The 576,716-nt window shown below is 46.8% G+C and overlaps 3 protein-coding genes, 2 long non-coding RNA genes, 1 pseudogene and 1 gene segment (V, D, J or C); 3 read left to right on the top strand and 4 right to left on the bottom strand.

The window, feature by feature from the left end:
- Nucleotides 1-8,307: 8,307 nt before the first annotated feature.
- Nucleotides 8,308-16,695, top strand: LOC119968961. The segment is given in 4 exon segments: nucleotides 8,308-8,362; nucleotides 9,541-9,840; nucleotides 12,732-12,832; nucleotides 16,094-16,695. Coding segments are annotated over 3 exon segments (429 nt in total).
- Nucleotides 15,625-81,441, bottom strand: ttf2 (transcription termination factor, RNA polymerase II). Of its 2 annotated transcripts, XM_038802015.1 has the most exons (23): nucleotides 81,347-81,441; nucleotides 77,845-77,956; nucleotides 76,320-76,406; nucleotides 74,669-74,735; nucleotides 69,452-70,537; nucleotides 66,842-66,968; nucleotides 62,619-62,783; nucleotides 61,365-61,522; nucleotides 53,902-53,983; nucleotides 53,348-53,461; nucleotides 48,963-49,113; nucleotides 47,853-47,958; nucleotides 47,232-47,431; nucleotides 46,814-46,967; nucleotides 39,294-39,385; nucleotides 34,604-34,692; nucleotides 30,810-30,952; nucleotides 30,101-30,271; nucleotides 25,760-25,818; nucleotides 22,614-22,767; nucleotides 22,085-22,167; nucleotides 20,074-20,148; nucleotides 15,625-16,256 (listed from the first exon to the last, which is right to left on the bottom strand). In XM_038802015.1, the coding sequence occupies exons 1-23, from the start codon at nucleotides 81,438-81,440 to the stop codon at nucleotides 16,112-16,114; spliced, it is 3,714 nt and encodes a 1,237-aa protein (XP_038657943.1). In that variant the 5' UTR covers nucleotide 81,441; the 3' UTR covers nucleotides 15,625-16,111. The 2 variants fall into 2 exon arrangements, with proteins under 2 accessions (XP_038657943.1, XP_038657944.1); XM_038802016.1 differs by lacking the exons at nucleotides 15,625-16,256; nucleotides 20,074-20,148; nucleotides 22,085-22,167; nucleotides 22,614-22,767 and adding an exon at nucleotides 24,940-25,588.
- A 49,696-nt stretch (nucleotides 81,442-131,137) lies between these two features.
- On the bottom strand, nucleotides 131,138-369,073 carry LOC119968962 (immunoglobulin superfamily member 3-like). The gene is made up of 10 exons (XM_038802017.1): nucleotides 368,351-369,073; nucleotides 279,900-280,277; nucleotides 196,889-197,296; nucleotides 194,992-195,381; nucleotides 189,536-189,937; nucleotides 187,650-188,051; nucleotides 151,138-151,545; nucleotides 145,309-145,719; nucleotides 137,811-138,227; nucleotides 131,138-134,395 (listed from the first exon to the last, which is right to left on the bottom strand). The coding sequence occupies exons 1-10, from the start codon at nucleotides 368,388-368,390 to the stop codon at nucleotides 134,145-134,147; spliced, it is 3,507 nt and encodes a 1,168-aa protein (XP_038657945.1). The 5' UTR covers nucleotides 368,391-369,073; the 3' UTR covers nucleotides 131,138-134,144.
- On the top strand, nucleotides 270,960-280,337 carry LOC119968963. Its single transcript, XR_005461270.1, has 3 exons — nucleotides 270,960-271,088; nucleotides 277,002-277,089; nucleotides 280,128-280,337. It is a non-coding gene; the product is annotated as an uncharacterized LOC119968963 (long non-coding RNA).
- A 130,201-nt stretch (nucleotides 369,074-499,274) lies between the features above and the next one.
- LOC119968964 (immunoglobulin superfamily member 3-like) lies at nucleotides 499,275-557,340 on the bottom strand. Its single transcript, XM_038802019.1, has 9 exons — nucleotides 556,984-557,340; nucleotides 542,567-542,944; nucleotides 540,391-540,798; nucleotides 522,988-523,368; nucleotides 521,699-522,103; nucleotides 520,106-520,507; nucleotides 518,690-519,106; nucleotides 513,687-514,103; nucleotides 499,275-500,315 (listed from the first exon to the last, which is right to left on the bottom strand). The coding sequence occupies exons 1-9, from the start codon at nucleotides 557,048-557,050 to the stop codon at nucleotides 500,116-500,118; spliced, it is 3,075 nt and encodes a 1,024-aa protein (XP_038657947.1). The 5' UTR covers nucleotides 557,051-557,340; the 3' UTR covers nucleotides 499,275-500,115.
- A 27-nt stretch (nucleotides 557,341-557,367) lies between these two features.
- LOC119968965 lies at nucleotides 557,368-564,815 on the top strand. Its single transcript, XR_005461271.1, has 2 exons — nucleotides 557,368-557,524; nucleotides 564,346-564,815. It is a non-coding gene; the product is annotated as an uncharacterized LOC119968965 (long non-coding RNA).
- A 5,483-nt stretch (nucleotides 564,816-570,298) lies between these two features.
- Nucleotides 570,299-570,689, bottom strand: LOC119969082 (annotated as a pseudogene).
- Nucleotides 570,690-576,716: the final 6,027 nt, after the last annotated feature.

The following is a 576,716-nucleotide window of genomic DNA, read 5'->3' on the forward strand; positions in this document are numbered from 1 at the left end:
TTAGGAAAGTTAGTAGAATATTATCAGTTATTGTAAGGGAGATTGAATACAAAAGTAGGGAGGTCGTGCTTCAGTTATACAGGACATTTGGTGAGACCACATCCGGAGTATATCGTACAGTATTGGTCTCCTTATTCAAGGAAGGATGTAATTGTATCGGAAGCAGTTCAGAGAAGGTTCACTAAACTAATACCTGGATTGGGTGGGTTGTCTCATGAGGAAAGGTTTGACAGGATAGGCTTGTATCTGCTGGAGTTTAGAAGAGGAAGAGGTGACCTGATTGAAACATTTAAGATCCTGAGGGGTCTTTATAGGGTGGATGTGGAAAGGATGTTTCCTCTTGTGGGAGCAATAATATAGATTCCAATAATTTTATCTATTTAGTTTCCATCTAGGAGAAATTTATGCTAATGTTTTGTCATTTTTACATTGCTCAATAAGTTTCTGCACTTTTTAAAAACATATAGACGAAAGAACATTGTCACCACACTGTGAAGGTGTTGTGCAGTTTCTAATGCTCCTAAGAATAGCATACCCTAAAGAAAGTTCACCATGTTGACCAACTGGTGATTAACGCTTTTGGTTACCACCTTAAATTGGACGTTAATTTGTGATAACACTGTGGTCACTGAAACAGTGATGTTGTTGAGAAAGCTGTGTGGTTCACCCCCTCCAGCTTTCCTGTTAAGACTTCAGCTAATGACAATTCTACTTTAAAAAAAGACTAGAACTCATTAGGACACCAGAATAATGCTGTTTATGTGAACATATTTTTTGAAGTGTTGTGTCATCCCTTTGATCAGTTTGTTGCATGTACCAGATAGATGCCAACTTGAAAACCACAGTGTGGACCTTGCATACCTGTAGATTCTCAGTTTGGTCAAAGGACGTAATCACCAGCCTACACTGAAAGATCACAAGTTTCAAATCGCTGCTACACTTTTGTCAGATAGCCTCTTAGATTTGCTATGCTCAATATCTACAGGCTTTTAAGTGCTTTGGCCTAGAAGTTAACCACAAATCTGATCAAATTTTATTCAAATTGAGCTTTTAAACCAGTATAAGAAAGAAAAACAACTGCAGTCCACAATGTAATCAACTTTATTTATTTTTCACTTCCTGTCCTTTCGACGATTTTTTGGCATGGACTTTGCATGTTGGCGATGAGCACTGTCTTTAACCAAAGTGCACAGTTCCACCAGAGAAACATCAGTGAATAGATTTACAATAGATAAAGAGTGCATTCATTGTCGGAGCAAGATATAACCTAATCAAAGTGTTGTTCTAATAAACGTAATAATGCATTGTAATGTCCCCTCACACCCCACCCCCATTGCCCACTGGCAGAAGACATTGCTGCAAAGTTACTGAAGAAAGCAACACAAAGTAAAACTCTGCATCAAGGTTTCATCTTCTATAGCTGTGGATGTGTGGAAGAAAGTGAAGGTAATTGATATCCAACTATTTTGTTGAAAAAGTAACTGGGTGATTGGTTGAGAAAAGAGTGGAGATTATGTTATTGGTATGTACTGAAATCAAACTACCCTTGGGACAGGGAACATGCTTTAGTCATGTAAAGGCTGGCAGCTGGTGTGGATGCTATTCTTTGCTTAGCTAAACAAAATAAATGCCTTTAAATTGAATATTTAATTTTCTGATTATTGAGATTATTTCACCCTTTTGGTTTCAATACAACGAGAACTCAGACCAAGAATCTGAAACCCAAGTTACACAGGTGCCTTTGAATTCATAAAAATTCAGAAGATTTTTATCAAAACTCAATCTCCCCAAACAGTTAATGATGAAAGTCTGGAAGTTGCTTTCCACAATAAGCTGTCCTGTGAAATCCGTTAAACAGCGTCTGGATTCACACCCAAATGTATTGAATGAGGTGAAGTTCCTGTATAGAAACATAGAATCCCTACAGCACAGAAGGAGGCCATTCTGCCCATCGGTTCAACACCAACCCTCTGAAAGAGCACCTGAGCTAGACCCACTCCCCATCTTATTCCTGGAGTTCCATAACTGCACCTGACCTTTTGGACATTAAGCGACAATTTAAAATGGCCAATCCACATAATCGGCACATCTTTGGACTGTGGGGAAAACCGCAGCATCTAAAGGAAACCCATGCAGACACGAGGAGAAAGTGTAAACTTCACACAGACAGTCACTGAAGGTCAGAATCAAAACTGGGTCCCTGGCACTGTGAGGCAGCAGTGCTAACCACTGTGCTATCGTGCCATTCTTGGTATTTGGTACCTGTATTGTATATATGGACTAAGCTATGCACAAAAGAATAGAGCTTGTCCAGTCTAGTCTAAGAACCCTTCCAATGGCACATTAAGTTTTAGTTACATTCAAAAACCTCCTTGGCACTGAAAATTTACTGTTGCAAGTTTGGAGACTCCATTTTTTTATCTTTTAATTATTAGTGGAGATGTAAAAGACATTTAAATACTTTAACTTTTTTTCTAAATCTTTTACATCTATCTCCTAATCTAAGCTTTATTTTCCCACTTTATTTTATTTTCTGTACATCAATTTGAAAGTAAATTAAATGTTCTACCTTATTTTTCCAGATGTGGGCTACTAATTTCAGTGTGATTTTTCAGTTTGAATCTCCTTTTGCTTGTGAAAGGTAGTTGCCATTCATTACTTTATTGTAATGATTGCACAAGAGAAGCAAAAAGATCAACACTCGTGATGGATTCCAACCCTTCCTATCCCTCCTCCATCCAGTTTGATGACGTGTCCCTACCCAAAATGTTAATCTGCTTTCACTTCCATCACACATGGATAGGCCCGTTCCACACCACCAGTGTACCCTCTTACAAAAATATATAGGAGGTATAAATTTAGTGAAGTCAATGTTCACTTCAAAATTTGTAAAGGAGAAAGAGATGTTTCATTGACATTCACTGTGGGAGTGTTACGACCAAACAGAAAGTCATAGGGAATTTGTTACATATGCAAATAAACATAAGCCTTTTGCAAAGTAGCCACCTATCCTGTGTCAGACTCCCCAGTATGGAAGAGACTTTTGAACTCTGAACTAATCTAGGCAAGAGAGTTTTGGTCGCAGGTTAAACACATAAGCAAGTATATACTAATTGTCTCTCACCATATTCAGTAATGCTTTTAAGATTCACTTGTTGTGTAGTAAAACTTTTTAAAAATAGAATGAATATCATCTCACCAAGTGTTAATTTGATCCACCAATAAAAGAAGACATTGGGCATGTTTTTCAACCTATTGGCATGGGAGATTGGCACCTTAAATTAGACCATTTAACATCTATTTTGTGCCTGGGAAACAGGTGCAATATTGATGATTTCATCTGTACTAAGGGTAAAAATTCAAAATGTATGTCACACAATTTAAAGAAATTTCAAGAAAATTATTAAATATCTCTTCCTGTCCTTCTGGAATGGAATTTTTTTTTTAAAATTAGAGTACCCAATTATTTTTCCAATTAAGGGGCAATTTAGCTTGGCCAATCCACCTACACTGCACATCTTTGGGTTGTGGGGGTGAAACCCATGCAGACACAGGGAGAATGTGCAAACTCCACACGGACAGTGACCCAGGGCCGGGATTCGAACCTGGGTCCTCAGCGCCGTGAGGCGGGAGTGCTAACCACTGCGCCACCATGCTGCCCCTGGAATGGAATTTGAACTTTGACTTTCCATCCACTTGTATCTCAATCTGTGTTTACAGTTTACAACAACAACGTACATTAATATAATGTTTTTAACATCGCAAAAACAAGATTTTGACAACTAATTCAATATTCTAACAGATACTTCCTGATCCCAGACTCTGCAATGCTCAATACTTATTTATCAACCCAGGCACGGCCATCACCATAATTAAAGCAAAATGCCGCAGATGTTGGAAATCTGAAATTAAACCAGAAAATTCTGGAAAAACATAGCAGTTTACATTTCCATTTGGGACGTATGCTATTTACTGCAGTTCTGTGCTTTTCATATCCAGATTTCTGGATTGGATTTGGATTTTGTTTATTGTCATGTGTGCGGAGGTACAGTGAAAAGTATTTTTTTTGCGAGCAGCTCAACAGATCATCAAGTACATGAAAAGAAAAGGAAATAAAAGAAAATACATAATAGGGAATGTTAGTCTTAGAATTAAATTTTAAAAGTTTAGAATGAGTGTAAGATAAGTAAAAAGAGGATCTGTTAGGGAGAGATCGCAGAGTCGCCAGGCACCGGCGCCATCTTGTGCATTTGAAGCTTTCGGCTTCCCTCGGTCTTTATCACCTGTGATTTTAATTTTACCCTGCCTGTTATACCTCTGAGAATTGAGAGTAGAGCTGCAGGATACTGGAGACAGAGTTGAATGTCCCAAGCACATAAGAAATAGGAACAGAAGTTGTACATTCCAACATTCATTAAGTTTGTGATTCAACTTCAACTCTACCTTTCTGCACTATCCCCCTTATCATTTAATTCCCTTAGCACACAGAAAACCATCAATGTCTGCCCTGGATATCCACAGCCCCAGTGGGAGGGTAGATAATTACTAATCCTAAAATCCAGAACTGCTTGAATAAAGGTATGTCTCCTCATCTCAGTCCTAACTGGTTGAGCTCTTACTCCGAGGCTGTGATCCTGAATTCTAGATTCCCCAGCTAGAACATAGAACATAGAACGATACAGCGCAGTACAGGCCCTTCGGCCCACGATGTTGCACCGACATGGGAAGTCAAAAACTAAAGGCCATCTAACCTACACTATGCCATTATCATCCATATGCTTATCCAATAAACTTTTAAATGCCCTCAATGTTGGCGAGTTCACTACTGTTGCAGGTAGGGCATTCCACGGCCTCACCACTCTTTGCGTAAAAAACCTACCTCTGACCTCTGTCCTATATCTATTACCCCTCAATTTAAGGCTATGTCCCCTCGTGCTAACCACCTCCATCCGCGGGAGAAGGCTCTCACTGTCCACCCTATCTAACCCTCTGATCATTTTGTATCCCTTTATTAAGTCACCTCTTAACCTTCTTCTCTCTAACGAAAACAACCTCAAGTCCATCAGCCTTTCCTCATAAGATTTTCCCTCCATACCAGGCAACATCCTGGTAAATCTCCTCTGCACCCGTTCCAAAGCTTCCACGTCCTTCCTATAATGAGGCAACCAGAACTGTACGCAATACTCCAAATGCGGCCGTACCAGAGTTTTGTACAGCTGCAACATGAGCTCATGGCTCCGGAACTCAATCCCTCTACCAATAAAGGCCAACACACCATAGGCCTTCGTAACAACCCTATCAACCTGGATGGCAACTTTCAGGGATCTATGTACTTGGACACCGAGATCCCTCTGCTCATCCACACTACCAAGAATTTTACCATTAGCCAAATATTCCGCATTCCTGTTATTCTTTCCAAAGTGAATCACCTCACACTTCTCTACATTAAACTCCATTTGCCACCTCTCAGCCCAGCTCTGCAGCTTATCTATGTCCCTCTGCAACCTGCAACATCCTTCCACACTGCCTACAACTCCACCGACTTTAGTGTCATCTGCAAATTTACTCACCCAACCTTCTGTGCCCTCCTCTAGGTCATTTATAAAAATGACAAACAGCAATGGCCCCAGAACAGATCCTTGTGGTACGCCACTCGTAACTGAACTCCATTCTGAACATTTGCCATCAACCACCACCCTCTGTCTTCTTTCAACTAGCCAATTTCTGATCCACATCTCTAAATCACCCTCAATCCCCAGCCTCCATATTTTCTGCAATAGCCGACCATGGGGAACCTTATCAAATGCTTTACTGAAATCCATATACACCACATCAACTGCTTTACCCTCGTCTACCTGTTCAGTCACCTTCTCAAAGAACTCGATAAGGTTTGTGAGGCATGACCTACCCTTCACAAAACCATGCTGACTATCCCTAATCATATTATTCCTATCTAGATGATTATAAATCGTATCTCTTATAATCCTCTCCCAGACTTAACCCACAACAGACGTGAGGCTCACCGGCCTATAGTTACCTGGGTTATCTCTACTCCCCTTCTTGAACAAAGGGACCACATTTGCTATCCTCCAATCCTCTGGCACTATTCCTGTAGCCAATGATGACATAAAAATCAAAACCAAAGGCTCAGCAATATCTTCCCTGGCTTCCCAGAGAATCCTAGGATAAATCCCATCAGGCCCGGGGACTTATCTATTTTCACCTTGTCCAGAATAGCCAACACTTCTTCCCTATGCTCCTCAATGCCATCTATTCTAATAGCCTGGGTCTCAGCTAGTGGAAACAACTTTCCAGTGCCTACCCTGTCAAACTCGCTAAAAATTGTATTTCATTTCAATAAGACCATGACCACTCTCATTTGTCTAAACTCAGTCTTTTTCCTTATGTTGCTTCCTTCGAAGGCAGGGATATCCTTCCTTAGGTAAGGAAACCACTACTTGAAATGTCCAAGGCCGTCTATACTTGCAGAGGCCTTATTTACCTGTATGCACTGACTCCTTTATCATGAAGACTACTAACATACCATGTTCTGACCTAATTGCTTTCTGTACCTGTGTGTTAACTTTCTAGGATTTGTGAGCAAGGTCAACAGAAATCTCTCTAAAAAAATTTTTTTTAAATATTTTTATTGCCATTTTCAATTATACCTAATAAAGCTTTGCATCCAATATTTACAGTTTGTGCAGGTCTTATGTACATGCAATCATTCCTGATACTCAACCCTGCCCCTCTCCCTGCCCCCCACCCTGACCCCTCCCTGGTATCCCCCTCTTTTGTTCTGGGGCTCTCTAAAAATTAACATTTTCCAGTCTCTCGTCACTTAAAAATTGCTGTTTTCTAATTTTCCTACAAAAGTGAATTGCTCCACACATCCTGATATTATATTCCGCCTGCCATGTTCTTGTCCACATAACTTGCCTATGTTCCTTTTTTAGCCACTTTGTGTCCTCCTCAGTTCATTTTCCCATCCCAGCTGCAGCTCACACGGCTGTGTTCAAGTTCCACTCCAGAGGCTTGATCACAAATTCTAAAGTGATACTCCAGTGCAGCACTATCGGTGGTGTCTTCTCTTTTATGCAATTTTAAACTGAGCCCTGTCTGTTTTCTAAGGTACATTCCAAGCCATTATTTTGAAGAAAGCAGGTGAGTTGGCCCTGGTGTCCTAGTCAATATTTATCCTTCAATAAATATCACAAAGACAGACTATCTGTTGCTGTTTGTGGGAGCTGCTTGTGCATAAATTGACTGTTTTTTTTTACATTACACCATTGACTACATTTCAAAAAGTGCTTTGGAGATTGTGAAAGGTGCTGTTCAATGCAGTTTTCTTTCCTATTTTTCCAACATTGTATCATTACAATTTTTCATTTCATTAGCAAACTTGGATACCTACACTCACCCCTTTATCAAAGTCCTGCCTTTTCCCCACACAATATCCAGCATCGGTATCAGCATTGTCCAGTGTTGTCTTTGGCTATTTTTCTTCAAACTCAAGTTGTTCAGAAAGTGCATGAGGATTCCTGCTGTGATAGTTATTGTGAAAAGGAAGTTAGATGCGTTCAGTATAGTTCTCAGTGCATAGAGCATGTCAGTATCTGCGTGGAGCTAATACTGATTCCTTGCCCCATACATTGAACGATTAGTTTAATTATCTTGGATGTTGAATTCCCTCCTGTAAATGTTTTCTAGCAGACTCCTCTCCAAGAGTCAGGCTGTGGTAATTGGTGGAATTGCCCACAATCGACCCCCGAATGACAAGTCACGTGACGCACAGACTGCTACCACCACAATGATCTTCGTGATCTTAAATTTGCACAGAATAACCAACAGCTCTGAACTACCGGTGACCAGGTTTTCAGTAATATGGGTGCAGTTGTTCTCAAATTCTGCCTCTTTGTCCTAGGTAAGGATTCACTTGAACTCCGGTTATCAGTAATTCCAGTTGTGCTCAGATTATTTGGGTTTTCCGTTCCTATTTGTTATATTGTTTTTATTCCAGGGCCTGTTGTGGGTCTGAAAGTGATTCAGTCTCCTCCAGTTCTGTCCCTCCTGACAGGACAGACAGCTCGAATTAACTGCAGCCTGACACCCGGAGAGGAGAGGGTGGGTTTGGTGAGATATTATTGGTGGAGGACAAGAGACAATCCTGACAGCAGAGGCAATGGATACAAGCATTACCTCCAGAAAAGCTCTCGCCTGTCCCTATCTGGGACTGAACATTCACTCGTCATTCGGGAGGTGATTGTGAACGATTCGGACATTTACCACTGCCTGGTTCTTAGAGAGGAAATTCGGCCCTATAAAACCATCATGGGGGAAGGAACAAAGCTGAACGTTCAAGGTAATTAGAAAATAACACAAAGTACTCAGCAGGTCTGACAGTCTCTGTGGAGGGAGAAACAGAGTTAAAGTCGACTTTTGGTCAGAACTGGAAGAAGGTAGAGATTTAATCGTTTCACAGGTTAACAAGGTCATCTATCTGACATGTTAACTCCGTATCTCGCTCCACAGATGCTGCCAGACTTTCTGAGTTTTTCCTGCCTTTTCTGTTTTAATTTCAGATTTCCAACATCCGCCCTATTTTTTCTTTTGACTCTGGGTCTGGACAGAGGGGGATAGGGTGAAATCCGGAGGAAGGGTCCAGAACTCCAGGATTTTAAGATGAAAGAAGAGGCCACAGCGGGTCTTGTTGTTTTACCTCCCATGTGGTTAGGATCTGGAGTGTACTGCCAGAGAACGTGCTGAAGAAAGATTCAATGGTGATTTTCCAAAGAGAATTGGACAATTTTTTGAAAAGAAACCTTTTCAGGGCCACTGAAAAAGGGCTGGAGTGGGATTGGCGGAATTGTTCTTTCAGACAGCAGGGGCAGGATGGGCCAAATGGCCTCCCCCTGTGCTGTGACCATTCTATGATTCTCTGATGAGATGAAGGGACATTGAAATAGCTCAATGTGTGGGAAATAAACAGAAATAACTCCAGACACTAATCTGACCTGATGTGACATCCTCTGTACACTGGGCCGGGAGTGAGTGTGCCCGGGTTTAGCTTTAATGTCCCAATAACAATTAAACAACAGGGACTTTCATATCCTTCTCAAAACCTCGTTTGAAGAAGAACAGACACAAGTCTAAGCTGGTGTAATACTGACAGCAATCCTAACAGCGGAATATGATTATATTAAAAAAGCGAATTGCAAAGAGTGAAACTGGTCTTTGGAAAATAATTATATTTACTTGTTTACCAGCTCTAACAAACACAGACCCAATTTGTGCCGCAATGACACTTATTGTAAGGTCACTGGATATTATTTATATTATTCTGGATCTTATTTCATGCGCGTTTCATTTTCTCTTTTTAAAATTTGAATATTGATTTTTTTTTTAAAACACTAATCAAATTGATTCTACAGTTTCCCATTTAGTTCAGATTTGTACAAGTTTAAATCTTTGCTACAGTTGTCCGCTATTTATTTGCTACAATGAATATTGATAGAAGGTGTGTTTTTATTGTTTATTTAGCTAAACCTGAAGTCTCTCTCTCTGCGGATCCCGACAGTGAAGTTATTGGGATTCGGGCTCTGACTTGTTTGGCAGCGGGATTTTTCCCCAGTGACCTGAACATTTCCTGGATTGTAGAGGGAAATGTCTCCTATCAAACTGAACCAGGCTCGCTGACAGTGAACAGGGACAACACCTACAACCTGAGCTCCCGGCTGCAGATTACAGACACTCACTGGGACCAGGGAACCGCCGTCATTTGTGAGGTTCAGCACATCACACACAGTGAGCAAGTGAGGATAAGTTTCAGACAAAGCAGAGGTACGTTATTCACAGAAATGAAGAAGAGATAGCAACTAAGATAAGGAAGAATAAGTGTGCTTATGACAGATGTCAGGTTGAAATCACAGCTGTGAACCAAGAGGAATGTAGAAGGCTTAGAGAGGAGGCGAACAGGCACATTAGAGAAGCGAAGAGGGATTATGTGGAAAGGCTGGCAGCCAACATAAGGGGGAATCCCTAAATCTTCCATCGGCATATAAATAGTTAATAGGTGGTAAAAGCAGGAGGGCCGTTTAGGAATCAAGAAGAATTTACACATGGCTAAGGTATGAAATAAATACTTTGCATTTGCCAAGGAGGTGGATGCTATCTAGGTCATGATGACAGAGGACAAAACTGCCACCAAAAGGGTTCAAAACTGATAAAGAGGAAGTGTTGAACAGGCTTTGGGCACAGGTATAATTGGTATTGTTCCATCACTCTATATTACTACTTTAGTGCAGATAAATTATGTTAATGCCCAACAGGTTTATTTGGAATCACTAACTTTTGGAGCTTTGCTCCTTCATCAGGTGAGCTCCGAAAGCTTATGATTCCAAATAAACCCGTTGGACTTTAACCTGGTGTTGTCAGACGTCTTACTGTGCTCACCCCAATCCAATGCCGGCATCTCCAGATTAATTATAGGCTAGAAGCAGAACATTTTGAGCAATCACTGAGGAAATGAACAATGTTTTATGGAAATTTTCTGTTGCTCTCCTCTTATCATAACAACACGGCTAAACATTATGGCCTGGTTTATTCACTCAGCCAGTAAAGAATAACCAATTCCGTTCCAGCTGCACCATTTACCATGAAATCGAATTGCTTCCGACATTACTACATTGTCGCGCTTTACATACTTAGACTGTTATAGGGCTTCTAGCACAATCAGTTCCAGTCATACGTTATGATTTAAAAAATCCTCCCAGATAATAACCAACATTTAACTCGGTCACCACAACCCACCAAATTACTATCGGTTAGTTAATTGAAGAGTACAATTTAATTTTTAACTAATTAAAATGTGACCACTTAAGTTTCAAAATGTGCAATTAAATTATGCTGCAGCCCTTCATCTCAGAAAATGGGACAAGCGACAATTAAAAGCAATTTATTTTACATATCGTTATGAAAAACGTTTTTATCAATAAAATACAAATGGCATAACTGATAATATAGGTATTAAATGCGTTATTGTATATTTATGGTTAACAAGAGAAGGACAAAAGTGTAGAAGTAGAAGCGGTTGACCTCCTTCCAGCAATGTTCCCTTTCCAATGTGAGCGAGAATGGTCCCACGTTAATCAAGCTCTCATTGAAATATACAGGCCGCTCACAACTTCGTCAATTGTCAGGACAAATTCCCAGCATGATTTAAACATTTTCTAATATAAGGTGTCCCGTGAATTGGAACGTAGTGTTCAGGAGTCTGTTACATGTGCCACACAAAGAAAAGTGAAAGTGAACATTATTTTTGTATTTGCTAACCGGTGATATTGACAGGCGTGCATTGGGAGGAGAGGGCAGAAACATGCTCCCAAGGGACAGCAAGTAGGTAACTGAAGCTAAGCAGAGAGATGGTCAGCAGCCTGGACAATAAAAACACACTGGGCGGATGGAAAGTTGGATCGATAGCCAAACCGTAAAAAAAAAAGATGGTTCTGGAGTAACATATTGAGAAACATTTTCCACATAGTGCTGTCAGTCAGTCGATTTGAACCAGCTGGACATTCAAGGGTAACCATACAGAAGATTTAAACTTTTACCTGTGCGACCCAGAAGACAACTGCTTCTCCATTTAAAGTCACATTCAGTCTTGTGTTCTATTTGTACCTACAAACTCAACCAACATTTTGACAGATGCTGTTGTCTATGTTCAAGTCAAGTTAAAATTCAAACGCTTATAAATATTTCACATGGTGTGAAGCACAGGATTTTGGCTGTACTAAACAGCCAGATTAATGTCATTTGTGGTATTATTTCATAAATCACCCCCCAAAGTCACAGTTTTTTAATCTTCCTGTACCCGTTTCTTCTCAGTAAATCATTTGGTCAGATTGACAGTTTAGCGATTCAGACGCTGAAGGCCCACAAAGACCATACTGTCTCTGTTGGAGTGTGTCACATTGAAACTTTTAAATCTATTTTGTGTGTCGGTGCACAGAGGGGGATTAAAACAGAGACACACTGAAAGCCAGTTAGGTGTCTAACCATAAATGAAATGAAATGAAAATCGCTTATTGTCTCGAGTAGGCTTCAATGAAGTTACTGTGAAAAGCCCCTAGTCGCCACATTCCGGCGCCTATCCGGGGAGGCTGGTACGGGAATCAAACCGTGCTGCTAGCCTGCTTTTAAAGCCAGCGATTTAGCCAAGTGAGCTAAACCAGCCCCTAAAGTTGCATGAGTTTTAATTAAGACTGAAAGTTTACAAATACTGGAGGGTAGTGAGAATGTACCTTGTTCAAATTAGTGAGAAAACTGTTGTGGGGAAAATGTGATGCGTTATTTTACATTAACATGGGGTTAAATTGATCAGATTAAAATAGGCAAATCAAAGCGCCGCTGTATCCCTTCCATCTGGCACAGTAAAGCAGCTTTTCTTGTCTTAACAAGTTGATGCTCGATCAACCTCACCTAAGATTAAAGATGGGCCCGCAAAATAAGTATCAAGTTCGGACCACTAAAGATATTCCGAGTTATGCTAGTTGATCTATTGTAGCATTGAGTAGTCGTCAGTAAAAGATGCTCATTTAGCTAAGAATCTGAAACTTTGGAAATATCTATGACAACCCTCTATGTTTGATAAAAAAGGATCAGAAGAATTTCTTATGGGTATGTTGGCAAGTTGCTACATCCAGGTGATCTAACCCTATGTTCTCCGGTTATAGGCGACTTGTCCATCCCAGTAATCATGCGCTGCCTCATCATCTTTGTGGGAATGAGTTTGTTACTAACGGCAATGATCTGCGTTCAGATTTACAAGTAAATTGTAAGTAGTTAAATTTAGCATATTTTTGTGTGACTCTAATGTATCATTTTATTATTCAACAGTCTCTCGTGGCACTGGCAGCTCTGACATCAGGAGAACTGTATGAATAACAATCTGAAGCGATTTATTACTAGTTCCAGTTTTGATTATTTGTAATGATCATTTCATACTTAAGAAAAAAAAGCATTTTAGTCTTCGCTTTGCAAACCATTAAATAATCGTTATTCCAATGAGTTTAGGTGTAATATGTATACTGCAAATAGGTTAAATAGTTATTATCCATAAACATTAATAGCTGAAAACTTGTAGGAAATCTAAGTATTGTAGAATCAATTAAAAAGCAAATCTTAATAGATGACCCAATACCAACAGCTAAAACAATCTTTTCAGGGGGAAAAAATCTGTACTTCAATTAATTCAACTTATCTTATGATGATCAAGCCATGTTTTTTTTTTACAGTTGGGATCGTACAAGCTCATAGCTTGCTTGTTTATTGGTTTATTTTACTTAATATTAATGGTTTTCTTACATCATCCTTTTTAAAAAATAAATTTAGAGTACCCAATTTATTTTTTCCAATTAAGGGGCAATTTAGTGTGTTCAATCCACCTACTCTGCACATCTTTGTGTTGTGGGGGCGAAACCCACGCAAACACAGGGAGAATGTGCAAACTCCACACGGGCAGTGACCCAGAGAGGGGATTGAACCTAGGACCTCAGTGCTGTGAGGCCGCAGTGCTAACCCACTGCGCCACTGTGCTGCCCTTACATCATCCTTTACCCGAACTCAAGTGTGACGGTGCTGGGGCGTGTTTGCTAGATTTGGAATGGCTCCTCCACACAAACAACTGAGAGATTTTGGAATCTCCCTGGATTATATTTAAAGATATTATCATAGCTATAAACTAGAGTAATTGGTAGATTCAATTCTCGGAGCTAAAGGCAATGAACCACAGTGACACATTTCATTTTTAATTAGAATATACATCAAGCCCCCATTTCCTGAGTTCCACACAAGGAAGATTGCATCAAGTCAGAACCATATTGATTTATACTATTTTGGTGATTTTTCTGTGATCCATAGGGTGAATTGCCCATGTGTCAAGCCTGCCTAAACTAATTTCACAAAGAGCCCTTGCACCAGTACCAGAGACATTATATTAATTCTGGCTGGGCCAGCATTTATTGTCCATCCCCGAGGACATTTAAAAGTAAACCACATTGCTTTGGTCTGGAGTCACATGTAGAATGGAGTCCCGTGTAGTCCGGTGCAAGTAATCAAGGCAGATTGAGTCATTAAATGGTTTCAATAAGGAGATAGATATATTTCTGATTCAAAAAAACGGCTTAAAGGGGTATGGGGAACAGGTGGGGAGGTGGATTTGAGACCAGGAAGAGATATGCACTGATCTGATTGAATGGCAGAGCAGGCGGGAAGGGCTGCATTGCCTACTTCCCCTCCTAATTCCCATGTTCCTATTTCCTTCCCTAAAGGGCATTTGTGAACCAGATGTTTTTTTTAAAACGACAATCGTTTCATGGTCATCATTAGATCTTTTTTCTTTTAATTCCAGTTTTTTTTAGTTGAATTCAAATTCCACCATGTGCCCTGATGGAATTTAAACCCAGATCATAGAATTTGCAGTGCAGGAGGCCATTCGGCCCATCCTCAAGTCTGCACCAGCCCTTGGAAAGAGCACCCTACCTAACCCCACACCTCCACCCTAACCCGGAACTCCACCTCAGGTTTTTGGACACTAAGGGCAATTTGGCATAGCCAATCCACCTAACCTGCACATCTTTGGTCTGTGGGAGGAAACCAGAGCACCCAGAGGAAACCCACGCAGACACGGGGAGAATGTCTGTGACCCAAGCTGGGAATCGAACCTGGGACCCTAGAGCTGTGAAGCAACTGTGGTAACTACTGTGCTAGTGCCCAGAGCATTACCCTGGGTCTCTGAATTATTAGCCCAGTGACCACTACGCTACTGCCTCCCCTGTCTCAGCAGGCATCAAACTTACGTGTCTCAGAGACAGTTACTATAATTCATTGTATGATTCATCAATTCATTCCCAATGTTGAAGCACGGTGAGTCTCTCATCTCAAATGTGTGCCATCTCAAAAAACACTTTTTAACCACCTTTGTTAACATCACCTGATTTCACCCAATCTCAGTTCATCTATTGCGGAAACCTTAACCCCATGCCTTCTTTACCTCTAGACTTTACTCATCACTGGTTTCCCATCTTGTACCCTCCTGAAACCTGAGGTCATCCAAAACTCTGCCGCCTGTGTCTTAACTTGCAGAGTGTCCAGCTCCCCTATCACTGCTCTGTTTGATTTAAAAATCCTCATCCTGGTTTTCAAATCCCTCCATGGTCATGCTCCTTTGTATCTGTCATCTCCCCAGCAAAATACCCCAGAGAAATATGCATTCCTCTGAATCTAGCCTCATGTGCATTCCCAATCATCAGTTTTCTTGGCCTCAAGCTCTGGAATTCTGCCTGTACATCGTTAAACCTCACTTTCCTCCTTTAAGACACTTCTTAAAACCTACCTCTTTGAGAGGAAGCTTTTGGTCATCAAACTCAATACATCCTTTTGTGGCTTGGCATTTATTTTATAACGCTTCTGTGAAGTGCCTTGGGATGTTTCCCTATGTGAAAGTGCTATTTCATATAAGTTGTTGTTGTTAAATATACAATTGGTTAAAAGAATTGTTCTGCATCTTGAATGATATTGCAAGTGTAAATTGAATCAGTTACTGAATAAAATTCAGGTCACAAAATCTTTTCCAAAGTATTTTGCAGAATACTCAAATAATTTACTTTATTGATGTATTTGTTGTCTTACATTCAGTCTTGAAAAGAACAAGTGCCAAGTTAAGAAAGCAATATTCTGACCAAACTGAAATCATATACTTTGATAAAAGTAAATCCTCATTCATTGGAAATTGTTTTCCCACCTTTGATAAAAATGAAGTAGCCTTTTGCTTTAAAACAGAAATCATGGAACAAATATTTGGCTTCAGAGTGGGGATGATGCAGATTTGTATTTTGTTCCTGTAACAGAGAAACTCACACCAAAAATATAAATATTCCATCAATTTAAAGATTTTGTAACTTGCATCATAATTACATGAAAACATCCATATTATGTTTGGCATGTTTCTGACATCCATTAATTCAAGTTTCTCAAATGTACAGATGAATTGAGCTATGACTATGATTTACTAAAATGTTTGACAATTAAATTGCAGGACTGTTTCCTTTGAAACTCAGACACCAAACAGATTTCGAAGATCAGCCAGTGTAAGCTTGGTAAAGGATCCACCAGTTCCTGATAGCACCTTCTTTGCAAGTTCCTTTTTCTTCTCCTGAAGCTCAAAGATTTTGTCCTCAATAGTGCCCTCACACACAAACCTGGAGGGAAACATAATTTTCTTTAGTAAAGCAATATTTTTTTTAAAATACCACCTTTTCTGAAATATCCTTGTATAGTGAAACTGAATTTGCTACAAAATCATACTGCTTTCGGTACTTTACAGCAATGTATCACTCACAATTTGTTGAGATGGAGCAAGTCAACAAGTTCTAACATTAGCTGCAATGATTGGTCAGATCCACCTGACATTAACATTGATACAAGAACAATGACCCAGAATACAACGCCATACTTTCAGGGGCAGCAGATTACCAGTCCGGACACAGGACAGTCTATTCTTTCAACAAGGCATGAGAAGCTGATGTTGACAGTTTTCTGTATATGAACTCAAATCAACTTTTAAAAAATATACAAAGAACTCGGGTACTAATGTAATTTCTGACTGTGCACAAACTGATTAAAGAGAGGTCATTAGTATTCTAATTTTCAAAGGGAATGATTTCCAAAGAAACAGGAGCAAGTTATTCGGCTCTTTGAGCATATTACATCATGCAATGAAATAATAATAATCTTTTATTGTCACAAGTAGGCTTATATTAACACTGTGACAAGTACCCTGTTCGGGTAATGAGCCGGTACGGGAATTGAACCCGTGCTGCTGGCCTTGTTCTGCATTACAAAACAGCTGTCTAGCCCACTGAACTAAACCAACTCTTTTGAAATCAGAGCTGGTCAGTGTCCTACCCTTTTAGTTGCCTGTGCCTGCAAAAAATTGACTGATCTCAGATGTAAAATTAAATAACTGTGCTAACATTTACTGTTTTGAGAGAGAGAGTGCCACAATTCTACCACCCTTAGTGTAATGATGTGTTTTCCAAATTGCTTTTGAAAGCTCTGGGGCTGATTTTAAAGTTCCGTCCCTTGTCCCAGACACCCCAACCAGCAGAATACATTTCTGCTGCATCACAGCACCAGGGACCCGGGTTCAATTCCGGCCTTGGGTGACTGTGTGAAATTTGCACTTTCTCCCCGTGTCTGAGTGGGTTGCCTCCGGTTTTCTCCCAGTCCATAGATGTGCAGGTTAGGTGGATTGTCCATGCTAAATTGCCCCTTAAGTGTCCAAAGGCTAGGTGGGGTTACGGGGATAGGATGGAGGTGTGGGCTTAAGTAAGGTGCTCTTTCAAGGGTCTGTATAGACTCGTTGGCCGAATGGCCTCCTTCTGCACTGTAAATTCTATGAAATCACCCCATAATTTCATTTTCCAGGAATACAAGTCTAGCGTACGCAATCACTTCTCATAATTTTACACTTTGATCCCTAGTAACATTCTGGTACTGCATTCCTTCCAAGGCCTTTCCAAGATGTGCTGCCCTGAACTGAACACCAAGGGCGCGATTCTCCGCTGCCCACGCTGGTTGGGAGAATAGCGGGTGGGCCTCCCGACATTTTTCACGCCCTCCCGCTATTCTCCCCGTCCCCGAACCACGTCACGAATCGTCGCTTGCCGTTTTTTACGGCGAGCGGTGATTCTCCGCGGCCGATGGGCCGAACCTTTACGCCCATTTTTTCACGGCAGCAAACACACCTGCTCGCTGCCGTCGTAAAAACGGCCGCTGGATGCCCGTTTGGGGCATCCAGAGGCCCGTTTGGGGTGGGAGCACCACCGTTGTACTCGGGAGGGGACAGGCCCGTGATTGGTGCCCACCGATTGTCGGGCCTGCGTCCAAAAGGGACGCACTATTTCCCCTCCACCGCCCGACAAGATCAAGCCGCCACATCTTGTCGGGCGGCGGTGGAGAAATGCGGAACCGCGCATGCTCGGGTTCCGTCAATGGCGTGATGACGTCACACGCATATGCGCGGGTTGGAGCCGGTCGTTAAGGCCGCAATGCCGTGATTCCCGGGGTCCCGCTCCTAGCCCCGATTGGGGGGGGGGGAGAGAGAATCGGGTCCCAGGACCGGGCGTGGAGGCTGCCGTGAAACACGGCCGGTTGCACGGCAGCCTTTACGACTCTCCGCATTTGCGGAGAATCTCGACCCAGATTCTTGATGTGGTCTAACCAGGGCTTTGCACTTGTGGCAAAACCTACCACCCCTATATTCTAGCCCACCAGATACAACGGCTAACATTCCTTATCTTTATTTTTGATTGTTTTGTAGTTTATCATAATATTTTCACTATCCGAATACCTGGACCCCTTAATCTCTTGGGACCTCCAATATTGCTAGCTTTTCACTATTTAAAAATAATACTCATCTATCCATTTCTGGTCTAAAATAGATGACCATGCAACTTGTCGGATTTGAAATCCATCTGCCACAATCTTGCACTCTCAATGTTGCTTTGTAATTCTATGTTTTTGTCTACACTACTTGCAATACTGGCAAACTTGGATAACGCAATAGAAAATTATATATCCAAGTTATTAACAAATATAGTGAATAGTTGAGGCCCCAGAACAGATACATGTAGCAGTAGTTATTTCCTCTAGTTTGAGAACATACCCATTTTACACTGCTTAACCAATCTCCAAGCCAAGGCAATAATTTGCCTTCAATTTCACATGTTTCTCTTCTGTGGAACTTAATAGAATATATTCTAGCAGTCCATTTCAGCTACATGTTTAGAAATTCCCCTGGTTACTGCGATAGTTGCATACCTTTCTTAAATATTGGAGTTACATTTGAAGTTTTCTAATCTAAATTCCAGAACCTTTCAAAGATTATGGCTGAAGCAGCAGCAATTTTCTCGAATACTACTTCTTAAAAATATGGGGTGGAAATCATCAGGTCCTGGGGATATGTGCAGCACGGTGGCACAGTGGTTATTCCCTCTCGGTGCCAGGGACCTGGGTTAAATTCCAGCCTTGGGTCACTGTCTATGTGGAGTTTGCACATTCTCCCAGTGTCCGCGTGGGTTTCCTCCGGGTGCTCCAGTTTCCTCCCACAGTTCAAAGATGTGCAAGTTAGGTGGATTCGCAATGCCAAATTGCCCCTTGTGTCCAAAAAAATGTGTAGGTTAGATTAAGGGGTTAATGGGATAGGAAAGGTAAGTAAGTTTAGGTGCAGACTCGATGGGTCTCCTTCTGCACTGTAGTGATTTGTCAGTCTTTAGCTGCACCATTCTTTCCGATAGTATTTTCTTGCTTTTGGCAACTATGTTCCATTCCCTGATTCATTCAGAGTTTCTCTTGAATATCAGGCACATTAATTGCTTCGTTGATTGCCATTTCCTTACTTTAATTTGCAATATCAGCACATCAGTTTTTAACTACTGAAGCCAGTCCTTCAGGAAAAATGCATCAACTTAAAAGTATCCAACATTTAAAAGCAAAACAAAGCAAGGAAAGACTGTGTTGGATAACTTTCAGAAATTTACCAATTACCTCCGAACATTCCACAGGACATCGAAAGCTTGATGTACACACTGAGTGACTTTTACAACAGACAAGTCAAGACACAGCTAACAAAGCCATCTGACCACATGAGTATGCTGTCTCCAAGCTGTATAACCAGTTAAAATCCCTACAGATTTGGAGTCATTGTGACAGAATGTGCCTGCATATTCTTGAAATGCTAATCTCCGAGAACTTTATCATTAGAGCGTAACCCACGGAATATCATAATCAGGATCTTTCCTGTCAAAAACCATCTTCAAATTATAATTGACTACCCGAGAACGTTTAAAGTGAAATTAACCTGATATAACCAGGACCTTCCCTTTTGAAACCAGCTTCATATGTTACTGGCCTATCATGAAGTTGTGCTGACATGTAAGACAACAGAGATTTGGGGAAGGATTGTGCGACAATCTGTCAAGGGTGTGATTCTTGGTTTAATGCCTCCTCAGTTACCTGTGCACAGTTACATTCTTCCGTTGCCCCACACGATAAATTCGATCAGATGCCTGCTCCTCCAGTGCTGGGTTCCTGACAAAACAAATTAAGTATTTATAAAAATTTGACCTCCAGGAGGGGGCCTCACGGTAGCATGGTGGTTAGCATGGTGGTTAGCATCAATGCTTCACAGCTCCAGGGTCCCAGGTTCGATTCCCGGCTGGGTCACTGTCTGTGTGGAGTCTGCACGTCCTCCCCGTGTGTGCGTGGGTTTCCTCCGGGTGCTCCGGTTTCCTCCCACAGTCCAAAGATGTGCGGGTTAGGTGGATTGGCCATGCTAAATTGCCCGTAGTGTAAGGTTAATGGGGGGATTGTTGGGTTACGGGTATACGGGTTACGTGGGTTTAAGTAGGGTGATCATTGCTCGGCACAACATCGAGGGCCGAAGGGCCTGTTCTGTGCTGTACTGTTCTATAAGGAGTACAGAAGGACATTTGGTTAACAAATTCAATAATCATAATATTCTGTTGACTCCATTAATTTCAATACAATATCAATTTTGGATTTATCAAGATTTTTTAATAAAGTGGCAGATCTGCGAAAACTTCCTGCCAAAGACATCATGCAGGTGCTATCGCCGGACAAATAAAACAAAAAGACGATTGAATAAAAAAAATGTACAAAACACATTAGAAAACTCAATTAGTGTTTTCATAAATGATCCACAAAATTTTTAATACATTAAAAATTGAAATTGGTGTTGCAATTATGCCAAGATGATTATCTGAATTTGGTTATTAAAGCTTTCCTGGTATGAGGTACTAGACACAGGTTACTGACTAAGAACTCCCCAATCTCAGCTGAGCTATGGGAGGAGGAGCAAGAGGGGAAGGGTGGGGGGGAGATAGTGTTGCTACCAAGTGAGGAGAAAACATTTAAATAAACCCAAGAGAGTCAATGAAGAATTATTCTGTGATGAGAGCAGCATTGACTGAGACTTGGAACAAGTGGAATACGAATAAAGAAAAGGTGAAAATTAATTTCACAAATGAAGTTAAGAAAAAACACAAACAAAATGTTTTTTATGAACGAGAAAAAAGTTCACTCCTTAAATGTGGACAGCATGGTAGCACAGTGGTTAGCACAGTTGTTTCACGGCTCCAGGGTCCCAGGTTCGATTCCCAGCTTGGGTCACTGTCTGTGCGGAGTCTACATGTTCTCCCCGCCTCCCACAGTCCAAAGACATGCAGGTTAGGTGGATTGGCAATAATAAATTGCCCTTAGTGTCCAAAAAGGTTATGTTGAGTTACTGGGATAAGGTGGAGGCGTGGCCTTAAGTAAGGTGCTCTTTCCAAGTGCCGGTGCAGACTCGATGGACCGAATGGCCTCCTTCTGCACTGTAAATTTTATGATTCTAAATGGTAAGGGAAAGCATTGATGGATGATGCGAATGGGATTGAAACAAGGCACTCAAATGTCTGATCATTTAGATCTAATGATTATTTAGATTTAGTGCCATTATTGCCAGCGATACATTTGATGTGTTCTGATGTTAATGAAAAGTGATAAATTGAAAACTAAGAAAATCGGTTGGCATTTTAACAGTCACAGTGTAAAACAATCCTTATACACAAAGCAGCAAGGAATAATAATAATAATCTTTATTATTGTCACAAGCAGGCTTACAGCACTGCAATGAAGTTACTGTGAAAATCCCCTAGTCGCCACATTCCGATGCCTGTTCGGGTATACCGAGGGAGAATTCAGAATGTCCAAATTACCTAACAGCGCGTCTTTCTGGACTTGCGGGAGGAAACCGGAGCATCCGGAGGAAACCCACGCAGACACGGGAAGAACGTTAGGGCCACAGACAGTGACCCAAGCCAGGAATCAAACCTGGGACCCTAGCACTGTGAAGCAACATTGCTAACCACTGTGCTACCGTGCCGCCCATGGATACATGTTCTTTCATTATCACGTTTTAATATAGTCTGTAATTATCTTCAGTACAGCTGATGCGTAATCTTACCAGTGCATATCTAACAGGAAGAGGTGGTTGCCTCCAATGAGGTTCAAACCCACACCCCCAGCACACAGCGACACCAACATGGCCTGTGGTAAGAGAGAGATAAAGTTCAGTAAGGAAACATTCCCAAGATAATCAAGTCTTAAAAATGGCACATTGTTGACAACACGAGTTTGAATGAAGAATAATCATATTTAAACAGTGATCGAACCAAGTATATTTGACTATATGAGTAGAATTCCCAATGCCATCAGACTGAAATTTTATTATACTTTTCATAATAATATGCCACATTGTTGAACTTCCTGATAAATAAACCACTGCATGCAATCCACTGTGTAAAATATAAAGATTTTATTTTGTCCAGCTTTCTTTTCAGCTCAGCCAAGAATTAGAGGGATGTTAACAAACAAGTTATCACCTATTAGTATCTTCAGGGAAGAAAACTGAAAATAAAATAAACCTCCCCGAGTATTCTGGATCTGTGATTCTGTCATCACAAGTGAATTTAAAACAGCAGCCAACTATGTACCTGAGGGCCTTTAGGGTTAGTGTTAAATTCCTCCACCAAGTCCATACGACGCTTAGGGGTTACAGAGCCATCCAGAGTAACGTAGCTCAGGCTCATTTGATCCAAGTGGCCTGCCACCACATTCAGCATGCTGGTCCACTGAGAAATGATTACACTGAGAGAAAAGACCAATAAATGAACAAAATGATTAATAGTCTTATCATTTAGTTTGGAAGCTTACAAATTGGGAATGTAAGAAAAAAGTGCAAGGCAATAAATAGTTACATACACAGAGGTCTAATTCAGATACTGATCCCACTATAATCATAGAAACCCTACAGTGTAGAAGGAGGCCATATGGCCCATCGAGTCTGCATCGACCCTCCGAAAGAACATTCTACCTAGGACAACTCCCCAGCCCACCCCACCCTATCCCAGTAACCTAACCTTCATGTCCCTGGACACTCAGGGGCAATTCTATAATGGTCAATCCGCCTAACCTGCACATCTTTGGACTGTGGGAGGAATCCGTGCATCCGGAGGAAACCCACACAGACACAGGGAGAATGTGCAAGCTCCACACAGACATTCACTCAAGGCCTGGATTGAACCAGGGTCTCTGGCAGCTGTGAGGCAGCAATGCTGACCACTGTGCCACTGGGTTTCCCACAATAATCAAATCGGCAGACATAGAAAACACTACTGAGTTAATTTGAATGAGGAAAAAGCATTTTATTTGACAACATTCAAAGTACTTTACAGCCAGTTCGTTAACTTTGAATTATAGTTACTCGGAATGTAAAAAAACATAATAGTAATTGCTATGATGTACAATGTACCTTCAACTCACCATTTACAAAGTTCAAGTCAGAATTTGATAAAATACTCCCCACTTCCCTGTATGAACGTGGCAACAACTGCAAGGTGCTTGAGATCATCCAAAGTAAAGTAGTTAATTTTATTATCGCTCCAGCTGCTGTATGTAATATCTAACCCTTTCACTACCAACACAATACAAAAAATATAGGATGTGCTGCACTAACTCAAAAGGTTACTTCAACAATACTTCCTGCTACTGAGAAGGACAAGAGCGAAACTTGTGGACACACCATCACCCCCAGATTCTCTTCCAACAGATACCCTAACCATGCTAACTTAGATTCACAGTAAACTCCAGTCATTCATGAAGCCCTCAATCATGATTTATTTTGCCCATGTGAACATAGTTGCAGACGTAATCACGGTTCACAGCCCAAAAAACGCCACTTATTCATGATGAACTCTCAACTTTCCCACGTTCATGAAGAAAGCGCACGCTGCACATGTACAAGTTCACCTTCATCTTCACTCTTGACAACATCCTGGAATTTGCTCTTCAACACTTTGAGGGAACTGCACTGCCACAATGATTGCACATAAGCTGTTCCAGGAGAATGCCCACTACCATCTTCTCATGGAAAATAGTTACAAGCAATAAAGTGGCACTGCTCGCACCACAGAAATCCCAAAAACGTTAAAACGGTACGGCTGCTGCTAGGACCAGTTTTCCTGCCTGAGGGCAGCTAATATTAATGAGTAACAATTATTGCAGTTTAAAAAGAAATCTGATTTGTGAGTGATTTATTTTCCTGCTTTGAACCTTGCTCCAGACTGTAGGAATACAAGACCACTGCTTCCCCCCACAGATAGGGCTTCTGAGGAACAGATATGCCATTCCCCAAGAACATATCTATGTATGTCATTATGAATAGGAACAAGAGAAAATGGAAGGACAGAGAGTCAAACAGCACCCTATAGCCTTCGACACCCCACAAAGAACAAACATGTAACACAAATCCTATTAATGACCTTAATGAGGGGATGTGTACAGTATTGAAGGAGGAAAGTCACCAAAGAGGCAATTGGAAAGTGGCATAAAGGAACCTGCATGCCCGGTCACCTACAAGACAGCTTGCTTGTGTCTATGAAGGTCACATCCAACCTCACTCTCAGCCAGTCATTTCCGGAAGACACGAGGTAATCTGGAGCATTGGCCATGCATATCATAGATCATAGAATTTACAGTGCAGAAGGAGGCCATTTGGCCCATCGAGTCTGCACCGGCTCCTGGAAAGAGCACCCTACCCAAGGTTAACACCTCCACCCTATCCCCATAACCCAGTAACCCCACCCAACACTAAGGGACACTAAGGGCAATTTATCATGGCCAATCCACCTAACCTGCACATCTTTGGACTGTGGGAGGAAACCGGAGAAACGGGGAGGATGTGCAGACTCCACACAGACAGCGACCCAAGCCGGAATCGAACCTGGGATCCTGGAGCTGTGAAGCGATTGTGCTATCCACAATGCTACCGTGCTGCCCTGGCATGTCAGGTGACTGATGTAATTTTCTGCAGAACTTGGATCTCCACGTATTCTCCATCATTATTATGCTCCTCAGTACAGCCATCCTCATAGTCTACAAGGTGAATTCCCTTTCTGTTCTCCATCATCAACCCCTATTGCTGCATCAGGTCGACAGGAAACTAGAGTATGAGCTAAGAACAGGTTAGCATAATACCCATAGGTTAAAAGAGGCAGAATGTGTAGAAGGTTGCGCCTCAAGACTGTTGATACCCAAGCAAGAAAGAAAAAAAGAGCAGCCAATATGATATCATGCCTGTCTTTATCAGGCTATTAAATTTCTTGAAATACAGTGCTGCATTTCTGGCCGTGGGGAGTGAAAAAGAGAATTGGCCTCATTCCATAATAGAAGACAAACAGTCTCTCATTGATACTCAGCAGTTTTTCTATCCTTTACTGAAGAGGATGGCCTCAAGATCCATCCCAATAATATTATGTGTCTTTTTTTGTTCCTTTCTGGCTGTCTTGCCATATTCTCTAGTAAAGACAGTACTGACGTGGGAAAGCAGTCAGTGACTTTCACATGATTCACCAGGAGTTGTTTAAATGGGACGATCCTGCGTTTCACAGCAGTTGAACTCTCCTGGGCACTGGCAAGAAAATTAATGCAAATTAGTGTGCGCTCTCATGTCCAGTAATATTTCCAGTCTTGGTACTTTGTAGAAAACTACAGAGCTGCACAGTCTTTATTTACCACAGAGATAGCACTTTCCCATCATCCAAATGATTTCTTGAATCATGAATCCCAATAAGAAACGTACCTTTTTTGTCGTTCTGGTCCACTTCTTATTGCTTTTAATTCCTCCAAGAGCGCAGAGATCTGGCAACAAAATGAACAGAATGTAAAAAGAGAACCGATGCAAAACATTATTATTCGATCAATACATCTGTGGTCCATAGTTGGCAACTTCACATTTCATATGTATGCTTTACCACAGCCATCAGATCATGATGTTTCCCGACCTCTGCTTGTCCAGCATCCACTTTTGGATGAGTCAAAATTTCCTCCATACCATTGCCACCGACCTCTTCCCCTCGCCACAAGGTCAGGCTGAAGCAGATAACAATCTCCACAATGTGTGTTTGACTCCTGGCTGAGTTTCACCTTCTTTCTTTACCTCATCACAAAGGTAATGTACACCCACCTTCAACAGCATCCATTCCAGCCTAACCTCAGCGCATCCTTTGCTTGATCCGTCATGCAAGTCTTTGCCATCTCTATACTCAATTAGCCCGAAGCTTTCTTGGCCACATTCCAGAACATTCTACTTATTCTAAAAGTTGATAACCATGTCTTGTCCCATATAATATCCTATTAGTGGCCTATTAGTATCCTCACTGATCTAGACTGGTGCCTGGTCAATCAATACCTCACATTTCAAAGTATTATCCACTTCGGAATTTAAATCCCAATTTATCTTTCTCTTCAGCCGTATAATTCCACTTCCCTTGGACTCCAAACTCTTGGTTCAAACTCGGGGTCCATTTTTTGGCTTAACTTTAGAATACTTTTCTCCATTAAAGGTTATACTGGTTGTTAGGAATTTGGGAAATAAATGGAGGTTAACAGTAAATTCGAGGTGAAAACAAAATAACGGACAAGTAATAAGACTAGCAGGTATCCAGGGGAGTACTGAGATGCAATTTTCTCATTGCCAAGATTAGCAGGCATCTAGAGACATAGAGGTGTGAATGGCCATATTGGAAACATTGTTTACCAGAGATGAGTGGGGCTAGACAAATTATAATATCTAAAGGCAAGGGGCGTGATTCTCCACAAATGCGGAGAGTCGTGAAGGCTGCCGTGAAACCAGCCGTGTTTCACGGCAGCCTCTGCGCCCTCTCCCAGGACCCGATTCTGCTCCCCGGTCGGGGCTAGCAGCGGGGCCCCGTGAACTTCGGCATCGCGGGCTTAGCGAAATTCGCTAAGCCCGCACGCCAAAGTTAGCGACGGCTGACGCATATGATGACGTCAGCCGCGCATGCGCGGATTGGACGACTCCAACCTGCGCATGCGCGGATGATGTCATCACGCATATGCGTGAAACCCGCGCATGCGCGGGCCGGAATGCCCCTCAGCCGCCCCACGGACTGATCCAGCGGGGCGGCGGAGGAACAAAGAGTACGCGGGGTTCGTACCCGCTGCCTGCGATCCGTGCCCACCGATCGCGGGCCCATGGCACCCTTGGCACGGCCGTGGTGCGGCCGTGCCAATCGGTGCCGTGGTTCCCCAGAACGGCACTTTGCGGCCGTTTTTACGAACTGTGATAGCAGGTGTGTTGGAGTTCGTAAAAACGGCCGCAAAGGCCTGGGAACTCGGCCAGGGGAGAATCGCTGTTCGCCGTAAAAAAACGGTGAGCAGCGATTCGTGTCGGGGGGCGGCCGTTTTGGGGGGGGGGGGGGGGGGGGGGGGGGGGGGGGGGAATAGCGGGAGGTCGGGAAAAATGTCGGGAAGGCCCTCCCGCTATTCTCCGACCCGTCGTGGGGGGCGGAGAATCGCGCCCAAGGAATTTGAGAGTTGTACACAGCCGAATCAACAGGATGGATCATCAAAAATACTGAACCATATAACTGCCAGCATCCTCATTGGAGAAAGGTGCTAATGCTCCATCGAAAAGTCAGACAGGCCAGTTCCATCTCTGATCCGAGCCACAGTGGCACGTTACATCTAACATTTAGAGCCATGGCCGATTGCAATATATTACCCTCTAAGAAATGCAGTATTTGTGCCTTCACTGGACCAGAAAGGGTCTTCCCAGACTTGGTCACCTAAGGATATTGTGTGGTAACGATTAGAGTTACCAATAGAGTTACTAAAATTGGATGTTGCGTGAGTAAATGGGTGTCTCAGTGAGTTCAGAGAACACAGATATATTTGGGGTACAAGAGGTAACTTCAGATAACAGATGTGTTTCATTATTGATACACGCAAGTGTCATCGTGTATATTAGTCCTTTTCTATAATAAGTATTCGGTATTAACCTTTTGCACAATGACTGGACTGGTTGTGTGGAATCCATGATACACTGTTTCCTAGCAAGGGACACGAGTTAGTATGAAATCCATAATATCCTGGAGAAACGAAGGACATAAGTTAGAATGTTATCCATAATGACCAGTTCTTAGTGAATGACGCAAGTCTGTGGAGACAGAATGATGGAAGTAGCCGTAATAATGTTGCGCTTTTCTGTAAACTGCCATTTCCTTCAGGTCAAAGGGAAGATTAAGTATGCAAAAGAAGGATAGAAAGTGCTAATGTTTCTTTTATCCATTTGCCCTGATTTCTATCGCTTTCTATTAGCTAGAGTTACTGTCCTTCCATTGGTCTAAAATGAAAGCTTAATTGTGATATTATTGGTGTATGTGACATGCAAATGAAGGATTAGAATGCAATTACAAATTCTATTGGTTAATCGAACTATAAATGTTTCTGCTTACTAGATGAATTTAGTGTAATACCAGTGCATCCCACTGGCTTTGCCCTCCATGTGCACATGTCAATAAAACTTGATCAAAGAGTTCCTGTGTCAGCCTTGCAATACTTTGACAGTTCCTCACTGAATTGTACGTTGTTCCTCACTTTATTCCAAACAAAAATACATCATTAAGAACCAGTTTTTCAGGTTATCCTTCGGGGTTTTGAGACACCCTCACAGGTAACATCAGCAGGGTTCTTCACAACATTTGGAAATACAAGTTGTTGCATAATTATGCTTTTGCAAAGTTACTCAAATGTCAACAGTATTTTTCCCAACATTTAAATCTTAGGATTTAACATTCATAATAAAGGTACAGGTTGAGCCTCCCTTACTCGAAGTGCTTGGGGCCGAAAGTGTCTCGGATTCTGGAATACCTGTAGAATTATATAATGCGGTAGCTCATCCAGAGGGGATGGGACACAAACCCAAGCACAAAATTAATTTAGATTTAATTTACAACTCATAGATACAAATATTCTGCAGGTAGTTTTATGAAATATTTTGAATAATTCGCTGCATGAAATAATAATATGTACATTAAACCTGAACCATCAGAAAGATAAGCCATCACTACCTCGACCGCTCAGGCGGGTGAGTGCCGAAGGCAATAGTTGTGAAACGTCGCATAGTTAGCATAATGCACTAACGTCTGGCTATGATGAATGCTGAAAATAAACTGACGTTTTGGCGCCAAAAGAGCCCCACTTAGGGCTTGTAACCGTCTATGACTTGGTGGGACCTGTGCATCGCCTGGGAACCTTTCCAGAGCCTTATGGAATTTTCCACTCATAGAATTTACAGTGCAGAAGTAGGCCATTCGGCCCATCGAGTCTACACCGCCCCTGAAAGAGCATGCTACCTGAGCCCACACCACCACCCTATCCTGGTAACCCAGGAACCTGACCTAACTTTTGGACACCACGGGGCAATTTAGCATGACCAATCCACCTAACCCGCACATCTTTGGACTGTGGAAGGAAACTGGAGCACCCGGAGGAAACCCACGCAGACACAGGGAGAATGTGCAGACTCCAGACAGACAGCGACCCAAGCCGGGAATCAAACCCGGGTCTCTGGTGCTGTGAAGGCACTGTGCTACCATACTGCCCCCTCCTGGCGTCACGGCGGCACTCAAAAAAAAGTGCGGATTTCAGAGCTTTTCGAATAAGGGGTGCTCAAGCTGTAATTGGTAGTTCAAACTAAAATGGTCCACGTGAGTTCTTATGCAATGTTGGATGGATTCAAAGATTCACATTATTCAAAGAGCAGTGACTACTCCCAGTTATCTGATCCAATATCTCCTTCTCTCCCAGCATGATCAAAAATAAATTCCCCGGTCAGACATTTCATTCTGAAGGATATTGCAGTGGATAAATAGGCTGCTATGATCCTCCGTGTAACAGAAGGCTATGGCACTTTTGGGACATTGAAAATTTTGAAGGCATGAGAATAATGTGAAAAACATCCCAAAGTGTTTTGTAGCAGTATAAAGTTTTTAACTTTTTTTGTGAAAAGATTTGAGGTTTTTTTGTTTCACAGGCACTGCAAAAGGTTTCTAAAAATTGTACATTCCACTTGGAATAAAATAATGTCACAACTTTATGCCCCACCATCTGAACATACCTTTGTGCTTTCTCTGGTGCTCTCAAACAGGCGTGCTTTGAAGCTGGTGCCATTCAGGGTAACAGTTGGCTTGGTATCAGGGGTTGTGACCTCTGATAATGATAATGCGTTCAGCTGCTCTTCCAGCGAGAGGGTTATGCCCTCAGATTCCATCTCAGTTTGACTCAGAGCCTGTAATTCATGACAAAAAGTCACTTAAAAAAATAGAAACATAACCAAAATAAATTGGTCAATGAGGCTGCAGGATTTATTCTGTGGCAGAGACAAGCTAGATGACTCAAATTACCTTCAGCTTTGGCTTTTGTGTGTTTTCTCTCACATGGTAGGTAAACTTGAGTGTTGGCCGAAGACAGATGAATTTTAATGCCCTGCTCTCAACAACCCTAATGTCACCATAAAAAGGATGTTCATTGCATCAATGTGGTGTGGAGATTGATCTTCAGCAGTATGTTACATAAAGGGCAATCCAATTACACTGTGGGACAATATGCACATCTTCCACTAGAGTTCTCCAACTACCAGAAAGTAAAGACAACATTTTTCTGTGGATTTTGCAGCTTGCACCCCAGTCACAAAGTATGCAGTCTAATCTCAAATGCTTGCATTGTGTATATTTGTAATTTTAAAGAAAAAGTGGCATTTGTTCATTTGAACATATTTTTGTGTTCTATGTGGTTCTTACTGCACATGAAGTACATTTATGTCTTACCGTCTTCAACAGAGAGAGGTGACAGCAGCACTGTCGAAGCCTGAGCAGCATGGATAAGATGTGGACAGCGCTTGAAGTGTGAGAAATCTTCTGGGCAGAGGAAGGTCCACCATTTACAGACTCAATATCAAACTCTCGAGCAACTGAATGGAAACAGAAAACAAAATGCAAATTGATAGTGATTTTTTTTGAATAGATAGTATTTACAGTAAGATTTTTACAATGACACATATCATTTTTATACCATCAATTAAATCTGGAGTTTAAATACCTAAAGAGACATGGTTTGTTGCGCACATTAGAACATGAATGAATGTTAGACAAAAGGATTAAAGATAACAACAAAGATATTTGGGTCTTTTGCCTCAGGCAGCTGTGCACCTCTTCCAATGCCCGTGCACCTCTTCCAATGCCCTTCCAAAGTGTCAGTGTCCTGAGGTCACAGCCATCAGCAACGGTCTCTCAGCTGTCAGTAAAAAGGTCTGCTATCTTCATTTCTCACTTACAGGTGCCCTTGTGGCAGAGGTATGGACACCTCAGTAGCCAGTTCAGCTTACAAAGGATAGGAGTGTATGGCCGTCATCCATCCAATGAACATTATTAAGTCAGTGCAGATGTCGTACAATGAGTGTATGCTGATGGAATTAGCATACTCCTGGATTGAGTTGATAACCTTGTCCTACCAAAAGGTGTTGGAGATATTTTTGAGACAGTAAAGGTTGAAACTGTGCGCTGATGATGCAGGCTTGGTAGAATCACTGTTTTGTCTTCTTAGTCACGTTACAATAAAACAGCAATTTATACTGCATGAGAAGTAGTGCCATGGTGACTGTACAGAGAGCTATTGTCCCCGATGCTATTACTTATTCAGAATATGTGCAATGGAAAGAGGAGACCACATATGAGAAGATTTGGTGAGCAACCAATTTTCTCCAGCAGCTGAAATAGGCCACCATTGGCTATGCTCACGGTCAAAATCGATGAAAGCGATATCGAGTGCTGTCTTTTGTTAATGGCATTTCTCTTGCAGAGGCTGGACTGAGAAGATCATGTCAATTGTAGATCTTCCAATTCTGAAACAACACAGATTTGAGCTAGATGCATTCAGCCAGGTTCTGCAGTCTGAAAGGACAACAGAGGTAAAAACCTTCTCCACAACATTCAGCAGGGAGATGGTATAATTGTTACAGTTGCCCCTGTTCTTACACAGGGTAAGAATTCTTGCGTCATGCATATCTTGGACATTGCTGACTCCCTCCAGCAGCGGGACAAGTTTGTGCAGATGCTGCAGGAGTCCTGGTTTCCCATTCGAGATTAAGTCAGGCAGTTTGGTAGCAATATCTGAGCAAGTAAGTCAATAGTTCTGTTAAGCTTCTCAATAATATGTTTGATATCTACCTCTGGCAGGCTTTCTATGGTGTCCAGAAATCCACACACTCCAGTAACTCACCAAGGTTCCTCAGACAGCATCTTCCAAACCCATGACCACTACCATCTGGAAGGACAAGATCAGCAGATACCTGGGAACTGTAGCCATCCAAGATGGCCATCTGCAAAGGACCATGGGAATTATGGCCAACCCGGGACTCAGACAAACACACAGCCTATGTGTATCTAAAACACAGGTAACCAGACCTGACCGAAACCCCTGCTCATTTCCATTTTAATGGCCCATTTTCCCTGTACAATAGAACTCCATTCAAGCAACCGGTACAGCCACAGACTGATCAGCGCCACTCCCCTTGCTCAGAAAGCACAACTGCCACGATCTATGACCGCTAAGGACCCGCCCAGCTACCCAGGCACCCGCCCCTTTATTGCCAAAATCAAAGAGAGTGATTAGAGTCCTGTCAAACTATTGGGTCCAAGGTTAAGGACCGCCCCAAAGAGCGCGAAATCCCAGCGGGATAAAAGAGGGCGCAGCCATGTGTTCTGTCTCTTTTGGATCTGGCCTATGCTAACCCAAATGCAGCAGGAACAGCCAGCTAAGTTTAAGACCAATGATCGCTGTCGGACAGATGAGCCCAGCAGAGACAGAGTCACTTTCTACGAACCAGCCAAGTGAAATCCAGATAACGGCCTTATCCATTTGCATAGTGCCAGTCGCCCTGAAGCTAAGTATAGGTTATTGTAGCTGATAGGTGTAGTTTAACCCGTAATAGATATTGTGTTTGCATGTTGAGATAACTCTTGTGTATGTAAATAAACCATCTTTTGAACTAACTAACTGGTTGTGTGGTCATTTGATCGATATAAGAGAAGGCTTGTGGTTCACCGAGATAAACAAATAGAGCAAAGAACTCCACCGCCTGGAAGTTCCCTTCCAAGTCACTCACCACCCTGACTTGGGAAACATATTGCCGTTCCTTCACTGTAATTGGGGTAACATCCTGGAACTCCACCCCCCTCCGTCCCCCCCCCCCCCCCCCCCCCCCCACCCAACAGCACAGTGGATGCACCTGGAGGACTGCAGTGGTTCAAGAAAGCAACTCACCACCACCTTCTGAAGGGCAACCAGGGACAGGCAATAAATGCTGACCTAACCAGCGACGCCCACAATTTAAAAAAAAATTTCAGTGATAGTGTGCTCCCTAGAATTCAGCTTAAGATGGTATAGTTCTACATACTCGTATATACCATTTTGTTCTATAAAAGATCATATAAGGCAGGATCAAAATTGTTTCTAAATAGATTTTTGCTATTTCTCATCAAAAAATACATCCAAAGCTAAACTTGGACACAGTTCCATAAAACCAAAATCTTGCTGTAGTAAGATCCTAATGAAAATGCGAACTGAGTATTTCTGCAAAATTTGCAGTTGGAATGAAATTCAAACGTTGTGAAGAGTGAGGACACAAACAGACCAATGAAACGAACAGGCACAGCAGATATAAGTGAATGCAAGAAATTCTGGATTTTGGTCGGTAAAATGAGGATGGCAGATAAACTAAAAATGTACAATTTTAACGATGGTGCGTTAATAAAATTAACTTAGGGTACACATGCTTTTACGAGAGCAGTTCAAGTTGAGAAGGATGTTGATTTAAAAAACGCCAATGATCCTTGGCTTTATAAACAAAGGCATAGGAGTACTAAAGCAAGAAATGTATGCAAACCCTTTATAAATCACGAGCCATGCCCCAGCTGGAAAATTGAGGCTCACTTCTCCTTGCAACAGGTCAAAACTTTGTGTCCTTTGACAACTGTTTCACTCAGCTGGGGTGCTTCCAGATATGATTACCACCAGCAAGTCACACCGACTCTCCATTCCTTCAATCTTCAAAAATCCCATCGATTCCCATTCTTCTGAACAGAAACTGAACTCTCACCAGCATCCTGTCAGGTTGGAAGCAGAAAACACTTCACCTGTTTCTCCATAGCTTCTTTGCCTCCCTGCGTCACAAGAGCAGCTGTCATTTTCTGTGAAGTACTATAAAAGGATGTTAAAACTGGTACCCAGAACTTTCCTCTTCTGCCTGGGGTCCTAGCTCTATAACAACCAGATGACATGAGCATGTCTTGGATGTTGAGCTATCAACCAGATCGAATGAGCATGCCTTGGGGTTTGAAGTGTTTATCCGGAATTTTGTCTCACTTTTAGCGCAAGTTACATTTCAAAATATAACCATCTTGTAAAGTTGAACATTCAAAGGTAAAGTTAAGCTGATGTTCAAGTACAGATCCTTTGACTCCAACCTATCTGCAGTATATCTCTAACATTTTCTATTTTTACTGCAAATCTATAGTATATGCATAGTTTATCTATACCAAGAGGGGACTATATAATTTCTTACCTCTGCTGAAGGGATTATCAGTACCCGGTGATGAATCGGCTTTGGAATCCTTGCCTTCGTGTCTCTTCAGATATGACTGCAAGGTTGATCTATGAAAAGGTCATGAAACAGTTCTGCAAACGTGGATGAACAAATATTGCATATTCAGGAAATAACACAAGGGCTGTTAGCTCATTTATTCCACTGGCGGTTACTGTCTGTTTGCACATTCTCTCCGTGTCTGCATGGGTTTCACCCCCAGAACCCAAAGATTTGCAGGTTAGGTGGATTGGCCAGGCTAAATTGCCCCTTAATTTGAAAAATAAATAATCAGGGATTCTAACTGGCGCAGACACGATGCAACAAGTGATCTCTTTCTGTGTCATAAACTATGATTCTATTCTATGTCTCTCTAAGAGGAAGTCAGTAGAGAATGTTAACTATCACTTGGATAGACAAAACATTCCATCAGTTGATTCTAGTTCAGTGAAGCAAAGCAGACAGCAGAATGTTCAATGATGGAGAATAATTGAGGCTAAAAGGAAAATCTCTCTCACCAGATTATTACAAGATTTACAGCTTGGGAATTAATAAAATGTGACAACTGAAAATGTATCATAGCTAATGGTTTGAACCCAGTACGTTTGAAAAATGTGCTCACATTTTTTGTATGAAGTAATTTTAAATGATAAATAATTAACAGCAATTATGTAAATTTATGCACATTTGTTTTTTCCCCCAATTGGACGCAAGTTATGTCGGAATACAAGGCAGAGGTAATAGCCCCAGCTTTATCCAAAGGGGAGTCTAGCAATTATCATTTGTTAATGGTTTCATTTGAGGGATATTTTTGGGATATTTTAATACCTACCATGATCTACATTTATAGAAAAATTCAATCATATTTGACATCAGTTTATAGTTCAAATAGTGAATTCCCGGTTGAAACAGACCATCTCTGAGGGATCAGTTGGAATGAACAATTAAGCAACTTCACTGATCACTTTGGTGTCATTACGTTTGCTATCACAATGTCATGGTAAAACAGTTTCCCACAGTAGAGGGATGATTTGTATGTTTACATACCAAAGTACTGACTTTCCACACACATGCCTGCACATGTACGAGAACCAAATCAGTCCCACAGGAAGATGTGGTGGAGTCGACAATAATACTTTGGATCCCACTTGAAAGAGTTGGTTACTGTCAACTGCTAGGGGGTGGGGACTATTCTTTGAATTATTGAACATAGAACATAAAGTGCAGAAGGAGGCCATTCAGCCCATCGAGTCTGCACCGACCCACTTAAGCTCTCACTTCCACCCTATCCCCGTGACCCAATAACCCCTCCTCCCATTTTGCACATGAAAGGTAATTTATCATGGCCAATCCACCTAACCTGCACATCTTTGGACTGTAGGAGGAAACCGGAGCACCCGGAGGAAACTCACGCAGACACGGGGAGAACGTGCAGACTCCGCACAGACAGTGACCCAGTGGGGAATCGAACCTGGGACCCTGGCGCTGGTAGAGTGTGGGTTGGTAGAGTGGAGGGGGTTCTGTTGTCTTATGTATGAAATGGTAAAATGTTAACAACTGAATAAAAATATTAAAAAAAAATACTTTGCATCCCATCTGTCCAAGCTCTGAGCTACCTTAACCCCCAAGTAGCTCCAAAGAAGCAGCCAATACATAATGCATTCCTGGAGGAAATAAGTGCAAGGATCCAGCTATCAACATTATGGGGATTAGCATTGACTAGAAACTGACTGGACCAGCTGTATAAATACAGTAGCTACTAGAGCAGGTCAGAGGCCTGTCCTCTAACTGCAAGGCACCAGACAGGAGTGTGATGGAATACTCCCCACTTGCCTGGTTGATTGCAGCTCGAACAACATTCAAGAAGCTCAACACCATCCAGGGCAAAGCGGACAGCTTGATTGGCACCCCTTTCACAAACATTCATCCCTCCACCACCAAAGCACGGTAGCAGCAGTGTGCACCATTTACAAGATGCACTGCAGGACCTTGTCAAGGCCTCTTAGGTAGCATCTTCCAAACCCATGGCCACCATCATCTAGAAGGACAAGATAAATGGGAACATCCCCACCTGGAAGTTCCAATCACTCACCATCCTGATTTGGAAATATATCGTTGTTCCTTCACTGTCACTGAGTCAAAGTCTTGGAGCTCCCTCCCTAATACCACAGTGGGTGTAACTACACCACATGGAATGCAGCGGTTCAAGAAGGCTGCTCATCACCAACTTCTCAAGGGCAATTAAGGATGAGCAACAAATGCTGGCCGAGCCAGCAAAGCCCACATACCGGAAAAATTGATTTAAAAAAGAGTTACAGTCAGTAAGAGGAAGCAGTGGTAGACCAAACAGTGGGCACTCGCACCATAGGATTATGCAAAACACTGTCTGCACTTGAACAGAGGTGTTCCGGAGCTTTTGCATTGTGTACCATGATGGGAACTGATGGGAACTTTGGCAGGCATGAATTATAGGTGAAAGCATATTGGTGGAAGATATCGCAAAGATATACAGAAAACCCCTAATGGAATTGGCTTGCTTCCACATTAAGTGATCTCTTTAGCTCACAAAGGAAAATGGCAAGGTTGCTCTTGGTTATTAAAGCAATGTGGACCTGTCATAGCTCCACTGCTACTAGCTCCGGGGAAGTATATGGGAAGCCGGGTGGTACAGTCGATGGTTAGGGTGTGCAATCAGCTGCGGAGACACTTTAAGTTGATGGGGATGTTGGTGTTGTCACCACTGTGCGGGACTGATGAAGGTGAGGGACTTGTAGCTGGAAGGGTATGGATGAGATGTGGGAAAGGTTTGAGTTGCCGAGGGGGAGCGAATTTAGATACATGTAGCTGAGGGACTTTGCACAAAAGGAGTGGAGCATATTTCCAAGGATATACACTATTGGAGCAATTGCTGCTAGGGTGCAAGTGCAAGAGCAAATGGGAGGAGTTGGGGGGGGGGGGGGGGGGAGGAAATAGACTGGGGACTGTAGCGCGAGGCAATATATAGGGGGAATTTAACCTCCTCCTGCGCGAGGGTGAGCTTGATTCAGTTCAAGGTGGTGCACAGGGTACAAATGACCTGGGCGAGGATGAGTGACCGACAAGTGCGAGAAGTGTGGGCGAGGGCTGGCGAATCATGCACACATGTTCTGGGGTTGCGAGATGCTGGAGAATTACTGGGAAGCGGTGTTTGGGACATTATCTGAAATTGTGGGCGTGGAGGTGAGGCCGGACCCAATGGTGGCGACCTTTGGAAATGCCGGAGCTGCTGGAGGGGAATAGAGCCGTTGTTGTGGCCTTTGCCTCCAATTCCCCAGCGATGGATCTTGCTAAATTGGAGGTCGGATATGCCGCCGGAGGTGGAGGCCTGGCTGGGGGACCTGTATGATTTTCTTCGGTTGGAAAAGATAAAATTTAAGTTGAGGCATCGGCGGAGTTCTTTGAGAGGTGGTAATTGTTCATGACAATGTTTGAGGAACTGTTCGTTGCAGGGGAGGTAGGGGGTAAAAGGGGAAAAAACTGTACAAACTGTGGACTGAGAGGTTGTTGAGTGTGTTGTTGGATATGTTAATGTTCTTTTACACATGTTTGGAATAAAATACATTTAATAAAAAAAACTCTTGTGGACCTAACAACATCTCAATGTGAACCAGGGGTCAAGACAATCAGTTTTCTCAATGTTTTGTTCATTCACTTACAAATGATGTGCTAGGGCAGCATGGTGGCACAGTGGTTAGCATTGCTGCCTACGGCGCTGAGGACCCGGGTTCGAATCCCGGCTCTGGGTCACTGCCCGTGAGGAGTTTGCACATTCTCCCAGTGTCTGCGTGTGTTTCACCCCCACAACCCAAAAGATGTGCAGGATAGGTGGATTGGCCACACTAAATTGCCCCTTAATTGGAAAAAATTATTGGGTACTCTAAATTTATATTAAAAAAAACAAAAAAACAAATGATGTGCTACTCGGTAAAAATCACTCGAAACTAGGATCTGAACGAAGATAACACTTGACTGGAGCTAATAAACTCTGGGTGTAAGTGAAAGGCTCGAGCAGCATAGTGGTTAGCACTCGCCCAGCCCCAGGTCACTGTCCGTTCTCCCAGTGTCTGCGCGGGTCTCATACTCACAACCCAAAATGATGTGCAGGGTGAGTGGATTGGCCACATTAAATTGCCCTTTGATTGAAATTTTTTTTTTTTTTTTTTTAAACGTGAGTGAAAGGTTCAATCAGCCTAATATTTAAATAAGGGGTCACAATCTCGGTGAAAATATATGTTTGGCTAACCTTAAGTTATCTTGAAAATATCACACAATGGAACATTGACATTGTGTTGAAATATATTGGATCACTTGTACTTCATTCAGGACAAAGATGAAAATCTTCTTTCTGGTGACCACTCCCACCCACAAGAAAACATTGAACACAATGTGGGAGAAATATGTTCATCTATGGTTGTTTCATCAATGAAGGATACCCATTGCACTGTCTATTCTCAGGGAATTGTACAAGTCAGTGCAGCATTGCCATGTGAACAAATTTCTTCCAAATAATTTTTTTAAAGAGGAGAATTAAACAAAATTTGCACTGGGAACGGACAGAATTATCCAAAGTATATTCTACAGTTGGGAGCAGTGATGATATTTTGTATTTCAGCTCACAATTCCTCAAACAGACCTGGAACGAGCAAACAAGACATTGTAAACAGCTTCCTCCTCCTCTGACAACTTTAGTCGATGAGAGCGGTTACGTTTCTGTGGCAGGGAAACCTGGAAAAAGAAAACACATGCATAAGAAATTCCAGCACCAAAACCAACCGCGAAGCTTACAATCACATGATGTTGTCATTAATATTTGTTCCACTTCATAACATTTTGAAACCTAATCAGAATTCAGTTTTGGTGAAACAATCAGATGTTCCCTTCATTTAAAAAATATATATTTTTAATTCTCCTCATTTTTCTCCCAAATTTACACCCAACAATAAACAATAATCAGTAATGAATGTAATGTAAATCCCCATATGAATAACAACAATTGCATCCTCCCACCAAACCCCAAACATTAGTCCGCATGTTAATATAAACAAATGACAAAAAGGAATCAGGAATCACCCATAATCACCATTAAGGCATACAGTCCCCCTCCCCCCAACCCTCCCAGCCTCCATAATGTTGGATGTGATCCAATTCTCGAAAGTGCATAATGAATAACGTCCATGAATTGTGGAACCCATCCTTCCCTTCAGTTCAAATTTGACCTTTTCAAGCGTTAAGAATTCCAGCAGGTCCCACCGCCACGCCAGGGCACAGGGTGGAGAGGCTGATCTCCACCCTAACAGGTCCGCCTTCGGGCAATCAACGAGGCGAAGGCTACAACATCTGCCTCCCCTCCAGTTTCCAACCCCGGCTGGTCCAACACCCCGAATATTGTCTCCCTAGGGCCCGGGTCCAGTTTCACGTGCACCACTTTAGAGATTCCCCTAAACACCTCCTTCCAGTAATCCTCCAGCTTTGGACAGGACCAAAACATATGAACGTGGCTTACGCCCCCCCCCCCCCCACCCTGCAACGTTCAGACACATCGTCTACCCCATCAAGGAGCCAGCTCATCCTTGCCCTTGTAAGGCACACTCTATACACCACCTTCAGCTGTATCAGCCCCAATCTCGCATGAGAGGTGGAGGTGTTCACGCCTCCAGAGCACCTCACACCAGAACCCCTCCTCCATATCCTCTCTCAACTCTTCCACTATGCCTTAATCCCTTCTAGCGTCGCCTTCTAGGTGTTCCCTTTATAATGACAGAGCGAACATTATATTTAGAGGCAAATAATGACAAGATATCATTTTCACTGTAAAATAAAGCAGAGCCATTTGTATTTTTCTACATGATGAATCTCAAAATTACTCTTGAAATACAAAGCCATACACATAAACCCTGGGATATACACAACCCTGAGATATACCTGAACACTCAAAAGAAAGTACCAAATAAATTAGATCAAAATGTTAAACGATTATAAATGATCTGCTGCATAAATCATTGCAGTGGTCTTAGACCGGTCTATAAATATATTAAATCAGCTTTCGCAGTAAGCAACAAATGGACAGAACTTGACTTTCTGCAGGGTTTTGCATGGCAACCTGTTGTCAGTGGGACATCCAAAACAACATAGCACCCTCCACAGGACAATAAGTTTTGCCTCTCCTTACTGAAATAAGATTTAAGAAATGCCAATAAGCAGCTCAGGGACTGAACCAAGAAGTGTCAATTAGAGGAACAAATTCAATGCCAAATTGGGTACAGAAAGTGAAATGAGGAGGGGGGGAGAAATAAAAGAAAACAAGTTTTTAAAAAAAAATTCCAACAATTACTAAAATCTGAAGAAATAAATCACCACCCCTTGTGAAAGCTTCAGTGAACAGGTTGCTTTTGGCAGTAATTAATCATGCTGTTAAAAGTTTGGAAAAGACAAGCCTAACTTTCTGTCATGAGTTTGGTCTGTATCTATGATGTCAATAGTGTCGAGGAACTTCACATCATTCAATATGTTTGAAGGGGCGGGGGAGGGGAGAGAAGAGGAGCGGGTGGCAACATCAAGTGCATGTTGAACTTGCCATATGTTCCTGTCCATTTGTGCATAAGGAATGGTCAGCATTGTTAGCCTCACCATTATTTTCATAGAAAAATTTGGGCTCTTAGGAATTACGGAGGTGAAGTTCTTGACACGGAAACTCCAATATTTTATTGCTGACCCTGATTTCAAATGCACTGTGATTGCTTGAATCAAAAGGTCACAGAGCCTTTACCAAATTACACAATTTGGATGGTCAAAGGAATACATTTATATAGACCACAGAACAGTACAGCACAGAACAGGCCCTTCGGCCCTCGATGTTGTGCCGAGCTTTGTCTGAAACAAAGATCAAGCTATCCCACTCCCTGTCATTCTGGTGTGCTCCATGTGCCTATCCAATAACCGCTTGAAAGTTCCTAAAGTGTCCGACTCCACTATCACAGTAGGCAGTCCATTCCACACTCTAACCACTCTCTGAGTAAAGAACCTACCTTCGATATCCGTCCTATATCTCCCACCCTGAACCTTATAGTTATGCCCCCTTGTAACAGCTACATCCACCCGAGGAAATAGTCTCTGAACGTCCACTCTATTCACCCACCTCATCATCTTATAAACCTCTATTAAGTCGTCTCTCATCCTCCTCCACTCCAAAGAGAAAAGCCCTAGCTCCCTCAACCTTTCCTCATAAGACCTACCCTCCAAAACAGGCAGCATCCCGGTAAATCTCCTTTGCACCCTTTCCAATGCTTCCACATCCTTCCTATAGTGAGGTGACCAGAATTGCAAACAATATTCCAAATGTGGTCTCACGAGGGTCATGTCCAATTGCAGCATAAGCCCACGGCTCTTAAACTCAAGCCCCCTGTTAATAAACGCTAACACACTATAGGCCTTCTTCACGGCTCTATCCACTTGAGTGGAACCTTCAGAGATCTGTGGACATGAACCCCAAAATCTCTCTGTTCCTCCACATTCCTCAGAACCCTGCCGTTGACCCTGTAATCCGCATTCAAATTTTTCCTACCAAAATGAATCACCTCGCACTTGTCAGGGTTAAACTCCATCTGCCATTTTTTGGCCCAGCTCTGCACCCCATCAATGTCTCTTTGCAGCCTACAACAGCCCTCCACCTCATCCACTACTCCACCAATCTTGGTCATCAACAAATTTACTGATCCACCCTTCAGCCCCCTCCCCCAAGTCATTGATAAAGATCACAAATAACAGAGGACTCAGCACTGATCCCTGTGGTACACCGCTGGTAACTGGTCACCAGTCTGAAAATGTTCCATCCACCACCACCCTCTGTCTTCTATGTGATAGCCAGTTACTTATCCAATTTGCCAAATTTCTCTCTATCCCACACCTCCTTACTTTCTTCATGAGCCGACCATGGGGAACCTTAGCAAACCCCTTACTAAAATCCCTGTACACAACATCAACTGCTCTACCTTCATCTACACATTTAGTTACCTCCTCAAAGAATTCAATCAAATTTGTGAGGCAAGACTTACCCTTCATGAATCCGTGTTGACTATCCCGGATTAAACTGCATCTTTCCAAATGGTCATAAATCCTATCCTTCAGGACCTTTTCCATTAACTTACCAACCACCGAAATAAGACTAACCAGCCTATAATTACCAGGGTCATTTCTATTCCCTTTCTTGAACAGAGGAACAACATTTGCCACTCTCCAGTCCTCTGGCACTATCCCCTGGACAGTGACGACCCAAAGATCAAAGCCAAAGGCTCGGCAATCTCATCCCTTACCTCCCAAGGAATCCTTGGATATATCCCATCTGGCCCAGGGGACTTGTCGACCCGAAGGTTTTTCAAAATTGCTAATACATCCTCCCTCAGAACATCTACCTCCTCCAGCCTACCCGCCTGTATCACACTCTCATCCTCAAAAACATGGCCCCACTCCTTGGTGAACACTGAAGAAAAATATTCATTCAATCTCTCCTATCTTTTCTGACTCCATGCACAAGTTCCCACTACTGTCCTTGACCGGCCCTAGCCTCACCCTGGTCCTTCTTTTCATTCTCACATAAGAGCAAAAAGCCTTGGGGTTTTCCTTGATCCGACCCGCCAAGGACTTCTCATGCCCCCTTCTAGCTCTCCCAAACCCTTTTTTTAGTTCATTCCTTGCTACCTCGTAACCCTCAAGCGACCCAACTGAACCTTGTTTTCTCATCCTTACATACGCTGCCTTTTTCCTCTTGACAAGACATTCAACCTCTTTTATGAACCATGGTTCCCTCACACGGCCATTTCCTCCCTGCCTGACAGGGACATACCCATCAAGGACACGCAGTATTTGTTCCTTGAACAAGCTCCACTTTTCATTTGTTCCTTTCCCTGACAGTTTCTGTTCCCATCGTATGCTCCCTAATTCTTTCCTAATCGCATCGTAATTACCCCATCCCAATTATAAACCTAGCCCTGCTGTATGGCCCTATCCCTCTCCATTGCAATAGTGAAAGACACCGAATTGTGGTCACTATCTCCAAAGTGCTCTCCCACAAACAAATCTAACACTTGGCCCGGTTCATTACCCAGTATTAAATCCAATGTGGCCCCACCTCTTGTCGGCCTATCCACATATTGTGTCAGGAAACCCTCCTGCACACACTGTACAAACACTGCCCCATCCGAACTGTTTGACCTATAGAGGTTCCAATCAATATTTGGAAAGTTAAAGTCACCCATGACAACTACCTTGAGACCTCCACACCTATCCATAATCTGTTTTGCAATTTCTTCCTCCACATCTCTATTACCATTTGGGGGTCTATAGAAAACTCCTAACAACGTGACCGCTCCTTTCCTATTTTTAACTTCAGCCCATATTACCTCAGTAGGCAGATCCCCCTTGAACTGCCTTTCTGCAGCCGTTAAACTATCCTTGATTAACAATGCTACTCCTCCACCTCTTTTACCATCTTCCCTACTCTTATTGAAACATCTATACCACGGAACTTCCAACAACCATTCCTGTCCCTGTTCTAACCCCGTCTCCATAATGGCCACAACATCATAGTCCCAAGTACCAATCCACGCTCCAAGTTCAGCTACCTTATTCCGGATGCTCCTTGCATTGAAGTAGACACATTTCAACCTACCTTCCTGTCTGCCGGTACACTCCTACGACCTTGATACCCTCCTCAGTACCTCACTATTCAACACTGCCATCCTCCTGACAAATTAGTTTAAACCCCCCTGAAGAGCCGTACCAAATTTCCCTCCCAGGATATTGGTGCCCCTCTAGTTCAGGTGCAAACCATCCTGTCTGTACAGGTCCCACCTTCCCCAGAATGTGCTCCTCCAATTATCCACGTAACTGAAACCCTCCCTCCTACACCATCCCTGCAGCCACGTGTTTATCTGCACTCTCTCCCTTTTCCTCAACTCGCTAGCACGTGGCACTGGCAACAAACCAGAGATGACGGGCGGAATTCTCCGCTCCCCACGTGACGTGGGAGAATCGTGGGAGGGCCTCCCGACATTTTACACGCCCCCCTGGCGCCCCCAGCGATTCTCCCACCCCCCCCCCCCCCCCCCCCCCCACCCCCACGCTCGGAAGAATCGCTGCTCGCCGTTTTTCACGGCGAACGGCGATTCTCCGAGCCCGATGGGCCAAGCGGCTGGCCCTTCACGCCCGTTTCAACACGCCAGCAACCACACCTGGTCGCTGCATTCGTGAAACGGGCGCCAGATGCCCGTTTGGGGTATCTAGGGGCCAGATTGGCACGCGCATGCGCGGGTTGGAACGGGCAACCCGCTGACCTCACAAATGCGCCGGGAAAGACGGAGGCCCGCTCCTAGCCCCCCGGGTGGGGGTGAATTAGGTGCGGGGAGCGGGCCCCGAGGCCGCCGTGAACCTCGGCCGATTTCACGACGGCCATCCTGATTTTTATCGGAGGCGGAGAATACCGCCCGACACATGGTTTGTCCTGGCTCTCAGCTTCCACCTTAGCTCCCTAAATTCCTACTTTAAATCCCCGTCCCTTCTCTTACCTATGTCGTTGGTACCGATGTATACCACGACTTTTGACTGTTCCCCCTCCCCCTTAAGGATTCTGAAAACACAGTCCAAGACGTCACGAACCCTGGCACCCGGGGGCAACATACCATCTGTGAGTCTCTTTCATTGCCACAGAACCGTCTATCTGTCCCTCTAACTATCGAGTCCACAGTAACTATTGCTCTCCTGCTCTCCCCCCTTCCCTTCTGAGCCACAGGGACAGACTCAGTGCTGGAGATCCGGTCACCGCGGCTTACCACTGGTAGGCCGTCCCCCTCAACAGTATCCAAAGTGGTATACATGTTACTGAGAAGAACGACCACAGGGGATCCCTATACTGACTGCTTCCCCCCAGCCCCTCTCACCGTCACCCATCTATCTTCATTCTTCGGAGTAACTACATCCCTGAAGCCTGAATATAGTATTCTAACCCTAAACCTAATAAGATGTAAAAGGATTATCTATGTTTATGAGCAATTACAATTTCTGATAAAAGACTTGAAAGTAAATTTTCCAGAGATACAGTATGATACTCAACGTCTCCTGTTTTTTCTGATCTTACTCTATTTCCTGTAACTGAGAACAACAGGTGACAACCTATTACCAATCCTTTACAAATGCTGCTCTCAGAGAGGCACCAGAAATCAGATGAAGTTGACAACCTCCTTTCGTCTGGTCTCCACATTGTCCAGGCTCAGGAAGTGGGCAAATTAGAAAAGGCAAGAAACCACACAGAAGGAAAGAACAGGAACAACATTTAGTGTTATCACATTCTGATACTTCAACACATTTAAAACCTGTGCTGTAACCCTTATATGACTTTGTCTGCAAAAATCATATGATTCAAAGGAAAGGACATTTGTCACAAGAACAGCTGGCAGTATATAGCTTCACTTGGTACTCAGAGCCTCGCTTCCAGGCAAATACACTTAATTGTTACTGTTCTGAAAACCAATCCCACTGTTCCCATTGGCTCGTCTTATTCAAGTTCAGCAAGAGTTACAGTATTGGACCTTTAGGATCAACAATATCGCAGAGATAATGACCCAAGCTGTTAATCCCCAAACACCTTTGATAACACGTTTCTCCTGTATAGAGGCTCTGATTCCAACCAAGCAAACATTTGTTGGCTCTCATTCACTTTCTCAGGATTGAAATGCAGGCATATCTGGATGCAGGCAATAACAAAGCCCACTTGCAATGGTTAAAAATCTTGAGGGAAGAATTTATACATTACAAATATTTAAATTGGGATTAGGTGAGTTTACAGGCAGAGTATGTCATAACGGTTTGACACAAAACCCATGTCTTGGGCAAAATGTCAGTTTTACATTGCAGTTTAGCATTGGTATTCTGGCATCAGACTAGTGGCCTGCTCCGGGAATAACTAGCTATGGAAACAGATGAAATTCTGCCTTGGTGCGGGAAGAGAATTGGAATTAGTGTTGGCATAAAGCCCAAATCACTTTTGATGTAAATGTTTGGATCAGATAATGTACCACAAAATAATTTGTAATGAATTGTATTTTGTACTGCAGAATCGGGCGATTATTTATTTTGTCAAAATGGAAATATGGATTCATATACCAGAGGTTTGCCACTAGTGTCATGCTGGTCCTTCATTCTTCGCAACAGAAGGCTTTTGGTGATAATGTTAAGGCGTTCTCCACCCTTCTTTGTGCCAGTATCCACTTGATTCTTCCAAAGCTTGAACTCATCGAATGGGGAACAGCGAAGGAACCTAAACAAATAGGAAGTTGGAAAGCAGAGCTCCACAGTTAACAACAGAAATTAATTAGTCTCAACTAGGCAACTATGGAAACAATATCTCAAACAATTTCGGTTTTCTTTTATCTAAAAGCAAAGACAGCACTCGGAATACAGAAATAATATTAGGATAAATTTTTGAATGCTCTAGTCATTATTTAGGAATAATAACGCAAAACAAAAGTCTGAAGAATGCAATTTAAGAATTTAACCCACGTGCTCTGGTTTGTCTTCTTACTTGAGCAAAGAGTACATATCCAACAGGTTGTTCTGAATGGGTGTTCCTGTAACTGCCCAGCGTGTTCTAGCTTGGAGTTCACACACTGCCATTGATGTTTGTACTTGGGGGTTTTTAATGTTGTGAGCTTCATCCAGGATGATCCGAGTCCATGCTATCTTCAGCAGAGGAGAATGTGAAGACTTTGTCTCAGTCAAGGCCTGAAAACAGTATGTGAACAAAACGTATGTGTGAAATTCTGGTTGGATCAAAAAGATGAAGTACCCCAATTAATCATACTTTAATCATATTAACAGATTTTTGATTGGGAAACAATTTCACTCACTCTTTCGGTAATATAGGGAGTGCAACTACCATATCAGAAAGCACACTGGAATTGGGGCTGGGGCTGATGCACAGAGCCATAAAAACGGCAAGAGCATTATCCCACTGTAAAAATGCCACAGTCCCTCAGAATTATTCTGAAATGGTGATCTGGTGTGTGTTAATTTGGTGACCATTCCAACAAGCAGCAATTATTAAATTGTTAGCAGCAGTGTATTCAAGACAGTGCAATGGCCTTGCATACTATTTACATCTCCAAGTGAGATCATTAATATGACTTCAAATTGCTCAACTTACATTTGCCTCCTCATCTTTGGTTGCACGCTGTCCTTTTTCCTTTTTCACTGGGATCTCTTTTGCAACAAGGCTATACGTCGTCACAACAACATCAAATTCTGATAGTCTACAAGAAAATATTTTAAAGTTTTAGAGTCAAAAAAATGGTGCTTCATAGTATTTTTAGTTTAAGGTTAAATTCCTCTTCTAGAGTGCAGCTGCTCACTTGTGTCAATTTTGACTCAGGATGACATTCCTTCCCAGACATCAGGCCCTCCTGCTCAGCGATACTCTTTGATTGATGGGCCAACAAGTGCCCTGGTGCCAATTGACTTCTAAAGCTGCTATTAAACTGCCTTGTTGTAACCGCATACTGACTTGCTGACTATCTTTATCTAAGGGGGGTGGGCAGCAGAAATCGGTCTTTGCTTTACACTTTCCTCAAGTAGTTTCAAGAGCAGAAACTCCATTTGCGTTGCTGAGATATAACCTACATAATACTGTTGCAGGCACAAATCGGATTAAATTAGGTATAAACTGTCTGGTCAGCGCAAAGTTACAAAGTTAATTTTAGCTCGTGTCATGCTCCAAGTCCAGTGATTAACTAGGTGGTTATACTTGCATGCTAATCAAGAAAGATCAATCAGCAACTAATATTTATTGCAACTCCAATGAAATAGATGAACAAATTTCACATTATAAAAGTTTCTTCCCTACATTTGCATTAAATGGTAAACTGATATCAGATTACAAAGGGCAGTGCGGTAGCATAGTGGTTAGCACTATGATTTCACAGCACCAGGGTCCCAGGTTCGATTCCCTGTCACTGTCTTTGCGGAGTCTGCATGTTCTCCCCATGTCTACGTGGGTTTCTCCTGGGTGCTCCGGTTTCCTCCCACAAATCCTGAAAGACGTGCTATTAGGTAATTTGAACAATCTGAAATCTCCCTGTGTACCCAAACAGGTGCCGGAACGTGGCGACTAGGGGTTTTGACAGTAACTTCATTGCAGTGTTAATGTAAGCCTGCTTATGACAATAAAGATTATTATTATATTTGCTATTATATATTCAGAACTATCAATGTTATTGCATTTTCAGAGTATGAATCCCATAGTGTTCCAGTTACTCACGTCTTTGCTGATTGTTCTCTCTTTGGTCCATGGTACATGTATATGCTTATCTTCCTTGCACAGACATGCCGTTCGATTTCCTTCTTCCAATGGTGAATTATAGATGCTGGACAAATGATGAGTGTCCCACAGGAGATGACAAGAGTACTATCTGTTGGAAAGAGGCCATTAGAATGTAATATTAGGTTGTGATCAGACAGCAGTAAGAGAAAAACAATCTCGGTTTTGCTGGATATTGTGACAACACCACACTGCAATGGGTGAGACCTTCACCTGCATTTCTACCATTATTCATCATGGAATTCTTCTGAGCAATCCGTATACAAGTAAAACAATATTCATCCTACAGTAGCAGTTCAGTAAAGGGCAGCTAGAAAACCTTTTCGTCAAAATGCACCAAAGGCAAAACCTAATAAAAAATATGCACCAAAGTACAAATTATGTTGCTACATTATCTGAGACAAACCTTTAGAAAAAATATGCATGCAAGCTGAAATGCATACCCTTTAAGATTGGATTTTATTTCCAACGGGAATTATTTCAAATTGTAAATGCAGGAAAAATAAATTCTCTTCCAACTTCCTCATTAGCACCCGGCTTTGTAAGAAATGCTAAAAGAGAATATGCAATAGCTTCAATAAGGCCACATTATGGTTGGTGGTTTAAGCAAACTACCGTGCTCAAGCTTTTTTTTTTGTTCTTCAGCATCAGAAGTTTGAAACAAATGTGGTTACAAAGGACAATGATATACGAAAAGTGAAAGTTGCTCTCCCCTTTAAGAGAAAGAGATGACTGGTGGAAATTGAAAGTCTTCCAAAAGTCCAAATAAACCACATCCATTGGTTCCTCCCTCATCAACTCTACTAGTTAGGTGAGTGTGTGCCTTTAAATTTGCTTGCCTTTCAGCGGGAGCGGCCTCCGGATTTTCGGCGGGAGTAGGCGCCTATCGGGAAGGTGAGTACCTGATATAAGTCGGGCGGTTGCTAAACCTGAGACACTACACTTGTTGTGTCCCCCACCCTTCCACCTCCTCGAACCTAAGGGGTTGAGGGAATATCAGGTAAGCTCTTCCTTTCTTTTTCTTGTTTTTTTATCTAGAGGGGATGGCAGGGAACGCAGTACAATGTTCCTCCTGCAGAACGTTTGAGGTGAGGGATGCCATCAGTGTCCCTGCTGATTTCATCTGTGGGAAGTGCACCCTACTCCAGCTCCTCAAAAACCGTGTTAGGGAAGTGGTGCTGGAGCTGGTTGAACTTCAGATCATTCGGGAGGCAGAGGTGGTCATAGATAGAAGCTTCAAGGAGGTAGTTACGCCAAAGAATAAAGATAGATGGGTGACAGTGAGAGGGGCTGGGGGGAAGCAGTCAGTACAGGGATCCCCTGTGGTCGTTCCCCTTAGTAACAGGTATACCGCTTTGGATACTGTTGGGGGACGACGACTTACCAGGGGTCAGCCATGGGGTACAGGTCTCTGGCACAGAGTCTGTCCCTGTTGCTCAGAAGGGAAGGGGGGAGAGGAGAAGAACATTAGTCATTGGAGACTCCTTAGTTAGGGGGATAGATCAGGAGATTCTGTGGGAACGAGAGAGACTCGCGATTGGTGTGTTGCCTCCCAGGTGCCAGGGTCCGCGATGTCTCGGATCGTGTTTTCAGGATCCTTAAGGGGGAGGGGGAGCAGCCCCAAGTCGTGGTCCACATAGGTACCAACGACATAGGTAGGATAAGGGATTAGGATGTAAGGCAGGAATTCAGGGAGCTAAGGTGGAAACTTAGATCCAGGACAAAAAGAGTTATTATCTCTGGGTTGTTACCCGTGCCAGCGAGTCGAGGAATAGGGAGAGAGAGCAGTTGAACACATGGCTGCAGGGATGGTGCAGGAGGGAGGGTTTCGGATTCCTGGACAATTGGGGCTCATTCTGGGGTGGGTGGAACCTCTACAAACGGGATGGTTTACACCTGGACCAGAGGGCTACTAATATCCTGGGGAGGGAGACTTGCTAATGCTCTTCAGGAGGGTTTAAACTAGTTCAGCAGGGAATTGGGAACCTGAATTGTAGCTCCAGTACACAACAAGTTGAGAGTAGTGAGGTCATGAGTAAGGTTTCAAAGTTGCAGGGTGTACCGGCAGGAAGGAAGATGGTTTAAAGTGCGTCTACTTCAATGCCAGGAGCATCCGGAATAAGGTGGGTGAGCTTGCGGTATGGGTTGGTACCTGGGACTTCGATGTTGTGGCCATTTCGGAGACATGGGGCGCAATTCTCCGCATTTGCAGAGAGTCGTAAAAGCTGCCGTGAAACTGGCCGTGTTTCACGCAGCCTCCGCGCCCCCTCCCGGGACCCGATTCTCCCCCCCCGGTCGGGGCTAGCATCGCGGTCTTAGCGACCGTCACTACGCCCGCGCGCCAAGCGTCACGGCGGCTGACGCGCACGATGACGTCAGCCACGCATGCGCAGATGACGTCATCATGCATATACGTCAAACCCGCGCATGCGCGGGCCGTCATGCACCTCAGCCACCCCGCGGACTGATCCTGCGGGGCGGCGGAGGAACAAAGAGTGCGCGGGTATCGGACCCGCTGCCCGCGATCGGTGCCCACCGATCACGGGCCCATGCCACCCTTGGCACGGCCGTAGTGCGGCCGTGCCAATCAGTGCCATGGTTGTCCCGAACGACACTTTGCGGCCGTTTTCACGAACAGTGAGAGGTGTGTTTGCGTTCGTGAAAACAGCCGTAAAGGCCTGGGAACTCGGCCCATCGGCCAGGGGAGAATCGCTGTTCGCCGTAAAAAACGGCGAGCAGCGATTTGTGTCGTGGGGCGGCCGTGGGGGGGGGGGGGGGGGGGGGGGTGTGAGAATAGCGGGAGATTGGGAAAAATGTCGGGAAGGCCCTTCCGCTATTCTCCGACCCGTCGTGGGCAGCGGAGAATCACACCCATGGATAGAGCAGGGCAAGAAATGGTTGTTGCAGGTGCCGGGGTTTCTTCGAGAAGGTGACCAAACAGGTGGATGAGGGTAAAGCAGTTGATGTGGTGTATATGGATTTCAGTAAAGCGTTTGATAAGGTTCCCCACGGTAGGCTATTGCAGAAAATACAGAGGCATGGGATTCAGGGTGATTTAGCAGTTTGGATCAGAAATTGGCTAGCTGATAGAAGACAAAGGGTGGTGGTTGATGGGAAATGTTCAGACTGGTATCCAGTTACTAGTGGTGTACCACAAGGATCTGTTTTGAGGCCGCTGCTGTTTGTCATTTTTATAAATTACCTGGAGGAGGGCGTAGAAGGATGGGTGAGTAAATTTGCAGATGACACTAAAGTCGGTGGAGCTGTGGACAGTGCAGAAGGATGTTACAAGTTACAGAGAGACATAGATAAGCTGCAGAACTGGGCTGACAGGTGGCAAATGGAGTTTAATGCAGAAAAGTGTGAGATGATTCATTTTGGAAGGAATAATAGGAAGATAGAGTACTGGGCTAATGGTAAGATTCTTGGTATTGTGGACGAGCAGAGAGATCTCGGTGTCAACGTCCATAGATCCCTGAAAGTTCCACCCAGGTTGAGAGAGTTATTGAGAAGGAGTACGGTGTGTTAGCTTTTATTGGTAGAGGAATTGAGTTTCGGAGCCATGAGGTCATGTTGCAGTTGTACAAAACTCTGGTGCGGCCGCATTTGGAGTATTGCGTGCAGTTCTGGTCGCCGCATTATAGGAATGATGTGGAAGCATTGGAAAGGGTAGAGAGGAGATGGTACAGAGGAGATTTACAAGGATGTTGCCTGGTATGGAGGGAAGATCTTACGAGGAAAGGCTGAAGGACTTGAGGCTGTTTTCGTTAGAGAGAAGGTTAAGAGGCGACTTAATTGAGGCATACAAGATGATCAGAGGATTAGATAGGGTGGACATTGAGAGCCTTTTCCCTCGGATGGTGATGTCCAGCACGAGGGGACATAGCTTTAAATTGAGGGGAGATAGATATTGGACAGATGTCAGAGGTAGATTCTTTACTCAGAGAGTAGTAAGGGCGTGGAATGCCCTGCCTGCAACAGTAGTGGATTCGCCAACACTAAACGCATTCAAATGGTCATTGGATAGGCATATGGACGATAAGGGAATAGTGTAGATGGGATTTAGAGGGGTTTCACAGGTCGGCGCTACATCGAGGGCCGAAGGGCCTGTACTGCGCTGTAATGTTCTATCCTCAAAGAATTCCAGTCGATTTGTCAAGCACGATTGCCCTTTCATAAATCCATGCTGACTCTATCGATCCTGCCACTATTTTCCAAGTGTTCTGCTATTAAATCTTTCATAATGCATGCTAGTATTTTTTCTATTATCAGCGTCAGGCTGACTGGCCTGTTACTGAATCATTGCAACGGGCATCACTTCTTACCAGTTTTTGAGATCCACTCCTCTGGCTTTTTCTCTTTTTCTTTCTTCCCCTTACACCGTTGTGCTAAGATGAGCGCAATCATGGTTAGAGTTTTCCCCAAACCCATGTCATCCGCTAAAAAAAAGGACATAAATAATCAATATTTAAATTTATTCTACTCACTATTACTCCTCGAGCGTTACTAAAGACATTCAACTCAAACACATTTAATTTAGTGCAAGTGCAACTAGTTATAGGAATTCTCAGTATCATCCCTGCCTTCCTCCTGATTAATGGGTCAAAAAGCAATTATCAGCTATTCATCCCTGATTTCTTCTATTTGAATTAAATATAAATGCTTCTCTTAGCAATATATATTGATTGATAGCTAAATGATATTGAATCAGGAGAGGAATCAAATAGCAAATTAATTATAGGATTTGACATCCCATGTGATTCAACAAATATTAAGTTTGCTCCTTATACCATCTCTTATGCAAATTAGAGACTCTGATCTCATCGTTCTCCCATGACCAGGACAGCTTCAGAACCCTCCCGAAGATGATCTTTCTCACCTAGAATGCCACCTGATGGTTTTTGCTTCTCCCGCCACAGTAACCACGCCAATGCTTGTTTCTGATGAACCATTAGCGGGACCTATAAAAAGTAAATATTTTTGCTTTGAAAACATTCCGTGTTTTATGCATCAAGCATCTTTTTCAGCTGTCAAGTAAATAAAGAAATGTAACAAAGCACGGTCCAGTGTCACCAGATTAAACTACCGTAACCATGGTATCTTTTTTGTCACCTTTTCACAAACAGTAGAAGGGAATAAAATATGCCATGATTGTACCAACCTAACAACCACTAATGAAATAGTCAGTAATGAAATATTAGGAAAGGCAAAGAATCTATAAAGATTAAGAAACATTATGTTTGCTATGAGTAAAGGTTTAAACTGACATTGTAAGCAACTTTAGGTCACCAGAGCTTCACAATTCAGTTTGCTTAGGCATATTACATTTACCATATATTCTGGACACAGCTGACAAACAGCAGGTTGTTGTGACTGATATATCTGGAAATTCCACCGATTTGTCAAAGGTGGCATTTTTGTTTAATTTATATTATGGTATAAGACCAATTTAGGTCGCAACTAGGCAACTCTCAAGAGACACAGAAGGTATCTGGAATGCAGATGATGATGTTTAGGAGTAATAGACTCCATATTGAGGTATTTTGCAAAGTGCATCAGATTTGAAATAAAAGAAATTAAGTTATCACATATCAACAGGTTACATCCTCGGGTTACAATTGTAGGGGGGGGACATAGAAGGACATGCAATACAGGTATCAACAGCTTTCATGTCGATGGGGAATGGAGTGGGAAAAACAAGAATATTCAAGGGGGTCATTTTAATTTTCCATCAAGAATTGATTTCCTGATCTGCCATGAATTGTGTCAGAGAGAGGTCATCTTTGTGTCTCTAAAGTTTAGAGGAAAAATCCATCTTGGGTAGTAAGAGACATGGAGACCTTCCCCTCCAGGCAGTCACTGAGGCAAAAAGATTCCAAACTGAGGTATGAATATGTACAGCTTGCCAAATAAGTTAGTGCCAATTACTTCAGTTACCATGCATTATGACGTGGAATTTTTCAACCGAAACCACATTTCCACAAAAAATTAGAACATAGAACATAGAACAGTACAGCACAGAACAGGCCCTTCGGCCCTCAATGTTGTGCCGAGCCATGATCACCCTACTCAAACCCACGTATCCACCCTATACCCGTAACCCAACAACTCCCCCCTTAACCTTACTTTTATTAGGACACTACGGGCCATTTAGCATGGCCAATCCACCTAACCCGCACATCTTTGGACTGTGGGAGGAAACCGGAGCACCCGGAGGAAACCAACGCACACAGGGGGAGGACGTGCAGACTCCACACAGACAGTGACCCAGCCGGGAATCGAACCTGGGACCCTGGAGCTGTGAAGCATTTATGCTAACCACCATGCTACCCTGCTGCCCCTTTTTTTGCTTGGAGATAAACAACACTAAATGTTGTTCACAGAAGGTTCCTCGAGGTTTCTTTACCAAAGCCAGTACTGGACTGGCCATTCATAGGCCAATGAAAGGTGATTTGAATGCGGAATTGGTATCTGTATTTGTAGATTCCAAACACCAATGAATTTGTGAGTAACATCTAACCCAGGGGTGGGCAAACTTTTCCGTGCAAGGGCCACATTCAGAAATTCACAATTCACAAAGGGCCGCATAGTATATTAAGTAAAATAATTACTTCACCCGGTTATGATTCTGGGCGCCTCATATAGAACATAGAACAGTACAGCACAGAACAGGCCCTTCAGCCCTCGACGTTGTGTCGAGCAATGATCACCCTACTCAAGTCAACGTATCCACCCTATACCAGTAAGTAACCCAACAGCCCCTCCCATTAACTTTAAAAAAAAATTTAAAAAAAAAAAAAAAAATTTTTTTTAAAAAAATTTATTATTTTTTTTTAATGACTTGGTGGGCCGCAGAAATACCTTTGGCGGGCCGCATGCGGCCCGCGGGCCGTAGTTTGCCCACCCCTGATCTAACCAGTCAAAAAGATATCGAGCATCTTGCTGTTGACACATTCTTTTGTGGGTCAGAAAGCAACACTTTAATCAACAACAAAAAAAAAATCAAAGCAACACACTTCAGAAAGTCCTTCAGGCAGCAAGAGGGTGCACACTATCTCGGTTAGGATAATTTGTCTTTTCACATTTACGGCTCTCTAAAGTGGGTGACTGTACACCTTTTCTCTATTTGTGCAATATTATCGGAATACTAGTTGAAATAACAAAGTGTGATGAGTTTTATATGGCACAATGCAAGCTTAATTTAACATGGAATACATGAGCTTATCAAAACTAATGATGCCTCACCCTGTGTCAACTCTGCCTTCAGAGACATTGGAAATAGCATCTAAGCTGAAGACACAGTGATCCAATGCAGCTAACCAGGGAATCTACTTGTTTCACTTGCTGGCAGATAGAAGTGGCAAACAACTATCTGAAAGAGCAGCAAGCAATCTGGCCACTCAAAACTCTTAACATCACTGAATCTGAGCTTAAAGAAGTGATTTTATCCTACACCAGAGCCAAGTCACATATTTTTGAAAGCAAATTACTGTGGATGCTGGGATCTGAAACATAAACAGAAAATGCTGGACAATCTCAGCAGGTCTAACAGCGTCTGTGGAGAGAGAAGGGAGCTAATGTTTTGAATCTGGATGACTCTTTTTTTCAAGTCACATATTTGTTGTTTGATGATTTAAGATCTGCAAGGAAATTGATGCATCTCACTACAAACTTATATTCTATTCCTTTATATAGTCTTTACCAACAGCCATACCTCACCTTTCAAAAGAGGGGGTAATATGCAGTAGTGTGTAAAATATTACAGTATCCAATACAGGAAATGAGGGGCTTGGCTTACTGTTAGTTGTGATATAATTTAACTAGATATTGAGTAGGAAAGATACTCTCTATATTGCAGAGGACAAAATACCAGTTTATGGTTATGGCTAGTGATGTGAAAAAACATAGGGCAGCATTCAATGGGAAATAAGTTCATTTGTGGAGGGTTTTTTTTAAAGGGAGTTTCCTGCCGGTGAGTTCTGGCACCCAGACACTGCTCCTGCCAGATTGGCAATGCCACCCAGGCACCTTGGTAATACCAGGGTGGCAGTGCCAAGGTGTCAGCTGGGAAGTGCGAAGGTGCCCACCATCCAGGGGGAGGGCCAGTGTCCACCCTGCTCTATCCCTGACCACCAAGGTGCCTCCAATGACCCAGGAGACTCCTCCCCTGGGTGTTGTTCCGCCTGGTCACAGTTCTGATTGGCATCCGGCTGCAGCCTTCCTGGGGAGTCTGGGAGATCGAGGGAGGCCTTAAGTAGGTTTAAGCGAGCGCCGTTTTATCTCGTTCTTTCTGGGCGGAGTTCCAATTCCGAGGGACTTGGGTGTATCCTGCGAGGCTCGGAGGCTGCCAGGAGACCCACAGAACTTTCTCGGAATTCACCACCTTCGTTGTGCTCTCACTCGAGCGGAACACGGTCACTGGAGCGCGCCCGTAGAAACGTAGAAAATAAAAAGATAAGAGCAGGAAAATAGGCACTTCGAGCCTACTCCACTATTCATTATGACCACGCCTGATCATCCAACTCATAATCCCGTTTTCCCCCCCATTTCCTTTGATTCCTTTCACCCTAAGTGCTGTATCTAATTGCTTCTTGAAAACTTGCAATGTTTTGGCCTCAGCTACTTCCTGTGGTAACAAATTCCACAAGCCAATCACTCTCTGGGTGAAGAAAGTTCTCCTCAGCTCTATCCTAAATGGTCTAACCCATATCCTCAGACTGTGACCACTGGTTCTGGACACACCCACCATCAGGAACATCCTCCCTGCATCTATTCTGTCTAGTCCTGTTAGAATTTTATAGGTTTCTAGAAGATCCCCCCTCATTCTTCTGAACTCCAGCGAATACAATCCTAACCGATTCAATCTATCCTCATACGTCAGTCCTGCCATCCCAAGAATCAATCTGGTAATATTTTTCACCGTAGCCCTGTTTGAATCTGGCCCGTGGTTTCTCTGCCCATCACTTTTCTTATTCCCTGTTCTGTCTTTTGTTTCTGTCCTTGTTTCCTCCTCCTCCTCAGGCTCCTTACATAGCTCCTATCCCCCTTGCACAGGCTCCCATCCTCCTGCCATTTTAGTTTAAACCCTCCCTAACCACTCCAGCAAATACTCCCCATGGACATCAGTTCCGGTCCTGCCAAGGTGCAACCCAACCAGTTTGTACTGGTCCCAATGCCCCAGGAATCTGAAACCTTCCCCCTCACACCATCTCTTCAGCAATACATTCATCCGATATATATCCTGCAACTTCTCCTCTGACTAGCATGTGGCACTGGTAGTAATCCTGAGATCACCACCTTTGAGTCACCGACTTCTCAACTTTCTTTCTAACTCCCCATATTCTGCTTTTAGGACCTCTTCCCTTTTTTTTACCTATGTCGTTGGTACTGACGTGTACCACGGCCACTAGCTGTTTACCCTCCCAGAATGTCCTGCAACCGCTCAGAGACATCATTGACCATAGCACCAGGGAGACAACATATCATCCTGGAGTATCATTTGCGGCCACAGAAATGCCTATCTATTCCCCTTACAATTGCATTCCCACACTTTTTACTCCTGACCTCTGTGCTGATATGCCTGTAAGCAATATCATAGATGGATGGTGTGCAACCTCCAATCAGTAGGCGGCGGTGCAGACACACCATGCGGTCTCAAGACCGTGGTCATGTGACCAGGAACTCCCATATAAGTGGAGACACAACCGGCCATCAGTAGATGGTTGTAGGAGATGGTAGTAAGACATACAGGTGAACAGTCGTGCTAGGTGTAGTTCCAGAGGAGTTCAAAGAAACTCCATGATAACTTGCTCTGTCACATCGCCATCTTACCATATGCGATTCAATAAAGATCCTAGGTGGAACAAGTCAAGGTGTTTGGTGGAGTCATTCGCAAGGTATAGAAGACCAAACGCAACACCTTCTGCAGAGAACCAACCATGGTGCAACAAATTTGGCAGTTGCAGTTTCAGGCTAAGAGAAAATCTATGAATTTGTAAAACTAACTTTGCCACCTTATAGTTAGTACTTCAAAATATTATTTTTTAGCATTTTCAGTTGAACACAAACAAAAGATTTAATTCAAATTCCATTTGATTGTGATGGGGACTAAGAACGTTCTGGTCTGAGAAAGCTTTATTTGGTTTCCTAATGCCACTTCATAAATGATGATGCCTGAAGTTAAATTAGATCGACATTGCATGGCAATTACTCAAAATCAGGGGCTGGTTTAGCACAGGGCTAAATAGTTGGCTTTCAAAGCAGACCCAGGCAGGCCAGCGGTGCAGATTCAATTCCCGTACCAGCCTCCCCGAACAGGCGCTGGAATGTGGCGACTAAGGGCTTTTCACAGTAACTTCGTTTGAAGTCTACTTGTGACAATAAACGATTTTCATTTCATTTCATTTTCAAAATTAATAATGAAGTTTCTCTACAGATCTTGGTTTGAAACTCCAAATAAAACCCATCTTCTTTGTGTCTTACTAATGCAATTCTTGGATGAAGGGAATGCATGTCATGGGTTGATAATTTCTCACAAAAAGTTCACTGTGCCTAAAAATATAATCTTAAATTGCAACAATTACAATTGCTTTGAAGTTTGTTCCCACGAGATACCAATTTACCTCATTCAGTACAGTGACACAGGATTTTTCAGTAGAATCCATCATTCCAGATTTTCCAGATCACCTTAAATTCCAAATGTGAACAGTTGGAACTTACTGAGTCTCCGTATGAAATAAGGAAAATCACGTGCGGCACAGGTTGAGATTTATAACAGCATGGGGTTGACAAGAACAAATTATTTTTCAGTGACACATTGTTATTTCACACGATAGGCAACACCAGTTTAGAAAAACAATTAATCAAATGTAATTAAATGAATTTCCTCTTTTATATTTTACAGCTTTGGGAGACTTGCACATGTGAATCATTTCAAAAATTATTCGGAAACAATTTGCAGCTCTAACCTACAATGTTTAATATTGCAAAGCCTACAGAAGATTTCTACGGAGATAACAGAGGTGACATACACTACATAGCCAGAATTTAGCACTCCGCTTACCACTCCACTGCTTGTATAACAAACAAACAAACTGGAACCAGTTATAACAATTATTGAACATAATTCTCTTTATCTGCAAGGTGGGTATATGCAGATATCTCTACAGCTATTAGCTGGGTTCCGTGAACATCTTCACACAAGATTCAGAAAGAAAATATGGAACTTTGCTGTCATGGGAGTGTCCCTTTAAGAAAGGTTTTTGTCTTATCACACGGCTTCAGTGACCTCATTTATGTGGGTGGAGCTGAGCTGTGGCTGTGAGAGTATTACTTTTGCTTTCAGATTTGACTGCTGTGGACTCAGGGAGAAAGAAATGTTTTGTTCCCGTCTTTCTCTAGTTTCATTTTAAATATCTGTTCCAGTAAAAATTACATTGGGTGGTGGCTTTTAAGATATAGTTTGCTTTCCAGAAGGGGTTAAACGTGCTGGTGAGCTGAGGTCAGAATCTCAGGAAAGGCCAGTCTTATTCAAGTGAGAATGCAGAGTGCTGGACCATGCCCTTGAAAAGGGATTTTAGTTTATGAATTGGAACAGTTAAGGGGGAATTCACTAAGTGTTATACATATTTACTGAAGCTGTGGGGTATCTTTATGTTTATAATTGATAAAAAAAACTCTTGCTGTGTGTTTATATAAATGTAAAATAAGTTCTTAGAATAAAGCTGGTTTGATTTAAATGTCTGGCCAGACTCTTGAATCACACCCGAAGGGAAGGCTCTTGTGCTCATCCAAGCCAAATTCAACATAAATTTATAGGCCAGATGAACTCCATAATACACTTTGGAGTTTCTAAACCCTGGCCCATAACACTGCTGAGCAATTTCCTACCTCGTCCCCAACTGTGTCAAGCAGTTCTAAAGGACTGCAACAAGTTGCTGAGAACATACATAGGGTGGCATGGCGGCTTGGTTAGCACTGCTGCATCTCAGCGGCAAGGATACATGTTCAATTCCAGCCTTGGGTCACTGTCTGAGTGGGGTTTGCATGTTCTCCCTGTCTGTGTGGGCTTCCCCCACGTGCTCCAGTTTTCTCCCATAGTCTAAAGGTGTGCAGGTTAGGTGGATTGATAAAATTACCCCTTAGTGTCCAGGGATGTGCAGGTTAGGTGGGGCTACGGTGTGGTGTTATGGGGAAAGGACGGGGAAGAGGGTTGGTGTGGACTCAATGGGCGGAATGGCCTTCTTCTGCACTGTAGGGATGCCCTGTTCTTATTCACCTCCATATTGAAAAGAAGCACAAAGTTGGAAAATTATATAAAATAACAATCTAATTTACAATTACCTTGAGATATGGTGGGTCTTCAGCCTCATCAGAAATTTTGGGGCCAGACTCCAGTGATTTGTGGAGTTGTTCAATAGCCTCACTGGTCATGTTCTTGACAGTGAGGAGTCTGTCCTCTGTCATCCGTCCTCCATATAGGCCTGGCTGCTGACAGTTTGCTGAAATCGTAAGAAATAATTAATTCCCAGTGCGGTAAAATGAGATCTGCACTCCTTATTGGATTAAAGGAATCAAGAATGGGCAACTTAAAAACATTATACATTCTGTACTTGAAAATAAAATTCAAACTTGAAAATCCCATAAAGGTCATTCAAATTCCAGCGTTGCTCCCTACCCATCTCTCCAAAATGTATTCCGTTAATATTTCTAATGAAGTGTCATTTTATCTGCATCTCATCTAACTTCATTTTAAATTGTAATAACAAATGTAAAAAAATCTTGACCACCTTTCCACGCAAAGACAACTCTTGCAGAGGGCGATACAGAACTGGTCAAACGTATCCCAACTATAGCAGGCACAACAAAAGAAAGGTGTGCCTAATAAGCATACTAAATACATGAATTTCAGTAGCAATTCAATGCAAATCCTAATGTCTAGTGGATTATATCAAACAGCATGGCTCTTTGGTTGTTTGCAATATGCAGAGGACTGACTGTACTTAACTAGTCCGTGCTTGCAAAACTCAGAACATGTCTAATATGAGATGCGATTCCACAATTGAATAGCACTTGCTGAACAATTCTGGCTGTGCTAAGTATTACACTAACAATCATTTTAAGATTATCAGTTGGGCTCACAATGTGTCTTTCACTTACATTTGCTGGAAGCTAAATATATTCACATGAAAGGACATATCTCCTGCAGGCAAGAGTAACATGCCCAGACATTGCATCTTTTTTCAATTAAACAAAAGCATGGGAATAATGGCTCCCCTGGTGCATTCTCCATGGCAGTGCTTGGACCACAGTCAACTTGAATACCAATAGCACCCTTTTCTCAATCAGTATAAATTGTTGCTCCCTTTAAAATTTGGCATTCTTGCATCTATCCCAATAAGTGCAAAATGAAAAGCTTCAACATCTCTTATTTTCAGCAATACTCAAAACTGAAAATAGAAAACTGCAACCGATGAACAAGGTGGCCCCGAGGAGAAAAATATCAGCATGGATCTGATGGGCCAAATGGCCTGTTTTTGCAATCCAACATTCTAGGATTCTATTTTTTTCTTAGAAGAATGTTTTCCTATATCTTACCTCTGTACATCTGGTTACAAAACTGGCTTGACCCCAGAGAAGAAACATCATTGAAACGTGAAGTTGTTGCATCAGATCTGGGATCCTGATAGGGTACAGGATCATTTAATCGGATGGTGCCACTCTTGTCAAAGGGATTGATTTGGCTGTTCCTGGTTTCCTCTCCTATAGACAAAATCATTGTTGTGTTTGAATTTCAATTGTTCTTCGAGCTCAATTCTCAATACAATTCAAAATATCCAATTCACCTGACAGCACGTCTTTCAGGACATATGGGAGGAAAACGGAGCACCTGGAGGAAACCCACGCAGACACAGGGACAACGTGCAGACTCCACACAAACAGTGACCCAAGTCGGGAATCGAACCTGGGATCCTGGAGCTGTGAAGCAAGAGTGCTACCCACTATGCTACAAAGCAACTAACCTTGATTGCTTTAAGTTTAGAAGTACAACTTGTATAAAAATTCACATGGTATAATTCTGTAGCAGAGCATCTTTGATGCACTATCACTGTTGTTTAGGAATCTCTTAACCTATTGCTACTGAGGTAGTGCAAGTTTACAAGTTCACACAGCCAACGCAAATCGAGACTGGTTGAAAAAGCGTGGACAGAGTACACCCAAATTTTCAATTTGCACTGGCAGAAAGCACTGCATCAAACTAAAGAGGTAGTGGAAATCTAGAACCGTCGCCTTAAAAAGCCGATCAGGCTAGGTCAATTAAAAATTTTAAACTGAAATTGATAAATTCTCACGCTGCAGGGGTTTTAAGGTGGAAAAATGGAGTTAACATTCAAATCTGATTGGCAGGCCAGGCTCGATGGGCTGAATGGCCTGCTCTTGTTCCGAAGTCTCAGTGAGTGAGGTTCCCTGCTGGCAGCATGGGCTCTCCCAATCAGATTTAAGTCAAAACAGGGATGTGCTGAGTAGTCATACATCAGGTGGCTCTCCTCCGAAAAACAGAATAATAAGCACTTTTAAGCCAAATTTAGCCCACAAAAACCAGACTATAATATCCCCTCACACTCAACCACAGGAAATACAGCAAGGATGCCAAAATGCAGCAGGTCAAGAGGCTGCAGAGACACCAGAAACTGCAGTACCGACTACATGTACCCTAGTGAGGAGAGACAGCTTCCCCAAGCCGATGGAGATCGACAGGGCTCACAGGCCGGTCCAATCAAAACCAAGGCTGGCTGGGGGGGGAGGGGGGGGGGGGGGGGGGGGGGGGTAGCAGAGGGTTAAGGAAGTGAGGAGGTGAGGAGCCATGGGGGGATAGGGAGGGCAACAAATCCACAGGGGGAAGCAAAGCAACAGGGGAGGGGGGGGGGGGGGGGGGCTGGGGATGTGCTCTAGACTGGCTTCAGCTGGTCACTCTCAGAAACGTGGAACAGGATGTCACCGCAAATAGCCACGTTGGAGAGTTCCTGAACAAAGGGAAACCCCAGAGTACAGGGTCTCACCCACATGGCATGCAAACAGTTTGAGGCCAAGTTGTGTGGCCCCTTGAACAATGGGAAACCCCGGAGTGCAGGGGGCCCGGCCTCATGGTGAGTGCGGTGACCACGGCCATTTTAGATGGCCCTCTAACAAAGGGAAACCCCAGAGTGCAGGGGCAGTATGGCTGATCCTGCAGGGGGGTGGGGAAACCAAAACACCCCCATCAGGATTGTCACATGAAAAACATCAGGGGACTTGAATCATAGAATTTACAGTGCAGAAGGAGGCCATTCGGCCCATCGAGTCTGCACCGGCTCTTGGAAAGAGCACCCCACCCTAGCCCACACCTCCACCCTATACCCATAACCCAGCAACCCCACCCAACACTAAGGGCAATTTTGGGACACTAAGGGCAATTTATCATGGCCAATCCGCCTAACCTGCACATCTTTGGACTGTGGGAGGAAACCGGAGCACCCGGAGAAAACCCACGCACACACGGGGAGAACGTGCAGACTCCGCACAGACGGGGACCCAAGCCGGGAATCGAACCTGGGACCCTGGAGCTGTGAAGCAATTGTGCTAACCACCATGCTACCGTGACTTAACGGCCCAGTGAAAAGATTCAGAGTCTTCACCCACCTGAAAAGCGTGAAAGCCGACATAGTCTTTCTCCAAAAGACACCCGAGGAAGAAGGACCGACTGCAGGTAAGAGAGGGACACGTGTGCAGACATACCATTGACATGACAGGACGAGAGCTAGGAGGTAGCCATACTAAGAGGACGATGTTCACTGTGACAAAGATGATTATGGACCAAGGGGGACGGGTAAGTCATGGTCAGTGGCATCTTAGATGGGGTAATGGTGGCCCTGGTGTATGTGTACGCTTCCAACTGGGATGACACGGAATATGTAAAGTCAACCATGGCGGAATTCGATAAGCACCTACAGGCCGTAGACAAGTATATTACTAACAACCAGAATGGAGAGGTCTCCCCCTCCACGTTCTGAGAGGCGCTGAAGGCTGTGATTAGAGGAGAATTTATCATCTATAAGGCATGCAGAGACAGGGAAGAGAGGGCGGCTAGGCAGCAACTGAATGACTCCATTCTGGAGGTCAACAGAAGATACTTGGAGGCCCCGACCATAGAGCTTCTGGTGGAGAGGAAAAAGTTACAAATGGACTTTAAACTGCTATCCACCAGGAAGGCAGTGCACCAACTCTGCCAGACACGGGGGATCTTCTATGAAGACAGAGACAAGGCTAGCCACCTGCTGAGAAAGCAGGCAGGCACGAGGGAAATAGCGCAGGTAAAGGATAGCAGAGGCGGACTGGTAGCCGAACCAAAAAAAGGTCAATGGAGCATTTGAGTCCTTCTACTAGTGCTGTACGCCCCTGAGCCCCCTTAAAATGGTTCCTCGATGGACTGGACATGCTAGTTGTTGGACATGATAGGAGGAGGGGGCTGGAAGAACCTCAAGAACTAGGAGAGGTCATGGACAGCATCAAGCTGGGAAGGCAACGGGACCCGACAAGTTCCCAGCGGACTTCTTACAAAAACATTTGTGACGGCACTGGTCCCGCACTTGCGGGAGATTTTCGCAGACTCGCTAGCGAAGTACGCTAACACAAGCCACCAAATCACTGATATCCAAGAAAGACAAAGACACAACGGAATCAGATCGTAGGACCTATTTCACTGCTCAATGTGTATGAGAAAATACTTGCAAAAACCCTGGCTAAGCAGCTGGAGAACTGCGTAACAGAGGTGGATGCAGAGGACTAGACAGGCTAAAAGCCAACATCAGACGACGGCTGAATGTGATAATGACCTCATCTGGGGGAGAACACCAGAAGTGATCGTCTCCCAGGACGCAGAGAAGGCCTTCGACAGAGATGGGTGGAAGTACCTCAGAGGTACACAAAGCGGTTTGGACTGGGACAGGGTTCACTTCACGGGTGAAACCCCTGTGCAACGCCCCCAAGGCGAGTGTACGGGCCAACACCACCAGCTCTCACTACTTCCAGCTGCACAGAGGCACAAGGCAGGAAAGCCCGCTGTACCCACTCCTGTTCGCCCTGGCAATTGAGCTGTTGCCAATTGCCCTCAGAGAGGCGAGAAGCTAGAAGGGAATCCGAACAGGAGATAGAGAGCAGTCTCACTCTATGCGGATGACCTGCTCCTATATCGTGAACCCGCAAAGTGGCACGGAAGAGATCATGAAGCTCCTGAGAGATTTGGAGCACTCTCGGGCACAGAGAGGAGGAGGAGCAGAGCTGGGAGGAGTACCATTCAAACTAGCCCACAGCAAATTCCACTACTGGGGATCCAGATTGCCAACAGCTGGACACAGATCCACAAGTGGAACCTGACCAGTCTGGCAAAGGATGTTTAAAAAAAGGCACACCGAGATGGGACAGACACTGGTTAGGGGAGAGTACAGACGATCAAGATGAATGTACTGCTCAGTTCCTCTTCCTGTTCAGAATCACATGTGTAAATAGATGACAATCACCCACTGTATGAGATGAGACCAAAGAAAATATCTCAAAGCAACAAAAAGGGAGGCGGGCCGATACCAATGGAAGGTTTTTGTATTTTGTACCTGATGCACATACCCCCTTGTCTATTGTACAGCGTATAAAATGAAAACTGCAATAAAAACATTTTTTAAAAAAAGATTTAAGTCAACACATCAAACACTCCTGTAACTTTGAAAACGTTCTGCTCACCCATTTACAAAAATGCTTCATTCATTCTAATAAACTCAAAATAGTACCTTTCCCATTGTCATCTGTAGGGGACAGGCATAGTGCACCGAGAGCATCTTCCAGGTCTTTTACTTGATTTATTAACCTCTGACCTTTGTCAGGCAGGGCAGCAACATTTACTGTTCTCAGAGTATTCTGAAAAAAGAAAGATTTACACCCATCATTTAACTTCCGGCAATTAAAGATAATTTTCCCCAGGGCAGCACGGTGGCGCAGTGGGTTAGCCCTGCTGCCTCACGGCACCGAGGTCCCAGGTTCGATCCCGGCTCTGGGTCACTATCCGTGTGGAGTTTGCACATTCTCCCAGCGTTTGCGTGGGTTTCGCCCCCACAACCCAAATATGTACAGGCTAGGTGGATTGGCTATTCTAAATTGCCCCTTAATTAGAAAACTGAATTGGGTACTCTAAATTTACATTTAAAAAAAGATTGTTTTCCCCGGCTGATCCATCATGAATGTAGCAAACCGTTATTAGATAAACTGACATGTTCAGTGTAATATATTGATAACTGACCAGCATAGAGAATAACACCTTATTTACCCAGATAGAAATTAATAATAGTTAGTATACCAATTGGGTTTGCCATTCTGCAGACATAATTCCCACCTCTCAACTAGAAAACAGCAAATCCAGATTTTACAACAACTTCACTAAGCTGACTTTAATCAGGTGATTAAAGTCAACTCTTCCCCATTCTGCTCAATCAAAAGCAAGAAAGATGAACCTCAACACTGTTATGTTCACATCCTTACATTATATGCATGTTGGTTAATCAGGTGGCTGCATTAAAAATCAGCCAGAGAGGACGGCATGGTGGCTCAGTGGTTAGCACTGCTGCCTCACGGCACCGAAGACCTGGGTTCGATGCCAGCCCTGGGTCACAGTTTAAACTCCACCCACATTCAACCCGTGTCAGCATGGGTCTCACCCCCACAATCCAAAGATGTGCTGGGTAGGTGGATCGGCCACGCTAAATTGCCCCTTAATTGGAAAGAAAAATTAATTGGGTACTTGAATTTTTTTTTTAAATTCAGCCATAAATAACGGCCATGCCCCAAATTACCTCATTGCCCTGACTGCAGAAGAGGCCTGTGTGATGGTCGCCACATCAATGATATGATAAAGAGAGAAAAGTGTGAAATAATTTCAAAAATTAACATTTTTCAGTTGTACCTTTTTAAGTGTGTGAATTATTTCTGATAATTCCCTATTACAGCCATTCTATAAACACAGAGGGAAAAAGATACAATCTCCTACACATGCACTCATGGTTTAAAACAACAAATTTCCACATGATTTGTACTAAAGATTGCAAAATTATCTGGAGTTCAGCAAAGATTGTCTGCCGTCGTCTAGGTCCATTTACAGGAAACAAGTGCAGATTCAGAACAATTTAATTTAAAAACATACTTTACATTAACCAGTTTAGTATCTCAGTTATGTGTCAGTTTTTCTGAGGCTTCAAGAATAGTACCATCTTTCTACACTTGTGGGCTCCTACACTAACCGCATCAAGATAACAGATGAAATTTAAATGCAGACTGTATTCTCAATATCACAATACCTCTATTGACTGCACTTAATTCAGACCCATCTCAGTATTTTCTCAAAATATCTCTCACCAAGGCTTCAACATCGCCTTTCAAACCCACCATCCCCAAGAACAAGGGCATCAGGTGCCTGGAAGCGCTGACACTTCCAAGTCACATTTTGTCTAGACCGGGATATATAGAACATAGAACAGTACAGTACAGAACAGGCCCTTCGGCCTGATCACCCTACTCAAACCCACGTATCCACCCTATACCCGTAACCCAACAACCCCCCATCCTTAACCTTACTATTTTTTTAGGACACTACGGGCAATTTAGCATGGCCAATCCACCTAACCCGCACATCTTGGACTGTGGGAGGAAACCGGAGCACCCGGAGGAAACCCACGCACACACGGGGAGGACTTGCAGACTCCGCACAGACAGTGACCCAGCTGGGAACCGAACCTGGGACCCTGGAGCTGTGAAGCATTTATGCTAACCACCATGCTATATATATTGCTGTTCCTCCATTCTCACCTGCTCCAAATCCTGCAGTTCCCTACCTGACAATTTCATCATATGGACTGAGACAATTCAAAAAGGCCCATCATTGCTTCTTCAATGGCAACTAGGTAAGGCAATAATGAAACGAAAAGAAATGAAAATCGCTTAATGTCACAAGTAGGATTCAAATGAAGTTACTGTGAAAAGCCCCTAGTCGCCACATTCCAGTTCCTGTTCGGGGAGGCTGGTACGGGAATTGAACTGTGCTGCTGGCCTGCCTTGGTCTGCTTTCAAAGCCAGTGATTTAGCCCTGTGCTAAACTAGCCCATAATAATCGCTTATTGTCACAAGTAGGCTTCAATTAAGTTACTGTGAAAAGCCACTAGTCACCACATTCCGGTGCCTGTTTGGGGAGGCCAGTACGGGAATTGAACCCGCGCTGCTTGCTTTGCTCTGCATTACAAGCCCACTGTGCTAAACCAGCCCCAATAAAACGTCAGCGTTGCAATTGGTACCCATGGACCCAAAGGAAAAGGCAGAAATTGCCCCTTTATGTTATCTTTCCTCATGTCTATTACCTTCTTCTGTTTAAGTTGAGCAGTCAGCTGGTTGTGTAATGCCGCAGTTTTCTTGGCTTCTGTGGGTGCTGACATATACTCAAATCCAGGAAACATTGTGATTGTTCTCTGTCCATTACCTATACTTGTTTCTCTTGTAACTTCAGTCTGTTTGGTATCCACTGACTGACTGCTAAGTGTACTTTGCTCTAATTTGCTACAGTTATTTTCTGATTCTATACAAACAGGTACCTCTGCATGTATTCGGCCATATGATTTAATCTCTATATTTTCTTTCCTGTTTGAATCAGAGTTATGTGTAGAAGTAACCGAACAGTCTCTAGCAGCAGTGTATTTAATGGTTTGTTGTGTCTGACCTGAGCAGTTTTGCTGAGCATCTTTTAGCTCAGTCTGATGGGGGACCCTGGTCGTGCAGCACTTTTGAGTGCTACTTGACTTTTCATTTTCAGAGCTACGTTGGCTTTTCTTGCTTCCCGATTGTTGCTCAGCTTTCGAGTGCACACTGCTGGTTGTTGTAGTGTTCCCATGGTGCGATGTATGCTTAGATGATTCTTCATGAACACGCTTTTTCTCAGATTCTAACTGAACTTTATCTCTCTCTGTAGCAGGGGATGATTTTGACAAGTTTTCTTTGTCATTTGCCAAGAGGCCACATGGTTTGAAATATGGTAAATTGTGACCCTTATTTTTGCTCGAGTCAGTGCTTTCTGTTCCAGCATCGCATGGGAGGTGATGAATTACTTCTCCTCGAGCTCCTTCAGAATCCATAGCGGCAGGTTTTTCAGCCTCGCCCGAAGACTTTTCCTTGGTTTTGAACCCACGAGGAGGATTCTTCACTACCTGCTTCTCCGTCACTGGCAAAACATTCAATTTTAACCGTTCTCTTTCATCCTCAGTATGCTTCTTGTTTCTTTCAAACTCAGTCTCTTGGCTGCTACCATTATTGGTGTCAGATTCCCAGGTGGATGGCTTACGATTCTCGCTTGGAACTCTAAAAGGGTTTCGTTCTTCCTCCTTAGAATGGTGAAACTGCCGTGCAACATGATGGGCATCTGCCTCGGTGGATGGCAACTTTGAATTCGATCCCTGAAAAACACAATTGTTAATGTTTAATATTTCCTGTGCTTGTCCAAAAAGGAAGACATATTATGGACGGTCTAGTACTTTTTCTTTAGGTGACAAGTTGAATCTTACATGAAAACCCAGCAGAATAAATCCATGTGGAATATACTATCTGCACCTTTTCTTTATTAAAGTGAAGGCATCAGTGTTGCGGGATTATTTGTCCATTCCTACATTTCATGCAAGCATCAAATGCTGTCAGGTCACAGAAAATAGGGACCATATAGAGGATATCCAAAGCATATCATACTGCATCTGAATTCAAACCTTGGAAGTACAGATCTTTACACAATTGTTCCACTTTCCAAACATTAAACTGCCTTAAGAGTATAAAAGCAAATTACTGCGGTTGCTGGAATCTGAAACCAAAGAGAAAATGCTGGAAAATCTCAAGCAGGTCTGGCAGCATCTGTAGGGAGAGAAAAGGGCTAACGTTTCGAGTCCACATAACCCTTGGTCAAAGCTGTGACAAAGGGTCACCTGGACTCGAAACATTAGCTCTTTTCTCTCCCTACAGATGCTGCCAGACCTGAGATTTTCCAGCATTTTCTATTTGGTGCCTTATGAGTTTGGTGGCAGGAAGTTCAATCAAAGCCTTCAAAAGAGAATTGTATAATTATCTGAAAAGCAAAAATTTGCAATTCTAAGGGGAAAAGGTGACAGAGTGGCCCTGGATCATTTTTTTATCAGTGAGCTGAATTCAGTGAGACATGGTGAGCTGAATGGCCTCCTTCTGTGCTGCACCATTCTTTGAATTAATTCTTTGGCCTCTTTGAAATGAGAATAAATAGTAATCCCAATACTGATATTAACAGAGGTGAGCTATAACCACTCGAGTGTGTACATGTTTACTTATCAGAACAGAGATTTTTCATACCAATAACTTAATCTGGAGCTCAGGTCCGAAATGTGAAAATACACTGCTTTAATCTATTGAAGACCAATTTGTTGGTATCAAGAGCAGAAGATTGATAAAGAAACTTTAGGCATGTTTCCAGCTAGTGCCACTGGATTAAATTCCACAAAAGGGTCAAAGTCAAACGTTGTCTTTCTAAAACAGTTCGGGTCTTTCTTGTTGCTATCACCCAGTCTGTCAGCAAAAAGTAAACTGGTGTACAGACCAGTGTTTTTTAACAAACGGATAGCACTATCAAATATAACAAAGTTTTTTTCTCCCTGAAAATCTTCTCAATTTCCCATGATTCAGAAAATATAAAGTCTCAAATGGTCTGTTGGACTCGAGAGGCTCCGTATAAATTGTAATTATTTTGCACAATTTTGTAGAACAACCCTATAAAGGATTTCAACACTTATCTGTCCTATTGATTTTAGTGGAAAGGAAAACTGGAGTCTTTTTTTAAAATAAATTTAGAGTACCAAATTATTTTTTCCAATTAATGGGCAATTTTAGAATGGCCAATCTACCTATCCTGCACATCTTTGGGTTGTGGGGGTGAAACCCACGCAGACACGGGGAGAATGTGCAAACTCCACACGGACAGTGACCCAGGGCCGGGATTCGAACCCGGGTCCTCAGCGCCGTAGGTCGCAATGCTAACCACTGTGCCACCGTGCTGCCCCGAAAACTGGAGTCTTAAGAGCTCACAAAGGGCAAGTCCCATCCACAGACTTCATTATAAAATGAATATAATCACAAATCATTGTTGAAGTTGCAAAAATGGACTCAATAGGATTTTCTAATTTACAACAGTGATGACTCTTCAGAATTACTTTATTGGCCGCACAGCACTTCATGTGGATGCCACGAAAGGTGTATTAAAAATGAAAGATTTTTCTTTAGTCCTTCTGAAAACCTACATAGAAACATACATAGAAATAGAAGCAGGAGGAGGCCATTCGGCCCTTCGAGCCTGATCCACCATTCATTGTGATCAAGGTTGACCATCAAGTTCCCCTGATCCCTCCTTCACCCTAATACTATCTCTAATTTCCCTTGTAAGCCATGCTTTGGCCACAGTTCCCTTTCTACTCTTGCACAAAATAGGAATAAACAACTTTTAGAGTTCACCTACTCGTTCCTTGAATGCCTGCCATTGCCTGTCCACTGTCCTTCCTTTCCGTAATGTTTCCCAGTTCATCATAGCCACCTCGTGTCTCATGCCATCATGGTTACTTTAATTGAGGTTCAGGACCCTGGTTTCAGAATCAACTACCTCACTATCCACCTTGATAAAGAATTCTATCGTGGGTAGCACAGTAGCATAGGTGGGCAGCATGGTAGCTTAGGTGGGCAGCACGGTAGCATAGTGGGCAGCACGGTAGCACAGTGGGCAGCACAGTTGCTTCACAGCTCCAAGGTCCCAGGTTCGATTCCCGACGTGGGTCACTGTCTGTGCGGAGTCTGCACGTTTTCCCCGTGTCTACGTGGGTTTCCTCCCACAGTCCAACGATGTGCGGGTTAGGTGGATTGGCCATGCTAAATTGCCCTTAGTGTCCAAAAAGGTTCAGTGGGGGTTATGGGGTCAGGGTAGAGAAGTGGGCTTGAGTAGGGTGCGCTTTGTAAGGACCGGTGCAGACTCGATGGGCAGAATGGCCTCCTTCAGCACTGTAAATTCTATGAATTATGGTCGCTATCCCTGAGGATTCTCTCAACTAGACTGCCAACTAATCTCCTCTCATTGCAAAACACCCAATCCAAGAAGGCCTGTTCCCATGTTGGCCCCTCAACCTATTCATCCAGGAACCCATCCCATATACACTCCAGAAATTCCTCCTCTCGTGTAATGTATTAATTTTTTCTCACCCAATCTATATGCAGATTAAAGTCACCCATTATCACATATGTTCCTTTATCACATGCATCTGTGATTTCCTGTCTAATGTTACTCGCAACATTACCATTGCAGTTTGGTAGTCTGTATATCACCCCAACAAATCTTTTTTTGCCCCTTGGTGTTTCTTAACTCGACCCATACAGATTCCACATCATCTGTGCTAATATCTATCCCCAATATCATATCAATATCTTCTGTAATAAACAATTCAACGGCACCATTTTTCCTTTCTGTTTGTCCTTCAAAATCTAAATAGCCCTCAATGTTTAGTTCCCATCCTTGGTCACCTTGGAGCCACGATTCCATAATCCCAACAATATTAAATCGCTTTACATCTATATGTGCAACTAATTCCTCCATTTTATATCGCACCCCTGCCGCCTCTTCCCCCCCCCCCCCCCCCTCTCAAACCAAGATCCTGTTCAAAACTAAAATACCAGGAACATTGGCAGCAACATTTCAAATCCTTAAGATAATAATGATCCATATTTCTGGTGCGGGATTCTCCGACCCCCGCCAGGCCGGAGGAACCCGGGGGTTGCCGTGAATCCTGCCCTGCCGCCAGCGCCGGTTTTTCGGCGGGGGCAGGAATCACATCGCGCCGGTTGGGTGCCGTTAGCAGCGACCCCCCCCCCCCCCCCCCCCCTTTCCCGGCGATTCTATGCCCCGCGATGGGCTGAGTGGCCGCCCGTTTTCAGCCAGTCCCAACAGCGTATATTATACCTGGTCCGTACTGCCGGGACCTGGCTCTGCAGGCGGCCTGCAGAATCCTCGGCCGGGGGGGGGGGGGGGGGGGGGGGGGGGGGGGGATCTGGCCCCGGAAGAAACTCCATGGTGGCCTAGTCTGCGATCAGGGCTCACCGATCCGCGGCGGGCCTGTGCCGTGGGGGAACTCTTTCCCTCCGCGCTGGCTGGTGTAACGGTCCACCATGGCCGGTGTGGAAAAGAACCCCCCTGCACATGCACTGGGGTGACACCAGTACACGCTGGCACTCCCACACATGCGCCAACTCGTGCCGGCCAGCGGAGGCCCTTCGGCGCCAGTTGGCACGGTGCCAGGCCCTTCATCACCAGCTGGCGTAGCACAAACCCTGCCGGCGGCGGCCTAGCCCCTGAAGGTGCGGAGGGTCCCGCACCTTCCGGGCGGCCCGATGCTGGATTGGTTCACGCCACTCTTGGCCGGTACAGCCCACCCTGCTGGATACCGGAGAATCCCACCCCAGATTTCTGGTAGTAACCCATCATCAACATCTTAACTATTGATGAATGGCAAGTATCAACTCCAACTGAATGTCCATACCTGCCAGGGTACAGTTCCGCACCATTTCAGATTATCCACCTTGCCTTTTGCACAGCGATAATATAACCTACAGAAAATGCATAAGACAAGCACCGAAAATTAGAATGAATTGCCAAGAGTATTTCAGTCACATCACATTAATAAACATATACTAGGTCAACAAGCTTACATACTGGAACTGTGTATGGCAGACAGAACCAGTTCCAGCGAAGGAGCTACCACCTATACTCTGCACACAAAGTGATGTTATGTGGTAACCACAGAAAGAAAACAAGTTTTTGGTTTGTTGTGGAAGTGACTGTCACATTGGCACAAATCACCGCTGGTTTTCAAAAAGGAGAACCAGTCGTGATGACCATGCGCAGGAATGCAGACGTGAGTATAGCCTCTGGGTGGTGAGGGACATGGCCAGGCAGTGGCCTGGCATGGCCAGGTGGGCACTGTCAGGATGGCACTCCATGGGCTGGGCCCTTGGGGGAAGCCCCATTGAGGGGTTCCCTTTATGTGTGATGAGGGCGATAATTGTTTGGTTTGGGGGGGGGGGGGGGTTAGGGTTGTCCGTTGTGCATGCATTGGGGTAGTGGCAGACTGTGGAGGAGGGAGCCCCATCCCCCAGCTGCTATGTGATCATTGCCTGCACTCTTGAAATTGCACAGTCTGCTTAATCAGGCAAGAAAATGCATCTGTGAAGCCCAATTCAGCAATCTGGAACTGTAGGAAAATTCAGCCCCTGGAATAAACAAGAAACCACGGGCGCGATTCTCCCAAAACGGGAGAAATCGTAAGGCTGGCGTCAAACCCGGGCGGGTTTGACGCCAGCGCGCCCCTTCCCGACCGGGAACCGATTCTGGTCCCCGGTCGGGGCTAGCAGCCCGACGCCGCAAGCTCCGGCATCACGGGCTTAACGAATTTCGTTAAGCCCGCTTGCCGGAGTTAGCGCCGGCTGACGCGTCATATGACGTCAGCCGCGCATGCGCGGATTGGAAGACTCCAACCCGCGCATGCGCGGATGACGTCATCGCGTATTTGCGCGAAACCTGCGCATGCGCGGGCCGGGATGCCCCTCAGCCGCCCCGCGAATGGATACTGAGGGGCGGCGGAAGGACAAATAGTGCGCGGGCATCGGGCCCGCTGCCCGCGATCGGTGCCCACCGATCGCGGGCCCATGGCACCCTTGGCACGGCCGTGGTACTGCCGTGCCAATCGGTGCCATGGTTATAAAAAGCGAGTTGTTCCCGCCGTTTTTACGAACGGCCAGACCAGGTCTGTTTGCCGTTCGTAAAAACAGCGTAAAGGGCTGGGACTTCGGCCCACCAAACAGCTGTGAATCGCTGCCGGCCGTAAAAAAACGGCGGCAGCGATTCGTGTTGGGAGTTGGGGAGGGGGGGAGAATAGCAGGAGGGCGGGAAAAATGTCGGGAAGGCCCTCCCGCTATTCTCCGACCCGTCGTGGGGGTCGGAGAATTTCGCCCCACCTCTTCTGCTGACCTACAAGATCAAGCTGCAAAACCATGAGAACTATTTGCAGACTATCCCAACGCACAAAATGGTGGTTCATCTGCCCCTCAGAATAAGAAACAAAAAGTCATTCAGTATTACATGGCTCGATGTTAAATATCAACTGGAGTTGCTTACAAAATAATAAATCTTACCGATAAGACTGGCTGTCTGGTTTTCGAGAGATGGCCTGAAGTTCTACAACTGAGCCTTCGTGTATGAGACAGTGAGACACAGGAATACTGGGAAAGAAAGACAAAAACACCAGTTACTGCAGAACAATGACTATTAGAGTAAACCTCAACAAAATGCCCTAGATGATATTTAATTGAAATTTACATGGTCGGGCATTGCAATTGACCTCAGTGTCTTGGAACTGGGGAATGGGTTGGAGGTGGGGAAGGAAATCAATTAAGATTCTCACTGTTAACATAATCCTGAATTTTAAAAATAAAAAATAATCTGCATCATCAGTTCAGCAAAGTAATTATGTTTATAAATGTCTGAGGGCAACACGGTGCGCAGTGGTAGCACTGCAATCTCAGCGTCGAGGTCCCAGGTTCAATCCCAGCTCTGGGTCATTGTGCAAACTCCACATGGACATTCTCCCCGCGTGGGTTTCGCCCCCACAACCCAAAGATATGCAAGGTAGGTGGATTGGCCATGCTAAATTGCCCCTTAATTGGAAAACATGAATTGGGTTCTCTAAATTTTAAAAATAACTTTTTTTTTAATGTTCATAAATATCTGACATATATTCAATCTGCAGACTTGTACATGCAGAACATTCATAATGTAAGCTTCACTATTTTTAAATATGGATTTTGATGCAACCATTGAATCTTACATTTATATATTGGAACTGAGGATTTCTGATCAGATTTAACATGTATTTGGTGTAGTTTGTAAAATGATATTCAGTTAACTACAAAGAGTAAGGGAGGGGTTTAATTAATAATGCAAGTGAATTGTTCTAATCTAAATGGCAATTTAACCAGCTTCTGGATGAAGTCTTGACTTCTGTCAGCCAGTAAGTTCTGTATTTCCTGGTGAACGGTCAGCAGTTTCCTTCAGTAGTCCAGGTCCGTGAAGTCAACACCTGAGCTTTTATAGCAGGGTTTGGATTCAATCTCACCATCTGGCGAGTGGCTATTGTGCTGCCCTATCCCAAACTCTTATTCTTGCACACTTCTGCCCAATATAATTTTTAATTCCAGATTTTTACTGAATTTGAATTTCACTAGTTGCTGTTGTGGGATTCAAACTCGGATTTCCAGAGCACATGTGGCAGATAATGTGCACACAGCAAGCTGTCACAAAAATCAATGTGATTAATGACCAGTTAATTGGTTTACTCTGGTGTTGATTAAAGGGAGACTATATTCTAAACTCTACTGGACCTTGAAAGATTTTCAGATCTCTTCCATTGGTAGAAAATTATTTGAACAGTAACATTTAGTTATGAGGTACTTAAAGTCACAAGGTTTCCCGTTACCACGTATCACCACCCTTTTGTCAATTTTCAGCAATCCCTCAAACTCCATATTGAGTTTGGCACCAAATGTTTCCAACCGGGTTCAAAAGCTTGCATCTTAGACTAAATGTACCAACACAAAAAATTCTCAGCAAGACATTGCTACTTCCTCCGCTACATTGTGATGCAGAACAAGCAATACGTACTCAGCAAGCTGTGTGAATGCACATGGTGAACTACCTCGGTTTCCACAGATATAGAAGCTCTTTCCTTTGGTTGCTCCATCTCTCACACCTGTCTTCAGGAAACAGGGTATTCCTGTAGGACAGAAAATCAATAAAAAAAGTTTGGATGAAGAAATAAAAATAAGGAAGACTTGTATTCATATAGCACCTGTCATACGTTCAGGACTTCAGCTTTTGAAGTGTACTCACTAGTGTAATGTAGGAGGTATGGCAGTCAATCTGTTCACTGAAAACTTTAACAAACAAGCGATTAAATAAATAACTAGACTATCTGCTTTAGATGTTGGTTCAGGAATAAATGTTAGCCAGGGCATCAGCAGAACTCCCTTGCTCTTTTGCGAATAATGCAAGTGATCTTTTATGTCCACATGAAGGGCAGGCTTGATTTATCATCTCATCCAAAGATGGCCCCTCCAATAGCGTAACACTGAGTACTGAACTGAAGAATGTGCCTCTAAAACATTCACTCCATTTGAAAATACATATATCCACTATTTATCCAGTCCATCTCACCATGGACATATTAATCATACAAAAATAAAAACAAAATACTGCAGATGCTGGAATGCCAAAGTAAAACCAGAAAATGTTGGAAACTGTCAACAAGCCACGCACCATTCGTGAAATGATCATTCTGGTGAAAGATCTGAGTGTTTCCAGCACTTTCTGTTTTGATTGCATTTATATGGGCAGCACGGTGGCCTAGTGGTTAGCACAACCGCCTCACGGCGCTGAGGTCCCAGGTTCGATCCCGGCTCTGGGTCACTGTCCGTGTGGAGTTTGCATATTCTCCCCGTGTCTGCGTGGGTTTCGCCCCCACAACCCAAAAATGTGCAGAGTAGTTGGATTGGCCACGTTAAATTGCCCCTTAATTGGAAAAAATAATTGGTTAATCTAAATTTTAAAAAAAAATAAAAAAAAAAAAATAAAAAAAATTGATTGCATTTATTGTGAACAAGGCAGCTTCACAGACAAGAAATTAACTGGCAACTACAAATGTTTTGTATTGGGGTCAGCACGGTGACGCAGTGGTTAGCATTGCTGCTTCACAGCACCGAGATCCCAGATTCGTCCTGGCTCTGGGTTACTGTCTGTATGGACTTTGCACATTCTCTCTGTGTTTACGTGGGATTCATCCCCACAGCCTAAAGATGTGCAGGATAAGTGGATTGGCCATGTTAAATTGCCCCATAATTGGAAAAATGAATTTGGTACTCTCAATTTAAAAAAAACAAATGTTTTGTATTTCTTCCAGGTTTTCAGCATGTAAGGTTTTTTTACTACAATTTGATAGCAAAGGTTTGATAGAAGGTGTAAAGTGTAACAGGTGATAACTTTGCAATGTCTTGAGGGTTAGGAGCAAGGGAAGATGGACCAGAAAGTGCTTGCATTTTCACTGCACCTTTCATGTGCCCGCGCCACAGCTAATGCATTACTTTTGAAGAGCCATCAGAGGTGTTAAGTAACAACCTCTGACAGATCGTACACATAGAAAGTGAATAACTAGTTCAGCTATTTTGTGATGGTGCTGGTAGTTGAGGAAAGAGAGCTGGCCAACACATGGGAGAATTCAAATCAAAAGAGAAAATGTTGGACATGTTCAGCAGGTCTGACAGCATCTGTGGCGAGAGAAGCAAAGCTAATGTTTAAAGTCTGAGACCATTCTTGAAAACTGGGATATGTAATCATAAGCAAGTGAAAGGAAGCATGGTAGGAAAAAGAACAAAGAGCAAAGTCTATAATGGGATGGATAGCAGGAAAGTGTCAAAAAGGTAATAACAGTACATAGTTGCAAGACCAAAGCATATGGTAATGGCACAGGTAAAAGGAAGAAAAGATATGTCTCCAGACGTGAATGGAAGAATTATGAGCAGCTCCTATCCAAAAGCAAAACAATGTTAACACAAGTAAAAAACAAAAATGGAAAATCAAAGTGGGGACAGAGGTTACAATCTACAAGTGTTGAACTCCTCGTTGAGTACATAAGATTGTAAAGTGCCCAGGTGAATGATGAAGTGCTGCTCTCGAGCTTAAAATTAACTTCACTGGAACACTGGAGGAGACTGAGGACAGTGGGAGCAAATTGTATAATTCAGAGGACAGGGTGACTGGAAATTTTGGGTGATGCTTGTGAACTGAGAAAATGTCATCCAATCTGCATTTGATCTCCGCAACATCTACGTTGTGAGCAACAAAATATACCAAATTGCAAATACAAGTACATCGTCATTTCACTTGGAAGGATTATTTGGGGACATGGATGGCAAGAAGGGGAGGTAAATAGGCAAATTTCACATCTCCTACATTTACAAAGGAAGAGGAGGTGGTGATTGAAGAGTGGACCAGGACGTTGTAGAGGAAATGGTCTCCACAAAATGCTGAAAGCAAACAGGAAGATACGTTTGGTGGTGACATCACTCTGGAGGATGATCCACTGAATGTGGAGGCTGGTGAAGACAAGGGGAGCCTTGTCAACATAATCAATGGCCAGAGGAAAGAGATGAATGGTAAAAAAACCAACAGCAACCTGTTGAAAAATATATTTGTGCAGAGAGCGCAAGATGTGGAATGCACTACCAGAGAATGTGGCGGAGGAAAGTTCAATCATGGGTTTCAAAACTGAATGAAAGAATTAGCAGGAGCGCAACAGGTCAAATGACGTCCAGTGCTGTCACCATTCTATGATGCTACTAAACTGGTAGGAGTGGAACAAGCTCAATGGCCTCCTGTGCTGTAACCAGTCAATGATGCCATCAGGTTTCTAGGAGGACTCCCTCTCTTTTTGAAGTAAGAAGTCTTAAACACCAGGTTAAAGTCCAACAGGTTTGTCGCGAGCTTTCGGAGCACTGCTCCTTCCTCAGGTGAAAGGAACCTGAGGAAGGAGCAGTGCTCCGAAAGCTAGTGATTCAAAACAACCCTGTTGGACTTTAACCTGGTGTAAGACTTCTTACTGTGCTCATCCCAGTCCAACGCTGGCATCTCTACATCAAGTTTTTTTGAAAATATGGTCAGAGCTGGAGTGGGAAAAACGGTAGGGTAATTGATCTTCAACATTTAATAAGGACAGTAGAAGTGATGACTTGCAGTTTGGCACATTTTGTAGCAGTGAAAAGGATGTGTATGAATGCAATCTCTCCCCTGTGATGTTGAAGCTATAGGGGGACAATAATATCAGTCCCCTCGGGGACAATGCCCGGGAAGGGGGGGGGGGGGTGTCGGAGGGAAGAATCTCGTCTTGGTCTGCAGCACGATTCTCATCATCGTCACAGCCCCACGTGGGAAACAGCCTCCGCACCCTGATTGGACTAAAGCCCACAGTTCCTCCTGATTGGTCACTCCGTCGACCAGTTAAATACCTCACAAGCGGAAACGCATTTAAGCCTCCGACGGGATTCATTCGAATTGGTCTCAAGCTCCAGCACACACATATTTCCAATAGCAGTATGGGAATATTCAAACATACCGTGCTCTTCGCACAACACCTTCTCCATTTTACTCTGGTTCCCGGCCTGGCGCACCACCGTCCGCTCCGCATCCGGGTGATCCCCGCCCACCATCTTACGTGCCACCAGACGCCGATGACGCTCATCCGTTTCATCCAACCAGAGACACGGGTCACATCCGGGCACCATCATTTCAAATTCTCAGCGCGTAACGGACAGGCGCAGGCGCCAATCCCAATGAGAGCTGCTTAACGGGTGGGGGCTTCACGGTGGGGAGCAGCGCCGGGATTCAATTCCACCCTCCGTTAACTGTGTGGAGTTTTTAAGTGTCTGTTTTGGTTTCCTCCCACAGTCCAGAGATGTGCAGTTTAGGTGGATTGGACATGCTAAATGGGCGGCACTTTGGTCAGCACAATTGCTTCACAGCGCCAGGGTCGATTCCCGGCTTGGGTCACTGTCTGTGGGGAGTCTGCACATTCTCCCCGTGTCTGTGTAGGTTTCCTGAAAGATGTGTTGTTAGGTAATTTGGACATTCTGAATTCTCCCTCTTGTGAACCTGAACAGGTGCTGGAATGTGGCGAGTAGGGGATTTTCACAGTAACTTTATTGCAGTGTTAATGTAAGCTGACTTGTGGCAATAAAGATCATTATAAATTGCCCCTTAATGTCCAAAAGGTGGTTGGGGGGGGGGGGGGGGGGGGGGGGTGCTGGGATTGGACCTAGTTAGGGTACTCTGACAGTGGGTTGGGATCATGAACTGGATTTAATTTCAATTTGCATTGGGTTTTGGAGTAAGCAAGGATGGATTAAGGGACTTCCCTGTCAACTCTGCACATTGTCAGTTACAAAGCCAAAGGAATAAAACTTTACTAAAAGGATAAAGGGACAGTGTCAGTTACAAAGCCAAAGGAATAAAACTTTACTAAAAGGATAAAGGGACAGTGTCAGTTACAAAGCCAAAGGAATAAAACTTTACGAAAAGAATAAGGGGTCAGTGTATGATTCGAATGGGCAGAGAGATTGTAGAACTATACAATAGAGAAGGATCTGGGTGCCCAGCACATGAATCACAAAGGTTGGTACACCGATGCAGCAAGTGACCCTGGAGGCAAATTGAATGTATTTTGTAATGGGCCAGGGTTGAGAAAACACCAAAGTATATGATGGAGTTCTCCTGACCTAGAACTGTTTATAGATTTCAGGTGGTATTCAACAGAGGCCGTAAGCATCTTTAATCAAAAACAAAGTTTATTCTACAAATTCAGTTAACATTGTTATAAATGCACACAGTGAGCATTTTTATCAGCTACAAACATAATTACCCCACACAGCTACAAACTTTAATAACTTTCCTTAACTGTTTCAATTAAGTAACAACACCCATAAGCCAGAAAAACGTTTTACCAAAACAGGTTTGAATTCCTCCCAGAAAACAGTTTTTACTTTGAAGTTATCAAGTGATCTGGAGACACCTTTTAACATGCAGAGAGAGACAAGACAGACTTCTCTGGCTCCAGCTTCCAAGTGTGTAAACAGAAGTATAACTCAGAGCCACAGCCAGCTCCCAGCTCAAAAATGAAACTAAAAACTCAGAGCCACAGCCCAGCTCCACTCACACAATGACACCACTGAAGCCATTTGATAATACAAACATTTCTTAAAGGGACCCTCCCATGACACCTCCCCCCCCCCCCAGAAAAAAAATAAACCATCAACTTCAAAGATGGTTTTATTTTTCACCTTTTCACTTTCCTTTAAGAAAAATTGACAATAAATATACTATTTTTAAACAAAAACAAAACAGGCAATCATGAATAATACAGTTCATTTTACTTCTTCGTCCGCCATTGAACCTGCCATTGTCACATTCGTGACAAAGCATCGGCTATCACATTTTCTAGTCCTGCCACATGTATAATTTTTAAATGAAATGGATGTATCAATAAACTGCACCGAAACAGTCTGGCATTGTTATTCCTGAATCACTCCAAAAACATCATTGGATTATGATCAGTATATATAATTCTTTCAGGTGAATTGCTGATCACATAAATGTGAAAATGTTGCAAAGCCAGCACCAAGCTCAAAGTCTCCTCAATCATTGAATATTTCCTCTGGTGATTACTCAATTTCTTGGAAAAATAGCCAATAGGCCACTCTATTCCTACATCGTCTTCTTGCAAGAGCACAGCACCTACACCCACATCACTCGCATCGACAGCCACTTTGAATGGTTTTGTGTAATTTGGGGTGGCCAACACAGGAGCAGTGGTTAAAACAGCCTTCAGGCAGTCAAATGCCTGTGGACACTCCGCCGTCCACTGAAATTTGCTATGCTTCACGTCCGTCAGTGGAGCAATCACGCTGCTAAAACCCGGCACAAATTTTCGGTAAAATCCACTCATGCCAAGAAATCGCATGATGTCCCTTTGTGACGAAAATATTGAAAACTCCCCAATAACTTTTGTTTTCACATCCCGTGGGACCATTCGACCCTGTCCAATTGTATGGCCAAGGAACGTGACTAGGGCTTTTCCAAGTTCACTTTTGGCTAGGTTTACCACCAAACCCGCCTCCTGAAGTCGATCGAATAGCTCCATCAGATGCTTCAAATGTTCTTTCCATGTCTGACTAAAAATCACCAGATCGTTGATGCATACCGCACAATTGGGTAATCCTGAAACGACTTTGTTAGTTAGCCGTTGAAATGTGGCTGGGGCATTTTGCATGCCAAATGGCATAACTTTGAATTGGTATATACCATCTGGAGTCACAAAAGCTGAAATTTCCTTCGCCCTTTTGGATAAAGGTACCTGCCAGTAACCTTTAAGTAAATCCAGTTTGGAAATAAAAGCTGATTGTCCCACCTTCTCAATGCAATCCCCCAAGCGTGGGATCGGATAAGAGTCTGTTCTTCTAACTGCATTAACCTTTCTATACTCCAGACACAATCGTTGGGTACCGTCCCGTTTCGGTTCCATCACTATGGGTGAGCTGCATTGGCTGCAACCTACTTCAGTCATGCCATTTTTAAGCATACTTTCAATTTCTTTGTTAACCTGTGCCAATTTTAATGGGTTAAGTCTATTATGGATGTTGTTTAATTGGAACAGCATTTCCCACGTCTACATGTGTAGCCATTTTAATACTTCCCAACTTATCTCCACAAACTTGCCCATGTGATATTAATAACTCTTTCAGGTCAGTTTGTTTTTCCTCTGGAAGGTAACTCAACAATTTATCCCAATTTTTAAGAACATCCTCGTTATCCAATTTAATTTGAGGAATGCCAAATTCAGAATCATCTGCATCAGTTCTTCACTTTGAGTTAGAATCACTAAAACCTCCTCCTTTTGCTCTCCTTCCCTTTCAAAGTACCTTTTACACATATTCACATGACACACCCGGTGAGTTTTTCTTCTATCTGGTGTTCAGTCTGATAAGGTCCACAAAACCTTGCTTTTAAAGGTTCGCCTACCACTGGTAACAATATTAAAACTTTATCAGCACTGGCAAACTAAAACATTTTGCTTTCTTGTCCGCCACCCATTTCATAACATGCTGTGCAACTATTAAATGTTGTCTAGCCAATTCACTTGCTCTATTTAATTGTTCCCCAAAATTTGAAACGTAATCCAATAATGTAATTTCAGACCACTTGCTCACCAATTTCTCCTTAATCAATTTAAGTGGTCCTCTTACCTCATGACCAAAAATTACTTCAAAAGGACTGAATTTGGTTGACTCATTAGGCGCATCCCTAATTGCAAACAGTACGAATGGAATTCCTTTATCCCAATCCTCTGGATAATCTTGACAATAAGCCCTCAACATTGTATTTAACTTTTTTTTGGTATCTTTTTTATTGGCTTTTCTCATATTTATAAACAGTTGTGTATATACATTACATTTTTCTTGCCTGTGCTAATTTATTTTCCAGAGAGGTTTGTTTTGCCCTTCATTTAACTAGCTCTATGTACATGTTGTAGCCCTCTGGATTGGTCTATGATACCTCCCCCCCCCCCCCCCCCCCCCCCCCCCCCCCCCCATTGGCTTCAGCACCCTTTCTCTTCTTCTCCTGTGGTTTCACCATCTTCCTTCAACAAACCTGTTGGACTTTAACCGGGTGTTTTAAGACTTCTTACTGTGCTCACCACAGTCCAACGCCAGCATCTCCACATCACCTCTTGACCAGGCTGTACAATATTTTGTACATCCTTCGCTTCACTTGGGCTTTCCTTTACCACTTTCACAAACCCCACTGGCTATCCTGTTTTACCACATCAGCCTTCCCAGTGCGTTTCTTCAACCCCCCCAACACTGACTTTACATGGCCTAGTTAATTACAGTAAAAGCAACTGAAACTTTTCATTTCTCTTCCATCCTCCTGGATTTCTTTTTTAATCTGAGGGACACTCTCCTTATTATCTCCCATCAGATCACGTTTACCTTTACCACTTGAGTATTTCTCTTTTCCCCAGTGTCTATCACTCACAGGTTGAAACTGATGTCGGAAACCAAACTTTTATTTATGAACTAATTCATAATAATCTGCCATTTCTGCTGCTAATCTCGCAGTTTTAACCCTCTGCTCTTCCACACGAGTTCTCACTACATCAGGAATTGAATTTTTAAACTCTTCCAAAATTATAATTTCCCTAAGAGCTTCATACGTTTGGTCTATTTTCAAAGCCCTTATCCACCTATCAAAATTACTCTGTTTGATCCTTTCAAACTCCATGTATGTTTGACCAGGTTCTTTCCTTAAATTCCTAAACCTTTGTCTGTAGGCTTCATGCACTAGTTCTTATGCACCTAAGATGGGTTTTTTCACCTTCTCATACATCCCAGACACCTCCTTTGATGGTGATGCTAACACTTGACTAGTCTTACCTACCAACTTTGTTTGAATCAGTAATGCCCACATGTCCTGTGGCCATTTCATTTGTTTAGCTACCTTCTCAAATGAAACGAAAAAGGCTTCCACCTCCTTCTCATCACACCTTTGCAATGTTTAGACATATTTAAATAGATCCTCATCAAGCCTTCGACTATGACATCATGCTCACTATCCTCATCATTATCCTCAGACTGTACGTTTCTCTTTACAGCCGCCAATTTTAACTGACTTTCACATTTCATGGCCATTTTCTGGAGTTCAAAGTCTCTCCCTTTTTCTTTTTCCCTGATTTGTTCCTCCCTTTCTCTTTCTTTTTGTTCTGCTAGGGCTATTCTTTCTTTTCCCTTTCTTCTCTCTCCATTTCTTTTTCCCTGATCTGTACCTCCCTTTCTCTTTCTTTTTCCCTCATTTCGTATTCAAGCTGCTTTAATTCTTTTTCAAGCTCAAACTGCTTGATCTGTAATTTAATTCTTGCCATTTCCAATGATTCTGACTGTGTCTCAGGCAATTTTAAATGCTCAGCTACCACCACAATTACCTCTTTTTGTATTTTGTCAGGTAATGTTAACTGCAATGTTTTTACCAAATCTAAAAGCCTTTTTTTAGTCTCTGTTTGTAAGGTACTGCGTGTGACCTTCTCCACTCCCAAAAACTTCAGAGCCGCTGAAAGAGCCATTGTCCACAACACACTCCTTACTTAAACTGGAATACCATACCTGAAAAGCAAACACAAATATGCTCACCCCTCATTGTCTTTAAGTTCACTAAGCCAACCCAATCACGAAAGGTTGACTTTTATCACAGACGAGCCCCCAATTTGTTATGGGCCCGGCTTTAGAAAACTCCAAAGTATATCATGGAGTTCACCTGACCTACAATTGTTTATTGATTTTGGTTATGAGGAGCACAAGGGCCTACTTCTCAGGTGTTATTCAACAGAGGCTTTAAGCACTTTTAATCAAAACAAAGTTTATTCTACGAATTCAGTTAGCATTGTTATAAACACACAGCATTTTTATCAGCTACAAACATAAATACCGCACACAGCTACCGTACTCTACATATAACTCTTAATAACTTTCCTTAACTGTTTCAATTAAGTAACAATATCCATAAGCCATAAAACCCTTTAACCAAAATAGTAGGCTTGGATTCCTCCCAGAAAACAGTTATTACTTTGAAGTTATCAAGTGGTCTGGAGACACCTTTTAACAAGCAGAGAGAGAGACAAGACAGACTTCTCTGACTTCACTTCCAAATGTGTAAACAAAAGTAAAACTCAGAGCCACAGCCAGCTCCCAGCTCAAAAACGAAACTAAAAACTCAGAGCCACAGCCCAGCTCCACCCAGACAATGAAGACATTTGATAAACAGTTCTTAAAGGGACACTCGCATGACAATTTATTAGAATTGTAATGAAATATAAATGTAGGGAATTATTGCTGCAGTTGGATAGGGTCTCAGGCCACATTTAGAGCAGTGTGTGCAGTTTTGGTCTCCTTGCTAAAGAAAGGATTAAAGCTGTATTGGAAGCAGTTCAGAGAAGGTTCATTGGACTAATACCTGGGATGGATGGGATTTCTTAGCAGGAAACATTGAGCAGGTTGGGCCAAGACCATGGATTGTAGAAGAATGAGTCAGTCTTATTGAGACATCAGGGGCTGGATTCTCTGGTCCCCCAGCAGGGTTTTCCCCAGTGGCGCGCTGTGCGCTGGTGGAGAGATTCTCTCTTTCTGCTGCTTGCCAATGGGATTTCCCAGTAAAGCCACCCCATTCTGCCAGGAAACCTAAAGGCGGGGGTGCACTACCAGCAGTAAAAGAGAATCCCAATGGTTGGAGAATTCCGGCTGAGATCAAAGAACCATACAGTATGGAAGAGACTCTGCATGAACAAAACTACATTAAGTCTACACTAATCCCACTTTCTAGCACTTGGCCCATAGCCTTGAATGTAATGATATTTAAAGTGCTCATCCATGTACTTTTCAAAAATGAGGTTTCCCACCCCTACTAACCTCCCAGGAAGTGCATTCCAGACTCCCACCATTTTCCTTAAATTCTCTTTCAACCTCCTCCAGGATGGATGCTGAGAGGGGTTTTCCCCTTCTGGTGGGATCTAGAACTAGTGGGCACATCATAGAAATTAGGGGCTTTCCAGTTAAAGCTGAAATGAGAAGAAGTTTATTTTCAGAGTTTTATTAACCTGTGGAATTCACTTCCCCAAAGTATAGTGGAAGCTGGCCATTGAATTTATTCAAGACAGAGTTAGAAAAATGTTTGATCAGCAAGGGAGTTGAAGTTTAGGGGGTTAGACAAGGCTGGAGCTGAGACCACAATCAGATCAGCCATGGTTTTATTCAATGGCAAAGCAGGCTCGAAGGCCTGATAGGTCTTCTGGTCCTAAATGCTATGTTCCTAGTTGGAAGTCGGTTGTCTTTGTAAATGGGAGGATATTGATTCAGAAGCTTGACTCTAGATTCATTTGGAAGTCAAGAATGTGAAAAGACTGATTCAATCAGAGATTGTGGGCGTGACCTACCAGTTGTTCACAGCGGAGGGATATTCCGGTCCCATGCCAGCGCACGGGTTTCCCAGCGACGAAGGGTGCAGTCACCAGGAAATCCCGTTGACAACGGCAGGGTCAGTTAAACCCTGCTGGCGGGCTGCCTCTGCCACCAAAAAACACGCGGTGGGTTGGTTGGTAATCCCACCCAGCAGTTGAGAAGGGGGGATACAGCGTGGCACGGTGGTGCAGTGGTTAGCACTGTTGCCTAAAGGCGGCGAGAACCCGAGTTCGATCCTGGCCCCGGGTCGTTCTCCGTGTGGAATTTGCACATTCTCCCCGTGTCTGCGTTGGTCTTACCCCCTCAACCCAAAGATGTGCAGGGTAGGTGGATTGGCCACGCTAAATTTCCCCTTAATTTGAATTTTTTTTAATTTAAAAAAAAGAAGGGAGAATGGAATCAGTGGCGTTGATACAGAGTTGAGAATGGACACCAAAGCCATTAGTTTCAGTATTCCTGATGTTTAACAAAGGAAGTGTAGCTTATTCAAAAGTGGGTGTCATGCAAGCAATCTGGCAAAACAGAGGCCATAGAACAGTTGAGAATGGTAGTAAAGTAGAATGTAAATATGGAAGCTGACCTCATAGTTGTAGGTCAGAGCCACGAATGTTACCATACTATTCACTTTCAAATTTCGCAATTGTCATATTTTGCAATTTTTGCGCTCTACTCCATATGCTTCACCCGATGTCTGTATCTATGTATTTACATTGCGTATATATCGTATGTCCTATGTTTTTCATATATGGAACGACCTGCCTGGACTGTACTTAGAACAATACTTTTCACTGTATCTCGGTACACGGGACAAATCTAAATCTGAGTCACAGTATTACTATTTTACATTTGTTCTGGCATAAATTATTGGCCTAATCATCATTGATTGGATTTTAGAAGTATTGCAATTCTACAATAGTTAATGGCCAATGAGAAGGGATTGAATGTTGACCTGATTAGATGTTTTTGTTAATGAATGATTGTAATAATGTGGTTCCCGAAACTCTGTCTTAATTATTCATTATGCAACCACAACTCAGCCTGAGCCTGGAGGGGTCAATTTCAAGACATAGACCAGGATGAGAGACACCAAGCTATGGAATGCTTTGCTAGACATGCAAACATCTTAAAACTAATTGTTCCAATAAGCGGCACCTACCGGAATAAGAGAGAGAGGTTATCCCGAGAATCTGAACATCAATGCTGATGCATGAGCTAGCTGTGAGGGTAATCAAATAATCACATCAAGTGAGAGTAAAATAAAGTTGTACACTCCCAGGATACCACAGGCTGCTTTCTCCTTTGAGGGAGAGAGCTGGCTGGTGGTGATTTAACCTGAGGGTTACCCCACCACAGGTGAGGGACAAGGTTGAGAAGGTGGGCCTTGATGAATGACCTCAGCCCGTATGGGAATTGAACCCACGTTAGCCTGGCTCTGTATCACAAATCAACTATCCAGCCAACTGAGCTAAAGTTATCCCACAGAAAAGAGGGATTGTCTCACCAGACAAGCAGGTGTCAGGAGAATCCTATGAAAGGCAGGAGGATCAACATGAGAGGAGGATTCTCTGGAATTGGGACTCCAGTTGGCAACAGGTGATCTAGTCAACCAGTCTAGTCAACCATCAGAAGTTTCAAGGATTTGACAAGTTGTAGATGGGACAGTAGTTTGCAAGGACAAAGGGATTGTGTGTGTCTGGGTTTTATGAAGAGAGGATGATAATAGCAGTTTTGAACAGGACATGATGGTACCTCAAGAGAGAAAAGCATAATATTAATTAGCATGGGCCAAAAATGTAAATTGAGTGGTGGGAGTCAAATGAAAATGGAGACAAGAGAGCAACAGGTATGTTTTGTGGATGAGATAAGGTCAGCGAGGGCATGAGGTGAGAATCTTTGTGGTAAATAGGCCAAATAACTTGTACTTACTAAAGGTGAGGGTGTTGGGATAGGAGAGGGGTGTATAAGAAGATGGTTGGGAGCAAGGAAGAGAGGCAGGGCTAATCATGTTCTCCAGGATGATACTGCAGTGGTGGCGGTTTTGGCAGAGGGGAGTTTACCACTGGACGTATCTGGATTTTCACCCAGTCGGGATTACTTGGGAGTCATTTCAAAATGGTGGCTGGGATCCAATTCCAGTATTCCTTACCCAATTCCCAGTGTTTCCGATTTTAGGAGTGCCTTTTGAGAGTGTGGGCTGGTTTGGATCAAAGCCTGCACTCGATCTGGCTGGCTCCTCTGCGGGGATAGGCATGTCCTTCTCCTCTGTCATTTTCAATCTGGAGTTGGGCCAGGTTTTCAATGAGTCATGGTTCATGGCAGCTCAGGGGTCGACAGTGTCATAAGAGAGACAGTAAATTACATTCAGTCACGTAGATTATTATCGGTGGTTGTTTCAGTGCTGCGGACAAGGCCAAGACAAACTGGAGGACTTCATTCTGGGAGAGGTGGAAATGTCATTCCAATGGAACAGCATTTTCCATATTTTAGAAAGAATAATAATATTCCACAGCTCATCTTAAGAGGAACAACTAAAAAACTACTACAGGTGCAAATTCAAAATTCTGGCACCCATGGCAGCAAGACCATGTCATGTTGTAGATTTTCCTGCTGTGGTGAATGTATTCACCTAAGTATGAGCTGTCTGTATAGTGCTGTGACCCATGACCTGGAAATAATGATACGGTCTACTTCCAGGTACTGTACTGAATCCCCTGTGAGCTCCGCCTCTGGCTCCGCCCTCACCGGGGCCGTATATAGTCCGGCCACCTGTGGGTGGCACTCATTTGTACAGCCAAAACTGGCAAGTGAGTTCATGGATAATAAAGCCTAATGTTCACTCGTTCTCACGGTCTCACAGTGAATTGTCGGTATAACAATTTATTATCCATCGACAGCACCATGGAAGCCGCTCTAAAGCCAGATAAGATCAAACCCGACAGAGAGCGACAGAGGCCAAGGAGATCTTCGAACATTGGCTTCGCTGCTTCGGGGCCTACCTCAACTCCTCCACAACGCCTCCCACTGAAACCCTCAAGCTGCGACTCCTCCACGCCCGGGTGAGCCATCGAATCTCCGTGATGATAGAGAAAGCTGCCACGTACGAGGCGGCGGTTGTAACCCTCAAGGCGCAATTTGTGAAGCCCGTAAATGAGCCTCAGTCCATTCCCCGCGGGCCCGGCGAACCCCTAATGGATACCATCGTTGCAGCCCCCGTCGGACCCGACTACGTCGCGGGCCTGTGCCGCACGGCTGCCAGTCCAGCCCGGGGAACCGCAGTGCTACTTCTGTGGTCAGGGTCAACACCCCTGGCAGCGTTGCCCGCATAGCGATGTGCAGCGACTGTGGGAAAAAGGGACACTTCGCCAGAGTCTGTCTGGGCCGACCTAAAGCCCAGAAATCGAAAACTCACCAGGCACCGACCCATTGACTCGCAGGCCCACAGACCCCGCAATGTGGCTGCATGCCTGCTCGAAATGCCCCCTTCAGACGTGTCATCAGCCTCGTGCGACTCGTGGGGGCTGCCATCTTGGCCGCCGGCTCCAACACCTGCTGACACGTGCGACTCGTGGGGGCCGCCATCTTGGCCGTCGGCTCCGACACCGACCGACACGTGCGACCGATAGGGGCGGCCATCTTGGTCACCATCTTCGACCCAGCCCGACACGTGCAACTCATGGGGGCCGCCATTTTGTGAGCCAGACACCGTCGACCACGCTGGCTACCCGCAGCTTGGCGCAGTCACCCTCGATCAGTCGCTGCCAAAGCTCCTGAAAAACTCAATGATGGCCACCCGGGTCAACGGGCATGAGACCCCCTGTCTTTTCGACTCCGGGAGCACGGAGAGCTTCGTTCACTCTGACACGGTAAGGCGCTTCACATCTACCCTGCATCCCAAACAATCTCCCTTGCCTTCGGATCCCATTCGGTTCAGATCCGGGGGTACTGTATCGCTAATCTCGCTCGTTTTAAGTTGTATGTCCTCCGTCATCTCTGCACCCCCCCCCCTACTGCTCGGATTAGACTTCCAATGGAGTCACCGAAACCTGACCCTACAGTTCGGCGGACCCTTGCCCCCCCTCACGGTTTGCAGCCTCGCGACCCTCAAGGTCTCCCCCCCTTCACTCTTTGCGAACCTCACTCCCGACTGTAAGCCCATCGCCACCAGGAGCAGGTGGTACAGTTCCCAGGACATGACTTTTATCAAGTCGGAGGTCCAGCGACTGTTGAGTGAAGGGATCATTGAGGCCAGCAACAGCCCCTGGAGAGCGCAAGGGGTTGTCGTCCGGACCGGGGAAACGAATCGGATGGTTGTGGACAGCCGCCAGACCATTAACCGGTTCACGCAACTGGATGCGTACCCCCCTCCCCTGCTTGGCGGAGATGGTCGGCCAGATCGCACAGTACTGTGTGTTCTCAATGGTCGATCTGAAGTCGACCTACCACCAGTTCCCGATCCGCCCAGAAGAGCGCTACACTGCCTTTGAAGCAGCCGGCCGACTCTTCCACTTCCTCAGGGTCCCCTTCGGCGTCACTAACGGGGTCTCAGTTTTTCAGAGAATGATGGACCGAATGGTGGACCAGTATGGTTTGCGGGCTACATACCCGTACTTGGACAATGTTACCATCTGCAGCCATGATCAGCAGAAGCATGGCGCCAACCTTCAGAGGTTCCTCCAGGCCGCCCAATCCCTCAATCTCACATATAACAAAGAGAAGTGGGTTTTCCGCACTACCCGACTAGCCATCCTCAGCTACGTCGTGGGGAACGGAATCCTAGGGCCCGACCCCAACCGCATACGTCCCCTCACGGAACTTCCCCCTCCCCACAGCCTCGAGGCCCTCAAACGATGCCTGGGGCTATTCTCCTACTATGCCCAGTGGGTCCCCAACTATGCGGACAAAGCCCGCCCACTTATTCAAACCACCACATTTCCCCTGACGGCTGAGGCCCACTCGGCCTTCAGCTGCATCAAGGCCGACATCATCAAGGCCGCTATGCACGCGGTGGACGAGTGATCCGTGTGGTGGTATGATTAGCATAGCTGCCTGCCATTGGTGCAGAACACCGGCTTACCATTGGCCCTGGTCGGTCATGTGCCTCTCGACCGGTTGGTTGAGACCAGTCATGTGACGGCTCCCCGATTGGTCGAGAGGCTCAGTTAACCCCGCCCTGGGGGGTATAAATACCCAGTACTCCCGGCGGTCGTCCTTCTACTGTAATCGACCGCAGGGCTTAACATCTAGTATATTAAAGCCATACTTTTGTTCAGCAACTCGTCTCGCGTTCAATTGATGGTACATCAATTTAATATACTAGAAATTTGAAGATGGAGCTCCAGATCAAGCCTAACTGCCTCCGCATCAGCCCGCAAACTCCAAACGCGTCGGCAATCTTCAAGCATTGGCTGGCGTGTTTCGATAGCTCTCTGGCGACCGCAAGCAGCCCCCCCACCATGGCACAGAAACTTCATATTCTCCACTCCAGCGTGGGCATGGCGGCCTACGCGATGATAGAGGAAGAAAAGGAATATGACGTGGCCATAGATATGCTAAAAGGACAATTTCTTAAGCCGGGAAACCGAGTGTTCGCCCGACATCTGCTGGCTACCAGACAACAGTTCCCCGGTGAGTCCTTAGATGATTTTTACCAGGCCCTCGCTGTCCTGGGGAGGAATTGCGCCTGCCTCCAAGTTTCAGCCACTGAGCACATGGAACTCTTGATCAGAGATGCTTACGTGGCTGGGATGCAGACCGCCGCTATCCGCCAGCGGATGCTGGAAAAAGACGACATCAGCCTAACTGAGGCACGGACTCTCTTCACCTCCCTGGAGGTCGCCGACTTAAATGCCCGCGCCTCTGTCCCCAGCCGCGCTGCAGCGCCCTGGGCCTCCTGGCACGCTTCCCCACCGCCATCCGCCGCTCCCGACCTCCCTCAGACCTGCGCCGTGGGACGCCCCGACAAGTCCGCGGGGCCCCGCTGCTATTTCTGTGGGTTCGCCAAACACCCCCGCCTGTGCTGCCCGGCCCACTCCGCCCTTTATAAGAGCTGCGGGAAGAAGGGCCATTTTACGACGGTCTGCCAGGCCAAATCGGTCGCTGCTGTGCCGCGCAGCGACCGGGGATCTCCTCCTCCGGGCCCTTCCGGGCCCTTCCAGCGCACCGCATCAATCTCCCCCCCCCCCCACCACTTCCTCAGGGTTCCATTCGGTGTCATAAATGGGGTCTCGGTCTTCCAACGGGAGATGGACCGAATGGTCGACAAGTACAGATTACGGGCTATCTTCTCGTATCTCGATAATGTCACCATCTGCGGCCACGACCAGCAGGACCATGACACCAACCTCCGAAAATTCCTCCAAACTGCAAAACTCCTTAACCTAACTTACAATAAGGATAAGTGCGTGTTTAGCACTGACCGTCTAGCCATCCTCGGCTACGTAGTGCGTAACGGAGTGATAGGCCCCGACCCCGAACGCATGCGCCCCCTGAAGGAACTCCCTCTCCCCAATACCCTCAAATCCCTCAAACGCTGCCTGGGTTTCTTCGCTTACTACGCCCAATGGGTTCCCAATTACGCCGACAAGGCCCGTCCCCTCATTCAGTCCACGACCTTCCCGCCGTCGACAGAGGCCTGCCAGGCCTTTAGCTGCATAAAAGTGGACATCGCAAAGGCCACGATGTACGCCACCGACGAGTCCCTCCCCTTCCAGGTCGAGAGCGACGCATCAGAAGTAGCTCCTGCGGCCACCCTGAACCAAGCGGGCAGACCCGTGGCCTTCTTCTCCAGAACTCTCCAGGCTTCCGAACTCCGCCACTCCTCAGCGGAAAAGGAAGCCCAGGCCATAGTCGAAGCTGTGCGACATTGGAGGCACTATTTGGCCGGCAGGAAGTTTACCCTCCTCACAGACCAATGGTCAGTGGCTTTCATGTTCGATAATGCACAGAGGGGCAAGATTAAGAACGACAAGATCTTGCGGTGGCAGATCGAGTTGTCCACGTACAGCTACGATACCTTGTATCGTCCTGGGAAGCTCAATGAGCCTCCTGATGCCCTGTCCCGCGGTACCTGCGCCAGCACGCAGATAGACCGCCTCCGCTCCCTCCACGCGGACCTCTGCCATCCAGGGGTGACCCGTTTCTATAATTTCATAAAGACCCGCAACCTGCCCTACTCCATCGAGGAATTCAGGACAGTAACCCGTGACTGCCACATCTGCGCAGAGTGCAAACCGCACTTCTACCGCCCCGAGCGCGTGCATTTGATCAAAGCATCCCGCCCCTTTGAACGTCTCAGCATAGACTTCAAGGGGCCCCTTCCCTCTAGCAACCGCAACATTTACTTCCTGACGGTGATCGATGAATACTCCCCCTTCCCCTTCGCCATTCCCTGCCCCGACATGACCACATCGACCGCCATTAAGGCCCTCCTCACCATCTTCTCCCTGTTTGGCTACCACGCATACAAACATAGCGATCAGGGGTCCTCATTTATGAGCGACGAGCTGCGTCAATACCTGCTCAGAAGGGGCATTGCTTCTAGTAGGACGACCAGCTATAACCCCCGGGGTAACGGACAGGTCGAGCGGGAGAATAGTACCATCTGGAAGACCATACTACTGGCCCTCCGGTCCAGAGATCTCCCTATTTCCCAATGGCAAGAGGTTATCCCCAATGCCCTACATTTCATCCGCTCCCTCCTCTGTACAACAACTAATCAAACACCTCATGAACGTCTTCTTGTTTTCCCCAGGAAGTCATCCTCCGGATCCCCTCTCCCGACGTGGCTGGCTGCCCCCGGACTCATCTTGCTCCGGAAGCATGTGCGGGTGCACAAGTCCGACCCGTTGGTGGAACACGTCCAGTTACTCCACGCTAACCCGCATTATGCGTACGTGGAGTACCCCGACGGTCGGCAGGACACGGTCTCCCTCCAGGACCTGGTACCCGCCGGCGTGCGGCCTTCCCCCCCTTCACCACAGACCCCCGCCCCTTTTCCCCTAGCGCCCCACCCAGGTCACCCCTTCCCCATCCATGGCGTCTCCACCACCAACCCGGGGTACGGAGACAGTTCAAGGACCACCGCTCCCGGAGTCCAGGACATCAGCTGAACCACCACCATCGGCTGAAGCAACGTCACCAACTCCCCTGCAGTGGTCTGCCAGGACGTCACGGGCAACGAAAAGGCTGATCGAGTCCATTTAACTTCAACACCATCATGGACCTTGTATGGACACTATGTACTGTTGCTAAATGTCTGGGCCAGTGGGAAGCCAACGATACATTTTTTTTCTCCTTACTACTCATACCACCAGTTCTCCCCCCCCCCCAGCTCTCGTTGACACCCCCCCCCCCCGGCTTCTTTCTCCGCAAGGGGTGAATGTGGTGATATGATTAGCATAGCTGCCTGCCATTGGTGCAGAACACCGGCTTACCATTGGCCCTGGTCGGTCATGTGCCTCTCGACCGGTTGGTTGAGACTAGTCATGTGACGGCTCCTCGATTGGTCGAGAGGCTGAGTTAACCCCGCCTCCAGGGCGGGGTATAAATACCCAGTACTCCCGGCAGTCGTCCGTCTACTGTAATCGACCGCAGGGCTTAACATCTAGTATATTAAAGCCATACTTTTGTTCAGCAACTCGTCTCGCGTTCAATTGATGGTATATCAACCCGTCAGACGTCGCACTGGCCGCCACACTCAACCAGGCGGGCAGGCCAATAGCATTCTTCCCTAGAACCCTCCACGCTTCTGAAATCTGACACTCCTCGGTCGAGAAGGAAGCACAAGCCATAGTGGAAGCTGTGCGGCACTGGAGGCACTACCTAGCTGGTAGTAGGTTGACCCTTGTTACCGACCAGCGGTCGGTCGCCTTTATGTTTGACAACGGGGCAAAATTAAAAATGACAAAATCTTGAGGTAGAGGATCGAACTCTCCACCTACAATTACAATATCAAGTATCATCCTGGGAAGCTCAATGAGCCCCCAGATGCCCTGTCCTGCGGCACATGCGCCAGCGCGCAAGATGACCGACTTCGGGCTATCCCCAATGACCTCTGTCACCCGGGGGTCACCCGGCTTACCCACTTTATTAAGGTCCGCAATCTGCCCTTCTCCCTCGAGGAGGTCATGGCCATGACCAGGGACTGCCAGGTCTGCGCGGAGTGCAAACCGCACTTCTACCTGGCCAGACAAGGCCCATCTGGTAAAGTCCTCCCGGCCCTTTGAGCGCCTAAGTATTGACCGTAATATATACTTTCTAACCGTCGTCGATGAGTACTCCTGCTGCCCCTTCGCTGTCCCCTGCCCCGACATGACCTCGGGGTGATAAAGGCACTGCACAGCATCTTCACACTGTTCTGTTTCCCTGCCTACGTCCGCAGCGACCGGGGTACATCGTTCATGAGCGATGAGCTGCGTCAGTACCTGCTCAGTGAAGGTATCACCTCGAGCAGGACTACGAGCTATAACCCACAGGGAAACGGGCAGGTGGAGAGGTAGAACACGACGGTATGGAAGGCCGTCCTTCTGGCCCTCCAGTCTAGACATCTCCCGACCCCCCGCTGGTAGGAGGTCCTCCCCGACGCCCTCCACTCCATTACATCACTCCTCTGCACAGCCACGAGCGGAACCCCTCACAACCGTTTGTTTGTCTTTCCCAGGAATTCAATCTCCGGGATCTCGCTTATATCCTGGCTGACAACTCTGGGACCTGTCCTTCGCCGGAGGCATACGAGAAGGCATAAGACCGACCCCCTGGTTGAGAGGGTCCAGCTGCTGCACGCCAACCCCCAGTGTGCCTACATCGCGCACCAGGACGGACGGCAAGGTACGGTCTCCCTACGAGACCTGGTGCCAGCTGGTTCCCCTGCCAACGCGCCCCTCTCCCCGCTGCTGACCGCCACCCCCAGCGCTCCTTACGCCCCCCTGGGTCTCCTGTATTCACAGACAAGAGTGCTACCAACTGAATCACGGTTGACAAAATATAATATATAAAGGTGGAAATATAAATACTTTCTTTGGTCTTACATTGGCAGATGGCAACCGTATTGGTGTTACAAAAATCAGTCTGAAATAATGTTAAAGTAGGGAATTTAGCCTCTCGAGCCAGCTCCACCGTTCAATATGATTATGGCTGATCTCACCATGACCTCAACTCCACCGTCCTGCCTGTTCTCTTTAACCCTTCAACCTATTACCAATTAACAATCTGTTTAACTCCTTCTTAAATTTACTCACTGTCCCAGCATCCACCGCACTCTGGGGTAGAAAATTCCAGACATTCACGACCCTTTGGGAGAAATAGTTTCTCTGTTTTATATTTGTTACCTCATATCCTGAGACTGTGATTGACCTCTCATTCTGGAATACCCCACAAGAGGAAGCATTTGCTCCACGTCTACTTTATCCATAGCTATTAGCATCTTATATACCTCAACTTGTTCTCCCCTCATTCTTCTAAACTCTAGAGAGTAACAGCCTAAACTGCTAAACCTCTCTTCATAAGACAACCCCTCATATCTGGAATTAATCGAGTGAACCTCTTCTGAACTGCCTCCAATGCCACTATATCTTTCCTCAAATAAGGGGAATAGCTGCACAATATTCCAGGTGCAGTCTCACCAATGCCTTGTATAGTTGCAACAATGCTTCCTTGTCTTTATACTCCATTCCTTTAACTATAAATGCCACCATTTCATTCGCTTTCTTTATTACCTGCTGTACCTGCATGCTAGTTTCATGCATGAGGACACCCAGATCCCTCCGTATTGGAGCACCCCAAAGTCTCCCCATTTAGATAATGCCTTTCCATTTACAATTCCAGCAGCTGCTGACTGTGAGAAGCAGAACCAGCACCCTGAATTGTTTCACGAAGACCAGGGGCGGGATTCTCCGAACCCCCGCCGGAAGGGAGAAATGCCGGGGGTTGACATGAACCCCGCCCATGCCGTCCCCCCAATTCTCCAGCCCCCCAAAAAAACTGCCGTAGTGTGAGTCGCGTCACCCGCCTCAGAGAATGGCAGCGTCCGGCGCAACTCAATGGACCCCGGGGCTCTCCGGATTCTTCAGCCCGCGATGGGCCAAAGTCCCGCGCGTTCTTTGCCAGTCCCGTCGGCATAAATTGGAGTTGGTCCCTTACCGGCAGGACCTGTGGCGCGGGCGGGCTCCGGGGTTCTGGCCCCGGGAGGTGCCCCCACGGTGGCCTGGCCCGCGGTCGGGGCCCACTGATCCGCGGGTGGTCCTGTGCTGTGGGGGCACTCTTTTCCTACGTGCCGGTCTTGTAGGCCTCTGCAATGGCCGGCCGGGATGGTGAACCGCACCCTGCGCATGCGTGGTAATGAAGTCAACAGATGCTGACGCTTCCGCGCATGCGTGGACCCGCGCCGGCCGGCAGAGTCCCTTCGGCCCCGGCTGGTGTGGTGCCAAAGGCCTTCCACGCCGGCCGGCGGGGCGCAAACCGCTCCGGGGCGGGTCTAGCCCCTGAATGTGCAGAGGATTCCGCACCTTTGGGGCGGCCTGACGCCGGAGTGGTTCACGCCACTCTGTTCCGCCAGGAACCCCCCCCCCCGGCCGGGTACGGAAGAATGACACCCTAGATGTCAGAAGTAATTTCCTTTTGGTCACGTTCGCTATTCTAAATCCCATTTGATTACTTATTACTGCTATGTCCTAAAAATACATGTTTAATGGTTAATAATGATTACTCAGTCCCATAATTCATCTCAATCCTTAATAAAATAACTTATGTAAAACTATACTAGTGGCATGTCAACAATTCGGTTTTAAGAGGTATCATTGCTGAACCCCCCCCCCCCCCCCTCCCCCCACCCCAGCCACCTTCAACCCCCCCCCCCCTTTTGGCCCATGGCTAGCCCAAGAATAGGCCATTAAAGAGACATACTGAATTTATTGGAGTCTGGCTGATGTGTGGAATATTCAACAGGTAAGAGCTGTAACAGTTCCTCTTTAACGAGGGGGCGACAGTCTGTCTGACATTTCCTATGCGGCGTCTGAGGCAGCAGAGCGTAATGAAAAATACAAACAATATAAACAGCCGCAGAAGTACTACACCATGCGATATAATATATATCCATGGATGGATATTGGCATTCAGTCCCCAATTCCATATTTTAGAGAAAAAGTTCTGTGACTGAAACAGTTCCGCAGCCTTCTCGTCTTGAGTCTGGATGAGCTCCCGTTCCTTGTTCCAGAGGTAGTCAATTGGCGTTGCCTCCTCCCGAAGTCCTTCCTAATCGGCCCACAAGCGCGGGATGCATGCAAGTCCCTTCTGGACATATCGGCGAATCTGCTGGTCATTGTCAGTTCGCTCGAGGTCATCCATGTTCACGATGGACACATCCCTGTATGGAGTCAGTTCATGTCGGCAAATGGTAATAGACTCAGATAAATTGGTTAGAACAACACTATGCCCAGGTAATTCACACACAATGCCTCGCTTGGTATAGTTGTTATACGACGTAACTCATTAATTGTTGTCTGATATGGCTATAACTGTTTAAGTGCCTTCCACACAAGTTGTAGAGGTATGTGTTCTTCTTAGAGCCAGTACGGGAATTGAACCCATGCTGTTAGCCTCACCCTGCATCACAAACCATCTGTCCAGCCAACAGCGCCGGCCCTAGGGTTGCTGGCGCCCCGGGCAAGCTGAACTTCGGCGCCCTTGGGGGGGGGGTCGGGTCGGGTCGGGTCCGGGGGGTGGGGGGGTGGGGTCGGGTCGGGGGGGTGGGGGGGTGGGGTCGGGTCGGGGGGGAGGTGGGGTCGGGGGGGTGGGTGGGGTGGGGTCGAGGTCGGGTCGGGGGGGTCGGGTCGGGGGGGGTCGGGTCGGGGGGTGGGGTCGGGTCGGGGGGTGGGGTCGGGTCGGGGGGGGTGGGGTCGGGGGGGGGGGGGGGGTCGGGTCGGTGGGGGGCCGGAGTGACCTGGTATATGATCGGGACTCACCGATCGGCGGGCCGGTCTCTCTGTCGGAAGGTCTCTGACGCCGGTCACGCACTCGTTGATGGCGCCCCCTAGCAGATGGCGCCCCGGGCGACTGCCCGAGTTGCCGGTACCTTGAGCCGGCCCTGCCAGCCAACCAGCTATTTTGGTGCCATCTGCAAATTTGGCTATAGAACCTTCTATCCCTGTATCCAAGTCATTAATATAGATTGTAAATAGCTGGGGCCCAAAGACCGAACCCTGTGTCACCCCATTAGTTATGTCTTGCTATCCAGAAAAAGACCCATTTATCCCGACTCCCTGTCTTCTGTGCATCAGCCAGTCTTCTATCCAAGCTAATAATTACCTCTAACCCCATGTGATCTAACCTTGTGTATTAACCTTCTGTGCGGCACCTTATCAAACACCTTCTGCAAGCCAGATATACTACATCTACATGATCCCCATTATACACTTGGCTTGTTACATCTTCAAAGAACTCTAGCAAATTAGTCAAACATGATTTACCCTTCATAAAACCATGCTGACTCTGGTGGGTTGAGTTTTGACTTTACAAATGTCCTGATATTACTTCCTTAATAATGGATTCTAACAATTTACCAACGACAGATGTTTAGCTAACTGGTCTGTAATTTCCTACCTTCTGCCTTTCCCGGAGTAAATACCTACACACAGGCATCAGGTAAAGCATAAGGAGTGTACTACTCAGTAGAGAAGATGTGTGAAAAGATCAGATCAGTCCATAAGTGGGTTATTAAGGAGTCTGGTAACAGCGGGGAAGAAGCTGTTTTTGAATTTGTTAATGTGTGTTCTCAGACTTTTGTATCCTGCCTGACGGAAGAAGTTGGAAGAGTAAATAACCCGGGTGGGAAGGGTCTTTGATTATGCTGCCCGCTTTCCCAAGACAGTGGGAGGCCTAGTCAGTCAATGGATGGGAGGTGGGTTCGCGTAATGGAATGGTCGGTGCTCACGGGCTTACAGTGGGCCGCTTTCTGTGCTGTAAAACTCATTTGAACCAAACCTACAGCCACAAAGCAAAGGTCAATGGATCGTTCCTGCTGAGGGTATGAGACATTAGCAGCACTACAGTTCACCATGTATTGCTCTTGACACCAGGAACTGGGATTTCATCGTCTTTCTTCCCAGCAGGAGCAGGTACATGGTTTCTCCAAACTAACAGATTCCCCAATAGTACAGGGATGACAGTGGCTGCACATGACTGGCTTGCAGGGCCCTCGTGACAGGGAGATATACCTTAAGATCAAGGCTACCCATCCCTGAACATGCTGTTGATGTGCAACCATGCACAAACATCATGTCAGTGAATGTTTGCTATCTTGGCAACAGCCACAACTCCTACATCTTCAGCTGACAGCTCTACCTGCTGTATTGGAGCCAGCATGATGAACCAGCAACCAGCTGCTGACTGACAAGAGCTAGTCATTATACACCTAACTCATCACTCCTCTCCACATTCGAACACACGTGGACAGCATGCCTGCAATGTAAACCATGCTGTCATAAGGATTGCCATAGAGTAAAGTTGATTTGAGACGGTGCATAAGGCAGGAACAAACGATCATCTTGAATGTTCTCAGCAGCACTGGATGTAGTGGCTTCAGTCACTACTGGTTCTATAAGGAAGAGCACAAGTGCATCCAAAGTGCTCCGGAGGTACAGGCATGCATGTGCCCCGTTGGCTCTCTGTGGTCATTTATGACCTATTTAGTGTGTGTTGCAGTGTGGGTGATGTGCTTGCCATAGACAAATAACTGGAGACATGTGAAAGCTGCAAGAGATGGATGTGCGGTTGACAGCATTGGTAACTGTGAAAGGGTGGGGCGCATCTAAGTACTTAGCATGAGTTTTGATTGCTTTTGGGTGAGTGATGGGGGGGGCAGCACGGTGGCCTAGTGGTTAGCACAACCGCATCACGGCGCTGAGGTCCCAGGTTCGATCCCGGCTCTGGGTCACTGTCCGTGTGGAGTTTGCACATTCTCCCCGTGTCTGCGTGGGTTTCGCCCCCACAACCCAAAAAATGTGCAGAGTAGGTGGATTGGCCACGCTAAATTGCCCCTTAATTGGAAAAAATAATTGGGTAATCTAAATTTTGAAAAAAAAAATGGGTGAGTGATGGAGATGTGATGGATTGAACAGTGTGGGAGGCTGGTGGATGATACATTCACTGACCACCCATGTGCGGTCATTGAACTTTTCCTGCACTGTAACTAGATCCTGAGGGCTAGAACATAGAACAAGACAGCACAGAACAGGCCCTTCGACCCTCGATGTTGTGCCGAGTTTTGTCCGAAACCAAGATCAAGCTAACCCACTCCCTGTCATTGGGGTATGCTCCATGTGCCTATCCAATAACTGCTTGAAAGTTCCTAAAGTGTCCAACTCCACTATCACAGCAGACAGTCCATTCCACACCCTAACCACTCTCTGAGTAAAGAACCTACCTCAGACATTCCTCCTATATCTCCCACCCCGAACCTTATAGTTATGCCCCCTTGTAACAGCTACATCCACCCGAGGAAATAGTCTCTGAATGTCCACTCTATCTATCCCCCTCATCATCTTATAAACCTCTATTAAGTCATCTCTCATCCTCCTCCGCTCCAAAGAGAAAAGCCCTAGCTCCCTCAACTTTTCCTCATACGACCTACCCTCCAAACCAGGCAGCATCCCGGTAAATCTCCTTTTCACCCTTTCCAATGCTTCCACATCCTTCCTATAGTGAGGTGACCAGAACTGCACACAATATTCCAAGTGTGGTCTCACCAGGGTCATGTACAGTTGCAGCATAACCCCGAGGCTCTTAAACCCAAGCCCCCTGTTAATAAATGCTGACACACTATAGGCCTTCTTCCCGGCTTTGCTTGCTAGTAAACTTTGGGAATTGACATGCTCCCATACCCTTCATTCTGCAAGCCTTGAGGGCTTCTTAGTGTCGCCTATCTACTTTGACCTCCTGGATCAAGGCCTCCAGTGCCCCATCAGAGAACATGGAAACTCTCTCTTTGGCCTACTTCTCCATTTATAATCTCCTTCCTTCCATCATTTCTGACCCAGTGCCACAGTTGCCTTCCCTTTAAGATGTGCAGGCCAGCTGTGTGTTGTACTAGCCATGTTTAATTCTTGGACTCCGCCTGAGTGTGCAACCACTGAGCAGCATGTTTTTCACTCAGCTGCATGCCACAGTCATTGAAATGAACAGGCAGCACAAAGTTTATATTTCACCTACAGGGTAATCATGCATCACAATCCACGTGCCAGCTAACAGGCCTAATTGAACTCATAGTCCCAGATATCTTAATTACCTTCAATCATTCAAGTCTGATTTGCCCTCGTTCACCTTAAAACATTGATTCTTCTATATTGATTAACTCAAATAAAATAATAATAATCTTTATTGTCACAAGTAGGCTTATATTAACACTGCAATGAAGTTACTGTGAAAAGCCCCTAGTCGCCACATTCCGGCACCTGTTTGGATACATGGAGCGAGAATTCAGAATGTCCAAATTACCTTACTGATGTACCATCAATTGGACTCGAGTTGTGAAGAAGTTCCATATATCAGGCTTTAATCAACTAGTTGTGCGCCCGGCAGTCGTCTTACAGTGAAAGGCCGACTGCCCGGTCCTCCGGGTTCTTATACCCCGCCTTGTAGGCGGGACTACTTTCCTCTCGGCCAATGGGTGAGCAGTCACATGACTAGCCTCAACCAATCAGCAGAGAGGCACATGACCGACCTGAGCCAATGGGCAGCGAGTGCTCTGCACCAATGGCAGATAGGTACCGTAAACCTCCTAGTCATACCACCACATTCACCCCTTGTGGAGAAAGAAGCTGGGGGGGGCAGGAGTAAGAAGGGGGGGCTGTTGGACTGGTGGTATGACTAGAGAGAACGAGGTGTACCGAGGTAAATGGTGGCTGCCCACTGGCTCGCGACAATTGTGCAGATACAATGAACGGCAATGAACAGTACACAAAATAGAAATAAAAACCCAAAAATGTGCAACTTGTACATTGGAACTCTGAATGACACAAGGGGTCCGATAAAAGTCCAGTGGAACATCAGATCGATGCGATCAGTCTGTCGGGCGCCCTCGATGTTCTGCTGGACCGTCGCAGCGGTGCCGGTGACGTCGGGCCGGTGGCCGTCCTTGACTCTGGGAGCGGCGGTCGTAATCCTGTGTCCGTACCCCTGGTCAGTGCTAGCGAAGACAGTGACCCGAGCCGGGTCGAACCTAGGACCCTGGCGCTGTGAAGCAACAATGCTAACCACTAATAAATCAATCATTTATTATTGATACAACATTAACCTTAAACACCCTAAACAGCCACACTTTAACTCCATGTCCCAAACTTACTGTATCAATTTAATCGGGACCTGTACAAGCACCGAGTCTTAAAAGCAGCTACAGCTTGTTTATTTCTAAATCAATAAAAACGTGGGGTTTCTTTGTACCATTTTTATGGTTCTCTTCCTGCTGAATGCAACCCATATTTTATGACCACCCAGTTTGATGAATTGATTGCTAAACAGAGATGAGAGTCTCTGTGGCTTTCTATACTGTACTGCTACTTATGATCCCCAAGCTATAGCTTTGTTGGAAACAACCTTTGATGCTCTTCCCCTGCTGTGGTGAAAAGACTGTACTCCAAAAGCTTTCATCTTTCAATCTTGACACTTCTTTTAACTCCATATTTCTCCACCGCTTTATTTCTATGTGCCTGCTTTTTTAGTACATGATTAATCCTTGTTCCAGAAATTTAGCCTTCTATAACTTTATCAGTATCGATGAAGGGAAAAGACGGGCTTTTCGAGAATACTACTCATCCCAATTCCGTTTGCCTTTTATTTCCATCAAAGACAAAACCGTAAAGTTAAAACATATTGACGTTCTTACAATAATTACCTAGAAAAGGGAAAACTGAAGGGTGATTTTTATAGAGGTCTTTAAAATTCTTCAGGCGGTTGATAGGTCAGAGATGTTTCCACTGGCAGGGTAATCCAAAATTAGGGGTCATAAGTATAAATTAATCATGAATAAATCAAACAAAGAATTCAGGAAAAACTTGTTTGTCCAGAGAGGGGGCAGAATGCAGAAGACTGGATTCATTGATGTGAACATCACAGATGCATTTAAATGGAAGCGAATTAAGCACATGAGATAGAGAAGAATAGAAGGATATTCTGACAGGATTAGATGAAGTCAGGCTGGTATGGAGACTAAATATCATCATAAATCAGGGTTGGGATTGTACAGCCCTGTCCCACCGACTCAGGGCACGACGAGGCCATTAAATCTCACGAGAGACTGCTGCTTCCGGATGTGAAAGAGGAGGGAAGAATTGGGGATATATACAAGTGGCTGGGGGAGGAGGGAGGTGAGTGGATGGTGAAGATGAAGGAGAAATGGGAAGCAGAGTTGGGAGGAGAGATCAATTGGGGAGTATGGAGTGAGGCACTGCGCAGGGTAAACAGGACATTCTCTTGTGCAAGGAAGAACCTGATACAGTTTAAGGTGGTGCGCAGGGTGCATATGACTCGGGCGAGAATGAGTGGGTTCTTTCAGGGGGTAACAGATGAGTATGAGAGGTGTGGGCGGGGGCCAGTGAATCACGCGCACATGTTCTGGGTTGCGAAAAATCAGAAAGATTCTGGGCGGGAGTGTTCACGGTCTTAGCCAGGATAGTGGAGGAGGAGGTGGACCTGGACCCTTTGGTGGCGCTATTTCGGGTCTCAAAGAAGCCGGAGCTCATGGAGAGGAGGAAGGCCGATGTCTTGACCTTCGCCTCTCTGACTGCACGTTGGTGAATTTTACTGGAGTGGCAGTCGGCATCGCCACCGGGCAGCGCCGGCCCTAGGGTTGCTGGCGCCCCGGGCAAGCTGAACTTCGGCGCCCTTTGGGGGGTCAGGGTTGGGGTGGGGGGGGCGGGGTTGGGGGGGTGGGGTTGGGGGGGGCGGGGGGGTGAGGTTGGGGGGGGCGGGGTCGGTGGGGGCGGGGGGGGCGGGATTGGGTGGGGGCAGGGTTCAGGGGGGCGGGGGGGCGGGGTTGGGGGGGCGGGGTTGGGGGGCGGGTTGGGGGGCGGGGTCGGGGGGTGGAGGTGGGGGGCGGGGTCGGGGGCGGGGTGGGGGGGGTCGGGGGGGGGTGGGGTCGGGGGGGTGCCGGAGGGGGGGGCGGAGTGACAACCGGCGAGCCTGGATCCATCCGCCATGTTTGTGCGGGGCGGCCTGAGGGAGGCCGGCCACCGCGCATGGCGCCCCCTAGCACATGGCGCCCCGGGCGACTGCCCGAGTTGCTGGTACCTTGAGCCGGCCCTGCCACCGGGGGTAGCAGCTTGGTTGGGTGACCTGTGCCTGGGGTTGGAGAAGATGAAGTATGAGTTAAGGGGCTCTGCAGGGGGGTTTGAGAAAAGGTGGGGGATGTTTGAGGAGCTGTTCGGCGCAGGGTGTGGGGGTGGGTGTTTGGGGAGGGGTTGTTGAAAAAGGGGATAAATCTGTACAGACTGTATAGCTGATTGCTGGGAAATATGTTTCCCGGGGGGTTTATTTGCTGTTATCGGTTTTGATACATGTTTGTAATAAAATAGATTAAAACAAAAATCTAACGAGAGGCCTCTCACAAGGTTTGCGACGCTTGGGATCCCTCACGAGATCTAACGAGATCTCGCGAGACCTCGCGATCCAGATTTGCATATTTCAGTGAGCAGTTGGCCTTACTTAAATATGTCTGCTCTGGAGTCTCTCTCGGCTCGAACGCCCGTGCCTGGGAGCCGTGGCGCCATTTAACACTGGTCCACACAAACCTGTACTGGGAATCTGGCCTCGGGGTGCCCTGCCTTATCAGTTAGGGGGAGGGGTGCTTGAGGACTCCCTAACAAGTATGTTGGGGGGGCCTTGGGGCTGCAGGGGGGGGGGGGGGGGTTTGAGAAATTCGGGTGGGGTTTAAGCGCACCTACCTCTACCTGTACTGACGAGCTGAGCTTGTCAGGGAATGAAGGTAAGTGTGGCCTTGGCGGAGCATCCCTCGCCGAGGCCAGAAAAAACAGAGCCCCGTTTGATAGCGGGGTTACTCTCTGTGCTGCAGGCACCGAGAAACACCCGCAAATGCGCCCAAAATGGTGCTCTGTTTTGTTCCCGTTAAATCGTGCCCAGATGGACTGAATGGCTGTTTCTGTGCTGCAAATTCTATGTGGCAAACTAACTAACTAACAGGCAACTTGATTGAATCATATAAGATCCTGAGGGGTCTTGACAGGGTGGATCTGGAGAGGATTTTTCCTTTTGTGGGAGAATCTAGAACTGGGGCTACTGTTTAGAAATAAGGCATTGATTATTTAGGATAGAGATGAAGGAAAAAATATTTGTCTCAGAGGATTGTGATTCTTTGGAACTCTCTTCCTTAAAAGGAGGTAGAAGCAGACTCTTTGAATATTTTGAAGGCAGAGGTAGATAGACTCTTAATAAGTAAGTGAGGGGTGAAAGGTTATCAGGCTTGTTGTAGAAATGTGGAGTCAAGGGCCGGGATTCACCAAAACTTCGCGCCGCAATCGCGCCCGGCGCGGGTGGGGGGGGGGGGGGGGTGACTGGGGCGCGGACCCGCGACACCGTCACGCGATTCTCCGGTGACCGGAGAATCATCACCAGTTTAGCGGGCATGGTCGACACAGCGCTGGTTGGGGGGCCGTTGCAATTGTGCGCGGACGACTAGCCGAGTTCCCGCCGGCATGGTTAACTTTTGGTTCCACCTGGCGGGAGCTTGGAGTCGCGGCTGCGGTGACCGTCCTGGTGCGGGGCGGGGTGATCCGTCACAGGGGGGAGCCTCCACGGCAGCCAGGTCCATGATCGGGGGCCACCTATCTGCGGGCACGTGCAATTTGGGGTGAGGGAGGCCTACTTCTTCGGCGCCGGCCCATTGTGTGGGTCCGCCATGTTGAGTGGGGCCGGCGCCGTAGGCGGCTGCCGCGTACATGCGCGGACCCGTGGCCGGAAGTGTTGGGCCCCGCATCAGCAGCCGGAGCTGCGTGGAGCACTCCGGGGCCCTGCAAGTCCCCTTAAAAATGGAGAATCACCCCGGACTTTCTAGAAAAAAGTCTGGAGTGATTTGCGCCTGTTTTCCCGCGAGTGTGGGGACATTGCACCATTATTGGAGAATCCTGCCCAAGGTTACGATCAGATTGGCCATGATGTTATTGAATGGCAGAGCAGTGTTGAGGGGCTGAGTGGCCTACACCTTGTACCAGGCATATATTACTGGTGGCAACCTACACTTAATCCTGTCCAGTGTATTTACCTTGTACAGTATAGTTTGAATTTGCCTCCTAGTTTGAATGTAAATTAATTTGTCTCCTCAGCTGCATTCCTGTGTGATTGGATCATGAAGTTAATAACTTTGCTTCTTCTGAGTATGCAAAAAATTTAATATGGGGCAAAATCAGTAACCTAATTGGATCATTCTCAGACTTTTATGTGTATGGCCTGAAGTAAGAATTTCTTATAATTGGAGCAAAGGAATGCCATGTTGGAGATGGATAGATTTAGGAAACTATGCTCAGATCAATGAGTGTGTTAATCAGGCTTTGAGGAATGCTAATGTTGTCCACTGGGTGGCACCACATCTCAATTTTTAAACAGGTACATCAAGATCAGGACAAAATAGAGTTATCAAGAGAACTTCTTATTCAATATTATGTTGTTTTGCTTACAGTAAATCAGGAAGTTTGAATATTTGTTAATTAGTATCATCAGGGTCCAAGACATATTATAACAAAGATGTGGAGATGCTGGTGTTGGACTGGGGTGAGCGACACCAGGTTTGATTCAAATCACAAATATCAATGTTTCTGGAACCTACCTCTTCATTCACCTGAGGAAGGAGCAGTGCTCCGAAAGCTAGTGATGTGAAACAAACCTGTTGGACTTTAACCTGGTGTTGTAAGAGTTCTTAGTGTATTGGAACAAAAGCAAAATACTGTAGATGTTGGAAAGCTGAAATTAAAACAGAACATTCCAGTCAGCAGGGCAGGCAGGGTGCAGAAACAAGTGTTAACATTTCAGGACCTGATACATTTCACTCTGTTTCTTTGCACAGATACTGCCTGACCTACCCTGACAACTTAAGATTGCATTAATAGTCGTAAAGGGCTGGATCTTCCAGTGGGCTTCAGGATCCAGACATTACAGCAAATGGGAGCTCATTTACCAACAGCAAGTCCAGCTGAGCAATCTTTCTGGTCACATCTTCCTAACTGGCTGCCTCTGGGCTGACCTTAATAGGGGCGGTGGATGGATTCTCAATACTGTTGTCCTAATCAGAGAGCCAGCAGCTCCTGAGAGATGGGCATTACTGAGGCAGGCTGGAGACTCCACTATGAAGTGCCCTCACTAGCCTACGCAGTAGAAATGAACAGGATTGAGACTGGCAGGTCCATAGGGACAGAAGGGATCCATCGTCAAAGGATGGAGATTCGCTGATTTTGCAGCTTTTCATGCGTGACGCACCACAACTGGAGTCTGGAGTCTGGAGCCTCTGGCTGCAATGACCCTTCACTACAGCCCCCAGCCTGCGACCATTGAATATGGCTGGTTGGGGGGGGGGGGGGGGGGGGGGGTGCCTGGCACTTTGCCAGCAGCAATACACTGATGAGATACCCTCAATTACGACACAGGAGAGAAGATAGGTAATTCAAAGGCTTTAATCATCAGAGAACTGAACAGCAGCCGAGAAGTGTGCTCATCACATGCTGCCGAGTGAGCCTCATCTTATATACCGTTTCCTGGGGGCGGAGCCAAAGGCGGAGTCCCCCAGGGTTCCAAGCCCCGTCTTAAATGGCCAATGTATTAAAGGTAAGGTACCGTTACAGCAGCTACTGATAACATTCATCACAACTGACCTGGCTGAAACATTGGTTGCCATTGGGGTGTCAATCACCTGACCTGGCTGCCCGCCGCTGCGGTGCGGGAAGCTGATCCTCCTCCCACACCGTGGGAAACACAGCTGACAGCGGGAATATGTTGGCAATGCCGTGGCAATGTGGCTCCCCGCCATCTCCAGGCGGCTGAGAAAATCCAGCCCAAAGGGTTTTTTTTTTAACTAGGGGTCTAAATAGTTAACACATGGCCTTTGTGTTCGGTACAAGCAGTTTGTATCTTTTTTAATCCTGTATCATTATCCTGACTATAATGTTTACCAATGCTCTGGCTGAGATAGAGATTACAGGAACAGCAGCCTGCCTTGAGTTTCGCAGGCAGAGGTTTGCATTTGATCTCATTCTCACAGATTCCTGCAGTGAAACGGCCCTTTATACTGTTCAGTTTGACACTTAGATCAAGATCCTCTCACTTTTGCCACTTCCTTTTCATCCATGCCCAGTAATTAGAAGGATTATTCTTAAACTCAAAGTAATTTTAGTGATGAGTATCATCGCACACTGTGCAAACCATGAATGTTAGAGTTTGTAGAATAGGGCAACTTACTTCCCTTAGGTCTTTTATTGTATTGAAATGTATGCCAGGAAAATATATGTATGGGGTAAAAAAGGTCAGCATGAAAGTTTTGGGGGTTGTTCCAAAAATGATTAAGAAACTTTTTTTTAAAATCGAGGTATTAATTTATTTAATACATCAATGACACAGACTGTTGCTGCGTTTGGAGGTTTAGCAGTTGGGGTGCTAGGGAGAAGTGTGGACTTGGCAGAGTCGTCAGTTATAGAACATAGAACATAGAACGATACAGCGCAGTACAGGCCCTTCGGCCCACGATGTTGCACCGACATGGGAAGTCAAAAACTAAAGGCCATCTAACCTACACTATGCCATTATCATCCATATGCTTATCCAATAAACTTTTAAATGCCCTCAATGTTGGCGAGTTCACTACTGTTGCAGATAGGGCATTCCACAGCCTCACCACTCTTTGCGTAAAAAACCTATCTCTGACGTCTGTCCTATATCTATTACCCCTCAATTTAAGGCTATGTCCCCTCGTGCTAGCAACCTCCATCCGCGGGAGAAGGCTCTCACTGTCCACCCTATCTAACCCTCTGATCATTTTGTATGCCTCTATTAAGTCACCTCTTAACCTTCTTCTCTCTAACGAAAACAACCTCAAGTCCATCAGCCTTTCCTCATAAGATTTTCCCTCCATACCAGGCAACATCCTGGTAAATCTCCTCTGCACCCGTTCCAAAGCTTCCACGTCCTTCCTATAATGAGGCGACCAGAACTGTACGCAATACTCCAAATGCGGCCGTACCAGAGTTTTGTACAGCTGCAACATGACCTCATGGCTCCGGAACTCAATCCCTCTTCCAGTAAAGGCCAACACACCATAGTCCTTCTTCACAACCCTATCAACCTGGATGGCAACTTTCAGGGATCTATGTACATGGACACCGAGATCCCTCTGCTCATCCACACTACCAAGAATTTTACCATTAGCCACATATTCCGCATTCCTGTTATTCTTTCCAAAGTGAATCACCTCACACTTCTCTACATTAAACTCCATTTGCCACCTCTCTGCCTAGCTCTGCAGCTTATCTATGTCCCTCTGTAACCTGCAACATCCTTCCACCGACTTTAGTGTTGTCTGCAAATTTACTCACCCAACCTTCTGTGCCCTCCTCTAGGTCATTTATAAAAATGACAAACAGCAACGGCCCCAGAACAGATCCTTGTGGTACGCCACTCGTAACTGAACTCCATTCTGAACGTTTGCCATCAACCACCACCCTCTGTCTTCTTTCAACTAGCCAATTTCTGATCCACATCTCTAAATCACCCTCAATCCCCAGCCTCCGTATTTTCTGCAATAGCCGACCGTGGGGAACCTTATCAAACGCTTTACTGAAATCCATATACACCACATCAACTGCTCTACCCTCGTCTACCTGTTCAGTCACCTTCTCAAAGAACTCGATAAGGTTTGTGAGGCATGACCTACCCTTCACAAAACCATGCTGACTATCCCTAATCATATTATTCCTATCTAGATGATTATAAATCGTATCTCTTATAATCCTCTCCAAGACTTTACCCACAACAGACGTGAGGCTCACCGGCCTATAGTTACCAGGGTTATCTCTACTCCCCTTCTTGAACAAAGGGACCACATTTGCTATCCTCCAGTCCTCTGGCACTATTCCTGTAGCCAATGATGACATAAAAATCAAAGCCAAAGGCTCAGCAATCTCTTCCCTGGCTTCCCAGAGAATCCTAGGATAAATCCCATCAGGCCCCGGGGACTTATCTATTTTCACCTTGTCCAGAATTGCCAACACTTCTTCCCTACGCACCTCAATGCCATCTATTCTAATAGCCTGGGTCTCAGCATTCTCCTCCACAACATTATCTTTTTCCTGAGTGAATACTGACGAAAAGTATTCATTTAGTATCTCGCTTATCTCCTCAGCCTCCACACACAACTTTCCACTACTGTCCTTGACTGGCCCTACTCTTACCCTAGTCATTCTTTTATTCCTGACATACCTATAGAAAGCTTTTGGGTTTTCCTTGATCCTACCTGCCAAAGACTTCTCATGTCCCCTCCTTGCTCGTCTTAGCTCTCTCTTTAGATCCTTCCTCGCTTCCTTGTAACTATCAAGCGCCCCAACTGAAACTTCACGCCTCATCTTCACATAGGCCTCCTTCTTCCTCTTAACAAGAGATTCCACTTCTTTGGTAAACCACGGTTCCCTCGCTCTACCCCTTCCTCCCTGCCTGACTGGTACGTACTTATCAAGAACACGCAATAGCTGTTCCTTGAACAAGCTCCACATATCCAGTGTGCCCAACCCTTGCAGCCTACTTCTCCAACCTACACATCCTAAGTCATGTCTAATGGCATCATAATTGCCCTTCCCCCAGCTATAACTCTTGCCCTGCGGGGTATACTTATCCCTTTCCATCACTAATGTAAAGGTCACTGAATTGTGGTCACTGTCTCTCCAAAGTGCTCACCTACCTCCAGATCTAACACCTGGCCTGGTTCATTACCCAAAACCAAATCCAATGTGGCCTCGCCTCTTGTTGGCCTGTCAACATATTGTGTCAGGAAACCCTTCTGCACACATTGTACAAAGAACGACCCATCTAATGTACTCGAACTATATCTTTTCCAGTCAATATTTGGAAAGTTAAAGTCTCCCATAACAACTACCCTGTTACTTTCGCTCTTTTCCAGAATCATCTTCGCCATCCTTTCCTCTACATCCCTAGAACTATTAGGTGGCCTACAGAAAACTCCCAACAGGGTGACCTCTCCTTTCCTGTTTCTAACCTCAGCCCATACTACCTCGGAAGAAGAGTCCCCATCTAGCATCCTTTCCGCCACCGTAATACTGTCCTTGACTAGCAGCGCCACACCTCCCCCTCTTTTGCCCCCTTCTCTGAGCTTACTAAAACACCTAAACCCTGGAACCTGCAACAACCATTCCTGTCCCTGCTCTATCCATGTCTCTGATATGGCCACAACATCGAAGTCCCAGGTACCAACCCATGCTGCCAGTTCCCCTACCTTATTTCGTATACTCCTGGCATTGAAGTAGACACACTTCAAACCACCTACCTGAACACTGGCACCCTCCTGCAAAGTCAAATCTGTGCTCCTAACCTCTATACTCTCAATCTCCCGTACCCCAAAACTACAATCCAGGTTCCCATGCCCTTGCTGAATTAGTTTAAACCCCCCCAAAGAGCACTAACAAATCTCCCCCCCAGGGTATTGGTGCCCCTCGGGTTCAGATGTAGACCATTCTGTCTATAGAGGTCCCACCTTCCCCAGAAAGAGCACCAGTTATCCAGAAATCTGAATCCCTCCCGCCTGCACCATCCCTGTAGCCACGTGTTTAATTGCTCTCTCTCCCTATTCCTCATCTCACTATCACGTGGCACGGGCAACAACCCAGAGATAACAACTCTGTTTGTTCTCGCTCTGAGCTTCCATCCTAGCTCCCTAAAGGCCTGCCTGACATCCTTGTTTTAAACATGGGGCCTGTTTGAACGGTGCTGGTCCCCACATGTGGGTCTTGTAATGAAATTCTGGTTTTGATAAAAACCTGCAGCCAGGACGATTAATGTGATAAATTGTACATTTTAATCTGTGTCTAATGGTTAATTTGTATTTTTTGTGGCTGGAAGTTGCATATCTGTATCAACATGCATAGCCACATAAAGTCAGCCTAATAGACAATTATTTCTGACCAGAATGAGGACAATTGGGCAATTTCCTCTCGCATTATTCACACATAGAGACTTTGTAAGTGACGAGGATTGATTAGAACCATCCTCCATTCACTATATTTTGCTGGAGAAATCACCCAGCTCTTGATTTAAAAAAAATATATTTTAATTCTCCTTTTTCACATTTTCTTCCAAATTTACACCCACCAACAACAAACAATAATCAGTAACAATATGTCAATCCCCATATCAATAACAATGATCCCATCCTCCCACCAAACCCCAGACATTAGCCCACATGTCAACATAAACAAATAACAAAAAGGAATCAGGAATCACCCATAGTCACCATTACCATACACCGCCCCCTCCCTCAAACCCTCCCAACCACCCCCCCCATCCACTAATGTTCAATGTTATCCAATTCTTGAAAGTGCATAATGAATAATGCCCATGATATGTAGAACCCCTCCAACCTTCCCCTCAGGTCACACCTAACCTTCTCAGGAGTCAGGAATTCCAACAGGTCCCCCCGCCATGCCAGGGCACAGGGTGGAGAGGTTGCTCTCCATCCCAACAGGATCCGCCTTCGGGCGATCAACGAGACGAAGGCTACAACATTTGCCTCCGCACCTGTTTCCAACTCCGGCTGGTCCGACACCCCGAATATGGCCTCCCGAAGGCCCGGGTCCAGTTTCACGCGCACCACTTTTGAGATTTCCCTAAAAACCTCCTTCCAGTAATCCTCCAGCTTTGGACAAGACCAAAACATATGAACATGATTTGCGGGCCCGCCCTGCATCGTTCACACACATCTTCTACGCCCTTAAAGTGTCGGTCCATCCTCGCCCTTGTAAGGTGTGCTCCATATACCACCTTCAGCTGTATCAGCCCCAACCTCATGCACAAAGTGGAGGCGTTCACTCTCCAGAGCATCTCACTACAGAACCCCTCCTCCATATCCTCTCCCAACTCTTCCTCCCACTTTGCTTTGATCCCTTTCAATGGTGCCTTCTCCTCTTCCAAAATTGCTCTGTAAACTGCTGACACTACTCCCTTCTCCAGTCCCCCTGTCGTCAGCACCTCCTCCAGCAATGTGGAGGCCGGCTCCACATCTGTATCTCCTTCCTGGCAAAATCTCGAATCTGGATGTATCTAAACATTTCCCCCTGCTCCAGTGCCTTCAATCCTGCAAACCGACCCCCAAGAAACAAATCTTTTAGTGTCTTAATCCCCTTCTCCTCCCATTTCCAAAAAAATCCGTCCCACTTCCCTGGCTATCACCCAGCTTTTGTTAGAAGTTGCTGAGCTCAGTTTGCTGTAGTTTGTAAAGATTCAAATAGACTCTGTAAATCATAGAATTTACAGTGCAGAAGGAGACCATTCAGCCCATCTAGTCTGCATCGGCTCTTGGAAAGAGCACCCTACCCGAGGTCAACACCTCCACCCTATCCCCACAACCCAGTCACCCCACCCAACACTAAGGGCAATTTTGGACACTAAGGGCAATTTAGCATGGCCAATCCACCTAACCTGCATATCTTTGGACTGTGGGAGGAAACCGGAGCACCCGGAAAAAACTCACGCACACACGGGGAAGATGTGCAGACTCCGCACAGACAGTGACCCAAGCCGGGAATCAAACCTGGGACTCTGGAGCTGTGAAGCAATTGTGCTATCCACAATGCTACCGTTTGCTGTACGTCCTTCCATAAATGCTGCCACTAACTCATTGGCTGAGACAATTGGTGGAACTTTTTGAATAGTGCCGCCTCTCTACCAAAGGTAGTTGGCAGGGTAGCGCATCTTCAACGATCGGCTTCAGCCCCTCACCCAGGAGGGAGTCTCATCTCAGACAGATGCCAGCCAATCTGATTGTCCAACCGCTCTGAGGTCTCAGCATTGCAACAGGACCAGTGGCTACTGGCAGAATTACACCCAGCTAATGGACTCTAGTGCTGGAAGGCCAAGACTAGGTGCAGGAGTTTTATGGCAAGGACTGGACGAGGGGCTCTAAGAGAGTAGGGTGAGGGGGTTCAGGTTGGAAAGACCAGGAAAGTGGGAGCACTCGAGTGGGGGCCCGACACCGGGGTGGTCGGGGGAGGTTGTTGGTGGAGGCCTGATCAGGAAAGGGGGCCTGTGAGGGAGGCACCTACCCTTTCCCTCTCTTAAAGCCTGAGCAGGGTAACGTGTTGGGCATCCTTCCCTGATTTTGACCTCCTCCTGTCAGCTGCAAAATTGAGCCTCGAGTGGGAAGCCACTTAAGGCCCTCAACTGGAGTGAGGAGGAGGCTTGATCTCCTTACCCCCCCCTCGCAAAACATCACACATGTCTGGGGAAGGCCATCCGGGATATTTTATTGGTGCAGTGCCCTGGAAATCTGCTGGCTGGGGAACCATCAAATTCTGCCCAAATGATAAGGGTGTTAATAGTCATGAGCAGAATGTTTTTCACCTTTGAAAACAGACACGCTGGCTGTGGAGACTCACGAGGGATCATGTTTTTCAGGTTTAATTGATCAAAATAATCAGATGTAATCACAAATAACTTTGCCCTTGCTGAAGATTCACTATCCCTTCATACTGCTGAATAGATATTAATTTAAATTATAAGAATTGTAGGTATCCATTACCGTTCGCTTCTGTCTAACCAATCAGTTGATAGGATTTAATTGAGACTGGGAGTTAAAATAGTCTGTGCTTTATTTCTGAAGCAGGGATTTAATTTCCAACTCAACTCACTCCTAGGTCCCTGCTGCTACCATTCTTGATCTAGCAGCGAGAAAATGGATTAAAGCAGCTTAAAGCTCCTGCGAATATTCAACGATGCATGCAGAGAGCACATTGTTATCCCCTCTCTTCCATACTAAATACTGGATATATTAAATCACATTGGTTTGAATCCTTACTTTCATTCCTTACTTACAGTATGATTTTGAAGGAAAGGCATTATTAAGCTGATCATTTAATTATAAAGTTATTTGCGCAGGAAGAGCAATTGATGTACTTTAATTTTCATCTAGATGCACCTTTCACTAAACTGTTTACTCAAACCTGTGTATGTCCTGTATTTTTATGCAGTTACAAAACATGCTAGCATTGGAAACATTTTGAAAGCAGCTTGGGCATTGGAGCTATTTTTAAAAGATTTTAAGTAGTAACAAGTGTCACTCTTTGAGATAATTGTTTTGATATCATTCTGCTGTTCTGATGTGAATGTGCACATTCTAAAATGACCGATATAAAGAAAATCCTTTTCATTATCTAAACTGGGTGGCACAGTGGTTAGCACTGCTGCCTCATAGGGACCCGGGTTCAATCCTAGCCTTGGCTGACTGTGTGAAGTTTGTACATTCTCCCTGTGTCTGTGTGGGTTTCCGCTGGGTGCTGCGGTTTCCTCCCACAGTCCAAAAATGTGCAGATTAGGTGGACTGGCCATGATAAATTTTCCCTTAGTGTCTAAAAGGTTAGATGGGGTTACTGCGGTACGGGGATGGGGTGCTCGTCTGGAGGGGTGGTGAGACTGGATGGGCCAAATGGCCTCCTTCAGCACTGTAGGCATTGTCAGAACAGAAGATTTACACGTGAATATTATATTTCCTGAGTCTTGCAAACCCAGTCCATGTGCTGGAAGTTTCAGAAGTTTTCAACATAACTACATCAGAGTTGAGATGCACCTTTATTTCCCCCAAGGGAATTTTCATGTTGCTGATTTATTCCAGTTTTACACCCATTTACCACTGCACACAAATTTTTTTAGTTGCATTGCTCTTGAGTTACCACTGTCAAAACCCAACTTAGTTGAATGTAACAGTCCTGCTTTTATGCCTGTCAGAATGCACATAAATAATGCCATAAATATTAGGCATAGCAAGACCCAAGGTTACAGGGAATTCTCCGACTGTTGCAGTTCTCTGTTCCCGCCGGCAGTTGGTTTCCCAGTGGCATGGGGGTGGCTTCAGTGGGAGTAGAGAATCTTGCCGCCAGCGAATGGTGCGTTGCTGACAAACACACGGCTGGGAGACCGGAGAATCCAGCCCACCGTTTCTGGTGGTTTATAGAACTTCCTTTGCCAAAAATGTTCTTCTTACTCAGATCAGCAGCTGTTGGGTGATGAGTTATCTGTGAACATTCACATCCTCAATGATGGTGGAACCCAACACAAATGCAAAAAGTTGTTTGCAGCCAGCTTCAGCCAGAAGTGTTGAGTGGATAACCATTTACTGTCTACTTCTGTGGAAAATTTATCAGGTAGGTCCTAACCACAGAAAGCATGACAAATCCAACCAATACTGCATTATCAATCGACCCTCAATCATCAGCAAGGAGGAGAGGTCGGCGGTGCTATCAAGAGATACTTTCTGGCAAATTATCAGCTCAAACTATTTTGGCTTTCTGCCAGGGCTACTCAGTTCCAGACCTCATTCGACCATATTTGAACCTTGGCTACAAAGAAGTGACTTCCAGAGGCGAGGTGAGCATGACTGCCCTCAAAATCAAAGCAGCATTTCACTGATATCATAGGTATCATAGTCAAACTAAAGTCAATGGAGATTAGGTGACACTCACCAGTGTCTGCAGTCATTACTGTCACAAAGGTAGATAATTGTGGCTATTGGAGGGAAATCATTTCAATTCCAGGAATTGCTGCAGGTGTTTCTCAGGTGTTCAAGGTCCAACTATCCTGAGATGTTTTATCAATCGTATTTCCTTGCTAAGATCAGAAGCGGAGCTATTTGTTGATGATTGCAGTGTTAAAAGTTAATCTGCAATTTCTCAGAATAAAGCAGTCAACACCAGCATGCAGGAATACCTGGACAACATCCCAAGATTGTTTTGATCTGTGGAAAGTAACTTCCATGCCACATATTGCCAGGCAATGACCATCTCTAACAAGGGTAAACCTAACCACATTCCCGCAGTAGCATCATCATCACCAAATCCTCCACCATCAACATACTGGGTTGACCAGAGACTCAACTGGACCAACCGCATAAATGCAGCATGTACTAAAAAAGGTCAGAGACTGGGGAGTATTCAGCAAATGGCTCAACTAACTTGAAGCCTCTTTACCACCCACAAGTCACATATTTGGAGCATTATGGAATGGACTCCCCTTGCCTGGATATTGAAGCTGCAACAACGTTTGAGAAACTTGACACAATCCAGGACTAAACAGAGTACGTCACTGGCATCCCATCCATCAACATAAGCATCCATTTCCTGCTGCAGTCTCATTGGGGCAGCACGGTGGTGCAGTGGTTAGCACTGCTGCATCACGCGCCGATTGCCCCAGGTTTGATCCCGGTCCTGGGTCACTGTCCATGTGGAGTTTGCACATTCTCCCTGTGTTTGTGTGGGTTTTGCCCCCACAGCCTAAAGATGTGCAGGCTCGGTGGATTGGCCATACTAAATTGTCCCTTAATTGGAAAAAATGAATTGCGTACTCTAAATTTATTTATTTTCAAAACACAGTCTCATTACTGCATGTAATATGTACAGGGTGCACTGCAGCAAATCATCAAGACCTCTTTGGCAGCACCTCTCAAACCGATGACTTCCACCACCAAGATGGACATGGAACATCCATCACCTCCAAGTCACACACAATCCGAACTCCGACATAAATCATCAATCCAATATCATTGTTGAATCAAAATTCTAGAAATTCTTCTGGAACTGCATTGTCGGAATATCTTCATCACAATGACTGCAGCAGTTTAAGATTGCCCAACGCCACCATCCCAAGGGCATCTCGGGATATGCAATAAATGCCTCATTTGCTAGCAGTACCTACATGCTGTGAGTTAACTAAAATAACACTGAATGGGTTTTGAAGAAATAAGTCGCACGGTTCTTATCAACAAATGGATTCAAGGTTATTAGAAACACAGGAAGGGAATTCTGTGGATGATGAGTGAAGCATTCTGCCTAAAGCTACTACTTTACTCCTACCCAGGAGAAGCACAGCAGGTGTTAAAAAGTTAGTGATTCATGTCTCATTTAAGAGATTTCAGGACCTAAATCTGGACTTGAAACTTTGGCTAGAATTTAAGGCCCTGCGCAGCATTATTCCCTGCGGTGGATGGGTGAGCCGTGCAAATTCATCGACATCGGAGGGACCAGGAGATCATGCCAACCTGAGGGGCCGGAAAATTCTGGTCTTTAGCGCAGGACTGAAAAAGAGCTGCCCTGTCAGAAGTGTCAACTTTCAGATGAGATGTTGAACTGAAACCATATCTGCTCTCTCAGGTGACATAAAATACTTTGTTGAACTATAATAATAATAATAACCTTTTATTGTCACATATATGAAGTTACTGTGAAAAGCCCCCAGTCGCCACATTCCGGCGCCTGTTTGGCTAAGCTGGTATGGGAATTGAACCCACGCTGTCGGACTTGTTTGGCATCACAAACTAGCTGTCCAGCCCACTGAGCTAAACCTATTTGAATTGAGCAGGGATTATCCCAATGTCCTGGCCAACGTTTATACCTCAACCGACACCACCAAAACAGATTATTTTTGATTTATCGCATTATTCTTTGTGCACATTTCACTGTGTGCAAGGAAAAATGACCATTGGGGTGAGGGAACAGCATTTCTAATGTCCATAAACTATCCCAACAGAACTTGAAGAAAAAATATTGATAGGTTCTTAATCACGTGTGTGGACCAAGCACTGGCTGAAACACAAAGATCTTTTCAATACCCATATTTTATTAACAACAAAATGACAAAAGATTTCAATCAAAGCACATTACATTTTAAAACTTCCATTAAAATACTTAACATCACAAATGAAATTCCACAGTATCATGCATTACTGATACATTGAAAATACCTAAAACGACATCAGTCCAAACAATGAGAAACTGGGAATATCCCAACACTTCGGTATAGAATTGTTTACTTTGATCATGGTTTGGAGTAAAGGTTCCCACCTCGCAATAGCAAATTTAAAATCAGGTTAACTGTATAGCAGGATATGCTGGAAGAAATGCCTATCCACAGGAAGCTCATACATCAGACTGGTTGTGTGAGATTTTTATTCATTCGTTCATTTTAATATTGTGAAGCATGTTATACATTCACCTCGCAACCATTCCCCCAGTTAGCAGTAAGACTTCAAATCAGAAGGATCTCACCCTGTATCACATTTCTACCAGCAGGCAGTTCAGGGACCGTTTAAATCTCAGTACTATAGTCACAAAGTATAACAATCACGTTAGGTGAAAACAATACAAATTTACCAAATTGCCAAACGTTGATACTTCTGATCGACCGTAAAGCTTTGAGGAATTGTGAATAAAGTAGAATGAATCAGAATTAATGCACAATAATGTTTTTTTCAAGGAAGCGTTTTCGGTTATATCACAAGCCAGAAGTTTATAAGACACTCCATCGGAGAAGCTAGAGGACCAATGTGACCACCTGAATCACAGTGCATTCAGCTTTAGGGACAAGTGATCGCTCTTGTAATTCAACTGTAATGTATGTCCTGTCTTTGCAAATCCACAACTCATATGTATCCATGTGATCACATTTACAATAGTTAATGTGGTTGCACTGTGTTGATGAGGTGAATTAAATATCGAAGGACACTCAGAATCACACATTTTCTCCTACACACGGGTAAATTTTCACATTCACTGTGTTTACATTGATAATAAACTGATGGAGCGGATCACCACCAAACAATAAACCTAGCTGAATTTTATTCTGCTGATGGGTTCCATAACAGAGTGGTGGTGGGGCTGTGGGGTAAAGGAGGGGGAGGGGGGGGGGGGGGGGGGGGGACATTCCATTCCACAGATTACTGCCCACGTGGTGAAGATGAAAATTTACCCTCTGATGTCTGATTATCTACCCTCTGATGTCTGGCTATCTACCTGAGCAATGAGGAAGTTTGCAAAGGTTGCTTTTGCCATCTGCGGAGTGGAACATGTTGCATCATGTGAAATAAGCAATTACTTCCATTGCCAAATCTGCTCAATAGCATTTTAAACATTTACACTCCAATTTTAAACAGGGGCAGGTTTGAAATGCTAATGAGATCTTTGAAAGGGCAATAGCTAGCTGAAATACTTTTCTTTCATATAAATTTAGAGCACCCAATTTTTTTACAATTAAGGGGCAATTTAGCATGGCCTATCCACCTACCCTGCACATCTTTGGGTTGCGGGGGTGAAACCCACGCAAACACTGGGAGAATGTGCAAACTCCACACGGACCGTGACCCAGAGCCAGGATCGAACCTGGGACCTCTGCGCCATGAAGCGGCAGTGCTTCCCACTGAACCACCGTGCTGCCCAGCTGACATTATAGTTAACGACAGGCTCTATTCACCAGTGGTCACATGCTGATGCAATCCCACATAAGTATTTCAGTGACATTTGCAAGTGGAATAGCATAAGACAGCCTCACGTACAGCAATCAGCCAGATACAATGATCAGATCAATCCTTATAAAGCATGGCTTGTTGTATTTGAAACAATATCGGTACCTTGCTACCACTTCCTGCCAAATCAATAAACTATATTTGGAAATTTTCATTTTGAAAACTGAATGTGTTTTTAAAACTCAAAAGAAATGTTACTTATTTCTTTTTGTCTCAGCACACACCTTTACCTCAGAACTGATGACAAATCATACAGATAACTCTTCATTTTATTCAATTTTAGTACTTAAACTGTTAAGGGACAACTCTATGCTGTATTGTAGGTTATACTAAAATGCAATAACAACCCCTCATTCACTTATGTGATTTTTTTACTTTCACCAAGAATATCTAAATCACAAAATATTGTTTCAATAAACTTTAAGTGAACTATAATAGATAAAAGATGGAGACTTATTTAAATACAATTTAAAATAATAAATTTACTACCATGACTAACACGAGCATTGATTTTTGAGGTGTCTGTTTCCATTTCCAGTTGTGTAATTTGAATTTGGCCATCTTTAATGTGGTGCAGTTAATTATTATTTAGCATGGATTTAAACATTTCCTCTTTGAAATTCAAATTTGCAAAGTAAAAAAAAAACAGATGAAGGGAGAGGATTGAAGTGAGATTTGCTGCATTTCTCCAATTGAATAGGTTTGGGCTAATCCCTCAGAATGATAGATGATGTGAGAACTGGGAGATTGAGGCATTGGTTGAAAATACCTTATATTAAAGTGGACTCAAAGGTATAAATATCATTTGTAAGGCTCTTTTTCAATCTGTCCAGCAAGCACACTAGATTTTGCACGCAGAGGAACTTCAAAACGCCTTGGCATCACTGGCTTGAAAGATCTGAAAGAACTTCAGCAAATAGCTAACGTCTCCCAACCAGTTCATTTGACATGCCTTATCCTTCATTCATACCCAGCCTTATGTAACCTTTTAAATGAAGAGTGTAGTTAAAATAAATAAGGACAGAAGGCTGGCATAAAGAGCACAGATTTGAGATAATTGACAAAAGAACATTGGGGGAGATGAGGCAAGCTTTTTTAATGGAATGCATTGCCTAAAAAGGTGATGAATGCAGATTCAGCAGCAGATTTCAAAAGCGGATTGGAACTATACTAGAAAAGGAACAATGTCCAGGGATAGGGGAAAGAGTAAGGTAAGGGGGCTGGTTTAGCTCATAGGGGGCTGGTTTAGCTCACTGAGCTAAATCGCTGGCTTTTAAAGCAGACCAAGCAGGCCAGCAGCACGGTTCGATTCCCGTACCAGCCACCCCGGACAGGCGCCGGAATGTGGCAACTAGGGGCTTTTCACAGTAACTTCATTGAAGCCTACTCGTGACAATAAGCGATTTTCATTTCATAATGGGATAAATCGGATAGCTCTTTGATGCATGATGGCCACCTTCATGATTCTGTGAGAACACTTCCCCATAGGTGGTAAGTGAACTATGGGCTGTGACATTCTTGAGTGAGAGTATGACGAGATTGCGAGAGGTGCCAAAATCGAGAACCGCACCAGGCGGCGATGAGTTTCCGATCTAACCTGCCCGCTCCAATTGCCAAAATCACCACTAAAAGCCAATCTCCATACAAATAACTGGAACAACCCCCTATCTAATGGCCTCCCATGATCTAACCGCCTCCCCAGCAAGTGGTCACGTATGTGCCGATTAGTACTCCTTTTTAAAAATGTGAAGCTGATGGAATGGCTGTGGGGATCCGAGGAGGTAAGTAGCCATCTTCACAATGAGCCCGGGCATTGGGATTGGTGCCCCAATGTTTGGGAAGGGGGGCGGAGCCCCTCGAGGGGCTGGGTGGGGCATTGGTGGAGGGCTCGCCCCTGGGGTGGGGGCTGGGTGGCTCAGTGGCCACGGGTCGGTCGCACCATCCGCTAGATCATGAGTACCCGTTACAGGGGTAACCCAGCCCCTGCCTATCTGTCTCACCAACCACCCATAATTACCAATGACCATGAAGGCCTCTGGCTGTAGACTAATGCTAATAGGGAATTAGCAACCATCATTAAGTGAGCACTTCACAGCTTGCAAATGAATTCCTGTGGGTAGCCATGCCATATAGCATGTGGCAGTTATTGCCATACATCACAATCAGACCATGATGCCTGGACACTACAGAAGCAACACCATGGATACAGCAGCCAACATCCGAACACCCAGGGCCTGGGCCCCAGCAATGGGGACATTTCTGTGACCTGAGAGGGGACTAGCGCCCGGTACAGGCAGTGTTACGTGAAGGTGTCTGGGGTGTTGGATGTGGGACCACCCCAAGATGGCAAGTTGGCTCTTGGGGTTACCCGCTGAGGACCTGGCTAATGGTGCCTGTTCAGAGGCTGGTGACCGATGCAGAAACTCAATACAACGAGGCCCATGCGGCCACCTGGCCTGTTATTGAGCAGTGCATCAGACACCTGAAAATGTGGTTCTGTGTCTCAAACGCTATGGTGGTGCACTGCAGTCCAGCCCCTCCCCCCCCAAGAGGGTTGCCCACTTCGTGGTGATTTGCTGTCCTCTCCACAACCTGGCACAGCAGCTGGGGGACGTGCTGGAGGGAGAGGAACATGCGGCCACCTCCAAGTAGGAGGTGGATGAGGAGGCGGCTGGACCAGGAAGGGGTGGAGGATGTACCCGCGGAGCTCATGCAGGGCCAGCCGGAGGATGGAGGACAGGCCACAGTGGGGAGGCTTTCACCCTTGCCCGCTTCACATAGGACGCGGCTTTGTCTGTCATCCCATTCCCTCCCCCTTCCCCCCCACACCATCCTGTTCCATCTCTCAGAGTCTGTGTGACATCACCGTAGGGTGACAGCACTGTGTCAGCATTGTCAACGGGTCACTGTTGAGGACGGGGGGGGGGGGGGGGGGGGGGGGGGTGACGATTACACGCTGAGAGTGAGCACTGGTGCTCCTGAATCTATGCCCTAGTTGTACCCCTGCCAGTCTGCTGAGTGCTCACTCACCCATCACCTGCACGCGGTGTGCCTGGGAGTGGGGGGAAATCCATGGCTGCCATGCCCGGAGGGCAAGGAATTGGTGGTCAACCCACTTTGCGGACAAAAGTGCCAGAGGCATCGTATTTCTCAGGTGAAACATTTTTACTGCTTTATATACGTGTCCCAAACTGCCCCTAACAACCCCTTCCAATCCCTCCCCTCAGCTCTCCCCCCCCCCCCACTCACCCATCTTCCCCCTTTGCCCCACCCTCCTCCTTTCCCTCCCTCTCACACACTACTCCCTCCCCCTCACACCCCTACCCTCCTTTACCCCAGTGCTCTCTCAGCGATCCTCGACCTGCTGTACTGCTGCGTCTAGGTGTGTACCCCGGGGTGCACATTAGAGGTGGAGAAGCCTGCTGCTTACTGCTTCCCATGGTCTTCGATGCCCCTGGCGGGCATCTCTGGGGGACCTGGGGCCGGATGGATTGGGGAGGGGTTGGGGGAATGTGGGGGCAATGCTGGAAGTGGGGTACATGGGGGTCAGTGTGGACAGCTGTGCTGGATATGTATGGGCTGGGGCATAGTATGGTGTTAGGCTGGTGCCAAGTGCATGATTGCTGGGGGGAAGGGAGGCACAGTCCCTGCCAGGGGGTTGGCGCCATCCCACCTGTGCGGCCCAGTGCAGGTCATTGATCTCTTTATGGCTGGGTGCCAGTCCTCCTGGTGACGGTCTCTGAGCTGACAGCCACTGCCACCTCCTCCCGGGCGAGACTGGCTGCCCTGTGGCTGTCCCTCCGAGCCCCTAGAGGCAACAGGGTATCCAGTCTGCGCTTGACCGCATCCAACAATCTGGTCAGGTCAGCATCCCCAAATTGTGTGGGGGTCTCCTCGGTGGTATGGCTGCAAGCTGTGTCGGGCTTTCTCTCTAGGGTTTACTTAAGTGCTGCTCCTCCTTGTTGGCGGGGAGGTGGTGGACAAGGTTCCGTCAGCCAGCGGGACCATCATTTGCGGTGTGAAACCCGAGAGGCCTCGTTAAGTTGTCCAATTAATGTTTGAAAATGGTGACGGCCTTGCCAGGCTGAGCGTCAGGAAGCTCGTGGCAGTTGCCACTCACTACCACTCTTAGAAACTTTTCCATTAATTTGCTTCCTATACCTTACATTGAAATTAACCAGGCATTAAAGGGCCAAGGTTTAATGAGGTGTACGCAATTAACCTGACCTAGAGGGGGGAGGGGAAATAGCCACGGTGACTCGGGGTGGAAAATGTACCTGAAATTTCTCTGAGAACAGGTTCAGACACAGCTCTTATGCCACTTTTCCTCGGGCTGCCTACTGTAAATTACATTCCAGGTCATTCATGAACGCTCCGCCTTCCCAATCTTGCCTGAGGTGTGGTGATCCTCAGGTTGAACCACCACCAGTCAGCTCTCTGCCTCAAAGGGCAAAGCAGCCTATGGTCATTTGGGACCATGGCAACTTTACCTTACCTTTACTATCTAGGTCAGACTTAAAAACTATTTGGTTGGGAAGGCTGGTTACTTGAATAGCAGTACTGGGGGCCTGTTCATGCAATTGTCCTCCAGCAAGATTCAGCATCTTCTGGTGAGTTGGAACAAATATAGAAAATTAACAAGCAGGGGAAAATTGAAAAGAGCTCCAGACCTTTAGAATGAGAAGTGTGAAATGTTTTTGGTTCATCAATGTCTGTTCACTGATACAGATCCATTGTAACTCAGTTCTGCACATTTAAAGAAACTACAAAGATGAAATGAAATGAAAATGAAAAATGAAATGAAAATGAAATGAAAATCGCTTATTGTCACGAGTAGGCTTCAATGAAGTTACTGTGAAAAGCCCCTAGTCGCCACATTCCGGCGCCTGTCCGGGGGGCTGGTACGGGATTAAACATACTCACCAATTTAAATGCATGTGAAAGGGAAAAAGTACAGTGAGAATTTATGAGCTGTTCCGTTATTAGGATTTGTTTGGGATTGGGAGGAAAACATCTTGAACATAGAACATACAGTGCAGAAGGAGGCCATTCGGCCCATCGAGTCTATACCGACCCACTCAAGCCTCCACTTCCACCCTATCCCTGTAACCCAATAACCCTCCTAACCTTTTTGGTCACTAAGGGCAATTTAGCATGGCCAATCCACCTAACCTGCACGTCTTTGGACTGTGGGAGGAAACTGGAGCTCCCGGAGGAAACCCACGCAGACGCGGGGAGGACGTGCAGACTCCGCATAGACAGTGACCCAGCGGGGAATCAAACCAAGGACCCTGGAGCTGTGAAGCTACAGTGCTATCCACTTGTGCTGCCCAAATCTTGGATTGTGACAGTGTTGACACCATTTCTATCACATTTGAATATTCTTTTTACCAAGCCTTGCTGCTGTTGGCCAGATTTAACATCCAAACCAAGATTTTCTCATTTGTTTTCTACTTACCTTACCCTTCCTCATCGGTCTACAACTCTCCCATTGAAAAACAACATAAATAGAAAGTGAAAATATACAAAACGTTCCGATTTTTCCTACTCTTGGAAACTTGCAGCATCTGCAATTTGTGAGCCATGATCAATTTCCCTGCAGGTTACAGGGAGGATATGAATAGTGTACATCATTCATGTCATCACACCTTCATTTGAATATTAATTAAAGAGTACGCTTGCGTGACTTGTATCGCCAGAATATTGCTGAATATAGGATTTTCCTGCAGTGTGCAACAAAGCCCCAAGCAACAACATTATAAAATTGTCCCTTTTACATTCCTGCTCAATTATCTGATCCAGTCTGAAAAGTAGAATATGCATTTGCTGGAGCTTCAAGTAACACCCAATTGCAGTTTGCTTTTTGAAGTTGCAGTATAATCTTCAAACTTGTGAAGGCTGGCACAGAACCAGTTATGTCTTTATCGGTTTACTCAGCCAAGGTTTAAATGCTATATACTCAGATTGCGGCTTTACATGGCTTCAGTGGTGCCAGTTGCTGCATTTCATATCACCGATGCCCTTTCACACGGCTTGGCAACTCTACAGGTCAGGTCATGCTGGTGAAATCAGAATTTGTTTGCCTGACCCATTTTATAGAACAAGCATTATCCCAAGCTGAACCTGCAACATATATATTGCAGAATTAAAACGGTGCCCAAAAGTACCCGATGGCATTTACACACAATAATCTCATACCCAGGACTACATTTTGAACCCAGGTATACTGTACTTTTTCTTGTTACTGCCAAATGTTTCAGTGGGTCTGATATGCATCAACTTTCTCATAGGATAAATTGGTGCCTTCCATATCCTGCCCTCCCCTTGCTGCCTATTATAACATTGTTCCCAAGCCAATTCATCCATTTCTGGTTGAAGCTTTGCAACGTTTTTAATTAACATATATCACTTCACTGCTCCTGGTTTGAAGAATTATCATGGGTCTCAACCTTTTTCTTCGTCTAACGTTCTCCACAAAATATATAATTTAGTGCTGCTACTACAGAAGAAGCTAGAGACATCCGTTAACCTGCATAGACAATCAGGCTTTAGCATATTTGATTACTAATTTATCATTTAAGTTCAATGAGAGATTGCTATATTTCATCGCATTTTTATAATTAAAAGAAACTGCTCAAGCATTATTCCTAGAATCTATTTTACAACAGAGAGAGCACAGTGACCTCCCAATTCTCTCCTCCCACATCCGAGAATCTTTGCTGAATTCAATTGCACTGGTTTACTAACTCTCTAAAAATGCATTTTTATTGCATAGCATAACTTTTTCTTTACCCTTTTCTGAATGATTTAACAATGATTGAACTCAGAGGCTGGACGTTTGTAAACAAGTGCTGCACTCTCCAACATCAAGCTCGAGGACGTGATTCTTTCAAACCAGTCTGGTTGGTTCAGGATCAGAAAGAACAAATTCAGAGGCAGTATCTGTTTGGGCAGGTTTTATAAGCAAAGGACATCAAAACCTCTTGGTAAATTTTGATCTTATTATGGCAATAAAGATGGGCAATGCAGAGGCTATGTAACAACGACATGACCATGAGGGTTTGGGGGAGGAAGAACATAATTAAGACTATGGGCATCTGATAGTCTTTGCAGATTTAGAGATTAAATCTGTCGCTTCTTTGGTAACGATGAAGCGCATAGGATATGTGGGGCTGTGCAGAAAAGCCCAAGTGGTTGGTCAACTGGCCTTAGCATCGACTCGACAGTTCATTTATATTCTTCACTCGCAGATGCACACATGGATCAGTGTGTCGAAAGCTTGTTCCCCCTTTCTGCCCTGGCTAGTGAGTATATTGTGTGTCATCCACTCAAATGAAGAATCATTGGGCTAAGGACATGATCTAGTGATGAATCCTGCGACACAACAAGTCTAACCTGCAAACAGCATATAACTGCGCATTTCGGAGGAACCGCAGATCAGACTGTTAAACAGCTGTTGTTATAATTCATCTGCAAGAAGATAGCAAATGTGAAAAAGCACCAAGAGTCACAATACCAAATATATCCTGAAGCCATCATTGGTCATCTAACAGGTAACATCGTTAAAGGAAGATGAAGGTATTGGCAGAATCATACTTGAACTTGTAGCTGCTGTGTACTTACAGCTGAAGTGTAACAATAGTATGTGAATTAGAACCATTAGATGAAGGGTGCAGTAGCTCACACTGGACCTATATGAATGAGCCCTGTGCTCCTTGTGCATGGTTCATTATACATGCATTGTACAAGATAATACAGGAGCATATTCTAGAAGAGAGTAGAGCAACTTTATCAAGAAAATAGTTGATTCTATTTTGCTCAGGTTGTGGGATCTATAGAGCGGCACGGTGGCGCAGTGGTTAGCACTGCTACCTACGGCATTGAGGACCTGGGTTTGAGCCCGCCCTGGGTCACTGTCTGTGTGGAGTTTGCACATTCATCCCATGTCTGCGTGGGTCTCACTCCCACAACCCAAAGATGCACAGTTTAAGTGGATTGGCCATGCTACATTGCTCCTTAATTGGAAAAAAAAATAAGTGGGTACTCTAAGTTTATTTTTTTAAAAAGGTTGTGGGAGCTATGTGAACAAGTCAGGGAATACTCCTGTCAGATCAAATGAATCAATTAATTACAAAAATTATATTGCATGAAATTCTCTCAATTCAACATTAAAACTGAGAAACCACCAATGCAAAGAGATCCAGATTGGTTAACCAGTCAGTGCTGGGATAAGAAATTTCCAATAGTATCTTCCTACTCCACCTTGTATCCATCTCCATCCTCATGATAGTGATGTTATCTTAAGAAGGCCACTTGGACTCTGGCATTCCCCTTTACAATCCCACTTTTCTTTCCACACACATGTATCTTTATTTCATGCTGTGGATTTTATGATTTTTAAGTTTTATTCAATGAAATAGTCATTTTTGTTCCAGTGCAAAACATTTTCAGGGTTGATAATTTAATTCCACCCACATTATAACTTCACCATGTATGGCAACATGTTAGATAATTAAAAATTTCAAGAGTGGTTTAGCAAATACAAATGGAATTGTTTTAAAACCAAATATGAATTAATATTTGAAAATTCTCTGAAGGTATTCAAGCTGAGACCAGACTAACTGGGCTTGTAACTATGCCCAGGGTTCTGTCAGCACACTGAACTTGTTTGGGCACTGGATCTGTTCAGGCCTGTTTTGAGCAAATGACACTCTTTCGAAAAACACTTCCAAAACAAAACAAGCAACTATAATGATTCTTGATCAAACACAATAAAAAGTAGTTTCAAAAAGTGCAAAAACAATGTATAAAAAAAAACTTATCCATTATATTGAGTTGCAGATTAATCAGGTTTTCTGTATCAAAAAATTTCATAAGTGAGACGCATTGGCCATACTTGTTATTAATCTGCTTGATCCGTATCTAGATTCGTTGTGAAGAGATGGAATTTCATTGTCCCATATCCTGCATTCGGGTGAAGTTGTCGTCATATAATCCTGTCATAACACTGATGATGAACATTTCCCACGCAGGGTGTCCTTCCTGGCTTTTCTATTGCACAAGTCATAGTCATTTGACACTTGCCAAACACTGAATTTGCCTGACACAATGTCTATGAATCTTCAGTGCTACAAATTCTCGATGTCCAAGAGCTTTCCACTCCTCTTTTTATCAGTTCTGTTGTTCAAATATTCTAAGCAGTGATTGAACAGAAGGTCTGGGTGTATGCCAGTCCCTCAAGCCATGACTTCTCTGATTTAGTGTTGACTCTTCTTAGACTTATTAACTAAGCATTGGGGGCAGTTACGTGTCATGAAGCTTTGAAAAAAAGCCTTCAGTTTTACATTGTTACAGCTCAATATTTTTCTCCATGGGACTGCATTTGCCACAGTTCTGTATTCCTCAGTAGAGACAATAATCTTAACATTCAGGAGATCGTCTGGCATTTTAATGAGATCATACCTATTACACGTGGTGGACTAATGTGACAAGCAGAACTCTCATGCAGTAAAAACAGTTGGCAGACTATACATCTACATTAGTGTAAAATTAAACATTGCAACTATATTAACTAATTGTGTGGGGAGTAATGGGGAGGATGCCAATTGAGGCAAACATCTTCTCTCTCCACCAAATCACACTGCCATGACCCTCAGAACGTACATTCTTAATGTAAGAGGTGGAGGATATTGCTTCCAAACTTGGATATTTTGGGGGTAAATATTCATCCTTAATTCATTATAACTTTGACCCCGACAGTTGAATATCTCATATTTTTTTCCAAAATCCTTTTCCTTCTTTCTCTCTTAACCGAGGCTACCTGGTCCTATTCTGAAATCTGGTGGCTCAAGGCTTGTCGGAGAATACGTTACTGCGGGTTCTTTGATCCAGAGCAATGGGACGCCATTTTTGCCTTCAGATTTCTTCTGCGAATTTAAGGTTTTGTAGCGTGTCAGTAAAATTGCAATAAGCAGGATTCCAAAAATTGGAAAGGGGTAGAAAAAAATAAAGTAGAAGAGGGCATCATTTGAGCAAACGGCTTCCTGAAGAGAAGAACCTGTGGGAAAGAAATAGTGAAAGATCAGAAACTGACTTCCTTTCTTGTCACACCATAAAATTCTCTTTAAAGATGCTGACTGAGTGACCTGCTTATTTTCAACATTTTCTGTTTTATTTCAGATTTCCAGGATTTGAGGTTTCTTTGTAAATCTACACTAAGAAGTCTTTTCACCAGCATTTGCAGATAGATCATGTTCACAAGCTTAGTTTGAGTACATTTTGCACGCTTATGCATAATTTGAGCATTGCTGATTAACATTGAAGTCTTTTCCCACCCAGGCTGTGGGTCACTTATCAAGCACACAGAGAAATTACTTTGAAATCTTTCCTTCCGGGTTGGTTGAGGGAGTGTAAACTGATTGATACATCAGAGTGTTCCAGTAAAAATGCCTGAGGGAGTTATTGATTCCTATAATACTGATGTCATACTCCACTAGAGCACAGGTTTAGTTGGATGAGTATCAACAAGACTGCTGCTGCCGCACATTGTATAATTCAACACACACTCTATACACACTCTATAATTCAATATCACCTTGAAAAATGACACTGCCTACGGCGCTGTGGACCCGGGTTCAATCCCAGCCCTGCATCACTGGCGGTATAGCATTGATAAATCTCCCTGTGTCTGCGTGGGTTTCACCCCCACAACCCAAAGATGTGCAGAGCATGTGGATTGGCCATGCTAAACTGCCCCTTAACTGGAAGAAAATAATTGGGTCGCCTAAATTTATTTGAAAAAAAGAAAAATGACACTGAGCCAAAGAAAGAAACATTATGGGTTACCAAAACCTTGGTAAAAGAGGTGGACATTAAAGGGGTTTCAGGAAGAAATTCCACATTATGAAGCAGCTGAAGGGAAGCTAGCTTTGGTGGGGGAAAAGGGTTGTAAAGCAGGAGGACGTTAGAGAGATTGGAAGGGACATGGCCAGGGAGACATTTAAACACAGGAATGAGAATTTTTGAATTTGAAGCACAGGAGGACTGGAAGTCAATGTAGGGGGGTGAAGAAAAAGTGATGGTGAGGAGGACTCGCTGTGGGACAAAATATGGGCAGCAGAGATCTGCATTAACTGAAGGTTATTTGAGAGTGAAAAATTACGTGCAGCATGGTGGCGCAGTCGGTTAGCCCTGCTGCCTCACGGCGCCGAGGTCCCAGGTTCGATCCCGGCCCTGGGTCACTGTCCGTGTGGAGTTTGCACATTCTCCCCGTGTTTGCGTGGGTTTTGCCCCCACAACCCAAAGATGTGCAGGTTAGGTGGATTGGCCATGCTAAATTGCCCCTTAATTGGAAAAAATGAATTGGGTACTCTAAATTTAAAAAAAATAATAATAATAAAAAAGAGAGTGAAAAATTAGAAGCTCTCTCGGAGATCATTGGAATAGACAAATGTGCAGGTTACAAAGGCATGGGTGTGTGTTTCAGTAGCAGATGAGCTGAGGTAGACGTGGTGGTTAAGGATGTGGAATAAATAAATTTTTGTGATGGATAATCCAATGCTAATGAGTGGACAGAGTCATGAGCCGGGATTCTCCAATCCCGTGGCCAAGTTCTGGCGCCAGAGTGAAAAGCGGTGCAAGCCACTCTAGCGTCAACGGGCCTCAAGTGGCAGGTATTCGCCCCTTCCTAGGGGGCTAGTAAGGCTCCGGAGTGGTGTTCGCAGCTCCGCCGCCTGAAAGCCGGTGCGCCGCGGGTCAACGCATGCGCGTGGGTTCCCGTCTCTGCGCCAGCCCCCGGGCAATATGGTGGAGCCCTACAGTGATTAGCACTGCCGCCTCATGGCACTGAGGACCCGGGTTCGAACCCGGCCCCGGGTCATTGTCCCGTGTGGAGTTTTCACATTCTCCCGTGTCTCTGTGGATCTCACCCCCATAACTCAAAGGATATGCAGGGTAGGTGAAATGGCCACACTAAACTACCTCTTAATTGGAAAAAAGAGAATTGGGTAATCTAAATTTAAAAAAGATTACATGAGCAATACCTTTTTAAAATAAATTTAGAATACCCAATTTTCTTTTTCCAATTAGGGGGCAATTTAGCCTGGCCAATCCACCTAATCTACACATCTTTGGGTAGCGGGGGTGAATCCCATGCAGACAGGGGGAGAATGTGCAAACTCCACACAGACAGTGATCTGGGGCCAGGATCGAATCCGGGTCCTCAGTGCCGCAGACAGCAGTGCTAACCACTGTGCCACCGCGCCGCCCATACCTGAGCAATACTGCGGTAAATTTATACTGTATTTAACATCATTGCCGGTGTGAGGTTAAGCCTCATACTATGTAAGGTGGTGGACAGGACCCACATGACGGTTGCAAGGATGAGCCGTTTCTTTACAGGGTGGAGGATAGGTATGGGCGATGTTCGGGGGGCCCACAATTCATGTCCACATGTTCTGGCTGTGTCCAAAGCTGGGGTGGGGGGGGGGGGGGGGGGTGTATTTGTCTTTTCTTTGGGAAGGATTCTCCAGTCATGCATGCCAGGCATGGCAAACTTGCAGCGGACGGGGCAGAAGAATCCAGTCCTTTGTTTCGGGGGTGGGTGGGGAGATAAGAGAGAAAAACTAAGGAGGCAGGGTGTGTTGGCTTGATATCAGTGGCCACGGTTGGCTTGTGTTTTTGTATCTGTGGTTTTCTGATATTTTTATGGATGTATGCAAAATGCCTTTAATAAAAATATATTTTTTTAAATCATTGCTGGGAATGCTCTAAATTTTTTGTGTTGAAATATTTAGATAACTTATGCAGTATGCACCTTTTCGTCCTGGTTGCAATATAACTTCTGCATGTATAATCTTCATCTCACTTTGTGGATTTTTGACATTAAACCCCCATGGATTTTCACAGTGTTCAAGGAATATGGAAGTGAGGGAACCTATTCAACATCAATCACCACAGTAGATGCAATATAAATTTTACATACTTTAATATTAGTTTCAATCTAAGAAAGAAATAGGCACTTGTTTGGATGTATTATACCTCAGGTGTGTAACACAATGAAAAGAACAGTGACGGTAAAGGTTTGGCCCACTGACTGCGCTCCTGCCACTGAGCCAGAAGGTTATGGGTTCAAGAACCACCCCAGAGATTTGAGAACATAAATTTAAGCTGACACTTCAGTGCAGCTCCAAGGGACTGATGTAATATTTGTAGCTCATTTCCAGCCAGCACCACAGTATCAGCTAATGCACTGCTCACACATGGATCAAACTCCATGAAATCCAATGGCCTTTTAAGTGTCTGCAGCCTTTTCATTTTTCCCATCAACCTCCAAGGCTGGGCAAAATCTGGCCACCTTCATGACATATTCCCGATGCACCATGCGGGAAGCAGTAGGAATGCGCCGATATTATTTTATTTAACTGAAAGCACATGATTTAGGAAAGATAAACTTTTGTCAATGAGCAAGTTACCTCTATCTTGTACATTCACCATGATCAGTCCAGACTCATCCTCTCCGAGTTTATACCAGATATTGTTGGCATTTTGAATCCACTCCTCCACCTGACAGTAGTAGTTGCCTGTGTCGCTGCTGGCAATGTTCCGTACCGTCAAGCTGTACAATCCATTGGAAGGTCTCTCTAGCTGCAGCCTGTCATTCATTCCCTCAGCTCCATCCAGTGAGACATCGAACCCAAACACGGAATGGTGATCAATTTTTAAAATTGTTTCCTTTTGGTCAACACCTTCTTTAACTTTCCACGCAAACCACGATACGGCAAACTGGGAGTCATCCTGTGTTCGGTGGGTCACATTGCAGCTGAGTTGAAAGAGGTCCTTCTCTGGTATGCTAATATTCAGTTCGGTTTTATCTACTTGCATTTTAAACTCTGTGAAATTGAAAACAAGGAAGTGGCAGGCCTTTTAATTTGTGTTTAATTTGTGATACCCTGAGAATGCGCCCATTTTTCTCTCCATTGAATAAGCTCATCAACCTGATGCTCCCAACAGGGAGTCACACTGGAAGACAGTGGCCAAGACTGTTCACCCCCTTACGGGATGTTTTCCAGTGGCTTGCCATTGGCCGTTGGCGCGGTTTTATGGCCCCACCGATGCCTACGGCATTTTGTGTGGCTCACCCACTCTGCCACGGAGGCTGTCTTTGGCGGGACCCGAAGATTCCACCAGCCGTAAAATCCCGAGTGTAGCTCAGAGAATCAGAGCTGCACTATTGTAGTCCTGTCTCCAAATCACACCTCTTCTGAACATTACTTCCTACTGAGAGTTCAGGATCAATGAATTTACTTTTATAATCACAACGTTTCCCTCTGCCAAGGGCTGGGACAAGCCCACGTTCAGACATCTCTACCCAGGTCAACGCAACAGGTAGAAAAATTGAATGATGCAGGAAAGTACTCATCTTAAGCAGATTGTTACTGCAGGTGCTATACATAGTTATTGTGCTTGAGAAATTCAAATGGGACATTTAAATGATAAAGTAGATGTGACCTCAAAATCGTGGCATGGTTGGGCTCTGCTGTGATGGCTTCTCACAATCTGACAGTTTGCCAACTCCTTGCTGTTGAGGGCCACACGTTAAAATAAATAATAACCATGTGTTGCTGAAGGGCTACACGAGTGAGCCCCTTTAGCAAAGACTAAAGAATAGCAAAGGAAAGAATACAACATTAGAGGTAGAAAAAAAAATGCAGATCAACAAAAACAAAGAGGTTACATTCTGAACACTAGTGCACCTGAACAACAATCACATTTTTCTACAAGAGCACTAGTTTAAAGTAGGTCCTCCAATAGTTTTCTTTTGACAATTGTGCCACACATCATGTTGATTCCACAATATCTTCACACCTCCAATCACTTTACCTGCAGGCTGGCCTATAGTGGCTGATGCTCCCTGCATGGTGCAGTAGCTAGTAGCCAATTAAAATGCACTTCAAAGGGCAATTAAGCTCTATTATTTGACACAGTATTAATTCTCCGAGCAGGGCATGGACCCCCCACTGTGTTCCCTCCCTGGCAGTGAAAGGAGGTGGTGTCACAGTGGGATGTCAGAACATCGGAACTGCTAATGTTGGTAATGTGGCAGCAATGGCATGTCTGTCCATATCACAGTATTGCCATTGAGTTCTGAAATAGTGGATATGGGGGTCACTGATGACCAGAGGCATATTACTTTCCAATCACTCCATAGACACGGATAGCAGATGCCTCTTCCTGTTGCTCCATCAGACTGCCTCTCAGCAGTGCTCCCACTTGTCCCATGGTGGAAGCGGCCAGCCAGCACTGTAGAGAACACAATGTTCTCTTTGGGAATTGGCCACTGCAACTAATTGATCAACAGACTTGGAGGAAGCCTGTTAATTGGCCGCATCCTGTAAACTATGGCCATCAAATGCATCTGAAACGCACAACTTCAGGTCCTGGAATGATCTGAACATTGCCTGTATCTAGAGATATCAATTATAAATTACAGAAAATTTCAGTTTAACATCAGGAGCAAGATTACACTGCATCAAAACTTCATCAATAGTGCCAAAGCTGCAAGTGTATGCACGAACAGGGTAAGGTCGGAGTATTTTAGGCTCCACCGAGGGACGAGGCAGGGGTGCCCCCTCTCCCCGTTACTATTCACCCTTGCAATAGAGCCATTGGCCATAGCGCTGCGGGCTTCAAAGAACTGGCAGAGATTGGTTCAGGGGGCGAGGGGCATCGGGTCTCGTTCTATGCGGATGATCTGCTCCTGTATATTTCGGACCCATTAGAGGGGATGAACTGAAATGAAAAATGAAATGAAAATCGCTTATTGTCACGAGTAGGCTTCAATGAAGTTACTGTGAAAAGCCCCTAGTCGCCACATTCCGGCGCCAATCCGGGGAGGCTGGTACGGGAATCGAACCGTGCTGCTGGCTTGCTTGGTCTGCTTTAAAAGCCAGCGATTTAGCCCAGTGAGCTAAACCAGCCCAATTGGGGGAGATCATGCAGATTTTCAGGGACTTCGGCAATTTTTCGGGGAACAAATTAAACGAGAAGAAAAGCGAGATGTTTGTGATCCAAGGTAAAGGGCAGGAGAAGAGACTGGGAGAGCTTCCGCTTAAGATGGTGGAGAAGAGCTGTCAGTATCTAGGTACACAGGTGGCTCGGAAATGGGATGCCCTCCACAAGCTTAACTTATCCCGACTGATAGAGCAGATGGAGGGGGACTTTAAAAGGTGGGACATGCTCCCGCTTTCTCGAGCGGGGAGGGTGCAGACCGTTAAGATGACGGGAGGATGCAGACTGTTAAGATGACCAGATTTTTCTTTGTCTTCCAGTGCGTTCCCATCTTCATCCCAAAGTCCTTCTTAAGCGGGTGAAGAAGATCATTTCGGGATTTGTATGGGCAAATAGGACCCCGCGAGTAAAGAGACTGTATCTAGAGCGCAGTCCGGGAAGGGGGGGGGGGGGGCTGGTGCTGCCGAATTTTTGCAGCTACTGCTGGGCGGCTAATATAGCCATGATTAGCAAATGTGTATTGGGGGAGGGGTCGACGTGGGAGCGGTAAGAGGCGGCCTCATGCAAAGGAACCAGCTTAGGGGCACTCGTAATGGCACCTCTGCCGTTCTCGCCGGCGTCCGGTGGTGGCAGCGGCACTAAGGATCTGGGGTCAGTGGAGATGATACAGGGAGGTGGAGGGAGCCTCAGTTTGGACCCCGATACGCAACAATCACAGATTTGCCCCGGGCAAAATAGACGGAGGGTTTCAAAGCTGGCATAGGGCAGGTATTAAAAGGATGGGGGACCTGGTCATAGATGGGACTTTTCCCAGCTTGAAAGCGCTGGAGGAGAAATTTAATTTGCCCTCTGGAAATGCCTTCAGATACCTTCAGGTACGCACCTTTTTTTAAAAAGCAGGTGGTGACATTTCCGTTGCTACCCCCACGTAGGATACAAGATAGGGTGGTCTCCAGCACCTGGGGAGGGGAGGGGAAGGTGTCGGACATCTACCAAGAACTACAGGAGGCGGAGGAAGCCCCAGTGGTGAAACTTAAGGGCAAGTGGGAGGAGGAACTAGGCGGGGAGCTGGATGCGGGCCTATGGGCGGATGCCCTAAACAGGGTTAATTCCTCCTCATCTTGTGCCAGGCTTAGCTTAATCCAGTTTAAGGTGGTCCACAGGGCACACATGATGCCGACGAGAATGAGCAAGTTCTTTGGGGTTGAGGATAGATGTGCAAGATGTGCGGGAAGCCCAGCGAACCATGTCCATATGTTCTGGGCATGTCTGGCTCTTAAAGGATTCTGGCAGGGATTCGCTAAGGCAATGTCCAAGATCCTAGACACGCGGGTGGTGCCGAGTCCAGAGATAGCGATCTTTGGTGTGTCAAACGATCCGGGAGTTCAGGAAGCAAAAGAGGCCGACGTCCTGGCCTTTGCCTACCTGGTAGCCCGGAGACGGCTCCTTTTAATGTGGAGGGACTGGAAGCCCCCGAGTGTGGAGATCTGGGTTAGTGACATGGCTGGGTTTCTCAGTCTCGAGAAAATAAAGTTTGCCTTGAGAAGGTCCATGACGGGGTTCTCTAGGAGGTTGGCAGCCGTTCCTTGACTTTCTCGGAGAGCATTAAAATGTCAGCAGCAGCAGCAATCCGTGGGGGGGGGGGGGATGTTGTGTTTCTTGTTCTGTTTTCTTTATATGTTAACATTCATCTTGTTTTGTTAAAAGCTGTTAATGGTTATGCAAAAATTATAGTTTGATAAAAATCTGAATAAAAATAATTAAACAAAATATGAGATGTCATATGGAGCTCATTCCAATCCATAGTGGTCGCTTGCCGAGCTTCATTGCAGTTATATTGGACCTGGTACCACAGACCTCAGATATTTACATTTTTTCCAGATTATTTCTTGAGGACAGGCTCCTCAGCATACTCGATTAAACTCTTACCTAGACAATATCATTTGTGACACCATTGCATCTGATCATGTCTTTTCTACCACCAAAGCTGGGCACCAGTTTAATCATGAGTAAATGAGGCAGAGATGAATGTCTAGGTAGTATTTCAATTCAAAGGATTTTTTTCCCAAGTAAGTCACACTGTGATTAAGTCAATATTAACATCAGCAGTGCTAATGGGATTTAAAGAGATTGCCTCAGGCAGGCTATAACTATACCATTACATTTTGCTTGGCTATTTTTCTCTTTTTTCCATTTAATACCATCTGTGCCTCCGAAAATGATCACATATAGCTGATGTTGCAATTATAATTTGAGTAGAACTGCCTCATTAGACTTCTGACCAGAAGAACACAAGATTTAGGAGCAAGAGTAGGCCGTTTGTCCTCTCAAGCTTGCTTGACATTCAATAAAATAATAGCTGATCTGATCATGGCCTTAACTCCACTTCCTTGCCTGTCCCTATAACCCTGGACTCCCTTGTGGATTAAAAATAGGTCTGATTCAAGTCTTAAAGATAAATGACCCTGCCTCCAGAGGGTGGTGGGAGTCTGGAACTCACTGCCTGAAAGGGTGGTGAAGGCAGAGACCCTCATAAAGAAACATTTAGATGTGCACTTGCGATGCCAAGGCATACAAGGCTATGAGCCAAGTGCTGGAAATTGGGATTAGAATAGTTAGTTGCTTGTTTTTGACCAGTGCAGAAGCGATGGGCCGAAGGGTCTTCTCTGTGCTGCAAACCTCTATGACTCCATTGATCTCTGGGGCAGAGAATTCCAAAAATTAACAACCCTCTGAGAAAAAAGAATCTTCCTCATCTCCGTCCTAAATGCGAGATCCTTTATTTTTAAACTGTGCCCTCTGGTTCTGCACTCCCCATGAGGGGAAACATCCTCTCATGATCTATTCTGCCTTGCCCTCCTCAAAATCTTTTGTTTCGAAGAGAACATCTCTCATTCCTGGCCCTTTAAGGACAGCCCTGCGACCACCAAATATGCTTTCCTTCCCCGCCCCATTGCATGTGATGTGTTAGGCAGGTTGGTTCGACGTCGACTGCAACTGGATGCAGGGAAGCTAGAAACAAACATCTGACACAGGAGATGATCCAACACGGTTTTATTTAACTATGAACTGCTGTACATGTTCAGCTGTGGGTTGACACTCTACTAATCCTACTGATGACCTCTTACTGGCTCGACCAGACTTACTAGCTACCACATGGCAATAGTGCTCACTAACTTGTGCACTCTGACTGTCTCAGTATCTGGGTCCCGGAAAGAGCGGGAGTCTTAATGCCCTGTGGGCTTTATAGTGGTGGTGTCCTGTCTGGTGATTGGTTTTCTGTGTTGTGTGTTCATTGGTCATCCTGTGTCAATCACTGCCTGTCTGCATCTCATTATATACGAGTGGATATTATGACAGCATGCACTAGAGCAGGGGTGGGCAAACTACGGCCCGCGGGCCGCATGCGGCCCGCCAAAGGTATTTCTGCGGCCCACCAAGCCATTAAAAAAAAAAAAAATGTGTTTTTAAAAAAAAAAATTTTATTTAAAAAAAAAAATTTTTTTTTAAGGTTAATAACAGAGAGAACAGAGAACAGTACAGCACAGAACAGGCCCTTCGGCCCTCGATGTTGTGCCGAGCAAAGATCACCCTACTTAAACCCACGTAACCCGTATACCCGTAACCCAACAATCCCCCCCATTAACCTTACACTACGGGCAATTTAGCATGGCCAATCCACCTAACCCGCACATCTTTGGACTGTGGGAGGAAACCGGAGCACACGGAGGAAACCCACGCACACACAGGGAGGACGTGCAGACTCCACACAGACAGTGACCCAGCCGGGAATCGAACCTGGGACCCTGGAGCTGTGAAGCATTGATGCTAACCACCATGCTACCGTGAGGCCCCTTAATGGGGGGGGGCTGTTGGGTTACTTACTGGTATAGGGTGGATACGTTGACTTGAGTAGGGTAGTCATTGCTCGGCACAACGTCGAGGGCCGAAGGGCCTGTTCTGTGCTGTACTGTTCTATGTTCTATATGAGGCGCCCAGAATCATAACCGGGTGAAGTAATTATTTTACTTAATATACTATGCGGCCCTTTGTGAGTTGTGAATTTCTGAATGTGGCCCTTGCACGGAAAAGTTTGCCCACCCCTGCACTAGAGGAATACACACCATTGCTTTTTGGTTGTGAATCCCTTGTATTCCTCACCATACATAAATTTGCATGGTGAGGGAAACTCAACTGCTCAGTGATTTGCGCTCCTGCACGTGCAATTCAACTCCGGCGGGAGAACCTAGCCACAAAAACGGACAATTTCACCGATTGAGTTTTACTGGAGAATCTGCTGCCCCTGTTAAATTCAATGTCATTTTTACTCATGTTGCATCAGCCAACGGACATAATTGCGCTAACCCCATGACAGTGACACTTAACTCCTTTGAGACGTAGAAGTGCACAGAATAGTGTCACTCAAGCTTTCAGAAAACGGAGCACACATTTAAATATTGTTGGTCCCACCTTACTTGTGTTAAGTATGTGGAATTTTGGGGGTGGGGGCAACTCGCACGGAAAGGAAGTTATTTGTACAATGTTTTCTGTGGTACTATGATGCACGCTGTGTTTCGGTTCTCGCGTCAGCAGTGGAGGCAAGACAGCATAGCTAATTTGGGAACTGCTAGTGCAGTTTAAGCATGGCAATGATAATGTTTGCATTGTGCTGCTATGGATTTGGTGCCAAAACAGGCAACACTTCTGTGCCATATTTATGATGCAAACAACATTGTAATTTAAAACTGAGGCTAACTCAGTACACATCAATCAGCTGGCAGGTATTACATTCCAGAAACCAGATTTGAAGCTGACTTTTTACATAACTTAATTCCTCTAACATCATACAGCCACATCTTAAAATTTAAGGTAACCTCATGATGCCAATCAGAGGAATAGCTTTTGTAAACCACCCTTAAATAAAGCATTTCTCTTAAACTGAAATTAATGGCTATACTGTACCTGGCTGTTGGACAGTGACAGTAGTCAATCCAGACTGATCCTCTCCCAGTTTATACCACACATCGTTTGGGTCAAGTAGCCACTCTTCCACAGAACAGAGGTAATTGCCACTGTCAGATGTTGATGCTTTTTGCAGTATCAGACTGTAAAGATCATTGGTCATTTTTTCAAACTGTAGCCTATCCCTCAGGCTTTCACTGTTATCCTCTGAGCTGCCATACTCAAAAACAGAATTCCGATTCAGGCGGAGAATGGGATGTCTATCTTGTTCCAGTGTTCTTTGGGCATACCAAACCACTGATAGCTGGGAATCCAGATTGGTACGGTTGCTGACCTTGCAGTCCAGCTGAATCTGACTGTCCTCTGGCACAGTGATACTCTTTTCAGTTTTGACAGTTTGCAAATTGCTTTCTGTAGGTACAAAAATGTTTCACTTCATTAAAGGGGAAGGTGAAAGCCAAAGAATTTAAATATCATGGAAGAACAGTTTCATAACTGGTTTAGCAAACTGGGCTAAATTGCTGGCTTTGAAAGCAGACCAAGGCAGGCCAGCAGCACGGTTCGATTCCCGTAACAGCCTCCCCGAACAGGCGCCGGAATGTGGCGCCTAGGGGCTTTTCACAGTAACTTCATTGAAGCCTACTCGTGACAATAAGCGATTTTCATTTCATAACGCTCCCACGGATTTATTTATCAGGCATTCTATTCAAATGCATTGGCCTGACTGTGTTGAAGAAGTGATTCCTGTAAACACATCGGCTTTTGAATATCAAATGCAGTGATATGGGGCGGGATTTCTTCCCCTGAAGCCCTTGATCCCGAGGAAAGCTTGCCGCTAATCATTTAAGTGCCTGAGAAGCACTTAATGTGATGGGCCTTCCCCAAGGGAGGTGACGCCGGGCCGTTGCCAGCTTGGGGAGCAACTTTGTGCCCACTGGTTGGGGTTCCGTTAGATGCCCGGCTGCATAGGAAGAGTGGGGGACGCTGACAAGGGGTGTTTTCCAGCCTCATGACCCTCACACTAGGGAGAGGATTCGAACGCACATTATGTGATTCACTGAGGTCGGGATTAGCACTCGAGAGCCTGACAAGCTGCAGCCATACATTATCACCCCAAAGAGTGGCCCTGAGATTCGCAGATGCCGATCTGGAGACACTACTGGATGCCATAGAAGAGGGGCAAGACATCCTGTTCCCCAGGGTAGGAAGGAGGCTGCCACCTGCCGACATCAACCGGGCCTGGGTGCAGGTGGCAGAGACTGTGAGCACCCTGGGCCCCATTGTCAAGACCGGGAAGCAGTGCAGGAACAAGCTGCACAACCTCCTCAGGGCGGCCAGGGTGAGTCACCAGCACCACCATGCCACTGGCACCAACTCCCGTCCCACATACCCGCAACCACCAGCCCCCCCCCCCCCCCCCCCCCCCCGCAAGAGGATGATCGACACCCACATACTGGCAACCCGCACGCACCCCAGCCTCACCACATGCCAACACCATAGTGCCTGCCATGACCAGGTACCCTGCACATAGAGGCCACTAACTGCAGACCCCCTCTGCTGCCCACATCCGAATGGCTCACACTGTACATTATCTGTCCCCTCAGGAGAAGGTGGCCCACAACTACAGGGAGAAGACCGGAGGGGGCCTGCAGGGTCGCACCAGGCTCTGGGAGGGGTGGGCATAGTGCACCGCCAACCAGCGCCATGCTTGGTGGCATGCTGAGGTCTGTGGCATCCTAGGGGGGTGGCATGGCCGGTGACGCTCTATGTATCTAAGGGCCACGATGGGCAGTCAGTGGGGTGCACAGCCAGACGGTTGCCTTGCAGGCCGCAGCAATGGTGGTCCGTGCCTGACACCCCAACTCCATGACACATCTCCTGGTCGCTCACCGCTTCTCTCCCCCAACCCTGGCAGGCAGCACCCCCCCCCCCCCCCCCCCCCCCCCGGCAGCCAGTGACACAACAGCCAGCCTTTGGAATATTTGCTTACCTCCTCTCTCACCCTCAACAGCCACAGCACCTGTTTTCTGAATTTAAATACCACAAGTGAACCGTGCCATCGTCATTTCCGCCTGCTGAAGGCGAAGCATCAAGGATGCTGGAGACTACCGGGTCGGGCCTGTTAATGATACGCTAATGACTGTTAGTGCACAAATGCATGCCCATGCCGGCGCACGGCATGGACAACATTCATACTGCTACAGAGGCGCTGGAGCATGACGCTCCATTGGGCGCCCTGCTCGATTGACGTTCGATTCTCTGCCTGATCGCTATTTGCGATTCTGCCGTCACTGGACGGAGAACTCCAGCCCACACCATAAGGGGTAATCCGTATAATACAAGTCAAGGTCAATGAGATCTCCTGAAATAATTTCAATTGCCTTAAGAAGTTAAGAGAGGAATTTTCCAGAAGAGGGATATTCCGGTCTCCCAGCCGCGTGTTTCTTGGTGACATTATCGTTCGCTGACGGCAGGATTCTCTCTTCCTACCACTGGTCAACGGAATTTCCCACTAAAGGCACTCCACGCCGCTGGGAAACCTGCAGGCAACCAGAGGGGAAAGAGAATCTCAACAGCCAGTGAATTCTGGCCTAGATGATTCCTTCTACTGGTCCAGGTTTTTATTCTGGTGGTGACCTAGCTCCAACTGGATAGGGAGTGTCTTTCTTGGGATGCAAATGAGAGCTATATAGGCCAGGTTTGATAGAACATTACTTTTATTTCTGTCATTTTTGTTTATTTTAAATTACTACAGGAGAAATAAAAAATTAAAACAGGGACCTTTGGGGAGTGGCACGGTGGTGCTGTGGTTAGCACTGCTGCCTCATGGCGCCGAGGACCCGGGTTCAATCCCGGCCCTGGGTCACTGTCCGTGTGGAGTTTGCACATTCTCCCGTGTCTGCGTGGGTCTCACCCTCACATCCCAAAAAGATGTGTGGGCAGCACGGTAGCATGGTGGTTAGCATAAATGCTTCACAGCTCCAGGGTCCCAGGTTCGGTTCCCGGCTGGGTCACTGTCTGTGCGGAGTCTACACGTCCTCCCCGTGTGTGCGTGGGTTTCCTCCGGGTGCTCCGGTTTCCTCCCACAGTCCAAAGATGTGCGGGTTAGGTGGATTGGCCATGCTAAATTGCCCGTAGTGTCCTTAAAAGGTTAAGGGGGGGGGGTTGTTGGCTTACGGGTATTGAGTAGGGTGATCATTGTTCGGCACAACATCGAGGGCCGAAGGGCCTGTTTTGTGCTGTACTGTTCTAGTTAGTGAATTGGCAACGCTAAATTGCCCCTTAATTGGAAAAAATAATTGGGTACTCTAAATTTATTTAAACACTTGGACCTTCATAGTCGAGTTAAAACGTTCCTTTACCAATTGACCTTTTACATACTGATCCTTTTTTCAAAGCATATTCTCACAGGGGTGGCACAATGGTTAGCACTAATGCCTCACAGCGCCAGGGAACAGGATTCAATTCCAAACTTGGGTAGCTGTCTGTGCACTTCCTCCCCATTTCAGTGTGGGTTTCCTCTGGGTGCTCCGTTTCCTCCCACAGTCCAAAGATGCGTAGGTTAGATGGATTGTTCCTTAGTGTTCAAAAGGTTAGGTGGGGTTATGGGGTTACGGGGCTAGTGCGGGTGAGTGGGCCAAGGTAGCGTGCACATTCCGACATTGGTGTCGACTCGATAGACCGAATGGCCTCCTTCTGCACTGTACTAACTCTATGATTCTATGTGCATGAGTGAGAAGATTAACCGATGGTCAATATTGTCTTTTCTTAGCAGCAAAATATGTAGAACATAGAACAGTTCAGCACAGAACAGGCCCTTCAGCCTCAATGTTGTGCCGAGCCATGATCACCCTACTCAAACCCACGTATCCACCCTATACCCATAACCCAACAACCCCCCCCCCCCCTTAACCTTACTTTTATTAGGACACTACGGGCAATTTAGCATGGCCAATCCACCTAACCCACACATCTTTGGACTGTGGGAGGAAACCGGAGCACCCGGAGGAAACCCACGCACACAGGGGGAGGACGTGCAGACTCCACACAGACAGTGACCCAGCCGGGAATCGAACCTGGGACCCTGGAGCTGTGAAGCATTTATGCTAACCACCATGATACCCTGCTGCCCACTATATGTGGCCAGTTTGCAAAATACCTGTCAATTATATTCTATTCATTTCTATGAACTCTTGCTTGATTAAATACCTAACAAAGTGCATTTTCATTTTAGAATGTAAACATTCAGTTCAAACACAGACTCACATTTGAGATTTAGACTATTGATCGTCATATTCACATATGTAAATGTTAATTTGTTCATTTGCTGAAGACTCCATATTAAGTGACTTCCAGGTTCATAAAAAACTTTGTATGTCCCTTTTTATTTGTTACTTAGTAATAAAATGTTTCAGAATGAATTACTAGAAGTGCTGGAGCACAGCTCTTTATTTAATCAGTTTATCTGTGCCTCCTTGATGTTACAGTTACAGAATGGAAAAACCTTTATCGAGAGAGACTATGAGATAGCAACAATGGAACCCTTCCTCTAAAGAAATCAGGGTTTTTTTTGAGTAATGAAGTCTGGAAAAAAGTTGTTTGTATTTCTTTTCCGAGAAGTTCTTGTATCCCATGGCTTCTGTCAATGAGCAATGCAAGGCCACAGAGTGGGAAAGGCACTTGTTCTGCGCAGAAGAGATTGAAGCTGGAGCCAATAAAGTATCAAAGGGAGTTGATGTTCACCTTTTTCAGTTTGCTGAAACAATGCAAATTGATTTTGATTATGGCAGAGCTGGAGACAGAAAATAGTGATTGTTGCAATAACTACAGCCCAGATAATTCTCTTCCACTAACAGCTGGACCTTTGGGGAACTGGTGCTGAGATTGCAAGGTAGGATTGTTAGTAAAGAACATGGCAGCTTTGCTTTCTTCGGTGTGTACCTGGCCCTTGTTCGCTGCAGCACCAATGTGACACACTATAGAACAAGCTCTTGCTTGGTTTGCTGGCTCTTGGAGAGGCAGGAGTTAAGAAACACATATAAAATAAAGATGATAGTGCACTTACCTTGGAGCTGAATCAGTCAATGGAGCCAGTCAGCAAAATGTCAAACAAATCAAAAGTAGCAAGTGCTCACATCAGTTCCACCTCCTAGTTTCTAACCATGAAAATGACAGCCAGCACCAAGGTTTAAATGCAGAATTTGTTGTGCATCACAAGTGCACTTGTGCTGAAAATAACATAGGCATGAAATCCCTTGGAAAATGTCAATAATTCGACTTTAAAATATAATTAGTTAGATTAGTTCGGTCGGAGAAGAGAATCTGAAATATGTCACTCTCTCTTAGTCCTGAGGTATTTTAAATAAAAGATGTTCTGGTGGCTGACACTGGCCATCACACATTACAAAGTAAGAAGCCATGCATTCAGTCGCCACTCTGCCCACTTAAACACCTCTTTTTAAATTTGGTACCACCCCTTGACCAGGAAGAGGACATAACCCTCCTCCAAAGTTGGGCGGGATTCTCCATCCCGCTGCACCCGTTTTCTGGTGCGGCATGCCCCCACTGGCAGCGGGATCCTCCGTCCTGGCAGCCAGCCAATGGGGGTTCCCATTGTGGGTGCCCCTACGCCATCGGGAAATCTGCGGGCATGAGTGCGCTGCCGGCGAAGCGGAGGCTCTAGCTGACAGAGAATCCAGCTGATGGCTTGTGTTTGAATTTACCCTCCTGTCATGCTAAGGGGACACTATTGCACAAAATGTTCTTCGTAAGCATACAAGGATTAAAAGTTCATTCTGCACTTGAAAGGAACAAACATAAGTTAAATACCTGGACGCTGGACAGTGACAGTGGTCAGGCCGGACATATTCTCTCCAACTTTATACCAGATGTTGTTGGGATTCAGCAGCCATTCCTCCACGTGACAATAGTATTTCCCACCATCATCAATGTCAGCTTTTAGTAAGACCAAAGTGTAATGCCCACTCAAAGGTTTGGCAGCCTGCAGCCTCTCCTTTCTCTTGTCTTTTCCTAACCAGTTCTTATACTCGACTACACAGTCACGGTTTGAAATCAGGATGAGTTTGTCGTCTTTCTCCAGTGATTTGTGAACATACCATTGTACAGAGAACTGCGAGTCTGGTCTTGTTTGATTTGCGATGATACAGTCTAAATGAATGTTGTCATTTTCTTTGACTACAATGTTCCTTTTTACTTGGTTGACTTTTAATCTACAATCTGCAAAGAAAAAATAAAATTGGGTCACATGCGGGACAATGGTCACAAAATAAGAACACATTTTATTGCTATTTTCCCTGGCCAGGTATCTCTGATTCTGAGGCTATGTCCCCATGCCGGCGTGGGAACGGTGAAAAATGGCATAAAACGGCCACTGATCCTCCGTTTGGGGGGGGGCTAGCATGCCGCCAGCGCACCCGACTCTAGCTGCCAAAAAGGCCCGGAGAATTGCCGGGTCCGTGGCTGCGCATGCGCACGACAGCGGCTGCGCTGTGCTACATGGTGGAGGTCGCTTCTGGACCCGGCCCGCAAAATAGTCGCACATGTGCTACATGGTAGAGGTCGCTTCTGGACCCGGCCCCTCTTTGGCCAGCTCGTGCGTCCCGGAACACACCCAGCCCCGATAAAGATCCCCGTGCCCGCGGTTCGGCCCTCTCCCGACTGTGGCGGTGCTGGACTAAGTCCTCAGCCGCCATGCCGAGTTCCTGATGGGCGAGACCATGAGAGACCCATGCCATTGGGAAGTCGGCCGGTCGGGGGTGGATCATCGAGGGGTGGGCCTCAGGCAACGTCCTGAGGCCGTCAACATGTTCTGCGGCATACTCTCCGAGAACTTTGATTCTCCGGCCGATCGCAGAATGCGATTTTGGCATCGGCGACCGGAGAATCCAGTCCCTTATTTTTTTCCTCTCTGATATTCTAACAACCATAATTGCCCAGGTTGTGCAATCAGCGGCAAATGAGGACACTCGCCACTGACCTCCAAGAAAGCACCCAACAAAACTGAGCAATCTCGACGGTGTGGATTTCCCCTTTCTTGACTTTAGTTTGCACCTGGCATTTGGTTAAGGGAATCTCCAGGTGTCCAGGAGCAGCGAGCTCATCAAGCAGAGTAATCAGCTAATCACACTGAAGTAGACAGCGCAGACAGAAAACCAGGAAGTAAAATGCACTGATTATTTTTCACTTTCTAATATAATTTCACAGAGCGCAAAATAAATAATTGAGACTTACATATGGGATTATGGTGGAAGCTGAACTATCATAAATAAGCTTTTAGAAATTTAAAAACCTGAATTTAAAAAAAACGATAATGGAGAAATCTGGCATTCTACAAATATAACATTAGCTTATCAGGGCCAGACAGGTAGTTCAGGAATAATTATTAACCCAGTTACATTTTGTTCAAAAAGATGCAACTTTTTCAAGAGTTTCTACAACAAATCTAATCGTGTAAAAGGGTATGTTTTTGTTAGTTCTGTTACTTGTAATTGTTTGCCGTCTTCAAAAATGTACGTTTTGAAAAAGCAAAGAATCACTGACAGCAATGGCAGATGGTGACATTTTTATTCAATAAAAATCTGAAGTTAAAATTCTAATGATTACATGAAACCATTGTCAATTGTCGTAAATACCCATCTGGTTCACTAATGTCCTTTAGAGAAGGAAATCTTCCATCCTTACCTGGTGTGGCCTACATATGACTCCTGATTCACAGCAATGTGGTTGACTCTTAAATGACCTCTGCAGTGGCCTAGCAAGCCATTTAATTCAAAGGCAATTAGGGATGGGAATTAAATGCTGGCACGACCAGCGATGCCCACATTCCATGAATCAATAAAATTAAAGCAACTTCTCGATTTCTACATTTAACTACACATGTGTAGGGGCAGCACAGTGGTGCAGAGGTTATCACGGCGCTGAGGACTGGGTTTGATCCCGGCCCTGGGTCACGGTCTGTGTTGAGTTTGCATATTCTCCACATGTCTGCATGGGTCTCACCTCCATAACCCAAAGAAATGCAGGTTAGGTGGATTGGCCACGCTAAATTACCCTTTAATTGGAAAAAAAAAATTAGATACTCTAAATTTATTTTTACAAAATACACATGTGCAGACTCCGGAAGTTGGGGTCAGTTTCAGCAGAGTATTGATGGTGAATGCTGACATTTTGCCGTCATTATTACTGCAAGACCGAAGCCACCTTCTGCTGCTGGAGCAAGCACTTCTCTGTAATTTGTGCTGTGAGGCAATTTACGTCTCAGCATGACCCCGTTGTCGTCCGGACACCTTCTGTATCCTCCTCTGTGTCTGTTACAGCATTGCACTGAGATAACCCATGTAACAAACTCGTCAATATCAAATAAAACTCTTCATAGTTGTGGTTACCTTGGATCATCAGTGAACAATGTGAAATGAAATGAAAATCGCTTATTGTCACAAGTAGGCTTCAATTAAGTTACTGTGAAAAGCCCCTAGTCGCCACATTCCGGCGCCTATTCGGGGAGGCTGGTACGGGAATCGAACCGTGCTGCTGGCTTGCTTGGTCTGCTTTAAAAGCCAGCGATTTAGCCCAGTGAGCTAAACCAGCCCAATTGGGGGAGATCATGCAGATTTTCAGGGACTTCGGCAATTTTTCGGGGAACAAATTAAACGAGAAGAAAAGCCTTGGTCTGCTTTAAAAGCAAGCTATTTAGCCCAGTGTGCTAAACCAGCCCCTACTCAAATTCATGATTACAGGTCTGCAAAACAGACAGGTTAAGCAAACCACTACAAGAACTGCATTATTCATATTTTGTCCAAGTCAATTAACTAATTGAGAGGTGTGTGAGTCAAATGAACATACTGTTTTGCCATGGAAATATCAAGGAGATTATCCAGTGATGAGCAAGATAATTCAGAATATACTGAGGTTTATTGTGACTCCGTCTGGCCAGCAACAAAGATAACTATGAACAAAAGCAAAATGTAGCGACGATAACTACAAAACCAGGCTGAGAAACAGAAAAATATGTCCTCCTGTTCCTGCTTTTAATTTTCACTGGAATAATTTGGCATTGATACTATTTTGGTTTTGCAATATTCATCGAGACCATCAATGTGATGTACAACAGGTATTATATCCAAAAAACTGCTGTGCTTGCAACCTTTTTGTGCAAATCTGTATTACATTAATATTTAATCAAAGCACTCACATATTAACATGCCAATTGTAATGTTACTCCTGCTGGTAATTTAAAAATAACTTGCTTAAAAATAACAAGTTCCTCAGATTACATTGTAACATGAAAAGTAACTATGTAATGAACGGGCAGCATGGTAGCATTGTGGATAGCACAATAGCTTCACAGCTCCAGGGTCCCAGGTTCGATTCCGGCTTGGGTCGCTGTCTGTGCGGAGTCTGCACATCCGGTTTCCTCCCACAGTCCAAAGGTGTGCAGGTTAGGTGGATTGGCCATGATAAATTGCCCTTAGTGTCCAAAATTGACCTCAGTGTTGGGTGGGGTTACTGGATTATGGGGATAGGGTGGAGGTGTTGACCTTGGGTAGGGTGCTCTTTCCAAGAGCCGGTGCAGACTCGATGGGCCGAATAGCCTCCTTCTGCACTGTAAATTCTATGATATCTATGAAACCATTCTCGTTTGCAAACCGGTTCCTTGGAAACAAATCACTGCATGCAGTGGAAGTATTAGAATAAAGTACTGTGTAAAAGCAACAATAATTCCTTTTCAGAATATATACATGTTGGAAATTGCGCTGTAGAAATAATGGCTGGAGGTTAGGAACCTTTTGCTGACATTGACACCAAATTCCATAGGTGTTCTGGCATTCTCCACTGTAACTTAAGCAGCAATCTTAAGAAAGCTCAGCAGTGGGGACCAGGGCCCAAAAATGACTGTTTTTACAGTACCTTGTTAAGAGCGGGGCCCATGACCACAAAGCTTGTGGTGTAATATTAGATGTGATCAAGGACAGGAGCTCCCATACAGCAGTTCACACTATGCAGGTGTCAAGGGAACATTGGATAATCGGTACATTTGGCTGGGGGCAGGGATTCCAACTCAATCTCAGAACTGGGGCCCACCTGGTTTTCCAGGCCTGTGTTATGGTCTGGTCTTCTGGACAACTAAGCAATTTTAGTTGTTCCTTATCAATGGACCCAGGTAAGATGGATTTCCCAATGGACCTGGACACCCGTAAACTACAATCTGTAGCATCTTCCCTGACCCTACGGCAGCATTTGAGATATTAGCACGGCTACCGTACATATTTAGTTAACTTGACCTCAGTTCCCATGAACTTTGGTTGGATCAACACCTGAGGCCACAGACAGGTAAATCACAGCGCCAACTCTAGATTGTTGAACCATGGTCTTTCAGGCCCATCATGCCTCGAAACACATCAGCGTGGACTTAGCATGTGGACTAAGCAACAACTTAAAAACAAGTGATGATTTAACACGACTGAAAATTGAACATTACATGACTGATATGCCACCAACATGTCATCCACTTTAAACTAGCTGAGTGTTGACTATATTCCCAATGTTGTACATGAGCTGGCAGCCAAAGCAAGGAGACTATAACTGCATAGATGGCAGCTCCCAGCCAAAAGGATTTAGAGAGCTCTGTGTGACACTCACGGGCTTTGGAGAAATGCAATAAATCTACTATATATATTGATTAATGGAGCTGAGTGGATCAGGCATACATTAATGGATAATATGTTACTGTCCGACACTGACATTCATCTAATAAATGTCAGTGCTGTTCAGCTTGCAAATGCTTCCACTCCGAGGGCTGCTATGACATCCCTCAAATGGTTTTGAAAAATAAAATGGATCAATTATTTCCGATTTTTAAGCAATGCTTTGCATCTTCTCACTTTGACATAATTTCTTTTTGCAGTTTCTAACAGTGTATCATTATTGATATCTGGAATAGAGCACAGCCCTCAAAGGTGCCAGTCCAATTTGCCACACATTCTCTACTTAGAACACTTAATTTTATGCCTCATTTCTTAGACAAAAGAAAATGTTGTCATGATGAATAGATATAGATGAATTACCAGCTTGTTTGAAATTACGGACGATTAACTAAAAATTAACTAAGAAGGGGTAGGAATAAAACATTACTTTGTTATTTCCATCCCTGCACATTAAAAAATAATAGGCAAAATATGCAAATCTGGAAGAGCTTTTATTATGGAGCCATTGAAAGTAAGGGAGGAAAATACTTGCCGGTATCATCGCCACTAGGTTTTTAAATGTTTCTAAATTACGACAGAATTCATCTTCATGCACACAATCATGTGGATAGGCTCGGATACCACTACAGATACAAACTGACAAAGATAATAACATCGTAGGAGCACACAGAGACAGGCATTCACACACAGAAAGATACACAGACACACGTGCACACAGAGACATGCACAGCACAAGTGCACATACACACATACACAGGACTGGAGTTTGTACTCCATCAATTGCTGGTTTGAAGGCGGGAGAGCATATAAAATCCAGTAGGTGACTTTCTTGCTGCTTACCCATCCATCCCCGGCCGGTCAGAAACTGGGCTGGTGTCGGGCAAGGGGTGGGGAGAGGTGGCGCCTCCTTTGCAGGTCTCTTTAGCCCATCAGAGGCACCCCCCTTTTAATGCTCGCATTAGCTTCCTGAACCCAGCACTCCGCGCCATCAGCTCCTCTCGCGAGGTCAAGTTGGTTGGCGTAACCTGGCTCCTTGTCACAGTGGGACTGCCTGTAGTCCCAGTAGCAGCCACCAATCCAGGTGGCACTGCTGGGACTATAGTGCTGCCAGCCAGCCTCCTCCAAAGAAAGGGACATAAGTCTCTCCTTAAAACAATTAACATTTACATTGTTGCTGTCTGGATTGTGGGCAGACCACAATCGGGGAGGGGCATGGGGGTGCCACAGAGACCACGGCGCAAAATTTTTTGTTTTATAAATTACAAAATAGACAAATCTATACAAACAAAATACAATTTACAGAAGAAAGACACTATAAGTAACACCAACACAACCCTTTTCTCCCGGCCTCCTCCCCTTACAACTGATGGTGATCAGTTCCTTAAGTAAACTTTAAAAGGTTGCCACCTCCGGCTGAATCCCTTGACCGAACCCCTCACCGTGTACTTGACCTTCTCCAGGTACAAAAAGTCCATCAAGTCTCCCAACCATACTGAGGTTTTAGGTGGCGATGCAGACCTTCACCCCAGCAGATCAACGAGCCGAAGGCAAGAACATTCACCCCTAGTCGCCACATTCCAGCGCCTGTTCGGGGAGGCTGGTACAGGAATTGAACCGTGCTGCTGGCCTGCCTTGGTCTGCTTTAAAAGCCAGCAATGTAGCCCACTGTGCTAAACCAGCCTCGATTGGACCCTGCCCGCCAAGGGCAGGGGAAGGTTTGTCCACCTTTACAGGTCAGTCTTCACCCTACCACCAGACTAGTATGATTCAGCTTACGTACTCTGGCCCAATCCGAGCCACCCGGACCCCCAATTGCATGAAGCTAGATCTGGCTAAGCGAAAAGGAAGCACCCCCAGGTTGGCTCCTACCACCGGGGGTTAACCGGAAAGAACTCTCTTTTCCAGATGTAATTTACATCGTGAAAAAGAGCCAAACCTCTTCAGTAGCTCCATTATATCAACAATAGTGGGGACCAGGACCGTCATGTAAAGCAAAAGGTCGCCAGCATACAGGTACACCCTGTGCTGCACTCTCCTCTAATTGTCCCCTTCCAAATACATGAGGCCCTCAAAGCAATGGCCACAGAATCAATCGCCAATGCAAACAGAAGGGGGGATGGGGCATCGGACACCCCTGCCTTGTTCCCCTGATTAACTGAAAGTACTCCGAGCTCATCGCGGTGGTGTGAACACTAGCCGAGGGAGCCTCACATAACAAATGCACTCATGACACAAAACATGGCCCCAACCTGACCCTCTCCAAAGAGACACCTCCATTCTACTCTGTTGAATGCCTTTTCTGCATTTAAGTTACGATCATCTCTGGATCAGGCCCAGCAGGAGGCTAAGGACTACGTTTAGCAATCGCCACACATTAGAAGGCAATTGCCGACCCTTAACAAATCCTGTTTGATCTTCACCTATCACCCCAGGAAGACAGGGGGCGGGATTCTCTGACCCCCCCCCCCCCCCCCCCCCCCCCGGCCGGGTCGGAGAATCGCCGTGGGGTGGCGTGAATCCCGCCTCCGCTGGCTGCCGAATTCTCCGGCGCTGGGGATTTGGCGGGGACGGGAATCGTGCCGTGCCGGTCAGGCGATTCTCCGGCACGTGATGGGCCGAGTGGCCGCCCGTTTCCGGCCAGTCCCGCCGGCGTATATTACACCAGGCATTTGCCGGTGGGACCTGGCTGCGCGGGGGGCCTCCGGAGTCTTCGGGGGATCTGGCCCCGGGAGGTGTCCCCAGGGTGGCCTGGCCCGCGATCGGGTCCCACCGATCCGTGGGCAGGCCTGTGCCATGGGGGCACTCTGTTCTTCTGCATCGGCCACTGTGGTCCTCCGTGATGGCCAACGCGGAGATGAACCCCCCTCTGCGCTTGCGCTGGGATGACGCCAGCACACGCTGGCACTCCCGCGCAGGCGCCAATTCGCGGCGGCTGGCGGAGGCCCTTCAGCGCCGGTTGGCATGGCGCCAACCCCCATCTGCACCTTTGGGGCAGCCCAACACCAGAGTGGTCCAAGCCACTCCTTTGCGCCGGAGTTTCCCGCACTGCCAATTCCCGCAGAATCCCGCCCAGGGTTCTAGCCTCAGCGCCAATACCTTAGCCAATAACTTAGCGTCCACATTAAGCAATGAGATAGGATGGTATGACCCACACTCCATGGGATCCTTATCCTTTTGTAGTGGAAGGGAAATCGATGCCTGCCTAAGTGTCTTAATGTAGCCAACTGCTTCATAATTGTCTTACAAAACTCCACCGTGAACCCATTTGGCCCAGGGGCCTTAAACATTTGCATCTGCCCTATTGCTACCAAAACCTCCTCCGGAACCAAAGGCGCCTCCAACACTTTGACCCTTTCCTCATTCACCACTGGAAATTCGAATCACTCTAAGAACTCTGACATCTATGACACTGCCAAAGCCCCCCCCCCCCCCAGCCCTATATCCTAGAATATACCATAAACACTGTGGAAAAGAACAAAAATTATTTACCCCCCCGAGCTGCTTGAACCGCCATAGATCTGCCCCCACCATCTCCTCCATTAATGCCAACAGCACCTTCACCATCTCCAAAGGGGCCAACGACTTTGGTTTAGAACGCTCAAGTCTCAGGCCTAACACACAATTTAAATCTCCCCCAAAATCAGCTGGCATGTCCAGGTCCAGTATTGAGGCCAACAGCTTCCTTATAAATGCAACACCATCCCAATTTGGGGCATATATATTTGCCAGTATCACTAGCTTATCTGCCAGTGGCCATCGCATACCTACCACCCTGATCCGCCACAATTTTGTCCACCCAAAAACTGATACATTTGTTAATTAAAATTGCCACTCCCCCACCCCCTGCCTCCCAGGCCCTATTATTAAAGCCTAAATGAAATACTGAGCTCACCCATACATAGAACATAGAACAGTACAGCACAGAACAGGCCCTTCGGCCCTCGATGTTGTGCCGAGCAATGATCACCCCACTTAAACCCACGTAACCTGTATACCCGTAACCCAACAATCGCCCCATTAACCTTACACTACGGGCAATTTAGCATGGCCAATCCACCTAACCCGCACATACCTTCCGCAGCCTGCTCTGGTCCCTCACCCGCAAGTGGGTCTCCTGCAAAAGCACCACATCAGCCCTTAAATTCTTCAGGTGCGAAAAAACACTTGACCTTTTCACCAGACCTCCTAAACCCCTTACATTCTAAGTGACAAGTCTAAACGGGGGCCTCTCACCCCAGAGTCAGCCATTTCTACTGCGAAGGAACATCTATGCCTTACGCCAAATACCTAGGCCCTTAGCCCACCTACGATGGCCACCAACCCCATCCATGAGGCGAGACAACGAAAAACCCTGGTCACCATCAGATCTCTACCCCTCCACCCCTTCCCCCTTCCCCCAACCACGCCTCCCCATAAACCTGCCAATTGCCTACCAGAGAACAATATTCCCTCCTCACCAATCTCTCCCACTACAAAACAAGCTAAGCTCATTGAACCCGATCTAAACAGGTTCAACAAACCACAACCCCTCCCCCCACCTCACTCCCGTTCATGAGCAAAAACTTTCATGCGAGTGAGGTAACCCCAGCCCAGGGTGTATACTCAAAGAACAAAGAAAAATAAAGTGTGATGAATGTTATCAGTAGCTGCTGTAACGGTACCTTACCTTTAATGCATTGGCCCTTTAAGACCGGGCTTGGAACCCTGGGGCCTCCGCCTCTGGCTCCGCCCCCAGGAAACGGGATATAAGATGAGGCTCACTCGGCAGCATGTGATGAGCATACTTCTCGGCTGCTGTTCAGTTCTCAGATGATTAAAGCCTTTGGATTACCTATCTTCTCTCCTGTGTCGTAATTGAGGGTATCTCATAAAGCTTTGTAGCCCACCCCCGCTGCAAATGGGCAACAAAATCCAACACCCTTGCAATGCTTAACTTCCCACCAAAGGCTATGTATTTTCCAGACTGTTACCCTAACCATTAACCTCCTCAATTTACATTTTCAGGGTTTCCATCATCACTTTTCTTGCTTATCAAAGCGTTTCTTGAATTGCTTTACAAACTCTTGCACCAGCAGATCAGTCAGCGTTTCCACCGTAACAGGAGCAGCCACACCCGCGCCGGGGTGTCTCTTTTTACAATAACTAGCGTATCATTATTTATTTACTTTTTAAAAAATCACCCCCCCATCTCACCGCCCACACCCCACCTTTCCTATTTTCTATCTCTTTAATTTTGAACAAAATCTACGTGGGAAAATATTAACCTAGATTTCTGTTTATTTTACTACTTTTATATTTTTTTCCAATATTTACAGTATCCCAATTGTTTGCCATTTTGTGAATTAAACAAATGGAATTTTTTTTTCCAATTAAAGGGCAATTTAATGTGGCCAATCTACCTAACCTGCACATCTTTGGGTTGTGGGGGTGAAACCCACACAGACACGGGGAGAATGTGCAAAGTCCACACCGTCAGTGACCCGGGGCCGGAATCGAACCCGGGTAATCAGTGCCGCGAGGCAACAGTGCTAACCACTGCACCACTGTACCACCCATGTTTACATTTTTTAAGAGACAGAATTGACTTTCAACAATGATTTTGAAACAACCAGAACCTGGTGACATCCTGTGAGTTCCTGAATCGTAGAACTAGCAGGCAAAAGGATTCATGATCTTTGGCTTTGTAATCAGATATCAACGATAACGCACTACCATAGGCCAATCTGTATTCCTAATTGCATTGCCTGTTGGCTACTCACATTGCAATAGATTAAATACACTAATTATATCATCAAAGGAAAACTAAATAGAAGGGTTTTTTCAGTCCAAGAAAGACAATCTGTGCTGGGTAAAACAAGTTATTAGATGCTATCATTCAAATCCAGCTCGACCGAATCTGCTAGGAACAGAAAATAACAGAAATCCTACTTCATTTTTTTCGGCAAATCAGCTGGGCAAACGCTAAATCCAGTAGGTGATATTCTGGACAATTAATGAGAAATATATAGTAAGTGGTGAGGGGCTGATTTGAGGTGACAAAGGCAGGTTATTGCACAAGAAGATGAATGTACATTTTAAGAAGGAAAATGGCTCCAATTTACAAAAACCTAGCCACGGCATTCAGTGATGCCCTGAAACAAATCCGGTGATCGGGATGTAATAATAATAATAATAATAATAATAATAATGGCTTATTGTCACAAGTAGGCTTCAATGAAGTTACTGTGAAAAGCCCCTAATGTGTGATTAATCTCTGTCCTTTGCTTCTGATGCAGGCAGCAAGCAAACTTTGTACTGCCTGCTCATTACCATTATTGTAGTACAGCCTGCGCCAAGCAAATTCTTTTTTTTAATAAATTTAGATTACCCAATTATTTTTTCAAATTAAGGGGCAATTTAGCATGGCCAATCCACCTACTCTGCACATTTTTGGGTTGTGGGGGCGAAACCCACGCAGACACGGGGAGAATATGCAAATTCCACACGGACAGTGACCCAGAACCGGGATCGAACCTGGGATCTCAGCACCGTGAGGCGGTTGTGCTAACCACTAGGCCACCGTGCTGCCCTCGCCAAGCAAATTCTTAAGGGGCTGCAGGCCTGAGGAGGCTGTGCAAATTCATTTTTAAAAAAAATTTGGAGTATCCAATTCTTTTTTTCTAATTAAGGTCAATTTAGCGTGGCCAATCTACCTAACCTGCACATCTTTGGATTGTGGGGTGAGACCCATGCAAACACAGGGAGAATGTGCAAACCCCACACAGATGGTGACCCGGGGCTGGGATCGAACCCGTGTCCTCAGCACCGTGAGACAGCAGTGTTAACCACTGCACCACCGTGCCACCCTGGATGCGCAAATTCACGAGAGACTGGCGTTGCTTGATAAATGCCTGCACGACTTAAAGGCAGTCTGCCCCTCTTAAAGGGAAATTGTGTTCTAATTGTAGCAGGTTCTGGAAGTGGCTAGAAAAACATGTGTGAGCTGGAAAAGTAAAAAAAAAGGTACAAGGTAGATAGTGATTTTTTTGACACAGCATGGAGGCCTTAGTGCAGAAAATGGAAAGAAGGAGAGAGGTCCACTATCCATAGGAGATCAGATGATCCTCCAGACCAATATTGCAATGGTAATGGGAGCAGATAACTGTTGAGGTCAATGTCAGCAATGTAGTTCAGGATGCAGTGCCACATGAAGTTCAATGACCTTACCTGAGTCGTCAAGGTCAGCGAATGCTCCTTCAAATGCCAAATCTCTATGAATGAATCACTAGCATCAGAAACCGCTCCATTCACCACATCCCCTTCCTTCATCTAGCCATTATTCTGACCTCGCATTTAAAGCTTCACCTCACCCTCACACATTTAGCGCTGCTGCGAGCTATTCAACCATGACAGTCAAATCACCGAAATACATCACACCGCACTGACTGATACATTTCCCTCTCTCTTACAGGACATTTCCCTCTCTCCTACAGGACAAGGTGATGCACAACTGCAGGCAGCAGCACCTAACCAGCAGGGACAGGTATAGCTGTCCTCACCCTCAAAGAGGAGAGACTCTATTCACCATTATTGGCAAGGCCGTGACTGTAACCAAAGGCAGCATTGTGTTCATACCTAATTAGAATCATAGCGGTCTACAGCACTGAAAAGGCCCTTCGGCCCATCGTGTTTGCGCCGGTCAAAAGCAGCCACCTAACTACGGTAATCCCATTTCCCAACACTTGGCCCATAGCCTTGTATGCCATGGGATCGCAAGTGCACATTTAAATATTTCTTCAATGTTATGAGGGTCTCTGCTTCCATCTTCCTTTCAGCCAGGGAGTCCCAGACTCCCACCACCCTTTGGATAAAAAGATTTACCTCACATCCCCTCTAACCCTCCTGCCTCTTACCTTAAGTCTATGCCCCTTGATCATTGATCCTTCCACCAAGGGGAAAAGCTTCTTCCTGTATACTCTATCTATGCCCCTCATAATTTTATACATCTCAATCATGTCTCCCCTCAGTCTACTCTGTTCCAAGGAAAATAACTCCAGGCTATCCAATCTCTCAATAGCTAAAATTCTCCAGCCCAGACAATGTCCTGGTAAATCCCCTATGCACCCTTTCAAGTGCTATCACATCCCTCCTATAACGTGGATTCCTGAACTGCGCACAATACTCTACCTGTGGCCTAACCAATGTTTTATACAATATATAACCTCCCTGCTCTTAAACTCAATGCCTCGGCTAAGAAAGGCAAGCATAGCGTCTGCCTCCTTAACTCCTGTATTCACCTGCTCTGCTACCTTAAGTGACCAGTGTAGATCCACACCAAGGTCTCTCTGATTGTCTTTGCTTCCCAGGGTTCTGCCTCACCCTAATCCTAACCCTAATTCTCCTTCTCAAATCCCTCTTCCCCTTTATCCCTCAATCACTTCAGCAGGTCGCACAACGGGGGGAAATACAACAGGGAAGCAGTACTCAATGGACTCCATTCCTGCTTGGATTTGAAATATTAAGCTTATAACTTATTAACTGGATCCCAGCGCACCCACAAGATTTAATTGTCCAAACTCCAAATGGACTGGAAGGCTTCATTGTTTCTTGGGGTGTTTTTCCTAAATCTCATTGCTTCACTCCCCTAAAGGTTACAGTTTTACAGCAGATCTAATATGCTTCAATTTATTGTAAACTAAAGCTTGATTACAGTATGATGCAACACAAGAATGAGGCCATTTAGCCCTTCGTGCCAAAATTGACAAAATTGTGAAAAAATAAGCAACAATTTGATCCGGCAGAGCAGCGAGTGGCATCCACCATTGGTTAGACTTGTAGTGCCCATTAAACAGCAATGGTATTTTGCACTGCTAGTTGGGGGAATTAGGAACTGATAATATCTGAAACCTAAGTGAACAGGGTAAGCAATTGCACATCTTGTTAACCCATCAGATTGAATGGTTATTAAATTAATAAAGCACGGGGATCGATCCAACGGCCATGCTGCACCAGAAGTGGTGGCGCGACCAGGCTAGAGGAGAGCGGTCGGGGATTATTTCGGGGGCTTCGGAGATCAGGACCCCATTTTTAAAGATCTGGCGAGTGGATCTCCCCACTGTACAAAACGGGGCTATGTTCAGCTGAGGCTGCACATTCCCCGTTCAGGCCCCTTATACAATGCGAGTCGTGTTGAATAACCATGTGTTTCTTCGAGGCACTGCGACGCTCGGAAACACGCGGCTAAACAAGCTCACAAGGGGACTTTGTTCTCTTTTGGCCGAATCGTGCCCGAGAGCAAAACGTAAATTAACAGTGGATAAATTCAATCCCACACTAAATAAGGAAAGAGAAATAAAAGAGAGAGAGGAGAAATAGGCAGAAAAGACAAGCAAAAACATATTTAATTTAAAAAGTTGCATATTTAAAATCTCAAATAACAGTTAAAACCTGAAAGAATGAGATTACATGCTTGTAATAGTTTAATTTTTAGTGCCAAAGAGGTTGATTGGATATTATCAAGACTTATCACATTGCTAAAGAGATACATAAACTTATATGGATAACATTTAACTTTCTTTAATTTGTGTGTATCGTGCATGTACAGTAATTTCAAGTCATTTACACATTTGAATGGTGAGGCTGACAGTGAGATGCTGGGATGGATTCGCCATTGCTTGTTGTGTTATGTAATTTGGAAGAACACAAGCTGCCACTTGATGCAGTTTTGAGTAAAAGATGCTCCAGACTTTGAAGTGAGTTCAGTGTGTTTTATTGAACTATTAGCACAGTTCTCAATGAGTTTGACTCTGCTAATCTAAATGTAGTAACTCAGTCTAACTGAACCAGCCTTGCTCTAAGCCACGTGCTGGGATGTGATGCTGAGGATACACCCTGTCTCACTCTGTAGATGTTGGTCTGTGGAAAGAGGTGGGGTGTGAGTGCCTCATCCTTTTGAAAGTGAGATTCCACCCCTGAGTGTCCTGACTGCTCTTTGGTCATGTCCTATTCTACGTGTTCAATGGCTGCATGTTTGCATATCATGACATTGCCCAACGCCGGTATTGAGATTTCTGATTGGGCGGAAAATGGAGTGTCGAGGGAAAAACAGGTTTGGCACCACGGCTATGCTATAATCCCCTGCAGGCACGGGCGAGTAAGGCACTGAGGCCGCCAGCGGGGGACTTCTGCTTTGAAAAAGAGAAAGTGAAACCACTTAGCTGCTTTTGATGTAGCGAGGAGCTGTCAATCATAGCAAGAGTTTCTAAACATTGTGGTTAGCATCAAAACAGGGTACTTGAGATGCATTCAACCATGAAGGAAAGATAAAGAACCAACCAAGTACCTGTCTCTGGCGTAATAAAACTGTTAATCACTGGCTAATGCAATGCATTGCTCTGTGAAAGTGAATGGAAGATTTGCATTTCAAAGGTTGTCAAGGAATTTGAAGCCTTTGAAGTGTACTTAGCTTTTGAGGAAGCCTCTGACACTTCTAACAGCTGCTGCTTTAACCACTTTTGTCTGAGGAAATAGATGTTAGCGAAGGTAAGTAAAAATGCAGTGATATTTCACTACTGCCAGGACTGTTCTTCAGCTTTCAGGCAGAGATGACTGATGGGGTTCTCTGATGGGCAGCTCTGTTGGGGATTTCTGATGGGAGTCTCTGTTACATGGTCTGATGGGAGGGTCAGGTCACTCTCATGCAGGGTGCTGTGGGAGGGGCGGGATGCGTTCGGTATTCCTGTGCTGGAGGGTTGATGCCTCTACTTTTCCACGAGGGACAGGCTTTGCGTTATGTGGTGGAAGGGGAGGTCCCACCACTGGAACCTGGTATTGGGCCACCCCTCAAAAGGGCAGCCCGATACCAGGGTTCCGACAGAATCCAGCGAGCTCTCCCCACGCATAAATTAACATGGTAACGTGAGTGACTCGGATATCAGGACCAACTTCAAACACCAGTCGAGACCAGTGACGATTTTCCGCTGGAGGGAGCACTTGGGCTCCAGAACACTGCTTTTATTCTGGAGCCCAACAGTGGATAAAGAACCAACCATGTACCTATCTCTGGCGTAATAAAACTGTCAATCATTGGCTAATGCATTGCATTGCTATGTGAAAATGAATGGAAGATTTGCATTTCAAAGGTTGTCAAGGAATTTGAAGCCTTTGAAGTGTACTCAGCACAACTGAGACAGCGGGCACGATCTACCACCTGCGTCATGCCCTAACGGACCACGGCATGGTCGGTAGGTGCCAGGTGAAACTTCCCATGGGCTTCCCAGCAACCAATATGCATCGCGAGATCTACGGAGATCTCCCGAGGTGGTGGGATCAGGATCCCACCCACAATGGACATGACCAGGCTTCACATGGTTAAGTAAGTTTCAAATTCACTTGGGCATGCTCATCTGGGATTTATGGTCTTCCAGCATCTACCGGCCTCCCAGGGAGTCCCCAGCCAGGTGCCATTTACTCCTGTACCACACAAACGTGGACCAGGTGGAACGGCACCTGGGTAGTCTCCTGGGCCATCGGAGGCCCCTGGATGGTCAAGGACAGCACAAGGTGGCCCTCGGCCTTCCCCCTGGAATGCGGGCTCCTTGGCACTACCAATCTGCCACTTTGGCACTGCTACCCTGGCACCGTCAAGGTGCCCAGATGGTACTGCAAAGCTGACAGCAGTACTGCCAGGGTACCCCTGCCAGGGTGCCGAGGTGGCCTGACCAAGGGGCAGGGCTTGAGTGGGGCCATGCCCATGAAAGGAAGTTGGAGGGGGGTGTATGAAGGGTGGGAGGAATGCAGGGTGGGTGTGAAGGAGCCTCTGGAAGGTTGCGGGTTGAAGGGTGGGGGTCCTGGAAGAGGGGCCCAAAAGGGGACGTGGGAAGGTCTAAAAAGTGGGGGCCCTCAGTGACCCCATGGCGGGGTGTCAACACTTACAGGGGAGCGGGATAATGGCCATGTGTGTGGCAGATGACATTGCCCATGGGTGGGGGGAGGGGGGGCGCGTGTCGGACCCACAAGCCGTCTTAGAGTTTTGGGCACCTTTCAAAATGCTAGCCCAATCGCTGAGGAGCCAGTCTGGCCAGTGAATTCATCTCCCCAGTCATGAATATAATTCTAAGTGTGGGCTCGACCGGGGAGAAACTCCTCAGGGCCCCAAAAAGTGATTTAACCACTGTGTTGCGCTTGAGCGAGGGCCTGACGCAGCCATTAGATCGTGGGAGAGGCCACAATCGAGAAATGTGGCGGGTGCTGATCGGTTTGCTATCTAACCGGCCCATCTCCGAACGCAAGAACCAAATCCCACCGCAGTGTGGCGAGAAACCAATCACTAATTGAACCCAATCTCCATTAACGGCCTCCCGTGACCTAACCGCCTCCCCAGCAAATAGTCATTTGGGCGCCAAATAGTACACCTTTTCTAAAAACATGAAGCTGGCGGAATGGCTGCCACGGGGATCCGAGGAGGTGAGTAGTTCTCTCGAACCTGGGAGCACTGGGGCATTGCCAGGAGGCTGATGCCAACTCACCTCTGTAGCCGAGTGGGAGGCCTTTGATCTTCTTACGGCAATGGGTGCTGATCTTCTTGGTAACGCTCCCCTCCCTGGAGACACAGGCTGTCCTGTGGCTGACCTTCCAAGCCCCTCGGAGGAACAGGGCATCCTGTCGGGACTCAAGGGCGTCCAACATTCTGGCCAGGTTGGCATCCCCAAGTCATGAAGCTGGTCTCCTCAGTGGCATGGCTGCTTGCTGTGTGGGGTTTGTTCTGTGAGATCAGTTTTAGTGCAGCTTCCTCTTGTTGGTAGAGAGCCGGCCCGATACCAGGATCCGACAGAATCCAGAGAGACCATAATTTGCGGCGTGAAGCCCAGGGGCCTTGTTAAGTGCACAGCGTTTGATACCACTGACGGCCTCACGGCAGTTCCCGCTTGCTACCACACCTAACTCGCCGGCGTCAAACTCTCAGCAAAACCTGCCACAAATGGCACTTAAAGACAGAACAGTGGCACAGTGGTTAGCATTGCTCCCTCACGGCACCGAGGTCCCAGGTTCGATCCTGGTTCTGGGTCACTGTCCGTGTGGAGTTTGCACATTCTCCCCGTGTTTGCGTGGGTTTCGTCCCCACAACCCAAAGATGTGCAGGTTAGGTGGGTTGGCTACGCTGAATTGCCCCTTAATTGGAAAAAATGAATTGGGTACTCTAAATTTTTTTTTAAATGACACCGAGAAAACTTTCTGTGAGATCGCGCCCAGCAACTTTTGGACTTCCACTTTAAACTAACGTCTACCATTTTTGGAAGCTGCCATAAGTATTTGCATATAACACTGCTATCCTCAACATTATTCTGACAGCAAACTGTGGCTCTTTAAGACATGCTAGAAGTATTTAAAAAATTTATCAATCAGGTTGTCAGTAATGGGATGCACCTCAAGCAGGCACCAATAAATATCTGGGAGAGAAGTAAAATTAGACCGTCAGGTTGTTATTGAGGTGATGTTTGTCAATCATTTGAACTGCTTTGAACATTTCTCGGGCTCCAGGGCAGTGAAAGAGGAAATCAATATGACAATTAATGTTGCTCAGTTTTTGCACAGAAGTGATAAATTCTAATGCCGCCTTCCAAGCTGCATTGGAATGAACTCATTCTTTATCCTCACAACACTGCCCTTTTCTTTAACTCAGGGCAGGTAATCCAAAGAGGACACACGATTAACCTGCCAGGATTGCATTTACAGACCTGATTTGCAATAAAATACTAGAATTAGTAGAAATGTGTTTGATTTCCCAGTGGTGAATTGTTGAGGGTTCCTGCATGTCAATGTGGTAATCCTGTAGCAACCCAGTTCAGGGACACATCTACTCATCTGTCAATCGCCATACCTGAGAAGATGTTTAGTGGGGGATTGTCTACAGACTTCCCCTGCATTTGGTCGCTGACCAAATTCTGGCAAAAAACACAACAATCCAATGGTAGTGGAAAATTGAGATAATTGAAGTGACATTAAGCACTGAAAAGCTGTAACTGGAAATGTTAATTCAGTGAAATTAATCATTTAGACTTAAGAGTTTATGTTGCAACTGAAAGTTTAACAAAAGAGATGCCACATGGCAATCTGAAAGGCTGAACAATGCAGAAATCTGGAACTGGAATTATATGTCGACACATATAATTCAGGTCATTAAATGACACTGGCAGAAATCACATTCTGAGATTATAATTATAGTCAGGAGTCAAGTGCATCAGCAGCTTAGTTTATTTCACCCACTCCCCCAGAAAATCCATCGATCAGCAATGCCATGGAAGGGCAATTAAGAACTTGCAGATTTATCTTACTCTTTAGTATTCACATTGGTCTTTGGGAAGCAGGTGAACGTAAAATACATATCATAAAATACTGTGAATGCTGGAAATCGGAAATAAAAAAGGTCCCTGGCAGCTGCCAGAACTGTTGAGTTTATCCAGCAATTTCTGTTTTTATTATTATGCATGCTCATTCTGCCGGGGACCTTTCAACATGCAAGAAGTATGCATCAAGTCTCAGTGCCCGCCCCAATAGCATTCCACTTTGTGTCAGACCATTCTCTGGCTACCTTGTGCTTCAGTCTCCAAGCCCAAAGTGCTCGCCTTTCCAGGTTATTCCTACCCCGTCCCTTGCCTACTAGTGTTAATCCCACTGCCCACTCTTTTGCACTCCACACCGACCTGACACTACACTCCTTGGTTTATCTGCAAAATACTGGCAACCATGGAAAGAAAGGAAAATTATTTCATAAAAATAATGCAAATAAAATGTTTTCTTTTAATATACATTTAGCAAAAATAGGTTTGCATAGGAACTGCTTCCGTTTCTTCATGGGGAAATATTCGTGCCAGTTTCCAGCTACTGTCACTCAATATTTACTTCACAAAATCCAATCCCTATTATAAGCTCCTTTCTAGATCTTGTTTCCAGTTTCTATGCACTCTCAGCAGATTCATTATAGTTTGGATGCACATTGTGGTGTTCTTTGTGATTCTTGTTCTCAGGATTGATGTAGTTTTCACAAAGACCACAGAAGCTAAGTTCATAAAGAAAGCTAACATTTATTTAAACTACTTAAATTAAGATTGACCACTTACTCCTAAAGTAAACAATAATCTAATCTACAATCTATACTCAACTACACTAATCTCAACAATCTACCTAATACTGTGCTGAACTATCTATCACTGCTCTCTCTAGCTCTCCTCTCCAGCTCTCTCCCAGAGGTCTGTGAGTCACTGCTTTATATAGTCCTGCATTCAGTGGTTAAATATATGACATTAACCCTTTATCATCTGTACATTTCTTGGAATGTCACACACATGGACATAGAATCATAGAATTTACAGTGCAGAAGGAGGCCATTTGGCCCATCGAGTCTGCACCTGCTCTTGGAAAGAGCATCCCACTTAAGCCCACACTTCCAACCTATCCCCATAAACCCAGTAACCCCACCTAACTCATTTGGACATCAAGGGCAGTTTAGCACAGCCAATCCACCTAACCTGCACATCTTTGGACTGTGGGAGGAAACCGGAGCACCCGGAGGAAACTCACACAGACACGGCGAAAATGTGCAGACTCCGCACAGACAGTGACCCAAGCCGTGAATCAAACCTGGGACCCTGGAGATGTGAAGCAACTGTGCCAACCACAATGCTACCATAGAACATAGAACATAGAACAGTACAGCACAGAACAGGCCCTTCGGCCCTCAATGTTGTGCCGAGCCATGATCACCCTACTCAAACCCACGTATCCACCCTATACCCGTAACCCAACAACCCCCCCCCCCTTAACCTTACTTTTATTAGGACACTACGGGCAATTTAGCATGGCCAATCCACCTAACCCGCACATCTTTGGACTGTGGGAGGCAACCGGAGCACCCGGTGGAAACCCACGCACACAGGGGGAGGACGTGCAGACTCCACACAGACAGTGACCCAGCCGGGAATCGAACCTGGGACCCTGGAGCTGTGAAGCATTTATGCTAACCACCATGCTACCATGCTGCAGCTCAAGCTCTGCCCATGAATCGCATAACACCACCGCCCCTCCACCCCCCCCTTCCACCCCCCCCCCACCCCCCACCCCCGATTCTGTCTCCTTTCAAAGCACATATGCAGGGGGATGAGAATGGTTACAGGGATGAGGAACTTGAGTTATGTGGATAGATCAGGGAATCTGGGATTGTTCCCCTTGGAGTCGAGACATTTAAGGGGAGATATGATTGGAGCATTCAAATCATGAGGGGTCAGGATTTAGTCGAAAGGGAGAAGCTGCTCCACTTGGCAGAAGGATCTAGAACTAGAAGTCTCACCAAATTAAGATGATTGTAGAAAGAAGTAATGGCAATATAAGGAAACCCATTTTTATGCAGTGAGTGGTTGGAATCTGAAATGCACTGCTTCGGATTATGGTGGAAGCAGATTCAATCGCAACTTTCAAAAGAGAGTTGAGCAATTATCTGAAGAGAAAAAAGTCCAGGACCAAAAGGGAAGGGCAGGAGACAAGGAATAGGCGAGCTAGCCCCGAGAGGACACTCTGAATGGCCTCCCTCTGTGTTGTAACCACTCTTTGATTCTAAGATCAGTTATACGTCAGTTTGAAGGCTGCAGAAAGACAGGCTGATGTCCATCTGTAGCGGTTCAATTAATTTCTCCAATGATTAGCTGCGCCATACGTAACAGGAAGACCCCAGGCTGAATCTGTGGTGATATGCATCACTGTAAATACACAAGGGGTTAATGTAAATACACGTAGACTAGATAGACACTAGAGGGAGCACCAGAGACATGACACACAGATATTCAACCAATAGGTCAGTAAGATAGGACACGACCAATGGGCAGTCATGACACAAACAGAGGTGACACTACCACAGGGGGGCATTGCATCAACCCATATAAAAGGACACAGCACACATGATCTTCCTCTTTCCAGTGGAGACACTGAGTGAGTACACACAGGGTTGATTCAACACATCACACCCACCACGTGGATTGCAGACTGGTTAGTTAGTCTGAGTAGCTATAGCAGGATTAACAGGCGAGTCGAATCCAAGTAGGAGAATTGTTACCAGTTTAATAAATGTGTTAAAGCTATCTCTAAGTCTGAACCTTCCTTTGTCAGAGTGTACATCAAGGAAGCAGCTTACGCTACGTCAAGACCATAATAAAACAGAATCCTTAGTCAATGCTCAATTAGTGGATTGGCCCCAATGTCCTTCTCGGTAAAACTAGCTGGATAACTGTCTTGACTGTGATGCTTCTAAAGTCAAACAGTCATCAACATTCACTATCAAAACTCACACATGAATAATGTGCAAGTTCCGAAAGGTTATTTTTGACACTGTAATGTAAGAAAGAGTCAATATCCAGAGTGAGAATATTACCAAGTAATTTTAAAAGGAAGAAAAAAGTAGTTTTTGAGAATTCCACATAAGCGCTTTTGTTGAGGATCCTGTAAACACAGGAATTTCCATATAAACTGGGAAAGTGCATTATCCAGAGCTATTATTGTATAATAATAACTTATTGTCACAAGTAGGCTTCAATGAAGTTTCTGTGAAAAGCCCCTCGTCACCACATTCCGGCGCCTGTTCGCAGAGGCCGGAACGGGAATTGAACCCACGCTGCTGGCATTGTTCTGCATTACCAGCCTCTGCGCTAAACCAGCCCCTATCACTTTGAGGCCAAATTTCAAATGGAGACGGAATGACCTGCAATTTCCCACTACAAGCCTGCTTGCTGTTTCCTTCCTCGGGGCCATTTTCACTCCGGAAGGATGTCGGACAAGCAGTTTGATAACTTAGCGACAGATCAGGAGTTGAGAGAGACAGTGGTAAGGTAGAGTTTGGTGTTATTGACGTACATGTGAAAACTAATGCTTCTTTTGGATAATGTTACTGAGGGACAATATGTATGGGAAATAGAGGTGGGGGGGGGGGGGGGGTACAAGGATAAATACTTAAGGAACAGCAGAGTTTTTTTTTGTTTTTTAAAAAATAATTTTTATTAAGATTTTCACAAAATATAAACAACGAAACAATATTAACAAAACAACCATGGTAGAAACCCAAGAACAACAGCCACCCAACTACAAAAGCAACTACAAAAACAAAAAAAGCAAACAACAAAAAGGAAGGAGATAACACCCGCCACATCCAACAAACCCATGTACACAATTCTCCCTCCCACCGAACCAACCCCCCCCCCCCCCCCCCCCCCCCCGGGTTGCTGCTGCTGCCGGCCTATTTCCCTACCGTTCCGCCAGGAAGTCCAGGAAAGGCTGCCACCGCCTAAAGAACCCCTGTACTGATCTCCTCAGGGCAAATTTCACCTTCTCCAATTTGATGAACCCCGCCATATAGGGAACAGCAGAGTTAATGATACAGGATCAGAAAAGAGAAGCCAGTGCAGCCAATTCTTGGCTACTATACATTTAAGAATGGAACTAGAAAAAGACAGTTCCACTCATATGGAGGTGTTGGAAGTGAATGGTGCGAACAACCATGTCAAAGGCAGCAGACAGGTCGAGATGGACAAGGAAAGATACTTTATCTTTGTCACAGACATATAGGGAGGTATTAATATAAGTGAGTGAATTCTTGCCCATTACCTGGAGAACTGGCAATAGGGGCCATCCGTGGGATCAAGGGCTCCATTGGCGGAAGACAAAACCACAGAGGGCAACTGGTCAGAGGCCGGCACCTCTTCATTGCTCAGCAGCGCCACTAAGGAGGTGGTGGCTTCTCCTGGTACAAGGCTTAATATCACAATGGATCCAGGCAGAAGTGAGTAATGGTGGGATGGGGTATGGGCTTGACAACAAGGGCAGGTGGTGGCTTACAGTGTCAGATGCTGGCTCCCTCAATCGGGCAGAGTGCCTTTTAAGGAAGGGTTCCTGGGAGTGCACAAGCAACCTCAACAGGGTTTGCTTTTTGGCCTCTTCACGTGAGAGTCCCCTGCCTGTGGCTGGGGGAATACCAGTGCTGGAGGGTTGAGGCTCTTAAGTGTTCATTAAGTATTCTCTTAAGGTCCACATTGGTGGCGGGGCAGAAGAATGTCTGCGGAGCTAACTGAGGCAAAGGTAGGAAGGCAGGAATGTCCCTACTCACCACCCTCCCTCCTGACTAAATGCAGCCCCCTCCACCAAACTCACCTTGGGAGAAAGCATTAAAGTCATCCATAAAATGTCATTTGCAGCATTGATAAGAGTCATTTTGATACAGAGGTAGGTGCAGAAACTTAATTGGAGGGATTGAAACATGGAGTTCTGGGAAAGATGGGCATGGATTTGGTAGGCGACAACATGTTCAAGGACTTGGGGAGCAAAGAGAGCTAGGAGACGGGTAGCAATTTGCAAGGATGGTGGAGGGGGAAAGTCGAGGGTCTTTTTTTTATAAGGAGAGAGATATTGATGGCAGATTCGAAGGAGAGTGGGACTGTACCTGAACCGTTACCAAAATCAACTAATATGAGAACCAGGAAGGGAACTTGGGCATCAGCAGATTAGTGTGACCGAAATCGAGGGAGCAGGAGGTGGGCCTTGTGGACCAAATGAGTTCAGTCAGGAGAGAAAGTAGAGAAAGATGTGCGGGCTGGATTCTCCGCACCCCGACGCAGAAATCGCGTCCGGCGCTGGGGCGGAGAATCTACCTTCGCACATGGAATTTGGACCGGCGCTAGTTCCTAGATTCTCCGGCCCCCAAAAACCGGTGCACTTGGGGAAGTATCACCCACCTGCGGCCATGCCAGAGGCCCGCCCCGCTATTCTCTGCCCACGAAGTCCAGGCGGCGTGGATCTAACGTGATCCTGCCATCCGGGATACTCACGTGGTGGCTGTGGACTCAGTCCAAGGCGCCATGGTCGAGGTGGGCCGATCAGAGGGCAGGGAGGATCTCATACGGGACCAGGCTGCATTTGGGCGGTTGGTCTGGGTCAGGCACGTGGCCGATCAGGGGTACTATCTAAAAGGTCCAGCTCCGCGGTCTGAGTCCGCCATGGAGCACGGCGCAGCCTCTGACCCGGAAGTGCGGGGGCCCATATCTGCAGCTAAAGCTGCTAGATTCACAAAGGATCCCTGCTAGCCCCCTGCAGGGCTATGAATGTGTGGCCTGTTTACGCCAGTTTTTCTGGCATGAAAGGCCACAATTTTACGACGGCGTGGGGTCATAGTCCCTGAAACGGAGAGTCTAGCCCGTGAGTTCAGGGCTAGGGCAGAGCGGGACCTTTAGAGAAAGTTTGGTCTGGTGGAACTCTGTGCTGCAGAAGGCTGCAGAGACCAAATCACTGAGTGTCTTTTAGACAGAGATAGATAGATTCTTGATTAATAAGGGGATCAGGGGTTATGGGGAGAAGGCAGGAGAATGGGGATGAGAAAAATATCAGCCATGATTGAATGGCGGAGCAGATTCGATGGGCCGAATGGCCTAATTCTGCTCCTATGTCTTATGGCGGGCTACTGGAAGGAAGGAAGATGGCAAAGGCAGCTGGCCAGATGGTCTCAAGTTCAACGAAGTCAATTAGCTCTTTGCACTTACTGCACCATTATATCACTGAGACTTATGTAGTTTCAATGTGCAAAACTGATTATAAGTTGTTAGAAATGCATAAAAGAAACAATCTTTCACAATAATGTTTAACTCCACATCTTGAAAGAAATGATTATCCAATAGTAGTGTACCACAATTTCCCTTTGGGAAGTGATATTAAGTTAAACCATATACATAAGGGATTGTAAAAGTTTAAATAATAATTTGCCACCATTTACTGCTGTTAGCACATCATTGCTCTGACTCCATTAGTGTTCAGCCTAAGTGCCTTTCTGTAGTGTCTTTGGGGATCAGAACGAATATTCAACAGAGTGAACTGGAAACAGTAATGACTTGTATTGTCAAGACTAAGGCAAGATCTTGCCCCCCGAGTGAGGGAGGAATTAAACAAAGCATTGTGTCCATTGTTCTGTTCAACTTAACTGGGGAAAATGATATCTGTTAATAAGTGTCAAGTAATCTGATCTTAGGTAGAAGGATGATCTTTATGGAAATTGCAAATTTAATATTAATAGTTTATAAATAATTTATAAGATATGAAAAAATTATTTTTAATTAAATGTTCAGTACAGACTCTATTTTAATTTAGAGCAGCAAATGTGAGTCACTCACAGCAGGGCAGGCTGTACCTGTGGAGAGAGCAGACAACTTAATATTTTGGGTGCAAATCCGTCATGAGAACTGGAAGTTGTTGAAGATAAACGACTTTGGTCACACTCTCACCTCTGAGTCAGATAGTTGTCGGTTCAAGCCCTCTCCTGAGGGTTGAACATGTAATCTAGGCTGTTACGCAGTTCAGCATGAGGGGAATGCTGCACTATCAGAGATGCCGCCCTGGAGTTGAGAGGTTAAACCGAGGCTTTGTCCACCCTTTCTGCGGATGGAAAAGATTCCATGGCACTATTCAGAAGAACAGGAGACTTCTCCCAATGACCTGGCCAATGTGTATCCCTTACCCGTTGCCCAAAATGGATTATACGGTTGCTATCTTATTTCAGTTCGTGGGAGCTTTTTATGTGCAAATTGGCTATTGTGTTTCCTAAATTATAAGTCATGTCATGTTGTTCAGATTAAAGGGTTAACAACAGAAGCATGTGGAGCTGATGTATCTAAGACACAATGACCCATGCCTAAATAACAGAGATCTGGAGGAAGGAGAACTCCAACCTTGTGCAGATTTCCGAAGTTGTACATAAAGCTGTAAATAAATAATAATGGTTTAACAACCTACAGTCTTGAGTAGCTTACTCAGGGAAAGTAAACCAACCTCGAAGAACCCCATCTGGACCCCAAGCACACAACAAAACAGCATGCGTTGTCTGAAGGCATGTCCTTGCCACATTGTCTGCTGGTGCTTCATCCTGGACATTTTAATGGCAGCTATTACCTGTGACAGTTTGACATTGCCTTCCATTCTCAGGGTCAGGGCGAGGAGGTAGGCCCCAAGTCTACCTCAGCTGGAACTGAGCCCAAACTGTTACCGTTAATCTGAACTACACATGGACCATGTAGCCAAGCTGGTGAATAGGTCCCTTTAAACCAACAAAAGGGATCAAAATGAGGGAAAAATTAAATGATACAACTAATTTACAAGGCAGTTGAGGAACAGACCTTATTATATCGTGCAGAATTGAACATCAAGAAAAGAGGAACAATGACTGGATACTAATGGTAGGTGGATGCCGAGATGGATGTGTGAAGTAAAAGTAAAAGCAGAGTTGCCATAGTCTCAAATGACTATAAGCTGGTTCCTCCTGTGAGGGGGAGAACTGACTGGTGGTAATTTAACCTGATGATTAGCACACCTCAGGCGAGGAGCAAGGTTGACAAGGTGGAGCATTCATGGATAACCTCAGCCGATGTAGGAAGTGTACACATGCTGTTGGCCTTGCTCTGCATCACAAAGTGGTGACCACTGGCACCACAGTGGCACAGTAGTGAGCACTGCCTTGGGTCACTGTGGAGTTTACATGTTCTCCCAGTGTCTGTGTGGGTTTTCCCCGGGTGCTCCGGTTTCCTCCCACAGTCCAAAGATGTGCAGGGTAGGTGGATTATTCATGATAAATTGCCCGTTAGTGTCCAGGGATGTGCAGGTCAGGTGGTGTAACGGGGATAGGGCAGGGAGTGGGCCTAGGTCGGGTGGTCTTTCGATGTTCGGTGCAGACTCAATGGGCCGAATGGCCTCCTTCAGCACCGTAGATATTCTGTGAAGAAAAATGTCTGTATTCCGAATGATTCTGGTGAATGGCTCAGGGAAGAATACTCATTATTACTAAAACACAGAGACTCTACAATTACTGCTGTGAAGGAACAGTGAGAACATTAATGGCCATCGGCTCCATTCAATCCTACTTGCAGGAAATGAGCTGTGACACAAAGCTGACTCTTTAGACTTCAAGGGACAGCTTCATTTGAGACTGAAGTAGATGATGGAGATGGGAATGAATGGAAAGAGAGAGATGAAGTCTAAGCTACAGAGTGTACAGAAATAGAAAGTGTCTGACGAACAAACAAAAACTACGGCGCGGGATTCTCCGATCCCCCGCTGGGCGGGAGAATCGCCGGGGGGGCAGCATGAATCCCACCCCCGCAGGCTGCCGAATTCTCCGGCGCCGGGGTTTTGGCAGGGGCGGGAATCGCGCCGTGCTGGTCAAGGGGCCGTTGGCAGTGGCACCCCCCGGCGATTCTCCGGCCCGCGATGGGCCGAGTGGATGCTTGTTTTAGGCCGGTCCCGTCTGTAAATTAGACCAGGTACTTATCGGCGGGACCTGGCTCTGCGGGCGGCCTCGGAGGGGCGTGGGGGTATCCGACCCTGGGGGTGGGGGGTGGGGGGGGGGGTGCCCCCACGGTGGCCTGGCCCATGATTGAGGCCCACCGATCAGCGGGCGGGCCTGTGCCGTGGGGGCACTCTTTCCCTCCGCACCGGCTGCTGTGGACCACCGCCATGGTCGGTGCGGAGACGAACCCCCCCCGCACATGAGCTGGGATGACGCCAGCACACGCTGGCACCCCCGCGCATGCGCCAACTCGCGCCGGCTGGCGGAGGTCCTTCGGCGCCGATTGGCGCGGCGATAACCCCGCCAGTGACGGCCTAGCCCCTGAAGGTGCGGAGGATTCCGCCGCTTGCGGGTGGCCCGACGCCGGAGTGGCTCACGCCACTCCTCGGCGCCGGGACCTCCCGCCCCGCCTGTTAGGGGAGATTCCCGCCCAAGGTTTTATGTTTTTAAAGGAGCTTCTTTATAGTAGTAAAGGGAGGATAGCTTGATAATATTTGATGCAAGTCGTGCTCAGGCAGAGAATCGGGCATCTCAAGCTAAATTGGACGCTTTGGTTCCTTACTGGTGCTGAAAATTAGGTTTCCGACCCGCGCCGTTGGCAGCATGCGAATACTGCATTTGCATGTATTTAAATATGATTAACACGTTTGATCCACTCCAGTACTCCATGATGCTTCGCCCCTCTCAGGCGGAAATCACGTGGGTGCGGTTTGCTACAGGTTGTTACTAACAGGGGACTGGTCAGCATGGCTGCTGGGGAGAGAGTGAAAGTAAGCAAAGTTTGTAAAAACTGTAGCGCCAGGTGGCTGGCAGGGCCGGGAGAGTAGGGGTACAGGTACACAGGTGTATCTGCACTGTGACGGATGCCCTGTGTGCCCGTGAAACAGACTACATAAACTTCAGTCTGGACCAAGCACACCAGGATGCCTGGGCAGCAGGATTTGGCACCATTGCTCGCATGCCCCAGGTCCAGGGAGTGATCGATGACACACAAGCCCCCTACGAGCACCAGCTCATCAGGGGGGCCCTTCGTCAATCACTCCTCAGGGTGCGCTGTGGGAGGCTGGTGGTTTGGGATGTTGGTCTGGGAGGATGGCATGGGGCAGGGCCCTGAGGACAGTTGAACATTCCACCTGAGGTCACCGTCCGAGGTGACAGGGAATCAGGGCAGAAGTGTGCGACCATCCTGTCGGACAGCTTACTCAGTGAGTATCATATCACTGCTCACCATCTCCATAACTGCAGCCCCCTCACCCCCCCATTCTCTCAGCTCTCAACCCCCTCTCCCCCCCCCCACACACACACACTCGGCAGCCCAGTCTATCCCTCACACCCTTCAGATAAAGGATTGAGGTAGCTCGGAATATTGATGAAAAGTTGTTTAATTGTGAGTATATAGTGTGCCCTGACCCCTACCTCTAACCTATGTTCTGTACCCATACCAATTTGTCTTGCGTCTAACTTCCTTATTTTAAGTAGCCTACTGCTCCTTCTAGGTGTGACCCCAGTCAGAACATAGAAATAGCCTGCTGCATAACTCACCCTCTAACCTGAGTGCCTTTGGAAGATGTCCTCTGGAGGGCCTGGACCTGGATGGGCCTGGCTGACTTTCGTGTATCACGGTGATTAAGTGCCACCTTGTTCTGCCCGCTGCCCATGAGATGCGCCAGTGTCAGGTAGGGGCGGATTCAGAAATGCTGAGGTGTTTCAGCACATCCCTTGCGGGAGGCATCGGCACAAGCCCCACCACTTCCACCGCCCTCGGGGTACTTGATGGCCCCCGGACTACTCCATGGAGCGCAGGTGAGGCTGCAGTGAGCTCTGAAGGTTCCCCCATCACCTGGTGCTGCCAGCCCTGGAGGCCCGCTCTCATTTCAACCAGTGTCTCGATGTCTTCAACCATGGAGTACTGAGACTGGGCCATGTTCCTCAGTGAGTGAGTCATATCCCTCTGCGCCTTGGTTATGTCCCTCTGCATCTCAGTCATGTCCCTTTGTGCCTCGGTCATGCCTCTCTGTGTCTCAGTCATGTCCCTTTGTGCCTCGGTCATGTCTCTCTGTGTCTCGGTCATGTCCCTTTGTGCCTCGGTCATGTCCCTCTGCGCCTCGGTCATGTACCTCTGTGCTTCGGTCATGTCTCTCTGTTCTTCGGTCATGTCCCTCTGCGCCTCGGTCATGTCCCTCTGCGCCTCGGTCATGTCCCTCTGCGCTTCGGTCATGTCCCTCTGTGCTTCGGTCATGTCCCTCTGCGCTTCGGTCATGTCCCTCTGCGCCTCGGTCATGTCCTCTGCACATTGGTCATCTCCCTCTGCGCCTCGGTCATGTCCCTCTGCGCCTCGGTCATGTCCCTCTGCGCCTCGGTCATGTCCCTCTGCGCCTTGGTCATGTCCCTCTGTGCTTCGGTCATGTCCCTTTGTGCCTCGGTCATGTCCCTCTGCACGTTGGTCATGTCCCTCTGTGCTTCGGTCATGTCCCTCTGTGCCTCGGTCATGTCCCTCTGTGCCTCGGTCATGTCCCTCTGCGCCTCAGTCATGTCCCTCTGTGCCTCGGTCATGTCCCTCTGCGCCTCGGTCATGTCCCTCTGTGCCTCGGTCATGTCCCTCTGTGCCTCGGTCATGTCCCTCTGTGCCTCGGTCATGTCCCTCTGCACGTTGGTCATGTCCCTCTGCGCCTCGGTCATGTCCCTCTGTGCTTCGGTCATGTCCCTCTGCGCCTCGGTCATGTCCCTCTGTGCTTCGGTCATGTCCCTTTGTGCCTCGGTCATGTCCCTCTGTGCCTCGGTCATGTCCCTCTGCGCCTCGGTCATGTCCCTCTGTGCTTCGGTCATGTCCCTCTGCGCCTCGGTCATGTCCCTCTGTGCCTCGGTCATGTCCCTCTGTGCCTCGGTCATGTCCCTCTGTGCTTCGGTCATGTCCCTTTGTGCCTCGGTCATGTCCCTCTGCACGTTGGTCATGTCCCTCTGCACGTTGGTCATGTCCCTCTGCGCCTCGGTCATGTCCCTCTGTGCTTCGGTCATGTCCCTCTGTGCTTCGGTCATGTCCCTCTGCGCTTCCGTCATGTCCCTCTGCGCCTCGGTCATGTCCTCTGTGCCTCGGTCATGTCCCTCTGCGCCTCGGTCATGTCCCTCTGTGCTTCGGTCATGTCCCTCTGTGACGGAGACAAGCTTTGGAGCACCGCAGCAATGTCCATGTGACTGGCTGCCTGTGACTGAGCTCCCCTGTCCTGAGCCTCAGCCATCAACTATACAGTGTGTCCCAAGTGTTGGGTGTCTTGACCTACGGCTGTGACATTTTGACCAAAGGCTTCCACCGCGGACGCCACCCGTTCAGTTTTGGTTTGGGTACCATGCATTGTAGCATAATCTGAACCACCTGAAGGTGGTTGACTCCTGCAACTGCAGCTGCAGGCGCTGGAAGGTTGCTAACACCCGCTCCTGCAGATCCTGGCTCTGCGTCTGCATCTCCGCCAGTGATGGGATCATAATTTCCAGAAGAGGGGCAGCACAGTGGCCTAGTGATTAGCACAGCTGCCTCACGGCGCTGAGGTCCCAGGTTCGATCCCGGCTCTGGGTCACTGTCTGTGTGGAGTTTGTACATTTTCCCCGTGTCTGCATGGGTTTCGCCCCCACAACCCAAAAATGTGCAGAGTAGGTGGATTGGCCACACTAAATTGCCCCTTAATTGGAAAAAATAATTGGGTAATCTAAATTTTAAAATAAAAATAATAATTTCCAGAAGAGCGATACCTGACCAGACTACAGCTGGTTCCTGAGACTGGGCAGTCCTCTGTGTGTCTGCATATTTGTGAGTCCCTACCTCCAACTGATGTGCTGCAGCATATGTGATGTGCACAGCAGACGGTGACCCAGGAGCCTCCTTACTAAAATGTCTCACCGAGATGCTAGTCTCTGTGATGATGGAGGGTGCAGGTTAATGCAGTGCCGAGGAGTCAGTGTTGTCCCCGGACTGGTCCTCCGGGGTGTGATGGGGACGAGCTACCCCACATGGCCCTGCATGGTTTGTTGGTGATCCTGCAGCACAAATGAAAAGATACATGGTGATATCTTGGGAAGAAGTGGACTGGGGGAGAGGGGTGACTCACTTGAAAAAAAAAATGAAAATGAAAATCGCTTATTGTCACGAGTAGGCTTCAGTGAAGTTACTGTGAAAAGCCCCTAGTCGCCACATTCCGGAGCCTATCCGGGGAGGCTGGTATAGGAATCGAACCGTGCTGCTGGCCTGCTTTAAAAGCCAGCGATTTAGCCCAGTGAGCTAAACCAGCCCCTTACTTTAGGGACATCATTTTCATGGGCTCATTTGGCTGTCACATGCCGACCTCCGCCAAGGAGATAGCCCGCTCTTGCACCTCCCTAGATAATGCCATTGCCCTCTGCTTGGTGGAGGTCAGAGTCCAGTCCAGGGCACCCCCTCCAGTCTTCTCCAGCTCCCTTCTGTTATGGGCCACTTTTTCCGAGGGCACACATAAAAGACATGATGAGATGCATGGATGTGAGTTACATGGGGGTGGGGGTGGGGTTTCTATAGCTGGTGGCATGTGTGTGGAATCGCCTGGCCAGAGAGGACAAACAGCTGGGTTTGGTGCAGGGTGGGATGTGAAGGAGATATGGGCAGGTGTGTTTTGATTGGCCTCCATGGGAGTGGGGGTCTGATGTGAGGAGTGAGGAACAGGAGTGATGCCAGTGGTGATGGCTCACCCGAGCTGCCTGAAGGAGGTCATTCATCCTCTTCCAGCTGTAACGATATGCAGATAGACATGTAATTTAGCTATGGCATTACCACTAGAGGGCACCACAAGATCCCACTATATATACTAGCTCCCAGAGGATCTTGGTCTCTTTCCACACAGGAGTAGCTAGACAACAATAGTGTAGTATAGGTAGATCACAGCTTAGACAACACGTGTAATTAAGATACAGTTTATGTAGTTAGATTTCATAACTTTATTTCTAGAGATCGTTCAGTAATGTCAAACTCATTTATTAGTTTTATCATTACTTAATAAATTTGTTTGCTTTACATCGAAGACTCATGTATTCTTCAGGATCATCAGCAACCAGTAATGACATATATTACTTCAACCCAATAATATAACAGCAGCACTACACGCCTGGTGAGGCTCACCGCACTTAGCACCTTAGCCACCTCTGCCCAGGCTTGGTTCATGACTGTCGGCGGTAGCCTCCTGCCCACCCTGGGAAGAGGTTGTTCCACCTCTCCTCCACTGCATCCAACATCCTCTCAAGCTCCGTGTCCGTGAAGCGTAGTGCTGGTCTTCATGGAGTCATTTTCTTTTCCGGAATGAGTGTATGTGGAGAGTGGAACGCTTATAAGCAGCTCCAGCTTGTCAAGTTCTCCAGAGCCAATATCGGCCCCAGCGAAACTGATGCTGATGGGAATGTGTATTCCTCTCGATTGACGCAAGCAGAGTGCTGGCCAATTAGCATGTCCTAAATTGCTCCGAAAATAGCAGCCCCAACAGGAACACAAACTGTACACAATTCAGTCTCAGCTTCAACATTTAGGGCGCGATCTACTGGCCACGTTGTGCCCAAACAACGATGCTATTTGGCTGGTAGATACCAGGCGATTCCTCTTCCGGGAGCCTCCCAGCTCGCCACACCTTGTGAGATCGAACGGGATCTTGCAAGATGTTATGATCTGATCTGAATCCCACCCATTGTGTGGGATTCAGTATTTGGCAAATTAGTGTGAGGCTAGCTGCCTTGCTTTAGTCTGCGCTCACCTGTTATACTAAGATCTGGGATCGAATCCCTTTGTCTCAGAGACCACAGGCAAGCACCGTTCAGCGCTGGTCTCCACAAATGGGGACCAGACAGAACGCTCTTGGGGGGGGGGGGGGGGGGGGGGGGGGGGGGGGGTTCCCAGGGGATCGGAGTCCCCCAAGTCTTTGCCCTCTGGGCAGGGTCGCATCCTGGCACTGCTGGTGCGACCTGGGCACCTTAGCACTACCAGCCTGGCATCCTAGCAGTGCCACATGGGTGCTAACCTGGCGCTGCCAACATGCCCAGATGGTCCTGCCAGCTGGCAGGGGCATTTTGGGGGGGGGGGGGGGTTCCCCGAGGACCGCCTTATAGGCGAGTTGGTTTTTTGGGGGGGGGTTGGGGGTCATAATAATAATCTTTATTGTCACAAGTAGGCTTACATTAACACTGCAATGAAGTCACTGTGAAAAGCCCCAAGACGCCACATTCCGGTGCCTGTTAAGGTACACAAAGGGAGAATTCAGAATGTCCAAATTACCTAACAGCACGTCTTTCGGAACCTGTGGGAGGAAACCGGAGCACCTGGAGGAAAGCCACGCAGACACGGGGAAAACATGCAGACTCCGCACAGACAGTGACCCAAGCCGGGAATCGAACCTGGGACCATGGCACTGTGAATCAACAGTGCTACCCACTGTCCTACTGTGCCGCCCTCATGTCGGGGTGGGGGGGGGGGGGGGGAAAACGAGAGATCGGGACGCTATCAGTGCAGGAAACGGGAGTAAGTATGGCCTCAGCGGGGCATTCCCAACAGATTGTGTGGTGTTTCTCAGCGCTGAGTGCCGGGAAACACCGGACTTAACGCACTCTTCACCCGACTTTGTTGCAATTTGGTTAGATCGTGCCCCTAGTCTCCCAAATGGAGAATCTCGCCCATTGTCTCTTTATGTTTACATAGAACATACAGTGCAGAAGGAGGCCATTCGGCCCATCGAGTCTGCACCGACCCACTTAAACCCTTACTTCTTACTTTGTTGGAAAACAAATGCAGGTGCTTGACAAATACTGTTCAATAAACAATATGTCTTGGCTTTCTAGCCAGCATAGCCCAGCACATTTATCTATTAAGTAATTGAGCCACTGAAGGCCCGGATATGACTTCGCTGACTCAGCCTGTGAGCAGGTAGGAGCGCTGTGGATCAGTTTGTAGTGCACTCACTTCATAACAAGAGGGTTGTGGTTTAATTCCTAGACTGACACTTCCTTTGTTGCAGGAGTGCTGCACTGACAAAAGTTCCTTCCTTTGGATGAGATATTAAAACAAAGCCCCATCTACACTCAGCTGAATATAAAAAAATGGGCAGTGGACTTAATCTTCATGTTTTGGCCAATATTTATTCCTCAATCAATACCACTGGGAAAAATAATCTGTGCTGTCTGGGAGTGGGAGAGCTTGCTGTACAGGAATTTCCTGCTGCATTTCTTAAACAACAATGGCTGGACTTCAAAAGCACTTCATTAGCTGCAAAGGGGGCGGCTGAGAAAGGTGCAATAAAAATGCAAGTCTCTCTTTCTTTGTCCATGATCTGAATGTCCTTGGGTTAGGGAGGGGAAAATAACTGGAGGTCTTCTTCCTATTACTATTCAAACCATGCTGGAAGTATGTATATTCATCCCCATGTTTTTTTTTTTTTTTTTCTTTTTTTTTCTTCTTTTTTTTTATAAATTTAGATTAGCCAATTATTTTTTCGAAATTAAGGGGCAATTTAGCGTGGCTAATCCACCTACTCTGCACATTTTTGGGTTGTGGGGGCGAAACCCACGCAGACACGGGGAGAACGTGCAAACTCCACACGGACAGTGACCCAGAGCCGGGATCAAACCTGGGACCTCAGCGCCGTGAGGCAGTTGTGCTAACCACTAGGCCACCGTGCTGCCCTATTCATCCCCATGTTGAACATGGGACCAACCTTGGAATCCCATATAACCTGCAAAGTCTTACTGTCAAGATTCGCGCATACCTAAGGACCCCTCTAGGCACCATACTGCAATTCAACACCAGTTGAACAACTTCAGCAAGACGGTGCCTTCAAGTGAAAGGTGTAAGTAAATGGCGCATATTTAAAATATATATTGCCAACCACAATGCATCACTTCAGTAAGCATGTGTGAATGTGAAAAACAGCAATTCTATATGGCTGAATTTTTTTAAATTAAAAGATTAGAGCACTGTGTTCCTGAGTAATCACTAGGAGATTGTTGCTTAAAATTTAATAAGAATTCTTGCGTCTCACATTAGATTATCCAAACACTGTAAACTAAAATATTCTGGGCTGCAAGCATAATAATAAAAGGGCATTAGACAAATTACTTAGCAACGTAAGTAGCTTATTCAACCACAAAGAATGAAAAAAAGGGCGACTGAAAGATGATACCACAGGTAGACAGACATATTGATATATTAACAGAGACCTTTGAGTGGCTATCCGGGCTGCCAGCCGTATTTACTCGAGTTGATCAAGTGAGCCATCACTTACCTGGGGGTTTAACTTTCACCTCCAGAATATTTGAAGATTTACTGGTTTTCCTCACCCACAGGCCCATCTGGTTTTGGTGCCACAGTTCAGCAATGCACTGGTATTTCCCCGCCTCCAAGTCACTGGCTTTAGAGATGACCAGACGGACATTATTGGACATTGTCTTGATTACCATCGTTTTATTTGTAAAGTCTGTTGCTTTGTCCCCCCAGGTAATGGATGTGTCATGTGCAAAGGTGATAATGTCATAGTTGTTCCTTGATCCAGCTGGCTGGAATTTCCACGTTACAGACACTGACACTCTGGAAGGATAGGTGGGTCTGATGAAACACTGGAGCTCAAATGCATTGTTGTAGATCACGGATGGTGTTCGTGTTATTGCAGTAACGCTGAAGCCTGTTTCTGTGAAGTAATCCAAAAAAAAAAAGCTGTTGACGTCAACTTACATGATCTAAAAACATTCCAAAATATCTCATGTCACAGAAGGATTCCAGAATCTTTTCCCTCTCAACCTTCTCCTCCCTGAAGGCAGCCACTTGCACACTGGTATTGTTCCATAGGTGTTGACCACCGTTAATATCTCTGCTGTGTGACCATTCTTTGTATGTAAACCCAGCCAGTAGATCTTATTTGACCATGGGAATATTTCAGTCAAGCTAGATTTTGGATTGTCAAGTAACTTACAATCTATTAGCTTGGTTACTGTAATAATTCCATGAGGCGCAGGATAAAATGAAAGGCAGGTTTAATCTCCAACACAAATAAAGCCGCAGCCACACCATACAAAACTGATGCCCCAGCGCGGGACTATCGCAAACTGCCGGTGCGGGTCTGGGGTTCGATATTTTAGGTCCCACTAGTGAGTCCCTATTGGGAAGGCCTCTGCTCATTCAACACAGGAGCTTATATTTTACGAAGCTCGCGGGGAGATCAGTCAGCGATCCCCTGTGGTCTTCGTGAGGGCTATAACAATCACAATATTCCAACTCCAGGCATATCACGTCAGAAAGATTATATTTACCTTCTGTTCCACCAACAAACACCAGCTCCACCCCCCCCCAACATCATGGATGATAGTTATTGGTCAGGCATGAAACAGCTCTCATGCATGGGCTAGACCAAGTCATAGAAGAAGTCAAATAATTCCTGCAGTGCAGAAGGAGGCCATTCGGTTCATCGAGTCTGCACCGTCCCTCCTAAGGAGCATCCCACCCATGCCCCCATCACGTAACCCATCTAAACGTTTTGGACAATAAGGGGCAATTTAATATGGCCAATCCAGCTAACCCACACATCTTTGTACTGTGGGAGGAAACCGGAGCACCCGGAGGAAATCCACGCAGACACGGGGAGAAAGTGCAAACTCCACACAGTCACCCATGGCCAGAATCGAACCTGGGTTCTTGGTGCTGTGAGGCAGTAGTGCTAACCACTGTGGCACCGTGCCACCCCAATGTTGCAGGAACACCTCAGGAGTGACAGTAACTCAACCTGCAAACAATGTGTGTGAGTGAGTTGGCACTGTCCTCCATATTACAATATATCCCAATAGCCAAAGCTTCCACTAGTTGGAGGTGCAGGGTTTCAGAAGATGCTTTTTTGTCTCTCTGCAACTCAATCTGTTGGATCCAATTCAATGTCCTCACATTGAAAATATCATGCTGTATTCATTAACTCCCCAGTAACCTTCTCCTTATTACATACTTCACAAGTTGAGATTCTAGCATGACAACTGAAATACGTTGTTTCATCAATATTTCCACCACAACATATCCTGTGTTAACCTAGTCTACATAAAATTGCTCCTTTTAATCAATCAGGCATTAACTAGACTAGTGCACAGAAACATCTTTCAGCCCTCAGGCTTTTTTGATGCAAGTACTTACCAAGAGGTGTTACCATCGCTACAATATGAGCAGATTTCTCTCCTATTTGTTGCCAATCTCCACCCACGTTCATGATCCATTCAGCCACCGTACAAACATAATCTCCATCGTCCAACATCACTGAGTTATGTAGCTGCAGCATGAAAGAATCCGAACGCTCTTTGGTCAGCCTGAGGTCTCCATTAGCAACACGCTTACGGTACAGTGCACCGATAACCTGAGTGCCGTCCTGTTGCAAGCTGATGATATCAGTGGCCTGTTTCTGTTTGTTGATTAGCTGCCAGGTGACAGAGAGACGACTGTGGTTCCTGATTGCCGAACGGACATCACAGGTGAATTGGAGCGAGTTACCCTCCAAAACCTTGGTAGTGTTACTGGTAACTGATGTACTCAGACTACTTTCTGCAGGGGACAAGATACTTTTAGTGCAATTGGTAGTTTTGTGGAAAGACAATTATAACAGACCCAAGGATTCATCTTGTTTCTGATCATAAGAATCAGTATATTTTACATATTATAAGAATTAATCGCAATGCCGATGAGTAAATGTTTTACAAATGGCTTTTATGAATGTTTTCTGGATAAGATTTCTGTTTTCTTTAGGACATACAGAACAATTCATAGCATAGATTATTTGATCAATGCTATTTTGATTCTGGAAGTAATCTATTTTTGTTGCTATAAGTCTAGGGTAAACTGCTTGGGAGTCACACACAGGTTTGCAGAGGACGGGGAAGGATGGTTAGTCAACTGTCTTTGTCCATAGGTTATCCATGATTAGGTTTAGATTGATTGGCCAGACACCATTGTTAATATACGTAATATTACTATTGTGAGGAGAAATACTATAATTTTCCCTAATGGTTGAACCGCCAACATAAGGTTTTAGTTTTTTTAAAAAGCTGCCTGCTCCATGCATTATTTCCCAGTTACTGACTCCATCTTTCTCCCTGACAACAATCCGAGATTAAGCCAGTGTGTTGGCAACATTGGTGCCACATTTGATCCCAAGATGAGCTCCGGCCTTAAATTTTCGCCATCACTAACACTACCGATTTCCACCTCCATAACATCATCTGACTTAGTCTCTGGGTGTGATTCTCCCCAAAATTCCTAAGTTAATTTGTGGCGGGTTTTTCAGGGAGTTCCCGCTGGTTCTGCTGGCGAGTTCCTCACTGCTATTCAATGACGCTTAGTCACTTTTTTGGGGCCCTGGGGAGTTTCTCTCTGGTTTAGCCCACACTTGGAATTTTGTTTAGCACTGGGAAGCTGAACTCAGATATTGGGCCGCCATTTTGAAAGGGTGCCGTGATATCTAAGTGACCTTGTGGGTCCCCCACACTCCCCACCTAAGGGCAATGTCATCCCCCCAGACAAATGGACGCTATACCATCACCCACCTAACCTCCCGGAAGCCCCTATTTACCTTCCCTGCACATCCCACCGTTCAAACCCCACCCTCATTTCATTGGCATGGCCCACCCTCCCCCCTCTCCTCCCCCCACCCTTGGCAGTGTGCCCTGGCACTTGGGCACCTATCGGGGCCAGGCTGCAGGTTTACGGCCTACATCTGCGAGCGTCATTCGGTTCTGCCATTTGGGGTGGGGTTCTGACTTCGACCTCTCGCAAGACTCCTGCAGGCCTTTCCCGGCATTCTCCAGCCGCATTATGCTCATCTGTTGGTGAAACCCTTGCTCTTGCCTTCATTACCTCTAGATTCAGCTTTTGTGATTAGCACTGAGGCTTCACAGCGCTAGGGTCCCAGGTTCGATTCCCTGCTGGGTCACTGTCTGTGCAGAGTCTGTACGTTCTCCCCATGTGTGTGGGCTTCCTCCGGGTGCTCCTGTTTCCTGCCATAGTCCAAAGACGTGCAGGTTAGGTGGATTGGCCCTGATAAATTGCCCTTAGTGACCAAAAAAAGGTTAGGAGGGGTTATTGGGTTACAGGGATAGGGTGGAAGTGAGGGCTTAAGTGGGTTGGTGCAGACTCGATGGGCCGAATGGCCTCCTTCTGCACTGTATGCTCTATGTTCTTTTCCACAGTATTCTTGGCTGGTCTGCCATATTTTACCCTCCAAAACTTGAGGTCACCCAAAATCCAGTTGGCATGTCTTAATTCACAGTAAGTCCCGTTCCCCTATCATTCCTATGCTTGGTGACTTACATTGGCTTCTGGACAAGCAAGGTCTTGACTTTACATTTCTCACCCTTGCAGCCAAATCCCTCAATGGTTTTGCACCTCCCTATCTCTGTAATCTCCTCCAGCCCCTTAGCCCTCTGAATCATCCCTGTTCCTTTAATTCTGGCCTCTTGTGAATTCCCAATTAGAATTGCTTCACAATTAGTGGCTGTGCCTTTAGTTGCCTGAGCCCTAAAGTCTGGAATTCCCACCCTGCATTTCTCTGCCTCTCCACTTTGCTTCCCTCCTTTAAGACAGTCCACCTCTTTAACAAAGGTCCTGGCCAGCTGACCTAAAATCCCCTTAAGTGGATCATTACCATACATTCTTTTATAAGGCTGCCGAGAAGCAACTTGGAACATTTCAATACGTTAAATGTACTATATAAATAGGTTTTTGTTCACAATGTGTTAGAGTGAGCATTTTCTGGTTAAAAAGTAGTTACTGTTACATCAACATAGTATGCAAAATAACTTTTAAATTCGGGTTTTGTTCTGGTTCAGCCAGAAGCAGCCTAAATCTGGGCATATATATGATGTGATTTCCTAAATTCTTCTGTTGCGTTCAGTGCAATGGTTGCATTGAAGCAGGATGCTGTATGTACTCCTCTTTGCATTTAAGTAAAGGATACCACAGAAGGATTTGTTGTTTTGATGACAGTAATATTAATTTTCCAGAAAGAAATGATTCAATTATGATTTGGTATAATCTTATTCCAGAAAACATTGTTCAAAATCTTTAGCCTGAGCAATATAGTCTGGTCGTCTTGTGCACGTCATTGGTTTGGAGAGATCACATGATGGTCAGCAAATTGATTTCCAATGTGCACCCCAACAACCGGAAATTAATTGTTTGCCTCCTGGCAACACCGTCCAGATTGATTTCTAGATAAGATCAAGTTCCAATTCAGAAGAAATGTCCAGTTACCTTTGGATGCTGACTTTTGTATTGACCACGAGTAACAATTGTTGCAAAGAATATATTTACATTACGGGTGAGTAAACTGTTTCAATTGGCCTTGCTACTTTATCAGGGCAAAGAGCAGGTATAAGTCTGGAAGCTGTTACGGGCAATGTCGCTGTAACATGTTCATGCCAAATTCTATTTTAATGGAGGGATTAACTCACAAAAAGGGTGCATGCTGTGGATGGAATAACATCCTGACACAAGAAAGTTAGAATAAAAATGATCATAACTGCAGCTGCTGCCACATTGACTCTGATTTTGAAATGGTGAATTTGTGAAGTTAGCTCTTAAGGAGCATACTGATTAGACTTAAACGGGCCAAGATTTTAATTTGAACCGTAGTTGGGAGTATAAATGATACATTTGGAAAATTGATTTTATGCGATCAGCAACTGAATAGGGACAGGTAGAAATTCTGATGGGGAAGAGGGCAGGAGTTCTCTTTATTCCTCCCCTTCGTTTAAACACATTGCTTTAATGTTACTGTCTAAATTGTCCATCAAATCGTTTTGAAAACCTTTAGTCAGAGCCCTTCCAATAAAAGCATGTCAGTGTCACGCACGTTCATGATCCTTTTCATTATTTCACAGAAGATGCGCATACTTTCATGCAAATAAATTTAAAATTTGACATTAATACCGTAATGATTTGGCTGCTTTTGTGAAAGTAAAGCTTCTCTCACTTTTTTGGGGAAAGATGAAAGGCAAAAACATCAAAGTGAAATGTTCTCAATACTAACACTGACTAATGATTTTCAGTCAACACTCTGGTCAGATTTTGTTTGCACCTATATGAGTAATATAACTGACATCAGAATCTGCAGGCGGATCATTGAGATCTTGCAGACTGTGCTGTGACTAATGTCAAATTTGATGAGCAAAAAACTATGGGCGGGATTCTCCCATACGCGGCAGGGCGAGGGGGGTCCCGGTGGGACGGTGTGGCTTGAACCACTCCGGCATCGGCCTGCCCCAAAGGTGCGGAATCCTCCGCACCTTCAGGGGCTAGGCCAGCGCCCGAGTGGTTTGCGCGCCGCCGGCCGGCGTGGAAGGCCTTTGGCGCAACGCTAGCTGGGGCCAAAGGGAATCTGCCGGCTGGCGCGGGTCCACGCATGCGTGGGAGCGTCAGCGGCTGCTGATGTCATTCCCGTGCATTCACGGGGGGGGGGGGGGGTTCACCTACGCGTTGACCATCGCGGAGGCTGACACGGCCGGCGCGTAGGAAAAGAGTGCCCCCACGGCACAGGCCCGCCCACGGATCGGTGGGCCCCGATCGCGGGCCAGGCCACCGTGGGGGCAAACCCCCCCCCCCGGGGCCAGATCCCCCCGCACCCCCCCAGGACCCCGGAGCCCGCCCGATCAGGTCCCACCGGTAAGGGACCTAGTCTAATTTACGCCGGCGGGACTGGCAAAGAACCAGCGGGTCTTCGGCCCATCGTGGGCTGGAGAATCGCCGGGGGGGGCCGCTGTGTGCGGCCGCCAACTAGCGCGCGCGAGTCCCGCCCCCGCCAAATCTCCGGTGCTGGAGAATTCGACAGCCAGCGGGGGCGGGATTCACGCTGCCCCCCCACCCCGGCGATTCTCTGACCCGGCGGGGGGTTGGAGAATCCCGCCCTCTGTCACTCATAATTAAAAGTTCTTATAAACAGATGCTTTGGAGTAAGATTGCGGCATGACAGCAAAATTCTTGTTATAAAAATTAATTGGTGAGCTCTTAATAATAACAATAATCTTTATTGTCACAAGTAGGCTTACAGTGACACTGCAATGAAGTTACTGTGAAAAAGCCCCGGTTACATTTTTTGTTTGTGTTTAATTTCTCTCTAAAAGGGCAATTCCGGTCTAAATTACCCCTTCCTTTGACGATACATCTTTTTTACAAACATGTTCTGGATCTGATAACTGGGCCATAATAAACCCAGATTCCTTTGCAAAGTGATTCAAAACAAGCAGACCCTTATGTAACCATGGGAAAGTTTTTTCTTAGTTTCCTTATATGCTGATAAGAGCTGCGTCACTAAGCAACAATATTTCCACAGAGCCTGAAGCAACCTTGACAGTACGATAACTGAAACTTAACTCTGATTAGATTCTTTGAATTTAAAATATGAGACAACATTAGTTGCGGAGAAAGACCATTTGTGACAAAAAGCACCCTCGCTAGAGGCACTGTTTCATCAAATCAACTTCTTTGTCTGGCTGAAAGAGCACACAAAGAATTCTAGAATTTCTCTGCCATTATTCCAACCTACCAAAAAATTGCATGCTGTCAATTCTTCAAGGGGCAGAAATGGTATTTGGACAGTTACTTACTGACAGGCTGGACATTGATTAAAACTTTAGTAGATTTGTTGGTATGCCTGGCAATGAATTCTCCTGTAACAGTTTTCTCATGCTCAGTGGCTCGACAATGGTATTTGCCACTGTCCTCCAGTTGCACATGGTAGATTTTCAGCAGGTACGTTGTATCTGTCTCCTTTGTAAACCTTACATATCCCAGATGATCTCTGGTTGTGTATTCAACCTTGACTGTCGGTACAGCATTGCGACCAATGTTGGCAATTGGTGTGCCATTAAAAATCCACAACACAGAGAAATATCGGTCTTGTATATTTTGAGCCTCAATGACGCATCTTAACTCCATGGTATCTCCAACAGTGAAGGTTCTCCTTTCATTCTCCAACTGTACACTGAAGTTCTTATCTGTAACAGAACACGGACATGCAGATGAAATTAGAACATGGGAATCTAGCAATGAAGAATTACAGCCAAAAGCTTGTTTGTCAAGTCCTGGGACTGTTTGCTACCCATACTGTTACCCATATCTGCTGATTGCACTTTGCCCTTGCAATCATCAAAGCTTCTCTGCCTATTTCCTAATGCTTCTGATTCTTGTAGAAATTACACCTACTCTCCGGTGTAACTTTGTCATGGAGTCAGAATCATTATGGCACACAAAGGAGGCCATTTAGTCCATTAAGTCCCTGACAGCTCTCCATTGGAGCAATCCACTTAGTCCCATTCCTTTTGAGTTCTGCAAATGTATTTCTCTGCCAGTCCTCCGCAGCCCAACCAGGAAAAGTAGACATGGCTGATGAAGCCAGGGGCCTTACAGACGACACAAGATAGGCACAAAATATACTGGCTGGAATTCTGCGGTCGCTGGGATTCACTTTGCCTTCTGGCAGTGCCCCCCTGCCAGTGGGTTTCATGGCAGCGTGGGAAGGTTTCAATAGGAAATCCAATTGACAAGCGGCGGGAGGATAGAATCCTGCCACCAGCCAAAGCAAGCGCGGTCGAGAAACTAGAGACTGGGACTGGAGAATCCCGCCCATTTAAAAAAATACACGACTGAGTGCTCCATGGATATCACTGGGGCTGCCTATCCTGCTTGTGGGCCCTTTGTTTTGGTTAAAAATGTAACACAGCCCCCCAGGGCTGCTACTGGAGGCCCACATCTATTTAGCTTCCTCACGCAGCACAAAGTCAATGAGTCAATTTACATAAACACCAACCAGCTAGCGTCACTGAAACAATGAGAAACATGATAAAGAATTTGCTTGACCTGCTAAATGGGAGTACATCAGTTGTATGCAGCTGACTGCCAAATAAGCAAGAGCATTACCATCTAAACCAAGCATATTTTAAGCAGCTGAACTGGATTCATCCTGCACTATTTTTTCTCCAGCCCCTGCTGGAGAGGTGGCCACTGCTGGGACTACAGCCAGTCCCAAAATAAGAGGAGCTAATGGAGGCCTGGCTGAAGGTAAGAACACCGTGTCGGTGAGGCCTGGCTAACAGGCGCCAGCTAGAGGAATGAGCAGGTTGGGGAGTTGAGCTCGACAATCTTGGGTAGCAGGGAGGGAAAAGAGTGAAAGTGGGAGAATGACCTTGGAGTAGTTGCCTTTGATAGGCACATGGGACCCCAAATGCAGGTACCACATTCCTTGCCCGACACCAGCCCATGCAGCTAAAGCGACCATTTAAGGGTCTCGATAGGCCCAAGGGCAGGTAGATGGCCTGATACTTCCACTCCCCCCCCCCCCCCCCCCCTCCTTCCCCTCCCCCTGTAAAATAGGAGACATATCAGGGCCAGGCAAATAGACAGGCATGTCACATGCTGGCAGAGATGGGTAATATTCTGGCCATTATCTCTGCTTATTCATATAATGGCTATACTGATCATGGCCTTTGAATGATAACTACTTACCGGTAGCTTTTATATTCACCATCGTCTTGCCAGTGCGCTTAGTAGCTATGGTGAACCAAGATCTGTCTGGATCTTGGATCCACTCTCTAGCCTCACAGTAGAACTCTCCCTGATCAAATGCTTGCAGTTGGTAGATGGTGAGTTTAAATGAAGTCACTCCAATCTTATCCAGTCGTACATCTCCTGATGCCTGTCTCTGCCTATATGACTCTCCAGAACGTAGAATGAAATCTCGTGTCAGAGAGATGACCTTGAGATTCTGATCTCCCTTCTGTAGGTACCATGCGACAGCCACGTGTGTGTGCTGGGATGTTTGCCTGGATACTTCACAACTCAATTCCAGGGAGTCACCTTCGACTTTATTCAGGGTCTGGGGTGCCGATACTGCACTGAGCGTGTCTGGAATGACTGGAAGAGAAAGAGAGAAAAATGATCAAAGGGATGTAGGCATCTCAAATATATATTGAAAAGAGTTACGGTAGTGCAGCAGTGCTTGAGGGTCAATTATTTGCGAATAACGTTTGTTTAATTTCTTGGATGAGCATTGCTGGTGTACTTTGCAGGTTTGGGGAAGGAAAACAGGAACTGTCTGTCTCGCAACTCTAATCCCCCTGGAGACCGTTGATCCAAACCATGGAAGAGCTCACAGGTGAATACGGTCCTTAGGGTTATGGAGTTTTCGCAGCTGGGATATAAAAGGTTAGTGAGAAAAACATATGGAAACAATGGAAGAGTTGGAGGTTTGCATTATTCATGAGGGGGAGAAAAACTGTTTTAGCAGTGGTGTTCGGTTCTTATTCTTTCATTCTCTAAGAATTACATCATAGATCTTAACACATGAACGCACTGGTCTGAAACTATCAGTAGACATGAATATATTTTCTAAAATTAGAGAGGGCCATTTCAGACCATGAAGCATTCATGTATTTATATCTCATTTTGTAATTCCAAAACACAAGTCTAAAAAAAACAAGCATTAATTTCCACACGTTCACAGAAGCTTTCCGGGACATTTTGTTATCTAATGTTCGTGAGGAATGGATCACTGATGCCCAGCAGGATTTTCAAAATGCCAAGACACCGGCAACATATCAGATTCTTTCCTGAAGGGATATTAACAATATCATGCTAAATGTTCCTATGCCCTCCAATGCTTTTTTTTTCTTCTTTTTTAAAAATAAATTTAGTGTACCCAATTCATATTTTTTCCAATTAAGGGGCAATTTAGCATGTTCAATCCACCTACCTTGCACATCTTTGGGTTGTGGGGGCAAAACCCTTGCAAACACGGGGAGAATGTGCAAATTCCACATAGACAGTGAACGAGAGCCAGGATTGAACCTGGGACCTCGGCGCCGTGAGGCAACAGGGCTAACCCACTGCGCCACCGTGCTGCCCCTGCCCTCCAATGCTGACCCCACTGGAGTTTGTAGAGTTGGTTGAGGACGGCGAAAAGCACAGCATTGTTACCTTTTTCTTCCATGCAGCTAGGAAATCAGGTTCCTACTCACTACTGAGGGTTATGGATGCCTGGGACCTTTCACCACCCTCTCCTGCCATTCCCCTGGACTCAGTAATGCTCCTCTTGACTTCCTGACCTCCTAATAATAATAATAATAGTAATAATAATCGCTTATTGTCATAAATAGGCTTCAATTAAGTTACTGTGAAAAGCCCCTCATCACCACATTCCGGTGCCTGTTCAGGGAGGCCGGTACGGACAATTCTTGTCTATTTTATTAGAAAACTCACCTTTGCTTCAGAGATCCAGGGTGTTCTACTAGCATGGATGCTCTCCCCCCAGAAGAGGAACACTTGCAACATTTGGGATTCAATACACTTCATATCACGCAGTGCACTGTCTACCAGTAATCTACCAGGTTCCTGCTGAGCCAGAAACATGAGATCTCCTGGCAAAAGGACTGACATTAGTTTTATAAGGAAGAGGCAGAAGTCCTGCCAATAAGGCCAACTGAGAAATCCCATAATTAACAAAAACTAGCATAACTGAGAGATACCCACCCCTGAGAAAATTTGGTGCCATCAACTCCATTTGAACCAAACATATTTGATTGAATTTTTAAAAGTTGTCATTAAGCTCTATGATAGACATACGAGAAAACTCAAGATGATAGAATGCCATTGTTGTCACTGGGATTATTTCATTTGTTCCCACTAACATGTTATGAGAAATATTGGGTGGAATTTTACCAAAATTTGTCAGTGTCAGGCTCTGACTGAAAACCAGCATGTATCTCTCCAGATGCACAACTGAGTTTTATCATAGAATATCATAGAATTTACAGTGCAGAAGGAGGCCAATCGGCCCAATTTCAGACCAATTTTTCTGGCAACCTGTGCATAGTAAATCTGGGGGCGCAGTTTATTCCAACTCCCTGGTGGGTCGGGGCCTGGTACAGAAATCAGGCGCCATCTTTATGGGGTGCCCTGATCTGAAAATAAACTTCCCCTCCACCACCCTTACAAACATAGAGGATTCCCAGCCCCACACGCATCGGGGCAAAACCCCCCTCCCCAACCATCGGCGCATCAGGGGCTCTCATCCTCCCCCATCTCCCCACCACTTAAGTATCAGGGGCTCTCCCGTACCCCCCCCCAACTACTCCACCACAAGTGTCGCGGTCTCTTCTCCTCCCCCCCTCCTCACCTCACAATTATTGGGGGCTCTTCTCTCCTCGATCCCACTCCACCACACAAATGTCAGGGGCTTTATCCCCCTCTCCTCCCCACCACACAGGTATCTGAGGGTCTCTCCTCCCCACCACTGTACAAATATCGGGGGCTTTCCCATCCCCTCACCCTATCATCACCACCAGGGAAATATCGGGGCACACCCCCACCCCTCAGGCATCAGCCCTTTCACACATAAAGGGAACCCCCACCATGGTGCTCCCAGAAGACCCACCCCTACCATTGCCAAGGGACAGTGCCAACACTCAGTGCTAGGGCACAACCTGGGCATGTCCCTCTTTACCAGGGGCAATATTTATCTTCGCGCCCCAACAGGTTCCCCCTTGGCTGATTCCTGTTTTTATCTAGCTGTTGTTAACCTCGCCAACATCACGTCATGTCACCGAATATGAATATTCAGTGAGGGAGTATCATGTGGCTGGGAAGCCATTTAATTAGACTGAAATTTATTCAAATGTATGGAAATGGTGTACCGGCCCTTTCTGGGCGGAACTTTGTTTCATCACCGGTAAGACGTGGGAAGAATATGGAAACGAGATCTCGCCGTTAACGCTGACGGCCAATGCAGGTTCAAAAGCACCCTTATTGCTTTTAAGGCAAAAGGCTTCAGTTGTTCTTTTTTGCTTAATAATAAATTAATTACTTCAAATTGTTACAATAACACCATAAGTAACTTGTAGCTATAAATTCTCTACTCTTGACACGCATTAAAAAACATATGCTCCGGGAATGTGGCCAGCATTTATTGTCCATCCCCAATTATAACAGAATGAGATGGTGAGCTATTTTCTTCAACCATGTAGCGTAGGTACATTCAGAGTGCTAATTGGAAGGGAGTCAAGAATTTGGACCCAGTGGCGCTGAAGGAATGGCGATACAGTACCAAGTCAGAATGGTGTGTGGCTTTGAGGGGAGCTTGCAGGTGATGGTGTTCCCATGTGCCTACTTCCCCTGTTCTTCTGGGTCGTAGAGGTCGCAGGTTTGGCAGGTGCTGTTGATGGAGATTTAGCGAGTTACTGCAATGCATCTTGTTGGTGGTACACACTGGTGCACTATGCATCAGTAGTGGAGGGAGTGAATGTTGAAAGTGGTGAATGGGGTGGCAATCATGCATGCTGCTTTGTGCTGGATTTTGCTGAGTTTTTTCAGTATTAATGGAACTGCACTTTTCCACTTTTCCATCACACTCCTGATTTGTGACTTGTAGATGGTGGGCATGATTAGGGGAGTCAGGAGATGAGCGACTCTCTGCAGAATTCCTAGTCTCTGATCTGCTCTTGTAACCACAGTATTTATATGACTAGTCCAGTTCAGTTTTTGGATGATAGTAACCCCTAGAAGTATTGATAATGGAGGATTCAGCAATGATAACGTCAGAAATAGTAAAGGAAAGGTTAGCTTTTCTCTTGTTGGAGATAGTGGTTGCCTGGCTCTTCTGTGATGTGAATGTTACTTGCCACTTATCAGCTTATGGAAGTAGAATCCTTCAGTATCTAAGGAGTCGCGAATGGAACTGAACATTGTGCAAACATCAGTGAACATCCCCCACTTCTGACCTTATGATGGAGGGAAGGTCATTGATGAAGCAGCTGAAGATGGTTGGACCTTGGACACTACCCTGAGGATCTCCTGCAGTGATGTCTCGACACAAATGATTGACCTCCAACAACCACCTTCCTTTATGCTTGGTGCGACTCCAACAAGAGTTTCCCCTGATAACCATTGACTCCAGGTTTGCTAGGGCTCCTTCATGTCAAATGCTGCCTTAATGTCAAAAGCCGTCACTCTCATCTCACCTCTGGAATTCAGCTCTTTTGTCCATGTTTGGATCAAGGCTGTAATGAGGTCAGGACCTAAGTGGCCCTGGCAGAATCTATACTGAGCAGGTTATTGCTAAGCAAGTGCCATTTAACAGCATTGTCGATTACACCTTCCATCACTTTGCTGATGATTGAGAATAGGCTGATGGGGTGGTAATTGGCAAGGTTGAATTTGTCCTGCTTTTTGTCAAGACATACCTGGGCAATTTCCACAGTGACGGTAGATGCCAGTGTACTGGAACAGCTTGGCTAGAGGCTCAGTTAGTTCTGGAGCATAAGTCTTCAGTACTATTGCTGGAATATTGTCAGGACCCAAAATGGTTTCTCTATGCACAATTCAAGACAACAGGGCCGGAAATGTGCTTGGCCTTATTCCACGGGTGGGAGTGCAGTGGGCCGGTACTACAGGAGATTGATCTTGTCAATGTTCAGGGGTTAGTTCGTTCAAATCATTGTGTTGGAACAGGGCACAAGTCTTGTCCAACCAAGATAGCAATCAAAAGGTCTTGAAACTCCAGAATGGGGGTGGAGGTAAGTGTGGATAGACGCATGGAGGCTGAAGGAACATCAGAAGCAGATCCAGAACAAGATTTTAAAGCCTGCATTTGGTTAAAGGGACTTAGGTTAGTGGAAGGGGGAAGATGATACCGCCTGACAACAGAGTACGAGTGTTTCAAAATTTCTGGATCACTATTTGGAAGTGGTGCTTACTGAAATGAGGGATTGTCATGTCACATGGAAGGAGCTGGAAAGGTGGGGAAAAGCACCTTCTTAATGCCAAGGGCCTCCATCCCTCCATCCCTAATATGTAGCTGAATTTTTTTATTTAAAAAAAATATTTTATTAACGCATTTATAAACTTTTAGCAACAATTTTCAAGAGGAAAAACAACAAAGTAAACAACACCCACCTAACCAACAAGCACACCCAGCCAACGTGGCGTACATACACAGTTCCCAAGTCCCCCTGCCCCACTAACTAATCCTGCCTCAACCACCCCCCCCCCCCCCCCAACCTCCTTCCCTCTCTTACCCCCACTCCCCCACCCTTTTGTATCTGCTGACAGCTTAATTTTCACCAAAGAAGTCGATAAACGGCTGCCACCTCCGGGGGAATCCTAGCGTCAATCCTCTCAAGGCGAACTTGATCTTCTCAAGCCTGAGAAACCTGGCCATGTCACTAACCCATACCCCTATTTCGGGGGCTTATGTAGCTGAAATTTAACAACCTCACCATGACAGCAAGGGAATGTGTCCTGCCAATTAAGTAACCTGCCAACTTGCTGATGTCCTTGGAGAAAATTCAACACTGTCTGTGCCCAATGTTGTGGTTTAGCATCGTTGGGATTACAAAGAGTACGTATTGTTCCCTCTGTGAGTCAGTTTGTCTGTCATAGACCCTTCTGTTTAACATTCCTTCACATCTTGCAATACATGCTAGTCTTTTGAAGCTCATCTCCAATGTTACATCCTTCTATTTCACGACACACAGCCAAATGAGATAAACGTCAAAGAGTGCTGCTGCTATTCAACATTCATGAATTCTTCTCCCACTAGAGGTTGGCACACAAAAGTCATAGAGCAGCAGGCCACAGGTGGAGGATGCTTGTGAGCCAAGCAAGTGACCCAGTTAGAGGAAGATGCTAAGCCTATCCAAGGCGCAAACTCCTCGGCAGCTGGGAAACCTTGAGGCGCTGAGGATCAAAATGAGTTTGTGAAGCAGCATTGTTCAATTGGAGACTGTAGTTATGGAAACAGAGAGATGCATTACAGAACTTCTGGCTAAAAGGCGGTAAGGATAGCAATGAGCGGCAGCAGAAAGCTGGTGACAAAAGCTTTCCATTTGTTTCTTCAGAATTATGAGGCTAAGAAGTGAGACAGTGGAGAAAGGAGCTTCATGTCCTTCCGTAGATTGCAGTGGCCTTAGACTCTCACTCATCCCATCACTTTCACTCTCATCTGCCCAGATTATAGCAATGAACAATGTAGTATAGGTGGGGCAGCACGGTGGCCTAGTGGTTAGCATAACTGCCTTACGATGCTGAGGTCCCAGGTTCGATCCCAGCTCTGGGTCCGTGTGGAGTTTGCACATTCTCCCCGTGTCTGCGTGGGTTTCGCCCCCACAACACAAAGATGTGCAGAGTAGGTGGATTGGTCACGCTAAATTGCCCCTTAACTGAAAAAAATAATTGGGTAATCTAAATTTATTTTTTAAAATGTAGTATAGGTGGTGAAATGTCGCTTGGTTGGTCACGGAGCACAAGGAATCCAGAGGTTTTAATTTTGGCAGTAGGGCCTGATATTACTGAGTGGAGTCCAAGGGAATGTTACTGCTAAGCAAGCGGCTGGTGATCTCAAAGATTTAGATAGGTTTTCAGACATGCAGCTATTGACTGCCCTGTCTCCACCCTCACCCAACCTCCAGAATTCTTCACAAGCGAAGTGGTCCCCGCAGACTCAGTCTTTGGCTGAACTGATATTTAGTGCACAGCCCATTGCAGTCTACTTCAGACCTCATCATTCATGAGTGAAAGGCCACTTTCATCCCACAAGACTAATGATCTTTTTGAGGTGCCATCCACACCCAAGACCCCTGATCCTCAAGTTGCACTTGAACATAATTTTAGATATAAGTCTTCAAAGAATTGGGAAATTCACCAGAGCAGAGAAGAGTCACAATACAAAACACAGTAAATTGCTTCTCTTGCTTGGGGTATGATTCATGATGTTGTTTTCTAACTTAAGGAAAAAGTAAACATGATGTTATACTTTGCAGTCACTAATATAGTGACTTCGATCACTCCCCTAACCACTCCATTTTCAAAGAGTTCTGAATGGAATTAATATAAAAGCTGGTTGCATAGCACAAAGATCCTTTTTGTAAGTATGTATTGACAAACAGTGCTTTCATGCTACAGTGAACGAGTCCTGAATAAAACCAGTTGCATCTCTCCAATTGTGTTGGTTCACTTGCTTCCACTTATGTCCGATATTCATTCTCCATGGGGTCACCAATCACCAGCATGACAAATTGGATGTCCATTTGGATCGCAAAATATTGCAAGACCCAAAAGGATATCAAAATCAGTGATGTCACATGAGGGGCAGACTGAAGGGACTCCTGTGAGCTATCCAGGGAACCTTTCTTTCAGTGTGCCTACAAATGCGGACCAGGAATTCATGTACTCATGTGACCTTCATTACATTTCTTCTCGGCTGCATCGGAGCACCTCAGGAGTGCCGTCCTGAGCCATGGAAAGCCATGGACAGAATTTGTCTTCAAGGAATCATCCGAATGAAAACATTGGGCGGGATTCTTCCAGCCCGTGCCGGATCGGAGAACCCCGAACTGCGCCACGCCACCCGCACGCAATTCACTGTGGAGCTGAGCACGCTTGGCACGGCGCCGGTCACGGGCTGCTCTACGCGGCCGGGCCACCGATTCTCTAGCCTAGATGGGCCGAGTGGCCGCTCTGAAAAGGCACAGTCCCGCCGGCGCAGGGGGCGGGAGCTCTGCGTGCAGGGTTTTGGGCAGCCTGTGGAGGGGGGGGTCCACGGGGGAGCCTCCGATGGGGTCTGGCCCACGATCTGGGCCCTCCGATCGGCCGGCCAGCCTCTGTGGCTGGGGGGCCTCCTTTCCTACGCGCCGGCCCCTGTAGCCTTGTGCCATGTTGCGTCGGGGCCAGCATGTTGAAGGAGGCCACTGCGCATGTGCGTGTTGGCGCCGGCGCCACTGCGTATGTCCTCGTTGGCGCCAGCGCAACTGCGCATGCGTGGCTCCCGCAGCGCACAGTTCGCGCCGGGATCTGCAGCTGGAGCGGCGCAAACCTGTAGGGGCCAGAATTAGACGTGGGAGCGGCCCGTTCTCGCCGTCGAAAAACGCGACGGCGTTTACGACGGCGTGGACACTCTGCCGCGGGATTGGAGACTCCCGCCCATTGCCTTCGCAGAGTGAATTGGAGCTGTTGTTCTATTCAGAACCAAATCTGACATCATAAGAATAAATAGAGTATAACAGGATGAAAAGGAAGTGAAACAGTAGCACATATATTTTTTAATGTAAAAAAAAATAAATTTAGAGTACGCAATTATTTTTTCCAATTAAGGGGCAATTTAGCGTGGCCAATCCACCTACCCTGCACATCTTTGGGTTGTGGAGGTGAAACCCATGCAGACATGGGGAGAATGTGCAAACTGAATACGGACAGTGACCCAGAGCGGGGATTCAAACCCGGGACCTCAGCGCCGTAGGCAGCAGTGTTAACCATTGTGCCACCGTACTGCCCAAACAGTAGCACATATGAAGGTATTTGAAATGACAGATATTAAACTAAATGGTCCATTTTGGATTCTCTCTAATGTTCGTTACCCCATTTTATTTGTCTATTTCCCCCCCAGGAATGCTGCAATATCTTGCTTTAAGCAATACACAGCTCAGTAATTCAAAATAACAAATTACCTGATACTGCAAATTAATGTTCACTAACTCTTTAATACTATTTAATGCTTTAAATCTATGGCTAAACATAAACACAGTATCCACAAATAACACTACAGAATGCATTGGAAACTGCTTAACAAATTAGACTGTATAAATAATTGAGAGCGTATTCAATTGCTGATCTTAATCCTGATGCTGGACGATAGTGAAAACACTACAGTTGGGAATAAAGTGAGTTGTGCCCAGCTGCGATCTTGAATTTCTTTCTGATTTTCTCTTCCGAAGAATTCATTGTTGTAGAACATCACGTATATCCGACAAAGATCTTGATGATATTCCATTAACTTCAAGTGCAGCTCAGTAATTTGCTGAAGAAAAATATCAATGAACCAAATGCCCAATTCAAGCCTGCTTTCCGAATCTTGAAGCTGCATGGTTGATTGAACGGGGTTTAATAGCTGTGAGGCATTTCACTGTAACAGACAGTTCAGTTGGAATTTTCCGATTGGGTCTGACAGTTCAGTTGGGATTTTCCGATTGGGTCCGTGCCCAACGGGAAGGAGAGTGGGCTAAGATTCCACCTGACCAAGGTGATGAGTGTCAATGTTCCTGTAATTCCCAAAGTTAGCCTCAGAACGATCCAGCATCAGAAACATCATTTCTGTGATCCTGTCCAGTTAAGAGTAGGGAAATTGCAAAGCTGCAGGATCTAAAGCAGGGGTGGGCAAACTTTTCCGTGCAAGGGCCACATTCAGAAATTCACAATTTTAAAGGGCCGCATAGTATATCAAGTAAAATAATTAATATTTAAAATAGCCAAAATAAAAGGTTTTTAAAGAAAAAAAAAGCAATTAATTTTTATTAATTAACATTTTAAAGTAGAAACTTTACATGAAACACATTTATTTGAAAAACAAAGTAACTCAGTTTAAAGAAAAAAAAGCAATTAATTTTTATTAATTAATATTTTAAAGTAGAAACTTCACATGAAACACATGTTGTGCCGAGCAATGATCACCCTACTCAAGTCAACGTATCCACCCTATACCAGTAACCCAACAGCCCCTCCCATTAACCTTAAAATTTTTAAAAATTATTTTTATTTATTTATTTATTTTTTAATGACTTGATCTTGGTGGGCCGCATAAAGACCTTTGGCGGGCCGCATGCGGCCCGCGGGCTGTAGTTTGCCCACCCCTGATCTAAAGGTTTACTGCACAATAAAGGGACAGGGAGCATCACTACTTTGGTCAGTTAGAGGTCTGCTTTTACAGAACGATTGCCAGATTTTCAGGAGGGTAAAGAGTCCCCTTGTTCTTTGCTGGGTGTGATGAAAATGTTATTACTTTAATATTTTTGAGGATATTGTCTCGGCCTGTGGAAATATGTATATGTGTATGTGTGACTAATTCAATTAAGCTAAGGACTAAGTGTCTATGGAATTGAGATCATCAGAGGGACTAGGTGAGAAAAGCAGGCATTTTAAGTTAATAAGACCAAGGTGGATGTTCCACAAGTAAACACAACATGGGGAGAAATGTGCATTAGGAGATCAGTGAGGATTTTGGCTTTAACTGTTAAATGCCAAAGGAAGAAGGAATTTAGACCTTAAGGAATGGTCATAAGTAAACTTGGGAAGGTTTTTATTTTTTCCATCCTTTTTAAAGATGCAGACAGTGCTTAATGCTACAGTGAGCTGCAACAGATAGCAATCCACGCAATCATCCCATTCATATTTGATGTGCTAAAAGTGCAGCAATTTCTTACAAGGGAGCCCACACTTGGTTTTAGAGACTGGGAATTAAGAGGGACGTAGCAGCTATAGGTTCAGCATAAAACCCTGCTTCTCTTCATTCTCATCCTATTGTGGTCCACCTTACCGGTTAGCTACATTATGAGAGCCTCAGGCCATTCCTCCTGTTGTAATTCGCATGTGAGCTCTGTTCATGATGAAACTATCAAGCTTCGTTATCTATTTTCTATTTCTTAATGTTGCAGAGTAAGAGTAGGCAAGTTCCAACACATATGGCCTTGGCAGCATTTCTGAGTACGCATTATTTTAATCCACCCATCCAAGTTTAGGGAGGGTTTACACCAAGGGAGTTAAGTGCTCCAGAGAGGAGTGTGCTGAGAGGCAGAATGATGGAAACTGAGCAGGAGAAGCAGCTAGTGGCACGAGGAAGACAACACTGATAGAAGGAAGATCAGGTTGTATTGCCTGTTCACTGATGAGACTTCCTGAGTCTAGCTGTTAAAAACACATTGTGCAAATGGGTGGGTTTTGAACAGGTTACAATCAGGTCTTTTATTTCCAAAGTTTCAAACATTGGTGTTGACAGTGGTACCAATCCCAGACATGGTGCCACAGGTGGAATCCACGTAACAGCACATACAGAAGCACTCTGAAATCTTGCAGTTACTGTGAGAGCATATGGCTCTCCAAGGAGTAGTAACCCTGGGGGACTCCAAACTTCTTACTTCGGCTCTAACAATAATCAGCGAACAGCAAACGTCTGGCATGTGTGGCACAAGTACTGTTGCTCGTTTTACTGGAGTGTGATTAACACGCCTCCGTTTAAAGGCCGTGTGCTTAACACTGCTATGGCTCTGTATGTGTAATTATGCTCGGAGTCGCCAGGTGCCGTATTGAGACACCGTATATTAAGGTCAGGTTCAAAGTAATAAATCTGTACACCGATTAGTAAGTCCAAACGATTGGTGTTTATTATAACAAATATAATAAATACACATGCATACGCTAAAGAGACTAACTTACTTCTAATACTAAACAACTAAATACTTATCTAGACAGGAACAGGCAAGGTCAGGGAACAAGGCCTTCGTCCCGTTCTTGGTCTGCAACTCTCTGAATCGTAAAGTTGTCAAGATCTAGCAAGGTCTGGATCACGTAGCGATCGTTGTATTGGCACTTACAGTTCGATGGCTGATGGCTCAATGGCTGGTGATGAAACTGGAGTCAGGATGCGATGTAACAAACAACAAACTCGGGTCGGAGTAAGCAAGCAGTCCTGAACCGGAGCAAAGCAGAGCAGAGCCGGAGCAACAACAGACCGAACCATGTGCGGGGTCTACTCTTATAGGTCCTAGAAGTCCGTGCCCCCTTGGGGCGGTTCTGTTACCTGCCAGGTATCGAGTGGGCCTCTCCCAATCGATATCTTCCAAACCCCCCAATCTGAGGGTCGTTCCTCGATGGGTGGGGCGGTCCCTACGGCTCTTTGTGTTGGTTACTGTGGCGCCATTCTGTCTGGGCGTCTACGCAAAAGTATCCATTGATACTTAAATGTTTCTATTGTGCGGGGTCTGGATCTGGATCACCTCATTACTATGCAGATCTGTTTCCCATTTGCACCTTTGGCTGAAACTCTGCACCTGGCCAGAAACTGGTTTCTGTACGTGCAGAATGCAAATTAGTCTTCTGCAAGCTGCTTGGCCTCACTAAGACTGTTTTTCCCTTCAGCCTTAGCAGTTCTCCATTTTGTAGCCCAGTGTCCATCTTAGATGGCTACACTACTGACTGAACAAAAAAATGGGCCAAGAGAAGTATTTGCTCATATTAAATATAAATTGAAATTAGTGTGCAGAGGTCCTCTATGGCTTTCAGGCTGTGGTCCTTGATATGCATCCTGGACAGCTAGAAATAAGACTGCATTTTCGTCTAGATCATATTCTTAAGGTTGGAATTTGGCTAACCAACAGTTAGCTCAACTTGAAACCCTACTTGGTAAAAAGAACACCGTTGCACTGTAGGCAGGGCAGAGCAGGCTGAAATCAGTCCCACTCTAGACACAGATTCTGGGAGGACATGGGGCGGGCAGTTATTGAGGTAGACAGGTTAGAAGACCTGCATTACTTCTCTGGGACTTGGCCCCAGTTGTTTTTGAAGATTTTAGGCCTTATAGCCCTCATACCCTTACCCACTCCCCATGGATCCTCATTTTTGGATGCTAATTCAATACCAAATCACCCAGTAGACACCATAGGATGACATCAGGAGCCTGTGGAGATAGAAGTAACCTTCTAAAAATCCAATGCAGTTTCTACTGTACAAACTTGATTGTGAAAAAACTCCCATTCATAAAGCTTTGAAATCTCAAGTGATTAATCGTTTATAAAAACAAGCTTCTGTTCAACGCGTAATTCTTTAATGCCCTCTTTCAGCCGTCAATCAAAATGAACTCAGAACACCCTGCTGAGATAATTGTAGCTTTGGAAACTCAGCCACAATGAATAGCCCTGAGGGCAATCTCAACAAAGAACATTATTTAAACTGCTCAAACACGTGCTGCAACAACTGTCCTGTCAATCAGATCTGTCGAGCAAAGGTTTCTTTTAAACAATCACTGACAGCTACAGCCAGCTTTTTTAAACAACAGTTTAAAGAGCAGGGAATTTTTAAAAATCAGATCATGACAGTCAAACAGGTTTATTCACCTGTCAAGAGCATTTACTTCAGTGATAAATTCAAACTTGCACTGTACATTAACGAGCATGCAAGAGCCGGAATTGGGTCGATTTGAACTCTACACTAAGTTCAAATGGTCCTGCTGAGTTCAAGTTTCCCTCATGAATGAATCATGCACTCCTGCAAAAATGGGATATGCTGGAAAGGGATAGGAACTTCTGTATCCAGGTCCCATCTGCCTTTTTAAAAGATTTGCATAACCCTTCTGACTCTGGAAATCTGGCCCTTTACATCCCTTAGTTCTCATCATTAACATGACACAAAAGGGCAGCACGGTAGCACAGTTCCTTCACAGCTCCAGGGTCCCAGGTTCGATTCCCGGTTTGGGTCACTGTCTGTGTGGAGTCTGCACGTTCTCCCAGTGTATGCGTGGGTTTCCTCCGGGTGCTCCGGTTTCCTCCCACAGTCCAAAGATGTGCAGGGTAGGTGGAAAGGCCATGCTAAATTGCCCTTAGTGTCCAAAAAGGTTGGGTTGGGTTACAGGGATAGGCTGAAGGTGTGGGCTTGGGGAGGGTACTCTTTCCAAGGGCTGACTCAGATCAAATGGGTCGAATGGCCTCCTTTTGCACTGCAAATTCTATGAAACAAGAAGTGAAATTACAAGTCATCCATTTCCAAAAATTCTTAAAGCTTTGTGTAATAGTAGGAAAGATGGTCATCAAGAAATGTTGAATATTTTAAAATTGGTGTTCACAATTGTGCAGTAACATTTCCTCGTTTGTTGAATGCATTGAAACTGCTTGTTCACCAACCAATGTTCCTATCAATGTTTTTATTATTTGGTGAATTATCTTCTTTATCATTGGATAAGCCTCTATTATTCGGCAGATGTAGTATTGCCCAATCCAAAAAAACAGAAAACTATATTTCAAGTGAAGGGTAATGAAATGCCACAAATATTGAAAATCAGGAAACATAAAAAGCAGTAAAAACTTTCAATGAAAATTTAGAAAAAATGTAAATGTGAAGCGTTAATAAAATTAATTTCAGCCAACATCAGATTATTTTGATAACTTTAGTCGGCAAGTGCGTTCATTATTTTAGTCATGAATATTCCTTCAGTTCCTCCTTGTATTATTTATTGGATTTCTTTGTTCTTTGGAACTAAGAATGAGACCGAAAGAAAAACAGCAGGAAAAGAAAGAGAACAAAGGTGAAAAAGAATAAACAGCAAGAGGAAGGGGGAGAGCGCGAAAAGAGGGAGAGAGCGTGAAACAGAAACAAAGGAAGAGAGTGATAGTCTTTTTGCAGACCAACGTCCGTGGTTAAATTATTGCTAACATCAAACAAATTAACTTGCAAATTAGGAGTTGGCCAATCGGCCGCTCAAACTTGATCTGGCATTTGATAAGATCATGGCTGATCTGATTGTGACCTCAACTCTGCCTTCCTGTCTGCCCGTTACAACTTTTGGCTTCCTTCTCAATCAAAAAACTGTTTAACTCAGCCTTAAAAATATTCAATGATCTTGACTGCCGGGTAGATGAAAGTGTTAGCTGTACTTGGCCAGGGGCACGGCAAGTTCTGGAGCACAAGTCTTCAGTACTATTGCTGGGATATTGTCAGTGCCCATAAATTTGCAGTACCTAGTGCCTTCAGCCATTTCTTGATGTCACGTGGAGTGAATCGAATTGGCTGAAGACTGACATCTGTGATGCTGGTGACCGCTGGTGGAGATCGAGATGGATCATCCATTCGGCACTCCTGGCCGAAGATTGTTCCAAATGCTTCAGTCTTGTATTTTGCACAGATGTGCTGACCTCTTCTATCATTGAGGATGCCTTTTGGAAATCCAAGTGCACTACATCCACAGATTCCCCTTTATTGAAGTCACTTGGTACTTCCTCAAAGAACTCCAATATATGAGTTAAAGACCCTAGGATACAGGCTATCTGGCCCTGTGAACTTATCAACGTTAGATTGAATTAGCACATTTCCCCAAGTGATTGTTATACGTTGTTCTCTCCTTTTCAACTCTGAGAATCAGAGTCCCTACAGTCCAGAAGGAGGCCATTTGGTCTATTGAGTCTGTATCGACCACCCCTCCCCATCCTATCCCAATAATCCCGCGTGGTGATCATGGCCAATCCTGCCTCACTTGCACATCTTTTGCCTTGATTTCGAACCCATGTCCCAGAGCATGAACCTGGGCCTCTTGATTACTAGCCCAATGACATTACAACCATGCCACCGTCTCTCCGACTCGTTGGATACACCTAGGGGTTGCGTGGTAGGACATGCCGATGTATAAAATTTGAAAAATGCTATAAAGCTGTTTGTGCTCACTAGTGAGCACAATCAGCAGCCCATATAGGGGCTGGTTTAGCTCAGTGGGCTAGACAGCTGGTTGTGATGTAGAACAAGGTCAGCAGCGCAGGTTCAATTCCCGTATCAGCTTACCCGAACAGGCGACTAGGGGCTTTTCACAGTAACTTCATACTTGTGACAATAAAAGATTATTATTATTACAGTGAGAATCCAGCCTCTGATTGGACACGGTGAAACTAGTGGAAAAGTATGTCTTCAAGCTTCCAGGCCAAGGTGAGAGTGAGGTAGAGAGTGTAGCGTGGGGGCAGCACGGTGGCACAGTGGTTAGCATTGCTGCCTACGGCGCTGAGGACCCGGGTTCGAATCCCGGCTCTGGATCACTGTCCGTGAGGAGTTTGCACATTCTCCCCGTGTCTGCATGGGTTTGGCTCCCACAACCCAAAGATGTGCAGGGTAGGTGGATTGGCCATGCTAAATTGCCCCTTAATTGGAAAAAATAATTGGGTACTCTAAATTTATTTAAAAAAAAGAAAAAAAAAAGAGTGTAGCGTGGAACGATGGGGATAGAGGACTAGAGAACGAGGTACAGCAGGTGATGAAATGATGGGGAGCGCACGTGGTGTGAGTGGGAAGAGAAGCGGCCATCGGGTGGGAGGAAAAATGGCCACCTGGTGGAACGGGAAACAGCGATGGGGTGGGAGGGCAAGTGACCATGGAGTGGGAGGGGAAGTGGCCATGAAGCAAGGGAAACAGCGAGCTGTGGGGTGGGAGGGTAAGCAGCCATGGACTGAGGGAAACAGTGGGTGGGGTGAGAGGTCGCAATGCAGCACGGAAGAGAGCGGGCTATGGAGCGATATCCAGAGGGTGAATGGGCCTTGGCACGGAAGCGAGAGCGGAGCAAGTGGGAGAAGGGGCCCATTGGCATTTGAGGGGATAGAAGGTGTGTGTTTAGATGTGATTGTGTCATAGAGAGAGGTGAGTACGTGTGTGTGTGGGAAAGGTTGAGATTGTGTGTGCGTGTAAGAGAGAGGTGTGTGTGTGTGCGCGAGTGAATGTATGTGTGAATGTGTTCATGTGTGTGAGTGAGTGTACGTGTAAGAGAGTGAGTGAATGAGTATGTGAGACAGAGTGTGAATGTGTCCAATATGGGCATCCAGCTCTCCTGCAGCACTCCTAACATAAATTTGTGAGCCAAAGAAGCCACATCACTCCTGCCATTAAAAATGACAAAAAGGCAAGACTTAAATAGTTTGTTGAAAAAGATAATTTATTAATTGTAATAAATGGATACACATTTAGAAATTTACTTTTGGTATGGTTGTATTTATTGCACAAAAACAATCATTGTTTTGTGGTTTAACTCTTCAACATAATAAGAATGTTTCTCAGGGATTCCGTCAGTACTTTTGGAAGGACAAAATGATTCCATGGCTGGAAAAGTTTGGGAAACTATGTCATAAACAAATTCACTCTGTGATATGCCCTTGGCTTGAAGTACAGTCATTGTTCTTATGTGGATAAAAGAAGCCAGTCAACTTAGAGCAAAATTCCAAAGAAAATGAGTTGAATGACTACTTAACTTGTTTCCATGGTATCAGTTCAAGGAGGAACATCACTCAATGTATTTTTAAAATCACTTCATAGGATTTTGTTTTAATGCTGACCTGAACAGGCAGACTGTTCCTTGGTTTAAATTTTCATTGAGGATGTCTTTTAGACATCCAAGTGCAGTACATCTAAAGAAAGCAGGAGTCATTTGAACCTAACCCACCCAGCGGGAACCCAGCGGGAAGGTGACCAATTCGACCTTTCATTTTACACCTTGCGCAAAATCTATTGAATGTAATGTTTGCTGCTGTGTGAAATAGGTGGCTGATCCAACCCCTTCTCTTTCACACGATATAGGTAAAATTAGAAAGCAGCTCTGACTAGTACAATTCGCAGGGAGTGCTACATGAAGTGAGGGGCTTGAACCTACAACATTCTGACTCCAAGACAAATTTGCCGAGGCAGGAGGAGAATTAAAGAGAAAGGAAATACATTGCTCTCAGAGCTAAACATGCCATAAGCAATGCCATTGCAAATCAAAAAGTTATGAAAATAGCCAAACTCACATTGGCAAGTGCCAAAGCAATATAGATCTCAATTCCTGATTAAACAAAATATGATGATTACTTTCCTCAACAGGCTCAAACAATTAAAACAACCTAGTAATGGAGAGAGTAAAATTTGTTGGGTGGGATTCTCCCCTACCCAGCGGGGCGGGCCATACCAGCATCGAGGAATGGCGTGAATCACTCCGGTGTCGGGCCACCCGGAATCCTCCACACCTTCAGGGGCGAGGCCGGCGCCAGCGGGTTTCGCGCATCACCAGCCGGCGCAGAAGGGCTTGGCGCCACGCCAACAGGCGGCAAGGGCCTCTGCCGGTCAGCACGGGTTGGCGCATGCGCGGGAGCACCAGCGTGTGCTGGCATCACACCAGCGCATGCACAGGGGGGTTCCTCTCCGCACCGGCCATGGCGGAGGTTGACAGCAGCCAGCGCGGGGGGAAAGAGTGCCCCCACGGCACAGGCCCGCCTGCAGATCGGTGGGCTCCGATCACGGGCCAGGCTACTGTAGGGGCACCCCCCCCGGGACAGATCCCTCCGCGCCCCCCCCCCCCCCCCCCCCGGGCCAGATCCCCCCGCGCCCCCCCCCCCCCCCCCCCCCCCTCTGAGGACTCTGCAGGCCACCCGTAGAGCCAGGTCCGCTGGTACGGACCTGGTTTGATTTATGCCGGCAGGACCAGCCGAAGATGGGCAGCTGCTCGGCCCATCGCGGGACTGAGAATCGCCGGGGAGGGGGGGGGCCTCTGCTGCCAGCGGCCGCCGACCTGCGCGGTGTGATTCCTGCCCCCGCCAAAACCCCAGCAGCCGCCGACGGTGCGGGATTCACTCCGCCCCCGGCGATTCTCTGGCCCAGCCGGGGGGGGGGGGTCGGAGAATCCCGCCCATTATTGGGAAAATCATGACACAGAAGGTGCCCAAATGCAGCGTCAACCTGTTGTACGAACATGCGGCAACATGACGCACTCGTATGTGGCTTCAGGCTTGATCATTGGGAGGGCTACAACAAGTGAAGGCGAGGCTTTTACTCAGGAACAGGGGAGGTGGATAATTATAAAGTTAACCCACATTACATTCAGAACTCTCCTGAGAACCAGCTGCAGAGGATCATTGGAGAATGTGGGAGTAGAACCTAAAAGGCAGACAGAGTCGAAGATGAATGATTTTCAGACCCAGACCCTATGCTTTGCAGCCTTCTCGCACCCAATGGAGATGGGGTAGGTTGGACAAAAAACATCACGAACCCGACTCATTCACTCAATTCTGGCGTGCAAGGTGCAGCCCCTATCCAGACCCAGACTCTATTTCCCATAAGTTTCTTGTGCATGCTCCAGGGGACTGAATAGCCTGCCTTGTGTGTGCCCCTGTCTGGCCTTGTGCTGCTAGACTGTGGTACTCCACAACCATACCATATTTACACAGAGTGTTAGGGTTGGTTTAAAGGGAATTGATATTCATGCATGTCCTCCCCGACTGGCGCTCCCCTTGTTTACACTATTAAAACCTATTTTAATTAGTACCTTATTCTACCCCAAAAAAACAAATTTACTATTTTGTTGGTGGGAGAAGGAAGTCAGTTAACCAGAAAGTAAACCCAGAGACCTGACACTCATGGAAGATTCAAGTTGAGAAAGATTCAACGTAGAAACACTTTAAGAGCTGTATAGTAGAGCATGACTTTTCTATTATTCAAGTCATTAACACTGTATCATGTCAGAGATCTTGGTGTTGTGTATAACAGTATAAGAGACAGTGGGGCATAACAAAAATTATAATTCAGAATATCTTGATGCTTTACTTGCAAGTATGTAAGAATCATGTAGGATGAAGGTTGCCACAATGAGCTGGCCATTGTATCTGGACAAAAGCAAACCACAGCAAAAAACAAATGAAATAGGAGTATTAAGCATGCTGTGATATGGGAGTTATGATTATCATCCATCAAAATGTCCTATTTTACACAATGACATGAATCATTCAGCTTACCGTTCAGAAGCATTTCAATGAGTTGAATAAATTGTACCTTGGTTCTACAGATTTCTATTGTGCATTTGAACAGAGTTCACAAAATAAGTCAACACAATTTTGAGGTGAGAAGTTGCCATGGCTACCTGCACAACACTAAGAATGGACTCCGCTACCAGTGTGCTTAATGTTTTCAGGAAGTGGGTGGCACTGTGACACAGTGTTTAACACTGCGGCCTTACAGCACACTGGCACGGGTTTAATTCTGACCTTGGGTGACTGTGTGGAGTGTGTACGTACTCCCCTTGTCTGCGTGGGCTTCCTCCGAGTTTTCTGGTTTCCTCCCAAAGTCACAAAGGTGAGCAGATTAGGTGGGGTTACAGGAATAGGGCAGGAGAGTGGACCTGGGTAAGGTGCTCTTTCAGAGGGTTGGCGGAGACGCGATGGGTGAAATGGCTTCCTTCTGCATGTAGGAACTCTATGATAAATCTGAACTAATGACTGCCACAGAAATTAATCTCTTATAACCCCCACGGAGGTCAAGAAATAGGATGATCTGATTCCCCGTGACATCTTCAGAAAATGAACTTCCCTGATAACGGAGTCAGGTCTACCCCTTAACAAGGAGAGCCCTCTTTAGTTTAAAAACCCTGACCTGGGTGCAGGACAGAGTGGGGAGACCCTTCCCGGAGTGGAGAGTATGATTGTATTATTAATAAATCTTGTTCCTCGTTTTCTACCTGCTGTTTCATGCATGCTGGTTAAACACTGGCGACGAGGATAAAGTGGAGCTGCCATTGGTGCCAAGTACTACATGCCAGACCAATTTTGTCTGGGCCTCAAGAGGCCTTCAATCCACCAGCCGAAGTGGCGCACATCGGGAAATTGGAACTATTCAATGCAGGTACCAATGACTGGACGCGATATGTTGAGCGTTTGCAATATTTTATTCGTACCAACAGGATCATTGGGATGAAAATGGCTTGTGGGGAGCCCACCTATAGTCTTATCCAAAGCCTGACTCACCCAGATGAACTGGATTCACAGTCGTTTGCTGCTTTAGTGGCTGTTTGGGGATCATTTTGACTCGAAGCCTCCGCTGAGCGTCCGTTTCCACATGGCGAGTCCAATCCATGAGTGACCTCCTGGCCCGGTTGAGAAATTGGCCGAAACGTGTGACTTCGGCACCACATTCACTGAGTCCCTATGTGACCGCTTGGTATGTGGAACCGCAACACAGCTACACAAAATATATTTGGCGGAAACCAACCTGGATCTACAGTGCGTGGTGAAAGTGACAGCTCTTGACATCAAGGCAGCAATTGGCTGAATGTGGCATCAAGGAGCCCGAGGCAAAACTGGAGTCAATGACAATTGGGGGGAAACTCTCCACCGAGCACAAAGTAAGATGGTGCAGTTGTTGGTGCAGTTGTTGGAGGCCAATAATCTCAGTCCCAGGCCAAGATTGTAGGTGTTCCTCCGGATATTATCCTAGGCCCAGCCATCTTCAGCTGCTTAATAATGACCTTCCCTCCATCTTAAAAGTCAGAAATGGGAATGTTCACAGACGACTGCACAATGTTCAGCACCATTCGCGACTCCTCAGACACTGAAGCAGTCCGTGTCCATATGCAGCACAACCTGGACAATATTCAGATTTAGGCTGATAAGCAGCAAGTGGCGATTGGGTCACACATGTGCTAGGCGATGACCAACTCCAATATGAGAGAATCAAACCCCTTGAAATTGAATGGTTTTAGTATTGCTGAATCCCCCACTACCAAAATCCTAGGGGCTACCATTGACCAGAAACTGAGCTGGACAACACTAAAAATAAGGCAGCAACCAGAACAGGTCAGAGACTGGGAATTCTGCGGAGAGTAACTCCCATTCCGCCAAAACCTGTCCATCATACAAGGCACAAGTCACAGGTGTGTGTTGGAATACTCTCTAATTGCCTGGATGAGTGCAGCACCAACCCTTGTACTTCCAGGTGGTAGAAGTTGCGGGTTTGGAGTGTGCTGTTGGAGGAGCCTTGTTGTTAATGGAAGTGGATGTTGAAGGTGATGGACGGGGTGCCAATTAAGCGGAATACTTTGTTCTGGATGGTCTTAAGCTTCTTGCTACCATTGACCAGAAACTGAGCTGGACAACACTAAAAATAAGGCGGAAACCAGAACAGGTCAGAGAGGACAAGGACACGGGTATCAATGCATTGGAACACCATCACTTGCAAGTTCCCCTCCAAGACACACACCATCCCTGACTTGGAGCCATATCACTATTCCTTCACAGTCGCTGGGTCAAAATCCTGGAACTCCCTCCCTAACAGCACTGTGGTATACCTACACCACAGGGCTGCAGCAGTTCTAGGCAGAAGCTCACCACCACCTTCTGAACGGCAATTAGGGATGGCAATAAATGCTGGCCCAGCCAGCAACACCCATGCCCTGTGAAAGAATAAAACTCTGTTCTCCTTAATATATTGAAATTTCAATCAAATCACTTCTTAACCATCTGAATCCAAGGGATATAAATTGTGTATTTCCCCAGGCAATTTAACTCATGGAGTTCAGGTATCATTCTGGTGAACTTACATTGCACTCCTTACAAGGCAAATTTATCTTTTCTGTAGACAGATTTTTGATACAGTAAGAAGTCTTACAACACCAGGTTAAAGTCCAACAGGTTTGTTTCAAACACGAGCTTTCGGAGCACGGCTCCTTCTTCAGGACCTGAAGAAGGAGCCGTGCTCCGAAAGCTCGTGTTTGAAACAAACCTGTTGGACTTTGATAGGCAAGGGAGGCAAGAGATAGGGAGGGTAGGTGGCAAAATGGAGTCGAGGCCTCAAACAGATCAGCCGCGACCTCAGTGAATGACGCAACAGACTGAAAGAGCCGAATGGCTTGCTCCTGCTCCGAAATCTTATGTTGCTTGGTTTCTAACTGCACACAGTACTCAAAGTGTAAGAACTTAAAGTAAAGTGACCATAGTCCCAGATGACCATAGGCTGCTTTCCCCTTTGAGGGGGAGAGCTAACTGATGGTGATTTAATCTGAGGATCACCACACCTCAAGCGAGGGGCAAGGTTGAGAAGGCCTCAGCCAGTACGGGAATTGAACCCGCGCTGCTTGCCTCTGCATCACGAACCAGCTGCACAGCCAACTGAGCTAAACAGGCCCCAGTTGTAATATGCCTTTAAGGGATAGCAGCATGCCATCATTAGAAGCGAAGTGTGTCATATGATCTAGTCTTGGTATCACTTTTGCCTTTGAACACAACACATAAACAAAGCTCAGTTGCTTCAAGCTTTCTACCTATGTATAAATGTCCTCATGTGCCAATCTAAATAACCCACATCATGGCCGGGATTCTCCCCTACCCGGCGGGGCGGGAGGTCCCGACATGATGGAGTGGCGTGAACCACTCCGGCGTCGGGCCGCCCCAAAGGTGCGGAAGTCTCCGCACCTAGCCCAAACATTGAGGGGCTAAGCCCGTGCCAGAGTGGTTGGCGCTCCGCCGGCTGGCGTGGACTGCCTTTGACGCCACGCCAGCCAGGGCCGAAGGGGCTGCGCCGGCTGGTGGAAGTCCGCGCATGTGCCGGAGAGTCAGCGGCTGCTGACATCATCCCCACGCATGCGCAGGGGAGGGGGTCACTTCCACCTCTGCCATGGTGAAGACTATGGTGAAGGCGGAAGGAAAAGAGTGCCCCCACGACACAGGCCCGCCCGCCGCGATCGCGGGCCAGGCCACCGTGGGGGCACCCCTCGGGGCCAGATCGCCCCGTGCCCCCCCCCCCAGGAACCCGGAGCCCACCCGTGTCGCCTGCTCCCGCCGGTAAGGTAGGTGGTTTGATCCACGCTGGCGGGAGAGGCTTGACAGCAGCGGGACTTCGGCCCATTGCGGGCTGGAGAATCGCCGGGGGGGGCCCACCGACCGACGCGGAGCGATTCCCATCCCCGCTGAATCTCCGGTGCCGGAGAATTCGGGACACGACGGGGGCGGGATTGACGCCGGCCCATGGCGATTCTCCGACCCGGCGGGGGGTCGGAGAATTCCGCCCCATGTTTATGCAATGCTTTTGAGCGATTGGTGTTTATATCATATCATGACACAATATGGTTTTCCACGGTGGTCAAACAGTCTGGCAACATGATTAAGCACAGACATGTCATTCTGAAAAGCCTTACATCATGCTACATAGCTTAACAAACTCTTTGGTCAGACAGCCAGGACAACCCGACCTCAGGCAGTGTTGAACATTCAGCATGGCGACTGTGCGGAAAAGCTTTGAAGACACGGAGCTGGGGTACTGCTCACATAAAGAGCTGGTAAGCAGATGGATCCTTTGTGGTTCAGTTGCAGCGCGTAGTCGGCCAGCATGCCAAGATGACTAGCATCATGTTAACACAGTCAGGGCGAGGGCTGAATTGATAGCAAGCCAGCAAGGAAGAGTTCACCACAAAAAAAGTCATAAAAATCAGGTCAGAAAAGATTACAGGTCGGAAAAGATTAAATGGGCGGACATGCGGAAAAGCGCACAAAAGTGGCTTTAGTGACACTCATCCCAGATATTATAGGAGAAGGAAGGTCAAAGTGATAGTGTCAGAATGTCCACAAAATTCCACAGTTTGAAATGAGATACAGTTGATTTACAATCGGAATTCAGAATGATTAAATAGCGTACAGAGCTATGGGGCGCGATTTAATAAAAAGAAAATCAGAGTCTGTTCTGGGCAGGATTAGTGGGATCATTCCTGGTAGCGCTGGAACGGCCCCGCTACCTAATGGCACTTTGTTACTATTTCGACCCCTAGCGAGGAGCGTTCTCTCTCCCCCCCCCCCCCCCCCCCCCCCCCCCCCGAGGCCACACTTAGCATCACTTCTTTCTCTGAGGAGCTCCGACGAGTGGAGCTCTTCAATGCAGGAAGAGATCATGGCGATCTCCCGACCCTCCCAACATGACCCCCAGTGCCGCAATTCAACAAAAGGGGGTCTTCGGGCCTCCCCAAACCCCATCCCACACAGGCAGGGCACCCCCAGGCCCGATCTCTAACCCGGGCAAATTGCTACCTGGGCACTGCCAGTCTGGAAATGCCCCTGCCAGCCTTGCAGTGCCACCTGGACACCCTGGCAATGCCAGTCTGCCTTCCAGTGGCACTAAGGTGCCTGGGTGGCACCAGCAGTGCCAGGGTGCCACCCTGTCAGAAGCCAACAACCCAGGGGCCTCCGATCTCACAAGGTGATGTGACTGTTGGGAATCCTGGGAGAGACCAGCTGCGTCCCATCCTGATTCCAGTGGGACGTGGCCGGTAAACTGCGTCCATGGTTTCTTGATTCAGGTGTGCATGAACCAGACAAGCAAGCCATAAAAATTCACCTAGCAATTGGGAATGAAGGTCTACACAGGATGAACACATCAGAATTAACAGTAGAAGAGCTGACGGGTCCCCTAAAGTTAAGGACTACATCGGAAGATTGGTTCAGTATCAGGTTAAACTTCTGTATTCATTGATTAGAAATCATGTTATTTTAGCAACAACCTAAAGAATCCATAAACTACTACATCAGCAGATGCAGAGAAAATGGTGGCTACTGTGATTTCTCCAAATGCAGAGATAGCGGACAGAATTGTTGACTTGGCGATCATACTCGCACCCATGGAAGCATTACAGCAAAATCTGCTCAACAAGCCAAAATGTATCGCATTTAATAGATACTTAATGATGGGCTAAGTATGAAGTAAGCCTCACAGGTCAACGAAGTTTACTCCTAATTATAAGTACAATTGTCGGTGCATTGAGGGGAATACCCAAACACATGTGGAAGGTCTAATGTTTTGCATGCACTGTAGAATTGCCCAGCTTTTATTCAATTCTGCAAAGCATGCAGTAGAAAGGGATATTGGCAGAGGCAGTGCACTAGAGCAAAGGCTAATGCAGCTACAAAGAGCCAACCACTGATCCAAACAGACCGTACACAACGGGTACCTTCAAGCATTAAGAATGACCATCTGGTATCCTGTAAGAAACATATATATGAGGTGACTGACAAGCCCGAAAATTACAATGATGTGCACAATGAGATGAAGAACAGCGAACATATGCTTCACACGGTCAATCTCGTGGGAAATAGATGCTATCCCATCGTCTGAAGTGTTTGCCAAGATTCAAATTATTTGTTCCAAGAAAGTTGGTAACCTTTTGTCATTGCCAAGATTGACACAGGGGCAAGAGTCAACATACTGCCTCTGTAAATTCTAGAGGACATGTATCCACAGACACGGGAGGCCATGGTGAAAGCTACCACTGTGAAATTTTCAGTGCACATCAGTTCACAAATTCTATGTGCAGGTTTCCTAGTCCTGGAGTGCAAGTACAATCAATCCTTCTGGGTGTCACTGAGTGTCTTCATTGTGGAAACTAAAGGCTCGGCGATCGTGGACAACCAGCATATCATGGGCTCACATTAGTAACAATTCATGGAATTAGACGGACGTTGCAAGGTAGATCTTCAATAACTACTCTTATCATGTTTGTTTATGATCTAACATTACAATATCCAGAATGTTTGCACAAATTGGCAGTTTCATGGAAGCTACAACTTAACGCTTGCAGGAGAATACAAGTACATCAACTGATCTAATACAATTAGTACAATGAAAATAGCAGCAGCTACAAGAAGAAACGTTGAAAGATTCTACACTATAAAAACTGTGGAAAACCATCATTGAAGGATGGCCTGATTCAATTCAACATGTCCACAAACACCTGAGTCAATTTTGGCCTGAGCTAACTCTTAAGGAGTTAATTTTTAAAGGTAGGGAGGTTATCATAATGGAATCTTTGTGACCTGCTTCAGCACTCACACATGGGTCTGGATCAGAAGAGAGACAGTCAAATGACTGGTGATACTGAAGTTATTGTCAAGATGCACATCTGGGTTGCTCCATTGTCCTCCCACAAGTCCCGAAAGGTGTGCTGTTAGGTGAATTGGACATTCTGAATTCTCCCTCCGTGAAAACCGAACCGACGTCGGAATGTGGCGACTAGGGGCTTTTCGCAGTAACTCCATTGCAGTACTATTGTAAACTTACTTGTGACAATAAAAGATTATTAAAAGAAGAGCAAGGCATGATAAAAGCATATGTTAAAAGCACAAAGAACCCCTGATTCCACATTAGGTTCCTGCCCAACCTTGGTCCAAAATTTTCACCCAACCTCTTTCATGTCCATGTTGACCGCTTTACCAAGTAACCCATCACTCAACAATGCACAATATGTCAATCGCAACTGTCATGCACAGATGTTATTTCCGTTTTATTTCGTGTACTTAGAGAGATCATTATGGATAACGGTCTGCAATTTATTGGCAAGTCCTTTCAGGAGGTGTATGAGAAGTGGAATATAAATCACACTACAGTACTGCTCTTCATTTATCCTAAATCGAACAGCCTAACTGAACAAAGATTTTCATAGTATAATCCTCAAATCTCAAATGTACAGACCAAGCAAGTTCTATACATTGCAATGTTACATCTGAGAGTGACACGTTTAAATGTAACTATTCCACCATGATAGAGCTGATGTTTGGCAGACCAGTGTTCTTACCCATTCTACTCTCTCAGAAACTAGTGAGAAGATGACCAACATGGACAATCAAAACGTAGGTGTAGAACTGCCAAGTTAGAGTAGAACAAGAAGGTTGCATCCAGCATTCTACAGAGTTTTGCAGCAGTCAGCTAAAGTGACGACATTTTGTTCAGAAACAAGATCCTATGAAGTCATTGAACACAAAGATGCAATGGTGAGGCATAACTGAGGAGCTGTCCAGCTCTTTAACCACCATGTAGTCCTATTGCATCCAGGATAAGCAAGCACCAGACAAGGTCTGGCAATACCAGCAGATTATCTTTACGCTTTAGTGGCTCATGGATTTAACAGTTCTTTACACTTATGTAATGGTAACTAAATGTGAATGTGTTATAAATAGTTGTACTTCTTTGGCATGGGGCCCAGGGGGAGTATCTTTAAAAAGAAAAAGGGGATTGTAAAAATTTTCTTTTTGTAAAGTTAGAGTACCCAAATCATTTTTTCCAATTGTGGGCAATTTAGCGTGGCCAATCCACCTGGCCGGCACATCCTTTTGGGTTGTGGGGGCGAAACCCAAACACTGGGAGAGTGTGTAAACTCAACACGGACAGTGACCCAGAGCCGGGATCGAACCTGGGACCTTGGCGCCTTTCTGCCCACGGGATGTTGTAATATGCCTTCAGGGGATAGCAGCAGGACATCACTGGCAGTGCGTACCATAACCTCGGCTTTGAATAGCTGAAGAGTAACTCCTACCCTCTTATATTGAAATCCTCTAGTTCATCTCTGTGGATTGCCATGGATTGGCGTTATAGAGAGACCTGTGCACTATGATAATTCCTTGAGATGTGCCATCTCTTCATCTCAATTTGAATGGCAGATTTGATTTGTTTGATGACTTGGGACAAAGGTTTCCTTGTGGTTCATGATTCTTTTGGCAGGCAGTGAACTACATCTACTTACAGTAGACAACACGGTGTCCTTAACATTATACTATTATCTTCTTTGCCTTTGGAGCTGCCCTATTCTCTTTTTCCTCTGTTTTGTCCTTCAGCGTTCTCCTGATTTTGAAATTTGCAGGTGTGTATTCTCTTCCAAACATCTGTTTGGAAATAAGAACTATTCTAACATTCGTAGCATGAGTGACTCACTAGCTTATTTAGTCCAGCATTAATCTTTAATTGGGTAATTCCATAAAACCTTCCTGCTTTCTTTAGCTGAAGATCAATACGTCACACTGAGAAGCTATGAATTACTGGCATAATTTACAAGATGGTACCCGAGGAAGGAGAACTGTGCATAACAACCACATGTACAATATTTCCCCGACAGTGTTAGTAATATGTTCCGATAGTAGGGGACCAAAAGAAAAGGAATCATAGAAAACAATACATACTATATAAAAACAATTATTTCAGAGCAGAATTGCAATTGCAGTCGTTGGAAAGATTAATAATATTAATCAGATTTTTTTTCGGTTAGTGATTAGGTCCAGATATGTTTCATATGGTTCATTGTCCAAAATGAAAGGTTCTTATATTGCTTTTTTTATTAAACTCATATATCTTACTTCCAACTTCTGGTGCAAGGTGGATTTAAAAAAAAGTGCCATGGGAGAAACTTGGGTCAACCTTAATTAGTATTTCTATCCAAGCTCATAAATTTAAACTAGATCTCTGTACTTGCTGGACACTCTGGGGCAAGATTCTCCAATAATGGGGCTATGTCCCCACGCCCGCGTAAAAATGCACGCAAATCACTTTGGACTTACCTGGAGAAAGTCCAGGGTGATTCTCCGATTTGCAGGGGACTAGCAGGGCCCGGAGTAGTCCCCACAGCTCCGGCTGCCGATACGGAGCCCTGAACTTCCGGTCAGGGATCCGCGCATGTGCACGGCGAAGGCCTCCGTCCCCGCCCCGCGTGACAACATGGCCGACCCACACCGCAGACCAGCACCAAAAACATAGGCTCCCCCCAGATAGAACGCGCCCGCGGATCGGTGGCCCCTGATCGGTAGCCTGGCCATCCTGGAGGCCCCCCCCTGCGAATGATCCTCCCACCCCCCCACCAGGGCGGCGGCGAACTGAGTCCGCAGCCGCCACGCCGAGTTCCCGACGGGTTGTAGCCACCTAGGGTGGCCACGTCCCGATTCCAAAATGGATACTCGCAAAGAGTACAGGGAAAAATGGACAGCATTAGAAAAACAAGCAGGTGCAAGGTTTCCTGTGAATTGGAACTTGCAGAGCCGAGACAGAACTGAAACTACAAGCCATTAGCATAGTAATGAGCTATCTCCGGGGACAAAAAGAAACATTGAAACAATCGGTACCAGGACAGACTCCACGGCGCCAGTGGAGACTAAAACAAAGGCAGGCCAACGGTTACCTAGAGCCCGCCCAGCAATTGGGGAACGACCCCGTTAATAGAGAGAATCAATACAAACGATTGGGACATAGTCCAATTAATTGGGGCCAAGTCCAGGGTTCCGCCCAGAAGGGTGAGAAACCCTGGGGACTATAAAGAAGAGCAGAACTCTCTCTTATTTTCTCCATCTTCACCTTGGCCTTTGGCTCTCAGCGACGAGAAGCCCGCCAAGCACGAGCCAAGTAAGTCTAAGGTCAACGCACACTACGAGATAGGCGCTCCTAGCTACTATTCTATACCAGTTCGAAGCCAGCAGTATCAGAACCGGACAACGGCCATTGTTCCTCTGACTGAGTGCCCCCCCCCCCCCCCCCCCGAAGCTAAGTATAGGCTTTTAGTAGTAGTTGTAGTTTAGTGAGTAGAGTTTATGCATGAGTAATAATTGACTGTGTGTGTAAATAAATGTGCATTGATTTCAAACTTACTAACTGGTGTATTGAGTCATTGATCAGTATTCGGTTTTGAACCTTGTGGTGGTATCAGAAAGATACCTGGTGACTCTTGAGCAAAGGTAATTAAAACAGAGCAAATTAAGGGAAAGCATAACGAGCAACAGGGTAGAACCATGAGAGAACCACGCCGTTGGGAGCTCGGCCAGCTGCACTCGGTGAATCCTCTTTCAATGGCCCCCGACTGGAGAATTGCGGGAGCGACGTCACGAGTTTGACATCCATTCTCCGTCCCAGCGCTGATCACGATTTCGCGTGGAGGCTCGGACATCGTCGCAGTCCAATAGTTACATCAACAATAACTAACCATTTGTTAATCTTTTTATATCTTAATCAGACCCCCCATCCAGCAAAACAAAATTGTAGATTAATTCAATGGCAAAAGAAACCAGCTAACATTCTTATGTTAACAATGAAAATAGTCGTTAAACCTATCCCGGCTCGTAGAACAAATGAAAGGGGACTTTAAGAGATGTGACATGCTCCCGCTATCACTGGCAGGGAGGGTACAGACCATGAAAATTACTGTTCTCCCAAGATTTCTGTTTGTCTTTCAATGCCTCCCCATCTTCAACCCAAGGGCCCTTTTTAAATGGATAAATAGGGTTATTTTGGGCTTTGTGTGGGCGGGTAAAACCCTGCGAGTGAAGAAAGTGTTGCAGGAGCGCAGTCGGGGGGAGGGTGGGTTGGCGCTGCCAAATGTTTGTAATTACTACTGGGTGACTAATATAGCCATGATTAGAAAGCGGGTAGTGGGGGAGGGGTCGCTGTGGGAGCGAATGGAGGCAGCGTCATGTAAATACACAAGTTTGGGAACACTGATAATGGCACATCTTCCATTCTCGCCAGCCCGATACTTCACAAGTGCGGTGGTGGTGGCGGCTCTGAGAATCTGGGGACAGTGGAGGAGATATAAGAGAGTGGAGGGAGCATCGGTTTGGACCCCGATTTCTAATAACCATCGGTTTGTACCGGGTAGGCTGGATGGTGGGTTCCGGAGATGGCAAAGGGCAGCAATTAGGAGGATGGGGGTGTCAATTTATAGACGGTAGCTTTCCCAGCTTGAAAGCCTTGGATGATAAATTTGAATTCCCAGCAGAGAATGGGTTTAGGTATCTGCAGGTACGAGACTTCTTGAGAAGGCAGCTTCCGGCCTTCCCGCTGCTGCCGTCACGGGGGCTACAGGATAGAGTGGTCTCCAGTACATGGAAGAGGGGAAGGTATCAGATATCTACCAAGAACTTTTCGAATCAGAGGAAACTCCGGTGGAGGAGCTTAAGGGCAAGTGGGAGGATGAATGAGGAGGAGATAGAGGCGGGTCTTTGGGGGGATGCCCTAAGCAGGGTTAACACATCCTCATCATGTGCCAGGCTTAGCCTGATACAATTCAGGGTAGTCCACTGGGAACACATGACTACGGCCCGAATGAGCAGGTTTTTTGGGGTAGAGGACAGGTGTGCGAGGTGTGCGGGAAGCTCAGCAAATCACGTCCACATGTTTTGGGCATGCCCAAAACTTAGAGGGTTTTGGCAGGGTTTCGCTAAGGCAATATCCACGGTACTGAAAACACGGGTGGTGCTGAGTCCAGAGGTAGCGATCTTTGGAGTGTCAGAAGAGCCGGGAGTCCAGGGGGCGAAAGAGGCCGACGTCTTGGCCTTTGCCTCCCTGGAGACGGATCTTATTAATGTGGAGGGGCTCAATGCCCCCGAGTGTAGAAACCTGGGTTAGTGACATGGCTGGGTTTCTTGGTCTCGAGAAAATAAAGTTTGCCTTAAGAGGGTCAATGTTAGGTGGCAACTGTTCGTCGACTTTCTCGGGGAAAATTAAAATGTCAGCAGGAGCAGAATCCCAAAGGCGGGGGGGGCAGACTGTTGTTTTATGGTTGGGATGTGTGAAGATTGTGATGGGGATGGAAATGTTTACTGTACCATGTTTATGTCGCTGTTATTGTTATTATTATAAAAATTGCAAATACCCTAATAAAAGTATATTATTTTAAAACAATGAAAACAGTTAATATTTGAAGTGGGCCAACATTTGTGAAACTGGCATTACTGCCTTTTGAAATGAGCCCAGTGGAATGCTGGAACGTTTGAGAGCATGGCGGGGAGCTCCACCACTTTCACATTTTCTGGCCATGGTCGAAAGAGACTGCAAAACATCAAAAGGATCATCGGGTACAAAACTGAACCAGACCCAACACACTGCTGCCTAGAATGGTACAAACCCTCCCGTCACCCCTTTCACCAACACGCCCCCTAGCCTCCCCACCCCCTCCTCCATATTCTCCTGAACCTCTGGTTTGCTTCACGGTTACAGCCAGATGCTGCATATCAGACAGTCAGTAAAATCAATCTCATGCAGCAAACTCAAAATTGGTTTCATGTATGAGACAGAGGGTGATGGCAGATGGCTGCTTTAGTGACTGGAAGGCAGTGTCCAGTGGTGTACCACAGGGATCTCTGCTGGGACCCCTATTGTTTCTCATTTATACAAACAACTATGTGGGGGGTATGATCAGTAAGTTTGCAGATGGCACAAAGATTGGTCGGGTGGTTAACAGTGAGGTTGAGTGTCTTGGGTTACAGGAAGATATAGACGGGATGGTCAAATGGGCAGAAAAGTGGCAGATGGAATTTAACCCTAAAATATATAAGGTGATACATTTGGAAGGAATAATTTGACAAGGAAGTAGTCAATGAATATCCTGACACTGGGAAGTTCCAAGGAACAAAGGAACTTTGACCTTGAAGTGTTTGTCCGTAGATCTCTGAAGGCAGAAGGGCGGGTTAATAGGGTGGTGAAAAAGGCATATGGCACACTTGCCTTTATCAATTGAGGTACAGATTGCAAAAGCAGGGAGGTCATGTTGGAGTTATGTAGAACTTTGGTGAAGCCACAGCTGGAGTACTGTGTGCAATTCTGGTTGCCACATTATAGGATGGATTGATTGCACTGGATGCGGCTCAAAGGCGATTCACCAGGGTGTTGGCTGGGATGAAACATTTAAGTTATGAAGAGAGGTTGGATGGAATCGTAGAATTAACAGTGCAGAAGGAGCCATTTGGCCCATCGAGTCTGCACCCGCCCTTGAAAAGAGCACCCCGCTTAAGGCCACGCTTCCACCATATCCCCGTTACCCATTCCAACCTTTTTTGGACACTAAGGGCAATTTATGGCCAATCCACCGAACCTGCACGTCTTTGGACTGTGGGAGGAAACCGGAGCACCCGGAGGAAAACAACACAATCGCAGGGAGAACGTGCACACTCCGCACAGACAGTGACCCAAGCCAAGAATTGAACCCGGGACTCTGGAGCTGTGAAGCATCTGTGCTAACCACTGTGTTACCGGGCTTGGGGTGTTTTTGCAGGAGCAGAGAAGACTGAGGAGCAACCTGATCGAGGTGTACAAGATTATGAGGGGTACGGACAAGGTGGATAGGGAGCAGTTGTTCCCCTTAGTTGAAGGGTCAGTTGTAGGGGACACAAATTCAAGGTGAGGGGCAGGAGGTTTCAGGGGGATTTGAGGAAATATCTGGGATGACTGACTGGGAGGGTGGCAGAGGCGGGTTGCCTCACATCCTTTAAAGAGTACTTGGTACGTCATAACATTCAAGGTTATGGGCTAAGTGCTGGCAAATGGGATTAGGTATGCAGGTCAGGTGTCTTTCATGCGTCGGTGCAGACTCGATGGGCCGAAGGGTCTCTTCTGCTGTATTATTCTGTGATTCTGGTTCTGTGAGCGTTTAACAGTTTCTAATTCCCATGGCAAGAACCATTTGTAGCATGTACCAATTCAAATAGGCTGATTTAAACCAAAGAGCTTTTTTACCAGCTGGTGCAAGGCATGGAAGTAACATCAGGAGTATCCGATCCCCATGCAGTCAACATAGTTTAATGGGACTTCCGGTTGCGGCTATGACCAGCTAAGTCGCACGTTTGGCTGCTCCTGCTACAAAGGTGTTTTCGGGCCGATTGGAGGGCCCCAACGGCGCTGTAAGGACAAATCCCGGTGGGGGAAGGCTCCCTGAAGAGAACCAGACCAACTTTATGGTCGGTACCCGGAGTGGGGTGGTAAAGAAAGCAACAGCAGCTCCCAAAAAAAAGCGGGGGAAGAAGACCAAAATGGCGGCCGGTGGCGCACCCGAGGAATGGAGGAAATGGGCGGAGGAGCAGCAGGCCGCTCTCCTGTGCTTCTTTACGGAGCTGAAAATGGAGCTCTTGGAGTCAATGAATGCGACGACCACCAGGCTGATGGGAGCCCAGGCGACCCAAGAGGCGTCGATTCGGGAGCTGCAGCAGGAGATGACTGCGAGGGAGGAGGAGGCCACGGTCCTCGTGGGAAAGGTAGAGGTGCACGAGGCACTCCACCTGAAATGGCAGAGCCGTTTTGAGGAGCTGGATACCCGAATGAGGCGGAAGAACCTGAGGATCTTGGGCCTGGCAGAAGGCCTGGAGGGGTCAGACCTCCCGGGATACGTAGCAGAAATGCTGAGCTCCCTGATGGGGGCAGGGGCCGTCCCTTCGCCCCTGGAGCTGGAAGAGGCCTACAGGGTCATGGCTAGGAGGCCAAGAGCAAATGAGCCCCCGAGGGCGGTGCTGGTGCGGTTCCAGCGACTCAGCGACCGTGAGAGAGTGCTGGAGTGGGCCAAGAGGGAAAGGAGCAGCAAGTGGGAGAATTCGACGGTGAGGGTCTACCAGGACTGGAGTGCGGAGGTGGCAAAGCGGCGGGCCCGGTACAACCGGACGAAGGCGGTGCTACATGCAAAACGGATCAGGTTCGGAATGCTGCAGCCAGCGCGCTTGTGGGTCACCTACAGGAACCAACACCACTATTTTGAGTCCCCAGAGGAGGCGTGGGCCTTTGTACAGGAAGAGAAACTGGACTCGAATTAGACCCAGGGGATACTTGGCGGCCGTAGCCGCTCGGGTACTTTCAGCTGAATTCTTTGTTTGGATTTTGAACTCTTGCTGTGGGTTTTTCTTCTGATGTTTTTTCCCCCCTTTGCCAACTTCCCTTAGTTATTGTTATTGTGGTTAGTCATGGTTATTTATGGTTATTTATGCTGTTTGGTAGAGGGCGACTGTTAAGTACATTGTTATTTGTTATCTATCTGTTATTTATAATGTTAAGTTGGGGAGGCGGGACGGGGGGAGAGCAGATCGGGGATATGGGCTCCTAGGGGGGGTTCTTTACAGGCATGGACGGGGACGGGGGTGGAACTGAAGATGGCGGGGTGGGGTGTGGCAGGGCAAAAGCGCGGGCTTTCCTCTGTTTTCCCGCGCGCGGGGCAGAGGAGGGGGGAGGGGAGGAGTGCGGGGCGTGGCTAGCAATGGCGACGGGAAGTGGAGGACTAGAGAGGTGGGGGGAGGGGGACATCGCCATGTGGAGCGGGTCAGAAGGGGAGGGTCGACCCGGGGCGAGCAGGGAACAGGACATGGCTAATCGGCAGGGGAATGGGGCGGGTCGTCCCGCGACCCGGCTGATCATTGGAACGTGAGGGGGCTGAATGGGCCGGTCAAGAGATCAAGGGTATTCTCACACCTGAAGGGACTGAAGGCTGATGTAGCAATGTTACAGGAGACCCATTTGAAGGTAGTGGACCAGGTTCGCCTGAGAAGGGGGTGGGTGGGACAGGTGTTCCACTCTGGATTGGACGCAAAGAACCGGTGGGTGGCGATTCTGGTGGGAAAGAGGGTGTCGTTCGTGGCGGAGGAGGTGGTGGCGGATAAGGAGGGTAGGTATGTGATGGTGAAGGGTAAGCTGCAGGGGGAGAAAGTGGTGATGGTCAACGTATATGCCCCGAACTGGGATGACGCGGGTTTTATGAGGCGCCTATTGGGCCTCATTCCGGGACTGGAGGCAGGGGGCTTGATCATGGGGGGGGACTTTAACACAGTGCTGGACCCCGGGCTAGACAGATCGAGCTCAAGGACCAATAGGAGGCCGGCAGCGGCAGAAGTGCTGAGGGGGTACATGGAGCAGATGGGAGGAGTAGACCCATGGAGGTTTGGTAGGCCGAGGGCGAGGGAGTATTCCTTTTTCTCCCACGTCCATAGAGTGTACTCCAGAATCGATTTCTTCGTGTTGAGCAGGGGGCTGATCCCGAGGGTACGGGAAGCTGAGTACTCGGCCATTGCGATCTCTGATCATGCACCACATTGGGTGGATGTGGAAATGGGGGAGGCGCGGGACCAGCGCCCGCTGTGGCGGCTGGATGTGGGGCTGTTAGCGGACGACGAGGTGTGTAAAAGGGTCCGGAAGAGCATTGAGAGCTATCTGGACTTGAATGACACGGGTGAGGTGCAGGTGGGGATGGTCTGGGAGGCCCTGAAGGCAGTGATCAGGGGAGAGCTGATCTCCATAAGGGCGCACAGAGAAAGAAAGGAGAGGCAGGAGAGGGAGAGGCTGGTGGGGGAGCTATTGGAAGTGGATAGGAGATATGCGGAGGCACCAGAGGAGGGGCTGCTGGGAGAATGGCGCAGCCTGCAGGTCAAGTTCGACCTGCTGACCACCAGGAAGGCAGAGACGCAGTGGAGAAGGGCACAGGGCGCGGTCTATGAGTATGGGGAAAAGGCGAGCAGGATGCTGGCACACCAGCTTCGCAAACGAGATGCGGCTAGGGAGATTGGGGGAGTGAAGGAGAGGGGCGGGAAGGTAGTGCAGAAGGGGCAAGAAGTGAATGGGGTCTTCAGGGATTTTTACAAGGAGTTGTATCGGTCTGAGCCGCCGACGAGGAGAGGGGGAATGGAGGACTTCCTAAACAAATTTGAGGTTCCCAAGGGTCCAGGAGGGGCTGGTAGAAGGGCTGGGGGCGCCAATAGGGCTAGAGGAGCTAGTCAAGGGAATAGGTCAGATGCAAGCGGGGAAGGCGCCGGGGCCAGATGGGTTCCCGGTGGAATTCTACAAGAAAAATGTGGACTTGGTGGGACCGATACTGGTACGAGCCTTTAATGAGGCGCGAGAGGGGGGGGTTCTGCCCTCGACAATGTCGCAGGCTCTGATCTCCCTGATATTGAAGCGGGATAAAGACCCCGTGCAGTGCGGGTCCTACAGGCCTATCTCGCTTCTGAACGTGGATGCCAAGTTGCTGGCAAAGATCCTGGCAGCTAGAATAGAGGATTGTGTGCCAGGGGTAATCCATGAGGACCAGACAGGGTTCGTGAAGGGGCGGCAGCTCAACACGAACGTGCGGAGATTGCTGAATGTAATTATGATGCCGGCAGTGGAGGGGGAGGCTGAGATAGTGGTAGCGCTGGACGCGGAGAAGGCATTCGATAGGGTGGAGTGGGAGTACCTGTGGGAGACGTTGGAACGGTTTGGGTTTGGGGAAGGGTTTATTAAGTGGGTGAAGTTGCTCTACTCGGCCCCGACGGCGAGTGTAGTGACAAACGGGAGGAGGTCGGAGTATTTCGGGCTCCACCGAGGGACCAGGCAGGGATGTCCCCTATCCCCCCTACTTTTCGCACTGGCGATTGAACCGTTGGCGATGGCACTGAGGGGTTCAGGGGGGTGGAGAGGACTGACTAGGGGAGGGGAGGAACATCGAGTATCGCTGTATGCGGATGATCTACTGCTGTACGTGGCAGACCCAGAAGGGGGAATGCCGGAGATAATGGAACTATTAGCAGAGTTTGGGGACTTTTCGGGGTACAAACTAAATTTGGGCAAAAGCGAGGTTTTTGTGATACACCCGGGGGATCAGGGAGAGGGTATTGGGAGACGCCCCTTCAAGCGAGCAGGAAAGAGCTTTAGGTACTTAGGGGTGCAGGTGGCAAGGAACTGGGGGACCCTCCACAAGTTGAACTTTTCCAGGCTGGTGGAACAGATGGAGGAGGAATTTAAGAGGTGGGACATGGTACCGTTGTCGCTGGCGGGGAGGGTGCAGTCAATCAAAATGACGGTCCTCCCAAGGTTCTTGTTTTTATTTCAGTGCTTGCCCATCTTCCTCCCTAGGGCCTTCTTCAAAAAGGTGACGAGTAGCATCATGAGCTACGTGTGGGCGCATGGCACCCCAAGGGTGAGAAGGGTCTTTTTGGAGCGGAGTAGGGACAGTGGAGGGCTGGCACTACCCAATCTCTCGGGGTATTACTGGGCGGCAAATGTGTCAATGGTGCGCAAGTGGATGATGGAAGAGGAGGGGGCAGCTTGGAAACGAATGGAGAGGGCGTCCTGTGGCAACACAAGCCTGGGGGCCCTAGTAACGGCACCATGGCCGCTCCCCCCCACGAGGTACACCACGAGCCCGGTGGTGGCGGCCACCCTCAAGATATGGGGGCAGTGGAGGCGACACAGGGGGGAAATGGGAGGTCTGTTGGCGGCGCCAATAAGAGGGAACCATAGATTCATCCCGGGGAACATCGACGGGGGATTTCAGAGCTGGTACAGGGTGGGCATACGGCAGCTGAAGGACCTGTTTATAGAGGGGAGGTTTGCGAGCCTGGGAGGGCTGGAGGAGAAGTTTGAGCTCTCCCCGGGAAACATGTTCAGGTATTTACAAGTGAAGGCATTTGCTAGGCGGCAGGTGGAGGGGTTCCCCCTGCTCCCCAGTAAGGGGGCGAGTGATAGGGTGCTCTCGGGGGTCTGGGTCGGAGGGGGGAAGATATCAGACATCTACAAGATAATGCAGGAGGCGGAAGAAGCATCAGGGGAGGAGCTGAAAGCCAAGTGGGAAGTGGAGCTGGGAGAGCAGATGGAAGACGGGACGTGGGCGGATGCACTGGAGAAGGTCAATTCTTCCTCCTTGTGTGCGAGGCTGAGCCTCATTCAATTTAAGGTGCTGCATAGAGCTCACATGACGGGGACAAGGATGAGCCGGTTCTTTGGGGGTGAGGACAGGTGTGTCAGATGTCTGGGAGGCCCAGCGAACCATGTGCATATGTTCTGGGCATGTCCGGTGCTGGAAGGGTTCTGGAAGGGGGTGGCAAGGACGGTGTCGAAGGTGGTGGGGTCCAGGGTCAAACCAGGATGGGGGCTTGCGATCTTTGGGGTCGGGGTAGAACCGTGGCTAGGGAGGCCGGAATACTGGCCTTTGCGTCCCTAGTGGCTCGACGAAGGATATTAATTCAATGGAAGGACGCGAGGCCTCCAAGCGTTGAAACTTGGATTAACGATATGGCTAGCTATATTCAGCTAGAAAGGATCAAATTTGCCCTGAGAGGGTCGGTACAGGGATTCTCCAGGCGGTGGCAACCTTTCCTTGACTTTTTAGATCAGAGATAGGCGTACGGGGTCGTGGCAGCAGCAACCCGGGGGGGAGGGGAGGGGAAGGGGGGGCAGCAATGGTCGTGGGGGGACATGCACGACTGTAACGCGGGCAAGTCTGCTCGCTGCTCATGTCTGAAACTGTAGGCTGCCTTGTTTGTTAAGTTGTTGCTTGGGGGGGGGGGGGGGGGGAGGACTGGTGCGCGCGAGAGGGTGGGCGAGGGAGGGATATTTGCCTAGAGGGATTGTGTTGTAAATAATTTAAAAATTAGTAGGGGTAAATGTCTGAATGGAAAAACTCTTTCAATAAAAATTATTTTAAAAAAAAACATAGTTTAATGGTTTAAGAAACCAATCTGGTGTGGGAATATCAGTTGAATAAAAAAAAATCTGGCCCAAAGTTCTAGCTGACTGCCAACAGCTCATCAATATTATTAGCATTATTCCCCACATAATATACGCACCAAGTAGGAAGACATACCTTATCTTACCTGACTAGCTTACCTCGTAAAGCTTTGGTATCACAAATCAAAATCCACGGGTTATTGACTCTGCACATAAATGTGGCATTGCAATCAAACAGTGACGCTGCTCCCCAGTGTGAATCCCTAGGCTCATTCACAAGCCAGGGAAGGCCCCCTAAAATGTTGTACCTTGTAAATTCCAGACAAGAATGTAATGTTTGAATATCTATTGCTACAAGAAAAACCCAATCATCACGGTGTTTCACTGATTCAGCTGAGAGTATGAAAAATTTGTCCCCCTTATTTCTCCTGTGGCTCGTCCTCATTCTGCATTGTGGTGAGCACAATAGGTTGAAGTAAACCAGAGTTCCCACGCACAGGTTAGGAGATCCTTCAATCAACTTTACCTTTTATAAAAATGGCACTTGACTAGTTATGAAAGTATTGTTAATACTAGTGGGTTTTCTGAGCCTTTGCTCGAATTAACTCCGATGACATGTATGTAATTATATATAAATATTTCTCCATTCAATTATATGTGTAAATATATATTTTTATAATTAATTTAAGTGTAAATAATTACATAGCATTAAGTTGAACGTGGAGTTTATTTATGTAAAGTTAATGGTAAGCTTGAAATATAATTATGAATTTATAGATATACAGGGGGCGATTCTTCTAAATGGAGACCAAGTGTTCGCGCTGCCGTGAATGCCGTCGCGTTTCATGACAACGCAAAATGGGCCCGAGTACGACCCCACAGGGGGCCAGCACGGCGCTGGAGCGGTTCACGTGCTCGACCCTCCCTTCCCGGTGCCAAATGGGCGCCGTGCCAACCCGCGCATGCGCAGTTGGGCCGCGCCAACCTGCGCATGCGCGGGGGACTTCTTCTGTGCGCCGGCCCCGACTCAATATGGCGTCGGTGTTCAGGGGCCGGCCGCGGAACAAAGTAAGCCCGGGGGGGGGGGGGGGGGGGGGCGGGGAGAAAGCCGGCCCGCCGATCGGTGTGTCCCGATCGCAGTCCAGACCCCATCAGAGACCCCCCCCCCCCGGTGAAGGATCGTTTTTCCCCGCCCCACAGACCGCCCCCCGGCCCTTCGCGCAGAGTTCTCGCTGGCAGCGACCAGGGATGAACGGTACCGGCGGGACTCGGCCGTATCCGTGCGGCCCGGAGAATTATCGGCCCCGCCAATTCCAGCGGCCTGTGCCATGTCAAACGTGCTGGCGCAAATGGCGCCGATTCTCTGCACCTCTGGGAATCGCGCATCGGGGCGATTCTCCGGCCCGGCGCGGGGCTTGGAGAATCGCCCCCACACTGTTTTTTAGATTAATAAATGTTACAACAATAACTTTCAATTATATAGTGGGCACGATAATAATAATCTTTATTAGTGTCACAAGTAGGCTTACACTAACACTGCAATGAGGTTACTGTGAAAATCCCCTTGTCGCCACCTGTTCGGGTAAAGCCATTCCACAGGGATCTTCCACTCCTGTTTATGGCAACCACTCGCCGAGGATGCCCCAGCAGCGGAGCGTACGGACAACGGGAAACCCCATTGATAGTGGCGGGACCAGAAGACCCCACCAAACACGCTGCAAAGGGGGGCAGAACATCCTGCCTGATGTCTTTAACTTAGTAAAACACGTGGGCAGCACGGTGGCGCAGAGGATTAGCCCTGCTGCCTCACGGCACCGAGGACCCAGGTTCGATCCTGGCTCTGGGTCACCGTCCGTGTCGAGTTTGCACATTCTCCCCGTGTTTGCATGGATTTCGCCCCCACAACCCAAAGATGTGCAGGCTAGGTGGATTGGCCACGCGAAATTGCCCCTTAATTGGAAAAAAAATGAATTGGGTACTCTACTTTTTTTTAAAAACTTAGTAAAACACCCCCATGTGCTCCCCGGGAGTGTAATCAAACAAATATTGACACTGAACCAAATACTTCAAGCGATAGCTCTTTCCATTAGAATAAGAAATGTTTTTTTAACGTCAGATCCCTTTTTCACAATACTGTAAGCAAACGAGAGACATTCGGCTCTCCAAAGGGATTATCTGCCACAGCATTTCTCACAAGTCCATACAAAGGGTTAACTCCACTCGTCTTGTCATATCAATCTTGTCACTAGATTAATTTAACACTTTGATATCGATATGCAACATAAAAATTGCTTTCAAGCCAATACAATTTACGATTGTGTCAATACTTCCAGTGTAATATTGTAAACATCATTGCTTTACTCGGATGTTGTATAGCTCAAGGTACTCTCTTGGGATACAACCAATTTCCAAAGGACAAAATCTAACTGTATTACTGGATATTTTTCACAATGTAAAGGATATACTATAAACATTTCACATGCCTTCTATTTCACTTCAGTGAAAATCAAGAGCAAGGCTACACAGTGAACAACTGTAAGTGGTACAATTTATATCAGAGAATATCTGGATGTCTTACCCAAAAATGTCCCAGAGTCTTTCGTCAGTAGCATCAATAGGTAGTGTCTATTTCTAGTGTTGATACAAATCTTCAAAGCATGTAGAGATTACTATACTGGTCTCTGGGCATATCCGTAAGTACAGTAGAGTGCCTCAAACTCTCTACATACCCTCAAACTGCATATTCCATTCATATGTGTTCCATAGATTTTTTTTTTATGTGTCTTTGTAATTGTTGATGGTAACTTTGCATATATTCCCTCAAACTTTCCTGGAATCCCCTCTTATTCCAAACTTTACCCAAACTCTCTTAGTGGCAATGTGTCTCTAAGCACAGGTAACAAAATTATAGAGAAATAAACTTCACTTTCCTGCCATTCAGGGAGAACACATGCTTCTCAGTTACCTTTAGTTGAAGCTGTTGGAAGATAATTGAAGGATTTACCTCTCTCAGGGCATATCTATCATCAGAAAAAATCATAATAAAACCACTCGTATTTTCAAAAGTTTGAAGCCCTTTACAAAGGCAGACTGGGGCCCTGCAACATCCACAGAAAGGAAAGAATATTTGGGTTAAATTGGAGTGAAATCTGATAGCAGAAACCATATGGCAATGATAATAGATATTTTCCAGAATGTTATGATATGGTGAGATGCAACAATGTAAATTGTTGAATTATACAGTAATGATTTCCATGGAACTTGATGAACAGCGATTCCTCTTCATACCAAAATAGTCAAAGAGAAGGCTGGAGGGGAATTTTGTCAACAGTGAAGCAATGGTGTAACCGCTCTCTTGATTTTCACACTTCCCACACAATTGCAATTAAAATTAAAATTTCTGGCAGCGCGCAAGGGAGACAGACATAGGTGATCATGTGATGGGGAATATTTTCATTGGTGGAACCTGCTGTCAGCTGACAAGGCTGTGGTTAGGGATACAGCAGGAGTCTTGGGCGGGGAAGTGACAAATGGAGTTTAATCCGGACAAGTGTGAGGTAATGCACTTTGGAAGGTCCAATGCATGTAGGAATTACACAATGGTAGAACTCTTGCGAGTACTGACAGGCAGAGAGATCTTGGCGTGCATGTCCACTGATCACTGAAAGTGGATAAGGTAGTCAAGAAGGCATAGGGCATGCTTGCCTTCATCGGTTGGGGCACTGAATATAAAAATTGGCAAGTCATATTACAGCTGTACAGGATCTTAGTTAGGCCTCATTTGGACTATTGTGTACAATTCTGGTCGCCACACTACCAGAAGGATGTGGATACCTTGGAGAGGGTACAGAAGCGGTTTACTAGGATGTTGCCTGGTATAGAGGGCATTAGATATGAGGAGAGGTTAGACAAACTCGGTCTATTCGCACTGGAACGACGGAGATTGAGAGGCGACCTGATAGAGGTCTACAAGATTATGAGTGGCATGGATAGAGTGGATCGTCAAATGGACAGAGGTTTAAAGTGTGTGGTGTCATGGGAGTGTCCCTTTAAGAAATGTTTTGTCTTCTCAAATGGCTTCAGTGATGTCATTGTGTGGGTGGAGCTGGGCTGTGGCTCTGGCTTTTTATTTTTGTTTTTGAGCTGGGAGCTGGTTGTGGCTCTGAGCTTTACTTTCATTTACACATTTGGAAGCTGGATTTGGACAGAAAAGTCTTGTCGTGTCTCTCTCTCTGCATGTTAAAAGGTGTCTCCAGATCACTTGATAATTTAAAAGTGATAACTGTTTTCTGGAAGGAATCCAAACCTACTGTTTTGAAAAGAACAAGAAGTATCCATACCACAGATTTAAAGATACCAGGTTTTGAGTGTTGTGTGCTGGGCCACATTTTTGATAAGGGTTTTCGGGATGTTGTTACCAAATTGAAACAGTTAAGGGAAGTTATTAAGGGTTATATTAATATATATATATATATATATATATATATATATAGAGTACTGTAGCTGTGTGGGGTATTTATGTTTGTAGTTGATAAAAATGCTTGCTGTGTGTGTTTATAGAAATGTTAACTGAATTTGTAGAATAAACTTTGTTTTTGATTAAAGATGCTTAAGGCCTCTGTTGAATACCATCTGAAAGGTAGGCCCTTATGCTGCTCATAACCAAAATCTATAAACAGTTGTAGGTCAGGTGAACTCCATGATATACTTTGGAGTTTTCTAAACCCTGGCCCATAACAGTGGGGAAAAGTTTAGAACAGATGTGCGAGACAAGTTTTTTTACACAGAGGATGGTAAATATATTGAACGCGCTGCCTGGGGAGGTGGTGGGAGCAGGTACGATAGTGGCATTTAAGGGACATCTAGACAAATATAGGAGGAGTGTGGGACTGGAAGGATGCGGACTCCGTAAGGGCAGATAGTTTTAGTTTAGGCAGGTACCATCGTCGGCGCAGGCTTGGAGGGCCGAAGGGCCTGTTCCTGTGCTGTATTGTTCTTTGTTCTATGGCTGGGCTATAAAAGAGCCCCTTGGTCAAACAGAGAAGCTTGACATCACGGCCAGAATTTTATTGCCCAACTCTGCAGCAATTAACATAAGACTTAAGAGCACAAAGGTGTCTTTAAAATTTAATTTCACTTGTAAATAATTCATATTACATCGGTTTCACTTCATTTATGTTTATATCATTGTTACTTGTTGAGACTAGATGAGTCAGAGATCAAATTGCACTGCCGTGCCTCATTGTTGGCATACATTGATGCTTACAGGGGAGGGGTAGTGAAATTTCCCTTATTGTGCAAGAAACAATGGGCAGGTTTAGACCAAGCCCACTACCATGGGACCACATATTCCTGACCAAAGCCAACCGACCTTTCACTGGTCCAGAAAGTTATCTCTCCTGCCCGTGGCGATTCCCGTGGCAGTCAGTGGGCTGGAGAATTCAGCTCAAAGTTACATGTTTTGTTCACTCGTTAATGAATGCTCACGTCAGTGTTCAATGTTGGACTTGTCACTCTGTGGGACATGACTGAACTTTCAGGCTCAGCTGATCCTTCCTCCTAAGCACCGTAAAGGACAGTATCTAAAATCACTCTCAACAGTTAATTAAAGTGTTGTAGGTGATTCGGAGGCCCCGGAGGCAGGGCTGTTGAAGGAGTGGCAGAACCTGCAGATGGAGTTCGGATTGTTATCCACAGGGAAAGCAGTTGGGCAGCTGAGGAGGGCGAGAGGAGTGGTTTACGAAATGCCGAGAAGGCAAGCAGGATACTGGCGCACCAATTGAGGAAACAGGAGGTAGCGAAGGAGATCGGAAAATGAAGGACAGGGAGGGAACGCGGTTTTAGACCTGGTGGGGGTGAATGGGGTGTTTAGGGATTTTTACAGTAGGCTGTATGAGTCGGAACCCCCAGTCAGGGTGGAGGGGATGAGGCGGTTTTTGGAGGGGTTGGAGTTCCCGAGAGTGGAAGAGGAACTGGTGGAGGGGTTGGGTGTCCGCATTGGGCTGGTAGAAGTGGTGGAGGAGCTGGAGGCGATGCAGTCAGGCAAGGCCCCAGGCCCAGATGGATACCCAATGGAGTTCTATAAAATATTTTCGGGGGTCCTGGGGCCTTTGTTTAATGAGGCGCGGAAGCGGAGGGATGCTCCCCCCGATGCTGTTGCAGGCCTCGGTTTCCTTGATTTTGAAGCGGGATAAGGATCCGGAGCAGTGTGGGTCCTGAAGGCCAATCTCACTGTTAAATGTGGACACCAAGCTATTGGCCAGGATCTTGGCCTTGAGAATTGAGGACTGTGTGTCAGGGGTGATAGGTGAGGACCAGACAGGGTTCGTGAAGGGGATGCATCTGACGGCTAATATCAGGGGGTTACTATAGATGCGGAGAAGGCCTTTTGATTGGGTGGTGGGACTATTTGTGGGAGGTTTTGGGACATTTGGGTTTGGGCAGAGTTTTGTGGATTGGGTCCGGCTGCTGTACCAGGCGCCGGTGGCGCGTATGCGGACAAAAACCAGATGAGCTTGGATTATTTTAGGCTGCACCGGGGGACGAGGCAGTGATGTCCACTCTCCCCATTGCTCTTTGCCCTGGCTATAGAGACGTTGGCGATGGCGCAGAGAGCGTCGAGGGACTGGCAGGGCATAGTACAGGGGTGTGGAACGCAGGGTCTCGCTTTACGCACGCAATTTGTTACCGTATATTTCGGATCCGTTGAGTGGATTATGGGGATCTTAGAGGAATTTGGATGGTTTTCGGGGTATAAATTGAACATGGGGAAGAGTGAGGTCTTTCCGATCCAGGCGAGGGGGCAAGAGAAGAGACTGGGGGAAATGGCGTTCAAGGTGGCGGGGAGGGTTAGTTTTCGATATTTGGGCATTCAGATGGTGCGGGGCTGGAAGCAGCTGCATAAATTAAATCTGGCTCGGTCGGTGGAGCAGACGATGGGGTTTTAAGGAGGTGGGATGCGCTCCCGTTGTCATTGCTGGGGAGTGTTTAGGCTGATCGCAGGGTTTGTGTGGGCAGGTAAAGCCCCACGGGTGAAGAAGGTGTTGCTGGAGTGTGGTCATTGGGTGGGGGTGGGGTTTGCTGGCTCTCCCAAACTTTATAAATTACTACTGCGCGGTGAATATAGCGATGGTCAGGAAATGGGTAGTGGGGAAGGGGTCAGTGTGCGAGCGGATGGAGGCAGCCTCCTGTAAGGACATGAGTTTAGGGGCACTGTTAACGTCACCTCTGGTGTACTCGCCCGCCAGGTACTCCACACACCCAGTAGTGATGTGTGGACAGTGGCGGCAGCACATGGGGCTGGAGAGGGCGTCGGTGTGGGCACCAATATATGGCAACCACCGGTTTGCCCGGGCGCGGGGGGTGAATGGGGGGTTTCAGGGGTGGCAGCGGGCAGTGATCGAGCGGTTTGGGGATTTGTTTATAGATGGGGATTTGTTTATAGATGGAGGCTTTCCGTACTTGGATTAGTTGGAGGCGGAGTTTGAGCTGCCCGTTGGGAATGGGTTCCGTTACTTGTAGGTGAGGGACTTTGTGCCGGAGGCAGGTATCGACATTCCCGCAACTGCCGACCCATGGCCTACAGAATAAATTAGTGTCGAAAATGGGAGTAGGGGAGAGGAAGGTATCGGGAATCTATAAAGGAGCTGATGGACTGGGAGGGAGCCCCGATAGGGGAGGTGAAGCGGAAGTCGGAGGAAGAGCTGGGTTGGGAGTTGGGTTATGCGAGGGCGCCCTGAGGCGAGTCAATGTGTCCTCGTTGTGTGCTAGGCTTAGCCTTATACAATAAGGTGGTCCACACAGCACATCTGACTGTGGCCCGGATGAGAAGGTTTTATGAAGGGATGGAGGATAGGTGTGGGCGGAGTGCGGGTGGACCTGCGAATCATGTTCACATGTTTTGGGCATGTCCGAAGCTTGGGGGATTCTGGCAGAGGTTTGCTGAAGTCATGTCGGAGATACTGAAGGTAAGGATGGTTCCAGTTAAAAAGAATTGTTGGGGTGTTGTTTATGTAAGCCATGTTGGATGGATTTTGTTTTTCTTGGTGCGTGGTTGCTTATTCTGTGTCTTTATTTTATAATAATAAATAACGGCCTACATTAATTAACACTGAAAATCCCCTAGTCGCCACACTCCGGCGCCTGTTCAGGTACATTTGAGGGTGATTTCCAGAATATCCAATTCACCGAACAGCACGTCTTTCGGGACTTGTGGGAGGAAACTGGAGCACCCGGAGGAAACCCATGCAGGCACAGGGAGAACATGCAGACTCCGCACAGACAGTGACCCAAGCCAGAAATCAAACCTGGGACCCCGGCGCTGTGAAGCAACAGTGATATCCACTGTGCTACCGTGCTGCCTGTTGTTGGGAAATCTAGATTTCTCATCCTGCCCAATTAAGTCACTCCACTCGTCACGCATTTCCCATTCTTGTGAGCTCCCTAAAACCTATCCCCCTTTCCCTCCTGCCAAAGGTCAAAGTATTATGACACAAAACATATTTCAGGTAATCCCATTTCGGAGTTTGATCATGGAGCATCCCTTCAAATTGGTAGAACAGTGGGACGAAAAGACATTGCAAATGGTCATCAAACTGAACGCTTTAGGCTTTTTTTCCTTCCGACAGGCAATCATCTGCACTGCTAACATGTATAACTTGAGGCTATGACATGGAAAAGCCCTACTTTTACCCCATCAATAAATGTAGTAAATTGACCCGGTATTGTATTTCTGTTGCTGTTTTTGTTTTGACGTGCTGCTGACAAACCATGCTTATCAAACCATTAATTACAAAGCTTCTTGGTAGTCTTAAATTTCAAAAAGTTTCAAACCCTTGTCCCAAATTTTCAAACATTACCACCTTGTGTGTTCCAACAGTCTACATGGTTGAGAACCCACAGGAGGATTCCTCTGAAGTAAACTAGGGCAGCCTTCAAAGGCCACTGTGCTTGAAGAATCAACGCTTCCTCTCGTTAAAATAATAAGGCACGAATTGAAGAATCTGGAGACCCCGAGCTGCAGATTAGCACAAACTTGGAATAAAATTTAAATACCTTTGGAAAACTGTCCAGTTGATAAAACGGCAATTCAGGTCATTAATTAAGTATTGTTTGCTATGGCCTGAAAACAATTTTACTTCTCTGTAACCACACAGCATTGTCTGGAATGGGTGATGGTTGGATGGGAATCTACCAAACCTTTACATTTTATGCACAAATTAAGGATTAGTCTCATCATGGATCTTTTGCTTGGAGCTGGCTTCCTGGGAGTTATGGTTTGTGTCTGTTTCTCAAGCTCCAGGGTGTGAGTGTTTGCATCAGACCAGCAAGAGAGATGAATAATTAACTGTCAATTACATGGCTGATGACTGGAACTGCTTTTAAGTGCAGGGGGAAGCTGTGAGATGAAACTGCGGAAAGTCATTTCATGTAAGAGAGCCAAACAATTTGAAAGAGGATTCACACACCATTTATGACATTTTTATATTGGAAAATATTATTTAATGTTTAAAAGGTTAATTAACCTGAAGTGTTGTTCAGTTTTAAATTTATATTTTTCTCTAAGAATTTACAATTTTGGCCCTGCAATAATGTCAACACTTAACAAAGAACTGATAATATTATTAATGCTTATGGTGATGAAAGAAGACATGCTGTACCCTTGACAAACCAGTGTTAGATCCCAGGAGAGATACATTCACACTACCTAATGCTGAAATGCTCTCAGCATAATTGTGCTATTTCTGTCAAACTGGATTGCAGAATCACAGAATGGTTACTGCACAAAAGGAGGCCATTTGGCACGTCGTGTCTATTCTGGCTCTCTGAAGGAGCAATTTACTGAGTGCCACTCCCTGGCCTTTTCCCTGCAGCTCTGCACATTATTCCTTTTCAAATTATAAGCCAATTTCCTCTTAAGTGCCTCGATTGAACCTGCCTCCACAACACTCTCAGGCAGTATATTCCAAAATCCTAATGACTCACTGTGTAAAAAGGTTTCTCCTCATGTCTCTGTTGCTTCTCTTGCCTCGAGTCTGTGCCCTCAACTCCTTCCACCAAGGGGAACATTCATTCCCTATCCACTCTGTCCAGACCACTCAGTGGTTAGCACTGTTACTTCACAGCGTCAGGGTCCCAGGTTCGATTCCCAGCTTGGATCACTGTCTGTGCAGGGTCTTCACGTTCAGTGTCTGCGTGGGTTTCCTCCAGGTGCTCCGGTTTCCTCCCACAAATACTGAAAGACATGCTGTTAGGTTTTCCCTCCGTGGACCCGGACAGGCGCTGGAATGTGGCGACTAGGGGCTTTTCACAGTAACTTCATTGCAGTGTTAATGTAAGCCTACTTGTGACAATAAAGATTATTAGTAAAAAATCGTCTCTCGACTTCTCTTCTCCAAAATGTCCCAACCTCTCCAATCTATCTTCAGAACTGAAGTTCCTCAATCCTAGAATGTTTTTGTGAATCTGCTTTGCACTCTCTCGAAGGCCTTCACATCTTTCCTGAAGTGTGGTACACAAAATTGAACACAATACTTCAGTTGAGGCTGAACCAATGCTCTATAAAAGCTTAAGATAACCTCCATGAACATGTACTCTATTCCCCTATTGATAAATTTGAGGATGCCATATGCTTTATTAAAGGGACTCTCGATATGTCCCACTACCTCCAATAACGTATGTCCATCTACAGCCAGGTCCCTCTGCTCCTGCACTCCCTTTAGAATCGAATCCTTTATTTTGTATTGTCTCTCTCCATTCTTCCTACCAAAAGGAGTCACTTTACACTTCTCTTCATTAAATTCAATCTGCCACTTGCCTGTCCATTCCAACAACTTGTCTGTCTTTTTGAAATTCTACACACTCCTCCTCACAGTTCACAATGCTTCCAAGCTTAAAATCATCAAACTTTGAAATGGTGCCCTGCACATCAAGGTCTAGGTCATTGTTATATACCAGGAAGAGCAAGGGCCCCAACTCCGACTGCTCAGTGGCATGGCGGCACAGTGGTTAGCACTGCTGCCTCACAGCCCCAGGGACCCGGATTCAATTCCAGCCTCGGGTGACTATCTGTGTAGAGTTTGCACATTCTCCCCGTGTCTGCGTGGGTTTCCTCCGGGTACTCCGGTTTCCTCCCACAGTCCAAAGATGTGCAGGTGAGGTGGATTGGCCATGCTAAATTGCCCCTTAAGTGTCAAAAGGTTAGGTGGGGTTACTGTGTTTCGGGGATAGGGTGGAAGCATGGGCGTAGGGTGCTCTTTCAAGGGTGGTGTGGACCCGATGGGCCAAATGGTCTCCTTCTGCACTGCAAATGCTATGTAACTCCACTACAAACTTTCCTCCAATCTGAAGAACATTCATTAACCACGAGTATCTCAAGCAATTCTGTTTCTACATCACTACTTTACCTTTTATTCCATGAGTTATAACTGCTCAAAAATCTGTTGTGCGGAACTTTATCAAATGCCTTCTGGAAGTCCACATATACCACATTAATAATATTACCCTCATCAACCCTTTCTATTACCTCATCAAAAACTCTAGCAAGCGAGTTAAACATGATTTGCCACAAACAAATCCATGCTAGTTTTCCTTAATTAATCTGCATATGTCCATGTGGTTGTTAATTTTGTCTCAAATTATCATTTCTAGAAGCTTTTACACTGACTGACAGTGGAACTGACAGGCCTGTAGTTGTTGGGCTTTTCGGCAAACCATTTTTTGAACAGAGTGTAATATTTACAATTCTCTAGCCCTCTCGTGCCTCCCTGTAGTCCAATTCAGACTGGAAAATTATGGCAATTTCCCCTCTCACTTCCCTCATTATACTTGGATGCATCTCATCCGGTCCTGGTGCTTCAACAACAGTCGAAGCTCAGACAGCCCTTCATGTGTCTAGATTACCTTCTCTTTCACCATGAGCTGCACAGTATGTTCTTCCTTGGTAACGACAGATGCAAAGTATTCTTTTTTTTTTTAATTATTTTTATTCAAAATTTTTGGCAAAAACATAACTTTTTCTATAACCGTGTGCAACCATTAACATAACAAAATGAAATAAAAGTTTAAAAATATACAAAGAAAAGAACATTACAATGTAACGATCCCCCCCCCCCCCCCCCCCCCTCCCCGGGACGCTGCTGCTGCTGAACATTACTGCTCTCCTAGAAAGTTGAGGAATGGCAGCCGCCTCTGACAGAACCCCGCCATGGACCCTCTCAAGGCAAACATTATTTTCTGGAGACAGAAATCCAGCCATGTCACTAACCCAGGTCTCTATACTCGGGGGCTTCGAGTCCCTCCACATTAAAAGGAGCCGTCTCCGGGCTACCAGGGAGGCAAAGGCCAATACGTCGGCCTCTTTCGCTTCCTGAACTCCCGGATCGTCTGACACACCAAAGATCGCTATCTCTGGACTCGGCACCACCCGCGTGTCCAAGATCTTGGACATTGCCTTAGCAAAACCCTGCCAGAATCCCTTAAGAGCCGGGCATGCCCAGAACATACGGACATGATCTGCAGGGCTTCCCGCACACCTCGCACATCTGTCCTCAACCCCAAAGAGCTTGCTCATCCTGGTTGCCATCATGTGTGCCCGGTGGACCACCTTAAACTGGATTAAGCTAAGCCTGGCACATGATGAGGAGGAATTGACCCTGTTTAGGGCATCTGCCCGTAGGCCCGTATCCAGCTCACCGCCTAGCTCCTCTTCCCATTTGCCCTTAAGTTCCTCCACTGGGGCTTCCTCCACCTCCTGGAGTTCCTGGCAGATGTCCGACACCTTCCCCTCCCCTACCCAGGTGCTGGAGACCACCCTATCCTGTATCCTGCATGGGGGTAGCAGCGGAAATTACACCACCTGTTTTTTCAGAAAGGCGCGTACCCAAAGGTATCTGAAAGCATTTCCAGGGGGTTAACTGAATTTCTCCTCCAGCGCCTTCAGGCTGGGAAAGTCCCGTCTATGAACAGGATCCCTATCCTTTTAATGCCTGCCCTATGCCAGCTTTGAAACCCTTCGTCTATCTTGCCCGGGACAAATCTGTGATTGTTGCATATCGGGGTCCAGACTGAGGCTCCCTCCACCCCCCTGTGCCTTCTCCACTGACCCCACCACTACCACCAGAGTAGCGGGCCGGCAAGAATGGTAGCGGTGCCGTTACAAGTGCCCCTGGGCTGGTACCTTTGCATGAGGCCACCTCTAACCGCTCCCATGTCGACCACTCCCCCAATACCCATTTCCTAATCATGGCTATGTTAACCGCCCAATAGTAGCTGCAAGAGTTCGGCAGTGCCAGCCCACCCCCTCCCCACTGCGCTCCAAATACAGTCTCTTTACTCACGCGGTCTTATTTGCCCATACGAATCCCGAGATGATCTTGTTCACCCGCTTAAAGAAGGACTTAGGGATGAAGATGGGAAGGCACTGGAGGGCAAACAGAAATCGGGGGAGAACCGTCATCTTAACGGTCTGCACCCTCCCCGCTAAAGATAGCGGGAGCATATCCCACCTATTGAAGTCCCCCATCCATCTGCTCTACCAGCCGAGATGGATTAAGCTTGTGGAGGGCATCCCACTTTTGAGCCACCTGTATCCCTAGGTACCGACAGCTCTTCTCGACCATCTTCAGCGGAAGCTCTCCCAGTCTCTTTTCCAGTCCCTTAGCTTGGATCACAAACATCTCGCTTTTCTTCTCGTTTAGCTTGTACCCCGAGAAATTGCCAAAGTCCCTCAGAATCTGCCTGACCTTCCCCATCCCCTATAGTGGGTCCGAGATGTACGGGAGCAGGTCATCCGCGTAAAGCGAGACCCGATGCTCCCCCCCCCCCCCCCCCAAGAACCAGTCCCCGCCAGTTCTTTGAAGTCCACAGCGCTATAGCCAGCGGCTCTATTGCAAGGGAGAACAGTAACGGGGAGAGGGAACACCCCTGCCTCGTCCCCCGGTGGAGCCTAAAGTATTCCGACCTCACCCTGTTCGTGCACACACTTGCCACGGGAGAAAGTATCCATTTAATAACTCAGCCAAGCCCCTTCCTCCATGTGTCAATCCCCCTTTTGGTCCTTAATTGACCCCATTCCTCCCTTTATCAACCTTTTACTATGTATATGCCTGCAGAATTTATTTAGATTCCATTTTATGCTGGCTGACGGTCTCTTTTCATATTCTTTGTTTTTCTTATTTGCTTTTTCACTTTCCCTTTCAACTGTCTATATTCAGCTTGGTTCTTAGTTGCATTACCCACCTGACATCTGTCATAAACACACTTTCTCTGCTTCATCTTAATCTCTATCACTTATCATTCAGGCAGTTCTGGATTTGTTTGTCGTAACTTTCCCTTTCGTGGGAATAGACCTTGACTGTGCCTGAATGGTATAGCCTTTAAAGGCTGCCCATTGTTCAATTACAGATCTGTCTGCCAACATTTGATTCCAATTTATTTGGGTCAAATGCATTCTTACCCTTTGAAGTTAGCTTTCCCTCAGTTAATTGTTCGTACTCTGTATTGTTCCTTGTCCTTTTCCATAACCGACCGAAACCTTATGTCCTCCAAATGTTCCTCTACTGGCACTTGACCCACTTGACCCAGCTCATCCCCAAGAACTCAGTTGAGCGGTACCTCCTTTCTTGATGGGCTGAAAACTTGCTGCTACAGAAAATTTACCTGAACGAACTCTAGAAACTCTTGCCCCTCTCTGCCTTTCACAGTGTGACTATCCCATATTTGGGTAATTAAAACCCCTCATTATAACTACTGTATAATTTTTGCACATGTCTATAATTTCCTTGCAAATTTGTTCCTCTACATCGGCCTATAGACTACACATTGTTTGTTCCTTATCTCTAGCCAAATTGATTCTATCCTTGACCCCTCAGGGACATCCCCTTGCTCCACCACTCCCCTTTCCTATCTTTCCTGAACACCTTGCACCCAGGAATATTTGATACCAGTCAACATTTCTTTGAGAAAGATCTCTGTTTTGGCCACAATGGTATGGCTGGGACTCTGATCAACAGTCTGCTGTTCCCAAAGTCGGAACTGGAAATGTGCACCACTCTTCTCTATTTTTCCTGTTTCCTATGCAACATAATTTAAATTCTAAGCATTGGCAGCGTGCATGCAGAAGCATATGCAATACAGCAGTGTGGCGATAACTTGGTCAGCTGACAACGCAGCAGGTACAGGTGGGCTATAAAAGAGCCAATTGCTCAAGCAGGGAGGCTCTGCATCACAGCCACAACTACCCTGCTCAACTCCATTGTCATTTAACACGAGATTTCAGAGCACAAAGGTGGCATGGATGTTTTTTCAAATGTACATTTCACCCGTAAATATTTCATGGTACATTGGTTTCACTTTATTCACATGTGCATCATTGTTATTTGCTGAGACTAGATTAGGCAGAGAGCCAAATGTACTGGCACGCCTCATGGTTGGCACACATTGGGCCGTGAGGGACATTTCTATTACTGTGAAAGACACAATGTGGTTTCTTTGTTCACTCTTTATTGAATGTTCCTGTTAGTGTTCAGTGTTGTACTCAGCACTCCATGGAACTAGGCTGAACTTGGAGGCTCAGCTGGCCCTCCCTTTAATGCATTGTCAAAGACATTGTCCAAAACCACCCTCAGTGGGGGGTAATTTAAATGTTGTAGGTGAACTGGCAGCCAACACCCAGAGACGGACACACATTTGGACAGTACTGACACCATCCTTGAGCCCCCTCATGTTCTTATGTTGACTGACTGACAGTCCCCACCACATCCAGGATTACAAGCCCTTCCCACTTCATTCCTCTATGTGGCCGAGCACAGCCTCTGCCCTCTCCCAATTCCTCTATCACTCCTCCATTCTCCTGACCCCTCTTCGCAACCCCTCTCACCATGACTCACCCTCATTGGTCCCGAGCCTCCATGCAAGCTGACATCTCCTGCCCCCTTCCCTTCTGCTGCAGAATTCGAGAAGCTAAAGCACTGACCTCAGATGCAACTCCACCAGCTGAACGCTGCATGCTACCTGTAATGTTTTTGTTGGATGGCCTGATTTATATTGCAAGAACGATTCTCAGAATCATTGGAGTGTTGATCCAATCCTTTGTGGATGCTATATACCAACTGCACTAGATCTAATTCTTCACAAGACTGATCACCTAATAATAAATCCAAGCCCTCGATATAATACAGAATGGGATGGAATAAACTATGTTCTTCACCACCACACTCAGGTCACAAGCATCGTAACATTTAATGCTTGAACCATTATAATCTCTCAAGAGATATTTTAGGATTTCTTCTAATCGGCTCAATTTATAGATTTTTAAAATCAGTCATGCTGATTGAATTGGCTTTGGCACCAGTGTCTAATTTCAATTGGACCACCGTACCGTTCACTTCAAGTGGTAGCAGCCATTTGTCCTCATCAACCACATTTATTTTAAATGGAGTATCAGTTGCATTTTATTAAGTGCTGGGGAATATTTTGATGTCTCCAAAAAATTATTCTCTGTTATTACTCCAACAAACAATGGTGTTTTATTACTGGGGACTGTGTCTTACACTGTGCTCACTGGTCTGGGGTTGAGCTTAGAGTAACAATTCTGAGCAAAGTGATTTTTTTTCCTTGGCATCTGGAACTAAAACTTACCAAACGCTGGCACTGCCTTAATTTCTGCCTTTGACCATATCTTTTACACAGAAATATGTTGTCCTGATCTTTAACCTATTTGTTGGTGTGTGAGGAGCTGCAGGAACCTTCCCGTCTTCTTTCGGACGTTTCCCGTCCTTTTGGAAAAATGACGGCAAATGGAGTGTTTTACTCCAAGAAGATGCCGCCATTACAGAGAAACATTTTAGAATGCAGTGCTGCTAGCTTGTGAACCTGACAAATCTTAACTGTTTGTTCCAAGCAGCTCCAATTCCCTCAGCAACCGTTCCCTCACCTTAACTTCATTCACACCAAACACAATTTGGTCCCGAATCATGGAAGCTTCAACCGCAGAAAAATTACAGGTTTTAGCTTTTAACTTTAAATCAGTGATGAAATGATGTATGGGCTCTTGTGTCTTCTGTAAACGTGATCACAACACATTGCGCTCATAAACTTAATTCTTTCTGGGGATGCAATGCTTATCAAATCTTCTAATCACTTTGTTAATATTTTTACCATCTTCATTGTTTGCAAGTTTAAACGTATTAAACACAGCAATTGCTTTGGGCCCTGCCACTGTTAGGAGCATCGCTACCGTACGCAACGCTGATTGATTTCCTAAATTTACTGCAGTAAGAAACAGCTTAAATTGTTGTTTAAACACGCGCCAGTTGCTGTCCACATTACCATGAAATCTGTGACTCATTGGTGGCTTCAACGACTCCATGTTGTTAACTCTGGCAGTCTGCAAAATCTTCCAATCTCTGTGGACCTCGTGGCAGGCAAGATGGCCTGATTTACATTGCAAGAACACTTGTAGTTAAAGCTACAAATTATTTATTAACATTAATTGTGGGTAAACGGGCAGCATAGTGGCGCAGTGGTTAGCACTGCTGCCTCGCGGCTCAGAGGTCCCAGGTTCGATCCCAGCTCTGGGTCGGTGTCTGTGTGGAGTTTGCACATTCTCCACGTGTTTGCGTGGATTTCGCTCCCACAACCCAAAGATGTGCAGGTTAGGTGGATTGGCCACGCTAAATTGCCCGTTAATTGGAAAAAATGAATTGGGTACTCTAAATTTATAAAACAAAAACTGTGGGTAAACTATATACAAAACAACAGGCAAGTAACAGTATGAACATGCACAAGTAACCTCTCTCTTCCAGCTCTCCAGTCCATGTGAGATCACCTGACTCTAACATTCACTGATATATTAATGAGACTACTAGTGGTCAGTTGGTGAATTACAACACAATCGTGATATCACTGCACCACCTTTAAACAAATGGGAACTAGGTCAATGGGAATTTCCTGCACTGGGGACCTTAGCTTGAAGGTTGGACTATATTTTTAAAATGATTTACGCTGATGAGCATTCATGACATGCCAATGTATTACAAATACATATACCCACAAGGTAGCATGAGGCTCAACATGTTGCAAACACCCTGCTGATTTTAGGGGGATTTTCCACCTTTTTGGCAAGTGGGAATGGCAGCAGGAATGGAGAATTGAGGGGGAGTTCCAAAATTATTTTTACGCCAGTGGGACTTTCCCCACTCGATTGTTGCTGCCCGTCCCTGCCAATGATGCAATTATGTTCCACCATGAAAGATTGGAAGCTCTAGTAGCATATATTACCATATACTTAGCAGATCTCCCAGTTATTTTTGACCTCCCACGTAGGGATTACCTTCTCCTTGCCAGGGTGACAAAGGGAAAGTCCTTGCAGCTTCCGGTTTTCAATCTTCAATGAACTGTCTAGTCTGCTCATCAGCTGTCAGGCACAGCAGTTCAAACTGAGAAGGCCACTTCGAAGTTTAAAACAGTTCACAGACTAGGATGATAATTTTGAACTGAGGGTTGCCTCAGATCACCATGCCAAGAGTGGTCTTCAGGTTGCCCAGGGCTCGAAAGGGAAATTGAGGCATGAGACCCCCGTCCTAGGAGAGGGTCCTGAGGCCAGCCCTTTACACCCAGCCCGAGCCAACCCCCAGGATCCTTGGGGAACCCACCCTCTGCAGCCTAGCAGTGGCAGGGGAGCACGAGCATTGGATTTACCTCCTTCAAACCCCTTGCAGTCCAACATGCCAGGCTCAGTTGTCACTACCAGGGTGTCACTGTCAGGGTGCCAGGGGGCAGTGCATTGTTGGCAATGCCGGGGGCGGAGCCTAAAGGGGTGAATGAGGGATGTCTGGTCACCCTCATGCAATGCTTGGTGTGTGTGTGTGTGGGGGGGGGGGACCAATTATTCCTGTGGTGGGGGGAGGATGCCCCTCCTTCATGAGGGGTTGGGGACGCTCCTCTTGTCAGCAGGGGGATCAAACATTGTATTGTGGGGGGGGGGAGGGAGCCTGTCTCTGGATGCTGGGATCAGGACACCTATTCAAAATCACGGTCCAAAATCGGTACGAACAGAGGGACCAGCATGCTAGCCAGTATGAAAAGTCTACCTCAGCGACACTCCGAGCACGAGCAGCAGTCCTTTAAAAACATTTTTTAGAGTACCCAATTAATTTTTTTTGCAATTAAGGAGCACTTTAACGTGGCCAATCAACCTAACCTGCACATCTTTGAGTTGTGGGGGTGAAACACGTGCAGGTATTGGGAGAATGTGCAAACTCCACACGGACAGTGACCCAGGGCCGGGATTCCATAAGACCTAGGAGCAGAATTATGTCACTTGGCCCATTGAGTCTGCTCCGCCATTCAATCATGGTATTTTCTCATCCCCATTCTCCTGCCTTCTCCCCATAACCCCTTATTAAATCAAGAATCTATCTATCTCTGTCTTAAAGACACTCTGTGAATTGGCCTCTACAGCCTTCTGGGGCAAAGAGTTCCACAGATTCACACTCTCTGGCTGAAAAAAACTCCTCCCCATCTCTGTTTTAAAGGCTCGTCTCTTTAATCTGAGATGGTCTCCTCTGGTTCTAGTTTTTCCGACAAGTGGAAACATCCTTTCCATGTCCATTCTATCCAGGCGTCGCAGTATCTTGTACGTCTCAATAAGATCCCCTCTCATCCTTCTAAACTCCAACGAGTACAGATCCAGAGTCCTCACACGTTCCTCATACGACAAGTTCTTCATTCCAGGGATCATTCTTGTGAACCTCCTCTGGATTCTTTCCAAGGCCAGCACATCCTTCCTTAGATATGGGACCCAAAACTGCTCACAATACTCCAAATGGGGTCTGACCAGAGCCTTATACAGCCTCAGAAGTACATCCCTGGTCTTGTATTCTAGCCCACTTGACATGAATGCCAACACTGCATTTGCCTTCTTTTTTTTTTTTTAAATTTAGATTAGCCAATTATTTTTTCCAATTAAGGGGCAATTTAGTGTGGCCAATCCACCTACTCTGCACATTTCTGGGTTGTGGGGGCGAAACCCACGCAGACACGGGGAGAATGTGAAAACTCCACACGGACAGTGACCCAGAGCCGGGATCGAACCTGGGACCTCAGCGCCGTGAGGCGGTTGTGCTAACCACTAGGCCACCGTGCTGCCCTCGCATTTGCCTTCTTAACTGCCTACTGAACCTGCACATTAACCTTAAGAGAATCATGAACAAGGATTCCCAAGTCCCTTTGTGCTTCTGCTTTCCGAAGCATTTCCCCATTTAGAAAATAGTCTATGCCTAGATTCCTCCTTCCAAAGTGCATAACCTCACAGTTTTCCACATTGTATTTCATTTGCCACTTCTTTGCCCACTCTCCTAGTTTGTCCAAGTCCTTCTGCAGCCCCCTTGCTTCCTCAATTCTACCTGTCCCTCTACAGATCTTTGTATCATCTGCCATCTTAGCAACAATGCCTTCAGTACCTTCTTCCTGATCATTAATGTATATTGTAAAAAGTTGTGGTCCCAGCACAGACCCCTGAGGCACACCACTAGTCACCGGCTGCCATCCTGAAAAAGACTCCTTTATCCCCACTCTTTGCCTTCTGCCAGTCAGCCAGTCCTCTATCCATGCCAGGATCTTACCCTTAATACCATGGGCTTTGAATTTATTTAACAGTCTCCAATGCGGCACCTTGTCAAAGACCTTCTGGAAATCTAAATAAATCACATTCACTGATTCTCCTTTGTTTAACTTGCTTGTTATCTCCTCAAAGAACTCTAACAGATTTGTTAGACACAACCTCCCTTTGACAAAGCTGAGCTGCCTCAGTCCTATTTTACCATGGACTTCCAAGTGCTTCGCGATCTCATCTTTAATAACAGACTCTAAAATCTTACCAATGACCAAAGTCAGGCTAACTGGCCAATAATTTCCCGTCTCCTGCCTCCCTCCCTTCTTAAACAGTGCTGTTACATTAGCAACCTTCCAGTCCTCTAGGACCCTTCCTGCCTTCAGTGATTCCTGAAAGATCATCACTAATGCCTCCACAATATCTCTTTTAGGACGCTGGGGTGTAGTCCATCCGGTCCAGGTGATGTATCCACCTTCAGACCTTTCAGTTTCCCCAGAACCTTCTCCTTAATAATGGCCACTGCACTCACCTCTGCCCCCTGGATCTCCTGGAGCCCTGGAATCCCACTGGTATCTTCCACCGCGAAGACTGATGCAAAGTAACTTCAGTTTGTCTACCATTTCTTTAATTCCTATTATTACTTCTCCAGCCACATTTTCTAGTGGTCCAATGTCTATTTTTGCCTCTCTCTTACCTTTTATATATTGAAAAAAATCTCTTCCTATCTTCCTTTATATTACTAGCTAGCTTGCACTTGTACTTCATCTTCTCCCCCTTATTGCTTTTTTAGTTGTCCTCTGCTCGCTTTTAAAGGCTTCCCAATCCTCTCATTACCCACTAATCCTCGCCACTTTGTGTGCTTTTTCCTTAGCCTTTATGGTGTCCTTGACATCCTTCGTCAGCATGGATGCCTTGTCCTCCCCTCAGCATGTTTCCTCCTCCTTGGGATAAATTTCTGTTGTGCCTCCCTAATAACCCTCCAAAACTCCTGCCATTGCTGTTTCACTGTCTTCCCTGCTAGGCTCCTTTTCCAATCAATTTTGGTCAACTCCTCCCTCTTGCCTTTGTAGTTACCCTTATTTAATTGTAATACTGTTACATCTGATTGCAACTTCTCCCTCTCAAACTGCAGGATAAATTCTATCATATTGTGGTCACTGCTCCCTAAGGGTTCCTTTATCTTAAGTTCCCTAATCAAGTCTGCCTCATTACACATCACCAAATCCAGAATTGCCTGTTCCCTAGTAGGCTCTGACACAAGCTGCTCCAAAAAAAACTTAGACATTCCACAAATTTCATTTCTTCGGATCTACTACCAACCTGATTTTCCCAGCCCACCTGCATATTGAAGTGCCCCATGATTATTGTAATATTGCCTTTTTTCCATGCCTTTTCTATCTCCTGATTTATTTTCTGCCCCACATCCTGACTACTTTTCGGGGACCTGTACATAACTCCCATCAGGGTCTTTTTACCTTTGCGATTCTTCAACTCTACCCACTGAAATTCTATGCCTTCTGATCCTATATCGCTCCTTGCTATCGATTTAACCTCATTCCTTATGAACAATGCAACCCCGCCCCCTTTGCCCATCTGCCTGTGCTTTCGATAGGACATATATCCTTGGATATTTAGATCCCAGCCCTGATCTCTTTGCAGCCACATCTCTGTGATGCCCAATATCGTACCGGTCAATTTCAATGTGCGCAACAAGCTAATTTACCTTGTTCCGTATACTGCGCGCATTTAAGTACAACACCCTCAATCCTGCATTGGCCACCTCCCTTTTCACACTCTCCTCAGTCACTGTACCCTGTACTGTGGCCATTTTTGATTTTTGACTATGACTTCTCTGCCTTACACTTTCCCCCTTACTGCTTTTTGTTTCTGCCCCCGTTTACTTCCGACATTGGATCCCAACCCCCTGCCACATTAGTTTAAACCAGGGGTGTCAAACTCAAATACACCGTGGGCCAAAATTTAAAAATCGGGACAAGTCGAGGGCCGGACTGGTTCAATGTTTTTTGCAAAACTTATTGAAATGAACTTATTGAACCTGGAACTAATAAAGCTTAGGTTATTGCCTATAAAAACAACATTAAATATTAAATAAATAAAAAAATTAGTTGCATTTATTTCTTATTGCTTTATCTGGAGCTTTTCCAGAGTAATTTCTAATGAAAACATTTTTCCACAGGCCAACACTTTGTGATTCACACTATACCTGAATAAACTCGGCATCAGCCATATCATACGCCATAGGCGCTTCAATTGCTGGCGCCAGCTTTAATAGTAATTAGATATTATTAGGGCAGCACGGTGGCCTAGTGGTTAGCACAACCGCCTCACGGCGCTGAGGTCCCAGGTTCGATCCCGGCTCTGGGTCACTGTCCGTGTGGAGTTTGCACGTTCTCCCCGTGTCTGCGTGGGTTTCGCCCCCACAACCCAAAAATCTGCAGAGTAGGTGGATTGGCCACGCTAAATTGCCCCTTAATTGGAAAAAAAATTGGCTAATCTAAATTTAAAAAAAACGTTCTTTGATATTATCTCGCGGGCCAAAGATAATTCCACCGCGGGCCGGATTTGGCCCGCGGGCCTTGAGTTTGACATATATGGTTTAAACCCTCCCCAACAGGTCTAGAAAACAGCCCCCACCCCTAGAACATCAATTCCAGTCCTGCCCAGGTGCTTACCATCCAGTTTGTACTGGGCCCATGTAATTGGCTAATTGGAGTATGAGCTCCCTCAATGATAGCTCGTTGAGGGGGCCCATATAATCACCTGTGTAGGCTTTGGTGATCAGTCTTAAGTTGACTGGACTGCTGGCAGCACTGTTTGTAGCTGCTCCTGCAATATCGTTATTGTAAATAAATATTGGTGTGGTGAGGGAACTCCTGCCTCCCGTGGATTACTACATCCCACCTCCCACAGAACCGGTTCCAATGCTCCAGGAATTTGAATCCCTCCTTTTTGCACCATCTCTCGAGCCACGCTTTCATCCTATCTATCCTGACATTCCTACTCTGACTAGCTCGTGGGACTGGTAGCAATCCTGAGATTACTACCTCTGAGGTCCTACTTTTTATTTTAACTGTTATCTCCCTGAATTCAGCTTGGAGGACCTCATCCCATGTTTTACCTATATCGTTGGTGCCTATGTGCACCACAACAGCTGGCTGTTCACCCTCTCCATTCCCCCCCCCCCCCCCAACAATGTCCCGCAGCCGCTCTGAGACATCCTTGACCCTTGCACCAGGGAGGCAACATACCTATCCTGGATCCCCGATTGCGTCCACAGAACCACCTGTCTATTCCCCTTACGATCGAGTCCCCTATCACTATAGCCCTGCCATTCTTCTTCCTGCCCTGCTGCACAGCAGAGCCAGCCACGGTGCCATGAACCTGGCTGCTGCTGCCTTCCCCTGGTGAGCCATCTCCCTCAACAGTATCCAAAGAGGTATATCTGTTTTGCAGGGAGATGACTGCAGGGGACACCTGCACTGCCTTCCTACTCTTGCTCTGTCTTTTGGTCACCCATTTTCTATATCCCTCAGTAACTTTCACCAGCGGTGTGACCAACTCGCTAAATGCGCTACGCACGGCGTCCTCAGCGCCGCGGATGCTCCAAAGTGAGTCCATCCGCAGCTCCAGAGCTGTCAAGCGGTCTAACAGGAGCTGCAACTGGACACACTTCTTGCATATGAAGGAGCCAGGGACAGTGGACCAAGTCCCTGAGCTCCTACATTGCACACGAGTAGCATGACACAGGTCTGAGATCTCCTGCCATGTCCCAAACCTTAAGTTAACTTATACAACTACAATTCCAAAAAACGAAAGAAAAAATAAATAAATATACAAATGAAAAGAGAAACTACTTACCAGTCACTTACCAAGGATAAAAAGCACCTCCTCCACACCTAGCTTCAAATTCCCAAACTCACTCTTCGCTGTGTCTCACTCTGGCTGTGTCTTCTCTGACTCACTGGGAGAACTCGCTGGGAATTAGTTAAAATTGCTCTTTTTAAATTGGCCTGAGTTGACTCCCCCTCCCCCCCCCCCCCCCCCAGCTTTTAGATTAAAGTAGTTTAAGGTGACTGACACTTAACTGCCAACCAGTTATGTGAGTGGGTGGGGCAGCCATTGTTAACCTGCAGAATTCTGGATTAATTTAAATTTCTGAAATTTAAAAAGGAACAGTCTTACCGATTCAATTCCCACCTAGCTTCAAATTCCCAAACTCACTCTTCGCTGTGTCTCACTCTGGCTGTCTCCCCTCTGGCTCACTGGGAGAACTCAGGTCCTCAGCACCATAGTCCCAGTGCTAACCACTGCACCACGTGCCACCCAGCAGTACACAGTCCTGATTCTCCGTTGGCAGGAGCATTCAGTTTCAAAATTGGAGATTCGTGTCCTATGGGTGGGATTCTCAGGTCGCAAGGCAGGCGCGGCCAGAAAGCAACGGACTTTCCCATTGTCCGCATCGCACCCATGGCAATCTTGCGGCGGGCGGGGCGGAAGAATCCAGGTCTACGTCTTTTGAATTCAGCCAGAAGCTCAGCTATCTATCAAAGCATTGAAACAGCCAAAAAGATGGTGGAGCTTAAATTCAAGGAAAACATGGGGCCGGATTCTCCAACAATGGGGCTATGTCCCCACGCCCACAACAAAACTGGCATGAATCACTCTGGATTTTTCTAGAAAGTCCGTGGTGATTCTTCATTTTTAAGGGGGCTTGCAGGGCCCCGGAGTGCTCCAAGCAGCTCTGGCTGATCGGTGGCCCTAATCGTGGGCCTGGCCATCGTGAAGGACCCCCCCCCCCCACTAACCCTCACTAACCATGGCTCTGAATTGACTTTAAAAAGGCATGGCTGCACAGTTCTCTTGAACAATAATTTACAACCCATAAGGTGCCTTTAACGTAGTCAAACATCCTAAGGAACCTCACAGGAGTATGTTCGAACAAAACGTGGTGCCAAACCAGATAAGGAGATAACTGACAGATGACCTAAAGCTTTGTCAGAGCAGTAGGCTTTCAGAAGCATCTGAAAGGAAGAGTGAAAGGTAGAGAGGCTGAAGGTTTATGGAGGGAATTCCAGAGATTACGGCCTAGGCAGCAGAGGGTATAGTTGTCAAGTTGGAGCCATTAAAATCAGGGATGTGCAAGAGACCAAAATTGGAGGACTGCAGGCATCGCAAAGGTTGTAGGGCTGGAGAGGTTATAGATAGGGAAGTTGAAGGCCATGGAGGGACTTGAATAACAAGGATGGGAATTTAAAATTGGGCCGTTGTCAGGCTAGGAGTCAAAATGGATTATCGAGGACAGCGGTGGCAGTCAACAAGAGTTAGGATGTGAGCAGAGCTTTGAATGACCTCAGGTTTATGTGGAGTAAAATGTAGGTAAACCAGGAATGCACTGGAATCATTGGGCCCAGAGGCATGAATGATGGTTTCAGAAAATGAATTGAAGCAAGGGCAGAATCACGCATTGTTACCTGAAGTTGAAAATGAAAAAAGGTTTGCAAATGGTCTGGTGCATTTTCAGACAGCTGCCTGAGAGAGCGGTGGAGTGTGTGACGTGGTAATGGTGTTTCCAATGGGACAGAAGACAATGACTTCAGTCTTCCCAATATTTTGCTCGGTGAAATTTCTGTTCATCCAGTACTAGAAAAACAGTCTGAATATTGTTGAAAAGGGAGACATGTTACCAAATCTTTTTGTCTTGCACGCATCAGCACAGACACAAGAATGCCAAATTTTAAATGATCACAACAATTTATACTCCTGGAGAAATGGCAGCTGACACAATCAGGTATAGTGGAGGGGTTAGGTGACATGGTGGTGAGATAGAACGGGCTGTCACGAGCATACACATGAAATCTGATGTTGTATTTTTAGCTGATGTGTCAAGGTGCAGAGAAATTGGAGAGTACCAAAGATAGATTCTTGGGGACTCCAGAGGCAATGGTACAGGAAGGGGAAGATAAGACATTGCAGGTCATTTGGTGGCTCCAACTGGATAGATTGAGGGCCATCTCACACAGCTGGATGACACTGGAAAGTATTAAAAAATTAATTCATAGGATGAGAGTGTCATAGGCAAGGCCATCAATTCTTGCTGACCCCTAATTGGCTTATTCTTCGAATTGAGGACATGGGTTTGGAAGATCCTGCTGAAGAAGTTTCCGCAGCGCACCTTGTAGATGGTACATGTGTTGTCCAGGTGGAAAGAACATTTAAGGTGATGAATGGGTTAATCAAGTGGGCTGCTTTGGCCTGGCTGATGTCAAGTTTCTTAAATGTTGTTAGAGCTCACTGATTCTGGAAATTGAGAGCATTTCGTACAAACATGACTTGCAGATGTTGGAAGAGTTTTGGGAAGTCTGGAGTTTAGTTATTCACTGTAGAATTCCAAGCCTATGACCTGCTCTTGTGGTTACTAATGTGGCTGGTCCAGTTAGGTTTCTGGTCAATCCCCCAGGATGTTGATGGTGGAGGTTTCAGCGACTGTGATACTGCTGAATATCAAAGGGCGACATGCAAAATCGATGTTGTTAAACTTCAAGGGGAGATGATTAGATTCTCTCTCTTTGGAGGTGGTCATTGCCTGGCACCTGTAGCACAAATGTTACTTGCCGCTTATCAGCCCAAGCCTGATGTTGTGCAGGTCTTGTTGCGTACACGCACAGATTGGTTCAGTATCTGAGGCATTGCAAATGGCACCAAACACTGTGCAATCAACAGAGAAGAATGGTTTTATTGGCCCGGTCAAAACACAGAACACATGCCTCTTCAATGTCTCCACTGCTTATTTTCACTTTGGGAACACTAATGGAAAAGCCCAGCCAACTCTGGATACTTGTTTATTTCAGCATTTTATCCAATACCGCGAGATTAGAATTTGGCACTCAAGCAGCAGAGCCTTTCCAGTCCTCATCAGGTATAGTACAATGCTACCAACTGGGTTGATGATATTAAACAAATTCTCATACATTACTGTTAATCTCAACATACACTGACAATGGCACTGATCGCTTGACCTATATACTTAGCAATCTGAACAACAGATAAATTAAAAAGGTTTCAAATCATCCTGTGAAACAACATTGGGCTGATGTCTTACTCTAGTTCAAACACGAAAACAGCTTTAATGAGCTTAGGAAAGCTGGATTTCAAAATAATTGTAAAGTATCCACAGAGGCTTTATTCTGTTGTATACATTCCAGCTGGTTACAAATTTCAGTGGATTTTCAAATCAATTTAGTCAAGTGGCGATATACAGCAGTTTCATATAGCTCTAAAATGTACAATCCATCTGTGTATCTGCAAAGGTGATGGTAATAGGTAACCACAAAGTCTTTATCCCAGTTCTTGATATCTTTCCCTGACCCATTATTCTATCAGCGCCCCCTCCCCATGAATCTCATGTGGGAATAAAGGATCTATCTGCACCTACAACACTCTCTTATCAAGTGTGAGTTTAGACAATGATTGCTGGCTGGATGTTTGACTAAATCCTAGCCTGTTCATGCGCTTGTACCCCATTGCCCACTTTCAAGCTAGACTCACTGGGTTAGGAAACATAGCTTATTGTAAGTGGGCATTAGGGCAAAGTGTAGCATCCTGTCACCTGAGATCAACTAGCTCAAGGCAGAATAAGGATCAGAACTGGAACCTTGTCCAATTCACTTCCATACAAACAGCTGCTTTCACCAGGTGACAGTGCATGGGGTTGGGTGTGTTGTGTGGGTGGGTGGGAAGTGGGCTTCCCAAGTTTGCATTTTAATTTGTAAGCAAATGTCCTTACGGTGAGAAGAGAAAGGACATACAGTTATATAATTGCACTCAATGAGTAATTTTTGGAAGTGCAGTCACTGTCACATGTGCGATCACAAAGTACCCAATTCTTATTTTCCCAATTAAGAGGCAATTTAGCGTGGCCAATCCACCTACCCTGAACATCTTTGGGTTGTAGGGGTAAGACCCACCCAGACACGGGGAGAATGTGCATACCCCACACAGACAGTGACCCGAGGTCGGGACTGAACCCAGGTCCTCGGCGCCATGAGGCAGCAGTGCTAATCACTGCGCCACCGTGCCGACACAGCAGCTAATTTTGTACAAAATAAGGCCCCAGAAAGAACGAATTTGATTTTTCTTTGTTTGGGGAAGCAGTTAGTTTGATGATGAGGTTGACATTCCAGCCAACCCAATCCAGGGTTGTGATGGCACCAGGATTGGATCTTTCTGGGCAGGAGTTCAGCAAATGAGCGAGTATCCAATTAAACATTCTGATTTAAGAAGCTTGTTCGCTAAGGCACTAGGTAAATGGCCTGCTCTTCTTCAAATAGTGTCATGAAATTTAACATCCACCCTGAGTGCAAAAATTCAGAATAGAATTCAAAGTGCGACAAGAACAGGATCTAATGCAGCAATAAAGGTCTCCCCCAATTATGACCTAGGCCTCAACCCACCAAACCCTAACCCACTGTATTATTTATGACAGCCATTCAGGCCAGGGATCAAGCAGGGCTTACTAGGATTCAGAAGTCGATGGAGCACGATTCTCCGGAAAGATTTCTAAGTGTGATAGCGTGCTGGAATTGCCACGAGCTTCCTGGCGCTCGGCTCTGCGAGGCTGGCAAGGCTATTCAACGATAATTGGTCCGCTTAACGAGGCCTCATGGGCTTCTCTCTGCAAATGAAGGCTCGCCAGCTGATTCGCCGGCACTGCGCTCACCATTGCTGCCCCGCTCACCGCCACCCCCCCCCTTACAAGGGCAAGCAGCACTTAAGCTGCAAATGGGGATGTTTAGCACAGGGCTAAATCGCTGGCTTTGAAAGCAGACCCAGGCAGGCCAGCAGCACGATTCAATTCCCGTACCAGCCTCCCCGAACAGGCCCCGGAATGTGGAGACTAGGGGCTTTTCACAGTAACTTCGTTCCAAGCCTACTTGTGACAATAAGCGATTTCATTTCAAATGCTCAGCAACCCCAGCCAGCTCGCAACAGTACCGTCGAGGAGACCGGCCTAACGATTTGGGGACGCTGACCTGTGGAGGCTGCTTGACGCCATGGAGGCCTTGAGGGATATCCTGTTCCCTCATGGGTCCAGGGAAGTCAGCCATAGGGCAGCCAGCTGCCTGGGATGAGGTGACTGGCTGTGAGCACCGGGAGTGTCATCAGGAGGACTGTCAATGACTTACACCAGGTAGCACGTGTGAGTAGACACCAATGCCCCCACACTTCCAGCCTCCACCCTCACCAACGCGAGTATCTACCCCCTCCTCCTTCAACCACCCCCAAACCCTTATTCACACCACTACCCCTCCCACCACTGTGAACCACCTATGTGGCTAACAATGCCCCTCTGTGTCTCCTCAGGAAAAGCTCTCCCACAATCTTTGGGAGAGGGCCAAGACTGGCGGTGGTGTGCTAGACATCAGGATCCTCACCACCTTTGAGGAGCCTGCCCTGGAGGTGACCAGTGTGGCCAAGGACAGAGCCGTCACCAACATGGATGCCACAAAGATGAGGAACCACCGGGCCTCACCCAAAGGACCTGTCAAACATGAGTTGTTATTGCTTCACTGACTGACCCATCCCTCCCACTGACCACATGTCCATTCTCCCGCAGGTCCTCCAGCCGATGGCGCCAGCCCATCCCGGGTGGCACCCTCTCCAGCCTCCCAGGAGAACACGGAGAGCTCAGAGGATGCCACCGTAATAGTACGGCACAGCTGTCATCTCCACCCTCCCCCAGCACAGATACACACACCTCGGTGGGAAATGTTAGTGGTCAGGCTTCTGGGGCACAATCTGGTGAGCACCACACAGCTGCTGAAGTACATCAGGTGGAGGCAGGAACCCCCAGGTGAGACAGGAGTTGGAGGTCTGCTGGATCCCAGGACCCAGCTAGGTCCCAGCCTGATGATGAGCCTCTGATAAAGGGTTACCGGGAGCTGATGAAGACGTTAAGGGGCAGCCGGGACATTTAGAAGGAGATGTCAGCGACACTCCAGCAGATCCATAGCCTACTGAAGGAGTACCAGAGGCTAAGAGTGTAGGAGATGTTGCCGGCAACGTGTGGCACCGAAGCCAACATGTGAGGGTGGCGACCGCAGTGAAGTGCCTCGTGCACAACGTCCTAATGGTCAGTGATATCTAATGTTCCTAATGGTCAGTGATATATAATGTTCCTAATGGTCAGTGATATATAATGTTTCTAATGGTCAGTGATATCTAATGTTCCTAATGGTCAGTGATATATAATGTTCCTAATGTTCAGTGATATCTAATGTTCCTAATGGTCAGTGATATCTAATGTTCCTAATGGTCAGTGTTATCCAACAAACACTTCAGGTGATTAATCATGAGTCAGGTGAATATACAGTGCAGGAGGCTATTCGGGCCATCGAGTCTGCACTGGCCCTTGGAAAGAGCCTCCATGCCTCCATGTTATCCCCGTAATCCAGTAACCCCACCTAACCTGCACATCTTTGAACAGTGGGAGGAAACTGGAGCACCCGGAGGAAACCCACGCAAACATGGGGAGAAAGTGCAAACTCCACACAGTCACCCGAGGCCAGAATTGAACCTGGAACCATGGAGCTGTGAGGCAGCAGTGCTAAACACTGTGCCACCGTGCCACCCTTGAATATCTTCTATGCCCCCAGAGTGAATTCAGAAATACGTCTCAAACCAATCGCCGGAGAAATGAACTGCGGCAGATATTGTAACTTCTTTTACTCATGTGGGAACATTCTACCACCCATCAATTGGAAAATCCAGCGCTGATGTTGAAGTACACAACAGCCAAGATTGAATGGAATGGCTCATCGGGTCCGTGTGGCCGAACGGCCAACTCCAGTTCCTGCATTCCTATATTCAGGATACTTTAGGGATCAGATCTGCCCAAAAGCCCATATTCATTCTGCTCCCTCACATAATCAGGGTCAATGCTTTGTTTTAAAATCAACAGGAAGATATATAAAAGGGTGATCAGGCTTTATCTTCGAAAACGCACCGAAGTTGAGACTATTCACGATTAGAATAATTTTAGATAAAAAGAAGAAAAATGGCAAATCAGACATAGAACTGGGAATGCATAACCCTCAGTCACCAGGGGAAGTTAATGTCATCAATGCGTTTTCCTCCATCGGAAGTGATTACCTATTTATTTTAAATGGATCACTTCTGGTATTGAAATAATGCTAACTGGAAATGCTCGGCCTCTGCTGCCTTTAAGGACAGATGGGTTTGAATTAAAACTGAGCCCAGGATTCATTTCCAGTCATAAGTATTGGATTTCCCTGCTCTACTCAACTTTCAACACCAAGAGCAAGATTTAACTTCAATTCTGTATCAGCTCCACCCACAAAATTCAGAAATTTGTGGCACCAAGCAGAGACTTATTTGCAGAATTTTTTGCCAACATAAAAAGATTGCAATGTCGACTTATATATGCTTCCCCTGGAGTTTGTCGTACTGGCGGAGGAATTACCTCTGAATGGTCAACATAAAAGAGTTAAAAAGAAAAAGAATGACTGGAAAGAGAGGAATGCGGCCTCCCTGACAGAGCTGCTTACATTGATTGCAAAGCAGATGCTTTGAATATTTGAAAAGATTATTAGTCAGAGTCATGCCTTCGATGTCTCTGTGGGTAAACAGAAAAGTAAGCTCCATGTCTTTCTTCTTTGCTTCCCTTCCTCAAGGCATTTGTCTCTTTGTTAATAATAAAAGTGTTTATTATTGTCAGAAGTAGGCTTACATTAACACTGCAGTCATGTTACTGGGAAAATCCTAGTCGCCGCACTGCGGTGCCTGTTCGGGTAGAGTGGGTGAAAACCGGAGCAGCCAGAGGAAACCCACGCAGGCACGGGGAGAACGTGCAGACTCCACTCAGAGTGACCCAAGCAGGAACTGAACCCCGGACCCTGGCGCTGTGAAGCAACAGTGCTAACCACTATGCTACTGTGCCGCTCCACTGGGCCTATTAAAGCAAGTAAAGTTGCCGTAGTCCAGATGACCATAGGCTGATATCCCCTATTGAGGGGGAGAGCTGACTGGTGGTCATTTAATCTGAGGATTACCACACCTTAGGCTGGGGGGGGCAAGGCCAAGAAGGCGGGGCCTTCATGAAAAACCTCAACCGGTACAGGAATTGAACCCACGCTGTTGGCCTCGCTCTGCATTACACACCAGCTGTCCAGCCAACTGAAAGCTGCTTGTTGTTTTCATATACTTCATGGATGATTTTTGACAATGAAAGTCACCAGGCTGTTAACTTTAAAGGTATTGCACCTTAGCCTGATTTAGCCTGATTTTGCCCTCACATGATGTTTACAAACATGCATCCCCAGCAAGTATCACTAGCTCACGATCAGATGCCTGGCTTCTCCTCTAAAGCTAGGGTCTCGGAGGCTCATCATCGCACTCTAGCTGCTGCTCCATCAAACTCAGCACACTAACGTTTGCTCAGCACAAACCGGGGATCAAACTAATATTTCTCCTGGTCTTTATGACTCAGTTCCTCACAGTGAAAACCCACCATGGTCTTTGTGCTCAGATTCTAAGTCTGCTGTGAACTGTTAGTTGGTCATAATCTGGGTGGCAGGGTAGCACAGTGGTTAGCATTGTTGCTTCACTGCGCCAGGGTCCCAGGTACGATTCCTGGCTTGGGTCACTGTCTGTGCGGAGTCTGCATGTTCTCGCAGTGTCTGCGTGAGTTTCCTCCGGGCACTCCAGTTTCCTTCCATAAGTCCCGAAAGACGTGCTTGTCAGGTGAATTGGACATTCTGAATTCTCCGTGTACCCGAACAGGCGCCGGAATGTGGCGACTATGGGATTTTCACAGTAACTTCATTGCAGTGTTAATGTAAGCCTATTTGTGACAATAATAAAGATTATTATTATCATAAAAAGATATATGGAGGCATGGCCTCACCCAGTCCTGGCTGCGGAGGGTATGATTTTAAAAAGGGAATTTCCCTCACAATTTCCAGCCAAATTCTACTGTATGTAGAATTTGTTCGGAGCAAGACTGAGCTTATTTGTGACGCCACCTGCAGTTGTCTAACCCACTGGACACTCCCCTTCATGCACAATTGCCAATTGACTAAGAAATGGAGGCTTGATACTGCCTATAAGCCTATGGTAAGAATCATTACACAGAGGACTGGAGAGGGGGAACATTGAGAAGTTCCGAACAGTATCGGCTGGGTTGGAGGACACATGTGACAGATAATAGGGCTGGCAGGACACTGCAATGTTAGCACTGCACAGTGATGCATAGATTCTTGTTAGTGATTGTACAAACACAAAGCTTGCTCTACAGCTAACATTTGATACCTGTTATATTGTGTGAGATGTCATCTGCCCTGGGCAGTGTTTGGCAGGTTTCACTGACAAATTGTTAAATTAGGTAGAATTTTCTGTGGCTCCATTTTTAATTTTGCAAAAGATGGAGTGGGAAATGTGATCTTTTATGTACAATGCAACAGCTTCCATTGACAGCCAAGACAACGATCTAATCAAAGAAAGCTCATGACTACAGTGCAGGCAATTGCACAGACAACAGGAGTAGACAGCTGTCTCTGTGCAATTTACAGGAAATGGTTAGTCTGTCGCTTTATAGACCTCATCTATAAATGGCAACTACGTCAGCTGTTAGCGTTTCCTCTTCACTTATACCAGAAGTGGTTCTGCAATATGTCGACTCTGCTAATGTTTTGGAATACATCACAATTACACAGTGGAGTACATTTCAGAGGATCAGAGGTAATAAAAAAACGACACGCAAAAAATGCGCCAGTTTTGAGAACTGATTTTTTTTTTGTTGCTTCTCCATTTTTCTTTCCGACTCATTTGCCTCCCGAGTATATAACTTCCATGAATCTATGCAATCAGGCAGTGATTTGGAACATAATAACAGAAGAAAAAATTTGCTCTGAAAAATGTTCCTCAATATATTTGAGCACACAGATAAATTAATATTGTTGAAGTAAGAAACCATTTTTTATCAACGAATCCAGCCCACTGCCTGTGAGGAATTTGATTTTAAATGACTGAAAATTAATTTTAAAACACAACATAGAACCAATTACGAGTTATATTGTACAAAGTCAGTGTTCTTGCACCCAAATATAATGGCAGCTTCTTTTTAAAAGTATCTTCGAAGCCCTGCAAATGGGCAAAATTAGCAGAAACCCCTAGTGGTGATTAATTCAATCTGAGGGCAGTTAAGGTTTCTAGCACATTTTCCAAACTAGACTTGAGTGTAATGCTGAAATGAAATGTAGGAAGGAATGCACTCTCATTTCTCCAACCTTTTGATATGATTCGATATTCTGAGCTGGCTTGACCAATTTTTGGGCCATGAATTTAACTTTGTTGGTGATGCACCTTCCCCAGGCTCTCAATTTAAAACAAGAACACATTAATGCCTCCATGAGAGGTTGAGTGGAAGCAGAAGAAAATTGCAGCCTGTGGCACTGTTGGTGTTGACTGAGAGTGCTCACCGAGAGCAGTACACAAGGAAAAAATAAATCTTCTTCTTGCTGGAAGGGTTAGAGTTGCCTCATTTATATCACATCATTGCATGTAAAGTCAGGCTGCCTCAGGCACCAATCAAATTGCAACACGAATATGACTTTGGGTGCTTTTACAATTAAAATAATTAATTTTCATTGCGGCACAATGGAAGAAAGACCACCTTTAGCAGAACCAACACCAGGGGAATAACTTCTAATATGGCTTGTAAGCTATCTGCCCACAAACTATCATACTTAAAAGGGGTGCTACATATTCTTTATATCAATTTTGGGTCAATTAATGGAAACTAGAGTGTACTAAGGATCTGGTGATGATTTGTATAGAGGTTGCAAAGAAGGCCTGGGGAGAGGTGTTTGTTTTTGTCGAGTTTCATCCCAAGCCGATCTGTGATGCAGGACTCTGTACTCTAGATTGTTTCCAGGGATGCACACCAAGACAAATATCAACTGTTGCTGTTGGGTCGTGAACTTCTTCAAATCGGGCAGGAGATACAAAAGTCACGCACGAACAGACTCAAAAACAGCTTCTTCCCTGCTGTTACCAGACTCCTAAACAACCCTTGAATGGAGTGACCTGATTAACACTACACCCCTGTATGCTTCACCCGATACCGATGTTTATGTAGTTACATTGTGTACCTTGTGTTGCCCTATTATGTATTTTCTTTTCATGTACTTAATGATCTGTTGAGCTGCTCACAGAAAAATACTTTTCACTGTACCTCGGCACACGTAACAATAAACAAAATCCAACTCGGTGAATGACACTCCTTTCTCTGCATGAAACTTGTTGGTTTTCCAGTACAACGAGTTGTCCCTGACCGACTGTTGCAGACTGGTACTTTCCAATGCCCAGGACTACTTGCTGAGGAATGCACTAAAGCTGGGTGGCACGTGGCACAGTGGTTACTGGCACAGTGATTAGCACTGCAGCTTCACGGCACTGAGGACCCAGGTTCGACTCCTGGCCCTGGGTTATTGTCTGTGTGGAGTTTGCACATTCTCCCGTGTCTGCGTGGGTTTCACCCCCACAACCGAAAGATGGGCAGGTTAGGTGGATTGACCACACTAAATTGCCCCATCATTGGAAAAACAAATAATTGGGTACTCTTAATTTATTTTTAGAAAAAAGAAAAAAAAAGGAATGCACTAAAGCTTGGGGCAGCTGCCACAGATGCACTTTGGGGAAAGGTCACGGTCTAAACCTTTCAGCCATAGTGAACTGAGGGGAGTGGGAATTATATAGAACCCCCTCAGGCTATATGACTCATATTGAATGTATACAGTGAATATTACATGTATCACAAAAGTATGGGAGCATGTCGGAGTGCGACCTGTTCTATGCAGTATTACAATCCCAGACTGGACCCCATCAGTGGCTAGGTACTGGATTTAAACCCCAATATTTTAGTTTATCTTGTAAAACTGTCAAAAAAATATTTAGTTCCAGGTTTGATTGCACGAAGAATTAGGGATTTAGTGTGTTAAAACAAAACATTATTATTAACACACTATTAAACTCTTTAACATCACACTTGAACATAGCTTACAATGACCCCTTAAACAATACTACTCAATACAGTAAATACAATACTCTTATTTATTATCTCGATTCCCAATTAAACAACAAGAAAAAAAACATACAGCTCTCAATCCATCCCACATCCCAATGGTGCAGAGTAATACATGCTTTCCAGAACAGATTTGGCTCATGTTAAAACCCCTGCAGACTCTGGCTGGGTGTCTTAAAAAAACTGCTTCAATTAGTTTGTTTCAGCTTCGCCCTCAGCATTAGCATTGCTCTAAACACTATTAATCATTTTAACTATCCTATCGTTAGAGCAAAATGTTTTACTTTTGGTCTAAAGATACTTTTGTTCTTATTTTTTATCAATTTAGTGTACCCAATTCATTTTTTCCAATTAAGGGGCAATTTAGCATGGCCAATCCACCTAGTCTGCACATCTCTGGGTTGTGGGGGCGAAAAACACGCAAACACGGGGAGAATGTGCAAACTCCACACGGACAGTGACCCAGAGCCAGGATCGAACCTGTGACCTCGGCGCTGTGAGGCTGCAGGGCTAACCCACTGCGCCACTGTGCTGCCCATGTCTAAACATACTGTAACCCAGGCTGATAACCCTTACATTGCCAAACATTTCTAATCCAATATCTCTAAAATCCTGCATTCATCATAGTAGACAACTTAAATTTATTTGCACCATATGTAATGAGCATTGAAATATCAGTAACATTTTTTTGATTGTATTGCACCTCTGTGCAACATGATGTATGTAAAGAACCTGAATAATATACACTGAGTGATGGCCACTTTGAAATTTTTGTAATGTTCTTTCAGATATCTTACGAATAAAGTATATTTTTGCAAAAAAAAGTAGTTTAATAAGTGGAATTCAGGAGGGGAACACTTTGCTTAACAAATGTTCCTGACACATTTTAAGATGTCATAAACAGAACAAGATAATGAAAATATCCATGTTATTGCTTACTTTAACTTCCACAAAGTCTTACACAGAGTCTTACACTATCTATACTAAAATCCATAGACATTCACAGGAGCATCTATAAGTGGATAAGCAATCTTTTTCAAAAAGAACACACCAGTGTCAAAATTCCACTTCAGACCACTTGTCCTTCAGGCATAAAATTGGTATTAGACCGTTGAATTTCGCTGAGGGTTCTGCCACACCCAAATGTTCCTTCAAGAGGTTTTTGATAATATACAACATTAGAGGCTTCTCTATAAGATTGAGGTGTCAGGTATTACTGTTGAAGTAATGTCATGGATTAGGAACTGGCTGAAAGCCAGCAGCAGAAAGTTGTTATACATCATCTTGGATCTGCTTGGAAACTGTTCACTGCAGTGCCATGTTAGGACCATTACTATCTTAATTAACATTCTAGATGTAGGGGGTGGGGAATGATCTCCATGTTTGAAGATTATATCAAGATTTGTACAAATGTCAGGACTGCAGACAATGCTGGACGTTACAAGTGGATCTAGATGCACAGGACATTGGGCCCTCAACCGATAATTGATGTTCACTTTAGAAAGTACAGTGCTTTATATGTGATAAAGGTAAATGCTGAATATATTCAGGGAAAAGTATAAAAATTGGTGGAGAAAGAAAAAAAAGAGAGTGTATAAATCGCTAAAGTTTCTTGACTAAAACCATGAAGAAATAGCGAGGGTAAACAGGGTAATAATAATCTTTATTAGTGTCACGAGTAGGCTTACATTAACATTGCCATGCTAAGGTATACTTACAGGAAAATACACTGCAAAACATACTATTTTATCCTTGTGAGGCTTTGATTGGGTCTCCATTAAAATGCTGCTCTTGGTTTCTTCAAAGGATGGATGATATTAAGGCTTTAAGCAATGTGCAGAGGAAGGTCACATGATTAATTCCCACTTTCAAGTATAAAGTAGTCACCAGTTACAACCTGCAAGTACCTTACAGGGTGGGAACAATTAACTTCCCTGTGGACCTTGCAGAATATGAGCTCCTCCGTTAAAGGGGAGGGGGACCTCTAAACAATGCATAGTTGCAGGGTATATAAAGCCAGCCAGTTAGGCATCAGCAAGGCAGCCCCAGTTGTGATCTACCGTGTGATGTATATAATAGGGATTGTAAATAAACTAAGTATCTTTGAACTACACCATGTGGACTCTTTCATGCTTACAAAAGCGCCATAGTCCCAGATGACCACAGGCTGCTTTACCCTTTAAGGGCAAGAGCGGACTGGTGGTGATTTAACCCGAGGATCACCACACCTCAGGTGAGGGGCAACGCTGAGAAAGCGAGACCTTTATGAATAAACTCACCCAGTACGTAAATTGGATCTGGGCTGTTGGCCCTGTTCTGCATCACGAACCAGCTGTCCAGCCAACTGAACTAAACATTTAAAGTATCTTGGGCAGAATTCTCCGATCCCCCACAGGGTTGGAGAATCGCCTGGGGCCGGCGTAAATTCCGCCCCCGCCGTGGCCGGAATTCTCCACCACCCGGGAATCGGTGGGAACGGGAATCGCGCCCCGCCGATCGGCGTGCCCCTTGGCGATTCTCCGGCCCACGATGGGCCGAAGTCCCGCCGCTGACAGGCCTCTCCCGCCGACGTGGTTTCAACCACCTCTGGTGGCGGCAGGATTGGCGGCGTGAGCGGGCCCCCGAGGTCCTGGGGGGTGGGCGCGGGGCGATCGGACCCCGGGGGGTGCCCCCACGGTGGCCTGGCCCGCGATCGGGGCCCACCGATCGGTGGGCTGGCCAGTGCCGTGGGGGCACTCTTTTTCTTCCGCCGCCGCCACGGCCTCCACCATGGCGGAGGCGGAAGTGACCCCCCTTACCGCGCATGCGCCGGTGGTGACGTCAGCGGCCGCTGACGCACCGGCGTATGCGCAAACCGGCGAAGGCCTTTTGACCAGCCCCGACGCTAGGCAGCGGCCGTCGGCGCCAGTTTTGCCGCCAGTCGGCATGGCGCCAACAACTCCGGCGCGGGCCTAGCCCCTAAAGGTGTGGAGAATTCCGCATCTTTGGGGAGGCCCGACGCCGGAGTGGTTGGCGCCACTCTGCTACGCCGGGACCCCCTGCCCCGCCGGGTAGGGGAGAATTCCGCCCCTTAGGTATCTAAATAAGCACAAAAAGCTTGACTTCTCTACCGTCTGACTGAGGGGTGATCTAATTGAAGTTTATTCGATGATGAACGAACTAGACGGCATTTGCATTGACAGTATGCTTCAACTAAATAGGTTAGGAAGGACCAAAAAGGATCATAGTTTCAAACTACGCGAGGCTAAATCTATGTTAGATGTCAGAAGGTGGTTCTGTCCTCCGAGAATAATAACTTCTGAAACAGGCTAATAGCTAGTGCTGTGAATGCTGATTCACTAGCTTCCTTCCAGCCTGAGCTGGATCTGTTTCTGACTGGGATGGAGATGATAAGAAGAGGAGGTACTTTATCACATTAATCTGTGCCAGCATCATCCTCTCTTAGGCTAGATTCGATCTGCTAAAAGCAGAAGGGGAGTCGGGGTCAGGAGAGTTAGAGAGATATCTTCTGCATTTTATTCCTTTAATTGACCTGATTTTTTAAAAAGCTGGTTTTGTCTCTCTCATAGAAGATTACATGGCTCTGGGGTGAAGTGAGACGTGGCTATATCATGATACACAAAGCAACACAACTGTGTGGACAAGTTGAACAACCAGGTGATCTTTACATGTCCTTATTTTTCAAATCATAGAACTTTTACAGTGCAGAAGGAGGCCATTCGGCCCATCAAGTCTGCATTAATCCTCTGAAAGAGCACCCTACCCATATCCACTTCCCCATCCACCCCGTCCTATTCCCGTAACTCTGTAACCTAACCTGCACGTCTTTGTACTGCGGGAGGAAACCAGAGAATCCGGATGAACCCAGGCAGACACGGGGAGAACGTACAAGCTCCACACACGCAATCACCAAGTCTGGAATTGAGCCTGGGTCCCTGGCGCTGTGATGCAGCAATACTAATCACTGTGCTGCCTTTATACCGAACATCACATTGTTTCAGGTGACATTTAGTAATCCAGAGCACTCACTTGCAATGGAAGTTAAAGTTCCTGAAAAATCAGGGTACTACGCCAGTTTTGCAAGACCAAATACAGAATCAGTCATCTTGTTTCAGTGTGTATATGGGAGGAGATGGAATAGTAAAGTTGGGAATACATCCATTTGGAAGCATCGAGTCCTAGGCCTCCTGAATTATTCCTTTATCTTGTGGCTTTGCTGAGATGGCAGACCGCAAAATCACATAACAGTTGTTTCGCCCCCTGGTTCCACTATACCAGTTGGAACTGCAAAGGCTGCTAAAGCATCACAGTTCTTGGTACTTTAGGGAAGCTTAATACAATACAGACAGTTACAATGGGCCAAATGATGTCTTTCTGTACTTGAAAACATTCCATATTTTTAAGACCAGATTTCCCTCCTGGGGTGGAATTTAAGAATGTTGAGAAATAAACACAATAGAATTATCAAATTCTGTTTGATTTATAAGAGTGATGTGAATATCCTTGTCCTGTCGGCCCCTATTATAATATGCCATTGATCCTACTTACATTTTATTGAGTAGGTTAGGGCAAAAGTTACTGTGTTTATCCGAGTCAGGTGGAGGGTACGCAGGACAGGGGAGTAGGTGACCATCCCCCGAGATATTTCCTTCAGGGAGCTTCTGGACTACTCTCCTCGAGATTTGGATCACCTGGGGATGTGGTATCCTGTTGGCTACAGGATCAGAGTGCTTCAGGTCAGTATTGTCAGAGTCTTTCTTCAGTTGGCTGGATACAGGAGTATGTCACCCCTCTCCAAAGATCTTATATTGGGACTCCTGGACTGTCCTCCTTCTTGAGGCTTTGGATCCCCTGGCGTGAGGGGTGGGGCTAGGTTGTTCTGTTCCTGGCATCCTTTCTGTGAAAGTGCAAATTGCTAGATCATGTTTGATGTCTATTGGCTAATCCTGGTGTTCCTCTCTCTCTGGGGTTTCCTTTCTTCAGCTGGATAGGTGAGGTGCTGATGCATGCTCCAATTTGCTCTATTTAATTGAGGGGGGTCTCTTTTATCTTGGGGGGAGGAGAATCGTGTCCCTCCCGAGATATCCTGTTGATGGGTGTCTTGAGATCTTTTTTCTCCTTGTCAGTAGGATTTCCTTGGTGGAAAATGGATCAAGTTTTCCAGTGATGGTGGGGCTTGAACGGTGCCTCTAATTTGGCTCAGGAGGAGTGAGGTCTGTTGTGTAGTGAGTCGTGGCATGGCGTAAGAATCCTCGGCTTACTGGCCTGTATACGAGAGTATGCCAGGACACGTCTCGTACTGATATCCTGTGGTTCCCCCTTTCCTGGAGGATACTTTCATTGCTTGGAGGTCTTGGGATGCTGAGTTAGGTCCTGATTGGTTGTATTTTACCCGCTAAGGGATCCCGTACATTGTGTAGCTCTGTTTTTTGTTGTGCTGTGGAGGAGGGTGCACATGGTGCCATGTGCTCATGGCTTTATTCTGTTATCTTGAGAGCCCCCCACTCTTTCTGGTATCTTTTCATTATCCGTATGAAAGGAGACGCTGACTACGATGATTATAACGATCGATAACCTGAACCATTTGTATGAGATTTTGTTGGTCTTTTCTTCATGTATAGGTGGAATAATAATCACTCTGTACTGTACTAGATTTTGGAAATTTATTGTGCCTTGTGGTTAAATGGAAAACCTTCAATAAAAATATTAGTTTCAGAACAATCCAAATAGGCGAAGCATCAAATTCTCAAATTAAAAGGAAACCAATTGGTGTAGAATGGGAGTGGAAATTCATTGAACCCAGAAGCAATCAAACATTATTCATACTAAATTAAACTCTTTGTTAATGTTGCACAAATGGAGATTTCTCAAGTGTGCATCTGTGTGAAACTGAAGCACATTTTTCGAACGTTACATTTTCTTCACTGCAAGTAGTGACATCGTTCTTGAAGCTTGACATGTTTTTCACATTAGAGACACCTTCTTCTATAAAAATGGCCCAGATGAAGCACATTATTCAGAGCTTTGGCATGTGAAATACTACTGTAACTAAGTGTTTTAAATAATGCATCGCACCTGGGATCAGTTTTAAAGAGAGACCTGCCCATAATTTATATTTTAGTGAAGCATGAGTACAGACACCATAAGAAAACAGAAACCTACTTTAATACCCAGTTAAAGTTCCAATAATAAACTTCTGCAAAACTACAACCAGAGACCTAATGGAAAAATTCACGGTCACTTTAAATTTCAAGTCTGCAAGTGGTCTTGTTTTAAACTATCTTCATCGTAAGAAATGTGCATCTATATAAACCTGAAAATTCTGTGAAATAATTACAGCCTCACATTGTTATTAAAGTCCCGTTGCTTCTTCAAAGGAATGTTGCACATTTGATGTTGCTCTGTCATTACCTGCTACACATCCACATTAGGAAAGACAATCAAGTGCAAAGGCAAGGATCACTCACCTGTCAGATTCCCCTTGGCATTGTAGGATCCCCAGTAGGTTGATTCTGTGTTAGGAGTGTGACATTCATATTCCCCTGTATCTCCCAGTTGTAGGTTGGTAATGTGCAACAATGCAGAGTCGCCATCAATCCTTTCAATGTAGACCTCCTTATTCCGTACTCTGCCTCCAAACACAGCATATGGGTAGTCAGGATCATTCGTGCTGACTATCTGGATTTGTCTTTCAGGTGCGGAAGGCAGATAGATGGACCACTCAAAGTTCTGCTGTGTGGAACCTGAATATCCGGACACATTACACCAAATGGTTATATGGTATCCTTCTGCTCTGACCAGGGGGCCGTCCTGCACTTGGACATGTCTTTGAGCAGCACACATGCCTGCAAGATGAATTAAAAATGTATATGGTTAGAAGTTAGGATATTCCTCAGAAGCAATCCACATATGCAGAATACTCTCTCCCTCTTCCCACAGCTGCCCTCTTCTCCTCTCCTGATGGCACACTTTCTCATTGAGACAGGATTCCATCACCACAAACCGCAATTGAAGGTCTCACCCAATACAGCATTCTTCATATGTTGGTCGTGGTAATAAGTCATGATGTGGAGATGCCGGCGTTGGACTGGGGTGAGCACAGTAAGAAGTCTTACAACACCAGGTTAAAGTCCAACAGGTTTGTTTCAAACACGAGCTTTCGGAGCACGGCTCCTTCTTCAGGTGAATGGCTCACCTGAAGAAGGAGCCGTGCTCCGCAAGCTCGTGTTTGAAACAAACCTGTTGGACTTTAACCTGGTGTTGTAAGACTTCTTACTGTGGTAATAAGTGTTAGTGCAATATTTAGCCACAAGAGGCTGTTACAGCAGAGCCAGATTCTGGCCTTATTTGAGGCCCAGCCTACTGCACTTTCCAGGAGTCACGACACAGCAATTAGGAGTGAGAATACTAGTTCAATTTCTCCTCCAAAGCACAGGGATAACACTAGATGTAGTGCTCTCTATGGTGTTCTGGCTGAGGTTGCCTAACTGGACAGGCCAGAAACATGGGGCCTTTTGCTCATGCCATGACCATGGCATTTGCCACCAAGCGGTTAAAGAGAGGGAATTATGATTTTTAACTACCACAAGAGATTGACTGGTTTATTTGAATTAAGATTATTTTATTACAACAGCTGATAAAATAATAGAAATAAATGAAGTGCAATCACAAAAGGCAAAATTTGTCTGATTATTGATGCTGCATTTGTGTCATGGTCTGAGCTCTCTGGCTATTGAATTGAGGTTTTGCTAAGAGAAGGAAGTGTTCCCGGTTGAATGAGGATCACGTCAAGATGATGAGAGTAAGAAAACTGTTCCTGAATTTCTGACAGGATTTATGCTCGTTCCTCTGGTCCATGCATCTTTCTCCAAGTTATGGCAGATGACTGAAAATCCCAACAGAAATTCAACCCATATAAATATGAATTTTGTAACAGACTTTTCCCTAAAAAATAAAGTAGATGCCAAATATTGATCGTTCAAACTTTGCAGGCAGTGCACAGGTTTCTCCCTGATGTAGTTGTTACTCATCAACGTCTGTCCACAAGCACATGACTTCAAAGCAGTGAGGAGTACATTTTCTTCCTCTGGCCAACGTTCCTGTCTCTCTTATCCAGAAAATATTAACACCTTGCTGGAGAACAGTTCCAAGGTTGCTGGTACCCATGAGTAAATTACTATTAATCTTTGAACACCTGCTGCGAATATTGCTCGGTACTTGACCACTGCAACCAGGTTCAATCCTTTCCAAACCAACCTGTGTCTCTCTCATGCACACCTAAGCATGCGCACACATTTTACAGCTAGGGTCAGTGGATAAGCAATTGCCATTTGAAAACAAGGGCTGTTAAGCCCAGTTGCGATATCCCAACAACAACCACACTTGAAACGGGTGCAGTCACACTACAACAGTCTGAATTTTAGTTATAACTGGTTTTGCTTGGCAGTGACGTTGTCTTTAAGAATGTAGGTTAAGGACTTCCGGTGGCGGCGATGACGTAGGAAGCCGCACATTTGGAAGCTCCCGTTTCAAACGGACTTTTCGGCTCTTTTTAGATCCAAAACGGAATTTTTTAGACGTCTCCCAGTGGGAGAAGGTGTGCTGATCGACTTTCTCCGCATTTCATGACTCGAACTCGGAGTGGAAAGGGGGAAAAAACGGCAGCAGCTCCCCAGAAAAAACGGGGGAAGGAATCCAAGATGGCGGCCGGCGGAGCACCAGAGGAGTGGAAGCAGTGGGCCCAGGAGCAGCAAGCTGCTCTCCTGCACTGTTTTGCAGATTTCAAGGCTGAGGTACTGAGCTCTCTGCAGGAAACGAACAAAAGGGTCTCGGTGATTCAGACGACCCAGGGTGCTGCCATCAAGACGTTGCCGATGCAGGCCACTGAACGAGAGGAGGAGGCCGTGGTCCTCGTGAGTAAGGTGGAGGGGCACGAGGCACTCCACAAGAAGTGGCAGGACCGCTTCAAGGAGCTTGATCACCGCATGAGGCGGATAATTCTGAGGATCTTGGGCCTTGCGGAGGGGCTGGAGGGGTCGGATCTGACAACCTACATGGCCACGATGCTGAACTCGCTAGTGGGGGCAGGATCTTTCCATCTGCCCCTGGAGCTGGAGGGAGCCCACAGAGTACTGGCCAGGAGGCCGAAGGAGAATGAACCCCCGCGTGCGGTGCTGGTGAGGTTCCACTGGTTCAGTGATCGGGAGTGTGTGCTGCGCTGGGCCAAGAAGGTGAAGAGCAGCAACTGGGAGAATGGGGTAGTACGGATCTACTAGGATTGGAGTGCGGAGGTGGCTAAGCGGCGGTCCGGGTTTAATCGGACGAAAGAGGTGCTCTACAAGAAGAAGATAAAGTTCGGAATGTTGCAGCCTGCGCGCCTGTGGGTAACTTATTTGGACCGGCATTATTATTTTGATTCCCCGGAGGAGGCGTGGGCCTTCGTGCGGACGGAGAAACTGGACTCGAACTAGGGGTTGGGGGTTGCGGGGTCAGTTGTAATACTTTATTGCTGGATTCTGCTGTTGCTGTGTTCTCTTTTTCTGTACTTTTGTAATTTTGATATGGTTATTTATAGGGGTGTTGTCCTGTTTTTTGTTGGGGGGCATTGTTTGAGTTTTGTATCTTGCGGGGAGGGTTGGGGGTTTTGTTGTATTCTATATCGGGTTGGGGGTATGGAGAGGGGCTGGTATTTGGGAGCTGCGTCAGAAGGGTGTGGTGGGGCAGTGCGAAAGCGCGGGCTTTCCTCTGGTTTCCCGCGTTGCGGGGCTGGGGGGTGGAGACGATGACAGGGGGGGGGGGCCTTAACTGGTTCTTCACCGTGCTGGAGCGGTGCCTGGAGGAGGGATAGATTAGGGGATGATCCCACTTTGGGAGGGGTCGGGTTTTTGGCGGGAGTTTCCAGGGTCAGCAGAAGTTAGCTGACCCATGGAAGCACAATGGAGGACGGTTCGCGGCTAGGAGGGTTCCTAGCCTGGGGGGGAAAGGGGAATACCGGGTTGCAGGTTCAGGAAGGAGCTGGTGGGGGCCGGGGGGGACAGAGGTGAGGTGTTGTCGCTGTGGGGACTGGGTCGGGCGGGGGGTATTGGCCTGGGGCGGGCAGTCGACGGGCTAGTCGACGGGGGAGGGGGGCGGGACGCCCTCTGATCCGGTTGGTCACCTGGAATGCGAGAGGATTGAATGGACCGGTGAAGCGGTCGAGGGTACTTGCTCATCTGAGGGGGCTAAAGGCAGATGTGGCAATGCTTCAGGAGTCCCACCTGAAGGTGGCGGACCACGTCCGTCTGAGGGAGGGGTGGGTGGGGCAGGTTTTCCACTCTGGGTTGGATGTGAATAACCGGGGAGTGGCGATTCTGGTGGGGAAAAATGTGTCGTTTGAGGCATCTGAGGTGGTGGCGGATAAGGGGGGTAGGTATGTTATGGTTAGGGACAGGCTACATGGAGAGAAGTTGGTACTTGCTAGTGTGTATGCCCCAAATTGGGACGATGCGAGCTTTATGAGGCGTATGCTGGGACGGGTCCCGGATCTAGAGGCGGGAGGTCTGATTATGGGGAGGGGGGGGGGGGGGGGGGGGGACTTCAATACGGTGTTGCATCCTTCACTGGATCGGTCCAGCTCTAGGACGGGTAGGAGGCCGGCGGCAGCCAAGGTACTGAGTGGGTTTATGGACCAGATGGGAGGGGTGGATCCATGGAGGTTTGTGAGGCCGAGGGCACGGGAGTACTCTTTCTCCTCCCACGTACATAGGGTCTATTCTCGGATAGACTTCTTCGTGGTGAGTAGGGGACTGATTCCGAGAGTGGAAGAGGCCGAATATTCGGCCATTGCAATCTCCGACCACGCTCCGCATTGGATAGAGTTGGAGATGGGGGAGGTGCGGGACCAGCGCCCGTTGTGGCGGTTGGATGTGGGGTTGTTGGCGGAGGAGGAGATGTGTAGGAGGGTCCGGGCAAGTATTGAGTGGTACCTCGAGGTGAATGATACGGGGGAGGTCCAGGTGGGGATGGTCTGGGAAGCCCTGAAGGCAGTGATTCGTGGGGAGCTGATATCCATCCGGGCACACAGGGAGAGGAGCGAGAGGAGTGAGAGGGATAGACTGGTGGGAAAGATGCTGCCGATAGACAGGAGGTTCGCAGAGGCACCAGAGGAGGGACTGTTGGGGGAGCGGCGCAGCCTGCAGGCTGAATTTGATTTGCTGACCACTAGAAAGGCGGAGGCACAGTGGAGGAAGGCACAAGGGGTAGTGTACGAACATGGTGAAAAGGCGAGTAGGATGCTGGCTCATCAGCTCCGCAAGCGGGATGCGGCTAAGGAAATTGCTGGAGTGAGAGACAAGAGTGGGAATGTGGTGCGGAAGGGGGTAGAGGTGAATGAGGTCTTCAAGGACTTTTACGGGGAACTGTACCGGTCGGAGCCAACGGTGGAGAGGAGGGGAATGGAGAGGTTTCTCGACGGGCTTTCTCGAAGGTGCAGGAGGAGCAGGTGGAGGGGTTGGGTGCGCCGATTGAGCTGGAGGAGCTAGTTAAGGGGATCGGGCAGATGCAGTCAGGGAAGGCGCCGGGGCCGGATGGGTTCCCGGTGGAATTTTATAAAAAGTTTGTGGACCTGGTGGGCCCCTTGCTGGTGCGGACAATTAATGAAGCGTGGAAGGGGGGACTTTGCCCCCGACGATATCGCGGGCGCTAATTTCGTTAATCTTAAAGAGGGACAAGGACCCCCAGCAGTGTGATTCATACAGGCCCATATCTCTCCTCAATGTGGATGCCAAGGTGCTGGCAAAAATCCTGGCCACCAGGATAGACTGTGTGTCAGGGGTTGTACACGAGGACCAGACAGGGTTTGTGAAGGGAAGGCAGCTGAACACGAATGTGTGGAGATTGTTGAATGCCATCATGATGCCGACGATTGAGGGGGAGGCTGAGATAGTGGTGGCGCTGGATGCAGAGAAGGCCTTCGATAGAGTGGAGTGGGGGTACTTAAGGGAGGTATTGGGGAGGTTTGGATTTGGTGAAGGGTTTATTAGATGGGTGAGGCTGCTATATGAGGCCCCGATGGCGTGTGTGGCCACGAATGGGAGGAGGTCGGAGTACTTCCGGCTTTACCGAGGGACCAGGCAGGGTTGCCCCCTGTCCCCCCTTGTTGTTTGCATTGGCAATCGAGCCGTTGGCGATGGCGTTGAGGGATTCAGGGAGGTGGAGAGGTTTGGTGCGAGGTGGGGAGGAACATAGTTGTATGCCGATGACCTGTTACTGTATGTGGCGGACCCGGTGGGAGTGATGCCGGGGGTGATGGAATTGCTAGCTGAGTTTGGGACCTTTTCAGGCTATAAATTAAATTTAGGCAAGAGTGAGGTGTTTGTGGTGCGCCCTGGAGACCAGGAGGAAGGAATTGGTAGGCTCCCTGGGGGATTTGGATTTGGACAATCCCTGGGGGTGCAGGTGGCCAGGGACTGGGGGACTCTTCACAAGCATAATTTCACCAGGCTTGTGGATCAGATGGAGGAGGAGTTCAAGAGGTGGGACATGCTGCCATTGTCAGGGAGGGTGCAGTCCGTCAAAATGACGGTGCTTCCGAGGTTCTTGTTCCTCTTTCAGTGCCTGCCCATCTTCATCCCCAGGGCCTTCTTTAGGAGAGTGACTAGCAGCATTTTGAGCTTTGTGTGGGCACATTGGACTCCGAGAGTGAAGAGGGTGTTCCTGGAGTGAGGGAGGGATAGAGGCGGGCTGGCGCTGCCCAACCTTTTGGGGTACTATTGGGCGGCCAATGTGTCAATGGTGCGTAAATGGGTGATGGAGGGGGGGGGGGGGGGGGGGGGGGGGGGCGGCGTGGAAAAGAATGGAGATGGCGTCATGCAGAGGTACGAGCCTGGGTGCCTTGGCAACTGCGCCGTTGCCACTCTCTCCTAAGAGGTATACCACGAGCCCGGTGGTGGAGGCGACCCTAAGAATCTGGGGACAGTGGAGACGGCATAGGGGGGAAACAGGGACTCGATGGAGGCTCCATTGGGTGGAAATCATCGGTTCATCCCGGGGAACAATGATGGGGGATTTAGGGGGTGGCAAAGGGTGGGCATCAGTAAATTGAGGGACCTGTTCATTGGCGGGAGGTTTGCGGGCCTGGGGGAACTGGAAGATAAATTTGGGCTCCCCCAAGGGAACATGTTCAGATACTTGCAGGTAAAGGCGTTTGCTAGGCAACAGGTGGAGGAATTTCCTTTACTGCCTTCGCGGGGGGCGATGGACAGAGTGCTTTCGGGGGTGTGGGTCGGAGAGGGGAAGGTGTCTGACATTTATAAGGTAATGCAGGAGGTGGAGGAGTCGTCAGTGGAGGAGCTGAAGGCTAAATGGGAGGGGAAAATTGGGGAGCAGATAGAGGACGGGACTTGGGCAGATGCCTTGGAGAGAGTCAACTCTTCCTCTTCATGTGCGAGGCTTAGTCTCATCCAATTTAAGATGAGGACAGGTGCACCAGGTGTTCGGGGAGTCCAGCGAATCATGCCCATATGTTCTGGGCATGCCCGGCACTGGAAGAATTCTGGAAGGGGGTGGCGGGGACGGTGTCGAGGGTGGTTGGATCCAGGGTCAAACCAGGGTGGGGACTCGTGATTTTTGGAGTTGCGGTGGAGCCGGGAGTGCAGGAGGCGAAAGAGGCCGGTGTCCTGGCCTTTGCGTCCCTAGTAGCCCGTCGAAGGATTCTGCTACAGTGGAAGGACGCATGCGAGGCCCCCAGGTTTGGAGACCTGGATCAGTGACATGGCAGGATTTATAAAATTGGAGAGGGTCAAATTTGCCCTGAGAGGATCAATACAAGGGTTCTATAAACGGTGGCAGCCTTTTCTGGACTTCCTGGCTCAAAGATAGGTATCTTGGTCAATAGCAGCAGCAACCCCGGGGGGGGGGGGGGGGGGGGGGGTGTTCCTTATTATAGTTTCTATTTTTTTTCTCTACGGTTATGTAACTTAACATTGTGTTAATTTAAGTTGTTGTTGTTAATATGTTGTGTTGTTCATTGAGGAGGGGCGAATGTTTATGATTGCTATTTTTCAATAAAAATTATTTTAAAAAAAAGAAAGTAGGTTAAGGGCAGCGTGGTGTCACAGTAGTGAGCACTGCTGCCTCTCTGCACCGAGGACGGGGTCTGATCCCAGCCCCAGGTCACTGTCCATGTGGAGTTTGTACATTCTCCCTGTGTTTGCATGGGTAGGTACAAAGATGTGCGGGGTAGGTAGATTGGCCATGCTAAATTGCCCCTTAACCGGAAAAAATTAAAAAAAAAGAATATAGGTTGAATCCAGAGTCAGGGTTGAGCAAATTTTAAAAATTCATAGAGAAATCGCATTCCATTCTGCATCTGGGTCAATTTGGGCCTTGCAAACTAATTACACTGAAGAAGCTTTATGCCAATGTGAAAACATATGGTACAAGTACATCATAAATTAGCACCGATGAGAGAAACCTGGCCTGCTATTCTTGGTCATATTCACTGAGCAAACACAGGGGGGTGGATTCTCCATTACCCCACGCTAGTAGAGAGTTTCCTGATCCAGCGGAGAATGGAGCGCGGTCATAAAACGGGATCGGCGCCAAGTGCCAATCCCATTGCAATGCTCCCGCCCCACGCCAGCGGCACCATGTAAAACCATGGCTTGAATGCATTTGAATATGATTACCGGGCTGAATCTCCAACCTCCCATGATGCTCTAGTCCTCTCAGCCGTGAATCACGTGGGCGTGATTTGGTGCAAGTATTTACAAGTGAGATCCAGGATTCATGGGGAGCAAGGAAGTAAGCAAACTATTTGGACTTGCTGGGGCATGTATGGCTGGAACTCAAGGAATAGCAGGGAATGGCTTGGTGGTAAATGTGTGGACTCAGGGATGTCCCCCCTCTGAGATCCCCATTGCTGCATAAAATCATTTAAATCCACACCTGAGCTGCAACTTACAGGCTCCTGGCTGGTGAGTCTGCTGACTGCTCACAGATCCCCGCAAATGTTCTGAGGGCTTCTGGTCATGTGAAAACGCAGCCAGCCCACTCCTCTGGAAACCCTCATACACCAGCAGTATTATCAACAGGATGGGTGTGGCCATGCTCAATCGCCAGCCCACCGGGTGCTAGCACTCCTCAGTGTACTCCTCAGAAGTGCAGCCCCGAAATAGAAGACGTAGGGGATTAGCAGAGCTCACCGCAAACAAAGGACACATGCACCGTTGCTGCTGGAACCCTCCCTGGCACACAGCCCCTCTCAGAGTAAAAGCATCATCAGCGGCACCATTAGCTAGCCCACTCCAGAGGATCAGGAGATGTCGTCAAGCCCCGCCTGTTCACCGCATCCCTGATCCCATCCATCCCGTCCCCGGCCAGGAAACCTGACCAACTCCGTGCTCCAATCTGTGTGTAAAACCCAGGCTCCACAGAACACTGTAGCCAAGGTACCAGCAAACACCACATCCTTCGCTCAACCCCATCTGTTGGACCTGCCAACACGTTTGGAGACAAAATGCTGTACAGTATGGATATCACAGCGACACCAGTTGTCACGCTCCTGATGGGATAGCACAAGGTTCACCCAATGAGGAGGCCCACAGTAGGAGAAACAGGTCAGGGGCTACAGACCATGGCCGGGATTCTCCCCTACCTAGTAGGGCGGGGGTCCCGGCGTAGCGGAGTTGCGCCAACCACTCCGGCGTCGGGCCTCCCCAAAGGTGCAATTCCGCACCTTTAGGGGCTAGGCCCGCGCCGGAGTGGTTGGCGCCACACCGACTGCCGCCAAAACCGGTGCCAACGGCCTTTGACGCCCGCCGCCCGGCGTCAGGGCCGGCCGAAAGGCCTTCGCCGGTTCGCGCATGCGCCGGTGCGTCAGCGACCGCTGACGTCACCACCGGCGCATGCGCGGTAGGGGGGTCTCTTCCGCCTCCGCCATGGTGGAGGCCGTGGTGGCGGCGTAAGAAAAAGAGTGCTCCCACGGCACTGGCCCGGCCACCGATCGGTTGGCCCCGATCGCGGGCTAGGCCACTGTGGGGGCACCCCCCCAGCGTCCGATCGCCCCACGCCGCCCCCAGGACACCGGGGGCCCGCTCGCGCCGCCAATCCTGCCGGCACCATAGGTGCTCCAATTCCCGCCGGCGGGAGAGGCCTGTCAGCGGCGGGACTTCGGCCCATCGCGGGCCGGAGAATCGCCGCGGGGGGCACGACGATCGGTGCGGCGTGATTCCCGCTCCCGCCGGTTCCCAGGTGGCGGAGAATTCCAGCCACGCCGGGGGCGGGTTTTACGCCGGTCCCGGGAAATTCCCCGACCCTGTGGGGGGTCGGAGAATTCCGCCCCATATCACTAACAGCCACCAGTGCCTCTGTTGCCAGGCACGGGTGAGGAGGATAGAGGTTCCCCATATCACAGGCCGGGTACCAGTCACTGATGGGGACAGGGGTGCAATGCAGACTGCATCATTTCTAAGGGGCCATTGGAGGGGGAGGGGGCATGTTGAGGGTGGTGCAGCAGTACAACTCAGGGTAAGCATGTAGCCTGGTGGTATTGGATTGTCAAGGGAATCCTCACCTTGCTAACATTCTCTATCTCTCTCCCCTGCCGAGACATGGATTTCGGACTACAGCTAGCGATGCTCACTATCTACATGGCCGCTGCTGCCAGGGCTACCCCAGAGAGAACCCTGCATAAGAGGAGCCTGCCCAGAAGAGCAGGGGCCAGCTGGTGAGGCTCATGTGCTAGCCATCCAACAGAGGAAGCACCACATCAGACCACGTATATGCTGGCAGCGCCTGTCCTTCGAGGAGCTGCTGCCGGACCACGTGTGCAGCTGAAGACTTCAGTTCACCAGGGTGACCGTTCACCACCTGTGCCAGATGGTGACATACCTGGCACCGTTTGGATGTGGAGGAGGACACCTGCTCCCGGTGACAGTCGCCCTGAATTTTTATGCCTCTGGCTCATTCCGGGGCTCGAGCGCTGACATGTATGGGACCTCACAGACATCCGCACACAGGAACTACCACCCTATGTGCCCGGGTATCAGACTACATCACCTTCAACCTGGACCAGGCCCAACAAGATGCCTGTGCAGCAGGATCTGCTGCCATCTCTGGCATGCCCCAGGTCCAGGGACGATCGATGGCATGCATGTCCCCTCCGAGCACCGGTTCAACAGGGGTGTCCTTCATCAATATGCAGTTAAGTGTGCAACCACCAGCTGCACATCATGCACGTCTGCACCCAATATATAGACAGCGACATGATGCATACATCTTGCCCCACTCTTCGATTCCCTGTACTATCAAGTGCTCCCTCAGGTGAGGAGTTGGCTAGTGGGCCGCTGAGGTCATGGCTAATGACACCTGTACTGAGGCGGAGAACCGTTATAACGCTAAGCAACCAGGAGCATCATCAAGCGATATATTGGCGTTCTGAAGATGCGCTTCTGATGCCTGGACTGCTCTGGTGGGGCGCTCAAGTAGGCCCCCAGAGGGTCTCAAGCATTGTGGTGGCCTGCTGCATGTTTCATAACATCGCACAGCAGCGGAACGACATGGAGGAGGAGGAAGAACAGCAGGCCTCATCTGACGAGGAGGACAATACTGATGTCCGGGTGGATCCGGATATGGAGCCTGAGCTGGCACAGCAGGCTGCCCAACATGTGATCCAGGATCTTGACACACAGGACGACCTTATCACCTCCTGATTTACCAAGTAGGGAGCCAGGCCACCAACAGCTCTGCTGCCCTATCCCACTCTTCCCCCGCTCCCCGTACTTCAAACGCCTCCCCCACACACATATAAAATCCACCTTCTCCTGAAACTCTCAATCTTTCCCCCTGTCAGTCCTTCACTCCACCTTCCCTCTAGCCTTCCGCTCCTTCCCACTACTACAGCTCCGCCACCCCCTCCATGTGTCCCACCAGCATCACCACATGGTGTTGGCCCTGGGCAGGCAGTATCAGCAGGCCTTGTCCATGGGCCGGAGGATGATGATGACTCGCCGTGAGAAGAGCTCTTGTATTCCTCATTGTCTGACAAATTCTGACTCCTGCCTTTAAGTTAACATATTATTTTCTGGCTGGATGGTCCCTGCATGTGAGCTAGTGATTCCTTCTCACGGGTCCAAATATGTTTAGGGGGTGAGGTCCAGGAGGTGTTGTGGTAGATGGTGAACACTTAGAGGTCACTCACTGGGGACGCAGTCATACATAGTGGGTTCACACTGCTGCCCCCATGCCCTTCCACATCTCATGAGGGTGTAACCATATTGTCTCCCCCCCCCCACTCCGCATCCAGTCCTTCACACCCGTGAGACAGAGGTTAGATATAGATCGGATTGGTGGTGCAAATATATTTGTGAGTATTTACCATGTGTGCCCTTCTCCCTTACTCTATCCCACACCATGACAACTTAAATGTCATCTATCTTTCTACTCTTTCATGGCTTCTCGAAGACTAAGAGGTGACTTGATTGAAGCATGTAAGGTCTGGAGGGGTCCTGACAGGATAGATGTGGAGAGGATGTTTCCTCTTCTGGGATAATCTAAAATTAGGAGTCACTATTTAAAAATAAAGGCTCATCCATTTAAAAGAGAAATTAGGTGATTTTATTTACACTCAGAGGGTTGTACGTTTTTGGAAATCTCTTCCTGAAAATGTTGTGGAAGCAGATCCTTGAATATTTTTAAAGGAGAGATGGATAGACTCTTGGTGAGCAAGGGGTAGGCGGGATGCAGATTTGAGGTTACTTTCAAATCAGTTGTGATCTTATTAAATGACCAAACAGGCTTGAGGGGCCGAATGGCCTACCCCTGATCTTTGGTCATATGCATGTTTGTATCAAAGAGTTAATTGTGAACAAATTCATATTTTATTCTCACAAACTGTATGCAGGAGTGTTTTTAAAAATAAATTCCCAATTAAGGGGCAATTTAGCAGGCCAATACACCTACTCGGCATATCTTTGGGTTGTGGGGGTAAGACCAACGCAATGCAGGAGTCTTAATCAAAAAATTGACAGAAACCAAGAATATGTTTCCATGCTCATTGCAGCTTCCTGATACATCACTCATTTGATTCCCTCTTTTTCTAAGCTGCTTGGCCATAACAAAGCACAATACCAAAGAATGCACGGAGAATCGTTTCACTGCATGCAAACATTTCGTGGCATCTGGAGTCAATTCTGGGAGATTTGTTATTGATTTAATAAACACTGGAGTCATTATTCATCATGAAATTTCCCAAGCAAGACAGAACAAAAAAAAACCTTTTTCAGATTAATTTAAGGAACACAGCAAGCTCACGATTTGAAATTACTATTACCCCAAAACTTCAATTATTGAGCAAAACTGTTCTCGCCTACCGAGCGCTAATGATTAGCAATAATTTTCCATCAAATTGATTGTTCCTGAAATTGTCTCCCTTGATTCATGCAGAGAGGGAGGGATCTAGTTCCAAGTTAATCGCCAAGACTGCAGTGGCGCGCACATGTGCCGGTATCGAACCTGGGACCTTGGCGCCGTAAGGCAGCAATGCTAACCATTGCGCCACCATGCTGCCAAACAAAGTCAACAAACCTTTTGCTAGCCTGTCAAATGTTCCATCCCGCCCGCAACGATTACCACAGCTGACAGTCTTTAAACTCTTCCCCCCCTCCCTCATTAAGCAACATTTTCTACATTAAAGTGGCTTTAAAATTACAATTTGCTGTCCTTCTGGCTTGCTTGCAAACACAATGGGATAGTGCCATGGATATTACTAACATGAATGGGCACAGGAAATAACTCCTGCTACAGAAAGGGTAGGCCCAAGGCACTTAAATTAGACTGATGAGCTGTAGACACCTGCTCCATCTCCCGAGGCAACTGCTGACAAAGTGACTTTAAAGATTTTTTTGCTTTTAAAATATATATTATTCATAAAATTTGGCGAGCACATTACAGAACAGTTCACATATGACTTTACATAAAGTGCAGTGCATAGTTCTGCCTCTCTACATGGTGCTCTGAGGTGCTCTACATTTACAATTACAAGTTGTATTGACATTTCATTTCAAACATCCTCTGGTGTGTGAGGTCTGAGGTATTTTACATGTGTTCTAGTCATTAGGTATGCAATGGCTGGCGAGGTCCATTTAAACAATTCTTGTTGCAAAAATCTATTTTATTCATAAACATTTGTTATATTACATTCCAGAACAATTTGAATTGGACTTCATTGAAAGTGCAATGAAATTCTTTCCATACAGCATGTGGCACTCTCAGACGCCTCAATTCAATTGCAATTACTGCCATTAACTCAATGCCCATACTTCAGCCTTTACAAACATGGATGCAGGTTCACTTCCGCCCACCAAATTGAACACAGGCACAACCTCATGAGTTTACTTTTCTTTTTTTTTAAATTTAGAGTACCCAGTTATTCTTTTTCCAATTAAGGGGCAATTTAGCGTGGCCAATCCACCTAACCTGCACATCTTTGGGTTGTGAAGGTGAAACCTATGTAGACATGGGGAGAATGTGCAAACTCCACGCGGACAGTGACCCAAGGTTGGGATTCGAACCTGGGTCCTCAGCGCCGTTGTCCCAGTGATAACCACTGCGTCACGTGCCGCCCGCCACATGAGTTTACTAACGGATGAAAACATGAATGCGAAAAAATAAATTTTGTCCAACAAGCTTGTTCCTCACTCATAACATGTATATTTTCCCTATCTTGGGCACTAACCAGCCCATAATGTGTCCTGATCCCCTCAAAAGTAAATCCCAAAATAAACAGAAAATTCATACTGGTGGAATTATACTCTAAACAACACGCTGGATAAATGTTATCGTTTGGCACATTGGTGTGGTTTTGCACGCAAAGAAAAATTATGCAGATGGAAATTGGATGCTGCTACGGAGCCATGTGTCAGACCATTGATCACTCCTGACCAAGCTAACTTGAATGAGATCAGAGAGCTCTGGAAGTTTCTAATCTCATTATGTAAGACTTGCGTACAGAGCGGAAGCATGTGCTAATCATTCAAGATGACCGTAATCCGTGTGATAGTAGAGTTGCCATAAATTTGAAGGTTTATGCTTACCCCTGCCCGGAAGCAGTCCAGGCAGAAATAGCGGAAAATCACTGCTTTATCGCTCACCTCTGCCTTACACCTGTTGTTTAGAAAGCAGCAGCTGTAATTTAATAGAAAGCCAAATTCACATCACTTTAAATCCCCTCAGATCAGCTATTCATTCAAGGAAAAATAGCTTTTCTCTAATTGACAGCTACCAAACAGTCAGATGTCTGGATTGTTTATTTTCATTTCCCTTCATGCTTGAATAGATCTGAAGAGGCCTGCTGTGAAACTAACCACAATGTTTGTAAACATCTAGGAGTTAAGTGCTTTCACTTCTTTTTCTCAGCAGAAAGCACTTAACTGCTTTTGATGTGGTCATGACCTGTCAATCATAGTTAGATGTATATAAACATTACCGCCCACTCAAAATGTTGGTCTGATAGTGTAATTCACAAAGGAATCCCTTGCGATTTCCTCCAGGCATAAATTGCATGTCAAGGGACACTGAATCGCTTCTAGGTGTCACTACCAGCGTCAGCATGAGACAGAAGCGATTTAGCTCCAGTGGGAGAAGATAGTCTCCCAAACGGAGAATCCAGTCCATAGTGATTGTTGGAAACGATTTGCCAGTTATTGAGTTGCCCAATGAGTTTGTTACGAAGTTCAAAATAAAAGATATTTCAACACCTATAGCCCTTAAGTATTTACAAAATAATGGTCTCCTTAGTGACATTTAGAAGAGAGATTAACAAGAAATTCCTGTGAATATACTGCTCAAAGACCTAAACCATTGAGATCACGAGCAAATTCAGGGAGAAACGAGCCTGCGAGTGGATTTGCAGCAATTTTGTTCGATATGCTGCCCGCAGGTCGTTTTCTGGTTCGCATGACTGATGGATCCATTATCAGGCGCAACAGAAGGGTACTACGCAAACTTGCCTGCCCACCACCGGATCTCACGTTCCCGGATGTCGTTATGCCTTATCCGGACACCTCGCTCCACGAGGCCACCGGTCTGGCTGCGTGCCAGCCTGTCAAGACGCCATCATCCCCACCTCCACCTCTCAGGCGGTCCACAAGAATCCGACGACAGCCCAAAAGACTGGACTTATAAATAGTTCCTTTGTATATATACTGTTATGTTTCTTCATGCTAAACACCTTACATGTACATATGCATTTACTCACCAATAGCTGTAAATAGTTACTTTTGCAAGTATGACGTATATGCTATAAGCAACCAACAAATTTTGTTTTAAAGGGGGGATGTCATAATATGCACCCATGCACATCATGAGGTAAAAGCAGGCAGTGACAGACACCCAGGTGAGCCAATCAACATACAGAACAGAACACAACCAATCACAAGACAGAACACCAGAGGTGGGCTTCCAACTATAAAACACATGAGGCATCAGCACTCTGCCTCTTTCCACTGGTGAAAATTGTAGTGACAGTCAGGGTGTACAAATCATTCAACACCTTCTACACGTGGATGAGAGCTAGCCTGGTCTAGATAGTTAGAGTTAGTTTACTTAGAGTAGTAGAGTCAACCCACAGGCAACTGTGTGTTTCGTTACTGCAGTTCAATAAATCTTATTGAACCAACACCTACGTTTGGTGTATGCTTTCTCGTTTATCTGCATCGTGTTGCAGTCCATGTTACCCCAGGGTGAATAACACGACAGGACCAAGACCAAGATCCAGAAAGGTGTTAATGAGATTCAGATTTTATGATAGTATATGGTAATCAGGCTCGTGCCCTTCCTGGGTGTGCATCATCGGACAGTGAGTGACACTGCACAGACAGTGACCAAGCCGGTAATTGAACCCGGGTCCCCGGTGCTGTCAAACAACAGTGCTAACTACTGTGCTACTGTCGCTGTGAAGCAACAGCGCTAACCACTGTACCACCGTCACTGTGAAGAAACAGTGCTAACCACTGTACCGTCGTCTCTGTGAAGCAACAGTGCTAGCCAACATGGGACCGTCGCTGTGAAGCAACTGTGCTAACCACCGAGCTACCATTGTTGTGAAACAACTGTGCTAACCACTGTGCTATCATGCTGCCCATTGCTTAGCAAATTGTTTATTCCATACTTCAGCATTTCTTTTTGAAGTTCATATTTAATGTTATGCCAAATCTTATTTTCCAAAATTTGCTCCTACAGTAAGCAAAAAATTGAAATGTGGCTCCCAGTGCGAAAAGGTTGGACCAGCCTGCTCTATACCCAACATCCTAGTACAAACTCCCAAAGAACAAGCCTTTACTGCAGAGATGGTTATCTATGATATGGCGGTGGAAAGGGTGGAATCTTTCTTTAAAAATTATTCACTCGGGAGGAGATGCAACTGATTTGCATCAATAATATTTATTGGGCTCAAGGAATATATCTTCGTTTTGAAAGTCTTGGGGATTCCCGAAAAGCCTCAGCTAAGAATACGATGATCTTGTAAGAAGCATTCAGAATGGGGAAGGTGAAAGAGCAGGAGGTTCAGTCACAAAATAGTGACTCTTCTGAAAATGTATACACTTTATATTTAGAGGCCCTGCAACAATAATATCTCTTGGGTCATCAAACCTTAATAATCAACATTAAACATTTATTTAACAATCAATTTTTTAAATATTATGCAAAATGTGCTTGAGACACAATTTGAATCTTCGGAGGAATCTAACTCAAGCTCCTGACAAACATTCCTGGTTGACAAAGTTTAAAAACTGAGAACAAAATAACATTTGTATAAACTTCTGGAGGCTGCTTTGGATTGACGAAATGCAAAAGCTCATTAGACTAAGATGGCTCATTTGCACATTTTATTTTTAATCAGACCATCTGCTCGAAGTTGGTGAGAATTGAGTAATTAAGTTGGAGCACTGGCGCATCTGACTGTCGCCCTGTGAGCATAGTCAAAGCCTCGAGCTGGATGGGAAGAGTTGGGGGACATGGACCAGCACATTTCAAAACCTGACTTTGTCAGCCAAAAACCAATTAAAAGCTCTGCCGATGCCCCCAATGGTGCGCAGCAGCAGATTAACAGGGGTGACCATGGTATTTTTGGATGAATGAATTGAATAACTTTAATCTGACTGTGAACAATGTGCCACAGAGGTCATTTATCAAGAAAAACCTATCCTTACCATTGCTGATGTCAAGTGCACTCAAGTTGGATCCCAAAGGAAGCTCTCAAATGGAGCACACCTTGACTACATTTCCAAATTCAACGGCTTCTGTATGATAGTTAACTTGGATACTGAGAAGTACTGAACCGGGCAGCACGGTAGCATGGTGGTTAGCATAAATGCTTCACAGCTCCAGGGTCCCAGGTTCGGTTCCCGGCTGGGTCACTGTCTGTGCGGAGTCTGCACGTCCTCCCCGTGTGTGCGTGGGTTTCCTCTGGGCGCTCCGGTTTCCTCCCACAGTCCAAAGATGTGCGGGTTAGGTGGATTGGCCATGCTAAATTGCCCGTAGTGTCCTTAAAAGTAAGGTTAAGGGGGGGTTGTTGGGTTACGGGTATAGGGTGGATACGTGGGTTTGAGTAGGGTGTTCATTGCTCGGCACAACATCGAGGGCCGAAGGGCCTGTTCTGTGCTGCACTGTTCTATGTTCTAAGTGTATCCTTCCAATATTTAATGGCAGTACAATGTAAGAGAAGTCCTCACATAGAGGCTGGTTTAAAACAGTGGACTAAACAGCTGGCATGTAATGCAGAACAAGGCCAGCAGCACGGGTTCAATTCCCGTACCAGCCCCCCCGAACGGGTGCCGGAATGTGGTGACTAGGGGCTTTTCACAGTAACTTCAGTAAAGCCTACTTGTGACAATAAACGATTATTATTATTATTTTAAAACACATTTATGCTTAACTTTACATATCCTGGGGCAGCACGGTGGCACAGTGGTTAGCACTGCTGCCTCATGGTGCCGAGGTCCCAGTTTCGATCCTGGCTCTGGGTCACTGTCTGTGTGGAGTTTGCATATTCTCCCCATGTTTGCTTGGGTTTTGCCCCAACAATCCAAAGATGTGCAGGGTAGGTGGATTGGCCACACTAAATTGCCTCTTTCTTGGGAAAAAAAAATAATTGGGGACTCTAAATGTATAAAACAAAACTTTACATATTCAGGATTGTATTAAAGCATGTAATTTGTACAATCTAGCCTACCCTGCAGAACTGCCAACTAAGAGCAAGCTAAGTGCAAATACTCTTTTGGAAAAAGGGAGCTTTGTATGGAAGCCTTCTGTTCATTGATACATTTATCTGTAAAAAGAAAACAGAAGTTTCACTCAGAACATAACAGGGCTAATTTCCCATTGTGGCCTGTGCCCAAGCTGGCAACAAGCAGATTCGTTAATGGGTGCCCTGTCAGACTATTCCTCAAATCTGAGTGCAGCAACCATGTGCCTGATTCACATGGTGTCTTCTTATTGGGCACAGGCCCACTCTCCAGAGGAACCAAATTCAGAGTCAGGAGTTAAGAGCTGCAGCAGATTAAAGGCACAATGCTGTTGTGTCTGGCTGCTGTCACGATGGGCTAACAGTAATTATCATCACTTCTGTTTCTGACTAACGATATTTGATCTCCGATTTAATTGTCATGCAGCATTTGGCTTCTCGTTATTTATATTGTGTGATTTCAGCTGCCCCACATAATAAGTCATCTCACCTGGAGAATACTTGATTGGCATTGATGAATGGTGAGATTACAAAAGACACTTCACAAGCGTAAACTCCTCTTTTAGTGAACTAACTGGTTATGTCTGGCAATAGTTGAGGAAGAAATGGACACTTGGTTTTCAAGTCAATTGTTATTAAGCGGCTACTGCAGGAAGTCCAGGAGAGAAAGACGGTGCTGATTGTTCGCATGTGCCAATCAGTTAGCATGAATGGAATAGATTACTACCACAGAATGATGGCATTATGTTTGCAGCCTGGACATTTGGCAGTCCTTTGTATGTTGAGGTGATTAGCATCAGAATGACTCTTGGAGACATCATGCCCTCACTGGCTCCCACCCTGGTACAAATGCAAGTCAGGATAGAACACAATTGGGCCACAATGAGACGTTGTCCGATCCACTTATCTTTCAATACGTGCCTATGTTTTTCCTTCCCAGGATTCCAAAACTGGGACTGATTGCACTCCTTCAGCAATCCTCCCTCTGACAACAGCAATCCTCCCTCTGACAATGTTCCGGTTTTTAACATCCACACTTTTGATTTATCTTTTGATCTTCTGATTTATCTTATCATCTCTTTTACTGTTTCAAAGGTATCCTGCAATTGGAAGATATAGCAGGGAAAGAAATCACCAGTAAATGAGGGAAATCAGAAATAAAGACAGAAAATACTGGAAACAGATTAATCTGCCAGCACTTGGAAAGAGAAAAGATAAATTAATGTTTTTTGTGTGTGTAACCTTTTTCACCAGAAATGAAAACTGAAAGATAAACAGCCAATATTATCTCAATTTAGTAAACTGGAGTAAAAAAGAAAAGGGGGAGCAGTAGATGGAAGATGGAGGAAATCGATGTCATAGATGTATACATCAGTGGAACTACCTGCAAATTGCTTAACGGGGGCAGGATTCTGAGACCCTGAGGCTAAGTGTTGATGCCATCAGAATCGCCGTCGCGTTTCTCGATAGTGTCAACACGGCCTCAGGATCAGCAATTCTGGCCCCTACAGGGGGCCAGCATGGCACTGGAGCGGTTCAGGCCGCTCCAGCTGCTGATCCCGGCGTCAACAGCGCACAAGCGCAGTGGCTTCCTCCAACGCACCGGTCCAGACGCAACATGGCGCAGGACTACAGGAGCCGGCGTGGAAGAAAAGAGGCCCCCAGCCAGAGGCCGGCCCGTCGATTGGTGGGCCCCGATCGCGAGCCAGGCCACATCGGAGGCCCCCCCCCGGAGTCGGGGCCCCCCCGGAGTCGGGGCCCCCCCCCCCGGAGTCGGGACCCCCCCCCGGAGTCGGGACCCCCCCCCGAAGTCGGGACCCCCCCCGGAGTCGGACCCCCCCGCCACATCCACAGCGAGTTCCCGCCGCCTGAGAGCAGGTGTGGATGGTGGCGGCACGCTGCGCCAATGGCGCCAATTCTCCGCTCTGCGGAGAATCACGTGCTGGCGTTGGGGTGGCATGGCGCGATTCGCGCCGGTCACGGGAATTCTCCGGCCTAGCCCGGGCCGAGAGAATCCTTCCCGGATGCCTGTTCGGTGACTAAAAAAGGCTTGTCAAGTTACATATACATGGACAAAAGAATGGACAAGTAGGGGAGGGTAAAAAGACTTGAGAGTGGTGAAAAGAGATAGGGAGAAAGTGAGACATTGAAAAAACAGACAAGATGAAATGTAACAGATCTGAACTTTAAACAGAAAATGTTGGAAAAATGCACTGGCTCACCCAATCTTTACGAGGAGGGGTTTAAAAAAAAGGCACAGAGCTTTGCCATCACTAATTTCTGCTGATGTGTTGATACTCCAACATCAGCCCATCTCCTTTCCCCTACACCACCAAAGCCACCCTCACATCCTAAGAACAGACCGCTATTTAAAAAAATTAGATTAAATAAATTATTTATGAGAATTTGAGAAACGCAGGAGTTTAAAAAAAAGTATTTTAACATTTTACAAAACAAAACAAAAACATTACAGCCCAAATACAATAAACACTGCACCAACGCCCTCTCCCTCCGCTCACAACCCCCCCGGGTTGATGTTAACTAGCTCACGGAAATGCAAAATAGACAAACCCCACATTTGCCCCCTTTAGGGCTAATTGTACCTTCCCAAGATGTAAGAACCTGTCTGCGAGCGATCAATGAGTGTCTGCAACTCTGGCAGATCCGCCACCCCGAATATGGTCCCCAGGAGACTTTCCACCCGATCAAACACCTTCTCCCCATCCAAAGCCACCACCACCTCAACTCCCTCCCTTCTCCCAGAGAAAGCACCACATTCAACAGACACTGCACCTTCGACAACAACCCCCTCCCCTTAACGAACCCCATCTGATCCTCCGCAATCACCTTCGGAAGGCACTCCATCAACCTCAACACCGACATATTCGCCAGCATCTTGGCATCCACATTCAACAGAGATTTGGGCCTCCATGACCAGACTCTGCCGGATCATTCTCCTTTTTAAGCAACAACAAAATGGATGCCTGGCCCATCATTTCCGGCAAGGCCCCAATAATCATTAATTCCTCAAACATTTCTACCAACAGTAGCGCCAACCCATCCTGAACATTTTATAAAATTGCATGGGAAATCCATCCAGCCCCAGTGCCTTACCCGTCTGAATCTTCCCTATCACTACCTGCACTTCTTCCACCCTGACTGGCTCCTCCAAAACGCCCCTCTCCTCCTCTCCTACTTCTGGGCACTTCAATTGCCCCCAAAACTCCCTCATATCCGACACATCTCCTGGCAGCTCTGAACTATACAGGTCCCTATAAAACTCTTCAAAAACCATGTTCCTCTGCCTGGATCCACCACCAGCTCACCCGTCCCGTCTCTGACCCGAACTACCTCCCTCACCACTGCTTGCCTGCTGATCTGGCCCACTAGCATGTGGCTTGCCCTCTTCCCATGTCATAAACGACCCCCCCCCGTCGCCTTTTTCAGCTACCGAATTGCCTTCCCTGTTGATAGAAGGTCGAAACGCACCTGTAACTCCTTACTCCTCACCAGAAGACCTGGATCCAAGTCTTCCGTAAACCTCCCATCTACTTCCAAAGTCCCATCTATCAACCCTTGCCATTCTTCCTTCACCTCACTATCCCCCTGAGCCTTAAACATAATAACCTCACCTCTCACTACTGCCTTCAATGCTTCCCAGACCACTGACGGTGAAACCTCCCCATTATGATTAAATCTCACATTATCTACGATCACCTTCCCCATTTTAGTAGAAAAGTTCGGGTCCGCCAATAGTCCCACATCCAACCTCCATGCTGCCCTCTGGACTGACCCCTTTTCCATGACCACATCCCCCCAATGTGGAGCATGGTCCGAGATCACATTCGCCGAATAGTCTGCCTTCCTCACCCTGGCTAACAGTGCCTTTCCCATTACAAACAGTAGACCTTGTGCACAGGCGGATGCAAGAACCTCCACGGATCCAACCCTTCCCATCTTCCTCTTAAACCTAGCCAAAGTATCAATTCGTGAGTATCCAAATTCTGAATGGCAACCAACTTTTTCTTCATAAACGCAACAGCATCCAATTTGGGGCATATATGCTAACGAGCACCACCAACCTCCCCTCCAACGCACCTGTTACTATCACGTACCTAGTCCCCTGATCCGCCACCACCTTCTCCATCTTGCCCATCATAATCATCACCTCCATGCTCTGCTGTCAAAGCCTGGGTGAACACTTGGCTCACCCAGCCCTTCCTCAGTCTCATTTGGTCCTTCACCCTCAGATGGGTTTCCTGCAAGAGCACCACATCGACTTTAAAACTCTTCCAGTGAGAGAAAACTCTCTCTCTCTTCACGGGTGTCTCCCCCCCACCCCCCAAACCCTCGCGCATTCCACGTCACCCCCTGCCCCTCTTATCTGCCATACACACAACTCCCGGCCCCACCCATCAGGTGGAGCCCAGCCCTAGCCACTGTCAGTCCCCTGTCCCAGAATCCTCCAACCACTTCCTCTCAAAAACACCTCACCCAGTATTAGTCCCCACCACCACTCACACCTCCCAAGCCCATGGGAACTGTCCGTACAGGATCTGACGACCGCAGCCCCTCCCACCACCCTCAATCCTATTCACTAGCCAACCTATGTTGGCTCACGAGGTGGTCCTGCAAGAGCTCCACCCCCACACAAAAACAAAACCATCACCCAATCCCCCATGCCCGAATCTTCCAAACACCCCACCCCATAATCCCACAAACTCAATATGAAAAAGATCCGCAATCCCAGCCAATCCCTACCAACCCCCAAACCCTCCCTTCCTCACTACTATCCCAAAGATTTTTTTTTTTTTATAAACTTAGAGTACCCAATTCATTTTTTCCAATTAAGGGTCAATTTAGCGTGGCCAATCCACCTACCCTGCACATCTTTCGGTTGTGGGGGCGAAACCCACGGAAACACGGGGAGAGTGTGCAAACTCCACACGGACAATGACCAAGAGCCGGGATCGAACCTGGGACCTCGGCGCCGTGAGGCAGCAGGGCTAATCCACTGCGCCACTGTGCTGCTCTTACTATCCCAAAGATAAACAACAACCCCCAAACAACAAAAAAAACAAGAGGTGAGATACATAACAAAGAGAAAGATCATGGTCAACATCATCAAAGTCCAAACTCATCTCTGCCCCAGTCCTTTAGCCTTCCCAACTCCCCACTTCCTCTGCCACTTCAAAATAAAAGTTCTCTGAGCTGTGAGTCACCCTTAGCTTCACCGGGTAAACCGCTCCAAACCTCACATTGCCACTATACGACGTGGCCTTCACCAGACCAAAGACCATCCCGCCTTCTCGCCAGTTCTGCCGTAAGATCTTGGTATGTTCGAATACCAAGACTTGCCACTTCACCTCTCGATTCTGCTTTGCCCATCTCAAGACCTTTTCCTTCACCTGGGAGCTGTGGAAGCAGACTATTACAGCCCTCGTTATTCATTCGTCTTTGGCTTTGGTCAGAGAGCCTCATGGGCCTGGTCCAACTCGTAAAGGGAGGGGTTCTCCTCCTCCCCCATCAACTGTGCGAACATCTCCGCAAAACACTCCATCGGCCTCTGGCCCTCCACACCCTCAGGCAGTCCCACAATCATCAAATTCTGCCTTCGTGACCTGTTCTCCAGGTCCTCCACTTTGACTCTCAGCTCACCACCAGCCTCCGCAGCTCCTCACCCATCGAGGTGAACTGGTCTCTGTGCTGCAAAATGCCTCCTCTACCCTCTCCGAAACCTCTCCATGCTCCTACACATTCGTTGACATCTTGGTCAATGTCACCTTTATTGGGGCAAGAATCTCATCTACCCACTCCTTCAGTGAGGTCATCATCTCTTTCCAACGCTGACCACTTCAGTCAGCTTTCCCACCATAATAGGAGGCCCCACCCGATGAACTAACCCCCGCCATCTTTCTTCCTGCTGGACTCACAGCCATACTCACCGATGGACTTTTGCCCGCCCCCTTCCTCCCTTGATTCTTCTTTTGGAATTTTGTCTTCCACAACCTCCTCAGACCTCCCAACACCTAATCACTCAAAACAATCCCCCAAAAACTGGGCATAAAGGGCCAAAATCCAGAAAATCTAGCAGGAGCTGCTCAACGTGTGACCTCCACCTACATGTCGCCACCGGAATTCCAGAGGAAGGAGAGTTGGTTGGAGTATCTGTGTTTCCTCTCAGACTTGGTTGAGGAGCTGGATGATGCAAAAAAAAAGCTACGATAATGCCACTAATGGTGGGAAAGGACAATGACAATATAACAGGCTCACATAGGCAGTTCCCCTAGTAAGTATGGACCATGGGAATTTATACTGGTAAAGGGTGGTGCAAACTAGTCCCAAATATAACATTTTAAATGCAATATCAGTTGAACTCCTGTGGCATGATAGGGAGACTGATTCTATGGGCCCCGAAAAGCGGGGTACTCTCTGAGTACACCGCGCCGCCCAGCACCTATCTGGGGCCATTGCTGGAGGCCCACTTCGCCATTCTCCACCTCCGACCGGCCGAAGTCCCGATGGCGTGGATCTAATATGGTCTTGCTGGTCGGGAAACTAGCGTGGTCCACGGCTGGCTGATTGGAGGGCATCATGGGCCTTATATGCAGCCTGGCAATGTTTGTGCGGGCAGTCAGGGCCGGGCGCACAGCCGATCAGGGGGTTTATTTTCAGGGTCCAACTCCGCGGTCCCAGTCCGCTATGGAGCACAGTGCGGCCGCCTCGCGTATGCGCAGCCTCCGACCCGGAAGTGCGGGGGCCCATAGTGCAGCAAAAGCTGTTAGATCAACGCCGGGTCGCTGCTCGCCCCTTGCAGGTTTAGGAATATGTGGACCTTTCACGGCAGTTTTTTCTGGCGTGAAAGTCCACAGTTTTGACGCCGGCGTGGGGACATAGTCCCTATAACGGAGAATCCAGCCCATTATCTCTGTTTATCTCTCCACAGATGCTGCCTGATGTGCTGAAATTTTCCAGCGTTTCTATTTTTACTTCATGAAATGTTTCTGCTTGTAATAAGTCACAGGATGTTATTGAGATCTTCTTGATTTATGTGAATCAATCCATGCTGCACAATACCTCCAGGAATCTCAGCTGCAACATCTGAAATATTAGCCAATTTCTCTTGCAGAATATAACAAAAGTGCTGTGTATTTCCAGTAAAACAAAATTCAGGTTTCCAGCGTTAGTGATTTTACGTTTTTTTTAAAAACAACTTTAATCTACATGAGATAATCTGTTCTTTCCAAGTGAACTGCAGGAGGCCTGTTTCTTTCAAAGTTATTTAAAATAATCGAGGTTGTTGTGATGTTTTTAACATTTAGCTTACGATGTTACTAAAATTAACCCCCCCCCCCCCCATACCAACACTAACTAATCTTTCACAGTGTTAACAACACAGTGACCACATGCTGAAGAAAATGGCCTGCTGCTAGGTTGGAAATGAGCACAAAGGCAGAATATTTGGATTGCAGACTAGGATGCGTATGAAACAGCTGGACAGACTAATAGAAAATCTTGTCCTGTTGTGTCGCACGGCACTAAAAACCAAGAAATAGATCACTGCGTACGCAAAATTTCTTAAATCAGAAACTACAATCACTCAACACAATTAATTGCAGCATAGTTTCCACATCATCTAATACTCATTTATCCAGCAGCCTTGGGGATGTCTTTGAATGTTCTTTTATTAATTATCAATTAGCACATAACCTACAAGCAGGGTGAACAGGATGTTCCTCTGCTGATTTCAGCACAAGCCAAGATGGGACTACTAGCTGGGCTTACTCAGAGTGGGACTTGTTTAAACATTTTCTCCATCAACAATGAGATGGTTCATCATAATTGCTCTTTACTAAAACAACTTCTCCTGGTAGGGGGTCATGAGATCATCAAGGACTGGCTGGAGCTTTAAAAAGCCCGTGTTAATGAAATGGAAAATAGAATAGAAAATTACTGGCAAACAGTATTTTGTAGAAACTATTATCCTGTTGCAACAGGGAGGAATCAGTGAAAGACATCTGAAAGAAAACATAGAAATGGGGCATCTTAAAGCCAACATTTGATTTAACCAGAAGATCTCCCTTGAATTCAATGTATTCCAGTAAATGTTTGAACCAGGACAAATAAAGCGGCCAAGGCTGAAAAGAACAGATTATCTCAAGCAAATTTAGATTAAAGTTGTTTAAAAAAACAACAAAACCACAGATCTGAAAAAATAAAATTACTGGAAATACTCACACTTCTGTTACATTGTGCAAGAGAAACTGGCTAACGTTTCAGATGATGCAGCTGGAATTCTGGTAGGTATCAGACAGTATGGACTTACACAAATCAAGAAGATCCCAAGACTAAGATGGGAGAGGAGGGGCATAATTAAAAGAAAAACTAGGCACAGAATTTCTCCTGAGCTGCTTCCACTCCACTGTCATATATTTTCAGACAGGAAACCTAGCTCGCCCAAACTTCCCAGGGCTGCTTTAGCACAGTGGGCTAAACAGCTGGCTTGTAATGCAGAACAATGCCAGCAGCGTGGATTCAATTCCCATACCAGCCTCCCCAAACAGCACCGGAATGTGGTGACTAGGGGCTTTTCACAGTAACTTCATTGAAGCCTACTTGTGACAATAAGTGATTACTATTATTATTAGGAATATGCTTGGCAGAAATAAATAATTTTCATCCAAATAAGTAACTATGTAAAAAGAAAATTAACTTTGTGACAATTACTTCAGAAAATGGAATGTCATCTGAAAGTAATTGAGGTGTTGATTAACCAAGTGGCGGTGTGCCTCGATGAGCACAGGGGTGTTGGGTGAATGGGAGTTGGTGGCCATTATAATGCAGATAGCAAAGTTTTAGATGATCTCAAGTTTACCAATGGTTGAACGCCAGCAGTACATTAGAATAGTCAGGTCTAGAGGTAACAAAGGCATGAATGAAGGTTTCAGCAGCAAATCAGCTTCAAGCAGGGGCAGAGGTCCACTTTGTTAGGGAAATAAGTGGCCTTAATAATGGTACAAACATGTGGTCGAGAGCACATCTCCAGGTCAAATTCAATACCCATGTTGTGAACGTTTTGGTTGAGCCTCAGACAGTTGACAGGAAGGGGAAAGGACTGATGGAAAGGGAGTAAAATTAGTCGGAGGGACCCAAAACAATGGCTTCAGTCTTCTTAATATTTAGTTGGAGGAAATCCCTGCTCATCCAATACTGGATGTCAGAGAAGCAACCTGACAATGGAAAGACAGTGGAAGGGTTGAGAAAGGTGGCAGTGAGGTAGAGCTGAATGTCATCAGCATTCTTGTGAAAATTATGGGGGTTTTTTTGCAAGATTTGGGGTGCAATTTAACGGAAACATTTCCAACTGTGATTTTGGGCCTGTTTGGCGGGGTGTTTCTTGACAGCCGGATAGGCGAGATCGCGGCCCGCGTTTAACAGCACTTGGTGCCGGAAATGAGCCCCTACGAGCCTCTCGCATTCACTGGCTGCCTCGTCATCTGATTCGCCGGACTTGCCCTCAGCATCTCACTGCTAATGGGAAGTTGCTTTTAAGCACTCCCTCAGCACTCCTTCCCAGTCAACACACAAGCATGGCAGCGCGCAGACTTGCTCCTTGCTTTGAGGATGTCGACCTGGTCAGGTTTCTCGATACCGTCAATGTGGTACGGTGCAATGCTATCCTCTTCCCCCACGGGGGTCGGAGGACCAGCAGTAGGGTTAGCAGTACTGCCTGGGAGGCAGTGGGAGCGGTTGTCAGTGTGGGCACCATGACCAGGAGGACTACCGTCCAATAACGGAAGAAGATCAACGACCTTCACCAAGCTGCAAGGGCAAATTACCACCTCACTCTTGACATCAGTTCCGCCTGCCACCCATCAAGTTCCCAAACCAAACCCCCCCCCCCCCCCCACCACCACCCCTTGGGGATGAAGGGACTTGCTTGGGAGTTGGGGGGGTGAGAGGAAGAGATTCGATAATAGTTTTAATGGGGACTAAGACACTGAAGATGGATGTATGGTGTGGTTGACCTGGTAGCTAGCTGCAGAAATGTTGTGGCAAATGCAGTACAAAGGCTTTAGATTTTAAATGGAGTAGGTATTCCAGGGTTGAGGAAATCTGGGCCGGGATTCTCCCCTACCCGGAGGGGCAGGGGGTTCCGGCGGGATGGAGTGGCGTGAACCCGACGCGAACGGCCTTTGACGCCCCGCTAGCCGGGGCCGAAAGGCCTTCGCCGGCCGGCGGAAGTCTGCGCATGCGCCGGTGTGTCAGCGGCTGCTGACGTCATACCGGCGCATGCACAGGGGAGGGCGTCTCTTCCGCCCCCGCCATGGTGAAGGCCATGGCGGGGCGGAAGAAAAAGAGTGCCCCCACGGCACAGGCCCGCCTGCCAATCGGTGGGCCAGATTGCTCCCCCCCCCTCGCTCGCCCGCGCCATCAATCCCGCCGGCACCAGATGTGCTTTGATTCCCGCTGGCGGGAGTGGCTTGTCAGCGGCAGGACTTCGGCCCATCGCGGGCCGGAGAATCGCCGCGGGCGGCCCGCCGACTGGCACGCCGCAATTCCCGCCCCCGCCGATTCCCGGGTTGCGGAGAATTCGGGCCACGGCGGGGACGGGATTGACGCCGGCCCCGGGCGATTCTCCAACCCCCCCCCAGGGGGGTCGGAGAATTTCGCCCAAGGTTTCTCCATGGAAGGGGGATGGCAAGTGATATTAGGAAGGGATCGGGTATGACCCTTTCTGTGGTAGATGGGAGTAGTGAGGCCACATGAGAGACAAGGTCAAGCATGTGAGCATTCTCCACTGGCATATTAGCTGCTTCTTTGGCTGAGTTTCCACAGTTGAGCAATTTTCCCATTAATATCGAGCAACTCACTCATTTACACCTCTACTGGAAATGAAACTGGACTCTTCCAGTTGCAAAACAATATACTGTGGCTCACTGTGGGCAATACTTGTGAGACCTGAAATTGGAACAGTGCTTAAAGGGCCGAGCTGAAATGGTGCTCTGTGTTTTTAGTCTGATGAGTAAAACATAAATCAAAATGTGGCAGGCAATAGTAAATGGAAATTATTAATACTGATATACAGGATTGTGAATAGGACCCCCCAAAAAAAATTTAGGTGAGAAGGCAAAGGGCAACATTGAAAAGTCACACCATGGTATTGTGAATCAACTGGCACAGAAGCAGAACTATACTTGAAAAAAAAATTACTGAGGGGTGGGGGAATGACAAAAAATTGGATTTTGTCACAGTTACATTCGAGGGGGTAGAATTAGACTTTGGTTTTTCTCGTGTGCAGACTCGGTGCTGTATGCCTGAACTGAGCATATAGAAACATACAGAGAACATAGAAGCAGGAGGGGGCCATTTGCCCTTCGAGCCTACTCCGCCATTCATTATGATCATGGCTGATTATCAAGTTTAATACCCCAATCCCACCTTCCCCCCCCATATCCCTTTAGCCCCAAGAGCTATATCTAATTCCTTCTTGAAATCACACAACGTTTTGGCCTTAACTACTTTCTGTGGGAGTTAATTCCACAGATTCACCACTCTCTGGGCGGAGAAGTTTCTCCTCACCTCAGTCCTAAAAGATTTACCCCTTATCCTCAAACTATGACACCTAGTCCTGGGCTCCCCCACCATTGGGAACATTCTATCAGAAACTAGCCTGTTTAATCCTGTTAGAATTTTAGAACTTTCTATGAGATCCCCTCTCACTCCTCTAAACTCTAATGAACATAATCCTAACCATAGAACATAGAACATAGAACAGTACAGCACAGAACAGGCCCTTCAGCCCTCAATGTTGTGCCGAGCCATGATCACCCTACTCAAACCCACGTATCCACCCTATACCCGTAACCTTACTTTTATTAGGACACTACGGGCAATTTAGCATGGCCAATCCACCTAACCCGCACATCTTTGGACTGTGGGAGGAAACCGGAGCACCCGGAGGAAACCCACGCACACAGGGGGAGGACGTGCAGACTCCACACAGACAGTGACCCAGCCGGGAATCGAACCTGGGACCCTGGAGCTGTGAAGCATTTATGCTAACCACCATGCTACCCTGCTGCCCAGTTTAGTCTCTCATCATATGACAGTCCCGCCATCCCAGGAATCAGCCTGGTAAAGCTCCGCTGCACTCCCTCCATAGCAAGAACATACTTCCTCAGATAAGGCCATCAAAACTGCACACAATACTCCAGGTGTGGTCTCACTAATGCTTTATACAATTGGAGTAAAACATCTTTATTCTTATACTCAAATCCTCTCGCTATGAAGGCCAACATGTCATTTGTCTTCTTTACTGCCTGTTGTACCTGCACGCTTACTTTCAGCGATTGATGCACAAGAACACCAAGATTTTGCTCAGTATCCACCTCTCTCAATTCACTCCCATTCAAAAGTCTTTGGGGGGGAAAGACAATCAAAATGAGGACAAGCCTATACAGAATGAGATGACAGTTATAGGAATAAGCAATGAGACAGTGATGGGTCACTGCGTTAATCCTTTATAACTCTATCAGACTTCACGTTGTTCTGTGTCTCAACAGCTTGGGCTCTTTTAGACAATGGGCAGGATTTACCGAAACCCGCCACGTGTTTTTCGGCAGCGGAGGCAGTCCGCCAGCGGGACCTATTGAACCCTCAACGGGATTTCCCAGTGACCGCATCCCTGGTCACCAGGAAACCTGTGCGCCTGCGCGGGACCGGAATTTCCCACCGGCGTGAACCGCCGGTAAATCCCACCCAGTATCTTTCTTAAATTCTTCTTTGATACTTTTCATCAACTCATTGGCATGAAGAGTGAAGAACAGATGCTACTACAAATCTCTGGCCCTATAGATTAAAATTCAACTGGCCATATTGTCATTGGAAACTTCACAACTACTTTTGTACTATACAGGGCAGCGTGTCACAATTTGTCACCAACATGCCCTTTGTGTGCAGCAGGGAGCACAGTGGTTAGCATGATTGCTTCACAGCTCCAGGGTCACAGGTTCGATTCCGGGCTTGGGTCACTGTCTGTGCAGAGACTGCACGTTCTCCCTGTGTCTACGTTGGTTTCCTCCGGGTGCTCCAGTTTCCTCTCACAGTCCAAAGATGTACTTGTTAGATGGATTGGCCATGCTAAATTGCCCTTACTGTCCAAAAAGGTTAGGTGGGGTGGCTGGGATAGGGTGGAGGTGTGGGCTTAGGTCGAGTGCTTTTTCTAAGGGCCGGTGCAGACTCGCTGGGCCAAATGGCCTCCTTCTGCACTGTAAATTCTATGATTCTATGATCCTTGTGTAATAATACGAACCACAGTCAACATTGTTGAATCTGATAACTAAACTCTTATATTTTGCTGGGTCTGCAGAAGCGAACGACTTAGTGCTAGAATTTGGTGTGCATTGTTTGTCAGATTAGAGATAATGGTCTGCACGGGTTCTGGTAGAGATAAGCAGGATGAAAATTTGGTGCTGCCACCACATTTATTTCGTCATAGCGTAGAGATGGGCATCTGTCAGCGGCCTTGCATGTCCGGATTTCATACCCGTAATATTTTGAACACGTCTGACAAAACCTCACGCTCAGGTGCCTTTGTCTTCCCGAAGGTTTAATAATTTCGAGCGGTGGATAAATGTCTCACCTTCCGATCCTTAAACTGAGAGATCCAGGCTGCCACAGATCTATGCTCGGTCAAAAATAAGGGCATGATCCACTTTCTGATATCACCCTCTTACTTAATGTTTCTCATCACAATTTACATTTATAATTTTTGACAAACACAGCTGAAACATGCTCTTAAGCATATAACACTTAAGTCTATGAATAACCTGTACCTATTGTTTTGAACCTTAAATCAATACATTTGACAGTGCAGAACTCCCTCAGGATTGCAGTCAAGTGTCAGCCTAGATTATGTGAGTAGTGTTTGAACACACAACCTTCTGACTCAGAGGCAAGAGTGGCATAATTGATTCTAATTCAATAGTTATAGTGAGCAATCAAACAAAATGTACACATTCCTTTACAACATGTGAAAAAGGGAAACCAATAGCTTTGACAAATGTTGAACTCCAAACCCACCAGTTGATGCTCTCAGAGCCAGCCTCATTTTACATCTTCCTTGCCAATCATTTGCTGCAGTTAGAACAGGCTTTCATTTCAGTTCGAGGGGAGGAAGAAAGTAATACACGTTACTCAATCGCACGCTGACATTGATACTGAAACATTATTAATAAGAACAATCTGTGGCATAATCTTTACAAGGTGCTCCTCCTAAGCCTCTGAAAGCAGTATGTACCTCCCTGAGATTGTATTATCTGGAATCAGCAGAATATTTAGTTACATGATGAAAATAAGATCTCCAAAGTGAGGATAATAACACTGACTCAGAATAGGTTGCAGCCAGACCATTATCATTATTCCTCCCGGCTTCAGGTGGGTGTCAACTAAGGGGGCATATAAATAAGGCTGGGAGTACAAATTGCCCGGGTCTCACACACAATGGAAAATGGAGAGATTCCCACCCACCCCAGCCTCTGCACACCCATTTTTCAGCCAGAGTTAAAATCAGGGCTTGAATATTTTTTTAAATATAGATTTAGAGTACCCAATTATTATTTTTTTCCCAATTAAGGGGCAACTTAGCGTGGCCAATCCACCTAGCCTGCACATCTTTGAGTTGTGTGGGTGAAACCCACGTAGACAAGGGGAGAATGCGCAAACTCCACACAGACAGTGACCCAGGGCCGGGATTCGAACCCGGGTCCTCAGCGCCGCAGTCCCAATGTTAACCATTGCGCCACCGTGCTGCACTCGGGCTTGAATATTTTAACTACTGTGTCACACAGTTACCCATATTCACTTGAAATAGTGTAATTGTTGATTGAGAGCAGGGTTGTCAGCACCTTAACTCAGAGACCATTAAAAAAAACCGTAAAATGGGCAGCATGGTGGCGCAGTGGGTTAGCACTGCTGCCTCACGGCGCCAAGGTCCCGGGTTTGATTCTGGCTCTGGGTCACTGTCTGTGTGGTGTTTGCACATTCTCCTCGTGTTTGCGTGGGTTTCGCCCCCACAACCCAAAGATGTGCAGGGTAGGTGGACTGGCCAGGCTAAATTGCCCCTTAATTGGAAAATAAATGAATTGGGTACTCTAAATTTATTTTAAAATCCGTAAAGAGCTTTTCAGTGTTATTAAGTCAAATGTTTCACTTCACATCGTGCTGAGCATTCACTCACCTTTGAACCTCAAAACCCATTTTTATCCACTGTTGTACTATCGGGGATGGAAAGGATAAACAAACGCTGTCATCTTGGGACTAAGGCAGCTGTAGGCCAACAACTCCAGTGGCAGACATGCTCGTCTGCTGGATGACAACCCCCTCGAAACAACACTCTTTATTAAAAAAATGGCAGGTCATGGTAACTCATTCACATCCTGTGGCTAAAAATGGGAGCAGTTTGATGACAGTTGCCTTGTTTAATGAAGTGTGAGTTCCAAACGAAACAGATAAAAGAGCCTTTGATATTGTTCCAAACAGCTGTATGACAGCTGCTGCCTGAAAATGACTCAGTACTGTATCTCCCCAACACTGTAGCTGTACAGTAAACCGTAGCTGACATCCATCCAACATCAAATTTATAATTAGACTACCTCATTAGCGAAGAGGAGAGGACAGATAAACAGCATGCAGCCAACCCAAATGGCACAGAGCTCCCCGGAGAACAAATTCATGGGAGTCCTGATTAGCAACGGATATATCTAATCTGGAGACAAAACCATTACAAGCATGAAGCAATAAGATGGAAGCTGTTGGACAGCTTTCAAAATATTTACCAACAGCTCACCTCACTCTGTGAATGCCTATGAATAATGTGCTTTATGCTGAAAAAAAACCAAACTGTTCACGTTTAAACTAATGTTTTCACTCAGTATCATTGCAACCAGGCCAAGTCACAGGGGTTTTTAAAATGGAAGCTATAGCTGTTCTTCCTGTTAAGGAGCTCAAGACCTAATCCAGTGCACATCAATGAAATGAAATGAAAATCGCTTATTGTCACGAGTAGGCTTCAAATGAAGTTACTGTGAAAAGCCCCTAGTCGCCACATTCCGGCGCCTGTTCGGGGAGGCTGTTATGGGAATCGAACCGTGCTGCTGGCTTGCTTTGGTCTGCTTTCAAAGCCAGCGATTAGCCCTGTGAGCTAAACAGCCCCTACAATGCTTCTGTATGGAGGCATTACACATCGGTAGTGCATTGGATTCATCACATCCATCAAAGTCCCTGATTGCTGCACTGAAATATCAGCCGAGGTTATGATTAGAAGGCTGTGGAATCAAATCTGCAACCCTTTGACTTAAAGGTGAACGATACCACTGAGCCAATGTTAGCTATCAGCAATACTTTTTAGCTCATTTCGGGGAACTGGAGTCATATCATGGTAACAAAACCAAATTCTATGTAGTGGAGGTGCTGATGTAATGTAACACCAATCCAGTTAAAGTTTCTGAAGAGGAGCCAAGAATTCTGAAGCACTTTGGCATTTTGATTTCATTAAAACACCAGGGGTGTGGGCAGCATTGTGGCGCAGTGGGGTTAACCCTGCTGCCTCATGGTGCCAAGGTCCCAGGTTCTATCCCAGCTCTGGGTCACTGTCTCTGTGGAGTTTGCACATTCTCCCCGTGTTTGCGTGGGTTTCGCCCCCACAACCCAAAGATGCGCAACCGAGGTGGGTTGGCCATGCTAAATTGCCCCTTAATTGGAAAAATTAATTGGGTACTCTAAATTAAAAAGAAAACACCAGGGGTGTGATTTAATGGCATTGTTGCGCCCAACTGGGTGATGCGATGAGGCCACTGAATCTCGCTGGGCGAGATCCAGATATACATGTTCATATGAAATATGTCTGCACTGTATTCTGCCGCAGCCCGGAACTAATGGCCTCATCTAGTAGACCTTGCCAGGGTGCCAGTTAGTACTGGCCCACACAAGGGGTAACAGCACCTGGGGTGGGGAGGTGGGGTGGGAGGGGGGGTGTCATCCAAACCATTGAAGTTCCCCAGGTGGTCGGGCTCTGGGCGGGGTGGTACCCTGGCACTCCTGCTAGCAGGGGTGCACCTTGGCTCTGCCAGCCTGCACTTTGGCTCTGCCATCCAGGCATTACCACTCTGGCACTGACAGGGTGCCTGGATAGCAGTGCCAAGGTGCCCAGCTGCTTGGAGTGCCAGGGTACCACCCTGCCCAGGGCCTGACCACCCGGGGGTCTCTAATGGCCTGGGGGAGCGGGAGGCAGTGCCAATGTGCGTAGGTGCCAGGGATCAGGCTCGTGTGTGTCTTGCCTTTAAGGGGGGCGGGGGGCTCGAGGACCCTGCAAGAGGCAAGTTGGATGCAGTGGGGAATCCCCGGTGGGGTGCCTGGTTTTGGGGGGGGGGGGGTTTGAACGATCAGGGTGGCATTTAAAAATGGCCCTCTGATCCGCAAATACTCTTCCTGCACTGGTGAGCTGAGCTCGTCAGTGTAGGAAATGATTGTTAGTGCGGCCTTGACGGGACGTTCGTTGAGGCAGACAAAGTGCAGATTAATAGTACTGTCGTTCTCGGCACTTACCCTGCAAAACGTGCCCAAAACAGGACTCTGTTTCTGTCCCATTAAATTGCAGCCAAGATGCTGTATTGCTATTTTCGCCATCGATTTATTTCTAAGTGAACACGCATGCAGCTTACTGAGTCCGCAACCGCCACACTACGTTCCCGCTCGGCAATAGATGGTTAGAACCACACTGGTGGGAACTCGGCCGGTTCGGAGCGGGGGATCGATGGGCAGACCTCTGGCAATGCCCCCCCTCCCCCCCCCCAGCTGCGTGGAGTACTCCGCGAACACACCAAACTCGGGTCCCAGAGAATCGCCGAACTGGCGCCGGGCCGTATTCGGCATGAAATTGGATTCTCCACCCCCACGCCAAACTAGATTTCAGCGCGGGGCTGCGGAGAATTCAGCCCAGACTCTGTGGAAACGCTAAGAGGGATTTGGTACTGCGAAAACGAGGCTGGTGGCGCGATGTTCCCACCGAGTTATGCCCAGGCTGATCCCGTTGTGCCAGGTGCATAAAGGGAGAGGCCAAAAACGGGTTTATCGCCAAGCACCGAGCCGTGCATTATACACCCGACCCGCAGCACCCGACACGATCTGGATCATGCCCTCGCTGGACATGAGCTATAAGGCTCATTTAAATATGCGCATCCCGCTTGAGGCCGCATTCTCCCGGCAGCCACCGGCCAGACTTCATGCCAGTGCAAATTAGTACTGGTCTCAAAAAACAGAGACCAAACTAATGGCCATGCTGGAGGGCTCGGCGACCATTGGAGCCCACGGGTGGTTGGGGACAGGGTAGGGCAGTGCACGAACAATGCCAACGTGGCAATGCGTAGTGCTGACCTGGCACCCAGATAGTGTTAATCTGGCACAGAACGGGTGCCAGGATTCCAGGAGAAACTAGCAGGTGTCAGCTTGGCACTGCTAAGGGGTGGGGCCTGAGGGGGTCATGTCCATGAAAGTGGGGTATGAAGGGTGCGGAGGTATGAAGGGTAGAGCGGGGGTGAAGAGGGGGGCTTGAAAACAGGAAGCATTAAAGGTGATAGGGCCGTCAGCAACCTCACAGTGGATATGTTCACTTTGGCAGGAAATGGGAGCAATTTCCCGATGCCTAAGAGGATGGATGGGTGTGGGACCAGGTCATCCTCATTCCTGGCTGGTGTGGGGGGAGGGGGGGGCAAGGTGGGAGGGGGGGGGAGGGGGGGGGGGGGGGAATTCAGGTGGACTTATAGTAATGGTTCGGATTTCCCCTCTGGCGGTGAGCGCTGAGGGTGTTCGTATCATAGACTCATGGAATTTATAGTGCAGAGGGAGGCCATTTGGCCTATCGAATCTGCACTGGCCCTTGGAAAGAGCACCCTATCTAAGCCCACCAGAGGCCCCTTCAAACCCATCCTTCACCCCGAACCTTAATTCCCTCTCATTCCTCCTTTTGGTCCCCCTCAGGCTCTGACCCTTGGCAGTGCCACTCTGGCACATTGGCAATGGGCCAGCCTGGCATTGCCAAGGTGCTCAAGGAGAGCTTGGGGGCTACCATGCCCTGTCCCAAGTCACCCTCAGGCCTGCCATGGCCTAGGGCACTCCCAAGTGCCACGATGCCTGGTCCATGTTTGTGTGGATCAGTACTAATCGGTGCCTATGTGACCTATCACTTGGGAGCCGGTTAGATCGCAGGAGGTCATTAGATTTGGTGACCCTCTTGTTAATGAGATGGAGACTGGCCTCAATTGGTGATTATTGGTTTCTCAATGCATTTGGGTGAGATCCGGATCCCGACAATGGTTAGTTTACAAACCGCTCAGTAATGTTCCCAATTTGAGGCTCTCCCACGATCTAATCGGCCCACATTGGATCCTCACCAGGCGCAGCGCAGCTGTTCAATCGCGCCCTAAGTCTGGGTGAATACTTATCTGGATCACGCTTAAACACCTGGTGGGAATCACCCCACCAAACCCGCCCAACGTGACACTTAGGGCTGGATTCCTCCGCCTACCGCAAGATAGCCATGATGGGGACACGGACCATGTAATGGTCCATTGACCTCAGGCAGTAATTTCCGGTAGCCGGGCGGGAGCAGCCGGAGAATCCCACCCTTAATGCAGCCTACTTGTGACAAGAATAAAGCTTATTATACTCATTTTTGGGAAGAATCGTGTACATGTCTGTTGAGACTGTGGTACATATGTACACAGATGGCGTGGGAACATTGGAGTGTTACGAAACAAATAAGGAATATCTTTTCTGTTGTTCAGTAGGCAACTAATACTCGAATGTTTAGTCACTGTTAATTTGAGTTTGTTACAGTAAAAGTCTTAAAATTTGAAATCTTGTTGTACGATTCCTTTCAGCCAGTCACTGGGAATTCAACTCTCTTTTTAAAAGTTACCAGTCTCTATGGGGATCACAGCAGCATTGATATGAATTACAATATAACTGTAATGTTAGATGTTTCCATTTGGGAGGGTTCCAGTTAAGTACGCCACATTTTCAGTGGCACTGTATGAGAGGTTTGCCAGAGTAATCAACACCCAGTTTACCTTGATTGGCTTCACCTACCAAGTTGGAATCAACATCTGATAATATTGGAACACCTAGCTGTCAGGGTCCAGAACAGCAGAAAGCCAAAAGCAGGGCTGTGCTATTTGCTGCACGGATAGTTACACTGGCACATCCAGTAACAGCAGCCGCCAGCTGTGGTCTAAAACTTGGTTCCACCTCCTTGCAAACATACTGCAATACCAATCAATGGCAATGGTGTTATAATAATAATCACTTATTGTCACAAGTAGGCTTCAATGAAGTTACCGTGAAAAGCCCCTAGTCGCCACACTCCGGCGCCTGTTCGGGGAGGGTGGTACGGGAATTGAACCTGCTGACATTGTTCTGCATTGCAAGCCAGCTGTTTAGCCCACTGTGCTAAACCAGCCCCATATGGTGTGCCACAGAGGGTTACTAACCTCACAATCACATCACGTGGCACCACCTCCACTTCAGTGGCATTAAATAGGGGGCTAGATGCTTAGGGCGGCACGGTGGCGCAGTGGTTAGCACTGCTGTCTCACGGTGCCGAGGACCCAGGTTTGATGCTGGCCCCGGACCACTGACCATGTGGAGTTTGCACATTCTCCCCGTGCTTGCGTAGGTCTCACCCCCACAACCCAAAGATGTGCAGGGTAGGAGGCTTGGCCATGCTAAATTGCCCCTTAATTGGAAAAAAATTATAAAATTGGGTGCATTAAATTTATTTTAAAAAAGATACAGGGCTGCTCCATCACTTGCTGCCATTTTCATTTTAGTCACCTTCCCCTAACAAAGACAGTCACAACCACAGTTTTCTCCAAAGCATTTTACAGTCAACAGTCAGTGAAATGCACGTTGCTTTTAATTTTGTTCAATAACAGACCTGTGAAGTGTCTTGGAACATTAAACTACATTAAAGATACTGCTTAAATGCAAGTTGTTGCTGAAGTGTCGTCACTGTTGTAATGTGCATTAGTGGTTGAGATAGCTTCTTAAACTTTCTAGAGACCTTCAGAACTTTTGCCTGTGCCCCGCTCACCCAACGTCCACTTTAATACTCTGTTTCCACCATTATATTTTATTTGGAAAGCTATTTTTTGTTTCCATTGAAATCTCTGCTCAAACAACACACTTCAATTTTGATCCTCCCTTTAGCCATTCAGGTTAAACTATTGCAACTGAACAAGACAATTGCTTAACAGCTGACAGATGAAATCTAAACTCAATAGAGCCTCTCCCAGAAATGTTCGCATTTTATTTGCTTGGATTTTGCCAGCACTCTGCAACTAAACTAGTCAGAAGCATAATGCAAAATTGTGTTCTCTGTCAAGAAAACAGTAAGGTAACCTCAATATTGTTCAGTTCTACTCTAACCACAACCCTTGCAGCACAGCAGAGCCTACATCTTTACATTACAGTTCACAGTGTACACTACAGTGTTCAAAATATCACTGATACTTCAGATAATTCTCAGCGTGGATAACAGACAAAAGGTTTTCTGCATCATTTAATTTACATCATTGAAATTTGGATGGCGAGTAATCTCCTTTCCCACAATCTAGCTCTTTATAAATCCGACTGATTCACGTCTGTAAAGCAACCACGCAAATCATCAAATGACCCACTTGTTCTAAAGCAGGCAGACGTTTGGTGGGTGTCAAACTCTAGATTAATTTTAGCTTAAATCAAAACTGTCAGAAAAGTTATTTAAATGCACAATTATGCTTTAAGGCATTCAATTAATTTGCACTAACATCCAAAGATGTGCGGGTTAGGTAAATTGGCCATGCTAAATTGCCCGTAGTGTAAGGTTAATGGGGGGATTGTTGGGTTACGGGTATACGGGTTACGTGGGTTTAAGTAGGGTGATCATTGCTCGGCACAACATCAAGGGCCGAAGGGCCTGTTCTGTGCTGTACTGTTCTATGTTCTATTTGTCTTTAAAAGTAGCCGATATTTGGGGGAGGCACGGTGGCTAGCACTGCTGCCTCACGGCGTTGAGGACCCAGGTTCGATCCCGGTCCTGGGTTACTGTCTGTGTGGAGTTTGCACATTCTCCCCATGTCTGCGTGGGTCTCACCCCCACAACCCAAAGAAGTGCCTGGTAGGTGAATTGACCACGCTAAATTGCCCCTTAATTGTAAAGAAAAGAATTGGATACTCCAAATTTATATTAAAAAAAAGAACAAAAATAGCCGTTGTTTAATCAGTACATTTCCGCCTGTTCTCACCAGCTTTGCATAAAGTCCTTGGGCGCAATCTACCTGAATGGGAACAGAATCCCATAGCGCGATTAGCAGGGTGTTTCCTGGCGCTCGGAGTGCCCAGAAACACCATGCTATCAAACAGCCATCAAAATAGAGGAGGCCTCAGTGGGGAACACGCTGCCAAGACTGCACTTAATCTAATTTTCTGCCAAGAGGAACTCTGCTCGCTGGAACTCCTCAGTACAGGGAGAAATAGGGCTGCCATTTTAAAATGGCAACCCGATCTCTTGGCCCCTCCCCGACACGACCCCCAGAAATCCTTCCAAGCCCCAACTCACCAATAAGGGGGTCCTCAGTGCCCTGCACCCCCTACACCTGCAAAGGACACCCCGGGACCGATCTGCAGCAGGGAAAAATACCAGCCTGCACACTGCCAGTGCCACCTGAGAACATTGGCAGTGCCAGGCTGTCTCACTTCAATATGCAGATTTGCCAAAAGGTGAGCCCGGCCTTAATGACCCACCCACTCACATCACAACATCTCGCAAGATCACGTTAGATCTCGCGAAGTGTAGCGAGCCGGTTAGATCCCGGAAGAGGGATCACCCAGCATCCACCGGTCGCGTTACGTCACGCCCCTTTTGGGCATAAGGCAGCCGTTAGATCTTGCCCCTTGGCTTTTGTACAACAACCACTTCTAGTCATGATATCTCCATTTTTGGTCCGACTGAAGGCAATTGGGAATGAGCACCTTGGAGCTGGTTAGGGGTATTCTACTTCAATGTGTTATCACAGATATCGGTGTAAAGGTTTCAGTAGACCAGCTACTTACAAGCATACGAATTAGGAGCAGAAGTAGGCCACTTGGCCTCTCGGGTCAGCTCCGCCATACAATAAGATCATGGCTCATATTCATAGTCAACAGAAATTTGAAACCTGTGAGCGAACAATCTCAAAGATTTTGCTCCCAACTGATATTGGATCACTTCACTTCATTTTGATTCACGTCAATGTTCGCAATGAGTCAGTTACCAAAGTCAACCAGCTTTTCAGCATTCAGGTCAGGTCTTAAAATAAACAGGGTGATACAGATATGGAGTAACTGACTTGTTCCTGTGATGTGTTCCCCCCACTTCTGCAATTTTCTCCCTTACTTCCAGAAGGAGCTAACTCACACTGTGAAGATCACCAGCCCTTCAGCTCCTGATTGAACAATTCACATGGGAACTGAAATGGTTTAAGTTAGCAGTCTGTTAGACCATGGGGAAAAAAACTAACCCTTGAAATTTCCAGCCGAAGTGGCTGAAGAATGATAAGCAGATGTAGCCTTTTATAGATTTTCAAATCTATCAGACTCAGACGTAAATGAGAGATAATAATAACAACTTACTGTCACAAGTAGGCTTCAATGAAGTTACCATCGCCACATTCCGGCGCCTGTTCAGGGAGGCCGGTATGGTACGGATATAAAGCACGGGAAAGGAGAAATGGGAGATAGACGGAAAGAGATGATGAAAAGCTGACAAAAACAAGAGCAAGTGTCAGCAGTTCAGTTGCCTGATGGATGGAAACAAACTGGTTGTCATGAAGGGTGCAGACCATCTTGCTAACACAACGTTCCCAATTACATGCAGCAACCTATTCCTGTCTCCATTCCGGAAATTCCAGCAGAACCATCTCAGATTGACAGCACTCCTTGAACTGTAGGTTTTCAACAAAACTGTCCCCTAATCTGTGTTTAGTTGTCTTGATGTAGACGTGACTGCATAATGAGCAATTAATACAGCATAATAGGTTGGAAGAAAAACAACTCTCGAAGGATGTTTGAGGCTCTGGACAGTAGTGTGGTGAAGGACTAAACAAAATCAAAACCCTACAGATACTAAAAATGTAAATATAAAACAGAAAGTGCTGGGAATGCTCAATAAGTCTGTCAGGAATTGTGGGGGGAGAAGCAGAGTTAATGTTCAATTCGAGTATGACTCTCATCAGAACCCCTGGACTTGCAAAGAAGAATCATATTGTACTGAAAACGTTACCTTTTGTTTCTCTCTCCAGAGATTCTGCCAAACCTGCTGAGTATTCCCAGCAGCTTTCTGCCTTTTTTTTTAATGAATATCTAGATGTTGCGTCTCCTGTGCTGGTGTAGAACAGTGGCAGCAGAAGGAGAGTAGGTACAGGGAAATACAGGATGTTAGGTAGAATCTCTTCGAAAGGGGGTGGCATGGTGGTGCAGTGGTCAACACTGCTGCCAACAGCGCTGAGGACCCAGGTTCGATCCCGGCCCTGGGTCACTGTCTGTGTGGAGTTTGCACATTCTCCTCGTGTCTCCCAAAGATGTGCAAGTTAGGTGGATTGGCCACGCTAAATTGCCCCTTAATTGAAAAAAATAATTGGGTATTCTATATATTTTTTAAAAATCCCTTCAAAAGAACAATCCTTTCAGTCACAGGAAAGGTAAAGAGAAAATGTGTTTCATAGTTCGATCATATTGGAGGTCCAGAGATGGTGAAAGATGATCAATCAGATGTGAAGGCAGTTGGGGTGAAAGATGTGAACGAGAACAAGCCTTTTTCAAAATAAAAGTCTATTTCAGGGGCAATTTGGTGTGGCAAATCCATCTACCCTGCACATCTTTGAATTGTGGGGGTGAGACCCACGCAAACACGGGGAGAATATGCAAACTCCACGCCGACAGTGACCTGGATCCAATCCAAGTTCTTGGCGGCATGAGGCAGCAGTGCTAACCACTGCACCACCATGCCACCCTAAGGGAAATAATCCGACCATGTAGGGAAAGGGGTGAGGATAGATGTACAGGAAATGGGACAAACCCGTTTACAGTCCTGTCTACCTCAATAAGCTCATCTTTCTCCGAGGAGAAAACGGACGCCTTTAAAGCTCTGCGGAGGAAAGTAGCTTTATCACAGCAAAAGCAATAGAGATGGAAAAACTGGTAGAAGGGAATAAACTCCCAGAGGACGTAGGATGGGAGGAAGAAGCATAATGCAAATAGGTGTGTGAGTCAGTGAGTTTATATGAATGTGAGTGGAAAGTCCAGCCCTAGTTATGAGAGAGAAAGAAACAGAAATGGAGAGAAGGGGAGTCCAGGAAGAGATGGGGAAAATCATGAACCATTTAACAGGGAAATAATGAATTTAAATTTGATGTCAAATTCATGAAATGTTCCAGATTATGGTGTGAGGAGCTCCAATACAGTCATCATTGTAATTGAGAAAGAGAGTGGGACCTGGGTTGGACTGGAACAACGAGTGTTCCACATATCCCATGAAAGCAGGCATTGCTAGGTCTTTGTAGGTTCGCGTAGCAGCACCTTTTATCAGAAAAGTTCCTCAAAGTGAGAAAACATTTAGCCAGGTGAAGAAGGCACTTGCAGATGGAGATTGGCTGGATGGTTAGCATTGTTGCCTCACAGCGCCAGGGTCCCAGGTTCGATTGCTGCTTGGGTCACTGTCTGTGCGCAGTCTGCATATTCTCCCTGTGTCTGCGTGTGTTTTCTCCGGGGGCTCTGGCCTCTTCCCGCAAGTTCTGAAAGACGTGCTGCTAGGTGAATTGGACATTCTGAATTCTCCCTCAGTGTACCCAAACAGGCGGCAGAGTGTTGCAACTCGGGGATTTTCACAGTAACTTCATTGCAGTGTTAATGTAAGACTATTTGTGACAATAATAAAGATTATTATTATTATTAGTGGAGGCTGTCCTGATGAGGGATGGAGGGGCAAGGATTAAATGCGCGTAGAGGAACAAAGATGGTTAGGACCAGAGGACTGAAATTTTGTGGTGAGGGTATTGGAAGTGTCACAGATTGTAGGCTTGGCAGGTACTGGGCAAGAAATACAGGTACAGTATAGCCCCAGAGTCAACACAAACATTACCCGACTGCTTCAAGAAAAGCAAGGTTTACAAGGCTGAATTGGTCTTGTTTATGTCACCAATATTTATCAAACCTTGCCTACTAAATGCATGGCTTTCCACTCTGGCCGATGCTGCAAATCTTGAATGAAGATATAAAAATATGTTCCTCACAACTGTACCCCAATCTTGGATTGTGCTGTAATTTAGTTATTTATGCATCAACAAGGCCTGTGCGAAAATCATTTCATGTACATGGAGCAGCATTCCCCCCCTCCACCCCCATAAATCACATGATTGTATTGATGCTATCAACATTGTATTTTATTCATTTCACAAACTTGTGGCAGCATCAATTTTAGTACTAAAAGCAAACTAAATTTATGGAACCCTTGGCCCTAATAGTCTTAGAGGCGGAGAAGTATTCATCATCTGCCCTGACTATTTGAATAGCTCGGCATTTATTAAACTCTTCTGCTGTGTTACTTGACTTTTCACTTGTTAATTCAACCTATAGCGGAGGAAAAATTAAGGTTTGGGACTTGGAAGTTTCATTGCCCCAGAATTCTGCACTGTTCAACAGTTACATGGGCTCATCAATGCGACAGAAAACAAATTCCTGATTCTATTTATAGTTTCTTACGTTTTCTTCATAAATCCATTTATTGTGGTATGGCCAACAAATTAAAAGCTCCATGATTCAATACGCCTGTTTTCTAGAGTTAGGTGATCTCAGATAAACTACCAGAATGGATATTATATTGCCCTGGTCATGTTATCATTAACCTTATCTACTGGTTTGGGAACCAACAAATTTCATATAGTCCAATATGCTATAATGCCATGCCAATTCAATTAACTCAAATTGCTTGCACTATGCCTCCCAATATCTCACCCTAATGTTATACAATTTCAAATATCCTCCTGAGATCTTTGCTGCCGGCTATTTTCAGTTCACGAGAATACAAGATGTAGATTTTGCATGCTGTTCATTCAATTAACACCACTGTCTGGCCAATTACTTCAGTAGCTCTTTAATTGATCTTTCAGCTCCACTTTGCAAGTTCATTCCTAAAAGATGGAACCCTAATGCATCACTTTAGGTGAGGACTGTGCTGTTAGTATCATCGCCCTTCAGAAATAATGAAGTGTATCAATTTTTCTCTTAACATTAATGATCCCAAGCAACTCATCACAAAGAGCAATAAAGCGAACCGTAGGACATTCGAGAGACTGTCTGCTTTGGTAATTTTAGTCATCATGGAGGAGTCCGGATTGGAGAATCAAAACTGGTTCTAAAACGAAAGTATTTACAAGTAACAGTCCCAGTGTGGGCTGCTCTGCAGCTCGGCTCCAACCTGGGCCGGCTTTTATGGGAATAATTAACGAGCCCGCTGAGGGGGCCGGGGGGCTCGTACTCCACGAGGCTCATGGGAGATTAATTACATCATCCCCATGGGTCCTGTGGAGGTTATAGCATCCCTCCCCTCCCAAAGTCTGCAAGTCCCTCTGAAAAAGGGAGTGCAGGAGGATGTTTGCTCCTCTTTGTTCGTGGCTATGACTCTGGTGGCTCCGGGGCACAGTGTGTGTTATAATCTGCCTGCTGACCACTAGCTGGGGACTAATGGCAATCCCACAATTCCTAGGGAGCATGAGGTTCCCCAATGAGAGGGGCGGAGAAATCATTAGCAGATTCTTTGCACAAATAGAGTTGGCCAGTTTGGAACCAGCTAGAGAGGAGTGAACAGCAAGGGAGCTACTGCTGATGTGTTATATATATGTTATTGTAAATAAATGTTATTTCTTTCTATCCTTCAACTCGTGCGGTATTCTTCGTGGCCCTCACAAAACTGGCGACAAGGTTTAAAGTGTATAGCTGTCTACGCTGCTGAAGCCACCTCTCTGGATTTTTGTTGGACACAAGTTGGAAGTTTTTTTTCTGTTACACCATGCCTGGATGTTTTTGATGCTGTGCTGGAAAGTTGAAACCAGTACACACAACAGATGCGTTACTATTTCCGGGCAAACAACATCACCGAAAACGAGTGCCAGGTGGCCATTTTGCTCACTGCCTGCAGCCCGCGTACATTTGGGGTGATTAGGAGCCTTACGACACCAAGACGTTTTGATGAACCTGAGAACTTAGTGGGGCAACATTTTAACCCAACTCCATCCACGATAGTCCAGCGTTACCGGTTTAATACTGCTGAGAGGACCACAGGAGAATCCCTTGCAGAGTTTCAATCCAGGCTACGCAGGATTGCGGAGTACTGTGACTATGGTTAGACCGTGTCAGAAATGTTATGCGACCACTTGGTTTGCGGTATTAACAATGCGGCCATCCAGAGAAAGTTGTTAGCTGAGCCAACGTGGACTTTTCAACAGGCCATTCAGATAGTATTGTCCCGAGAGAGCGCAGAACGAGGAGTGCAGGAGCTACAGGGAATGGAGGTGCATGCCTTGGGATGCAACCCCTTCATTCCAAAAGCGTCTCCCTGCGTCTCGCATGCGCGGTGGCGCGACGAACGTCCCGACGCTCCAGCGTGCGGCTCCGCCCACTTAAAGTGGCAATGTCCCGCGAAGGCCCGACGCTGCCTGCAGTGTGGCAAACGAGGCCACTACGCTGTAATGTGCAGATCTTCCATTCCTGCTGTTTTTCAAAGGTTCACCCAGCCCCACAGAGACGTCAGGGCTATCTAGCCTGCCATTAATGAACTTACTCTAGACCTTGATTCCAACTCTGCCTGCCCCTAACAGTGCTGCAGCCCTCCCGGCTCCTGAGGCGCCAACCATTGCCCCACCCTTGAGGCGGTCAACCAGAGTTCGTCGCCCACCTCCGAGACTGTGCCTGCAATGACCCACAGGTCCCGTTCCAAATCGGCGTCGTTACTACGGACAGGATGTCCCCCAAGCGGGGCACTGAACCTGTCCATGTCCACAGCGTCAGCCAGGATGATGAGTGGTGTGCCACCCTTACGGTCAACCAGAGTTCGTCGCCCACCTCAGAGACTGAACTTATGAACTCTGTACACATGTGGACTCTCTGAAATGTTCTTTTTCCTATATCCTTTATTGTTGCATTCGTTATCCAGTGATTTGTAAATAGATTCCTTGGTTGTTCCAGTTCATGGTAGTCAGCTGCACCAGGCACCTTCCTCTGTAAATAGTCTTGTTCCCTGTATATAGCTTTGTACATATGTCTTTGCACCTCACACGTAGCTAGGTACATTCTCCACACCCACACTATTTATTATCACATGCCTATATCAACGTTTTTTTAATAAAAGGTGGGATGTCATAATATACACCAATATATCATGGTGCAGACACACACTGATGGACACACACAGGGACCAATCAACATGTACAAACACCACAGCCAATCACCAGTTAGAATACACACACTCTAAAGGCAGAGGGCACCACGGTTCCCACTCATTCTGGGCGCTGCCTCCGAGTGTAACAGGAACTTATCCAGCCCAGCACAGACTTACAACACGTGCTGAGAGAATCAACTGGATCGGACAAGGCTTAGGTCTCTAGTTTAAGTTAGCATCATTTAGACCCACAGTCACCGTGTGTTAGTTAGTTAGAAGTAGTTAATAAAATTGAGTTGAACCTTCATCAGTGTTGGAAGTGTCTGTTCATCTCTCAAGTCTATACTAGCCAACACTTCAACGCCTACCTACAGTTGGAGCTGGACCCTACCTCCCGGCCATATGCAACTATTAATACACACCGGCGCCTGTATGAATATACACGGTTGCCCTTTTGGGTATCCTCTGCCTGCGCTATTTTTCAATGCGCCATGGAGAGCATCTTGAGAGGTTTACCGAGTGTCGCTGTCTACTTCGACAACGTTTTGATTACAGGGACGTCGGAGCAGGAACATTTGGAAAATTTGGAGGCTGTCCTTAAACGCTTTTCAGAGGCTGGAGTCCGTTTATGTCGTACAAAATGCGTCTTTCAGGCGAAGGAAGTAGTCTACCTGGGTTATTGGGTGGACCGCGAAGGTTTGCACCCTGTGGCAGAGAAGGTGCGCACAATTCAACAGTCCCACGCCCCGACTGACATTCGTTCTTTTATCGGTCTCGTAAACTATTAGGGGAAGTTCCTCCCCAATCTGGCAACTACGCTGGCCCCATTGCACCTTCTGCTAAAGAAGAATCACGCCTGGGTTTTGGGTCAGCTGCAAGAAGCCGCTTTCCAGTAGGTAAAACAACAATTGTCGTTGTCTGGGTTACTAATCCACTGTGATCCTGCAAAGTCTTTGCTCATCACATGTGATGCATCCCCGTATGGTATTGGGGCCGTCCTGTCCCAGAAGATGGAGAATGGGGCCGAGCGGCCGACTGCTTTCGCCTCCTGCACATTGACTGCAGCGGAAAAGAAGTACGCGCAGATCGAGAAGGAGAGCCTGGCGGTGGTCTTTGCGGTGAAACGCTTCCACCAGTATGTGTAAGGCCGCCACTTCACTATCCTGACTGATCATAAACCTCTGCTGGGACTTTTCCGAGAGGATAAGCCAATACCGCCCATTGCTTCCACACGGATCCAGCGCGGGGCTTTGTTGCTCGCTGCCTACGGGTATTCTCTGGAGCATAAACCAGGAACCCAGATAGCAAATGCCGACGCACTGAGCCAATTGCCTTTATCGACCGGCCCCATGTAGACCCCCAACACCGGTGAGGTGGTTGCAACCTTAAATTATCTGGACTCCTTGCCTGTCATGGCATCACAGATCCGTGAGTGGACCCAGACGGAGCAAGTCCTGTCAAAGGTTCGGCACATAGTCCTGTATGGTGGACAGCATAGACAGCTCCCAGGCGAGTTGCGGGCTTTTTTCTCCAAGCTGTCAGAATTTAGTGTGGAAGACGGTATCCTCTTGTGGGGGACACGTGTGATTGTCCTGAGAAAGGACAGGAGCTGATACTGAGAGACGTGCACAATGGGCATCCAAGGTGTGATCAAAATTAAAATGTTGGTCCGGAGTTATATCTGGTGGCCTCGACACCGACATTGAGAAGGTGGCCCAAAACTTCTCCATTTGCCAAGAGCATCAGAAGCTTCCGCTGGCTGCGCCCCTACATCACTGGGAATGGCCAGGGCGGCCTTTTGCGCGCTTGCGGATTTCGCCGGCCCTTTGCAAGGATCCATGTTCCTTTTATTAATCGATGCCCAGTCTAAATGGTTAGAGGTGCATAAGATGGTAGGCACAACGTGCTCCGCAACAATCAAGAAAATGCATTTGTCTTTCAGTATGCACGGCCACCCGAGGTGCTGGTCACGGACAATGGCACTCCGTTCACAAGTGAGGTGTTTGCGAGGTTCATGAAGATGAACGGCATACTGGTCTGATTAGTAAGTACAGGCCTGATTAGTAAGTTTACTGGTCTGATTAGTAAGTTTGCAGACAACACAAACGTTGGTGGAATTGCGCAAAGCGACGAGGACTGTCAGAGGATACAGCAGGGTTTAGATCATTTGGAGACTTGGGCGGAGAGATGGCAGATGGAGTTTAATCCGGACAAATGTGAGGTAATGCATTTTGGAAGGTCTAATGCAGCTGGGGAATATACAGTGAATGGTAGATCCCTCAAGAGTATTGAAAGTCAGAGAGATCTAGGTGTACAGGTCTACAGGTCACTGAAATGGGCAACACAGGTGGAGAAAGTAGTCAAGAAGACATACGGCATGCTTGCCTTCATTGGCCGGGGCATTAAGTATAAGAATTGGCAAGTCACGTTGCAGCTGTATAGAACCTTAGTTAGGCCATATAGTGTTCAATTCTGGCCGCCACACTACCAGAAGGATGTGGAGGCTTTAGAGAGGGTGCAGAAGAGATTTACCAGGATGTTGACTGGTATGGAGGGCATTAGCTATGAGGAGCGGTTGAATAAACTCGGTTTGTTCTCACTGGAACGATGGAAGTTGAGGGGCGACCTGATAGTGGTCTACAAAATTATGAGGGGCATAGACAGAGTGGATAGTCAGAGGCTTTTCCCCAGGGTAGAGGGGTCAATTACTAGGGGGCATAGGTTTAAGGTGCGAGGGGCAAGGTTTAGAGGAGATGTACGAGGCAAGTTTTTTTACACAGAGGGCAGTGGGTGCCTGGAACGCGCTGCCGGAGGAGGTGGTGGAAGCAGGGACGATAGTGGCATTAAAGGGGCATCTTGACGAATACATGAATAGGATAGGAATAGAGGGATACGGACCCAGGAAGTGTAGAAGATTTTAGTTTCGACGGGCAGGATGGTCGGCACGGGCTTGGAGGGCCGAAGGGCCTGTTCCTGTACTGTACTTTTCTTTGTTCTTTGTTCTTTATACGCCATAACCACACCGCTCCATACCACCCGGCTTCCAATGGGTTGGCGGAGCGCACAGTGCAGGCATTCAAACGGGTCCTAAAGAAGCAGTCTTCTGGGTCTATGGACACGGACTGGCTCATTTTTGTTTTCATACAAGACCACTCCACATGCTGTGACTGGGATAGCTTCCGCGGAACTCCTAATGAGCTGGAGGCTTCGCACATGCCTTAGCATGGTTTTCCCGGATATTGGTGCAAAAGTATGCCGCACTCAAGAACGGCAGGGACATGGTTTTTCTTGGCATCGGCCCAGTGTTTGTTCGAAACTTTGCTGGTGGTGCCCAGTAGGTCCCTAGCGTTATCTTTCGCCGAACGGGCCCTATCTCAGACCAGGTGCAAGCCCAGGATCATCTCCAGTGCAAGAATGTAGACCACGTTCGGTCCAGAAGACCATTTCTTCCAAAGATGCCCCGCCCCCGGAGCTCATTTCTACAGCTACAGAGACCAGACACAGTGGAGAGTATTCCTCACAATCTTCCTCTGGTGCCGCACTCAACCTGCGTAGGTCGTTGCAGAACCGTGTGGAGATAGAAACGCCGAGATGACGGAGGCAGTGGACTCTGACTCCGAGGTGGAGACACAGGACACCTCAGAGGGGGAGTCCTCGGGCCCACGGGCCGTGGATATACAACCATTACGCCGTTTATCAGGGAAGCGCCATTCTCTGTCTCGTTCCGTGCCGCCCGATCCAGCGCCTCGTTCAAATGGTGTCCGGCCTGCAGCAAAACGAGTCCAACGCCTCCTTCGCCAGGGTCTTCGGTGGATTCCTTGGACTTTGGGGGGGGATGTTATTACCTGTCTGCTTACCACTGGCTGGGGACTAATAGCAATCCCACAATCCTTAGGGAGTATGAGCTTCCCCAATGAGTGGGGCGACAAAATCATTAGCAGATTCCCTGCATAAATAGAGCTGGCCCGTTTGGAACCAGATAGAGAGGAGGGAGCAGCAAGGGAGTTACTGCTGATGTTGTGTGTGTGTGTGTGTGTGTGTGTGTGTGTGTGTGTGTCGTGCTGGATTCTTCGTGGCCCTCACAAAAGTGTGTAATGTGTTGAGGAATGCCATTTTCGCGATGGCCGTCTGGGGGTATCGCAGGCTACTGATCCCTGGCAGGGACGCAGTCGGAAGCCTCACATGCCTGGATCTCCATCTCAGAGTCGGATTCAACCACCTCTCAGTTTCAGGGGCCACCAGGGGATGACAACATAGGCCCCCAAGTGCTGGGGGGGGTGTGGCTAGAAGACGGTTCTTCTGGTGGAATGTGTTCTAACATTATCTCCCTTCTCCTGAGGTGACCAAGGTGCTTCCGCACCACCCGTTTGCACGTCTTCAATTCGTACAAAACTGGTCTGGTGTGTTGTACCACTGACACTGGACGTTTCGGACGTACAGCACGTGGGTTGAAAAACCCTGGTTCCCGTCTGCCTGCCATTGTCTTGCCTCTACTGGACCTGACCATGTTGCACTCTCTTCCAATATTGGAGAACGTGAGGCTGATGCAGGGCCTGAGGCTCTAGCCCATCAACAGTTTTGCCAGCACTACGCCAGTCACAGCACATAACTAAACAAAAATCGTGCTGAACTCATCTCCAAGGATCCTGTGGATTTTTCTTCATTCCTCTAATGAATGTCTGCACCACTCGCTCGGCCAGCTCGTACGAGGGAGGACGATACGGGGCTGTGAGGATCTGCTGCACCCGTTTACCTTCACAAAATGTTCAAACTCTTCGCGGGTGAAGGGAGTGTCATTGTCTGTGACCTGCACCTCTGGAATGCCGTGGATGTTTCTCAACTGTAGCCTTCGGCGTGGTGGAAGACATCCGATCAACCTCCAGCCACTTGGAATGGGTGTCTACCACGAGTAAAACATTGACCCTTAGAAAGGCCCGGCAAAATCGGCATACAGACACACCCAAGGCCGGCCTGGCCATTCCCATGGATGCAATGGGCAGCTGGCGAAAGCTTCTGCTGCTCCTAGCATGTGGTACATTGTTGGGTCAGTCATTTGATTGCCCATCAAGGCCTGGCCACCACACATAGCTGTGGGCCAGCATCTTCATTCTTGACAACCCGGGTGTCAGTTGTGCGGATCCTGGATTGGGACCATGAGGCGAGCTCCCTACAGGAGAATACCATCTTCCACATTCAGCTGCTGTATCTTGGTATTAAAGGCCTGTAATTCTGTGGGCAGCTTTGTTGCTGGCTCCCATGTAAGATGATGAGGCGCATTTTCACCAACAGCGAGTCCTTTTGTGGTCCAGTCGTGTATCTGGGCAGCAGTGACTGGCAAAGTGTCCATGAAGTTAAGTGTCGAAATTACTTTCTCAGCCCTCGGTGGGGATGGAAAGGAGGGGGTGGGCGCATGTCAACAGCAGGAGCTTGCACAGCGTGTCTGCATTTTCAAAACGTGTTCATGGGCGATGCTCAAAGGCGTATCTGTATGCTGCTAGCAATAAGGCCTATTGCTGTATCTGGGTGGACGCTATGGGTGGGATCACCTTGCCCTCTTTAAAAAGTCCTAGCAATGACTTGTGGTCCGTTACAATGGTGAACCGACGGCCATACACGTACTGATGAAACTTCTTCATCGCAAATACGATGGCCGGCCCTTCTTTTTCTATGTGGGCGTAATTATGCTCCACAGCGGCCAAAGTCCTTTCTGCATATGCTATCGGCCTTCCCCTCCCATCGGCCATGTAGTGGGACAACACAGCTCCGATTCTGTAAGGAGAGGCATCGCACCTCATCGAAAGGACTTTGGAGGGGTCGAAATGTGTCAATAATCCAGACGCCGTTGCTGCTGCTTCACCCTGGTAAAGGCTTCCTCGTGAGGCGCTCTGCATGCCCATTCTTTTTTTTAATAAATGTTTTTTATTGAGTTTTCATATTTTATATATGACAAATTACAAATTATTAGAGAGAAAAAAAAAGAAAACACAAAAATTTAACATGAATATTTACAGGTAAGCATCTTCATAACAACAATTGTGGCCGCCCCCTTTAGCCAGCATACATATTTTACATTCCCCAATATGGCCGAGGCACATGTTTATAGGCATTTATTTATAGTTTGGTTTTGGGCCTTGGCTTGCCAGCAAACCCCCATAACGAGCCCGTAACCCCCCCCCCCCCCCCCCCCCCCCGGCTACCCTCCCCCGATTCCCGTCCATTTTCCCCTGATTCTTGGCCACCCGACTATTCTTCCTCTTGTACGTTGGCCACAAACAGGTCCCGGAACAGTTGCATGAATGGCTCCCACGTTCTGTGGAAGCCGTCGTCCGACCCTCGGATGGCGAATTTGATTTTCTCCATTTGGAGAGATTCCGAGAGGTCGGACAGCCAGTCTGCAGCTCTGGGCGGTGCTGCTGACCGCCAGCCAAACAGGATTCTACGGCGGGCGATCAGGGAGGCAAAGGCAAGGGCGTCCGCCCTCCTCCCCAGGAATAGATCTGGCTGGTCTGAAACCCCGAAGACCGCCACTATCGGGCATGGCTCCACCCTCACCCCCACCACTTTGGACATAGCCTCGAAGAAGGCTGTCCAGTACTCCACAAGTCTGGGGCAAGACCAGAACATGTGGGCGTGGTTGGCCGGGCCTCTTTGGCACCGCTCGCATCTGTCCTCCACCTCCGGGAAGAACCTACTCATACGGTTTCTCGTTAAGTGGGCTCTCTGTACCACTTTTAGTTGCGTCAGGCTGAGCCTTGCGCACGTGGAGGTGGAGTTGACCCTATGCAGTGCTTCGCTCCAGAGTCCCCACCCTATCTCCATCCCCAGGTCGTCCTCCCATTTCCTTCTTGTTGCGTCCAGTACGGTGTCGTCCCTATCTACCAGTCGGCCATACATGTCACTACAGTTCCCTTTCTCTAGGATACTTGCATCCGGTAGGTCTTCCAGTAGTGTCTGTCGTGGCGGTTGTGGGTACGTCCTTGTCTCCTTTCGTAGGAAGTTTTTGAGCTGCAGGTACCGTAGCTCGTTCCCCCCAGCTAGCTGAAATTTCTCTGTCAGTTCGTCCAGTGTTGCGATCCTGTCGTCCGTGTATAGGTCCCTGACTGTCAGTGTCCCCCCCGTCCTGTCTCCACCTTTTGAAGGTGGCGTCAGTCAGTGCTGGTTTGAACCTATGGTTGTTGCAGATGGGAGCCTTGTCCGACATTTTGTACAGGCCAAATTGCTGCCGCAGTTGGTTCCAGGATTGGAGGGTGGCTGTCACCACTGGGCTGCTGGAGTGTTTTTTGGGTGGGGATGGGAGTGCTGCCGTGGCGAGGGCCCGGAGGGAGGTTCCCATGCAGGAGGCCTCCTCCGCACGCACCCACTCGGCTTCTGGCTCCTGGATCCATCCCCTTACTCGCTCGGCTGTTGCCGCCCAGTGGTAGAATTGTAGATTCGGGAGGGCTAGCCCCCCCCCTGGATTTTGTTTTTTGTAGGACCTTCTTTGGGATCCTAGCATTTTTACCCCCCCATACGAACGCCATGATAAGTTTGTCCAGCGCTTTGAAAAAGGCCTTGGGGATGTAGATCGGAATGGATCTAAACAGGAAGAGGAACCTGGGCAGTACGTTCATTTTGATCGTCTGGACTCTCCCCGCGAAGGAGAGCGGGAGTGTGTTCCATCTTTGCAGGTCCTTTTTAACTTCCTCCGTCAGGCTGGTGAGGTTCCATTTGTGGATCCCTTTCCAGTCATGGGCTATTTGGATCCCCAGGTAGCGGAATTTATGTCGGGCTTGTTTGAACGGCAGCCCCTTTAGTGCTGCCCCTCCCCCCTTGCGGGTGTACTGGGAAGATCTCACTTTTGCTCATGTTGAGTTTGTAGCCCGAGAAGGCTCCAAACTCTTTCAGGAACGCGATGATTCCGTCCATGCTGCTTTGTGGGTCCGAGATATAGAGGAGCAGATCATCGGCATAGAGTGAGACTCTGTGCTCTCTACCTCCCCTTCGGATCCCCCTCCAATTTTTTGCTGCCCTGAGCGCGATTGCTAGCGGTTCGATTGCTAGTGCGAACAGCAGCGGGGACAGTGGGCATCCTTGTCTGGTGCCCCTGTGCAGCTGGAAGTATAGGGAGTTGGTATTGTTGGTCCGTACACTCGCCATGGGAGCGTTGTATAGGAGCTTTACCCAAGCGGTGAACCCTGTTCCCAGCCCGAACCGCTCCAGTACCTCTATGAGGTATTTCCATTCGACTCTGTCGAAGGCCTGCATGCCCATTCTTGGTGCTTCTTCAGCAATGCATGCAGTGGGGCGAGGATGGTCACTCGGCCAGGAATAAATTTCCTGTAGTAGTTTACAAGACCTAGGAACGACCATAACTTGCATTTTCCGGAGGGTGGCCTTGCTTTATCGCCCGCACCTTCTCCTCAACCGGGTGTAGTCCATCCCAATCCACACAATACCCCAAGTATGTAACTTCCTAGGTGTAGAAAATACATTTTTCCCTCTTGAGGCGGCCGCCTGTCTTGGAAAACCAGCAAAAGACTTCCTCCAGGTTGCTTAGGTGCTGCCTTTCTGTGGCTCCGGTGACCAGAACATTGTCCAAGTAGACATGTAGCCCTCTCAGGATGTTCTCCATAGCACTGAATAATTGCACAAGCCAATGACACTCCAAACAGCAGCCTCATGTCTTCATAGAGGCCCTGTGAGTATTAATGGTTGTGTAACACCTGGAATCGCCATCCAGCTCCAGCTGGAGATAGAGGCGGTTCATGTTGAGCTTGGAAAAGGAAGGACACCCAGCTAATTTCCCACATAGATCTTCTATCTGCGGCATTGGGTCTGTCCAGACCGGAAAGCGTTGTCAACTTATAATCACTGCAAAGGCAAATGGTTTTGTCAGGTTTTAATATTGGGACTACCGGCGATGACCAATTAGCAAACCATATAGGCCGAATGATACTGAGGCCTTCCAAACGGCTGCGTTTATTCTTGACTTCTGCTAGCAGCATACAGGGGACCTGGCAGGCACGGACATATTTTGGCTGGGCCTCAGGGTCCACATATATCTTGGCCACAGCCTTCTTAATTTTGCCCTGGCCCTCATGGAAGACTTCCAGGTACTTCTCCAAGTCTTTTTAACATCTTCCGGTGCCCTCCCAGAAGATCTGCTGCTAGTCTAGCCGGAGGCGTTGTAGCCAGTCACGGCTCAGCACACCCGGTCCTGGGCCCCGCACTATTATTGACTGCAGCCTAAAGTAACCGGGGTCATCGTCATGCCTGCTGTGTCCCCCATGGCCAAATCCATCTCTAATTGGTGACTGTTCACTAGGACAGTAATCCTGATGGGGCAACTCGTGGTGCAGCAATGTAATGCAATTGCATACACTTCTCGTCATGAGGTTGCTCTAAGTGGAGGATCTGGGCTCTGGGTTGGTGTCTCCCTCGGGTATGGTGGCGAGTTTGCTGGCTGACTTGTGGTTTCCTTTCCCTGTGGTTTTGCTGGCTACAAGTGCTGCACTGCTTCGGATCGTCCTCCATCAATTCCGGGGTGTGTCCGGGCTGTAGTGGCCTTTAGCCAACAGGCGTGGTCCCAACAATATCGTGCCAGGGTGAGGTTCCAGCGGTCCCAACCCTAAAGTGGGGTGTGCGTATGAATGGGGGAGCGTCCTTCATTGATTCCGTCCATCCCTGGAGTTCCTGGATTCCGTTCTCTGTGCTCTCCCATGAGAGAGAGATCTCCATCGCCTTTTTCAGGTCCAGCAACAATGGCTCGGCCAGCAATTTCCGCTGGGTCGCCATACTGGAGTACCCAATTCATTTTTCCAATTAAGGGTCAATTTAGTGTGGCCAATCCACCTACTCTGCACATCTTTGGATTGTGGGGGCTAAACCCACGCAAACACGGGGAAAATGTGCAAACTCCACTCAGACAGTGACCCAGAGTGGGGATCGATCCTGGCGTCGTGAGGCAGCAGTTCTAACCACTGCGCCATTGTGCTGCCCGGGTCACCATATTATTTACTCTGCACACAAGGCTCATCTTGGGTAGGGATGGCCCATAGTCGTAAAACTCTGCCAGTTTGCGCAATTGCACCAAAAACCCGGTAATGGACTCCCCCAAGGTCCTCTTGGACACATTAAATCGGTACCTCTATGATAACCGACGGCTTGGGGTCGTAGTGGTTTGTCACGAGTGCCACTAGTTCTTTGAACGTATTGGAGTCTGAGACTGTGGGGTATGTTAGGCTCTTTATGATGCTGTAAGTGGGGGCCCCATAGGTGATCTGAAGAATTACCCTCTAGCGATCATCCCCAACAATACCGCTCGCCTTAAAAAAAAAAGCGCTTATACTCCATGTAGAGTCCAGTCCTCTACACCTGCATCAAGTTTATTGAGTCTGCCAAAGAGCAGCATTTTCAAAACTGAGCAAATGTTATTCCGTCGTGGAGATGGTTCTGCTCAAAATGGTCAGCAGCGTTGACTGTAGTTCTGCTTTATCCTCCTTGCCAATTTAGTAGTCATGGAGGTGTCTGGAAAGGAGAGTCAAAAATGGTTTATTTCCAAAAGGAAAGTATTTACAAGTAACAGTCCTATTCAGGACTGCTCCGCAGCTCGGCTCCTACCCAGGCCGGCTTTTATGGCAATGAATTAACGAGCCCGCTGATGGGCCTCCGCCCCTCAGCAAGGGCGCTCATACACCACGAGGCTCTTGGGAGATTAACCAGGTGGCCCCAGTGGGTGTTATAACAGTAATCCTGCCAGCTATTGTGCACCCCATGATTTTCAAGGATTGATAGAAGAAAAATATAGAAGAAAGAATTCAGGGCCAGGAATGTGTAACTTCCCTGTGCACTCCTGGCATGTCAGGAGCATTCATGATGCAGGACCTTACCAGATCCTCCCCTATCTGCCTCCCAGTACATTAATGGTCCCATTTCTGCAGACAGACTTCGCTGATGTACGAGTAGTCAATTGTTGAGTTGCACAGATGCTTTTTGCATTTTCAAAGCTTTATAACCTGCTGTGTACACCTAATACTCCTGCTCAATTAATAAGTACCTGACTGCAGGAACGCATGTGATGCTGTAACCACACATGGTGTGTGAACTCATAACAACAAAGGCTTATTCAGTAACATGTTAGCCAAGGCTATTTTGCAGCAGTATCGCCCAGTATGAGGCAACCTCAGGTTCAGTTGAGGCTATGCACAATAACCTTGGACTTACGTGAGCATGAGTGCTGCACTTTCTGAAACTGAGTTACACAGACCAGACACAATGAGGTAAAAAAGAATAAACTTACATTTGTATAACATCTTTCAATGCTTCAGGATATTGCAGAGTGTTTAACAACCAATTAGTGGACTTTTGAAGCATAGAGGCAGGTGTAATATAGGGAAACGCAGCAGCCAATTTGTGCACAGCTAGCTCCCACAAACAATGAGAATGATCAGATGACCTGTTTTTTGGTATGTTGACGGAGGGAAAATATTAACCCCAGGACACCAGGGACTCTGCTCTCCAGTCACTTGGTAGTACAGAACCTGAGCTTTGCTGAAAGGAGAGGCATGTTGCTGAAGCTTTTCATCTTACACTCATCGGGAAAAATGCAAAAATGTCGAATTTCAAACAGCGATGAAAATACATACCACGGGAGAAACGGTGTGTGATTGGATGGCAAGGTAACACTGATTGTTCCGAGGCATTGCCATGGAAAAAACATCGGGGAATTATAAGCTGCCGGGTAATTAAAAACAAAAAGGGAAAGGATTGAACATATTCCTTGTGTTTCCTGTATAGGAATGTACATCACTTCTAGCATTTATAAGTGAGCTATGTTACAAGTAGCGTTGGTGTAGCTATTGACACACTCCGGATTGTTTAGCTAGTGCTGTCCAATTGCATAATCACATCTAACAGTAGATGTTTTGTTTTGGGTTTTAAAGGCTTGACTCTACTTCAGATTGTGCCATGGGATTCTTTTTTAAAAATAAATTTAGTGTACCCAATTAATTTTGTCCAATTAAGAGGCAATTTAGCATGGACAATCCACCTACCCTGCACATATGCGAGTTGTGGGGGCGAAACCCACGCAAACACAGGGAGAATGTGCAAACTCCACACGGACAGCGACCCAGAGCTGGGATCGAACCTGGGACCTCGGCGCCGTGAGGCAGCAGGGCTAACCCACATCGCCACCGTGCTGCCCACCATAGGAGTCTTTACATCTATCAGAGAGGGCAGGCAGGGACCCAAATTAAAGCCTCATCCAAAATATGCCACCTCCAACATGTAACACTCCCTCAGTACTGCATGCATGTAGTGGCCTATATCATGGACTCAAAATATTATCATTGGCTTCAGTGACCCTGTTGTAGAGAGAGAGAGAGAGAGAGAGAGTCATAAATCTTGTTTCCAATCGCTATCCAACTATTGGAAAGTGTACCTGTGTAAATGTGGTCAGAGGACAGAATAATGTGCCCAGAGTTGAATAATTCAGGCAGTTCAGTCGTGAAGAATGGACAGCACATTGGATGGTGAATTGTACCAGAAGAACCAGTATGAGTAAAGACGTGAGGTAAGAGATTTGAAGGGAGACATAAAGATTCCCCATTCCTAATTTCTATCAACTATTTTCCCTTCTAAGATCAAAAGATAACCAATCATTTCTGTAGACACAAATATCTTGAGCAAGCTAAAAGCTACTTTGTCTAACATTTTAAAAATCAACCAGAGGTTTGCTTATCTTCAATTCAAAGAACACGCAGTCATTACCACTTAAAATCGTTTTATTGAAATAAACCCCAATTATGCAGAAGTTGAAATTATAATAACAGCAACATTTGCATTTATACAGTATCATATTGAAAAATCTCAAAGCACTTCACACAAATTGCGTTGAAATGCAGCATATTAAGCATAGAAGCAAATTGCAACTAACTGCAAGGTTTCCGATCGTTTAGAGGAACAATTTCTATCCAAGGGGTTGAAATATGTAAATTGTATTTTAAATTTTGAAATTGCATCTACTTTCCAGTGTCACGTCTGTAGTAACTTTGTTATAGATATTTAAAATGCAATAGGGCCTAGAAATTCAATTGGAAAGAGCTGGGGAGGAGGTGAGGCACATGCTGTCTTGCCTAATCATATGTGCACTGGGACTGAGTGGAATCCATACTGGGAACTCATTATCATGTGTCAAAGCTGCAGCCAGCGACTCTTAAAGGGAAGCTGCAGTCTGGCTCCAGGCACTAGGAAGCGTTGAAAGGCACAAGTGACATGCTGAAATAGTTGCTAGGTTCTCTCACACTGCATTGCAGGGCCTGGTCCAGGCGACGGGCAGGAAGAAGGAGATCCTACCCCAATTCTGGGGCAGAAATGTCGCAGGCAATATTTCTGCTGCCAGTGAGAAGATGTGGCTTTAAGAGATCTATGTGATGAGTTTACATGGCTGCCATCTTGGGTCCAGATGCCAGAGCTGGCAGGGGGTTCTGGAGCACCATTTTTTTTTTAATGTATTTTATTCCAAACTCAAACCAATCATAGTTGCAGAGAGCATCTACACGTACCCTTAATATAAACAGTTTGTACAAAGTTTTCCCCTTTTATACCCCCCTCCAACCCTGGTGATAAACAATCAACATGGATAATAATGGATACCATCTCACGCAGAACCCTTCCTCCGATCCCCTTAGGGCAAACATAATCTTCTCCAGGCTTGGATATCCCTTTATGCCCCCCATCCACGCCGGTGCCCTCGTGGCGCTGCCAATCACCAATTCAACAGTATCCTCCCCCGGGCAATCAAGGAGGCGAAGACCACCACATTGGCCCCCGCACCTGCAGCTCCTGCGACATTTCTAACACGGTGTCTTACCCGCCCACAAACTCAGAGATTAACCAATTGACCCTCCGAAGAAAGGCTTTGGGAAGAAAAATTGGGAGCGATTGGAAAATAAATAGGAACCTGGGCAGCAGGTTCATCTTTATGACCTATACCCTCCCTACCAGCGAAAATGGCAGGGCATCGAAGCCCTTTAAATCCCCCTCAACCCCCTTCACCAGTCCTGTTAAGTTCTCTGTGCATTGCTGCCCAGTCATGCGCATTCTGGATTTCCAAATACTTAAACTGAACCTACACAATCTTAAACAGCAGGGCCCCAGATTCGTGTTCCTTTCCAACTCACGGGAAAACCTCACTCTTTCCTACATTCAATTTGCACCCAGAGAAGGCCATAAATTTTCCCAGCAACGCCATCATTCTTCCCATGCTATCCAAAGGATCCGCTACATATAAGCAAAAAATTGTCTGCATAAAACGACACCTTGTATTTCCTGCGCCCCCCTCACAATCCCCTGCCACTCTTCCAAGGCATGGCGCACAATTGCCAACAGCTCTATTGCCAACGCAAACAATAACGGTGACTGCAGGGATCCCTGCCTCGTTCTCCTATGTCGCTTAAACATTTTTGACTCCACCCCATTTGTTCGGACCCTCGCCTGGGGGGGGGGGGGGGGGGGGGGGGGGGGGGGGTGCATTGAGCGATCGTCCCCATGCCACAAATGTTGGCCCAAACCCAAATCTCCTCAGAACCTCAAATAAATATCGGCACTCAACATGATCAAAGGCCTTCGCCGCATCCATTGCTACCATCACCTCCACCACCCTGCTGCCCGAAGGGGTCATGACCACATTCAATAGCCTCCTAATGTTACTGGACAACTGCCACCCCATCACAAACCTCGTCAGGTCTTCTGCTACTATCTCCGGATCACGCCCCTCCAATCGCCTGGCCAATAACTTGGCCAGCATCATTACATCTGTATTTAATAACGAAATGGGCCTGTATGAACCACATTCCAGTGGGTCCCTGTCATTCTTTGGAATCAAAGAAATAAGAGGCCTGTGCCAACATGTCCGGCAGCTCCCCCGCTCTCCAGTGCCTCAGTGAACATACTCAGGATATGCGGGGCCAATTCCACCAAAAACTGTTTGTATAAAATTCAGCCGGGAAGCCATCGGGCCCTGGCGCCTTCCCCAACTGCATCCAGCCCACCCCTCCACTATCTCTTGCAACTTTAATGGCTCCTCCAATGGCTGCTGCCTGTCCTTCCCCAGCTCTGGGAAAATCAAATCTACAGCCTCCACCCTAGGCTCAGAGCTATACAATCACTTGTAAAGGTCCACAAAGACCTCTTCATCTTTTCCGGCTCCATCTTTACCGCTCCCCTCTCCGCCCTCACCTGCACAACTTCCCATGCTGCTGCTTGCCTTTCCAGCTGATGTGCCAGCAGCTGATTGGCCTTCTCACCATACTGGCACTGGGCCCCTCTCACCCTACGGAGCAAACCCACCACCTTTCCATCGGCAACTGATCAAGTTGCCCCTGCCAGTGCTTTCTTTCCGCCAACAGCTCCCTCATTGAGGCCTCTGCATATCTACGGTCCAGCTCCACAATATCCTCCAGCAACCTCCCCCTCTCAATTTTATCCTTAATGGGCTTGAACGCGATCACCTCCCCCTGACCTATTGCCTCCAGCACCTCCCAGACTGTGGCTGCAGAAACCTCCGCATTTTGATTAAACTATACATAATCCTTGCATCTTATCACAACATCTTTTACCTGCAAATAACCCCGAATCAAATCTCCATCCCGGGCTCTGTGCCCATCCCAACTCTAGCCTCACATCGACATGATGAGGTGCATGGTCTGAGATGACTATGCCTGCATACTCCGCCCCACAATTCCTGCCAGCACCTCCTTCCCGACCATAAAAAAAATCACGTATATCGGGTGGACGTGCGAGAAAAAGGAGTATTCCCTCTCATCCGGGTGTCTAAACCACAAGGAGTCCATCACCAACCCCACCACCACCACCACCACCACCACCACCAATCTGCTTCATAAACATCCCAATTCCCTTGCCTCCCTTGTCCTCGCCACTGACTTGGGCTGTGACCAGTCCACCCTCGGGTCCAGCACAGAGTTATAATCACCCTCCCATTATTAACTTTAAAAAAAATAAATTTGGAGTGCCCAATTCATTTTTTCCAATTAAAGGGCAGTCCACCTACCCAGCACATCTTTTGGGTTGTGGGGGCGAAACCCACGCAAATAAGGGGAGAATGTGCAAACTCCAAACGGACAGTGATTCAGAGCCGGGATCAAACCTGCGATCTCGGCGCCATGAGGCAGCAGGGCTAACCCACTGGGCCACCGTGCTGCCTGAGGCAGCGGTGCTAACCACTGCGCCATCGTGCTGCCCTCCCTCCATTATTAACTTGTGGTAATCCAGATCCGGGATGTAAGCTAAGAGCTTTATCAATTAATCTCCATCATCCTAATTGGGTGCTGCACATTCTGGCATTGAGCAGCACGACCGACATCCCTACCAGCCTCCCACACACCATCACATACCCGTACCTCTCTCATCATGGCAAATGTACCCTTTTTACTGTATAGTATCACGACCAACCCACCCGCTTCTCCCTGTCCCCCCTCCTCCCACCCCTCCCCAGATCCCAAGGCAGTCCCTTCTCCCACTCTGCTTCCATTTACTGGCATATCACGCGAGCATGGTGACTCCTACTTGGAGGCCTAAACAAAGAGACTCACCTCCACTACCCATCTCACCCATTCCTCCTGGGGCATCATATTGATCCTACTACAATACATTCTCACACAAGGTGGTCAGTCAGAGTGCTGAGGCAAGGCTGAGAAGAAATAGGAACAGGAGTAGGCCATTCAGCCCCTCAAGACTGCCCCATTATTCAATGAGATCATGGCTGATCTGATGTGGCCTTTCACCTCACTTCCTTGCCTGTCCTCCATAACCTCAAATCCTTACCAATCAAAAGCCTGTCTCACTCAAACTTGAAGATATCAATGACCCATTCTCCACTACTCCCTACGGAAGAACGGGATTCCTCCTCATCTCTGCCTGAAATTACTCCTGGCAGTGCCAACTTCTGAGCTCTTGGCACTTCCAGGACTGCTAGAGCTGCTGGACAATCGGATTGATTGGCAGCTCCCCAGTGAGGAGCATAAGACCCATTGTTAGCCAATTTAAGCCACCCACAGCACGTTATGGCTACGGGCAGGCTTGCACAGAGCACGCTGGCTTCCAGCTGACTTCCCTTCAAATGCATCCCTCTGATTCTGAAAGCTTCAAATTCACAACACACAAATAAACATACGTGTTGACACTTCTGCTCAGGATCTGACCGTGCAAATATCAGTCAAACAGTAAAGAGGTGCAGTAAATCACACTGATCATCTGCCGCCCTCTTGAATATTAGAACTATGGCTTCTCACTAAGCTGAACAACATAGCGGATTCAGTTTTGTAAAGAGGAAGTTCTGCTTTGATGGTTCCTCTCTTGCACTATGGGCAGCAGGATCATTTATAATATATCAAATATGGAATTTTATCCCATTCGATATTGTAACTGATCACAAAAATGTAGCTGAAAATGCATTATAAATTCATCTTTAACATCTAAAAATAACAAAATTTAAAATACAGTATGGACTCAAAAGCAGGAGCCGATAGTTAAACATCAGAACAAAGAACAAAGAAAAATTACAGCACAGGAACAGGCCCTTCGGCCCTCCAAGCCTGCGCCTATCCAGATCCTCTATCTAAAACTGTCACCTACTTTCTAAGGATTTGTATCCCTCTGCTCCCTGCCCATTCATGTATCTATCTAGATACATCTTAAATGACGCTATCGTGCCCGCCTTAACCACCTCCACTGGCAATGCGTTCCAGGCACCAGGCAAAATAACAGTAACTGAATAGAATTAGAACAGTAGTTAAATGCGAATATACACAGTTAACAACAACTAATGATGTCATAAGAACATAAGAACCAGGAGCAGGAGTAGGCCATATGGCCCCTCAAGCCTGCTCCGCCAGTGAATGAGATCATAGGTGATCTAACAAAAGAAAAACGAACAAAGAAAAGTACAGCACAGGAACGGGCCCTTCGGCCCTCCAAGCACGACCATGCTGCCCGACTAAACTACCATCTTCTACACTTCCTGGGTCCGTATCCCTCTATTCCCATCCTATTCATGTATTTGTCAAAATGTCCCTTAAACGTCACTATCGTCCCTGCTTCCACCACCTCCTCCGGCAGCGAGTTCCAGGCACCCACTACCCTCTGTGTAAAAAACTTGCCTCGTACATATCCTCTAAACCTTGTCCCTCGCACATTAAACCTATGCCCCCTAGTAATTGACTCCTCTACCCTGGGAAAAAGTTTTTTTTAATTTCATTGCCAAAAAGGTGTGGTAACGTGACCACAAAAGGTAGTCCAAAATGCGTTTCTAAGTTAATCTTCTTTGATATATAAAAATAACCATGTTTAAAATACAGTATGGACTCAGGAGCAGCTCGTCAAACATCAAAACAACAGTAACTGGAATTAGAACAGTTAAGTACAGGTAACAACAACAAATGACATCACAGCACTTACTGTTGACATCAACAATGGATTTAAATAAGATGTCTAATAATAACACTCTTTAACAGATATATATTCCCAGTTCTGAGATTGCTGCTGTGTAAATATACCAGAAATATTGGATTTATCTGGGCTTCCATTGCTCACAACTGGCCTAATCCCCATTGTAAACAGGAGAAATTTATCCAGTTAGCTGGTTATTGACGATCTCAATCATTTATATCCATCAGAAGGTGCTTGACACATCAGGGGAGTTAAACCAAGAAAGCAATTAAGTGCAAGGAGAAACTATGATTTAAGAAGATAAATGTTGTAATAAAGACGTACAGTACATAATTTAATCAGGTTACAACACTGACATTGTATTACTTCTCAGTGTTGAATTCTATCTCCAGTTGCTGCTGGTGCAGCTGTTGAGTCATCGGCAGAGACAACTGCAAGAGCAAGAATACAAGGCCAAGTTACAAAACTATCTCTTGATGTTTCAGCTGCTTGGTGTATTATAATTTTCACTCACCACTTTGATTTTCACATGGGCCTGATGATCGACTTTCTGAAGGAGCCTGTTAGATAGTTAATGGAACCGCGGTTTCTCCTTAATTTGTTTTTGCATAATATATTTCTAATCGGCTAAATCGCCTGACACGTGAACGGGGCCCACCGATCTGCGGGCGGGCTTGTTCCGTGGGGGCACGTCTTCCTTCCATGCCAGGCCCCTGTAGGACTCCGCATGGCTGGCGCGGAGAACACCCCCGCGCATGCGCCAAAATACAACGGCCAAACTGCGCATGCGCGGAATCACACCCTTGCCTTTGCCTCCCTGATCACTGATTACTATTCGCCTGGCAGTCAGCAGCACCACCCAAAGCTGCAGACTGCCTGTCCAACCTCTCGGAATCTCTCCAAATGGAGAAAATCAAATTTGCCATCCGACGGTCAGACGGCGGCTTCCACAGAACGTGGGAGCCATTCACCCAATTGTTCCGGGACCTGTTTGTGGCCAACAAACAAGCAGAAGAATAGCCAGGTAGCCAAGAACCAGGGGAAAACAGCCAAAGCATGAGAGGGAGAGGTAGACCGGGAGAGGGGGCGCTAAATCTAAGAGGAAGGAAAGGCGAATCACGGAGGGGGGGGGGGGGGGGGGGGGGGGGGGGGGGCAGTGAAACATTAACAAACTTGGCATCCACAGGTACAGAGAAAAAAGGAGAATACAGGCGGAAGACAGGAGGGCCGACTGAAGCGGTAGTGAGCACGAGACGACAACTGCAGTGAAATCCGTCGGGGAGAAGCAAGGGACAACACCAGATCCATTCGAGGATTGCCCTCCGGAATTGTCTCTCCGGCACCCAATTGGATGACTCCCCCCCCCCCACCCACAAACAGATGCCTACTTATGTGTGCAAATAATTTTGCCAAGTATACAGAGTTGCTGCGGTTGGGCGGGTGCATTATACCCCACCGCTACATTATTTGATTTTGTACTTCTCTCGTGTTGTTACTGTTTTTTGTTCTTTTCTCCTGGTTTCTTGGCACGAGTAGGCTTCAATGAAGTTACTGTGAAAAGCCCCTAGTCACCACATTCCGGCGCCTGTCCGGGGAAGCTGGTACGGGAATCGAACCGTGCTGCTGGCCTGCTTGTTCTGCTTTAAAAGCCAGTGATTTAGCCGAGTGAGCTAAACCAAGAGGAAACTGGGGCACCCAGGTGAAACCCATGCAGACACGGGGAGAAAGTTCAAACTCCACAGTCACCCGAGGCTGGAATTGAACCCGGGTCCCTGGTGTTCTGAGGCAGCAGTGCTAACCACTGTGCCACCTGTCTGAAAGAATATTGCAATGTGTTTGGATTTGTTTTCATTGCAACAAAGGAGATAAGGCTGGTCTTAAGAAATGACAAAACCCTTTTGTTCATTTATCAAAGCCTTGCAAGTCTAGTTGTGCTACTACTGTGTTTACAGACAACAGAAGGTCATCTTTGTTTCTGACTGGGAGTAAATTCAGTTAAACTTTGCGTTTATTCAGATTCTGTTTTTAATTGAAAGCAAATGGGAAGAGAAAGTGATTTGGGTAGTGCACAAGCAGTGACTCCCTCACATTAATCCTAACTGCATAACATAGGGTAAACAACAATGACTGTCCCACATAGAGAGAAGAAGCCCAGATGGTATTGTGGTAAAATGGACCCAATATGAAATATTGTATTATATTAAATATTGGACACATTATATTAAATATTGGACATTTTAAATCAAATCAAGAGGCGGCACGGTGGTGCAGTGGTTAGCACTGCTGCCTCAGGACGCCGAGGACCTGGATTCGATCCCGGGTCACTGTCCATGTGGAGTTTGCACAATCTCCTCGTGCCTGCATGGGTCTTACCACAACAAATCCAAAGATGTGCAGGGTAGGTAGATTGGCTACTCTAAATTGCCCCTTAATTGGGAAAAAAAATTGGATACTCCAAATTTTTTTTAAATCAAATCACAGTCAGCTTCAGGAAAGGCCTGATGGGAATTCGATCTTGGCCAATCTTGAATGCACTGATCACTGAAAAACTGCCCGGACATGTCTGGACTTGCCCTAAACCTATCAGAAGATAATCAGTCCTATTCATATGGATCAATTGTTTTGGATCGCCCAGATAAAGCTAGACATTCTGGCACCCAGGTTTCCCACCATTACCATATATGGGGAGAGTTTACGTGCAGACAATACACCTCGGAATGGACCCCTGGAGTTGAGTGCCTGGTATCCTGCAGAGTTGCAATCGGCAACACCATTGGGTATTGCGACCTCGCCCCGAGACCTCATTGGCTGAGGGCCAGAGAACTATCTAGGAAGGCGAGAAGTGGGGTATAAAGATCGACCACCAGGACCCGCCCAAATGAAGATTCGCAGAGGGAGCAGAGAAGATTGGATGACTGACCAGAGATGGAAGGAAGCAGCATGTGAGATCCACCTTTCAAGACAAAGGCCCTGAGGAATCTGGCTCGCAGCTTTACTGTGTCCATTGGCTCAGGTAGTATTAAGAATCTTTTTAGTATTGTTTTGGGTAAGTCTAAGAAAGGGAACTGTTTTGCTATATAAATTTGGTTGAATCATACACTTGTATTTGTCCTTTGTTCATCTGCAAAGACACCTGGGTTAAACATTTGAATAATAAACTGGTCAAAGTGTCTGAGGTTTTACAAACAGCATAATCTACAAGGAAAACAGTGACTAGTATAAATAGAATAAGCAAACCGTCAATTAGCCAAGGCACACAAGACAAATGATGATGACATATGCAAAACATTGATTTATCCGCTCAAAGAACAAGGCAAACAGCAAACATAATTTAACAACTTGTTATCCTCATTGTCCTCTTTCACACAAAATACTGTAACTCTGACTGGAACACAAGAAATACAAGAAGACACGAAATAGGAGCAAGAATATGCCACACACCCATCAAGCCTGCTCTGTCATTCAATACAATCATGCTGATCTTGAGATTCAACTCACTTTCCCGCCTGCTCCCTACATCACTTGATTCCATCGGAGACTCAAAATCTATCTATCCCAGTCTTAAATACATTCAGCTTTGGAATATCTGCAACACTCTGGGATAGTGAATTTCAAAGATTCACAATACTTTGAGTGCAAAATTTATCCTCATTTGATGATTGGCCCCTTATCCTGAGATTGTGCCTCTGTGTTTTTGATTCCCCAACCAGTGCAAACAATCTCTTCGTATCCACCCCTTCAAGGTCTTTCAGAATCTTCACGAGACTCAACGTGTTCTCACATGTAATGGTGGTACCAATGTTGATGAACACCACACCCACCAGGTAAACGGTACATACTCATGTGACTTGGCCAACATTGTCTCCTCATACGCTGCAGGAAAGGATGACCCGAGGCGTGGTACATTGGCAAGACCATGCAGACGCTACGACAACGGGGGAACGGACATCGCGCGACAATCGCGAGGCAGGAATGTTCCCTTCTAGTCGGGGAGAACTTCAGCAGTCAAGGGCATTCAGCCTCTGATCTTCAGGTCAGCATTCTCCAAGGCCGCCTTCAGGTTGCGCGACAACGCAGAATCGCCGAGCTGAAACTGATAACCAAGTTCCGCACACATGAGTACGGCCTCAAGCGGGACCTTGGATTCATGTCGCATTATCGTTCACCCCCCACCACCTGGTCTGGGCTTGCAAAATCCTACCAACTGTCCTGCTTTGAGACAATTCACACCCTTCAACCTGTGATTATCCCTCTCTCCAGTCACTGCGTTTGGACCTGTAAAGAATTAATTGCCTGCAAAGACTCGCATTCAAAGTGACGCCTTGCATCATTGACTTTGTCTATATCCGTGTTTCTGGAACCCACCTCTTCATTCACCCGAGGAAGGAGCTGCACGCCGAAAGCTAGTAATTCAAAACAAACCTGATGGACTTTAACCTGGTGTTGTAAGACTTCTTACTGTGCTCACCCCAATCCAATGCCGGCATCGCCACATCATGGCTGTACGATAAAGGAAAGACTTCTTTATTCCTCTACTCCAATATCCTTGCAATGAAGGCACACATGTCATTTGCATTCCTAATTGCTTGCTGTACCTGCATGCTAACTTTCTGTGTTCCTTATACCACCACTCATGTTTCTCCGAAAATCAACATTTACAAGTTTCACACCTTTTAAAAAATATTCTGCTTTTGGATTCTTATGACGAAAATGAATAACTTCACACTTTCCCACATTATATTCCATCTGCCATCTTGTTGCCCACTCACTTAAATGATCTATGGGTCTGATTTAACGGAAACATTTCAAAGTGTCATTTTGGGCGCGACTGGAGGGGTGTTTTTTGACGGCCGCATTATCAATATCATGGCCCATATGGCACCCATGACCATCTCCCCATTACTGGCTGTCTCGTCTGATTCGCCATACTCGCACCTTAGTAGCTCGCCGTTAACAAGGGCGAGCTGCTTTTAAACACGCCCTCAGCACTCACTCAGTCAACACACAAGCATGGCAGCGCACAGGCCTGCACCTCGCTTTGCCGATACCGACCTGGCCAGACTTCTGGATGCTGTGGAGGTGAGACGGGTGAGTTCCAACGAGAGGGTCGGAGGGCCAACAGCATGGCCACTAATTAAACCTGTGAGGCAGTGGCAGCGGCTGTCAGTGCGGGCAGCATGACCATGAGGACGGCCGTACAAAGCCGGGAGAAGACAAACAACCTCCACTGAGTTGCAGGGGTAATTACCGCCTCTCGCCTGGCATCAGATCCAGATCAGATTAAATGCCTCCCTGCCACCACACTTGCGACAAATTTGGGATGGTGCAAGATTGCACCCCAGTCCTCCACAAGAGTATGGCTGGATTCATACCCCATGACCAGTGATTAAACCAGACCTCCATATTTTTGCCAGGAGTTCAAGTGGTGGTCTTTCTGGGGACTGGGAGTCTCAAAGTTACTCTTCCCTTGTACTGAAAGACACAAACAGCAGAGAACAACTTTGCAAATGTTTTTGTACTTGCAACACCTACGAGAATTAACATTATAAACCATCTGTTCTTCCTATAGTTGCTGCTGGCTGCCTCCTTCTGTTATACCGCCGATGTGTATTTTCTTTTTCCTGGTTCTATTAGAAAACAAGCAGCACTAGTACAAATTTGGCTTTGCCACTTTATACTCACGCTGACTTTTTTAAAGCTAAGATGTGCAAACAGCCCTTAAAGAATATGGTATAAAAACACAGTGACTAATTCAGATACACAGATCAGCATATGGTAGAGCATATGGTACAGGAAAAACAATGATTGGTCACACACACACTGAAGCATGTGATAATATAGAGTTTTTATTAAATGTTAACTGGCCTCCGACAAACAGGGCAAGACATCAGCAATTTGTTTAAATTATTCATTCCCGGGATTTGGGTATTGTTTGGCTGGGCCAGCATTTATTGTCCATCCTAGATTTGAGAGGGCATTTAGGAGTCAACCACATTGCTCACCTGTAGGCCAGACCAGATGGCAGAAGAACATTTTTGAATTGGGAGTGCTTTTAAACCTGACAACAGTTTCATGGCCATCGTTGGTCTTTTAATTCTGCTGTGGGTGGGATCTGAACCAGGGTCCACAGAGCATTTATCCTGCGTGTCTGCATTACTAGTCCACAATACCACTATGCCATCACCTATCCGATAGCAGTCCGACCCAACACCCGCAACAAGGCAGGACAAAACATCAACAGCTCAAGAAAAATAAATCTAACCGGGTTTCTTATAAAATCAGTCAACAGTGCCCTGTAAGAGCTAAGTAGTGGCCGCCAACCTATAGGACAGCTGGTGGCAGCAAAAAGGGTTGACAATGACTAATGGGAGACATCTGCAACAAAAAAAATACAATCATTAAAATGTCATTCTGATCTGAAAATCCGACAGCTCTTTCTTATTTAGGCAGGGCTGAAATAATTCCTACTCAGAATTTACATATATTGTCAAAAAACACCTCTTTCCTGTCAGTACAGGCAGTGCAAAGTATTTGTCAGGTTGGTGCTGCTAAGATCAAAATGGCAGCTGTTCAACTGTAAGAGGCAAGAGAGATGATAGAGACAAGAACACCCTTACCTGGTCTTGCCCTTACCAACAGTACCATCACCATGGAACTATAAAGCCAATTCTGCAGGTTGTGCATTATCCCCTTCCTAAACTGTGTTTTTTTTACTTCTTTCATGGGATGTGGATGTAGCTGGCTCAGCCAGCATTTATTTTGCTAAGCCATTTCAGAGGGCAGTGAGGAGCCAAGCACACTGCAGTGGGCTCAGAGTCACATGTAGGCCAGGTGTCCTTCCCTGAAGGACATTAGTGAACTAGATGAGTTCTTATGACAAACCTGGTGACATTAGCATTAACCACTGTCTTCTCTGGAGTAACTCCTGCGATGAATGTAGGAATTTCAGATGCATTGTATTATAGGTATTTGGTGCTGTATGGGTTAAAAGCCTGGGTTGGTGCGTATATAGCTGCTGCAATCATGTTTTAAAAGAACTCCTATTTGAAAGGCAAGTATATTTCTGGACCCAGAGGTGCAATTAAACCATAGTAAAAGGCTTGGGCTAATGCAATTTTGTTTGGATTAAGGGGATTCCCTGTGGAGTTAATCAGATTTCAGCTTGGTAAAATGATACCATTACTGGGTGGAGCCACGATATCACATGTCTTGCAGAAAGCAGTTCAGTTGAGCTGAATGAAGCTGTGACCAGAAGTGAAGCAGTTTGCTCTCACTGCAGTTCAGTTATAATAGATTAACAGTCTTTATGCAGTCTTGTGTCTGATCACAAGGGGAGCTGAAACCAGCTGGAACACTGCTGAAGAAATACAGTCAGAATTTCTGCATGGGTCTGACATGAGTCACATCTTGTCTTTAAAGCAGTGTCAAAAGATCTTTCACAAAGAACATGTCTGTAAAGCAGGTATTCCTGAATGTTAATGATTTAATAGTGGATTGAGAGCCAAGATGCGTTTTTTTCTTGTTGTTTGTGTGGAAATAAAGATAGCAGTTCCGGGTATTGTATTCACTGTATTGAATAGTATTGTTTAAAGGGTAATTTTACGCTATTTTATGGTGTGATGTTAAAGATATTTTAATATTATTTAGTAATAAAGTTTGTTTTAATATATCATATCCCTATTTCTTCATGGAATCACTCCTGGAGCGAGGTATCCTTTCCTCACAGTCTCACAAAATTAAAATAAAATATTAGAGTTTCTGTCCAATATCCTAGCCACTATTGGGGTCTGGTCTGGAATTGTAATGCTCTCTACTACTCAGATTGAAGAGATATAGTACCAACTCTATTTATTTTCTTACATTGAGGCTCAGTACCATAAACCAAGCTCACTAAAATAGAACCACCAAGGGAGAGTTAAAGAAGCTACCTCAGTTCGACTACATTTTTTATAATAATAATCTTTATTATTGTCACAAGTAGGCTTATATTAATACTGCAATTAAGTTACTTTGAAAATCCCATAGTCGCCACCCTCCGACGCCTGTTCGGGTACACTGAGGGAGAACTCATAATGTCCAATTCACCTAACAAGCACGTCTTTCGGGACTTGTGGGAGGAAACCGGAGCACCCGGAGGAAAACCACGCAGACACTGGGAGAACATGCAGACTACCTGGGACCATGGTGCTGTGAAGCAACAATGCTAACCACTGTGCTACCATGCCATTTTGAGTTCAGCAGCGAAATGACGGTGCTCACCACCAACCACATAAAAAACTGCTGCCAAAGATTTAACAATGTATATTTTTATTTTACTGATGTCAATCTGCATCTGCCAGCAAATCGAGTGGATCACCAACTGAACAAGTTTTGGCATCAAACAGGATAAGCAACCAATCACACTGAAGTATTTTCACAGACAGCAAACAGGGAGGTAAAATGGACTGAATTTTTCACTTTTAATTTACATTTTATAGAAAGCCAATTAAATGACTGGACCATACCATGGGGTAGCATGTTGGTTAGCAACACTGTCTCAGCACCAGGGACAAGGGTTCGATTCCAACCTTGGGTGACTGTGTGGGTTTCCTCTGGGGGCTACGTTTCCTCCCACAGTCCAAAGATGTGCAGGTTAGTGGATTGGCCATGCTAAGTTGCCCCTTAATGTCTAAAGATTGGGTGAGTTTACAGGAATAGTGTGGGGGATTAGGCTTAGATGGGGTGCTCTTTCAAAGGATCAGTGCAGATGTGATGGGCCAAATGGCCTCCTTCTGCACAGTAGGGGTTCTATGGATTAAAGTGCACGCTGAAATACAATAAACATCAATAATAATGTGTAAAAATGTTAACTTATCATCACAAAACAAATTTGACAATGCACAAATAAAAGAATAGTTTTTCAGGACAATGAGGCTGTTGATCAGTAAGTATGAACTGAGTATGTTGTTAAAATGCCAGCCACAACTTTTTCAACCTATCAAGGGTTTTTACATGTGGACTCATAGAGAACGTTTAGGTCAGCTCAGTGATTTCTACTTGATTTCAGTCTATGGGTCTTCAATGTACAGGGTAGCTTAGAATCATTGACAGCAGCATCATGATTCCACATTTAACTGCACAACTGCAGGTGCAAGAACGTGCTGTCAGTTCCAGAGAGTAATTGTGGCGATCGCTGATAATTTCCCCATCATGATGATTGTACAATCTGACCTTTTGGGGTTTCAACAATGGGGAGTTCTCCAGTAATCTGTCAGTAATTAGCTTTTGTAACTTTTTCATATGCTGCACATGCAACAAAAATGTAGATAACCTACAGTTCAAATTCAGTCTAGATTAGGATAATACAATGAAAATCTAGTCACTCTGATGGCCATAAAGATTCCATATGAAATAGATGAAAAAAAATGAAAATCGCTTATTGTCACGAGTAGACTTCAATGAAGTTACTGTGAAAAGCCCCTAGTCGCCACATTCCGGCGCCTGTTCGGGGAGGCTGTTACGGGAATCGAACTGTGCTGCTGGCCTGCTTGGTCTGCTTTCAAAGCCAGTGATTTAGCCCAGTGTGCTAAACAGCCCCATTGGGGCAAGATCACCTCACCTGTTCATTGTCACCAGTCAACATCACACAATTATCGATAAATAAGCATAAATTGACGATCTGATTAAAGAAGTCCCAAATATAGGTGCTCTGAGAAATGAATAAATTTGTGCTGGTCTACTGAAACGCAACAACATATGACACCTCCAGCCCATTGGTATTAATCATGCTTTAGGTAGACTGCTGTTGGCAGGCTGGTTGGATAATATTAATTTCTTGCTGGCTTCCTTATTTGACAAAAAACAAGAGCAAAGCAGATGAAACATTAGCAGATTCTGTCTCACTATAGGTGCCGTGCCATCAATATTAACAAGATTGCGCAGGGAAATCTAATCACAACACCTTGCAAGGCGGTACATCACACCCTTTTCCAAAAACAGTTGGCGACCAAAATCCCATCTTGAATCTTTGTGAAATGTCATGATGGTTTTACCTTTTCTTTTGCATACTAAAAGTTACCAGAGAAATGTTTAATTTACATCGGAATTTAACATCTTTCAGATCAACATACAGTGAGAATGAGAGAATGCATCTAAAAATCTAAATCTAATCCTTTGTATTATGTACCATGTATACACATAAGACAAGAATGTAAAGCCATAATTCTGATAATGAAAAATGAAATGAAATGAAAATGAAAATGATAAAAGGTCAGCTGTGTTAACTCCCTTTCTCCCTCCACAGATGCTGTCTGACCTGTTGGTAATACCAATATTTTCTGTTTCTTTATTTCAGATTTCCAGTAACTGCGATGCTTTGCTCTTGTGTTAACTTAAAACCACGGTTTGGAAGTTGACAGTCGGGGGAATGGGTTCATATCAGTCACTCATTGCTCTGGACAATACAGAGTTCACTCTGGATTGACTTTGTGTCGTTGACTCTCAGAATTAGTTTGTCTCCCAGCCAGCATTCGGCAGTGTGTCGTCCATTTCCATCCCATCGCTAACCCATCTCCTGTTTTCTTTTCGCCAATTATTTTGTTTTGTACAGCCTTCTCTCTATATCCATGGCTTTTGTAAATTGTGTGGAACAGTCACGTTGCAAATTAAGATCAAATTTCCTGCATTCAAAAGGAATCATTGTGACAGATGTGCCAGTTCCCCAAAATATACAGGATGTTGGAATGCCTTCCTGTCAGGAATTAGGGCTACTTCAGTCATTGAAAGGGTAAAACTGCCAACGCTTTAGTGATGGCATATGACATAAGCATGGATCAAAGATTTTATTCAAGTCTTTCAACTGCAAGGGCAGGGTGAACATTTCTCATCTTGTATGCAAGTGATCTTGCATATAAGTACATAGTAAGTAAAAGTTAATCTGAAGAGCCATTTCTTTCCACTATTGTCAGGGGCTCACTAGAAAAATAATTTACTCAACCTGTCGGGTTTCCTTCCTGGGAATGATTTGGCTGAAACTAGTACAGGGTGAACTTTGCGCTCGCCTGAGGCCCCCGCTGGTGACCTGGTAGATTATCCTACACAGCCAACTGAAGTATTCTTGGGTGAACTTCTGATTTGTGCACATTACAATTGCAGTCCTTGGCTACTTCCATCGACAGCTACCTCTTGGTAACTGAAGAACGTGGGCAATTTTAAAAACATTTTCAATTCAGTATATTAGTACCCACACCAGATGGATGGATGCAGCTCAAGTAGGCAGCCAGCACCATCGTCTCAAGAGCAATTAGGGATGAGCAACAGATGGCCGTTTTGCCAACCACGCTCCCATCCCATAAAAGAATATTTAAAAAGTACAATGTATTGCCCTGCTTATATTTTTTAATTCCCCATCTCCTTAGCAATTTTGAAAACCTGGAATGTAACAATTGCTTGGGCGTAATGAAAAAAATACATGAGACGATGGACTTTCATTCATTAACATCAGATATATTTCCAACAACCTTAATATCACTCCTGCAGGAAAATCCCAGAAGTATGTGAGGAGGTGACAGAAATCCACATTTCCCTCTCCTGTGCACCATAACAAAGCAAAGAACAGTGAAGGGGAGGAAAGGCTGAGCTGTTGGATTTGTTTACTGAACAATACTGCCCAAAATTGTTTACAAATGTTACATAGCTCAAGTCTTGAGGTGGCAAGAATTTCTATAGCTTTAAATGTAGGTTGCATGTCACACAAGCACGGGCTCTCAGATTTATCGGGTGCAATTCTCCGCGCTTACGAAAATTCGGAGAATAGCGGGCGGCGTAAATTTTTACGGACACGCTGGTCCGACGCCCTCCCGCTATTCTCCCCCCCCCCCCCCCCACGGCCGCCTCCCGACACGAATCGCTGCCCGCCATTTTTTTATGGCGAGCAGCGATTCACCCCTGGCCGATGGGCCGATTTCCAAGGCCTTTACGGCCGTTTTTACGAACGTAAAACACACCTGGTCTGACCGTTCGTAAAAACGGCCGTAAAGTCCCGAACTGGGGAACCATGGCACTGATTGGCACGGCAGTACCACGGCCGTGCCAAGGGTGCCATCGGCCCGCGATCGGTGCCCACCGGAATTCACGGCCGCGGGATGCTAGCCCCGACTGGGGAGCTGAATCGGTTCCCGGTCGGGGGGGCGGAGGCTGGCGTCAAACGCGCCCGTTTTTGACGCCAGCTTCCCAAGTTTTCGTGACTCGGGAGAATCGCGCCCATCATCTTTTATCTAAGTTTAGCCAAGAGTCTCAAATTCTCTTTGTAATGTTCATTAATTTTCACCTGTAAACATTTTTAAAAAGCTGTAAATTTCCACATGTCCTGCATAACAAGTGACTACTCTTCAAATGCACAGCCCTGGCTGGGAAGCATTTTGGAACATCCTAGGGGATGCGAAAGATGTTCTAAAGTCTTTCTTAATAAAGCACTCAAATTTGAATTAATAAAAAACAAAATCAAGAATACTTCTTTGTGCTATTATTTATCTTCAGTTTTTTTTTAAGAAACTTAATATTGTTACGACACCCTGTGCAAGTAAGTGCGTGGTCAATTCCAGCCCCATTCGTCCTGTAATCACAAGTGAATTAACCAATAATTCTTATGAAAATCACATGATTTTCATAAGAATTCGGCCCTTAGCCCTTGGCTGCCTAATAATTACAGCCACCAGGTTTGTGAGTTTAAACACAATTACTGTTTATTTATAACCAGAACAAATATAGAATATGCAGTAAAGCAACTAGTTAACGGTGAGCGAATACCTGACTCCCCCTTTTACTGCCCCACCCTCTTCACACACACGTGACAGATTAACACAGAAGGGGGAGGGGGGGAGGAAAGAAAATAATAAAGGTAAAGGTCAAGGGTTTTTGCTTCTGATGGTGATTCTTTGGTATACTTTTTTCACCGTTTTCTTGCAGATCAGATTCTTTCATTTTTAGCTGGTAATGGCATTTGGTGCAGTCAATCAGTCAGAGTCCTGGTACATTACGAAATCTCTTACTCACAGGCAGCAGACTTTCTGGAGTTCCGAGAGTTCTCATCTAGCTGGCCCTTGGTTCCAGGTTTGTGTCCAAGCCTCTATCTTTCTGCAGAGATACTTGATTTTGCATCAAACTCTGCCTTCATCTTGTGGTCTGACTTTATCTCCCCACTGCCCCAAGAGAACCATGCCCAGACCTGCTAGGTAGAGAGGAGAGCTCCTTTACAGGCTTTTTAGAGAGAATTATCAGATTCTCACAGTGACGCTTTTGGTGAGAATTAATTGGATATTCCTGGAGCAATTTGGTTAGATTCCTCCATCTACCCTGCAGAATCCAAAGTGAAATCAACATCCCACCGAAAAACACAGCAGTGTGGCCAGATCCAATCACCAACTGCCACAGGGCAGAGCACCACCCCATTTTGCCGATTCATTGGCCAACAGCCAAGTCAATCAAAGAGAGTCATCATAAATCCCCTCTGCTGCAGCAATCCTCTGCTTCAATGTGAAGACACAGACCACCCACAAGCTGCTTTGCCTTTAAGTTGCAGGCTGCATTAAAGTCACAAGTTCATTACTCATCCGTGGATCAAAACGGTAATAGCAAAAATGAAATAAAGGGGAAAGGAGGGAATAAACAGGAAACAAACAGGAGGCACCTGTACGATATCTACAAGGACAAAATACTGCTGCAGAGGCTTTTGGAGGCAAGTCTTCGGAATCATCCAGATAATACATTGGAAAGTCCACAACAATGGAAAGTCCACAACCAGCCTCCCTATAGACTGGCAGCACTAGACTCGAAGGATCAAAGCCTTATCTTTCCACTGACTAGGAAAATCTCCTGCTGACAGCCCTTTTGCTGAAGATAGGCACAGGTTGACAGACAGCCACCACAAAACTCCTAGAAATCTGTATACTGCAAAGAATTATATAATCGGATTTCAAGAAGGTAACAATGACTGGGAAAACAATGTAAATGATAGTGCATACATACAGAGGGCCAGCCACTCTGAAGAGGAGTGTTACTGCCAGTTTAGCAAACGGAGCATGGTGTATTCATTTAAAATGCACATTTTGCCCTTATACTGGCAGACTTTATAACGGAGCATTAAATGTGACATTCGTATTCAGCTGGTATTTGCGACATCAGCTGTACTAAAAAGGGACAGTTCATACTACTTCAGTTTATAAATGTTGCTCTCAGTCCATTTTCGTGTTCAGCTTTCAATGTCCTCAGGGTAAAAGTGCTCTCAGGTGGTGGTGAATTGACTGCCCATCACATACAGCCAATGGAACCAAGTGTCAAACACTGTCTACATGGGGTAGTCAGTCAGTTCACTGGCCGTTTTACATCACCGCCCAAGATGAATTTCCAGCTCTTTGAACTGCTGACAGTTTTCTTTCATTGCTGGATGCAAAAGGTTTGCAAGATAAACACTGCTTAAACCGTAGAGGCGGTGTGAGGTGGCCATTGGGTAAGCATTTAGGATTTAGATTGCATTGTTAGGACCATGGCACATAAAACTAAAGTATCATACTTGGATAAAAGCAGATAATGCTGGAAAATTCCGCAGATCTGGCAGCATCTCACTGAGTGAGAAACGCGGGTTAATGTTTCGAGTCTGTGTGACTATTCTTCAGATCTGCGATATTTTGTTGCTGGTGAGTTGCATGCTGGTCTTCTCGCCTCAGCTAGCATTCTATACAGAGAACGGAAAATTTGCCCTGAGTTTGAAGAAACTCAGACTTTGAGTACCAGAACCTAATTTCAATACATTTAAATATAATTAGTGGACTTCACTGCCATATCATGCCCAAACATTAAGAATTCCCCTCATGCCTACGCCGCGTCATGTCGGCAAGATTAGCAACTGCTTTTTAAAAATGGGAGCCAGGCCAAGGCAACCCGCCGAGGGCGCACAGTTACGTTTTGCCCACAGAGTGAGAGGGAAATGGCCAGGCAGTACCCTGGACTGCTGGCACTTCCCCCGGCACGCTGGCACACGCCCATGAGACCCTCTGGGGAGTTCAGTTGGGGGAGGGGGGTGGTTCCACGTGTGTGTGTGTGTCAGGGGTGCGTGGGTGGTGGATTTCTGCGTTGCCAAATATCGATGGTCGGCACGGTGGCACAGTGGTTAGCACAGTTGCTCCACAGCTCCAGGGTCCCAGGTTCGATTCCCGGTTTGGGCCACTGTCTGTGCGGAGTCTGCACGTCCTCCCCGTGTCTGGGTGGGTTTCCTCCGGGTGCTCCGGTTTCCTCCCACAGTCCAAAGATCTGCAGGTTAGGCGGCTCAGCCATGATAAATTGCCGCTAGTGTCCAAAAAGGTTAGATGGGTTCCTGGGTTACGGGGATAGGGTGGAGGTAGGGTGCTCTTTCCAAGGGCTGGTACAGACTTGATGGGCCGAATGGCCTCCTCCGGCACTGTAAAGCTTATGATTTTATGACCTGGGTTCAATCCTGAGGCCAGGTCACTGTCTATGGAATTTTCACATTCTCCCCGTGTCTGCATGGGTCTCACCCCCACAACCCAAGGATGTGCAGGGTAAGTGAATTGGCCACGCTAATTTGCTTGAATTTTTTTTTTAAAACATAGATCGGCTCCCTTTTTCCGATCATGAGATTTCTGGCTGCCGGCTTTTTCTGGTCTTTTTTAATGGTGCTCCAAGTTCTACATTCTCTCAGCATCCACCCTGTCAAGCCCCCTCAGAATCGTGCAGTCAGAGGGAGGCATGGTGACGCAGTGGTTAGCACTGCTGCCTCATGCCCACAAAGACCCGGGTTCGATCCAGGCCCCTAGTCACTGTCCGTGTGGAGTTTGCACATTCTCCCCGTGTCTGCGTGGGTTTCACCCCCACAACCCAAAGATGTGCAGGGTAGGTAGATTGGCCACGCTAAATTGCCCCTTAATTGAAAAGAAAAGAGTTGAGTATTGTAAATTTATATTTTTTTTAAGAATCGTGCAGTCATTCTTCTAAACGCCAATGAGTATAGACACAATCTGCTCAACCTTTCCTTAGAAGACAAGTCCTTCATCCCTGGAATCAGCTGAGTGAATTTTCTCTGAACTGTTTCAAATGTAAGTGTATCCCTCCTTAAGGGAACCAGCACTGTTCAATTCTCCAGGTGCAGTGTCATCAATGCCCTGTCCAGCTGTAGTTGAAGACATCGCTATTTTTATACTCCTGCCCTCTTGCAATAAAGGCCAAAATTTGATTTCCCTTCCCCGTTAATTGCTGTCCCTGCATGCTAACATTTAGTAATTCATGTACAAGGACATCCATTTAAATAATATTCTGCTTTTCGATTCGTCCTGCTAAAGTTGACAACCACATAATACTCAATTTGCCAATTTTTTGCTCACTCACTTAATCATTCAATATCCCTTTGCGGACTATCTTCATCATAACATGCTTTCCTACCAATCTTTGTATCATCAGCAAATTTGGCTACAATACAGTCTGTCCCTTTATTTATGTTGTTAATATGAATCTTAAATAGGTGAGGCCTTGGTGCTGATCTCTGCACCACTGCACTGGTTACAGTTCTTCATACTGAAAATTACACATTTATCCCAACTCTGTTTCCTGTTTAAAAAGCCAATCCTCTATCCACGCCGATATATCACCATGTGCTCTGTGGTGTAACTTTTTATGTGACACCTTATCCAATGCCTTGTAATCCAAATATACTACACACATTACATCTACTGGTTCCCCTTTATCTACCCTGCATGTTACATCCTCAGAGAAGTCTAATAAATTAGTCAAACACAATTTCCCTCTCACAAAACCATGTTGACTCTGCCTGATTGTATTATGATTTTCTAAGTATCTTGCTTAACTCCTGAATTAATGATGGATTCTAGTTTTTTCATAATGGGAGATGCAAGACTAACTGACCTGTAGTTTGCTGCTTCCTGCCCCTTCCTTTTGTGAATAGTGTGATTAGAAAGGTCCCTCTGGGACCTTTTCAGTTCGGAAGATTACACCCAAATGCATCAAGCCCAACAAGCCGAGGAGGCCTGTCAACTGTTAGACATATTAGTTTTTCTAGTACTTTTTCCTTGGGATTGTGATTCATTTAAGTTCCTCTCTTCCTTTTGCAATCTACTTTTCTACTATTCTTAGGATGCTTTGTGTTTTCTACTGTGAAGACATATACAAAATTCAATAAGGAGTCATTAGAATGTTTTAACTGGGTATTTCATAATTTACTGAGAGAGTAGGTTTCCAGTAATGGGGTGACTGTTACCAGTTAATTACAATTATGATCTGTATGAGTTACCATAATCTCCCTCAACTGATTTAGAGAGTTGAAAAGTTTTTGCTCAACCAGTCACAGGTTTGTTTTCCCTTATTTTGTCTCTTCCAGGATATAGAATGATTATGGATATGTACATGGGTGCACCATGACCAGATTGGACAGATTTTATACTGTATTTTGTTGCAATCCTTTTATGATCGTGACATTTGTGTCAACATCAAGATCCTCATGTACAAGGCAGTCGACTTCCTAACTCTTCTATGTGGCTCAGAAACATAGGCTACATGGGCTACATACAAACGCCACTTCAAGGCCCTGGAGAAGTACCCAAATACTGTCGGAGATGGATTCTCCGCATCAGCAGGGAGGACACTAACATTGGTGTCCTTGAAGGAGCCAAGAGCATCAGCATCCAGGTCATGATCATCCGGCATCAGCAAGGAGGACACTAACATCGGTGTCCTTGAAGGAGCCAAGAGCATCAGCATCCAGGTCATCATCCTCCGGCATAAGCAGGGAGGACACTAACATCGAAGTCCTTGAAAGAGCCAAGAGCATCAGCATCCAGGTCATTATCATCCGAAACCAACTCCACTGGGCCAGCCATGTGCTTAGGATGTCAGAGTCCCAACTGCTAAAGCAAATCTCCTTTTCCCAGCTCAAGGAAGGCTCCCGAGGAAGACAAAAGGAACCTCTTCAAAGATACCCTGAAGGCTTATCTCAAGAATTGCAACACAGGCGTCAATTTCTGGGAGACCCTGGCTCAGAAAAGACCTACTTGGAGGAACCTCCTGATTGAAGGGACACAATTCTTCGAGAACACAGGACGGCAAGAGACGACTCGGAAAAGTCGCCGGACAAAGGATTAACAGCGATCTTGAGCCCAAGGACTGATTCCACCTCCTAGAAACACCTACTAAGTGTGTGGTTGCAGATGTGGCTCTAGGATTAAGCTCACCAGCCATGTAACGATACATAGAACCAATGACCAGTGACTCAGAATTTCTTAGATGGATAAGTGTTCGGCGCAGAAGAAGACTAATAAACTAATAAATGTGAGTGCTCTAAGACTTGAAAATTCATATTGCTGAAGTAGGTTTCGTCTTTCTAAGATTGGTATGAAGACATATGGTTTGGAATGAAGCGTGCTTCACTTGGTGTCCAGTTCCTTGTTCCATTCCCCAATATAAGTTTCTCATTTTGAGATGAAATATGTACATTTTTTAAATTACCATTCTGGGTGGAACAGTGGCGTAGTGGTCTGCACTGCTGGCTAGGGCGCTGAGGACCCGGGTTCGGTCCCAGCCCTGGGTCACTGTCCATGTGGAGTTTGCTCATTCTCCCTGTGTCCATGTGGGTTTCACCCCCACAACCCAAAGATGTGTAGATTAGGTGGATTGGCCATGCTAAATTGCCCTTGATTGGAAAAAAAGTAATTGGGTACTCTAAATTTAAAGAAAAATTAACTTTTTGAATTAATGTAGTTTACACTTCCAGTAATGTTGCACCTTGAGACGCAACTCATTTTACTGCTGTCTCACGTATTTAATTTGAGCATGAGAATGCATGCTGCTCTGAAATCAGACTTAAACCAATAGTAGAAACAATTTAATCTCTAACAATTGGGAACGAAGTAGAAAGGGTCGAGAACTTCAAGTTTTTAGGTGTACAGATCATCATCAGCCTGTCCTGGTCCCCCCCATGCCGACACTATAGTCAAGAAAATCCACCAATGATTCTACTTTCCTAGAAGACGAAGGAAATTTGGCACGTCAGCTACGACCCTCACAAACCTCTACAGATGCACCATAGAAAGCATTCTTTCTGGTTGTATCACAGCCTGGTATGGAGCCTGTTCTGCCCAAGACTGCAGGAAACTACAAAAGGTCGTGAATGTAGCCCAGTCCATCACGCAAACTAGCCTCCCATCCATTGACTCTATCTATAATTCCCGCTACCTCAGAAAGGCAGCCAGCATAGTTTTTAAATAAATGTTTTTTATTGGGTTTTTGAACAAGGTATAATTACTGTTATGTACTCAGGATAAGGGGGGGGGGGGGGGGGGAGGAATTGGGCAGGCAAATATACATTTGGGTGCTGGGGAGATAATTACAGTGTGCGATACTTGGCTGTGTTTCGTGTTGTTGTCGCCTGCTTCTCCCAGACGGATCTCGCTGCCGTCCCGCACTCGCCTCCGCTTCTGTTGCTCCTCCCGTCCTCCATCTTAATTTTCCTCGTTACCCGATCCTGGTGATGTCATGCATGTTTTGGTATCCCGTGCCTTCCTTCCGGCTCCCATTTCCCTGCTGCCCCCCCCCCCCCCCCCTCCCTCCCCACCCTCCCCTACCACCTCGCTGGTTCTCCTCTCTTGTTCCCCCTCCCCCCTCCACGGTTCGCCTTTCTTTCCTCAGGTTTAGCCGTTCCCCCCCCCCCCTCCCCCCCTCCCTCCCCCCTCCCTCCCAGTCTATCTCTCCCTATCATGCCTTGGCTACTTTCCCCCGATTCTTGACTAATTTCCTCTGATTCTTGGCTACCTGGCTATTCTTCCTCTTGTTCGTTGGCCACAAACAGGTCCCGGAACAGTCGCGTGAATGGCTCCCACGATCTCTGGAAGCCGTCGTCTGACCCTCGGATGCCGAATTTGATTTTCTCCATTTGGAGAGATTCCGAGAGGTCGGACAGCCAGTCTGCAGCTCTGGGTGGTGCTGCTAACCGCCAGCCAAACAGGATTCTATGGCGGGCGATCAGGGAGGCAAAGGCAAGGGCGTCCGCCCGCCTCCCCAGGAATAGATCTGGCTGGTCCAAGACCCCGAAGACCGCCACTTTCGGGCATGGCTCCACCCTCACCCCCACTACTTTGGACATTGCCTCAAAGAAGAATGTCCAGTACTCCACAAGTCTGGGGCAAGACCTGAACATGTGGGCGTGGTTGGCCGGGCCTACTTGGCACCGTTCACATCTGTCCTCCACCTCCGGGAAGAACCTACTCATTCGGGTTCTTGTTAAGTGGGCTCTATGTACCACTTTTATCAGCCAGCATAGTTAAGGACCCCACGCACCCCGGACATACTCTCTTCCACCTTCTTCCATCAGGAAAAAGATACCAACTTTTGAGGTCACGTACCAACCGAGTCAAGAACAGCTTCTTCCCTACTACCATCAGACTTTTGAATGGACCTACCTCGTATTAAGTTGATCTTTTCTCTACACCTTGCTATAACTGTGACATTATATTCTGCAATCTCTCCTTCCTTCCCTATGTACAGTATGCATTGTTTGTACAGCATGCAAGAAACAATACTTTTCACTGTATACTAATACGTGACAATAATAAATCAAATCAAAAAAAATTCAAAATAATAGTTATATACTTAGCTGCACAGAATTCAAAATGCGTAAACTGAATTCAAATCAACATAGGTAAATTATGATCAACATGTAACAGGGTGGCACGGTGGCACAGTGGTTAGCATTGCTGCCTCACAGCACCAGGGACCCGCTTCAATTCCGACCTCGGATGACTGTATGTGTGGAGTTTGCACATTCTGCCTTTGTCCTCTGGGTGTTCCGGTTTCCTCCACAGTCCAAAGATGTGCAGGTTAGGTGGATTGGCCATGCTAAATTGCCCTTACGTGTGTCCAAAGGTCAGGTGGAGTCACAGGGATAGGGTGGGAGAGTGGGCCTAGGGTACTGTTTCGGAGGGTCAGTGCAGACTCAATGGGCCGAATGGCCTCCTTCTGCGCTGTAGTGATTCTATGGCTAAATGCAACTGGCTGGAATTACTCAGCTCTTTCAATTCTAATTTTAGATATGGGGTGATGTTCAAACAACCTTATGCCTGTGACATCATTACAAGTTGTACATCAGCAAATTTAAAGCCATCAGAATGGTGATCGTAATTCAATTATCTTCCACTGCAAAGGGCATCATGCAGCCAGTTTGAACTCAAGAGTGATCAACATAATCAGAAATCAATCCAGATTGATCATGTAAACAAACAGGGGTTTTCAGCACGAAAAGCGAGCCGTGATTGATTGGTCATGAGCCTCACCAGGTTCTGCTTGGACCACTGAACAAAAAAGAAAAAGGCGATGTTGGTCAAAGAGAACAAGATCTGTTTATGGGCTTCATCCTTCTCATCAGTTCCAGTGAGTTTATACTGGCCGAAGCAACCGTGAACTGAGATTTGAAAAATGCTGAGATTCTCTTCACACTTTTGAAATATATTTCTACCAGAGACAGCATTCATGACATTGAAGAAAAGATTTGTACAATCCTGACCTTCTATACCACAAGTACATCAGTTTGATTAACAGTAGATATTTTAAATTTACCCAAAAGTAAAACTATTAATCTGTTAGAAATGCACTTTTTGATGCAAGAAGGCTGCCGTTGTTGAAGATCCGATTTGAAATAATTCAAAATACCGAATCGCAGAGCTCCAGTTACTAATTTCAAAACTCACCCAATAACAATGCGATCAAGCGGATGGGAGGGTAGTTCATCTTTGCCGAAGATTCGCTTTCAATTGTTGAAACAATGCCTCTGTTTACAATCAGGTTACAGCTCTCTCACAAGTGCTCTTTGCTTCTAATCCTAAATCACTGAGGTTTCCTGCTTGAGCCTTGACCCGTCAGTGCCTCCATGGGTGATGCGCCGTTGCCGGAGAAAGGGGAATCGCGGGGAGTTGGAAGGCGCCAGAAGCACCCGTGTCTCCACAGTGAGTGATGGTCTGCTGTCCAGGTGAGGGCTGCCTTTCTTTGGCCGAGGTTTCCGGCCAGGTGCGCTCAGGGCTCCTCACACCCTCTTTCCAGCTTCATGTGAGCAGATGCTGAGCCGGGCTGGGGACACACACGAGCGCTCTGGCGATAGGCTGGAGTGGGAATGGTTTGAATGATGGGATCCGCCCAGAAGCTGCCAGACAGCGATCCAATTACGCGGCACCAGTGCCGGAGATATGGGGCTGGGGAGCCTGCGTCAAAGAGTGGGTGGAAATGTGGGCTGCCTTGTGAAAACGAGAGAGTGGAAGGGATTAGAGGTGGACAAAAACAAAGTACTGTACAGTGAGGGGAGAACGGAGAGAGAGAAACAGAACAAAGATTCATGGAGAAGCCATGAAACAAAACCGATTGGGAAAAGCAGAGCGAGGCAGGAGGGAGGGAGAAGCAGGTTTCGAACAGCAGAGAGGGACAAAGGGAATGTGGACGGAGTGGGGCGCAATGTGCTGTGCAGTGCCGCCGACAAAAAAAAACGAACGAGGAAAAGAAAATAAAGAGAGAAAGAATGACACCTTCGCCGGCGCTACTTACTTGGATCTGAACTAAGTGTGAATTATGTTTAGACCTGTTCAAATATTAATGCATGTGGAACCATACCGTGCTGAAAGTATGGTAGGCGGTGCATACACAGGATAGACCGATAACAATTCTGCCGCCTTAGCTGGGGGATGTATTGGTCCCGTTTGCGTTACTCTTATTTTTCCTAAAACTTGCAAACCCCTATTTTTAGAAGGGTCAATACATCTTCAATTTGGATAATGCCCGAGACTATCTAACTCCTGACTGAGCCCCTAGTGTGGATATTGTCCCCAGATGAGAACAACATGGTACTATCACCGGATAGAATAGAATCCTACAGTACAGACGGAGGACATTCGGCCCATCGAGTTTGCACCAACTCTGTGAATGACCACCCTACCTAAACCCAATCCTCCATAACCCAACCTAACCTTTTGGACACTTGTGGGCCATTTAGCATAGCCAGTCCACCTAACCTGCATATCTTTGGACCGTGGGAGGAAACCAGAGCACCCGGAGGAAACCCACACAGATATGGGGAGAATGTGCAAACTTCACATTCCAAGGTCAGAATTGAACCCAGAACCCTGGTGTTGTGAGGCAGCAGTGCTAACCACTGTGCCACCCACAATAATAATCTTTATTGTCACAAGTTGGCTTACATTAACACTGCAATGAAGTTACTGTGAAAAGCCCCTCGTCGCCACATTCCGGTGCCTGTTCAGGTACACAGGGAATATTCAGAATGTTCAATTCGCCTAACAGCACATCTTTCAGGACTTGTGGGAGGAAACCAGAGCACCTGGAGGAAACCCACGCAGACACGGGGAGAACATGCAGACTCCGCACAGAACCTGGGACCCTGGCGCTGTGAAGCAACTGTGCTACCCACTGTGCTACCATGCTGCCCTGTGTTTGCTTGATTGAACCCTGGAATGATAGAGAGTGTATGGCATGCAATTAAGGACATTCATCTGGTTTTGGACAAGACAGTTTGTTTTTTGACTTATCAGCTGAAGAACTCTAAAATGTAAACTGAGCAGTCCTTTTTCTCAAACTTTGTACATTTTGACCTCTCACTTTTCAACCTCATGATTTATTACTGAGGCATTCAGTAAATTTTCATTAGCGGCAAACAAATTCATGATCCCAATTCCAATCTATTTCTAAACCTGTCTGGTTTTGAATTTGGCAAAATATCTTAACATCATAGCAAAAATACATTATCCCCTCCTGCCCACCGGGGAAGGCCTCAATGACTTTATGTTTTTTAAATTCATTCATGAGATGTGGGCATCGCTGGTTAGGGCAACATTTATTACCCATCCCTAATTGCCATTGAGAAGGTGGTCGTGAGCTGCTTTCTTGAACCACTGCACTCCATGTGCTGTAGGTACACCCACAGTGCTGCTAGGGAGGGAGTTTCAGGATTTGGACCCAGTGAAAGGACGGCAATCTATTTCCAAGTCAGAATGGTGAGTGGCTTGGAGGGGAACTTCCAGGTGTGTTCTCATGTATCCCCTGCTCTTGTTCTTCTAGATAGTAATGGTCATGGGGTTGGAAGATGCTGTCTAAGGAGCCTTGGTGAGTTCCTGCAGTGCATCTTCTGGATGGCACAAATGGCTGCCTCTGTGCAACAGTGATGGAGGGAGTGAATGTTTGTGGATGGGCGGCCAATCAAGTGAGCTGCTTTGTCCTGGATGGTGACAAGCTTCTTGAGTGTTGTTGGAGCTGCACTCATCCAGGCAAGTGGCGAGTATTCCATCACACTCCTGATTTGTGCCTTGTAGATGGTGGATAGACTTTGGGGAGTAAGGAGATGAGTTACTTGTCACATGATTCCTAGTCTCTGACCTGCTCTGGCAGCTTCAGTATTTATATGGCTAGCCCAGTTTAGTTTCTGGTCAATGGAAATCCCCAGGATGTTGATAGTGGAGGACTCAGCTATGGTAATGCCATTGAATGCCAAGAGGAGATGGTTAGCTTCCCTTTTATTGAAGATGGTCATTGCCTGGCACTTGCATGAATTCTACCTACCACTTGCCAGCCAAAGCCAGGTTGTGATGTATTTGGACATGAACTGCTTTTTTATTCTGAGGAGTCACAAACAGTGCTAAGCATTGTGCAGTCAACAGCAAACAACCTCACTTCTGATCTTGTGATGGAAGGAAGATCATTGGTGAAGTAACTGAAGATGGTTAGGCCTAGAACACGACCTGAGGAACTCCTGCAGTGATGCCTTGGAACTGAGTTGACTGACCTCCATCAACCTCAATCAACTTCCTTCGTGCTCGGTATGACTCCAACCAGCAGAGAGTTTCCCCTCTGATTCCTATTGAGTCTATATAATCATAAAATCCCTACAGCACATAAGGAGGCCATTCGGCTCATCGAATCTGCACCAACCCTCCGAAAGAGCACTCTACCAAGGCCCACTCCCCCGCCTTATCCCCGTAACCCCGTGTAATGATCATGGCCAACCTGGAGGCGGTGGATTTGTGGTATTGTCACTTGACTAGTAACCCAGAGACCCGAGTTCGAATCCCGCCATGGCAAATGATGAAATTTAAATTCAATAAAAGTCTAATGATGACCATGAAACCATTGTCGATTGTCAGGAAAGCCTATGTGGGTTGCTGATGTCCTTTATGGAAACAAATCTGCCGTCCTTACCTGGTCTGGCCACATGTGTCTCCAGATACACAGCAATGTGGTTGATTCTTCAAAATGCTATTTAGTTCGAGGACAATTATGGATGGGTGACAAATGCTGGCCTTTCATATCCCATGAAAGAATAAAGAAAAAAAAACGTGCACATCACCAGATGGTAAGGGAGGAGTCCAGAGCACCCGGATGAAATCCACACAGACACAGGAAAAAGTTTCCAACTCCACGGAGTCAGCCAAAGCCAGGATCGAACTCTGGCACCTGGTGCTGTGAAGCAGCAATGCTAACCACTATGCCATCATACTGTCCAATTTTGCTGGGTTCCTTGATGACATACATTGCCAAATGCTGCCTTGATATCAAGGGCAGCCTGAACTCCTGGAGTTCAGCTCTTTTGTTTGCACCAAGGCTGTAATTTGTCATTTGTAATTTGTTTGGCAATGTGTCCAAGTTTTCAGATGACACTAAGATGAGTGATAAAGCAAAAAGTGCAGAGGATACTGGAAGTCTGCAGAGGGATTTGGATAGATTAAGTGAATGGGCTAGGGTCTGGCAGATGGAATACAATGTTGACAAATGTGAGGTTATCCATTTTGGTAGGAATAACAGCAAACGGATTATTATTTAAATGATTAAATATTAAAACATGCTGCTGTGCAGAGAGACCTGGGTGTGCTAGTGCATGAATCGCAAAAAGTTGGTTTACAGGTGCAACAGGTGATTAAGAAGGCAAATGGAATTTTGTCCTTCATTGCTAGAGGGATGGAGTTTAAGACTAGGGAGGTTATGCTGCAATTGTATAAGGTGTTAGTGAGGCCACACCTGGAGTATTGTGTTCAGTTTTGGTCCCCTTACTTGAGAAAGGACGTACTGGCGCTGGTGGGTGTGCAAAGGAGATTCACTAGGTTAATCCCAGAGCTGAAGTGGTTGGATTATGAGGAGAGGTTGAGTAGACAGGGACTGTACTTGTTGGAATTTAGAAGGATGAGGGGGGATCTTATAGAAACATATAAAATTATGACGGGAATAGATAGGATATATGCGGGCAGGATGTTTCCACTGGCGGGTGAAAGCAGAACTAGGGGGCATAGCCTCAAAATAAGGGGAAGTAGATTTAGGACTCAGTTTAGGAGGAACTTCTTCACCCAAAGGGTTGTGAATCTATGGAATTCCTTGCCCAGTGAAGCAGTAGAGGCTCCTTCATTAAATGTTTTTAAGCTAAAGATAGTTTTTTGAAGAATAAAGGGATTAAGGGTTATGGTGTTCGGGCCGGAAAGTGGAGCTGAGTCCACAAAAGATCAGCCATGATCTCATTGAATGGCGGAGCAGGCTCGAGGGGCCAGATGGCCTACTCCTGCTCCTAGTACTTATGTTCTTATGTAATGAGATCAGGAGCTAAGTGACCCCGGCGGAACCTAAATTTGGCATCAGTGAGCAGGTTATTGCTCAGCAAGTGCCACTTGATTGCACTGTTGATGACCCCTTCCATAACTTTATTGATGATCAAGAGTGATTGGCCGGGTTGGATTTATCCTGCTTTATGTGTGCAGAGCATATTTGGAAAATGTTCTGCATATCGAGTGTTGTAGCTGTACTGGAACAGCTGGTGTAGATCCATCTGTACATTCTTTGGTAGTTCAAAATTCAGGGGATTATGCTGCATATTTGTTATTCATAAAAAGTTTCAGTTAGGATTCAGCTTATTTTTGGGTAAGTTTTAGACAGATTTTCCATATCCACCCTACCTTGGTGACTCTTTCGTATCTGGATGGATTAATAAATGTTAGAAATGGAAGTATTCATTCCCTTAGTTATTCTCAAATTTTATAAGCAATTCTGACAGATACTTGAAACCTTCTGACTGCCACACCACAAAGCAGAGGAAAGATATTTCAAAAGCAGCTTAAAATAAAGTTGAGTGGATAGGTTGCTATCTGTCTACCTTCACTTGTTTTGCATAGTCTTTCAAACAGAAGTGGGGAAAATCGAGCTCCCTGCTGGTTTAGTGAGAAAATCAACAATGTTTGTAGTACTCAACCATATATGCTGGGGATTTAAAGAAACAATCAAGATTCCATTGCTAATCACAAATCAGTGGCCTCAACCAGATTCTCATGAATTCTACAGAAAAAGCCTCATGTGCAATCATTGAATGAGGACAGTAGCACTATCATCCATGATGCTCACAAAGCTTGAATAAACAGCTAACTCTCCATGACAAGTGGTCACTGGGGCAAGTTGAGACGAGAATTGGCACTTGTGGAAACTTCCCCTGTGTGAATTGATGCTATAAGGAGAGAAAAAGGAAGAAAATTGAGGGATAATTGCATAAAGGGACTGGGCATACAATAATTTAGCACTTTCATCCTTGTGAAGCTTGAATCCAGCCCAGATTGAAAATCTGTGCTCTCCAACAGCTGTATATTTCAGCAGACTTGATATAGCACCAACCATTCATAAATGCAGCTTAAACTTGACAAAAATGTGACCCTAACGCAACAATCTTATTTTAAGAAGCCATATAATCAGTGCTGTGGAAAATAGAAATTCTTATTGGGACAAGAGATGATGCTTCTTTAAAGACAACCATAGTGGTTAGCACTGCTGCATCACAGCTCCAGGGACCCAAGTACAATTCCAGCCTCAGGTGACTGTGGAGTTTGCACTTTCACCACGTGTCTGCGTGGGTTTCCTCCGGGTGCTCTGGCTTCCTCCCACAGTCCAAAGATGTGCAGATTAGGTGGATTGGCCAGGCTAAATTGCCCCTTAGTATCCAAAAGGTTAGGTGGGGGTTACTGGGTTGCGGGGATAGGGTGTAGGTGTGGGTTTAAGTAGGGTGCTCTTTCAGTGGATCGGTGTAGACTCAATGGGCCGAATGGCCTACTTTTGCACTGTTAATTATGTAACATTCTATGACACATTAGTGCGTAGTTGTAAGGGAGGTTTACCTGCTTCGCTGTGAGCCAATACTAATACTTGTATGCTAATATTAGGATGGAGAATGTGAGTCAAATATTCTACTTCTAGCACTAAACAGCCCTCACCTCACTGAGTAAAACAAAATCACCATTAAACCAAATAGCATTGCAAACACAGGTTGCCAAGGAAATGAAATTATCTGGTGGATTCCATGCAATTTATATATTACTCCCAATATTAATGAGGCACACCATTCTGTTTTTAACAATCTTAGCAGCTTAAAAAGCAGAAATATTACTGAGAAACCCCCACACTTTAGCATAATTCAACTATTACATACCTACTGGTAAAAGCAGCGTACATGACTCAAAGGGTATAATTTCCTGCTCCCGTTTGCGGCAGACATGTTTGGCAGTGTGAGCAGAAAACACAGCAAGGCCAGAAATCAGTTCAATGTCATCGTGAAACCAGTTTGTGATTGTCCGTTCCAGCCAGGAATGGCAGACTGTGTTTCCTGCAGCTGCATGTCAGGAAGCTAATTTTAATATATCAGCGTCTCATTATAAGCCCTGTTAGTCGGAATCATTCCCTCCATGTTGGATCATGCACTCATCACACCAACGTAGCTCATTACAGTACATAAGCAATGTGCACCTCCCAACCTTCACTTTGCTCAGGACTTCAAGGTTATTGTGCCTACCTTTGGGTAGCACTCATGGTGATCAATGCCAGGCTTCGCAGGCATCACTTCTAGCGTGTCTCACAGGCAGATCTCTACCAGACCAATGGTAAATTGGGAGTGGCTTTTCAGCAGCAGGCGATATAGAGGAAGAGGGATAAGTGGCTGTACTGGGGAATCATAGAATACCTAAAGTACAGAATGAGGCCATTCAGTCCATCAAGTCTGCACTGACTCTCCGAAAGCACATCAGACCCAAGCCCACTCCCCCGCTCCATCCCCCTAACCCCACCTAACCTTTGGGCAGTAAGCGGCAATTTAGCATGTCTAATCCGTCTAACCTGCACAAAGGGGAGGGGGAGGGGTGGTCCCAGGGTATGTGTGGATCTCATGTTGATCTGTGCAAATAGCCACCAGCTGCTGAGGAGACAGTCTCCAGAGGAGATGAGGCCAGATGGAGAGGTGCGGGTGTGTGTGAGAGAGTGAGTGGTGAGATGCCTTGAGTGAGATGCCAGTGGATGCGTGCGTGATGGTCTTGTGAATGTGAGAGTTTAGAGTGATGAGATGGTTGACTTTTCGGGGCAGCATGGTTGAGATAATTCATCCTCCTTCTGCACTGGATGGTCAACCTCTTTTATGCAGAACTGGCACTGGCCACCACTACCACCACCTCCCAAGCTGGAGTGGTGAGATTACTGGACTGCCTGGGGATCATTTTACCAGTAACACTCGCCAAAGTGAAAATGTGTGGATTTGGAGTGAGGATGGATTTTAGCTCAACTGTGATGCCCTCTGCATTAAGTAGACAAGTGACTCTCATCGGGAAGGTTTATTAATAATTATCACTTAAATCAGAAGGTGTCTGACAGACACTTGCTGGTGTCTCACCCCAGCAAGGAGTCAGTGCGACAACCAAATCAAAAATACGTCCTTCATAATGACTTTAACTACCATAAATTAGCATTTATACTCTCCACCACAGACTTGAGCCCTGAGGTTAATACTCTACATACAAGGATACCTGTAGCTCCTTGTACCACCATTGTCAGTGTGGCACTGATCCAGACAGAGTGAAAGGGACCCAAGTATGACCTCTAGTTTGTGCTTGGCCAGAGCAGCTTAAGGGCACTAACTTCGTTCCATAAAATACCAGCAAAGATATCCACTCCTAATGTTTGTGATCAGCTGGAGAATGCACATATGGAAATGTCAGGTGGGAGTAGGAATGCACTGTCTGACGGGTCTGCTACAGCTCACCATCTAGAGTCACAGTGAAAGAATAACCACTTGAGTAAGGTATCAGAGTGTGAGCTGCTACTGTGTGACCATAACCAACATAGTTGTCACTTATAATAGGGAGAGAAACGGGGCGGCATGTGGCACAGTGGTTAGCATTGCAGCCTACGGAGCGGAGGACCCGGGTTCGTAATCCCAGCCCTGGGTCACTGTCCATGTGGAGTTTACACATTCTCCCCGTGTCTGCGTGGGTTTCACCCCCACAACCCAAAGATGTGCAGATTAGGTGGATTGGCCAAGCTAAATTGCCCCTTAATTGGAAAAAAAAATAATTGGGTACTCTAAAAAAAAAAAAAAAAAAATTTTTTTAAATAATAGAGAAAAAGGTGGAAATTAGAAACTGATGCAAAAAGACCTTCTGCTCCTTAATCTAGGCACAATCCATTTCTCAATATTCCCCACCCTTCAATACAAGATACCATCTAAATAGATTTTCCAGCACCTGTCATTTTGATTCTTAGGGAATCAAAAATATCATTTTATTTTTCAATGAGAGTCAAGTCAAGGATTTCATCATTTAGGCCAAAATCATTCCCTAATTCAAGCCAGTCAAGAGTTCAGCTGTTAAATCATTCCAGTTTGGAAATTTTTAAAGCTAATTCTAGTTAATGCAATAATGAGTCCAACAGATCATTATTTGCTTTATTTCGGCATATTACATAATATATAAATATGTTTATACAAATAAATATAATGAGCGATGTGCAAAATGTGGATAACAACAAAATAATTAACTTGCAATGCCTGGAAACTCACATTCCCTTCAATTCCAGTGATAATCAGTTTGACAATTCACACAGAGCCTGTGCTCCAAATGTGCTAATCTTTAGATTCCGATAAATGAGGATTTAAACAGTGGAAATACAGATATATATTTATGGATTCACAGCTCTTATTAGTTTTATTTCAGGCAACGTTACAGGTATTTATTTTAATTCATCGTGCGTTTCTTTCTGCCAGATAAGTACAACAATGATAATTGTACTTACAGGCCCCCACTGACTTTAAGAAGATGACCCTGCTTGTTTAGTATGTCAAACCGGTGCCCATGTTTAGACCAATAACCAGTTTCGGTTCCATCACAGGAATGTTTGATGATAAAGAAATGCCCTCATGGCCTAATCCTGTGGTGCCCAAACTGTGGGTCAATATCCCAGAAAGCCGTAAAGTGTGGTGGCAGATGTAGGCCATTTGGCCCATCGGGTCTGCACAACCATTCAATGAGATCATGACTGATCTGATATAATATCCCAATGGGGGTTTCCGAACAGGGGGGCTATCTTGAATAAGGCTCCATATAAAAGACTAGTGGGAAGATGGGGCTATGTTCTAATGTGCTACGGGTCAAAGGTTTGACTCGATCGGCAGAGACAAGACCAAGGCAAGGGAAGGAACTGGAGGGCAAAGGCTTGGCTGCAGAAGGAAGACTGGGGACTGTTGAACACTAACACATGACCGGGGGGGGGGGGATGACTTGGCACAAAGAAATCACATGGCCAGTTAATAAAGACAGTCAAGGGCAGAATCGCAAGATAGCAAACTAAAGAAACAGTGATTTGAGCTTGAAAAGACTTACGTTCCCAGTCCAGAGAGGGGGAGGGCATGTCAGTCCACTATCAGTAGTGCCTGTATGTTGTGTGCAGGACATGGTCAGCACCTGATGCTGCAGTCCAGGAGATTTCTGGTATAGTTCACACCACAGTGGTACTGTCATCATAAGGGGAGGCATCTGCACCATATAGATCGGGAATAGATAGAATAGGGGAGGGCACTCAATGGTCTCATGGAGTGTTCCAGAGGGTCCCAATATGTCATGATACAGTAAACCTTAAGATGGGGAGTGGTAAGGCCTACATAGAGTATTGGAACATCCACCTCAAATGACTTTAAGAGGGAACACAGGGATATCAACCACAATTACAATGGGCTCAAGGATTGCTGGGGAGAACTGAGAGTAGCAGGAGGGAGGAAATATGAATGTTTCTTCCAGGATGATGGGATTTCCATGATCACACAGGGAGGTTTAACGCCGATGTGGAAATAAAACCTGAGGACCACCATCTAGGAACCTCAAGCAATAGAGCAGTGGAAAATTAAACAAGAAGCAACGCTACAGGCGAAGGATGTGGGGGCTTCTGGGAGGAGTGCCTCACAACATTGGGAGACTGAATAAACGTGCACCCATCTGGAATTTGTATCACCACAGGAGAAGAAGTGCACAACTGAAACATGATAGGAACATCGCTGTCAACAGAGGCAATAATGAGCCGTCATTGTTAAAAACGCATTCATGCAAGATTAATTCTGTTGGTTCCAATTATAGGTCTCTGTGCAGTAACTCTTCCAACAATCATGGTTATTCTCCTCTGTGATGGTGACTCTGAAAACCAGTGGGACACCTGGACAAGCAGGAGAAGCTTTTTGGAAGCTCCACCTCAGAACGTCATAGCTGCCAGCTTCAGAGCTGGGAATCCAGCCTCCCCTCCAAAAAAAACCTAATTCTCTCACAGAACATGTGCTCTCATGTGTATTGCAAAAGATGCAGTTGTTTAGTTCACGGAATGAGTAATGTGTAAATAGCAATAAATAGAGGTAATTGAAGTGCCTGATCAAGCTAGTCCATCTCATAGCAGGATGTCTGCTGCGATGATGCAAAGGGGTTGATGGGGGGGGGGGGGGGGTGTGGGTGAGGGGAGCGGGGAAGGATACAGTGAAGCCAAGAGAGTTCATAACCATGGCCACAACTGCATTGGCTAATAGGTGCCTATACTGAAAAGTCCTTAAAGTCACTGTCACTCATTAGTCAGCCACAGAAATAGAAATTTGGAGGCAGCTGCTAACTCATGTTTTTATTTCAATGATCTGACAGAGAGAACATGAAGAAAATGGAGGCTGCATTTAATGTTGCCTGCATCATCGCAAGGCAGATAGGTGTACACATGCCCTTTGAGAATGGCCTTTTAGAATGCAGACCCTCGGGATGACAAAGAGTACATAGAGGGATTACCCATCTCATTCCACATTTACACCTCTCCTCATGCACTACACCTTCACCTTTCCACAGTGCAGGTGCATCTAGGGATTACATGGCACCCATCTTACATAGCCAAGAATGAACATCACTTGTATCCTGAACGCTTGTTAACAAGATGCCTTGCACAAGCACGTTTTACACAGAGGGTGACATGTCACTGATGATGGCAGAGAAGAAGATCGGGCAGCAGCGTAGCAAGGTGGTTAGCATAAATGCTTCACAGCTCCAGGGTCCCAGGTTCGATTCCCGGCTGGGTCACTGTCTGTGTGGAGTCTGCACGTCCTCCCCCTGTGTGCGTGGGTTTCCTCCGGGTGCTCCGGTTTCCTCCCACAGTCCAAAGATGTGCGGGTTAGGTGGATTGGCCATGCTAAATTGCCCGTAGTGTCCTAATAAAAGTAAGGTTAAGGGGGGGTTGTTGGGTTACGGGTATAGGGTGGATACGTGGGTTTGAGTAGGGTGATCATGGCTCGGCACAACATTGAGGGCCGAAGGGCCTGTTCTGTGCTGTACTGTTCTATGTTCTAACTGAGAAGAGACACATGCTATGATGAGATATCTTTGCACAACATGGACCAGAGGTAGATGATGTGAATTCAGTGATATGTGGGGGGAGAGAACATGATGATCACAACACAACTCAGCATTCAGAGGGGGCACTCACAAGAGAAGATCTGGAATGGGTACAATTGTATTTACATAGATGGGAAGCATATATATGTGGTAAACACATATGTCACCATTGTGCTCCTAACATTTCTTGATATTCTTAACTCTAAAGCTACATCTTGGTGCATTTCCGACATCAATAGTGGTGGTGGAGGCAGCCTGTTTACTTCTACGCCCTGTTGTCTTTAAAAAAAATTAATTTTGAGTACCCAATTATTTTTTTCTAATAAAGGGGCAATTTAGCGTGGCCAATCCACCCAGCCTGCACATCTTTGGGTTGTGGGGGTGAGACCCATGCACATACGGGGAGAATGTGCAAACTCCACACGGACTGTGACCCGGGGCCGGGATGGAACCTAGGTCCTCGGCACCGTGAGGCAGCAGTGTGCCGCCGTTCCTTATGCGCTGTTGTCTATGTTGACTTTGACACGCGCCCTCTGGAGGGCCGAAACTTGGAGGGTCCCAGCCGGCTTTGGATCTCCTTCTGTGGGGGAGTTGCACTCTCCTGAGCCTCTGGACTTGGTGATAGTATCACACACAGGCAGAGGGAATGGGCTTATCCTGGTGTATCCAGCTGATGGCTCTTGTCCCTATGCATGCCCAAGTGACCCTGACGAACCGCCTGAGAAAAGGAATCAAGGAGTTAGATCAAGATAGCTTGACCTCCTCTCCCATACCCATTGATAGATTCCAACAATGCCCAAGGCGATGGAGTGCTCCTGGCGTAGTGCAGGAACAAGTCCTTGATGAATGTTTCCACAGCAGCTGCCATTCCACCAGTCTATGCTCTGGCATGTCAGCCCTGTGACATCAGACTGAACATGGAGGGACTCCTCCATTATACATTGCAATCTCTGGAATGTATCTGGCAACCCTGCCTGATAGCCCATTGTCTTTCACTCGAACATCTGGCTTAAGTTTGAATCGGGAGGCTCATCATCTGACGTGGACTCAGCTATGTCCTGGACTCCAGCAGTCCTCTGAGTGTCTGAGACCTTGGATGTACATCCTCTGCCTGCTATGGAACAGAATATGTGCTGCGCTCACAGATTGTGACTCCAAACCTGCTGTCGATCAACGTCCTGCCCTGGTGTGTGTCTCTGCATTGGTGGAAGGTGTGGGTGAGCGCTCTGACCCGCCTCTTTCATTTGTTACATCCTCATGATTCTCATCCAAGAAGGCTGGAGATGAAGGGCTGGCTCAAGGTGTCCCTCAGGCAGGGGTGCCTATGAAAGAAAGTAGAGATAATTAGTGTGTGGCATCAAAACACAGAACATAAAATTGCACTCACAGTCTCTGAAAGATGAGCTGGTGCAGTGTCCTCACTTGGGTGTGCACTGCAGACCGCACCCGTTGTTCTCGGTCCTCTTTGGACAGGTGAAGACCCTGACTCTCCCACAATCCCACCAGTCCACAATCTCTCCCTTTCATAGTGAGCTTGACCTGCATAAAGGGAGATGGAGAAAGTGTGATATTGAGGCACACCAAGACAGTTGATAGAAATGGCTATGTGTGTGCTGAGTGGAGCCATGTTTGTGATGAGTACATGAGCTGCAAAGTATGTGAGGCGAGATGGAGACGTCAAGGACTGTGCAGGAGAGTGAGTGGTGATGTCCCTTGTGATGGTAACGTGTGAGATCCCTACCTCATTTAGACTACATTTTTTATAATAATCTTTATTATTGTCACAAAATGGCTTACATTAACACTGTGTAATTAAGTTACTGTGAAAATCCCCTAGTCACCACACTACGGCGCCAGTCCAGGTACACAGAGGGAGAATTCAGAATGTCCAATTCAGCTAACAAGGACGTCTTTTGGGACTCGTGGGAGGAAACCGGAGCACCCGGAGGAAACCCACGCAGACACAGTGAGAATGTGCAGACTCCACACAGACAGTGACCCAAGCGGGAATCGAACCTGGGACCCTGGCATTGTGAAGCAACAGTGCTAACAATTGTGCTACCGTGCTGCTCCAGTGTGAGGTCCACCCACTGATTCCAGAAACTATGATGTGAGCAAGAATTTGGGGGAGGGTGGTGATGTTAATGATGGAGAACAACAGGTGCGATCCCAATATAGTCCTCAACAATCACAATCCAAGGAATCTTTGGGCTGGCTACTTGAAATTCTCAGCAGGTTTAAATAATCTCCGATACTGAACCTCCTGCTCTGCAGTTAAAAGACGTTGAGAAAAAGAGGTGTGAATTTTCACTCTGAAATTGCCACTTCTGCTTTGACTGGGCTGCACATTTACAAGAAATGTGAGTTTACAATATGGATATTTAATTGGGCGTCTAGTACCATTTGAGGCTCAGAAAGATGGGCAAAGGTGACTCTAAGCATTGTTTGGAATGCTGCATTAACTTCTAATTAACCTTATTGGAAATGGGCAAGCCCTTCTCTGTAAAACAGGGCAGCAAAGGAAGAAATTGCTGCCAAGAGAACGGGAGATAGAACAAAGAAAATGCTTCAGAAAAAAAATAGTCCGGGACAGCAAGTGAGAAACTTAAAAGAGCAAAGACAAAAGGCAGCAGGAGAATGAGAATGACAGAGGCAGAGGCGTACAGAGGGCGTCAATGTCTCAGAATTTTTAAAAATAGATAGTTCTTTGCTGACAGCAAGCATAAGTGTAGGACATGAATCCTATCGATCCATCACTTAGAAGTTAAAGAGAAGCCTGCAGGTTCTTTTTACATACAATACACACTTAACAAGCATTTTTTAAAGAATTATTACCGGGCTATATGTATGTTGTCAACTAGATGCTGTCACTTGAAATTTAACATGAAGCTCATGTAATTGATCAGAGCATAACTTAGAACCTGATGCCACTTTTGAATTTTGCCAAAATGAATGTCCTAATGTCAGCAATACCTTTTTGTTCTATAACAGATTACTTCTTTTCATTATAAAGTTTTCAATGGTTTAATTGCTAAAAAGCACCGTCTAAAGTGAAACGGAGCAGCTCAACATGGGGACAATCCCAGAATCAATCCATTTTAGTATTGGCTGAAGTGATCTCAACCAGGATGGAGATGATGTGGTATAAGTGGCTTCAGTGTCCCATGCTCGGTGTGGTTTCAATTTTATCATTGCTACCCATCATACGATCATCATGAAAGACTGTTAGGGCAGACTTAGATGTGCTGAAAAACCTGTTGGTAGCCACTATTTAAACTACCCATAGCCCAACATAAGGCATCACCTTCAGGGGAAGGTAGAAAAGAGGAGAAAAATGACTACATAGTGCAACAAGAAAGCTTGCGAATTCTGAGCTTTTGCTCAGTGGTAGCACCTGACACCCTGAAGATCATGGTTTCCAGGCCCAGTACATAATCTAGGCTTCAATATGATAATGAGGGAGTACTGCACTAGGGGATGCCATTTTTGAGGGAGACAGTGTTCCGGACCTTGTGGTCGGCAACAAAATGGAGGCAGATACCACTGACCAACTATGATCAGCGCTGAAAAGCTACAATCCAACCTTAAGTCACAGGCTGCAGCGGGAATTTGTTCTCCTGGCTGCGGCTTGGATCCATTGGTGAGGAGACTGGGTGGACCAAGTGGTGTGGCGCATTCCTGCAAAGCCCTACTCACTTGGACGCTGTGACCAAAGGCGCACACCTTGAGGTCTTCTTCAGCTCAATGACAGTCCTTGAATTAATGATCCATTTGCAGAAATTTGATAAGTGGTGTCAATATTTTCAATGATTTACATCATGTACTCTTCATGTACATCATGTATGCAGTTCCCCACCCTTTCCCCTCTGGCTTTCCCCTCTGACCCCACCACCCCTGGCTTCATTCTCCAACAGGCTTCACCAGTTCCTCGGCCCCAATAGGACTATCAGCATGCACTACCCCAGAGGCCATTCAGACACACCACAAATTCTGGATTTGAGAAGAACTGAACCCCCCAGAAACTGCAGTGTCACTGGGGCCCTCAATAGGTACTCACTGGGTCCCTCTCAGCATTTGTCAGTGTTGGGATTGCAAGATCTGAGTTATAAAGCCATGGCTCCATTTTCCCTTCCAGGTAAATATAATAAAATCCATGGCACTATTTAAAACAGAACAACTGTTCTGGCCATTTATTCATCAACCAATTCCACCAAAAGCAAGTCCACTGGATTGTTTATCTCAATGCTACTTGTTGTGCAGGATCAGTTATATTTCCCTACCGGTGGGATTTTCCAGCCCCGCCTGCTGTCTGGGTAATCCAGACCCTCTGAAAATCAATGGACTTTTGGCTGAGTCGCCAAAACTCCCACGGAATGCCCCAACACGATGTGGCTGGAAAATCCAGGCCTACATTACAATAGAGGCTACCTTTGAAAAGAACCCCATTAGCCACAAATCATTTTGAGATGTCCTTAGGTTGTGAAAGGCATACCCATGTATACTGTTTCCTTTTTTAATACTTTATATTATAGGAGTGTTTAGTGATTCATTACTCATACATGCTACTATTCATCTCTTTGAGTTTCATCGTAATTTGTTACATGACATTTAAGAATCTGTTAAAGTTGTGCTAACCTAATAAGCACAACTGCACGGTCATATAATTCTTAATTAAAACTGTAGTGCCGACATATAAAATACTTCACAAGTTCTGTGCACCCAGTGAGAAAGATATCTGCACAGATTATTGCTTTCCGAATGCAATCGATTTAGACGTTCTTTGGTTTCGTTTTCCAGAAGTTTAACATTACACAACTTCATTGCTACGCTAAATATTCAATTTTATTTCAATTATTCTGAGTAAAATTATTCATAGCACTTTGCAGTTTCAAGATAGTCCAGTTACTGAAAAATGTCCTCATTATATCTTCTGTAACTAGGATATTTAATTAAGTCTTTCAAGTACAGATTGTGATTTTTATAAATATTGCAATGGTAATGCTACGGGCTGCACAGTGGTGCAGTGGTTAGCATTGCTGCCTCACGGCGCCGAGGTCCCAGGTTCGACCCTGGCTCTGGGTCACTGTCCGTGTGGAGTTTGCACATTCTCCCCATGTTTGCGTGGGTTTCATCCCCACAACCTAAAGATGTGCAGGCTAGGTCGATTGGCTATGCTTAATTGCTGCTCAATTGTAAAAAATGAATTGGGTACTGTAAAAAAAAATTTTTAATGGTAATGTTACAGACAGGAGAGAGAGATAGACTGAAAACCCCAATTCCCTTCTGTGTGCAATCGGTGTAGTTCAATTTTGATAAGACTGGCGTGTGTTCCCGAACCCTTGTCAATTGAAAAGTCACCAACAGCAGACTTCCCTGAAGTTAAAAAAGGAGTATTATTTATTCACAAACTCACCGGCGGAAATGTCTATTGCCACATCAATTACATAACACTCTTACCCAAGAAAGATACAATTAAAGACGATAGTGCACTTCTACAAGTAGTAAAATCAAACAGAATCATTATGTATCCGAGGGATACCAATGCAGGATTCAGTTTCTAACCACTCTGGAATTGATGTGGAGATGCCGGCGTTGGACTGGGGTGAGCACAGTAAGAAGTCTTACAACACCAGGTTAAAGTCCAACAGGTTTGTTTCAAACACGAGCTTTCGGAGCACTGCTCCTTTTCACCTGAGGATGGAGCAGTTCTCCGAAAGCTCGTGTTTGAAATAGACCTGTTGGACTTTAACCTGGTGTTGTAAGACTTCTTACTGTACTCTGGAATGGAAGCTAAGGTAAATTCAGATGACTAGGATCAAACCCAAATTGACTGCAGGGTTCTTTCGAAGAAACAACTGTTCAGCAGGTTGTTTAGATGGTTGTAACCAAGGGTCCAGTTTCTTACAGGTGAACTTGGTGATGTGCAAAACAGGTTGAAGGAGTTTTCTAAATGTCTATAGACCTTGAAAAGGTAACACCAGGTTAAAGTCCAACAGGTTTGTTTCGAACCACTAGCTTTCGGAGCGCAGCTCCTTCCTCAGGTGAATCACTCTGAAAGCTAGTGGTTCGAAACAAACCTGTTGGACTTTAACCTGGTGTTGTAAGACTTCTTACTGTGCTCACCCCAGTCCAATGCCGGCATCTCTACATCTTGAAAAGGTAAGACAACGCAGTCTTTGCAGTTGTTATGTTGTTGCTGCTGCTGTGTAGACTGTTTGATCTCTCAGTTTATAGCTAAAAAGATTTCAAGATCAGCGGGTGGTTCTGATCACATGACGAATGACCATTGATACAAAATGGAACCGGTCTTTCAAAGTAAAGAAGGAGCTTCAGTTGTTTGATCAAAAACCATTGTAATAGAAGGTAGATGGCTTTCTCTAGTACTTCATTCTGGGTACTCAGTCTGGATAGCCCTTCTTTGTTGCATGGCAGACCCAGACTCAAAGAGTCTGAGAGTTAGGGCAGCATACTGGCACAGTGGTTAGCATTTCTGCCTCATGACACTGAGGTCCCAGGTTCGATCCCAGCTTTGGGTCACTGTCTGTGTGGAGTTTGCACATTCTCCCCGTGTATGCGCGGGTTTCTCCCCCACAACACAAAGATGTGCAGGCTGGGTGGATTGGGCACACTAAATTTATAAAATTTTGGCAGCCATCTTACAGTTCATCAGGGTGTATTTTAAAAGGAATACGTTAAAAAAAAATTGCAATATCTTCATGCCTGCACTGGCATAAGAATAATAAGTACAAAAGAAGATAATAATGATTCTGCCACAAGAGGCAACTTGGGTGAAGAAAATTGGGACAATTTGCATTTATCTTTCTTTATCCAGTGGTGAGGTAAAGAGGAGGAGGATTGGAATATTAGGGGAAGAGGTATATGGACAAGGGATGGTTAATACATTCAAATGGACGAGTTGGAGAAATAATGGTGAGAGAGGTTAAGTCATGCTGGGAATGGGTAGGAGAAGAAATATGAGTTACAGGATCAGATGAGCGATCGGGTCAGCTGAAGGACGGTTCAATATGAGGGACATGGGGCGGGCTTCTCTCAGCCCGCAGCCGGGCCGGAGAATCCACGCGACCGACGCGAATCACGCTATGCTGCCCCGACGCCGGCACGCGATTCTCGACAGAGTGGGGAATCGGCACCATTGGCACTGGTGTGGTTGGCGCGGCGCCAGTTGGGGGGGAGGGGGGGCCCCCGATTGTGGCCTGGAACGAGATCGAGGCCTACCGATCGGCGGGCCAACCTCTCTGGCTGGGGGCTGGTTTCCTACGCACCGGCCCCTATAGTCCTGCGCCATGTTGCGTCGGGGCCGCGCGTTGAAGGAAGCCACTGCGCATGCGCGGATCCTATGGCGCCCAGTTCGCGCCGGGATCAGCAGCTGGAGCGTCATTAACCACTCCAGTGCCGTACTGGCCCCCTGTAGGGGCCAGAAATAGTCGTGGGGTCGGCCTCTTCACGGCATCGTAAAATGAGGCGGCGTTTACGACGGCGTGGACACTGCCGCAGGATTAGAGAATCCTGCCCATGGTCAATAAGGCAATGGGGTCAGTAGGTGAAACGGGGTCAGATGAGCAATGGAGTTAGATGAGGGATGGTTCAATGTAAGGGACAGAGTCAGTTGGGTTGATGGGGTCAACTGGAGCGATGGAGTCAATTGGAACAACAGGGTCAATAGGAGTGGTATTGTCAATTGGAGTGATATGGTCGGTAGAAGCAATGGGGTCAGTAGGAGCAACAGGGTCGGTAGGAGCGATAGCGTCAATATGAACGGCAGTCAGTCAGAGTGATAGGGTCAAATAAGTGATGGGGCCAGATGAGATATGGGGTCAGATGAGGAATGGTTCATTGTGATGGATGGGGTCATTAGGAGGGGCAGGGTCTGTGAAGAAGAGGTGGAGTTTGTGTTAGGCCAGCAGATTACAGACAACTGGCCAATGTTTTTTAAAATAAATTTAGAGTACCCAATTCATTTCTTCCAATTAAGGGGCAATTTAGCGTGGCCAATCAACCTAGCCTGCACATCTTCGGGTTGTGGGGGTAAAATCCATGCTAACACGGGGAGAATGTGCAAACTCCACACGGACAGTGACCCAGAGCCGGGATCGAACCCGAGTCCTCGGTGTCCTGAGGCAGCAGTGCTAACCACTGCACCACCGTGTTGCCCTGACAACTGACCAATGTTGAGTACTCCGGAGGAACAGGTAACTGCTTGTCCCCTGTCACTATCAATTGTTCCTTCTCATTTTTGTTGTCTCAATGAGCATATTCTCCCTCTCTTTCCACCTGAATGTCCCATGAGTGGCTGGTCCTGCGGTGGGATAGAATGAGTGATGTTCTAGGTTATGAAGTGCCAGCTGGTCCAGTGTCACTGGGTCTGGCACCCCTACAGAAATATGAACAGACTTACAAAGATGTCCTTATGGAATGTCCTTATGAGATACAATTCCTGCTGGAAGGTATTGTTTAGCATATTGTTTAGCATATGAAAAGAGGAGAAGGTGATTAGGATGGGCATTAGTCCTTCTATTTTTACCTTAATCTCTCTCCAGAATTTGCAGAGCTTCCTTTTCATGCAGGAATAGGGTCGCAATGTTAGGGAGACCTCTTGTATGCCTTCTGTCTTGTTATGATCTGCCTTCTTCTGCAATTAGAGTCAGGGTCAAAGTGAAAGGTTGCAGTTATTATGATCAAAAAGATGTCAGCATGCAGCCACACTAAATGGTAAGAAAACTATTTTCTGAATGCAAGCAGAAGTACAAATAAAGGAGCACTTCCAGAGGAAGGATGTGTTGCTAATATGTACCCTGTACTTAAGGGGCATCCACAGCAAGCATCAAAAGTATCTCAAGACTTTGTGGTGTGGGGCGTAATGGCAAGTGATACTTTGTATATGCAATTAATGGACAGCAACAATACATTCTCTTACCCTGTCCACTTTGATAAGGTCGCTAAACACACTTTCTGACAATGTGTTACTTTGCACACGGCACTCTTGTTGAGGAGATTGTTTGGGGTCCTGCGCTGTCCCGTCATGAATTAAGCTCCTTTGTATTTCACTTCCCCCATTGGAATTTTGTCAGCTCCATCGGAGAAATAGGGCTTCCTGTGTTGGTGCAGAGATTTTTGGAGAGCTGTTTGCAACACGCTACTGCCTTGCAAAGCACAGTTCAGCCCCTTTAAGCCACTGCAAGCCTTTAAATTCTGCAGCAGCATACACCTGCCCAATGATGGGCATGCTCCCAATCATAGATCTTCCATGCCAGGCACTTCCTGAGAATATGCAAATAACCTCAGAAATATATGCAGGGTTAGTTCTGTGTTCTTCTCACATCACCACCCTTCTGGTGATTCTGTCAGAACATTTATGCTGTTATATTTATGCAGTAATATATGGTGTTAAGGATCTTCAGTATTATTTACTTGGCATGGTATTTGAGTGCTGCTATATTTGTAAGCTTCATTATATAATATGAAGTATGGCACATTGCAAGATAGGATGGAGCTTCATTTTCTGCCCACTTACAGTCAGCAGTTGGAAATGTAGTCACCTCCCAGTTTCCTTAGGAATACAATGTGATTATTATTTTGAATGGTGATATAATTGTACATTTCTTCCTGATGGTGCAGTACCTGGTTTTATGGATCACTCCCATTGAACCCTTCAGGGGAGTCTGTCATGGTTAAAGGTTTGATCTGAGGAAGCCAGTTCTGACTTCTCACTATTTCGGAAACCTTTTCATTGCACTTTCTGAACTTCTCAAATTACTGAAATATTTCTCGCATGAACCACTAGATATGGGTGGCATGGTAGCGCAGTGGTTAGCACTGTTGCTTCACAGGACCAGGGTACCCAGTTCAATTCCCTACTTGGGTCACTGTCTGTCGTTCTCCCTGTGTCGCCGTGGGTTTCCTCCGAGTGCTCTGGTTTCCTCAAGTCCCGAAAGACGTGCTGTTAGGTAATTTGGACATTCTGAATTCTCCCTCCGTGTACCCGAGCAGGTGCTGGAATGTGGGGACTAGGGGCTTTTCACAGTAATTTTATTGCAGTGTTGATGTGAGCCTACTTGTGACAATAAAGATTATTATTATAATATGGATGAGCAAATGTGTCCAATTTCAGAGTTGGACCACTCTAATGCTCATTTCATATGACTACTATTAAAACAGCCAGTGGGCGAGATTCTCCGCAAATGCGGAGAATCGTAAAGGCTGCCGAGGGACAGGCCGTTACCCACGGAAACCTCCCGCGGCCACTTCCGGGACCCGATTCTCCCCCTCGGGCGGGGCTAGGAGCGGGTCCCCGGGCATCACGCCGGCATGGCCTTGACGACGGTCATCAAGGCCGCACGGCCAGCGTCACGCCGGCTGACGCGCACGGTGATGTCAGCCGCGCATGCGCAGGTTGGACAACGCCAACCCGCGCATGCGCGGTTGGCGTCTTTTCCCTCAGCCGCCACGCAAGACGTGACGGCTTGATCTTGCGGGGCGACGGAGGGAAAATAGCGCGTCTGTTACGGACACAAGGCCCACGATCGGTGGGCACCGATCGCGGGCCTATGCCCCCTTGACACGGCTGTGGTACGGCCGTGCCAATCGGGCCCCCAGATGCCCCAAACGGCCATCTGGCGCCCGTTTCACGACGGCAGCGAGCAGGTGTGTTTGCTGCCATGTTGAAATGGTCGTGAAGGCCCGGTCCATCGGCCTCGGAGAATCGCCGCACGCCGTAAAAAATGGCGAGCGGCGATTCGCGGCGTGGGGGGGGGGGAGAATAGCGGGAGGACATGAAAAATGTCGGGAGGCCCTCCCGCTATTCTCCCACCTGCCGTGGGGGGCGGAGAATCGCGCCCAGTATGTTTGGTGGAAAACAAAATGGCAGTCAGTAGTGATCCTGATGCAGTTTGGGAGAGGACAGTCAAGGTTCTGGATGAGAACGAAGATCACAGCACCCCATTTCCTCACCACTTCAAGGAAGATCACAGAATGAAGTTCAGCCAAGTGTGTCTGCCTGAAACGAGTAAGTCTTTGTCCCAAATTGTAGTACAAAGGGTATTTCATATGCTAATTACATGTCAACCACATGCTCTGCCAAGTGAAAACCTTGGTTCATCTGTTATACATCAAAATGTAAAAAAATGGTTAATTTGATTGTCTGGCTACTATTTGCTTGATCTTCAAAGGAAAGTATGTTTTATAACCCACATACATTTTCACTGTTCATCATCTTCAATGTTACAAAGCCTGTACTTGGAGAATAAATTTAAAGAGCAAAATGTTTGCATGATCACTGTTAGTGACTGGTGCTACAGACTTCCTGGACAAGATTCTCCTGTCTGATGGCAGAGTTACTGGAGAGTTTAACGACAGCGTCATCGGACCGCGATGTGTCGTGATCCTCTGCCCTATGGGAGGCCAGTATGGCATTGGAGCGACCCACGCCGCTCCAGCTGCCGATACCGGCGTCAGATGGGCGCCGCAGGTCTGTGCATGCGTGCTGCGACCAGCACAAATGCGCGCATGTGCACTGTGACGGGCGCGAATGCACGCATGCGTGGTAGCTTCCTTCTCCGCGCCGGCCCCGATGCAACATGGCGTAGAGCTACAGGGGCTGGCGATGAGCAAAAGAGGCCCCCACCATGAGAGGCCGGCCCGCCGATCGCGGGCCAGACAATGGTGGAGGCCCCCTCCCGGGGTCGGACCTCCCTTCCCCCCCCTCACCAGGCTGCCCCGGACAGGATGGATGCTGAGATCCCGTCGGGTAAGACTAGAACGGCGCCGGTGGGACTGGGGCTTTTTTGGGTGGCCACTCGGCCCACCAAGGGTGGAGAATCGCCGGGGGGGGGGGGGCACTGTCGTCGCGCCGACACCAATGGCGCAGATTCTCCACTCACCGGAGAATTGGCGGACTGGCGTCGGGGCAGTGTCGCGCGATTCGCGCCCAGCCTGGCGATTCTCCGACCCAGCGTGGGCTGAGAGAATCCCGCCTTCTGTTTCAGAAGGGTTTCAGACTGGGCCCTTTTTAGTAATGTCAAGAATTCACATACTTTGTGAGTTTGACTGTCGTACTGTACCAGTACCTTTCTCGATACTTCTGCTTGTGCACCTTATTTCATCTGTAAATCAATGTGAATAAGTATTGGTGTTGCACCTTCTTTCCTTTCTGGTTTCTGTGGTGTTGAGAGCATGTTGGCCTGCATGATATAGATTGTATTGAGGGTTAATTGTTTAACCTGGGCATGCCAAACCTGTTTACTGGGCTGTTTAGCACAGGGCTAAATCGCTGGCTTTGAAAGCAGACCAAGCAGGCCAGCAGCACGGTTCGATTCCCGTAACAGCCTCCCCGAACAGGCGCCGGAATGTGGCAACTAGGAGCTTTTCACAGTAACTTCATTTGAAGCCTACTCGTGACAATAAGCGATTTTCATTTTCATTTCAAACCTAAACATGGAGAATGAAGACAGAGCATTCTGTTAATAAGTCTACTTATGGCAGCTGCCATCTACCCATGCCTGTGAAAAAACATATTGAGAAAGTTCAAACGGTAACGGTATTAAATTAACTCTATTCCACTCTGTTACTTTATTTATGAATTTAATGGTCATTCACCTCAGTTATTGTTTTACCATAGAATTATAGAATTTACAGTGCAGAAGGAGGCCATTCGGCCCATAGAGTCTGCACCGGCTCTTGGAAAGAGCACACTACCCAAGGTCAACACCTCCACCCTATCCCCATAACCCAGTAACCCCACCCAACAATAAGGGCAATTTTGGACACTAAGGGCAATTTAACATGGCCAATCCACCTCACCTGCACATCTTTGGACTGTGGGAGGAAACCGGAGCACCCGAAGGAAACCCACGCACACACGGGGAGGATGTGCAGACTCCGCACAGACAGTGACCCAAGCAGGAATCGAACCTAGGACCCTGGAGCTGTGAAGCAATTGTGCTATCCACAATGCTACCGTGCTGCCCTGTGGGACATCAGTGCGCAACTTGCCTATTTAAGAACAAGTCTCCACCCTTCATTCAGTCAATTACTTGTTGGGTTATGCTTGGGATATGGTTAAAAAAGCTACATAAAAGCTATGTATATGTAGACACAGACATATTTTTATATTTTCATGTAAGGGAGTAGCAAAAGTGTTGATGTTTAAGTGTTATATGGTGATAGTTTAATGTGCAAATATAAAAAAGGCATTGTAAATAAGTAGCATAGACACAAAAGTGTTGGTTTCAATCCACAGCACATTCTGCATTTTGTGGGATGATGAAGTATTTTCTGGCACTGTGCATTTATATAGGATCACATGAGACGGTCTACTGTCAAGTTTGTCCTTCTGCAGAAGATGACATCATTCTGTTACTAAGACTGGACCAATTTGTCTTCTCAGTGGCCAGACAGTAATCAAACCCTGTAATTACAATTGAGACATGCCAAATTCATACTCTTCTGGATTCTCCCTCCTGTTCCTTTTTATGTGAGATGTAGGCCAAAATTCTCCTGCTATTGCGATTAAGTTTTCCAGCTGGCAGCTCACCCCTACCTCGGGTTGGTGTGGGGTGGCGTCAATAGGGAATCTCAGTGACAAGTGGTGGGAATATAGAATCCCGCCGCCAACGAGCGGCGCTCCGCCGAGAAACTCGTGGCTGGAGAACCGGAGAGTTCAGCCCATATTCTTTAGAAGGAGCGGTTTGGGTAGGGAAGGAGAGAAGTCTGAGGGAAGAATTCTCCATTTCTGAGACTAAATGTAGTGGCAGGCATCTCCAGCATTTCCTGCTGGCCAGAATGGCACGATCCAGTCCAGCACACTCGTATCACTCTCTCCAGCCCATCTGTCTTCAACAGACTGTGCAGGATGTCAGCAACTAAAAGAAAAATTGCTGAAGCCTCAAGAAAATGTCTGTTCTTCGCGTAGCACGGTGGTTAGCACAGCTGCCTCATAGTGCTGTGGACCCGGGTTCGATCCCGGCCCTGGGTCACTGTCCGTGTGGATTTTGCACATTTTCTACGTGTCTGCGTGGGTCTCACCCCCACAATCCAAAGATGTACAGGTGAGGTGAATTGGCCACGCTAAATTGCCCCTTAATTGGAAAAAAAAATTGGATACTTTGAATTTATTTTTAAGAAGTCTGTCTTCAGTTCAATCACCCACCCTGAGTCCATCACCATCGAGAATTGTCCTCCATCGGGCAGCACGGTAGCACAAGTGGATAGCACTGTGGCTTCACAGCACTAGGGTCCCAGGTTCGATCTGCCAATGTCCATGGGTTCAGCAGCACGGTGCTGTCTGTGAAGACCTGCTCAGCATAGAGATGGAGGCAGGAACCAGTCTGTCCTGGCAGAGTGGTGAGCAGCGTATCAGGTGCAGTGCAGCACTATGGCACAAAGGCTTTGTTGCACTCACCTTGAAGTCTGTTGCGAACTGAGGATCACCTTGTTTATGTCACTCCTTAGCAATCAGGTTTTAGACTGATGTAATTTCATGCTCAAGATTGGAAGGCCTGAGATGCCGGTAGGCAGCTGTTTGAGTCAGCATTCATGAGATGCCACCAGCCAGCAGGAAGACGACCTACCATTAACAGAACTGTAATGTGATTTTACATTGGTGAGTTTCTGACCTTTTGGCTCGTGCTAGATTCTCCGCTTTTGCCCACCACCAAACCCGCGGTGGGCGGATGGGAGAATTCCACTCTATGAAACTTTAGTTTTTGGGTGTGGGGTCTGTAGTATAAAAGGCTAATGTTGAATATGTAAGTATGATAATAATAATCTTTATTAGTGTCACAAGTGGATACTGTGAAAATTCCCGATAGTCTTCATCATCAGTGATGTAACATTGTTCCATGTAGAACTTTGTCTTGTATTATGGGCCACGGTCAGCCATACTTCGACCCCTCAGAAATGGCATCTGTGTGTCGCGTGCCGTTGCAACGGCGTTGGCGCGTCATCGTCCAGCTCTCCCATGATGCTCCACCCCCGATGGGCCGAGTTCCCGATGGCGCGGGAGACGTGTGGTCTCAGCCGTGCAGGAACCTGGCATGGTGGCTGCAGACTGTATCCAGCACCGCCACACTTTGTCGGGATCCATGCGGCTGGCCAGTGGTGGGGGGTGGCTTCTGTGAGGGCTGGGCAAACTAGTGGGGGGTGGCCAGGGGGTAGCCAGGAGGTGGGCTGTGGGGTTGAGGATGGCTGATTGGGTCCACGCACGGCTGCCGCCATGTTGTATGTTGCGACCGCTGCAGGTCGTCAGCCATGCACATGCATGGCCAGGGACATGGCCATTCACCCGCCGCGTTCGGCTGGAGCCAACTTTCTGCTAGCCCCTCACTGGTCCCGGAATCGATGGGGGTTTCACGCAGATTTTTTGGCCGTAAAAGGCAACACATGCTCCGCTGGCGTAAGAACATAAGAACATAAGAACTAGGAGCAGGAGTAGGCCATCTGGCCCCTCGAGCCTGCTCCGCCATTCAATGAGATCATGGCTGATCTTTTGTGGACTCAGCTCCACTTTCCGGCCCGAACACCATAACCCTTAATCCCATCTGCACTGTTTGCTAGATTCAAGACTTCTATTGATATAGACAATTCAGCTGGAGTTGATTTGTGTTCCTTGAAGAATGCAGTGTTGATATTTGAGCTAGTGGCCGAGCATGTGAGAGCAAGTGACAATGGTGCTTCGAGTCGCTTTCTTCCTGTAGTTCCACCTCCTTTCCTTCCAGTATTATCTGGCTAGCTGACAGTTCTTGGGTATCTGTAAGGGGAAATGCACAGTGTTGGGTTGTGGGGAGGGGGAAGAGCAAGAATCAAATGTTGACACAATTTGCAGCAATTAAATCAGGGGTGAGTGGGATGTAGGAAGCAGGATTAGGTATGAGGATATATCAATGGTTTCAGCCCCCAACTGCCCATGGCTTCAGTTATGGCCGCTTCAATGATGTGGACATGCAGGCATGGCTGTCTGCCCTCCGCCAGTTAATTCCTGTGCTCTGTGGTTCTGTGCCCACCCTCCAGGAGAGAAAGAAAAGTGCCGATGAATGCCTTGCAATGTGTTTGGGTGATGTGCTGTCATGGTTAAAAAGCTGCAGTGTGTGTGTGAAAGCTGAGATGTGGGTGTGAGTCATGCCGCAGTGCTAAGTGTGTGAAGGTGAAGTGAAGAAATGAATGTTAGGTGTGAGTCTTGATATAAATTGTTGGTCGGTTAGTGATGGGTATGTGGAGCATTGAGCAGCTGTGAGGCTAGCGTGCAGTTGGTTACATTTGGATTGGATTGGTTTATTGTCATGTGTACCGAGGTACAGTGAAAAGTATTGTTCTGCATGCAGCTCAGACAGATCATTTCGTACATGAAAAGAAAAATATGTTACAGGGCAAACGTAAAATCCACAATGTAAATACATAGACACAAGCATTGGGTGAAGCATACATGAGGGTAATACTACTCAGTCGAGAAGGTGTGTGAAGAGATCAGGTCAGTCCATAAGAGGGCCATTTGGGAGTCTGGCAACAGCAGGGAAGAAGCTGTTTTTGAACCTGTTCGTGCATGTTCTCAGACTTTTGTATCTCCTGACGATGGAAGAAGTTGGAAGAGTGAGTAAGCCAGGTGTGAGGGGTCTTTGATTATGCTGCTCGGTTTCCCCAGGCAGCGGGAGGTGTAGACAGAGTAAATGGATGGGAGCGGGTTTGTGTGATGGACTGGGCAGTGTTCACGACTCTCTGTAGTTTCTTATGGTATGAGAAGATATGGCATTGGAAGATGGCTTTAACCTTAGCCTTGATATTGGGCATGACCACTCATCAAGGTGAAATTCTTACAGCATTGCATCCTGCACTTCGACCGAAGCTGCTGGTGTTGGCTGTGAGGACTATCCTCTCCCACTGTCCATCTGGAGGGGCTTATGATCTTCTGAAGATAGAGGAACATTCATTTTATGTTATCTATATTTGTATTTTGGTTATTGTAAATAGGATATAGCTTTAAGCAAGTTTAATGTTGTGGTTCTGTACTTGAAAAGATTGTAATAGTCCTTATTTCCATTGTTACCATTTATTTTGTTTTAATATTTCAGTCTGTGGTCCCATAATCACAATGTGCCTTTAAGCAAAAGACTCAAAAGTTGAAAAGCTTTTGTTCCTAGGCTTTGTATTTTAGAAGGGAGAAGTCAGACTCCTCGGTCCCGGGTGGATCTGAGGAACCAGGGGCCGGATTCTCCAACCCCCTGCCAGATCGGAGAATCCCCGGGGGCCGGCGCAAATCCCACCCGGCTGCCGTATTCACCAGCGCCATTTTTTGGGCGGGGTTCACGCCACGCCGATTAGACCCCCCACCGGCAGTTCACCGGGCCGCAATAGGCCGGGCGCCCGTCGTTTTTGGCCAGTCCCGTCGGCATGGGTTACACATGGTCCCACACGGCGGGACCTGGCAGGTAAGTCGGCTGGGGTGGTCCTTGGGGGAGGGGGAGGGGGGGGGGGCACGGGGGGATCCAACCCCGGGGGGGGGGTGCCCCAACAGTGGCCTGGCCCGCCATCCGGGCCCACCGATCTGCGGGTGGGCCTGTGCGTGGGGGGGCACTCCTTCATTCCGCGCCAGCCATGATAGAGCCCTACAGGGGCCGGCGCAGAAGGAAGGAGAAGAGAACCCCCCGTGTATGTGCCAAAACACGCCGCTCAGTCAGACCCACGGCAGTCCTTTGAGCATGCGCGAACTCGCACAGTCCCTTCGGCGACAGCTGGATTGGCGCAACTCCTCCGGCGTCCAACAGGTGAGAATTCCTCACCTTAGGGGCCCGTTGACGCTGGAGTCGTTGGCACCGGTTTTCCCACCTGTGTGGGGACTTAGTCCCCGAAAAGGAGAATCCCGGCCCAGGTTCGGAGGGATTCAGTTTGATTGGTTAACTGGCAATCGGTAGGCACCCGTGTTCTGCGTGACAATGGTTAGTGATTGGTTCCTGCGCAATGTTTTCTGAGAGCAATTACTAATAATAATAATATTTATCGTCACAAGTAGGCTTACATTAACACTGCAATGAAATTACAGTGAAAATCTCCTAGTCGCCACATTCCGGCGTCTGCTTGGATATACTGGGGGATGTTGCCAATCGGCATCTAACAACGACAATTACCTATACTTAACTTCAGGGCAACCAGCTCTATGCAGATGGACAAGGCCATTGACCGGATCTTGCGTGGCTGGGTGGAAGAAGTGGCTCTGTTTCTGCTGGGCTCATCCATCCAGTAGCAATCGTTGGTCTTGAACTTGTCTGTCTGGTCGTTATGCTGCACTTGGGTTGGCATAGGCCGGATCCAAGAGAGACCGAGCACATGGCTGTGTCTCTTCTTATTCCTCTGGGAGTTCGCGCTCTTTGGGGCGGTCCCTAACTTGGACCGAATAATTCGACAGGCTTTGATCACTACCTTCGATTTTGGCCAATAAAGGGGCGGGTGCCTTGATGGCTGGGCGTGTTCTTAGCGATCATTGATCTTAGCTGTTTGGGCTCCCTGAGTAAAGGGAGTGGCGCCGATTAGTCTGTATCTGTATCGGTTACCTGAGTACAGTTCTTTTGTTCTAGGGAAATGGGCCATTAGGATGCAAACAAGCGGGGGTTTCGATCGCGTCTAGCTACCTGGGTTGCAAATACACACACAAGCTCTGAGCCTGTCTGAGTCCTGAGTTGGCCATAATTCCCATGGTCCTTTGCAGGTAGCCATCTGAGATGGCTACAGGGAGAATTCAGAATATCCAATTCACCTAACAAGAATGTCTTTCAGGACTTGTGGGAGGAAATTGGAGCACCTTGACGAAACCCACGCAGACACAGGGAGAACGTGCAGACTCCGCACAGACAGTGAAGTGTTTAGGTCTTGGAAGTAAAAGGAACACTCTCTTTCCTGTTTGCTGAAGTGGAATAACGGCTCTGTTGTTCTGAAAGCAGTGAGCACCCGGCACATCCACTGCTGTGAACCTGAAATGACAATCTGGCCAGAGAAAATCCCCTCAGCCCTAGAAGGAAAAAGTACCAAAACAAAAGCCTGAACTTAGGAAAGACATTGACTGGAAGTCATCCCAGTGCATCAAAAATCTTTATCCTTGTATTTTATTATAATTTTTGTTCCTCTTCGACCACCCTTTCCCCTCTGTGTTGTTTGTCTGTGTGTGTGTATAAAGACTGCGGGAAGTTAGGAAGGGGGGTGTTGGGAAAGGGGTATTAGATAGTAAGTTACATTTCAAAGAAGCCGGAGCTCATGGAGAGGAGGAAGGCCGATGTTGTGGCCTTTGCCTCCCTGATTGCACGACGGTAAATTATACTAACGTGACGGTTGCTTGGTTGGATGACCTGTCTGACTTCCTGCGGTTGGAGAAGATAAAGTATGAGTTAAGGGGCTCTGCAGAGGGGTTTGAGAAAAGGTGGGGGATGTTTGTGATTGTGTTTGAGGAGCACGGAGGTGGGGGAGAGGGGGGATAAAAAATGGGAAAACATTTGTACAGACTATATAGTTGATTGTTAGGAAGTATGTTTCTCGGTGTGTTTATTGTTTTGACACGTCTGTAATAAAATAGATTTGAAAAAAAAGATAGTGGATGGGATTCTCCAATAATGGGGTGATGTCCCCACGCCGGTGTGAAAACCCTAGCCAACTACTCTGGCGTCAATGGCACCCGACAATAAGGAATTCTCCACTTTCTAGGGGGCTAGGTTGACGCTGGAGTAATTCCCGCAGCTCCAGCTGGAGGCAAAGGGACGGCGTATTTCCGCACGTGTTGGGGTTCCCTTCTCCGCGCCGGCCCCCGGGCAATGTGGCTGAGCCCTACAGGGGACCAGCGCGGAGTAAAGTAGGCCCCCACGGAACCAGCCCGCCCTCTGATCGGTAGGCCCCGATCGTGGGCCAGGCAATTGTGGCCACCCCCCCCCCACCACCTCCGCACACTTACCTTCCAGGTCCCGCCGTGTGTGAGGTGAGTAATTCACGCCAGCGGGACTGGGCAAAACTTGTCGGCCACTCGGCCCATCGGGGCCCGGAGAATCGTCGGGGTGGGGGGGGGGGGGGGGGTGGCGCTGTCAACGGCCCCCGACCGACGCGGCGGGAATCCCGCCGGCGCCCCAAAAATGGCGCCGGAGAATAGGGAAGCCAGCGTCGGGGCGGCAAGGTGGGATTCGCGCCTCTCCCCTGGGATTCTCTGACCCATCACAGGATCGGAGAATCCCGGCCAGTAAGTTACATTTTCTGTCCATTTAATTCTAATACTATACATAACAAAAGGTTACTTGTGTTGTAAAGTTACAAACGTTTTTTTAATAAATTTAGGTTACCCAATTCATTTTTTTCCAATTAAAGGGTAATGTAGCGTGGCCAATCCACCTAACCTGCACATCTTTGGATTGTGGGGGCGAAACCCAAACACGGGGAGAATGTGCAATTTCCACACGGACAGTGACCCAGAGCCGGTATCGAACCTGGGACCTCAGCGCCGTGAGGCACCAGTGCGAACCACTGCACCACCGTGCTGTCTGTAAAGTTACAAACCTGGGACCTCGGGGATTTTAAATAAAACCTACTTTCACCTGTGTTGCATCTGCAGGGCAGGTGGGGCTGGGAATTGACCACGTACTAATCTCTTGCACCAAGGCCTCCCCAGTGTTGGAAAACATTGAAACCCCTTGTCTGTCCTGTTGCACCACCAGCTATTCCTCTTGCAGTACAGACAATCTTCCTCAGTCACTTCCAGCACTAGCTCCAGTCAAAATATACCACCCCTTTGTAAGGTTTATTGGCTTTAAGTAGCACAGGCTAACTATTAAGTGGTACTGCCCTCGCACGATTTTGCATCCCCTGTTGAGACATGCACCAACTCAACAGCATGTTTAGAGTTGACTGCATGCTGCTATCATGTACATCAGCAGGCAGCATGACGTTTGGTTGCTTGCCTGCATTGGAAGCAATAAGAGCAGGTTATTTTACTAGAGTGGCGGTCGCTTGGTTGGGTGATCTGTACGACTTCCTGCAGTTGGAGAAGATAGAGTATGAGTTAAGGGGCTCAGCAGAGGGGGTTGAGAAAAGGTGGTTATTTGTGACCGTGTTTGAGGAGCTACTCGTCGCACGGGGGCGGGGAATTGTAATTCCCACAGTTTTTCCCAGGCCTCATTTGAATTTTCTGACCATTGGCTCTTGTCTATTCTGTTTAACAGCTGCTGATTGCACAGTAAAGCCATGGCTATCAAAGACCTGTCATTCTCCTTCCTGATAAATGGCAGATGAATAGGCATCCTTGATTATCCCACATCTCCGGAAACACTTGACTATGTGTAGAAATTCCCAGAGATAGTAGAGATCTTTTTGCTAAAGGCGAAGCACGATTCAGAAATAGAATTATTTGACTTTGACAATGGACTCAAAATGCCTTTAGATTTGGCCTGTCAAAAGCTGTGTAACAACTGCGATCTCCTTTGAGATCAGACTGACCAATACTCTTTCTGTACGTGTTTGAGTTACTGACTCCTGTACTTGTACTACAAGAGACTATGGTTGATGGAGGAAGAATTGCTATTCACTTGACACATGCCTCCTTCAAAATGCTTATTCAGCTTTCCTCCCGTTTTGTCAACTTTACTCATAATATATTGACTCTGATGCCATCTTTAATAGTCATGGGCACAAGTTCCTGTTCGGTCAGCTATTGTATTATATATGAACCTGCACCTCATTAACCTCTCATATAATACAGTGTTAGGGTTCTTCTGTTGAGCTTGCTACAACCCCAGGGGTTCTGATCTCTTGAATTACTTGCCATGGCTAGGGAAACAGGTGATGGTTCAGTAAAAAGATTGCTGCTCATCAGTTTGTCAAGCGTATAACTGACAGCAGGATTTTGTGGATATTGGAAACAATGCACAATACTGCAACTGCCATTTGGTACCATCTTCAACATGTTCATACATTTATCAGTCACATAAACAACAATCTGAGATTTGGGACAATTATGGCACAAAAAAAAGTTCCCATCCACTTGCAGAGTCAAAATCTGGCATTCAGATATAGTGCCATTAGCTTTTGTTTTTCTAATTGTTCCAAGCTTCACCTTAGTCATTACTGCTATATTTCCTCTGCGCCCTGCTAATACATTGCTGCTTTAGTCTGGAACCATAACATTTCCTTTGCTGCTTTTGTATTTATACTTTTCCTGCATTTTCCCGCACCACTTTATTCATTTGTAGGCTAAGGCAATGATATAAGCACATCCATTCTTTGTTGCAAGTTAATTTTCTTGATTTAGTTGCTTTACTCTATTTAAGACAAAATCCTATAAATATTTCTGAAACAGCAACTTCTGGGTAATTTTTCTTTAATGCCAGGGAGTTTATCACATAGGTGCAGATTGCATTTGTTTAACTAAGACTTGAAAGAAGCTATAGCAAACCGGGCACATTTATAATTATGCTATTTATTTCCAGATCCATCAATATAATTTACTGCACCACGTCCACATTTTAGTACTTCTTTACATTTCTAAGTTACTTTTACAACTGGATAATGGTTTCAAAACAGGATGTAAACAGCAGCAACTGTGGGATCGTCTCAATCCTTAGCCAAACATTCATGACCTATAGACCACAATCGGTAAGGAAAAACAACGACATCTCCTCCACGATAGTCCTCAATACCAGGACCCCATAAGGCTGCATACTTAGCCCCCTACTATACTCCCTATACACACATGACCGTGGAAAGATTTTGCTCCAACTCCATCTACAAGTTTTCTGATTCGACCGTAGTGCGTCAAATTCCAAACAATGATGAGTCAGAGTGCAGGAGGGAGATAGAGAACCTAGTGGCATGGTGCAACAGAAACAATCTCTCCCTCAATGACCGCAAAACTAAGGAGCTGGTCATCGACTACAGGTAGCGAAGTGTCATACACACCCCGATCTGCATCAGTGGTGCCAAGGTAGAGATGATTGACAGCTTCAAATTCCTAGCTGCAGACATTACCAACAATCTGCCCTGGTCCACCCATGTCGACGCTGTGACCAAGAAAGCACAACAGCGCCTATACTTCCACAGGAACCTAAGGAAATTCGGCATGTCCACTTTGACTCTTACCAAATTTTACAGATGTACCATAGAAAGTATCCTATCTGACTGCATCACAGCCTAGCATGGCAACTGCTCGGCCCAAGACTGTAAGAAATGACAGAGACTCACACACACAGCCCAGTCACTCACGCAAACCCACCTCCCATCCATTGACTCTGGCGCGATTCTCCAAAAGGGAACAAAGTCTACTCGTGAGTGCATTTAGACCTGTGTTTCCCGTTGCTCACAATGCCAAGAAACACACGGCTATACAACGCAACTCGTGTTGAATAAGGGGCCTAATTGGGGAATGCGCGGCCGAGGATGCACATAGCCCCGGTTTTGTACAGGGGGGAGCTCTGCCCACTGGAACTCCCCATTGTAGTGAGAGATCGGGAAGCTACGTTTATATGTCGTCCTGATCTCCAAGGCCCTCAAAACAATCCCCAATCTCCCCACGCAGCCCGAATGCATTATGGTAGGGTCCCCGAAACCTACCCCCCTTCACACCCACCCACCAGGCAAAACCGGTCCATTCGCAGGCAAAACAAAATGCCAGCTTGGCAGTGCCAATGTGGCAACCTAGCAGCGTCCATGTCAGCTGGAAGTGCCATCTGGGTACCTTGGCAGTGACAGGCAGGCACCCAGGTGGCACTGCCAGGTTACCTAGGTGGCAGCAGCAGTGCCAGGCCACCATCAAGCTCAAACGGGCATGCTGCTGGGAGCCTCCAATCCCCTGGGAGATCCCCACAAATGCCGTTCCATCTGGTCCCCGTTTGTGGGGACCAGTACTGAATGGCGCTTGCCCAAGATCTGTGAGGCGAAGGGGTTGAATCCCAGAGCCTCCGGTACCTCAGGAATGTGCGCATTAGAGTGAGGCATACTTGCCAAAAAGTGATCCCGCCCATTGCGGGCGGGTTTCACATCACAATGTCTCGCGTAGTGAGCTGAGTAGATCCCAGGAGCGGGGTCTCCTGGCTTTCAATGGCCACGCTGCATCGCGGTGAGCTGCTTTTCGGGCGCAGCAAGACCATTGGATCACGCCCTCTGTCTATATCTCTCGCTGCCTTGGAAAAGCAGGTACCATAATCAAAGACCCCTCCCATCTGTGATATTGTCTCTTCCAACCTCTTCCAGAAGATACAGAAGTCTGAAAATACACTTTAACAGATTCAAAAACAGCTTCTTCCCTGCTGCTATCAGACTCCGAAACGACCCTCTTATGGACTGAACTGGTCTCTTCCCGCATCTTCTCTACTGTGTAGCACTACACTCCATATGCTTCACCTGATGCCTATGTATTTACATTGTGTATCTATCGTATGTCCTATGCTTTTCATGTATGGTATGATCTGACTGAACGATGAACAGTACAATACTTTCCACTGTACCTCAGTACATGTGACAATAAATCTAAATCCAAATCTAATCTAAAATACCCTTAGCATTATCTGTCAGGTAGGTGCAGAAATGCATGGAAGCTGGGAATACTTCTGTCTGATATACGGGTGAAGACTTACATTAGATTTCACGTTTTCATCTACAGGGATCCAAAGCAAATCTCAGTGATTGTAAAAAAACTGACACACATTGCATGAGGTCACAATCTCTTTACATCTAGAAATTCCTGCTAACAGAGATATACCTCGTTACATCACTCTACTTATGGAAATGAGAGAACCTTCGAAGTTATGTTCATCTGATTAATGAATCAATCAATTTATCTGGTAGTGGGCACAGTCATTAAAAGGTATTGGTGCTATTTTAGTGGGTGCAACATTGTAGAGCTTCCGCACTTGCCAAGGATTCCGCAGATGTTGCAGAGGATAGATTAAAAGAGCCTCATTAACGTGATGCTTTAACTCCACATACTGCCATGGCAAAACTTCTCATCAATTAATGCCATATATGTGAGGAGAGGTCTGATTAAATAATCTTTAAACATGCAGACCTTTCTCTCTTTTCGATTTAATGGGAACTAGACATGCAAAGGAGTGAATTGTGGTGTTGATTGCGCTCTCCGATGATCTTTGTTCTTATATTTGGCAAACTTTAAAGAACATGTATTTATATGTAAGGATTCAGAATGGTACGACATAATTGGCATTGTTACTGAGACACTCTTTATGAAAATACGACTTTATGAATTTATTAACTGGCAACCAACAATTGAATTAAAAAAGTCAAGGACAGCATGGTGGCACAATGGTTAGCACTGTTGCCTCACGGCACCGAGGACCCTGGGTCACTGTCCGTATGGAGTTTGCACATTCTCCCTGTGTCTGCGTGGGTCTCACCCCCACAACCCAAAGATCTACAGGTAGGTGGATCTACCATGCTAAGTTATCCCTTAATTGGGGGAAAAAAGAATTGGGCACTTTAAATTTATAAAGAAAATAATTTTAAAAGTCTAACGCTGCATCTCAATGACTTGAAATCACAGTCAAAGATGGCTGCACATTTGCATCACCATGCCTTCTGCATTCCAAAATTAAAGAGTCATACAGTACAGGAGAGGCCCTTCGGTCCATCGAGTCTGCACCAACAAACTACACCAAATCTACACTAATCCCACTTTCCAGCACTTTGCTCATAGCTTTGAATGTTATGATATTCCAAGTACTCATCCAAGTACTTTTTTAAAGATTGTGAGGTTTTCCACCTCTACTAACCTCCCAGGCAGTGCATTCCAGACTACCACCACTCTCTGGGCAAAAGAATGTTTTTCTCAAATCCCCTCTAAACCTCCTGCCCCTCACCTTAAAATTATGCCCCCTCGTTATTTACCCTTCAACGAAGGGGAACAGCTGCTTCCTATCCACGAGGTCCATACTCCTTATAATCTTATTCATCTCAATCAGTGATACGCTATCAATTGCACATAAAGACTCGAATCGGTACAAGGGAGGCTCTATTATCGTGAGATGTTTATCCTTCGACTGCAGCTGGTAGAATGGCAGCTCAGGAGAACTCATGAATATTTATACTGCTCACTGTGGGCGGAGCGAACCGGCAGGGGCTACCGACAAACTTGTAATATAGGTACTGCTGTACATCCCCTAATACAGGCACACATATATTTACACAGTGGTGGATTACCACATTCACCCCCTGTTAAAAATGAGTCCGGCGGGGGCGACGTGGGGCTATATACTTAATCCGTGAATAATTTACAGAGGGGAGGGGGAAAAAAAAGTGTCCATCTTGCAACCCGGTGCCCGTCAGAGGTTGAGTCTGACCGGTGGTCTGACGGTTCGTTGAGAGCGACGCAGCAGTATTGGCAACGTCTGTACAGGCGGTGTCGGTGTTGACGGCATCGGTGCAGGCCAGTGGCTGGACAACTCCGGGAGCGTGCCGAAATCTTCCATGTCCTCTAGTGTGGGCAGGGGAACGAGGGATGGACCTGGTGGGGCTGATGCTGGGAGCGCCGGGGGAGGGGAGGGTGGTGCGTGGGTGGGGAGGTGTGTGGGAGTGGGATAGGCACCTGAGGGAGCCAGGTCCCTGAGCGAGATTGTGTCCTGGCGGCCGTCGGGGAACTCCATGTAGGCATACTGGGGGTTAGCGTGGAGCAGGCATACCCTTTCGACCAGAGGGTCCGCCTTGTGGAGTCTGACATGCCTACGAAGAAGGACCAGCCCTGGAGCTGCGAGCCAATTCGGGAGCGACACCCCGGATGTAGACTTCCTAGAGAAGGTAAAAACACGTTCATGGGGTGTGTTAGTAGTGGTGCACAGCAGAGACCGAATGGATTGGAGTGCATCCGGGAGGACCTGCTGCCAGCGAGCGGCTGGGAGGTTCCTGGACCAGAGGGCCAGCTGGACGGCCCTTCAAACCGTCCCGTTCTCCCTCTCTACCTGCCCGTTTCCCCGGGGGTTGTAGCTGGTCGTCCTGCTGGAGGCGATACCCCTGCTGAGCAGGAACTGACGCAGCTCTTCGCTCATGAATGAGGATCCCCTGTCATTGTGGATGTAGTCTGGGAAACCGAACAGAGCGAATATGGAATCGAGGGCCTTGATGATGGTGGCAGACGTCATATCCGGGCATGGGATGGCGAAAGGGAACCTAGAGAATTCATCGACCACACTAAGGATATAGGTGTTGCGGTCGGTGGAGGGGAAGGGCCCTTTGAAATCCACGCTGAGGCGTTCAAAGGGGCGGGACGCTTTCACCAGGCGCGCGAGGTCTGGCCGGTAGAAGTGCGGCTTGCACTCCGCACAGACCTGGCAGTCTCTGGTGACTGTCCGTACTTCCTCGACAGAGTAGGGCAGATTGCGGGCTTTGACTAGGTGGTACAACCGAGTGACCCCCGGATGGCAAAGGCTCTCGTGCAGGGCACAGAGCTGGTTCACTTGTGCATTGTCACATGTACCTCGGAGAGGGCGTCTGGGGACTCGTTGAGCTTGCCGGGGCGTTACAAGATCTCGTAATTATAGGTGGAGAGCTCGATTCTCCACCGCAAGATTTTATCGTTTTTGATCTTGCCCCGCTGCGTGATGTTAAACATGAAGGCTACCGACCGTTGGTCAGTGAGGGGAGTAAACCTCCTGCCGGCCAGGTAATTCCTCCAGTGCCGCACCGCCTCAACGATTGCCTGGGCCTCGTTTTCAACAGACGAATGTTGAATTTCGGAGGCATGGAGGGTGCGGGAAAAGAATGCCATGGGTCTGCCTGCCTGGTTTAGAGTGGCAGCAAGGGCGACATCTGAAGCGTCGCTCTCTACTTGGAAGGGCAGTGTCTCATCTACTGCGTGCATCCCGGCATTGGCTATGTCTGAGCGAATACGGGAGAAGGCCTGTTGTGCCTCGGCCGTGAGGGGAAATTGCGTGGACTGGATCAGTGGGCGGGCCTTGTCCGCGTATTGTGGGACCCACTGGGCTTAGTAAGAAAAGAACCCCAGGCATCGTTTGAGGGCAGTGGGGGAGGGGGAGCTCCATGAGGGGGTGCATGCGGTCGGGATCGGGCCCCAGGAGTCCGTTTTGGACTACGTAGCCGAGGATGGCTAAGCGGTCTGTGCTGAATACGCACTTCTCCTTGTTATAAGTGAGGTTGAGGAGAGATGCGGTGTGGAGAAATTTGGCAAGGTTGGCGTCATGGTCCTGCTGGTCGTGGCCGCAGATGGTGACATTGTCTAAGTACGGAAACGTGGCCCGCAGTACATACTGGTCAACCATTCAGTCCATTTCTCTTTGAAATACCGAGACGCCGTTAGTGACGCCGAAGGGAACCCTAACAAATTGATAGAGGCGACCGTCCGCCTCGAAAGCAGTGTAGGGACGGTCCGATTTACGGATGGGGAGCTGGTGGTAGGCGGATTTTAGGTCAATCGTTGAGAAGACCCGGTACTGTGCAATCTGATTGACCATATCAGATATGCAAGGGAGGGGGTACGCGTCGAGCTGCGTGTACCGATTGATGGTCTGGCTGTAGTCCACGACCATCCTGTGTTTCTCCCCAGTTTTAACCACCACCACTTGGGCTCTCCAGGGGCTGTTGCTGGCCTCGTTAATACCCTCCCGAAGCAGCCGCTGGACTTCGGACCTGATGAAGGTCTTGTCCTGGGTCCTGGGTGCTGTACCGTCTGCTCCTGGTGGCGACGGGCTTGCAGTCAGATTGGCAAAGAGGGATGGAGGGTCAACCTTGAGGGACGTGAGGCCTCAAACGGTGATTGGGGGTAGGGGTCCGCCGAATTTGAGGGTGAGGCTCTGGAGGTTACATTGGAAATCCAGGCCCAGTAAAAGTGTCGCACAGAGGTTGAGGAGAACGTACAGGCGGAAACCGCTGAATTCAACGCCTTGTACGGTGAGGTTGACCAGACAGAAACCCCGGATTGATACAGAGTGGGATCCAGAGGCCAGGAAGATCCGCTGGTTGGCGGGATGGACCACAAGGGAGCAGCGCCTTACCGTGTCTGGATGGATAGTGCTCCCGGAGTCAGGTAGGCAGTAGGTTGCGTGGCCGTTGATGAGCACCGTCGTTGAAGCGGTAGCCAGGTTGTGAGGACAGGATTGGTCGAGCGTCATGGAGGCAAGTAGCGGGCGATTGTCCGAGGAGTCCGACGAGGAGTAGCAGCGACCCGGGTCCCGTGGTCCAGTCCCGAGGGGAGGACAAAATGGCGGCGTCCGAATTACCTGTGGGGGAGAAGATGGCGGCGCCCATGCAGCGCACATTGCAGGGGCGGGGCAAGATGGCGGCAACCATGGAGCGCACGTTGTGGGGGCGGGGCAAGATGGCAGCGCCCACTGGCTGCACGTGGACCTGGGGGAGGATGACGATGTCGGTGCCCATGGCGCGCACATTGCGGGGGGGGCGCAAGATGGCGGCGCCCACGGGCCGCTCGTGGACCTGGGGGAGGAGATGGCGGCGCCCACTGGTCACACGTGGCCGCGGGAGCAGAGGACGGCTGCGCCCATTGCGCGATCATTTGAGGAAAGGGAGAGAGATCGGGCGCGATAGCATCAAATGCGTGGGCCTGACACACCGCTGCAAAGTGGCCTTTCTTGCCACAGGATTTACAGGTCATGGCGCGGGCCAGGCAGCACTGGCGGGGGTGCTCCTGTTGGCCGCAGAAGTAGCAGCGGAGACCCCCAGAATGCGCGGTGTGGCAAGCAGCGCAGGCATATTGCGCGGAAGCGGCCCCAGTTGGGGATGTTTACGGGGTCCACGAGGGGTAGGATAGGTGGGCCGCGCGGCGGGGGGGGAAGGACTGCACGTTACGGGAGGCGACCGTCATGGAGAGCGCTAAAGTCTTTGTCGCTGCTAGATCGCCCCTTCCAGAAGTCGTTGCCGGATGGGGTCCGATGCAATCCCCGTCACAAATGCTTCCCACATGAGGAGATTGGAATGTTCTGTGGCCGTGACAGCCTGGCACTCACAGTCCCGTACTAGAGGGATAAGGGCCCGCCAGAAGTCCTCAATCGACTCACCCGGCAGTTGGTTGAGTGTTCGTCGACTGGACGTAATTTTGTTTGAGAAGTTCCATGACCCGTGCATAGTTCGGCACGTCCTGTATCAGCGGGAATACGCTGGAGCTCAACCTTGAGTAGAGGAGTTGAATTTTCTGAGCCTCCGACAGTGCGGGGTCCGCTGAGGTGATGTAGGCCTCAAAGCAAGCCAGCCTTTTCTGGCGTTTGGCGATTGCGGATCCAGCTGCTAGCGATCGGGTTTTTGTCTGATGTCCATGATGCGGAAAACCTCACGGTAATAAATTGATACGCTACCAATTGCACATAAAGACTCGAATCGGTACAAGAGAGGCTCTATTACCATGAGATGTTTATCCTTCGACTGCAGCTGGTAAAATGGCAGCTCAGGAGAACTCATGAATATTTATACTGTTCACTGTGGGCGGAGCTAGCCGGCAGGGGCTACCGACAAACCTGTAATACAGGTACTGCTGTACATCCCCTAATGCAGGCACACATATATTTACACAGTGGTGGATTACCACAATCAGGTCACCCCTCAGCATTCTCTGCTCTAAATAAAACAACCCGAGCCTATCTAGCCTCTCTTCAAAGCCCAAAGTCTCCATCCCAGGCAGCATCCTTTGCACCCTCTCCAATCACTTCCTAAAGTGATGTGACCAGGGTCGGGATTCTCCCCTACTCGGCGGGGAGGGGGGTCCCGGCATGATGGAGTGGCGTGAACCACTCCGGCGTCGGGCCGCCCCAAATGTGCAGAAGTCTCCGCACCTTTAGGGGCCAAGCCCTAACATTGAGGGGCTAGGCCCGTGCTGGAATGGTTGGTGCTCCGTCGGCTGGCGTAGAAGACCTTTGGCCCATCGCGGGCCGGAGAATTGCTGGGGGTGCCCGCCGACCGGCGCAAAGCGATTCCCGCCCCTGCCGAATCTCCGGTGCCGGAGAATTCGGGACAGGGTGGGGGCGGGATTGACGCTGGCCCCACGGCGGTTCGCCGACCCGACGGGGGGTCGGAGAATCCTGCCCCAGAACTGCACACAGTACTCCAGCTTTGGCCTAACCAAAGTTTTGTACAGTTCCAACATAACCTCCCTGCTCTTTTCATCTATGCCATGACTGATAAAAGCATGTGTCCCATATGCCTTGTTAACTACCCTATTAACCTATCCTGCCACATTTAGGGATCTGTGGACAAGCACCCTAAGAGTTCTCTGTTCCACTAAGCGTCCTAGTGTCTTGCCATGAACAGGAGACATCTTGTCTGTAAATCCTCACCAGGAACAATTGCCTTTAAGGAGCGTGAAAGGGGGCCATCTCCAATCCCATTAGCAAAGCATCCAGACAATTACCTGGATATTTAACTTGGTGGATACAATCAATTATGCATAATCACTTGGACAATGGGGATCCAGGACATGAAAGGATTTGCCCAGATATAATTTAATCCCGTACCAGCCTCCCCGGACAGGCGCCGGAATGTGGCGACTAGGGGCTTTTCACAGTAACTTCATTGAAGCCTACTCGTGACAAGCAATTTTCATTTTTTTCATAATCATGTAAACCAGGAGTCTGAAATCCACCAGCTATTATCTGAGTCACTGGACAGTTGGAAAAGTGCAGGTCATCTGATATGTCAGCTCACCCTTTGTGTGTTTAAGCACTTGTTTTCTCTGTAGACCAGTAAATCAGACCGAAGAAGCAAAATCCTTGTGTGGGTCTCTCTCGCTCTATATCCACCGGCAAAGGTTCAACCTTGGCTACTTTTTATTGGTTCCCTCTGTGCCGCAGACAGAGATTTAAAAAAGAATGGTGCCCCAATATGTGAACAGCCTTTCCTGTTGGAGAGCTGATCTCGCCAGCAGGAAATCTCTGTAAGTATGGCCTCGGTGGGAAGAAACTCCCCAAGGCCAAAAAAACAGCAAATTTTCACCCATTGTAGGCTCTTTAACGGCCTTCCGTGAAAATTTACACCTGCCTCCCCCCATTCCTACCCAGCTCCATATTCTGTGTTATGAGGGATTGTGCTGCTAAAAATCAACTTGTTTAGAAATGGGTTAATTCTGTGTTTCCCTTAAAATGCTACTGGTAATTGGCAGGTAGCAATCCTCCCTCTGGGTACATGTCACACCATCATAAATAGTATCATGTGGTGGCACGGTGGCACATGTTTAGCACTGCTGCCTCACGTGCAGAGGACCCAGCTCCGGGTCACTGTCTGTGTGGAGTTTGCACATTCTTCCCATGTCTGCGTGGGCCTTACCCCCACAACCCAAAGATGTGCACGGTAGGTGGATTGGCCACGCTAAATTGCCCTTTAATTGGAAAAATTAAAATAAATGGTATCATGGATTTTTGGAGCCATTACTTTTGGCTAAATTGTTACATTTGAAGTCATGATTTGTGAAAGAGCAAGTATTTTTACTGAAAAGTACAAGAGATTAAATCTAGATGTGAGCACCACTTTATTATTCCTCAGCTGGGTGGGAACTTTATCTGTAAAATTATTTTTGTACAAACTCATTTCAATCTGGTAACAATTCAAATAACACCACAGTGGCTGGGCACTTTGTTTCAAATGCTAACTGAATGATGTGAAATTTGAAGCTACATGCTACCTTATTAACATTATCATGATAAACCACACCACTCAGTATAATTGAATATTAAAATGAGCACAGTGGTAGCTCTCATGATAGTGTCCCACCTTTAGTAGAGAGGAGGAACTGGTGTTCAAGATATAATGCAATGTTGTTCCTCCTTCAGGTCTCTCCCAATGTCCTTCATGAAATCAATGAGTCACATTGTGGTATAGGTCCACAGTGTACTTTGGTTCTTTGGTACTTTATCCAAATTGTCTTGTTGCAACACTGAGCAGTGGGGCTAAATTATCAGAGTCACAAGTCTGATCTTGCTCACAAAGTCCACACCCATCTCCCAGTGGGAGTCCTGAGATAGAATCAAAAAGGAGAATGCATGATTTTTCCCCTAAATAGGTGTGGGCATGTGAGCTGGTAACACCACAATTGGTACCTGATTTAATATCAGGATCAAACCTGCTCCTGCCAAGCTTTAATGACGCAGTTCCACATTGGTTGGTGCTCTTAGTGTCAGACTTATTAAGGCAGCTGAGGAACATATTTTCAAAACACTGAATTAAAACATAAATTGAGCTGGATAAAAGGCAAATGTTTACAATTTATTTTCCAATTCTGAAGTCGCCATCTATTTTTGCACTGTTTAATTATTAATGTGGAGATCAAACCACATTTTAAGATCAATGTGTATTGGCTAAATGGTGCTAATCACATCAGTGCAATATTTTCAGAGTTAGTGAGCATGAAATAAAATATCTATCTGTTCGCTCACAAAAGAGACAATTCCTGAAGATCAAAGGATAAACAGAGCGCCATGTGGATCTCATCTGGAAAACTCCCAACATATCTTCCGACCAGCAACCAACTTCATTTAAAGTACCAATTAAGAGTCAATCCGCATCCTAATGTAAACAAGAAAGGATACTTTTCATATGGTGGATCAGGATGTGGGACAGTCTGACAGGTATGGACACGATGACAGGCACTGTAGTACCACGACTGATTAAGCTCCCTGAATTCTGAAGGAAAATTGACTAGAAAGTTATCTGGATTAGCCACATAAATATTATGACTGTTAGAGCATGTTGTATTCAATGGCAAGTGACTTTCACCTCATGACCACCCAAAGTTTCATCTACAAGACAAATGGCCAATAGTATGACGAAATACTCTCCAGTTGCATGGATCAGTGTAGCTCCAATCACACTCAGGAAACTCAACAACATCCAGGACAAAGCAGCCCGCTTGATTCATACCCAATCCACCACCTTAAGAATTCTCCCTCCAGCACTGGCACATGATGACTGTAGTGTGTACCATCTACAAGATGCACTGCAGTAACTTGCCAAGGCTCCTTTGACAGCACCTTCCAAACCCACAATCTCCATTACATAGAAGTAAAAGGGCAGTAAATGCATGGGAACACCACCATGTGCAAATTCTCCTCCTAGTCACAAATCATCCTGCCTTCAAAATATATTGTCGCTCCTTTACCGTCACTGGGTCAAAATCCTGGAACTCCCTCCCTAAAAGCACTGTGGGTATACCTACACCACATGGACTTCAGAATGTCATGAAGGCTGCTCACCACCACATTATATTTCACAAATTATGATTTTGATTAAGGAAGGGCAATAAATTCTGGCCTAGCCAGCGATGCCCACATCCCGTGATCAAATAAAAAAATATGGGAGACTTTAATCTATTGGGCATGCATGGGAAGGGAGTTGATCTTGGGGTGAGAGTGGACAGAAGGAGGAGCCAATCCAGGGACAGTGCAAGAGGCTTTGATTGGGAGGAATGATGGACAATTGAGGCTGGGGAGTAATCTTGGCAGTGAGGCTAGAGGCTTGTGGAATGGGGGTTAGAAGTCAGATAGGTCCAGTGGTTGTTGGGGTGTGATGAATAGAGGATTTAAGGAAAATTGGATTATAATTGTACTGGGCACTTTAAGGGTTAAAGTGTGTTTAACTGCAGTGGTCATGTTTTTTTTGAAGAGATTTGTTTTGCAGGGCATAGGTGCTTTGAGGAGCCAGAAGGTGATATTGACAGAGGAATGTGTTTTTCAGTCTGTCTAATGCACTGTCGTTTGACTGGGGTCAGTCTCTGGGGAGTTAATGTGCTTTCAGCCCCAGGAAATCTAATTTGTTTTCAGCTTGGGGAGATGATATCAGTGCTCGTGGAGCAAAGGGAGAGAGACACATTTTCTGAAAAAGCTTTTGGAGAGAAGTCTAATTTGGCAACCCTTGTTTTTTTTAGTCCACAAGTAAAGGCAGTTTTATTTTCCAGTAGAATAGTTACAAAAAGATCAATAATATTTTAAAGCAGAACAATCTTGTCTGAAGACAAGGAAGAGGCTTAACCCAGTTGAAGCAGCTATTTGAAGATATTCAGCCAGAGTCTGAAGGCGTTCTAACCAGGGCCCAAATCTGTTCTGCAAAGGAAGTATTAATCAATGCCCTGCTGACTTTAAATTGGATTAAGATTTGTATGTTTATTTTTTTGGTATTTGATGGGGAATTGAATAGTAGTGTTAAGGGGTAATTGTAAGCAGTTCTTTTCAGGTGTGAAGTTAAAGGGTTTAATATTGTATTCATAATAAAGTTTTGTTTTAAAATACCAAAGCTTTATTTTTTTTCATGCAATCACTCCTGGGAGTGAATCATTCTTTCTGCACAGTTTTACAAAATAAATTAAAATATTGGGGTTTGAGTCCAGTATCCTAGCCACTGTGGGGTCTGGTCTGGGATCATAACAGGCGGCACCAGCTTGTGCCCGGCCAAGCACCCTGGATCCAGTATAGACACTCACCTACTGGTCGGCATTTAACAACCCCCCAGGGTGGGGTGGTATGGCAATCAGGTGGGATATGAAATTGAGTGTGATTTTACCAGTGGTGGGATGGCATGGGCTGGCCCTCTTGACTCTGGGCCAACTTAGGCCCTTAAGAAACCAGTTAATAACCGCTTAAGGCCTTTCTACCACTGCCACTGGGATTTTACCCATGGTGGTGGAGGCTAGCAATAAGTGCCTCGCCTGCCAGTGGAAACCTCCTGGACTGGTGGCTGAGCAGGGGGTGTAGTTGCCTCTTTTTTAAGTGCCCTATGCCCACCTAAGGGATCTCATCCCAAAGGTAACTTTTCCCCTCGAGTTTCCCCTTCACCCAGCCCGATGATATCAACCCCTATCCACTGCCAGTTTGGACGTAACTTTTTGGGACAGGCTGCAGTCCCAGCATTAGCCACCACTTCTGGTAAGAAGTCTTACAACACCAGGTTAAAGTCCAACAGGTTTGTTTCAAACACGAGCTTTCGGAGCACTGCTCCTTCCTCAGGTGAATGAAGAGATATGTTCCAGAAACATTTATACAGACAAAGTCAGAGATGCCAGACAATGCTTGGAATGCGAGCATTTGCGGGTAATCAAATCATTACAGATCCAGAGATAGGGGGTAATCCCAGGTTAAAGAGGTGTGAATTGTCTCAAACCAGGACAGTTGGTAGGATTGTGCAAGTCCAGGCCAGATGGTGGGGGGTGAATGTAATGCGATATGAATCCAAGATCCCGGTTGAGGCCGCACTCATGTGTGCGGAGCTTGGCTATAAGTTTCTGCTCGGCAATTCTGAAATGTCGCGTGTCCTGAAGACTGCCTTGGAGAACGCTTATCCGGAGATCAGAGGCTGAAGCCTTTGACTGCTGAAGTGTTCCCCGACTGGAAGGGAACATTCCTGATAGTCGCGCAATGCCCGTTCATTCGTTGTCGCAGTGTCTGCATGGTCTCACCAATATACCACGCTTCGGGACATCCTTTCCTGCAGCGTATGAGGTAGACTACATTGGTCGAGTCGCACGAGTATGTGCCGCGTACCTGGTGGGTGGTGTTTCCACGTGTAATAGTGTCACTCCTGGTGGCACTGCTGGGCCAAAGAACTGCCAGCCCTCTGGTTGCCTGGCAGCCCTCTGATGCAGGATTTCCTCTTGGAGTGGCCGGAAGCCCCACCAAGTCAATAAAAGTCCATATGGCCGTTAAGTGACTGCAGAGAGAACCAGGCACGCAAAGGTGAGCTCGCCACCATCAACTTTCTTTATATTGAGGGTGGGGCCTTCTTTCACAGCGTAAAATTCCGCATCCTGGATCTAACAGCTCATGTCTTGTTATCGCTGTTGGGTGTCCCCAGGCTTAGGAAACCCAGTGTTCATACAGAAAAGCTAAAAACAATGATTGCAGACTTTGAAATTAAAAGTTACTCACGCACCTTTCTTGTTTCTGCTAAATTTAGAATTATAGAATTTACAGTGCAGAAGGAGGCCATTCGGCCCATCGAGTCTGCACCGGCCCTTGGAAAGAGCACCCTACTTATGCCCACACCTCCACCCTATCCCAGTAACCCCGCCTAACCTTTTTGGACACGAAGGAAAATTGAGCATGGCCAATCCCCCTAAGCTGCACATATTTGGACTGCGGGAGGAAACCGGAGCACCCGGAGGAAACCCACGCAGACATGGGGAGAATGTCCCGACCCAAGCCGGGAATCAAACCTGGGACCCTGGAGCTGTGAATCGACAGTGATAACCACTGTGCTACCGTGCCGCCCGTGAGTAATTTGGAGGCAGGCTTGGGCTGGAAATTTGTTTCTTTGAAGAATTTTTAAAAATTGATTCAGCAGCTTCCCTGTTACCAGTATTACTGCTACTACCTGCTCCCTCTGCTGGATTCTTTCACAATTATATCATTTTGAGTGCAGCCAAGTTTGCTTCTCCTCCGCAGTGGACTTCCAGGGTGAAATGTTACAGTCCTGTTTGGGGGGGGGGGGGGGGGGGGTAATGGGCTGGCCAGGAAAATGCAGGGAGCCTTGAGTTCAGCGGGACAGGAAATAGCATTGAAGTAACTTTTTTGTTTCTCAGTGGAATTGCCCTAAGAATCAGTACAAGTTTCCTCGGACCACATCCATTACATATTCATGGTGCATTTATGCAACAGCTTAATAATAGGCACTCTGCCTTCAGGGCCATGAGGTGTAGGACCAGCAGATAAAATGGCAAAGATGCCCATTTTGACCTGGATATTTACTGCAATGAGAGTTCCAGTGGGGAGAGAGGGAGGAGCTCCATTCACTTTGGAGTCTTAACTCCACAGCGGCCGTGCTCACCCCCCCCCCCCCCCCCCCCCCCACCCAGCAGGATCCTGGCAGGAAGCTCGCCTGTGCGACAGACTTGGTTCCTTGTCTGGTAGGGACCTTAATAGAAGAGACAGCAGCTGAGGATGTATGGGTTTCCTGTTGCTGGGCTAGAGATTGCGATGCAAGTAGATTAGGTGCGTAAAGCATGGTCTGGAGGGAATGATCACAAGGGTTGTAAAGAGATGAGAATATAAATGGAGAGTGGATGGCATGGTTGGTGACCATGGGGTAGGGTGGGGGAGGGGGGCAGTGGGATGTTTGTGATTTCAGTGGGGCCAGTGAACATGGAAAGGGTCAGAGATCATGAGCAGGGTCAACTTAAGAACATATGAACATAAGAAATAGAAACAGGAATAGACCTTATTTCCTCTTGAGCCTGCTCTGCCATTCAATACGATCATGGCTGATCGTTTGTCCGAACTTTACTTTCCCACCCACTCTCCCTATGCCTTGATTCCGTGAGGGACCAAATATCTGTCTATCTTGAGGGGACATCCATGACCCTCTTGTCTTGTTATGCTCTTAAGCGTAGCATAATAGGCTTCCTTGTGGTGCACTTGACAAAGGAAGGTTCAGACGTGGAGACAACTTCAACATGTTTCTTAAGCTATATACACTTCTATTACTCGGGTTCGACACTACTGCTAATCCTACTATAGCTACCCAGACTGACTAACCAGTCTGCTACAATCCACGTGGTGGGAGTGATATTGAATCAACCATGTCTCTGTACTCACTGACTGTCTCCACTGGAAAGAGGCAGATCATGTGTGTGGTGTCCTTTATATATGGGTTGGTGTAATGCGCTCCTGTGGCTGTGTCACCTCTGTGTGTATCGTGAATGCCCATTGGTTGCATCCTATCTAACTGATCTATTGGTTGAGTGTGTGTGTGTGTGATGTCTCTGGTGCTCCCTCTAGTGGCCAGCCAGTCCACATGTATCTACACCGCCCCCCCCCCCCCGTGTATTCACAGTGATGCACATCACCACATCCCCCTTTTTTACATGTTACATATTTTCTGTATACTTTAAGAAAATTGAGCACAAAACAGGTAGATAAGTTAAGGTATATACAAGTCATGAGAACAGTGATGAAACAATAAGTCCAAATCATTCGTGTGAGTCCAAAAACCATCAATCATCATGGTCAAATGTCTCTCTTGGTTATGAACGCCATCAACGTCCCTGTGCCACAGGAACCAAGAAGTGCTCAAATCACTTCTCTGTCTAATTTGGAGTCCCTTCTTTTTTCGATGTTTGTGATGGTGATGTTGGATAGCATCTTGTAGCTGATAAGGTGTTGGCGTTGAAGAGGTTCCATCAACAGTATCATTCGATGTCATGTATGTGCCATATGTTGAAGTTGGAAAATACTGTACATACTAGTTCTGGCCACATGCCGTGCAGGAAGGGTGATCCTGATGAGAACTGTTGAAGCTCGTCGACTTGGAAACAGAATTGCTGCTCGCATAAATACCTGGTGATGGCGTGAAACTAGAACCTTGCATCTGATAGGAATATTCCGTTTGGCCAGGCTGGGGTGCAGCAAATCCTGTGCTGTAACTAAGGCATCCAGTCTGTAGTGCAGATTGCGCTTGCGGTAGTCCTCCTTTGGTCTCGATTCCATTAGTGGGCAATCTGTGATGCTGGCCTGTTTGAGAATATGCTACATAGACTGCTGGCTGCTGCATGCCTGAATACTGGGGTTGTCCAGCATAAGCTGTCATTGGCTGCACTGCTGGTGTGGAAAGAATGTGTGGATATGGCTTGGAAGGATAGAGCTGTGGTGAATCGTGGTGTATTCCTCTTGGACTGTAGCCACTGCTTGTTATTACTGACCCAGTGTAATTGTTAAGTGATCCATTTCCTGTCGTTGTGGCATCTGCTGCCACCCTGAGCGTCTCTGGGATTGAAAATTTCACAATTATTTGAGGAAATAAATTTCTCCTCCTCTCAGCCTTGATGATGGACCCCTTTATTTTGAAACTGCTCGCATTCGTGATTCCCAAGTCATTGGTAAAATGTCAATCCCCTTCAGAAGCTTGTGTGTTTGAATGAGATCATCTCCCATTCTACCAAACATCGACAGTATAGGCCCACTTTACTCAGCCCCTTAACATTCAACCCCCCCATCCCAGGGACCAATTTGGAGAACTTTGCTTCACTGCCTCAATCCAAGTATATCCTTCCTTAAATATGGAAGCCAAAACTGCACACAGCACTCCACATGTGACCCCCAACAAAGTCCTGTATAATTTTCACAAACATTCCTGACTCTGGTACTCCAAGCCCCTTGCAATAAAGGCTAACATGTCATTTGCTTTCCTATTTGCTTGCTGTATCTGCATGATAACGCTTGATGTTCCATGGAAGTATACCTAAGTCTAGCTGAACGTTAACAATTGAAAGATCTCTATTCTTCTGACGAAAATGAATAGCCTCCCAATCTCCCACATGATTCTGCATCTGACACCTTGTTGCCCATCTATTTGCGTGAGACCTTTCTTCGTCATAAAGGGTTTTAGATTTCTGAACTAAGAATTACAGAAAAGACGAGATCACACTCAAACAGATCAGTTAACTATTAAAAAATCATTAATGAAAATCGCTTATTGTCACGAGTAGACTTCAATGAAGTTACTGTGAAAAGCCCCTAGTCGCCACATTCCGGCGCCTGTCCGGGGAGGCTGGTACGGGAACATTACTACTCTTTTGCAATGCAATATATTCAATTGAGTGTAAGTCAAGTGATAGAACACATAGAAATATGGGGCCTGATTCTCCAGCTGCGTTACCCTCTCGCTTGAGCGAAACAAGGCCGGTGAGTAGCGGAAGAGGCCAATAACGAGAACCGCGCCAGGTGGCAAACAGTTTGTAATGCAGCCGGCCCACTCTCGTAGGCAAAATTGGGATCTCGTTGCAGCATGGCAAGAAACCAATTATCACCACTTAAGCCCTATATCCATACAATTAATGAGAGCCACCCCTTATCCAACGGCCTCCCATGATTCAGCGGCCTCCCCAACAAGTGGTCAAGCTGTCGCCATTTAGTACTCCTTTTGAAAACCCTGAACCTGGCGGAAGGGGTTCTATGAAGAGCTGAGGAGGTGTGTAGCCATCTTTGCTCAGAGGCAAAGAGCCTGGGGGTGCAGGGCTTGCCGCCAGTGTGCGGCGGAGGTTGGAGGATCCTTGAATGGGGGAAGGATCTTCCGCAGGGGTGGGCCGTCATGGAATGATGGAGGGTGGGGGATGGGGGGCAGTGCGTAGTACCACCATGCTAACTCCTGCATCATGTGTACCCATTCCGGGGCAACCCTTTTCCCTGCCCATCTGCCCCAGCGACCATCATAACCTCACTGACTGCTGAGGCCTCTGGCCATTTAGCTGAAGGCTATTGCTAATTGGGAATTGGCAATCATGGGAAAGTGAGCCCCTCACACAACGCAAGTGGATTCCCGTGGGTGGGCGGCCATGTAGCATGTGGAACTAATTGCCTAGCATCCCAATGACACCGTGATGCCTGGACATTGTACCTGAACACTGTGGGAGGCAACACCACACACGCGACAGCAAACATCCGAACACCCGGGGGATGGGACACAGCTCCGGGGACATGTTCACGGCCGGAGGGTCGGTGAGTGCCACAGGTGCCTTCAGAGATTCTCGATGGCTTGGCCCTTCTAGCTCTACCAGTATGCCTAGGTGTGTCCCCAGGATGCATATCAGAGGTGTAGGCAGCCAGCTGCTGCCTCAGCCCGTGGCCTTCGATGCTCCTGCTGGGTATGATTCCCTCTGGGGATGATGGGTTCGGAGGGTAGTACATGCTTAGCCGTGCAATCCTGCCCGGGTGCTGGCTGTGAGGCATGGCCTCATCAGGAGGGCGGAACCCGGGGGATCTGGTGGACACTGTTGCCACTCCATGGGACGAGTCCGGGTTGGCACCCAACGCCCCTTCCTCCAGCCCATGGGTGTCTAGGGTTCACCTTGGTGCAGAGGGGCAGCTGGTTCGAGCCCCGGCTGTCTCTGCATCATCTGGCTCTGCTAGTCCTGGCGGCTCCCCGATGTCTGCACCATGGTGTCGATGCCCTCGGTGATGCTCCTCAGCAATTGGAAAATGCTCTGCAGTGCCTCGGCAATGCACACCTGCGACGAGGACAAGCTCCGCAGTGCCTTGGCCAATTCACATCTGAGAGCAGGACATGTCCCACAGAACCTCATCAAGGTCAGCCTGGTACTGCAAGTCAGACATTCTGCCGAGACCCTCAGCCATGGACCCGGCTGCTCCCTAACTTCTACATCAGCTCCGGGATGACCACTTCCACAGGCTCAGCATCAGGCTGGGATCCAGCTGAGTCCTGGGATACAGCAGACGTGCGATTGCTGTCTCGCCTGGGGGTGCCCCCTCCACCTGATGTGCAACAGCAGCAATGTGGTACTCACCACATTGTGCCTCAAAAGCCTGTCCACTACTGTTGCCCACCGAGGTGTGTGTATCTGTGCTGGTGGAGGGTGGAGATGACAGCTGTGATGCCTCAATCGTGGCATCCTCTGAGTTCTCCTCCGAGGTGTTGTGCTGGGAGGCTGGAGAGGGGGCCACACGGGATGGGCCGGTGCTGTCGGCTAGACGAGGACCTGCGGGAGAATGGACATGTGGTCAGTGGGAGGGATGGGTCAGTCAGTAAGGCAATAACAACTCACGTTTGACATATCCTTTAGCTGGGGCCCGGTGGTTCCTCACCTCTGCGGCGACCGCCAGCCTTGGCGTCTATCCTCGGGCACACCAGTCACCTCCAGGGCCCACTCCTCGAAGGTCGTGAGGATTCTTATGTCTGGCACCCCTCCGCCAGTCTGGGACCTCTCCCGGCGATTGTTGGAGAGCTTTTCCTGAGGGTTGCTGTGAAGGAAGGGTTGAAGTGGGAAGGGGGTGGAGGGAGGATTGGGGGTCGCATGGAGAGTGGGGGGGGGGGGGGGTGGGTGGATGCTCGTGTGGAATTGGAAAGATCTTATGGGGGTGGGGGGGTGTCTACTCTCGTGCTGCCCGGTGTAGGTTGTTGACTTTTTTCTGGCACTAAAGGCCAGTTCCTCCTGGTCACATTCCCGGCGCTCACAGCCACCGCCATTTCATCCCAGGAAGCACTGGCTGCCATATGGCTAACCCTCTGGGACCCTGAGGGGAACAGGACATCCCCTCAGACCTCCACTGCGTCTAGGAGCCTCTCCAGATCTGCATCCCCGAACCTTAGGGCAGGTCTCCTGGGCGCCACTGTTACGAGTTGGCTAGGGTTGGCGAGCAAATGGTACTTAAGTGCTGCTCGACCTTAAATTAATTTAGAGTATCCAGTTATATTTTCCAATTTAGCAGGGCCAATTCACCTACCCTGCACTTCCTTTTTTGGGGGGTTGTGGGGGTGAGACCCACGCAGACAGGAGCAGATTTTGCAAACTCCACACGGACAGTGACCCGGGGCCGGGATCGAACCCGGTTCCTCAGCATTGTGAGGCAGCAGTGCTAACCACTGCGCCGCTGCTTGACCTTGTTAGTGGGTGGGCTGACGAGCATGGTGCTGGGGAATCAGCTGACGAGCCTTCATTTGCGGCGAGAAGCCCGTGGGGCCTCGTTAAGTGGATCCATTAACATTGAATAGTGTTGCCAGCCTCGCTGGGCCGAGTGCCGGGGAAGCTCGCGGCAGTTCCTCCTTGCTACAACACTTAGAAATCTTTCCAGAGAATCGCGCCCATGGAGTTACAAGGAGCTTATATCTAAATCACCTGCAAATGGTCAGTTAGCATTGATTTGGCATTGATTCCGTTCACCGCAGTACCAAAACTATAATGGTTATTGTCTTTTGCACAGTTCCAGTTCCCACCAGGATGTGCTAATTTGGGGGTGGATTCTTACCGTCCGATGTTCTTCAATTGAACTTGGTTCAGGTCGACCAAATTGACAATTTTCCAGCTGCGCAGACTAAATGCGTTGGTTGGACTTGTGGTGAACCACTGTTACACCTGTATTAGGGGATGTAAGGTAGAACCTGTACTCCAGGTTCGCCGTTAGCCCCTGTCGGCTGGCTCCGCCCAGTAGGAGCTGTATAAATATGTGTGTCCTCCATTGATCTGCCATTTCGCCAGCTGACTGCAATAAAGCCACAGTTGTACCCAATCTGAGTCTTTGTGCAATTGATCGTGCATCAGGACTTCTCAGGTCTCAGGACATTGACTGACACACATCTATTTTTATAAATCCTCAAAGTTTTTTCTTAGCCCTTTTTGAAATAACTTTGCTTTGTCCTCTCCTGAAATACAATGTGGCTCCCATGTGATAACATTACTTATCGAGAAATCCTGCAGTCCAACAAGTTTGAGTAAAAGCAAACTGTTCCTTCAGCCCTGCTCCTGGTCTCTCAAAACATGATCAATGATTTTTAGTCAAGTTTTGGCATTTCATTCAAGTACCACCATGGCTGGATAGCCTACACAAATTTCAACTATAAACTACGTTCTCATCTTGTGTATTAACATTTGTTGTGGCACTTCTTTTTTTAAATTCTTTCATGGGAGGAGGGCATCGCTGGCAAGGCCAGTACTTCTTGCCTATCCCTAATTGCCCTTGAACTGAGGTCAGGTAAAGGGCGGCCACATTGCTGTGGGTCTGGAGCCACATGTAGGCCAGACCATGTAAGGACGGCACATTTCCTTCTCAAGTGAACCAGATGGGAACCAATCAATAATAGTTTCATGATCATTATTACTGAGACTAGCTTTAAGTTCCAGTCTTATTAGCTGAATTTAAATTCTACCAGCTGTCATGGTGGGATTTGAACCTGTAACCCCATACAGGGCCGGCTCAAGGCACCGGCAACTCGGGCAGTCGCCCGGGGCGCCATGTGCTAGGGGGTGCCAGAGACTCGGGTCCCGCGCATGCGCAGTTGGGCAGGTGCCAACCAGCGCATGCGCGGTAGCTGCCCTCCCCCAGGGCGGCCCCCCCCGCTCGGTCCGCCCCCCCCGCTCGGTCCGCTCCCCCCGCCCCCCCCCCCCTCGGTCCGCCCCCCCCCCCCTCGGTCCGCCCCCCCCGCGGGTCCGCCCCCCTCGGCCCCGCCCCCCTCACCCCCCCCCCCCCCTCGGCCCCCCCCCCTCGCCCCCCCCCCTCTGCTCGGCCCCCCTCTGCCCCGCCCCCTCGGCCCCCCCCCCCAAAGGGCGCCGAAGTTCAGCTTGCCCGGGGCGCCAACAACCCTAGGGCCGGCGCTGACCCCATAGCATTATCCTGGGTCTCTGGGTTACTAGTCCAGTGATTTTCTTTCATCGTTAGTGTTGTATTTGCTGACTTTCAATCCTCTGAAACTGTTTCAGCATCAAGGGAATTTTAACTCAAAACCAATGTATGGACTAACTCTGATGGTGGGATTTACTGGCCCTGAAACTAGTGGCACCATCCTGGGTCGGATGGGAAAATTTGGAGAGCTGTAGCGGATCTCTACATTTTCCTGTCCTGCCTGCGACAATGCCCACCAGTGTTGGGGCCAGAAATCCCCGACCTGGATGTCAGTTCTGAGGATTTGCTGAAGTTTAAACCATTAAGTTTCTCCAATACTTTTCCTTTGTCCATATTGTTGACCTTAAATTCCTCACTCTTACTAGCTCCTTGCTTATCAATTTAACGTATGTAATTTGTGTCACTGCCGTGAAGACAGGCACAAAATATTTGTTCAATGTCGCTGCCGTTTCTTTATTCCCTATGATAATTTCTCCTGTCCCTGACACTAAGGAATCAATGTGTTCTTTAGCTACTCTCCTACTAATGTATTTTATAAAAACCCTAACAATCCGTTTATATTTCTGGCTAGTTCACTTATTTTTGTTGAAAATTTTAAATAATTTCTTTAAATGTTTCACACTGTTTATTTATCGCCATATCTTTTAGCCTATTTGCTCAATCAATCACACCAGCTTTCCCCTCATAACTATGGAATTGTTATTAAGATTATTGTTCTTGACTTGAGTACGTCGCTCTCAAACGTAATATGGAATTCAATTATATTGCAGACATTTTTTTTTCCCACAGGGTCTTTTTCCAATTAGATTACTAGTTAATCCTGTCTCATGACACAATACTAGATCTAAAATAGCTCCCAAATTTATTATACAGTGTATTGTTTGAGGAAGCTCTCATGAAAACATTCTACAAACTGATCTTCCAGACCACCTTTGCCAAGCCCCACATGAAGATTAAAATGCCCCATGATCATTATGTTGCCTTTGTTCCAAGCTCCAGTTATTTCTTGCTTAAACTCTTGTCCAACGGTATAACTATAATTGAGGGAATATAGGAAATATTCCAGCAATATTTTCTGACCCCCATTATTCCTAATCTTCACCCATATTGATTCTAGATGTTCTGAGTCAAGATTGTTTCTTACTAGTGTCCCCATGTCATCCTTTATTATGAGGGTGAATTCTCTTCCTTTTCACTCTGCCTGTCTTTTTGAAATATTAAGTATCTTTCAATATTTATTTCTGGGCCTTGGTCATCTTGCAACTATAGACTGGATTTTGCGGCTGGACTGGGAGGCAGGAGGGTGCACAAGGCAGGAAATGACATGCCCATCACCTATCTGCTGCAATGGCATCTTGTCAACTGTGGGGAAGGTGGCAGATAACCTTCTTGCCCAGAGCCCAATTGAGCCACTTGGTTAGGTGCCAATTTGGTGCCACTTCCTGCGTCCACATTTAATTAGAGGCTGGAGGACCCTTTTTTGATGGGAAAATCACCTGATAAACCCTGGAAATCCCACTGCAAATTTCAAGAGGGATCAAGACCTCCTTTTCAGGCACCCTTTGGCCCTTTGAAGCACCTCTCCTCTGGCAGAGATGGGCTGCAATTCTGTAAAAGTGGTTAAAAATGTAATTTAGGATGAGTTTGGCATGGTGTTTTCCGTCGGATTTTGGGTGAGATCCAGAGCTGGAATTGCCCGCACTTAGTAATTTTGTTGGGCATGGGGAGTTTCTCCCCAGTCTAGCCCACACTTCTAAATATTTTCAGCAATGGGGACCTGAATGCATCACCGAGACTGGCTGCTCAGAGATCGGGTGCCATTTTTAAAGGGTGCCCCGATTTCTAAGTCAGCTTGAGAGTCCTCCACAAGCCTCACCCACGCATATTGCCACCCTCCGCAGACATGAACAATTTAACCCCCCAAGTGTGCCAGGAGAGTGCCAGGGTACTGCCTTGCCCCGTCTTGGACCACCCAAGGGGCTCCAATAGCCTCCAAGACTCCACCAGGTCCCTGGTTCACGCTTGTGGAGACCAGTATTAATCGACACCTGGTTGAGACCTTGTCGTTGTGGTCGGTAACTCCCGGGCATTGGGTGGTTGTGGTGTTGAGATATTTAAATGAGCCATTTGACTAATTTACATATCATCATCTGAATCACACGGAGCGTTTTCTTTTAAATTTAGTGTACCCAATTCATTTTTTCCAATTAAGGGGCAATTTAGTGTGGCCAATCTACCTACCCTGCACATCTTTGGGTTGTGGGGGCACAACCCACGCAACCATGGGGAGAATGTGCAAACTCCACACGGGCAGTGACCCGGAGCCGGGATCGAACCTGGGACCTCAGCACCATGAGGCAACAAGGCTAACCCACTGCGCCACCGTGCTGCCTCTGGTGAGGGCGTTGTTTGACCTGCAATCAGCCTGATGCCCGGAGCGAGGCCCTATTTTGGCCTCTCCTGGATTCATCCATCGCGCCCGGCTCCGTGCTGGGTGTAACGCGGGGATTTATGGTGCCCATAGTGTCACTTACCCTCGTCAATCTCCCCACTTCACCCACAATTAATTGGCTGCTCCTGACAGTGGCCCAAGCAGGGAATCGATCCTGGGATCCTGGCGCTGTGAAGAAACAGTGCTAACCAATGTGCTACCGTGCCACCCATGATAAATTGCCCCTTTATTATCCAGGGATGTTGAAGTTTGGTTAAATGGTTAAAGGAATGGGGCGGGGTGGAGAGGGGAGTGGACATCTGTAGAGTGCTCATTCGTAGGGCTGGTGGAGACTCGATGGGCTGAATGGCCTCCTTCTGCGCTGTAGGGATTCTATGATTGGTTCATCAAATCTTCAGGGCTCAATGAGCTAGATGCAGGAAACTCCAGTGGAAATCAAACCCTTCCATACAAGTTATTCTGTGGATGATCATTCAGGTTTATAGGACAAAGAATGAGTCAAATATACATAAATCAAGTCTGCCGCATTGATTTGGTTTACTACTGTTGATTTATATGTTTTGCTTTAGTTGTAGTGTTGATGAACTGTTTATTTACTATTATCTTAAAACAATCAATTTTTTCAGCTAATTGGAAGAACACGGGTTTCTGTTCGCCGCTATACTATAACTTAAAATAATTGGGCGGCACAGTGACTAGTGATTTGCACTGCTGCCTTACAGCGCCAGGGACCCGTGTCCAATTCCGATCTCGGGTGACTGACTGTGTGGAGTTTGCACTTTCTCCTTATCCCTGTGTGGGTTTCCTCCTGATGCTGCAGCTTCCTCCCACAGTGCATGGATTGGCCATGATAAACTGCCCCGTAAGGTGGGGTTGCAGGAACAGGACAGGGGATTGGGCCTAGGTAGGGGGTCTTTCCAAGGGTTGGTGTGGCCTCCTTCTGCACTGTAAGGATTCCATAATTCACGGTTATCACATCATGTTATCTAATACATGATCAGGTATTGTGTATTTAATAACACACTCTGGTTTTTAGCTAACAAGAGCTTACTTACCGGAAAGGTCTTTGGCATTCAGCAAGGCCAGCATTCACTGTCCTTCCTATTTGCCCTGAGAAGATAGAGCGACTTTATCGAACCGCTGCAGTCCATGTGGTGTAGGTACACCCACAGTGCTGCGAGGGAGGGAGTTCCAGGATTTTGACCCAGTGGCAGTGAAGGGATGGCGATATATTTCCAAGTCAGGATGGTGAGGAATTTGGAAGAAACCTTATTGAAGAAGCCTTGAAAAGTTGCTCTGGTGCATCTTGTAGACAGCACATGCTCCTGCCACTGATGCACTGGAAGCGGAGGCAGCAATGTTATGATGGCTGGGGTGCTATTCAAGCGGGTGGCTTTACCTTGGATGGTTCCAAGCTGCTTGCGTACTGTTAACGCTGCACTCATCCAGGTAAGTGGGGAGTATTCCATCACGTGCCTGACTTGAGTCAGGAGGTGAGTTACCTGCTGCAGATCCCAGCCTTTCATCGGCTCTTGTCACCACAGCATTTATACAGCAGGCCCAGTTGAAGTTACTGGTTAATGGTAACCCCCCAGGATGTTGTTGATTGTGGGATATGCAGTGATTATGTCATTGACTATCAAGAGTCAATGGCTAGATTCTCACTTGTTGGAAGTGTTCATTGCCTGGAACTTGTGCCACTTATCAGAACAAGCCGGAATGTTGTCTACGTCTTTCTGTATGTGGGTATGGATTAGCTCAGTATCTGAGAAGCCACAAATGATACAGATGGCGAGGCTATCGATGGGGGGCCACCGATCAGTGGGTGCGCGCAATCTCAGCGGGACCTGTCTCCACGGTGTGGGTCCACCATGTTGCGCAGGGCAGCCGACGTAGGCCACCGCTGTGCGCACGCGCGGACCCCCGACCGGAAGAGCAGAGCCCCGTATCGCCATCCGGAGCTGAGAGAACTACTCCGTGGCCCTGCTAACCCCCTCCAGGTAGGAGAATTACTCTGGATTTTCTTCAGGAGTGGAGTGGGGACATGCCCCATTATTGGGGAATCCTGCCCCTGGAATTAAAAGTCTAATGATGACCATGAAACCATTGTCGTAAAAACCCATTTGGTTCACTAATGTCCTTTAGGGATAGAAATCTGCCACCCTTATTTAATCTGGGCCATATGTGAATCCAGACCCACAGCGATGTGGTTGACTTTTAAATGCCCCCCAAGGGCAATTAGGGATGGGCAATAAATGCTGACCCAGCCAGCGACGCCCACATCCCTTGAAAGAATATTAAAAAACGTTATCTGACGAATCATGAATGGTGCTGAACATTGTGCAATCATCGGCAAACTTCTCACTTTTGATGGAAGGGAGGTGATTGATGAAGCAGCGGAAGGTGGTTGGGCCGAGGACACTACCCTGAGGAACTCCTGCAGTGATGGAGCTGAGATAATTGACCTCCAACAACCACAACCATCTTTCTTTGTGCCAGGTATGACTCCAGCCAGTGGAGAGTTTATCCCCTGATTCCCATTGACTCCAGTTTAGCTCGGGCACCTTGATGCCATACTCGGTCAGATGCTGCCTTGATGTCAAGGGCAGTCACTCCCACCTCACCTCTGGTATTCGGCACTTTTGTCCGTGTTTGAACCAAGACTGTGATGAGGTCAGGAGCCGAATGACCCTGGCGGAACCCCAACTGAGCATCAGTGAGCAGGTTTTTTCTGAGTAAGTGCTGCTTGATTTCACTGTTGACTCCTTCCATCACTTTACTGATGAGCAGAGTAGACTGATGGGTAGTAATTGGCTGGGTTGGATTAGTCCTGTTTCTTGTGTACAGGACACACCTGGGGAGTTTTGCACATTTCTGGGTGGATGCCAGTGTCATAGTTGTACTGGAACAGCTTGGCTAGGAGTGCGGCAAGTTCTGGAGCACAAATCTTCAAAGAAAAATACAGCACAGGAACAGGCCCTTCGGCCCTCCCAGCCTGCACTGATCCAGGTCCTTTATCTAAACCTGTCGCCTATTTTCCAAGGATCTACTTCCCTCTGTTCCTCGCCCATTCATATATCTGTCTAGATGCATCTTAAATGATGCTATCGTACTCGCCTCTACCACCTCTGCTGGCAAAGCGTTCCAGACACCCACCACCCTCTGCATAAAAAACTTCCCACACACATCTCCCTTAAACTTTCCCCCTCTCACCTTGAAATTGTGACCCCATGTAATTGACACCCCCACTCTTGGAAAAAGCTTGTTGCTGTCCACCCTGTCCATACCTCTTATAATTTTGTAGACCTCAATCAGGTCCCCCCTCAACCTCCGTCTTTCCAACGAAAACAATCCTAATCTACTCAACTTTTCTTCATAGCTAGCACCCTCCATACCAGGCAACATCCTGGTGAACCTCCTCCGCACCCTCTCTAAAGCATCCACATCCTTCTGGTAATGTGGCGATCAGAACTGCACGCAGTATTCCAAATGTGGCCTAACCAAAGTCATATACAACTGTAACATGACCTGCCGACTCTTGCACTCAATACCCCGTCCAATGAAGGCAAGCATGCTGTATGCCTTCTTGACCACTCTATCGACCTGCATTGCCACCTTCAGGGTACAATGGACCTGAACTCCCAGATCTCTCTGCACATCAATTTTCCCCAGGACTCTTCCATTGACCGTATAGTCCACTCTTGAGTTAGATCTTCCAAAATGCATCACCTCGCATTTGCCTGGATTGAACTCCATCTGCCATTTCTCTGCCCAACCCTCCAATCTATCTATATTTTGATGTATTCTCTGACAGTCCTCCTCGCTATCTGCAACTCCACCACTTAGTATCATCTGCAAACTTGCTAATCAGACCACCTATGCCTTTGTCCAGATCATTTATGTATATCACAAACAACAGTGGTCCGAGCACGGATTCCTGTGGAACACCACTAGTCACCTTCCTCCATTTTGAGACACTCCCTTCCACCACTACTCTCTGTCTCCTGTTGCCAGCCTATTGCTTCAGTACTATTGCTGGAATATTGTCACGACCCATGACAATATGCTCTGGTTTGAATAAAAAGATATTTTTTTTAAATTCACATGCCCTCTCCTGCTGCTTCTCTCTGGTCAGTGAGAAGATGATCAAGTTCCTTTTCCTGCACCTCCCTGATATGGCGATGGCCAGCAAGCAATGAGATAAATAAAGGATCCACTGATGTAAAAATTACATAGAAACATACATAGAAAATAGAAGCAGGAGGAGGTCATGTGGCCCTTCGGGCCTGCTCTGCCATTCATGATGATCATGGCTGATCATCAAATTCAATACGCTCTGGCCTCCTTGTGAAAATCCAGCACTATTCCCTTAAAAATCCAAAAAATTAGTAAAACTCCTCCAATAACTCAGCACGGAATGTATTCCCACTAACCCCCTATTGGCAAAGTTAAGTCAAAAGGACCTCATCTTACTTTTCAGCCTTTTAAGTAAGACTAATGAAGGGTGGGGATGGGGGCGGCTTGGAGAGCGGGATGTTGCCTTAAGCAGGTGAACACATCCAGCTGGGAGTGACAGGATGACAAGCTCGAGTGACTAAGGCGATGGAAGTATAATCTATAATTAACTTTTAAAAAGGCCGGTTTTTGAAGCAGGAAAAGTTGAAATAGTTTGGAGGGGGGAGGGGGGGGGGGGGGGGCAGCACGGTGGCGCAGTGGTTAGCATTGCTGCCTCACGGCGCCGAGGTCCCAGGTTGAATCCTGGCTCTGGGCCACTGTTTGCACATTCTCCCTGTGTTTGCGTGGGTTTTACCCCCACAATCCAAAGATGTGCAGGCTAGGTGGATTGGCCATGCTAAATTGCCCCTTAATTGGAAAAAATGAATTGGGTACTCTAAATTTCAAGATAAAGAAATAGTTTAAAGGGAAAATAAAAGAATGGGACTCAGCTGACCATTCCAGCATAGCTTCTGGTAAAGTGACATTGGGCTGATTGGCCCCTTCTCCTTTTCCTCTGCTGCACAGAGTCTAGAACCTAGACATTCGAGCATGCTCATTTCATCAGGGGGGGGTTGGGTGTTGGTGGTGCAGTGATTTGGGTACGCAGGAAGAGGTCCTGCACCCCAATGGATTAGCCCGAGGTGTACCCGAGATTAATCATTAGGCCTCTTTTATACAGAGCCAGCAAACTGTGGACAGCTGTTAGACATTCCCGGGCAGCACTCCTATGAAGAGAAAAGGATAGATTGGGCTGGTCTGACAGCAGAGGCGGCCCCGAGGTGTGTTTAAAGAGGATCGGGAAGAAGAGTGACTGGAAGAGCAATATGATAATTAATCAGACTGGCATCAGAGAGAGGCAGGCAACAGTGATTGCAGAGGGCAAAGGCCAGCTCAGGGCCTGGTGGGCAGTAGTTGTATTGGGGATGATGCAATGGCCACCAGCGGCCCATGTGTTTTGATTGCGGGAGGAGCTCCACACTTAAGTAAGAATATTGCAATACCTTACCTTATTGCTTGCAGTCGGAAGGGCTGCCCTGCCAATGTAGACCTGGCACTGCCTGCATAAGGGTAAATTGATATGGCACAGAGGGCTTTAAACGCACATTAAACACTTCATGACAGTTGCAAAAGGTCTAATATCAACAGTATTTCAGTTGTTAGCACTGGATATTAATATTTTTGCTCTGCACAGAATCATGGTTACAGTAGAGAAATAGGTCATTTGCCCCAACATGGTCATGCTACAACAATATGGCTGGGCATATGAATCTAGCTTGTAATGAGAGTGCTATTCTAGTCCACCATATTGGAGGCTTAGTGCATCCAAAAACAGCTCCGCCGGCAGGATTCTCCGTTTTGCTGGCGCCCAGGGGTTTCCCTCGGCGTGGGACTACCCCACAATGTGGCGCAGCGGGGCAGAGAATCTAGCCCTTCAGATGTTGCATTACTGTCACATGCCTATGGTGTTAGGTGGTAGGTAAGAAGCAAACATTGTGTTGCGTTTCCAAGGCTGCTGGCCATTTATTCAGTACTTTTACAGACATTACATTTTTTACTGACCGAAAAATCTGGGCCATAATGAAGCTATACCTCCCTCATGTCACAATGCCATTATTACACCATAACTCACAAGATTGTCTTGGTGTATTCTGTCTCCGGAAATTAACCTCCTGAGCTTTGTGTGGTCTTACCAATGAATCTTGTGCTCTCTCAGATGTTGGTGTGAAATCCATTCAATTGTTTTTGTTTTCTCTTCCAAAGAAATTACTTAGACTTTATGCCATTCCAATTCTTTACCTGTCTGTGCTTACTAAAGGTATAATGATACCAATAATTGAGTACCTGTAATGCAACTGTGTCCAACAGTGCATTCCATGCAATATTGGGGTACCAGATATCACTGCTATTAAAATAGAATGGGAGAAAGACTTCCGAAGCGTAACCTTAATCATGTCAAACCTTAAAGAGGTAAGGGGATTAATTTAATATTGGAACTTACACGAGACCGACAGCCGAAGTTCATTTAATACAATCAGTGGTTTGACCATTTTGCTTTTATGGACTAATTCGTGTGAATTGTATTTTAATTAGGTTATGATACACCATTCCAATACAAGAGCTAATCCTCAAGCAGGAGGATGTAATTACTCATCTTCAGAGAAGCATTCAATCTATTCCTCAGAAGATTCACCAAAACGTTGCAATGAGCAGCAAGTTTGTCAGGAAAACAACCTTGCAACGGAATTGACTAATCCCTCAGAGTTATGTTGTATAAAACCACCAGATCGATGAAGGCATTCCAACTGATTTTAAACAGTCTGAAAACCCACTTATGCATATATCGGACGCATCCTGCCTGTCTCAAAACTTTAAATCAAAAATCTAGGGAATCTTGCAAATCCAGAGGAAAGCATTATTGCTTTTGATACTTGCAGGTCTAAGCAAACGGGCAAATTGATCTGTTCACATGATTAATTCAATAGCAGCCCAATATGCACCGCAGATTATTCTTCAATGTCAGCTGTCAAAGTCAGCAGTGAAGGAGGTGAACATAACAGTCTGTCCAGAATTACATATGAAGAACAGACACGTGGGGGAAGTACAGAGGGTCATCTACTGAACCTTATCACAGTAAAAGAGGTGAGGAGGAGATTATAAAGGTACGACAAATGAATAAGGTGTTGCTCACAAATACTCCTTCCTAGTAAGACATAGGAAGACATCACAGTACAGGTCAAAAACCGTTCTTCTATTTATATTCCACACCTCCCACTTATCTATCTCATTTCAGACTCTCAGCATATCTTTCCCTTTTCTCTCAGGTACACATCTTTTTTACATTTTCTTCAGTGCTTCTATGTCCCTTATATAGCATGGCGACCAGGACTGTGTACAGTGTGGCCTGACCAGGGCCTTATCCAGGTTTAACATCACTTCACCACTTTTGCATTTTAGAAATAAACCCCAGTGTTCTGCTAGCATTTTAACTGCTTTCTGGTCAAGGTTTGATGATTTTTGATGATTTGATCACTTTGTATTTGATGAGCCATCAATAATCATACCACCACAGTATTCTAGTTCCCTTTTCTCTTCTATCCCATACAATTTCTTATTTTCACACATATTTTTGGGTTAAAGTTTATTTGCCACTTAAGTAAGGTTGGCGGTGGGGGGGGGGGGGGGGGGGGGGGGGGTTGTTGGGTCACGGGTATAGGGTGGATACGTGGGTTTGAGTAGGGTGATCATGGCTCGGCACAACATCGAGGGCCGAAGGGCCTGTTCTGTGCTGTACTGTTCTATGTCTTCTGTACCCAGACTGCAAATGTTCTCATGTTTTCTATTATGTTGCACTGTTCCATTGTGTTAGCTATACCTCTCAGCTTGGGATCAGCTTTTAATTTAGATTTGTTGATATCCTTGCTAAGAAAGTATGAGTGCAGTAAAATATGTTGCCCACACGTGGGGTCAGGTCAGAAACTCTGGGCATCAGGGGATCTTCTGTAAGGACCCTTCATGCTTGGAGGCTGATATGTTCAGAGTGGTGAAGTAAACCAGCCTGTTTATTGTGGTGATATGCATCACTGTATATACACAAGGGGTTAATGTAAATACACTACAACTAAGTAACCACTAGAGGGAGCACCAGAGATGTCATGACATGCAGACATACAACCAATGGATCATTACAACAGGACACAACCAATGGGTAATCAGGACACCCAGAGGTGGCATTACCACAAGGGGGCACTTCACAACCCATATTAAAGGACAGGGCACACATGCTCTGCCTCGTTCCACAGACAGACATCTAGAGAGTACATTAGGGTTGATCAACAGAATCACACCCAACGCATGGCTTAGAGCAGGCTGGTAAAGATAGACTAAGTTACTACAGTTTTATTAGCAGAGAGTCAAACTCATTTAAGAACTGTGTTAATAGTTCAATAAGCACGTTGAACTCATTTCATAGTCTGGAGCTTCCTTTGTCAAAGCATACATCAAAGAAGCAGCTTATGCTACACGAAGCAGCATAACACAACATTTATGAATGTAAGTGGATCCCATGATAGAGGATCCAGAATTGGGGGTGCACTAGGTTTGGGAGAGAAGGTAAAGTGATGGACATGGCAGAGGCCGAGGTTAGGCAATACATTTCTAGCTGCATATGGTAATACATCCACAGTAGTGATAGAATCTGCCAAACTTAGCGAGAAGGGATACCCTTTTCTTTTTTTCTTTTTTTTAATAAATTTAGTGTACCCAATCATTTTTCCAATTAAGGGGCAATTTAGCGTGGCCAATCCACCTAGCTTGCACGATTTTGGGTTGTGGGGGCGAAACCCACGCAGACACGGGGAGAATGTGCAAACTCCACACGGACAGTGACCCAGAGCCGGGATCGAACCTGGGACCTCAGCGCCGTGAGGCGGTTGTGCTAACCACTAGGCCACCGTGCTGCCCCAGGGATACCCTTTTCTGATCACCCGAGCTCGGAGCAGTTCAGTGGAAATAAACTTTGAGGGGCTCGATTCTGGTAAGCCAAAGGTTTTGGGAGAATAAAACAGAAAAAAAATTAGCGTTAGGCTTTCTATTTTCTGGTTCCAGCCTTTTCAGGATGTTTTTCTCCAAAATTTCTATCTCAGAAAATGCCATTATTATTATTGTTATTCTCACAATTCACAAGAAATAATAAGCTGCTGGTTGAATGTCAACTTTAATCAGGATGTTTTAATTGCAATATAGTATTTCTTTTTGACTGTGTAATGAATGCAATTAATAGTGTTTCGGTAATTCATGCAGTAGAATGGCTTGTTTGACCGTTTGTATGGTTAATTGAAATATACTTTCTGTAGAAGTCTTCTGAAGCTTATGAATATTAATAAAACACCAATGGTGACCTTTAAAGTTGATTTGAATATAAAAGTATATTATGTAACTTGTCCTTTAGGCACAATTAATCTGCTACCCAGCTTCAAGAGCAAATCCACTCAGATTGGAAGCAATAGCAAGAGCCTACATTTATATCAGGACATTGTTGGCTTGCTTTTAATATGATATGAGAACCCAGATATAAACTGCATGCACCCTACAGGCCATCGACAGTAACCAACAACCTTAAATATATCACAGCATCATTACATTTTATAGGTTAAAAGGCTACAGTGTATTAAACTGTTTTAAAGGAGCAAGTGGCACCTTCTCCTTACTACAGCAGTGTTGCGGAGACATGTTGATGTCAAATATTGGTTGGCATTTTCCGCCAGTGGGATTTACCGCCCCCACTGAAGTTAATGATTTTTGAATGCCTTGCCACATTTTCCAGGTCTACCATGTGTGATAGGACCTTAAAATTCAAACCAGAAACTTTCAATTTATTTTCTATAAATGTTTTTATTAAGGCATTTATATATATATATCACATCAAACACAACCACATCCAAAAAGAGAACAAACCACAAACTTTCCATTTCCTATGAATTATTCATATACGGAACTTATCGAAAAGGCAGCTTTGACGGTTAAATCAGGGACAATGACTAATGATGGCTACCAGTGGTCATCTGACCTGCAACTGCAATTTAATCAAGTGGATGGAAGTTTCCAAGAGGATTACAAAAAGAACATACCCAGGCAACCCTCCTGTGGAATTTCACACCTGCTAATATCTACGATTCTTTCAAGGATGGACTTCCACAATTTGCATAGCTATATGGCTACATTCCGTTTTCATCAGGTTAGAGAAAGGAAGTTTACGGAGACACTAATTAGCCTGCAGATGTCATCACATGCAAGAATGGTCCATTCAGAGGTGATGGTACGGATTTTCCATTCCCGAGAACGGAGCCAGGGCAGGACTAGTGGCTGGGATTCTCCAGAAACGCGGGTGAGTGTTGACGCCGGCGTAAACACCGGATTGTTTCACGCTGGCATCAACGGGCCTTGGCCCAGCGATTCCGTGGCTCACAGGGGGCCAACATGGCGCTGGAGTGCTCCGCGCTGTTCCAGCTGCTGATATGCGGCCCTGCACTAGTGGCCGCGGGTCCACGCATGCACATGGTGGCCACTTCCGTGCCGGCACCGCGCAACATGGCGGAGCCACATAGCGAGCCAGCGCAGAAGAAGGCAGGAGCCCACCAGATCAAGTGCGCCCGCTGATCGGTGGCCACCAATCTCGGGCCTGGCAGTCGTGGAGGACCCTCCTCCCGGAGACTGATCCCACCAGGGCGACCACCACAGCCGCAACGCTGAGCTCCCGCCGGGTGGAACAATAAGTGAACCACGGCGGCGGAGAAACGCCACAGGGGCCTCTTTCAATGGCCCCCGACCAGCGCCGCATCGACTGCGCACACGCAGTCACCGGAGATTTGCATCCCTGTGTCGGTCCCGATTGCGCGTCTGAGGCCCCATTCTCCACCCTCGCGCCGAGCCCGATTTCAGCGCGGAGGCTCAGAGAATCCCGGCCAGTGGACTTCCACAACAGCAAAATTGGCATGAAACCGAGACCAATTCACTGACTGTTAAGTGCAAGCACTGGCACCACTTGGAACATGATTGATTCCGATGAGAAATGGTGCTGGATTCATTGGTTCAGGGTGGGAATTAGGCTGCAAGCCTCCACCATTCGCCGTGCCTGGACGCAGGTTTCAGAAGGTCATGGGCAACGTGTCCGGACCGGCCAGCAGTGCAGAAAAAAACTGCACAATCTCCTCAGGGTAGCAAGGGTGTGTCGGCCGCATTGTGCCCCTGGCACCAACCCCCATCCCACACACCCGTTACCCCACCTCACCCCCCACCAGGACCACCTGTACCACATGCCGGCACCCATACCGGCTGCAATGGTCGAATGCTCTGGCCACTGAGGCTACCAGCTACCCAATCCCATGGCTCACGCGTCAGACTGTTTAATACTGTGTGCTTTCTGTTACCCTCACCCTCAACCCTGGAGAAGGCCGCTCATAATCGCCGTGAGAGGGGGAAGGCTGGTAGGAGACTACAGGGCCTGCGGCCCTACGACGCAGTAGGACGGAGGGCACTGGACATGGTCCGTGGGCCCGGAGAAAGGCAGTCGTTGAGGCGGTGTTCAGCATTGGGCGAGGAAGTGAGTTGTGGTTCCCCATGGCATGTGTGTCATCCCCATCACTACAAACCCACAACCACCCCTCCACCCACACCCACACCTCGGCACACACCCCGCTCCACCACTACCCCCACTCCTCAGCCTGTAGCCCAATCATGCATCCTGTCTTGTATCTTACAGGAGCTCCTGGTGATGGCACTGACCCTTCTGGTGTCCCCTGTCCCCAACCACATGGAGAGCAGCGGTGACGAGGACGCGGAGAGTGATGGGAGTACTCGACGTGCATCCTGTGACACCCCAGAGCTCACGTCCGTGGAAGGCACCGACTTCCCGTCACAGCTATCTCCGACACCCTCCACCATCCCAGAGACACTCACCTCGGGTGGGACCATGAGAGAACCACGCCCTCAGGAACTCGGCCAGTTACACTTGGAGAATCGCCGCGGGGCCTCTGTCAATAGTCCCCTACCCGCGCCATGTAGACCGCGCGCACAATTCGCGGCGATTCTCCGGGGTCCAGAGAATCGCGGGAGCGGCGTCGTGCCGGATTTTACCGTTGATGCCCATTTTTCGCCCCGGGGAAAATGCGATTTTGGAGCGGAGGCTCGGAGAACCCCGCCCCAGATTTTTATGGAAATCAAATTTCATCATCTGCAGTGATGAGATTCGAAACCAGGTCTCCAGAGCATTATCCTGGGTTTCAGGTTTACTACTCCAGTGACAATACCACTATGTCACCACCTTCCCTTAATGAAGCAGTCCATGTCCAAATGCAGCAAGACCTGGCCTATATCCAGGCTTGGGCTGACAAGTGACAAATTACATTTGTGCCACACGGGTGCCAGGCAATGACCATCTCGTACAAGAGAAGATCTAACCACTGCCCCTTGACATTCAATGGCATTACCATCGCTGAATCCCCCACAATCAACATCCTAGGGGTTACCATTGGCTAGAAACTGAAACGGACTGGCCACATTAATACTGTGGCTGCCAAGACAGGTCAAAGGCTAGGAATCCTATGGTAAGGGTGGCACAGTGGTCCCAGGTTTGAGTCCGGCTCTGGGTCACTGTCCATGTAGAGTTTGCACATTCTCACCGTGTTTGCGTGGGTTTTACCCCCACAACCCAAAGATGTGCAGGACAGGTGGATTGGCCACGCTAAATTGTCCCTTAATTGGAAGAAATTAATTGGTCACTATAAATTTATTTTAAAAAACCTCAGGGTCCGCAACCCGTAGCGAGGCAGGTAGGAATCACATGGAGGAGAAGTGTTCATGAGAGGAAGTATTCGGGCGGTGGGGTCAGGGGGGGTTGGGATGGGCTGTCAATGCCACTGGCCAGGATCTCTAGTTGGTGAACCTGGGGGTAATGACAGCTCCTCTTGCGTGTTGGCCCACGCACACGCATTGTGCCCATCCCCGGTCTCCCCCACATCCTCTTTGCTGGACAAGGACTGACGTTCATCCTCCACCACCACCCCCCCAGCACATTGCCTCTTTGCTGCATGGAGAAAGCAGTAGCCCACCACAATGTGGCAGACCCTCCTAGCGCTATACTGGAGGGCCCTTCCAGAGCGATCCAGACACCTGAACCACATCCTCAGGCTGCCGAAGCACTGCTCGATCACACCCCTGGTTGCCATAGGAGTTCTCCGCGTCAGTCGGTGACCTCTGGATATGCGTTATCTCCACGACCGCAGTGGATAACCCCTGTCGGCCAGTAGCCAAACGCCAAGCGGGGTTGGTGCCTGAAGAGGTCAGGAACTGTCAAGTGTGACAGGATGATGGCGTCTTGCACACTGCCCGGGCATTGGGTGCAGGCATCACACATCAGCAGCACATTCATTAAGTTGGGGCAGCACGGTAGCACAGTTTATTTCACGGTTGCTTCATATCTCCAGGGTCCAAGGGTCAATTCCCGGCTTGGGTCACTGTCTGTGCATAATCTGCACGTTCTCCCCGTGTGTGCATGGGTTTCCTCCGGGTGCTCCGGTTTCCTCCCACAGCCCAAAGATGTGCGGGATAGGTGGATTGGCCATAAATTGCCCTTAGTGTCCAAAAAGGTTAAGTAGGGTTACGGGGATTTTGTGCAGTTGTGGGCTTGAGTTGGGTGCTCTTTCCAAGGGCTGGTGCAGACTCGATGGGCCGAATGGCCTCCTTCAGCACTGTAAATTCTATGATCTATGACCTAGAGCCTCTTTCTGTTTGTGAAGACCGACCTGTCATCTTCAGGTACTCGTAGTGGGACTGCATCCCGTCGATCATCCCTGGATCCGGGGCATCTCGGCGATGGCAGTGAACCCCCCCTGCCCGGTGTCCCAATTGAAATTGATGTATTGTGGTGACCGGGCATATAGGGTATCCGTGCTGGCCTCGATACACCTGTGCACTGAGCTCTGTGAGATTCCCGACAGGTCTCCACTTGGTGCCTGGAAGGACCCCATGGCGTGTCTTTAGGGCGACTGTCATCTTGACGGGTGTCCTCCCCCATTCCCCCACACTGCCAAGGGTGCCATGTTCTGGCAGATACCTCACACTGTCCCCCAGCTCAGCTGGAGTCTTCAACAGCATTCCCGGTTCGACAGGTCCACGAATGACAGACGCTGCTGTTTCTCACGAGGCCTCTTGAGGGTCACCCTCCCACCTCCTCCTTGGCCTGTTGGGCGGCCAGCTTTCTATTCTCAGCGGCTGCTTCTGTTCCTGTGGGGCAGGCTCCGCTGCTGCAGCTTCCTCCTCCTCGAGCAGCTCCAGCTCGTACAGCCTCAGTACATCCCCCAGGGTTGCTGCCACTGGGAGAAACAAACATTTCTGGTTGTATTCCAGTATCCATTGCCGGCAGGGGGTGAAAGATCGACAGGTTAGCATGGTACGTACCCCTGTGCCCAACCAGGTCCAACGGGCTAAATGGTGGCCCCGTTTTGCATTGCGGACCCTGTCCCCACCTGTCCCCCTCTGCCTTCTCCTCCCCCCATCTCTGCACTTGGGGCTCCGTCGGTGTCCGGCACCATGGGTGCCTCTGGCCCTGGCACCCTGCCAGGGGTGCTGTTGGCTGGTGCTACCCATGCCAGTGGTACGCTCCGCGTCCCCCGTCCAGCACCCCCTAGTTGGGGCTATTGTGGGCATTGCCCTTAGGTGAGCCACATGATGTTCTGCTGGTGGGTGGTGGCTGATTGGAGAGGTGGTATGGTGGAGGATGGGTCATGAGGGTGGTGGGGTGTGGTGGGGACATCCATATGGCTAGCAGCACTCTGTATGGTGTGCGGTCAGTAGGGTATATAGCAAGATGGCTGCTTTGCAGGCTGCAGCAATGGTGGTCCGCGCCTGGACTCCGCGGTCTCATGGGGAACACCCCGGCCCACTGCCTGTCCCCTGGTCATCACCCCCCAACCCTCCACCCAGCCAGCCCGGCCAATGTCAGGAGTGCTATGCCACGGTTGCGCCTCTGCATGTCCTACCTCCTCTCTCTCCCTCATCAGCCACAGCCCATTTTTTAAAGGCACAAGCGAACCTCACCATCGGAATTTCCCCCCAGCAGAGGCGGAAGATTGCAGATGCCCCGGAGAATACCGGGTCAGGCCCGTACAATGTTATGCGAATAGTGTATACTGTATGTCTGGAGTGGAATGTACTGATGCCTCTGAATTGCGATTTGGTGTGAACCTTGTGCTGGCCACGATTTTGGCATCAGAACCGAATGACCACCCAATCGTGTTTCCCGATTTCGGCACCGGGTTATGGAGAATCCCACTCGATGGCATTCACATTCACCTAGGCCGGATCACAATGAGCAAGATCCATCTGGACACAATCTGATCAAATACTTTCTGTGGAATACGGAATCGTCATGAAAAGAGAGGTCATGCGATCAGGACCATCTTTTCAAATCTCCTTTATTACAAAAGAACTGCTTGTTCGTGAGCAATCTGGTGAAGTAACATCAGAAAGCACGTGACACAACCGTTTCTCGGTCTTTTGGCTAAGATCAAGTGTCGGATCAAGGCCAAGAGGCGGCGCAATGCCTTTTCTTGTCAGTTTGGATCTTGTGTGTCTCTCTTGTGGAGACCATGAATTGGATTCAATTTGAATTTAAATTGGGTTTTGGAACAAGCAATGAGATGGATTACAAATTAAAATTACAAACCTGTCCACTCTGCTCATTGGCTTTGTAACTTTAAGAATGGAGTAAAAAAAAGGAAAATTAAGGGCAGCACGGTGGCGCAGTGGTTAGCACTGCTGACTCACGGCGCCGAAGGTCCCAGGTTCGATCCCGGCTCTGGGTCACTGCCCACTGTGGCATTTGCACCTTCTCCCCGCGTTTGCGTGGGTTTCACCCCCACAACCCAAAGATGTGCAGGGTAGGTGGATTGACCACGCTAATTTCTTTTTAAAAGTTCCACAGGTTTATTCAAAGTCACAAGTTTTCGGAGCGCTGCTCCTTCATCAGGTGAAGTGGAGGCAGATTCACAATCACAGCATATATAGGAGAGACACTACCTTGCAATTGTATCTCTCTATGGTGAACACAAGCAGCGCCATTATCTGTAGACACCTCTGTCAGACTTGGATACAAAACCATTGGCAATTACAATCACATCGCGTTTGTAGACTCCACTGTACCAGTTTATTATGGGCATCAATGAGTTACAGCTTCCATGGAATATCTTGTGCCCATTGCAAGAACCAGTATTGATTCACTGTCAAAACATACTGGGATGAATATGGGTTAGTTATTATACCCCAGATCAAATTTAAGCACCATACCACATGAAAGGTACCTCCTTGCCCATTGACTGGGGATGGCCACGCTAAATTGCCCCTTAATTGGAAAAAATGAATTTGATACTCTACATTTATTTTAAAAAAGAGAATAAAAGGGTATGACACGTTGCAACAATGTTTCCAGGAGGACTACAGCTTTAAGAACTGCCTCAGCTGCAAAAACAGCACCAAGAACGTATAATCAGTGAACTCTCTATGTGCTTGTCTTTGTGTGTGTGTCTGTGTGTCTTGTGACAGTCGAGACATGCCTTTACCTTTATAATTATTATAAATATATTTTTTGGGCGGCACGGTGGCACAGTGGTTAATGTTGCTGCCTGACGGCCCAAAGGACACGGATTCGATCCCAGGCCCGGGTCACTGTCCGTGTGAAGCTTGCACATTCTACCCATGTCTGCGTGCGTATTACTCAACCCAAAGATGTGCAGGGTAAGTGGATTGGCCACGTTAAATTGCCCGTTAATTGCAAAAATATTAAATTGGATACTCTAAATTCATTAAAAAAAAGAAAAATAATTATATTTTCCCGAGTGGATTTTTAGCACAATAAAAACTAACCCCTTACTTGTTTAGATTCAAGGAAGATGTCTGACTCGATTCTTTGCAAACAGCACGTCAACAGTAAGTACCTACATACTTGAATCGGCACAAACTAAGGAGTGGGAAAAGAATCCTCCCTCCCTTCCGCACCTGGTTGTAACAATAGGGCACAATAGTTGACATGTATTGTGGGCAGCACGGTGGCACAGTGGTTAGCACTGGGACTATGGCACTGAGGACCCGGGTTTGAATCCCCGCCCTGGGTCACTGTCAGTGTGGAGTTTGCACATTCTCCCCATCTTTCAACCCAAAGATGTGTAGGTTAGGTGGATTGGACATGCTAAATTGCCCCATAACTGGAAAAAATAATATTAATTGGGTACTCTAAATTTAAAAAAAAAACAATTGACATGATTGTGCCCATTTCTTTGGGTGTAAAATATTACAAAACGTACTGATTTAGCGGAAGAATGGACTGCTCCCACTATGCGGAGTCTTTATGGCCAAATGTATGCGACCCGTTCTTCAAATGACCTGGGCTCAAGAATACATAAATTAGGGGCCGATGAATGGTATAGTATCCCTGTCACAAACTGTTCACTCGAAAGGCAGGCACTTGTCGGCTCTGTTCCGCTTAGGATTCGTTCGTAGCCCAGCCACCACCAAAAGTAATTTTTTGTTTTTTCTGAAAGCATCTTGGAGTCAACAGGAGCAGTAAAGTTTCTCTAACTGTGATCCTTGCTCCACAACATGGCCCGTCAGCCTTCCTCCTGGAGTTGCTGCTAATGAAGCAGGTGGCCTGAACTTGCTTTCTGCTATGGGAAAGCTGTTGATGGAGGTATGACTGTTGCCAACAGCACTCTGATTATACACATAAGGCCTGGGGATCAATTTCTATTAATTCCCGAACTTCGTGCTTTGAGTGTTCTCTGCCTGAATAGTGCCTAATCTGGACCCAATGATATACCTGGACTAATATCTGTATCTTGTAAGGACAAGAAACCATCTTGGAAAATTACACAGAATAATACAGTATATGGCACGGCCATATAAAATTACTTCAACGTTAATGAAAATAAACAAAGTGCTGCGCAGTTAGGAAGTTGAAATTATTGTTTTCACCGACTGAATCTTCAAGGTTGTAAATATATAATTTAAATTGTCCTCCTGACATATAAGCAAACATTTAAACAAGTTAGTGTAGAGTTATCCTGTCCAGTCATGCTTCAAAAATCAGAGTGAGTGATGCTGTGAACATTACAAGAGGCATATTTACAAAACCCATTTCTGGGACCCCCGTCTGCCCCAAACCAAAAATACATAACTTGATCACTGCTTTAAAAAAAAATATATTTTTAAGTTCCTAATTCATTTTTTTCCCCCCCAATTAAGGGGCAATTTAGTGTGGCCAATCCACCGAGCCTGCACATCTTTGGGTTGTGGGGGTGAAACCCATACAGACACGGGGAGAATGTGCAAACTCCACATGGACAGTGACCTGGGGCCGGGATCACTGCTTTTTAACTTGTAAAAACATGCTGTATGAATAATTACTGAATTGAAATCCAAGCTTACCTCATGTCAGAATGACAGTAGAACATAGAACAGCACAGAACAGGCCCTTCGGCCCTCGATGTTGTGCCGAGCAATGATCACCCTACTCAAACCCACGTATCCACCCTATACCCATAACCCTCCCCCCTTAACCTTACTTTTAAGGACACTACTGGCAATTTAGCATGGCCAATCCACCTAACCCGCACATCTTTGGACTGTGGGAGGAAACCGGAGCGCCCGGAGGAAACCCACGCACACACGGGGGGACGTGCAGACTCCGCACAGACAGTGCCCCAGCCGGGAACCGAACCTGGGACCCTGGAGCTGTGAAGCATTTATGCTAACCACCATGCTACCGTGCTGCCCCAAAGATGGTCACTATTACGATGGGCGGGTTTTGAGGCGAGCAAACATGGAACTTGCTGATGAGCAACGAGATGGAAAAATCAGCCAATGGCATCACTGCAGCACAGGCCAGTGCAGGCCAGAATGGGCCAGTCCAGGAGCAAATACTCCAATCAACAAGATGCATACGCTGCCATTCCCTGGGCAGCATGGTAGCACAGTGGGTAGCACTGTTGCTTCACAACTCCAGGTCCCAGGTTTGATTCCCGGCTTGGGTCACTGTCTGCGCGGAGTCTGCACGCTCTCCCTGTGTCTGCATGGGATTCATCTGAGTGCTCCAGTTTCCTCCCACAAGTCTGAAAGACGTGTTGTTAGATAATTTGGACATTCTGAATTCTCCCTCTGTGTACCCGAACAGGTGCGTCATGTGGCGACGAGGGGATTTTCACAGTAACTTCATTGCAGTGTTAATGTGAGCCTACTTCTGACAATAAAGATTATTATTCAGTATGTTTCACAGAGTCTAACTCAGTTTCAAAAATAAAAGTTAACTTCCTTACTTCGTCTCACAAAACCGAAGAAGTTATTTCCGTAAATTCACGTGAGAAGGGTGTCCAGTGAGTCCAAGTCCACTCTCGGTTGCTTTGTCTGCAGGATTCCATTCTTTGTCCCAGAGACTTTCTGAAGGCCGGTCTGGAGTATGATGGCGATTAGAACTACCAGCCTGTGACTGGCTGCAGCCATTATATCAGACCAGCAATAGTCCATTTTGAAAAACAGAATTAAAACAAGAGAATATGGAAGAAGGACATATTTTAAAGATTTTTTTTCCTTCATCCCTTGTTGCCATGGCAATTTAGGTAGCTTTTATTTTACACTTTTTCTTTACACAATCATCAATTACTTCGCTGTAGGTAAAGTCTAGTAAAGATGCAATTTTAATCATCAATGTAGCTGAATGTGTCAAATGTTCCTGACTCATCGTACCTCACAAATAATTTTTAACTCTTTCCAATACAGCAAAAGAACATTCAGTGGAAACATTTGTAACAGGTATTGTTAAAAATATTTTCAGAATTGTTTCCACATTTGGAAAGGTCTGTACAAATCAGCTGATGTTTTGAAGCACATCATTATCTATAAAATGAATGAATTGTTTCACTTCATCTTCAAAAAGATTTGTGTCTATGTCCTGCCAGTAGAATTTGGTTAATTTATTAGGGAAGTGGCTTTTAGCATTTCATCCACACTTCTGTCAAGTAAAAAAGAAAATAAATCAAACAGCTTTCTTCAGAGATTTAATTGCACTCTGCAATTGCACCATTATTGTGTCAGAAGTTAAATTGGCAATCTCAATGATGATCTTCTCTTACCCTTTTATAATGATTTTGTTGTCTCTAGTTTCATCAAAAAATAACTTGCTGTGTCTTGTATGCTTCTCACAACCAGAGGAACATATATGTTTTATTAATGTTAGTACCTCTGCTTCTACTGCGCTTTAGTCAGTTTAAACTTCTATGAACAAATGTTTAACTGAGGCTAACAATTGTGCAGCATTCAATAATGTTGTATCACATTTTGGTGCAATTTGCTGACAGCATTAATTCTTTGATGTAAATAGATCCACAAGAGAGTAAAAACAACATTATCATACTTTTCAAATTGTTTTACTAAGGAATTTGCTTCAGTTTTCTCACGTATTTTTTCTGAATTTGATACAGCTATGTCAAATAAGGTTTCCTTCATATCAGAAAAGTTCATTGTCAAAGCACGAGTGGATCACCTGGCGTCACAAATTCTTTTGACTGTAAAATATCTTCCATTTGCCTGCTCCAAGTGTGATTGCAACATATTCCACTGATGCATGGAAACAAAAAAAAAAGCATTTTGAACAAAGTAAAAAAAAAAGTGCAGTCCTCTCTCACAGGATTCAGCTGCAGCACTGCAGACTAAATTCAAGGAGTGACTGGAACATGGGATAAATAATGCACAGGGGCTTGCATTGTTCAGTCTTGCTGAACATTTTCCTGCCATATTTGAAGCAGGACAATCTTTGATATCCAAACTTAATTTCCAAAACAGTTGTCTCCAGACACTCAGAAGTGTGGGATTGTAGCTGGATGAAACAAAGAATTTGCTCTACAAATTCATCATCGCTGGTCACATTTCATAAAATTAACATTAATTGGCCCGCATGACTCACAGATCATGTTCAATCAACTATTATGGAAAGCACTTGGCATCTTTGACTTCATGAGTAAATTGGTTTCTGAGCTGCTCTGCTCTGAAGTCATCGTAAGCTCGGTGCATTGAAAAGTTGGTCTTCCCTGAGCCACAATATTGATAACTTTAAAAATGCTCTTTGTGAAACTCATCAAATTCACTAAAATATTCAAGGCAGATTAAAAGATTACCTCGTTCACTGATGATTCATCATATCCTCTTAAAGGTACTCCCAAAGAAGACAGCAGTTTAGTTGTGGCAACAACATGTCTCAGCACTTTCTCCCAGTAAGAACACTCCTTTTCAAACTGAGCTGATAAAGCAGAATCAATTCTTCCAGATAATTTACACCTTTGAATGAACACGCACATAGCTTTAATATGAACTTTGGAAGTTTCATGATCAGCAATTTTCTCTTCCAACATTTTTCTAGTTAGTGTACCCATTTCTCTTTGCTGGGGTCAGGGACTAATTTTCAAATATAACGGTAGACTGCCTTAGAGGTTTCCAAATAAATCAACCAATTTCTAATTTCCGTCATCCCATTTCTCTTCATCCTCAGAAAATGGGACTTATGAAGACTTCTCACCTACTTTCAGCTTCCAACCTCAACTCTTTTCTCAAATCTTCCATATTACCCATTTTTTCTAGTGCAAAATATAAAATGGACCAGATATTGACCATAAGGCAATGTCATCAGGGTAGGTTTCTTCCCTCACTTAAACAAAAGAATCAGCAATATCTTGTACTTCCGTTGTCAGAATCCATTACTTGATTAACTTTTTCAGGTGATGTGGTATCTCCAGAAATCGGCAAGCCTGAGTGACCAGATAATTCACCCACAGTTTTGGATGAGGATGAATGTGCAGCTTATGCACTGTTCAATATATAAAACTTTTTTAAAATGACAAACTGTCTTTTTGCCGCGCTTCGTTTTCTTGCCTCACCTTCACTTTTCTGCATTTTTGACTGCCAGATTGATAGTGTTGCTTTATATTGCTAAAGAAACTGGGGCAGCACGGTAGCATGGTGGTTAGCATAAATGCTTCACAGCTCCAGGGTCCCAGGTTCGATTCCCAGCTGGGTCATTGTCTGTGCGGAGTCTGCACGTCCTCCCCATGTCTGCGTGGGTTTCCTCCGGGTGCTCCGGTTTCCTCCCACAGTCCAAAGATGTGCGGGTTAGGTGGATTGGCCATGCTAAATTGCCCTTAGTGTCCTAAAAAATAAGGTTAATGGGGGGGTTGTTGGGTTACTGGAATAGGATGGATACGTTGGCTTGTAGGGTGATCATTGCTCGGCACAACATCAAGGGCCTGTTCTGTGCTGTACTGTTCTATGTTCTATGTAAACTGATCTTGATATTAGGCAGCTAATAAAGTGTCTGAAAGAGCAGGCATTTTTCTGCACAGTCAATACCACATTTGTATCAGGTTCATGTTGTGTGAAAATTGGATTAATCGATTAACTATGAAGCTGTGATTCGATCATGGATTTCAAACACTTGGGGCACGATCCACCCAATGGAGCAGAATCCTATAACGCATGATCAGGCGGCTGTTTGCTGGCCCTTGGAGCACTCAGAGTGCCGAGAAACACCATCCAATGAACGGCCATTCAGGTAAATCGGGGACCTCAGCAAGGAACACAAGGCCGAGGCCGCATTTAGTCCGGCTTTCTGCACTGAGGAGCGTCGCTCGCCGGAACTCCTCTGCAAGGAGTGATCGGAATGCCATTTTAAAATGGCGCCCCATTTCTCAATCCCCGATGTGACCCCGACCACTCCCCCCCCCCCCCCTCAACAAGCTCCAGCTCACCTATAACGGGGTCCTCAGCACTCCCTGCAACCACACAAGGCACTCCCTGGCCCAATCCCCATCAGGCACAAAATGTCAGCTTGGCACCCTGACACGGCCAGCCTGGTGCACTGGCACCCTGGCAGTGCCAATATGCCACCCTGCCCAGAGTGCAAGCACCTGGGGGCCTAGATTCCCCTGGGAGACCCCCACGAGCGCCATTCTGTCCGATCCCCATTAGTCGAGACCAGCACTGAATGGAGCAGGCCCAAAGCAAGGGGGTTAGATCCCAGGAATGCATATTAGAGTGAGACTAGCTGTCTCACTCTAATATGTAGATTTGCCAGAAAGCGATCCTGCCCAAAATGAGCAGGATTCACATCTTGTGAAGCACGGTACGCGGGATCTGCCGGCCACTTCACAGTGCTTTTCAGGCGCGAAGTTGCCGGTATATCTCATGCTTAATCTACTCTCCTCCTTCCCAATCCCCTCACAAACTCTCACTCCTTGTGGATCCCCAGCACAAACTCTCCCTCCCTCCATAATGCAATCCAGCCCTCACTCACTCTCCCTCCCTGTAGGTTTACAACCCGACCCCCTCACACATACTCCTCCGCATCCTCACACTCTCCCCCCCCCACCCCCCGTCCCCTCACAGTCTCCCCCACCCCTCACACTCTCCCATTCTCACAATCTCATTCACCTTGTTCGCGTGGAATCTTCAAGGCAGCCGGCCTCACTTGTCATGGCTGCTGCATCTCTCCCTCACCTCAGGGGGTCACAGCGTGCCTATTGCTGACTTGGGTCCACTCTTCTGCTCATTGGCTCCTCATCGCTTGATTTGGGACATCACGTCTCACATGCCCATTGGTGGCCTGGATCCGCTAATGCCGGCACCCGGCACAAACCTTCTCACCTTGCCTGCTCAGCGGCTGACCTTGTGGCTTGATTTGGCAGTCACGCCTCACGCATCTGTTGCTGGCCTGCGTCCACTCATGCCTTTACCCAGCATAAACCTGCTCACTCGTACATTGATGCTCAATCAATGACTCCAGAAGCGAAGTTGGATGACAATTGAAGGCTTTATTGGACTAGATGTTTCACCTAGCAGCGCAGGTACAGAAGGCAGCAGCTAGGGAGACACAGACTCTTATACTCCACCTTACTGGGTGGAACCAGCAGGCAGGCTTCACCAATGATCTTACTGTCTCAGGTACCTCCCACACCAATGGTCTTACAGCATCAACCTAGGTACTGTAATACCCCTAATACCGACTACCACACACATCTCATCATGGCTTGAGTCACAATCCTCAGCGGCTTCTTCCTTACCTCTCGCCGTGGTCTTCCGCACGCGTGTCTCAAGTTAATTGATTGTTACCCGTTTTTCTGATCTTTTAGACTCACCAATCAGTGTCTCAATTTGCTCTGCAATTGCTGCGAATCAGCTCATTTGTATTTGTTTTTTTTTTAATATAATTTTTATTGGAATTTTTTACAGAAAATATAAAACATAACGACAAACAATGAAATGCAACAAAATAACCCATAATAACCGTACCACCCCCAGACCGTATCGACGCATGTATCCCATCCCCCACCCCCCCAATCCCAATGAACAACAAAAGAACTTCAAAATAAATTTAAATTAAATAAACAAACATAGTCATCGTCCGCCCCCCCCCCCCACCTTTTCCCTCCCCCTTCCCCCCCCCCCCCCTCCCCCTCCCGGGTTGCTGCTGCTACTGTCCCCGTACCCTATCGTTGAGCCAGAAAGTCGAGAAAAGGTTGCCACCGCCTAAAGAACCCTTGTACCGACCCTCTCAGGGCGAATTTGACCTTCTCTAGCGTAATGAAACCCGCCATGTCATTGATCCAGGTCTCCACGCTTGGGGGCCTCGCATCCTTCCATTGTAGCAAGATCCTTCGCCGGGCTACTAGGGACGCAAAGGCCAGCACACCGGCCTCTTTCGCCTCCTGCACTCCCGGCTCCACCCCAACCCCAAAAATCGCGAGTCCCCATCCTGGCTTGACCCTGGATCCCACCACCCTCGACACCGTCCTCGCTACCCCCTTCCAGAACTCCTCCAGTGCCGGGCATGCCCAGAACATATGGGCATGGTTCGCTGGGCTCCCCGAGCACCTGACACACCTGTCTTCACCCCCAAAGAACCTACTCATCCTTGTCCCAGTCATGTGGGCCCGGTGCAGCACCTTGAATTGGATGAGGCTAAGCCGCGCACACGAGGAGGAAGAATTAACCCTCTCCAGGGCATCAGCCCATGTCCCGTCTTCGATCTGTTCCCCCAGTTCCCCCTCCCACTTAGCTTTCAGCTCCTCTACTGACGCCTCCTCCGCCTCCTGCATAACCTTGTAGATATCAGATATCTTCCCCTCTCCGACCCAGACCCCCGAAAGCACCCTGTCGCTCACCCCCCTCGCGGGAAGCGAAGGGAATCCGTCCACCTGCCGCCTAGCAAATGCCTTTACCTGCAGATACCTGAACATGTTCCCCGGGGGGAGCCCAAATTTCTCCTCCAACTCCCCCAGGTTCGCAAACCTCCCATCAATAAACAGGTCCCTCAGCTGTCTGATGCCCGCTCTGTACCAACCCTGAAATCCCCCATCAATGTTCCCGGGGACGAACCTATGGTTCCCCCTCAACGGAGCCTCCATCGAGCCCCCCACTTCTCCCCTATGTCGTCTCCACTGCCCCCAAATCTTGAGGGTAGCCGCCACCACCGGACTCGTGGTATACCTCGTAGGAGGGAGCGGCCACGGCGCCGTTACCAGGGCCCCCAGACTTGTATCTCCACAGGACGCCCTCTCCATCCGTTTCCATGCTGCCCCCCTCCCCCTCCATTACCCACTTGCGCACCCTCATTTGTATTTGTTGAGCCTACCAGCAAATGCAGAGTAACCAGCCTCCGATTGGAAGCCCAATGCACCAGTCTGGCGCAGAGGCACCCCCCCCCCCCCCCCCCCCCCCAATTGGTCGGGGCCCTGTGCCTAGGCCCGGAGTGTTTCATTGTAAATCTGCACATTAAATGGGAACGTTTGACCAGTGCATTAAGCCAACATATTTTAATTTTATATTATAATTGGTCAGCTGTACAGTTCACGACATGGATTCCCAGGCCAGCTTCTCTGAAGGAATTCTGGCAGGATTCGTGAGGCAGTGAATTTGGAAACTGTGTCACTCACTGGATCACACACAGATACAGTTGAGTCCCTTGTCAGTAGTGTAACATGCTTGAGGGCCAAATAGGTTAAGCACTGTGGGTAGAGGACGTGCCAGGCACAGGTGTACAGGGGCTCTCTTGCTTTTTTGGGGGGGATATTATTGAGCTACCCCTCTCTTCTAATGCAGGTGGTGAAAATTTCAAATCAAAAGTGAAGAAAATTCACACTGGGTATTAATTCAACCCTCAAGCCTGCTCTACCATTTATTAAGATCATGGCTGATCTGATTGTGGCCTTAACTCCACTTTCCATCCTGCCCCTTATAAATGAAAAATCTCGTTGTAGATTCCCCCATGATGGGAAACATCCTCTCAGCATTTACCCTGCCAAGTCGCCTCAGAATTTGTTTCGGTAAGATCGCCTCCCATTCTTCTGAACACCAATGAGTATAGGCCTAACCTGCTCAACCTTTCCTCATGGGAAAACTCCTTCATTTCAGGAATCTGTCCAGTGAATCCTCGCTGAATGATTTCCAATACAAGTATCTCCCTCCTTAAGTAAGTAAGGAGACCAAAACTGCAAACAACAGCTCTAGGGGAGATCTCACCAGTGCACTTGGCAGTGGTACCTCACCCAGCTGCAAAATAAATTACAATCCCTAACCAAACTACTTATCAAGCTGATGTACTAATGGGCTTGCATGTTAAAATGAGTACCCAGGACTCGTCATGAGTGGACTAAATTGTGAAAGGATAATAACACTGATGTCTATTCTTGTAGCACCCGCAAAATGAGTCTCTGAACTTTAAAAAAAATAAATTTAGAGTATCTAATTCTTTTTTTCTCGAAATAAGGGACAATTTAGTGTGGCCAATCCACCTTCCCTGCACATAGAACATTAGAAGTTACAGTGCAGAAGGAGGCCATTCGGCCCATCGAGTCTGCACCGGCTCTTGGAAAGAGCACCCTATCCAAGCCCACACCGCCACCCTATCCCCATAACCCTGTAACCCCACCCAACACTAAGGGCTTTTGGACACTAAGGGCAATTTAGCATAGACAATCCACCTAACCTGCACATCTTTGGATTGTGGGAGGAAACTGGAGCACCCGGAAGGAAACCCACACACACACGGGGTAAACGTGCAGACTCCGCACAGACAGTGACCCAAACTGGGAATCGAGCCTGGGACCCCGGAGCTGCGAAGCAATTGTGTTAACCACTATGCTACATCTTTTTGGGTTGTGGGGTTGAGACCCACACAGACATGGGGAGAATGTGCAAACTCCACACGGACAGTGACCCGGGGCCGTGATCGAACCTGGGTCCTCAGTGTCATGAGGCAGCAGTGCTAACCACTGCGCCACCGTGCCACCTGCGAGTCTCTGAACTTAACACAGGGCACTTAAGAACAATCAAATGTAGGAAATAAAATTTGGAAGCAGGTCTCTCCCCACCTGCTGTTGACAGGTCAAACAGCAGTTTGTGCGAGGTCTGGTAACAGTTCATTTGCCTGTTTTCACAGGCCAGGATACTTCATTAACAAAGAGAAAGATAAACAGGAGGAAATAGAAATCAGTTAATATTAAAAAATCACTTAACAGTGTGCACTTAAATGGTATAAATTCTATTTTTTTCTCTGTGGATTTTTCTCTGTTCCCTCTGCTCCTGAAGGTACTGGTGCCTTCCCAGGCTATAGCTGCCTGCTGGGATCTCACCCTAAAGACTATTATTCAAGCAGGTACTTTGACACCATCTGTCAACAGATCATTCAACTATGGAGGATTTACCACAGCTGAGTGAAATTCCGTCCTCACCTGGCGTCCATACATTTGAACTTTCAGCAATGCCAGTGGCCAGCAATCAGGAATAGGAGCCTTGGTTGATTTCCCCGAACCCTAACTGAAAGATCCTGAACTACACTGTCCTCACCAGCACTATGGTTGGGTTCAGCTAACAACGCAGTTTGACGGACTGATAATCAGCTGGGGAATCCTTCCACCATTATTCCCCAAATCGCAAAAAGAACTGTGGGTGTGAAGTTATGCTAAAAAAAAACCTCCCCCAGCCATGTATTGGATAAACTTGTTTAGCCATTGGGCAAGTTGTCAATAATGAATGGACTGAGCAATCATGAATCCTACCGTTTAATGCATGCAAAGAAATGTTTTTCTCCTAGCTGGAGGTGAAATAATAGGGTTGTTTCATTATCCAAAAGAGAGACACATCTAGTGTGGTTTATTAATTGAAAATCAGCACCAGAGATTTTTAAAAATACATAGAAATGGATCTGCTTTCAAAAGGGGCAATTCCAATGTACTGAGAAATGAACAATAGCTTGTTAGACCTTTTGCTATATTCACTTGAGACAGTTCATTCATTCATTTATGAACAATGTGGTAAAGGAAGTTTCTCTCCCGCAGTTTTGCTCAGCCATGCAATGAGGTAACTGGCACACTGCTCTTCAGCATTTCTATCAGAGCATTAAAGATTAATTGAGATTAAATGCTATTTCCTGATATTTCTCAGAAAAGACTATCATTCATATCAAATCTGATTCTATTGATGATAACACTGTTCGAATGGTAATAGATACGATTTATAATCCCTGGAGTAAGCATGGTTATCCATCAACAATGATTTTCTTCTCTCCAAGCAGTAAATGTCTTATACTGTGGATATACATGGATTATCTATCCAACAGTAGCCCCACTGATCACAAGCTGCACGTTGTGACAATAAAAGGTTATTATTATTATTCTATCCATTGCTTCAGGTGCGCTCTTTCCAATGAGCGTAGGCAGGATTAACATAAATGTTTCAACTGATTAAAATACTGTCAATAAAAAGCTGAGCATTTTTTCTTCATGCATAGTGTAATTTTTCATCTGTAGGAGGCTATTTTTATTTCCTTTTTATTATCAAGAAGAACTAGTGATAATGATTTCATTAGTACCTCAGCATCTCATGGAGTTTGGGTGAGAAGAGGGAGATAGTCAATGCATTGTTCCTTTCTGATATTGCTGTGGGGAGAATTCAAAGTCTTGGGTCAGGTTTTTTAATCTGGGTGCAGGTGTACAAATGGCTTCACCTAGGCTGGGATTTCCTGATCGCATTCGAGTCAGGCGAGTTTAGCAAAGAGAGTGGAAAGTATTGTGAGAAAGCCAAAGTGTTTGATGTCGACGTAAAAACAGGAAGCGTATGTCCCCTCCCTCAATCAGTGGTGGATCACATTTCTGACTGAAGGAATTCACCTGAGGAAGGAGCTGCACTCCAAAAGCTAGTGATTCGAAACAAACCTGTTGGACTTTAACCTGGTGTTGGAATACATATCATAGTTATGAAGAGCCTGGTGAACGGAATTTGTTTTCACTGTTGAAGTAAAAGCCAGAGATGGGCTATAAGGGAACATTCACTGATACTGCACTTGCAATGAGGAACAAGCCTTGCTCGAGGTTTGATAAAGATAGTGCTACAATAGCTTCGGACTTTTAAAATGTGGCTTACTGGAGTGATGCAGTGGTTCGCACTGCTGCCTCATGGTGCTGAGGTCCCGGATTCGATCACGGCCTCGGGTCACTGTGTGGAGTTTGCAAATTCTCCCCACGTCTATGTGGGTCTCACCGCCACAACCCCAAAAAGATGCGCAGGTTAGGTGAATTGGCCAGGCTAAATTGCCCCTTGGAAAAATTGGGCATTCTAAATTTTTTTTTAAACTGTGGCTCGCTGGTAAGAATATGGGATTGGTGACTATCCACTTCCCCATCCAGCACTAGACTATTCCATGTGCCCTGTCCCTTTACAGTTCTCCTTCTGTGCTTCTATGATTGCACAATTCTATGATTATTAATTATCTTTTTCATTTGTGCCCTTCCTTTAGCCACTGCACCCCTCTCCTAAGAAATAGTCAAACGGTCTGTCTGCGTTACTTGCATGCCAAAGGTCTACATAAATCCCTCTCACCAACAGTTCCTTAGTCACTCTCTAAATTATTCTTTATTTCAGTACATTTCTACTTTTTTCCTGTCCTCTAAACGCACCGTAGAACATAAGTTGCAATTAAGGAACATGGAAACACAATTAGTAAGTATATAAAGAGACCGGTATTAGAAGCATTGATTTTTGCAAATGGTAGTAGATATGTGGAACCAACTTCAAACAATAGCAGTGTTTAGTAAAAAATTGATACGTTGTTTTGTTTAAAACAAGGTTGAAGAATTTACTGAAATGAAAGTCACTATAGTCCCAGATGACCATAGGCTGCTCTCCCCTTTAGAGAGAGAGAGAGCAGACTGCTAGTGAGTTAACCTGGGGGTCACCACACCTCAGAGGAGCTGCAAGGTTGAGAAGGCAGGGCCTTCATGGATAACATCAGCCAGTACAGGAATTGAACCTGTGCTGTTGGCATGGCTCCCCATTACAAACCAGCTGTGCAGCCAACTCAGCTAACCAAGCCCCATTCAAAGACTATCGTAGTCATAGAAGGTGATGAATAATACAGCTTGCAGTATGAGGTATCTTGAATCAAAGTGAAAGGTTTACAGAATTTGATCTTCTTCAAAGTTTAACCTATTATTTACTTCTCTCAAAGCACAGGGGCCATGTAGTACAAATTCAACATGATTTGTTGAAAGGAGCAGACTTAATTATGCAAGATCCTAATGTCATGATATACTTTTCTTAAGTAGGTAGTTTCTGTCTATTTAATTGTAGTAATCCACGGGACGCAGGAGTTCCGTCACCACACCAATATTTATTTACAATAACGATATTATAGGAGCAGCTACAAACAGTGCTGCTAGCAGTCCAGTCAACTTAAGACTGGCTCACAAAGCCTACACAGGTGATTATATGGGCCCCCTCAATGAGCTATCATTGAGGCAGCTCATACTCCAATTGGCCAACCAATAAAGCCAATTGGAGTTCATTACATTAATGAAATAGTTTCTGATCACCAATATTTAATTCTGCTGGTTGTCACGAAGCATAAGGGCCTATTGACTGACCAATTACAATTTAATTCGCACCTTCACAAAACTCCTGGATGAAGATGAATCTCCTGGCCGCTCGGCCCATCAAGGCCGAGGAATCGGCAGCTTGGCCGCGGAAAGTAGCCCGCAACCGGCGCCGCGCCAAACGCGCTGGTATTCCTCGGAGAATTGGGTGCCAGCATCTGGGCGGCGTGGCGCAGTTGCGGAGATTCTCCGGTGCAGAGCTCAGAGAATCCAAAGAGAGTCCAAAGATGTGCGGGTTAGGTGGATTGGCCATGCTAAATTGCCCCTAGTGTCCTAATAAAAGTAAGGTTAAGGGGGGGGGGGGGTTGTTGGGTTACGGGTATGGGGTGGATATGTGGGTTTGAGTAGGGTGATCATGGCTCGGCACAACATTGAGGGCCGAAGGGCCTGTTCTGTGCTGTACTGTTCTATGTATCTATGTAATCCCACCCCTAGTTCTGAATCGTTGATTGATTTGCAATTTGAAGCACATTGTTGAATTTTACCACTCTGCTGGATTTCTAGACTACTGCAGTCCTGGCATTTTTACACATTTTCTACAATTTGATTTATAATTAAATAGTACAAAGAAGACAATTGATCAGACAGAAAGAAAGTCAAACCAAACATAAATCATGGTAAATATTTGTTAAAGATTTTCCAATCATCTGGAGAGGTGTTTGAGAATTTAGACATTGTATTACGCAAAATGTATGTAATAAATACTTAACATGTTTATGTAAAATTCTTTTACTTTTTTAATGGAGTTTACAACTGATTACAAATCCATTCAATCGGCAGACAAAGTCAGTCCACGCAAGTGTGTTATTTTATGGGTGGCAACATTGCACAGAATAATTTGTAGGCTTCAGAATGTTGGGATGCACTCAGGTAGAATTGGGTTGGCCGTTCATCCATTTATTTTAGTGCTAGTTTAATAGGGTTGTATTTCAACTGTACCTGACATAGGATATAAAACATCACTGAATACCAAAACTAATATTTTTTTATTAGCTGCTTCAGGATTTATGCTGTTAATAAATATGGTGCAACAATATGTTTTGGCAGGGCTTTGGGATTCAGTATGAGATGATGAAATGACACAATGAAGGTAATTGTAGCTCCCAAGAATTGATGGGTTTGAGTCATGTGAGAAGTTAAAGCTGCGAAACTTTCCAACCTGACCTCAACGCGACTCAGACCCATGCACTTAAAGTTTTAAACATGGCAGGATGAGGATGGGGGGGGGGGGGGGGGTGGGTGGGAGATAAGTGTGGTGAATTATAAACCTACTAATTCACACTGTGTTCCAGTATATGTATTGTGTCCTTGTGGGCTCTGTATACGAGCTGTTGCGCGGCTCTGCCCATAGGGGGAGATGAGGAGTTTGTACTGGGCTCCACCCTTGACTCCGCCCATGGCTCCTCCCACTAACCAGAACCAGCAGTCGTAAGCCTGCTGCCAGTTCATCTCATCACAGGCAGGCTCTGTTGTAAGATTATTAAAACCACTGTTCACTTCCAATCACGTGTCTTGTGAATTGATGGTCACATCAATTTAATAATCTTAGGAAACTTGAAGAAAACTACTATGGTATCAGCCCTCAAACCTGACCAACTAGAACTCGACCCGCAGGCTGCAGAGGCGAAATAAATCTTTCTGCACTGGCTCAGATGTTTCAAGGCCTACCTGGCTGAATCAAGCACTTCAGAAACTACGGAGGAGCAGAAACTCAGCCTACTGCATGCAAGGGTGAGCCACCGTATCTCTACTCAACTTAACAGTACTACCTCGTATACTGAGGCCCTGGCCATGCTCGATCGAATGTACGTGAGGCCCATCAACAAAGTCTACTTGCGCCACATTTTTACGACCCGCCGCCAGCGGCCCGTGGAGTCGCTGGACGAATTCCTGCGCGATTTAAAAGCTTTAGCTCTGGACTGCAATTATCAAACTGTATCAGCCGCCCAACATATGGAGCTCGCTATCAGAGATGTATACGTGGCAGGGCTCAGGTCCAACTATGTGCGTCAGCGGTTGCTTGAAAAAGGGGCCCAGAACTTGGGAGGACACTGTAGAGTTAGCTACAACTATGGAGGTCTCGTTCCGCAGCCTCACCTCGTTCCCCGCGGACCAAGCGACCCCATCATGGGCCCCCGACCAGCGACTGCCCCAGGCCTGCGCCGCGCGGCCACCCACCCACTACGCAGCTCCAGCGTGCCATTTTTGTGGGTAGCCCCAACACCCACGGCAGCACTGCCCGGCCCGCAATGCGACCTGCAGCAGCTGCAGTCGCAAAGGACACTATGCCCGGGTCTGCCTGGCAAAGAAAACCCCCACTCCAAACTCTCCCGCAGCCCAGAGCACTCACTTCCCAAACTCACAGACCCGTAGGCCCAGAAATGCTGCAGCCTGTATGCCGACTCCGCCCCCACCCGACATGTGCGACTCATGGGGGCAGCCATCTTGGCAATCCTCCTCCATGCGGCTGGCCATGTGTGACTCATGGGGGCAGCCATCTTGGGCTCCATCCTCTTCAACCTCTAATACTCACCTCGAAGACTACGACCTCAGCGGACAGCTATCACGGGCACACTCCAGCACAGCTGATCGAGCCGCCGACTACCCGCAACTCAGCGCAGTCACGTTGGACCAGTCGCGTCCGAAACACCTTCACAACTCGATGATGACCGTTAAAATCAACGGGTACAGTACACCGTGCCTCTTCGACTCCGGGAGCACCGGGTGCTTCGTACACCCAGATCTGGTAAGACGCTGTTCGCTCCCTATCTTCCATGCACGGCAAACTATCTCCCTCGCTTCGGGCTCACACTCTGTTTACCTCAAAGGGCACACCGTTGCGACCCTAACAATTCAGGGCGCCAGCTACTCGAACTTCCAACTATACGTACTCCCCGAACTCTGCGCCCCACTCTTACTGGGACTTGACGTCCAGTGCAACCTCAAAAGCCTCACACTCAGCTTCGGCGGGCCCCTACCTCCACTCACTATCTGCAGTCTCGCGACGCTAAAAATCGACCCCCCTCCACTCTTTGCTAATCTCACTCCGGACTGCAAACCTGTAGCCACTTGCAGCAGGCGGTACAGCCTGCAGGACAGGGTGTTTATCAGAACCAAAGTCCATAGGCTCCTACGTGAGGGGATCATAGAGGCCAGTAATAGCCCTTGGAGAGCTCAGATGGTGGTCGTCTAGACCGGGGAAAAATTCTGAATGGTAATGGACTATAGCCAGACCATTAATCGGTTCTCACTCCTTGATGCGTACCCCCTCCACAGGATTGCAGACATGGTGAATCAGATCGCCCAGTATCGCATTTTCTCCACGGTGGAGATAAGTGTGGTGAATTATAAACCTACTAATTCACACTGTGTTCCAGTACATGTATTGTGTCCTTGTGGGCTCTGTATACGAGCCGTTGCGCGGCTCTGCCCATAGGGGGAAATGAGGAGTTTGTACTGGGCTCCACCCTTGACTCCGCCCATGGCTCCTCCCACTAACCAGAACCAGCAGTCGTAAGCCTGCTGCCAGTTTATCTCATCACAGGCAGGCTCTGTTGTAAGATTATTAAAACCACTGTTCACTTCCAATCACGTGTCTTGTGAATTGATGGTCACATCAATTTAATAATCTTAGGAAACTTGAAGAAAACTACTATGGAATCAGCCCTCAAACCTGACCAACTAGAACTCGACCCGCAGGCTGCAGAGGCGAAATAAATCTTTCTGCACTGGCTCAGATGTTTCAAGGCCTACCTGGCTGAATCAAGCACTTCAGAAAATACGGAGGAGCAGAAACTCAGCCTACTGCATGCAAGGGTGAGCCACCGTATCTCTACTCAACTTAACAGTACTACCTCGTATACTGAGGCCCTGGCCATGCTCGATCGAATGTACGTGAGGCCCATCAACAAAGTCTACTTGCGCCACATTTTTACGACCCGCCGCCAGCGGCCCGTGGAGTATCGCATTTTCTCCACGGTGGATCTGAAGTCTGCATACCACCAGCTCCCAATCCGCCTGGAGGACCGCCGCTACACGGCGTTCGAGACAGATGGCCGCCTCTTCCACTTCCTCCGGGTTCCTTTTGGCATCACGAATGAGGTCTCGGTGTTTCAACGAGCAATGGACCGAATGGTGGACCAGTACGGGCTGCGGGCCACGTTTCCGTACTTGGACAATGTCACCATCTGCGGCCATGATCAGCAGGACCACGATGCCAACCTCAATCGATTTCTCCAGACTGCCCAGAAACTCAACCTCACGTATAACACGGAGAAATGCGTTTTCCGCACTACCAGACTAGCCATCCTCGGCTCTGTCGTGGAAAACGGAGTCCTGGGCCCCGACCTGGACCGTATGCGCCCCCTCTTACAACTCCCTCTCCCTCATTGTCCCAGGGCCCTCAAAAGGTGCCTGGGATTCTTCTCGTATTATGCCCAGTGGGTCCCTCAGTAGGCGGACAAAGCCCGCCCACTATTTAAGGCCACACTCTTTCCTCTGTCAGATGAGGCTCGCCAGGCCTTCACCTGCATCAAGGAGGACATCGCCAAAGCGGCCATGCGGGCAGTGGATGAATCCGTCCCCTTTCAGGTGGAGAGCGACGCCTCAGAGGTCGCTCTCGCAGCCACATTAAATCAGGCAGGGAGACCAGTCGCCTTTTTCTCCCGAACCCTCTCCGCTTCGGAACTTCGACACTCCTCAGTCGAAAAGGAAGCACAAGCCATCGTGGAAGTTATACGACACTGGAGGCACTACCTCACAGGTAGGAGGTTCACCCTCATCACCGACCAAAGATTGGTTGCCTTCATGTTTGACAACTCACAAAGGGGCAAAATTAAAAATGATAAGATCCTACGGTGGAGGATCGAACTCTCCACCTACAAGTATGATATTATGTATCGACCAGGGAAGCTCAATGAGCCCCCAGATGCCCTGTCCCGCGGCACGTGCGCCAGCATGCAAGAGGACCGCCTGAAAGCTATCCACAATGACCTCTGCCATCCGGGAGTCACTCGGACCGCCCACTAAATCAAAGCCCGAAATCTGCCTTTCTCCACCGAGGAGCTAAAAGCCATCACCAGGGATTGTCCGATCTGTGCGGAGTGCAAACCGCACTTCTATAGACCAGACAGGGCCCACCTTGTAAAGGCCTCCCGGCCCTTTGAACGCCTGAGCATCGATTTCAAAGGGCCACTCCCCTCGACCAATTGGAATGTGTACTTCCTGAACGTCATCGACGAGTTCTCCCGCTTCCCCTTTGCTATCCCATGCCCCGATATGACCTCCCACACAGTCATCAGAGCCCTGCACAGTATCTTCACCCTGTTCGGGTTCCCCAGCTATGTACACAGCGACAGGGGTTCGTCCTTTGTGAGCGACGAGCTGCGTCAGTACCTGCTCGACAAGGGCATCGCCTCGAGCAGGACTACCAGCTACAACCTCAGGGGGAACGGGCAGGTGGAGAGGGAGAACGCAATGGTGTGGAAGAACGTCCTACTGACCCTCCCGTCCAGGAAGCTCCCGACCTCCCATTGGCAGGAGGTCCTCCCCGACGTGCTCCATGCTATTAGGTCCCTCCTATGTACAGCCACCAACCAGACCCCTCACGAATGTCTATTTGTTTTTTCTTGGGGCACTACCACGGGGGTTTCGCTCCCAGCTTGGTTGAAGACACCAGGCCCGGTTCTCCTCCGGAAGCACGTCTGGACACACAAAACTGACCCACTCGTAGAGAGAGTGCTCCTACTCCACTCCAACCCCCAATACGCTTTCATCGAATACCCTGACAGTCGTCAGGACACTGTTTCCCTCCGGGACCTGGCACCTGCAGGATCCAATCCCACCACTACTACTGCTGAGGTACCCCTCACACTACACCCCACACAACCCTCCGCGCCCTGCGCCCCCGCTCCTACAAGTTCACTGCCCGTGCTCCGCGCCCCCGCGCCTATGGGTTTCTGGCGCTCCCCGTCGCCAATCGAACCAGTCGGGTATGAAGCACGGACAGAATCACCCCCGGAGTCCACCATCGTACCCTCACCGAACGCCACCACCCAGCCACCAGAAGAGGCTGCAACCCCGGTGCTTTGCCGATCGTAAAGGACGACTCGGCCGCCGGACCGGCTCAATTTGTAGACCCATCACCCCCGCCGGACTTGATTTTTTTACAGGGGATGAATGTGGTGAATTATAAACCTACTAATTCACACTGTGTTCCAGTATATGTATTGTGGGCTCTGTATACGAGCCGTTGCGTGGCTCTGCCCATAGGGGGAGATGAGGTGTTTGTACTGGGTTCCACCCTTGGCTCCGCCCATGGCCCCGCCCATGGCTCCTCCCACTACCGGAAGTATAATGCTTTGCAGTCGTGAGCCTGCTGCCAGTTCATCTCATCGCAGGCAGGCTCTGTTGTAAGACTATTAAAACCACTGTTCACTTCCAATCACATGTCTTGTGAATTGATGGTCTCATCAATAAGCAACAATAATCCCTCAGGAGGCACGCAGTCTTTAAAGTGACTCCAATTTAAAAAGGCTTTTACATTTTAGCCATTTTGGCTGGGTTTCCTGGCCTCAAGGAACAAGGGTAGGAGGGAGTGGGAGGTAGGTAAAGAAAGCATGAAACGCTCGTCCCATATTGTAAGAGCCTTTACAGCACGGCATATGGGCCAAGAGATGTGTTTCCCCTAGACCAACAAGTTTACCTGTTTCCAGCTCCATAATTACGAGCTCCCTCTGACCTTCCAACAATCCCCCACCCCTTCTACACTCTCTCTCCCGTCTCTGCAATATCTCTGCCTTGATTTCGTCCCATCAAAGGTTAAACCCTCAACCACTGTCTGCCTTCCCATTATGATCTCAACTCTCCTTCCCGCCACATGATTCAAATGTCTATTTTTGTGCTGCAGCATTAGCTGGGATCTTCCGGCCCTGTCAGAAACAGTGATGTTAAATCATGGAAGTCCAAAGTTCCCTCAATCCCCTCACTGCAGTGAGACTGGTCAAGGGCAACAGCCGAAGGTATTTCATTTTATTTCTGATTAAGGGGCAATTTAACGTGGCCAATCCACCTTACCTGCACATCTTTGGGTTGTGGGGGTGAAACCCACGCAGACACAAGGAGAATGTGCAAACTCCACATGGACAGTGACCCAGGGCCGGGATTCGAACCCGGGTCCTCAGTGACTTGGCAGCAGTGCTAACCACTGCACCACCATACTGCCCCCTCTGAAGATATTTCATCAACACCATTAAAAATAGCAGAGGTTTTATTCTGATAAATGGCGTGTAGTATGGTGAGTGACATACGTAAATCCTGTCAATATTGGGGTTCTACTAAAACATTGCATTATGTTTAAAAGACAGAGCTCCAAAAGCAAAATCAGATTGACGTAGGACAGTGAAATGGTTCATGCTTATCTGGGATTCTTAAAATTTGTTGAAAGGAGATTATTTGGGACATTGAATCTGTTTAAAGTGCATCCTAATGCAAACATCTTCAAAAATCTTTTTTTTTGAGCAGGGAACACGTTTGGACTTTTCTTACTTGTGTTAGAAATCTGTATAAATGGTAATGGATCATGTTCATAGTGCAGAAAAAGGCCATTTGGGCTATTGGGTCCAATGTAACTCTGTAGGCAGTTTCACAATACTGGGTTTTGAGACTTAGCTGAGCATTGGGGCATACACCTGCATGACATGATTCAACTGGAATTAAAGAGACAGTGCACAAATGGAAATTGGATGCAATCAGGGTGGATATAGATATCGAGTAAGGGCAGCAACCAGATTCAAAGTGGTGTCGCTGCAATTACTGCTTCCTTCAGTCAAGGGCAGTCCCCGGCAATGGAAGAAACCTGCCTTTGCACCAAGACGTGGCAGGGGTAACTGAGGTGAGCAGCAGGAACTTTGTGCTTGGGCATTAGATGTAATGCAGGAAGTGGTTTACTAATCTGAGCAGGCCAGAAAAAGCGAGTACATCTGCTGAATCAACTGTATCCTGTAGCTGAAGCACTCATCCATTTTCACTCTGTCTTGCCAAGAAACCTCTATTACATCACTCCTCACATGCACCCACCTTCCATATTGTACCCAGTCTTCACTTGCTATGCAGTTTTTCTCCACTCCATTAATTATATTGCTGCTCACCTCAATCCTAATGCAAAATTATCCATTTGACTGTTAGTTAAAGGGGAGCAAAATACAAAGCAGAGGATGAGTGTTGGAGCTGGGCAGTCACAAATCCCCAGCTAAAAGACATATAGTAGATAATTAGTACATCTGCATCCCCCTCAATTGGAGATCGAGATATAAGGAACTTACAGATATCTAGTGACAGAATTGCAGATACCCCGACACACACACACACACTGACTTTTATCATCAAGGACTGAACAATGAGAAGCTTGAGTATGGTGATTGCCATGCCACAACTGAATTGTAGCACATTCTTTTCATTTTCAGCACATCAACAGCAAGTGCCACAGGGCATCCATACGATAATTCCTCAGAGGAATTGGTGGAACAGGGAATTGTGAGAATATCTGCCAGACAGAGAGTGGCTGCCTCCTTGGAGTTTCAATCATGGCTGTCGAATGAGCCAATGCAAGTGGTTACCATGGCCATGGAGGAAATGCCTGCTGTAACCGTGGCCGTGCAATACTTCATATGAAGCTGATCTGCATCGGAGTAGTGGTGGCACTGACACCGGAGAGGGATGATGGTGAAAGGAAGTGTGGCAGTCGAAACTCCACTCAAAGTGTTCCCTCTTCTCACCAGATCCTCCTTTGCAGGTCACCCCACCCTCCAACTCAGCCAATAACTAACATGCTGTCTCCTCTTCCAATGACTGAGTCTGTTCCTATACATGTAAACAGTCCTTGGCAGGCCTCAGAGACTCCAAAACCCAAAGGATGACAGCAAAGGACAGTTTAACAGTCAGAGCAGGGATCTGAGCTGCCTGCCATTACCTTTTGCGCCATGTAGAAAGAACCATAATTCAAGGAATTATAATTTAGCAAAATGTTTGACATTTTGGGGGGGGGGGCTCTGTCAAGGGGAAGGGGGATAGGTTAGTTTGCTGACGGGAGTGGCTGGACCACCCATTGGGTGGGGTAAGGTGTCATCTTGTCTGTGCCCCAGGATGTGGAAATTGGGGGGGCTGGGAATGTACCCCAGAAGGATAATGGCTGAGGGCAGGAGGAGGGCAGGATGGGGGGGAGTGGGGAAAGCCTCCCGATCCGGTTAGTGACATGGAATGTCCGGGGGTTAGGACGCCGGGTGAGCGTTTTCATGCACTTGAAGAGTTTGAAAGCTGAAGTGGTGCTGTTGTAGGAGACCCGCTTGCGGGTGAAGGACCAGGTAAAGCATCGTAAAGGATGAGTAAGTCAGGTGTTCCATTCGGGCTTTGATAGTATGGCACGTGGGGTGGCATTCCTGATAAACAAAAGGATCCAGTTCCAGATGGAAAAGGTGGTGAAAGATCTCAGAGGAGGGGAGGGAGGTATCTGATGTGATGGGGGGCCTGGAGGGTGAATCGTTGATTTTGGTGAGTGTTTATGCGCTGAATTGTGATGATGTAGGCTTTATGCAGAGGATAGTGGCGGTGATCCCGGGCATGGACACACGGCAATTGATTCCGGGGGAGGATGCGGTGCTGAACCTGAAAGTGGACTGCTCCAGGCCAAATTCCCTTACCCCTTTGGGGGGGGGGGCAAGGTATTGGCGGAGTCTATGACAGAGATAGGGGGGGGTAGTGGACCCATGCCGATTCCTACGTCTGGAGGGGGTGGGGGAGAAATTTTCCTTCTTCTCACCAGTGCATAAGGACTATTCGCGGATCAATGTTTTTATAATGGTGAGGGCTCTGCTGCCAGGGTGAGGATAGCGGAGTGCTCTGCGACTGTAATTTCCCACCATGCTCCACACCAGGTGGATGTGGGTTTGGAGAGGGGGCCGGCCTGGAGTTTGGATGTTGGGCAGTTAGCAGACCTGGGGTTTTATGTGAAGCTGGCCATTGTGTTCGATGATTATGTAGAGTTCAACAGAAATAGGGAGGTTTCGCCCTCAGTGAAATGGGAAGTCCTGAAGGCGCAGATGGATAGGGAAGTAAGGGAGGAACACCAGCGGTTGGTGGATGAGATATTGTGGGTGGATTGGAAGTATTTAGAGGATCCTGCCTGATCTTTGGCCAACAGGAAGCAGTTGCAGACACAGTTTGACCTGGGGTCCATGGATAAGGTGGCGAGGTGGTTGAGACGGGTAAGGGGGGGGGGCAGTTTATGAGTATGGGCAGGTCAGCAGGCTGCTGGCGTTTCAGTTGTGGTGGTAGGTGGTGGCAGAGAAGTTATTCAGATACGGAAGGGGGGGGTGAGTTGATTTTGGAGAAGGTGAATAGAGTGCTTGAGGCAATTTGCAAAATGTTGTACAGCTCGGAACCTCTGGAGGACGATTCGGACATGGTTGATTTTTTTTGGAGGTGTTGGAGTGTCCAAGGGTGGAGGAGGAGGACAGGGAGGGATTGGAGGAGTCGCTGGGGGCAGAGAAAGTCAGGAAGGCAATTGGGAATATGCAGACTGGGACAGGATGGGACCCCGGTGGAGTTCTATAAAACATTCGTGGACAGGTTGGTCCCGCTACTGGTGGAAGCATTTGAGGATGCGATGGCTCAGGGCATGCTCCCAGAAACAATGAGTCAGGCGTAAATTTCACTCCTTTTGAAGAAGGGTAGGAATTCCATGAAATGTTGGGCATACCAACCAATCTCATTGTTGAACGTGAACGCAAAGATTTTAGCGAAGGTGTTGGCGCTCAGGTTGGAGGGGTGTCTCCTGTGGGTCATTGGGAGGTTCAGACAGGATTCGTGAAGAGTAGGCGATTGTCTTCCAATGTGCAGTACCTGTTGAACGTGGTGTCGTCTCAGGCAGAGGGGATGAGCTGGAAGTGATTGTGGCGCTGGATGCAGAGGAGGCCTTTGATAGAGTGGAGTGGAGGTATCTGTTTGAGGTGCTAGAGCGATTCGGGATAAGGCCAAAGTTGGCGTCATTGGTTAAGTTGTACCAAAGTCTTGTGTCTGGACAAACAATGTAAGCTCGGGCTCCTGCTGACTGCATAGGGGAACGAGGCAGTGGTTCCCTATGTCCCTTCTCCTATTCGCTTTGGCAATTGAGCCTTTGGCCTTCACCTTGTGGAGCTCGGGGGGGACATAATGGGGATACTGAAACATTTCGGATCATTTTCCGGGTATAAACTGAATTGGGTTACCCCACCGGCGGAGGGGAAATAATTTGGGGATGTTGCCATTCAAACTGACGAGCTCACATTTCAGATACTTCAGGTGGTAAGGGATTGGGTGCAGCTTCAGAAGCTACATTTTACAAGCTTGGGGAGCAGAGTGAAGGCAGACAAACAGAGATGGGATAGTCTCCCACTGTCATTGGCTGGGAGCGCGCCATCAGTGAAGATTTAAAAAAATATATATAAATTTAGAGTACCTAATTCTTTTATTTCCAATTAAGCGGGAATTTAGCCTGGCCAATCCGCCTACCCTGCACATCTTTGGGTTGTGGGGGTGAAACCCACGCAGACACAGGGAGAATGTGCAAACTCCACACGGACAGTGACCCAGGGCCAGGATTCAAACCCGGGTCCTCAGCGCCGTAAGCAGCAGTATTAACCACTGTGCCACATGCCATCCTTTGGTTGTAGTATTCTGACAGAACTGTGTTACAGTTTCTGCTTTTAAATATCACAGGGGATACATTTTACAGGCCCTGTATTGGCTGACTGTATAGTCATCGGAGCCATAAGTCACCCCCAACCCCCTCACAGGGCTTGGTCCCCTTCTTTCTCTTAAATATGATGTGGAGATGCCGGCGTTGGACTGGGGTGAGCACAGTAAGAAGTCTTACAACACCAGGTTAAAGTCCAACAGGTTTGTTTCAAACACGAGCTTTCGGAGCACGGCTCCGGCACGGCACGGAGCCGTGCTCCGAAAGCTCGTGTTTGAAACAAACCTGTTGGACTTTAACCTGGTGTTGTAAGACTTCTTACTGTTCTCTTAAATAAGTATGCATTTTCACAGCTCTTGAGGGTACCTTCATGTTGAGTTGCTGGATATAGCATCATGAACCTGCCCACACCATCCTTAATAGGATGGTAAGTGCAATGGTGTCCAGTTTGGAGACTGTAACCAGGAAAATAAGTTCCCCTTCCTGTCTTTGGGAATGTGATTTCCATTTGATCCTCACTTGGGGGCTGTATCCTGAAGCTTGTGGGGAAATTCCTCTACATGATGAGGGTTGGTATCCGTGATGTGGCGCACGCAGGCGATTTCCTCTCCTCAGCTGAGCCTCTAAAGATCAAATACAGGTGGTGAACCGTGGACACAGAAAATAAGTTTTTTTTAAACTAGCATTGCACCTTTCAATACAGGTACCGGATCCAATACCCGTCGTCCCAAACCTAGGTGATGCACGATCAATAACTCCCAAAGCGAGATTGTAGGACAATTGAAGGCTTTATTGAACTAGATGTTTCCCCCACTAGCACAGGTACAGAATGCAGCAGCTAGGGAAACACAGACTCTTATACTCCGCCTTACTGGGCGGAACCAGCAGGCAGCTTCACCAATGATCTTACAGTATCAGGTACCTCCAACACTAATGATCATACAGCATCAGGTACCTCCAACCTAGGTACTGTAATACCCCTAATACCGACTACCACACTAGGTCTTGCCCTGGAAACTACAGGCCATCAGGCATTGCTGTCCTTCGTTCCCCCCCCCCCCCCCCCCCCCACCCCCGCCACCCGTACCTCAGGATGACCCAGCTTCATGGCTGCTGGAGTATTTTTTAAATGCAGTCACTGTTGTGATGTGGGGGAATAAGCAGCCAACTGCACAACAGGTGACTGCCTTAAACAGGGGAAACCTGAATTTCTAGGCCTTTATCCCCATCAGTGCAGTACTTCCTCTGATTCTGAGGTAAGACTGAAACCCTTGAAACCAGGCTAATCTCCAATACCATTCTTGGGTGCTGACTATAATCTGCTTCCGAAACGGTATTGGGGAAAGAACAAAAACTGCTTCCTCTTTGAAGGCAGAAGTTCCATGTGACAAGGAGAATTCAAACAGAAGAGAAAAGTGGTGAAATAACATCGCCGGTCTACAATGTGGGAAAAATATTTGCACATAAATATTGAAATGTAGTTGTCAGAAAATATTATAAATGTGATTATGTTGTATTATTTTGTTATGTATTGTCCCATCTGTGAGAAGTTCCATTCTTACAACATACTCCTGATAAAGAGCCAGGTTTGTAAAATGATTGCAAGAAGTCTTACAGCACCAGATTAAAGTCCAACAGATTTGTTTCAAACACTAGTTCTCGGAGCACTGCTCCTTCCTCAGCTGAATGAGGTGAATGAGGTTCATTCACCTGAGGAAGGAGCAGTGCTCCGAAAGCTAGTGTTTGAAACAAACCTGTTGGACTTTAACCTGGTTTTGTAAGACTTCTTACTGTGCCTACCCTAGTCCAACGCCGGCATCTCCACATCATCAGTAAAACTATATCCATTTTGTTCGTATTATGAAGTTCTTTTGTGACTTCTTTGGAATGCTCAGTTATCTTTGAATTATACTCTGACTCCTGCTGAATTATGATCCTGTGGACAGTGACTGTCCTCACATGTCTAACCCAAGGTAAGATAGCTCACGTGTCTTGGAAGGTCTCACAGTCAGTAACAGATATCAACACATTTTCTAACAGCCATTAACAGGCAGCAATTAGAGGAAATCTAGCTGATTTTCTTCTCCTGGGCAGAGGTGTCGAGAGCAATTACAGTGACTGTCCTATTGTGCATTCGCTTACTTAGCACAAACAAGGATTAATGGTGTGCAACAACAATCCGCCAGGCAGAATTCTTACCCATTAGGCCAGCAGGGGAGCTGCTTTTCAGAATGCTTTTAAGCAGTCAAATCCCTGCCTAATCCTTTGGGAGTTTTGTGCAATGTGCCAAAAAGTAGCATTTAACTCCTCGGAGGTTGCAGCAAAATAGGTTAGTGCACACAAGTGACCCACAGTCAAAATCTACAATATAGAAAAAGCTAATAACATTCACAGAACCCTGGCAGCGACTGGACTTTGTTTCTGAATGACTTTCATCATTCAACAATTCCTATCACAATATGACAGCTCAGCAGAAAAGTCAGACAATTCTGTTATTCCAACAGATTGAAATGAAATGAAATGAAATGAAAATCGCTTATTGTCACGAGTAGGCTTCAATGAAGTTACTGTGAAAAGCCCCTAGTCGCCACATTCCGGCACCTGTCCAGGGAGGCTGGTACGGGAATTGAACCGTGCTGCTGGCCTGCTTGGTCTGCTTTAAAAGCCAGCGATTAGCCCAGTGAGCTAAACCAGCCCATAATATTGGCACATATTATGACATTTCCAAAAACCCTGGAGCCACTTTTAGAATTTATAGAATCCCTACAGTGTAGACGGAGGCCATTTGGCCCATCGCGGCTGCACCAATCCACTCCGCCCTAAACCCGTAATCCCATAACCTAACCTGCACATCCCCTGACACTATGGCGTCATTTTGGATGGCCAATCTGCACATCTTTGGACTGTGGGAGGAAACCGGAGCACCTGGAGGAAATCCACACCGACACGGGGAGAACGTGCAAACTCCACGCAGACATTGACCCAAGGCCGGATTTGATCCCGGGTCCCTGGGACTGCGAGGCAGCAGTGCTAACCACTGTGCCATCCTGTTGGGAATCTTAACTGGTGGAATTTTAACTAGAGTTGGTTAAAGAGGAGGTAGTGGGGCAGCACAGTGGCGCAGTGTGTTAGACCTGCTGCCTCACGGCGCCGAGGCCCCAGGTTTAATCCCAGCTCTGGGTCATGTCTATGCACATTCTCCTCGTGTTTGCGTGGGTTACGCCCCCACAACTCAAAGATGTGCAAGGTAGGTGGATTGAACACGCTAAACTGCCCCTTAATTAGAAATAAATGAATTGGGTACACTAAATTTATTTTAAAAAAGAGGAGGTAGTGAATTAAGCGCAGGGAACTTATCGCTGTTGCTATGACAGTGGAAGAGGCATTTGCCTAAATCAAGCTACTCATTGCTACAGCGTTAATAGGGCTCCACTGGTGTCTTCTGCAACACACCCATCCATGAAAGTTGAAGAGGCAAAGAAGGGTGGGATTTTCCAGACCGCCCATGGTGGGTTTTCCCACAGGAGAGTTGCCGCGCCACTGACCGGTGGCGAGATCCTCCAGTCCTGCTGATGTCTACAGCATTTAAAAAAATAAATTTAGAGCTCCCAATTATTTTTTCTTCTAATTAAGTGCAATTTAGCATGGTCAATCCACCTAACCTAAGCATTTTTGTGTTGTGGGGGTGAAACCCATGCAGACACAGGGAGAATGTGCAAACTCCAGACAGACAGTGACCCAGGGCCGAGATCGAACCTGGGTCCTCAGCAACCTAGGCAGTGCTAACCACTTGGCCACCCTGCTGCCCATCGACAGCGTTTTGTGTGGCTCCCCTGTTCTGCCGCTGGGGGATCCATGTGGGTGGTAGCCTTCAGAGGGACTTGCTTTAAGCATTCTCATCCTTGCTTTTAGAATCCTTTTACCTTTCCTATCTCTAGCTTAACAGCCACACAATCATCTGAAATGTCTAACCTTGTGTCCTGAACATTCCCAATTTTAATCACTCTGTCTTCAATGGCTGTGTCTTGAGCTGCCCAGGCCCTAAACTCCTGAATTTGAGCTGGAAATTTCACACCTGAAATTCCAAATATGCTTCAATATACATAAGTCTGAGCTGGTACATTTCTGCCAGAAGAATAAGAAGGCCAAATGTGTTTCACACAATAAGCTGGTTCATAGGGGCTGGTTTAGCACACTGGGTTAAATCACTGACTTTTAAAGCAGACTAAGGCAGGCCAGCAGCACGGTTCAATTCCCGTACCAGCCTCCCTGAACAGGCGCCGGAATGTGGCGACTAGGGGCTTTTCACAGTGATACGACCATCAATTCATTCAGAGACATGAGTTGAAGTAAACTGTGGCTTTAATCGGCTTACAACTGAGCCTACCTTCGACTATACTGAACTGAGGGCGGACTCGCAGGACTGTAGCACTTATACTTCCTGCTGGGGGCGGAGCCAAGGCGGAGCCCTGTACATGCTCCTCATCTCCCCCTGTGGGCAGAGCCGCACAACGGCTCACAGATGGAGCCCACAGGGACACAGTAATGTACAGTGTGAATTTATAGTGGTTACACATTCACCACATTCACCCCTTGTTAAAAAAATCAAGTCTGGCGGGGGTGACGGGTCTATAAGTTCAGTTGGTCCGGTGCTCGAATCGTGCGTTGAGACCGACGGAGCACCGGAGTTGCAGCCGCTTTGGATGGCTGTGGAAGGATGTTCAGTGCGAATCCGAGGGTGGACTCTGGGGCTGGTTCTTCCAGAGCTTCGTTTCTGTGGACCGGTGGGACGGGTGGAAGGGGCGCGGGAAGCAAGTAGGTGCAGGGGCGCAGGGCATAGGAGGTTGGGTGGGGTGTAGTGTGGGGCGTACCTCAGCGGTAGTGGTAGTGGTAGAGCCTGCGGGTGCCAGGTCCCGGAGGGAAACAGTGTCCTGTCGGCCATCGGGGTGTTCGACAAATGCGTAGTGGGGGGTTTGAATGCAGGAGTAGGACCCTCTCTACCAGCGGGACTGTTTTATGTGTCCGGACCTGCTTCCGAAGGAGGACAGGGCCCGGCATCCTCAACCAGGATGGAAGCGAGGCCCCCGTGGTAGTGCCCCTAGGGAAGGCAAACAATCGATCGTGAGGAGTCTGGTTTGTGGTCGTACAAAGGAGGGACCTAATTGCATGGAGCGCATCGGGGAGGATCTCCTGCCAGTGGGAGGTTGGGAGATTCCTGGACCGTGGGGTCAGTAGGACGGTCTTCCAGACCGTCGCATTCTCCCTCTCCACCTGCCCGTTCCCCCTGGGGTTATAGCTGGTAGTCCTGCTCGTGGCGATGCCCTTGCCGAGCAGGTACTGACGCAGCTCGTCGCTCATGAAGGACAAACCCCTGTCACTGTGGATGTAGCTGGGGAAACCGAACAGGGTGAGACACTGTGCAAGGCTCTGAAGACTGTATGGGAGGTCATATCAGGGCATGGGATGGGAAAGGGGAGAATTCATCTATAATATTGAGAAAGTAGGTGTTACGGTTGGTCGAAGGGAGGGGCCCTTTGCAATCAATACTCAGTCGTTCAAAGGGCCGGGATGCCTTTACCAGGTGGGCCTTGGCTGGTCTATAGAAGTGCGGTTTACACTCCGTGCAGATCGGGCAATTCCTGGTGACAGCTTTAACCTCCCCGGTGGAGAAAGGCATATTGCGGGCCTTGATGTAGTGGGTGAGCTGGGTGACCTCCGGGTGGCAGAGGTCATTGTGGATAGCCTGTAGTTGGTCGTCTTGCACGCTAGCGCATGTGCCGTGGGACAGGGCATCTGGGGGGTCGTTGAGCTTCCCAGGACGGTATACGATATTATAATAATGGGTGGAGAGTTCAATCCTCCACCGCAAGATTTTGTCATTCTTGATATTGCCCCGCTGTGAGTTATCAAACATGAAGGCAACCGATCTCTGGTCGGTGATGAGGGTAAACCTCCTACCAGCGAGGTAGTGCCTCCAGTGCTGGACGGCTTCCACAATGGCTTGGGCTTCCTTTTCGACTGAGGAGTGTTGAAGTTCTGAAGCGGAGAGTTCAGGAAAAGAACGCTACTGGTCTCCCTGCCTGGTTCAGGGTGGCAGCGAGAGGGACCTCTGAGGCGTTGCTCTCCACCTGGAATGGGACGGATTCATCTACCACCCGCATGGCCTGGGAGTACATACAGTTGGAAGTTGGTGTAGTTGGCGCCCTGTATTGTCAACGTCGCAATAGTTCATCCTTGTATCTGAACGGAGTGCGACCCCGAGGTGAGGGAGATTGTTTGCAGTGTCAGAAATATCGGGAGCGAGCAGCGCCTTACCAGATCTGGGTGAACAAAGCTCTCGGTGCTCCCGGAGGGATGGTGTCTCGTATCCGTTGATCTGGATGGACATCATGGAGCTCTTGAGGTGCTTTGGCCGTCACTGGTCCAAAGTGACTGCACTGAGCTGCGGGTAGTCGATGGCATGGCCGGCGGTGCTGGAGCGGCCCCGTGATGACTGTCCGCGGAGGTCGTAATTGTCGAGTGGCGTAGCGGGTGATGGCCAAGATGGCGGCCCCCGTTGATCGCACTTGGTGGGCGGCGAGGAAGATGGCGTCCAAGATGGCCGCCCCCATGTATCGCCATGGCATGCAGTGAAGAAGATGGCGCCAAGATGGTGGCCTCCATTAATCACACATGGCTGGCCGAGTGGGGGAGGATTGCCAAGATGGCGGCCTCCATGAGTCGCACATGTTGTGCGGAGGCGGAGTCGGCAGACACGCTGCCACATTGCGGGGTCTGCGGGCCTGTGAGTTGGAGGAGCGAGTGTTCGTGTTAAGGTTCGAGTTAGAGTTTTTAGCTTTGGCCAGGCAGACCTTAGCAAAGTGCCTTTTCCGCCTGCAGCTGCTGCAGGTCGCGTTGCGGGCCGGGCAGTGCTGCCGGGAGTGTTGGGGCTGGCCACAAAAGTGGCACGATAGCCCTCCGTGTTGGGCGGGTGGCCACGCGGCGCAGGTCTGGGGCAGTCTCTGGTCGGGGGTCCACGATGGGGTCGCGTGATCGGCCGGGAACGCAATTAAACTTTGGAAAGCGACCTCTAACGACATTGCTAGTTTTACCGTGTCCTCCAGGTCCTGGGCCCCTTTCTCAAGAAGACGCTGCCGCACATAATTGGATCGGACCCCTGCAACATACACATCTCGGACTGCAAGTTCCATGTGCTGGGAGGCTGTTCAGGCCTGGAAGTTCCACTCTCGTGCTAGAGCTTTAAGATCGCACAGATAGTCTTCTAGCGATTCTGCAGGGCGCGGCGGCGGGTTGTAAAGATGTGCCGCGCGTAGACTTCATTCACAGGCCGCATGTACAGGTGATCGAGTATCGCGAGGGCCTCAGTACAAGAGTCAGTTACATCAAGTTGAACTGAAATACGATGACTCACCCGTGCGTGGAGAAGACTGAGTTTCTGTTCTTCAGTAACAGAGGAGTTAGTCGACGCAGCCAGGTAGGCCTTGAAGCACCGAAGCCAATGCAAAAATATTTATTTTGCTTCTGCGGCCTGTGGATCGAGTTCCAGTTGGTCAGGTTTGAGGGCTGATTTCATAGTAGTTTTTAAGTCGATTAAATTGATGCGACCATCAATTCATTCAGAGGCACGAGTTGAAGTAAACTGTGACTTTAATCGGCTTACAACTGAGCCTGCCTGCGACTATACTGAACTGAGGGCGGACTCACAGGACCGCAGCACTTATACTTCCTGCTGGGGGCAGAGCCCTGTACATGCTCCTCATCTCCCCCTGTGGGCAGAGCCACTCACAGATGGAGCCCACAGGGACACAGTAATGTACAGTGTGAATTCACCACACACAGTAACTGCATTGAAGCCTACTTGTGACAATAAGCGATTTTCATTTCATTTCATAAGCAGTTAAATGGGGTAGAGTAACTGAGAGATCATGGAGAACAAGTACACAAAGCAATAAAAATATAAGTTAATAATGCCGTACAAAAATCAGGTGAAGACCTAGGTTTCATTCTGGAGGAATAAAATCGAAAAATGGAGAAGGTGTATTGAATTTCTATGGAATCTTGGTTAGACCACACAGAGTAAATGAAACAAGCCAACTTGGTAGGCTTTAATATCCATGAACGCGCCTGTCAGAGTCGGCTGTACAAATGAGTGCCACTCACAGGTGGCCGGACTATTTGGCCCTGGTGAGGGCGGAGCCAGAGGCGGATCCCACTGGTTTTCCAGTAAAGTACCTGGAAGTATCCCGTATTCTCACTTCCAGGTCATGGGTCACATCATTATGCAGATAGTACAGACAGCTCATGCATTAGGTGAAGTACATTCACCACAGTGGGGGTACGACTTTAGGGGCTTTGTTGACGGCGCCTCTGCCATTCTCGCTGGCCAAGTACTCCATGAGCCCTGTGATGGTGGCCCTGTGGATGTGGGGACCGTGGCGGCAGCATCTGTGATTGGAGGGTGCTTCGATGTGGGCACCAATTTGTGACAATCACAGATTTGCACAGGGGGTGTGTATGGGGAGGAGAGAGTTGGATGTGAGGTATCGGAGGTGGCAACAGTTAGGGATCTAGCAGTTTGGGGACCTGGTACTGGGTGGCAGCTTTGTGAGTTTAGAAGACTTGGAGGAGGAAAATGTGCTGCCCAGTGGGAACCTTTTCAGATACTTGCCGGTCCGGAACTTTGTGAGGAAGCAGGTGCCGTCCTTTCCCAATTTGCCGCCCTTGGGTCTACAGCATGAGGTGTTATCGAGGGAAGGAGTGGGTGAGTGCAAGGTTTCTGAGATCTACAAAGACCTAATGGACTTGGAGGGAGCCCTGACAAGGGACGTCAAGCAGAAATGGGAAGAGGAACTGGGAGGGAAATGGAGGCAGGTTTATTGGAAGGAGGCTCTGAGGTGAGAATGGCCGATGTTCTGGCCTTTGCCTCCCTGGTAGCCTGGAGACAGATTTTGCTGAGCCACCGAAACCGGTTAGAGAAAATCAAGTTTGTCTTAAGAGGGTCTGTTGTTGGGTTTGCCTGGAGAGGAAGCCATTCATTGACTTCTTCACGAAGAATTGAGGCGTCAACAGGGTGAGGAGGGAAGGGGGAATAAAGGGACTAAAATGGGGAAGGCAGGAAAGGAGGAGGGGAATGGCAAGGGGTTGAAGTGTTGGTTAGTTATTTATTTATTATGAGGTTCCTGTTTGTTCTTGCTCTTGTGTTGGTTTGCATTTGCTGTTCATATAAATGCCTTAATAAAAATATATTTAAGAATAAGAACAATTGTACTTGGAAAACCCCTTAATGCGTGTTGATGGTCGCGCTGTGGTTCAAATCTTCCTTGAGAAAGAATTCTTAATGCTTGGCTCATGTTCAATTTTGACAAGGTCTTGCCTCCCTCAAGAGTTGAAAACAAATCTTCACCCGAGGTAATAGATAAGCATCTAACTTGAAAATCTGGTTAATGATTCCAAGCTATTCTAGCCGTTCCAACTCCTCCTCCACTTTCCTTCTCATGGCGTAGGGGCATTGTCCTTTGTTTGAAAAAGTGAGAAGTAGCCTCAGGATCTATGTACAATTTCACTGCTCATGGAATGCAACCTCATATTGCCACACTGAACATCGATAAACTTTGTTTTCTTTCCAAGCGGTGTAGTGATCAGCACTTCTGCCTACGGTGCTGAGAACCCAGGTTCGATCCTGGCCCAGGCTCGATCACTGTCCATGTGGAGTTTGCACATTCTCCCCGAGTCTGCGTGGGTCTCACCCCCATAACCCAAAGACGTGCAGGGTACTTGGATTGGCCAGACTAAATTGTCCCTTAATTTAAAAAAAATAATTGTGTACTCTAAATTTTTTTTTTAACTTTGCTTTCTTTCCTTGCCATTTTCTCGTCACCAAAAATGCGGTTACTTGAGATCACAAATATGATAATGTATTGTTCAAAAGAAGGAATAATTAAATAAGTTTCACAATAACAGTATAATTATGAAAACAGGCACTCTCGTAAAACAGGTCTTGCTTACAGGTCACTCCTGAAAGACTGCAAAAACCTACCTAAGGCTCACACATGCTCAGATGCCAGTAAAACATTCACTCGCTTTTGGAAATAGTTTTATTGGACATTTTTAATTTATATACAAATACAAAAACATAACACAAAAACAAGGACAGCCTCCCAAACCCCCTACCCCCAACCCACCCCTAACAGTTGACAGCTATTTAAAATACATTAACGAACAGTTGCCATCATATACAGCAGGGGTGGGCAAACTACGGCCCGCGGGCCGCATGCGGCCCGACAAAGGTTTTTATGCGGCCCGCCAATGAGGTGCCCGGAATCATAACCGGCATTTTTGAAAAGCCGCCGGGGAAAAGCCGCTGAAGTAAATGCGCTTATTCAATAAGCGCATTTACTTCAGCAGCTTTTCCCCGGTGGCTTTTCAAAAATGCCGGTTATGATTCCGGGCACCTCATTGGCGGGCCGCATAAAAACGCGCATAGTGGGGTGGATGAGTGGGGCTGTCTCATTGGTCGGTTTAGTTGGGTGTGCGACCAATAGGAGTCCAGGTTACAAACAATAAGCCTTATTATTGTTTGTAACCTGGACTCCTATTGGTCACACACCCAACTAAGCCGACCAATAAGGCAGCCCCACTCACCCACCCCACTACGCGCGTTTTTATCGTTGACTCTGCTAGGCTGTGCTTCTGTCAGTGTTAAGGATCAGCACAAGCAACTTGACACCTGATTTCAACAAACTGGTAAATGACTGCAGTCAGATGCATCATTCTCATTGACATTGTTCTGTTACTTACTGAGTTACTTTGTTTTTCAAATAAATGTGCTTTTTTTTCTTTAAAGCCCTTTTATTTTGGCTATTTAAAATATTAATAATTTTACTTAATATGCTATGCGGCCCTTTAAAATTGTGAATTTCTGAATGTGGCCCTTGCACGGAAAAGTTTGCCCACCCCTGATATACAGTGTAACAGTATGGTATTGTGTGGGAGATAAAGGGTTAACAATTGCATGTAAATGCTTCTTACCACCAGATGGTGAGCAAGAGCAGTCACGTATATATCACGTGACGACCGTTGATTCTGGGAGAAGATGTTTAGGCGCGAGATAGAGTAGTTACGCATTTGAGAGTCCTGTAGTTAATGATACAATATAGTTTATTTTAGCAACCTTATACTTAGGAATATATTCAAATCGTTTTTAAGTAGTGTTAATAAATCAGCTTTGTTAATTTACTTAGCTTGATGTTCTTCATTCAACGCTCCCCATTCAAGACATCCAGACAAAGAAAACAGGAAACATCACATATAGAACCTCCCAATCAACCCCCTCGGTGTGTATTCAACTTTCTCCAAATTCTAACATTCCAGGAGGTTCACGAGCCATACCAAGGCACTGGGTGGAGAAGCTGACCTCCACTCCAGCAGAACCCACCTGCGAGCAGTCAGTGAGGCAAAGCTAAAACATCTGTCCCCGCTCTCGCCTGCAACTCCAGCAGCTCTGACATCCAGAGTATGGCCCCGAAGGGACACAGCTCCAGCTCCCTGCCTAAGATCGCCGACATTGGGCGGCATGCGACACAGTGGTTAGCACTGCTGACTACGGTGCTGAGGACCTGGTTCGAATCCCAGTCCTGGGTCACTGTCCGTGTGGAGTTTGCACATTCACCCCGTGTCTATGTGGGTTTCACCCCCACAACCTAAATGTGTGCATGTTAGGTGGATTGGCCATGCTAAATTGCCCCTTAATGGGGAAATAAAAATAATTGGGTACTCCAAATTTATTTTAAAAAAGATCGGCGACATAATGCTGAAGAAAGAGCCCCAAAGGTTTGCTAGCTTTGGACGTGCCCAGAACATATGTACGTGATGCTCTGGGCCCCTCCAACACCGCTCACACTTATCTTCTAACCCAGTGTTCTTCAAAGTTGGGGGTGTGACCCGTGGGTGGGTCGCGGGCGGGTGTCGGGAGGGTCGCGGAGCCGTTGCCCGCATGCTCCTGATCGCGCAAATCCCCGTGCAGCAGCCGGCTTTTCATAACACTGGCTGCAAGCGGCCACGAACATGTAAAAAAAAACTCAGCTGCATTGCACATGCATGCATGATGATCGGCGCACATGCGCATTCCGCGAACATGTCAAAAATTTGGCCGCATTGCACATGCGCGCACAATGATCGGCGCGCATGTGCATTCAGCGAACATGTTAAAAAAATTTGGCCGCATTGTGCATGCGCGCACGATGATCAGCGCACATGAGCAAATGAGGCACGCATGCGCAGTGCGGCCACTAATTTTTTAAACAGTTACAGCTTTTTGTTTTATAAGTTCTGTAGTAGTTTTTATTCATTTATTCATTTATTTTATTCATTTAATTTTTTTTTCATTTATTTTATTCATTTTATTTTTTTATAAGTTTGAGGGGGTTTTATTAATTTTTTTCACTCATTTTATTTTATTTTTTTACAAGTTCAGGGGTGGGGGTTTATTTGATAAAATTTTACAGGAAAAAAATTCAGAACTTTGCACAGATGGAGACTCCATACTTTCCGACACCGGAAGGCTTCACCTTCATCCAAGAGGTTCCATTGGAGGAGCCTGTACGAGGGCCGAAGGGACCCAAAACCATTTCCTCCATTTTTGTCTGCAGCAAACAAGGTAAAAGAAAATGGTGGGTCGCGCAGGTTGGCCGGCGTGGGTCGCGAAGGTCGGCCGGCGTGGGACGCGAAGGTCGGCTGGCGTGGGACACGCAGGTGCCGGCGTAGGTCCCGAAGGTTGGCCGGTTGGTAAAAATGGGTCACCGGAAAAAAAGTTTGAAGAACACTGTTCTAACCCCTCAAACACCCAAATCATCCTTGCCCTCGTTAAGTGTACCCGATGCACCACCTTCAGTTGTATGAGCCCGAGCCTCGCACACAACGATATGGCATTCTTCCTCTGTAAAGCCTCACACCACACGTCCTCCTCCACTTCATGTTCTTGCTCCTCCTCCAATTTCACCTTAATCCCTCCAGCGAGGTCCTGTCCTCCGCCAGCAGCCTCCCACAGATAGCTGAAGTTTTACCCTCCACTAACCCGGCCAAGACAGTATCCTCTCCACCAAGGAAGCACAACCAGAAAACGCGAATAAACTTTCCTTGCAAATTTCCAAACTTGCAAGTACCTGAACGCCCCCGGCTGCGCGAGCCCGAACCTCTCCACTAACTCCCCCAAAATAACAAACCACCCCTCCAGGAATAAATCCCCCAATATTGCCACCTACTTTTGCTCCCATCCCCTAAAGCTGCCGTCCACCTAGCCGGCTCAAACAGATGATTGTCCCTGATCGGTATCATTATCGGCTGTCTCCACGCTTTAAAATGCTGCTGTAATTGCTTCCATATTTTTTGCGTAGTCACCACCACTAGGTTCCCCAAAACTTCTTTGGGAAGAACGGGAGTTGGGCCATCACCAGCACCCATAATACTGATCCCTCACATGACCTGGCCTCCATCTTTACCCCGACTGACTCCTGACTCCGCACCCCCCCCCCCCCCCCCCCCCCCCCCGCACCGATCCAACAGCTTCTCCACATTCGCTGCCCAATAGTAATACAGCAGGATCGGTTGCCTCAACTGGTACGGTAGCACAGTGGTTAGCACTGTTGCTTCACAGCTCCAGGGTCCCAGGTTCGAATCCCTGCTGGGTCACTGTCTGTACGGAGTCTGCACGTTCTCCCCGTGCCTGCGTGGGTTTCCTCCCACCATCCAAAGACGTGCAGGTTAGGTGCATTGTCCATGATAAATTGCCCTTAGTGTCCAAAAAAGGTTAGCTGGGGTTACTGGGTTAGGGGGATAGGGTGGAGTTGTGGGCTGAAGTACGGTGCTCTTTCCTAGGGCCGAATGGCCTCCCTCTGCACTGTAAATTCTATGATTCTATAAACCCCCCTGACCACACTAAACTGCCTCTTTCTTGGGAAAAAAAATATAATTGGGGACTCTAAAAAATTTTTTTAAATACTACAACCATAATAACCAGGATTTGTAACGTCAACAACTTATATTTATATTGCACTGCTAATGTAATAAAATGTCCCAGGGAGCTTCACAAACATGATTAAACAAAGCCACATAGGGAGATATTAGGTATGTAGAGATGTAGTGAGGGCATTCCATTGATTACAGAAGTGATTAAAATCAAGGATGCCCAAGAGATTAGAATTAGAGGAGCGTATATATCTTGGAGGGTTGTGAGGAGATCACAAAGATAGGGATTTGAAAATAAGGATGAGAATTTTAATATCAAAATGTTGCTTGACTGGAAGCCAATGTAGGTTAACAAGCATGCGAGTGATAAAATGAGACCCGGGGCGGGATTCTCCCGTCCCACGGCAGAGTGTCCACGCTGTCGTAAACACCGTCGCGTTTTACAACGGCGTGAACAGGCTGCTCCCACAACTAATTCTGGCCCCTACAGAGGGCCAGCACGGCGTTGGAGCAGTTCATGCCGCTCCAGCTGTAGATTCCAGCACGAACTGTCCGCCGCGGGATCCGCGCATGCGCAGTTGCGCCGGTGCCAATGAGGACATGCGCAGTGGCACCGGCGCCAACGTGCCGGCCCTGACGCAACATGGCGCAGGACTGCAGGGGCCGGCGTGTAGGAAAGGAGGCCCTCAGCCACAGAGGCCGGCCCGCCGATCGGTGAGTCCCGATCGCGGGCCAGGCCACATCGGAGGCCCCCCCGAGGTCGCTACCCCCCTTCCCCGCCAAAGGTCGCCTCCCGACCTTTATACACTAAGGTCCCGCCAGTCCAGAGCAGGTTAGAATGGCGCCGGCGGGACTCGGCTCTTTTCTTACGGCCGCCTGGCCCATCCGGGCTGGAGAATTGGCGCCACGCCAACTACGCCGGCACCAATGGCGCCAATTCTCCGCGGAGAATCCTGCCCCTGGTATGTGTTAAGACATGGGCAGGAGAGATTTGGATGTCCTCAAGTTAACACAGTGTAGAGTGTAGAAGACCAGCCTAGGTACTCAGTGGAATTGTCATGTCAAGATGCAAAAAAGGTAGATGAGCTGAGATAGGGACAAAAATGAGTGGTGTTACGGACATAGAGGTAGTCAGTCTTAGTGAGAGCATGAATATAAGGCCATTAGCTCATCTTGGGATCAAATGTGACACCAAGTTGCAAACAGATAGGCTGAATCTCCGACTGCTGCCAGGGAGGATGAAGTTGACAGCCTGGGAACAGGATCAAGAGGGGACTGAAAATAATTCTCTTTCCAATGTTTAATGTGGCAAAATTTGGGATCACCTAGTACTGGACGTTGGATAAGCAATTTGATAGTTTAGCAACAGTGGGCAGAATTTGATGGACTCCCACCGGTGGGTTTTCGGGTAATGGGGTGGGGCAGGGGGACGTCTAAAAAATTCCCCTGGTGGCCTGTCCACTAGTCTCCGGTCTGCCTGCGACCTGACTGAAATTTCAGTGGGAGGGGATGAAACCTCGTGCGGGCTGCTCACCCTCGGCCTCAGGCCTTTAAGTGGCCATTTAATGGCAGAGAGATGGTCACTTCCCACTCAGTTTCAATTTTGATCAGGCCTCATGCAGGAACAGAAGCGCTCCAAAATAGCCCTTGTGGTGAATGTATTCACCTAATGCATGAGCTGTCTGTATAATGATGTGACCGACAACCTGGAAGTGATGACACGGGCTACTTCCAGGTACTGTACTGGAACCCCGGTGGGTTCTTCCGTCCCTGACATCATGGCCCTCCCCCCCCCCCCTTCTCCCGGGCCCTAGCAGACCCCCCCCCCCACACCCCCCTATCTAACCTGGCCAGCATCATAACCGGCAGCCTACATTCACGCCTCACCATGTCCTCTTCTCTCTCTCTCATCAGCCACGGTGCCTATTTCACAATTTTTGAAAGCACAAGTGAACCTCGGTGTTGGGAATTCGCCCCAGTGGAGGTGGAGAATCACGGAGGCCCCGGAGAATACCAGGTCAGTCTTGCTAATGATATGCCAATGGCGTTTACTGTATGTGCGGAGTAGGACACATCGAGGCACCGGAGAATTGCGATTTGGTGTGAAACCGCTGCCCGCCACAATTTCGGCATCAAAACCGGATCTCTGCCCAATCACATTTCCCGATTCCAGGGTCAGCCGATGGTGAGCCCCGCCCCCTAACATTTTGTTCCTTTACTTGCCCCATAACCACGCTTTGCACTATCATTTCTTTTGTCATTTATGCCGTAAGATCCCACCATTTTGTATGTTGGTTTTGACTGGTGAAGGAACAGTTGCGTGGACATAGATATGTCTGACCAATAACTGCTTTATTGGATGAACATAACCATGTACGGATATACAAAACCATGGGTGGAATTTTACTGGAAAATGCAGCGAGCTGTTCAAAAGCCCACTGACTTCAGCGGCACTGGAAAATCCCACTTGCCCATAAAATTCCACCCTATAGATGTTACTCTGTCTAAGCTATGAGCTTCCCCTTTCTCAACTCTTCGTCAGTTCCTCTCTTCTGCAACATCATGTGGGCTGTACTCTTTCTCCAGTCCCACACATTTACCCTTTCAGCCCTGAACATCATGATACCACAATTTAATCTCTCCTGCCCACACCTCATCACAAACCTTCCCTTTTGTTCTTTCCCCTCCCCCATCCCCATTGTTGCATTTGCTTACAACCAGTTTTAACCTCTGCCTAGGAGAACCCTTGCCCATGGGGCGATTCCTCACTCAGTCCCAATTGGCCACCCAGGCCAGGTGACCCTTACTCTGCTGTGTTGCCCTTAAAGGCACAATCACCACAGTAGAGGAAGTGTTTGCTGAATACATATTATGAATAAAGTTTCCTTATGCTCTACCTTCTCATTGCTGCTGCTCATACTTCCCCCCTCTTCCTTGCAGTTTCCCCTCCAGACCACACATGGTTATAGTCAATTCATATCCCAAATAAGGCATCCAAAAACAGTGTAACACCGGCAAAATCATCTTCTCAGCTGTCAAGCCTAACTTTCCTCGATTAGAAAACAGGGCAAAAGCACCCAGATGCCAACCAACAGCCTAAAATGTGAAACCAGCAACGAACTTGTAAATATTAGAGGCTGGATTCTCCCGCCCCGCCCCCCGCAATAATGCCGTGAATGAGTCGTGTACAGTGGAGAACTCCATTGGCCTCGGGGGGAGGGGGGGGGGCGGGGGCGGGAATCTCCGATTGCCGGGCGATCGCAGCCGGAGAATCCCGCTCTACATGCTCCCTTAAAACAGCACTGATGCTGGGAATTCTAGCTGAAAGCATTAGTATCATATTGCCCTGTGCGGGGTGAATTCGCCATTCCGCCGGTGTGGGGGTAGCTACAATGAACAAAGAACAAAGAACAAAGAAAATTACAGCACAGGAACAGGCCTTTCGGCCCTCCCAGCCTGCGCCGATCCAGATCCTTTATCTAAACCTGTCTCCTATTTTCCAAGGTCTACTTCTCTCTGTTCCCCACCCGTTCATATATCTGTCCAGGTGTATCTTAAATGATGCTATCGTACCCGCCTCTACCACCTCCACTGGTAAAGCGTTCCAGGCACCCACCACCCTCTGCGTAAAAAACTTTCCACGCACATCTCCCTTAAACTTTTCACCTCTCACCTTGAAATCGTGACCCCTTGTAACTGACACCCCCAATCTTGGAAAAAGCTTGTTGCTATCCACCCTGTCCATACCTCTTATAATTTTGTAGACCTCAATCAGGTCCCCCCCTCAACCTCCGTCTTTCCAACGAAAACAATCCTAATCCACTCAACCTTTCTTCATAGCTAGCACCCTCCATACCAGGCAACATCCTGGTGAACCTCCTCTGCACCCTCTCCAAAGCATCCACATCCTTCTGGTAATGTGGCGACCAGAACTGCACGCAGTATTCCAAATGTGGCCGAACCAAAGTCCTATACAACTGTAACATGACCTGCCGACTTTTATACTCAATACCCCGTCCGATGAAGGCAAGCATGCTGTATGCTGTATGGGAAATTCCTTTGGCCAGCGGCGGGACTGGAGAATCCCACTGCCGGCAACGGCGCGCCGATGAAAAACACCCAGCTGGGGAGGCGGGGGCTTTGGGAACTGATGGGCGCTTGATTTGACATTAAGCTTAAGTTATGCATTTCTTTTCTCGTTGGATATGATGCTCAGGACATCAGGTGGCATCTTGATGATAAATATATTAATCATGCTTCTTGGTGCGTGCTGCCTGAAACTTCTGCTCAGCATTATGGTCATGATTTAAAAAACCACAAACCTTTCTGAAAAATCCTGTTGCCTGGATAAGAGGTTGTGTGATCTCATTTCTGTCAAGCTGTAGAACTCAAAATGGAAGACGTAAGTTACATTAACTCCACCGCAATAAGCAACTGCACGATTTCAGCCAGAATCTAAAAGCGCAAAGGAAAAGGTTTTCTGCACAAGTTAACGACAAAAAAACCACACAGAGAACATAATGGTCTGTCTCTGTCACAGTGGGTGAAAATAGATTACTACTGATATAAATTGTGCCTTTTCTTTCTCATTCGTCATTGTCACCCTGTGGTAGTTAACAGATTAGAATACACACACGCCCATCAATTGTGTGCAGCTGCTATCTAGATCACTACTGAACACTACTGAAGGGTCAGAGGTCTTTCTGAACTGGAATTAGGATTTGGGCGAGTGCAGCTCCTTTTCCTGCTCCTTAAACCGATGGCTGGAAACGGGTAGAATCTCACAGAAGCCGAGCAAACTCTATCAGGACTGGACAGGGTCGATGCAGGAGGGATGTTCCTGATGGTAGGGGGAGTCCAAAACCAGGGATCATAGTCTGAAGACATGGGGTAGATTATTTAGAACTGAGATGAGAAGACATTTCTTCACCAGGAGAGTGGTGAGCCTCTGCAATTCGCCGCCACAGAAAGAAGTTGAGGCCAAAACATTGTGGGCAGAGTTTTCTACTCCCTGCGCTGGCAGCTAGACTCACGATCGGGCGGAGTAAATCACGATTTGCGCCCGCCGCTGAATTCGATGGATGCTCCGGACCCCCGCTAACGGCGTTGACCAGGTTCGTGCCCTGCGCTGGTGGGCCTATGCATTTGCATGGATCTGAATGTCATTAGCAGGTTGGACACAGTATGCTCCACCCCTCCGCGATGCTCCCCCCCACCCTTCATTCGGGAGTCACCGGGGGTGTGAAATTATGCAAGTATTTACAAGCAGAGCCTGGACGCGATGACTGTTAAAGGGGAACGAAACGTAAGAAAAATCTCTCAACTTGTCAGGCCTGCGAGGGAACAGCTGCCTGGGCCACAGGGAGTGGTGGGGAATGACTTGGTGCCAAGTCTGTACACTCAGGGTGCACGCCTCGGAATTGGGGTGGCCTGGCTCAGACAGCCATTGCTGCAGTATGTTATTTAAATGCACCCCTTTGGTGCAACCTCCAGGCTCCTGGATTTTCACACGGTTGACTGCCCACTGTATCCTGTAAACACTCAGTGAGCCTCTGTTTCTGTGGGAAGCCACCTACCCCCCACACCCCCGGAAAACCGCATACCCCAACAGTATCATCAACACTGTGGGCGTGGCTATGCTCAGTCGCTGGCCCCCCAGGTGTTGGCACTCCTCAGAAGTGCAGCTCCACTGCAGGGGAAACGGGATTAACAGAGCTCACCTCAACCAAAGGACATCTGCACCGTGACCTTTGAAACCCTCCCTGGCACACTGCCCCTCTCAGAATAGAGGCCTCACCAGTGACACTATCAGCTAGCCCACCCCTCAGGATCACCCGTTTCCTCCAAGCCACAACACTGGACGAACTGACGGAAAGATTTCAACTAACAGGGAGCAACAAATACAGGTACCTGCAGCTTAAAAACGTCCTACGCATGGAAACAAGGACATGCCCATGACCGCCACGACAGTCACTACTGTTGCTCGTTGTGTTCTCCCTTTAATTGGCTCTGTTTATGGCGGTTAATATGGTCGCCGTCCTTAATTCTAATTACGTTTGCTCAAGAGTCGCCAGGTATCTGTCGATGCCGCCACAAGATTCAAAACCGAATACTGATCAAAGACTCGATGCACCAGTTAGTAAGTTCAAAATCAATGCTCATTTATTTACACACACAGTCAATTATACTCATGCACAAACTCTCACTAAACTATCACTACTACTAAAGCCTATACTTAGCTTCGGGCGCCCACTCAGTCAGATGGCCGTTGTCCAGTTTTGAGGCTGCTGGGGTCGAGCTGGTACGGAATAGTAGCTAGGCGCGCCTATCTCGTAGCGTGCGTTGACTTTGGACTTCCTTGTTCTGGTGCAGCTGCTAGGCAGGCCTCTCATCGCTGAGAGCCAAGGCCAAGAAGAACAAATCTCTCTTGGGGGCTTCTTCTTATACCCAAAGGGGGCTTTGCGCGCTTTTGGGCGGTCCTTGAACTTGGTCCCAATAAATTGGACCGTATCCTGATCACTGGTATCGATTTCCTCCTATAAAGGGGTGGCTGCCCTGATTGCTGGGCGGGCGCTAGGTGGCCGTTGGCCTGCTTTGTTCTAGTCTCCTCTGGCGCTGGGGTGTCTGCTTTAGTATCGTTTACCTAAATGTTTCTCTTTTGTCCCCGGAGATGGCTCATTAGTATGGTAATGGCTTTGCAGTATCGGTCTTGTCTGGGAGCTACAGCTCCAATCAACAGACAAACCTTGCATTGGCTTGCTTTCTCAGCATTGTCCATTTTTCCCTTCATTCTTTGCAAAGTGTCCATTTTGTAATCGGGACGTGGCCAACCCAGGTGGCTACACTACTAGAAGAATTACTGGACGCAGACATCTCAGGCAGAGGGAACTGTAGAAACATGTACGGGCGACTGAGAGAGGGGCCGACACCAAACTGGACGAGACAAGATGTGCAAGGAGGACTTGGGGTTTGAAATAGGGTGGGGACTCTGGAGCGAAGCACTGCATAGGGTCAAATCCACCTCCACATGCGCAAGGCTCAACCTAACACAACTAAAAGTGGTACAAAGATCCCACTTGACCAGAACCCGAATGATTAGATTCTTCCTGGAGGTGGAGGATAGATGTTAACAGTGCCAAGGAGGCCCGGCCAACCACGCCCACGTGTTCTGGTCTTGCCACAGACTTGCGGGGTACTGGACAGCTTTCTTCGAGGAAATGTCCAAAGTGGTGGGGATGAGGGTGGAGCCATGGCCAAAAGTGGTGGTCTTCAGGGTACCAGACCAGCCAGATCTATTCATGGGGAGGAGGGCCAACGCCCTTGCCTTTGCCTCCCTGATCGCCTGCCATAGAATCCTACTCAGCTGGCGGTCAGGAGCACCACCTAAAGCTGCAGACTGACTGTCCGACATATTGGAATTTCTGCAAATGGAGAAAATCAAATTCACTATCCCTGGATTGGAAGACGACTTCTACAGAACATCGGAGCCATTCACCCGGCTATTCCAGTATCAGTTTGTGGCCAGTAACTAGGTAGCCAGGGAGAAAGACAAAGTAGCCAAGGCACAAAAGGAAAGGGAGGGCAGAGGGAGGGAGGGAGGGCAGAGGGAGGGAGGGAGGGCCCGGGGAAACAAGGAAGAGAAACTGAACCCAGCGGGAGGGTCGGGGACAGCAGGGAGGGAGGGGGAGGTGAGGGGGGGGACAACAACAGAGGGAGCCAGGAGGGAGAAAAGAGAGGGGAACACGGAGGGGAAAGGAGACACAGGGACCACATCAAACGCAGCGAGGAGGAAAGAAAACAAAAGAATGAAAAGAAGAAACTATTTAAATCCATGCAAATAACAAAAAACGACTGGAATGTAAATAACAGGTGCTCCCCCTTGCAAAATTCTTATCATTTTGTGTGTATTTATGTTGTGCTATGTATAACAAAAACCCAATAAAAACATTTTTTTTAAAATGTGATGATCGACCTGAACATTTATGGCTCTGGCTCTGTCCAGCGCTCAAGCGGAGACCTGTGTGGGATCTCGCAAACATCCATACGCAGGTGCACCTGAGCTGTGATGGAACCCCTATGCGCCCAGACACAAGATTAATTCACCTTCAATCTGGATCAGGCCCACCAGAATGCCCGAACCAAGGAGGTTGTTCATCTTCCTCCGGCATTGCATGCCAATCCTCCTGATGTTGCCTCTGACTGCCTCTGCCATATCCTCTCAGGTGCTGTTCAGGAGGGCAGGTTTGAGCCTTAACCCCACTCTGGGGAAAGCGGGTATCCCTCCTCTTCTCAATGGCATCGAGCAATCGATCCACTTAAGACTCCCAAAATCAGGGGGTGGGGGGCTACGGGGAGGTCTTCTCTGAGTCATCTCCTTGGCTATATTAGTGTGTGTGGTGAGTGGAGCATTTATGCAAAGCTCTAGCTTGTCAGGCTCTTTAACGCAAATTGAGGCCCCAGCGAATCCAATTGTAGCAGGGGTGGGAATTGCTTGCCATTCACGTTGGTAGAGTGCTGGCCCATTGGCACCTCCTGCATTTCGGATCAAACAGCACCCCCTCAGCAGAATGCAAATTGTACGCGATTCCGTACAGGCGGGAACACCAGTCTCCCAAATGGATAATCCATCCCTGTATGTTTTCATGAAGGAGTTAGATATTGCTCTTGGGTGAAAGGAATCAAAGGATGTGGAGGGGGTAGGCGGGTGTGGGAGGCTATTGAGTTGGATGATCAGCAATGATCATAATGAATGGCTGAGCAGGCTTAATGGGCCAAATGGCCTCCTCCAGATGCTATTTTCTATGTTTCTAGAAAACCTGTCCTGGCTGCCATTTATTTTAACAGTGCTTAGAGAGCAGGAAGCGAACAGCATGAAGTATTTTTTTAAAAAGTTGCTCCCTTGTTTAATTAAACACTGGGCAGAAAATTGGACATGGCACATTTATGGGCTTGGGGATTGCCAATGTGCAATTGCCCCTATTAGATCAGGGTAATGCAGACAGCATGTAAGCTTTGTGCTACCGCCTCATCTCCAAGCTGGTGAGCCATCCAAATACATTGGCAGGATGCCCAGGTTTGCGCAATGAAAGCATGAGCACAGGATAGTTTTAAGAAATGCAGGTTAACCGTAAAGCCAGCCTGTGCCTACGAGAAGAGGAGATGCATTTTGGTTGCAGCAGGTGTTGGAATTGGATCAGAGAGTGTTTCTCAAAAGGAGGAGGGAATAAGGGAACAGAGGATGAGAGAGCAAGCTCCATATCCAACGTGCTACAGGCCTTAGTGAAGGAGGTAGAAGGGAGGAGGGAAGGTATTTTTCTGAAAGGGACCTGGAGGCCCACAAGGCATATACTTTAAAAGGAATCTGAACAGATAGCCACAGAGGCCATAGCCACAGAGGCCATTGCAAGGAGCCTGATCGTGGGACTCTGACTTTGGTGCTGGATGGTTACGGAGGCACCATCTGGAATCAATGTATGTTCCTGCCTTATGCACTTTCTCAAATCCCACCCACTATGCCCCCGGCTGTGATCTGGTACAAATTACAAGCTGCAGATGATATGACTGTCTCACCTCTTATTTTCAAGACCACACCACTAGAAAATATCCATGCCATGTGTGGTAATGCTTGTGGAATTGAACAGATGTGTGTATGTGTGTTACAGAGAGCATGTCAACAAGTCAAGCCCAAAATGGCAGGTCAGGCATAAAATCAGCGATAAGCTCTGACTGACAATCTGCCCACTCAGTGGGGATGGTACAGTGGGGGTGGGGGAGCGCGGTGGCACAGTGGTTAGCACTGCACCTCATGGCACCAAGGACCGGATTCGATTCTGGCCCCGGGTCACTGTCAATGTGGAGTTTGCACATTCTACCAGTGTCTGCATGGGTCTCACCTTCACAACCTAAAGATGTGTAGCGTAGGTGGCTTGGCCACGCTAAATTGCCCCTTAATTGGAAAAAAAATAATTGGGTACTTTAAATTTATTTTAAAAAACCCAACTGCCCACTCCATATGCTTCCAGTGCAGGCACGGGCTGGCGTGCATCATGCCAGATGTTTCTGCAAGCAGAAACCCTATCCAGGCTCTTATAGCACGCTCTGGAGCTGTAAGTTGCAGTCTTCGTTGTGTTTAAGGGATTTAACCATAGGTCCTGGTATTGCAGGTTTCCAACTTGGATATCGAACTCAGGTACTCCATCATAGTCACTTTATCACAATATAATTAGGCACATTTCACATAAGCGTAGCTGATCTGAGAGTGTAAATTGGAACGATGTTCCATTAAGAATGCTCCCTTAACGTGCTCCTTCTCACTTGCTTTACTTGAGTTTATGTAAAGCCATCCTCTCTAAAGCCAGTGACAGTGATCAAACACCCTCTCATTTTTACTTTATTTTTTGAAAGGTACAAATTTCAGCATTTTTCTTAACAAACACAAAGAATGTCTGTACATTTGAATTTAAAGCATAATAGTACATAATGGAAAGCTTTTCATTGAGGTTAACTTGTCAGAGTAAGGTGGTTTCTCTATATATTATAGATTTTAAAAATCTAATTTTACACAAATGAAGCCAGACAAAAATAGTAATACCAGGAGATTATTTAATACAACTTAATTCCACCATAGCAGTAATTATTTTTTTTCTCCCTTTTTCTTCTGAAAACACTGACTTTTGAAGGTTTACGAGGGTCAATTTTAACTACTAGCAAAAAGGCCTCATTTGCATTCAGTTGGTGAATTGCACGTACCAAATGGATAGTGCCCGGTTTAAACTCACCAGTTCAAATGGACAGGAGATTGACCATCTCCTACACTGCCACTTAGAGGCTGGTGGGTGAGGGTTGGGGCTGGTAGCCGGTAGCACAGCAGCCCAGATTTGTTTAGTGTGTGTGTGAACCCAGGAAATCTGACAAAAATGGAGATTAAACATTTCATGGTTAAGCCACCTACAAAAAAAGGCGCATGTACCATCCCATTCATGCTCTGCCCATTTGTACCTTTGACTTTTAAAAAATTGTGGCCTTGCTTGCTTGTGAAGGCCAAATAGCGCCAGGTGGGACATGGGAATTAAGCTACAGCTCCATGCCCATAGGGTGAATCAAGTTAAAATCTCCCGCCATGGTTTGATAAACACTGCAACTCTCTAAAACATCATTGATTCATTAACGGCAGCACAGTGGCTAGCATTCCTGCCTCACAGTGTCAGGGACCCGGGTTAAATTCCGGCCTCAGATGACTGTCTGTGTGGAGTTTGTGCATTCTCCCAGTGTCTGTGTGTGTTTCCTCCGGGTGCTCCGGTTGCCTCCCATAGTCCAAAGATGTGCGAGTTAGGTAGATTGGTCATGATAAAATGCCCATAATGTCCAAAGGTTAAGTGGTGTTATTGGGGTTAGTCAGGGTGCTCTTTCAGAGGTTGGCGTAGACCCAATGGGCCAAATGGCCTCCTCCTGCATTGTAGAGATTATATGACTTGGGAAAATAGTGCCGTATCGGTAATGTCAATGGACTATGAACCCAAAGGCCCAGATTAATGCTGAAGGGATCTGGGTTCAAGTCCCAAATGTGAATCCGCTGAATAAAATGGAACTGAAAGCCAGCCACAGCAATAATGGCCATTGAACTATTCTCGATTGTCATAAAAACCCATCCAGTTCACCAACATTGTTTAGGGAAGGAAATCTGCCATTCTTACATGGCCTGGAGTACATGTGACTCCAGAACCACAGCAATGTGGTTGACTCTTATTTTAAAATAAATTTAAAGTACCCAATTCATTTTTCTTTCCAATTAAGGGGCAATTTAGTGTGGCCAATCCACCTACCCTGCACATCTTTGGGATGTACCCATGCAGACACGGGGGGAAAATGTGCAAACTCCACATGGATGTGACCCAAAGCCGGTCCTCGACACTGAGGCAGCAATGCTAACCACTGTGCCGCCCAATATGGTTGACTCTTAACTGCCCTCTGAAGTGGGAAGTCACTCAGCTCAAGGGTAATTAGGGATGGCCAACAAACCACAATCATGAAAGAGTTTTAAAGATTCTGTCTGTATGAACTTGGACAGCAAGTATCAGGGGACTATTTGATCAAAGGCATTATATCGGTGTCTAATCTAATCGGTGTTCTTATCAATTCTCTCCAGCAGGAACAACGAGAAACTGCAGTTGGATCTGGCGCTAGCCTGGAAAGAGGTGGACATAAAAATGTTAACGATGCTAGTGATCTTCAATGCCATTAATTATACAGATTGTCTTTAGATGTCTTTTAGCAGATGGCATCTCTTTGAAACTGTATCTCTGCCAACCTGCCGTTTGAGCAGGCAGTGGTCCTCAGTTTGTGCCATGCCCACACACGGTTGGTGACATGATGGGTCTCTGGGCAGTTGAATTCTAATGCCAACTGATCTCCTTGGCATGCTTTCTTTAATCTAAAAATATTTTGTGGCTAAAATAATGCTTTTGGAACACTTTAAAAGCAACATACCATCATTAATTTTACATTTGTGTGGCAACTGGCAGAGGTTTCTGTAACCTTACTGCTCCTGAACTACAGTGAAACTTGTTTTAAAACCCGTTTCCGATCCTCTTTCGTTAACCTGTTTCTTGTTTCACTGTACTCTTGTAACTGGATCAACTGTAATTAAATGTCTGATAATTCTGCGCGCAATATTCATCACGACACACACATTCCCTACTTGTACAAATGACAAAAAAGGTTAATAAGCTTTTGAAAACAATGAAAATTAAAAAAAAGATTCATATCCAATCAAAACCTTGAAAAAAAATAAAAGGTTCTCTGAATGGCCCATCCATTCCACCATATACACCTAAAATAAGATTTATTTAAAAAAAAAACTACTTCCTCATGTATGGCTAGATCAATGCCATCAGAGCGAATAAACATTCTGGCACAAATATACACACTGTCACACATAATACTGTCCCAGTAAAGCCTTTCCCTGGTCCCAGAAATTTTGGCTTGCAATACCTGCCCCTCACCACGTGTCATGTGCAAGACTTTTAGCACAATACATATAGAAAATAATCCCATTTCCAGTCATATCTTGATCTGGGGCGGGATACTCCGATCCCCCGCTGGTTCAGAGAATCGCCGGGGGCGGTGTGCATCCCGCTCCCACCGTCCTCCAAATTCTCCCACCCCCCCCAAAAATTGCCCCGGCATGAGTCGCACCGCCCGCTTCAGAGAATGGCGGGGACCGGCGCGACTCAATGGGTCCGGGGCCGCCCGAATTCTCCCGCCCGCGATGGGCCGAACTCCTGCCTGTTCTTTGCCAGTTCCGCCGGCGTAAATTGGAGTAGGTCCCTTACCGGCGGGACCTGGCGGCGCTGGCGGCCTCCGGGGTTCTTGGGGGAGCGCAGGGTGATCTGGCCCCGGGAGATGCCACCACGGTGGCCTGGCCCGCGATCAGGGCCCACCGATCCACGGGCAGACCTCTGCCATGAGGGCACTCTATCCTTCCGCACCGGAGGCTGTGGTCCTCCACCATTCCCGGTGCGGAAGCGAAACCCTCTGCGCATGCGCGGGGATGGAGCCAGCGCATGCTGGCGCTCCCGCGCATGCTGGCACTCCCACGCATGCGTCGACTCGCGCCGGCCAGCGGGTCCCTTTGGCGCCAAGCCCCTTTCCCGTTGGCTGGCGGGGTGCAAACCACTCCGGGGCGGGCCGAGCCCCTGAAGGTGCGGAGGATTCCGCAACTTTAGGGCGGCACGATGCTGGAGTGGTTCACGCCACTCCGACCTGCTGGGACCCCCCGCCCGGTAGGGGAAAATCCCGCCCCTGATGTTTCAGAAATAAACACATTAAACTTGCTTCTCATCTATTTGCCAACACAATTCTCCCATGTCGCGCCATTTTTTCCCCGCGGCGCGGTCCGACGTCGGCAGGCGATTCTCTGAGGAGCAGAGAATCAATGCCATTTGCGCCAGCGCATTTGGCGTCGCGCTGGTCGTGGGCCACTGTCCGTGGCCGGGCCGCTGATTCTCCGGCCTTGATGGGTCGAGCGGAAACGATAGAGTCCCCCGCCAGCACCATTCACACTTGCTCACAGCCAACAGGAACTTTGCGCATAGGGTGGGGGGGGGCGGCCTGTGGGCCGGGAAAAAGCGCTCTTTCACAAGGGGGGGGGGGGGGGGGGGGGGGGGGGGGGGGCTCCGATGGGGTCTGACCCGCGATTGGGGCCCACCAATCGGCGGGCCAGTCTCTCTAGCCCTGGCCCTATTTTATTACACGGCCGGCCCCTGAACCCTCACACCATGTTGCATTGGCGCCGGTGCGCTGAGAAAGTCCCCTGCGGATTTGCGGGTTGGCGCGGCACCAAAAGGGAGGCTGGAGTGGCGTGAACTGCTCCAGCACCGTGCTGGCCCCCTGTGGGGCCCAGAACCGGTAGTCCCGTGCACGTTTCGCGTGAAACATGATGCCGTTCACGACGGCGCTAACACTCTGTCTCCATTTTGGATAATCGCGCCCAATTATCTTTCGGTCTGAGATTGCAAGATCACAGGATACATACAAATCATGAAGGCTAATTTCACTAATCTCCAATATTCCATCCAGAACCCTGCTACCACTCTTTCTTGCCCCAGCATTTAACTAGCATTATTCCATTCATGATTTAATTCCAAATGTTGACTATTCTTTGCAAGAACTTCCAACGCTACGTTCCAAATTCGTCGTTCACCAGTTTGAATTCATTTCTCTTCTCTCCAGGTTTCATTTAACATGGTGCTTTCGGTACACCTTTACCATACTTTTTAACTGTGTTGCATATATCGTTCAACCACCTCCTTCAAGGCTGATTGACAAAAGTTAATCCAGTCTCATGCTGTGGCCTATCTCTCCACAACCTCCAGGGTTTGAATGATTGCTTTGTATTCCAGTAACAAAACTGACCACTGTACCAATGCTGTGATCCGATGCACTTTGCAAGTGTTGAATAATAACCAGCAACTTATTCTCTTGCTGATTTAACAATTGGTTCAGAATTTTTGACAAGTACAGCCCTGAGCAAAAAACAAATTCTATTATAACACTACATTGTTCTCCAAGTGCTCAACCAGTTAGATTTTTAAAATCTAAAGCTCTGGTTATTTTGTCATTTTTGACTCCCTGCTGTTCTAGCTTAGGAGCTATAGCGAAAAGGACTTCAATACTTGGAAAGGATTGGGAAGCAAAATTGGTGACGAAATTTAGTTGCATGTTTTAGGTTTGAATTCAGGAACTGAAAGGTATTAGGAAGAAGGACGTTCACAAAAATTAAACGTTGCCAATAATCAGAAGCGAAGCAAGAGTTGGGTTGTTTGAACCAACAGAGAAGCTGAGCCTTCGAGCATATGTAGCATTCAGTGTAGTCACAATGATCATCACTGTACAAAATTGAGCCAATGCCCTCAAATTGCATTTTTTGTCTTAACATTTTGTTTGGCTGGGAAACAGTGAGAACATGTTCTTGACTGCAAGTGACATTTTGCTGCTATTTATGACTGTTCCTATAGCAACAACTGAGAGTTACAAAAATAAGGAAATACAAAATGCTATATTACATTGTCTTCTTATTCACTCTTAGGATCGACTATTAATGTTTCGATTGGCGTCCAAAGACTCTTTTCATGAGCTGTTTTCTGTGGTTTCTTCGGCCTCAGGCAAAAATAAACGACAACAATGATCAGAGCTGCGAAGACTATAAATGGGTAGACAAATAAGAAGTAGAAGAGAGACGAAGATGCACAGGCCTTTGAGTGAAGTGTAGCAACTAGAAAAAAAGAAGACAAAAATGAGTTAGAAACAGAACATTTTTTTGAAACACTGGAAACATAATCACAGACCATTCAATTTGGAATAGAGGTTGGAACTTTTAAACAGGTTTTTCTGACTGGTGAACTTCTGAGTTGCAACTCCAGCATTAAAAATTAATCAGAATTTAACTCGAGTTATAGGAAGACATGTTGTTTAATGGGGAAGTGTAAACTACTGAGTTTATTAGAAAAATGAAGACAACTTTCCACTTTTAATATCATAGAATCATAGAATTTACAGTGCAGAAGGAGGCCATTTGGCCCATCGAGTCTGCACCGGCCTTTGGAAAGAGCACCCTACTTAAGCCCACACCTCCACCCTATCCTGTAACCCAATAACTCCATCTAACCTTTTTTGGACACTAAAGGTCAATTTAGCATGACCAACCCATCTAACCTGCACATCTTTGGACTGTTGGAGGAAACCGGAGCACCCGGATGAAACCCACGCAGACACAGGGAGAACCTGCGGGCTCAGCACAGACAGTGACCCAAGCCGGGAATCGAACCTGGAGCCATGGAGCTGTGAAGCAACCATGCTAACCACTGGGCTACCATGATATTGAAGTTAAAACCACATGTCAAGATCTTCCTCATCTTGGAAGGGAAGATTTTGGTTTTTAATCACAAATAAGAATTTGGATTATACAGTAAATGTATTATTCTAATTTACCATAAAACATTCAGTTTACACGCTTTGATTCCAGTTAATAACATTTGCTAATTTCTAGTTCACTATTAAAAATTCCCATTAGACTCTGCATTCTAATCTATTATTAAATATTAAGGATTCCCACATATTCTATATTTCAGTGCTTCATATGTTAAGGATGAAAGAAATTGCATTTACATAGCACACTACCACATCTGTGCCGGGAAGGAGAGCTCAGATCATCTCATACAGTGGAGGAAAAGTACTGGAGTAGCTACTTCCTGTTTTCTAATTTCACGTGGTCTTTTCAAGTTGTGGTAAATTTCGTAAGGGGGCGGAAATGCTCCTTTTCCCGTGAGAACCCTTAGGTGGTATGGGGAAGGGTGCCCATTTTCTGGATTTGCGCTCTCTTCAGCAACTACATCAAGGGGCTGGGAAGGACCTGGGAGTCATTTAACATTTAACGGTTCCAGGTAATGCAGAACAATAGTTAGCAAGAATCAAAATCATATGACCCGTATTTTCAGTACTATGCCTGATTTTCATAACTGGGGAATAAGGGAGGTATTTATGAGGTAGGGATTGGTCAAGTGCCCCAAAGCTGATCCCCATTCCTGGGGGTCTGTGGAATTTGATGGCGAATTTGATTTTCTCCATTTGGAGAAATTCAGATTGGTTGGACAGCCAGTCTGCAGCTTTGAGTAGTGCTGCTGACCGCCAACTGAGCAGGATTCTGCGGCGGATGATCAGGGAGGCAAAGGCAAGGGCGTTGGCCCTCCTCCCCATGAAGAGATCTGGCTGGTCTGATACCCCGAAGACTGCCTCGCTCGGGCATGGCCCCACCCTCACCCCCACCGCTTTGGACATTGCCTCAAAGACAGCTGTCCAGTACCTAGCAAGTCTGGGGCAAGATCAGAACTTGTGGGCGTGGTTGGCCAGGCCCCCTTGGCACCGTTCACATCCGTCTGTGTGGGGAAAAGATTATCATAGAATCAGGAAAGCCGCGGGTGTGAATGTGATGCCAATGAAATGGAGGATCCTGCTGATGGAAAATTCAGCCCATGGGCTTTTCTGTCTCAATAAGAGACTTAGAAAATGAAAGGATAGAAAAAGTCCAGCTTCTATATCGGGCGGGAGTCTCCGGAAAGAATTTTAAGTGTGATAGCGAGCGGGAGCTTCCTGGCGTTCAGCCCAGTGAGGCCGGCAACGCTATCCAACATTAATTGGTCCACTTAACAAGGCTCCATGGGTTTCAACGACCTACACTGGGAAGCACGAGTGAGTCGACATCACCGCCACCCCCCCACCCCCTGAGACGTTTCTGCCTCCATGCGAGCATCCACCCCACAATTGTCCATGCGACCCCCAACCCTCCCTCCACCCACTCTCTCTTCATTCCCCCCCACCCTCCGTCTGCACCCCCCTCCCTTGGAGATGGTAGGGAGCGGTCAGGCATTCAGAGGGATATGTCAACAACACTCCAACAGACCCATGGCTGATTGGAGGTGTCCCAGAGACTACGTGAATAGGAGATGTTGCCAGCAATGCGTGGCACCAAGGCCAACACTGCCAGGGTGGCGACCGCAGTGGAGAGCCTGGTGCATGACTTCGGCACTATCAGTGAAGGTGTCCAAGGCATTGAGCAGTTGATGACAGCCATGGCAGAGGGTCTCGACAGAATGTCCGCCTTGCTGGGGGATGTGACCCAGTTCCAGGCTGACCTTGATGAGGTTCTGCGAGACATGTCCCGCTCTCAGATGGGAATGACCGAGGCGCTGCGGAGCTCATCCCAGTCGTGGTTGGGCATTGCCGATGTGCTGCAGAACAAATCCCAGTCACTGAGGGATATTGCTGTGGGCGTCGACACGATGGTCCAGAACATGAGGAACCACAAGGCCCGGCAGAGCCAGATGATTCAGGGGCAAATGGGGCTCGAACCAGCTGTCCTTCCATCCCTAGGTGAACCCCAGGGCCCTATGGGCACAGACAGGAGGAGAGGGTGTTGAATACGAACCCGGACCTGTGCCATGAAATGGTGACGGTGGCCACCAGTTCCCCAGAGTTCCATGAATCTGGTGAGGCTGCGCCTCGCAGCTAGCATCCAGAACAGGGCAGCATGGCTGTACATGTGCTGCTGATAAGTGAGCCAAGGCCCTCCGGCCCCACAGGATGCCTGCCAGGGCTATTGAAAGCCATGGGGCATGGTAAGCAGCTGGCTGCCTCCACCTCTGCTGTGTACCAAACAACACTTTTCACTGTATACTAATACATGTGACAATAATAAATCAAATCAATTCAAATAACGGTAGAGCATCTGGAGTCCAATGCACCGCTCAACCCCAGCCCGGATGGCCACATGAGCCTCGTTGTATCGGGTGTCCACTTCGGTCTCCGGCCTCCATACTGGCATCATCAGCCAGGTCCTCAGCGGATACCCCTGATCCTCCTAGAGCCAGCCATCCATCCTGGAGTGGTCCTCCAAGAGGCTGGGGATGGCCGGCTGCCCCAGGATGTAGCTGGCGTGGACACTCCCCAGGAAGAATGCACACACATGCATAATCTTCATGTGGTGGTCGCACACGAGCTGGATGTTCAGGGAATGCAACCCCTTTCTGATAATGTAGGGCACTCCCAAGTGGCCAAGTGTGCAAAGCAACATGTATGGCTTCTATTACCCACTGGACCTGGGACATCCCAGCGATGGCGGAGAAACCTGCTGCTCAGGCATTTTGCTCAGCTTGGTCCATGTCAAAGATAATGTTGTTTTACGCCCAGGCAAACAGGGCATCTACGACCTGTTGGATGCACCTGTGGGCTGTGAGATACCACACAGAACCCCATTCAAGCCCTGGAATGATCCTGAGGCATACAAGAGCTGCAGTGACCTTGACTGCCACGGGGAGCGAGTGTCCTCCTCCTCCATGTGGTGCCAAGTCCGTGAGGATATGGCACAGATGCTGCACCGTCTCCTTGTTGAGGCGGAGTCCCTTGCAAACACGCTGACTGTCATCTGTTCGAATGACCAGCGATGTCTGTACACCCATGGCCGTCGCAAGACTCCCCGTCTGGGCCCTTCCCTGGCCTGATGGGCGGCCGGTTCTCAGGGTGTGGGGCAGGGTCCGGCACAGCGTCCGCCACCTCGACCATCTGCAGACACTGCTGCTGCCGCCGTCTCTGGCATCTGGCCGCCAGGCCTAGCAGCAGCACCACTAGGGCAAGTTCTGCTGGGTAAAAATCCCTGCCATAGCGTTCAATATCTGTAAAGCATTGGGAGAGGGTGTTAGACTGCCAGACAGTGGTGGTTCCCACCCCTGGACCCTCCATTCTGCCATTGGTTACCCCTCTCCCCCACCCGGAACGCCCTGCCCACACACACCCGGCCACAGGATGCCTCCCTCACTGGACCCCAGTCCTTGTACCTCGGACACCCGCTCGTAACGTCATCTGAACCGGCTGATGGTCCCCTCCCCGTGGCACTCAGCCACCCTCCGGTCGTGGACATGTCCCTGGAGCTGTGTCCCATCCCCTGGGTGTTCGGGTGTTGGCTGCTGCATATGTGGTGTTGGCACCCACAGTGTTCAGACACGGTGTCCAGGCATCACAGTCTGAATGGGATGCTAGGCAATGGCACCCACATGCTACATGGCCCGCCCACCCATTTGGAATCCACTTGGCCTGGGTGAAGTGCTCACTTAACAACGATTGCCAATTCACTATCAGCAATAGCCCTTGTACTTTTTTTAAAAATAAATTTATAGTACCCAATTCATCTTTCAAATTAAGGGGCAATTTAATGTGGCCAATCCCCCTACTCTGCACATCTTTGGGTTGTGGGGGCTAAACCCACGCAAACACGGGGGGAATGTGCAAACTCCACACGGACGTGACCCAGAGCCAGGATCGAACCTGGGACCTCGGTACCATGAGGCAGCAGTGCTATCCACTGTGCCACCGTGCTGCCCTGCCCTTGTACCATTTTAAATGGCCACTTGACAGAGGGCCTCGGCTGTCAGTGGGAGTTATGGGTAGTCGGTGGGGCAGATGGGCAGAGACAAGTGTTGTCCCCGGAACAGGTACACAAGGTCCAGGGGTTGGCATGGTGGTGCCGCAAGTGGTTACCCCATGGTTCTCCCCCCCCCCCCCCCCCCCCCCCCTCCCACCCTCACTTTATGGCCCACCCTTGCGGAGGGTGTCCCTCCCAGTGCCGAGGGTCCCCACCCCCCACCAAGCTGATCCTGAGGTGGCAAGCCCAGTGCCCCAGTCTCTTTGCCTGTGAGCCAAGATGGCTACTCACCTCTTCAGCTCCCACAGAAGTCCTTACGGCAGGTTCACGTTTTTTTAAAAAAGGATTTCTTATCAGCGCCAGCATGACCACTTGCTGGGGAGGTCAATGAATGACGGGAGGCCGCTGGACAAGGGATGGCTCCCGTTAATTGTAATGAAATAGGGCTTAAGTGGTGATAATTGGTTTCTCGCCACACTACGGTGAGATCTCGATTTTGCCTACGGGAGTGGGCCGGTTGCATTACCAATTGTTTGGTGCTGGCGTGGTTCTCATTTTCAGCCACTCCCACAATTCACCGACCTCATTTTGGCTGGAGTGAGAGAGTAACGAGGCCGGAGAATCGCGTCCATGAAGCCTGTCCCTTCCCCCCCCCCCCACCCCCCCATCTAAGTACCATTAAAATATTCTCATAAACTTTCCCCCTCATTCTCTGCACTAACCAACTTCTTATTGTACATGATTCCAATCTCCATTCATCACGTTCTCTGTCCTTCCAAATTTGCTGCCCTCCGATCCACCCTTAATCCCTCCTCATGGACACTCTCTAAACCCTGTTCATGGCCAATTAGAGGCCTTCCAGCTTGAGGAGCAACAGGCTGCAACAGAAGGGTAGTTAGAGACAGTAAACATCAAGATTGATGCACCTGCTCTCCAACATCTTTAAATTATTACAAAATACAGCCAGGCCACCATTCTGTGTGTCTGTGGGGGGGGGGGGGGGGGGGGGGGTTGGGTAGAGGCGCACTGTGGAGAGGACCCCCTCCACAGGGCAGCCAGCTGCTGCTCCTGTGCCAGGCAGACAGGCGGGGCCTCTAGATCTGCCTGGGAGTGCTGGCTCTATCAGTCTGCCATCCCTTCCAGGCACCAAAATCATCCCCTGCCAGTTGGCCTTCTTCAATTAGCATCACAATGAACCTGATCAGCTCCCACCACCTGTGAGCAGGTAGCACCATCGACCCCGAACCCACCTCAGCATAAATAGCCTGAAGGTGGGATGGATCTTGCGCGGCTTATTTTTTGGTCTCATCTGTCTCTGACTCCAGGAGGGGCCAAAAATCCACCCCACAGTCTTCCCACGCAACAATGCACATGTGACGTCTTCTTACCTGATCCTTCACATTTCCAGGAAATCGTTTATAGCATGTAGGGCCATGAAGAATTTTTCAATATCCAATTACATGCTGCATGCCCTTGTACCTTTTTAAATGGCCAATTGCCCAAGCTCAGTTATCATTTTATCCTTGTTTCATGATTGCAGACATTGAAAGTTATTAATAGAAGGGAGAGGCTCAAAAGTATAGAATCTGAACCTTTGATTATTTATGTAATCTTTATTAGTGTCACAAGTAGTCTTACATCAACACTGCAATGAAGTTACTGTGGCAATCCCCTCGTCGCCCACCCTCCGTCGCCTTTCGGGTACACTGAGGGAGAATTCAGAATGTCCAAATTACCCAACAGCACGTCTTTCGGGACTTGTGGGACGAAACCGGAGCACCCGGTGGAAACCCATTCAGACACGGGGAGAACATGCAGACTCTGCACAGATAGTGACCCAAGTCGGGAATTGAACCCAGGTCCCTGGCGCTGTGAAACAACAGTGCTAGCCAATGTGCTACCGTGCCGCCCTCTGTCCCCTCGCTGAAAATATGCCAGTGGGTGGACAGCGCCTTTTATCAAAGGTCCTAACCCTTGCTGTGAGCTCCTTCAGGAGTACCATGACTATGGTTCAGAAGTCGATTAAGGATGGTTTTCATGGATTTTCCATGTTGGCGACTCACAAGAGAACCATTTTGATGCAGGAATGGCACAACCTCACAGCAGCTGCGTGGTCTGATTCTAAGTAAATGACCCAGTGGGTTGACAAGAGTAAGAAGATAAAAAATGTTTCTCGGGATGACTCATTAACTGTGCTATTCAGTTGCACGAGTCAAATTACACCTGTGCCTAGGCTCTGTCAGAGACACACCATTTGCATTTGCCTATACCAGGATCCTTAGGTGTGATTAAAGATCCCTTTAATTTGGATCTGTTTCTGGAATTTCTCCTTGTCCCTCTGCTCTTGCTCCTTGCTGAGATCAAAGACAGCTATGTATTATTACTTAAAGGAGTTGAAGTCACAGAGACCACAAAAACCTCAACTGCACCAGGAGGGGATTTCCTGCCTCATTGTTCTAACCACAATACAAAATGCAGACAAGAGTTGATAAAACTCCATCTTCCTGATTTAATATAAAGGCAAGCAATAAAGTGCCACAGCCATTTATTTCAGTCGAAATGCACAACAGGGGCGAAATTCTCCGACCCCCAGCAGGGTCGGAGAATCGCCTGGGGCCGCCTAAAATCCCGCCCCCGCTGTGGCAGAGATTTTCCGCCACCCGGGAAGTGGCGGTGGCGGAAATCTCGCCACTCCGATCGGCGAGGCCCCTGCAGTGATTCTCCTGCCCGGATGGGCCAAAGTCCCGCCGCTGGGAGGCCTCTCCCGCCGCCGAGGTTTGAACCACCTCTGTAACGGCGGGATCAGCGGCGCGGGCGGGCCCCGGGGTCCTTGGGGGGGGCGATCAAACCCCAGGGGGTGCCCCCACGGTGGCCTGGCCCGCGATCGGGGCCCCCCGCTCAGACTCCGGGCCAGTGCCCTGGGTGCACTCTTTCTCCTTCCGCGGCCCCCACGGCCTCCGCCATGGCGGAAGCGGAAGAGAAACCCACATCGCGCATGCGCCGGTGGTGACGTCAGCGGCAGCTGGCCGCTGAAGTCACTGCCGGCGCATGCGCCGACCGGCAAAAGCCTTTCGGCCAGCCCCGCTGCCGGGGGCGCCCGTTTTTTGCGCCAGTCTTCTGGTGCCATCCACTCCGGCGCGGTGCTGGCCCCCAAAGGTGGGGATAATTCCCCACCTTTGGGGAGGCCCGACCCCTGAGTGGTTGGCGCCACTCCCCTACGGGACCCTCCGTCACGCCGGGTAGGGGAGAATCCAGCCCCAGATACCCTTAAAAATATAACGTCTTCTGGTTTCAATGATCTCATTGTGCCTTATTGAATTATATTTTTTACTAGAATCAGGATGGAGAGGCGATTATAACAGAATGTGACTGTTGTAGCAATGATACACAGCATGCAATAAACAGTTCTTGGAATCATTTTATGCACTCCAGATGATATGGCAGAACTACTTAAATCATGAGGCAAAAGCCAATTAGAACAACAGACTTAGCTTCGGTTCATGCTTTTGGAGCTCCAAGGCAATCTCGGCATTACCTGTATCTCACTTTCACTATATAATGAATTACATGTCAGTAATAGGCCATGCACTAATGAAGTCACAACCAGCTCTTGATGCAAATTAAGTAAAAATTCACTTACTATTTTTTAAAACCCATTTGAAAGGTTCCTGAATTTGGAATTTTTACCCCCACTAACAGATTAATAATAGTTATCGAAGCAGTACTTTCATTATTGTCAGAGTCCATTAAAGATGGGACAGGGTAGCTCGCAAATTATGTTACAGTTACTTGAGGAAAAAGGCAACGGCATTCATGGAACTAGAGTTAATGATGGAGGAGAATGGACAGGAAAGAAAGAATATTCATTATTATTGCACTTTGCATGACTTCAGGAACATTCCCAAGTGCTTTACAACATATTAAGTCTTTTTGAAGTCAGCTTTGTTGTCATTCAGGGAAATATATTTTTTTAATCCTTCTCATGTGCAATTAAGGGTGGAAAATAAATGCTGGTCTTGTCAGTGACAGACGCATCCCAATCCCATGAACAAATACGTAAAATAGCATCTGTGGCAGAACCCAGAATAATTTTTGTATGAAATTCCACATTTTTTTTTGAGGAAAGGACTGTGGATGTTGTTTACACTGACTTTAGTAAAGCATTTGACAAGGTCCCTCATGGCAGGATGGTGCAAAAGAGTAAATCACATGGGGTCAGGGGTGAACTGGCTGGATGGATTCAGACCTGGCTTGGCCACAGAAGACAGAGGGTAGCAGTGGAAGGGTGTTTTTCTGAATGAAGGTCTGAAATAGTGGTGTTCTGCAGGGATCAGTACTGGGACCTCTACTGTTTGTAATATACCGTACATATAAATGACTTGTAAGAAAATGTAGCTGGTCTGATTAGCAGGTTTGCGGATGATGCCAAGAAGAGCTGTGGATAGTGATGAGGATTGTCAGAGAATACAGCAGGAGATAGATAGGCTGTAAAATTGGGCCGAGAAATGGCAGATGGAATTTAATCGAGACAAATGAGAGGTGATGCATTTTGGTAGATCCAATTCAGGTGGGAGCTATAAAAAAATTGGCAGAGCCGTCAGGAGCATAAACTCACAGGGATCTGGGCGGGCACGTCCACATATCCTTAAAAATGGCAGGTCAGAGGGAAATGGTGGGAAAGAAAGCATATGGCATGCTTGCCTTCATAGGACGGGGTATCGAGTATAAAAGCTCACAAATGATGTTACAGTTACATAGAACGTTGGTTCGGCCACATTTGGAATACTGTGTCCAATTCTGGTCACCACACTACCAGAAGGACGTGGAGGCTATGGAGAGTACAGAAAAGGTTTACCGGGATGTTGCCTGGTATTTCATAGAATTTCATAGAATTTACAGTGCAGAAGGAGGCCATTCAGCCCATCGACTCTGCACCGGCTCTTGGTAAGAGCACCCAACCCTATCCCCATAACCCAGTAACCCCACCCAACACTAAGGGCAATTTTGGACACTAAGGGCAATTTATCATGTCCAATCCACCTAACCTGCACATCTTTGGACTGTGGGAGGAAACCGGAGCACCCGGAGGAAACCCACGCACACACGGGGAGGATGTGCAGACTCCGCACAGACAGTGACCCAAGCCGGAATTGAACCTGGGACCCTGGAGCTGTGAAGCGATTGTGCTATCCACAATGCTACCGTGCTGTATGGAGGGTATTAGCTATGAGGAGAGATTGAATAAACTGGAATGGTTCTCCCTCGAAGACGGAGGGTGAGGAGTGACCTGATCGAAGTTTATAAAATTATGAGGGGCATAGATAGGGTGAACAGTTGGAGGCTTTTTCCCAGGGCAGAAATGACAATTACAAGGGGGCACAAGTTCAACGTGGGGGCGGGGGGGGGGGGGGGGATAGGTTCAGTGGAGGTGTGCAGGGGAAGTCTTTTACACAGAGGATGGTGGTGCCTGGAATGCACTGCCAAGTGAGGTGGTTGAGGCAGATACGTTAGCGACCTTTAAGACTTATCTGGATAGACACATGAACAGACTGGATATAGAAGGATACAGGCGGTTGGTCTTGATAGGATGTGTGATCGGCGCAGGCTTGGAGGGCCGAAGAGCCTGTTACTGCGCTGCATTGTTCTTTGTTCTTATTTATTAGCTGTGAAAGTTAGCTAGGCACAGTACTACCACAAGATTCGAAACCTTAGACTGCCTTTCATTATTGATCTCACTGTCACCTGTGGTCTGAAATGGAACTCCGATATCTTTGCTATTGAGCGGTTCGGAACCGGGCAGAAACATTTGCACGGCCTTTAAATCTCAGAGAAGGGAAGGTTCAATAATTCATCTCTGCTATTGAGAAGATGGACTCTGAAAAGCCATTTCCCACTTCCACATACAATCTTTCTTTCCCTTCAATGCCCTTTCATTCCCTATTAGACTCAGTTTCAAATTCCTAGGGGTGCACATCACCAAAAATCTATCCTGGTCCACTCACGTCGACGCTATCACCAAGAAAGCACAACAGCGCCTATACTTCCTCAGGAAACTAAAGAAATTCGGCATGTCCACATTAACCCTTACCAACATTTACAGATGCACTACAGAAAGCATCCTATCGGGCTGCATCACAGCCTGGTATGGCAACTGCTCGGCCCAGGACCGCAAGGAACTTCAGAGAGTCGTGAATACCGCCCAGTCCATCACACGAACCTGCCTCCCATCCATTGATTCCATCTACACCTCCCGCTGCCTGGGGAAAGCAGGCAGCATAATCAAGGATCCCTCCCACCTGGCTTACTCACTTTTCCAACTTCTTCCATCGGGCAGGAGATTCAGAAGTCTGAGAACATGCACGAACAGACTCAAAAACAGCTTCTTCCCCACTGTCACCAGACTCCTAAATGACCCTCTTATGGACTGACCTCATTAACACTACACCCATGTCTGCTTCATCCGATGCCAATGCTTATGTAGTACATTGTATATATTGTGTTGCCCTATTATGTATTCTCATGTATTTTCTTGAATTCTGTTTAATTCCCTTTTCTTCCCATGTACTGAATGATCTGTTGAGCTGCTTGCAGAAAAATACTTTTCACTGTACCTCGGTACACGTGACAATAAACAAATCCAATCCAATCCAATCAAGGAGCCCTCAAATTTGAATCTGCAGTGACTCCAAGAGCAACTCCAAAAGCAACTCCCTCACATGCTCTAAAACACAAGAGCATGCTTTCGTGTTTGGGAGGCAGTGGATCCACATCTTACCTCACGTTTCCAACCTTGATTTCTCTCTATAATCAGATGTGCTTAATTAGTGTCTGTGGTAAAGCAAACATCCTGCGCATCCTTCAAATTGTGTTATATATTGGCTGCTCTGCCTGTATTCAGCTTTGAGGATTATCTAGCGGAGAATCCCATAGTTGGGGAGGGGGGGGGGAAGCTCTCGATGGCAAGAAGGCCAGAGATTTCCCTGTGACCTCTGGGGAAGCACTGTTATTGCTCCTCCCTTAAAGGAGGGGGTGGGGGGGGCGGAGTCTTGGCTGTTTGGGACTCTTCTGACCCTGGCTCCTTGCCCTGCTGTCACCTTCCTCAGCTCCTTGCAGCTTTCTGGCAGATAAGTAACCTGGCCAGTTTTGTTTCCTGCTGATATACCTGGCTTCTGCTTTGTGGTTAGTGTTGAAGATTCCCCATGAACATCAGTTTAGCTGGCTCACAATTAAGATCCTGTCAGTTGGCTGCGTGTTCTGAAAGCCGCAGGCTGCACCTGTCAATTTGCACTGGCATCAAGTGAAACACTGTGTCATGGTGATGGAGGAGTCAGCAACCAGTCTCGACAATGCATGAGTTTCGCAATTCCCTGAACTCGCCTTCTTTAGCTGGAAAATGACAAAGAAATATACTGAAAATGAAAAATGAAAATCGCTTATTGTCACGAGTAGGCTTCAATTAAGTTACTGTGAAAAGCCCCTAGTCGCCACATTCCGGCGCCTGTCCGGGGAGGCTGGTACGGGAAGGCGCCGGAATGTGGCGACTACGGGTTTTTCACAGTAACTTCATTGAAGCCTACTCGTGACAATAAGCGATTTTCATTTTTCATTTTCAGTATATTTCTTTGTCATTTTCCAGCTAAAGAAGGCGAGTTCAGGGAAATGGGAAACTCATGCATTGTCGAGACTGGTTGCTGACTCCTCCATCACCATGACACAGTGTTTCACTTGATGCCAGTGACAAATTATATGAAGTTCTGCGCTTTGAGGCACTGAGAACTAAATTAAGCCTGTCTGAGCTGATTTTATGTAGCCAGAAGCTGGGGCCTTTATTCCTATTAATTTTGCTAAATTCAAACAATTTCCAAGAAATAAAAGATAGTATGCTAACTCACTTCTTCAATATTACACATTTCTCATCATTATTTGGGCAAGTTTTTACCACCAATTTACATTTTCTCGGAACCATTTCTCGGTGCTCTTGTGAAATATCAGAGCGGAAACCTTAGGCTGGATTCTCCGCAGGCGAGATGCTCCGTTTTGCTGACAGTCCATGGATTACCCGGCATGGGGCTACCTCACAATGGAAAACCCCATTGAACAGCCAGCGTAACGGAGCATCCCGCCGGCGGGATGAAACAGAAATGAGGTATGGCGGGGCGGAGAATCCAGACCCTTAGCTTCCTGTCTAGATATTAGTTGTCAATTTGGATCAAAGAGTTGCATAATATTCTATCACACTGCTCCCTAAGCAACTCGTCATGTTGTAGGTTAAGTTTGAGCTTTGTGTCAATGAAGAGAAAGAAAAAGGTCAATATTCTAATATATACATAACCAAGAATCCTATTCTAGCTGCTGACAGGTTTTTCATCATTTCTTTTTTTTAAATAAATTTAGATTACCCAATTATTTTTTCCAATTAAGGGGCAATATAGCGTGGCCAATCCACCTACTCTGCACATTTTTGGGTTGTGGGGGCGAAATCCACGCAGACACGGGGAGAATGTGCAAACTCCACACGGATAGTGACCCAGAGCCGGGATCGAACCTGGGACCTCAGCGCCGTGAGTTTTTCATCATTTCTATACAGCCTGGTTCCAAAACCTATCCCAGGAAAAAGAAAATGGTGTTGTAATTAAGGAAGTAGAATTCCGGTGAAATGGTTCCAGATCTTACCTGGTGACTGGACTTGAAGAATTGCTGATCCAGAGCGAGCATGTCCTTGTATAACCCATTCATTCTGAGGGTTCGAGACCCATTCCTCGACATTACAAAAGTAAACACCACTGTCACCTAGTGCTGCCTTCTGTATTATCAACTTGTATATGTTATGGGAGGCCTTCACACTTTGGAATTTCATCTTTTTCTGAGGATCTGTAAGCAAGTCTCCATAGTACTGCGGGATATTATGTCGATCAGTTTTAAGAAGCGCTATCTCCTTAGCCTTTGAATCCTCTCCACGCTGGAAGTACCAGGTAACTGAAAATTGCGATTGTGTCTGTGTCTGGTTGACAATATGGCATTCAAGTTCAACAACATCATCCTCACTGCTCGATACAGATACATTATTGTTCTCTAGTTGTAGGTTTGCATCTGTAGAAGTGACACAACAGAAAAGAAAGGTAATAAGGCCTTGCTTGGAAGTGAGAACAATTACAGTGCATGTTGGTGTTGCACTCGGAGAGAATATGCACATTACAAGTTAGAGTATTATTTTCTTCAGGCTTTAACAATAAGTTCTGCTTTGAAAATCTAATTATCAATACACATGTTTCACTTTACCATTGCTTCCCAAGAAGTGATAGCCACCTGCACACTTCAGCCAGTGGAGAATTGATCTCTTTCCACCTGACCAACGATTTGTATTAAAAATGTCAGGGAAATGGATTTTTCTCATCTATACAAAACCCCAATTAGGTGTAAACCCTTTCCAACCCCCACTAGACTAACAAGCTCATTCTAACATATAAAGATAACCAGTCAATTGATTCTGGAATTTCAATCTGTTGAATAAGGGAGATAACAGTACTGCTCATGTGGGGGATAAACCTCAACACATACTGGGCAGGAATTGATGCTGAAGAATCGACTAGTTTGCTGCAGGTGGTGTGTAAAGGAGTGTAGACATGTTTGGGGCTGAAAGTTATATTCCGGTGAACTCAGTGGTGTGAGCTGCTTGAAGGAGATCTCTTGTATTTGGCTGCAATGAAGAAATATATTTGTTGGTATCATTATGACTTTCCTGTGACCACTGCCAACCAAGCAAGACAGGAGCAACGATTTCACAACTGCACCATCGTCTGCAAGTTCCCCTTCATGTCACGCATATCTGAAGTTGGAAACACACCACATCCCTTTGTTGTCACTACATGCTCCCTATATTATATCATCATAGAAGCACCATCATTGCATGGTTTGTAGTAGCTCAAAATGACAGACTACCATCTTCGCAAAGCAATTCAGAATAAACCGTGAGCTCAGTTTGCTTTTTCATCAGTCCAAATTTAATTGAATATTCAATACTAATGAGGCTTGAGAATTTTTACCTTTGGAAATCATTTGTTCAAAAATGCTGTCCACCTCAAAATAGATTTTCATACCCATGTTAACCAGCATGGAGGTTCAGTGCTGTTGGCAGAGCCTCATCAAATCAGGGTTAATATTCCCACTGAGGCATTGTAATCTTCAACATAACCTGTGAAGATTTATACTCCACTACTCCGTTATGTACCCCCATTTGGGCATTTTTGAATTTGTTTTCCACAAAGCTATCTTGCCACTTTATATTTATTTATTTATTTTTAAAAATAAAATTTAGAGTACCCAATTCACTTTTTCCAATTAAGGGGCAATTTAATGTGGCCAATCCACCTACCCTGCACATCCTTGGGTTGTGGGGGCAAAACCCACGCAAACACGGGGAGAATGTGCAAACTCCACACGGTCAGTGACCCAGAGCCAGGATCGAACCTGGGACCTCGTCTGTTTGGCCTGTGGTTATTGAAGTCAGATAGATATAGGCACTACATCTGTTTATTTCTAAACCTGTGGAACTTATTTAATGGCAGAAAATCTCTAAACATTGTAATATAAATATCCCTTCTCCTTTTGCAACTGCTATAAGGTTGACATGTTTCTTAGTCTTCATTCCTTTTAATTGATCAAATATTGCCACTTTACTCCTTTCAAAATGTTTGTCGTACTACAGTTTTTGAAAAGCAAATAGTATTTTCTTGTTGGTGAACACTTTTGAGAAATAAAGTAATGGAGTCATTTTCCTTTAACTTTCACTTATTCCAACATTTTCATTTTTTAAGGATCTAGGCTTAGATTTTTTTTTTTTTAAAAGGCTTCGACCTCACAAACGTGAGGTCATGCATTTTGGAAGATCTAATGCAGGTGGGAAATATACAGTGAATGGTAGAACCTCAAGAGTATTGACAGTCAGAGAGATCTAGGTGTACAGGTCCACAGGTTACTGAAAGAGGCAACACAGGTGGAGAAGGTAGTCAAGAAGGCATACGGCATGCTTGCCTTCATTGGCCGGGGTACTGAGTATAAAAATTGGCAAGTCATGATGCAGCTGTATAGAACCTTAGTTAGGCCACACTTGGAGGAAAGTGTTCAATTCTGGTCGCCACACTACCAGAAGGATGTGGAGGCTTTAGAGAGAGAGTGCAGAAGACATTTACCAGGATGTTTCCTGGTATGGAGGGAATTAGCTATGAGGAGAGGTTGAATAAACTCCATTTGTTCTCACTGGAACGACAGAGGTTGAGGGGCCACCTGACAGAGGTCTACAAAATTATGAGGGGCATAGAGAGAGCTAGTTAGAGGCTTTTTCCCAGGGTAGATGGGTCAATTACTAAGGGGCATAGGTTTAAGGTACGAGGGGCAAGGTTTATTGGAGATGTACGAGGCAAGTTCTTTTTTTACACAGAGGGTAGTGGGTGCCTGGAACTCGCTGCCGGAGGAGGTGGTGGAAGCAGGGATGATAGTGATGTTTAAGGGACCCCGGAAGTTCAGAAGATTTTAGTTTAGACGGGCAGCATGGTTGGCACAGGCTTGAGGGGGCCGAAGGGCCTGTTCCTGTGCTGTACTTTTCTTTGTTCTTTTTACATTTTATTAAAAAAAAGGAAAACAAGATTGCTCTCTGCCATCCCAAAGTTTCATTGGCACTGATCGACGTTTTTGAGCCAGAGGCCATATTTATAGAGCTCAGACAGGCAACTGCCATGTCAGGAAGAGGGAGTCGGTCACTCTACAATAATAATAAATAATAATAATAAAAATAATAATAATAAATAATTAATAAATAATAAATAAATAATAAATAATCATATTATTGTCACAAGTAGGGTTATATTAACACTGCAATGAAGTTACTGTGAAAAGCCCCTAGTCGCCACATTCCAGTGCCTGTTTGGGTACACAGAGGGAGAATTCTGAATTCTCAGCTGGTACGGGAATTGAACCCGCGCTGCTGGCCTTGTTCTGCATCACAAACCAGCTGTCTAGCCCATTGAGCTAAACCAAAGGTATCGCAGAAGCCTGAATTTAAGAGAGATAAAACAGTCCAAAGATAAGGTTACAATTTTCCCATTTAAAACTCAAACTGGACTGATGCTTCTTTTGTTGAGCAGTTGGAGCTCGAGAATGAGTACCCCATTCATTTCAGAGGGACTCTGAACAGGCTCTGTCCTATGATTCAGAATAGACAACCATCTTGTGCCTGTTGGTGCTCGAGTCAGCTGTTGCAGTGCTGGAAAGGTGTCAGTGGACAGGCCCTGCTTTTTCTCCATCATTTATACTACTTCTAACTCATTTGAACATTTTCTTATATTTCTTCTAATTATCCCCCACCTTTCTCCCTGTTGGTTCTATATGTTGACTTCTTTAATTCATATTTGGTTAGTTTACACTTAAAAGGAGTAATTTTCTGAGCACTGGGAGCCAATCTTGGTGTGAACAGCTTAAGATCTTTAAAGTTCGTGGTCTAATCATGCAAAGTGGGGATAAATGGGTCTCTTTCTGGTTGGCTGAATGTAACTAGTGATGTGCCGCAGGGTTTGATCCTCGGGCCCCAACCATTTACAAGCTATAATAATGACCTGGATTCAGGGATAGAAGGTACGACAGCCAAATTTGCAGATGATACTAAAATAAGTGAATAAACAAGTTGCAATGAGGAAATAATACATTTACAGATGGATATGGATAGGTTAGGTGAGCGGGCCAAAAATAGCAGATGGAATGTAACATGGATGAAGGTGCGGTTATCCATTTTGGCCAGAGGAATAAAACTTATTACCTAAATGGAAAGAAAATTTCAAAATGCTTTAGCGCAGAGGAATCTGGGTATCCTCGTGCATGAATCACAGATGATATTCAGATGCAGCAAGTAATATGGAAGGTAAATGGAATTTGGCATTCATTGCAAATGGAATAGAGTATAAAAGTAGGGGAGTGCTGTCTAGGGCATTGGTGAGACCAGATCCAGAGTATTTCTCACAGTTTTGGTCCCCATACTTGAGGAAAGATGTAAGTGCTTTAGAGGCAGTTCAGAGAAAGTTCTCAGGATGAAGGACTTGTCTTATGAGGAGAGATTGAGCAGTTTAGAAGAAAGAGAGGAGATCTAATTGAGGTATTTAAGATGTTGAAGGTGGTTGACAGGTTTACCATTGTTGGCCACAATTTTAGGCCATGGGGAGGCAGATTTAAATCAGGAATGAGAAGGAATCTCTTTCCCAGAGTGCAGTGGACACCAGAACACTAAACAAATTTGCGGAGATGATAGATTTTTAATAAGTAGCAGGATGAAGGGTTATGGGGAGTGGATAGAAAGGTGGAGATGTGACCAAGATGACATCAGCCACGATTGTATTGGATGGTGGAGCAGGCTCGAATGGCTACATTGCCTACTGCTGCTCCTAGTTATTATGCTCTTATGTTAAAAGTCATGTATTCCTGATAGCTTCTGTCAGAGTTGCAAATGCAAAGAAATTGCTCCTTCAGCATCGCTGTCATTTTCTCTTATCGTATCTGTGCTATGGTAATTTCATTCATTATTTTCACTTCAGTGTCTTAGTTGCAGGAAAAGGAACAGTTCATACTACTGAATAAGTAGCCACTTATTCTAGTCCCGCAATTTGTATGAGCTGTTTAAGAAATGTGTTTACCTGCTGTATGCACCTGAACAATTGTTATTGCCGATGTATTCTCTCCCACTTTGTACCAGATGTTGTTGGGGTCCAAGAGCCACTCCTTCACATGACAATAGTAACTTCCGCTATCATTCACATCAGTGTTTTGTATAATCAGTTTGTACATGTCATTAGAGGGTTTCTCACTCTGGAATTTCATTTTCATCTGAGAATCAGCTAGCAATTCTCCGTAGTACCGAACAATATCATTGCGATCGATATTCAGAAGACGTTCCCCTTTCACATTTGCCCCCTGCATCTTACTGAAGAGCCATGTGACTGAGAATCGAGAATCATTTTGAGTTTGAGCTAAAATTTTACATGCAAGTTCAGTGAAGTCTTTGATTTCTTTCTGTATTATTGTAACTTCCTCAGAGAGTTTCAAAAGACTGTCTGCACAAATAGAAAAGACAGCATGTCAAAATAATTTGGCAATATTTTTCTACAACATTTAGGTTCAAGATGATGTATGACAGAAATCGGCCAATACCCAATTATTACTTTAGTATTACAAACTCAGTGGTGCTAATGAGCATGCTGTACAGTTGAGCTCATGGCACTAATGATGTTTCTATTTTAAATTTACACCTTAATCTTCATCCAGTTCTTTCATATAGCTATCTTACGTTGACATTAGGGTAAGAGGTTGAAGCGTGTGCATTTAATTACGTATTACAGCTCTTCAAATAATGTATTTGACTAAAGTAGCTCAGATAAATACATGTAATCTAATTTGCACAAGCATTTTTTCGTAATTGGTTACATGCGAATGAGCACATGTAATTGATTTGTGCTAATGATCGAAAGTCTTTTTGTTGACTTTCTTTTGAAATCTATTTATAACAAACTTTCTTATATTTAATTATAGTCAATTTATTTTGTTTTCCACAGGGTCACATTTTCCTTTCCTCCCGTCAGTTTTTTCTCCTTCTCACAAAGGTGCTGACTCCTGCTGGGATATGACTCAACAGATGCCAGGAGCTTTCCTGTGCCATGCTGCAAGCACCATTATCCATGTGTGATCCTTGACAGTGAGTGTTTGCAGGCTACTTAACGACCGAGGACTCTGCCGCAGAGCCTGCTGCTATCTTTCTCTGATGTCCACACACTTCTCCAGTAGGAGTCACTGCACGTTTGGTACATTTTTTTTCCTTCCCCATCCCAGAATCACCAAGCTCATTTTTCTCTTCCCGCACACAGCTGGTGTTAGAAGTGGGCCATTTTGCTCCACTTGGCTTACTTCCACACTGCACTTACCAACTGGAGCCATTATTTCAATTCCTTTCGTTCTTTTCTAGAAGGCTAGCTTAATATCTCTCGAATTGCAAACAACTGCCCGTTTTTCCATGTTAGTGATCCTACAAATACAAAAAAGGTAACCTGCAACCTTACCTGGGGGTCTAACTTTCACTTGCAAGATGTTTGATGTTGCACTGGTTTTCTTGACCCACTGGTTTGAATGATGCCTTCCCCATAATTCTGCAATACATAGGAACTTCCCAGCTTCCAGTCTACTGGCTCGAGAGATAGTCAACTTGACAGTATTGGTCGCAGTTTTCACGACAATAATTTTTCCTTTGAAGTTCTCCGCCTTGTCCCCCCACTTAATTGCAGTGTCGTAGGTGAAAGTAACAAGGGGGTAGCTGTCATTGGAATTTTCTGGTTGAAATTTCCAGGATACAGATGCTGGCACATGGGTAATCTCTGAAGGACGAATGATACACTGAAGTTCAAATGTACCGTAGTACCTCACGGCTGGTGTCCGGGTTATTGCTGTGACTACAAAGCTACTTTCTGTAAACATTAAAAAGGAAAGATTAATTGATATCAGCAACTTCCCCAAGACTTCTCAGTGATGTCAATTCCCTTGGCAGATATTCTAGAAATTGTATAGGTCTGGCTTTGTTTGACCAGAACAATGCTCCTTTAACTAATTCAAAGACTTCTTGAACGTAGAGACCACCGTTTTCCCCCCTCGACAGATTCAAATGAGCAGCTTGTCTGAAGACCGAGGAGACCCTTTAGGGAATTCTGAAACTTTGCTTTACTGTGCCAGTAAAGGCAAGAGGGCTCGTCCTGGTTCCACAGGGAAAGCTGCAGCCTCTCCTGCCCCGGATTCCAACACCCCTTCCTTCTACTAGATCCTGCTGTTGATCTGTCGATGCTAGTTACCTGGGAGTCAGTGGATGGTGCTCATGTATGCCAGTGGCTGTTCTGCATTGCTTCATGCCCAAATTTCAGGTCCAAAATATTTAAAATGAGATCTCCTGCTGTCTCTGCCAGCTGGGAAATCAACTCGCCCAAGTGGTTTCTTGTCAGAAACCAAGTTAAAGGTCATTTGAGATTTCCCTCATTACTTGTTGCCATTCCATTTTAACAGATGTTCTATCTGGTCTGTTTTGTACGCCCATCATTTTCTATTTATACTTCTGATATTCAACCTTTGAGGGGTTTTATTTCAGTTGTTCAATTTAAATATACTTTCTCTACAAAGCAATATGGAGACTCAATAATCCAGGGCTCCAGCACCCCACATCCTAGGATGGCAAGATCCTGCATGATTCCCCCACTGGGCGGATTTCCTGTCAGGGCCATGCAGAACATAAGAGGCCACCCGTGGATTTTGGGCATTTTTTTCAATGATATGTAGAAAATAAGAGGCGCGTTCACCCCTCCCAAAGATTCTCATGCACAAGTTACCTACCCAGTCACCTAATTGGGAATGATGCCTGGAACAAAGGACCCAGAGAGGAGTTTATTTTGATTAAAAACTTATAAATGGAAAAGCAAGCAAAATCTAATCCATTCATTAAGTTGACAGCAAAATGCATCAAAATTAGTGAAGCCAATGAAAGACTAATTTGCGCCTTGACTATGTATGATAGAAACAGGACCATCCTGTTAATAACTCGATCTACATCCAATTGAGAACACTGCAATTGTTTTAATTGAGGTATCATAGTTATTCAATACTGAATTGCTTACCAAGGGATTTGATAGTCACTGCCTTACTGTTGCTGACATACTCTCCGATTAGCTGCCAGTTTCCATTAGATTCTGCTTCCCATTCCATCACTTTGCAAGCATATGTCCCTTGATCTGAAGCCAGGGCATTATAAATACCCAACGTGAAGGAATCCAATTTCACTCTTGCCATTCTGACATCACTGTTAATGACACGCTCATGGTAAGATTGATAAGTAACCTGAATACCATCTCGATTCATTCCAATTATATCACTCTTTTGGTTCTGTTGGTTAATGAATTGCCAGGTAATAGAGAGCTGACCATAGCCTGCAGTTTCTGAATGAATGTCACAGGCAAACTGCAGAAAATCACCTTCCAAAACCTCAGCGGTGTTACTGTTGATTACCACCTTAAGGTTGGCTTCTGTGAAATGACAAAAAAATACTATAATGTGAGAAACGTAGAGAGGCCATGGACATTTGGTAGAGAGGAGGTTCTGTGCTTAATCAAACATTCCATTGACATGGTTCATGAACATCAGCAGAACAATAGCAGCTTACATTTATATAACACATTTAACAGGGCAAAACGTTTCAAGGTGCTACCTTGGACTTCCTTTCACACCAAGCCACATCATGAGAAATCTGGAGCGACAACCCAAAGCTTGATCGAAGAGGTAGGTTTTAAGAATCACCTCAAAAGAAGAGAGGCTGGGAGGTTTATGGAGGAAATTCCAGAGCTAGCTGAAAGCGTGGCTCCAATGGTGGAGCAAATAAAATCAGGAATTCACAGCAGGCCCGAACTGGGGAATCACAAGGATCTCAGAGCTTTGTTGAGCTGGAGAAAGTTACACAGTTAGGAAGGGCCGAGACCATGTCAACTCGCTGTTATTTCAGTGTCCTCTGGCTCTTGACCCCTCCACCAATGGGAATAATTTCACCCTGTACCTACTCTCTCTAGATACCTGTGCAATTGGAAATCCAGCCAATTGCCAATGTACATTGGGATAGGAAGTGGTCTTAGATAGCAACATAGGTGAGAGATGGTGAATCTTTCAGCCTGCTTTATGTTCAGCCTGATCTTCTTTCCCATTGGCTTTAGTGGACAATAAAAATCAGGCCAAGTGTAAATCTGGTTGCCATTTTGCTCCTCTGCCCCTGGTGAGTGTCAATCCCATTATGCCCGAGATTCCTAACATTTCATCCAGGAGCCGGCCAGCTACCCTGTCAGAATCAAAATATGAAACTGCTCCCAAGACCTTAATCGCTATCAAAAATATGAATAAATTAAGTTTGAATGTTCCTTACGTGGCCGCTGAACAGTGACTGAAACCTCCTTGGATTGTCTGCTAGAGAATGCTCCCGATGAAATTTTCTCACTCTCAGCCACCTGACAATGATATGTTCCACCATCCTCCGCTTGAATCTGATACATTTTCAGAACATAGTCCCTCTCGCTTTTCTTACTGACCATCACCTTCCCCAGGCTCTCTCTCATTTTATAATCACTTTGAAAGGATGGTACTGCATTTGGTCCAATGCGAATGATTTCATTTTTGTTTAAGAACCAGGCAACAGAGAAGAAGCGCTCTGCGAAATTCTGAGCTTCAACCGTGCAGGTTATTTCCAGTGAGCCTCCGACAGTAACGTTGGCAGCAGTGGCTTTAATCAGAGCAAGAAACTCGTTACCTGCAGTGAAACAAAATGAATATTCTTACTGTGGCAGGCAGTACATAGGGTTAAATCAAAAGCAAAGTGAGAAAACGTGCCAAAGCCATAGTCTGGCTATGGAAGACCACCATATCAATGCCAACTTTGAGGTTGTGTTGTGGGTTCTGACCCCGCCTTCCCGCGCGTTCTGAAGAATTTGATTGAGAATCCGCTGCAGAAGCTGCTGGAGACGTGGCAGAGTGAGGCTCAGCTCAATTCAATCCAGACCCCCCAATAACTCCTCAACCCCCAATATCCCCTCCCAAACACAACACTCTCCCAATACCCTCCAAACCCAACCCCCTCCCAAACCCAATACCCCCTCAAACCATCACCCCCAATACCCTCCCCGAAACCCAACATCTTCCAACGCCCCCCATACCCCCAAACCCAACACCCCCCTCAAAACCTCCCCCCCATGCCCCCCCTCAACCCACCAAAGCCCCAAAACCCTGGCAAACACAACCCCCCAAACTCACCCCCCACAATCTCACCCCCCACAATCCGCCCCCCCCCCAAAAAAAAACTTTGATGTAGTGAGGAAAAGATAAACAGGTTGGCGTATAAATTAGATGGAAATATGGCCTGCCCTGCAATTAATTTGCTTTAGTGACAAGAATGCTGGAAACAGTTTCTGTACTAAAGTCCTGATGGCCCAGGGAGGTGCTCCTAACATAATCAGCTTGCTTTGTTTGTGAAACAAGAGCTGTTAAATTTCACAGAGTTTCTGGTCCATTACTAAATTCAAATGGTCTTTCCCATTTAACTAGAGGTCCTGAGAGCACTCATGATTGGAGTGGGAGAATGGAATGTGGAGGGAGATTAAGGGATCAAAATAGGATGGAAGCAAATGGATGTAAAATTCAAACATTAGAAATTTCTGTAATGCCTCCTTATCAAAATTCAGAGGCTGTCGCCAATTTGGTGTTGGCAGTTACCCAAAGCAAGTCAACAAGAGTAATTAGTGCATTTGCCTTTAAGTGGTGTACCCTGGACCATAAAGGTTACTTTTAAATTGTAACACGGTCTCTCTGGTGTAAACTAGAGAGGGCCATTGAAGCTGAAATTGATCACATCAGCAATTGAAGTGTGCTGAAGGTTAAGAGCGGTGATTCACTCTGCGTATTAACATAATACTGGTGCTCATCAAAAGGTCAGTGATTCAAACTTCAACAAAAGAACTTCAGTTTGTACATCTCAGACTGTTTTCACTATAATTAACCTGTCTAGTACATTATTGTCTGTTATGATCTCCTGTCACTACCACTATTAGTCAGAGTCGTTCCAAACCATTCAATGCTTGTCATGCAGAGACCAAGGGTAAAATACGAAAGTTTAGAAATATTAGAGTTTATGCTGTCTGCAGTTTGTCCTCACAAGATTACGCAATATAACTGCACACATGTAAATCCTTATTGATGGCCATTTTTTGTAGTTGCTGTATTTCAATCATCAAAAGCTAAATTTGACTTGGTTCAATTGAATTGTGGAATCCAAATGTGTTATGTTCTTTGACCTAGTTCAGTGTTTCATTCCAGATAGAAGGTATGGTTTGATCCAGTTGCCGTGCATTGGGCCAATGTCTAGGGTTCCCAATTGGTTCATACTGAAAAATAGGCACTTATTGGAAGAAATTTGAAGAATGTATATTCATGTATACATTGCCATGACTTGCCCACAGGAAGTGATGTGTCGGGAGTGTGGGAGTTCTCACCAGTGTGGCTCCAGGCATGGTGTGTAAAAGCAGCTGAAGATCTTTTCGGAAATCATGTAAATTGTAGTCAATTGTCATCATTCCTATATAATCCAGCAACTTTACCCGGTGGCAGGAGCTGGCTATGATGGCACAAGGACTTTGGTGCATCAACCCACTCATCTTCCATGAGAGCATAGTGGATAATTGGAAATAGTTAGAGCAGGAATGGCCTGTGTACTGCTATGCCGGTCTCTCCAATAAATTGAATAAAGTACAAGCAAGCACGGGTCAAGAGGCAGTCAAAAACCTCTGAATCCTTTGTCTTCCAAGGGAGGAAGACCAAGAGAACCCCGAGTTATTATTTAAAAATTTGAACAATATGCACGCCAGTAAAAAATAACATGGACATACATGTATTTTAACACCACCAACCAGAAACCCATGAATCGGTACATTCATTGGCTTCAAGATTGAAATTTCTGGGGAAAATAGTGCATGCTTGGCACTCTAACTGATGAACTTTAAAGAAACCATATCATGCGTGGAATACACAGTGATGCTGTTAGAATCCACCATCAGTAACTCCATGCTACATGACTAGTTGGGAAAGGAGAGAAACAGATTTTTCTTGGTATAGAACATGCCCTGCCTAAACTACAGCAGCCGGCATCTAATTTTAAAAAAATAAAAAATTTAGAGTACCCAATTATTTTTTTTCCAATTAAGGGGCAATTTAGCATGGCCGATCCACTTACCATGCACATCTCTGGGTTGTGGGGGTGAGACCCACGCAGACACTAGGAGAATATGTAAACTCCACACCGACAGTGACCCAGGGCCGGGATCAAACCCAGGTCCTCAGCACCCTAGGCAGCAGTGCTAACCACTGCGCAACCATGCCACCCGATACGTATTTAGTAAGCATTGGCAAATCAAACCACTTTGCGAAGTGTTTCAGGTCAACGTTACAGCAACTTGCCACTACCACAAGTCACTTTGCAGACAGCCACCCCGCCATGGTTTGGAATATGAACAAAGTGAATGAGCTCGAGGTAAATTAAAACAACCATAGAATCGAATTCCTTAAAACATTCTACTGCAAAAGCATCAACTTTATCATGGAAAAAGGTGAAACTTTTACATCAAACATAGCCCACAGCAATGCCAAATTTAAAGTCAATAACAACACCGGGGCAAAATTCAATGTGTTGCTGAAGCGGCTTCTGTGGGAAATTGAGACCTGTGCTGTACTAGATTCCCCCACAATCTTGTTGCACATGGTGGACAAGCCATATACACAGAAAGCATGGTCACGCTACACTGCACACAGGGCAAGTTCCAGTTTCACATAAGACATCAAACTACTGCTGAGTCTCCAGGATAGCATTGCATTGAGGTTAGCCCACATTGGGCCCAATGTACATTCTACAGCACCAAGCCCCAGAAATGCTAGAAATCAAAAATCTGTTCTACTGAGATATTATTGGGAAGCTACCCATCATATGTTACATGAGGCAGGTGACTCAGTAATGCCTGCTGTCTGTGCTCCAAGAAGAGTACTCTTGTCATGAAACAGAAAGTAGTTGATGAATTGGAAAGAATGACAAGATTGGGTGTCATAGGCCCAATTGATGAAGCCACAGAGTGGGTTTCTGTGATGTTAGCTGTGTTAAAGAAAGATGGCACAGTCAGGATCTATACCGACCCAGTTCACCTAAATAAAGCACCTCTGGGACCCTACCCCACTCTCTGAATACGGTTGAACAAATGATAGCCGAAATGTCCAATGCCAAGGTTTTCGGTACCTTGGATGCCGAATGTGGATTTTGGCTAATCCTGCTGGATAAAGAATCTTTGAAGTTCACCACATTCATGTCTCTGGTGGCCAGATACAGGCCCCTCCGCATGCCCTATGGGTACTTCCACTGCTAGTCAGATCTTTAACGGTCCATAGAACAGCTCATTACAGGGTAGCCTTGTGAAATCATCATTTTATGACATCCTGGTCTGGGGTTGTACAATGCAAGAACATGATGCCCGTCTGCGTTTGGTCCTCAACAGAATCAGAACCACAGTTGAAGCTCAACCCTGCTAAATCTCTTCGCAGGTCAGCTAGGTCCCTTGCATGGGCTACCTGCTTATCACTGATGATGTGAAGTCAGACCCAGATAAGACAGCCGCTGGATGGCAAATATCCACTCAGGGACAAGCATGCCCTGCAGCGTTTCCTGGCATGATGAATTATTTATCAAAGTTCATTCCCTGTTGCAGTGAGGAAACTGGATCCCTTCATCAACTTCTCCACCAGGATGTTGAATAGCATCGGCAGCAGCACCACAATGCTGCACTGAACATGCTCAAGGATCTACGATCAGATCCTCTGGTGTTACAATACTTCGATGCCTGAGCACCTGTACTATTATCAGCAGATGCCTCTTAGCATGGGCTCGAAGCAGTGTGCATCCAGAATGGCAGACAAGTGGCTTTTACATCAAGGGCTCTCATTGACACTGATATCTGCTATGTGTAGATTGAGAAGGAACACCTTGCCCTTGCATGTCAAAAATTCCATGATTTAATCAATGGCCGCCCTGCCAACACTGAAACTGATTACTAGCTGCTCATCACCATTCTTGAAAACGTCCTCCATACTGTGTCTACCGGCGCATGCGCAGGGGAGGGGGTCTCTTCCCCCCCCCCGCCATGGTGAAGGCCATGGCGGGGCAGAAGAAAAAGAGTGCCGCCCATGGCACAGGCCCGCCCGCCAATCGGTGGGCCCCGATCACGGGCCAGGCCCCCCTGGGGTCAGATCCCCCAGCGCACCCCCCCCCCCCCCCCCCCCGATCATGGGCCAGGCCACCCTGGGGTCAGAACGCCCTGCACGTCCCCCCCGTCCCCCCCAGAACTCAATCCCACCAGAAACAGAGGTGGTTTAAACCATGCTGTCGGGAAAGGCCTGTCAGCAGCGGGACTTCGGCCCAATGCGGGCCGGAGAAACGCCGCAGGGGGCCCGCTGACCGGCGCGGCACAATTCCCGTCCCCGCCAAATCTCGGGGGGCAGAGAATTCGGGACACGGCGGGGGTGGGATTGACGCCGGGAATTCCGCCCCATGTCTCCGCAGATGATGTGCAAGCTCCAATGCTACAACCTGTGGTAAGTGGTAAAGCAGTGTGGTAAGCAGTAAAACCTCGCCGATGCCCCTCCAGGGCTTACTTACTCATCACTGTGCAAGCAGATTGTGAGGAGGATATTGATATTATTGTAATTCAAGGTCTGTCATCCTGCAGAATTGAGGAACTCAAAACTGCCCTACAAACAGATCACACATGTTGGCAGCTCCATGGTGTCATCATGAAAGGATGGCCCCTGACATCAAAAGAACTTGCTCATGAGCTTTGCATTTTTTAATGCCACGAGAGAGGAGTTATCTGCGTATGGTGGATTGATACTGCGTGGCCAGATATTAATCATCCCCAGCGCTCTGCAGAAGTACAACACTCAGCAATGATATCCGGGGGTGGAAGTAACTATGTGTCGGGCAAAGGAAACCATATAATGGCCCTCAATGCACATTAAGGGAAGTGTTTAGATGTGCACCATGCAATGCACTCAAGCCTCATCAAACCAAAGAACCACTGCACCTCTGAGGTTCCAGACCTTTCATGGTCATTCACCGTGGCAGATGTATTTGAGTGAAATGAGTGACAACATTTAGCCCTTGCTGATTCAGTCTCAGGGTGGTATGAAGTCGATAACTTACCTGCTGCATACTTTGCTGCATACAGCATCCCACACAGGCCAATAAAGGACAACACCCGTCAGTTTGTCCCCAGGGATTTCAAGGACGTTGCACAGACATGGGACTTCTCAACATATTGCAAACAGCCCTCCATTACCCACAATGAATGGTATGGTGAAGTATGCAGTATGTTCAGCAAAGCACCTCCTCGAAAAAAGCCTCCGTGACAACACTACTTAGTCTGCATAATCTGCCAAGAGAGGGTCTGCCCTCACCAGCACAAAGAATATTGTCCAGACACACAACAACCATAATCCCTGTTGCAACTCAAAGAGGAAACAAATGTGAGGGAGACCCTCAAGAAGCGGTGACAAAAGTAGGAAAAGATACCATGACCGTAAATCCTGCAGACTCTGCACGAGTCAGGCCAGACAGTCAGATTGCAATCCACACATACAGCTGTGATAAACTAGCAGTTTATCCACAGCTATGCCCCCCAACTAAACAGTTGCATGGTCATCTCAGATGGTGCCCTGTTTGTCAGGAACCGGCCTCATTTGTGACAGATACCACAACCAGCACTGCCAGCTGCTACAGAGGTTGACACATCGAGTCCATGATCTGCGTCTGCTGCATCGATGGAGATGTAGCTTTCTCCTGCTACCAACACAACAAGCTCGGCAGCCACTGTGCACACCCCAGGCATGCCTGATGCCATTTGCCACATGGGCAATATCCTGGTGCATCCCAAGAACAAGTGAACTGGTGTAATTATACGCTCGGAGAGGCTGAACAGACCAAACCCCAACCTCAAGGACTATGTACTGACGTAAGTATGGATGTGTGATGTAGTCTTAAACGAGGTGGGGAAAGGTACACACATGGACTTTGTGCCAGGCTTTGTGGCCCAAGCCCATGCCTTGTGAAATTTAAATATTCAATATTCTGTTACTGCATTTAACATTGTTCTCTGCACGCGAGTATTGATTGTCCCAGCTAAATGGGGAAGATGTAGAATGCATATTCGTGTATCTATTTCCATGACCTGTACACAGGAAGTGGCAGGTTGGTAGCATGGGAGTTCTCAGCAGTGTGGCTACAGGCATGGTGTGTGGCCACAGGCATGCTGTGTAAGAAATGCTGAAGATCTTACAATGAACCATTTAAATTGAAGTCCTTCGTCATCAATCCTACACAACCCATGGACTTTATAAAACTGATTGGAATTTGGGCTAGAGAACACACAGGTTCTGCAGTAATGAGATCAATGAAGCTCTCTCCCATGGCTGCCTGTAACAGATCCCAATGCCTTTCAAAGCTAGATTAGATAACCCATTCAACTCTGACATGCCATGCTTTCTTGTCTGCAGTCTGGACAACCATGGAAGAAGCTCCCAGGTCCTTAGATGTGGAGGTCTTATGGTTGTTTTTTCTGGAAAAGAAAACAATCCACTGGACCATGGCAATAGTGTCCAAAAGATTTAACATTAGGTTTATTGACTGGCAATAATGACACATGCAGAGTAACCATGGTTATCATTCGGAATGAACTTTTACACTATGCTTGATTTTATCTGTTCATGGAGCATCTCCCGACCATCTTCTGACATAGATAGATAGAATTTACAGTGCAGAAGGAGGCCATTCGGCCCATCGAGTCTGCACCGGCTCTTAAAAAAGAGCATCCTACCCAAGGTCAACACCTCCACCCTATCCCCATAACCCAGTACCCCACCCAACACTAAGGGCAATTTTGGACACTAAGGGCAATTTAGCATGGCCAATCCACCTAACCTGCACATCTTTGGACTGTGGGAGGAAACCGGAGCACCCGGAGGAAACCCACGCACACACGGGGAGGATGTGCAGACTCCATACAGACAGCGACCCAAGCCGGAATCGAACCTGGGACCCTGGAGCTGTGAAGCGATTGTGCTATCCACAATGCTACCGTGCTGCCACATCTTCAAATGGATCACACAATTTGAACAGATCCAGCTCAGAAGTAACTTTAGAAATATAACTGGGCAAGAAAATGTAAATATTTGTCTCAAACTCAAGAAAAGGTTGGCAATCAACCAAAATATAGGTTATCAAAACGAAAAGATGCTTGTGTTGAACTGAATATCTTATTTATCTTGGACATCAGATGTGGAATCCCATCACAAAGTCACTTTGTTTACCCACAGCCTGTGCTAATCCCTGGTTTTGTGAGATCAGTTTAATTGAAATTATTTGGGTAAATTGCCAGTGGATTTACATCTGCATGAGGCATCCAGTCTCCGAGCCCAATCAGGAAAGACCTACTTCCTTTGAGGGGCCAAGACAAAATGTACATGTTTCCGCCCCCACCCACCCTGGCATTTATACTGTTGCTGGGCAGAGAATTTAATCAATTACCCGAGCACCTTGGGAGAATTCAAATTAAGTCTTCTGCCCCTCTCTGTAGCAGCACTATCCACACAAACACCTTGCTTTATTCACGCTGTTAATGTCATTTATCTTGATTTAAAAGCTGGAATAGGCACAACCATGTTTGGATGTCATATTCAGTATCTACTGGTGAATTATATTGGAAATTGGAGCTGACTACTAGGAGCTAGTAGAACAATTCAACACCCAAATTTACACCCTCTCTGCCTGTCCCTGATGTATCCAAAATCAGCAGGCACAAAAAATGAGGGATTAGTTTATATTCTAAAAACTGTCCAGTTTGTGGGTGTCAAAACAAACTGCAACATTGCTATGATACACTGGTGACAAAAGTATTCCATTTCTGCAATATGGATGTCACACCTTGGTATTGTGGTGTTAACCGAGGTGCAGTGTTAATCTCTCTCAGACGGAACCAGCAGGCGCATATAGTCCCATCTAAAATGCCAGGCTTTTTCTGTGCTGCCACCTTTCTCCAAGGCACTGGGCACCTCTGAAGAAACTTGCTACCTTGAAAGGCTAACAAAAGCAAAGGCTCATCCTTCAAGTCGCTGCAGTTCTTCAATCCTGTGGCAGCACCTGAATTCCTGGATTGCTGAGTCGCCTGCAATCAGAGGCCTTTGCAAGGCCAGAAATTCACTTCCATTATGCCGATGAGGTTGACCACTGAATCACAAGAAAGGTTCTGTTCTCAAATGATCTAGCTTCAGACCAAACTTTCACCTGATGTAGAATCTTGGTCCTCACCTATATTTGCTTTTCTATTGATAAATCTTGCCTTAGTCTATGCAGAGTAAGTTAAGATGGTGAATTTCCTGTTAAATAGTCTTTCTCAACATCACCTTAATTTGCCAAAGTGCATATTGTAAGAGTCCTTCCAGTTTTTAAAATTTGTTCCCATTTCTCTTATCTCATTTATTATTTTGGTTTGTGGACCCATAGTTGGGATGTGCCTTTAAGCATAAGTGTGCTTGCCAGTATGTTCCTAGATTTTGGATTTGAGAGGAGAAACCGACTCATCAGCATGGAGTGAATCTTAGAACTGGTTTTGGAAGAAGGCGGTTCAATTTGCCTCAGTATTTATAGTTGAAAAGATGGATAACTTGCCAGAAGTCCCGGAAAAATCAATAGTCGATTGGGGACAGGGTCTTAGTACGATTAACGCAAGTACAGCATCAGTAACTAGGAAATTAATGGAACTAAAGAGTGATAAATCCCCGGCACCTGATGGTTTCCATCCAAAAGGTGTTAAAGGAAGAAAGGGAGCACATTGTAGATGTCCGAAATATAATCTTTCGGAGTTCCTTAGATTTAGGTTCAGTCCCTTTGGATTGGATCCACTTTTTAAGAAGGGTTAAAGGGGAAACCAAAGAATTACTAATAATAAAGAGAATAAAGCGCAGTACAGCACAGGAACAGGCCCTTCGGTCTTCCAACCTTGTACCGGTCATGATACCAACCTTTGCCAAAACCCTCAGCACTTCCTTGTGTCATATCCCTCTATACCCGTCCTATCCATGTATTTGTCAAGGTGCCTTTGGAACGCCGTTAATGTATCTGCTTCCACAACCTCCCTGGCAACGCATTCCAGGCACTCACCACCCACTGTGTAAAAAAACCTGCCTCGCACACCTCCTCTAAACTTTGCTTCACGGACCTTAAACCTATGCCGCTGGTGACTGACCCCTCCACCCTGGGAAAGAGTGCCTGCCCATCTGCTCTTTCCATGCGCCTCATAATCTTGTAGACCTCTATCAGATCACCCCTCAACCTCCGCCGTGCTAACAAAAACCATCCGAGTCTGTTCAGTTTCTCCGCATAGCTAACACCCTCGAGACCAGGCAACATCCTGGTATACCTCCTCTGCACCCTCTCCAAAGTCTTCACATCCTCTGGTAGTGTGGCGCCCAGAATTCTGCACAATATTCTTTTTTTTTTAATAAACAATTTTATTGAGGTAGTTTTTGGCTTTATAAACAGTTACAGACATCATCAGAAAGGAAGCAAAAAAGGCAAAAATGTGCAAACATCCACGTACATTCAATACTTCCATCGTACCGTATTGCACAAGCCCGCTCCCCTCCCACCCGTACTACCCGCCATATTTTCCCTCCTACTCTACTCTACCCCCCCCCCCCACCCCCCTGCTGACGCTCACTCTCCCGCAAAGAAGTCAATAAATGGTTGCCACCTTCGGGTGAACCCCTGCACAGATCCCCTCAAGGCGAACTTAATTTTTTCCATCCCCAGGAAACTTGACATGTCCGCAAGCCACCACTCAGTCTTCGGGGGCTTTGAGTCCCTCCACGCCAATAATATTCGTCGCCGGGCTATCAGGGAAGCAAAGGCCAGCACATCGGCCTCTTTCTCCCCCTGGACCCCCGGGTCTTCCGAAACCCCAAAAATTGCCACCCCGGACTCATCACCACCCTTGTTTTTAGCACCTGGGACATGACCCCCGCAAATCCCTCCCAGTACCCCCTCAGCTCAGGGCATGCCCAAAACATGTGCACATGGTTCGCTGGTCCTCCCGCGCACCTAGCGCATTTGTCCTCTATCCCGAAAAATTTGCTCATCCGAGCCACCGTCATATGGGCCCGGTGAACGACCTTAAATTGGATCAGCCCGAGCCTAGCACATGTCGCGGTCGAGTTTACCCTACTCAGGGCCTCTGCCCACAGCCCATCCTCCATTTCCCCGCCTAGCTCCTCCTCCCATTTAAGTTTCAGTTCCTCTGTCTGGGACCCTTCCTCCCTCATGAGCACCTTATAAATACCCGAGACTCTACCCTCCCCTTCGTCCCTCCCAGAGACTATTCTGTCTAGGATCCCCATTGGCGGGAGGCGCGGGAAAGATGGGACCTGTCTACAAACAAAGTCCCGCAACTGTAGGTATCTAAAATCATTTCCCCTTACCAACCCAAATTTCTCCTCCAAGCTCCTCAAACTCGCGAAGCTCCCTTCCAGGAACATATCACCCACCCTTCCCGCCCCTGCTCGCCGCCATACTCGGAACCCCCCATCCATACTGCCGGGGGCAAACCGATGGTTGTCGCAGATTGGCGCCCAGACAGACGCCCCCATCTCCCCCACATGCCTCCTCCACTGGCCCCATATCCGCAGGGTCGCCACCACTACCGGGCTGGTGGTGTACTTGGCCGGCGGCAGCGGTAGAGGAGCCGTGACCAGGGCTTCCAAACTGGAGCCCCTGCACGAAGCCGCCTCCACCCGCTCCCAAATAGACCCCGTACCCACCATCCACTTCCTTATCATAGCGATGTTGGCCGCCCAGTAATAATTGACCAGACTCGGCAACGCCAGCCCCCCCTCGCTGCGGTTCCTCTCCAACATCGCCTTCTTCACCCGCGGAGACTTTCCCGCCCAGACAAAGCTCATGATCAGCCCGTTAACTCTTTTGAAGGACTGTGGGATAAAGATCGGGAGGCACTGAAAAATAAACAAAAATCGAGGGAGGATTGTCATCTTTACAGTCTGCACCCTCCCTGCCAGCGACAGCGGGAGTGCATCCCATCTCCGAAACTCTCCCTTCATTTGCTCCACCACCCTGGCCAAATTTAACTTATGCAGCCTGCCCCAGTCTCGTGCCACCTGGATTCCCAAATACCGGAAATTTTCCTCAACTAACCTAAACGGTAGCCCTCTCAATCTGTTCTCCTGGCCCCTTGCCTGTACCACAAACATTTCACTCTTGACCGTATTTAATTTGTATCCTGAGAACTGGCCGAACTCCCTCAGCATTCCCAGTATAGTTCCCATCCCGGCCACTGGGTCCGACACGTACAGGAGCAGGTCGTCTGCATAAAGAGAAACCCTGTGTTCAACCCCGCCCCTCACCATCCCCTTCCAACCCTCTGCGGCTCTCAGCGCAATCGCCAGCGGCTCTATGGCCAGCGCAAACAGCAGCGGGGAGAGCGGGCAGCCTTGCCTGGTCCCTCGGTACAACCTAAAGTACTCCGACACTTCTCTGTTGGTCCTGACGCTGGCCCTCGGGGCCTGATATAATAATTTGATCCAATCCACCAATCCCTCCCCGAACCCAAACCGTCCGAGCACCTCCCATAGATATTCCCACTCCACCCGGTCAAAGGCCTTCTCGGCGTCCATAGCCACCACTACCTCCACCTCTCTACCTGCCGGGGGCATCATTATCACATTGAGCAATCTCCTCAGATTGGCCGCCAGCTGCCTACCTTTCACGAACCCCGTTTGATCCTCCCCAATCACCTCCGGTACACAGTCCTCCATTCTACCCGCCAGTACCTTTGCCAGGAGCTTGGCATCTACATTAATTAGGGAGATTGGCCTGTAGGACCCGCACACCTCCGGGTCTTTACCCCGCTTTAATATCAGAGATATGGTGGCTTGTGACATCGTCGGTGGCAGGGTCCCTCTGTCCCTTGCCTCATTGAAAACCCTCGCCAAGACCGGGCCCACCAGCTCCGAGAACTTCCTATAAAACTCTACTGGGTATCCATCCGGCCCCGGGGACTTCCCCGACTGCATGGCCTTTAGGCCCCCCAATACCTCCTCTACTCTAATCGGGGCCCCCAGCTCTTCCACTCGCCCCCCCCCAACTGTTGGGAATGTTAACCCATCCAGAAACCTTTTCATCCTCTCCGGTTCTTCTGGCGGCTCCGAAGTATACAGCTTACGATAGAAGTCCCGGAATACCCTATTCAATTCTGCCGGATCCTCCACTTTGTGCCCCCCCTCGTCCCTCACTCTACCTATTTCCCTGGCCGCCTCCCTCCTCCTAAGTTGCTGCGCTAACAGTCTGCTAGTCTTTTCCCCATACTCGTACACCACTCCCCTCGCCTTCCTAAGCTGTTCCACTGCCCTGCTCGTGGATAGTGCCCCCAGTTCCGCCTGTAGCCTCTGCCTCTCCCTGAGTAAAACCTCCCCCGGGGACTCCGCGTGCTCTTCATCTATCCGGCCCATTTCCCTGACCAATCTATCCATCTCTGCCCGGTCTGCCTTGGCTCTATGGGCCCCAATTGAAATCAGCTCCCCCCGCACTACTGCCTTTAGCGCCTCCCACACGGTCGCCGCTGAGACCTCCCCAGTGTCATTCACCTGCAGGTAATTTTTTATACATTTCCGAAGCCTCTCGCAGATCCCCTCCTCCGACAGCAGTCCCACATCTAGCCTCCATTGCGGGCGTTGATAACTCGCTCCCCCGAACTGCAGGTCCACCCAATGCGGGGCATGGTCTGAAATGGTAATTGCTGAGTATTCCGTGTTCTTTACCTCCCCCCTACAGTCCCTGCTTAGCACAAAGAAATCTATCCTGGAATATACTTTGTGGACGTGCGAGTAAAACGAGTAGCCCCTTCCTGTTGGCTGTCCCTCTCTCCAGGGGTCCACTGCCCCCATTTGCTCCATAAACCCTTTCAGCTCCCTTGCCATTGCGGAGAGCCTACCCGTTCTGGGACACGACCGATCCAAAGTCGGGTCAAGGACCATGTTAAAGTTCCCTCCCATTATTAGCCTGCGAGAATCCAAGTCCGGGATCTTCCCCAGCACTCTTTTAATGAAGTCCACGTCATCCCAGTTCGGGGCATATATATTCACCAGCACCACTCTTCTCCCCTCCAGCCTGCCCCGTACCATCAGGTATCTGCCCCCCCTGTCTGCGGATATGCCCTCTGCCTCAAATTGCACGCGCTTGTTGATCATGATTGCCACCCCTCTGGACTTCGAGTCCAAGTCCGAGTGGAAGACCTGGCTAATCCAGCCCTTCCTTAGCCTGGTCTGGTCTGACACTTTCAGATGTGTCTCCTGCAACATAATTACGTCCGCCCTCAGGGCCCGCAAGTGCGCGAACACCCGCGCCCTCTTAACCGGCCCATTCAGTCCCTTGACGTTCCAGGTGATCAGCCTGGTCGGGGGGCACATCCCACCCCCCCCACCCCGCCGGTCAGCCATAGCCTTTCTCGGGCCAGCCCCTGACCCGTGCGTCGCGCCCTTCCTGGCCCGCCCTATAGCTGCCTCCACCCTCGACCTCCTTTCCAGTGCCTATTTCAAGTCCCTCTCCCGTCAGCAGAACAACCCCCCCCTCCCCTAACCCCATCCCCCGATACCCCCACCCCTGCCATCTACTGGCTGTAGCTTCCCCCCCCATCTGACTTCCTTGACTAGCCAATCTGCTAGCCCGGTGACTCAACACTCCGGCGCCTTCCTGTCCCATTCCCCTTGTTTCCCCGCCCTCCTCCCCACCCACTGGGGCAAGCCGGCTCCAGTGTCTTCCGCGAGCTGCACAAAAAGCCCAAACAGAAAAAAAAAGGGAAAAAACATAGAAAAAAGAGAAAAAGCACATAAATGTCCATGAACAAAGGAAAAAGTCTCAAATGTTCCGCTTGGCCCCATTGGCAAACCGTTGAGCAGCAGTCCAGGCACATTCGGCGTTCCTCCCCACAGAAATCCTCGGGCCCTAACTCGCGTCCTTGGGGCCTCCTTTCGGGACCAGCCCCAGGTCCCTCACAAAATCCATCGCTTCTTCGGGCTCGGAAAAGTAGTGGTGTTGACCCTGGTGCGTGACCCATTGCACAATATTCTAAGTGCGGCTTTACCAAGGTTCCATACAACTACAGCATGACTTGCCAGTTTTAGGGCAGTACGGTAGCATTGTGGATAGCACAATCGCTTCACAGCTCCAGGGTCCCAGGCTCGATTCCCAATTTGGGTCATTGTCTGTGCGGAGTCTGCACATCCTCCCCGTGTGTGCGTGGGTTTCCTCCGGGTGCTCCGGTTTCCTCCCACAGTCCAAAGATGTGCAGGTTAGGTGGATTGGCCATGATAAATTGCCCTTAGTGTCCAAAATTGCCCTTAGTGTTGGGTGGGGTTACTGGGTTATGGGGATGGGGTGGAGGTGTTAACATTGGGTAGGGTGCTCTTTCCAGGAGCCGGTGCAGACTCGATGGGCCGAATGGCCTCCTTCTGCACTGTAAATTCTATGATCTACTCGATGTCCCGTCTAAGAAGGCAAGCATTCCATATGCTTTCTTGACTACCTTGTCCACTTGTGTTGCCACTTTCAAAGATCTGTGGACCTGTACGCCCAGATCTCTCTGACTTTCTATATTCCCCTACCACAACAACTCTGTTACTTAATAATAATTAGCTTTATTGTCACAAGTAGGCTTACATTAACACTGCAAGGAAGTTACTATGAAAAGCTCCTAGTTGTATCCAATCCTTTTTTTCAATTAAGGGGCAATTTAGTGTGGCCAATTCACCTGCCCTGCACATCTTTTTAGGTTATGGGGGTGAGACCCACACAGGCATGGGGAGAATGTGCAAACTCCACATGGACAGTGAACCGGTGCTGGGATCGAACCTGGGTCCTAAGTGCCATGAGGCAGCAGTGCTAAGCACTGCGCCACCATGCTGCCTGCTACAAATGGACTTTAACTTGCTATCCACCAGGAAGGTAGTGCACTAACTCCACCAGACACGGGGGACCTTTTATGAACACGGAGAGAAAGCTAGCTGCCTGTTGGCTCACTAGCTGAGAAAGCAAACAGCCACAAGGGAGCTGGCTCACGTAAAAAACAGCAAAGGCGGACTGGTGGTCAAACTGAAAAAGGTCAACCAAGCTTTTGAGGCCTTCTACTGGGGACTGTGCATTTATGAACCCCCAACGGGGACGTAGGGGTGAAACAGCTCCCAGACAGACTGGACATGCCAGTTGTGGGAGACGATAGACGGAGGGAGCTGGAAGCATCAATAGGTCTGGGTGAGATCATGGAGTGTATCAACTCCACGTAGGCGGGGAAGGCGGCAGGACCTAATGGGCTCCCGGCAAACTTCTTTAAAAAATAAAAATAATCTTCATTAGTGTCACAAGTAGGCTTACATTAACACTGCAATGAAGTTACTGTGTAAAGTCCCGAGACACCACACTCCGGCGCCTGTTCGGGTACACGGAGGGAGAATTCAGAATGTCTACTTCACCTAACAAGCACATCTTTCAGGACTTGTGGGAGGAAAGCGGAGCATCCGGAGGAAACCCACGCAGACGTGGGAAGAACGTGCAGACTCCGCACAGAGTAACCCAAGCCGGGAATCGAACCTTGGACTCTGTTGCTGTGAAGCAACAGTGCTAACCACTGTGCTACCATGCCGCCCTCGTACCAGCTCTTGCCCTGCACCTACGCAAAATATTCGTAGACTCGCTAGCAAGGGGCACTTTGCCGCCTACATTAACAAAGGCCATCATATCGCTGATACCCAAAAAAGACAATGACCCAATAAAATGCGGATCATATAGACCGATAAAATAGGTGTATTTGATCCGTATTCCATTAGGTCTTTTTCTTTTTTGGGTATGAGCGATATGGTGGCCTTAAGATAGATGCGAAAATATTCACAAAGGTCCTGGCCAAGAGACTGGAGAACTGCATATCAAAAGTAGTCACGGAGGAGGAGACCAGATTTGTCAAGGATAGACAGCTAACTGCAAGCATCAGACGGCTGCTGAATGTGAAACTGACCCCATCCTGGGAGAGAACACAAGAGGTGATCATCCTCCTGGATGCAGGTAAGGCCTTCGACAGAGTCGAATGGAAGTACCTCATTGAGGTACTGGAGCGGTTTGGGCTAGGGACGGGGTGCAGCAAGGGAGGAACCCAGGAAGCCATTCAAATTACAAGTGCAATCTGACCAGTCTGGCGGAGGAAGTCAAAATGGACATACAGAGATGAGATGCACTCTCGAAGATGAACATAGATCCATACCAATCTTCAGCCACAAGGCTTTTTTCAAAAAAATACCAGGGACAGATCGAAGAGCGGGCCAGAGGGCTCCCCTCCCTCCACAAAGCCATAAGAACACAGGATGAAAGATAGATTATAACATCTACAGTGGAAGAAAGGGCCTAACATGAAGCCCAAACAGAAAAGGAGGGTGGGGGGGGGGGGGGGGGGGGGGGGGGGGGGGGGGGGGGGGTGGAATTGAGAAGGAGTGTCTAAGAAAAACATGCAAGTTGTAAATAATAACGATTTCAATAATCTCCTGTATAGTGTACAAATGTAAAATTCAATAAAAAAATTATTCTAAAAAATGAAACTGTAGCTGTATAAAGAAGATACATTTCTGTGCTTATGAATCTTACCTATGCTTTTAACATTCACCGTGGTCCTTTGAGTACGTTTATTCGTCAGGTCAAACCAGGATTTGTCCAAGTCTTGGATCCACTCTGTGCCTTCACAATAAAACTCTCCCTGGTCAGATTTCTGCAGTTTGGAGATGGTGAGTTTAAATGAAGTCACTCCAATCTTGTCCAGTCGTACATCTCCTGATGCCTGCCTCTGCTTAAATGACTCTCCAGGCCGTAGGATGAAATCTCGTGTTAGAGAGATGACCTCAAGATTCTGATCTCCCTTTTGTAGGTACCAAGTGACAGCCACGTGCGTGTGCTGGGATGTTTGCTTGGATACTTCACAACTCAGTTCCAGGGAGTCACCTTCGACTTTATCCAGGGTCTGGGGTAGCGATACTACACTGAGTGTGTCGGGAATAACTGTAAGAACATATGTTTTGAGCATGTTTTGTAGGATGCATAATGGATAATCATACTTTGTATACAAGAATGCAATACTTCCACAATCTTATTTGCCTGAGAGGTACTTAAACTCAACACTTATCAGGTCTTCAGCTCTTCCACATCATCATTGAAACACAAAACTCTAAGGCTCTGTGGACCATTTGCTATGATGAATTACAGCCTCTTCTCAGCATTCATTATTTTGACTTGTGCTCAAATCCATGTGTTATAGAGGTGGTTAAAGATTTAAAGCAGAACAGGTGTACACTGTAGCTTAATATATTAGCAGACTCTTCCACTTGGGCACCTCTAATGACTCAATAGAGTATTATATGGTAGCGTACCCTGGATGGCCATAGCCACATATGCCCTCAGCAGCCTTTCACTAGACTGGGAGTAGACAGAATAGGATCCTCCTTTCCTCCCTTACTTCTTCTATCATTGGTTAGACCTGCATTTATCGCACATCCCCAATTGCCCCTAAGAATGTGGTGTGCTGCTATACTGAGATTCATTGAGTGTCCCCTCCTGCAAAAGTGCACCTAAAGCTGGTGTGATCTGCCAGTCCCTGCTGACCCTACTGATTCACCAATGTCCTTTAGGGAAGAAAACCTTACTTTCTTAATTGATCTTGCCTGAATGTGATTCTAGCCCCACACCAAAGCAGTTATCTCTTAACTGTCCTCTAAACCACTCGGATGGTGCCAGGGATGAAAGACTTCACATACAGAGAAGCTGTGATTGCTCTCCTTCGATCAGCAAAGATTAAAGAGAGATTTGATAGAATTATTCAAAACCTTGAAGGTTTTTTGCTGGATGAAATAAGGATAAACTATTCCCAGGTGGCAGAAGATCAGGAACCAGTTTTCAGAGAAATCGGGTAATTGGCAAAAGGAAGCAGAGGTGGCATGAATAAACTTTCAAAAAAAATCAGAACAAGTTATGATCTGGAATTAGCTGCTTGGAAGGTGGTGTAATCAGATACAATAATAACTATGAGAAGGGAATTGGAGAAACACTTGATAAGAAGAAAATTGCAGGGCTCGGACCTAATTGGAGAACCCCTTAAAGAGCCTGGAGCCAAATAGCCTCCTTCTGCATTGTATCATTTTATGATTCTACAAACTAACCCTTGTGATCTCTGGAACGCAGTACCAGAGTGCCAAAATCAAAACGAATTTTGAATATTACAAACAATGATATGTTGTTGTATCACACAAACAGACTGCTCATCTGATATGGTTGATAGTGAATGTGTTTCCCATTTCTAATCACTCTTCCCAGCTAATCACAAAGAAATGTGCCTACCTATAAATACGCAAACTGCGTGTACAGGAAATCTATATGTTGCATTAACTCACGTTTAATCGGATTTAACAAACAAACAAATCATTATGTTTAACAATGGTGTGTTTCTACATGCTGGTAAATATTGAAATGTGAACTGTGAGCTCCTTAGGACTTCATATGTGTGCATTCCCTTGTATACAATCAGATTTCATAGTGGTGTGTTCTATTTGTTCAAAATAGGTGTATAATTGTGCATTTCTTTGTGTATGACAGGATTCATAATGTTGTGTTGACATTTGGATAGGATTGTTGGTACTTTTTGCTGCATTTTAAATAAATTACAATTACATACAGTTGCCTGTTCAATTGGGTGCAACCTCTTTTCTGCGTACTTTCAATAAGGTATATTAAAACCCTATAAACAGAAATAGAACAGAATGTTTGAACAACCCACCTATCACGTTCATCATGGCGTTGTAGGACCCCCAGTAAACGCTGTCCGTGTTGGGGGTGTGACACTCGTATTTCCCTTCATCTGTTTTCTGCAGCTTTGTAATGTGTAACAGCACCGAGTCTGCTTTAATCCTCTGTATATAGATCTCATTATTCTGCACCCTCTTACTATACACGGCATAAGGGAAATCGGAACTAGCTGTGCTGATAATCTGGATTTTCAGTGAAGGCTGATCTTGTCGAAAGATGGACCACTCGAAGTTCTGTTCTGAAACCCCCTGATACCCACTCACATCACATTGAATTGTCATGTGGCGACCCTCAGTCCGGACTAGGGGCCCTTCTTGTAATTTCACTTGTCTTTGAGCAGCACACGAATCTATATCAAGATATAAATACAAAAGATATTTCAGGTCATTTTTCTCAAAGTGACAGCAACATATTCCGAAAGAACAAATCTGAGTTTTATCCTGATGAACAGGAAGAGTTTAAGTCTTGCATTCAATTTAGGATGTAATACAGAAACAAGGATGTACCCTCTAAATGGCTCACAGAGTTCAACGGTAAAATTACAAATAAGATACAGCTGGTCACTAATCATTTGCAATAATGTTGATGAACAAATCCAAAAAATAGCAAGCTTAATCCAGAAATGAATAAATAATGGTATTCAAAAGTGATTGGCGATGACATAAAGAAATATTTATGCAATAGTATATAGAACACACTGCCTGAGAGGGTGGAGTGCACAGTACCAGCAGCCTGCAAATGGTGCCTGGAGAAACACTGGCAGGGATATGGGGAGTGAGTGGGGAAGTTGGGCTTATGGAATTGCCCATCAAGAGTCAGCCAAATGGCCTCGTTCGCTCAGTTAACATTCTCTGAATCTATTTCTGAATGTATTTCAGCAAAACGTTTAGCTTATTTACTTCATAACATTAGGGCCAAAGTTTTAGGTGTGACGTTTGGGCACAAGCCCGACCCGGAAGTGCATTAAATCTCGTGAGGGGATGTGGGGCGAGCGATTCTGCCATGTTGTATTTAAGTCAGTAGGCACATGAGTTAGAAGAGTGTCCATTGGCAATCAAGAAGCCAATTTCAATTAATTATGGAGAAATTGACTGGGATTTCATATGGGTCTGTCTGTCTTTACCATTGGCACAGTAAGAAGTCTTACAACACCAGGTTAAAGTCCAACAGGTTTGTTTCAAACACAAGCTTTTGGAGCACTGCTTCTTCCTCAGGTGAATGAGAGGTATGTTCCAAAAACATATTACAGACAAATTCAAAGATGCCAGACAATGCTTAGAATGCCAGCATTTGCAGGTAATTAAATCTTTACAGATGCAGAGATAGGGGTAACCCCAGGTTAAAGAGGTGTGAATTGTCTCCAGCCAGGATAGTTGGTAGGATTTCGCAAGCCCAGGCCAGATGGTGGGGGATGAATGTAATGCGACATGAATCCCAGGTCCCGGTTGAGGCCGCACTCATGTGTGCGGAACTTGGCTATAAGTTTCTGCTCAGCGATTCTGCGTTGTCGCACGTCCTGAAGGCCGCCTTGGAGAACGCTTACCCGGAGATCAGAGGCTGAATGCCCTTGACTGCTGAAGTGTTCCCCGACTGGAAGGGAACATTCCTGCCTGGTGATTGTCGCGCGATGTCCGTTCATTTGTTGTCGCAGCGTCTGCATGGTCTCGCCAATGTACCACGCTTCGGGACATCCTTTCCTGCAGCATATGAGGTAGATAACATTGGTCGAGTCGCACGAGTATGTACCGCGTACCTGGTGGGTGGTGTTCTCACGTGTAATGGTGGTATCCATGTCAATGATCTGGCACGTTTTGCAGAGATTGCCCTGGCAGGGTTGTGCGGTGTCGTGGTCTCTGTTCTGAAGGCTGGGTAGTTTGCTGCAAACAATGGTTTGTTTGAGGTTGCGCAGTTGTTTGGAGGCAAGAAGGGGGGTGTGGGGATGACCTTGGCAAGATGTTCATCTTGATCGATGATATGTTGAAGGCTGCGAAGAAGATGTCATAGTTTCTCCGCTCCGGGAAAGTACTGGACGACGAAAGGTACTCTGTCGGTTGTGTCCCGTGTTTGTCTTCTGAGGAGGCCGGTGCGGTTTTTTGCTGTGGCGCATTGGAACTGAGTCGAGCGCTATATCCCGTTCGTACAAAGGCATCTTTCAGCATCTGTAGATGTCTGTATACTCGTGCGACTCGACCAATGTTGTCTACCTCATACGCTGCAGGAAAGGATGTCCCGAAGCGTGGTACATTGGCGAGACCATGCAGACGCTGCGACAACAAAAGAACGGACATCGCGCGACAATCACCAGGCAGGAATGTTCCCTTCCAGTCGGGGAACACTTCAGCAGTCAAGGGCATTCAGCCTCTGATCTCCGGGTAAGCGTTCTCCAAGGCGGCCTTCAGGACACGCGACAACACAGAATCGCCGAGCAGAAACCTATAGCCAAGTTCCGCACACATGAGTGCGGCCTCAACCGGGACCTGGGATTCATGTTGCATTACATTCATCCCGCACCATCTGGTCTGGGTTTGCAAAATCCTACCAACTGTCCTGGCTAGAGACAATTCACACCTCTTTAACCTGGGGTTACCCCTATCTCTGCATCTGTAAAGATTTAATTACCTGCAAATGTTCACATTCTAAGCATTGTCTGGCATCTTTGATTTTATCATTGGCAGGCAGGCTCATTGGTCAGGCAGCCTAAACTCTTATCTGCAACCTCGATCCAGGCCGGGATGAACGATCAGGGCTCAAATAAGATTAACAAATGCCTCTTGGAACTGAGGTCTGTGTATTATTGGTGTCTAGACACTTGTAGCACAGTTTTGGCGCTGATATTTCTTTTACAGGTTCACAGCAGCTGTCCTCCCCAGGTTAAAGAGGTGTGAATTGTCTCCAGCCAGGACAGTTGGTAGGATTTTGCAAGCCCAGGCCAGGGAGCCCAGGGAGCACATTGGAAATGCTGGCCCACATATTTCCTTTGCTTGGCACCTACCCTCTTCCCACCCTCCCTAGCAGTACTCAGCCTTTCACAGAGTGTGTTTCACACTGGATGGCCATTAATCCGCCATCCAGTCTAATATCACATTAATATTGCAATCTCAGATGGGTGTGGTTTCACACCTCCTGTGCCAACTGCAGACCTGCTGTATATGCAAAATTCAGGCTGAGATACATTAATAAAATAAAGGTGGTTTTAAGGGATTTGCATTGGTAAACATTAGAAATAAGTTGTATTTTTAGGTGTGTTTAATTTAATGATTCTGTGTTTGGATGGGTAAAACCTATAGTAAGATTCATGCTTGATAAAGGTGTTTGCATGGGTGGGGCTTGGCTGAGACCCAACTGTGTTTCTATTGTGTTTATAGAGGGCAACGGTGTGAAAAATAAATTAAAAGCATAGGTATGTTATTATGATCCCAGACCAGACCCGAACAGTGGCTAGGATACTGGTCCAAAATCCCAATATTTTAGTTTATTTTAAGACTGTGTTAAAAGAATGATTCACTCCGGGAGTGATTGCATGAAAAAGAAAGTGGGCTTTGGTATTTCTAAAATGAAACTTTATTAGAAATACAATATTAAATTTTAAAACTTTGCATCCGAAAAGAACAGCTTACCCCTTAACACTATCACACAATTTCCCATTAAACAACAAGAAAATAAACATACAGCTCTCAATCCATCTTAAAACCAGCAGGATAGAGAGTAATTCTTGCGGTACAGAACAGATTCTGGCTCTGGTCCGAATCCCTTCAGACTCTGGCTGAATATCTTCAAATAGCTGCTTCCACTGGGTTACTGGGTTGTTTCAGCCTGGTCTTCAAACAAGACTGCTCTGATTTTAAAATATTACTCTTGTTTTTAAACTCTCCCTCTCAAAACTTCTCCAAACTCGCTACCTCACTGCCTTTCTGGGCTTTACTCAGCAATGACCTAATATTCCAAGCTAAAAAAATAAATTATGTCTGAAGGCTGCAAAAGGACATTAACTCTCCAGGGACTTCCCCAGTCAAACCACAGTCCAATAGCCTGGACTGAAAACCAGATTCCTTAAATTTCACCTTCTGTTTCCTTGAAGCAAAACAAAATTGTTTTTAATCCACACCATATCCCCAGGCATTTAACTCTTATTAACTTGTCCCGGTATTCAGAAGTCAATATTCCTAAAAGCCTCCAATCGTCACACTGTGGATGTTGCTTAGCAACTGGAGGTCCTTGTAAGGTAAAAAGCTTCTAGTTTTAGTTTAGGAAATTCGAGAGCAGTTGGAGACAAGGGGCTGGATTCTCCCAAAATGGGGCTATGTCCCCACCCCAGTGTAAAAATGCTAGCGTTTCACTCTGAGGTTTCCAAAAAAAAAAGTCAATTCACTCACCGACAGGGGGCTAGTAGGGACCCAGAGTGATTCACATAGCTTTAGCTGCGGATACAGGCCCCCGCACTTCCGGTTTTGAGTCCGCGTATGCGCACAGAGGCGACCTCCAGCTGCCACGGCGGACTCAGACTGTTGAGGCAGCTGCAAAGGATAGGCCCCCCCCCGATGGGCCATGCGCCCGAAGATCCAACTGGCCCAATCTGTCACCCGGCCGCCCATAAGGCCCCCCCCCCCTGGTGTCCGATCCCCCCGCTCCTCACCAGGAGGCCGCGGACTGAGTTTGCAGCCGCCATACGAGCTTCCCGAATGGCAATAGGTGGTTAGAACCATGCTGTCAGGAACTTGTCCGGTCGGGAGCGGAGGATCACAGGCCAGGCCTCTGGCAATGGCCCTCCAGCCGTGCGGAGTACTCCGCGAACTCGTCAATTTTCGGGTCCCGGATAATTGCCGGATCAGCACCGGGCCCGATTTCAGCGTGAAAGTTGATTTACCGCCCCTGCGCCCAATGCGATTTTGGCGCAGGACCATGGAGAATCCAGCCCCCTTTCTCAGGCAGTGAACATCACTCAATTCTTGCAAAAGAAAGACTGGACAAGATGGGAGCTGCAAAGAGGCAGGCTTCCTAAAGAACGAGTTACAGGGCAGATAACCAGGGAATTGGGATGGAAAAAATGTCGAAGTAACCTGGAGTTAAGTAAAGAGAGACCAAGAAATTATTCAGAAGAATTCGAGGAAGAGTAAACAACATTATCTGAGTCAAGGAGACAAACACATTAACCAGATTTTAAAATGGGATAGCAGGTTTCAGAGGTAGATGAAACGTTTGATGTCATTTTAATATTGTCTGGGAATGGAAAGTTAGGTTTGCACTGCAGGCAAGACAAAGAAATCCGACGGGATTTGCTGTTAAATGTCATTTGTTAAACCTGGGCTGGATTTCGGAATGCAAACCACCAAGGGAAGCTTTATTATTATGTGCTTGAAAGGGACGTTTTGTGTTGGTGAGACGACTGTAATTTAAGATGTACTTTGTAATCCATATTAATCTTTAAATTTATAAGTATTTGTTCAGCTAAGGGGGAAGTAAAGGAGTATTGTATTGTATCCCATTTTTTCCATTTTTAATAAATGTTTTTAATTTTTGTTAAAACTAATTACTGGCCCTGTGACCCTGTTCATCCACATTTTCTAAAACAAAATAAAAGTTACGGTCTTTTGAGCCAGGGCTCCATTATGGGATCTATCCGTCTAGTTATAACATAAATTTGGATTGCAACAGTTAACTGTTAAAACAGTTTATACAAAAATTTGACACAAATGCATCAATTTATCAGCAAGAAATAGCACACAGGAAACTGAAGGTTTCTTACCATCAGGTGACACAGAAGAAAATTTGTGTTGTGGTTAGACAATCTGCTCATAGATGCAGGGGATAAATTGGATAGCCCCTGAAATTGGGTGTGTGGATCATGATGTGCAAGTTCAGTGTGATGCAGGCTGTATGTAAACCTTGTATTGTAAATTATAAGGATTGCACAGTATTGAACACACTCCTCAGTGGCTGCACCTTTTAGCAAGGAGCCCAAGTTCAAGCATGGCCAGCACCATAGTACCACAAAGTAAGCCCACGCAATTTAAAGCCAACCTGCATTTGTTAAAGGGGAACGGCATTCAGTGCGCATCAGGGTCTGGAAAATGAAAGAAGATTAGAAAAACCAGGAACAATCCACAAAAATGGTACTTCAGGCCAAGAGAGGGTGCCCCAGAGTTCTCAAATTCTGCCTTGGAAGCCTTGGTGTGGGAGGTGCACAGCAGGAGAGAGGGTCTCTTCACACAAGGAAGGGACTTGCAGCTAGCTGGCTAGACAGATATTGAAAGGTGTTTCAGTAGCCTTTTGGTTAACACCAGCTATCTCTGAAGAGCTGGATGCAGTGCAGGAAGAAATTTAATTCCTTCAAACAAGAGGGCAAGGTCCGTGAACGGATTGTCAAATGCTGAATCCTACCAACTGCACCACGAGGCTCACACACTGCTCCATTCACCACACCCATACTCACCTATCAACATTCTTGTCAGCCTCAACTCAGACCGTACATTCATAGTTTCATCTCAGCCTCACATACTTAGCACTGCTACAAGCCTCACACTCACACCACTCCACATTCACACATTGCTAGCTATTTAACTGTGACAGGCTCATCACCCAAACAGGTTGAATCGCACTCACTAACCCACTTCTGCTCTTTGCTGAACTCCGCTGTTTCAGATCCAACTCTGGCATTGTCATCAAGCCCGCCAAGGGTGGGGCTGTTGTTGTCTGGCATACTACCTCTACATCACAGAAGCTGAGCATCAACTGTCATCTCCTACCTCCCATGGACCAAACCCCAACCACCGCACATCAAGCTATTGTTTCCAGGATTGTCACTGACCTCATCTCCTCTGGAGTTCGTCCCTCCACAGCCTCCAAACTCACAGTCTCCCAATCCCGGACAGCCTGCTTCTACCTTCTCCCCAAAGTCCACAAACAAGAATGCCCAGCTGGGCCCATCGTGTTGGCCTGTTCCTGCCCCACTGAACTCATTCCTTCCTATCTTGACACAATTCACTCTTCTCTTGTCCAGTCCTTTCCCACCTACATCCACGAAACCTCCAATGCCGTGCACCATACCATGATGTGGGGATGCCGGCATTGGACTGGGGTGAGGACAGTAAGAAGTCTTACAACACCAGGTTAAAGTCCAACAGGTTTGTTTCAAACACTAGCTTTCGGAGCACTGCTCATTCACCTAAGGAAGGAGCGGTGCTCTGAAAGCTAGTGTTTGAAATAAACCTGTTGGACTTTAACCTGGTGTTGTAAGACTTCTTTCTGTGCTACACCATACCAACAACTTCCAATTCCCCGGCCCTAACCATCTCCTCTTTACCGTGGATGTCCAATCCCTCTATGCCTCCATTCCCCACCAGGATAGTCTGAGGGTTCTCTTTTACCTTGAACAGAGGCCCGTACAATACCCATCCTCCACCACTCTGTCTCACTGAACAATTTCTCCATTAACTTGTCTCACTTCCTCTACAGTCAAGGGGTCTATTTACAACCCCCACTAACCTTTCTTTGCCCCTTATTCAGTTCTACCCATACAGATTCCACATCATCAGAGCTTTTTAAAAATAAATTTAGAGTAGCCAATTATTTTTTTTCCAATTAAGGGCAATTTAGAGTGGCCAATCTACCTGCCCTGCACATCTTTGGGTTGTGAGGGTGAAACCCACACAGACACGGGGAGAATATGCAAACTCCACACAGTGACCCAGGGCCAGGATTCGAACCTGCGGCAGCAGTACTAACCACTGTGCCACCGTGCCATCCCATCATCAGAGCTAATATCCTTCCTCATTGTTGCACTAATTTCCTCTTTAACCAGAATGCAATCCTACCCACTGCCCTTTTCCTTTGTCTGTCCTTCCCAAATACCGAATACCCCTGGATGTTCAGTTCCCAACTCTGGTCACCCTGCAGCCATGTCTCCGTAATTCCAACTAAATCATACCTGTTTACATCTATTTGCGTGATTAATTAATCCACTTTATTGTGAATGCTCCACGCATTAAGGCACAAAGCCTTAAGGCTGGTCTTTAGCATCCACCCCCACTATTTTTCCCTGAGGTCCTCGATTTCTCTGCCTATCACTTTTCGTATTCCCCTTTCTGTCTTTTGTTCTTGAATCCAACCCCCACCCCCCAACCCCTACCCCACCCCCCCCAAACACAAATTTCCATCCCTGCCATTTTAGTTTAAACCCTCCCCAATCACTCAAGCAAATTCTCCCCCAGGACATCAGTCCCGGCCTTGACCAGATGTAACCCGCCCAGTTTGTACTGGTCCCACCTCCCCAGAACCGGTCCCAAGATTAGGAATCTGAAACCCTTCCCCTCACACCACCTCTTCAGCCACGTCAAATATATCCTACTTTTTCTACTCTGACTAATGCAGTGATAGATGACAAATTTGGAGATGTTAGTCATGTTGCCTGTTCCAGCTGGAAGCATCTGCCACTGTCCTTGCCCTGCATAAGGCCTCGGAGTTCTGTGACCTTCTCCTTTGTCAATCATTACCACCGATGACACAGCTACTGTCCTTTGTGGAGGCATGGGAAGGTCCTCCCCGAAGACCCACGGTGGTTTTCCTGCTGAGAACTCATCTTTCCTTGGGAGCAAATGGTGTGCTTAGAACCCTTGCAGTCACAAGCAACATCTGCCCCACATAACCTAACTTACAAGTTGTTCATGATCCCTTTAAATAATCTGGTGGTGGAATCCCTCACATTATTCATATCTTCAACTACAAGTGGTTGAGAAAAAAGCATCAACTAGAGCAGGGCCAGCAACCTGTCAGCCAGCAGGTCAGGCATAAGTGATAGACACTGACGTCATGATCTGCCCACTCTGCACATTTCCAGCAAATGCATATAGTGGCCACACACCCTCACCAAGAAGACATTCAGTGTGGGCTGCACCAAGAGCTGACGCTACTATGTTACTAAACCAACACCTGTAGTACTGAAACTACCGGCACAGTAGATTCAATTTGACGTTGAATTGTTTTTTGGAGCAAGCAAGGAGATAGATTAAGGGCTTGCCCTGTCCACTCTGCGTATTGGCTTTGTAGCTCTGAGAAATTCTACGGGGTGGCATGGTCGCACAGTGGTTAGCACTATTGCTTCACAGCACCAGGGTCCCAGGTTTGATTCCGGCTTGAGTCACTGTCTGTGCGGAGTCTGCGTCTGCCCGTTCTCTCCGTGTCTGCGTGGGTTTCCTCCGGGTGCTCCGGTTTCCTCCCCACAAGTCCCAAAAGATGTGCTTGTTAGGTGAATTGGACATTCTGAATTCTCACTCTGTACCTGAACAGACGCCGGAGTGTGGCAACTAGGGGCTTTATACAGTAACTTCATTGAAGTATTAATGTAAGCCTACTTATGACACCAATAAAGATTATTAAATTAAAGAAACATTTTTTTTAAAAAGGTGAAGTCAAATTTTGTAAGAGATTACAAAGCCTGAGAGGACATTTTGTGATTAATTCGGAATGAGATAATTCATGATTTTGTTGTGCGGAGGAGGCTGTTGAAACAGGAATTGCTTGCTGAAAGAGCAGATTGGATAAGTGACAGTTGTGGTTTGGAAAGGAAGTGACAGCAGAGGAATAGATACTTCATTCATTTGCATTTTGTCACTAGCTATCATTTTAGTTGAAGTCATAGAAAATTCAGCTGTGAACAGGCACAGCTGAAAACACAAAGGCAAAAATGGTGATTTTTATCCCTACTTTAGAACATAGAACATAGAACAGTACAGCACAGAACAGGCCCTTCGGCCCTCAATGTTGTGCCGAGCAATGATCACCCTACTCAAACCCATGTATCCACCCTATACCCGTAACCCAACAACTCACCCCCTTAACCTTACTATTAGGACACTACGGGCAATTTAGCATGGCCAATCCACCTAACCCGCACATCTTTGGACTGTGGGAGGAAACCGGAGCACCCGGAGGAAACCCACGCACACACAGGGAGGACGTGCAGACTCCACACAGACAGTGACCCAGCCGGGAATCGAACCTGGGACCCTGGAGCTGTGAAGCATTTATGCTAACCACCATGCTACCCACTTTATGAGTGGACATTAAATAAACTGGCATCAACACCACTAACCCAATAGCCACGTGTAATACTGCACTATAGTCTCAGAGGCCTTTTTATTTTCATTTACATCTGATTATTCCCCACTTACATCCTACATACGGAGAAAATAAACATGGAGTACAAATCATTTCCTTAATAGAGTTAAATTCAACTTGAATTGATTACACTTGGGTTGACGTCCATGGGTGGGCATGTATGGACTTGATTTTACAATATAGTGTTTCTCACAATTATTCTGCTAATCCAAGGTCGGGGTGAGATCATTTGAATACAGCAGAGGTTCGATATTTGATCTGATTTTAAAGTGCCGCTCATTCATTCTACTCCCCATGCTGCCAATCATTAGTTTGACAAGTCCATTTAACAACACAAATTAGAAGAGAAAGTGAAGTTGCGTTGATTGTGAGCACCTGGAGATTTTGTTACACAGATAAATAGAATTTGATGCTGAATGGAAAGTTTACCAAGACAAGGCACACCCAGCAGATGACCTGTCAAAAAATCATAAGTGCACTGTCTACAATTTTCCATCTGAAATGTTGTTTTAGAAGACACAAAACATGGAGTACATCAGCAATTCCGATACCGATGAGTATCTGAGAATGATACAGATTGCGAAAAATAGAAACTCTTAGATATTAGACACTAAATGTATGAGATACTCCGCTTATTGCATAGATGAGAAGTTATTTGCTTGGGAACTGATATAATAGGGGGAAGCCATTCAGCCCATCGTATCTGCACCCACTCTCCAGATCACCTAGTGCCATCTCCCATCTTGCCCCGTAACCCGACACACTCTTCCTTTTCAAATAACAGTAAATTCCCCTCAGAATGCTTTGATTAAGTCCGTCTCCACCACACACCCAGGCAGTGCCTTCCAGACCTTAACCACTCTCTGTGTGAAAAAAATCATTCTTTAAGTTGCTATGGGCAGCACAGTAGCACAGGGCAGCACAGTAGCACAGTGGGTAGCACTGTTGCTTCACAGCTCCAGGTTCGATTCCCGGCTTGGGTCACTGTCTGTGTGGAGTCTGCAAGTTCTCCTTGTGTCTGCGTGGGTTCCCTCCGGTTTCCTCCTTCAAGTCCCAAAAGACGTGCTGTCAGGTGAATTGGATATTCTGAATTGTCCCTCTGTGTACCCGAACAGGCGCCGGAAGGTGGCGACTTGGGGCTTTTCACAGTAACTTCATTGCAGTGAAACTGTAACCCTACTTGTTATAATATATGCCAATGTTAAATCTATGCCCCATCGTTCCCTATCCTTTCACTAGTCGGAACAGTTTTCCCCTATCTACCATCTCCAGACCCCTCATGATTTTGAATGCACTCTAGGGCTTGCACGCAAATTTTAAGGCTGACACTCCAGTGCATTACTGAGGGAATGCTGCACTGTCAGAGGTATTGCCTTTCGAATGAGATGTTAAACTGAGTCCCCGTTTGCCTGCTTGGGATAGATGTAAAAGATGCGGTGGCATTACACTGAAGAAGTTTAGAGAAGGGACATCTCTGATATCCTGGTCAATATTTATCCCTCAAATCAATACAAAAAAAACATACCCGGACAACATTACAATACTGTTGGTGTGGGAGCTTGCTGTGCTCAATTTGGCTGCCACATTTCCTATATTACAACAGTGACTTCACTTCAAAAGTACTTAATTGGCTGTAAAGTGCTTTGAGATGTCCAGTGGCCATGTAAACAACATTAATGGTGTCTTCAGCATAATGAATCAACCCACAGGAGCATTCATTATAAAGCAATGAAATATTATTTGAGCTGACAAAAAGCTTAGTCAAAAGATAAGTTTTAAGAGAGCCTTAAAGCAAGATACAGAGACAGAGATGTAGAGGGGAAATTCCAGAGCTTGGGGCTTACACACCTGAAGGCACGGCCACAAATTCCGGAGCTGGAAATGCATTAGAGATCAAACTGCAGGCACCTTGAAGGGTTGCGGGGCTGAGAGGGATTATGGAGATAGGGAGCGGCAAGACCACTGAGGGATAGATAAACAAGGATCAGACTTTTAAAATCCACTTTGCTTGACCCAGTGCTAATGTAAGTCAGCAAGCACAGAGGCCGTAGCAGAACTGGATTTGTTGTGTGTTAAAACACAGGCAGTTGAGTTTTGGATGAACGACAGAGCGTAGAATGTGGGAGACCTGTCAAAACTACTGGAATAGTGGAGTTTTGGAATAATGAAGGCAGGAATGTGGGTTTTAGCAGACGAGCTAACAAAGGGGTGAGTGAAGTCAGGCGATGTTATGGAGGTGAAAGTTGGTCGTCTTAAGTGATGGCACAAATAGGAGGTTGGAGGTCATTTCTGGATCAAATGTGATATCAGGGATGTGAATTGACTGGATTAATCTCAGACTGTTACTTGGGAGATGGTTGGAGTAGGTAGGGAACAGGAATGAGAAGCATTATATAGCACTGTTGCTTCTCAGCACCAGGGTCCCAGGTTCAATCCTAACTCGGGTCACTGTCTGCAGAGTCTGCACATTCTCCCAGTGTCTGCGTGGGTTTCCTCCGGGCACTCCGGTTTCCTCCCACATGTGCTTGTTAGGTGAATTAGACATTCTGAATTCCCCGTCCGTGAACCCGAACAGGCGCCGGAGTGTGACAACTAGGGGTTTTCACAGTAACTTCATTGCAGTGTTAATGTATGCCTACTTGTGACAAAAGATTATTAGTATATAAGTACAAGCTTCTTCTAAACCACAGATCTTGTCCCAATCTAATAGTTCTCTATTATCATGTCGTTCGTGATACGTGGGAACTTTGTCAGTTTTGGTTTGGTAACGGCTGTCAGCACAAAGAGTAACTGTCCATTTGTCAGCCGATGTGCAGTGATATTCAAACAAGACAGTTAATGATTGCAATGTCAAGTTGACTGCCAGTTCAATGAGGCCTAATCCATACATAATTACCAGCTCGATGCTGGATATGTATAATCTGTCTGCAGGTAAACTAGTGTGACTAAAAACGCTTTTCTTTCAGATTTTCAGGGAATGACCAATGCTCTCACTCAATCAGCTGTGGGGATATTTTCCTGGGTCAGGGCATAAGTGAACATGGGAACAAATCAGGGACAGTTGTGTATAGAATAGAGAATACTGTCAGATTTCTCCTGTCACACGGGCAGCACGGTAGCATTGTGAATAGCACAATTGAAGCTCCAGGGTCCCAGGTTCGATTCCCGACTTGGGTCACTATCTGTGCGGAGTCTGCACGTTCTCCCCGTGTGTACGTGGGTTTCCTCCGGTTTCGTCCCACAGTTCAGGTTAGGTGGATTGGCCATGATAAATTGCCCTCAAGTGTCCAAAATTGCCCTTAGTGTTGGGTGGGGTTACTGGGTTATGGGGATAGGGTGAAGGTGTTGACCTTGGGTAGGGTGCCCTTTCAAAGAGCCGGTGCAGACTCGATGGGTCAAATGGCCTCCTTCTGCTCTGTAAATTCCATGAAAACAGTACACACTCGCTAAAGCTGAGAATGGGATTTCTAAATTGTACTTCTAAAAGGTCATCAACCTCAAAATGTTAACTCCGCTTTTACACATCCTGCTTGACCCACTATGTGTTTTGCAGCATTTTTTTGTTTTCGTTTACAATCGCACATGTTTGGTCATGCAGCCACTGCCGCAGCAGGGTCGCGTGTTGTGGAATGGGGAAAATGTCTCTGGACTGGAACGGGATGGTCCAAATGACATTTCCCCGAAGTCTCAGTAAGATGCACTCTCACCTGAGTCAAAGGCTTCCATTCTGACTGGAGAGACGTGAGCGCAATCTGGGCTGTCAGTGTCACCTCGTGTCTTACAGAGGGAGTGCTGCAGTGTGATCTCTCAGACCTGATCAGGTCAATGGGAGAGATCCCAAGTCAGGAGAAGGGAGTTCTCCCCAGTGCCCTGACTCATGCATCTGTCGCAATCAACATCACTGAAACTGATGACTTGAGTTAATATCAAAATGCCCGCTTGTGGAATCTTGCTCGGTGCGTTCTAGTCCAGCAATGACTCCACTTCATTCAGTGTGAAGCACACTGGGGCGGGATCCGGAGGCCATGAACGATGCTACATAAAGGCAAATCTTTCTGAAGTGTTTGAACGATAATCAGGAAAGGAAGCGTTGACTTTTATTGCGCTCATTTACAACTGCTGTTAAATTAATCATTTCTAGTTGAGCAATTCTGAAAAAAAAGGGAGCGGCTGGAACAGATTTAACTCCGAGTCAGGTGTGTGATATTTTGCAACAGGGAAGCTGGTAGTACGGAGTCCATGCAGCAACAACAAATGAAGGAGCTGATTACTCACCAAATGAAAGAATCAAAGAAAATACAAGAACAACTCCAATCTTCTCTTTCACACAGGGCTGCTCCATCTCACTGTCAGTTCAGACAGCAGTTTGACCGGAACGCAGCTGTAGATGAGCTTTTATGAACTCAGCAGCTAACTGGGAAACGCAAACCGCAGTGTTCAGCAGAATTGCGATCAAAGTGGCTCAAACCACAAAGTGGTTTAGGTTCAGGCTAACGTTTGCAATGTTCTGACATTGGGTGACATCAGCCCAGACACACAAACTTCCTCCAACGTGCAGACTACAGAGCATGTAAATTCAGACACCGAAGCGACCATGCGAGTAGCAGCGAGGCTCCTCTGGGTGTGAATACTGTTTGTCACGTTTGCCCTCGTTCTACTTTCAGGTCTACGTAAATGGGTCACACTCTCTCCCGGCTCCAGTGGCTGTCAGCAGGCTGAGTGTCAATGAAGAATTTGAATACAGGAAGTTTCTTAAAATAGGGAGCGGCGGTCTCGGAAATTTAGATTGTGGGAGAGAAAAGGAGTGTGTGAGATTGTGAGTAGTGTCTAGAAGAGATAGTCAATAGTTTGTATGTGGGAGGGAGTAATGAAGAGGTGAGGGGGAAATTAGCTGTGAGGGAGACGGTGGGGTTAATGAAGGGTGAGAGGGGAGGGTGGGGTTAATGAAGAGTGAGAGGGGAGGGTGGGGTTAATGAAGAGTGAGAGGGGAGGGTGTGGTTAATGAAGGGTGAGAGGGGAGGGTGGGGTTAATGAAGGGTGAGAGGGGAGGGTGGGGTTAATGAAGGGTGAGAGGGGAGGGTGGGGTTAATGAAGGGTGAGAGGGGGAGGGTGGGGTTAATGAAGGGTGAGAGGGGAGGGTGGGGTTAATGAAGGGTGAGAGGGAGGGTGGGGTTAATGAAGGGTGAGAGGGGACGGTGGGGTTAATGAAGGGTGAGAGGGGACGGTGGGGTTAATGAAGGGCGAGAGGGGACGGTGGGGTTAATGAAGGGTGAGAGGGGACGGTGGGGTTAATGAAGGGTGAGAGGGGACGGTGGGGTTAATGAAGGGTGAGGGGAGGGTGAGGTTACTGGAGAGTGAGGGGAGGGTGAGGTTACTGGAGAGTGAGGGGAGGGTGGGGTTAATGGAGAGTGAGGTTAGGGTGGGGTTAATGGAGAGTGAGGTTAGGGTGGGGTTAATGGAGTGAGGGAAGGGTGGGGTTAATGGAGTGAGGGAAGGGTGGGGTTAATGGAGAGGTGAGGGGAGGGTGGGGTTAATGGAGAGGTGAGGGGAGGGTGGTGTTAATGGAGAGGTGAGGGGAGGGTGGTGTTAATGGAGAGGTGAGGGGAGGGTGGTGTTAATAGAGAGGTGCGGGGAGGGTGGGGTTAATGGAGAGCGAGAGGAGGGTGGGGTTAATGAAGGGTGAGAGGGGAGGGTGGGGTTAATGAAGAGTGAGAGGGGAGGGTGGGGTTAATGAAGAGGGGAGGGTGGGGTTAATGAAGGGTGAGGTTACTGGAGAGTGAGGGGAGGGTGAGGTTACTGGAGAGTGAGGGGAGGGTGGGGTTAATGAAGGGTGAGGGGAGGGTGGGGTTAATGAAGGGTGAGAGGGGAGGGTGGGGTTAATGAAGGGTGAGAGGGGAGGGTGGGGTTAATGAAGGGTGAGAGGGGAGGGTGGGGTTAATGAAGGGTGAGGGGAGGGTGGGGTTAATGAAGGGTGAGAGGGGAGGGTGGGGTTAATGAAGGGTGAGAGGGGAGGGTGGGGTTAATGAAGGGTGAGAGGGGAGGGTGGGGTTAATGAAGGGTGAGAGGGGAGGGTGGGGTTAATGAAGGGTGAGAGGGGAGGGTGGGGTTAATGAAGGGTGAGAGGGGAGGGTGGGGTTAATGAAGGGTGAGAGGGGAGGGTGGGGTTAATGAAGAGTGAGAGGGGAGGGTGGGGTTAATGAAGAGTGAGAGGGGAGGGTGGGGTTAATGAAGGGTGAGAGGGGAGGGTGGGGTTAATGAAGGGTGAGAGGGGAGGGTGGGGTTAATGAAGGGTGAGAGGGGAGGGTGGGGTTAATGAAGAGTGAGAGGGGAGGGTGGGGTTAATGAAGGGTGAGAGGGGAGGGTGGGGTTAATGAAGGGTGAGAGGGGAGGGTGGGGTTAATGAAGGGTGAGAGGGAGGGTGGGGTTAATGAAGGGTGAGAGGGGACGGTGGGGTTAATGAAGGGTGAGAGGGGACGGTGGGGTTAATGAAGGGTGAGAGGGGACGGTGGGGTTAATGAAGGGTGAGGGGAGGGTGAGGTTACTGGAGAGTGAGGGGAGGGTGAGGTTACTGGAGAGTGAGGGGAGGGTGGGGTTAATGGAGAGTGAGGTTAGGGTGGGGTTAATGGAGAGTGAGGTTAGGGTGGGGTTAATGGAGTGAGGGAAGGGTGGGGTTAATGGAGAGGTGAGGGGAGGGTGGGGTTAATGGAGAGGTGAGGGGAGGGTGGTGTTAATGGAGAGGTGAGGGGAGGGTGGGGTTAATAGAGAGGTGCGGGGAGGGTGGGGTTAATGGAGAACGAGAGGAGGGTGGGGTTAATGAAGGGTGAGGGGAGGGTGGGGTTAATGAAGAGTGAGAGGGGAGGGTGGGGTTAATGAAGAGAGAGGGGAGGGTGGGGTTAATGTGTGAGAGGGGAGGGTGGGGTTAATGAAGGGTGAGAGGGGAGGGTGGGGTTAATGAAGAGTGAGAGGGGAGGGTGTGGTTAATGAAGGGTGAGAGGGGAGGATGGGGTTAATGAAGGGTGAGAGGGGAGGGTGGGTTAATGAAGGGTGAGAGGGGAGGGTGGGGTTAATGAAGGGTGAGAGGGGAGGGTGGGGTTAATGAAGGGCGAGAGGGGACGGTGGGGTTAATGAAGGGCGAGAGGGGACGGTGGGGTTAATGAAGGGTGAGAGGGGACGGTGGGGTTAATGAAGGGTGAGAGGGGACGGTGGGGTTAATGAAGGGCGAGAGGGGACGGTGGGGTTAATGAAGGGTGAGAGGGGACGGTGGGGTTAATGAAGGGTGAGAGGGGACGGTGGGGTTAATGAAGGGTGAGGGGAGGGTGAGGTTACTGGAGAGTGAGGGGAGGGTGAGGTTACTGGAGAGTGAGGGGAGGGTGGGGTTAATGGAGAGTGAGGTTAGGGTGGGGTTAATGGAGAGTGAGGTTAGGGTGGGGTTAATGGAGTGAGGGAAGGGTGGGGTTAATGGAGAGGTGAGGGGAGGGTGGGGTTAATGGAGAGGTGAGGGGAGGGTGGTGTTAATGGAGAGGTGAGGGGAGGGTGGTGTTAATGGAGAGGTGAGGGGAGGGTGGTGTTAATAGAGAGGTGCGGGGAGGGTGGGGTTAATGGAGAGCGAGAGGAGGGTGGGGTTAATGAAGGGTGAGAGGGGAGGGTGGGGTTAATGAAGAGTGAGAGGGGAGGGTGGGGTTAATGAAGAGGGGAGGGTGGGGTTAATGAAGGGTGAGGTTACTGGAGAGTGAGGGGAGGGTGAGGTTACTGGAGAGTGAGGGGAGGGTGGGGTTAATGAAGGGTGAGAGGGAGGGTGGGGTTAATGAAGGGTGAGAGGGGACGGTGGGGTTAATGAAGGGTGAGAGGGGACGGTGGGGTTAATGAAGGGTGAGAGGGGACGGTGGGGTTAATGAAGGGTGAGGGGAGGGTGAGGTTACTGGAGAGTGAGGGGAGGGTGAGGTTACTGGAGAGTGAGGGGAGGGTGGGGTTAATGGAGAGTGAGGTTAGGGTGGGGTTAATGGAGAGTGAGGTTAGGGTGGGGTTAATGGAGTGAGGGAAGGGTGGGGTTAATGGAGAGGTGAGGGGAGGGTGGGGTTAATGGAGAGGTGAGGGGAGGGTGGTGTTAATGGAGAGGTGAGGGGAGGGTGGGGTTAATAGAGAGGTGCGGGGAGGGTGGGGTTAATGGAGAACGAGAGGAGGGTGGGGTTAATGAAGGGTGAGGGGAGGGTGGGGTTAATGAAGAGTGAGAGGGGAGGGTGGGGTTAATGAAGAGAGAGGGGAGGGTGGGGTTAATGAGTGAGAGGGGAGGGTGGGGTTAATGAAGGGTGAGAGGGGAGGGTGGGGTTAATGAAGGGTGAGAGGGGAGGGTGGGGTTAATGAAGGGTGCGAGGGGAGGGTGGGGTTAATGAAGGGTGGGGTTAATGAAGAGGGAGGGTGGGGTTAATGAAGGGTGGGGTTAATGAAGTGGGAGGGTGGGGTTAATGAAGAGGGAGGGTGGGGTTAATGAAGAGTGAGAGGGGAGGGTGGGATTAATGAAGAGTGAGAGGGGGTGGGGTTAATGAAGGGTGCAAGGAGAGAGGGGGTGGGGTTACTGAACAAGAGGATGGAATCAACACAGATAATGAACAGTGAAATGAACGAATAGTCTAATTTTAATCACTGTTTGGTGTCTGAAATAATTGAAACACCTGCTCCAGTGTCTAATTTGAAGTTTATTTTATGCTGGTTGACCATAATATCGACACTTCAATTGTTTTCATTTCCTCCTGCAGTTTCTCCATAAAAGTTGTACTTCTGGTTTTTTGAATCATTTTTCTTTGAAAGCCTTCAACTTAAATGATATATGATTTTAGTTATTTCTCCTTTAATATGTTGCGACTGACTGATTTAAATAGCCTCTCTTCCTACATTTTCCATGCACCATTCTTCACTGGTGTACAACAACAGTAACACTGACCAATGGTGGCTATCATCTCTTTTTCTCTGTTCGGCATTAGGTGCACAACTTCTACATGCTACCAACTGGACTGCATGAGCTGCTTTCCTCCATGAGATTTCTCTTTCACCTTGAATAACATTTTGTTTTCTTTACTAACTGCACAGCCTTTGGGGTCGAATCTTCCCTCAATCTGATAATGCCTCTTCTAGCACTTCTACAACAATGCAATCCTGGATTAATTTGCCTTTCAGGGCTCTGTATTTGCAAATTTCAGCAGATCAACATAATAGGTTAATCAATGAACATATGCTCTCGCCCAGTCTTTGGGTGCACCTATTAAATGTGGCTTTCTCTATAATGGTATTCTTCTGAAGATTAAAATACATACCAAAGGCTTTAGTAACTTCTTATATCGCGTGTCAACTTTGAAAAAAATAATGATTTAAACAAAAAATAACATTCCAGCCCTTACTCCCCATGCTCCCTCACCCTATGCCAATCCATGGCACATATGCCCCTATCCCATGGTCCCTCATAACATCCATGTGAATCCATGCCCCTCTGTCCACCAGCCATGGACATTTATATCCCCCATATGAACCTCTGTGCCTCCACCATCACCCAAAGCCCCTACAATCCTCCATGCCAACCTGTGCCCCTATCATCCCATGATCTTTTATAGCCCTGATGCCAACTTAGTGCCAAACCATGCCCCATCCTTTGCCATTACAGCCTCTATGCCAACTCATCCAGTATCAATCATTGGCATGCCTCTGGATTCATGATGAAATTAAAGTTCTTCCTTGTCTGATAATGAATTCACTATTTTTTAAAAATCAGTAATTAAAAACCCATTCACTACATTTAACTTCTTTCAAATCCTTAATCCTTCATAACAAACATTTGTATTCATAGTCCTATTTCAAAGGCTTCATGCACATTTGAAGCTGTCCAACTATGAACTGACATGAACCCAACTATGATAGTTTGTGAAATCAGCACTAACCTATGATAGGTTGTGAAATCAGCTATAATGCTAACCCTCAGGCTTATAAAGAACAATACAGCACAGGAACAGATCCTTCGGCCCTACAAGCCAGTAACGGTCATGATACCAGCCTTTGCCAAAATGCTCAGCACTTCCTTGTGCCGTATCCCTCGGTATCCATGTGTTTGTCAAGATGGCTTTTGAAGGCTGTTAATGAATCAGTTGTCACAACCACCCTGGCAACGCGTTTCAGGCACTCGCCACCCTCTGCGTAAAACACCTGCCTCGCACATCTCCTCTAAACTTTGCCCCATGGACCTTAAACCTCTGCCCCCTGGCGACTGACCCCTCCACCCTGGGAAAAAGTGCCTGCCCATCCACTCTATCCATGCCCCCATAATCTTGTCGACCTCTATCAGGTCACCCCTCAACCTCCGTCTTTCTAATAAAAACAGTCCGAGTCTATTCAGCCTTTCCACATAGCTAACACCCTCCAGACCAGGCAACATCCTGGTAAACCTCCTCTGCACCCTCTTCAAAGCCACCACATCCTTCTGGTTGCGTGGCGATCAGAATTGTGCGCAATATTCCAAGTGTGGCCGTACCAAGGTTCTCTACAACTGTCACATGACTTGCCAATTTTTATACTCTATGCCCCATCCAATGAAGGCAAGCATTCCATATGCTTTCTTGACTACCTTGTCCACTTGTGTTGCCACCTTCAAAGATCTGTGGGCCTGCACACCCAGATCTCTCTGACTTTCTATATTCCGAAGAGTTTGCCATTTATGGTATATTTCCCCTCTATGTTAGACCTACCAAAATGTATTACCTCATGGCCTATGATAAAAGACAAAGTGAAATGGAGAGCACTGATTATTTTCAACACTGCTGACAGTTTTGTCAAATATTTAAAAGACAGGAGATTGAAATGGCTTCATAAATTCATTTTTCAGTTCCCTTTATAATTCCATGAGGGTCTCAACTTTTTCTACAAACATTCATGGCTATGGCTAACATTCATGCATTTTAACAATTCAATACCTTACCTTGCTCAAAGGTGTCCTGGGATCATGTCTAAAAGTGTACCCTACCTCACCAAAGAGTGCCCTACCTCTCCAAATAACTTTAGACTTTTTCCTAGCTGGTCCATAGAGCACAAGCTATGTCTTGGACATCCCACTAGATTTGAAGGCAACTGCGCTTCAACATTGGCAATTGATTCCATAAATCACTAATATGTAAAGTTTGACCCCATTTCTAACCGCCCTTGTGAAAATGGTGCAGGTGGGACTTGCGAATAAAGGCCTCCACAGCCATTTTTGCTAAGATGGAGAGTCTCTCTGTCTGTGTGAAAATTCAGGCTTCCATGTAGATGAGAGGGGGGGGGGGGGGGGGGGGGCAGTGCGTGTGGAAAAAGAGAGAACCATCTGTGTGTATGAGTGGGATGAACAGTCTGTGTGTACAAGGGAGGATGGAAAGTATGTATGCACACATGTGAGAGAGTGAACAATGTGTGAGAGAAAAGAGGAGAGAGTGAGTGAACCGTGTGTGTGAAAGAGAAAGGGTTGCCTGTGTGTGGGGGAAAGGAACATTCTGCGTTTGGAGTGGGGGACCAGTATGGGGTGTGGGTTGTAGCATCTGCAGATGTACATGTTGGTGCCTTTGTAAGGGATGTAGAGCATCAGTAAAGCTGCCTGATCTGCTCATTCTTGGTTTCTTCTTACAGCTCCGTCTACACCTCTGTAAAGGGGAAACGCATTGCAAATCCAACTTTTCCCAGAGATGGTTCTGGAAAGGAGCAAACAAAACGGCAAAGGTATCCGAATAATGGCAAAGAGATTGCAGATCGGTGTGCTTACTGTAGCCATAGAACCATAGAATTCCTACAGTGCAGAAGGAGACTATTTGGCCCATCGAGTCTGCATCAATCCTCTGAAAGAACACCCTACCTAGACCCATCCCCTGCTGTAATCCCACCTAACCTGCACGTCCTTGGACACTGAGGGGAAATTTAATCATGGCCAATCCATCCATCTTTGGACATCTTTGACCGTTATATCATCTCCGACCACAACTTATCATTGTATAATAAGGGTGAATATTTAATCTGCAATACCAAAAGATGTTAAAGAATGGCCTGAAACTGGTCATTGCCCCTCATGCATGCTTAATAAAGCCCTGCCTGTTATAGACATATCTTCATATTGTCTATGTCCCTACTCCATGCAATGTGTAATATCAAAGAGGTAACAGAAATTATTGGCATTGCAGCTTTTTCAGCTTGTAATGAAAATTGAATCCTGATGGTGTTAGCCAATAACGATGATCAGTGCATTTAGCAACAATGGTTGCTAAACACTATTATTCTGTGTAAAATCAAGGCACAACTGCTTGTTTAGAACTTGCTATCTTGGAGAACCTCCATCGGAATCATTTGCCTCAAAGCTCAGGCAGAAGGGAACCTTTTGGAATGTTGGTTCTGAAATTTCTATTTGGACACAGTGGCTGCAAACAGGGGCTGGATTCTCCAAAAATGGGACAATGTCCCCATGCCGTCATAAAAACGCTGGTGTTTCACGCCAGACTTTCCTTAAACAATTTGAGAGCTATTCACCTACCTGCACTGCAGGGGGCTGGGAGGGCCCCCAGAGTGCTTCTTGCATGCGCACGCCGGCAGTCTCCAGCGGCCGAGCCGAACACAATGGCAGACTCAGCCGGCGGACCTGGACCAACAAACAAGGTCCCAATGATCTGCCCTGCGCTGCTCCATCTAACCCGCCCGATTGCCGCCCCGGCCGCCCATAAGGCCACCCCACCAGGGTGGCTACGGACTGAGTCCCAACTGGCCAGACGTGGTTAGAACACGCCATCGGGAATTCAGCTGGTTGGGACCGGAGTATCGCTGGAGAGCCTCTGGCAATGGCCCCCCAGCTATGCCGCGTAATTTGTGCGTGAGCGATTCTCTGGGGACCGGAGAATCGCGGGAGCGGCACCGGGCCCAATTCTCGCGTAAACATCGATTCTCTGCCCCCGCGCTGAACGCGATGTTGACGCGGGGCTTGGAGAATCCAGACCCAGATCTTTAAGGCATGTATCATTTCTGCGCTAAGGGTTTTGGTCTGATACTAAAATAGTATCCATGCCTCACAGACACAAGTCCGGCACAATACAACACAACCACCATCTTGAAGACGGCATTAACACAGGCATTCGGTGCATAAGCTAAAGTACACAGTGTAGGCTGATCGAAAAATAGGAATAGAAAAAGTTCACAGCACAGAAGGATGCCTTGCGTTCCATCTGGCCTATAGGATGAAAATCCCACTCTGAGAACTTTATGGAATTAAAAAATACAAACCAGCAAAGGGTTAATAGGGACCTTCAGTAAAAAAGCAGTGGGCTCATCAGAAGTGTTTGGACATTGACTGATTGCTATCAGTGTGTTTATGCTACAAGGGAAATGCCATTATCTGCCATTGACTAACACAATTATGAGTCTGATTATCAATACTATGGCACAAGGAACATATCAATACAATACATTTATAGAATGGTCATGTCACAAAGGTCTGCAGTACAATTGTACTAAAATTTGGCATCGCAACTACAATTGGTTCCTGCTGAGAAAAAGAATAGGGTCATTCTAACCTTCAGTAACCTTGGAGCCAGGTGCTATAACTGTGTTATCTCAAGCAGTAGGAGGATTGCTCTTTCAATGTGAACTGATAATATTTGTCTGGGATATATCGCCCACGGAAAAACCCTACATTGCCGCAACCAACATGAGCGGATCACATTTTTCTGGACTATGTGGAAAGGTATCATTGCCCTCATCTACAAGCAGAAGGGGGAAAGGGAGGAAATTAAACATTTGTGACCTATTTCATTGTTGAATGTGGATTCTAACCAAGGTCATCGTAAAATCAAGTCTGCTCTGGAGTCAGTGATCCATCCTGGTCAGCCATGTGCTGTACCCAGCAGGAAGATCTCTATCTCTGATAGCCTCATGCTACTCAGGGATATGGTCGCCTATGTGCACTGGAGGGTGGATACCTGCCCCATCAGCCTGGAACAGGAGAAGGCTTTTAACAGAATATCGCACACCTACATAGATAGATAGAACAGTACAGCACAGAACAGGCCCTTCGGCCCTCGATGTCGTGCCGAGCAATGATCACCCTACTTAAACCCACGTAACCCGTATACCCGTAACCCAACAATCCCCCCATTAACCTTACACTACGGGCAATTTAGCATGGCCAATCCACCTAACCCGCACATCTTTGGACTGTGGGAGGAAACCGGAGCACCCGGAGGAAACCCACGCACACACAGGGAGGACGTGCAGACTCCACACAGACAGTGACCCAGCCGGGAATCGAACCTGGGACCCTGGAGCTGTGAAGCATTGATGCTAACCACCATGCTACCGTGAGGCCCCATGGTTGGTGAGCTTTCCAAAATGGGGTTTGGGGAGGGAATCCACAATTGGATACAACTGCTCTACACAAATATCAGTAGCACAGTCTCAATCAATGGATGAGAATCAGAAAACTTTCAGATCAAATCTGGAATCAGGCAAGGCTGACCCCCCTCTTCTGTCCTGTTTGTGTATTGCGTAGAACCTTTAGCCGAGTCCATCAGGAAGGATCTGGGCATAAAAGGAGTGATGATCCCAGGCAGCGGAGATACCCTCCCTGTACCTGGATGATGTTGTCATCTTCTGCTCAGATCCGATGTTGGCATGCAGGCTCTGCAACCAGTTTGAACTGTCCTCGGGAGCCAGGGTAAACCGTGTGAGACCATGGCCGAGATTCTCCGAGCCCGCGCCGGGTCAGAGAATCGGCGGGCACGCCGGAAATTCCCGTCATGCCGCTCCGACGCCAGTACGTGATTCTCCGGCGACCGGAAAATTGGTGGCAGTCGCACGCGTGCGGTCCACGAGGCGGCCCCCGTGGCGATTCTCCACGATCGACCGGCCGAGTTCCCGCCGAGTTCTGCCGGTGTGGTTCCATATTGGCACCAGTGCAAAGCTATACCAGCTCATTTTCACAAGAAAAAATAAACACCCGGTATCACCCCTCACAGATTCCTCAGCAGAAACAGAGGATAAGTCTGAGAATGTATTATAAAAATGATCTGTCCATCAATGTGTGACTTGTTCACCATTCAGTGCCATTCTCCACCCAGTAGCCACTGCTATGCAGGTCCTCCCACATGGCCCAACTCCACATGTTCCACTAGCACTCAAGGTGCAGTTGAACATCCTTGACTACCCGTGTGTTTAACCCATGGTGACGTGCCAGTTACATGCAGCACTCACCATTAAGAGCAACAAAAGCATCAGCAATCTGCAAAAGCATTTATTCAATGGTGTTAGCAGGTAGTCCATTTGGATCAATGTTGTGCACCAGCTCCCTCAGCGCCTTATTGCTTCAAACTGGATTGCCTTCTGGATTCAGACATCCCCATGAGCCCAGTGTTCCAGGACCCAGATGTCTTCGAAAAAATTGTCCTCCTCTCCAGCTACAGAAAAGGAAGGCAACAACAACAGCCCCCAGGCATCTGCAGCCATAAGCAGGAGCAAGCAGCAAACACAAACGGCAAATATTTTAGTTTATTGAAAGTATCAAAAATACAGAAGACAATAAAATGAGGACACCAATCACTTGGCACCAGAACACACACACACTGTCCCCCCCCCCCCCCCCCACCCTGCACCCAGCTGTCCCCCCCCCCACCCTGCACCCAGCAACCCCCCCCCCCACCCTGCACCCAGCAACCCCCCCCCCCCCCCCCCCCCCCCCCCCCCCCACCCCCCAAACCTGCACCCAGCACGGAGCACAACAAAGGAGTGAGAGAGAGAAAAACATTCACAGTTCAATCCAGAACAGGTCTGGCACATTATAAACAAAACCAAGTACAGAATAATTTACACCGAAAGAAAACACAGACAGGAATATACCAAGGACACCAACTACACACCAAAGACAAAATATGTGAAGTGCTCACATAACTAACAATGCCAATTCCTTATTAGCAATAGCCTTCAGCTGTGCAGACAGAGACTGTTCACAGCCAAAGAGAGTTAAAATGACCTTCAGCATATAACCAAGAACAGGGCTCTGTCCTGGAAATGTTTGGTCGGACTAACAGGCAGCAGTTGTAGTTGTCCCAGTTATGGGTATGCACAAATTGGAGGATGGCCTGTTGGCCCCGTAGATGCTGAACCCCTCACCCCCCAGCCCAGGGGCAAATCCCAACCTATGGCACCCAGTCTCCTGCCCCAGCCCATTCCCCAGTGGGGTCCCCCCCCTCCTACCCCCACCCCCACCCCGAGCACTGGGGCAGCAGCTCCAGAGCCCCTGGGCTGCATGCCGAGGATTGTAAATGGCTGCTCACTTCCTCAGCTCCCCTCAGCAGCCATTGCATTAGCTTCCATTTAAATAGGAGTACTAAATGACGCCCGCGCAACCTCTTGCTGTGGAGCCAGTTAGTTCCCGGGAGACCTTAGATTGGACTTGCATCGCACTAACGAGATGCAGATTGCTCTTAATTGGTCTCAGTTGGTGTCTCGCCACATCTGGGCGGGTTTTCGGAGCCCACCAACAGGAGTGAGCCAGTTAGATCGCGAACCGATCTAGGCCCAGCGTGGACCCTGATTTTGGCTTCTCCTGCGATTTGACCGGTGCCCACACATAAGCGCCTGGAACAACGCAGACGTTAAAACAGGCCCAATGTGTATAATGCTGTGGTCTAACTAGTGTTTTAAGCAGTTCTAACATAGCCTTCCAACATTTCTGCTCTCTGTCTTGCTCAGTGGAAGTATCCCATGTGCCTTTTATATAATAAATTTAGAGTGCCCAATTCTTTTTTTTCCAATTAAGGGACAATTTAGTGTGGCCATTCCACCTAACCTGCACATCTTTGGTTTGTGGGGGTGGGACCCACGCAGACATGGGGAGAATGTGCAAACTCCACACGGACAGTGACGGGGCTGGGATTGACCCCAGGTCCTTTGCGCCGTGAGGCCACAGTGCTAACCACTGTGCCACCATGCTGCCCTCATATGCCTTCTTAACCACCCTTTGGAGATCTCTACGCACAGGAGGGGGAGGATTAATTTAAACAGTCCTGAGTTCTCCTCTCACTACTCATCGATAAACACAAAGGGTTTTTTTATTTTTGGATTCCCCCTTTTATAAATGGAGATTTCTTTCCTCCCTCCAACACTTCAAATTTGGAGTGATCCAGTCCTCTATTAATAACCCCACAGCATACTTGGGATAAGGTAAAATATGCAGGTTTATTTTACACAAAGATAAAACACGGTAAATTACTTTGAAATGTCCACTCCCACCCCCACTCCTTTGCATTCATACAATAGAACAGGGACAATGGAAAGACCACATCAAAATAAAAATGATTGTTTCATGTGAGTCCAGAATCAAAATTTCAATGGTGTATTTCTTCACAGAGGTTAATTGGCTGAACCTGATGTGGGCTGATCCACTTTTCCAGTAGCACTGATTTCCACGCTGGGACAAGTATGTCAAGACGAACAATGTAGTAGGCACTGGTACAGGGTTCAGACTTTACAGTAGAAACAATGTGGAGGAGAGCCAGGTAATTTAAACCTGAGCTCTGTTTCCGCTGCTGCTTTTGAATTTCTTCTCTCTCTATTCAGACATAAACCTTGCTGGGGTGCCTGCTTTTCTTGGCAGCAGCACAGCCTGGATGCTGGGCAGGACCCTGCCCTGGGCGATGGTGACTCCTCCCAGCAGCTTGTTGAGTTCCTCGTCATTGCGGATGGCGACCTGTGGAGTGGGGGATTATGCGAGTCTTCTTGTTGTCCTGGACCGCGTTACTGGTCAACTTGAGGATCTCGGTGGTCAGGTACTCCAACATGGCGGCCAGGTAGACGGTGGACCCAGCGCCCACCTGTTTGGGATAGTGGTCTTTGCTTAGCAGCCAGTGGATACAGCTGACAGGGAACTGCAGACTGGCCTTGGTAGAGCGAGTCTTGGCTTTGGTGGGTCCTTTGCCTCCAGTTTTGCTGTGAACTGACATTGTTCAGGGTTCGGCTCTCATGAAAGATGATGGACAGAAACAGGCTGCTAGCCTGGAGTCCTGGTTCTCTTCTGAGGTCAAATAGCGACTGAAAAGAGAACCCAAAATCTGTTATAATTAAAGCAATTCGTACAGCTCAAGAGTCGGACACACCAAATATCACCACCTCTGGACCCAGGGCCATCCCCCACCCAGAATCTCGGGCATAACATCTGAACTCCTTCAGCTTCGGACATACCCAAAACACGTGGATGTGATCCTCCTCCCATTTGCGCTTGATCTCCTCCATTGGAGTGCCCTCCCTCTCCAGCGGCTCATGACAGATATCCGACACCCTCCGATCCCCAATATCATCCTCCAATAGGAACTTGTCCTGCAACTCTGGAGGTGGCAGCCATGGGTAGGATGATCCCGCTCTCCTCACAAAATCTCTCACCTGCAGGTACCTCAAACCATTCCCTTTTGGCAACTCATAGGTCTCCTCCAAATCCTCCAGTCCTGCAAACTTGCCCCCTACAAACAAGCCCCTAAAGTACTCTATCCACATCTGCCGCCACCCCTGAAACCTCGTATCCAGCCCGGCCGGGACAAATCTATGGTTGTCACATATCGACACCCACAATGACAAGCCCTCCAACCCAAAATGCAGCCTGCACTGGCTCCACACCACTGGGCTCACAGAGTACTTGACTGGCGAGAATGGAAGATGCACCAACAACAGTGCCCTCAAACTCGTCCTCCTACACGACGCCCCTCCTGCACCGCCCATTTCCTCACCATTACGATCTTTGCCGCCCAATAATAATAATAATTCATCAAATTTGGCAATGCCAGCACCCACCGCCCTCGCCCCTCTCCAAGAACACTCTCCTCAGCCAGGGATCTTCCCCACCCACACAAACCCCAAAATTATCCTGTTCACCTTCCTGAAAAAGGACTTGGGAAAAAAGCTGGGGAGGCTCTGGAACAGTAACAAGAACCTGGATGGCACCGACATTTTAACTGTCTGCATGCGCCCAGCTAGTGACAGCGGCACCACCTCTTGAAATCCACCTTGATGGCCACTGACTCACAGTTATCTGGACTCCAGCTCTTCGCACCTACATCCTGTAAGTACTCGATCCCTTTCTCTCAGCTCCTTCGCCTCCGTTGCATTTGTTCCGATGATGCCACTTTCCAAAGTGGTGCTTCGAAAATGTGTCCTTCTTTCTCAACCGCGATTTCCCACCTACAGTTGTTGACAGGGCCCTCAACAGCATGGTCCATCTCCTGAGCCACTATCCTCGACCCCTCTCCTCCCTCCCAGAACAAGGGTAAAGTCCCCCTCGTTCTCACATTTCACCCCACCAGCCTCCAAATGCAAAGCATTATTCTCTGCCATTTTCACCAACTCCAGCGTGATGACACCATCAAACACATCTTCCCTTCACTCCCTCTGTCAGCATTCTGCAGAGACCGTTCCCTCCGAGATAATCTAGTCCACTCCTCCACCATACCCAACACCTTTTCCATCACCCATGGCACCTTCCCATGCAGTCATAGAAAGTGTAACACCTGCCCCTTTACCTCTTCCATGCTTAACATCCCAGGCCCAAGCCACTCATTCCAGGTTAAGCAGTGTTTCACTTGCACCTCTTTCAAATTGGTCTATTGCATTCGCTGTTCCCAATGTGGTCTCCTCTATATCGGAGAGACCAAACACAGACTGGGTGATCGCTTTGCTGAGCATCTTTGGTCTGTACACATTCAGGACCCTGACCTTCCCGTTGCTTGCCATTTTAGCACAAGATCCTGCTCCCATGCCCACATGTCTGTCCTTGGCCTTCTGCAATGTTCCAGTAAAGCTCAATGCAAACTGGAGGAACAGCACCTCATCTTCCGGTTGTGCACGCTACAGCCGTCCGGTCTCAACATCGAATTCAACAACTTCAGATGTTTAGCACTACTGACCGCAACCCATTTGTTTTCATTCCATTCATCTTAATTGTCTTTTACCTTTTATTTATTTCTTGTCTTCCCCATCTTATCCCCTCCTTTCCTTACCTTTTCTCCCTTTTGCTTCCACCTCTATTTCTCATTTTACCTCTCTCCCACCCATGTCCCCACTCCCCCCACATCTATATTTGTCACAGTTTACCCTCTGATGTTAGTTTCCCTGCTGTTTGGCCTTTCACGCCTTTTATTCTCTCTGGGGACTTCCATTAGCACTCTATTCCCTTGGATTCTGTGGCTATGGCTTTCATTCCCTCACGCTACAGTATAAATATCTCCCACCTTTTATGCCTTTTAGCGTTGACAAAGGTCACCTGGACTCGAAATGTGAGCTCTTTTCTCTCCGTACAGATGCTGCCAGACCTGCTGAGATTTTCTAGCATTTTCTCTTTTGTTTTCAGATTCCAGCATCCGCAGTAATATGCTTTTATTTCTCTTCCCATCTCTGTCTCTGAAGCTCAGAGGTGATGAAGTTTGTCAATTTGTCCATCAGCGCCTTGGTCTGCGTTGGGAGCTCTGCTGGTCGACCCTGACCGGCTCAGCGCCTCCACCTGCAGTTCCCTGCTCCGAGGCTGAAGTATTCTCCCTTCGGCTCTGCTGGCTCTACGGCTAGGCGGTAAGCTTTTTCCCATCCTGTTTGACAGTGTGGTCGATGTGGGGTTAAATGAGGGGGAAGTTATAATTATTTTTGGTACCCATTGTTGGGGTTAAAAGGTCGTAGTTGGGGAGCATGGGGCGCAGTGGTTAGCACTGTGGCCTCACAGTGCCGAGGTCCCAGGTGTGATCCCGTCTCTGGGTCACTGTTTTGTGGAGTTTGCATATTCTCCCCGTGTTTGCATGGGTTTTGCCCCCACAACCCAAAATATATGCAGGGTAGGTGGATTGGCCACGCTAAATTGCCCCTCAATTAGAAAAAATTGAATTGATTTGATTTGATTTGATTTATTATTGTCACATGTATTGGTATACAGTGAAAAGTATTGTTTCTTGCATGCTATACAGACAATGCATACCGCACATTGGGAAGGAAGGAGAGACTGCAGAATATAATGTTACAGTCATAGCAAGGTTTAGAGAAAAGATCAACTTAATACGAAGTAGGTCCATTCAAAAGTCTGATGGCAGTAGGGAAGAAGCTGTTCTTGAGTCGGTTGGTATGTGACCTCAAACCTTTGTATATTTTTCCTGACGGAAGAAGGTGGAAGAGAGTATGTCCGGGGTGCATGGGGTCTTTAATTATGCTGGTTGCCTTTCCGAGGCAGCAGGAATTGTAGACAAAGTCAATGAATGGGAGGTTGGTTTGCGTGATGGATTGGGCTACATTCACAACCTTTTGTAGGTCTTGGGCAGAGCAGGATCCATACCAAGCTGTGATACAACCAGAAAGAATGCTTTCCATGGTGCATCGGTAAAAGTTACAGAGGTTGGGAAGGGCACAGGTACTGGACAAAAGGGGAAGAATATATGCAGAAGGATTTTGGACAAAAAGATATTTCCAAGTGTGGATCATGGTAGAAAGCCAGGAGAGAATCTTGGAGGTGACAAATGGACAGGTAAACTGAGCTAGGTGTGAAGGAGGACAATTTGATGAAGTTGAAGTAAAAGTCAGCACACTTACTCATAAAAACAATGTGGGATTGGAAGTTCAGCTCAGGGTGGTTGATTAGCTTTATAATATTGTGAGAGGATGGATGGGAGGAGACTGGAATTGATGGAAAACATGCAATGTTTGTGGTTGGGGGCTGATGTTGATGGCTTTGATTGCTTCAAAGTTTAACCCATCAGTATGGCCTGCATACCAACAATATGCCTCTCAATGTAGGGAGACTTGGCATGTATTCTTCACTTCTTGTTACACACAGAACATCAGGTGCTGCATCTGCTGTGTGGATCCTCAGAGCAGCAAGCAATCAGTGCCGCAACACTCTGAATCTCCATATCTTGAAGCAGGCACCAGCCGAGAAACATGCACTCTGGAAGATTAAAGGAAGAAAGCAAGACCAGTCACAGCACACAGATGTTTGGGGCGGTGGGAATGAGGTACAGTGACGTGTTGGCTGCCGATATTACCACAGTTTGTTTCATGACAAAGACCTCATGGGGTCAGCTATAGAGTAAAGGATATTTCAGGAATGTGAACAGATGCTTCAGTCACTTACTGCCTTGGAAGGGAGCAATGTAAGCAGCTGGTAACCAGGTGGGAGACATCTTACACCAGAGATTCTCTGCTCCGCAGATTGTTATGAAGCAACATGAAGCATTAGGAGCATTAGGCAGGGTCCCTCTTCAAGTATGTTTGGTGAGTACAGTTGGAGCATCTCTCAAGAATGCTGATACGGATACTGTTAAGACATTGAGAGTTACACTCCATCATGTGCCAACCAAGAGCTTTAGCACATTCAGGGAATCCGAGCACTGGTGTAAACAGTCTGTGCTCATCTAGATCAGTGACCAATATGACACTTCAGCCTCAAGCAAGATTAATGTGGAAAAATAGACAGTGTCTCACAAGCTGGTCTCAAGCTTCAACAGTCCCTCCATTGTAATTGCTGCCGAAAAATAATTCACACAAGCTCCTGAACTAAATACCAGCAGGGCCTGCTTGAAAGGTCAAATGCAAAATAACACTAAATTCCCTGCCTACGCTAATTGAATAATTATTCACGATTGCAGGTGCAAACTCAAAGGGGTTAGTGGAAGGCATTTGGGGTGGAGGTGGAAATTTGTATTCACTGAACGATTATGTGTGGGGGACAATTAAAGGGGAGTGCCAGAATCAGACAGTAAAAAAAATCAGCAAGCAATTTCAAATCTTCAAAGACATGACTGATCAACAGCATTTGGCAAGACGAAAGATACAGGGATTAAGGAATAGCAAAAAGTGAAAGTAAGGGAAAGCTGATGTGTTGCAATGAGTCTACAAACAAATCATGGAGGAGGCCAATACTTGAATATCTATTTGGTGCCTGATGATGGAGCCACATGAGATGCTAATGTGGAGGATTGCTCTCTGCACCATTTCAAAGTACCTACAGGTTAAAATCATATATCCATGTGTGATGATTGGAATACCTTGCCCCTTTAAGAGGCTTGTGATGATCGGAATACATTGCCCCTTTAAGAGGCTTGGAACCCTGGGGGACTCCGCCTCTGGCTACGCCCCCTGGGAAACAGTACTTAAGATGAGACTTCATTTTGCGAGCACACTTCTCATGGAGGCTGCCATTGTTCACTGCTTATTAAAGCCTTTGATTACTGACCTAAGTTTCGTGTCGTAATTGAGAGTGCCTCACCATGTGTTTAAATTCCACATTACACATCGGTTAAAAAAAGGGGGCGGGATTGTCCGTAGCCTGATACCGAAATCGGGATTGGTGATTGGGCGGAGAATGGACTCCGACACCGGATCCAGGGCAGGAGCAGATTTGCGATGCTCTGCCGCCACAAAATCAGCGTCAGTGGGACCCGCGCGCCACATGCATTTGCAAGGCCGTTTGTGCATCATTGGCCGGCCCACCCGCAATGCTCCACCCCCGATGGACCAAGTTCCCGATGGCGCGGGGAACCCGGCATGCAGGCTGCGGACTGTGTGCCGCCACACTCGTCCGGGATCAATGCCGCAGCCTGGGGGGGCTTCTGCTAGGGCTGGAGGGACTGCTGGGTGATGGCCAGCGTGTGGGATGTGGGGTCGGGGGGCGGGTTAGGGTTTCAGCACGGCTGTTGCCATGGATTTTGGCGTGACCGGAGCAGGCCATCAGCCCTGCTCATGCGTGGCCAGGGACCCAACTATTCTCCGGCCGTTTTCCGCTCGATCCACAGGTGGATCACGTGGTGCGGTGCTAGCCCCTCACCGGTACCGGAATCGGTGCGGGGCTCACGCCGATTTTCCTGTCGTGAACCATTCACGGTTTTTCCGTTGGTGCCGGCACTTAGCCACTGGAGCAGAGAATTCCGGCCCACGTTCCTTTACTCCATCGGCATAACAACTGTATAACTGGTCGCGGGAAAATATAAATAGTTACAGAGAATATTCAT

Source organism: Scyliorhinus canicula, chromosome 7 (assembly GCF_902713615.1).
Source record: "Scyliorhinus canicula chromosome 7, sScyCan1.1, whole genome shotgun sequence".
NCBI classification, from domain to species: Eukaryota; Metazoa; Chordata; class Chondrichthyes; order Carcharhiniformes; family Scyliorhinidae; genus Scyliorhinus; species Scyliorhinus canicula.

Excerpts from the sequence above, each read along its gene's own strand:
- ttf2 (XM_038802015.1), bottom strand. The coding sequence starts at position 81,440 with ATGGTGGGCGGGGATCACCCGGATGCGGAGCGGACGGTGGTGCGCCAG. Across the intron at positions 47,959-48,962 it reads AGAGAACAATCAGCAAAGAC|ACTATCAGAATTTGATGTTG; the intron begins GTGAGTAACTGG and ends ATTTTCTTGTAG. Across the intron at positions 20,149-22,084 it reads TTCCTGTTAGATATGCACTG|GAACCCAGCACTGGAGGAGC; the intron begins GTAAGATTACGC and ends TTGTTTTGTCAG.
- LOC119968962 (XM_038802017.1), bottom strand. The coding sequence starts at position 368,390 with ATGAACTACCCTCCCATCCGCTTGATCGCATTGTTATTGG. Across the intron at positions 138,228-145,308 it reads TGTCACTGTCCAACAGCCAG|AGTTTAAAATGCAAGTAGAT; the intron begins GTACAGTATAGC and ends TCAATTTCACAG. Across the intron at positions 134,396-137,810 it reads GGTGAATGTACAAGATAGAG|GTTCTTCTCTTCAGGAAGCC; the intron begins GTAACTTGCTCA and ends TCTTTCCCACAG.
- LOC119968964 (XM_038802019.1), bottom strand. The coding sequence starts at position 557,050 with ATGGAGCAGCCCTGTGTGAAAGAGAAGATTGGAGTTGTTCTTGTATTT. Across the intron at positions 523,369-540,390 it reads GGTGAATGTTAAAAGCATAG|GTAACGAGTTTCTTGCTCTG; the intron begins GTAAGATTCATA and ends GTTTCACTGCAG. Across the intron at positions 519,107-520,105 it reads AGTGAAAGTTAGACCCCCAG|ACAGTCTTTTGAAACTCTCT; the intron begins GTAAGGTTGCAG and ends CTATTTGTGCAG.